The 556,746-nt window shown below is 43.8% G+C and overlaps 21 protein-coding genes and 3 long non-coding RNA genes across 58 annotated transcripts; 13 read left to right on the top strand and 11 right to left on the bottom strand.

The window, feature by feature from the left end:
* The first annotated feature begins 4,947 nt into the window (after positions 1-4,947).
* Positions 4,948-24,426, top strand: PRAG1 (PEAK1 related, kinase-activating pseudokinase 1). Of its 2 annotated transcripts, none has more exons than XM_052682268.1 (6): positions 4,948-5,016; positions 7,378-7,758; positions 8,873-10,596; positions 16,805-16,962; positions 19,418-20,157; positions 23,109-24,426. In XM_052682268.1, exons 2-6 carry the CDS (start codon positions 7,474-7,476, stop codon positions 24,144-24,146), a joined length of 3,945 nt encoding a protein of 1,314 aa, XP_052538228.1. In that variant the 5' UTR covers positions 4,948-5,016; positions 7,378-7,473; the 3' UTR covers positions 24,147-24,426. The 2 variants fall into 2 exon arrangements, with proteins under 2 accessions (XP_052538228.1, XP_052538227.1); XM_052682267.1 differs by lacking the exon at positions 4,948-5,016 and adding an exon at positions 5,405-7,280.
* A 2,580-nt stretch (positions 24,427-27,006) lies between these two features.
* Positions 27,007-28,820, bottom strand: MBOAT4 (membrane bound O-acyltransferase domain containing 4). The gene is made up of 3 exons (XM_052682279.1): positions 28,702-28,820; positions 28,119-28,325; positions 27,007-27,910 (listed from the first exon to the last, which is right to left on the bottom strand). The coding sequence occupies exons 1-3, from the start codon at positions 28,818-28,820 to the stop codon at positions 27,007-27,009; spliced, it is 1,230 nt and encodes a 409-aa protein (XP_052538239.1).
* Positions 28,821-35,003: 6,183 nt separating this feature from the next.
* LOC128080299 (ribonuclease CL2-like) lies at positions 35,004-35,441 on the bottom strand. Its single transcript, XM_052682351.1, has one exon. The coding sequence runs from the start codon at positions 35,439-35,441 to the stop codon at positions 35,004-35,006; it is 438 nt and encodes a 145-aa protein (XP_052538311.1).
* Positions 35,442-38,871: 3,430 nt separating this feature from the next.
* CCNI (cyclin I) lies at positions 38,872-64,966 on the top strand. Its single transcript, XM_052682280.1, has 7 exons — positions 38,872-39,011; positions 50,278-50,434; positions 58,188-58,322; positions 61,182-61,256; positions 61,429-61,569; positions 62,407-62,637; positions 63,235-64,966. The coding sequence occupies exons 2-7, from the start codon at positions 50,321-50,323 to the stop codon at positions 63,691-63,693; spliced, it is 1,155 nt and encodes a 384-aa protein (XP_052538240.1). The 5' UTR covers positions 38,872-39,011; positions 50,278-50,320; the 3' UTR covers positions 63,694-64,966.
* Positions 64,967-67,524: 2,558 nt separating this feature from the next.
* On the bottom strand, positions 67,525-117,624 carry SEPTIN11 (septin 11). Of its 3 annotated transcripts, none has more exons than XM_052682275.1 (10): positions 117,525-117,624; positions 96,327-96,441; positions 92,867-93,062; positions 87,896-88,082; positions 85,637-85,798; positions 83,824-83,920; positions 81,824-81,992; positions 77,358-77,490; positions 76,609-76,796; positions 67,525-67,743 (listed from the first exon to the last, which is right to left on the bottom strand). In XM_052682275.1, exons 1-10 carry the CDS (start codon positions 117,588-117,590, stop codon positions 67,713-67,715), a joined length of 1,344 nt encoding a protein of 447 aa, XP_052538235.1. In that variant the 5' UTR covers positions 117,591-117,624; the 3' UTR covers positions 67,525-67,712. The 3 variants fall into 3 exon arrangements, with proteins under 3 accessions (XP_052538235.1, XP_052538237.1, XP_052538236.1); XM_052682277.1 differs by lacking the exon at positions 67,525-67,743 and adding an exon at positions 67,795-69,153; XM_052682276.1 differs by lacking the exon at positions 67,525-67,743 and adding an exon at positions 69,495-73,210.
* A 4,009-nt stretch (positions 117,625-121,633) lies between these two features.
* Positions 121,634-123,655, top strand: SOWAHB (sosondowah ankyrin repeat domain family member B). The gene has a single exon (XM_052682538.1). The coding sequence runs from the start codon at positions 121,661-121,663 to the stop codon at positions 123,500-123,502; it is 1,842 nt and encodes a 613-aa protein (XP_052538498.1). The 5' UTR covers positions 121,634-121,660; the 3' UTR covers positions 123,503-123,655.
* A 13,197-nt stretch (positions 123,656-136,852) lies between these two features.
* LOC128080072 (16 kDa beta-galactoside-binding lectin) lies at positions 136,853-139,339 on the top strand. The gene is made up of 4 exons (XM_052681887.1): positions 136,853-136,961; positions 138,305-138,384; positions 138,508-138,679; positions 139,134-139,339. The coding sequence occupies exons 1-4, from the start codon at positions 136,953-136,955 to the stop codon at positions 139,275-139,277; spliced, it is 405 nt and encodes a 134-aa protein (XP_052537847.1). The 5' UTR covers positions 136,853-136,952; the 3' UTR covers positions 139,278-139,339.
* A 648-nt stretch (positions 139,340-139,987) lies between these two features.
* LOC128080073 (uncharacterized) lies at positions 139,988-147,289 on the top strand. The gene is made up of 2 exons (XR_008206480.1): positions 139,988-142,019; positions 144,870-147,289. It is a non-coding gene; the product is annotated as an uncharacterized LOC128080073 (long non-coding RNA).
* Positions 147,290-148,579: 1,290 nt separating this feature from the next.
* Positions 148,580-231,688, bottom strand: SHROOM3 (shroom family member 3). Of its 6 annotated transcripts, XM_052681883.1 has the most exons (11): positions 231,490-231,688; positions 216,767-216,831; positions 177,177-177,305; positions 169,433-169,564; positions 164,323-167,521; positions 161,697-161,773; positions 156,772-157,671; positions 155,214-155,729; positions 154,322-154,472; positions 150,208-150,480; positions 148,580-149,580 (listed from the first exon to the last, which is right to left on the bottom strand). In XM_052681883.1, coding segments are annotated over exons 2-11 (5,739 nt in total). In that variant the 5' UTR covers positions 216,769-216,831; positions 231,490-231,688; the 3' UTR covers positions 148,580-149,220. The 6 variants fall into 6 exon arrangements, with proteins under 6 accessions (XP_052537843.1, XP_052537844.1, XP_052537841.1 ...); XM_052681884.1 differs by lacking the exon at positions 216,767-216,831 and having other exon boundaries at positions 231,490-231,687; XM_052681881.1 differs by lacking the exons at positions 216,767-216,831; positions 231,490-231,688 and adding an exon at positions 192,206-192,321.
* A 10,934-nt stretch (positions 231,689-242,622) lies between these two features.
* Positions 242,623-289,287, bottom strand: LOC128080074 (uncharacterized). The gene is made up of 4 exons (XR_008206481.1): positions 289,131-289,287; positions 288,120-288,379; positions 283,678-283,799; positions 242,623-242,771 (listed from the first exon to the last, which is right to left on the bottom strand). It is a non-coding gene; the product is annotated as an uncharacterized LOC128080074 (long non-coding RNA).
* A 248-nt stretch (positions 289,288-289,535) lies between these two features.
* LOC128080763 (uncharacterized) lies at positions 289,536-324,671 on the top strand. Its single transcript, XR_008206877.1, has 4 exons — positions 289,536-289,683; positions 304,176-304,300; positions 323,452-323,512; positions 323,631-324,671. It is a non-coding gene; the product is annotated as an uncharacterized LOC128080763 (long non-coding RNA).
* Positions 307,250-308,961, bottom strand: STBD1 (starch binding domain 1). Its single transcript, XM_052683356.1, has 2 exons — positions 308,673-308,961; positions 307,250-308,576 (listed from the first exon to the last, which is right to left on the bottom strand). Exons 1-2 carry the CDS (start codon positions 308,920-308,922, stop codon positions 307,756-307,758), a joined length of 1,071 nt encoding a protein of 356 aa, XP_052539316.1. The 5' UTR covers positions 308,923-308,961; the 3' UTR covers positions 307,250-307,755.
* Positions 324,672-326,579: 1,908 nt separating the features above from the next.
* On the top strand, positions 326,580-346,620 carry SCARB2 (scavenger receptor class B member 2). Of its 2 annotated transcripts, none has more exons than XM_052683355.1 (12): positions 326,580-326,771; positions 332,834-332,991; positions 335,880-336,027; positions 337,377-337,565; positions 338,307-338,398; positions 339,152-339,271; positions 340,200-340,378; positions 340,917-341,035; positions 342,365-342,438; positions 343,823-343,874; positions 344,530-344,688; positions 344,824-346,018. In XM_052683355.1, the coding sequence occupies exons 1-12, from the start codon at positions 326,655-326,657 to the stop codon at positions 344,851-344,853; spliced, it is 1,437 nt and encodes a 478-aa protein (XP_052539315.1). In that variant the 5' UTR covers positions 326,580-326,654; the 3' UTR covers positions 344,854-346,018. The 2 variants fall into 2 exon arrangements, with proteins under 2 accessions (XP_052539315.1, XP_052539314.1); XM_052683354.1 differs by lacking the exon at positions 344,824-346,018 and adding an exon at positions 346,041-346,620 and having other exon boundaries at positions 326,581-326,771.
* A 103-nt stretch (positions 346,621-346,723) lies between these two features.
* On the top strand, positions 346,724-359,463 carry NUP54 (nucleoporin 54). Of its 3 annotated transcripts, XM_052683351.1 has the most exons (13): positions 347,428-347,623; positions 348,010-348,171; positions 350,372-350,455; positions 350,585-350,734; positions 351,414-351,643; positions 354,487-354,674; positions 355,248-355,444; positions 356,521-356,575; positions 356,903-356,996; positions 357,494-357,601; positions 357,945-358,064; positions 358,262-358,372; positions 358,694-359,463. In XM_052683351.1, the coding sequence occupies exons 1-13, from the start codon at positions 347,443-347,445 to the stop codon at positions 358,820-358,822; spliced, it is 1,809 nt and encodes a 602-aa protein (XP_052539311.1). In that variant the 5' UTR covers positions 347,428-347,442; the 3' UTR covers positions 358,823-359,463. The 3 variants fall into 3 exon arrangements, with proteins under 3 accessions (XP_052539313.1, XP_052539311.1, XP_052539312.1); XM_052683353.1 differs by lacking the exons at positions 347,428-347,623; positions 348,010-348,171 and adding an exon at positions 346,724-346,825; XM_052683352.1 differs by lacking the exon at positions 348,010-348,171.
* A 619-nt stretch (positions 359,464-360,082) lies between these two features.
* On the bottom strand, positions 360,083-381,221 carry PPEF2 (protein phosphatase with EF-hand domain 2). Of its 8 annotated transcripts, none has more exons than XM_052683350.1 (17): positions 378,393-381,221; positions 375,592-375,775; positions 372,844-372,971; positions 371,579-371,636; positions 370,313-370,488; positions 369,111-369,225; positions 368,649-368,695; positions 368,021-368,187; positions 367,903-367,939; positions 367,662-367,811; positions 366,520-366,855; positions 364,983-365,168; positions 364,195-364,337; positions 363,429-363,535; positions 362,053-362,216; positions 361,384-361,471; positions 360,083-360,855 (listed from the first exon to the last, which is right to left on the bottom strand). In XM_052683350.1, the coding sequence occupies exons 2-17, from the start codon at positions 375,650-375,652 to the stop codon at positions 360,674-360,676; spliced, it is 2,145 nt and encodes a 714-aa protein (XP_052539310.1). In that variant the 5' UTR covers positions 375,653-375,775; positions 378,393-381,221; the 3' UTR covers positions 360,083-360,673. The 8 variants fall into 8 exon arrangements, with proteins under 8 accessions (XP_052539310.1, XP_052539305.1, XP_052539304.1 ...); XM_052683345.1 differs by having other exon boundaries at positions 367,903-368,187; positions 378,393-378,489; positions 379,839-381,221; XM_052683344.1 differs by having other exon boundaries at positions 367,903-368,187; positions 378,393-379,927; positions 380,636-381,221.
* Positions 381,222-381,349: 128 nt separating this feature from the next.
* Positions 381,350-392,564, bottom strand: NAAA (N-acylethanolamine acid amidase). Of its 2 annotated transcripts, XM_052683358.1 has the most exons (11): positions 392,330-392,561; positions 392,006-392,170; positions 391,038-391,164; positions 390,166-390,256; positions 387,961-388,037; positions 387,015-387,187; positions 386,141-386,203; positions 385,486-385,552; positions 384,899-384,927; positions 384,039-384,135; positions 381,350-383,228 (listed from the first exon to the last, which is right to left on the bottom strand). In XM_052683358.1, the coding sequence occupies exons 1-10, from the start codon at positions 392,512-392,514 to the stop codon at positions 384,060-384,062; spliced, it is 1,053 nt and encodes a 350-aa protein (XP_052539318.1). In that variant the 5' UTR covers positions 392,515-392,561; the 3' UTR covers positions 381,350-383,228; positions 384,039-384,059. The 2 variants fall into 2 exon arrangements, with proteins under 2 accessions (XP_052539318.1, XP_052539319.1); XM_052683359.1 differs by lacking the exons at positions 381,350-383,228; positions 384,899-384,927 and having other exon boundaries at positions 392,330-392,564.
* Positions 392,565-393,656: 1,092 nt separating this feature from the next.
* Positions 393,657-411,205, bottom strand: SDAD1 (SDA1 domain containing 1). Its single transcript, XM_052683220.1, has 23 exons — positions 411,149-411,205; positions 408,702-409,104; positions 408,523-408,627; positions 407,954-408,052; positions 407,702-407,812; positions 406,872-406,943; positions 406,688-406,788; positions 405,912-405,969; positions 405,223-405,297; positions 404,027-404,128; positions 403,515-403,584; positions 402,465-402,568; positions 401,299-401,356; positions 400,669-400,727; positions 400,205-400,281; positions 399,416-399,513; positions 398,947-399,023; positions 398,428-398,560; positions 397,382-397,479; positions 396,734-396,924; positions 396,139-396,223; positions 395,669-395,830; positions 393,657-394,202 (listed from the first exon to the last, which is right to left on the bottom strand). Exons 2-23 carry the CDS (start codon positions 408,789-408,791, stop codon positions 394,152-394,154), a joined length of 2,076 nt encoding a protein of 691 aa, XP_052539180.1. The 5' UTR covers positions 408,792-409,104; positions 411,149-411,205; the 3' UTR covers positions 393,657-394,151.
* A 1,090-nt stretch (positions 411,206-412,295) lies between these two features.
* Positions 412,296-424,045, top strand: LOC128080718 (uncharacterized). Of its 2 annotated transcripts, none has more exons than XM_052683254.1 (7): positions 412,296-412,483; positions 414,812-415,055; positions 416,689-416,837; positions 417,748-417,898; positions 418,880-419,083; positions 421,230-421,307; positions 421,800-424,045. In XM_052683254.1, exons 1-7 carry the CDS (start codon positions 412,473-412,475, stop codon positions 421,872-421,874), a joined length of 912 nt encoding a protein of 303 aa, XP_052539214.1. In that variant the 5' UTR covers positions 412,296-412,472; the 3' UTR covers positions 421,875-424,045. The 2 variants fall into 2 exon arrangements, with proteins under 2 accessions (XP_052539214.1, XP_052539213.1); XM_052683253.1 differs by having other exon boundaries at positions 417,745-417,898.
* Positions 423,334-429,137, bottom strand: JCHAIN (joining chain of multimeric IgA and IgM). The gene is made up of 4 exons (XM_052683260.1): positions 428,939-429,137; positions 426,191-426,326; positions 425,222-425,302; positions 423,334-424,736 (listed from the first exon to the last, which is right to left on the bottom strand). The coding sequence occupies exons 1-4, from the start codon at positions 428,997-428,999 to the stop codon at positions 424,535-424,537; spliced, it is 480 nt and encodes a 159-aa protein (XP_052539220.1). The 5' UTR covers positions 429,000-429,137; the 3' UTR covers positions 423,334-424,534.
* A 3,413-nt stretch (positions 429,138-432,550) lies between these two features.
* On the top strand, positions 432,551-435,165 carry UTP3 (UTP3 small subunit processome component). Its single transcript, XM_052683219.1, has one exon. It carries the CDS (start codon positions 432,929-432,931, stop codon positions 435,092-435,094), a length of 2,166 nt encoding a protein of 721 aa, XP_052539179.1. The 5' UTR covers positions 432,551-432,928; the 3' UTR covers positions 435,095-435,165.
* Positions 435,166-436,160: 995 nt separating this feature from the next.
* On the top strand, positions 436,161-492,100 carry RUFY3 (RUN and FYVE domain containing 3). 13 transcript variants are annotated; one of them, XM_052683222.1, is made up of 19 exons: positions 439,122-439,139; positions 445,655-445,842; positions 457,648-457,701; positions 466,996-467,169; positions 468,427-468,544; positions 471,194-471,295; positions 472,254-472,377; positions 472,666-472,727; positions 474,087-474,152; positions 474,281-474,350; positions 475,927-476,019; positions 476,728-476,808; positions 477,255-477,422; positions 479,007-479,104; positions 482,542-482,661; positions 484,894-484,996; positions 486,623-486,702; positions 487,665-488,748; positions 489,601-492,100. In XM_052683222.1, exons 2-18 carry the CDS (start codon positions 445,665-445,667, stop codon positions 487,855-487,857), a joined length of 1,884 nt encoding a protein of 627 aa, XP_052539182.1. In that variant the 5' UTR covers positions 439,122-439,139; positions 445,655-445,664; the 3' UTR covers positions 487,858-488,748; positions 489,601-492,100. The 13 variants fall into 13 exon arrangements, with proteins under 13 accessions (XP_052539185.1, XP_052539181.1, XP_052539189.1 ...); XM_052683225.1 differs by lacking the exons at positions 439,122-439,139; positions 445,655-445,842; positions 457,648-457,701 and adding exons at positions 436,161-436,213; positions 437,919-438,010; XM_052683228.1 differs by lacking the exons at positions 439,122-439,139; positions 445,655-445,842 and adding an exon at positions 456,716-456,775.
* A 299-nt stretch (positions 492,101-492,399) lies between these two features.
* GRSF1 (G-rich RNA sequence binding factor 1) lies at positions 492,400-498,981 on the bottom strand. The gene is made up of 10 exons (XM_052683241.1): positions 498,790-498,981; positions 498,539-498,686; positions 497,956-498,111; positions 497,492-497,632; positions 495,738-495,867; positions 494,100-494,251; positions 493,833-493,957; positions 493,480-493,615; positions 493,219-493,302; positions 492,400-492,538 (listed from the first exon to the last, which is right to left on the bottom strand). The coding sequence occupies exons 1-9, from the start codon at positions 498,973-498,975 to the stop codon at positions 493,244-493,246; spliced, it is 1,233 nt and encodes a 410-aa protein (XP_052539201.1). The 5' UTR covers positions 498,976-498,981; the 3' UTR covers positions 492,400-492,538; positions 493,219-493,243.
* Positions 498,982-503,507: 4,526 nt separating this feature from the next.
* On the top strand, positions 503,508-542,880 carry MOB1B (MOB kinase activator 1B). 2 transcript variants are annotated; one of them, XM_052683257.1, is made up of 6 exons: positions 503,508-504,031; positions 523,556-523,722; positions 528,233-528,326; positions 533,473-533,606; positions 536,066-536,229; positions 536,827-542,880. In XM_052683257.1, the coding sequence occupies exons 1-6, from the start codon at positions 504,018-504,020 to the stop codon at positions 536,902-536,904; spliced, it is 651 nt and encodes a 216-aa protein (XP_052539217.1). In that variant the 5' UTR covers positions 503,508-504,017; the 3' UTR covers positions 536,905-542,880. The 2 variants fall into 2 exon arrangements, with proteins under 2 accessions (XP_052539217.1, XP_052539216.1); XM_052683256.1 differs by lacking the exon at positions 503,508-504,031 and adding an exon at positions 504,930-505,154.
* Positions 542,881-543,086: 206 nt separating this feature from the next.
* On the top strand, positions 543,087-553,765 carry DCK (deoxycytidine kinase). Of its 2 annotated transcripts, none has more exons than XM_052683258.1 (7): positions 543,087-543,255; positions 544,385-544,503; positions 547,204-547,397; positions 548,145-548,292; positions 549,654-549,769; positions 550,249-550,348; positions 552,480-553,765. In XM_052683258.1, the coding sequence occupies exons 1-7, from the start codon at positions 543,186-543,188 to the stop codon at positions 552,504-552,506; spliced, it is 774 nt and encodes a 257-aa protein (XP_052539218.1). In that variant the 5' UTR covers positions 543,087-543,185; the 3' UTR covers positions 552,507-553,765. The 2 variants fall into 2 exon arrangements, with proteins under 2 accessions (XP_052539218.1, XP_052539219.1); XM_052683259.1 differs by lacking the exon at positions 543,087-543,255 and adding an exon at positions 543,534-543,621.
* Positions 553,766-556,746: the final 2,981 nt, after the last annotated feature.

The raw sequence follows: 556,746 nt of genomic DNA, 5'->3' as shown, positions 1-556,746 counted from the left end.
TCTGGTGAGGGGAGAGGGTGATGTAGTGCTGTGCATTTACATTTAGAAGAAGAGCATTCTTGTCTTGAGTCCTCTTTTCTGTGGCCCAGGAGGCAAATCATTTTGGTGCATCACATAATTTACAAAGAAAAGCCAAGCAGTTGCAGTACCCGCAGGGGTCCTACCTACCCTACCCACCTCCCAAAGAGCTTCACTTCCCTTCCTCGATGGCAAAGGAGACCGAAGACTGCAGCTTTCGCCTTCCCTAAATCCTTCCAGCAGTCCCAGGCTGACGTGTTCCCTGGGGCCAAATTGGCAAGAAAATGGGCACAGATGCTCTGGCAAGGAGTTATGAGAGCTGCTCAGAATCTAAGTGGAGCCATACTACATGGTGCTTTAGGCTAATATCCTGCCCATGGTGCGGGAGCCCCAGGACCAGCAGCTATCATGCATGGGATGCCTAGAGATGAGGGACTCAGCTCCATGCTTTGGCTTTGACATTCCCAAGATGGGTTTGAAGGATCCATGTTACAGGCTGCCCAGGGAAGTGGTGTCATCACCATGTTTGGAGGTGTTCAAGAACAGTGGCACTGAGGGGTGTGGTTAGTGGGCATGGTGGGGATGGGCTGGATTTTGGTCTGGATGATGTTATAGATCTTTTTTTAATGATTCTACAATTCTATGACCTTGAGGCATTTCCCTGTGTGAGGGCAATGCTGTGTTGTTATGGGTCCATACAGCCCTAGGGAGCCAGTGAACCACACGTGATGATGAAAAGCAGCTCCAATTGGTTGGGGGACTTTTGTTAGCGGAGCTAATAGGGAGAGCATAGTGCCTCTTCGGATCCTTCAGCTTCATCCTGTTCATTCATCTCCTAGCCCCACTTTTGGGGATGTTGTTTTTCATCCCTCTTTTGTTTACCCATCCTGGCCATAGAGGAATCAGTCCTTGCGTGCTATCAGCGTCTCTTTCTGTTTGGGCTAACCCCAGTGTTCTGCCTTATTTTCATACTTCTCCTATCAGTGCAGGCACCCTGGGCACCAGGAACTCTCCCCTGCTTTTCCAGCCCATGGCTGGGGGCACATCGCTGGCATGCAATGTAACCAGGGCTCTGGCCACGGGTCACAGCACTCTGTGGGAATCCGATAGGTGCCAACCCCCATAGCTCAGGCCATACATAGCGCATGCCATGGATCACCTCAGGCTGCTGCTCATCTTTTGGGGGAAGTGTGTTTGTAGGCTTGCTGCCATCCCCTAGTCACGTCAAAATCAGTCCCAAATATTCTCTTTGAAGCTTTTTGAGTGGTGCTGAAGTGATCTTGCCTTCAAAGCAGTTGCTGGAGACAGACAGGCTGCTTAAAAGGCATTTGAGCTCTCTCACATCTCATGTTCAGGCTGCATTAAAATTTTACCGTGCTGTTTCACACCTCAGATGAATCACAGTTGCTCCTGAAAAGGGTGAGAGAGGGGGGAATGCATGCAGGGAAGGGGCTTTTGAAAGGGATTATTAATGCACGGAGATGCTTTGGTGTCTGAGAGAGGCCCTGAATGGCAGCTCTGCGCTGTTTTTCTCTGCGCTCATTAACACAGTGCGCAGTGAAGGGAGGGCGAGATGCCGCTCAGTGGGGAGGGGATGTGAGAACAGAGGGAGGTGGGTGCTGCTGCCTCCCTGAGAGGCAGTTTCGGGTTAGGAGTTGAACATCAGCCTCCCTTTAGGAGGCTGCAATACGGCAAGTCACTTCTTGACGTGCAAACAATTAAGAGGGCGTGCGGGGGAAGGCAGAGAAAGCAAACACCTCCACCAGCTCCATCTGGCCGTCTCTGCAGCTGCTCACCTAAGGCACCTCTCATGGAAGGAGGTTCACACAGAAAAAACTGTACTGGGAGCCTCTGGTTGCTTCTTTACCTGCATGAGCACCAATGGCTCCATGCATCCCCTGATTTCTTCTCACTGAAGCTGAATTGTGCCATTTCCTTCATTTCAAAGGAGAGGAAGGTGCACACAGCCTGCGTCGACGCCTGTCACCCTGCTGACAGCATGAGAGACAAACAGTGGTTTGCCTTGGCCAGAAAACTTGCCTTGCAAAGAAAAAAGCCAGCTCAGGGCTTTTCACTGGGAGAGAAAGGGAGTGAGAAGAATAGACTTGAAAGCAAATTCCCGTGTTTTTTTGCTTCGGGTGAGAGCTTTTCCCACGCTCCATTGGAAGGCGTGCAAGAAGTGAATGTTTCCCAGTGCCTGTGAACACCAAACACCACTGGGGAGCAAGAGAAAAAACAAGTCGTATTGGAGAGAGACAGGAAACTGCTCTCCTGCAGCACCCCGTGTCCGTTCCTTCCATGGCAATGGCTCTCCAGACCTAGTAATGCTCTTTGAGTATCGCTGGGATCATCACAGAATCATAGAATATCCCAAGTTGTAAGGGAGCCACAAGGACCATCAAGTCCAACTGCCGACTCCACACAGCACTGCCCAAAGTTCAGAGCATGGGGGATGAGGCAGCTCTGTGATGGGCCTGGGAAGAGCCTGGTGGGTTGGCTGCCCAATAAACTGCTCGGGAGGTGCCCAGCATATGGCCTGAGGACGATCAAGGGCAATTCACCAGCTTTGCTGGACCCATTATTCCCCAACTGTGGGATCCTGGGGTTAAACAAAGCAGCTGTGCCTCATCGCTGGTGCTTCTTCTTCCCATCAAGTACAATTTGGCTCCTTTACCCCCTATATGTTCGCCTTTGCTCTTGCTCCCAGACAGCCGTGCTGCTGAACACCTCAGCCTGCACGCACCCGTATCTGCCCCCAGGATCTCCCTTTGTTTGGCTGCCAGCTTTCAGCACCTGCATGCACGCCTGCTCTTGCTCCCCAGTGTGGTTCATCCTTCCCTCTCCTGTGGAAGTGGAGTTTAACTAGGTTGGGGGAACCGGTGCTCCCATTGTCACCCACTTTAACAGCAGCTGTGAGTGGCATGGAGGACACAGCCGGTTGGTGGCTTGGCTGTTTGCAGATGAAGTGCTCTTCTTCTACCTCGGGTGGGAGAGGAGGCCGGGGCAGCTGCGGGTGCCCTGAGCACAACACACAAAGCCCACTTGTTATCAGCACTGTCATACGCCTCTGCACTGCCTCCCCCTTCCCAGCCCCTCCACGACTGCTGCATCCCAAAAGCACAAGCTGAGCATCCATCAAAAGGGCCATTATCTGTGATTTCTTAGCAGCCACTGTTGCTCTTCGGCAGGGAGAAAACAGCCCCCCTTTGCTGCAGCCCCCCAAGCAAAGGCATCACTGTGCCAGTCGTGAATGGGCACGGGGCTGTCGGTTCTGCATGGGATTTTGTTAGTGGTTGAGATTCTATAAGGTAGATGGTCCCTGTCTACACTGTGAACCTCCAGATGTGGTCAGTGATTAATTCCCATGGTGGGTGGTTCTGAGACTACATTAGGGTTTGGCTAATAAGGCTGATTGTTTTTATAGGGGTTCGGATTTTAGGACTTTTTTGGATCCTGGTACCTACGTATCCTGGTCCCAGGGTACATTCTTCCTACGAGATGGAACATCCATAGGGCCAAGGAGAAACCTTGGGAGTGGGTCAGCCCACACACCTCTGCAAGAAAGGGAGAGGAGAAATGCTGCGTGGGAGCTTGCAAAAAGGGGCATGGCAAACAGAAAAAATGGAGTGGGAGAAGGTACAGGGTGCACAGAAAGGCCAGTTCCAAGTATACGTGCCTCAATATTGCAATTCTTGGCCATTGATAAAATGCCATCATGAACAACACTGAACGCTGTACTGAAAAAAATCATGGGAGATTACAGCCACCCAAAAAGCTGTCATCGTTGATTTCAGTCCTTGAACAACAATAGTTTTCTGAAAATGTGAGGGTGCAGTTTTCCTTGTCTTTGGACATAAGAAGAAAATGACTTTAGAATGAGAAAGAATGGCCTCAAGTTGCCCTCAGGGAGATTCAAATTGGATATTAGGGAACGCTTCTTCTGGAAAAGAGGTGATGCAGTAGCACAGGCTGCCCAGGGAGGTGGTGGTGTTACCATTCCTGGAGGTGATGATGAACCGTGGAGATGTGGCACTGAGGGATGTGGTCAGTGGGCATGGTGGGGACTTGGTGAACCTAGAGGTCTTTTCCAACCTTAATGAATCTATGACTTCACTGGAACAAATGAATTTTCACTAATCTGTAACCCCAAAGCCTTTGGCATGGGAAAGGATTTTCCACCTGGGGTGGACATCTCAGGACAGTCTACCCCAGAGATGGGGACTCTATCATTTTCTATGGCAATCTCCAGCTGTGGATGGATGGGCCAGCCAGACCCGGGGAGCTGCCAGGGAAACTGGCAGTGAGCACACAGGCTCCTGACAGCTCTGGAATGCTCCAGCTCCATTGACTTGCGACAAGGGTCCAGTTGAAAACCTTTGTGATTGAGGCACCTGTGTCCTCAGGCGTGTAACCCAGGTGGTGCTGATGACTTTCCAGGGTGACTTTCCCTTTGCACAGTTGAAACATGGCTAGAAAGAAGGTTTCAGTCATGATTAATGTGTTTCTGAGAGTGAATGCACTCATCTGAGTGAGTGCACTGGCACTGCAAAGAGATGCAGTGAATTGGTGGTGAGCAAATGAGTGCTTTGCTTGAAAGGCGAAGTGGGAGGTGTGTTGGGCAGACTTCTTTATAGCAATGTGGCAAGTGAAGCGGAGGAATCCCGTGTTTTCCTGCGATTCTCTTAATGTGGTGTTTCTGGGCTGTTTTAGTAACCGATCACATGTGGATCTGGAAAAAGCAGAGCATGGAGAGCCCCGAGCTGTGCGGGGAGGCTTTTCCTTTCCCTGCAGCCCTACTCCTCAGATCCCGAATTGCTGAAACGCTCACAACCGCACAGCACGGAGGCGGCGGTGGGCTGCGGAGCTCCGCTCCCGCTGCCTCCCGGCGGGGTGGGGTAGGGTGAGGTGGGGCGGATCGGGGCGGGGCGGCCGCTACCCCCGGCCCACGCGGAGCAGCGCTCGCAGTCGCCCGGCGGCGGCAGTGCGGAGCGGAGCGCGGTGAGCGCGGCGGGGCCGGGGGCGGGCAGCGCCGGGACAAAGCCGGGCTCGGGGAGACCTCAATGGAGTCTGGGGGGTGGGGGCGAAGCGTCCTCTCGGGAAACTTCGGGCAGGTCGGCGCCTGGGGGTGCCTCGTGGCCGGAGCATCCTCGCTCCGATGAAACCCTGTGGGGCGCATCCGAGCCGCGCCGGACTCCTGCTGCCCGACTGGGAACGTTGCTTCGGCTGCGGGAAGGGGATCCCGGGCTGAGCGGCGCACCGCCGGCTGTGGGCCGGGAATGAGGGGTTTTCCCCGACTCCGCTCCCTGCCTTTCCTTTGTGTGGTGCTTTTTTTTTTTTTTGCTTTTTTTTTTTTTTTTTTTTTTTCCCTCCCCCATTGCTAGCTCCCATCAGGACACTTGCTAACTACCTTCGGGTGATGCAGGAGCCATTAGAGCTGCGAACTTCCCGGCTTCCTTCCCGGCGTTCAGCATCCCTGCATCGTAGCACGTTAATTTTTCTTTTCTCGGTCGGGTGGATAAAATGAATAATGGGGCGCTTGGATCATTGTCCCCTGACTTGGTGAGCAGCCCACATCTGAAGGCAATCCCCGGCTTGATGGAGGGCTGGTTGCTGCTTGCTGCATCTGAAAGGAAACAAAGTGAGAGTGCGGTCATGTTTGAAAAGATGTGGAGTTTTGTTGTCATTGTTCTTCTCTGGCAAATAATGTGAATTTTGTAGAAGCATGAGGTGTTGGGTGTGTGTCTAAAAGTGATTGGAGTCTGTGAAATCTACGGAAAAACCTGTCTAAAACAGTCTCTTCTCTGTAAAGAGTGAGACATCCTCCTATCTGATTTGTGAATCTCATTGATTTCCTTTTCGTCAATTTATCAGCCTGCCTGACAGCACCAGCCTGCAGGTACCTTAAGCAGTAGGAGCCCCCTTAACAAGGGGGCCAACTGGATTCAGCTGATGCTATTGGGCCAGCATTTCTCCCATTTGCTTTGTCCCCCCTGAGCTCTTACTGGCTCTCCCCCCTTTCCATCTGGGAGCCAAGTGCCCGTGCTGTATCCAGAGAGGATCAAAGTGTGACAGAAGTGCATCTGGTTCTGAAGGTGTACAGGTGCAAAGTTGTCTGTAGCCATAGTGTTGTGTCTGCATGGTGAGAGCCTGGCAGGATCAGGTGGTAAGATTTACTTTGGTGCTGTTGGTTTAGGGATGGAAAGTGCACGTGCCCTTGGAGACCCTTGGAGGAATCTTGGTTTGGTTGATTTGCAAGCACCAGCTTGCTGGCTAGGAGCTGGTGCCCTGAGGTTGGTGATGCAGGGAAGAACCCCAGAGCGACACGGGGTGCTTCTGTGGCAGGGTACTCACAGCAGCCAGCTGCAGTTTTCCTGGTCCAGTTGCGTTTTCTGATCTTTTCTTCTCTAATCCACTGAGCTCTGTGGGAGTCATCTCTGAAGTATCTCCAAAGTTGTTAGCTGTAGATAGCTACTGACTGAGCGCAATCAGATCTGGCCGTGCAGGGAGGGGGCACAGGAATGCAGGAATGTCTTCCTCCTGGGGCATTTCCTCCTGGGGAAGGAAGATGGGAAGGCATCCTTGTCTGTAAGTAATCCAAGAGCAAAGCGCTTCTCCCTTTGCAGACAATGAATCGTTTCAGCAAGCTGACACTGTTATTTGTGGCTCCTGGCAGAGCGGATGCGAGCTTTCTGCCAGGCACTTGCTGCAATCAGTGCCAGCCCCAGCCCTGCTGCTCGTCTGGCTGGGAGAGAAGCCTTTGTGTGCAGCTGCAGGAACCACAGTGGTGCTTCTGGATGGACAGTTGTTGTCAGTCCCCTTGGTTACAGTCACCGACTCTGGTCCCCGTACCACTGAGGGGCAGTTAGTGGGCATGGTGGGGGTGCGTTGGCGGTTGTGCTTGACGGTCTTAGAAGCCTTTTCCAACCTTAATGATTCTATGATTTTATCTCCATGCTTTTTTCCAGAGAGAGGATGTCACTTTGGGAAGGAAACCTTTCCCACCTGGCTCTGCTCTGCAAGGCTGTGAGCAGCTCTTCCAAGACCTCTTCCCCTTCCCCTTGATCTAAGCCTTGCGTGAGGCTGGTTCTGCATGCTCATTAAACAGGGAATTAAATCATGTAGGAATGCTGCTTGTTTGATGTCTTCTCTCTTGCATAGTTATGCTTAGAAGTTGAGGCTTTTTAAGTGATTGTGTGGGCTTTAGCTAAGCTGTGAAGAAAGCCTTGTAAACAATGAGCCTTTGTGACGAAGGCAGAATGAGTGTAATTATCACCTGTCCTATTAAAGATCATTCCATTTCTTTTTTTCTTTCTGTTTTGTGGATACTGAAACTAACCAGGCAGTGCTGTGCCTTTCCAGATAACTTGGTGACCTTAAAAGCAACTGCAAAATGAACAGCGGAGGACAGTGTAGAAGACGCGTTGGGCTCTTGCTCTGAGCCTCCAGGATTTGAAGATGTCTGCGTGCAGTGACTTTGTGGAACACGTGTGGAAGCCTGGCTCCTGTAAAAACTGCTTCAACCCAAAGAGTTCCCATCGGCTGCAAACACCCCCAGACGTGGGAGCATGCGGCGTGCTCCCGAATGGAGGTAGGAGCAAGCCCGAGAGCCCAGCGTTGGAAGACGAAGGCGTAAATACCTCTGTGTTCTCCAAGCCAACCATTGCTGTGAAGCCAACTATGATCAACTCAGATGTTTCTGACACGTGGGCGGATGTGAATATGAATTCAGATCTGTCACAGGTAATGATTAATCCAGTCAAAGCATGACTTCCCATTACTTACCTCCGCTCAGGAACACTAGGAGGATCTGATAAAACCGTTTCATTCTCACTGCTTTTCCTTTTGCTCTTGACTCAGGTTTATAGAGCTGTGTTGGTTTCCCAAATTATTTTTGGCTAAAGCGGAATTAAACATTGCTTGTGAGTGCAAAGGAGCTTAAAAACACGCATAGGAACTTAAATGAGCACGTGGGTTAGTTATTTTCCTAGAAAAAAACTACTGGAAAGAAATCCTTGGGCTGAGTGTCTGAGTGTCACTGTAGGAGGCACATGTGAGGTGTGGGAATGGTCCCCTCCTGCCTCAGAATCTTCCGCTCTCAGGCCATGCGCAGAGCCTGGTGTCCCAGAAACCATAGCCTGACTGCCTCGTGGATAGCTAGTGATATGGAGGAACAGGGCTGCTGCAGCCTGGCCATGGGTTGGCAGGTACTACACAGCCAGTATGATCTTCTTGTTTTTTCCTTGGCTTTCCATCTTAAGAACTGAGCTGAGTTAAGTCTGACAGTCTTGAGGCAGAGGAACTTTAGTGAATTTTTTCCCTCACTTCTGGGAAGCAATGCTGTGAGACCCAATTGGTGTAAATCTCTCTCAGGTGAAGAGATTTCAGATATGTTCCTCCTTCTACTCCCCAGTCCCTCCTGCTGAGTGTCACCAAGCTGCTGTCACAGGAAAATCTATGACAGTCTATAGTGTCTGTGCTCCGGAGAATTTGGCTCTGGAGCAGCGGTGTGAAATGAAGCGAAAATAGCAGAGGAAAGCGCAAATACTCCTTCCCTCTCTGAATCTTTAATTGCATGGTGACTCACAGACAGGATGACAGGTTGGACATGTTTCTGGCAGTGAACCCATACAAAGAGAAAGGAGGATGCCTTTCTCCAGTGCATTGCCATTGTTGGTAATGCAAGTGGTGCGGGACGCAGCACAAGTAGGAAAGCCTCACAGGAGACATCAGTGGGTGAGCACAGCACAGAACAGGCTGCGAATGGTGGTAAACTTTCCTTTGGTTCTTTTTCTTGTGTTGCTTTCTCTTTCATTTTGCTGTGCTGATAGCACGCTTGTCTCTTTGGCCTGCGCAGGTTGGCTGGGGAATGGTTTCCGGTAAACATCTCCTTCTGAAGTCAGGCGACTCACAGCGGATCTGCCTCGATGGGTTTGGAGCCAGCGGCGTGAGAAAACCCTTCCTGCACAGCCCACCACGCGACTGCCTGTCCTGCTGCACGCCCAGCTATTCCATGGTGGGCCTGCGTGGCCTGGAGAGCCACGTGGAGAGGAATGTCTCCATCCACAGCTTGGTGCTGGTGGGCGAGGTGGGCAAGCAAGAGGAAAGAGCCAAGGAGAAGTCTGCCCCGTCACATCGGCCCCTCTGCCCTAATCTGGGGGACAGAGGTGTTGTGAGCTCTGGCAGAAACCTTTCACCCCCAGAGGGTGACTGTGGCCGCCTCTGCTCTGGTGTCGAAGGGGAAGGGGGAGAGTACTGTTCGATCGCAGAGTCCCACAGAGAGAGCCTGGCTCCCCGCAGCTGGAGGCAGAGGGATACTGTGGAGCTCTCCAGGCTGAGTGGCAGGGCGGCGAAGTTCAGTGAGGAGGAGCGCAGGGCTGTGAATGTGGCCTTCTGCATAGCGAAGGAGCGGAGCGATCTGCTCCCCTACACCTTGTGTGCAGAGAGTAAAAAGCCGACCCGTCAGTCTGACCCTGCTGCCCTCCCTGAGAGCAGCAGCAAGATGGCTGCCTCTGCGCCGTGCCGGGAGAAGGATGACTTGCTTCTCCCCAGAGACATGGATGGAGGCTCCAGGCCTGAGGGACTGAACGCTCCCCAGCAGGCCTTGGTGGAGCCGCAGCGTGCCCGCCTCACTGAGCCGGCCCGTGGGGATCCCATCTATGCCGAGAGCACCAAGAGGAAGAAAGCCCAGCTGAAGGGGGTTGGTGGATGTGTGGATGCAGAGAAGCTGGCCGGTGGCAAGGAGCAGGCCGATGGCACGTGGAGGGATGGGAGCTGGCTGCTGGGTGCTGAAAAGGAGCACCAGGACTCCACAGCCCAAGTGGCAGCAAAGATAACGATTATGGCTGCGCACACGGAGGATGACCACAAGACAATATTTCTCAGCAGCCCTGACTCTGCTGTGGGCGTTCAATGGCCATGTGTCAGCCCTGCTTCCCACCCTGATTTTGGGACTTCATCACCCGCTGTCGAGCCTGGAGAGATTTTTCAAGCATCTGGAAGTGAAAATGGCCCAAGGTTTCACTTGGCAGCTCCTACCAAAAACACAGTTATGGAGAGCCCAGCCATCCCCCCAAAGATGTCCAAAAACAGCCAGCAGGGCAGTGAGGAGAGCCATGTATCCCCAGTCAGTTCCTCTGTGACAAAGCTTGGTGACACCAGTAGTCAGGATGGAGCTGGGGCTCAGCTGCCAAGGAGCTGCGCGGATACAGGTACCTTCAGGACATCTTCTTCTCCATGCACTCACGTTAATGGGATTTCTGTGGAAGAGTCCAGCAGAAGCCTGGCAGGCTCACCCTATGACAGGAGGCAGAAATACTACACCCCTACATGGGCCAAGCAGTGCCGGATAGAGGAAGAGGAAGAGGAGGAAGAAGAGGAAGAGCAGGAGCTCTCAACCCACCCATGGGCAGTGGGAGCTGAGAATGGAAGGGCTGGCGCTGACCTTGTGGAAGACTGCCCAGTGCTGGAGAGTCAGGCTGGGATCAGCAAGTCATTGTCTTTCTCCTTTGACTTCCCTAAGGACAAGAGCAATGGGGTGGAGTTTGCACCACCACCGCCGCCACCAAAAAAGCAGTCCAGGTACAGCCCTGTGAGCGTGTGTGTGACTGCTAAGCTTTTGCCATCGCAATGATTTCTGTAGGGCTTGGTTGACTGGCAGGTGATTATTGTTCTTTTTTTTTTTTCCCCTTTCTGAGGTGGATTTTCAGGAGTATAGGAGATGATGGCATAGCTGAAAAACTGTCAGATATTTGCAAACCCTGGTTTTTCTTGGCTGTAAATGGCTGCTCTGGGTCACAATACTCAAGTGAGATCAAGGTCCATACGTTGGACCCCTCTACTGCTTCCCACATCAGTTTTGTTCTGTCTCAGCAGAAATCCTTAGTATTGAGTGCAACCTAAAACCTGAGGTTACAAGCTCATCTTGTAAGTGGCAATGGGGAGCTTCCTTGGTGTTCATAGCAAGGGCCTCTGAAATCCTAGTTTTCAATTTGGCTCTAACATCTTTTTTGCTTTAAAGGTTAACACTTGAAGCTGTACTTTCCTAGGGAGGGCTCCCTGCCTGCAAGCAAGTAATTGGAGTTGTCTACCATGTGCTTATGATGTGTGGAGCCACCTGGCTTCAGGGAGCCTTCCCTTTGCTGGAGCTCTCCTGAGATTCAGGCTTGTGGGCAAGGTGACATCAGGCACCACAAAATGTATGCAGGAAAGCTGTCCATCTGGGAAGGAAGTCACTCTGCTAAGTAATTAATATAGCAGACTTCTGATACTTGTGTGTATTCAGCTCCCACAGTTGTATTAAAAAAAAAAAAAAAAGACAACAAAAAAAAAGCACCCAGGGAATAATAAAAAAAAAAAAAAATTCCTTTCTGTACAATTAATGAATTAGGCTGTCTGATCACAGGGGACTGGGATATTCCACATTCCGCAGGTGTTCTGCATTTGCTTTATTGCGTAATTCAGTTTTGTTTCCTGAAACTGTGCACTGCACAGTGGATTTGACTCCAGCTCCTTGGTTTAAAAGTTGAGCATTTGGAGAACTTGCTGATGGGGCCTGCAGTCAGGGTTGTTTGTGGTCAGCAGCATCCTTTAGGCTGTGACAATGTTAGGGTTGGTGCATCCATTGCCCTGCTCTCGTACCAGATTTTCAAGGTCTGGCTAACAGAGAGAACTTTAAATTGGTTTGAATTTCCTTTTAACAAAGCATTTTCAAATGGTTTAAAATGACTAAATAGTGAACAGATTGGCTTTCTCAAGAGAAGGGGACAAGACGAAAAATAGGCTTTAGTTCTTAGTGCTGTTTTTCTGCTGTAATGCTACATAGTGCTTGATGAAGCTTGAGGGGAAAGAAAAGGTCCACAAACATGTGAGCACGCAGATGAGCTTTATTGCCTTTAGAATCAGCGATGGTGCTGAGATCTTCTTTAGCTCTGATCCTATGAACCTTATTTCACAGTTGCTGCCACTGGGTGCCTTCTATCAGCCTGTGCTTGGGGTTGTGCTTGCCTTGTGAGATTCTCAGGTCCAGTAGAGCTGGGATGATGTGATGCTGTTGAGTGATCACAGAGGAAATGCCAACTCACCTGCTGACAGTCCTTTAGCACCTGATTTTTCCCTGCAGAGCAAAGGTCACCAGGCAGGCCAGAAGGATGATGGCCCTGACAGTCAGTGGTTCACACCCCAGCAGTGCCATCCACTTGATGTGCTAGGAATTGTGATCTGTCCTGGTGGGTGTGGAGCATTTTCTTCTTCTTGGAAGGGCTGTTTCAGGCCCAGGCCACATCAACTCTAACAGTAGATTCTGAGTCATCTTGAAAGCATCTGCGTGCTAGAAAGAGGACAGGGAAAGTGAGGACAGGGTATGTGTGGAATGTATGGCCAGCATCTTTTGTGGAGCTATGGAACATGCCATCTGGTTGAGGAGGGTGCTGGCATTGCTCTTATCCCCATTGCTGTAGGCAATGCGTTGTGCTACATGCAGCTGCCTCCCAAAACTTTGATGCCTGCAGCTGAGCCTTGGGATGCCTTACTCAAAGAGCACCACTCCCTGGTTACCGAGGCCCTGCGTGGCCCTGTGGCCTAAGGAGTGATACGATCGCAATGGTGGGTTTCACAAGCCATGCAAACACAGCCAGCTGTTTTGTTTGTTTGCTTTGAGCATGCTCTTGTTTTCATCTCCAGCTTGCCTTCTCTGAGCGTGTTGATGCAGGATCCAGGGAGTTGTTACCTGTGTGTGTCAGCGGGAGGAATGCCTACGTGCACAGCTAGTTAAAACCACCATAGCAGGATTGTGTTACCTGTGCAGCCATTACTGGCAGCTTTAACTCATGGTAGGACTTGCCTGGTGCTGGTGGAACATCTCTGGCATTCTTGGGCGACGTGCCTGAGGAGGAAGGAGATCTTGCACATATGGTGACTGTGAGACACGTTTCTGCTCTCCTAGGCCTGGGCAGCATGTGGGCATGTGCTTTTCCGTAATGGAAGAGCCACCACTGTTATGGTTGTGATATAGTCCCTCACAGACACAGGATGTGCCAGCCCAAGACATCCTCTGGTGGGACAGATGTGAAGGTCCCTTCACCAGATGAGTGTAGATGAGGCCAGGGTAGGCTGAGTGCAGTTTCAGGAAAGGTGTGTAACCACCTTTTTTCCTCCTAGGTCTTAAGCTGTAACAGTTCAATATTATTGACTTTCTTGACTAAACTGAATTGATTAAAGAAAATGTACATGTATTTCAAATTTGAGAAAGAAGAGAATACGCAGCATGTTAAAATTGTCTTCTTTTTGGTTCCTCTTTGCTCTAACAATGAAAAGGAGGAAAAAACAGCGCAAGGCACTGATGAGACTCCAGGTTTGCTGTAAGCTCACCTGTGCCTATTTCATCCTTCTGTTTCTTCATACAGTTCTTGTTTGAAAGATTACAGATATTTAAAGCTTGAAACTGAATAGAAAATGAGTCAAACTACAAAAGGAAAGAGATTGGAAAAGGAAAATGGCAGCTGGCCTTCTTCCAAGAGCTGGAAGGGTAGTTGGCTATGGAAAGGGCTCACCAGGAGAACTAGGATCCTCAGGACTTCAATGCGCAGTGATGGTTTAAATGTACTTTGGTGATAAAATTGTGACATTCACTTATTCTGCACAAGGGATGAGTACTTGTTGAAATTTATGCCTATGTTATGCAGAGGTTTATGCAAAATGATCCTAATGGTTCCTTCCAGCATATAAACCTTGACTGTTAATCTATTTTATGTGTCTCTAAAACAAAGGAAACGGCACTGCTGTTTTCATAGTAATTAGTGCCACCTTCAAAGGGCAGTGCTTTAGGTACCTTCTGGACTTTGAAGAACATGCTCACCTCAGGCAGTAAATATGTGCAGCTTGGCACGTCATGAAATCCACCACCAATGAAAGGACAAATGAGCTTGAGATGTACTGAGATTGCATGTTATAGTGCTGCTGTCCAGGATGCAAAAACTGGGGAATAGGGAATCGGAGGGGTTGCCTGAATATGCCAGGATGTCGTGTGTGGAGGATGTTGAATAATTCTAGTGTGTTTAAAGCTGCCAGAGTAATTAGGAAAGCTGGAAATCCTGTCTTGTTAGATTATTAGATTGAGAGCTGACTCTTTTGTGACCTGTTCTTTATGCACTCTGGCTTGAGGGTGCTGCTCTTGAAGCTACCACTTAAGGTGCTGAGCACAGATTTGGGAAATGGAGATAAATTAGGCACGGGCTGTAGTGTTTAAAATTAGATCCTGCTCTTTATTTTCAATATCTTTAGATGGAAAAGGCAAGAGAGAGAGCACTAACCTATGCCCTTGATGTGAATGAACACTACAAAGGAGAGGAAGTTGGGGTTAGCTGTAAATTGGGATCGTATAGGCTGTTACAGTGAGCAATAGCTCAGCTAATTTTATTGAAATGGGACAGTTTGGCCACAGCAAGCACTGTCAGTAGTTCTTCGGTACAGTGATCAGTATTTAACCTGGGCGTGCTGCAGGCTGCGTGTTGAGCAGCTCCTAGGAAAGGAGGGAGATGTGAAACTAGAATATTTCCAGGCAGTATAAGCTGGCCTGCTGTAGCATCTGAAACAAGAGCAGGATGTCGCTTAAGCGGCGAGCAATTTCTATTTCGGTGTGCCTATTCAGGAACTGCATTTTACATAAGTCACAGCCGTACAGAAAGGAAATGGGGCTCTCTGTACGTATGACTTCAGCGCTGGGCTCGGCAAACACGCAGCCAGGAGGGTGCTGGAGGCGGCCGTGTTGTGCCCAGGTTGCTGGGAGGAATAGGTGCGGCTGCGCGCCGCGGACCTTGCACCTCTGAGCAAAGTCTCATCACTGCCTGAGTGCGGGAATGGTAAGGCAGCGCCGTGGATCTGTGCTTAAGTGATGGGACAGAAACTGAAATGCATCAACTTTTCTTTTGTGTGCGTGTGTGCTGTGTGTGGATGGGGGGAGGAACGTGTTAGAAAGCGTCTCATCTGTGCAAATCAAGACTAGCTCTCTCCTAAAATCTTTCTTTTTTTATGGATTCAAATGCTTCCTTGATTCTCAGCTGCATGGGTGGGTACCCCTCCATCTATTTCCCCATGTTACTAAAAACTGAGCTTCTGAGCAATGCAGTTATGGGATGAATTTGATAGTTTACGTATCCATATGTATGTGTATATATATGTGTGTGTGTATATGTATACGTATAGTTTTATTTAAAAAAAAAAAAAAAAAAAGAATTTGAGACCAGCTGGTTGCCAGCAACAGAGCTAAAAATCTCAGTGCATCTCTTGCTTGCTCTTACTACTTTTTCCTTTTAACCTGCCTTGTGTGATGCGTGCGAAGTTTTGCAAACCATCCCGCAGAGGCTGGCTGCAGTGACCGAGTGTGCGTGGTAAACTCATCACGGCGCAAGATCAAGAGCAGTGGCTCCACCAAGCTGTACCTGGGGTGGTTTTCACAGCCTCATTTTGATCAGTCCCTGAGTATTTTTAGAATGAGGCTGCTTGGGCAAGTGAGGAAGTCTGGCAGAAGTTTCTTCCGGGCTTCTCCTACGTGCTGCTCTCCATGTGGTTGTGTGGACATGAGAGTAAGTGCTTTGTCTGGACATAGGGCAAAATGTTTCTTAACTGTAAAACGCTTGTGGCATCGGCTTGGCTTGAGGAAGAGGAGGGACTGTGTGTGTGTGTGTGTGTGAACAATGTGTCACAAGAACAGCCATGTATGCCTTTTGTTTGTCTTTCTCAGCAGCCGTTCAGCTCTGATTAGGAAACGCCAGATACCTTCCAGCAAGATAGCTGGTGGAAGCTTTCTTTTTTGCAAATTTTCCAGCAGCCTTTATATGTTCTCATTCAACAATCTGTTGAGTTTTATCAGTAGATTAGCAGTTTTATTTAAAAAAAAAAAAAAAAAAAAAAAAAAAAAAGGGGAAGGGGGGGGCAAATAGCCTTTGTTTACTGGCCGTAGAGTCTGAACTGTACCAAAGATGGGGTGTTTGATTTCAACACCTCCTGTTGTTTACCAGAGAAGAAAAAATGAAGAAAATGCAGGGGAAACTCTTTATCACGTTCTGTATCCTGCTTGCCTACAATTGATCGTTTGAACTGTGACTCTGGCAGGACATAAGGACAGCTTATGGTTTATGTATTTATTTCTTTTAGATGGAAGTTGTATGACCTTTAGATGGAAGTGGGCCTTACATTAAAAACTGCATGGTAGGTCCTGGGTTTGGCATGCTCTTGTTTTCTGCAGAGGTCATTCTTTTTTTGGAAGATGTCAATCGTTACAACGATGCACCAAGGAGATGATGATTGCCAGTGATGGAACTTCCTTATCCTCTTGCCTCTGCCAAGTAGGAGCTGGATTCTAATGCCCAGTCCTTCTGTAAAATGGGAGAAGTGATGCTTTGCCTTTCCACTGAGTTTTACCAAGGGCAAATAATGGTGGGTCCCCACTTCCCAGTGGCAATGGCCAAAATGGGATATGATTCAGAACCACACTAGGAAAAAGAAGATGCAGACCAGGGTTGGGTGCTGTCACCCCAATGGGTCTCTCTCTGCTCAAATGCAGCGGGTTTCTCATGGGGACTGGTGCTGTGCAGGGGTATAGCTTGCTCAGTGTCAGTGGGGTACGATCCCCAAGTTCTAGAGCAAGAAGAGGAAAAGTGCACAAGGTAATAGCGTGTCAGTATGGATGTGCAGAGATCAAGCTGAGGCTGCTCTCAGCTTGATTCTCCATGCAAAAGTATATGCATCATGTCTTTTGCTGTCTCCTGACCTCTCTGTTTACTCTCCCTAGGCATGCTCTGAAGATGAACCCAAATAACGCTGAGTTGGAGAGGGCCAGCAACAGCTCTGCTGAGAGCCTGAGCCCACCTTTCAGAAGCGTCCACGTCAGCTTCACAGCTGGCTCCTCCGACAGCCTCAACTCTGACACTCAGGCCGGCAGCGATGGCAGTAAGTGGCTGCAGGGTAGAGGAGAAGTAGCATTAGCACTGAGGAGGGATTGCCCTATACTGAGTACCACTGCTGGAGCAGCATTTGCAAAGCAGCGATCACAGGGATCCCATAACCTAATTCTCCCAGCAAACCACTGTATCGAATCATAGAATCATTAAGATTGGAAGAGACCACTAAGTCCAACCATCACCCCATCCCCACTATGCCCACTAACCATGTCCCTCAGTGCCTCATCTCCACATTTCTTGAACACCTCCAGGGGTGGTGACTTCACCATCACCCTGGGCAGCCTGTGCGAGTGCCTCACTACTCTTTCTGAGAATAAATTTTTCCTAATATCCAATCTCAAACTCCCCTGACAAAACTAGAAGTCATTATTTCACCCTCCTGCTTCTTGATACACTTAAGATGAATGTGGCAGAGCCAGATCAACATCATGGCTTTTTCCTCTTTCATTTGGTCAGAGCCAAATCTGTTTGTCCTGTGATTCTCCTCTTGTCTGGATGAAGCCCCTGTCTGAAAGCAGTTCTGTTTGTCTTGGCTGTGCTCCATACGTTGCCCAAAGTTGCATTCATGGACAGTCCTTAAAGGATTTGAAAAGTACCAGACTCTTGTGCTAGTAGTTGATCTCTCCCTCTCATTGCGTTCCCAGTTGTTTCTTGAAGAGGGAAAATCTGCCTGCACTTGTTTAACTGAAATTAAAAAATACTAATATGAAGTCACTTTCTTCATAAGTGTGTAACTTAGACATGTGCTAACATGTTTGGCAGCTCAGAAAGTATTTCCTTTTTGCAAAAGCAACCTTCATGTAGTGGAAGTTCTCTCTTTCCAAGAGCAACAGCGTGCAGCTATAAAATTAAGAGTCAGAGCTCTGGAAAGTCGATTTTTCCACTTCTATCTTGGACTCTGAGAGTGAGACTGCCAGGAAATTGTACATGGGGAAGGAGAACTCACATGCGTCAGATCTTTACTTGCAGGGCACAGGAGCAATTTGCAGTCAAAACTTACACAAGACAAGAGGATTTCTCTGCCTCCACTAGCAGAGGCGACTTTAAACTCAACTCAGGAAGGCTGTGCTTTAAACTGAGTAACCTGTATGTAATTTTTTCCTCTTGCTGATGTAAGCAAGCAGTTGTTATGCAGTCAGCCATTGTGTGAGGTGAGCCCGCATTAATTGACTATGCTGTCAGATGTTAAAATATGGGGCGGTGTTCAAGCCCTTTGCTGCAGAAGGAAGGACTCTACCCTGAAGGTGCAGAGCGCAGTACGGAAAGTTATGGAAGGCTTTCAGTTGTTAACCTATGCTTAGGGCAGAGCCCAGCAGCACATAAAAAAGAGGCGAGAGCAATTTGGCGTTTGTGGGTGTGCATGTGAACTGGTTGCCAGAGGTTCCAGTAATGCTGCTTGTTCCGTAAGTTTCTATCAAATGAATCCTACCTCTTGAAGTGGGAATCTGACTGCATATCCTGGTGATTGTGTTACTCTTGGACTGCATGCTGAAGAATTCCTCTTAGCTGCATCTTCTGTTATAGCCCCTTGGAGTGGAAGTGGCAAGACATGCTCTGCTGAATGCCTCATCTGCAGTTCTGCCAGTTTTTTGATAGAGGGGATCTTTCCTGCAGACCAGGCAGGGACTCTGTATTTTTTTCTGTCTCCCTGACCTGAAAGTCTTGGTCTTTATTTCAGTGTCAATCATCCTTTTTCCACTTTTTTCCTCTTCTGCATCCATATTACTTGTCTCCAGCCAGGTAGAAAGGCAACAGCTACAGCTGCCTGAATGAGCGTTCCTGTACTTGTGTAAATGCTGTAGGGAGCTGAAAGGGTTTTGTGGTATGCAGTGGGGCTGGTTGCCCTCTGAGCAGGGAGGTCTGATGTAAGCTGGGGACAGACAGTGGGGAGGCCAGATTTCTTCAGAAGAGTGGAGCTTGCCAAACCCCATACAATGACCCTTACCCAGTGTAAGGCAGGGAGACGTGTTCAATATCCTTGTTGGGCTGCTCTGCTCATGTTTAAACCAGAGCTGTGTGTTGCATGAGTCACTCTTATCATGCCATGCTGCTGAGGCACTGGGTGGCAGCTCCCAGGTGAAACAGGCTTTGCTTGAGAGATTGCTGTCCAACAAGAATCCCTGAGATCTTCATTCTTACCTCCTTCTGTATGATGTCACAGCTTAAATATTTATCCTCTACCAGCTTTTTGCTATCGTGCATGCAGTTCATAGGAAAGCAATTTCTGATCTGCAGACCATTTCTTTAGCTAGCTGGTTGCATCCTGCTTTTCAGAGCTGCTGTATTAAACCAGATTAAAGAACCAACCCCGATGGTGTAGCTTTGCAGGTGATGAGAATTGCCTGTTGGGTACTGGTGGAGGTAGCTTGTAGGGATGGCAGGTACATGGAGAGGGGTCCGTGCTCTCCACCGTGGATGAAACCCTGTACTTTGCTGTCTCCTAGGACACTCGTCTGAGCCAAACCACTCACCCCCTCCAGCTGAAATCCTGGCCTTTCCCCCTGTCCCCTTCCCTCCTGCCTCCGGTGATGACAGTCTCTCTTCTGTCTCAAGCCGCCCGCCTCCTCTGCCTCAGAAAAAGACAGTGAGCAGGACAGTGTCCTCCCCAGATGGCTTTTTTGGGGGACAGGGGTCTTCAGGCAGAGCAGCTGGTACTGCTTGCCCCAGGCTGAACGTCAGCCATTCTGAGAGCAACGTCTGCCTCCATGAGGACTCTCCTTTCCTCCACCCGGCCAGTCTCAGAGGCCACCCCAGCATCTTCTCCTCCTCAGAGTCCCTGGAGAAAGGCTCCAAAGGAAATGGCTACTGGGGCTCAGCCACCAGCAAGAACACAGGGACCTGCGTCCCCAGTAGAAACCTCCAGTCCCGTTCTTCCTCGCAGCTCAGCATGTCCAGCCAGGTATCATCAGGCTCCAGCCTCCAGCTCCACAACCTCCTGAGCAATATTGACAGCAAGGAGGGGGTATACGCCAAGCTGGGGGCCCTCTACGCTGAGTCCTTGCGCCGCCTGGTCGCAAAGTGTGAGGATTGCTTCATGCGGGAGCAAAAGAATGAGCTGCACTTCAATGAGAACAACTGGTCGCTTTTCAAGCTGACGTGCAACAAGCCCTGCTGTGACTCAGGGGATGCAATCTACTACTGTGCCACCTGCTCCAAGGACCCTTCCACCACCTATGCTGTGAAGGTAAGGCCGTGACAAAGGTAAGCCTGGGCAAAGAGCTGCAGGCTCTGCATCCCACAGAATCGTAGAATGGCTTGGGTTGGAAGGGACCTCAAGGACTGTATGCAGCACTGCCATCCTCCACATTTAATACTAGACCAGGGCCCCATCCAACCTGGTCAATAGCAGAGCTGGGACTGAATTTCTGGGTTCTTTTCCATTGGGCACCAAATGAAAGAGCAGAATTAGCAATACAGATTTAAGAAGCATCACCAGAATTTGCTGGCCTGTTTTCTTCAGGTTCATCATTCTCACAGCTGAAGTTTGGCAAATGAAAACCCCTCCCAAGATTGCTAGTCTTCCTTCACACCTTGAAAGAGTTGATTTGGAGATGTAGGTTTTTGTTGTAACAAATGTCAGCAGGGTGCCTACTTCTTCAGACTGTTGGGGTTTACAACACAACCTGTTTCTCTCTAAAAAAAACTTTGTGCAAATGCTGTGTTGTAAAGTTAGCAATGTTCACCTTTGACAACAGAAGCTGCTTAAAAGCTATCGAATACATCTATTTTCCCTCTGCCTGCCTTTTAAGTGAATGGTTTGATCCAGAAACTGTGTGAGTGCTTGCATGATCTTGAAACTACAGGCTTTAAGATTTTTCAGGTCTCAATTAAACAAGGCAAGGCTGACCTAGACATGCTGTGTAAGGTCAGGCTTGCCTGAAATACATACATTCCTGTCACTGTGTAGAATCTACATTTGAAATGGAAACTTGAGGTGCCACGGTCAAGCTCTCTGAAACCTAGATCAATAAACTTCATGTACATTTTATGGATTCACTGTTCTTGACCCAAGTTACTGCTGGAATACTGAACCTTTAATTTCTATTTGGACTTCAGCCTAGGGGAAGTTCATTGCTGCTTCCTCTTCGTATTGCTTTTAAAGACCTAAAATAATTCCCCAAAAAAGCAATGCTAGAGATGCATTAAGCAAGAAGAAAAATTTATTCTGAACTGTTTTCACTAGTACAGCCCCCAAGGGGGTGTTTTAGCGAAGTGATAGCTTTAAAGCCAGTTGACTTTTTTCAAAGAAAGTAGGGTCAACCCAACAGGAGGGCTCCAAATAACCAGAGTAGAGTTGGATGGGGGCTTGCTGCTAGTCCAACGCTCAGAGCAGCAGCTTCTCTTACACGTTATTCCTAATCCATGGAAAATTTCCTGCAGAAACCTGAGAACTGCATGGTGAAGTGGCATGTTCCTTTTCAATGCGTGATCCCCTGTGGTACACGCAGGCCTTCCATCTTGCCTGCTGTGCCTGGGGGGGTTCAGAAGCTAAGCTCTACTGCTGTAGTGGATGAATTACTGCCAAGGCAGAAACACCACATTTTAGTCTCTTAATGGGTCTGTGCTTGTCTCCCTGTGCTCTTGCTACGCTGCAGAGCACTGTAATAAAGCCAAAACCGGTCCAACAGGGCAGTGCTCTGAGCCAGCATTAAGTGAAGTTACATATGTGCTTATGCGTGTGCACTCGCACATCTGCAGTGTTCCAGTGGGCCACCTTCTTTTTGGTAGATGAAATAGAGAATACTTGTAAAGCTTTACCGTTGGCTGATTTCTAACTGCTCCTCCTGGCTTGTGGTACAGATTTTTGGATGTGTAAGAAATCACAGACCTGTAGTTAAAATTAGATTTGGATAACTCATGACGGGTAGAGGACCTGACTTGTGCAGCCAGAGCCAGAGTTTGGTCTGTGCAAAGGCAGGCATTGCTACATCTAAATTAGCTGGAAGGACCCAAGGTTACATGAAATGTCTTCAGAGGAATTAAGTCAAGATACACTCTACTCCTTGGCTTCTTTCTCTGCTTAAAGATGAATGACTAATCCAGCCTCAGGCTCTTACTTGGTCTTGCTGCATGGAGGACGCCTCTGGTGCAAGTGAAAGTCATGAAGATCAGCTGACTGGGGAGGATCTCCCTGACCCTATCTGGTTGCATTTATTCTCCTGACGATTCCTCTTTCCCTTGTCCTAAGCCTTATGAGTCTTACCCATGTGCAGGAGGAACAAGCAAATTTGAGCAGCAAGGATATGGAAAGCTTCCTCTGCCATTGGAAACATTTGGGCTTGCTGTGACCCAATCTGCAGTCTGTCCAGCTCTCCAGAGATTATCTTTCCACAAAATAAGCATGTAGCAGAGTATTTTTGTTTAGAAGAGAAAGGACAATAGGAGCTTGAAATGCTCTATCTCCACACTATCATCTCATCTGAGTGAATTACCTGCAAACGCCTGGATTCGAACTGCTGCTAGTAGAATACAAAAGCAGCCTGCTTCCCTAGCTGCTCTCTATTATTGAATTTATTTTAACTCAGAGGCAAAATTGATTTCTTGTCTGATTTTGCACGCATGCCGTGACTGGCAGTGGCACGCTCCAGGGTTTGAAACCTTTTATGCTGTGTTTCAGCCTGTTGTTGATTCCTGTGGGTAAGATATAAATATATCCCTAAATAAAAGGGGGAAAAAAAAGTATAATAGAAATGCCAGAAGGCCCCATAAGTTAATGGATACTCCCATAATAAAACTGGTTTGGAGTTTGCTTAGTCTTTAATGCTCAAATACAAAATGAAATGAAGACAGAGTCACATTAGTTTAAGGAAATCTAGACTAGAAAATGTTTTGTGGGTTTTTTTTGTTTGTTTGCTTGTTTTTCCTCTTGAGTTTGGAGCTTTATCAGTTATTTCTAAATCTGTTGTTTGCTCCTACTTTCTCCCACTTTCCTCTGGAGTTTTTTTTTTTCCCCTGTGCTGATGAGTATAGTTTGTTACTGGTTTTCTTCAGCCATTGGTCAGGGTAATTACTGAAGCAAGGAAGTGAAGTGTTTGAGGAGGATGTGAAAGGAACTCCAGGATGCAGAACCAGAGAAGGGTGCGGTGGGAAGAAAGTGCTGACAGATAAGACATCTCTTTTGGTCTCTCCTCACAGATATGTAAAACTCAAGAGTCCAAGGTGGCTGCTTCGTACTGCAGCCCCCCAGTGCCGGTCCACTTCAACATTCAGCAGGACTGTGGGCATTTTGTGGCCTCTGTCCCCTCCAGCATGTTGCTGGCCTCCAGTGTGGGGAAGAGCATGTCTGGGGATGGCCTCCGTCCCTCCCGCACCACCAGCGAGCATGACTGTGTGGTGGTCATCACCCGCGAGGTGCCAAGCCAGACCACCGCCGACTTCGTGAGGGACTCGGTGGCACTGCACCAAGCCAAACCTGAGATGTACGAACGTCGGGTTTGCTTCTTGCTCCTCCAGCTCTGCAATGGCCTGGAGCATCTAAAAGAGCACGGCGTCATCCATCGGGACCTGTGTCTGGAGAACCTTCTTCTTGTCCCCTGCAAGCCCCCAATGAGCTGTGCGAAGGCCAGAGATGACAGAAATTTGCCCCGCCTCATCATCAGCAATTTTTTGAAAGCTAAACAGAAGCCAGGATCTGGAGACTCCAAACTGAAGAAGAGCCAGGCCCGGCTGGCCCCGGAGATTGTGTCAGCTTCTCAGTACAAGAAGTTTGATGAGTTTCAGACTGGAATTCTCATCTATGAGCTCCTGCACCAGCCCAACCCCTTTGAGGAGAAGGTGCACCTCAAGGAGCAAGAGTACAGCCCTGAGGACCTCCCTTCTCTGCCCAGCCTGTCCATTTACTCCCGGGGGCTCCAGCAGCTGGCCCACCTGCTTCTGGAGGCAGATCCCATCAAGCGCGTGCGGATCACCGAAGCCAAGCGGATGCTGCAGTGCTTGCTGTGGGGGCCACGGAAGGACCTGACTGAACAGCCCCTCAGCCACGAGGAAGCCCTCCACCAGGTGCTTCAGAACTGGGTGGACATGAAGCGTGCCCTGCTGATGATGAAGTTTGCGGAGAGGGCTGTGGACACGGAGCGGAGCGTGGAGCTGGAGGACTGGCTGTGCTGCCAGTACTTGGCCTCTGCTGAGCCTGTCTCCCTCTCACACACATTAAAACTGCTGCAGCTGCTCTGACCTTGGACATGTCTCAGAGGTGGCTGAGGGCTCCCGATTGCCTTGCAGTGAAAGGTACACAGCCCCATTAAAATGTGAGAGGCTTGAATCTCGGCTGTGAACATGTGTTCATTTCCTATCCTGTGCTCTGATCAATGTAAGACGTGGTTAGTACCCCGAGCACTAATTTGTGAGCAGGCAAAGCTGGGAGCCTACTCCTCTAAAGGAGGACTTTTTTTGTATGGTAAGTCTGTGGACTAATAAACTCCTGCCTTTGTGTGCATGTTTCTCATGAACAAAATGTACCTGAGTTGGTTTCTGCACATGTGGGATGATCCTTTGGTCCCTACTCTGATCACCAGAGTGGGCAGGCTGCCTTATTCTTCCTGGGAGTCAGAGCAGTACATATAACTTTCCTGTGTGAGGAAGAACCACGAGGGGCTTTCAAATTCATGTGTGTTTTGACATCCATTTTACAACAAAAGTCATGGCTGTATAAGCTGTATTTTCTGCTGTGAGAAACACATTGTCACCGGCCTATTACCTTCTCTAGGTGCTAATACAGCATTGCCTTCCTGTCTTGAACTGCAGCCTTGTAGCTGCTCATTTGTGCAAGGATGAGAGAGCTAGGATGGGGCTGTTCACAGAGATGATGCTGAATGCTGGAATTACCCCTTGTAAATTTAATGAAATGGAAAATCCCCAATTCACCTCCAAGGCCTCGGGGAAGAAAGTCATGGCCAGGCCACTTTGCTTTCCCCATCCATCCAACACCTTCCCATCACCAGGTAACTTACCTGTCCCTTGTGTATAGCGTTTATTTAACCTCTTAACTGTGCGATTAGCTGGCCTGGCCACAGTAGCCTTTGCTATGAGAGGCCCTTATTGCTGCTGTGTTTGTGTAACAAATGTGTAGGGCAGGATGCACTGTGAATGTTCTTCCAACAGATGTGGCACCATGGAAGAGAGCAAAGCTGCTCAACCCCTTCCAGCTCCTTTCCCTCTATCAAGACATACGGCAGCCACCTGGCTTTGTGGAGATGCCTTGCTGCTGCTAATTTTTCAGGAAGATTTGGGGGCTCTCTTCCACTCCAGAATGAAGCAGAGATGAGCTGCCCTGCTACAGTTCTGCAGTCATTGGCTGAGGAGTAGGTTTGGGACATATGAAGAGAGCCCAGTATCAGCTTTGTTGAGGGAGGACATGACTAGCTGAGCTACCCCCAGCTCAGCTGAAAACGAGGAGATATTCATCCAAGCTGAAAATGAGGAGAAAACTTTCCTTCAGTCTCACTTCACTTCCAGCTCTAGCCTGCTCTCTTGTGGGAATTTTAATTCCCCAGGATTTTTGACACATTGTACACTTTCTGTGAATCTTCTCCAGGTTTCTCACCTGGATTTTTTAATCTATTTGGCTGTGGTTGCTGCTGATGGGAGGGGATGGTTCCTTGGCTGGGCACCCATTTGCAATGAATTTCCCCCAACCCCCTTAGGGAGGAAGCCTTGCACGTCCCTGCCTGCTGAAAGAATGTGAGATGACTCCAACTGTGACTGTCGGGGATTTTTTTATGCATTGGCTTTCTTGCGCCTGACTTCCATACACTTCCCTCCAATACAGGCAGCGTGAACCTTCTTGCTTGGGAACCACTGTCCTGTGGACCATCCTGCATGCTTTACCCTGGAAACTCTGGCCCCAGTCTGCAGCATGTGATCTTATAACAGTTGTGCTGGCAAAGAGAGATAGATAATATATGTGGCAAGTGGCTTGCAAGGCTCAGCTCAGGACCCAAACATCCAGCTAGCCCACATAAAGCAAGGTCGGATCCATTTTGCATGCTGACTTTAGTAACAAACATCCACCCTGAGTATTGCTGTGAGGTCTGCGTGATGTAGGATTTGAACCTGATTGTAATGCTTTCACTTAAGTTGGGGTGTTTGAGACTGCTTCTGGTATTGATCCTGGTTCCCTGCAGCAGCATCTCCCGTATATGAGGCCAACAACAATCTTGTAACATTTTCAGCTATATTGTGGTGACATTGAATGATTGGTTTCATGCTTTCATATGAACAAAATCTCCTAAATCTACATTTTCCTAATATCTTTCCCTCTGATATCTCATGCTTTTCTCCAGCCTAAAATATACCAGGGAAAGTGTGAAGGGACACCTGCTGGGGAAGCACAGCAAGCCCATGCCTTCCAATTGTGCTGCTTGGGGATAGGGAAAGGAATGTTGTTTGTCCTGTGCTGACCCCACATAGACTGCCAGCTTCTTTTCCTGTGTCTGGGTTCCCACTAGTTCTTGGGTACAAGAAAGCTGGTAAGGTGTGGCTCCCTCCACATACCTGTGCTCCCAGTGGAGGACAAGCTCCCAGGAGGTAGACACTGTTGCTGACAAATGCACATTTGCGGTACAGATGAATTTGATGGCAAGGCTATATGCTTTCCACATGAAATGAAGCTCAGACCTAAAGCCCCAAGACAAACACGGGGCAGTCAGTGCTGCTCAGAGCCCTTCTGCCCAGTTTGGTGACATCCATGCCTTGCTTCAGTGCTTCCCTTGAAATTGGGGGATATCCCATGAGTAAAAGACAAGCTGAGCCTCTGGAGATTTCTTGACAAAAGCTCTTATCTCTGTGTGCTCACATGAAAAATTTCTTCTCGGAGAGGGTGGTGAGGTATTGGCACATGCTGCGCAGGGAGGTGCTGGAGTCACCATCCCTAGAGGTTTTGAAGAAAAGTGAAAGCTCTGAAAGACATGGTCAGCAGGCATGGTGGGGATGGGTTGATAATTGGACTGAGTGATATTAGCGGTCTTTCCCACACTTACAATTCTATGTGCAGGGACATCTTCTAGCCAGTCAGTCGAGTTAGCCCAGGACAGGCTCAGTTCTGCTTTGGTTTCTGAGCAAACAGCAGCAGCAGCAGCACAAGGCAATAAGTGAAGGGAAGGATACTGTTGTAGGAAGTCCAGAGTAGACAGAGCATGGAGAAGTTCTCTGTCTCCACAGCCATCTGGATGTAGGCAATGATGAGCTGTGTGAAGACCCAGGTTGTGCCACGGTAGAGGAGCTTTGCAACACAGGAGGTAGCCCGGGAGCTGAGGAAGGGATGGATTCGATAGTCAGCTTCTACCATGATGGCCCAGCATAGGAAACCAAAGATTTGGCCAGGGCGAAGGCCGTGCCACCATGCAGAGAAGGCAAAAGTGGCAAGGAGTGGCTGAGCTGGGCAGCGCTGGTAGACCAGCCTCCTCAGCCAGAGGGATGTACTCTTGTTCCATGTTCTGGAGAAGACAGCCAGGCGATGTGTGGTCTCTAGTGTCCAAAGGTCACGGCCAGAAAGGTCTCCCTGCTCCACCGCTGCCCCAAAGCCTGCTGCCTCCAGGAGGGCCTCATCCAGCACCCACTGCGAGTAATATGCCAGTCTGAAGAGCAAAGCCTGTGCCCACATGTGGCCCATGCTGGCCCAGCCCTGCATGCAGGGCAGCCAGGCTTCCAGCCATGCACGCAGCATCTGCAGTACCAGCACCCCGAGGTACCTCCAGCCCACAGCCCGCAGCGGGCAGGGGACGGCCCCCAGAGACATGACCTGGGCCTGAAACTTGCTGAAGGAGCACAGTGGGCCTCCAAGGAGGGCTGGGAAGAAGAGCAGGTAGCTACACAGGGGCAAGGCTCTCTGCAACAGCCCCTGGCCAGGCTGGGGCAGCACGGTCCCTTCGTGGATGTCCAGGGCCAGAGATGTCACCTTCTGAGTGAGCAGCATGATTGCAGAGAGGGTGACAGCTGGCCTGGAAGGAGAGGGCACCTGAGCGCTGCTGAGAGACTCTCAAAGGGTGGGCATGAGCATGCATATCCCACCTTCTCCTGTCATGCCCAGAGTGCTGCAGGTTGAGGGAGGCCCACAGGGACTGACTGCTATGAAGCAGCGTTTCATGCAGTTCCTCCCAAAGCAATTGGGAGGGTGGGAGAGGGAGGGAAGCAATGCTGGAGGGTTACCTGGTGTCCTGTGGCTCCAGCACCAGGGCCAGGTGGCAGAGTGTCTGCCAGCACATCTGGAGGCAGAAGACCCAGGTATGGACATAAGCTGGACTGACCAAGAGGAGCATGAGCATGGAGCCGACAGCAGGGATGAGAAGCAGCGTGGCGTAACTGCCCATGGCTGTGCCTGCAAGGAGACATCCTCCAGCAAGGAGGAAGATGTACCTACAAGAGACCAGATGCCCTTTGGACAGCTTTTGGGGAAAACGTAGCTTGGAATTCCTGCTCTGATGTTAGTAGTATAGTGTAGTATGAGACGTGCAGCCTCCACAGGGCCACACTGGGAAAGGACAAAGCAGGTCCTGCGTGGCCCCTATCTGCGTCACACTGGAGACAGTCCCCATTCCCTGCCCTGCTCTTCTTGCCTGTGTGCTCATTCTGGTAAACCCACCTCTTGCAATGCAGGAGAGCCTAGCCTGGCTATTGTAGCTTTAACCACCCTGAACTGGCCCTACTGCACAAAGAGGGGAGTGCGGAAAGCCAGGAGAGACCCAGAAAGTACCCATGGACACAAATTGCCCCTGGTATGGAGACCACGTACCGGGAAATCAGAGAGAGGTGCCCCAAAGCACAGAGGTAATGGAAGAGAGCAGCGAAGAGGAAAGCTGCTAGCTGGTACCAGGCTGCAGGGAGAAGGATGAGCAGGTCTGCCCAGATCATCGAGAACCTTGCTTCTTCCAGCCCCTGGAGAAAGGACTGAGCCAAGGGCTCTGGTTTATATGCGTCAGGACCATGGCGCAAAAAGAAGAGAGCCATGGAGACAAAGGTATCTACAGGAAGAGGAATGTGTTTTCCCATTCACTAGTGTTGGCTTCTTGAAGCACCTCTGTCCCAAGGTTTGTGTGTAGGTGGAAAAGTTGGTTATTTACTTTGCCAGACGCCTGGGCCATTATCACATGCTTTGAAGGCAGCAGGAGCCAGGACAGAGATAAGAGCCTCTTTGAGCTGCCAAATGTGTCATGCTGGGATGCACTTCAGAGCAAAATCCCCAGGTACATCCTGGCTTAGTCCTTTCTCTTGGCTACTTCTCAGCTCAGCCTTTTTTGGAAAGCTGTGGTTCTTTCCAGCTGGCTGGGAAACTGAATGGATTTCTGCTTTATTTTAGGCACATGAAGAGTGTTATTGCAAAGAGAAATACCTTGGAATTTCCCACTGGAAGACAAAATGAGAGAGGAAGAAAAAATAAGGTTTTACTCTTCCTTGAATTAATGATTTAAAATATTTAGATTTGTCTATTTTGCAATAAATAGGGCAAAACTAGTGCTTAATATTACAGAAAAACCTGTGCTCATAAAAAAATGAATTTTTTTATTTTGAAACTTCTATGAATTATTCCACTCTTCACTGAGCTTTTCAAGCCACCATGATGTTGTAAAGCTAACCTCATTGTTTAGATGGCTTTTTTGGTTATAAGAAGGCAGGGACCAAAACCCCATGGAAAAAAAATGGCTCAGAGGGAATACTGCAGAGGAACTGCCTTCTCATTTTGCACTGTTTGTAAGAGCAAGTCAGTAAGTGTTTGCAGTTCATATGTGATAGAGAGAAGCTTTTTCCATGCCACATTTGGCATGCATGACATGCAGCAACAGCCTGGTTTCATGGGACTCGTCCTGCCAAGTCCACGCAGCCCAAAACTGAGTTTGGAGGGTAAATATTTTTCAAGGCCTTTGTAGTGTCTATTTAAGCCATTCACTGCTATGGTTCTGAAAAAATGTTACTGCTTTTCGAGAAGCCATGGTAGCATTGGAAACGTGATACTTGGCTAGTGCCTCTTATTTTGTAATGCTAGCTGCTGGACTGTGGAAGGGTAATTTTATAGTGAGCATGTGAGCCATAGGGAAACCTATGAGACAGTTTCATTTGCTTTATTTCTATGTGCTAAACAAGCAACAACATGGTTCCTGTCTGAAGATACAATGATTTGACAGTAAATGAGAAGAAGTGGGCTGAGTACTGTCAGAGCAAGCTGTGGGCATGAAATCAGACCAGATACAACTTGGATACTACTCTTGGGCTAGTATCCAGAAACTTCATGGCTGCTTTCTTAGTGAAATGTACTGCTTTGGGAACAGTTTTGGTTGTCGACTGTAATGTAATGTATACTGATCTTATATGTATGTAGGGTATAGATGTGATCCTCACACATATAAACTTGCAGGCTGCACTGCAAAGTGAAAGGTTCGGATCAAAAACAAAACCACCTTTATTTTAATGAAGACTTTATTCTAGAGAGAAGCACATAAATTGAAAGGGAAGCTACTGAAATGAGGTTTAGAAAGGCTGAACTGAGCTCCTGCCTCAGACCTTCTCTGTGACCTTGGGCAACCTGGATTTTCCCATCCACACAACAAGAAGATAGCTTCTGCCTTCCCGTAGCATTATAAAGCAGAATCAATTGGAAACCTTGAGACTTTACATTTGCAGCTGATAAGTGGAAAATGAAAGTGCCTAAATGAGAATGGAATTAATAAATAAATGCATTAGTTGACTAAAACACAAGCATGCAAAAATTCTTTCTCTGTTTGCAGGCAGCAGTCGCACGCAGTTATTTTGCTACTTGTTGCTACTGCAGATTTGCTGACCACTACCTGCAAATGGCTCATGGCTGCTTATGGCAAAGACCTTTTTGTCTCCCTGGACAAAAGACTGCATCCCAGTAGCTTAAAGATAGCGCAGAAGTTGATTGTTAGGCTGGATATTGGGAAAAAATTAATCTCAGGAAGAGCAGTGATGCAGTGGCACAGGCTGCTCAGGGAGCTGGAGGTGTCACTGTCCCTGGAGATGTTCAGAAAACAGGATGTGGCACTGAGGGCTGTGATCACCAGGCACATGGGCCGGGGTTGGACTGGATGATCTCAGAGGCCTTTTCCTACCTTCATGATTCTACGATTCTGCTGCAGCCCCACTCGCAGAGGTCTGAGAAAGCTCCATCTGCCTGGTAGTGATGTAGCTTTGAGCTCAGTCTCTCTGGCTGGTGACTCCTGTTCCCTGGTACAGTAGGATGCCAATATGGATATAGTTGGAAGTTAGGGAAACTAGGCAAGTGGAAGGTCTCTCACAGAGAACACTACAAGATGTCTCTACTGGGGCAATCACTTAACAAAATACACCAATGGGCACTCTCATTACTCCAGTACTCATTTTTACTGACATCTGCAGAGTACGTTGCCAGAAACCCAACCTTTTATACTCTATTTTTCAGATAGATTAGGTCATTGAAACAGTGCAGACATGATCTGCCTGGTATAACCAAAAAGGTAAGCACAGAAACCTTAGCAAGACTAACTATATTCATTTGCAGACTAACCACAACCACATCCTTCAAAGTCACTGTCTGGAGCTCTAAGTAAGTCTGATAGCTTGTATAAAATGTCTTTGCTCCTGCTCACTAGAGAGATTGCTCCAGTGTTAGTGTTTTCTGGGTTACTTCTAGGTTGACAATCTTTTCCTAGAGAGAGGGAAGAAAGAAGGTAGTCAGGTAACTATGCAGTCATATATTCTTTGTCTGTAAGCTGGAAGAGTTTGCATGTTCCTCTGGGCTGGGTTAGACAGAATGTTGCACCAATCTGTTTTCTCAGGGTGTTCAGGTCTTCTGGGTTTGATGGCTAAGTCCTGCAATACTCCAGCACTTTAATCTACAACACATTCCGTGTAGTTTCCATTTCCAAATCTCACCTTGGTGTGTGTTCTCTCTTCAGCAGTACTTTTGTAAGTCTTTTTGTGCACATGAAGGTAGTAAGTGATTCCTGGGTACCAAATACAGCTTAGAGAGTTTGAGGGCTGCACTGCTAGTCCCTACCACGTGCAACACTTTTTGTCTCAAGACTTAAAATCTCGCAGTGTCTCTGTCCTCAAAAACAATGGATCCTTGAAAGTTTTACTTCAAACTAGAGGGTCTATTCTGAGTCATTTAAGATCATTCAATTTACCACGGAAATTGGAGCTGGTAAAATTGCAAGCGATGCCACAAAAATGTGCACATGCATGTTTTCTGTATTAGCAGCATAAGGCTGCTCATAAATTTTCTGGTCTATTTTAAACAGTACACCTACAAACCTTAAAAATCCCCGTTGCTGGCTTCATCTGGGCATGGAGAGAAGGCAGCAAAGATAAATAAATCAGAAGCCTGACAAAACTAGAAATATTTGCAGAAATTCAGACCTATGTCTGACAGCAAGTAGCAATTGGCATGCTCTGGATGGACAGAAAGGTGTATGTGCTTCGTTTAAATGCAAGAGGACATGTCCGGAGACATGCTTGCTAAAGAAAGAAATCTTGAAGATTTGAGAAGCTCTGCCTGTTTTGCTGGAGCTGTGCTGCCCTCAAGTGGCTTTTTTTTAAAAAAAAAAAACTTTTTTCTTTTTTTTTTTTTTCAATGGCAGAGGAGGTGGTTTATTTTCAAGACAGAATCTTATTGGGAATTCCTTTCTTTCCTTCAGTTTTAAGACCAAGGCCAGATGGAGACAGATCCTTTTGATTCTCCTAAGGCTTTGGTATATTTTGAACAGAGACTGACCTCACTGAAGACTGTACTCTGTGTTGGTTCCATTCAAGCTGATTACAGAGCTCTTCAGACAAAAGGTATACAGGTCCAGGGACCATGCCAGTGGTGGGAAATAATGGTCCAGGGCTGCATACTTTCTTCCTGCTCCCTTTCAGGCAGAGATCTCCTCCTGCCATCCCACCTGGCTCCTCCAGTGGCCAGGAGAGAGCAGGCTAGAGCAGGGGAACTGCTGGAAGCTGCCGGGCCAGGAATGCCTCTAATGCCCCATGAGTCCATCTTGGGACCTGTGCATTTCAGTACCTTCATCAGTGACACAGACAGTGGAATTGTACGCACCCTCAGCATGTCTTCTGATGACTCTGAGTGTGCAGTTCACACAGCAGAAGGCAGGGATAGACAGGCTTGAGGAGTGGACCCATGGGAACTTAATGAAATTCAGCAAGGCCAAATGAAGGTGCTGCACTTGGGTTGGGGCAATCCCAGGTATGTGTTGTACTGTAAAAGCACCAGTATTTCTGTGTAAGGTTTACCAATCCCGAAGAAAGTACACAGAGGAAGTTAACATTTATAAGTTTAATAGCAAGGTACTCACATACCCAGAGACAACCAGCTGGTAGAGTGTCTGCCCTTGGGTTTCCTCCAGCAGATACCAGTGGTGGCTAGCCAGCAAGATGTCCACACAAACCCTGAGCCCTGTGGCTATATGACAAGGGGGAATGGCCTTAAACTGAAAGACTGGAGATTAGGTTAGATGCTAGGAAGAAATTCTTACTCAGAAGGTGATGAGGTACTGGCACAGGCTGCCCAGAGAGACTGTGGATGCAAGTCCATGGACCATGCCAGTGGTGGGAAATAATGGTCCAGGACTGCATACAGTCCTCCTGCTCCCTTTCAGGCAGAGATCCCCTCCTGCCAGCCAGAGAGACTGTGGATGTGGAGGTCCTCAAGGCCAGTTGGATGGTGCCCCAGGCAGCCTGATCCAGTGGGTGGCAGCCAGCCCACAACAGAGGGTTGGAACTAAATGCACTTTAAGGTCCCTTCCACCCTAAGCAGTTCTATGATTCAGTGATGATGAAATATCTCAATTCCTCTCCAGTGTAAAGAGAGTAGAGCTCTCCTCAAGAGGGCACAGCCGAGAGTTCAAGCTTACCAGTTCACAGAGGTCTACAGGGCCTCTGCCTTTCTGCTAAATTCCAGACAAGGAGAACCTGAGTCACTCATGGTACATTTTGGACAGGGTCCAATTGGAATGGATCAAAAAGACCATTCTTGGCCTTCTCAGTGGCCTTTTTGCAGTGGCATGACACCTGAATGTTGGTACTTCTATCTGAGTCTTCTGGGCTCCCTGGGCAATAGGACCAGGGCAAGGAGGACTACTGGTTTCCTGGGTTGCATGAAGAGGAGTGTTGCTGATGGGTTGGGAGAGGTAATTCTACTCCTCTGCTCAGCATCGCTGAGGCATAACTGGAGTATTGCAACCAGTGCTGAGCACCCTAGAACATGTGAGATGTGGTCATGAAGATAATGAAGGGTCTGGAGCATCTCTGTTATGAAGAAAAGCTGGGAGCTGGAACTTTTCAGCTTGGAGGAGGATCATGCATTGGGAATTTATCAGTGCGTACAAGTACTTGTGGGGAGAAATGATGACAGACTTTTCCAGTGGTGCCCAGTGACAGGACAAACTGTATGGGGGGGTGGAGGACTTTGGGGTCTGTGTATGGCTTTAGCCATGGGGGTTTTGGAGGGCCTAAGCACTGCCTCAACCCCACAAAGGCCCTAGGTAGGGTCAGAGGCATCTGGTGGAGGGGACTGTGGAGCATGCTGGGGCTTATGGGGCAGCCATAGGGGAAGCTGGGTCTTCTGTTGCAAGACTCAAGGGACATTAGGAAACACTATGGGGACTATGGGTACTCAGGAACACAGCGTGATATCTGCAGGGTTGGGATAACTGGGGAAGCTGTTGAATACAGGGATTAAGGTAACCCTGGAGGAGCTATTGGGAACTGGGGGGAATTGTGAAGTGCTCGCCAGGGCAAAAAAACAAGGTGGGGAGTCTACAGGGTATAGTACAGGTCAGAGGCACCCAAGGGACTAAAGGGTACCTGGGAGGTTGGGAGAAACTAAGGGTTTATAGGTGAACCTGGGTTGGCCATGACCATCCTGAATGGGGTCAGAGGCACCCACAGGGGCTGAAGGACACCCAGAGGGGAGCAGGGTCCCACGGTCCCCCCAGAAGCTGATGCCAGAGCCCAGGCCTGTGGCACCTCTTTTATTGCAGGTCCTAATGCAGCCCCTTCCCGAAGGGAGGGAATCCATCTCTCCACGCATTGTCCCCCATTTCAAGACTCATTAACAGATACATAGGTGTTAGCGAGGTGCACAGGCAGCCCGTTAAGGCAGGAGATACGCACATAGCGATGGAGCTGCCGGGCCTGGTAATTGCAAGGGGGCCGGCTGTCTCCACCCCGCAGGTTGCAGGCTGTGATGTCCATGGGTGTTGAGGTGCTGTGGAACCCCTTTGAGTCGGCTGGGAGGGTACAGGTGGCCACCATGTCCTCAGCTGGTGCATGTACAAAGGTGTTGGATTGCTTGCAAAGCCTCCCTGGGGCCGTCACTTGCCGTCGTGCCAGCATGATCCTGCAGTAGAGGTGTCCCGTAAGCCCGAGCGTCCGGGGGTGGTCCACATGCTGCCGCAAGAACTTCTCATAGCGGGTCTCTCTCACAGCCCCTGCCACTGCTGCCAGTATGAGGACTAGGCATAGCATCCAGCTTGCCATGGGTACCTGTGGAAAGTGGGGTCAGAGCCTGGACTGCTGGAGCCCTGTCTGGAAACCCCATCTTGGGCACCTGAGTCCCCTGTAGAGTGCCCCAAATATGAGGGTCCATTACAGATCTCCTCCAAATGCATGGAGAAGTGCCCTCTCAGACACCTGGATTCAATGCAGAAGTCCTCTGAAGACCTAGGTCATCTTTGGATTCCACCCAGATGCCCGGATTCTGTACAGAACATCCCAAGAATAATAGGTCTCCTACAGTTCTGCATCCCACAGGCACCTGTATCTCTTACTGTACATCTCCTCTGGACATCTGGATCCCCTATAGCTCCCCCACACCCTCAGACACCTGTATCTCTTCCATACCACTAGATGCTCAGGTTCCTTACAATTTCCTCCTGCAAATATTTTAGTCCCCTGCATGTCCCTCACCTGAATTTCTGTGTGCCTCCGTTTCTCTTCTGGCCTCAGGGTCTCCTGGTCCCTCCCACTCCTCTGCACTGCTCTTATACTTGTCCCAGCTGAGCCTAAAAGACAAAGGTCCAGGAGAAGGGGCAGGGCAAAGAGCAAGGTCCAGTGTGTGTTGGGGGGAATCCGGCATTCAGGAGGCCCCACTCCCCTCACACCACCCCCCTCTCTGCCAAGGTCACTAGATAATCATTAATTAACCACATGACTGTCTGCACACATCCCCTCAGGTGCCCCCTGCCCATCTCACCATATAATAAGGCTCTGGCCTGATGATGCTTGGACCTATGCACAGGATGCTGAGCACAGTGAACAGCACAGAGCTTATGGCCTGGGGCTGTACACAGGTGCCCCCTCCTCAAGCATTCTGCTCCCACAGACTCTACCTCAAGCACTCCTGCCCCAATTAATGTCATAATGAGGCCCTTGGGACACAGAAAAGAGCACTCGGAAGACCTTGAGTCACAGAAAGATGCTGTGAAATTCTTGGGTTTAACAGGAAGGGCTTTGCAGGACTTTGGAGCACCAAAATGAACATGGGAGCAGATGAACTGAAAAATGAACTGAGCAGAAAAGGATTTTGGAAATGCTAGGAGTGCACAGAAATGCCCAGGGAGAACTCTGGACAAAACAACAAAAGAGACCACAAGTCACTGGTGTGCACAGGAAAACACTCTGAGAATACTGAGGCCAAAAAGAAAGGCACTTGGAGGTCCCCGAGTACATTCAGAGCTGTGTTGGGCAAGCAAAATGAATTTGGAGGAACTTGTGTTGAACTGCAAGGATTCAAGAGACAACTGCAAAGCACAGAAAGGCAACTGAAGGACTCTTCGGTGCACCAAACTTCACGATAAAGCCCTGTGACATGCAGAATGTCATTTTCAAGGCCCAGGCTCATCAAACACCTACTGTGAGTTCCCCAAGTGGAGACAAACCTGTGGGTTTCACCTGCCAACAGAGCCGTTGCTCAGAGAGAGCTTCTGGGAGGTGGTGAGAGAGGGCTCCCCTCTTCTGATTCCATCTCTTGTTCTTTTTCCTTTTTTTCTGCCCCTCCCATGTGCCAGGCACACCAGGTCTGGATAAATACAGTGCAGTAATACTTATTGCTCAAAAGGTAACGGGCGACCTCACCTCTGACTGACCACCATGCAAGGTCCCTCCTGCTCCAGGTGATTCACTCCTCAGCCTGCAGGGTTTCCTTAGCAAGGAGTATCAGTCCCCTGGTAGCTGACTAGTTTACTGTACTACTTTCAGCTCAGCTGGGTGCTGCTCCAACAGTCCCTTCCTGCTGTTACTGGGAACAAAGGACTGTAATTGCATCCAGCTGAGGGCACACTCGGTAAAGAAGAAAAGGCATTTTTGCACCAAGTTAGCACTAGACGTTCCCACCAAACCATCATTTCCACAGGCTGCTGATCGGAGGATATGCCGCTCACCGACATGTGAAAAGTTCTGAGAAGGGCCTTGTTAGAAACCCCAAGAGCAAAGAGTCCAATACAGTAGAATTGCGTAGCTGTGGGAGTGGAATGATGTCACGGGTGGAATGATCTCAGGATGGTGCCAGACAGCCCTCCAGCAGAATTTTCCCAGCTGTGAGCATCAGTTTGGTTACTTTCACTGGATCACTGCCAGAAACTACTGATTTTGGAAAACCCAAACAGCTTTACAGGTTCCCGAAACACAGCTCCTTAAACGGCAGGGCCCTGAAGAAAGCTAGATAAATGATTCTATGGCTGTATGATGATCAAATAGGCTGAGGGAGCTGCGTTTGTTCAGTCTGGAAAAGGCTTTGGGCGACAGCAGTATTTAAAGGGAGATTATAAACTGCAGGGAAATCAACTTTTTACATGGCCAGATCATGATAGGACAAAGGGGAACGGTTTTAAACTAAAGATGGGGAGGTTTGCATTAGAAGTCAGGGGGAAGATTTTCACTAAGAGGGCAGTGAGGCACACAGCTGCCCAGAGGCTGTGATGCCCCATTCCTGGAGTGCTCAAGGCTGGGCTGGATGGGGCCCTGGGCAGCCTGAGCTGGGGGGGATGGAACTGGATAATCGTTGAGATCCCTTCACACCCCAGCCATTCTGTGTTTGATTTCTGCCACTCTGCTTACTCCTTTGTGTGCTATCTTAACTGCTAGCAGTTAGATGCAGAAAGGAGTTTAAAGGAAACATTCTGCCCTTGCTCTGAGCTTTGTGCTCTCTTAATTTCAGCCTCTGGTGTTGCACCGAGCTGCTGCCGAGCGTCCTCATGGTGCCAGGACATCATGCCAAGTATTTAGTCCAGATGAAGTCCCAGGACTTTATATATCACACCCTCCCCAGCCAGATTTATGCTACAGGAAATCTGAACACTTCCATGTTTTGTTTGACAGAAGAACGGGTCGACTAAAGACGGAAAAAAAAGAAAAAAAAAAAAAAAAACAGAGAAAAAACACAAGCTGCGAGGAACCCTTATTTATTGTCTGGCGGCCGCTTTAAGCTCACATTTCACAGCCAGCTACGATCGCTCACGACAACCCGCTCCCAGCGAGGGTCGGGCGGCCCAAGTGCGCAGGCGCCGCGGAGGGGCGGCGGGGGCGCTTCACTGGGCGCGATCCCTCCGCCGGGCGGCCTGAGGAGAGAGTCCCCCAACCAGCCGTCGCGACGGCACCGGCTTGCGGCGCTGCGCTCCTCCACCGCACGGCGGCGCTGCGGTGCGGGCTCCGGCGGCCGCCCCGCCTGCGCGGGAGGCGGGGAGAGGCTGAGGGGAGGCGGCGGCGGCGCCGGCCCTTCTTTCCCTCCCCTGCTCCCCCCGGGAAGCGGCTGGCTGCGGGCTGCCTCTCGCTCCCCCTCCCTCCCCCCCTTTTAATTTTAATTTTATTTTATTTTACCCCCTCCCCCCCTCCCTCCCCGTCCCTCCGCGCGGCGGCGGCGGCGGCCCGCCTCTCCCTTCCCTCCCCGTCGCCGCGGCCCCGCCATGGCGACATGAGCCTGCCGCCGGCCGCCGCCGCCGCCGCCGCCCCGGCCATGGGGCCCGCACGGAGCTGAAGCGCCGCGGAGGAGCCCCGCTGCCGCCGCCCCGCCATGGGGTGCTGATGGCCGGGCGCCCCGCCGCCGCAGGGGAGGTGAGCGGGCGCGCAGCGGGTGTGCGAGGGATGCGCGGCACCTGCGTGTGCGCGGGGTGCTAGCAGCCGTGCTGGGGGGCGAGCTGTTGTCGCCCTGCTGGGTGGCCCTTGGTGCTGGGCAGCGTCCGTTCGCGTTCTTCCGTGCCTTTGCTCGTGGCTGTTGGCAGAGCTGGGCCGTGCCCATCCCGCTTTGCTGTCCCGTCAGCGATGGAAGAAGTTTTCTTGAAGGAGGAGCTGTGTTTGCTCTCAACAAAGGTCTGAGATTGCCGTCCCTGTGGTAGAAAGTAAGCTTGCAAAAAAACCCTCCTGCAGATTTGTCCTTAGTGCGGTAATAAAGCTGTTCCTTTGCCTTCCTGTTCCTACCCTGCAAAAGAGGAAAGGGGAACAGGCCCTAAGGCTTCCCACCCTTAGAAAGGAGGCTGTTTAAATCCTCTGCTTACAGCAGTGTTCCTTAATATCAGGTTCTATGAGCATCCTTCTCATAGCGTGTGGCAGCAGCCCGGTGCACGGCACAGCCCCTCGTATCAGACAGAAGTGTGAGTCTCCCTGCAACTCAGTATTTAAATTGGGCAAAGCACACCTGGTGGGTGATTGCCCAGCTGCTGTTTGGAGCATGCCTCACCTTTCCCTTGCAGGGCTCGTGTGTGATTGACTGTGGCCCTTTCTCCCCTCATGCCCAGATTCTGGAGGTGGGGCAGGGCTAGAGCTTATCTCTCTAAAAGCAAATCGCTGTGTCTAAAAGTAAATTTCTGTGTCTCGAGGGTTTGCTTTTGGATTCCTGCTAGTGATTCAGGTTTGCTTTTGAAGGAGTTTGTCTGTCTTGTGATGCTGTGGGGCAACTTGCTCTCATCTCATGTCTTATGCCTGTGCAGACCGTGGCATAGGATGAAGGAAGCTGATCTTTCTGGCTTTTCCCCAGCTGGAGCTGAATTTTAACATGGTTTATCTGACTTCACCTCTACTTGGACCTTGTTATGTGGTTTGATAAATGGTGGAACCGATCTTAGATGCTGCACTTAATATGTCCGTATTCTTACTGTTTTGTATTTTACTTGCCAAGTCTTGTGCTTTGTTTGCTCTGGGGTCCTCCTTTAAAAATATCCTGGGTCTGCTGCTCTCCTAATGTAACTGCATGGTTGGCGGAGCATGTATTGCTGTATCTTTGTGCAAAAGGTGCTGCTGGGGCTGGCTGGAGATGTCATGGGCTGCTGCCAGCATCCAGTGGGTGCACCCAGAGCTCTGCATCGGGAAACTGCTGCTATTCTTGCACTGTGGAGTTATTGGAGTGGCTTTGCGTGGGGACTCAAGTAAGTCAGGAGTTGGGACTTGTGGTTTTGAGGGCAGCGCAGCATCCAGAACTGTGTGTTTAACATCTTGTATTAATACTGGGATGCAATCAATATTTGCCTTCTAAAATGTGTTATTTTCCTATTTCCAGGATACTTGTTACTATAATCTTTACAGACTTTGTGGCTGAAATACACTTCATTCTGAATGTGAGGCCATTCAGAATCACTGTCTTTGCTTGTTGTTTCCCTGAGATAAACTTTCCAAGTCTGCAGCTGGACCCAAGCATTTGCAGCTTCAGCATCTCGCCTAGAGTTTGGCTTTTGTGTTCCCTTCTCAGCTCTCCCAGGCTCAGCTGCTCAGGAAAGTACCCTGGCAGGCAGCAGAGGCAGAGCACACCTTTCCTCAGGCTCACATGAAGGATGCTCTCCTTTACACACCCCCAGCAGCACGCTGGCAATAGCAGCAGCAAAGCTTCGCCTCAGGCTGGGCTACATTGTCAGGACTGTGTATATTTGTGGGTTCAATATTCAAGCTTTTACATGAGACTTTTAGGAATAAGGTTTGGCACAACTGTCGTGGTGGCATTTATGCTGGCATAAATGATACCTTTAACCTGCATGACAGAATAGATGTGCGGTCTGCTGTTTATTTCACACTGCTCTAATCTGCTGGAAGTAAGCTTAATGAAGGCTGAGCAGCACTGGTGGATGCAGGGTTCTCACAGCCCAGTGATAGCCCTTGGACTCTTGCTCAGGGAGCAGAATATGAGTGGGAAAGTCACATGTCTCTGCGTGGAGTGAAAAACACGTGAGAGTACCTTCAGGTCCCACAGCCAAGGTACAAAATGGGTGCGCAGAGCTAAGTTGGCTAGGAACAAACTGGCAGCTTTCCTTAACTCCCATGATTTCTCATGGGGCAAGAGATTCTGCAAATGCAGCTGCTGTCAGCAGGACCCTGCTGTGTAGCAGCAGGAAGTTCAGGCTGGCCACTGGGGAGGTGGATTTGAAGGAGAGTTCTGGTTTACTGACGGTGGAGGAGGGAGTTTCTTTCAGAATTCAGTACAATAATAGCTGTTTTCAAATACTAGAAAAGCAAGCTGAAGTCATTTAGATGTGTGGAAAATATCAGGTGTCTCCCTTGTAAGTAGGAGGCAGATATGGTCTGAAATTCTCCCTTCCCACGTATGCTGACTGTAAATATTATCAACACTGTTTTATTAACCACAGTGTGTATTTGCACTAGGCATGCAATAAACTCATCTAAAAGCTCCCTCTTTAATAACGTGTTACTGCAGATACTCTGCTTTGCTCATCAACCCAGACATCAAACATTTTCTGTACCAGGGTGAGGGGAGCTGCTGGATGAACCCATTTGCAGAGGCATTTGTGCCTTTTGGGTGGTGCTAACACTGCATAGGATGAGATCACAGAGTCACATTTGTTGTCTGGGGTAGCTTCACTTCAGTGCTGTTTGATGGCAGTTTGGCCCCCTCCAGATCGTCAATGTTTACTTTCTCAATAGAACTTTGACTGCAAATCTGGTGATTTTTCAGCTGCCGTGCCATGCAGCTGAAAAGCCTGCTTCTTTTAGAGATGAAACTGCTGTAGTAACGTTACCGTCAGATGTGGCTTAGTCTCCATTTACAAGAGAGCCACAAATGTGCCTGTGCTTGTGTTGATAGGAGCCAAAGGGGACTTTGCTCAACACAGTTTGCAGAAGTGGAGCTCTAACTCTGCTGTTACAAATAACAGGCCTTGGACATGTCAGTGCACACGCTGCCTCCTGGCTTTATTTTAGGCTGAAGACTCTTGTGTTTAGGTCTGGAACCTGGGAAATGGGGTCTGTTAAATTTGTACCGATTGGGCAGGAGAGTTGAGCACTTAGGGAAGAGCCAGGGCTGTGCCATCCTATTTTTGTGGACGACTGGAATTAGATCCTTTTATGTATTGTCTCAACAAGAGGCTAATTAGACAGCAAGCTCATGCTCCTTGAGGATAATTAAGCTTTATAGCTGTGGGTTCTCTTTGGTTAATGAGAATGAGGAGATGGTACCCTCAGAGCCTAAGAATGCTGTTCTGCAGCTACTGTGCCATACCTCATAATTGATCTATTGTTTCTACAGCAGATAATTTCTCATTTCCTCATAATTGCCTCTTTTTAGTGCCTCGCACTGTATCCTGATATTAGCAGTAATCACTGATAATTTACCCTGAAGCCAATCAGAGCCTGCAAAGCAAAATATTGGCTGCGGTGAACGTTTATGCTTTCAGATAAAATTTTTTGTTGTTGTCAAGAGGAATCAAGCCATTGTAGATGCATGTTTTTTGGATGTGAGTGTTGAACTGGGTGAAAACTTGTTTGGTTATGTTGCTGTTCATTTACGTTAATGACTGCTGCCTGAAGACAAAGAGAACTGTTGCTGGTTCTGGCTCCTTTCTCTTTGCCATAGAAGCACTGTATTTATTTGGTTTCAGGCAATTGTATTGCTCAAAAGGTGCTGCATGATGCCTTATGTCCTGAATACTTGTTGACCCTTTCCTGTAGAGTTAGCTTTTATGGACATGAAAGCCTCTGGCTCTGCTTTATGAAATTACAGCTCAGTCTCATTCTTCGTGAGCTTGATTTTCCTCAGTGACTTCCTTCAACTTGCTGTTGATTTACGTTATGCTGGTGATGGAAGAAGTGAATCATGCTCTGCATGTGTTGCCTTTGCTTTGAGGAGACTAGCAGTGAGACATTACATAATGCCAGGTTTAGTTTGCCTTTTTTTTAAATTTTATTTTTTAGAAGCTTCCTGCTCTGCTTTCAGCATTTAGAGAGGCTGTCTGTGCCCCTCTGGGCATACAGCTGTGCTCTCACCACCACACTGCTCTGAACCTGAAGTCTATAAAATCACAGAAGGTCTGAGGTGGGTCCAGGTGGCTTTTGGAGATCTCCAAGGATGCAACCCACAGGGCTTAGCCATGATACCAGGTTTCAATCCAGCCCATTGCTCATCCAGTCCCATGTCTTAGCAGCATGTCTGTGAAGATCTTAATGGGGACAGTGTCAGAAGTCTTGCTCAAGTCCAGTTAGACAATACTTGCTGTTCTTTCCTCGTCTCCTGAGCTAGTTATTCCTCCATAGAAGGTGATCAGATTGTCAAACATGACTTCACCTCGATGAATCCGTGCTGACTTCTCCTGATGATTTATTTTTTGTTGTTATCCTTCCTATACCTACAGAGGATTTCCAAGTTTAGCTCATCAGTTACTTTCCTGGGGATCAAGGTGAGGCTTACCAGCCTGCAGTTTCCAGAGTCTTCCTTCTTGTTCTTGGGCAGTCTCTTTTTACTCACCCTTACTTCAACCGTGTCTATGTTTTGTTTTTGAATTTTCTGGAAGCTGCTTGTTTATCCACATAGGCCCCATGGCATTTTTGCCAGACTTGTGTCTCATTGAGTTTGACTCTTCTTGAGATTGAAAGATGTGATCCTTGAATACTAATCAGCTTTCTCCTGCTCTTCTTCACTCTGTTGTCTTATGCCATGAGACTACCAAGCAGATCTTTGAAGAGGCCAAAGTCTGGTCTCTTGAAGTCCACTGTTGTGAAAGTTGCTTTTTCCATTTCTCCCGGGATCCTGTACTCTGCTATCTCCTGGTCACTGCAGCCAAGGCTTCCTTTGAACTTGACATCCCCAGTCAAGCAAGGAGCCCCTCCTTGCTTATGACATGTGTGAAACCCAGCAGAGCAACTCTCCTTGTTGGCTCTTCTATAGCTTGGTCAGGAAGATGCTGTCAATGCACTCCTGGTGATCTTGCCTGGCCCAGATCCTTCACTTAAATGCACGTCTGATTCCTCTTCAACTTTAGGGGTAGCAGGCCTTTTTTGTACTTGTAAACCCTTTGGGTGCTGTATCTCAGAAAAAGCCTTACATATCTCCCTTTCACCTTTGCTGCTGCCTGCTCACTTCTGTCGCTCCTGCAGGATGAGGCTGGCTCTGCCAGCACAGCAGAGAGACCTCTGGAGCTTGGAGGGCCGCATTCCAAATGCTGTCAAGCTATCTGCTGTCACGCTCCATCTGCTATCAAGTCTCAACCCTGAGAGGGCCTGCTCTGGAAACCTTGCGCTGTGGCACAGCCATAGCTGAGGCCACTTACACTGGGGCACATGGAGAGTCCCCTCCTTCACATCTGTCTGCACAAGCTGCTCTTTCCACTGCGATCTGCAAGCTGCACTCTTATATGGGCTTCTGTCAAGCGCTGGCTGATGTGTGCCCGAGTCTCCCAAATCAAGTGCAGCTTCAGCAAAGGCACCAAGCCCACTGGATCAAGTACATCTTGCTTGTGAGAGCTTTTGTGGTCCCACAGCCTTGCCTTTATCTAGCAACAGCAGGCGTCATCACATTTCTTAGAGGGATCCTGGATGTTCCCCAATGATCCTGCACCTCATCTCCGAGGTTATTGTTTTTTTTTTTTATAGCTCTCTTGCACTTCAGTTCTGGGCACCATCTCTTCAGGGAATTGTTGCATCTGAGGCTGCCTGCCCTCAATGCATCACCTGTGTGCAGAGTAAAGGCTCACATTCCTCACCTGGCAGCATGTCCGTTCTCAGCACAGAGATGTGTGTTCCAAGCAACAGCAGGGCTGATCTCTGCCTACACTGTAGCCTGAATTCTTTGGCATATCGGCAGCCAGAGAATGAGCCTGCAGTGTTGAAAGCGTATAAAATATGAGCACTTCTTTTGCAAGCATCATAAAATGGCATAGAGAGGTTTTTGTTTGCAAGTGTTTTGATTTTGCTTACTTTAATCCATGCAAGCAAAGAGCCTCCATCAGTTAATAACTTTCCCTTTGATTTCTAGGTTCAAATGAAACAAAATCTTAAAGCAGAACTCATTAAAATATATTGAGTTCCATCTCCTCTTTGCATCAAACACATGCTTTCTGCAGCTGAAGCGGGTCTCCTAGGGCTGGATTCTGCCCTCACCTTTTATTATGCTGTACTTGGTGTGTTGCCACATGGTGCCTTAAGAAGGAGAGGGGCTGTGCCTGAAGCAGCTTGTTTGCATCACTCACACAGTGGTGGCGTGGAAGAAGTTGAGGCCAGCGCTCACCAAAGGCCTTCTTGGGCAAATTCTGCTTGGACATCGTGGCCATCAGAGAGACCAAAAAGAAATACTGCTCTCGTCCGGAAAAGGATTAGGGCAGGAGGGACCTGGAAGCGTGCCTGCCTCTCTAGGAGGGAAGAATGGGGGTGTTGTTTCAAAGTTCAGCTGGGAGTTCATCTTCTGCCTTGGTTTTCTGTCATCTGAGCGTCCCTTAGATAGTGAAACTCTTGTATCAGTCATGAGTCCTGGGCAGTGAGACACAGCAGAATTTCTTAGAATTAACCTGGTTTGAGAGACACTGGGTTTGGCAGCAGCTATGGGCTGTACAAAATGGCTCAGGGCTGTATCTGCAGAACAGCAGAAAGGGCTCCTCTGCTCTGTACTTGCTGGATAGGTCATGGGAGTTCTGTGCTTCAAAACAGGCGTTAGAATGGCTCCCCATCTAAATGTTGCCCTGCATTCTTTCTTTGCGCTTGCAGACTTGTGTTTTTTAACTGGCAGCTTTCTTTAAAATGTTTGGAGAGCTCCTTAAATTTGGAAAACCAGCACTAAAATGAGGTCACATTTATTTACACTCCCAGGAAAAATGTGGTTGGAGGAAAGGAAGTGGCAAGTGTGTGATGTACATGAGCTTGCCTGAAAGATGCTGCCAAAATATCTCACAGGCTTCCCTTTGTAGCAGATGGTGGGAGTTGGCGCTGGGTGAGTCATGCAGACAAATGGCAAAGGGCCCTCTTCGCTTCCCAGCCTGAATTAAAGTACCTCTTTCCAAATTTTGGGTTGTTGGCTGCTTATACACAAGTGGAATATACTGCTTGCTGAAGGTGTGCTGTTGTGTGCTCAACCTGTGGTGGTCTTATGTTTGGTGTTGATACGTTTCTCTCTTGCTAACGCGTTTTAATGTCCGTCCCTACTCATTCCATAGAAACCAGTTCATTGCTTTGCATCCACTTGCTTATTTAGATGGTGAAATATCAAACTGTAATCCCAAACATTTTTCCCCAATCATTTAATTTGGAAAAGCTCACATACGCTGTCTCACAGCTCTGTCGTGCTGTTCTCACTAACCAAGCTACAGCATGATTTACTTTGCACAAGGCAAACGGTTGGATGTCAGTCTTAACCCATGCAAGTCCTCTGCGCTGCCGCATCGGGCTGGGCTTTAACAAAGGGAAAGGATGGAAGGCTGGGCATTGGTTTGCAGTAGTGAAGCATTTGTGGGAGCACTGTCTTAGGATTGTCGTCTGACACAAAAATAATGTAGGAATCATAAAAGGAGCTGATGCCTGCTGATTTTGCTTCTCAGACCTCAGCAGAGCTGCAGCTACCTCCTGCCCTGTGCATTTGTGGGCTGCTCTGCTGGCACTCGGTGAGGAAGGAGTTAAGGAAGAGAAAGCCCCAGATACTAAAATTAACATCTGTCCCACCCCCTGCCCACAGCTCTGAAATTTCTAATCGCATCTCGCAGTGAGCTGATTCCTCCTAGCAGCACAAACTGCGTTTTGATGCTTGGAAATCACAGATGGCTGGCTGGGGCTCGCAGGGATTCAGCCTCCATCCTCCTTCTGCATCGCCTTCCTCCCCCACACAGCAAAGTCTGTTTTCAGGTCATCTGTAGGACTGTTATTGCACACCACAGCTGAAGCAGATTTGGCTGCTGCCTGCTGAAAACACGTACAAGGGCTGCAGAAATGCATGTGGTGCCTGAGCTCTGTTAGAATGACCCCTCTTAGCTCCAGAATACCCACCTGGATTTATGTGAAAAATAAAAACAGCAGTTTTTGAGCTGTCTCTAATCCCAGAAGTCTTTTTTTTTTCTTTCCTGAAATTATCTATTTGGAGAAAAAAAACCAAACAAACAATCTGTGAAACGAAAGAGGTTTTCCATAATTGCCCTGAAGGATTTCAGTGATGCTGTTTACAGTGCATTCCTGTGTGCTGTTGTATTGGCGCGGCTGGATTGCAAGAGGAGGCGGGGCGAATTCAGGAGCTGAGTTCCAGGCTGGTTCTGCTGCTGGATAACGCCTTCCTGCGACGCAGACACTGATTCCTGGTGTCAGTGCAAAGGCATCACAGAACCTAAGTGTGTCCTACACAGCCACGCTCCCCCTGCCCCAATCCAAACACGTTCCTGGTGCAGTGACTGACTGCCCCAGTGCCTGCCAACATGGAACTGCCTTTGGAGCCTGTGCCCTGTGGCACTCAGCGGTGTCAGACTTCTCAAGGGAAACAGGAAGCGCTCTTCAAGTCAGCTATAAACCTGGATCAAAACGGGATGTTTTTATGAGAAGGGTTACATTTTATGGGCTCAGCCAGGGTGTATTTAGTGAATACCAAAGGTTTTGACTTGAATTTCAGAGCAAGATTCGGCCTGGAGCATGTGGCAGTGCTCACAGGAGACGTCCAAACAAAGCTGGTGCATTTACTTGGTTTAGTTCTGCTTTGCTAATTCTCCAGCTGTTCTTTGAGCAGTATGAGTGCGGATGGTTGACCTTCCACTAAAGATGAAGCAACTAACAGCAGCTTGAACAGTGGTTTAAGACTCCTAAAGTGGCCCTCCCCCCAAAAAAAAACCCCAACCTAGAGCTCAAATTTCATTTTCAGTCAGGAAAACAGAGGCAGAAAGCAAGGATGAGTTACTTTATGGTGACCTAACTGGGCTCTGCCACAGTCATTCCAATGGGAATGCCCAGCGCTGTGTTTTGGGACCTTTTTCTCTCTGAGCAGTGCTCATAGTGTTTCATGAAGTGCTGCATACACGCAGAGCGTGCTGTCATGTCTTTAAATGTGCTGTGCATTTATCTGATGAAGAGCAATGTAAATTCAGATGCAAACAAGCTGCAGCCCTCCGGCTGCTTGGCAGCTTGCCTGCTCTGCTCTCGGTGCTGGAAAAGTCTGCACGCCATTTTTGCTCCAAGGAAAACTTTCAAGCGCGTCATTCTCCTTTTTTTTCTTTATAAAGGTTACTGAGCCTCAGCCCTTGCTCATTTTTCTCCCTGGTTCAGTAAGGAAAGGTTATTCTCCCTTCTCCCACCGTAGTCACTGGTCGATGGAAATGTTTTGTGCTCAGAGCTCTTGGGAACAGCACTGAGCTCCCAGCTGTGGCTGATGCAAGCAGGGATGGGATCAGAGCGGCAGAAATGCTGTCTGGAAAGGCCTCTGGAGCCAACCTTGTGGCCCAGGCTCTGGGAAAAATGATGGGAGCAGGAGCAAGATGAGGCCCAGAGGGCTGTGAAACCCATTTTTGGTGTGATTGCGGTGGAAACGGTTATGTCAACAGCAAAAAGCCTCTGAGGATGCTGACTTTGGCCTGAAGTTTTTCATGTGTTTTCTCCAGTGATTTGAAGAGTGGTTAATTATTCTCTCTTTCCTGCAAAACCAAGCAGAGCATCACTGTTTCATTCTGGGAGGTACAGCTGTTTTTCCATGAGCAGGCAGTGCAGAGCCAGCCATTGCCCTGCTCTGGGGACATTTCTGGAGCTCGCAGTGATAATTAACTAGGAATTCAGGGCTGATTAGAAGTGATTTCGAGACACATTGCAGAGCATTTCCAGCCTGCATAGGAATCCTGGTCCAAGGCATTCCCTCCAGCCAGAAAAACCTGTGTGTAGCCTTGCTCTGCTCACCTTGGGGTCGTTTCACTCGCTCAGGGCTATGCCGAGCTAGGACAGCCATGCTGATGTTCACAAGGAAGAGTTTGTTTTATAGAAATTCAGTCCAGAGGGCTTTTCTGTTCAGGATTGAAAGGCTGGAAGTTTATTTGCCACTTAAAGTCAGGGCAGCTCCAGGTGGGATGCTCCATGCATGCTGCAGGTTCTGGGGGAATCGTGCCCTCGAGAAACTTCTGTAAATTAACAGAAAAATGTTCTGCAGTTTCCTTTAAAGCTGCGATATTGCTTTGAATGTCCTTTTGTTCAGAGCTGTTGTTATTTACAGTAAATTATCTCTCATTGTTTTCACTGTGATCTTTGTTTATTTTCTCTTTTCAGCATGTTGCCTTGTTTCCTGTAAATACAGGAAATAACGTTGTATCAACAAGCTGGTCTTCATAAAATAGCTTGCTTAGGAGTTGGCCAATATCCACCTGTTTCAGATTTCATAGCAGCTCTCAGAAGGAATAGAAGGCTTCAATAACTTTCCCATGGATTTACCCTTCAGGGCAGAATTGTTTCACCAAGCAATTTAATACTGTCGAGAAATGTGCAGACAGAATAATGGTCGGAAGCATTAGCACAATTTGAGAAACCTTTTCAATCAGATCATCTTCTGTTTTTAAAACTATGCTGTGAAATCTATCTCTATTGTCTTAAAAAAAAAAAATATATGTATATATTACGTTTTACGTTTTAATTTCAAACGTAGAGGTACTGACACATTCTTGCTGTGGATAGAGGCTATACCATGGCCAGGAGAGTCCCTTGTTATTTGTTTTGTGTACAGCAAGATGTTCTGCTTTAGTTTGTACGCTTTTTATGATTGCTTTTGGAATCGGGTGTTCCTTAGGCCTTGCTGAAATATCCTCTGCCACCTACCCAGCATGCAGAGATTTTCACTGGGTTTGCCACTTTTTCCTCTGTCGTTATGCATTTCCTATTTGATATTAGAGACGTGCTATCTGTTTTTTGCATCTTAAAACATTTTCAGAGAGGTTAGACCCAAGTGGAACCTTCCTGAACTTTCTAGTACATTTGTACAAGACTCTGCAGCCCACGTAATTGTTTCAGACCTGTGGATGGTTTTGGTCCAGCTCTGTGTGAGTTAGAGCTGGTTCTTTGGGTTCCCTTGGGAAGGTGTGCCGAGTGCCTGATAGATCCATCATGGGTGGCAGATGAGCCTCTTCCATTTCCTGCAACTTCAGTCACCTCTGTGCTTTCTTTGCCTTTGCAGGTAGCTGTATCCAGCTGGGTGGCAGGCAGATCCAAGGGTCACCATGAAGTTTACGGGACCCGTGGAGAGCCAGAGGTTGTCTCTCCTTCTGGAGATGGCAATCTCTAGGGAAGCTCAAATGTGGAAAGCCCATGTGCCGAAAATTCAGCCCAATCAGGTAATGTCCCTTTTTCACATCTTTCATCTTCCTAAAGGTATGAGAATATCCTCTGGTATATTTCTGTGTGAATAACTCAACCTGTTGGATGAGGGGTTGTCTTCTGCTTGAGACCCGGGAAATTAGCCTCTGAAAGAAGTGGGTGCTGTTGTATTTGAGGAACAGACCCAGAAGCCCGGTGCAGAACACAAAGTGCAACATTTGGAGCTCTGCTGCTGCTTGTGAAGCATGTACGTGTATTGGTTTAATTACACTCATTTCATAAACTGCTTGGATTAACAAACACACGTTTCTGCTCAAATTCTGTGGTCCTTAAGAGGAGCAAGCTGCTTACTACTTTATCTGGCCTGAGCTGTGTTTTGTGCTCCTTCAGAGTCAGCACCTGTCTGGCACCTGCACTCAGAAACTCCATGATGTTTTGTTTAAAACAAACTGTGAAGTGAGAGGATGGCTGATTAGAAGTGTGAGTTAATTTCAGAGTTTTCTGGTACCTTGCTGTTGGAATGGATCAAAATAATCACCGAGACAGGCTCAGAGCCAGCCTTGCTCGTATTGATTGATATAAAATGTTCACACAGGTTTGTCGGTCAGCTTGTCAAAGCTAATCTCTGGCAAACAAGAAACTACTGCTGTTCTGAAGGAGCAAATGTGTTTTTAAAGGGCTCAGTATTATTTTTGTTAGCCCACACGTAATTTTCCAGACACACGACCTGGTTGTCAGAGGTGCAGAGCTGCACTTTCTTCAGGCCATGCACAATTTAAGACCCTGGTTTATGATAAAAACCAAAATAGGCTGCTATTCCATGCTGGCAGTATTCCTGGGTTAGCAGTTATATTACAGGGAGATAAGATTATAGTACAACAAGATAGTTAGGGATGCAGAGTGCAGCCAAACCAGATTCTCATGCAGAGATTTCACAGGGAAATCTTTCTGCCTTGATGGAGTTTGTACTGATGGCCCAGAGAGCACAGCTGCAGCAAGGGGCTGCATGATTGCCCACTGAAGATAGGTTCCACCCATGGCGTGCTTCGGTTGTCACTGGGGAGGGGGGAGTAACGTTGGTGCTGTGACATGGCTGTCCTGCTGCTGCAGCTGTACTATTACCAGGCCGAGGTTAGCAGCAGCTCACTGTGTGCTGTGCCCTGTGGTAAGGGAATGTGGCTGCTGCCTCTGCCTGGTATGGAACTGTCGAGGTGGCTCTGCTGCCTGCTGTGGGATCAAGTGTGGAGGCAGCCTGACCTTTGTTATAACCTTTGTGCTCAGAAGGCTCTCAGTTCTGACCTGAATGAATACCAGGCTTGTCCTTCTCGTGTGCAATTATGTCATGATGATGAAGGATCCCTCCCCTGCACTTGGACAGTATTTGTGAGATCCCTGCCCTGGACTGTTTCCTGGCTCCTGTGTCTGTCTCCCTAGGGCTTCCACTCCTGCAGTTTCACAGGACTTCCAGCTCCAAAGCTGTCTTCTTTGCAACCTCTTTCTGTGCATTTTCCTTTGTGTCTGTTCAGGTGTTGAGTTAATCAGCTAGAATGCCACAGTATTAAATGTCTTTTAGCAGTAAATAATCATTACATTGGAATGAAATTCCTGTGTGCATATGTGTAAAATGTGCAAAGGTCATTTTAAAAAGAGAACATAAACACAGCTGTCTGCTCTGGGGAGATCCTGGCTTGCCACACCAGTGGTTGAGAGCCTTGTCTGTGTAGTCACGTAAAAAAATATTTCTTTCTGTTCCTCCAGCTCAGGACACAACTTTCCAAACTGTCACGTGTTCCTTCACTTCTGCAGTATGCATTTTGGCAATGCTGCCAAAAGTCCCAGAAGTTCAACATGAATTTCCTTGTTTTCTGTAATATCTGAAAGGTCCCATTCCCTAACATCTATTTCTCTTCTTCTGAAAACAGCTGCAGTAGCCTAAAACAAGTGAGGTATGAAACCAGTCAGGAAATCTGCGTCCCTCTGCGTATCAGATTTGGCAGCCTGCAGCACGTGTATCTTTCCATTCCCTGCTGCTAAGGTTGGCTGACTCCAGACTTTTAATGAAGTCATCTGGTTTGCAAATGAGAAAGTATGAGTGCATGTAGGAAAAGCGGTGATGAGATTGGAGGTACACTGTTGCTAGTTTTCAGGAGTGAACTTTTTGTTTTGGCCATTCAGAAGACACTTTTGGTGCTAGTGTTTAAAAAGAAAAAATCAGTTTCTAAACATGTGTCAGCATTGAGATCTGTGAAAGAAGAAACTCGGAGAAAAACAGGTGGGCACTTAGTTACACTTTTCTGGTACAGGATGCAGAATCCATTGTGGACTTCTGATAATGTATGTGATTTTTTTTTTTCTTTTAATTCCTGTCTGAAAGCTCTCATTCCCTGCAGCTATGTACATTTCTTTTAGCTTTCCTTCTTTTAGCTTTCCTCCTTCATATGTACATCACTGACCCTGGATGTTTGCAGTGCATTAATGCCAGGTGTTTCAGGGGTTTTTCAGCCTCAGAAAGCAGCTGGGCTGGGTGTGGAGCACTCTTAGTGCCTCTGAATGTGTTCGGTCTTTTTTCCCTTTTTTTTTTCTTTTGGTTACATGCAGGTGGCATTCTGAAGTTTTCACGTGACTTGAGCAGTGAAGCAGTAAAGATTGGCCAAAGGTTGATCTTTGCATGTTACCAAGTAACTTTGCAGCAGAGGGGTCTGTAAGCCAAGGTTTTATTTTTATGCAGAAATAACAGAGTTACTTCTATCATCCCTCTGTTGCTGCTTGTTCTGTTTCTTTCTTTCTGTCTCCTGATGTTCTCTGTACACCATGAGGAATCAGCAGACCTTGGTTTATTCCCAGTTTTTCCACCTCCTCAGCACATGACCTTGGGCAGGGCTTTTAACCTTCTGGTGCCTGTTTACCCTTTGGGGAATCACGGACTGACCAGTTTTGTGAAACAGCGTGAGATGAATGCGCTCAGCTCTGCTGGGAGGCTGGGCACCGATCTCTCCCCTTGGTGCTCAGGCAGTGCTGTGCACTGAGGGAGGCTGCACTGCTCGAGCTCCTTGCTGCCCTGCTGGGCCATAGGCAAACCCCACTGATCGCCCCTTCTGGAGACCCTCAAGAGAACCCTGCTCATTCCCAGCTGGTGCAAGCTGGAAGTGACCCGTGTGCCTTGCCTGGAGGTCACTGATGTCAGATAAGCCCTCCTGAGACCCAAATAAGGACAGATTTGGTGGCGGTGTTTACCATTACCCTTCTCAGGAGCCTCTCAGTCCTGATAAAGGTCACCTTCCTGCTCCCAGATGAACCTACAGTAGAAACAGGCAGAACCAAATAGGGGAAAGAGCAAAACATCTCTGTCTGGAACAGCAGATAATAATAAAAAAAAAGTTATCAGGTGAGGTGTTTTTCCTAGGTGAGGCAGCAATAAAATTGAGTCATGTTTGTGTTTTAAGAGAACGTATTTTTAGACTGCATTTTGCAGAAGTCCCACGGTATTCTGACAAGTGATTTGTGCTGTGCTAGCAGTGGAGCCCGAGTCACAAGCTCCTATCTTATAGCAACTAAGTATGCAGCAGGCCCTGCGGTCAGGGTAGTAGCAGGGAGATTTGGGTGTTGGTAAATGAGAAGCTTGTTTTGCACTGCTGAGGGCAGTGCTTCTCCCCATCAGCAGAGCCTCACCAGCACCGTCCTGGTAGTGCCTGAGAAATGAGGCCGTGGGCAATGCTCTGGCAACAGATGAGTAAGGTACTATCTCTCACTAACACGGGCTCAGAGGTCTGTTGGTGTGTATCAGGTGCTGTATTCTCTCCCTTGAGCAGAGCTGCTGACCTCAGGGTTGCTCTTTGGATTGGTGGGATGAGAGCCATGGTGAGTGTGGTGCTGCCATTTTGACGTGCAGCAGTCGCCTACGTGCTGGCTGCTGACAGGGCCTTGTCTCGTGGTGTTACATAAAGCACCTGCCTGGAATCTTCACAGAAGCGTGCTGGTCATTGGCAGAATTTAAAGGTGTGTTCATCAGGAGGGTAAGCAATCAAGCAAACCACTGCAGGAAACATTTCAATGTGATGTAGCCCTCCTTTACCTTAGGAACAGAAACTGAAAACCTGTTTGTTTCCCCATTTGTGTCCAAAATGTGATCTGCTCTATAGTTTCCACAGGGTGGCTCGGTCATGTTTGTGCTGACACAAACTGCTGCACTCAGAAAAGGTGGGAATTACCCTTACATTTATTACTTGGGAAAGAAAACAGAGGTTTGTCATAGATTTGAGGGAGCATCTGCCAGAGCTGTTAGGGATTGGTGTGTGCAGCATGCTGTCCTTTGCTCCTGCCAAACTTCTGATGACGGAGGTGCCAAGCAGGAGGGAGCCAGATGGAAGAAGGGAGCACTGTTAAAGAGTGCTGGTTAATCTTGGGTTTGGATTAATTTTCTCTAATTAAAATCTGTGCACTAGGCTGTCGTACGCTTCCACCCTGGAGTTAAGTTCTGCAATGGCAGACTTGAGGGGACAAAACAAGATGGCTGCAGGTAGGCAGCAGCAGAGGACAGCATCTGTGGGAAAGCACCTCTAGAACTACGAGGGACTTTTGCTTCCTGGCCCAGTGGGACTTTTTTTTTTATTTTCGGCTACAGCAGTGTCTTGGTTTTGCTTTGAATTTTATATAACTCAAGGGACAGTGACCAGACTGCTTATTTATTTTTACAAAGCTGTGTTTCTCACTTGTGACGCTAGAACAGCGCACGTACACCTTCAAGGGAGAGGGATAAAGACTGACTGTCACCCATCCCTTACAGTGGGCTGTAAGGAACTTCCCTGGTGCTGCTGGGAGGAAGCCGAGACTCGCCCATCCTTAGCAGGGTCTGCGTCCAGTTGCTTTCTTTGTGTTGTGGCTTCTCTGCACAGAGCTAATGCCCTGGTCTGAGATTTGACCTCTTGGCCCTGCGCTGCCTGTGAAGGGTGTGCGTCCTTTCTGGCTGCTTATTGGAGGGCTGCAGGCTGGGCAACAGCGCAGAAAGATAATCTGAGCCCTCCCACCCCATCTCAGGCAGATGCTGTTTTTAGGAGGAGGCCTGACCTTTTGCTTTGGCAGGCACGAGGAGAGCAGAGCTGAGCCGGGGCCAGCACGGTCCTGCCTCCCCAGCCAGGAGCGTAAGAGATGCCATTTTCACTCCCACCTCTGTAGCAGATGTTGTATAACATACACATAGATCTGTATAGATATTGTATAGTTCATTGTTGTGTAGCAGGTAGGGGAAACAGAGGCCTCTGTCAGTGAAGTACTGGAGGTGCATCTCTTCCCTCAGTGAAGAAGGGCCAAGCCCACTCTTGTTGGCTTTGCCAGTAAAGCTGCTGGCCGGAGCAGTGATTCAAGAGTCATACAGAGGGTTTTACAATCATGTTTATTTTGTTTGATGGGATTGGTTTGGGTTTTGGTTTGGCTTTCAGCTGATAGGCACACAGAGCTTACCTTCTGGGCTCAGCCAGATACTGCATTTCCAAAATAATCCTTTAAGCTGCTAGAAACCTTTGAAGTCTGCAATATTGTCCAAACCTGGCTATGACTGTAAGCCCTTTGTATGGCTTTGTTTCCTTCCATTTAAAAATAGGTCCAGTAAATAAAGCAGCATGGATGTTCATTTCACCCACCACTCCTCCCTCTCCTGATAGTGTCTGGGGTTCAGCTGTGCAGCCTTGGCTTTGCTACATGTTAAATATTGTCTATAAGGACAGCTAGTATTTAACATACTTTTTTGCTTATTTTTCTCCCCAGGTAGGTTCTAGGTCCCTATCTCCCTGTCCAAAAGAAGATGATGTTAGCAGACATTTAATAAATTCTCTACTGCTGCATGGTGCATTTCTTATATTCCCTGTATGCATACAGGGAATATAAGCATTTCTGGAGTGAGTGCAAGGCAGCAGGAGTTCTGCCCCAATGGGGCTCAGATTTCCCCTTCAGGCTGCAGTAATGGTTTTTAAAATAGTTATTTTTTGGAACAGAAGCAACTACTCTTCCCCCTTGAAAAGAGGTGGGTGCTGTTTTTAACAAGTCCCAGTACAGTCAGGTGGTACCCAGTGGTCCCAACTGAGATGAGAGGCCTGTTTGAATCAGAGGCTCAGTCCTGCTGATGCCATTGCTCTGCCAGCGCTTCGGAAGTGAAAACAAGGCAGGACTTTGTCCTCTGGAGCACCTGATATGGTACTGAAGGCATGCTATGCAAGTAGAGGTGGTATGTCTTTAATCTTAGACCAGCTGGTACAGCTGGAAGGAACAGCTTTTGATTACACAACTCTGTGTCTTTAGCTTAGATCATTGTACAGTAGCACTGTTGTTATTTATTCTAAGGATGACGCCTGTGGGTGGGACCCATGTCAGTGACCCACAGGATCCAGCCCCCAGTTTTGAGCCTGCTGCCTTCCCCTCCTTCCCTGCCCCAAGCAGCATGCAGGAGGCTCAGCGCAGTCAGGAATCAAAGCACAGCATGAGGCTGTGCTGTAAGTAATGTTTCTGCAAGGTGTGAAGCTGGTGTCGTGTCGGGAGGCCCTGGCAGAATTGTAGCTCTGCCCATAGCGCTCTGCTTGCACGGGTTTTCTGGGCTCCGAGGGTGCAGCGTCAGAAGGGCTGCGATAAAGCTGATGGCTGGCTGTGCCAGGCAGCATGTGGTCAGGAGCACAGCGATGGACGGAGCCTGCAGTTCCTATTTTGCCTCAGTGCTGGGTGTTTTTGCCTTGTAAAATCGCGCCGTGTTCTGCCCCCCATGATAGTGCTGGAGGCCAGCTACAGCCCAGCCCAGCAGTGATTGCTGCTTGTGCAAGCCCTTGCCTTTTTCTTCCTATGGCAACCTGACATAAATGCAAATGGGTTGCATTTAGGTTCATTCTTTTAAGCCATCTCAGCAGTAGCCAAACTGCTGCGGAGCGTGAGGACCTTTTCATTGCAAAAGGAATTTGTTAGCCTTCACTTCTCACTTCTGGATACATCCTCACCAGTCATCTCAAATTGTGCCCCCCAATTGAAGGGAAAACAAATGTTTGCTTGGTTGAACTGAAGGGCTTTGCTGAAGTTGGAAATATTTCAGGGTACAAGTAAGAGAGATTCTGTATCAATGACTTGTCTGTGTCAGCACTGGAATTCAGCTGTTGTTCAAGAAAATCCATGGCAGTGACTTAGGCAAACAGAAAATGAACTAACCTTTTTTTAGTTTAAATTGTACCTGCTTTGCCCCAGTTCACAGTTAACTGACGCTGAGCTCTTCTGTGAACTTTGTTTAGAATTTTCTATGTTTAACAGTTAGTGAGCTAAAAATATGTCCACAGCTTGAAGGAAAATAAACCCTTCCTGTCCAAAACACCAACTCATTTCCCTCCCATCCTCTGTCTATCAGGAGCTGTGCACCCGCCTGGCTCCCATAGCACATCTGCTTTTGCTCATCCTGGGCTTTTCTGTGTATCTGAGCAATTCTAAGGAGGCTGAAAAGAAATATTTATCTTATGAACCAGAGGACATCCTCAGTACTCGAGAAACTACAAGGTATCCTTCCTTTTTCCCCTGTAGTGACAGTTCTGAGTGCTGGTTGAGGTTGCTGTGAGGAAGGTCGATAGGGCGATTTCTTGCAGTGGACTAACTGGGAGAACAAAGCGCTGATTCAGGCTGCCCCTGAGCATCACCTTTCCAAAAGCCTTTTCTTTCTCTGCTGAATGATTCCTGCAGAAATACAAGTGTTTGGTCTTCTCTGACTTGCTCGGCCTGTGTTTAAGAATAGTTTGTTTTTCTCTCCAACAGGATGTAGCCATTTCTCCAAAGCAGAGGGATGAGGTCATTCAGTGGCTGGCCAAGCTCAAATACCAGTTCCACCTTTATCCAGAAACACTCGCCCTGGCCATCAGCCTTTTGGACAGGTTTTTAGCTGTGGTAAAGGTAAATATTTGCAAATACATAAACTGAAATAGATTTCTAATACCCACTCAGCAGTTTCTGTGTACAGTCCTGGTGGTGTGACCATGTGGAAATGCGTGCTTCCCCTCTGCTCTCACACTTTTTTTTCCCTCTCACACCCTCACTGGATGTTGCCTGCACTGCCATAGGTGCTTGATGTTGTGTTATAGAACTGGCAGCACACAGTGAGGCACTTCTGGAGGCTGATTAACAAGAACACACAGTTCTTGGGGAAATGACCCAGCACTTTTATCTGCCAACACTATTTTCCTTCTCCTCTCTCCTCTGTTCTGCCCTTTCCTTCACGTCATGCAGATCATTAGTTTAAAGATACGTTAACGTAAGAGAACACACACACCCTTCCTCTTCAACTACGTGCTCAATTCTAACTCTGTTTGAATATTGAATTTGCCCTACTGCAGCACCTGCCTCCTAACTACAGCTAGCTAGTGCTGATTCAGAAGCAGCATGAGGAAAGGTTTTGCCTTGGATTAAAAAAAAAGTCTCCACCTTAGACTAATTGACTCATTAAGCTAAAGGAAATGCCCACTAGCCCACAGCTAGAAATATGGGCCTAATGCCCTCGTGTACAGAAAGTCAGGGAAAGTTGCCACTCACGACTCTTAATTTCTCTGCATTTAGTTCATTGGTATCATGTCAAACTGCTGTGACCACCTGCTAGCAGAAGACTGGTTGGAGGGAGCTTCCAAATGCTTGAGGGCAGGTTTGGGCCTGGCATGTGTGCTAGTGCAGGGAACTGAAAGCAGTGGGGGAAGATACAGGCAGACGTGAGCGCTTTTTGGGGGAGACGTTGCTCAGTACGAGCGTGCTCTGTAGCCAGCCTGACTGACAGACCTGGAGACTGATGTCAAGTCGTGTGAGGAGGGATAAAGAAGAGGTGAGGTAACCAGGAGAGGGTGCCAGCCCTGGGAGTGACAGACTGCCCAGCCCCACTGCACAGAACAGAGAGCACGTAGACCTACCTGTTTGGTTTAAGGCTGGTATGTCACAGGAGCCGTTCCGTGGAAGAGGTGGGGGAAAAAAACAAACAGCATTTAGGGACCTGCATCTAGGGGCTGTTGCCTTTCTGTCTGTCAGCCAGTCACACCGTCTGCTCTGGGGAGAGACAGGAAGCGCTGCACTTGGGTGGTGTTTCGCAGCTGCTCAAGTGACACCATCCAGTAACCTATTGTAGATACTATTAAATACTGATAATGGTCAAGTTACAATTCGTGGAAGTTTTTGAGATCTTAAATTGGCTGACTTACTGAAATACGGAGGTGAAGAAAAGCATTTTAAATCCCTCAACAGCTAATGCCCGTGAGTACAGCTTTTCTTCCAGTAATTTGCAGCAGCCAAAGAGTCTGCTAAGAGAGTATGAGAATATGAGTAAATGAGTTCACTGCATGCTTCAGGCAGTGAGCAGGACTGCACAAAGTTGTTTGTCAGCTCATTCTATGTTCCTTCTGGGTGACCATTATTCAGACAGCTCAGGAGGCAGGTAGAAGCTCCTGTAGGAGACCAGGAGGGGAAATGAGTTTAAGGTACCACCTCCAAGTGTGGAGTCCCTGCAAGTATTTAAGCTAAAGTTAAATGGTAGTGGAAAGCCAGTGCTCCAGGCTTAGCAGCATCCCTTTAAGTAGCTGTGGCTGAATGTTTCATTTTGGAAACAATCCTGTGTCTTTCTCTCGTTGCTTCCTGGAAACAGCCTGCTGGATTTCTTGACAGCATATTACACGAGTGTAACGTGCAGGATCTAGCATTTAAACTACCCCATAGCTCCATTCCATCTGCAAAAAATTTACCTGTTAAGAGTGGATCATGCAGCAGTTTAGGTTAGAAGTAGGTTATTGTATTCAGTGCAGGATTCTCACTTACCTTTCCTTTCAGCATCTCCTGATGTGGACAGAAGAGTATCAGGTACCAGCAGGCTGCTGGAGGTGGGGTAATGGCTGCAGCTGCCTGCTCACTCAGCTGCAGGAAAGTTTAGAAACAGTGCCTTGGCATTTCCTAGTCCCCTGCCACTAAGGAGCAGGGTAGCTTGTATGGGGGTGACAGAAGTGAAGTCCTTTGTCAGAATCAAATGGACAAAGATCACTGCAGAACAAAAGCTCCAGCAGATGCATCACATTCTGAGCATTTGCTTACTCTGGTCCGTCACAGAGACTATATGAATATTTTACATCCCGTGCATGTGGCTGTTCTGCTTTTTATTCTGAATCAGGGCCTATAAAAAAAGCTTTTTTATGTATTAAAAATCACTTTTTCCCCTTCAAATCCAACATTACCTTGCCTACCACAACTCACCGTAAAAGCCTGGCTCTCTCTTAGTAACCCTGGGGTCACAGTTTTGAGAACTGCATAAGAGATAGAGTAGTGATGGTTTGGTTTTGTTTTGTTTTGTTTTAACAGATGCTTTAACAAAGACAGCATTTTAAAATACTTTATGATGTTTTTCTTCTTTTTATGTCTGACACCCAGCAGTAGTGCTGAAGGAGGTGGAATACAGTGGCTTATGCCAGATGATAATTTCCCCTTCTGGTTTTCTCCTTCCCATTTCTACCCCAGTTCCTAAAAATGAGCTTGTTTTACTCCACTGCTGCACATCAGTGGGTGCCAGTTATGGTCACGAGGCTGGCAGATTCCTGTCCTGTCTGAAGTCACGGAGCACATATCTGTGCACAGCCCAGCTCACCAGTGCTGTGCTGTGATTAGAAGTCAGCCCACTGCTCTGCAACACGTTGCACAGGCAGCAGACCCTGGGGCTTAGGATGTTCATCCAGAAAAGACTGCGTGGTTCCTGCGTCACATTCACAGAAGAACTTCTGTTCTGTATTGTAGGCCCGTCCAAAATATCTGAACTGTATTGCAATCAGCTGCTTCTTCCTTGCTGCAAAGACCATTGAGGAAGATGAGGTAACCTTTTTGTTGTTGTTCTACCTTAGCATTGTGTGAATACGTGCTTTTCAAATCCTGCCTTTGCTTGCATGTGGCAGCTGACACTTGCCAGGACAGGAATGGAGCAGTTTTTATGATTTTTATAATAATAATTGGTTTTCTCTTTTCTTCTTTGTGTTGGCTTTTCTAGAGGATTCCAGTACTGAAGGTGTTGGCTCGGGATAGCTTTTGTGGTTGTTCTCCAGCTGAAATTCGCAGAATGGAGAAGATCATCCTGGATAAACTGAACTGGGATCTTCACATGGCGACGCCACTGGATTTCCTTCACATTGTAAATGAGGGGCTATTTACAACTTGTTGGTAAAAGTATTGTATCGATAGCTAACCTAGGCAAAAAGAACCTGGAGAGTAGTGCAAACCTCAGGGTGTGGTTGTAATTCCTCAGTGTAAGTAGTTTTTGAAATAAAAGTAATTATTAACAAAAAAAAAGGCCTTGCCAGAAAATTTTAGAGGAGATTTGTGCCACTTGATGGGCACTTTACGAAATGCAAGCCTGCTGCCTGGAAATGGGGCCCTGTTTTGAGACATGGCAAGCCATGCATTATGGTTCACTGCTCCTGAAAACTTTGCCCTTGAATCTTAACTGCTAGGTTTTTTTCTCACAGCTAAATACCAGGCAGTTAGAAAACGTGAATGAAGCAAGGAGAACGCGCTGATGCTGGGCAGTGGTGCTTGGTGCAAGCTTGGTGCTTGCTGCGGAAAGACAGGGCCAGAGAACAAAATTCTTAGATGAAAGATAAAGGGAATGAAAGTGCCCTGAGGTTCCCTTTATTGAAGTTCATCCTCTCAGTTTGCTTATGGAAGAGTTTTTGTTCAGGACACCTGAACTCCCAAACCCGTGTTGTTGAGAGGAGAGGGGAGCCTTCTGCCAAGCCCCAGGCAGGGCGTGTGTGTGAGTGCAGGCGCTGCCAGAAAGGCTGCACAAAGCAGTCGGCGGGTTCAGCTCACCTGTGCTTTTTCCGTGATGCAAAAATTGTCTTGAGGGTTGATCTGGAGGATCCTGTGCATCAGAAACGTCAGTTGCTGTTCTTGAAGTCTGCCCTAACCTCAAGAACAGAGCTGCCTGTTGCTGATACCGCCAGCCTCACGTGCTTGTTTCCCCCCTCAGTTCCACGCAGTCGCGGTGTCCAACAGGCCTCAGCTCCTGTCCATCCTACCCAAGCTGAGCCCCTCTCAGCACGTGGCGGCGCTCACCAAGCAGCTGCTGCACTGCATGGCCTGTTACCAGCTGCTGCAGTTCAAGGGCTCCATGCTGGCGCTGGCTATCGTCAGCCTGGAGCTGGAGAAGCTGCTCCCCGACTGGCTGGCTCTCATCATCGAGCTGCTCCAGAAGGCACAGGTGAGGGGGTGCCGGCACCATGCTCTGCAGCAGGGCAGGAGTGGGCACACAGCCTAGCTGTGGCTTTCAGATTCATCGCTTGCTGATCTGTGCCTGCAGTCATGCTTCTCTGAGGATGGCTGAGCTTCAGGCTGTGGGGAGTTTGTGGGTCAGCTTTGCAAAGCGTTAGTCTTGACTGCCTCCAGTCGGTGACAGAGGGAGTAGCCTTGTGCCACTCTGCACTGGGAGGAACACGGTGAGGAGCAAACCCTGGTTAGCTGCTCCGCCATTCATGTTAGGCATACTGCGTGGTCTTACCTGTACTGGAAAGACAAACAGGTCAAGCTGCTGGAAAAGATGCAGCAAGGCCTCTTAAAATCTAACGGGTTTTCCTCCCCCGACTATTCGCAGGGGGCCGAAGAAGCAGGGTCCCACATCTTGTGTTTTGGCTTTGTGTTTCTTCTTTATCCCTTCCTCCTGAATTCAGCATGCCATTGGCAGCACGGCGTAGGGGTGGCCAGTACACTCAGAGCCGTAGCCCCGCCCTGCCAGGCTGCCCGTCCTCTCCATGATAGTGATCCTGCAGTGCTGATGTTTTTGCTTGTCTCCTCATTCCAGATGGACAGCGCGCAGCTGATCCACTGCCGGGAGCTCGCGGCACATCACCTTTCCACTCTGCAGTCTTCTCTGCTGCCCAATCCTGTATATGTCTACAGTCCCCTCCAGCACACCCTGGTGACCTGTAACAGAGGAGCGTTCAAATGCCAGCCCTCCTCTGTCCCAGGGCCAGGTTTCTCCAAGGACAACGGCAGGCCAGAAGTGCCGGTCACAGCTACAGCCGCGCTCTACCAGCGTCTGCCAGCTCCCAGCGGTTGCAAGCAAGCCTCAGCCAAGCGCAAAGTGGAAGAGATGGAAGTGGATGACTTCTACGACGGCATCAAGCGTCTCTACAATGAAGACACTGCTCCAGAGGTAGTGGCTCTTGAGAACATGGGCTCTGTTTGCGGCGCTGACGTCTCGAGGCAGGAGGGCAACGTTTCCCCTTGTCCGCCTTTACAGCCAGTGTCTGTCATGTAGCTGTGAGCACACACCACCTGCTGCGCCGCAGCTGCACGCGTGGAAAGCCACGCAGAACCTGGCGTGGGGGGAGAAGGGACCATACCTTGTCAGGCTGAACTGAAGGGAGCCAACAGAAATAATATCCCAGCCCTTTTTTGAATTTTTTTTTTCTTGTGCGGCTAATTCTAGTTCCACTATTTAAGCACTTAAAACACAAAAAAGTATAAAAATCTAAAAAAAGACCCGAAAAACCAAACAAAAAAAGTAGCAAAAATTTGTTTCTTTCTAGTGTTGTCAGCTCCACTGTTTTTCTGCTCCTGTGTATTGTAACCCATCCTCCATGTCCAAGAGCTCTCATCAGTTGTGCGGTTGTTTCAGGTTTCCCAGCCAATTTACACCTCCAGTCTGATTTCCATCTGCTCTTTGCTCTTTCTGCTTGCTCCTCTTTTAATTCTCAGCGAGTCTTGTGCATGACGTTCTGTACATTCATGACAGGTTTCTTTTCTCTTTCTAAAGAAAAAGGCCTTTTTGTTCTGTTAGCACTTTGGTGTTTCAATGTGATAATGTTTAAAAACTGGATTTAAATAAGAGGTTAGTCAGGAAAAACACACAGCAATGCTTGCAAAGTGCTCCGCACCGATGTAGCCACAGGAGTGTGAACGTACTGTAGAACACGGAGGCATCCAGCCACGGTGCTCTGTACCTTAAAGTCAAAACTGTGCTGTCAAACACAAAAAGTAGTTAATGGATTTCCTATCGCTTGAACAAAAGCGGTATTTTTTCTTGCTTGCACCAGGAAACGTTGCACTCAGTGTGGATGTTCACCAGCACTTGACTCTAAACATCAAGTGCAAACCTTAATTTCTGCTGAATCTGGTTTTTTTTCTGTGTGTCTATAAGCTTAGCATGTGACCAGCACTGCTTGGTGGAGTGCTGGGCAGCCTGAGGTTTGACAGGTTTGTAATTACCAGTCACAAAAAAATAAAAAAAAAACCAAAAAAACCAAAAAAACAAAACAAAACAAAAAAAAACCTAAAAACCAAACCAAAACAAAAAAAAAAACCCCAAACCCCCAAGAGCCCCTAACCTAACCCCAAGTTTTGTGTTCATGTAACTTCTAACCAAGAGTAAAACCTTTAAAAGCTTGTCTCTTTTAAATGTTACACCTCTGTTTCTCAGAATGACCCGTCCCAATTGTAAGCTCTCTCCACAGCCCTGAGGAAGGTATTGTATTTGGAGCCATTGTACTGATGAAAGCCTTCTGGTAGCAATAAAGAAAGTTGTCCTGGAATCCGAGTCCTGTTTCACGCTTCTTACCTGGGTTTGGGATCCATTTCACATGGAGGCCGTGAGGAAGCTGCTCTGTGCCACACCTGTGAGGCCAAGAACTGGGCAACCAGGGTGCTGTGGAAGGGTACCACGCGCTGGTGTTAAAGCGCATTGCTTCAGTCTCACTTCAGTGCACGCATCTTTCTCCCTTAAATTACGCAGTCTTACAGCCCAGAGCAAAACCAGACCCAAATTGCAGCAGTAGATTCATCACGAGCCACAGGTAACCTGCAGGCTGCCCACCAGCAAAGCGCATTGCGTGTGAGCAGAGCGCTCGTGCCCATCCTGACAGAGCCCAGAGCCCTGGCTGTGGCTGTGGTGCAGCCAGAGGCAAGTGAAGGCTCTTGTGACTCCCAGCTCTGCGGACCTACATGGTACAAACCTGGAGGGGGTGTTGTAGGACTGCAGCTTATTTTAGTTTGCTTCCAACTGCATCAGGCACATCAAAGGGGAAGAGAAGATGGGGACAAAGGTGTCCTCTAGCAGCAATAACTCTAAGCCTCAACTTAGAGCCTCAACTGGCTTCCTCTCACATGCTTCTCTCCTTGTGGTTAAAAAAGAAGTCTTCCCCCACCCTATTTGGCAGCAGCAGTAGAATGCTCACGAGGTCCGAACCAATTTGCAGACCCACGGGCAAGGAACGGATATGGCACAAGGAAAGAAAAGGGAAAAGGAAAAGGAAAGGGAAAGGTGTTGGCTGTGCCAGCTGGCAGGGAATGGGCTGGAACAGAAGGCAGGGAAGCTCAGCATAAGGTAACACTGACTGCTGGAGCAGTTCTTTGCTTCTCCAGCAAGTGCTGTAGCCATGGCTGTGAGCCTCTGCACGGAGGCAGTTTCCATTCTTGGCATCTCTCCTCCTGGAAGGTGAGGGAATGAGAGCGGTGCCTGCCCTGTGTCACAGACATAGCACTTCCCCAACCCCCAATTGCATTAACATATTTCAGAGGGAGACACTCTGCTCTGTGGTGCTGAGCACAAAGCCACACCGATTGTCTTTCACTTGGATACAGACAACCACTGATACAGCATGCAGTTTGGACAGATGACACCTGCCCTGGTCTGGCAAACCTACCTATGCAGTCCTGCTGGTGGGCTGGTAGAGCGCTGCCTGGCTGGCCTGCAGGCCCATGGCACTTCTGAAAATAAAACTCACACTCTGTGATTGCAAATGTATCCCTTGAAGTTTTTTTTTTATGCCAGAAATATCTTGGTACAGACAGGAGCCTGACCAGCACTGCTAAGGAGAACCAAACAGCTACCAGAAGGGTTAACTTTACAAAGCACCCCTGACCCAAATGCATGTACCCAGCTCTGAAGGGACATGAGACGTAATTCCCTGATGCTGGTGAGCCCTGCTATGGTTCCCTCACAGTCTTCAGTCCATCGCAGTATGTATACTGCCTAGCATGCTTAGTACAAGGTCTGCCTGCTCGAGCAGGGCTCTAGAGCAGCTGAGACAGAGAATATGGCTCAAGGGAATAGCCAGCAGGAAGGAAAAATGGTTGCAAACCACAGGCTGCCTGATCTCCCTCAACACCACTGGGATAAAAGCTTTGCACTTCTCAGAACAAAGAATTATAAAATCATGAAGGCTGGAAAAGACCTCTAAGAAAATCCAGCCCATCCTCACCATGCCCACTGAGCACGTCCCTCAGTGACACATCTCTGTGGTCCCTGAACACCCCCTGGGATGGTGACTGCACCACCTCCCTGGGCAGCTCTTACCACAGCATCACCACTCTTTCTGAGAAGAAATATTTCCTATTATCCAACCTAAAACACTCACGTCAGCACCCTAAGTGTACAACCACCACATCCCTGTGTCAACAGAGCACTGCCAATTGTTCCAAGCACGATCTGTAGCATGTAAAGGTGAGCTGGCATTATTGCTGTGCAGCCACTACATGCAACACCTCATTCTCTCTTTGTGCCACAAAGTGTCTGCTTAGAAGACCTGAGAATGTCAGGCGCCTGCTGACTTTTGTGGGTGAAGCTGCTTTCCAGCTCCGCGGGGGACATTTGGTGACGCCAATTGACAAATGAGCACTGGGCTGTCCAGCAACACATTTCACCCTGCCATCCCCTCCCTGGGCTGACACCTACACCTCTACCTGTAACACCTGGGCATGAGGGAGGAAGCAAAGCAAAGCCCGAAAGCTCCCAGCTCAGCTCCTGCCCCATGTCCACACACAAGGGACACAAACAGTATCCACCAGGTTAGGGATGGCAGCGGCTTTAATTTGTCCAATCCCTTAAGATTCCTTACAGCTCTGTTCTCTGTTAACACACTTCATTTTTAACCTCCTGCTGATACTATCTACATCCTTAAGCCTGGGCAACACCTGGAAGTTCATAGTTGCTCCCCAGGAAAATCAGTCACAATGATTAGAGCAGATTTCCTCCTCCTTCCCTGAGCACCCCCCTGCCTCTGGTCCTGTTGATTTGGTTACCAGCAGGTAGGAACTACCACCAGCCCCATTCAGTGGGCTTACACCCTAACTCAAACGCTGGAAAGGGCCTCTAGAGGACGTGTGCTGCAACCTCCAGCTCACCACAAAGCCAATGCTCACTCTCATCTCAGCTTTTCCTTCTCCAAATAGCAGTCTCACAGGGCAGGCTGCCGCTCCATCCCATTTAGCACTGCAGTGCCATTTGCTACCTCCACTGTGTCCTTCTGGAGACACGAGGGCCAGAGCTGCATGCAGGACTCAAGGCATCAGCACAGCACAACTCCAGGAACTGCAAAATAAAGGCACAGGTGAGCTGACACATGGCAGGGCTCAGACAGACAACTCTGTGAAGCAGAGGACTGTGCAGAGGCCTCTGTGAAGCAACAGACTCTATTTCAAGAGAAGGGCTGCAGCACTGCTCTGAGGTCTCACAGGCCAGACTGCTACCACCGGAGAAATCCTCACCACAAATTTAAAATAAGAGTTTCTACTGCATACACACAAGGCCAATATTTAATAATCTTTCAGATGGTAACTATGAAGTTACTGGGTTGTTTCCAGGATAAACAGTTTGTAGGGTTTTTTAACCACTTGAGAAAAACAGGCACCCGTGTGGAAGGAGCTTCAGCCCCCGTCGCTGAGCAGTGCTGGAAAACATTGTGCTTCTGGGAAACAGCCTTCAGCTAACCCCTGGCAGCTCGTGCTCCACACACTGATGGGAAGAGGCAAAACATTCAGCAGTACCCATCCACAGCAGAGTAAAGGGGGTTAATTCTTTGACTGAGGTGTGCAGATGAGAAGAAATCATCAGTATTTAGTTAAAGTGCATGACTCCATACAGGAAACATTGGAAGGGGCTCAGGCTGCCTCCTTCCTCCCGCAGCAGAGCAGCTAGAGGTCACTGCACACCAGGCTTAGAGGCTTCCTTCTAACCTATGAACAACTCTTTGGCACTTTTTGAGCCTTTAGCTGAAGTAAACAAGTACCCCATGTTTATGGTTGGAAAAAAATAAATAAATCATTACTAACTAGGCTTCATAAGCACAAAACGAAGCCATTAATCCAAGCACAAGTCAGTGCGGTTCAATTGAGAATCTCCCTACTTTGCTTGTACGGCCAGAAAATAACAAAGCCTTGAGTGTCCAGAACAGATCCATCAGTGCAGCAGTACGCAACAGCAGCCACCTCTGCTTCTCACAGCTCCATATCAAAACCAAGGAGGCACGTGGGTCTGTGGGCACATTTTCATCACATCAGAGGAGCGTGGGACACACTTGTGATGGGGCTGTGGTGTCCCAGCTCCAGATGCAAAGGCAGCAAGGAGCCCTGTGGCTACACACACGCCACCAGCCAGTCCGCCAGTCTCTTCATTGCCAGCAGCACGGTATGGCAAAAGGGAAAAAGAAGGGGAGAGGGGAAGAGATCGCAGTGCAATATTGCATATCACGGCCAAGCTCTCCCCTCATGTCGTTACCTCTGTCACATTTGGCAGCCTCGGTTGTGCAGACGGCCAGCACAGACACACAGCACCACGCGCCCTCAAGATGCACAGGAGGGAAACAAAAGGGAGGAGAGGAGGGTGGACGAGATGGAGGAATGAGATGGTTTCTCCCGGCGGGGGCCCACGGGCTCCTCCGGTGCCCGCTGTCTGCTGGGAGAGCACGGGGCTGTGGCAAATGGCGTTTACAGAAAGAAGAAGCTACAGAGAGAAAGAGAGAAAGAAACAGAAGTTCAGAATCGAAATGGAACACAAAAGGTGAGAGACAAAAGAAACGGAGGGACGGCATTTTAAAGTGTGAAGGAAGGGAGCATGCCGGGGAGCTGTCATCCAAACCAACGGCACCGCAGCGGCAGCAGAGGCCTGAGCACACACAGCGCTCAGGACGGCCACAGGCAGAGACTGACCGACACCAACACAAGTGTATGGAGACAGCGTGACAGCACGGCGCAGCCCGCCGGGCACCTGCACTGCCTCAGCCCCGGCACACCGCTACGGCAGCGGCAAAGCCAGCTCACAAAGGCAACTCCAAGACCAAAGCGTTTGGGTGAAAATATATTTCCTCTCCCCACTTCGAGTGCCGGCACTGCTTGTGCGCGCAGCCTAAAGCACATACAGGAAAGAACTGAGCTTATGCTACCAGGTTATTATTCAATTTGTAATTAAAAAAAAATACTTTAACATCAAATAAAGTGACAATATCTAACAGATGCGTACATATACTTTGCATTAACACTGTATGTAGGTTACACAATTATTCAGTAACAAACATGGGTTATTTTCAAATAGCAAGGTAATAAAGTTCTACATCTATAGTTTAAGGCAATCAGAATATTAAAAATGTATACAAATACAATATTTCTACCGCTGTTCACAGCTTTATTTTCCGTTAATTAAAAAACCCTTCATATCTGTATTGTCCCATGCTAACAAGAGTGACGTGGATCTGGCATGCAGCAAATGCAGCCAGGGCCCTTGCAGAGAGACAAGTGTGCATTGCTGACATCTCAGAGGGCGAGTGGTAGCTGGCTTCAGATGGACACACCTGGCACGCACAAAAAGACATTTCCATCCACACTCGGATGCCTTAAGAGAAGCAGGATAAGAACCACCCACAGAAACACTGCTCACGTTAGGTAAGGGCATGCTTAGAGACAGACACCGAGATACAAATCTCCTTGATGGGATTTCAAGCTGTCAAAAGCACACACACACAGTGCAACGTGTACTGTGGTTTTTGGGCCACAGAAAAGTGTGGGGTGTGTTCCGCAGAAGGTAACCCCTGCCCTACCAGGCACACGCATGCCCACCTCTGCAGAGCCATCACAAGCCTCTTGGTGGCCTGCCTTGTGTTCCCTTCTCACCTCTGGGGTTCATTCCCTGCACAGGGAACACCACCATCCCAGAAACATACATGCCCCTACGCTTTCCTGCTCATCCATACTATTCCTGTGTTCATATCAGTGTCAGGGACATGCAGCGTTAGCAGCTACTGATCATCATTGCTTCACCACACTGACATTCGCAATGCCTCATGAGCAACACAACCATGCCGCTGTCCCCACTGTCACCAGCAGACCCACAGAGCCATGCAGGGTAACTTCAGACATTCAACAGCAGCTGGATGTTATGTTCCCTATGGCTTTTTTTTTTCCTTCAAAATCTTAGCAAAAGCAAATTATTACAGAAAGTTTTTAATGGTTTTCAACAACGCCACTTGTAAGTAAGTGGACTTAAAGAAGCCCCCAGAAAAACACAACAGGTTTGCCCATATCAGCGGTGAACGGAAAGGTGAATCTCTTACTACTGTACTTACATGCAAGGTGAAAGCATATCCAGCTAGACTGAAAGCATCCCTTACTCCATGCAGAACCAGGGACTACTGTGAAAAAAGGCGTAAGTAAAGAAAAGAAAGAAGGGCAGCAATAACCAGCTAAACATGGCCTGGGGGACTGAGGAGAAAAAGATTTTAACATCTTTGGCAGAGAAAACAAAACAATACCTTTCACTTTAGCAAGTTTATGGTTTAAGCCCAGTTTCCCCAGAACAGCCTGCTTCTCACTGGAGGAAGAAACCCAATCAAAAAGACATTAATGCATTTGGCCACAGCTTTCTATTAAAAAAAAACAACTAAAACCGCTAGACTTGGCTGACTTCTCCTGCCAGCATCCCTTGGAAAGGCTGTCAAATGAAGCAGGACAAATAAATGGTAAAATTAAGTTTTCAACTTGGCACAAAGCGCTGGTAATTAAAGAGAGGGCATGCACAGAGACAGCTAAAGCAAAGCACACTGCCACAAGCATTCAGACTTGAGACAAGAGCATGTGATGTGACTAAATAGCTCGTGCCAGCAAACAGATTTCCCCCTTGATAACTCAAGATTTTAAACTCGAGTTTGCCAGAAGCCAGAAAAATTATAGTTTTGCTTTTCAAAATAGCTCCCTAAGAATCGTATTTAACCTGATGGAAGCACATCATGGTTGATAAGACCAGGAGGTGTGATCAAAAGAAAAGACGATGACTTTTATTGCAGCTTACTCATCTACAACTTTTGCTGCATGCTCACAAGGCTGCATTTGTATTTCCTCTTCCCAAAGCCATGTTTAAGTGGTAAGGGTTAAAAAAAAATAGATTAAAAAACAAACAAACAAATAAATAAAGTCAACTCCCAAACACATTTTTTTGTCAGCCAACTCTCCAAAAAGTGTGATTCTGTCTTGTTCCAGAAAAAGGTGACAATTCTGACTTTTTTTGAACATTCAGAGAGGCAAGAAATACCATCCCAGAAGCGAGCAATGAACTGCAGTGTGTGAGACTCAGGTGGAGGGAATTATTTTAGGAGTGCTTTAAAGAAAGAAAGAGGAGACTACCTAGCTAGGAGCAAAGGAAATGTTGGCAGTACATCAGCAGAAGAGAAAGAAATCCAGCAGTCAAAGTGTAAGCATGGCTCGCCACTTCTTGGGTAGGAAGGGAAAGATTCTGTCCAAAAAGCAATGGCATAGAAAATAGACATTAAGCAGACTGATTTCACACCATGACGGCCACAGAGCGAGGCCTGGTTATGCTAGAGGTGTCTTGTTTGTATGTCACATCTCCCTGCTTGGCCGCTCTCCATCCCTGCAAGGATCTCGAGTCACTTGCAGGTAGTGACAAACCTCTGGCCCCTCCTCAACATGAATCTTTCTGGAGAAAGCCCTTCTCCCAAGCTGTCAGCTGTTGTGCAAAGCTCCCTGGGCTTGGAGGCGTTAACTTTCTGATGTTTTTCAGGCAATGGGGCAGTCATCCATCAACATTCAGGAATTGGCACATTTTCTGCTCTGGAGCGTGCAGCTCCAGAGATGGGGACCCTAATTCCCACCTTTCACATTAACCACCGTTTGGTTGGCAGAACAGCATTCTCTCAGCATGGAAACCTGGATCCTGCAACTACGGGGTCTGCATTTATATGTACGCAGGAACACTCCCAAAGGCAGCAGGGGGATGTCGAAGGTACCCTCTTTTTTAGGCCTTCTGCCTGGGCATTTGATTCCTTAGGGACTGCTACGTCTTGCTAATAGTCTAAGAACCCAGTGCTCTTTGAAGTTGGGTTTCAATGGCAAGCAATGCATGGAAAGCATGAAAAGAGGTCCCTTTTCCAGGTACCTGCAGCACCACTCAGCTCCCACCACTACATTCAGCAAGGAGCTACTGCGCTGACCTGAAAGGGTGGCTGTAAAAATATGCCAGCACATGACAGCAAACCCAGCCCAACTAATATTATCCAGTCAGACAACAGAAACAGCAGCTAATTAAAACAAACAAACAAAAAAAATCATGCAAATGTAATAGCATGCAAGGTCAGTTAAACTTTTGTTATCTACACACAGATACCCCCCTCCCCTTATCCCACCCCAACAGCAGGGCTCATTTTGCTCTAACACATTAGCTACCGAAGGGATACAGGTAGAATTAAACTCCAGCCCTGACTCAGTTCAGACCTGAGCCAAGAGTGATTTACCATTGCTGGTATGGACCAGAAAAACACGTGGTATCATTTGCTTCCCTCCCTTCCTCCCCCCTCAGTTTCCTGCTGCACAAAGTCCTGCACGCAACCCTTCTTCCTTCTTGTTCCCACTACGTTATTAGATGAGTTAATAGTTATTCAGGTTAAAAATGAGAAGAAAAAAAAAAAAGAAAAAACAGATGGCAGAAACATTACTGCAAAAGCAGATGAATGCAGGAACATCCTTGGCTTGACAGGCTTTATGTGAAGCTTGCACTGCAAGTTAAAAAAAAACAAAAACAAAAACAAAAACACAAAAACAAAAACAAAAAGTTAGCAATAACAGAACCCAAAATGAAAAAAAAAATAAAAAAAATCAAAACCACCAAAATCAAGAAAAGCTGGGAGAGCTGACACTGGGACACCAGCAACCCACTGTGGTGGGTGGGCATGCAGATGGATTATGGAATTAAAAAGAAATTAAATGTCAAGACTGAGCTCTACTCTAGCCTATGTGACAAGCACGAGTGAAAAATAAATCCAACAGGGAAGAACTACTGAACATTCAACCACCAAAGTTATCCAGGGTTACAGGTGTATGTATGCTGGTGCCTTTAAACTATGCATTTTCAGGAGATGTGTGGTGGCAGGACATGACTGGAGATGTTCAGTTTGGGTTACTTGAACATGGGCACTCTTGTAGAAAGCTGTGCCAGCCTTTTCTGAAATGCAGATGTCTCAGAGCTGAGCACCCTGAGGTCCCCCAGAATTGGTTTTCAAGCCCAATTCAGATCCTTTAGACATCATTAAATCCTTTTAACAGAGTGCTGGGCCAGGCCATGATGTGTACACTATACTTAAGGGATTGCTCTGGGAATAAGCATGGACCATAACACCTAGAGAGTCAACACTGGACTGGAAATTATTATATTGAAATGAAGCTGGAACTTAAGTTTTCCATCTGGATTTCAGAAGTATCTTGGCAGAAACAGAGCCCAAACAGATGGTCCTGGCTCCTAGGCAAGTTATGGATGAGCAAGTAACCCAACGACACTGAGGCCTGCACATGGTGATCTACCAAACAGGAAGAACCAAAAGTCCATTTGCTGCTCTTGTTTTCAAAAGGTTTTTCCAAACCCATTGGCAGGAACCAGCTCCAGATTGTGTGGGTTTGAAGCACAATCTCATCCCAAAATTATGGCAGCATGCTCAATCTCAGACTTAAGAAAGTCTTGGAGTGTGCTACACTGTCTCAAGGGGTTGCGGCACATAGATGTGCTGTCCAGTGCAGCTGTGTCATCAGGACAGAACTGCAATAATTTAAAATGAAAAAACCATAAATCTACAGGATTCTAAGAAGTGGAGTAGAAAAAAATCAGGTAGAAGACAGCTTGTTCCTGCAGAGATAGCCAAGGGGGCCAAGATGTCTGCCTCATGGACTTGTGCCAGCAGCAGCCTTGGTGCTGAGCTTTCCCTTCAGCTTGTACAGCACAGTGGAAAGTCTCCGCTGTCCAAGCTGAAGAAAACAGACCCCACCTTGGGAAAGAAGTATTCCTGTGAATTCCTGGCTGGGAGGCTACAGGTATTGTGCATGGCACAGGTTTCCTCTGGCAGCCACACAAGCACCACCACAGCCCATGCCAGCACAGAAGGTTGCCTTACCTATCCAACCCATGGCTTTTCATTAGAGAAATTTAAAGCCTTTAGAAAAACCAGGATGCGCTACAAGGAAACGCATCAGCATTTCCCTTTAGAGCCTACGTTAGTAATTCAGACATACAGAACCGCCGAAGCAGCTCCTGCTCCTTGTGTTGCAGCCTGCCCTGTTTGCAGGCATTCTCACGGAGTGGGATGTCAGCTGCCAGACATTTCTCGCTTCTACACTTCGGCGTAGCACCAATCAGTCTGCAGTGATTGCTTTAGCCAAGCAGAGCATGCAGCACACAGTTGCCCTCTGTATGTCAGTGGGTGTCCAAGGCCAAGTTCTCAGTTTGCGTAAAGCAGCACAGCTCCATAGGAGCTACAACAATTTATATCAGGAGAGGAACTAGCCTCAGATCCTCCCCACTTTCCTGTGGAAAGCCAGGGGCAGGAGTGATGGATGACAGCCACTGACCCAGCTGTAGAGATGGGATGTACAGTAAGCATCTGCATGATTTCCCAAAATATAAAAATATACCAGTATATATGCAATACCACAGACCCTCACAGCCCACGCTATAAGGCAGCTCAGAGCTGGCTGAAGTTAGCAAAGGAGACAGAAGAGTCTGTATCACACTCCTATAAGCATTTCAATTCTTTTAACAGTGACAACTTAGTGTTAATAGAGTAGCTTACTCTGCCAGAGTCAACTTAAGAAATGCACTGCGTTGCATGGAACTGTCATTTTTGTGTGTGGATTGAAAGAAAGCATTTCCCAGAGAGACTGGCTATTTTACCACCTTTGCAGCTTTCCTGATTGCAGTTATCAACTAGTGTCATTATTGCAGATGACCCAGAAAGGACTCACATGAGCATCTTCTTACTGGGTACGGGAAAAAATGGATGGAAGTAACAACAGGAGGCTTCAAAGTAGCCATTGTTACAGTAATCTGTTTCACTACACTACACAAATAAGCTGTGCACAGTCAGCTTCACCTCTGCAGTGTCTGCCTGGCTTCACCATACACACAACATCTAAGTGAACCTTCTGTTCTTGAAAGGATGGTGAAGTAGCCAGTAGCAAGTCATAACTACGAGTTTCTTGCACTACCAGCAAGCTAAACATAGCCAGCTCTAAGTGCAGGCTGCAAGAAGGAGATTAAACCTATTTGGATCAAACAAGAGGTTTTCTGAAGAGCTCTGCAAAGACTTAACCCTGAGCCCAGATCAATGGCAATGTTCTTCCAGTTTCAGTGGAAGCAGAGTTAGGTCCAAACTGAACACATCTTTAAAAACTGCTTCCCAAGTGACTGTCCACAGATATACTTGGTTACTACTGAAGTAGCAGAAATCTCAGAGCACTGGAGGGTAGAGAATCATATTCCTAGCATACAAATATAAAATAGTAGAAAACAGTGCTATTGTATTTATTAAAACGTACGAGCGTTTTGCAGCTTATTATGTCAACTCAATACAAGTACAAATGCCATTTACCTGCAGTTATGGTACCATAGCAATTGCTAAGAAAAACTTGACTCTAAAGCAAGCTTCCAAATATTCGCTTTTGGCACTAAGATTTCCACATAAAAATAACATGGTGGTTTTGGTTTCTGATCTTACTTCTACTTACAACTATAACCTTAAAGAATGGGAACTGGGGACTACTGCTGGGTGAGAGGAAGAATGGGTAGAGACCCCTTTTTAATTTTGGCTCAGACAGATGAATCTGCACCCAGAACATCCCAGAGCTGTTCCAACAGATGCTGGGCAGATCACAGGTCTCCACCATTTGATTGCTCTCCCATTCTGGTCAGATTTTGGCAAGGTTTGAAGATATTCCTCCAGAGAAAAATTAAGATCGTATCCCTGGCCCACCCTTTAGAAAAAATATTTTATTTGACCACTCTGATAAAAGCCCAGTTTCCAGTCTGGTAGTGGGAAAAAGCAAATACAGACATGCAGCAAGAAATTAAAAAAACAACCCCCCCAAATTGTAATAAGCCCTACAAAGGATGTGGATCACATCCGCTTACTTTTTCTTGTCCTTGTCTTTCTTGGTTTGTTGAGAACCTGCCTGCTGAGCCTGTGACTGTAATAGCTGAGCTGCTGCCTTCTTCTTTTGAAAGTTGTTCAGCTCTTCCTCAAGCTCCTTCTTTTTATCTTCTACTTTTTTCTTCTCCTCTTGGTGAGTCCTCTTTAGATGATCAAACTTTTCATGAAGCTGCCAGGACAGAAACAATAAATTGGAAGAGAAAAGGAGAATGTTTAACTCAAGTTACAGTAAATGATGCCTAAAGTGGTTCCATCAGCACTGGGGATCTCCCTGCGCTGATAACAAGTCACTGATCTGTCCTCCAAGCACATCAGCCCTTGTGAGAAAAGCTCTACAATTAACACAAGCACAGACAGCGAGACTTAATTTTTTGCAGGAACTCCACAAGTACATTTCCAAACGTTATGTTCTGCTCCTCGCCGTTTTGTACCTACCAGACTCTCTCTTTGCTTGTGCAAAGCAAGAAAACACAGCCAGTCAAGGTGATAACCTTTTCTGGGGCTTTCTCTGCTCCTCCCTGAGGCAGATGTGTGATCGATGATGTGATGGGGTCACACCACAAGCCCGTGGCAGGGCTGAGTCCGCATCTGTTCCCTGAAACTCTTTATGACGGGCAAGGTGCTTTTCAGGCTTGATGTTAGAATCAAGGTGCCTGAGCTCTTAGGACTCTCTTGGAAAAAGCCCAGCTCAAACCCTCACACAACATCCTTTGAGTTACAATATACTCACATCTTTCTCAGCTTCTTTCAATTCTGCTTCCTTTTCCTTTACTCTCATGACGAACATCTGCCTCATTTCATCCTCCTTCTTCTGGAGTTCACCCAGGAATTCATTCCTCTTTGCTTCGTAAGTCTCTTGGAGACTGCAAAAACACAGGGAAAAAAAAAAAACAAAAAATACAACAACAACCCAGTCAGAACTGCATTTCATGCAGAGTCATGAGTTTCATCATATTTTCACAAAACGTCACCAGAAGTCTCTGACTCGCAAGAAGGAGTGAATGCCTCCACCAAAACTAGTCCTAGCTTCCTAGATGGCAGCATTGGTCAGGGGGTCAAACTAGCAAGCAAAAATGAGCACACTTCAGGATGCTGTAAGTCGCTTAACAGTCAGGATGTCTTCAAAATAAGCAGTCACTGTGGAATCACCTACAGAATTCCCTGATGCTCACACGTCTTGATACATGCTCAACGTGTCCTCACTTCTCACACTCTTTGTCCTGAATCTCATTGGAAGCGTAAGGTTTGTGGAGCAGAGGCAGGCCTACCACAGAGCAAAACCTGGCTTTATGTAGCTCATTAAGCAGGACACTGACACAAAGCAAAATTAATTTTCACTACTTTTTACTAATGGATTCAGACCAGGAGCTTTATTTAGATAAAGCCACGTTGAGGGACCTCTCTATCTCCTCTAACTGTCAAGGAAGAACAAAGCTTTTGCAAATGAGAGGCATCGTTCCTACACTGAATTACCACACCACTGGATTCTTTCATACCTTTATTCCTCCTCCACTTCCTTGTATTTCTTTATTTCCCCAGCACTGAGGTACCACAGCAAGTATTGGGACACCAAATATATTGTCCATGCACTTCTGAGATTTTCAGAGCCTTGTAGGAGCTCTAGATGCCAAATTCCTTCTCATTTTATTCCTTAAATGGGTTTGGATATTTCTGCCACCACTACAGTGTGGGAATGATAACTATTTCCCCAAGAAGCTTTTCTGAAATTCTCTTTTTTAAGTGAAAACTCCATTGCAATCAGAGACATTCGTTGCATGCATGAACCTAAAGAACACACTAACCACTGGGCCAGTGGGATGTCTTCATCCCATTAATGCCTAGGTTTTGTCTTTCCTAGCTTATGGCTGTAATTATGTTATTTTTTCTATGAATTGGGCAACAAAACTAGACACAAAGACAGAAGCCTTGGGCTTAGCACTGTTAACCAATGGGTGCTTTGATTCGGTCCTAAAAAAAAAAAAACTTAGGAGAGACTGCCCAGTGCATTCTTGCACAGCACTGGCCACCCTGGAGCGATCGCTCAATCCCAGCTGACCACAACAGCTTCTCACATCTTGAATGAAAACCACTTACTGTAATACCATAAAAATCTTCTCATGTGAGAGCAGCGCAGGAGGCACCTTTGGATTCTTGGCTGAATTAAAAGTCACTCCATTTGCGGCAGATAGAGATCTGGACATCTGAATTGAAGCCTCCCTGAAATTCATTCTTGGACTTAATCCTGTGACTGTCAACAATAAAACTTCAATTCATAAACCCTTCTGAAGGATCTAGCACAGAAAAACAGTAAAGATTGGTCTTTACTGTTCAGTGTGCAAAAATGGGATCAGCAATTAGTGACACGCTATCCCAGGGAGCAGCAGAGCCTTATGGACTGAAGTGGAAAGCTCTCCACCCTACTAATTGTAATATCCTGCACTGCCAACAACTTTTTGCAAAGCTCATTTCCAAAAATGCAATGCCAGGTGATGTGCAAGCAGGGAAAAGCTTGCAAGGAGCCCAGGCTCAGTGCTCATCCCAGCTTTCTTCTTAAATACTTGCCATTAATCTCAGGCTAGAAAACCGAAATCCACATTGAAGCTACTTTGACTTCCACAGGAGCCAAGTTCACAGGGAAACTGGCCCAACAACCCCAGGCTGCATTTGAGAAAACTCTCATAGTCCCAAGAGAATAACAGTTCATTTCAACTGGGAATCCTACAGCTTCTCACAGACAAAGATGACAAGGGAATTTGCTTTTTAAGTGCACAAACACATGTTCCAAGAGTATCTGGATTTCCCAACAAACACACCCCACACTAAAGGATGACCTTGTAAATGCTTTGCCAGCTTCCTTTTTGCAACCACTCACTCATTGCCATCAGTTGGCTGGGTAACTGCCCAGATCCCCCTGAGGCTTACGAGGGGCTCTCCAGTGCAAACTGGCTGAAGAGCTGTTGTTCCCGCAGCTCCCAGCACCCAGGCACAGGGCAAAGGCATGCTTTTGATCACCAGTCTCAAGAGGAACAGAGAGAACCAAAGATACTGTTTTCTTCATTTCAAATATACACTGGCCTCAGTCAAACAGCTTGAGTTCACGAGTTTTGTTTGTTTATTGGAGAGGGGGAGGAAGCCGCCAGAGTGAACTGCTCTGAACTAGCACGTACCAGATGGAGAAATTCTGTACGTTTTCATTTCCTTGCTACTTATAGCTTGGTCAAAAGAGGCCTCATGTACAGGAAGTAATGGAAATTCCTTAGATTCCTGGAAGAGACGGGCTGAGCCCATTTTAAGCTATTACTCTCCAGAAAGGAAATCCAATAAAGCTTCACACTTGGGCTTCGTAACAGAACTGGGCTTGACTGATCTCAGCACAATTTCTCCACGACAGAGGAAACTCAGCTGCATAATCTCAGCAAGCCACAAATCAAACCCCTAACCAAAGCAAACTCAGTGCTGTGGCACTGAGTCACACTCTGCCACTTTCCAGTAACAGCATGGACCCAGCTTTTCCCCAGCGAACATCACAGACAAATCACGTCTGTCTGTGGTGATCTGCATGGCTACCATCTCAGATACTGGCACGTCACCTCCTGATATGCATGTGCATTACAGAGACAAACTGATATCAATGCAAAGATGCATGTGTAATCCTAACTGCTCTCCCTTGGGGCAGAGGAGCGTGGGATGTTGCTAAGGCAGAGGGTGCAATTATTGGGAAAAAGGTGGGGAGGCACAGGAAACAGAGGAAGAAAATAAACATTTGCTCCCAAATTCCCACACAGCTGTCATCCCTGGATAATGACTGGGGTTTCCAACCAACAAAGCTGTCAGTGATGGTATAAACTGTATCTAGCAATAAAACAAACCTAAAGCATCAGACCGTGGTACTGTCTTCACACAGCATCTTGGACTAGCTCCAGACGGTCAACAAGAACATTTACCCCAGGATCTCCCCTTCAGTAATCAGTTCATATCTCAATGCACGAATCACATTCATCTCAGAAAGGATATAGCCAAAACGCAGCTACTGTACCTGGCCCTGACTCTTGGCAGCTAGAAAGTTGTGTCTGCATTAGAGGAGGAAAGGGGCCATTAAAGTATCACCTGACCATCTCAAAACTTGCCCTTCTCGCAGGGAAAAAAGCATCAGGAGGAAATTTCCAAGCAACTAACAAGTGTTCTGTTCAACAGACTCACCCAGCTCTCTGGGAAGCTGGAAGGATGCTGCCAGCAGGAAAATGAACGTAAGCATTATTGAAGACTAGACAGTACACAGGGTTTTAGGAAAGCAACAGCAAAACTGAGAAAGATCAGCTTTGCAATCTCCAAAAGAGCTTTTTCTAGCTTGAAAATGACAACTCACAAAGAATGTTAACTGATGTTAACTGTTCCTAGACAGGCGTGCCTACAAGCCCTGATTGCTGACCACCTCCAACTCTCTTACTGTGTCTTACAAAAACATGCCCACTTCCACATTGCTGAGAACACAATGAAATCAGGAAACAGAAACAATCCCCTTGGCAGGCTTTGCATCACAGCAGCCTCTCTGCCCTGCAGAGCAGCAGACAGATTCAAACATCAGCTTACGAAGATCAGTGAGAAACTGATTCCCACTTCTAAGAGGAGTGTTTAGAAATCATTTTTTTTTCTAAACTTCTCAATACTGGCTGACCAACAGCAGGTAGGAGGTAGACTGAAAGGTCTTGCAAGTGATAGCCAGCAACTTACATTTGATGCAGCTAAGCAAAGGGAGCTCAAAGAGTGCAAAGAAAGCTGGTACAACTTAAGCAACGGTGCAGATAGGTCTGTGGGCATATACTCCTTCCTCTTAAATTCCTAGGATGCAACTTGATCTGAAATGAGTCATATCCTACTCTCAAAACGCATTGCCTTCAAGCATCCTGGTGACATCTTGTAGGCTCTAGAAGGCATGTATAGCCCTCCTATGTGGTTGCAGACATTTTCAAAATATTAAGGCAAGAACTGGCTTTGTCAACCATCCAACCTTTTCCTGTGTTTCTCCAGCACAAATCCTAGGCCATGAGAGCAGTACTGCACTGTGCGAAGTTCTACTCTTCAGATCTCAGCTGCTCCTACTGACCATGGCTACTCCTCCCTGGTCGATGCAAACACTTGGAACCCCAAGACCTCCCAGCTCTCTGGCTGTACAAGACCCGATTTACACCTGCCTACCTGAAAGGTTTGCTGTCTGGATCTGTGTCCTTGAATCCCATTTCTTCTAGCTTGCAGCGCCTGTACAGCTCGTAGTGTCGAGTGTGTGTCTGCTCTCTCAAGTCCTCCATGTTCACTCGGATCAGCATCTCCCGCAGCTTCACAAAGTCACAGTGATTTTCATTTTCAACTGCAAAGACAGGCCATCCACAGGGAGAACATTAAATCCAGCAGCCAGGTTTTCTTGGAATCATAGAATTATTAAGGTTGGAAGAGACCTCTAAAATCATCTCATCCAACTATTGAACATCCCCACCATGACGACTGAATCATGGCCCTCAGTACCACATCTCCGCATCTCTTCAGTACCTCCAGGGACAGTGCCTCCTCCCAGGGCAACCTGTACCAATGCATTACCCTCCTTCTGAGAAGAAATCCTTCCTAATATTCAACCCAAAGCCACTACCTCTCATCTTTGTCCCTTCTTTGGTTCCACGTGCATTTCTTCACAAGCAAGGTGGTGATATGATCCCTTTGCACATGGGATTGTGCTTCCCACTCAAGCCCACTCTAACTGCAAGTCACCAACAGGGTCATGGCAGGCAGCCAGAAAATCTCAACTTGTTGCTTTGGGAAAAGCAAGAATATGAGAATATCCCTCCAGAGATGCTTTTTCCATGGCAGCTGACCTTACAGAGGAGCCCTACACCTATGGTTTTGGGGTTGAGAGCGTGGCAGCTCACAAGTACAGTAGAATGTGTGCTCTCATTACCATTTCTATGCTCAACAGGGTCTGCCATGCCCCACTCAGCTCCTGGCAAAGCAAGCAGCTCAGCCTCCAATGGAACTGCGACCAGAGAACTGCATGCTTCAGAGCAGAAAATAGTTTGAGTATTCTGAAAAACAAGGGATGGAAGTTCTCTTTTTAGGATCCAACAGCAAACAGCAAGCAGTTCTGCTGCTAGCTCTGCAGCATGCCCTTGGGGACCCAGCAGAGAACTCCAGCTGCTCCCCTTCAGAGATCAGAGCAGCTGTCTCACTGGAAAGGGGCAATTTAGGGCCAGATCTTCAAAGTCCCTCTGGTACCCAGATAAATCTCTTAGATTATCTGCTCTTAGTTCCTGGGAACAGCAAAAACCCAGCAGGATACATGTCAAGTAGAAGACTTACCAAACAGAGCTTCTTTCCTAACTGTCAGCTATTCCCAGAATTACCCTCTGGCGCACACAGCCATAGACAATAAATCCAAGGCTGCCTCAGCTTGTGTTACTGAAGAAAAAACGGGATGAGTTTTGCAGAATTGTTCTGTGGATGCTCCCCTGCAGCTCTCTGGGCCGTTCTCCAGTTGGATATGCAGCTAAAACCACCAACAGACCAGCATGGTCTCAAGCCTCTAATTCCCAGCACCAGTTGGGAAAGCGAGGGCCAGCTCTATCTTAGGGAGCTTTGGGACAGTCTGGGCTTCAAACATCCTGAGCTAAACTCTGCTCTCAGTTGACTTTATGAGGGATTTCATACTTAAGCTGCGCATCCATGTGTTAGAACACCAGGGCAAGACACACCAAGCAGTCAGTATTGGATTGGTTCTGCTCCTGCTTGAAGGAAGCTGGTGTGGCACAGCACCTGCTCCCCTCCCTGGAACCCCTCCACTCCCCTGCTATATGTATTTATTCTGACTTGTGTACAAAGTCCTAACCATTCAATTGCTCAGATCTTCCCCATCGCTCATGCTTCATTACTGGCAGAAAAGCACACAGAAGAGAGGACAATTTATGTCTTCATTTCAGAAGTCAGTTATTTAACACTTCCTAGTAGGGTTACCCTGTTCTTCCCTAAAGCAAGAGGCCAGGCTGAATCCCATTTATCTCCAGGTCACAAAGCCCTGTTTTTAAGGAGAAGCCTTAGAGTGGCAATCTCATTTTTCCCAAGACAGGTTTTGATTAGGGGCACTCAGAGATCAATGCACCTTTCCTTAGAATGAGACAAGATGACAAGGACTTATCTGTGCTTCTGGTACATACCCTGGACAACACCCCAGGGGTACTGCCTGGCTTTTGCCATCTTGTTGCCAATCTTCACTTCTTCAGTGCTACCAACTACAGCAAAAGGAAGGTGGACCTATGGAGGAAAGGTACAATAAGGTTAGGGATTTCCTTCGATGCACTGACCGGGATTGCTGGTTACTGTGGCAGCTGTGCTGGATTTAAGTTACTTAAGTCTCTCTGCGATTCAGCCGGTGTTTTAGAAAGAGCTACAGGACGGTCTGGATTAGAAACATGCTCAGACCTCAAGTCCCAAACTCTGAATTCCTAAAAATACAAGAAGTGCACATATTTTACATGTAATTACAATACACAACCATGTTCAGCACAGAAAAAGACAAACTTGAGTTGAATTTGAACTCTAAGAAAAAATAGTAAGAAAGAGAAAAAAGAAATAACATACATCCTCCCAAGCAAGGTAGGCTAAAAATTCAGCAAGGTTCTGTCGCTTGAAATAATTATTAATGCTTCCTCTTTGAAAGGACAAGACCGTGAGCAAGGGGAAGAGCCAGTGTGACCCAGCCCAGGGCTGACACGACTGAATCACCAAGCACTGCTGCATCCCAGCCTCTCTGCGGGTGTGGCAGCACTTTGGGATCTGCTCCCAGAAGCACAGCTGCTGCCAGCGGGGAGCTTGCCTCTCCCTCCAGCTCAGCCCGCAGCACTCTCCTATCCAAAGCGGCTGGGCGTGAGCTCCAGGCGTGGTGCCTCAGCGGCCAGGTTGTGGTCATGGGCTGGGCAGGAAAGGGAAAAGCCAAGCTCCAGAGGATGTGGTTAACTGGCAAAGGAGTTTCCCCGCAGAAGAAAACAGCACACACACAATGCCTGGGTAGAAGCACGTCCCTTCTCTTTGCCAGCATCCCCCTGCTGCAAGCACAACGCTGGTGGGGAAAAAGGGGAGACAATGCAGAGATTTGGAGAGGGTCTGATATGCAGCTGCATGTGGAAATTGCTGTCTACAGGCAGCCGTGCAGGAAACTCCCACAAGTCTTTAAGTTACAAGGAAATGGCTTAATTATGACACCTCTACTCCCTGTGAAATGCAGATAGCAACTCAATCTTCTGTTCACTCACAGTCTTGCTCACATTAGATGCACTTACTTTGGAATCAGCACATCCCTTTGTGTGTTACTTGCCTTGCTAAAGACACCCAATGGCCTTATGAGCCCTGCAGTGAAGGCATGGCACTGCCAGAAACCTGGGCCTCGCATTCTTCCCCTTGCACTTCAATCAGAACCATGGCAAACTGTCATTTCTCAGTGTAAAACCCACTAAATGCTCACTTTACCTCAGTCTTGTCTGCCCTCAGTTCCCATGCTACTGCTGCAGAAAAGGAAAGGAAATGAAAGCCAGAGCCCATGCCACTGATGGCTGCTGGCCCTGCCAAGAGTAGGAGCATCAATGGCAGCCCCACTCTCACTAAAAAACAAAACAAAGGCAGAAGTGATTCACCCCACCGAGCACCAAATGGTCACTCAGGACAGGAAACCCAAACCTCAGCCCTCTGCTTGACTGCTCCAGGCCTTGCCTCCCATCCTTTTCCTTCCCTGAGATAGGAACACTGTGAGAAGGGGAGGATGTGAAAAATGCTCAGAGGAGAATTGCTTGGCAGACAAAGAAATGCGTCAGGTCAAGCAGCCTACGTATCTCCAGTGCCAAAAGCCTTTTGGCCAGCCTGGTTTCTGTGCTCAGACCACAGTTCAAAAGCCAAAAGAAAGATAGTATAATATGCCCAGCCCTTGAGGATTGCCCCACAGAAAGCAACGGGAGCAGAACTCAAAGAAAGACATACGCTCATTGTGGCATTGATCTCGGCGACTGTCTCTTCATCCGTTGGGAACTGGTAGATTTGGACACCGTTGCTGACCAGCTCACTCATGATTTTACTCTTGAACTTGTGCAATTCATTTTTTGCAATGGTGTCAGCCTTGGCAATGATGGGGATGATGTTCACCTGCAAGACAAGGACAGCACTGCATATGTTGCACCATGAGGAGAATACAGGGCAGCGTGCGCATCCTGCAGCAATAGCTCCAGCACTGCCACCAGCTGACACCAACCCAGCAGAAGACTTCCCCATGGCTGCTGCCATAGTCAGGATAGGCAGGCAGCAGCAATTATGACCTTAAAAAGAAGTCAAATGCAATTTGGCAACATGCTATTTCCTGTCTCTGTCATATTCCCCTCTTTATCCAAATTGGCTGCACAGGAAATGCTGTCATAGACTATTACAAGCTGTTCCAAAAAAAAAAGGAAATTACCATATAGGCACTTCTCTGAGCCACAGCAGGCTGGGTGGCTGTGACAAACTCAGACAACAGCCTCCCACAGGAGCTCACTTAGGTGCTGCTATCAGGGACATGAGGGCACACCACAGGGCTGCTGTCCCACCACAGCAGGATGGGAGCTAGCAGTAACAGAGGTCTGCTCCTCCACTCACATGCACACACTCTACTACACCACTGCACTACAAAGCGAGGATTGGTTTTGTCCCTTTACAGCTGTTGGACAATCAAAGATAACAGCATGATGTAGTTAACAGAAATTAAAGATAAGGGACTGACTTTCTTCCCCACCCATTGTGCAACACTGGTAGTAAACAGCAAATGGCAGCATGTGAAAGCCCCAGAGAGATGGCAGAGTCTAGATGTAGCTGAACTGACCCACAAAAAGCAAGCTCCACACAAGTGTCTGCTTTGCTGAGAGAAGCTAGAGGCATGCAAGAAGAAGGAAAGCGGTGTTATTTCCTTTCCACTCCTCCCAGACAGACCATTTTTCTGTCTTCGATCTTGCAGAACTTGCTTTTTCTTGCTCTCCTCCGACAATACTGCTAGCACAGAAGATGATAATATTGACCTATATGAAGGGATTTTATCTATAGTACTTGAAAATCCTCTTATATTACATCAGTTAATTCTGTTCAGAGGATGTCCTGGAGTTATTAAATCCTCCTTTTGCCAAAAGAATGGCGATGAATGGCAGCTAGCTTATTTTGGGTTAATCACCATAACCCTATTTTGAAGCCGAATAGAGCAGGGATGTTTCTCCATCACTGTAATAAACCCCAATCAATGGGTCACTCTAGGAAATAAAGAAGCATCGTCATCATTTATCTTTTGCAGAATCAGAATCCACCAGATGTCCAGGGTGGACAGATTTAAACTGCTTAATCATGATGTGTAGAAACAGAGAAATCTCAATTGAATGTACATTTGTACATTGGCTATTTTCCCTGAAAGAAGAGACATCAAAACTTCCTACTAATTAGTAGTGAGGAACCATGCTTAAAACCAAGTTCGGTTCCTGTTTTTGCGACTTAAGGAAGGTAACTGAAAAAATGCATGTGGAATAACATTTATTCAGACTCTTGGTGTTTATCAGATCATGGTTAGAGTAACATTACATTGCCTTGAAGTACAAATCACTTTTGTGTCTAGCTGGATGTGCTCAGAGCATGCAGACACAGAATTCTGATTTTTCTTTATAAGGTGACCTTATGTGTTTGGATGTACTTCTCTCCCTCTAACATATACTTATATGAGGTTTTGTACCAAAACTAGTCACTGGATAAAGTAAACTAGAGGTGGCAAAAAAACTCAGTGCAGAACTAGTTGAGTTCAGCTTCAACCTCTCATTTTTGTTTATGGGTTGGAAGAGGAAAAAACACTTTTTTTCCCCCAGCATCCAAGTAATCTTTCAGTTGTGAACAAACCTATCACTGAACTTGGCAGTGTTAAACCACAGCTCTCCTGTTAATTTTACAGCATAGCTGTGGAGCAAAGCAGTCTAGTTTCTTAACTGGGAATGGGACTGGAAAAGGATGAGAGTCTACGCTTCTATTAAATCTGTGCAAGGTATGAACCAGTAAATCATGACCCATCCCAGCAGCCAGCCTGAGGTAATAAAATTTTCACACCACATCTCTGCAATTCCCTGCTGCTAAATACAGACAGTATTTTTCTGTGCAGGTTTAGCTAGGTCTTTGGCAACGTCATAAAGCCCACAAAAACCAGCAGCGCTGTGCGGTGGGCATAACATGGGCAGCAAGTACCTTACTGTCGAGCTTCTTCATGGTGACCAAGTCTAGGGATTTCAGTGAGTGTCCAGTTGGTGCAATGAAATACAGGCAGGCATGAATTCTGGTGTCATGGTAATTGAACAGGGATCGTTTGATCTTCAGCTCTTCTTGCAAGTAGGCTTCAAACTGTGCATCAATGTACTCTACTATGGGCTTGTAGCTGAGGAGAGAGAAGAGAGAGCACTGAGCAAACATTTACTGCTGGGACAACACAAGTCACTGAACCACACTCAGGAAGCTTCATGGGTGCTCAGCGCATTATGAAAAGTGCTGCACTTGCTACCTACCTTCACCATCCAACCTACAGTCCCTTCCTACCAAGTGTGTGCTTTTGCCTAGTGCACAGGGAGTTTATTATGGACAAATTAGCAAGGAGATGTGGCAGAGACCCAGGACTTTAGGTGGACACACACAGAGCTGCTACCCTGAAGAAAAATCTGTTTTGGAGTATCTCCCATTGACATCTGAACCACTGATCTGATAACACCATTGAAAATCACCAAAAACAAGAAGATGTAACCATGAAATCACCTCCCCCTATTTATTCCATAATTTTGTTTGTGATCTTAAAAGAGGAAAGAAAGATATAGCCAGGGAAAAAAAGAAAAAAGGTTTTCAGGAATTGAAGCTTGTGAGCAAAACTCAAAAGTCACTGCACGTTTGAGACTGTATGGGGGGACTGTTTTGACTGAGAAAAAATGTTGACATGGTTTAACATGCTCTGATCCGACTGATCATACTTCTGGAAAAGAAACTTCTCTGTTTGCTGCTTTCTCCATCAGGGCAACCTCAGAACCTCTGGCCCAATTAAGACCTCTGAGGATGGCACTGAAGCAGTATGGACACTGCCACTATCTCAAGTACTGGATTCATAGTGGTGTTCATGCCCTCCCTGAGGAGTGGCTGTGAGGAAGCAAGCAATGGGGCATTTTCAGGTTCTCCAGGAAACACAGCAGGCAGCCAACAAGTTTTTTGTCCTGACCCTCTGCTCCAGATGCCACTGCAGCTGTTCAAGCAGTTGCTCAAAACTGTGACTTATGTAGAACAGAGTCTTGCTCAATTTACCAAGGAAGAGCTATAGCAGGAAATAGCCATTGCTGCACAATGGCCACTGACACCGGACACTCAGAAAACATCACTGAGCACTGTTAGTTAATTTGCAGGCACAAGAAGCTAATAAAGCAGCAAGATTTTACACGCGGCAGACTAAAGTCCATACAAAAGCAGAGCTTTGCACTGGGACAGAGCAAAACGCAGGCTGTCTCTGGCCCTGCTCTCCAATTGGCTGCCAGGAAGTTAGAGGGGCTTCACTACCCATACCACTGGCATTTGTCTGCTGAATAAAGCAAATGCAAAGTGACCCGGCAGTAACAAGCTGCAGAGCATCCCCACTCCGAGCACCTGCTCCTCTTCTGAGCAGCTTTTGTTCTAGCCTGAGAGCATATGGCAGTGTCTGATGTGCAGAGCTCCTTCCAAGATGCATGCGTGCCTCTCTGCATCAGCTCCACAGCGTTGGCTAGGGAGCAGCAAAACAAGGACAACAGTTGCACTTCAGTGGCAGGTCAGGGAGCATGGAAGCATTCCAGAAACAAAGCATTGTAAAAATAATGATATTTTTCAAAAATCAAAGTTTTCATTAGGGAATAAAAACGGTGTCTGCTCAGTCTCCACACTAGCAGAATTGTCAGTGTAATCTTTCACTTTAAGCTTGCCTTGTCAAAGAGATGATGTTGTTTATCTACCTAGCACCCTTATGGCTTTTGCTCAGTGCACACACTGACAGCCAGCATCCCTCATTTATTTAGGTACAGGGAACAGAGTTGCAAAGAAGACTGCAGAGGAAGATGGGACTGCTGTAATGAGGGAATGCATGGCTCCAAAATGTAGGAAATGCATTAATATTAGCTTATTAGCCATTATCACAAAATGACTGTTTTTAAACATAACAGCAAAAATCCATGTGGGTGTATCTAAGGAATTGTGCAGGCTGCTCACAACACAGGCTGCCCAGAATATTTACTTCATACGTGCAACATGAAAATCTGTGCCTAGATTAAAACAAAACTCAGCTGGACTTGAGCAGTGCCAGATGTTGTGGGCAGGAACTACAATCCGAGTTCCATTCACCTGAAGATGGAAAAAAATTGCAACATGAGAATGCATATTCAAGTATTTCTACATTTCAATTCAGGTAGATACTCAAACTAAGCTGCACATAGACAAAGGGGATCAACTCTGGTGCAAGTACGTTCAGCAGCAGAGAGGGGGATTCTGGTGTGCAAGGTGTGTCCTGAAATTGAGGAGGTAGCATCACGGAATCATAGAATCATTAAGGTTGGAAAAGACCTCTAAAATCATCAAGTCCAACCATCATTCCCCTCCCACCATGCCCACTAATCATGCCCCTCAGTGCCACATCCACCTGGCTCTTGAACACCTCCAGAGAGAGTGACTGCACCACCTCCCTGTGCAGCCTGTGCCACTGCATTATCAATCCTTCTGAGCATAAATTTTTTCAAATATCCAACCTGAACCTCCCCTGATGCAACTTATGGCCATAACCTCTCATCCTATCACTAGTTATCTGCAAGAAGATTTCACACCAGCTTGTGTCACAGGCTTGCTTTCAAACTTTGTACTGAACAGTGTATCCACCAACACTGACTTGCTGATGCCAGTTTCACTTGATGATTGCTGGCTGGAAATACGTGCAATGAGCAAAAGCCAATAGGATGCTAAGGAGATGACCACCATCAACTCTTTGACAAGGCAGGCAGTTGTGCAGAGGAGCAGGGCATTGCAGTGTGCAAGGGAGGGTCCTGAAATCAGGAAGACCCCAGGGCAAGTAGAAAGCTGCCTGGAGCTATTCCCAGCTCAAGAGGCCAGCTCACTTAGCAGTCATCACTAGGATATCAGGGAGTGTGAAAGGGAGATGAATGGAAACATTCATGGTGGAGGGAAACATTGCCATCCCTGCAAGAAAAGTACCAATAAGGACATTTGCAAGTAGCAGAGGGTCCCTTATCCTCTTGCCATCAGGGAGAAGGAGACCTAAGAGACAGGGAGGAATAAAAATAGCTCTCTCCTTAGATCTTAGAATTAGATCTTCCTTAGTGGAAGGCAAACACCCTCCATGCTCACTTCACCCTTTCAGGTGCCCTTCCACTATAGAAATGAGGGTCAGGAACTTGAGGGACAGGCAAATGAGGATGTTGATGGGTCAGGATGCATTTTATCCACAGGTACTGAGGGAGCTGGCAGAAGTGCTCACCAAGCTGCTTTCCATCATTTATCAGCAGTCCTTGTCAAACAGGGAGGATCTAGGTGACAGGAGACTATGTCGCTACTATGACACCCATTTACAAGAAGGGTAAGAGGGAAGATCCATAGAACTACTGGTCTGTCAGTTTGATCTCAGTATCAGGGAAGGTCACAGAGCAAATCATCTTGAGTGAATCACAGAGCATGTGTAGGACAAGCAGGGAATCAGGCCCAGACAGCATGGGGTTATGAAGGGCAGGTCCTGTTTGAGCAACCTGATCTCCTTCCACGACCAGGTGATCTTTCCCATTGAACAAGGGAAAGGCTGTGAAGGTAACCTACCTAGACTTTAGTAAAGCCTTTATCTCCCACAGCATTCTCCTGGAGAAGCTGGCAGCCCATGGCTTGAGCAGGTATACTCTTCTCTAAGTAAAATCTAAGCTGTGTGGCCAGGCCCAGAGAGTGGTGGTGAGTGCAGTTAAATCTAGTTGGAGACCAGTCATCAGTATTTTCCTCAGGAGTCAGTATTGTGGCCAGTCTGTTCAATATCTTTATTGATGTTATGAATGAGAGGAATGAGTGCATCCTCAGTAAGTCTGTAGAACACACCAAGTTGGGAGGAAGTGTTGATCTGCCTTAGGGTAGCAAGGCTCTAAAGAGGGATCTGGATAGGCTGGATAGATGGGCTGAGGCCAATTGCATGAGTATCATAAAGACCAAGTGCATTTTGGCTACAAAAACTAACTCCATGCATCACTACAGGCATATGGCAGTGCCTGGAAAGTTGAGTGGAAGAAAAGAATCTGGGGCTATTAGTCAACAACCAGTTGAACATGAGCCAGCAATATGCTCAGGTGGACAAGAAGCCAACAGCATCCTGGTTGGTGTCAGAAATAGTGTAGTCAGCAGGACTTGGAAAGTGATCACCCTTCTGTTCTTGGAGCTGATGGGGCCCACACCTCTAGCACCACGTTCAGTTTTGAGCCCTCCACTACAAGAAAGATATTGAGGCCCTGGAGCGTGACCAGAGAAGGGGAATGAAGCTGCGAAGAACCTGAAACACAAGCCTTATGGAGAGTGGCTGAGGGAACTGTGGTTGTTCAGTCTAGAGAAGAGGCTCAGAGGAGACCTGAGCGCTCTACAATAACATAAGAGGTTGAGGTAAGGTAGGGTAAGCTTCTCCCAGGTTACAGTGACAGGATAAGACAGAATGGCTTTAAGTTTTGCCAGTGGTGATTCATGTTGGATATTAGGAAAAACTTCATCTTAGAAAAAGCGGTAATGCATTGGAACAGGCTGCCCAGGGAGACAGTGGAGCCACCATCCCTGGAGGTGTTCATTAAATGTGTAGATGTGCCACTGAGGGACACGGTTTAGCGGACTTGCTGGTGATGGGTTGGACTGGATGATCTTAGAGGTCTTTTCCAACCTTAGTGATGCTACGATAAGGCCGGCAGAAACGTAGTTCCAGCTTTGTAACCCTCTACTTGATCCTTTTACTTCTTCAGTTTCTCGCCACTTCTACCCGCCTCTCAAGGTCAGCAGTGCCAGCTGTCACACTAGAATCACATAGTATCCCCAGAACAACAGGGGACCTACCCTGTTCCCCACACAGGATTGAGACTTTCTGATCTCAGAGCACATCAGCACCAGGACTCCTTCTCCCAGCAGAAATAAATTTACCTGTCATCTTTGTTAATTTGATCTCCAAATCCAACCGTGTCAACAATGGTCAGCTTCAGACGGACATTACTCTCCTGGAGCTCGTAACTCCTGGCTTTCAATCTCACACCAGGCTCATTGTGTGTAGCAGGCTCACTTTCAAACTTTGTATTGAACAGAGTGTCCATCAGCGTTGACTTGCCGATGCCAGTTTCACCTGAGCAGATAAAAACAGAGTCAGAATGGTGCCATCTCCTATCTCAATCTCATCCTCAGGCACATTCACCAGGTTAAGGAGTTACCCTGCTTTTCCACTAGTGGAATTAGGCTATGTACATACAGCCAAGTAAAATAATCCCTGGAGGAACAGATGTCTTTTGAGACAGACTCAGTCTCTACCAATACCCCTGGACTGAACAAGAGACTTTGTGGACAACATGAGGTGACAGCAGCTTTGGCCTCTGCAGGTCAGACTGGCCAGGTCTGTGCAGCGCATCCTGCAGACGTCCCTGATCAAAGCACCATGCACCAGCGAATCCAAAACAAGCTCCTGTCAGGCAAAAGCTTCTGCTCTGACAGGCATAAGATAAACCAAATGCCTTCTGAGCTAAAAACTATCACCTGCAGGTAGAGAGCCAGGCTGAGCTAGAAACAGCAAAAGGAAAAAAAGAGACCGTTTTAAGAACAGTCACTTAGACATTTGCTGAGCGAGGCCCTTGGCATAAAAAAGGAAAAGGACTCCTTCCAGCAAATGCCTGCTGCTACCAGAAGTCAGTTACTGGACTTGCTACACTGGCATGGCGGGTAAGACAGATAATCATTCCTTTCCCAAGGAAGCGTTTGCTCTCGGTGGAGCTCAGCTGTTACTTGTTGTTTTTACACTGTTATGACCTGACCAGAGCTTTAGGCGCACTCCTGCTTGACAGCACAAAGATGAAGCAGCATGAAGCATTCTTACTTGAGAAATACTTAATTCTCTTTGTAACATTGTTGGTCAAGTCCTCGTTCTGCTGGGTTTTTTGGTTTTTGTTTTTTTTACAGAAGCAAACTAACTTCTCTCAACTCTAAGCTTGATTCTCAAGGAGGCATTCAGTTCTTTGTGGTTTTATGCCCTTCTTTTTTTCCCTCTCAAAATCATTTCTATTTGTTTTTCAAGAGAACTACAAAAAAATTAAAAAAAAAAAAAAAAAAATGCAATTTGGGTAATGAAGACTTGAGAGAAGTACATAAAATTTAAAAAATAAAAAATAATAACATCTGAAATAGCATACTACATAAATACCAACTTTTAAAACTGCCTCGGTGCAATTAGTAACACTGATGAAAGCATTAGCCTAAATCCCATTTTTAAGTCAGAAGTGTTTGCTTAGTGTTACCCTCTCCAACTGCTACTGCTGCCCATGCTGTGAGCAGGGGGTGGGCTGAGGAAGTATCTCAAGGTCATACCACAAACAAGCCAAGTTTTCAGTAAAATTTCCTCTCCACATAATTTTTAATAACAGAAGTGACAGAAATGCCAAGCTGCATCTCTTCTGAAGAAATCCAAACCACGTTCATTGTTGCACTACAGTTAGCATTTAGGCAAACTACTCGCTTGTGAACAAGATTCCCCACTGCCCTGAAAAATCTTAAATTGAAGTGATTGATTCACCAATGCAGAAAATAAAGGGGGAGAAGAGAGCCTGCATCTGGGATGGCTCCCAAGCATCTCTCTGGGCTGTCTGCACTCTTCTAGGACCTCTCACTCAAAATGTGCAGAAGCCCCACTTCAAAGACCTCAGCAAACCATGCGGTATTTGTGTCCACAGAAACAGTCAGCAGCTATGCATTATAGTGAGCTCCTGATATGAAAGCAGCACTGCTGAATGCTCTGCTCGATCAGCATTGCAGCATTTCAGTCATGCACACTGCAACTAAAAGCTTCACATTACTGTGTCAAAGTCGATGGTGTCCTTTCTGAAAACACAATTTGAAAAGTTTTGTTTTAAGGAGAAAGTTTCTCCTCTTTGAACAACTGCAGGAACTTGTGTGAAATTTTAATCTGGAGCTAAAAATGGTTGATCAGCACATTTTATAAGAGAAGATTTGGAGCAAATTGCTGCTAATGGAAATGTATCAAGTCATGCTAAGAGAGGAATATTTACTGCAAGAGAAAAAGGCAATTAATTTATGCCATTTTGATCAAAGAGCTGCCTGCTAATCTAGATATTCCCTGCTGAATTTTAAATGGTTTCATGCTGCTAGAAGAGCCATGTGATGGCTGATACACTGAGCACAAACAAGTATACTACTCTTATCTCATTCTTCACTGCACAAAGCTATGAAGAGGAAATGAGTTCATTTGCCAGATTTTTTCAGATGATTTATCCTGCTCTGCAGACAAAGTCTCATCTTGCCACAGAACATCACAGAGGGCTGTGGTTTATTCCTAGTTAATTAATTTATTAAAAACACAGAATCATAGAATGGCTTGAGTTGGAAGGGACCTCAAGGATCATCACATTCCAAACACCTAACCAGGCAGGGTTGCCAATTGCTAGATTAAGTATCAGGCTGCCCAGGGTCCCATCCAACCTGGCCCTGAAACCCTCCAGGGATGGGGCACCCACAGCCTCTCTAGGCAACATCCACAACCTCTCTGGATCCCCCCTATTAGAAGGGACAATATGCCCTCCTTAAGCATTAAGTAAACAGTGGATGAAAAGATGTTTTCTGTGGAGTGTTTTGTGAAGCTAACAGTAAAAGACAGCATTTTTAAGTATTCATAAACCTCAATCACAGGAGATATCCTGAAGGTGTCCACCGCTAGGTCAGTGATGTTTTAGCACACAGCTCCCTAGGGCTGAGCAATGGATTTCTCTCTGTATAATAGCTATAAAGTATAGAGACAGTCAGCACCTCTCCATATTCAAAAGAATCTGGTACCTCCCCATATTGCACTTCTGAAAAATTTGGGTAAAATTACACAGTAACTCAGGCTACAAAACCAACTCGCAGCACCCAGATTAAATGCAGCAGAGAATAAGTGACAGACTTTGTACTTGATACATCATTTGGAGTCTAAAAACAACATTGTTTCCAACTGGAAAAACTAAGAATATAACAAGGTAGGCAAGCAAAGCCTGGAAGAAAAGAAATGCCATTCACTGAGCAGCAGCCTCTGTGCCTAAATTTAAATTACATTAACATTCTTCCAAATATTCATTCAATTCCCAAATCAACTTATTTTTCTTACGGCAGCCTTTGGGAAAAGCAGGATCCCAGGACCATCAACACCTTGAACACCTTTGAATTCAAAAATCTCAAATCAAGGGACAGCAAGGAAAAAGGAGAAGTGGAATACCAGTTCCTAGCCTAGAGCAGCTCTAGAAATAAGCTGTCACTTCCCTGCCACTAAGGTCAATAGTGGCTCAGATCTTACCCTTTGGATAAGATGCTAACTTGTGGACTTGCATGGAACCCATAATGTGAAACAACTTACCCACACAGAGGATGTTGAAGCAGAAGCCCTGTGACGTTGACTTGTTAACCAGCTGATCAGGGAGGCTGTCAAAGCCCACATGGCCAGACAGGGACAGGTTCCTAAGGTCATCATTCTGTAAGGGCAAGAAGAAAGACATGTAACAGGGAGGCTGAGTAGCAGGTCACATCCAACACACATCAGGGTGACTCAGAAGTTTTCAGGAGACAACAGTTTCATCTCAGGTTTGTCTAACCATATGAGCTCTCTGCACTTGTACCCAGCTCTCCACTATGGGGTTCCAGAGCTAACTGTCCCCAACACTAAGGCATGCAAGCACTTTCAAGACTGCTTTTCCATGCCCGTGACTGATGAACTGGGTGTAGCCAACTACCAACACCCAAATACTGTTTCTGAGGCTTCAGCATCTTGTTACCAACATCATCTCTTTTACTGACCCACAACAGTGATTTTCTGGAAAAGCTTGTTCACAGAAGGAGACTCTGGGATTTAGGCATGCTATGAATGGGTTAAATTAAACATTTGTAACACAAGTATTTTTAAAACACCAGTGGGCTTGGGTTTATGGTTAAGTGAAGGGAGTTTGGGGCAGATCCCAGAAAGCATTGGGTGCCCGTGACTCATAGGCTCTGCAGAAACTGGTGGGTGTGAAACATCCCTCTGCGCAGTACTGGTATCTCTTTCCCTGATATATTTTGGGAAAGCAAGTACTGCCTCATCATCAGTTACTCAGCAGGAATGGGAGTTAGACTCATCTCCTGCATCTGTGTCAGTTATTTTTGCTACATGGTTTTTTGATTGCGTGTTTTTTTTTTTTTTTTTCCTGCAAGCAGCAAACATCAACAAAACCAGTACCTGCATTTTCAATACTGGGTATTTTTTTCTACAAGCTGCGCCACATAACAGGAGGCAAAACTGTAGTCTGTTATCTGCCTGGAACAGCAAAACCCTCAGGAAAATGCCTGGAGCCCAAGGTGTGGGCAGAGATGAAAGAAGCCCACATCTCCATGTCCCTGCAGTGGTCTCCAAATAGCAGCACACTTCACTGAGTAGTAGGGATACAGAAAGGAGGATTTGTTCACTGCAAGGAGAGCTCAGCAATTTGCAAGTGCTCAGGGGGACCCCAGCAGCCCACTGACACAGATGTAGCCCTGCTTAACACAATACCCCTATTACACACTCCATGGAACATGCTGGACAATTTGAGGCTGCTGGGCTGAATTAATCTCTCTCCTCTCTCATGGCAGAGGCTGAACATTTTCACCTTTGTATGACAATTAGCACCTTTTATTGTTTGCAATTATCAGCATGAATCTTCCCATGGCCAAAACCACTTCTGCAATCACCTTTTTGCTTTTGTCACCACCAATTAGCCTGAACACATTGGGCTGAGCTCATACAGCTGCCCAGCAGCCCCCAGGGCTCTAGAGGTTCAGGAAGATCTGAAAGAAGTGGAAGCCCAAGTGGCACACGAGCTCAGAGGTACCAACGTGGAAACAAACCTCTGCTGGAGACCAAAAAGTATGGCTGCTCAGCATATAATTAGCAGAACAGGCAAGTGATTCATGCATTCAGTCTGGCAAGAAAGAAGTGTTTAAAAAACAACAAGACGTTAAATCAGATGGTCACCGTGCTCAGGCTGTGAGTTGCTGTGACAGCCATCAAGGAGAGGCAGCAGGCTGCGTTCTCAAGTGAGTCACCCCGCTGCTAACTGGGTGCCTACAGTCAATAGGAAGAGGAACGCTGCCATAAGCAAAGGATCTTTTGCCCAGAGTTGAGCCCAGGGCCCAAGATGTACACGTGAAGGCAGATGAGCAGTACTCTGGGGCCCAATGTACTCCACCTGCCACAGGAAGGCAGAGGGCATTCCACCCAGAGGAGAAAGGCACACCATCACTCTGCCCACCAAGGGAATTCCTCATTTTTCCCTTTGGAGACTCACATAACTCAGCACAAGACCTCTCTTTCCTCCACACTGCATCTAAACACACTCCTGGATCAAACCAACCCTTCCACTGCCCCTCAGCCCACAGTGCAGTCCTGATGGTGCCTTAGTAATAATGCCCAGACACACCATTGAATGTGGAAGCACCAATCTCTTGCAAGCTCTACAAGAATAATCCCTCCCAGCCTGCAATCTCTGAAGGCATGAACAAGATCAGCCTGGGGAAAACCACTGCTCTGCAGACCTCCACAGAGAGCACCACAGACCTAGACAGACTTGGGTGAACGCCTGGACAGTGTCAGAAGCCAGGAGACTTTAAGACATCCTAAATGCAGTTTTTAGGTTGAAATTTCCTTAGGACAAAGTCCTGTTTCTATAGACTCCCACTTTACAGGGCAAAAAATCTTCCCTCCCTCTTCATATACTATCTATGTGACCGGAAAGGAATTTTAGAACATCTAAAACCATATGCCAGCCCTACAAAAGCTATAGCACAATAAATACATGCTTGTTTATTGGGACAGATACTGAGCACTTTTCTCTGCAGTGTGACCTACAGCTCATTTAACAGTTAATATTTCTTGGATCAGCGATCATATTGCAGATGTTCTGAAGAGATGAATTGCCTGTACCCCATCTCCCAACACCCTTAGCTGTAAGGAAAAATAGACGTTCCTTGCAGAATGACAAGAAAGACTGTGGGCTCAGAGCCCTGCTAACTCTGCACTGGATCTGGTTTTCTTCACACATGGCTCCTGGTGGTAACGGCTTTATAGGTCAAGCAGTGCCGTAACGGATGCTCTGGGCTTGTCTGGATGTAATTCAGTGAAGCTCTGTAAAACAATTTGGCTGATGAGGCGTGTGCAAGGATAGAAGTGGCTCATTCCTTCTAAGCCGCTGTGGCTTGGCAGAGCTAACAGGAATAAAGGGAAATAAACCTATTTTTTCTCACTGGAGACAGCAACAGCATGCCTGCAGCTAGGGAGAAGGTGGGCTGCAGGATTAGAAGAGGGCCACTTCTGGAGGTGCAGTGCAAAGCAGAGTACTTCCTTATGCTTGAGAAGGTGCCTGGTCAGCAAGCTAAGATACAGAAAGAAGTATCTCCCAGAGACTTGCAGAGCATGAGACCAGAAAGAAATCTGTAGTTACTGCCCTGGTCTCCTCACTCAGCCCCGAACCACAGCAGCTGTTCCCTCAGCCCCGACAGCCTTCTGGCTGAGCCCCTTCTGCTTTAATTCTGCCAGCAAAATATCCCCCTCATCCCCTCCTGTCCCACTGCTTCTGGCATCTGGGGGTCAGCTTCACATGGCCTCCCAAGAGTTAAAGAAAACAAAAATGAGCCTCCAATTCAAGAGGGGAAAAATTCTGGTATGCAAAACATGGAGCTAGACCACAAATATGAAGCGAGTGTTTAGTTATTGGAGGCCACACGACTTCAGAGGAACCTTTGAGAAATTCTGAAAGCTTTTATTGTTGTCAGCAGCACAGGCCAGCCACATTTTTGCCCTGTTACCAGGCACAGGTTCTGGCACTTTAAGTAATCTCAGTTGCATCCGAAGCCAGGGACCTCAACAGACGAGCTGAGCAAGAAGTAGTAGCACAGAAGCAAAGAGCACTAGGGACAAGGCAGATCTATCAGACCCTTTCCCCATGTTAAAGCCAATAGGATATGAAGCATTCCCAAGTCTGCACCAAAGTCAAGCTCACTGTTGGAGTTGCTTGTGACCTCCTCTTCTTTCCTTGCACGGGCTGAAGTGACGACTGAGCCCTTAATTCTTAGATGAGGAAACTCACACATAACACTGGGGAAAACAAAAGGAAACAACCCTCCCCCCGCCATAGCACATTCATGGTGCAAGAACGCAGACCATGGAAATCAGTCCATTAATCACGAAAGGAAGGCCTGTTGTTGTTTTAGGCAGGATAACCATCAGTGTCACCAGCCTAAGAGGGGGAGTTCCTGTCTCCACGCCTGGCTGCCAGCTGGGGCAGATGTATGCAAGCTACTGGAGGCTGGGAGGTCTTTTTTCCTTGCATAAGGAGCAGACCACTGCAGAAGACATCCACTCGTTCTGTGGATTATTACGCCAAGTAAACCATGAAGATCCATCAGAGGGAGGCAAGCTGGATGGCCAGTGCTCACAGTGCTGCCATAGCTCCCTGACTTTTGCCCAGAAATAGCTCAATAACTAGAGAGGGCATGGGGAACACTAAGGCTCACCCTGAACGTGCCGTTACATCCTTTTAATCCTTGAAAATCAGGGTAGCAGAAGAGTCTGGCTTCCCCAGGCCCAGCACCAAGTGCCTGTGGCCAGCAGAGCAGCTTCCATTGGCACAGCAGAGCATGAGGATAGGTAAAAGGATACAGCCACATTCCTCTGGGAAGAGGGAAGTCAGCGAAATCCAACAATTCCAAAGTGGCTGCAGGGAGTAGGAAAGAACATTTATCTTCCAGGCAAAATGTTTGGCTAAAGGTCAGCACAGACTCAGAGCAGTAACGGCTGCATTTGAGCCAAGGGCTGACATAAAAGACATTTTCCTCCATACGTTTCCAAGAACCACTAACTTTTCTATTTGGAGTAAAAGTGACTAATGCCTCTAGCAGCCCCTGATGTCACAAACTGCTAACCAGGAGGGAAAAAAAGCTGGACTTTGGGGATGATAAGGACCATATGTGCATTCCAGCAAGACTTGTAAACTCACTGGAAGAAAAAAAAAAAAAAAAGGATTGAGGAAGGAAAGGAAGGAGGAAGGGAGGGGGAAGACATAATGTCACAAACAAGAATGAAGACCAAGTAAAGGCAGTGCCCAATGAGAACCAGATGCTCTCAACTCCCCCAGCCCAGCACTCCTGACAGGAGGACAACATGCAGCTAACAGCCTTTCTCACTGTCTACATCAACCTGATAAATTAAATGTTACAGTCACTGCCATTCTCCTCAGGCTGAGACCCCACTCACTCATTCCCGAAACTGCTCCTAATTTATTCTCATTTCCCCACAGTTTGTCTTTTGAGGCAGCACATGCAGAGGGAAGATGCTATGTAGGTATTAGCTAAGTTTTCTTCCCCCCTCCCCCAACCTCCCCACACCTCTTTCACTACAGAATCCCACATCATCGCAGATGGAGTCCAGCAAGACAGCAGAGAGGAAGAAAATAACAGCCATTTCTTCCTGTATTCCACTGCCATGCACTTAAAATAGCACTGAAACAGCTGCATCACAGGCTGTTGAATAAGTGGATGTAGCCTTTGCTAACAGCTAGAGGCACAGCACAATACGAGGCACGACACAGAGAAGTATGACCCACGATCCCAGCAGGACTCACACGGGGCCCACTAACAGGGAGTTTGTTGGGACACAATCCCAGGCACAGCAGAGCACAGAGGGTGTAAACCTGGCAGTGCAGCCCCGGAGCCCATTGCCATGTTTTCTTCCAAAATTCTCCAGGCTTCTCCAAACCCTGGCCTTGCTAGCTGCATCAACATCATTGGAGCAAAACACAGAGCCTTTCAGAAAGAAAGGCAGCCCATGGGATTTTCTTATAAACCTGTAACAAAGCAGCACTGTTCCAATACCTGAATCAAATTAAAGGCCACTCCACACACAAAGCAGCAGTTCTCCTTCTCAGGTGGTGCAGGCTTGCTTACCACCCCTTAATGCCATGTTTTCTGCCCTGCAATACTGCAACTGCACATTTGGGGCATGTTTTGTCAGCTCCCATTTAGCAGGCTCCAGAACTGAGAAGTGCCCTATATCATGCTCAGGATAATTAATGAGCTCTGGGATCTATCAGCAGGATTCGCATTAATGCTGTGCTTCACCAACTTGGTTGGAGGCAGAGGGACAGCACAGCACTGCCCTGTGTGTAGGCACCAAAAAGCAGTGCTACAGCTCTCTGCTGAGACCCAATTACCAAGCACAGCCCACAGAGCAGAGTGTATCAAGGCTCCAGACTGCATATTCATTAGTTCTCTTAATCCTGGACTGAATAATTTGAATCTATCACAGTAATTCTCACACCAAAGTCCTAGGACATTGCTGACATACATGCATACCATATGATTTCTTCATAGCACAGGTACCCCAACACGAGTATGAATGGGTCTCAACTTCAAACTAAGTAATCATTCAGCTCCGTAAATTCACATTGGCGCATCAATAACTTGTACTGGGTTTGTAGTTACTGGAGGACCTAAACGAAGCAGAGACTTTTTAAAAGGACTCATTTGCCTACCAGGACTGAATTGAAAGAGCTGGCTTTGACCAGCTCTTCTTAAGACCATATCCCACAGGCACACATGCCACTAAAGATACACAATTAAAAAAAAAAAAAAAAAAAAAAAAAAAAAAAAAAAAAGAGATAAAACACCTCAGCTTTGGATGACTTTGTATTTTTATACTCACTGGCAACGTGTGTACTTGAACATTACTGATCAAGTAATCAATATGACAACCAAGCAGCAAAATCAGATTTGAAGTTGTTCATTCAAACCAAGAGGAAGGCAACTTCGGGATGTGAAGGCATGGCCTTTATTCCTGCTTTAAAATAGCAAAATGAGAATATGCATTGCCTTTTATGGCCCAGGAAGCTATTAGAGGGCATCACATAAGCCTTTAAAAAGAATCACTAAAAAGAGGTCAGCAATCAGGGAATATAGAGGGTCACAGATAATGCTGTTCACATTAGCATACAATTTGCTTTTTTCAGCAGGAAAAAAAATGAAGTTAAGTTGATCCGGATCTGCATGTAGAGGAATTGAACTATTTAGCTGACAGGTTTGAAACATTGCTCTTAAAGCTCTCAACAGAAACAATTTTTCCTGCTTGACTTCAGCATGTCTTCGCTTTCCTGTCTTTAAACAGGGAAAGATTTTCATAAGTAGGACATGCTTCAAGGAGCAATTCCCCATTTTGGCTGAAGCACTTCCTTCCCTCTACCTCATTAATTCCAAATTTCCGTGGCTGCCTCAGAAGGCTGTGTTTTGTCTTCATCCAATTAACATTTTTTTAAAGATCTTCCAGAGGAAAGTAGATCTGGCCCAGGCCTGTGGCACAGCCATAACGCTAATATCACGAGGAGGAGGTGGGACTGCAAGGCTACTTTACACCAGGCCTTTTCTTCTCCTTGTGTCTGGCTGCACTGATAGACAGCCCCAGAATTTACATTTCTGGGCTTGCTGGGAAGCACAAGACAAAACATTTTTCTCACACGTGGGTTGCAGACAGGAACGTTCCCACAGTCATCTCCACATTCATCACTTGCAAAGAGGCAGGACCACAGAGGCATTTGATGACTGCTGCAACGCTGGGGATACTCCAAGTCATAAAGAATCCCTGGACAGGACACCGGCAATTGCCCAACATATACTCCAACTTTTTGAACTCCAGAAATGCATTGTAAGAGAGCAGGCTAAACAAACACTCATAGCACCAGAGGAGAGGATTAACTCTCCAGTCACAAGGAATCCAAGGATGAGCTTCTCAAGCTCCAGTCCTGAGCTTGTGGTAGAGAGAAGCCTTCCATCCCAAAGAGCTGCACCAGTTCCTGTATACACAGAGAGCCCTGCTCTGGCCCATCTCTTTCATGCACCCTCTCCTTAGTCCCCAATAAAGAGGGGAAAAAAAGCTCTCTCTTTGCATTCTAGCTGATCACGACTTCAAACAGCAAGCCCCCACTGCAGCCCAGGCCTCACAAGCCTCCTACCAAGCACAGTTAACCTCTCTTCTGGAGTTGAGCATTTCTGCTGATTCCCTCTAAATGGATTAGGAAAGTAGCAGCATTGTTTTTATAGAAATTTCACACCTTTCTCAGAGAAGACTAACAGCAAGCTGTCTTCTCTCTTTTCCACACCACCCTCAAGTGCCCTGCAAAGGAGGCTCAGGCAGACACCCTAAAGTCAGAATGGTGTTTTCTGCAGGAGACCAGCCTGAGAATATGGATCCTCCCCACTTACAGGCAATGATACCAGCATTAAGTTTGACACACAAGTTTCTTTTACAAGGACCTATTTTCCAAACACCTCTTTGACTGAGGCAGAATTAAATAAGTAGTTCAATTCATGCAACTGGGAATACATTATGAAAGCAATGAGGCCACACCACAGCTCTAAGATGCATCAAGCCCAGTGCCATGTGAGCACTTCTCCAGCACTGGAGCTGGCAAGAAGCAGGGGGCTCAAGGCACGTTGCTGGCACAGCCCTGAGACTGCTGGACGCCCCTTCAGCAAGGGCATGCAGTATCTGCATTGCTCATACCTGTACCTGAGCTTGTAGCTTTCAGCAATTGCAGGACTGTGCAAGCATCAGGCCAAGCTCAGGTCATACCAGCAGCTTCAATTCCTGTAATCACCTCGTCATCTTATAAACAGCCCGTGATGATTTCCTTAATTACTTGACGGCAATTCCCTAATGCAGCTTATAAGTAAGCAAGATATTTCTCAGCAGGAAAAGCCACGTTTTAGGGCGGCCACAGAACTTCACTTCTGAAAGCTACAATCACATAACATGGAGTGAAAACAACATCCTCGTCTTTGTACGAGATGCCTTGGAGGTAAAAAAAAAAAAAAAGATCCTGGAGAAAAGACCTGGAAAAGCAGATAACTTCACAGCATTTGGGATAAACAGCCACATGATTTGCCTTAATTTTCCTGTTCCTTTACCAGTAGTCAGACAGGAACAACTACTGTGCAACTGAAATAATGAAGCCTACCTGAGACTGGAGGAAATCCAGGCCATAACTTCTCAGAAAAACACACGAGCTCAGACAAACCTATCATTTCACAGCTGTGGCTACACACCCACCTGACTTGAGTGCTGAAAACAGATCTGGCAATGACTAAAAGGTTTGGTTCCATTGACTAACACAAGTTAGGGCCTTGGCTAAAGCTCGTGACCTTTATCCTTCTCCCCTGCTCTCTCTCTCTCTCTCTCCTCTCCCCCTTCCTTGCCAGAGCTCAAACTTGCTGCCAGGCTTCCCACTAAGACATCACATTTTTAAGCAGCCAGGCTCAAAACAGAGCCCACATCACCCTCCACTTCAGCCTGCAGTCTCCAAGAATATACATACACAGGTTTGGATGCTTAAAAAACTGTTGACAAGCTGATGCTTTAAAAAAAAAAAAAAATCTAACAGCATACCTCTGAAGAACAAACAGATGAATGGGGTCCTTCAGTGGTGGTACTTCATTATGAAACCACTGTTCTCTTCTGCAACAGCATTCCTGTATCCAGGCTCCCTAGGGCTGGCTAGAGCAAGCAATTGCATACTCATACATAGATCAGGGGTATCTTCTGGGCAGTACAGTGCTGACAAATAACAATTTCCCATAATCTACAACTTCAAGCACATTTATTAGCTTAATCCTAATAACACAAATAAAACCAGATGCAGAATTGGCATAAATCATTCCCTGTGAAAAATCTGCCCACATTTCCCACATGCGTCTTTCTCAGTAAAACACCAGCCTGCAGAGTTAGCCTTTTCTTCCTTCCCCGTTATCTGGAAATAGTGGCAGTTCAGAGCAACCAAGATGGATGCAGAAGGGGGACAAGGCTGGCACAGGGCCATTTCAATGGCTGGCTTCTCTCCCAGTGAAGACATTCCTGCATTTGTACCTACCAGAACCAGGACAGAGTTCACGCACAGGAATCAAACTCCAAGGGCTGCAGTCTCTCCCCTGAAATCTTGTCCTAGCAAGCTTTGGAGGTTCAGGTGTTGCACCAAATCACACTATTTCTCTTCTGAATTCTACTATTGGGCTCTGGCCCCAGACCACCACAGGTCGGGGACCTGCTCACAGAGTGGAAGCAAGGACGATGACCAGCATCAGCCAACAAATTCAAGGTTGCAGATGCAAAGAGAGAGCAAAGCCTCTCAGCCTGAGTAGCTACTTGCCCAAGGCCTCTCTCAGCTCCCTGGCAAGGCAGAGTCCTCAGGAGGCTCAGGTGCTGCAAGTACAAAGCATGACACCGTAGTATTGCTGCACCAGATCTGATAGGCATGAACAATCACTGAGGTTGGGTTTGGCCCAGTAACCTCATATTTTACAGCCTGCAATGCACTCGCATGCATCTTAAGCTCAGCAGCACTGCTGAGTACCTACAGCAAGCTTTTAAGAAGCAGTCCAGATTTTAAGGGGAAGAAGTACTCATGCAAGTAGTTTCAGATGTTGTCTATCCCTGAATCGTCATTTTTCTTAACTCTTTTCTTGCCTTCTTTTATTTTAGGGCAACAGTTTTAACTTTTGCCCTCTAGGAAGCCACATATACACCCCAAACTCCAAATCAGCATCCTTGAATAAAAGAACCCATTGGGAATGGTGTATAAATGCCAAGCATGAGGAAATAAGCAAGAGAAAAATATTTTTCTTTTGTAACACTGGGTATTACTTCGAGCAACTGCATGTAAAGAACAAAAACTCCTAAAGGAAAATGTTAACAGTATTTCTACAAACAAACTTCCATTAATGTCTAAATCCAGACTCTAGTTAGATGCCCTGGATCCATAAAATCATGTTCCCATTTATAATAATTCTAAGACCTTGATCCAAATTTTACTAGCAACTTTAAAGGGCTTGATGTCCCATCAAGTTTATTACATGAGCAAGAATATTGGGAAAAAACAAACAAACAAACCATACAGCTGTGTTCTGAATGGTTTTCCAGGACTATTCTACCAATCCTGATAAAATGATGCACGTCCTTAACTTAGCAGCAGACTCATCAAGGCTAAAATCTGACAGAGTATGTCAGAGCTTTGGTGCCATTGCCTACTGATAAGTGAGATCACAAGTGAAAGCCCCTGAACGTCACTGTGTACTTCATCCTATCCACTAGGAATTGAACCCCAGCCTGCAGGAATTCAGTTATCAGTGCTGTTCAGAAGCACAAGGAGACTGTGCATTAGGGCCGATGCTTATCTAATACATGACATTTTATGGGAACATGGAGTTTTTAACCAGAGGACAGTGCACTCAGGCCAGTCACTGACACCTGTGCAGGTACACAGAGCCCCGTAGCTCCCAAGGCAGGGCCAGCAGTCTGAGCTGCTCATTCCCCGAAGGCAATAGCTGCAGGGTGAGTTGCAAGACTGCTGGGTGCCAGCTCTAGGTAACCTTTGATGAGTTTCTGCTTGGTAGATTCCCATATACAAGCACAGGATAAGCAGGGAACAAACAACAATTAGAGAGAGGCAGGTACTGCCCCTGCCCTGTGCCTTGCCAGAGGCTTCCTGCCTGCGTACTGTAGCTCCCCATTGCCTCAGTGAGCTGGAGCTTTGGCCATCCCACCTTGTTAGCAGTGTCACAACAGTCATTAAAAGCAGGAGGCCTAAGAGTTGCAGGCAAGCACTGGTGGTTTGTAGCTGCATCTTACATGGGGCTGAAGGAAAGTTTCAGCACTTCAGCCCCCAAAAAAGACAGCCAGCACCAAGCTCATGACCAACAGCCGTGTAGAGGTGCCAGAATGCTTCAAGGCTGCAAGATGAAGTGCTGCAGCACTTACCCACACAGTCCAAGTACTTGCAAATGATGGCATTGTCCTCCCAGTCAGCAGAGAGATAGCAAAGGCTGCTCGGGAAAACCCTGTAGCTAGGAGTCTCTTCCTGTGCTGCTTCCCCCATACCTTGCCTGATGCCTGAATAACACTCCCAATTAACACATGCCTACTTGCTGCTCTCCCTGCACAGCATCCTGCCTAGAGCCCAGAGCTGCTGCACAGAAGGGATGGGACAGTCCTTGGGAACTAAGCGCGACGCTTCCAAGCATTGCTCTGCACTAATCTAGTGCTGTTTTTCCTGCAGCAGCCCCACAGCACATAAGAGCATTGGCAGAGTTTTGAGAACTGCTGGCATTCACCCACGTGCCTGCTGAAATAATGTCATAAATTATTCCACACACAGGCTTCAGCAATGGCCATCAACTGCCTGTGGATCTACAGTGACAGGTTAAACCAAGGCCAGCATCCACCTCTGCATATTACAGAATATCCTGAGTTGGAAGGGGACTCACAAGGATCATCAAATCCAACTCATCACAAATTAAGGCTGGACACCACATTCAGTTCAGACTCTCTATCGCTGTTATGTTTGTGCTTGAATAGAAAGCAAGTGGACAGACTTGGGCTTACTTTTAACTCTTGCCCTCCTGTCAGGACTTGTGCTGCAGCAATCCATGTCACTGCTTGCAACCAGCATTAGAATTAACCCATGCTTGTGATATTTTTCCTCGATATATCCCAAAGAAAACACCAGAAATTCTGTCCAGCTGCCCAGACCCTTTCCAGCCAAGCAAAACACATACCTGCCAGAATTCAGAGTCTTGTAACCCTACAAAATCAGATAAGTATTCTAATGCACCTTGCTGAAATACATTGCTTAAGGAGAGCTTTTAGAAAAGAAAAATTGAAGTATTTTGTAAGGCTGTTGCTCCAAATGTCAGTAATAAGGACTTGCCTTTACCTTGCATCTCCTGTGGTAATTTTATGCTGTAGTTTTGCATACACACACAGCTCAAATAGAGCTCAGCCTCTTTCATCTCAGAGTGGACATGCTGGTCCCAGGCTGCCCATACTAGATTTGATTTCCATGCTGGATCTCAATTCCCTTTTTACACTGGCACAAGAAATAGGGCATGTCAGGTAAGCAAAGCAGTGAACTACTGAGCTTGGCCAACCGTGCCAGCACATACCAGAGAACAGCAGAGCATGACTGTGACAGATGAGCAGGGATGCAGCAGAGCAAGCCAGCTCCACCGCCCCATGCTTCATCTCCCTAATTTAAAGACCTGCCAGAGCAGGTAAATCCAGTCACAACCTCATGGAGCCAAACCTGAGGATTTGGGAAGACAAATGTAACCCAAGGCAAACACAGCTTGCTCCAGGAAAGTGAGCATTCCCCGTAGAGAACGTGGCAATCTTGGTTCACATGAAGGAGTGCCCTGCTCTGACACATTCTACAACTCCAAGTGCTGGAGACCTGCTTATTCCAAAACTGAGCCACAATTCTCATGCGTAGCACATACTTTTGCTCTTGCCTTGAGTTATTTAATGAGATACACCAAAGCAAGTGAACCACTGCAGTACACAGCTTGTAAATTCCGCACAGGCTGGAGATACAGCAGCCTCCTCCACACCACTCACAGCAGTAACACATGCAGCTGCATCAAGCTTTATATGAGTTGCTCACACTTCAGGCTGCCCAACAGCCTCAAAAGGCATAAACTGGAGTCTAGGTCCCAAAAGCAGGCTTCTCTAGCCATCCTACTGGCTTGGAAGCCAGAAGCAGACCATCCAACCCAACAGGGGGAAATGGTTTCAAAATAAAAGAGGGAAGATATAGACTGGATGGAAGAAAAAAGGTGAGTTGTTTTTAGCTGTGGGGTTTTTTTTTTTGTTTGTTTGTTTTTGGTTTTTTTTTTCTTCTTCTTTTTACAGTGAAAATGCTGAAGTACTGGCACAGGTTGCTCAGAGATGTGGTGGATGCCCCACCCCTGGGGGCACTCATGGTCAGGCTGGACAGAGTGACCCGATGTAGCTGTAAGTCCCTGTCCATTGCAGGGAATGTTAGACCAGATGACTTTAAAGAGTTCTTTCCAACTCAATTGACTCTGATTCTAAACTCTGCCCCTTCTAGCCACCCAGCACCGCTGCACCTGGGACACTAAGCACCTGGGACACTAAGCTCTCCTGTATAAGGCACTAAAACCAAAGATAGGATGCTCCCCATCCTGAGCAGCTTTCAAAATCCAACGTACTTCAGCACACAGTACAGGAAAACATCATTCACCGAGGCTAACTTGGAACGGGACAGCACCCGCACACTCTCCTCTTGGGACTTTAAAGAGCACTTATAAACAGGAGAGAGACTGAGTAGCTGAGTACTGCCTTAGGACAAAGTGAAGAGGTTTTAAACTAAAGGACAAAAAATTTGGGTTAGATGTTAGGTGGAGATTGTTCACTCAGACTGTGATGAAGCACTGCACAACTGCCCAGAGAAGCTGCAGATGCCCCATCCCTGGAGGTGCTCAAAGCTGGGTTGGATGGGGCCCTTGGCAGCCTCATCAGTGGGGGGCAGCCCTGTGCACAGCAGGAAGTTGAAAGTGAAGGGGCATTAAGGTCCCTTCCAACCCAAGCCATTCTGTGATTCCATGACTTCTTACTACATATTTTACATGAGAATAAACCAGCTATTTCATTTTGGAAACAAACTGCTCTTTAGCCTGTGTGAACACTATGCTTCCCTTCTTTGCATGTAAGCTCTATGACAGCTTGCACATCTGGATTTATACTTCCAACTTTCTGGCTCATTTTACTTGAAGAAATCATCAGGTTGCCTGGTTAGGCTACAAAAGAAAAATATTGCTTTCCTTAGGTTACATCAAAACCAAGCACATCCCATGGAAAAATGGCTCTTCTGAGCAACATTCCTGGCAAGGCCAAGACCCGGGGGAAACGTGGCTGTGCTATTTAACAGACAGTAGTCACACACAAGGCTACAATTTCAAATAATAGTGTTGTTTAAGCAACAAAACCATAACACCTCTAGCTTTGATGTTTTAAATGTTTCTAGCCTGTACCAGACAAACACACCATGTTTTAGAAATGTTTTATGTAAAAATTGCCCTCAGCTGCATTTACATAAGCCCACAGAAATGAGGTCGGCAGAGTTACTCATGCTGCTCACTTTTAAACCCCTCTTCCTTACTGAAATTACTTGTTAAATCCCTGCAAAAACATCAACTTGCATATTGTTTATTTTAATGGTAGTTTTCTTGAAAGAGTTTTCAATTAGGAAAACATTTAGTCTGGAAATGCTTCCATGCCACAAGATCTCACTACACTTGGTGCTATCTTTATGAAGCTAACTATGGCTATGCTACTAATCCATTCATTACAGATACATGCTTAAAATAAAAAAAAATGCAAGGAGAGGAATTATCATCTGCCTTACATGTGGAAAAAACAAGGGCATAGCAAACTGAAGTTTCTTGCCCAAGTCCCAGCAAAAGGGGGCCTAAACACTTGCAGCTCATCAGCCACATGCACTAATTCCCAGTGCTCCCAGTGGCTCTTGTAATCAAGAATCTAATAATGAATTACTGCATAACTCTAAAGGCAGAACAGCCAAAACAATTTCCAGCAGGATGGACACTCGGCTACCTGGAAACACAGGACCTGAGCTCCCCTTTCACCACTGCCTCTTGGCAATCACATAGCAGAAACAAACTGAGTTGCTCTTTTTTTGTCCCAGTGGCTACCAGCTGCACAACCCAGAAAGCAGCATACTTCAGGAAGTTTAGTCCCAACTTTCAGTCTTATTTCCTTGCAGCTCAGAGCATCAGGAAGGGTTTATGGCTGCTTTGTTGAAGAGCTGGCCACTGGCCAAAGCTGAGATTTGTGTGCAAGTTTTCCCAAGTGTAATTCAGTTCCCCAACACACTTGCCACCTCCAATGGATACTGAGAACTTGTGCCACAGTGACCAAACCCCCTTTTCACCAGAAAACCAAACCAGACTTGAACAGCTATTAAGCCTACGAGAAAAACAGCATCACTTTGCAAGAGCTCATTCAAAGCCATGAAGGGTGGCTGCATCCAAACTGCCTTGTGTTTCATGTTATTGCTTCTAAAATGGGTCCACAGCAACGGATCCTTCTCACAATCCCAGCACACAAGCCTCAACACCCATTGGGAACACATCTCCCCGTAAGCAAGATGACAGCTCAGATCCTCAAGACTAACCAACCTCTGAAAGCAGATTCAAGAGGGCAGGGGGCATAAAATAGGTCAAATGCTTCTAGAAAATGCCAGCTACTTTATGTATAGCAGATCACATACAAATGTCATTAAATCTCAGCTTGCTGTTGTCAGATATTAGCTGAAATTCCCCACATTGCCTCAACTGCCACATTAAAGTACCGTGTATTCAATATTAATGAAACAGATGAAACAGAATGAGATTAGGCTGGCATTTTCAGAGATAAAAGGTGTTTGGTGACAGAGAAGTATTCCTTTAAAGCACAGAGAATTTTTCTTGGCTTGGATACTGCACACAACAGACAGCAAACAAAAGAAACCATTTTCAGAAGTATTAAAAGTCCTCATCTTGGACTCTATAAGCCAACAAAGTATTATCATAAGAAGCAATAGATACATATAACAACAGCAAGCAGACTTTCTTGGCCACAGCTATGGAGAGTTTTAGAGAAAAAGTTGCTGACACGGGATCTAGAAGCCACCCTGTTTAAAGTCCATGCACCCTTTGCCTGCATGCATGCACACACAGATCTTAGAGCTGGGATCCACGGGACTGATCAGTGCACAATGAGACCTACTACTGCTTAACCTGGACTTGAAATAAGTCCAGAGGAAGAGAAAGAAGAAATCTATAGATGCAGTGGCTATGTGGTGTGATTTACCACTGTAACAGGCCTCCAGAGAATCTGGCAAAATCTTCAGTCCTTTTGGGGTATTGACATAAAGATTTGAGGACTGTGTGTGTGTTCAGTTTCAGGCAGCTATTTCAAGCCCCAGTCACCACTGGTGCTTACAACTTGCACTATACCTGCTCACAGCATGACCACCTCAGCTTTTAGCCACAGAAGTTGGTAATAAAAACTGTTTCCAGTCACTTATCAGCAATTTCTGAAAAATTTGTCTTGACACCATTTCAAGTGAAGTTGTTTCTAAGTAAGCTCACTTCACAGATATGTCAGAGACCTGATTCTACTGATTAACACAAGAAGAGACAATGGAGAACAGAAATCTCTAGTCATATGCAGAAGCAAGAGAAGAACAACCTAGGACACTTACACACAATTCTGAATGTTTCCTCTGCTCTGAAGGACTGGGGGGTAACGCACATTATTACAGACACATGCCAAGAACAAACGTTAATGATAAGCAGATTGAATCAGCCCTGGGCTGATAGGTCTTCACCATAGTTGAAAGGAAGTGATTTGCATGCCTCAAAATGCAGAGATTTGGTTGCTGGTAAACTCTACCTGAAAGCACAAAAGCAGATTTGTAGTTCTATCTCCAGTGCCGCTTATGCTCCTGTACCTTGCTGGGAATAATTCACTGTGCACTCCAGCAAAAGGAGGAAATACAGCTTGCACTGTCACCGAGCAAGCCAAGCAAGCTGTTTGTCAACTCAGCCTCCTCCATTTCACAACCACCAGCCTGCCATCAGCTTCATTCAAACCATAGACAAGTATTCAGGAAAAGCAACTAACACACTTGGTGCAGTTAGTGTGCATCTGGCAGTGAGTGGCCTCCCTTGCTCACAAAGGGTAACCAGCTTCACGCTGCACTCAGATAACCTCCCAGCACACCGCCCACAGACTGCAGAACATCTTCAGATCCAAACAGGTGAGTCCTGAAGATCACTAACAGATTTCCCTCAGGAGTCAAAACATTACTTCTCCTCTTCCACACCCATCATGTGGAAGAGGTTATGATAATTCCTGAGTGAAACAGATGAGATGTATGCAGATCTCCAGAAACAATCCTTTTTTCAGCTACTGTTTTCATAGGAATCAGCTCTCAGGAACCACTGGCAAAGAAGGCAACATCTGTGGCAAAATCAAAACAACCTAACAAGCCTTTCCCTATCAGCTTTCACCATGACCTGATCTGGTAAAGAAATTACCTGCTGTCACAGAATTTCATTAAGCTATTTTAAACAGCTAGATACCGTCCAAAAATAAACCCTGGTTGCAGAAGCAGTAACAGAAGATTCACTTTGATAATACAGAAGATCTAAAGAAGCTACAAGCAGAGAGAAATAAGTTTTATACATATAAACTTATACAAAAACTTAACAGCAGTCTGCTTTTCGCCATTGCCTTAAATGGGACAACACTAAAGAACACAAAAACCTAAACCTACAAGGAAAAGATTCAGCTCCTCCAGAATTTCAGGAGCATTTGGTGCAGCTCCTAAGGTCACCCAGTCACTTCTCCAGAGTCAAGAGCACCTTTTGCTTTTAAATAAGACCCGAGCTATCTCTGGGACTCCTTATCAATCACAGAGTGCAGCATGACTGTGCTAGTGAAGCAGCAATAACAGTATTTACTGGGAAAAGGAAGGGACATTCTGAGCAATTTTTTTGTTAGCATTACTGCCCTTTGCTAAGACCCTGCATTTGGTTTCCTGTTTCTGATCAGGAGCACTCTTAACCAACGTTAGCACTGAATGCCAACAGCACTGTGGTGTTTGTCTGAGCCATTATCACGCATCACTTCGTACAGCAGGCTGGAGAGCTGTTCAGAGAGCTGGAAACTATACTAAAAAAAGCTTGAAGAACTGTTGCAGCATTTGTTTATTTTAAATCACCTGGTCATATCCAACAGCTCTGAGATGAAATTGCTTTGCTGTGTACTCCTGCAAGAGGTACTGCAGCTTACAGGGATGGGAGCTTGGAGCCAAACCAAGCCAGTGAGGCCAGACAAGACAGAAACCAGGATAAGACCCTGTCCCCTTCTGCATCTCTCCTGCAAGGAGAGCCACCGGCTGCCACACAGCTTTGTGCCTATGCTCAGTGCAACCTTCAGAGAAGAGGCAGTACACCGAAGGCACAGCCTCAAACAGCGTTGGAGTGGGCAGCCAGGACAGTCATTCATCTTTCCTGGAAGCTGGAGTATGGGAAGGGGGCACAAAGCCTCAGCGATGAGTAAGTATTTCACTTGTCAGATGCATGCTGCTTAATCAATATGTATTATTTCAGAGCATTACTCAGACACTGAAACCAATTCCTCATGATCTCAGCAACACAGTCATAGAATCATTAAGGTTGGAAAAGGCCACCAAAATCATCTAGTCCAACCATTAATCCATCACCATGCCCACTAAAGCATGTGCCCAAACGTCACATCCACACGATTCTTGAACACCCCCAAGGACAATGACTCCACTGCTTCTCCAAGCAGCCTCTTCCAATGCCTTACCAAGAGAAGGTTCTTTCGTGATCTCCACCCACAGCCTATCTCATCCCCAGCATCTCTCAGACCCACCTTCATCAGCAAGGACCTTTAGACAAGCACAAAACATCCCTGAAGATGAAGATCACCATCTTTGTTCCTCATTTCACCATCAAAAAACAGGGGGACTGGTGGCTCTGCTCCATCCTGCAGCACACATAGAAGTGGCTTTCTGAATACACTGCCCCACAGCAAAAGCCAAAATCCACCAATTCTTCAGCTTCATTAGCTCCCCTGTACCTTTTCCTTTTTCATTCCCTCCCCTCCATGGAAACTGGCAATCTCTCATTATAAAGAATTTTCAAAACAGATTGAGGAGTGCGCTGTGCTGTTCCTTTTCTCTTAGATAAAATCCTCCATAGCCCCTCCATAAAATTTGCATCCTAGCTTCATCTACCATCACTTTGTTTGACTTGCAAGAGGTGGAGGTAACAGTACATGTATGTTTACGTTAGTGTTGCTCCTTCAGCCAGCCCAGGCTACAATTCTGTAAACGTTTAGAATAAACAAATAAAGAATAGGGGAGGGAAGCCAGAGCTGTCTTCCACACTTTGAACTGCTGAGATACCATCCAGAACTGGTCAAGATGCTTAGAATTAGCCCAAGGGAAGGACGGTCCTCTATCTAAGGGGATACAAGTGGCTAACCTCCGACAGAGCCAGAGCAGATGATCATATGCACACTGCCACTCAGATGAATGTTCAAGCATATACATGGCTTTCATCAGCAGTAAGGTGCCAGGCAGTTCCTGGCACCAATTCTGTAGAAGTTCTGCTTATGCACACCTTTACATTCACATACTGAGATCAGCATCTAGTCAACGAAATTACAGGCAGTATGATATACATGTGCATTCACATCTGTGAGATTGGGGCCCTGAAATGAAAGCCACCCATCCCACCAAAACACACCCTATTTAGCTACAATTAAGCACAGACACTTCAGAGCAGCTCAAAGAAGTTATTTTTTATGCATGCTTTTACAATTAACATAATGTTGTACCCCATCAGAATGGGAAAGATTATGACTCAGGAATGTTATCTCAGTTTTAAGAAATCAAACCAAGTCACTTCTTGATCCATTCTTTTTCCTTTCGTTCCCCCTTCTTTCAACCTTGTCCCCAGCAAAGGGTACTTCTCTGTGCTCTTGTAAATTACATTCATAAAGAACTTGAAAAGGCAAATGCCCATCAGCTTCACTACGTAATTATTTTCCCAGCCTCCCTACCACCTCCCTAACAACACAGCAGCATGCAAAGAGGCAACAGAACGGATTAGATAAGAAGAGATATGAGATAATCTTCCAGCACCTACCAAACATCAGCCCACCTTCCTTCATCTCCTGTTCCCCCAGGGAAAAACACCTCTAAAAGCACCAACTCTAGAGAATAGAGGTGTTCAAGAAACATAGTACTGAGGGATGTGGTTAGTGGGCATAGTGGGGATGGGTTGATGGTTGGACTGGATGATGTTAGAGGCCTTTTCTAACCTTAATGATTTTATGACGCATGGTCCACCCAGAAGCTGCTTGTGAAGAAGCCCTTCAGCCCCCTTGCCACACACAAACACACACACACCCACACACACGAGACTCTCACGCTGACAGACACTTTCTGCAGCCAGGATACATGCAGTGAAACCACCGTGCAGACTGCAGGGAATGCTGTTTTGGGTTGCCGGGGACCACGGCCCACCAAAAGCACAAGAGGGTGAGCAGAGATTGAACAGACTAAGGAGAAACGAACGCAGTAAGAACACCAAGAACAGCAACGGTCCAGCAGGTCCAGAAACAAATCTGAAAGGAGACCTCCTCACCTCACCCCACCCCACTCGCATCCCACACGCGGCACGAGGGGCCGCATTCCAGCCCTCAACCCCATCTGCTCCACTCTCAGGCACTGAGAAAGTTGCAGGCGGGTGGGCCGAACCCCCTCCTTCTCCCCCTCCGCCGGCCGACAGAGCACAGGAGCGCATCTCTCCCTCCAGCGGGGCGCGGCGGAGCTCCACTCGCGCTTCTGCTAAGCGGAGCGCTTTTTTCTCCCATCAGACCGTATGAGTTTTTGTGCCGATTATTTTCTTCCCTTCACCCTACAAAAGCGAACCCTTTTGTCTCTCTGAGCACGGGTAAAAATCAATAAAACGAACGAATGAACGAACGAACGGCAGCCACCAACCCGCCGCCCGGCAATCCAGGAGCGCTCGGGCTGCGCAACGCGTCCCCCCGCACACCCTCGCAACGCAGCCCGCTCCCCCCACAGCTCCCCGCGCCCGCACCCACCGCCGCTCTGCCCACAGCCACAGCCATCGCCGCACTCCCCGCCGCCTGCTGCTGGGGCTGCAACATGGCCACCCGGCGGGGCGGGCCCGCTCCCGCCCCGCCTCGGCCCCTCCCCGCCCCGCCTCGGCCGGGGGGAGCCCGTGGGGCTGGCGGTGAGGCGATGTCTGGGTGCTGCGTGCTTTCTGCACGAGGAAACGGGGCTTCGAGCATAGGGATCAAACCCCAGAATGCTCCACAGGCTGACTCCCTGCACACGTGAAGGGCGTTACAGCCCTTAATTGAGCCCAGGTGCCGTCACCGCTGGCAAAGATGCTGCGGCCAGGTTCCCTCCCCAGTGCCTGCTTACAGACCTCCCTGGGTATGGCAGCTCGCCCTGAAAGAGCAGGGAACAAAACCCGGCAGGACAAGGAAACACGCTGCACTCTGCCTAGATCTCAGATACTGTAGTTCCCCACATTCCTCGTTCTTAAAAGAATGCGTTCCTCATTCTTAAAAGTTCACTGCTGTGAACAAATCTGTCCTCATGCAAAAGGAATTGTGATCTTTCATTCCAGAGACCCTACGGGGACTGTCTGCATTTTTCCAAGCTCTCTTGCACCATTTTGAAGCGATAGCGTGTCAGTGCCTTCCCAACTGTGCGTGCCAGCTGTGGCTAATTCGTTAAGATTGCAGGGGAATACACAGGTGAACACAGAGCAGAGGTTAACTTTCCTCCTGGTTGAAATCAACCACAGGTGTATGGCTCGCTAAAGAAAATGTTTTCTTTCACAACAGAAAGCTACAACTCTGAACAGTGAGCTCGTTTTTTCTTTGTGCCCCCATTTTGTGACTGGTACCACTCATAACTTACATCAACATCCCCTCAAGAACCAAAAGACCCACTCAGCTCAGAACCCTCAAAAAGGGTGATGTGGAGGGGAAGATACTGAGGACCTAGAATGTGTCCAGAGCAGGGCAACAGAGCCAGGAGGGGGATTGGAGCACAGGTCTCATGGGAGCAGCTGGAACTGAGGTTGTTCAGTCTGGAGAAGAGGCTCGGGAGAGACCTTATGGCTCTCTGCAACTGCCTGGAAGGTTTGTGGTGAGATGGGAGTTGGCCTCTGTTCCCAGGTAGCAGTGATAGGATGAGAGGGAATGGCCTTCAGTTCCTCATGGGAAGTTCAGTTTGAGTGTTAGGAAAAATTTATTCTCCAGAAGAGTGATGATGCATTGTCACAGGCAGCCAGGGAGGTGGTGGTGTTACTGTTCCTCAAGGTGTTCAAAAGCCGTGGAGAGGTGGCACTGAGGGACGTGGTCAGTGGGCGCAGTGAGGAAAGTCCGGTGGCTAGATGTGGTCTTAGAGGTCTTTTCCAATCTTCATGATCCTATGAAACTCAGCCATGCTGAAATCTGCCACCCACAATTGACATCTTACCGTGTTGGTCTTGGTCCTGCAGATACTTTAACACTTAATGGTAACTTTAATCACTTAATGGTACCTGAGTGTATTCCACCAACTTCAAGCAAAAGTCTGAGAGGGCAAAGGTTGTGTTTCTCAGGAGGAAAGCCCTCCAGTCTTCATTGTAAGCAAGGTCATGCTTGGCAGTGTTGTTTAGATGAGAATATCATACCGGAGAAAGTTGTAGGACACCTCCTACTTACATTGCAGTTTATTAAACCAAACAACATTTTCATAGCAATGCTGTCATTTGCCGCTGTTATTTACTTAAACTTTTTATCTCCCTGATCTACCCTGTTTTCTTGTTTGAAATCACAATTATGTCATTATGCTCCACACGTTTCCTCTCCACTGCTGCTGCTGAGGGCATGCTGCTATCGCACACTGGGTGTGAGTGCAACCAAGGGCTTAGAAGGAGAAAGGTGCCTTGGAGGACTATGCCAAAAGCAAGCGCAGGGCAATCAAATATTGACTTCTCAGATATCCCTTCTCCCAGCGCCCGTTTCCTAGCCAGCTGAATGCTGCTGATGGGATGCAGCTACGCTCTTGCACTATGCCACACCAAAAACCAAAAGCAGGATGCAGTACAGCATGGAAGCAACTTGCCATTGCCACTGAAACAACCTGCATTTAGGTGTGCTGCAAAACTTCCCTTACTTCACTGAAACTGTAACTTCTAACCTAAAAAGTTTCTTTCAGGGCTATTCCCTATACTGCAGAGGCTACATTTTAGCAGTCCTGCAACATCACAGGGCAATTTATCAGGCAAACCAGCCTGTAGCAGAAACTAGCACAACTTCAATTTAGCAACCCAAAAGCACAGACCTGCCAAGCTCAGTTACTTGAGAGCAGCACCATGTATGCATCTGTTCCTGCAATCACCAGTTACCTAGACATAGATGTGTGTATGAAGCAAAGGTGTGCCACTGAACTCCTCCATTCATCGATGTTTGATGAACACTGATGAGACCTACCAGTGGATGTCAGCAAGGTGAGTGACGTGGGGCAGTGTGTGGTGCATTTCAGCAGTGGCAACAGTGCAGTGAAAGACAATCCGCACTCCAGGCAGTCATGCACCACTGCCACAGCATGAAATGAACAGCATCTCAATCAGCTCATCCACACTAATTGGTGGATTGTGACCAGGGAACTGCGCACTGCACCGAATATTGGTTTCAGTGCATTGGAAATGATGGTGGCAGTGTCAGAATACCACAAAGTTTGCTGCAGATGGGTCCAAAAAAGCTCACACAGATCAGAAAGAATACCGTATGCAGGTTTATCAGGACCAACTGAACCAACACGGGGCTGGAGGCGACAGTTCCCTCAATCACATCATTACCGGTGATGAGACATGGTGCCACCACCATGAGCTGGCATCAAAATGGCAGTCTGAGGAGTGGCAACCTTTGAATTCCCCATGGAAGAAAAAGTTCACGAAGCAGCCCTCAGCAGGTGAAGTGATGTGCACTGTCTGGTGGGACAGCACAGGGCCGGTCCTTCTGGCTTCCTCGAAGACCAGACAAACCATCAGCTATGACTGCTGCACTGCAGTGCTGACTAAGCTGAGGGCCAGGCAGGTCAGAGAAGAGGGCAACCTTTCTCTTGCAGCACAGTAACACCAGGCCTCATACCAGTTTCAAGACAGTGATGATCTTGACAGTGAAAGGTCCTACCACACCCACTGTATAGTCTGGATTTGGCATCTTCTGACTTCCATCTGTTCAGGCCAATAAAAGATGGTCTGAGCGGGCAACATTTTCCTAGAATGCCAACATAGGAGCTGTGAAACAGTGGGTGACTTCTGCTGGTACAGACTTTTGAGACGTGGCATGCAGGTTCTTGTTTATCACTGACAGTGGTGACTATCCCAGGGAGGTGGTGGAGTCACTGAACTCCACCTGCTGGAGTTTCAATGTTGTCCTGAGGGACATGCTTTAGTGGGAAATACTGGTGATAGGTACACAGGTGGACTGAATGATCTTGGGGGTCTTTTCTAACCTTGGTGATTCTATGATTCTACTGAAAAACAGTGTTTTGTAGCTCAGAATTTACTCCACCAAATCGTTATATTGTACTCTTTGTATCTGATGTTTCCTTGCAAATAAATTGGATGCATTACTTTCGGAGCAACATACATCCTTACGGTCATCCAGGAGCCTGCAGAAGAGTGGACTTCTACTGACCTTCAGCAGCAAGGGTCTGGCGAGCTCAGCTCCTCTGTGCCCCCATTCCTTGAGTGAAAGACAGAAAACGCAGCACACCCTCTCCCACTCTACTCATGCCACAAACTCCTTCAGCTGTGTGGCTATCACTTGGTCGGTGCCCACCAAGGCACTGACCTTACCCATGCTTTTTAGCTAGCTGTGACATACATACATGCAGTCACCGTCCCTGGAGGTGTTCAAGAAACGTGTAGGTGAGGCACTGAGGGACACGGTTAATGGGCACGGTGGGAATGGGTTGACAGCTGGACTCGACGATCTCAGAGGTCTTTTCCAACCTTCGTGACTCGATGACCGTATGATCATCGGTCGATCAGGTACATGATCGCCTCCGCGGCGCTGCGCCCATCCCCACTCCTTCGCCGTCGTCCCCGGCCGCCACCCGGGGCAAAGGCGCGGGAGGCGGAGAGGCGCAGAGGCCGGGCACGGCGGAGGCGGGTTCCCGGCGCGGCGTAACACCGAGCGACCGGAGCATGGCGCGGGAGCTGAGCCAGGAGGCTGTGCTGGACTTCCTCTGGGCAGCGGGGGGCCGAGCCCCCAACGCGGCGCTGCTCCGCCACTTCCAGGGCTTCCTCCGAGATCCGGCGCTGACGGACGCGCAGCGTGGGGAGCGCCGCGAGCGGTTCAAGCGCCTGGTCAATGCCGTGGCCACCGTGCAACCCGCGTCCGCCGGCACCTCCAAGGACATCGTGCTCCGCCGCAGGTACCGCGACCTCCTCGACGAGGAGCTGCCGCCGCAGGAAGAAGAGGCGGAGGAGAAGAAGGAAGAGGAGAAGGAGACTTTCCCACCGCCCCGCTGCGATCCCTGCCGGCGGCGCGACCTCCCGGGGAGGGGCCGGACGGGCGGGGGGCAGCACGGCGGAGCGGCCGCCGCCGCGGGCTGCACTGCCCGTGGCCGCGGTGGGCTCTGCCTCGAGTGCCGCAGGGCGCTCCGCGATGCCGCCGCCGCCACCCCGCCGCCCCCCTATCGGAACCTCCAGGGGCCGCCCCCGTACCGGGCGCCGCGGCCGCCCTACGCCGGACCGTCCCCGTCCCGGTGCCCGCAGCGGCCGCCGCCTCCCGTCGGGTCTGCCTCTGTCGGGTCCCTGCCACCGCCTGGCCCCAGAGGGCTACTCCCAGCCCGGTCCCCTCTGCTGTCAGCGGGCTCCAGGGTGCAGCCTCGCAGCGGGCCACCTCGAGCCCTGTCCCCACAGCCATCTCTCCCGGAGCCATCCCCTGCCCAGTCCCTGCCGCTGCTCTCTGCCCCAGAGATGCCGCCCCTGTCGCAGTCCCGGTCCTTGCAGACACTCACTGCTGGACGCAACCCGTCCCCATCACTGTGTTTATCAGGCCCGGATGCGCTCCCCCTGCCCCTGTCCAGGTCCCTTCAGATGCTTTCCACCAGGCTTCCCCCATCCTCGCGAGAGGGGCCCAAGGTACGGACCCCCAACGGCCCAGTGCAGCCTCGAGCCACGCGGCTGCATGTCACAGGGCCGCCCTCACCCCCAGCCCTGCCACAGCCAGCAGGCCCCGGAGGGCAGCCCCCCTGCTCCCAGCCCCTTCCTGCCAGTCCACTCCTGTCCCGGTCTGTGCTGCCAGCGTCAGACCCCCAGGGGCCACCAGCTAGCACCCCTCCAGCCCCAATACCTGTCTTCCGCAGCATCAGGTGTCAACTTGCTGTGCTGGAGATGTCTGATGACAGAGGGAGACCCCTCCGTGCAGTGCCCCAGAGGAGCTCATCCATACATGTCCAGAGCCGGGGGCCGATGGTGCCACTGGGTCGGCGGGCGCATGCTTGGCTGGTGGCAGTGTCAGCGGGGCGCTGGGCCAACGTGCAGGAACTTTTCCTGGAGGAGCCAGAGCTGGCCCTGCAGCGGGACTTCGTGTCGGGCTTCACAGTGCTGCACTGGCTGGCTAAGCACGGTGATGGGCCAGGCCTGCAGGAGCTGGCCAAAGCAGCACGCCAGGCTGGGCTGGCATTGGATGTGGACGCTCGATCTGGCTGCGGGTACACTCCATTGCACCTGGCTGCCATACATGGCCACACACTCGTCATCAAGGTGTTGGTGCTGCAGCTGGGCTGCCAGGTACAGGTGCGGGATGGCAACGGGCGCCAGCCCTGGGAGTACCTGGGCAGCAGCACCTCCGGGGAGATCTGGCAGCTCCTGCAGGCACCCCGGGGCACGATTATGTTCCCCACGCAGCCCCTGGCCCGTAGTGTGTCCTCAGCCAGCAAGGCTCTGCCGCCTGCAGGCCGGGCACCGCTGGCTGCATGCCTTAAGCCACAGCGTGGCCGCCGGGCAGCATCCCACCAAGCTGGAAGTGAGAGCAACTGACAGACAGCAGCACGCACCCCCTGCACAGGAGACTGGATCCAAGAGGAAGGCAGATGGGCAGGAAAAGCTGCAAACTCAACTGAACTTCTTGAGGAATGTACTTTTAAATTATTGCAATGAAACATTGTCTGAGTCTCTTTGCTCTCCCTTCAATTTCTTGCTTTTCTGAGAGCAAAATGATGCAGCTCCTTGTTTGGAAGTGCGTCTGAACTCGGGGAATGACTCACAAAGTCACGGGCTTGGGGTCTCGAGCTGTGGTGTGACACATTTGCAGTGTGGCCACAGCCAGGGCAGTGCCAGCTTTCTCTCCCAGGGATGGGCTGCCATTGGTGCTGAGGTTTGCAAAACACCTGCTTACACCACCTACATTCCGGGGAGTAGCGTGAGCTCCTTGTCTAATCCCAGCAGATTAAGGGATGAGCCCCTTTCCTAAAAATGCAGTTGGTCCAGAGCTGGCCTTCCAGCAAGCGTCTTCAAAGAGGGACTGGCCCTGACAGAGGGCAGCAGTGGGAGAGCTGCACGAAGGAGGCTGCTAACACACCCACCCCGCCTTGCAGCCCATGCAGACAGGAATGTGGGGCAGCACCGCAGCCCTGCTCCTCTCTGCAGCTGCCCGGCAGCACTCACCCTGCCCCATCTCTCTGGCCCCACGGTCCTTTTCCTCTCACTACAGCACTTGGAAGCGGTACCTGTGCTGTGGCTGCAGATGCCCATTCCCATGCCTTAGGGATGGAAAACATCGCCACAGGAATCCAGGCTGGGCAGACAGGAAGCTCACAGTGGGTACACGACCAGAGCTGTCTGTGCTTTCTCAGACACCCCAGCCCTGAATTTCCTTACAAGAGTTTGTGTGATGGGGATGAGTGGGACAGGGAGTCTGGTTGCAGAGAAGGGATGTGCAGTGTGGTGATTCCCAGGAGCTTCCAAACCACAAACTGCCTTTTGGAACCCCACTGGACTTAGGAAAAAATGCGTTCTGCTCACTGATTTAGTATAAATGAGCAGTCCAAAAATGCAGCAGGTGAACTGCACACCAGTGCTGCCTGGCTCTCCTGTAGATTTTGTATGAAGGCAGAGATGGAGCTAAGATCTACATGACAGGGGCACATTGCTGCCAGGTTGATGCTCCCACTGCTGGGCTACCCCAGGAGCAGCAGGTGTCAGAGCCTGCGAGTGCAGGGCTGCCAGCTCTGGCACTTCGGGGCAGAGCAGTGCAGAAGGTGGGACTGGTCCTGTATTTGAGGTATGTGCCTAAATGTCTGCAGTTTCGGGGAGGAACAGGAATCGGGGTGGCAGAACCTGACCCTTGCATAACATCCGTGCTGGGGAATGCCTCGAGCCCTTGCTCAAGCACTAATTGAGATCTCCACTTTGCTTGGGGTTTATTTGAAGGTGGAATTCTTTCCTCGCAGAAGAGAACCTTGTCTGTCTGTCTCTGTGGCCATCAAAGGCAGCGGCCTTTTTGCAGCCTGGCTTTCTCCTTTTGGCAATGGAAAGGGCTCTCTAAAGGCTTCCGTGAGCCTCAGCTTTTAAAAGCAACCTGATGATGGGGGTGCCAGTTATGCCACCAGAGCCTTGGTGTTAGAGAGCTTCGGGGAAGAAATCCAGAAAGAAAGAGGATTGTGAGGGGAGCAGAGCCAGGTGAGGGGATGGAACATGGGTATTTTGAGAACAGACATAAGGTTCCTTCCCTGAAGTGGTCCTTTCCCCTCCTCTCTCTTATGGAAGCATACTTCTGCCCCACAGTCACCTGCAACTTCTGCAGAATATGGTTTCCCCCTTTCATATCTCCAGTGTTACTGAGACAAAGACTGAGAAGCACAGCATTACCTTGGGATTCTCACTTTACAGCCTTTCCATGACCTTTCTCCATGACGCAAATCCAAGTAGTGCTTTTTGTCTTCACTCTGCTGCCGACTTTGTCTGTCACTCTTTCCAGAGCAGCTGTCACTCCCTAGCAGCACTTCAGATCAGCAAGCTGACAAACCTGGGAAGTCATTGTAGGAACTTTATAGAGATGGCACAGTCCAGCTGCATTCCCCAATTTTTAACCTATAAAGTCACCCTTAGGAAGTGTTGGACTGCAAAGACCCTTTCCTACCAGATCCAGTGTGCCTTCACACTGCTTTGTCATCCTGGGATTGCTTAGGAGTTCTAGGACTGCTAAGACCAGAAATATTGCACAGCTCTTGCACTGCACAGCTTTATATAGAAGTCAGTCACTGCTTGTGGGAATAACCACTTGCTTACTCTGCAGAGAGCTTCATTCTCCAGGTTTTCTGCTGGGGAAATAGGCACAGAAAAGGTGAAACTGATCTTTAGCACATCGAGAATGGGAGACGGAGTGATGTAGGCATCCTAGGTCCTGTTCCCCAGCAGCAGCCCACTGTGAACACATTCATATGCAGCCCAAGCACCTCTGCTTCAACATGCTGCTGCTCTCCTTGCTGCCTTCTCAGCCTGCCTGGCCCCTTCCAGTTGGGTACACGTGGCTATTTCCTCATTGCAGGTTGATGTGGCTCCTGTGCTCACACCCAACCCAGGCATCTGATCTGCACCACCCTGAGACACAGAACTCTGCCCTCTCCTCACATCACTTTGGAAGCACGCCTCCCTCTTTACTATGATAGAGTCCACCCTGCTGCTCCCTGTGCTTAACTCTGACAAACCAAAGAGGTGCTTATTCCCTTTACAGACCTTATAAAGTTGGTGTAAAGCTGAAAGAGCTATACCTTCTCATCACCTCCCTGCTCCAGGGATGCGTGCTGCCACACCGGTTCAGCAGATTGCTAGAAGCAGGCAGCTCAGCAGAACTGGACATTCATCTGGTCCATGGAACTTCTGCTAAGGTCTCAATTATGTTCTCAAATTGCAGCTCTGATTAGACTCATGCTGCAGCCTCACTAACAGAAGTTGTGCAGGTGAGCTGGCAGACTGATGCGATTCCTCAGCCTTTGACTGTCTTTGTTAGTCACAGACTGTCCTTTGCTCACAGGTCTTCATCACTTCAGCTTGGTGGAATGGCTTCTTAAAACCCACACATTGACAAAACCAGCACTTAAATCAGCAATCATTTATGCTGAGTGGTGTAAACCTCCATCAGAGTCATATCTTACGACAGATTGAAGATAGGAAACTCCTCCCACCCAGGAAATGAAAGCTCTCCTTCTTGTGGAGCAACTTCCCACCTACAGACGCACCAAATGAATGCTCAGCTTTCTAGTCAGCACACTGGTAATCTCAGCTCATACATCCCAAAAAACTTTCATGCAATTAAAAGTGTTCTTTGGCAAAGCAGACAAGCAGCACAGTAGAGCACTGTTAGTTTAAGCTAAGGCTATCCTCTGTAGCACACCTTTGTTAATCTATGACAGGATGAGAAGGAGTAGTCTTAAGTTGCACCAGGAAAGGTTCAGGTTGGATATTAGGATAAATCTGGGCTCAGAAGAAGTGGTCAAGTATTGGCCCAGGCTGCCCAGGTAGCTGGTGGTGTTACCATCCTGGAGGTGTTCAAAAAATGTGGAGATGTGGCTCTGGGGGACACGATGAGTGGGCATGGTGGGGATGGGATGATGGTTGAACTAGGTGATCTTAAATGACTCTTCCCACCTTAATAGTTCTATGATCCTAAGCAACAAGATTGAAAATACGCCCATTCAAGAATCCATCACAAAACTTACTTTGTTCTACTGTGACAAATGCCATTTGATTTAAATTATTTATACAGAACTCTGAAGTGGCTCTAAACAAGAAGACAAGCTCAGTTGCCGCTAGGTTTTGTTAAAGCTAGAATTTCTGATGCCAGGCACTGCAGGTAGAACCAGAGGGCATGTTAGCAGAAGGGGTTTTACGAGAAGAAACAATTAACTGCAACGTTCTTCCATTGTCCACACAATTGCAATAAGGGATATAACTCCACACCTGAACAAAGTAATGTACCTATTCCCTTACAGAGCCTGAGTGCTGGATGTAGCCTGCTTAGAAGGAGGCTGCAAAGGCTTCCTTCCTACCCCTTGTCATGGTTTCTTTGTGAGGTCAGTTCTTGTGAGGTAACTTACATAGTGAGCAGCATTGGGATAAGGAGCTAACAAAAAAGAAATACCCCCGATGCTATTTTGTAGTTCAGTTAGTACAGTCACATCTTAGTTATATTAATTTGAAAGTAAAAAGAATTTTATCATTGTTAGGGAAAGCTTAAAAAGGGTATAGTTGAGGGGTAGGAGACTGCTACAACAGGGCATGTTATTGCTGAATACATGAAAAAAGATGTATAAAAGAAAGAAAATAACTGCTAGAGGGATAGAAAATGAAAATACATTAAAAATAGTTGAAAAAAAATTTTTTTTTTAAAGAGGAGCTGGGTAGAGAAAAATAATTTGGTACCTTGCATTACCTAAGGGCTGGTTTCACCAGTTCTACTGGATGAGGCAAAGTCTTCTGTAGCTGAGCATCCGGGGGCACCAGGTGCTATGGGCAGGAGGTATGGTGTTGAGGCACCATGGTGATAACTGCCTGACCCTACACAGCAGTTCCCAATGCAGCAGTCTGCCTGTAGGAATGGGACATCCTGCAAACCCTGTGCTCCCTTCACTGGAGCAGAGTCTGATCTGATAGAACAAACCTGGGGATGCATACTGATAACTGACAGCAGTTAGCAAAGGTGTTTTATAGGGTCTGATGCAGCTCTGAGTATTTCAGTGAAGTGGAAACCACAAGAATCTGCAACAGTGTGTGTCTCATGCCTGGACTCCCCTAACTTTTTGGCAGTGGCCAAATAGCTTTGCGCAGCCAAGTGCAGAGTGTTTGTTATCTTAGATTGTCCAAAGTCCGCCTGGGAGTTGCATGCCAATGGGTAAACAGAAAAGATTGCTTAGTGTGAAGGGGAAGGTCCTGTGCCTCACGTACAGAAAGGGCAAGAAAGTCCCAGGCTTTAACTGGGAGTGCACTGTTGCTACAGGAATGAGGAGCTCAGCTTCCTCCACCAACAAGCACTTCGCCCTTCTTATCGCCCTCGTGTTTCTCATGCTGTATTGTGAACCTATCTGCAGTGTGAGGAATTGGGCTGTTCATTTATCAGGGGTAAATGTGTGCATGGGGCTGCAGCCATTGCTGAGAGGGCTGACAGCAGTCTAGCTTGTTCTAGCATCCCGTCCTTGACTACCAGCAGCCAGCACTTGATCTTTTGGTTTGCATTCTCCTGGCCCACAGACACAATGGGGAGCTGATAAGCATGAGGGCAGGGATTTTCCTCAGAGCCAGGTGCCCTGCTAGTGGCCAAGATGTGGGGCTCAGAGCAAAATGTACTTAGTGAGCCTGAGGGCAAATGATGTTGCTACGTAGCCTGTAGGGCTCCAGCAGAGGCTGTGAAGAGACTGGGGCAGCAATTTTGCCCTCTTATGTACACCCCCCATCCTCTTGCAGCTTCAGGCAGTGTCACATTGACACTGAAGGTGAAGCTTGAGTCTTGAATTATCTTTTTTTCTGGCTGATGGTTCACATGCCACAAGCACATTGTCTTATATTTGCTCTTCCCAGCTCAGTTCTGCTCATTACAGCACATGGGTAAAGACAAGAAACGTGTCAGGTAGGAGATGCTATGCAGCAAGAGGCTGACAAAACTATCAGGAATCCCTAAATATAAAGCCTCTTCCAGGAAGGAGGGATAAGCAACGTTGTTTCGTAACATATGGTACGTGTATGTCAAAACACATCTGTTTCCAGAAAAAGAGAAGGAACTGCACTGCACTGTACAAAGCTATCCATCTCTTTATCTCTTTGAGTAGACGTGGCTGAAGTGATTTTTGAAAACAGGCAAATGAATGTTTTTCCCAAGGCAAGACAGCTCCTAGGCAAGTGGCTGTAATAAAGCCCATCCAGAGGAGGTCAGTAAGCCTGGCAGTGCTGCCTCCAAGGTAAAGACACAGATGGCATCGCTAAGGGAACTTACGCATTTATCTTTGCATAAACAATAGAGCTGGCTTAGTCATCAGCTGAATGGCATGCTCAAGGAAAACGTTCATCTTTTTGTTCAGGAGTTACTTGCATCTGACTTTGATTTTTTGTCTTGCTTTATAAATAGTGAAAGGATGATTGAAGGAAACAGCTCACAACTCTCCCCTCTCCTCGGTTTCTGGTTCCTTCTTTACAGCAAGCCTACTCCTGATAGCGTCACCTGCTGATTTCAGATTGGTTGGCTTTTTAGCTGCTGGGAGGACTGACAGTGGGGAGACTCCTGGGCTGCCAGTAGCAGCAGGTGGGATCTCTGAAAGCAGGGACTCTGGGTCCGAAGTGCTGACCTGCTTCATCTCCAGTGCTGCAATCTCACTGAGGCACTCTGGAGAAGCTGCTTCTTTTTGAAGAAATAAAATACCTTCAGATTTCCAGTGGTCTGGAGTAGTTGTGCCTTGTCAGGAATGTCAGCAACCAGGCAGGCATTGCTCATGTGGCATCTGCTCCTCATGCTGACAGGCTTGGCTGGGCCCCTCCCGACACGTGGGGGTGACAAAACACCCACGGATACAGATGTAGCATCCATACGAGTCCTATTCCTCCTGACTGTGGCCAAGAGGAAGGGGACATACAGTGGTGCTTCCCCTGGATTCTGATGTCTTGCAGATTTCTGTAGGTGCGATGCCATGGACTGAGGCTTCCAAAGCCACTGTGGGATTCTGCCAGCCTCTCTCAGTCAGCCAGTTATCTCTTGTAGAGGTGAGCACAGAGTGCTGTACACCCACGTACCATGGCAGGGCTGTGTCTTAGTGTCTTGGTGGGGTCTGTCAGTTTTTGCTGACTAATGTGGTGGCTGCAGCATTCAGTCTCACATGGGACTTGGGGGCACAGCTCAACCCATGCCACAAGTCATCCTCACAATTTCCTGCTTCCTGCCAGTGTAAGAAACCCTGTCTACCTTCCTTTTTCCTTGCATCCTACAGTGCTCAGGGCTCTCTGCTGCTTCATTGTGCTGTGGCTAGAAATTCTTTGTGGATCCACCCAGAAGCTGCAAGCAAGATCACCACAGCCTTCAGGGGGTTTGGGAGTAGGGTTTTTGATCTGCCCACTGTGCTCAGTAATGATGCTCTTGCTTCCAAACAGAATTTGCTGGACTACCAAGTGCTGGTATGCATCCTAAGATGTGTGTGTGTAGATACTCCCCACTGGCTTTCTTCTTCAGCTGTCACCTGAGATGTCCCTTTCTAGCCACCTCAGAAGTGGACTGTCATCAACCACAGCAGGCAGGCAACCAACCAGTTTGCCTTTGGTACTGATTTAAAGCCCAAGACTGCTCTATGCCTTTACATAAGAAGGTCCAGCAGCTTCCTGGAACATGTACAACAAAAACCCAAACATGCACAGTGGCCTGTAAAGCCAGCTTGCATTGGGGCAATTCTCAGTATCAGAATCTGCCACAACCACACTTGTGTTTACTGCTGCTGGAGCCAAACTGGTAGGGGCAACTGTTTAAAATTTACAAAGTATTTAAAATTAATTTTAGCAGCATGCAAAGCTCAGACCTGTGATGTGCATAGCACACAATCCTGTGTACTCGGTGTGCTGAGCGGATGGCAGCAGTATGAAGTGGCTGAAGATGTGCACTGCATGCTAATAACCATCCAGCTTGGCAGTCTTGTGAGGAGGGGCTGGTAACATAGCTGCTGCTGTAATGTTACCATCATAGGAAGAAAACTGTGGAGGAGACATAGCTCTTTGAGATTGCTGCACATCAATAGCAGCAACACTTTTGGATTCCCCCCTGCGGTGTTCCTTAGCCTGGGCACCGAAGAAATTTCCCAAAGAAATTTACAAACTCTGGTGCTGATGCTCATTGAATCATAGAATCACTGAGTCACAGAATCATTAAGGCTGGAAAAGACCTTTAAGATCATTCAGTCCAACTGCTGACCCACCCCCAGCATGCCCACTAATCATGTCCCTCAGTGCCACACCTCCAGGGATAGTAATTCCACCACTTCCCAGAGCAGCCTGTTCCAATACTTGACCACTCTTTCAGAGAATAAATTTTTCCTAATATCCAGTCTGCAAGGAATACTGGCAGCCCTTCCCATGAGCCCTGTGCAGAGAAGGTCAGTGTGCTGTCTTTTTCACTTTTCCTCTGCTCCTTTTCCCAAGAGGCTCCTGGAACCTACTGCATCTCACCAGGTGCTGATGCTCCTCTGCTAGGAGGAGGTGGTGGAGAGAAGAAACCCACAGACAGCTCCCAAACGTGATGACTTCTTGCCAGAATCCCCAGATATTCCTGGCAGCTTTTTGTACATCTTGTTTCCTGTGGCAGCACCCTGTGCAACACTCCCCAGCAGACCTCTGTTCTCAGGCAGATGTAACGTGGCTGCAGAGGTCTCACATTCCCAAACTGTAAGGCATTTTGTACGGGGATTAGCTGTTCTATTTTATAATGACAATAATAAACTTTTATAGCTCTTCTTAGGACGCTTCCCTGCATTAATTTGATTTAACAATAATGAAAGCTTTGTACTAAAGGGATCCAATAATGTTGGTCTTAAACCTGAGTGTGTCTTTGTTTACTGCACTTCAACACAGAGAAGATTAGAGTTTGTGTTTGAAGCAAGGGAGCCCTCATGACACAAGACTCGATTCACGTAAAGCCTAAGTCTGCTTGAGAAAACGCAGTGACTGAGAAGAGGGCAGGAAAGGGAAGAAGTTTCAACCCAAGGAGCATTATTTTGATTGCACTTCAGTATCTTGGGACTTTGAACCGTCAGTGTTAGTGGTTCTTTGAGGTCTGTTGCTGGTTTTTTTTAATCAGCTTGCTCTTTGCGAGGCATTCTTCAAATACTGAATGACAATTTTCTCCCGCCTAAAGCCTGAATTTGAAATATTTGTGCCAGCCTTAATACAATTCCTTTTCACTGTGTGGGTGGCTCAAAGGAGACCAGTTCTGGCGCACAAATGCCTTTGTGGGGAAAGAACTCCAGATGGTTTCAGTTTCTAAACCATCCTGGCACGCTGTGCATGCTGCATGACAAGTCTAGAGGAGAGCTCTGTCACATTAGCCCAGTTTCAGGTTGCTGAGATGATTTGGTAGACAGAGGGCTGGTACACAAGGCTGAATCCCGTCCCGTTCCAAGTCAATGTGAGGCATTTTTCTCCTACTGATTTGAGCAAATCTGCAAACGAAACTACTTCAGGGTCATTCAGTACACTGCCTTGCAGGTTTTGCATAATTAGTTATGTAAAGAAAGCCAAGCCTTCAAACACATTAGAAAGGAGAAAACACAAAAAGGCCACCAGACATTGCTTTCCTCAGCTGCTGAGGGAAAACAAAGATGTAGCCTGTACCTTCTGCTGTATGGAAAAGGTGGGAAGGATGACTTCACTACTTCTTTTATTTTATCAGTGATGCAGGTTTTGCTTGCTCAGGTTTCCCTGCAGCTCTCAAGACAACCTGAGCTATGTGTAATGCGTGGGAAGTGCTGCTGTCTTCTGAGGTATCCCAGGGAAGAAGTGTTTTAGGGTGCAATCCCTATTGTAAAAGTTTGCAACGTGGCCATAGCTGACATAAGTGAAAAGGTAACACTATTATAAATAAATACCACAAATTGTCAGAGTTGACGGACCTCTAGAAAACACTTGCTTAGAGAATTGACTGGGTTTGTCTTGTGTAACGTGCATCTTGTACCCTGAAGTGGTAAGAAATGGGGAAAAGGGTGGCCCAGCAGGGGGAGGTGCAGCATAACAGTGCTGGATTCATAAGTGAGCTCAGGGTATTAGGGACCTGAAATGAGCAAATGTGAGCAGCTCCTCAGAGCTGCAGAAATAAGTGCTGAGGAGGTGTTTGCCATTTGCATGTTTGTAAGGTAAAGTGAAATGAACCTCAAATGACAAAGCCGCAGTTCTAGGCGGAGAGCAATGCACTCTCATTGGATCTGCTCCACCAAGAGATGAACGTAGGGATGGTCAGCTGGAGTCAGTGGTAATGAGGGGAATAAATATGTTGGGGCTTACTTAAAGTCCCACTGAAGAGATCAGCAAAATCCTTTCATCGCTCGGTGAGAAAGTGCAAGACATTCTTTATAATTAACTTACTTTCTAATTAACTTAGAATAGAGGTGCTTCCCTTTTAATAGAGGGGAAGCTGAAATCCGGAAGCGACCTGGAATAAATTGCTGCAGTGGTATGTGGCTGTGCAGCCCCAGCAAGCATCTTCAGTGGCCTGGGCCTTCAGCCCCTCCTCCTGCACAGCCTTTCCTCAGAAGAAATACCCAGGAAAGCTTTGTCTTTCGCAGAGCTGGATGTAGTTGGGTGCTCAGCCCCACCAAAATCAGTGTTTTCCTGTAGCATGCAATTTTTAATGATGTGAGTCATTAGCCAGAGAGAGGACTCGCCAAGGGCTAGGGTGTATTTTCTCTCGCAGAAGATTAAAAAGAGCAATAATCAGCATGCTGCATCTGTTTGGCATTTATCTTTTAAAGCAAATCTGGGGGATTTTTGGAGACTGTTAGGAGAAAATCAGACTGGCCAGTTTTCTGCCTCCAGTCTGTATGAATGAAGTGAGAAACTAAGAGCTGGGGCTGGACACTGGGTGCTGGCAGGGCCTCCTGCTCTCAAGAGTGAGCCTCCAGGCCCGGCTGCTGGGAGGACACCCTTAATTAACCGCCCTGAGAAAACTCCTCCAGGTATCACCCTCTAAAAGAGCAGGAGATGACTGCCTCTCCCTGCCTCTGCCACAGCTGCTTGGCAGCGCACCTCCTCCCCAAAAATTAGCAGATAGCAGGAGCTCTAAGGGCCTGCATGCATGGCAATCCCACGAGTTGCCCATGAGATGCCTCTTGAGTACCCCATGAGATGCCCATGAATTGGGCATCTCAGCACTGGTATCTCAGACTAAAGTTGGGCTGACTTTGCAAAGTGTAAAACTGTCAGTGCTCTAATTCATAAGGTTGGTGCTCTAATTCATTAAGGTTGGAGAGATATCTAAGACCATCCAGTCCAACCCCCAAGCCATCCCCACCATGCTCACTGACCGTGTTCCTCAGTGCCACATCTCCACATTTCTTGAACGTCTTCAGGGATGGTGACTGCCCCACCTCCCTGGGCAGCCTGTACCACCGCATCACCACTCCTTTAGAGAAGAAACGTTTCCTAATATCCAACCTGAACCTTCCCAGCACAACTTGAGGCCATTATGTTCTGTCCTATCACTGTTATCAGGGAGAAGAGGCAGACCCCCATCCAGCCACAGCCTCCTTCCTGGGGATTGTATAGAGCCACAAGGTCTCCCCTGAACCTCTTCTCCAGACTAAACAATCCCAGTTCCCTCAGCCACTCTCTATAAGACTTGTGCTCCTGATCTTTCACAGCTTTGTTGCCCTTCTTTGTAGCTGAAAGGGCTGAAAACTGAGCACAACTGAGCACTCAAGGGGCAGCTCACCAGCTCTGTGTACACAGGGATGATCACCTCCCTGCTCTTGCTGATTGCACCATTTCTGATACAAGCCAGGATGTCATTGGCCTTCTTGGCCACCTGGGCACACTGCTGGCTTGTGTTCAGCTGGATTCAACTAACACCCCCAGATCTTTTTTCTCTGCACAGCTTTTCAGCCCAGCTCCCAGCCCTGCTCCCAGCCCTTAGTATTGCATGGGGCAAGGCCTAAGGATTTGCTGCTAACACAGCCTGGCTGCCAGTGCAGAGTGCTCAAGGAAAGCTGACAGTGCAGTTTCTGTATTATTAGACAGATACATCACTATCTGAACAAAAGGACCAGAGTAGGACACACCAGGCCAGAAAAGCAACTCACAAAACGTGCATTTCAGAAGGGGAATTGGAATGGACAACACTAAAGCCCCACTTGCCAGCAGTTCAGTCTCCAGAATAAACGCTGCAGCACTGAAAGGAGGAGAAATCTCCAGGGGTTTCGCAAAGCTGAATGGAACACAAACACAAAAACCCAACCGACCAAACAAAATTTGCTCAACCCCTCACACGTGGCAGCCAGCAGGGCAACAGCTGTACACAAGCGTGGAAAGGAGGCGACTAAAGCCTCTCTCCAACACGTGATTGATCCCGTTAACATCATGCTAGGAACTGGGGTAAGCTTAAGGTGGAATTTCTTTGGCTTGCTCAGGGCCGTCTGTGCTGGAGCCTGCCCTGGTGCTGTTTGCTATAGGCTCTGGCTCTGTGCTAGCAGTTACCTCCTGGCTTCTGCGTGGCCCTTGCATAAATATTGGATAGCCAGAGAGTTATCTGGAGGCCAGAGGACACATGGGATTTTTCCTCTGGTACCTTTAGTCAGCATTTTGCCCTCTTTTATACATTCCAGTTGCAGGGCTCCAATTCAGGCTTGTGACTTTGTAGCTGAAAATGCAGCTGAGCTTTGACTGGCCCAGAGTCATACAGGCTGTTGAAATGCCACGTGAATGTTCAGGAATGGGTGCACAGATATTTGGGGCAGGGTAGTGTCAGGAGTTGGGGTGCTGTTGGTGTACCAGCAAGCACAATCTGCTGAAGGTTCCACAGCCTCCTGCAGGGCAGTGTGTCTCCTTTGCTATTCAGCCAGAAGCAGCCTTTCCTGGCACTATCCACAGATATGTATCTCACAGGCCAGCCAAGGCCCAACCAGGTAACATGCTGCCTCTCTACAAAGCTCTGACTGCAGTTTTGCAAGCAGAGCTGTGAAGCTGTATGCCACTAACATCATGTCCTGCAGGAGGGAAACTGAGGCACAAAGGATCCGGCAGAGCAGGTAGTGGGGACCCGCTAGAACAGCCTCGGTCCTGCCTCTCCATCTGCCAACAGAGTGTTTCTCTTTTTCCCTCTAGAGTCTGGAACGGAACCAGTGGGATCATGCTGCTTCTCAAACACTGCAGCCTGAGTTCTCACACCAAGCAGCGCCCCACACATACAGCACTAACTTAGAGATACTTTCAACCACTGGCATTGCCACAAACAGTTAGGTTGCACTGAACTGCAGGCAGCGACGTTTCATACCCAGGAGCTCCCAACTGCCCTTTGCAAGCACAAGGCTGCGCCTGAGTGTTAGCACACACGTACTCTCAGAAGCTGGGAACAGTAACATGAGGACTCCAACCCAGATTTCAGGCAGGGATCACCTAACAAAAAGCAGCCACCTCACTGCAGGCACAGAGCCATGGGATGAGAGCCAACATACACTGCTGCCTAGCAGCTAAAAGGGCTTACAGGAAGGATTTCTAGGATCATGCAGAAGCAAACAATCACTGGCTTCAAAAATCACACACATCCTGCCCACAAAGAACAATATCAATCACAATCTCCCACTGCCTACTTTAAATGGCTGGAAAAGCTCCAGCTCCCAGACAGCTGAAACTGATCCCCTTCTTGTCCCCCCCCTCGCACCCCCCCATCATGTGATGGTCCTGCCCAAGTGATTTAAGCTGCTGGAGCCGAGCGCTGAGTCACGTTGGCTGTGGAGCAGGGGCTTGGGGCATCTGCAGCATGGAGCAAGTGAGTGCCCCAGGCAAGATTTGGGGGTGGCTGCCTGTGGGTTCTGGGTCGGTGCCAGGGGGAGGAGGAGGCAAGGATTAGGCGAGAGGAAATGCTGGGCTGATACGAGGCTGTGGGAGGAACAGCTAGGGCCGACTGGCTGTGTTTCTTTTCTAGTGTGATATTTAAGTAGAGAAGCTGTTTTAATTCATGTTTTATTTTAAAGTTTTGAGATCATCTGCAGCTTACAGTTTGAATATCCTTTCTTTCTTTAATTTTTCCTTCTCGAAAAATGTATTTTGGGTCCAGGGCCATGCAAGTTTGTATAACGGCAGAAGGAAGGAGGGCTGTGTGTGCTGACCCTATGCTGGCACCATGCCTATTCTTTCGACTGTACCACAAACAGAGCCATGAAATAGTGCTGTAGTGATGAGCTGTTCAGTGGCTGTGGGGACCTGATCCCATTAGCCTCTTCCTTGCTCACGGCAGTGAGCAGGCATGAAGTCTCACACTGTTTTGGTTGAGTGACTGTCTCAAAGAGCTCTGGAGCAGCCCACAGCTACTGGCCACTGGTTGTGCAAGAAGAACCAGCCCACATAAGTAAAGTAACCAAATGCAAGTTCATTTCCCTATCTTATCTGCCATGTGGTTGGGCTCCGCACTATTGCAGCTGGGCCTGGAAACACGGGCACTGAAGCATGGTTTGGGTTAAACCGAACCGCACCAACAACATCTTCTTCTTAGTTGAAGGAGGTGGGGATTCTACTTGCTATTTTGGGGGTGTGTGGCTGGAGAAGTGAATAATCTGGCTCCAGGTGTGGCATCAATCCCTCTTCATCCCCGTAGGAGCTTCCCTAAGTGTGTGTGCTTGGCTCTGCTGGGCTGCAGTCAGAAGCAGGCTCTACTAACTCCTCTGTGCACAAAGCTCTAGGTTAAACCAGCAGATATTTTGGGTGGCCCCTGTAGTGTGGAGATCTGCCTGGAGTGGGGGGACACTGTTACAAAAGCTAACTGCTATTAATTCTGTGCTGATGGCTGCTGCTAAGTGAAAGGTGCAAGCTTCATTGTGAGGCTGTCCTTTGTAGCAGCTGGTCGATCAGCAGCTCAGTCCACCCCTGTCCTCATTGCAGTGGTTAAAACTACTTCCCCATGAGTTTGTGCTGCTCAGTGGGGTGACAGCACAGGACTGGTGACTGTGACCTGTATTCTCCGGCAAGTGGCTGAGGCAGCATGGCTGGTGCAACCCTGGCTCTAGCACTGAATGACAAAGGCCTTTGGGTCTGTGGGATCTGGTTTATGCCTCACACCAGGCAGGGCTGGCGGGCTGCCGTTGGGACGCTGAGCCCTGTGGTTTGGTCCTACAGGGATTGGTTGTTACCCAGCTGGATGTACAGCCTGGAGAATGTGTCAAGGTCAAAGGGAAGATCCCATCTGATGCCAAAGGGTGAGTGAAGAGATGGTTTGGAGGCTCCTGCCTTCTCAGGGGCTGACAGAGCTCCTACTGGGTTCAGCCTGTTGGCACTTGGTAGCTGGGCATTTCCTCACCACTGCCTTTCCATCTCCCCAGGTTTTCTGTGAATATAGGGAAGGACAGCAGCACCCTCATGCTTCATTTCAACCCTCGCTTTGACTGCCACGGGGATGTCAACACTGTTGTGTGCAACTCGAAGGAGGATGGCATGTGGGGTGAGGAGGACAGGAAGGCTGACTTCCCCTTTCAGCATGGCGACAAGGTTGAGGTGAGGTGCCAGAGGTCTGTGTAAGGCCCTGACACAATGTACTGGTGGGCTGAGGGCAACTTTTCTAATGCTACCAGGTGGAGAAGGGGCAGGTATGGAAAGGGAGCTAGGCAAGGGAAGAGACCTGCAGCTGACCAACTGCCTGGATTGGTCTGAGTCAATGCCCAACAGCTCAGCTGTATTCAGTGCCCCACTCTGGCCTTGCTCTGTAAGGTGTGCAAGTAAGAGCAATTAAAACACTGACCTGTGATTCAGATGGATCTACCTTGTCCCTTAGTTGCAGAAGCTTAGGCAGAGCAAACCAGTTTCATCCTTTCACTTCTGCACTGAGCTAGCAGGCATTGCCTTCACCACCTGTGGACATCTCAACTGCCTTGCACCCACTGTGCAGGAAGAAGGGAGCCTGCCTTGTGACCCGTGATGTGCTAGCCTTCCTTTTTGTGGTTCCTTACAGATCTGTATCTCCTTCGATGCAGCGGAGGTCAAGGTGAAGGTGCCTGAAGTGGAGTTTGAGTTTCCCAATCGGCTGGGCATGGAGAAAATTCAATATCTGGCTGTGGAGGGTGACTTTAAAGTGAAAGCTATTAAGTTCAGCTAACTGCTACAGCTTGTTTTTTTCTTTTCCCCTGCATAGTGAAATAAACCCAAACTTGCCATGGCTGCTTTCTCTGCTGTTTCCTGCTCTAATCTGCTTGCTTGTGTGTGCTATGGGGATGGGCAGTGGGAAAGGGTATGTGTCCACCTATATACTCATCTACACTGCTGCCTTGCAGCTGCTGTTGAGCTGGTCCACACAGCTGGCAAAGTATAACCTACTGTGACCTAAGCTCCTGTAGCAATAGGTTCTCCTTTAACCCTGTTTGCTGCAGTGAGTGGTCTCTGGTTGTTTGCTTCCCAGATTCTGGAGTTAGTCCCAGGCTGCTGTGACAGAAAAGCTCTAACAAGTATGTTTTAGGCATGCCTTGTGTCATCCCTGTCCAGGCAGTGCTACTCCATCCTCCTTGCTGGAGAGATACAGGGCATGGCTTGTGCTTTTGCAGAAAGCTCTGCTCTCTAAGAAAATGGTTTGACATGTTGCAGGCTGGCGCTAAAGAGCAGGCAAATTCAGTGAACTGCATGTGGTGGGGAAGAGACAGGAGTGAAGGGCAAGACCTGAGGCATCTCTGCCACTTCACAAGCTGTGGTCTTGATGCCGTCAGAGACCCTGTGATGCAGTCACTGGCTTAGTTATGTGGCAGGTAGGGATACTGGAAGTATTGGATCCTGAATGCACTAAGCACAACTAGTGAATTGTCTCTTCCTCTTGAAACCTCTTGCTCTGCTCATGCAATGCCTTGGAGTGTGCCTGCTACAGATATTCCCAAGCTGCCTGCTAGCTATGTCCAGACAGGACTTGCCATAGTGTTTGAGAACCTAATGAGAGAGAATGGATCCCTGCCCACTGAGTGTGAGAAGCCTAGGTGTGGGGCTGGCCCTGTGGCTGTCACAGCTGTGCTGGTGTGAGGTGCTGCAGTTGGCCAAATACTGCTGAAGTGGTGAAATTTGATCCCTGTTGGCTAAACTCTGACAACAGGGCTGTTATGGTCCAGGCTGTATTTGCTGTTATTTGGAACAGCTGAGTAGCCAGGCCAGCTGCCGGGGAAAGGGAGTAAGCCTCTGCAGAGTATTTGAGCCATTTGAATGCCTTTTATGGGGAGGCTGGCCTGGCTGTACTGTGGCAGCTGCCCCAGAACTGAGGAATCTGTGAGGTGGCTTGCTTTGGAGGTGGCTTTATTGATAGCCCTTTCTCTCTGTTTCCTGGAAACTCAATCATGAAGGTCAGAAGGATATGGGCCATAGCTATGTCTTGCCAGTTACCTTGTGGGCATAGATATGGTGATGCAGCTCCTCCTATTTAGCCTTCAGATCTGATGTAGCTCATGACTGTGAGGGACTGGCAGTGTGCAAATGAGCAGGATGCTTTATGGGCACTTATCTCTTCCAGGGCAGTATGTGTGTCTGGAGAACATCCACCAGAAGGCTCTGCTGCACTGACCAAGTTCAGCAAAAATTTCTACTCTGCATATGGTGGGAAGGTGTAGAAGGGGCTGCTACAACCACTGTCCTTTGTGGGAGCAGGGTACAGGTAGCACATGTCTCTCTGCACTGCAGAAGCATGGTTATGCTGTGGGACTACCTCTTCTGAACTGGACAGAAGCACAGATAATGGTACTTAGAATTTTGGTCCTGCATATACTGCATTACATAGAACCATAGAAAGGCTCACGCTTTGCCCTATCAAGTAAATCTTGAGGTTTGGTGGGCTTTCTGTTTGTTTGTTTTAAGGTTACTGATAATTTTTGGTGGGAGAGTGAGGAAAAAATGGCTTTTGTTTTGTTTCCCTTATTTCCTGTCATTTAATGTCTGAAGATTTAGTAAATCATAAGGTATTCAAACTATCAGAAGTACAAAGCCCTTAGTTCACAGAGGGATGCGGGCCTTAAAGCTGGTTCCCCTGCCTGCTGGCTACTCCAGTTAGGGGAGGTATGTGTCTGTCAGCATGGACAAGAGTAAAGGTGATCTTGCTTTTTGCCTGTTAAGTTCTCATTTCCAGGTAGGCTCAAAGTACAAATGGGAGCTGTCCCCCTCCTATACTTTCCTCAGCCTAGTTAGGCTTATGCTGCTTTCTAACTGAAGAGACCACAGGAGAAAAAGGAGGAAGAAAGTCTTTACCAGTACTTCCTTTTGTTCTCCCGCATCCCAGATCTATAAATGCTCCTGGTCCTACAAGTGATGCTGGTAAAAATGCAGAATAAACATGAAGTGTCAAGTCTAAAGTTACAAGATTTCACCTCTGTTAGAAAGACCAGGAAAACAAGTATGACATGCCGTGCTGCAGATAGAAGATACCGGTGAATGTAAAATGTCTTGTTCCTGCTAAGTAAGCCTTCCTTGAAATGCATGGCACACTTGGCTTTTCCAGTATCCTTGGGAACCTGAGCCCTGCTTGCTCTGGGGAGGAGCAGAAAAGCACAGCCGGCATGGCCTAAGAGTGTGCCTTTTTTATTTAAATCCTGCCAAGCCTGTTGCCAGTCTTTCAGTCCAGCAACACTTCCCAGGGGAACCAAGAGCCTACAGTTGTCCAGGCACTGAGATCAGGAGGTGGAGGAAAACCCTGACCCCTGCTTCTGCTGAATCCTTTAAGTTTGCTGTGTTCAAGTCAGCTTCCATTCCTGTATTTTCACCAGGAATCAAAGCTGTAGCACTTTCTTGCCTTACAGCATCATGGAGAGGGATAAAGGGACCTTGAAGACACTGGAAAACAGTTGTGAGACTGCTATATGAACACAGAATAAGTGATGTACATTATCACCTCACTTAAAACAAATGTTCAACATTCTGTGCAGGGCCTGAAAGAGTAGTGATGGGAAAGACAGACCATCAGCCAGCTTTGTCTTCTCAAAAATGACTTTCCTGAGTTGTTTGCACTAACATTGCTTGACAGAAATAGGCCACCCAACTGACTTTGTAGCTACGCAAGCATGCATATAACCCTCTCCAACACAGCCTCAAAAGACAGCTGCAGGTCACTGCACCTAGAAATGGGGAAAAGCTGAGGAAGCCAATGGGCAGTCCAGGTTGTGGTAGGGCATGAGGAGACAGTTGGGTTCTCTTTTAGCTTATGTCTTTACAGCAAAAATAGGTGGAATTTGTTTCTTTCCAACAACAGATTTATAAGAATGCAACTGGCATGTGTTCAGCAAAATGAGAAAGTGATCTCCAGTCAGTTCTTGGCCAAGTACTGGGTATACTGACAGCTATGTTTGTTCTTTAACTGCCCATCTCCTGTTTCCATGGCCCTGCTCCTGATCTTTACAAGTCAGTGAGAAATTCTACCACTCATTTACTTTTAGAAATTCAGTCTCAAACTGTAAGCTGCATTGCCTGATAACTGCTCCCCTTTCTGAGGCTGAGTACTGGAGACTTTTGTTACACAATTCCCCTTTTTTGTACCATGATGGTTGTCTAAGCATTTCTCAAGGGATATGGCAAGCACCTGGCTGCCACCTCTGTGCCAGCACACTGTGTTGACAGCCCTGGACATGGGCACGACCATGTTCCCCACACGTGAAGACCCTCCCTTGTGGAAACCAAACCCCTGCTCTCTGCTAAGCTGCAACGTATTTCCTTCCCTTCAACTCCTTCCTAGTTGTTCCACAGTGGGTGCAAGCAGACAGGTGCAGGCTGCAAAGCCTTCCTCCGTGGTGAGAAATAAAAATATGTACACACTCACATTTGTCAGCAGGCTCCAGAGCGATGTGAACGTCTCCCAGTAGCGCACTGCCTGCAGGCTGCTGGCCAGACACCCTGAGAACACCGTCCTCAGTTACCTCACGGGCGCTAGTGGTAAAAACACACCGGAGGGGTGGGCAGCAAGCCCCTCTATTGCTTTTTGAGATTTTGGCACAGCTGGGTACTGCATCCCTCCATTTTGCAGAATGATGAAGTGACAGAGTGCCTGTTAGGGCAGCTGTGCCTGGGGGCACCATGAGGCAAAATGGCGCCTTCCCGCCTTCTGCCCACAGTCAGCGCCTCACCACACTGAACTGGCCTGGGCAAGGAACGGACACCTGCAGAAAGCTGTTACTTCCTTCAAAATCTCCCACCATGCTTTTTTCTCTTAAAAAATATTGTGCTTTTAATTACTTTTTTAAACTAATGTTCTTATTTCAGCTCAACTTAATGCCTGTGCCACAGTGACTTGCATTAGAAATCCTGGGCAACCCTGACAGGAAGGCATGGTCTCCAGTTGCAAATCACAGAGAAAAAAGCTAGTGGGCTCCAGTGTACAACTTCTCTTTGGAGCATGAAGAACAATTGTGGGTTTTTTTTCCTAATGCCTAAAGAAACTCAGGCAGATGTGCTGAGAGCAGTCAGCCATTCTTCACAAATGAAGACCAACATTTTTCACAGGGACAAGGGGGAATGGTTTTAATTGAAAAGGGGACAGATATAGGTTTGATGTTAGGAGGAAATTTACTCAGAGGGCAGCGAGGCACTGCACAGCTGCCCAGAGAGGCTGTGGGTGCCCCATCCCTGGAAGCATTCAAGGCCAGGTTAGATGGGGCTCTGGGCAGCCTGAGCTGGCAGCCCTGTGCATGGCAGGTTTTCTTCAGTTTGTACTGCAGAGTGACAGCAGAGCCTGGCTGAATGGGTAGAAGGGACCATCTCCTGCTCAGAGACCACTCTGGCCACAAAAAACATCTTCAGTCACGTAACATGTTTGTTCAATAATGTATTGTTAGAAGAGCCTTGTAGTTTGTAGGTAGCATACATCACTGCATTTACATTAACTGAAGGCTGCAGAGACAAGCTACAGTCCTATAGGAATGCAGCCAACCCATAATGCCACCCACAGTCAAAATCAGTGAACATAAGGGAAGAACCAGCTCTTATGTGAATTTAACCTGGCCAAACCCAGGGATGACATCTCCAGATATGCCCCCAGTCTCCTCTTACTGATCTGAAACACAGACTCTCCAATGAAAAACTCTCACATTTTCCATTTTGCAAGCAAGTCAGTGTGCTAATCTTCAAGAATTACATGGAGTTTCTATGAAATGCTACCTGAGTTGGTTTGCTTGCTTCTTTTTCTTCACCACTCTAAACAAGCATGTCAGAGACTGAGCTATATGATGGATCAGGCCTGACATGTGGACTGTTCTAGCACTCTGTGATAGGTTTTATAATAGGCAACCATCACAAAAGATCTTGTGTGTAAACTTACAACCAACAGACCCTAGTACGTAAACACTGCTTATTAGATTTAGTCTCGAGGAAAGCATCTGACATGAATTCCTTGTGACCATCGATGGCCCAAGGGCTCTGTTAAAAAGGAAAAAAAAGCAAATTGCAATTCGGATGAGTAGATCTTCACAGGGTATTACATCACATGGAACTGCACAGCCAAGCAGACTGCAGGAGCATCACGTTGCTGAAAGCATGTGAGGACACACTAAGAGCTGCTTCAGCATCCCTCACTGCACAGACAGCATCGCAGTGCATGTCTCCATCTTTTTCCTTTTTCTCATGCCAGGCCTGGGTGCAGTGACAGCAATGAAGTCTGATTACTTTCAAAGGCCAGAAAAAATTCTGTGAGGCAACACTGATTTACACCTGCTTTTTCTTTTTTCTTCTTTTTTTCTAACAGGTTCCTCATACATTGGCTGGAAATTGAAGATAACAGTTTCAGGAACACTAACTCAGGAAAAATTATGCCCCACTCTCTTCCCTGTGACTTTTCTGATAGGTCTCAAAGGTGAAAGCCAGTTAGCACTAGGTAAACAGGAATTTTCCCCCATAAGTGAGATTCTGACTGAGAGTGAGGATAAAGAATATGGGGAAGGCAGATGCAGCGGAACTGCCAGATCACAGCCTGATCCAATGGTTGAGCTCCAGGCGAGAAGGTGTAGCTAATCCACTGCTTGCACCTGAGTGAATGGAAGAGAAAAAGCTTGGATCCACCCCTCCTCACCCTCATTCAAGGGCTAGCAGCTGAGGGAACAGTCTCTCTCTGGATTGTACTCTTCTTGAGCTGTCCCTGGTTGCTGGAAGGAATGAGCTAATTTTTCTTTCTTTGTTACCTGCTATTGCTCTATTGTTCCTCTGTCCCATTAGAAGGCATAGAAGGCATTGTCATTGCCTTCTTTTGTCATACAGCACATCATACAGTAGCATCCCTGGGAGGCAAATAAGTGTACTCTCAACTGGAAAGACAGAGGAAAGAAATAAGCAGAATTGGAGATCTACATTCCCTGTAAGACAGCACTAGGTAAAATGCTGTCTTCCTAACTGTAATGTGCAAACGTAACACTGCCAGCAATGAGGTGTCCTATAGTTTTTATACAACTAGCTTTAACACTGGACTAGCAGCTTATGTCAGAAATGCTACTGCTTTGTCCTTACTAGGATTTGCCTCAAACTAGAGAAGTAAGGCTGTTCACCCCGTGTCAGGCATTGGCTACTGCCAGCTGAACAAACTAGGTAGCTACTGCAGGATTCTTCCAGTTTGTGGTCTGAAGAGACTTCTCCAGAATTTGGAGAAGGTGTCTGACCCAAGTACTCTGGGCTGAGTTTCTTCCACTCTTGTTCTACAGAGGGCAGGCTGGCAAAACCATGCACCCACAGTACAGCATTCCATTTCAGTATCCCAAATAAAAATAATGCCCATTTCTAGCCTAGATGCTCTTCCACTGAGAAGCACTGTTTGTTGCAAGATTTGCCCGGAGACTTTCAAGGTGAGGCTGGATAAAACCCTGGGCAACATGATGTGGTGCCCCTGTCATTGCAGGGGAGTTGGACTGGATGGCCCTCAGAGTTCCCTTTGAACTCTAAAGATTCTATGATTTTTGGATCATTTGAGTGCTCTAAAGCTCAGCCCCTGCTGTAACTGCAAGGAGAAATACTCCAGTTCTTATATACACAAGGCATTAAGTCACTACATTGTAGGGAAGAGACAGCAATGCAAATCATGCTTCCTGTATCTAGCTTGCTGGGGTTTTTTTTGTTACTGAAGCCAAGTAGCTATAGGTTCAGATCTGAAAATCTCATATAGTCCGATTCAAAACTCAGGTTTGTTTCAGTGAATGTAAAAGGACTAGACAAAGCTGTACAATTCTGCTTGCTCTACTACTGTTCCATGAAATTACGGCACCGTTCTGTGAACTAAGCTTCTGTTATACTCCAGTTCTAGGAATATGAGAGAAAAGCAAGGTGGGATAAGGAGTAATGAACATTTTGCTGAAGGCACCAAGAAGTAGATCTACTGGCTTGGCCAATGCTTGGTTACCTTCAAATATACATCAAGATGTGCTTCTGCCAAGCTCTCAAACCCAGCAGTTATGGCAATCTTTTTATGCAAAGATTGTTTCTCTAATGATAAAGAAATATAAACTTTAATTCATTCTTCATTTGAAGATCTTAGCTGTTACAAAAATGTAAAATAACTACCACCTGCCTCATTTGCTGATGCTTGTGCGCACAGTGGGAACACATGTAGAACTTAGCAGACCACAAAGCCAAGCCAAATAGCTAAATTTCTTGCAAACCCATGAATCCTGTTAAGGTTCAAACTTTTTAGCTGGAAACTCTACAAAAGAAATAGTTCTTCACACTATTTAGTAAAGTCTTATATACCACCACCACAAGGCTGGCTGATGGCCCACTGCTCAGAAATACTTGACTTGCAAGCATAACACCAGCATACTGAGAAAGTCTTGTTGCTGCCCACAGCACTTGTGGGCAAAGGTAGCTTTGCTGCTTGCAGTGCAGCATGCTGCCCCTGAAATGGGGACTGGTTCCTGCAGCACACAGGCAGACCCTGCTTAGCTGGGAGGCTCTTCCTGACCTGAGGGAAAGCTGCAGGGCTTTCTTTCTCAGTAAAGAACATGCCACGTAGAAAAGGCCCTGTTGCTGATCCCAGACTGTTCACAAAAGCCTGTCAGATTTGCCAGTCATTTTGACTGATTTTGGTAAGTGCAGGATGAAAGGATGGCTTTAAAAAAATCAAATGAACACAATTTTCAAATACAATAAATTAAAGGAATTGTGAAGGTTTCTATTTATTTATTTATTTTTTTTTTTAGAAAAAATTAAATGATCGCATTGGCTGGAAACAGCTCCCCCTACTGTTTTCCTGAAATCCTCCCAAACAAAGAATCATTCTTGAGTACCTCCAAAATACTTTCAATTTTTTGATTCAGCTATTAAGGTATAAAAAATCAGTTTCCCTGCTTGGGGTTCTTATAAAACGCTGTATAAGCCTGAGCAGCATGTAAGCTCATTAGTAAAAAGGATATGTTTGCTGTCATTGCAGGTATCTGGCTTACTTCTTCACAAAGCATTAAAATACCAGGTAGATTTTATTTTGGGTATTGGAGAATTGATGCTTTATACGACAGGAAGGCACTGGTAAATTTTTCAGCCTGCCAAGCTGCCTGTGGTAGAGCTACACGAGCTATTCAAAAATACAAATGGAGCTTTAAAACTGGCTTTCAAAGCAATGAATGCTGTAATTTTCAGACATGTGCTGGAGCTGGCATTCATAATGAATGGACTTAAAGCTACACAACTAAAATTTCTGCTCTGCTCCTGGTGGCAAGATGAATAGTGCAATCTTCTGGAGAAAAAAGATGCTTGAATCCCTACTACAGCTGGAAATCTCTGCAAGCTTAGGAAAGAGACAACCTGAGTCTGATTTATCAGTTGCAGTGGTGAATTTTTCAGGCAGCTTGTGGCCACATCATTTAAATGGCAACACAGCTCATTAGAGAGGATAGAAATATACAGAAAAACGGAGTCTGCCCCAGTCTGCTTTGCTGAATGCCAACTGGCAGCAATCCTTCAGCACTTGGTAAAATGATATAGTCGGGCAAATTTAGTTATTCCAGTCTGGACTGATTAGGAAATAATCCAATAGTCCTTACAGTAGGATTTCAAGTTAATGCTTCTTGTAGCTTGTAAGTTTCTAATGGAACGGATTCAGACAAATGAGATACTACTGTGTGAAAATAATCCTAGTGTACATCTCCCCTTCAGAAATACAGTTCTATAAATAATGTCATTAGAGATCCCTCTCACATGTCGCAGAAATGCATTCAAGCTGCAACAGTAACACAGATGATGAGCTGGATTAGTTAGAACAAAGACAGACTCCACCTCAAACTTCCACACTGAGTACAGAGCAGGATTAATTACTTTACATTAACTCCTGAGATGCAAGCTCTCAAAAAAGCAAATTCAAACTTGAGAATCATTGGATCACAAGGTACTGAGGTGGAAGGATTGTGCTTTTCTGGCCAAGATGTCCCTCATATGGACACTGACTAGTTATCTTCAGTGTGTGTTGAAACAGGTTGAAACTTCTTCTGGTAGCCTTTTATTATATTAAAAAAAAAAACAACAAACAATAACAACAAAACCACAAAGAGATGTTCCAGGCTAATGCATCACTATCTTTGGGGTTCCCTCTTTTTGTTAAAGTTTTCACAAAATACAAAATTAAATGTCTTTTCTACATACAGAACAAAGTAGAATCAAGTAACTGATTAGAGTATGTACAAAAACTTACACATCACCTTGTTCTTTAAAAAATATAAATATCAATAACGTTCAGTAGAATGGGTTGGTTTTATTTTTAAGGCTTCATTCTTTTAGATCCTTCATTATTTAATGAGATGCCAGGTAGGCAGGAAAAGCAGGAAAGAGAGGACGTGATTTTCTTTTATTAAAAGTAACATGTTTAATTCTCTTGAGAGTCTTCCTCATCTCTGTTAGGAGGAGACACAATTGAGTTTCGTTCCCCCCAGAGTGATTTAAGTTTCCAGGAAGCAGTGGTGGAAGGAAAGAAAAATAAAACCCTTATTATTGCTATTTGTTTCCTTCACCGAAATCTGGTTTTAAACCTGTCTCTGTTCACAGTCACTGTAGAGAGCCATCTGCACAGTATTTGGATTAAATAGACTCAAGCAGGAAGACTTTGCCCCAGGTCCACATGGGAAAGGTTAAAGTGAGGATGAGACTGCTGGAAGTGTTTTACCATTGACTCCAGCAGAGGTAGCAAGTGCTGCAGCTAGGGCAGCTGCTGCTGTTGCATCCCTGGGCGTGAAGTCTGTGGGGAGGCTTTCCATCAGGCACTTGAGCTGCTCCTGACCCAGTTTGATTTTATCATCTAGCTCTCGTTGCTCTATGAGGAGTGCAGACTTCATCTTTACAAAGTGCTGGTAGTCCTGGAGCTGTTCCTCAGAGAGGTAGTTGCCCAGGATCTCCAAAACCACCCGTTCTCGACGGTCGAGGTTTTCCTTCAATTCCCGGGCATCCTCATGCTGGCCAGCCAGCAGTTTCCTCTTCTCATTCAGAGAGCTCTGTACACACCAGAGAGAGCACTTCAGTATTAGCAGCACTATCACTGATACTCACTGATCCCCCCCTCTTCTGCCCCTGACACCAAATTTGCCACCTCTTGGTGAGGCAACTTGGCTGCTAAGTTCCCAGACGCGCAGCCAGGAGCCTGCGGAAGGAGGATGAATTACTCATTGTGGGCTAAATGTGAATCCCACTAAATGTGAATATGAATGCTCTGATCAATGTGGGGTAGAAAGGACCCCAAGAAAATCAGTAAAACTTACTCAAAAGCAGCGACTGCCAGGAAAATCTGGCTCTGTCTCTTACAACCACCCAAAAAATGCTAAAATGTGTCTTCAACTGAAGTAAAAGGCAGTTGTTACTTCACAATACAGAATACCATGCAGCCTTTCTTCCACATGCTGGTCACAGACATGCTGTGCCAAACACAGACATTGTTTGGAGATAAAAGCCACAGGATCTGAGACACTTGTGCGAATGTGAACCAAGATTCCTAGGGACAGAACCATGTTCGCTCTGGCTCGTGCAGAATCAGTGAGGCACCTGTCTTTGAGCTTATAGAAGCAGGATCTTTTGACTGTTACAGCGGAGAAAGGCCAAGAGGCCACAGTTGTACAGATACGTACCCGCTCTTCACTGTTGGCATTTTCCCCTAGGCTACTGAGAACATTCTCTACCCGGGCCAGGCGTCCTGAGAGAGAAAGCAAGAGGTTCACCACCTTATCCAAGTCGCCGATGAACATCTTGTATTTGTCAAACTCGTTTGGTTTGCATAGCTCGCTGATCAACAGCTCCACCTCCTCTCCGAGAGCATTATTCATTTTGATGTCTGCAAGTAAGCCTTCCTTTGCTTCCTTCAGGATTTCCAGTTTGTGGGTCAAGCTCCCGATGAGCTCAGCCTGTCAGAAGGGAAACACATTGCCACGCTGGTCATTACCATGATCACAGAGTTCATTTGGATGATGAGAGCAAGAGGATATGGTTACAGTTCATGAGGAGCAAGGTCAAGTCAGTAGCAGCTGACAAAGACGACAGCCAGAAGGGAACAGAGAACACTCTGAATTTCCACATTCAGGTGATGATCTGAATCTGATAACCTGGTAAGATTACATGAAGATATATTTGTTCTATCATCATGAACATCTTCAAAAGAGACATCCAATTTGGTGTGCCATATTCTCATATCCAGCTACACGTATCTGAAATTGTATGTACTTTCCTTCAAAATATTCTTTTAAGACTCTGGATAAAAAGAACACTGACCACATATGCTGCATCTTATAGCTCCCTGCCCCAGCCTGAAGTTTCTTGAGATGTTACATGTTGTAAGACCCAGAATTGCACAAAACAACCACTAGATAAATGAATTTAAGCAGTATTATTAATGACATGACAGGAAACTGAACTGGTATGTGCGGTTACATACTTAGTAAGAAAGAAGGACACTTCCCCCTCTTGCAGTACCCTGAAAGTGCTGACTGCTCCTTATTTGGCTGCCTCAGTGTTTAGATGCAAGCCTCAAATTCAGCCCTCACCGAGGAGACATCATCAGCATGATGATATCTCTGCACTGGCTGTGCAGACCCTGCCTTAAACTGAGACGCACCAGAAAAGCACTTGTACGGAAGATGCTCTAAATGTACTTAGTGTCAGATCCATGAAATACAAAGCACATGCATTTTGTAACAGTAAAGGCAACTGTTTCACTGCTGAAGAAAAGGAGGTCTCCAGGGTTCAGCTACTCCAGAAGCAGCTGTGCTGCAGGTGTACTGGAGATAGAAACTTCAGTTAGGATTTAGGAGAAAGACGTATGCAAAAGCAGAAGTCTGTGGCCTGAGGCTTGCAGTTCTTGCCTCTATTCAGTTGGAAGTGACAGTGTAGTGCAGGAAAAGCTCTTGATGTAAGGGATGGGTTATGCTTAGTTTCTTCTATGTATGCTAATCTACTCAGCATACTAACATTGCAGGACAAAATAGAAGCAGATCACAACATTGTTTGAAAGTATTTTCTCAAAGTTTACTAACACAGCCTTCTTTCCATCAAAACTGCTGGTAATTTCAAACAGAAAAGTGTTGGTTTTTTCAGAAGAAAGGGTATCTTTAAATCCAGGTCAGGCTTGGGGTGCTTTTGAAGCAAATGGTAATGTTGAGGCAGACACCACTAGATGGTACACTCTGTGCATCTTCTGGAGCCTGTGCTTTTCTGGCCACATTACAGTCCACTAGCAGCTTCCTCATATATGCCAAAGCTTAATAACATGCGAGCATATTCTCTAGAACAAATGTTGGGTTGCAGGTCTATGCTGGATTGACTGGTAACTCATGCCATTTCTTAATGGAGCGTTCAGTGGGAGAGATCCCACCTGCTAGGATAAGGGATAGCTGCAATTCCTTTGTATGGATTCTCTCCTTACTACGACAGGTAGGATCCAGGGAGAACCAGCACTTGCCCTCCCCTTTGCCTAAGATGCCAGTGTCATTCCCAGAAGAAAGATCTGAGATCCTTATCAATTGACTTCTAGATTAAGAGCTCCTGAGGAGCAGAGGGATGGAGCCAATCTCAACAACTACAGTGGCAGGGAAGAAAACCCTGTCTCAGGATTCTGTACAGTGGACACAAAGTCTGGCATTAACCTCAGCAGGCTTTCAGGAGGCCTGAATTGCTGAGAGCTGGCAGTCACTCCTCCCTGCTGCAGAAGCTCTGCAGAACATGCAGGCCTGCTCTCCTGCCCTTGCTAGCAGGAGGCCACATGTCTGTCGGGAGCGATGTACCTTTTTTCTGAAGGTCTGGGAGCTGGATGGGGACTACTTCGTGTTCATTAATCAGAGACTCTCCTACAATCCCAAACACCAACCCAGTCCCTTTGCATGTTTACAATGGAAATGAGTTTAGTTTATCAGAATCACCTCTCAGATTAGCTGCCTTCCCAGATAACACCTATGCAAATGAAATTTCATACATGATATTTCATACAGAACATGAACAAACATGCTGGATGGGCCTGGTCACTCCTATCTATTTCTATTTTTCCATGCAAATGACATCTTTGAGACTTGTCTTCCAGAGGTAGGCACACATCTCCCTGTAAGCCTGTGAGATGCTTTCAGAGTTCCCTTGGAGAAGCACTCTTCTCGTGTTCACTACTTCTTACCTTTCAGGTTGGTATGAGCAGGCAGCTGGGCTTGAAGTCAATTGAGTTGATTGTGTACTATAAGCATGGCAGGCTATGGCCTTTGTCAGGTGCTTTTAACTGGTGACATATGCACCATCATGCACTAAATATCTGTGAAATCACACGTATTTGTACTGGCAAGCACAGCAAGTGCATCTTAGACCATAGTTCCCTAAAGGCTCAGTGAGGTCCTGCCTGCATCCCAAACACTCCACCAACTAAGGCTCATCTACTCACTCACTGCTCTTGTGTTAGATGGAGTTCTCATTCTGGGTATCACTGTATTAAAGCCTGGAAGGAAGCAACTTTTGCTTAGCAAAAAAGTGTAAGAAAAGAAATGGTAAAGCAATGCTAAGAAGAGAGGTAACCTCTCCATGTCAGAACTGCAGGATAAACTGCATACTCCCAAACTACACAGTCTCACATCTTCTGCACTTTTACGCTTGGCGTAGGAGTGGGCATCTAGAGAGAAAATGTGAAACTGTCCTAGAGACACATGAATTTCCCATGCTCTGAGAGATGAGGTTTGGGACCCTTTCTTTAAATCTGTGCCTGATTTCAGTGCAGGAAAAATAAAGAACTCTGTTTACAGCATGAGACTTGCATAAATATTTTCATCCTTCAGTTTGTTTAATCTCTGCTCTTTGTACAAACAGCATGAACTATGAGCTGTGTCACTTTGTCCACAGCAACATCTAATGTTTTATGTTTACAGGCAGGTCTGGGTGCTTTTGACGTGAAGATAGGACTTGTGTAAAGAGAAACACAGACATGCAAGTACCTGCGTGCGGCTCCTTGGAATTTGTGAGCTTCACAACATATCTGTAATTAGCAAGTAACCGATAGGAGACACTACAGGGGCAAATTAGGGAGCCCTGCAAAAGCCCTGGAAGATGGAGTACCCAAACTTAAAGCAAGAAGCTCAGGGGACAGTGAAACATAGCTGCAGCACAAGAGCAAAATGTATCCTGCTTCCCTGCCCTGCTCTCCCACTCCCTACCCAAGTCATCACATCAAGGTTGTGCTGACTGAATTGCCGAGGAGTGCAGTTTCCTGAACATTAGTGAAACAAAAAGGTGTGGTGAAAAGGAGTAACCAACGTTTTTCTGGAAGTGGTGTGTGCAGACAACAGGTGAAATGGGTGAGCTGCCAGGACGAAAACCATAGGGTGAAACTTTGTCCAGAAAGATGGTGCAGTAACTAGCAGGACTACATTCCTATTTCTAAGCCAACATGTCCTTACTGAGGTCACTCCACTTCTGCCTTTTTCTGTCTTGCTGTGAGGCAGTGACTGCCTCTTACAACCTATATACTCAGCCTTTGGCACAATACAGGCCATCTTCATAGTTGTGCATGATTTGTACTCAAACATGCAGTCAGATTAGCCCGCTTTGCTCTCTGGATCATTGTAACGAAGCTTCTCAAGTAGCCTAAATGCATCCAGCTTCCATGCACTTTGGGGCTGTATCAGCCAAATGCTGAATTCAAATAGAAATGCACTTTACTCTAGGGTTTGTAATTACTTCATGAATGTAACTAGGAAGTGGTGATGTGTGCTTTGAATTTACCTTCTTCTCGTTGATGTCCAACAAATCCTCCTCCTCCTCCCCTACTTCTGGCAAATCTTTGATTTTATTCAGTAGTTCTGCTTTGGGTGCTGAAACATTATAATAAGCAGGGCAGGTGACCATAGTTACAGGAGCTTCCTTTTCTTCTTTCCTACATCACAGTGAAGAAAAAGGAGTTCAGTATGAGCCTATCTGCCACGCCTAGATCCACGGTCTTCTAGCACTCCCTCTTCAGTACCCCCTTGGTATTAACCACAAAGGAAATAGCGGATTCTCAGCAGCAGAGGGTGCACGTCAACTGCTTTCGTCTCTCCTGTGCACCACTACTCTGTTTAAATACAGACTGGCTAACAGCTCTAAACAGGGCCAGATCTTTGCTGTAGATAAATCAGCACAGCTCAGCTGGTGATGATTAGACTGGCATCAAGCATTACAACTTATTTCTGTGCAGTTCTGCAGCTAGTTCTCCAGCTGGGAGTCTGTTTCTTTGAGTAGTCACACTGCAGGACGTGGACTGGTCTTTGCATCTGGTTGCAATCAGGCACACCCACCTCTCCTTCCCAAACTAGGCCCCTCATTATCTTTTTCCCACCACTGTTATGGTCCTGATTTTACTCTCACACTTGACATGGCTCATTTCCTGCCCCACTATCAAGTTCAGCATTGTTTTCTAATGCATCCTGGAGAAATGAGCTCATCTACAGAAGAACTGATGAGAAAAGTCATTCAAAAATGCCCTGCCAATCCTCGCTCCTGGGATCAGAGAAACTCACCTTCTGCCACTGTCTATCTACAATGATTAGGACATATTCTGCACAAGCTCATCCCTTAAAGCAAGGAAGCAGCGAATTCTGCTGCAAAGTTAACCACAATCACAATGAACAGTGCTTACGTGTTATCTTCTGCTACTGTCCTGCTAGCTTTCTTCTGTGTCATCTTCCTTTTCATGTTGTTCTCCTTCAGCAAGCTGGTTCCACTGGGGAAAAGCCCCTCCATTAAGTCCATGGTTGTCTTCATTTTGGAGTCAGGATCCAGGATATCAGCCAGAGACTTGTCTTTATGGACAATCTCTTTTGCTAAAGCCTCTGACTTAATATCCTCTGGGCTTTTTTTCTTTGTCTTCATTGGAGGACATGTGTTGAGTGTCCCAGAGTCTGCACCACTATTTTCTGACTCTGTGGTGATAACTGCTGGTTCTCTCTGGTTGCCCTCAGGTTGAGTTGCGGGTTCTCCATTAGAGCTTTGAGGCCCTTCAGAAGTAGCTGATTGGCGCTGCTTATCCACAGCAGGTGAAGAACTAGTCCTCTTTGATAAAGATGGTGAGAAGGACCAATTATTTTCACTGACATTCGTGCCCAACCCTGTTATCTCCCTCTTGGCCAGGGCTTTGGAAAAGCTTTTGAAGCTGCTATGGACAGAAAAATTCTGTGAGATGAAGATAAACTTACCACACAGGATGTTTGTGAACACATGATGAAAGCCTAAGACAAGTAAGTTTTCCTTCTCACACATTCATTTCTGTCTCTTACTTTGCCCACACTGTGAAGCTACTGGCACCAGAAGCATTCCATTCCCTCAATCTGGATGCTGCCATTTTGTCATTCCACCATAGAAAGCACCAGTGAGTGTCAGTTTGTTTTGTGCTCATGGGAGACACTGAGTCTCACCACTTGGGAATGCCAGCCTGAGCAGTCCACACTTGATACGGCCTTTTCATGTTAAGAAAGCCCTAGCCAGATTCTTCCCTGGAGGAAGAATCCCTCTTTCCTCCTTGATAGTAAGGGAAGTTGTGCCGAGTTAAATCGCTGGGCACCTAGCCCCTACCCCAATCCTTCAGGACAAATGCACTATACAGTGTTACTGTGACATATTAGTGCTGTCACTTCTTGGCACATGGTTGCCGTTTTGTAACAGAGTGTTTTGTGCCAGATATAAAGTGTATTCTGGGAATTCTAACAGTTTGGAAAAACGTGAATTTTCATACTTTTCTCTCAGAAAACAGTAACTGGAAAAAGTAAGCAACTATTCTTACTCTTCATGCTGGTGTGTGAGAAGAAACCCCACTGAAATCCATACAGTAATTGCAGGAAGCATGCAGGATATTTTCTCACTTACAACCCTCTTTGCCTTGCCCACTACACACCTGTCAGTGTATCTGCTGATGGACACAAAGCTTTTAGCCTTCATTCTTTGTGACCTGTCCTGTCCATATCACTTAACAATGCTCTTGGCAGCTAACAAAATCCTGGGGCAGTGAGTCTGTCTGTCTGTCCCTCTCCCCTTATAATCGGTGCAATCCCCTGCAAAGCTTCACACTCGGCTAGCAGCTGTGGGTGGATTGTTGCAGAATGCCAAGCTGTGGAGGTCAGTCACATTTGGCTAGAGCCCCACATATCTTACTGTATATGGCCCTACAGTGCCCGAGATGCTGTGTGATAGCTCTCCCTTACCTCACTTTGTCCTCTGTGAGCCTGGTGGACGTGTCTCCAGCTGCCCCGTATTCCTCAAGTGCAGTTGGTGGGGAAGGAGGTGGGAATTCCTCCGTGCCATTCGCAGAAGTGCAAGAGCTCAACTCAGGAAGAGAATGGGGCGGCTGTGGGGGTGAGAAGGCCGGAGCAGTGACAGCAGGCTGGGAAGGCATGATGAACACCTCATCGTCTTCATCATCCTGCAGCAGCGGTGGAGGCGTGAGCTGCAGGCACGACTCTGAGATCCGGAGGTGAGTTGTCGCCTGGGGAGAAGGAGTCTCTGGGTCAGAGGAAGTGCTGCTCTGTGTTGGGAGGGACTGCCACCTGTGGGAGAACTTTGGCCCATCTGCTGGAGGAGGCACCACAGCATGTGGCAAGCTGTTGTCTTTGACTGAGTGAGCCCACATCACTCTGTGTGGGAGGGATCTTTGCAGCAGCCCTGCTTTCCTTCTGCATACAATCTCCTCTTCAGGAGCCTCGACGGACCTATCCTGAACAGCATCCGAAGACGGTGCCTGAGCAGTACTGCTGCCCCCAAAAGGAAAAGCATCTTGTTTGGCATGGTGCTGTCTCAGAGCCTGGCCATCACCTGTGGCCTGCAAGTCGGAGGCAGGTGTGCTAGGGGAGGACTGGCTAGATGCAGAAGGAATGAGGAACGTGGATTTAAAGCCTTGCTTTTGCTCAGGATAGTGACTCCTTGCCTCTGTTGGAGATGGAACAAATGCAGAACTCCTGCCATCTTGTCTGCAAAGTTCTGAGACCTTATGGTTCTCGGTCAGTGCGGAAGACCCAGTGCCAATCTCACTGATGTGGTGTGGATGGGGATAATAACTTGTAAATGTCATTTTTTCTGAGTGGCTTCTTTCTTTCTTGCTGAAAGACCTACAAAAACAAGAGATAGACCACTTAAGGTTTAACAATTAATCAAGGATCAGGAAAAGCTACTGTACACCTGCTTAGAGATCAAATTAGGCAACCATTCTGGAGGCCTGAGTCAGTGCCTGCTAATCCCACATGACGTTCAGTCATGATTTTGAAATGCAGAGGTAAATGCAGTCTACTAGCTCTAGGGACACTAAGCCAGATCCACTCCCACTCACCATCTCCTACAATTTTCAGTGTGAGCCAGACCACACAGATCTGTGCACACACACAGTGAGCATCACAGCAAAAACTCAGTAGAAAAAAAGTCTTGGAAAAATCTGATTGCCTTGCTTCCCTTCAGTCTCATTTGGATTCTGTTTATTACAGATAAAGGGGAGAGGCACAGGTAGTGAATGCAATAAGGAAAATTATTTGACATAGTCTACCATCAGACAATGGACATATATATGACACAGTCTACCATAAGACTACATCAATTGCTGTAAAGTTTGACAATTAGTCTGGAGTACTGTGTCCAGGCCTGGGGACCCCAGCACAAGAAAGATGCAGAGCTCTTGGAACAGGGAGGACCACTAAGATGATCTGAGGGCTGGAGCACCTCTCCTGTGAACAAAAGTTGAGGGAACTGGGCTTGTTTAGGTTGGAGAAGAGAAGGCTCTGGGGAGACCTCATTGTGGCCTTCCAATATTTGAAGGGAGCTTATAAACAGGAAGGGGCATGACTGTTTACATGGGTTGATAGCAATAGGAGAAGGGGAGATGGTTTTAAACTGAGACAGGGAGGTTTAGGTTGATATTAGGAGGAAGTTCTTCACACAGAGGGTGGTGACACTCTGGAACAGGCTGCCCAAGGAGATTGTGGATACCCCATCCCTGGAGGCATTCAAGGCCAGGTTGGATGTGGCTCTGGGCAGCCTGGTCTGGTGGTTAATGGCCCTGCACATAGCAGGGGGTTGAAACCAGATGATCTTTGAAGTCCTTTTCAACCCAGGCCATTCTATGACTCCTTGATTCTATGAATTTCCACGTTATGGACCAAAAAAATCCCATCACGTTATTTGCTCCCTTTGGGAAGTACTATTGTAAAGATTGCACTCTTTTTATTAAAAAAAAAAAGTGAAGTAAAAATGTGCTACTTTGACTTCATAGAAAAATTTAAAAAGCTCTTACAAATGTTGGGATTCCATTAGGTAAAAGAGTTCCACTTACGCTTGCAGTTGTTACAAAAAAAATCACAACATTCTTCAAGCACATGTTATGGTTGCAAACAAAGAAGATTATATTATTCTTTCCTTATCTTTTAACAGATAATCATGTAAGCCTAAGAAACAGGGTCTGGCCTCTGAAGCAAAGATCCTGCTCAGAATATGTAGTCAAACCTACTTGCTTGTACGGTTATTTAGTTGGAAAACAAAATGAGTTGTAATAATAGCACTAGAAGATGCAAGAGAAGATGGCCTAAAAACATGAGGCCAGACCATAAAACAATAAAACACAACAAAGCTGTACTGCCAACGCATTTTCTGTTCTCGAGACACATTGTTCAAGCAGTCTTACACTTACTTCCAGCCCATCATGTTTGAGACTTGGGGCCCAAATTTGTTCCCAGGCACGCTGGTACAAATTAAAAACAACTCTAACAAAGACATGGGTCGTTCTGGCTTAATTCTGGTGTAACTGGGAACAGAGTTTGGCAGCCTTTGCCTGAGGGCAGCTTCCCAGACAGAATACTCTTGGTATTGTCTGTGGTTCCTGGACAGTAGCAATGTGTATTCTTTTAAGATGCTCAGTATTTGTCAGAAACACCAGATGGTAATTCTCTAATTTAAAGATCTCTCCTACTGTGGAGGCAACTGTGGGTTCTAAAACTGGTGGAGCAACAATCATTCCTAGCAGTGCTTATGAGCCAGCTATTGTGTGACACCTGCAGAGTAGATCAGTAGCATAGAGCATAAGTTATGCAGCATGTGTGACAAGACCAAATGCTCATTTGTGTAAGCTGACCATCTGATAATTTTCCCCCTTGATCAAGAGAGATGGTACAGATGGTCCTATCTCCTCTTCATCACATTAAATGGTTGTGTTCCAAGGGAACCTAGAAGTGCCTGGTACTGACTCTCCAGAAGGGCATGTGCATGCAGTATGATGCAAGCAAAGATAGGATGGTGATGGTTATACATAAGAGGACTGGCTAAAAAATAGCTGACAGAAAAGGATTTGCATCTTTTAAGAGATGGATTAAAGATGTTGCAGTAATCCTGTTTTACCCAGACTGTGATATACTCACACCAGAGTAGGAGAAGGTTCAATGTTATCCTGATAGCAGAATTCCTCCTGAATATGGCTAAGGATCTAGTTTACATGTCCTTATAATTTTGCAGAGGATTCATATCTTGTTCCCACTGAGACTTAACTGCAAAACTTCTTCTCACCTCAGGAACACAGTATCAGAACACTTTTGCTTTCAAAAATCCTGCCCACTCTTACTTAGTCCACTCCAAGCTCAGCAATACGTATATTAAAAAAAACATTCAACAGCAAAGACTTAATGGGGAGTGCTTTGAAGCCTTTGTGGTGGGAACCTGCATTCTCAGAGACAAGGGCTTTTTCTTGTCTTCTCTCATCCAATTCTGATCTAGAGGGGAAAGCAACCTCACATCTCCCAGAAGAAATGTGCTTGCAGAACATGCAAGGCACCAACAGAGCAGAAACTTTATAAGAATGTTGGGTTAATACCAACAACATTTGTATAATGAAGCATGAAAACGAGAATCCTACCCTTTGTGCCACAATAAACTTTTTTTCAGTCTGGATGATCCGTTTCATTGTATAGAAAATAGTTTGGATTAAAAAAAAAAAAAAGAAAACAGAAACCAGTTTTTGGGAAGAATGATGAAATGCCAGCTCTAGAACATATGGGGAGGGAGGCAGGATGAACTAAAGAGCTGTGATGTACTCTCAAGGAAACAGAAAAGAAAAAAGGAAAAAATTATTCTGAATTTAAGAGAAAGGGTGCATTTTAGGCAGTCATAAAAGGACAAGCCTGAAAGCAGAACGAGCCCTTTAAAACAACATTTATGTTTTCTTAGGAAGAAAAAATTTGCCAGCCACAGACGAAGTAAGATCCAGCTAGACTACATGCTTTCCCCTACTTGCAACTGTAACTCCCTTCCCAGAGCTGCAGAGTGAAACTTTGGAGACAGCAGTGTTAATCCCAGTGTGACAACAGAGTGGGACAACATTTACTGCAAGTTTGTAAAAGAAACAGAGCTCATTTGTGAGTAATTATTTTGGTCTCTCTTGATGGTTTTTACTGTAAGCTAACGGTTAGCTGTTTGGGTGCTCAGAGCTTAGGGCAAGCATCTATTTATTATTTAAATGTAAATATGGCAAGATCAACTTCAGTCCTAGTTAGCTTCAAAACAACCTACTGCTAAAAGAATAGTTACAAAAGTCCCAATATTATGCGTTTTATTATTACACTCTTCTACTTTTAAAAACATTTGTCTCTGTCCTGTTGCTGAGCAAGATGTCCTGCCTACACAAAATAAAGCAGCCTTGATGCAAAGCTCTCAGATAAATGAGATCTCCCTGTTTTAGCTCACACAAATGTTCATTCGCTTCTGGGGAGGCAGCATCCAAGACTGGAGAAAGCCAGACAAAGAGAGATATCATGGTATATTTTCCTTTGGAGTCCTTCAGTTCTGATAATTTCTAACAGTAGATGAAACACATTTGGAAGGTACATGATTTGTCTGTTGCTGCAGAAACACACACCAAAACAACGTGACTGTGGAGAAAGAACTTAGAGTGAGTTAATGTCTGCAGTGGGAAAAACAGCTCATGACAACTTACTCCTTCTAACTCCACCGGGCAGAGCATGCTCCTATCTGCATCCACACAGACTTCTCTAGTTTGTCCCTAGCCACCCACTGACACAGACAGCACACCACAACTGCTGCTAGCAGCCAGGTAATAAGAGCTGATCCTGAAGTGATAAAGGGGACAATAACATGTACCCACCTGGCTCCTGCACTGATCACATAGAAAGGATCTCTCCCCATGGCACCAAACTCACTGCTTTCTCTTCTCAGCAGTTCCTGGAGTGGAAAGACAGCATTATCAGAAACAAATGAAAGAAAGCAACAAAACACTGATGCTCCCTACTAAGAAGCCACAGCACGTACCACACAATACTCATAGTTAGGCCCTGCCTTCTCTAAAAACATGCCCAAATGTATCAGTGGAGCTGGGTGCTCACTGATGTTTAAATATGCAAGCAAGAAGCTGAGGTATCATTAAAACAGCCTTAACCAGAGAAGTTGGATGGTGAACAAACTGTGCCCAAACCCAGCACCAAAACAAGAGGAAAATGCTGCAGAGAGATGCTGAGTAGCACAGAGGTCGGGAGCTCCAGTCACAAGCAGATGTGCTGAAAAACATCACCAAGTTTTGCATTCATTTTTCGAAAACTGAAGTGCTGAACCAACTCCTCTTTGGGCATCTGCTCTAAAACCAGAGAAATTTCAGAGCTGAAATAGCTTTGTGAATCTGACTCTTTATGCCGTGAGATACCAGACTACTATGAGACATGAAAGCAAATGCTATGCCTGCTTTTGAAGAGGTTGGTATTTTCTCCCAAATGACCTTTTCAGCACAGCGCAACCCATTGCCCCCTTTTCCACACCCTTCCTTGTTTGTTTTTTTGGCCAGTGTTGCTACAGGGTAAGGGGTAAGAGCAGGTCTTAATTTAGGAGTTGGAGAGCTGGAAGATATGCAGGCTGAGACAGATTTAAAAAGCAGAAGGGAAAGAAGGCTGAGAATCTGCTCTGAAGATCGAGCGCTAATAATTCCACATGGCTATCTATTTCCTTATATCTCTAAACAAATTCCTACAGTGACATTGCAATGTGATTTATATGTAGCACAAAAGGAATATAATACACTGTACACAAGGCCCTGCAAAATATACAGTGAGGCAGAGAAGTCTGCTGCTAAACTGGAAATAAACATTTCCCACAAAAAAATCACCAGAGGTCCCAGAAAACCCCAACCACCCCGTTGCTCTGACTTTGTCCCTCACTTTTCTTTTACAGTTGTATTGGAGATGGTTCAGAAACAAACTGAGTTAAGAGAGCACTCAAATATGCTTTCAAACAGACACTTAAATGTTGCCGTATGTTTGAAGTCAAACGTGCTTTCCTGAATTAGGAATTAAGAACAGGATTTTCACTGCCTCTGTGATAAATACTCACTCCAGAAGTGGATACAGCCAAAGCTCTCTGGAAAAGAGCAGCAAGGTCTCTACCCTCTTTCTGGATTTGAAAGAAGACACTGGAAGATGCTGTGAGCAGCTCTGCACCACTGTTTACCACGTCTCTTGAGCTAGCTTCCACCAGGCAGCACTCTGGTTTGGCTGATGAACGTACACAAGACTAAAAATGAGCCAGCAAGGGAAACATTAAGGATTGCAAGAACTTCCCTGTATGTCTCCTGCATGAGACAGCAGGCCTGTTAAATGTGAACTGTTAATTGGCCATTGGGATCTGAGGTCTGTGGAGACAGGGTACGCAGAATGTAACACCAAGGGGTCTGGTGGGATGACTCCTTCCCCTGCCCAGAGCACTCTCCCCATATTCCTTTCTGCATTAGTCGATTCAGTATCCCTTCACTGGGATATCCCTTCCCTTCATAATCCTTCTGGGCAGCAGTAAATGTTTGAATAGCAGGAAGGGTCCTGGGTCTCAGATGCCCTTTAAATATGCAGGCCTGCCCAAACACTCAGACTATTTGCAACAAGAAGACTGCTCACACATTCAGGCCGCTTCCTCCCTCTCTCTGCAATGAACAGAGCCTGGTGTGAAGACTGGGACAGGGGAGCAGGCTCACCGTTGCTGTAGATCACAGTGGCTTGAGCAGCTGCAGTTACCTAAACAGGTCTGTACAGATTTTAGCCTGAGCAGTTGTTCTTTAAGAAGTAAGCCCATTTCCACTATTTACTGTCAGTGGAGTCAGTCAAATTCCCTGTTCATGACACATCAGTGCTATGTTCCCAACCACCAAGCAGGGGACATGGAGAGAGCAGACTGGGTCTCCACTAAATTTTCTCCACAACGTTTCCCTCCAGCGCTGGAGGCAAAACTTAGCAGTTACTTGGCAGTGCCTGTTCTGAGCATTTCCCAGCACTGTCAGACACAGCACGGGCAGGGACAATTTCAAGTAGCCTTTAAAATCCTCTGCTTTGCACCAGGGAAGTGGGCTAAGGAAAAACAACAGCGGCAGCATGGAGTACACCCCACCACAAACATCCCAGTGCTTTCCCATTGATGCTGGCAGATAAGCACATGACACTTCAGATGGTCTGCCAGGGACAGGAAGCACACAAGCATGTTATCAGCAGATGCACTGAAATCCCTGCACTGTGAAATCCCTGAAGGAGCCCCAGTAGTAAGAAAACAGAACAGAAGCAATAACTCAGCAGCAAGCAATTAAAACAGCATCCTAATGTAAAAGGAATAAATGGTCTTATCTCAGCATGCATTCAACCTTTCAGTACCAATGAAGTTATTGCCAAGACTGAGCATCAGTCTGTTGCCTGACATACCCCATTTCCCTGCTTTCTTCAACAGATAATCCAATTTCCACATACCTGGTGTTTTTTATCTGCTATGGGCGATGATCTGGAACGTGTGTGCACAGGGACACATGCATTCCTTCGCTGATTGTCACATCTATCAAGCAAGTCTTCCACAGACACTGATTTCCCAGATTTCCTGGGTGCTTCAAAGCTCTGCTCCTTCTGCCCATAGCAAGGCTGGCCCTGCGGGCGCAGAGGGTCTGTCTGCGTGCCTTTGGTCAGCTCCATTTGGGCTCTGTAAACTCGACACCTGTCTGTTTTTGATCTGCTCATGATCGAGCTGTCCCAGCGTCCTTTCTTCTGCTCATCCCCACTCCCATCAAAGCAGCCCGTCAGCCCGGGAGGAAGGGTGGAAGACACCCGCCCTGTCCTGGCTATCCGCTCAACGGACTCCCTCCGGCGGAAGAGGTTCTGATCCTGGAGAGAATTCACGCTGGAGGCAGAGGAAAGGCTCTGGCTGTCCTGGCCACCTGCTTGCAGGTAGGAGCTGTGGGATCGCTCCCTCAGCAGCCCGCCGTCCTGTGAGGATGGTCGTTTGCCCGTTTTGCGCTCAATGTAGTCGGCGAGGGCATTCTGCTGGAGTTGCTTGAGCTCTGGCTTAGAAAGGCTGACAGCGGAAGAAGCTTTGCCATCCCTTTCAAAGATCTTACGCCTATCAGCCACCGTGTTCTCAGGGAAGACAAAATGGAGGCCCTTCTTCTGGAAGGAGAAAGGTGATGGCTCCCCATCAGAGATGCCCACCTCGTTCATCTTCTCTGGCTCCGAGTAAGACCGCTTCTTCTGTTCTGCTGTCAGCCGCTTCCGGCCCCCGATGCGCAAGATGTGAGATGTCCTGGAGTAGTCCAGGGCAGAGAGGCTGCCTTCCGTTGGTGTGACACTGTGTCTCTCCTTTGGGGTGTGGGGAGATGCCGCCATGCTCCTCATGCCCACATGAGCTGAGGCAGGCCTCTGGATCGCCCTCTTGGGCATATTCGCAAATGGGGGGCTGATGCGCCGGAAGGAGGTGGCCCTCAGCACTCGGGACTGTGCGTCTTTAATGCTGTTCCTGTAGGCCCTGTTGAACGGTGTGTCCAGCTGTGACCCGTGGGCATCCTGGATATTGTCCTTCCAGAGGACTTCTTTCTCAGGCTCCCCTCCCAGCTGGAATGTGCTTTTGCTCCTTGGCAGCTGGGCCACCCTTATTTGCACTTCATTTTCAGGACACGTGTCATAGTACTCATTGCATCTTGCCTGCTTCGCTGAAGCTGCCATCTGCAGCTCCACACAGCGCCAATCAGCCTCTTCCAACTTCCCGTTCCTGACAGAGGGGCTGCAGACCCTGCTCATCTCACTGGGCAGCTGGGTGCCAAGTTTGCTCCGCATATCCTCTGGGCTGCTTGGAGAGCTCTTGGTGCTGGAGGTCTGGCTCACCCTGCTGAGCCCATAATGCTGGCCAAAGCTGGGAACACCAGCACTCTGGGGCCGGTGAGTGCTTTGCTCTCGCTGCTCAAACTTGCTGACCTTCTCTAGCACAGAGCAGCGGGACTTGCTGGGATCTGGTTTGCCATGAAGAACACCTTGGGTGCTGCTAGAGCTGAGCCGGCTCCTCCCAAGATCAGAGGTCTTTGGGTGCTGCAAAGGAATCTCCTCATATTTTGGCTCTACAGCATGGAATGGGGCCATGCTCTTGCCCTCGTCCTGCCTCGTAAGGGCCTGTAGGTCTGCATCACTGCGTTGTCCTCTGTGATCCCTCTCCTCTTTGGTGCTGTTGTTCAAGTAGGACAGCTTGGCACTGGAATAATTTTCACATGGCTCAGAGCTACTTTGCCTCCTGGAGCTCTCAGGGATGTTCTGCAAAGAAGAGAAGCTATACTGCCTGGATTTGTTGTGACCCCACTGGAGGTGCGTGGCAGCATCTCTCTCATTTATCTGTATGTTGCCATTTTTGTCAGCCTGGCATTCAGCCTCCCGGTTCTCTCTGGACTGGTAGGGGCTTTTTCTCTCACCGGCATCTCTTGGCTGGATCTGCAGGGCTTGAAAGCTGTGTTTAGAGGCCTGTGCAGGACTCACAGCATCTTGGTTGCAGTGTGCTGCCTTGTAAGAGGGTAACAACTCCTCCTTCCTTGACATGCTTAAGTAGACTTCTGTGTTATGAAGTTTTTGCTGGACAAGCTGTGCTGTAGCATCATGCTTTCTCTCAGCATCTGGGGGCTCGTAAAAAACAGCCGATCTGTTTGTAGTACTTTGGTTTCCATTCTCATCAAAGCCCAGGGTGCTGCTGGCTGCACCTTTGTCATACGAGACTGGAAAAGATGAAGAGTAGCCACTTTCTTTGGCCAGAGCTGGAAAAAGAGTCCCATTATTGCTTGCAGAAGGCTGGGGCACCTGGGCATAGTGTGGCTCTGGAGAAGGTACTGGGTAAACTCCGGTAGGCAGCAGGGGCTGCCCTGGGTGGGAATAGCTCTGCTTGGGCTTCACTGTGGGACTACTCTCCGGGCTCTTCTCCACCACTGTGTGCAGCTGCCCTTCCCCAAAGTGGGTCTTCAGTAGAGGTCCCTGGGAGAGTGGGCTGACAAGAGGAGACCATGACCCTTTCAGCTGGCTTCGGCTAGGCTTGTTCAGATCAAGGCCAGAATATGAGCTGGGTCTCTCGTGATGCCTGATGGCTGCGTAGCTGTCACTGCGAGTGGGAGGCAAGGGAGGTCCCTTGTGGGGCTTGCTTTCGCTGTCCTGGCCTGGCTGCACCCAGGAGGGAGCTGTGCTGTTCCGGCTGAAGTTGTGGAGCCTGCCATGGCTGCGGCCATTCTGCAAGATCCGGGCCTCACTGCTTGGAAGCAAAGCAGAGGACTTCACCTCGTACTCCTCAGAAATCCTTCGCTGGGAATCGTAGACTGTCTTGACATACCTGATGTCAGCTTGCTTCATGCCCTCTGGTAGGCTGCTGCGGGAGTGCATGCTGTCCGTGGAGCAGGAGTGCTCCTTGCTGAAAGGCGAAGCGGCGTACTCGGGAATGCTGGAGTTGGTGGAGAAGGAGCTGTAGGCTGAATCTCTCTTGCTGTGCAGGTGGGAGAGCTGGTCGATGCTGTTGGTGGATTTGGCTGGGGACAGGTGACAAGGATGGTAGCCAGGGGAGGAGTGGTCCAAGCTTTCCATGCTGCCCTGGGAACTGTACTGGTCAGGGCTTCTCCTCAGATAGCCATGCTCATAGCCAGAGAGATTGCTGGTTGAGGAGCTGGGGAAGAGTGAGAGAAGAGCAAGAACCCACTGTTAGCAGAGAAGAGGCACAACTTTTAAGTGAGCTCAGAAGAAAGATGTTTAGCTTTGAGACGTGCAGATGAAAAACCATATTTGGGCCTTGCTCCATCCCCTGTTTGCAGTCATCTCAGTTCACTAAAAGGAACTACTTGACATTGCAACACATGGCTCTTATTTACCACCAAGGGGTGGGAGGAGAGAAATGCAGACAGAGAGACAGAGCATCTGTGGAGCCAAGGAGGATCAACTCCACCCATCAAACCTATCCAAAGCACTTGAAAAGCTGAATGGGTGCCGACGCCACCAAGGAGGAGGAGATGAGCATATGAGGCGTTCTGGGGAGAATCTAATCTCTTCCTTTTTTCCCATTTCATTCCTTTTTATGGAGATGAAGGCTATGCTCTGGCACGCTTCCTGGAAATTCAGCTGTCCCAAGGATAGTTTGTTTGCTGCGAAAGAAAACTAAGCTGACAAGACAGAGAAGAGATGCACGTGTCTGTGCATGGAGGCAAGTTGGGGGTGCAATTATATTAAGCTTTAGAACAGCCCAGGAAGCCTTCAAAGGCTCCTCACATGTAGTTCTACATGTCTGAGTTCACTGTCCAAAACATACATGTTGGCAGAAGACTCATGGCCTCCAAAGATGTGTTTAAATGAAGATATTCAGAGAGCTTCCTATCAGCTGGAAGTGGCCTCCTTGTGCTGGCCATACTTCCTCTACACCTCACATGGGAATATCACAAATACGTGTAGAGATCCCCCTGGCTAGAATAAAGTGCAGCAGCTCTGCAGAGATGCAAAAGAACACACAGACAGGCAGAAATAGATCTTGCAAAACTCAGGATAAAGCTGGTTTACTTATTTAAATGTGCAGTCAAGAAAAAAAAATTTCCCTGGCAGTGCTCTGTGCAACCATAGCCAGCTGGCCACTAGATGTTCCCCATACTCCTCTCCAAGCTCCCAGGAGACACAGCCATGCTGCCAAAGGCTCTGCGGGAGCTGCAGCTGGGAAGCAAAGCACCCAGGTGGGAAGTGAACGTGCTACAGGATGATCTGTGCTTCAGGTCAGGGAGAAACATACATTTTTTTCTGTAACAATGCCCTCACTTTTTTTAATGTGAAGTTTTCCCTTCCCACCCCTCTGCCAAGACTTAATTATATCTGTAAAAGATACGATGTTTAGATCCCAGTGGCTATAAGGAGAACTTCCTGCTCCTGAAAACCTCCTGCTTTGCCAGGGAAAAACGTTCCTTTTCCTTACTGGTTAATTTTATTTTTTTATTTCTTTTCTTCTGGGGAAACAACTGTGCTGACTTTCTCCATGGGGGCAAGCCATGGGATACGGAGCAGGACTCCAACTCCTGTATCTGGACTCAGAGGTGGCCACCTTAATATATTGGCAGTGGGCTTTCTTTGCGTTGAGAAGGAGAACTTTTTAAGCAATTAGTTGCATAGATGTTAATTACTTCAGAGAGCACTTCATCGAGAAATACCTAGCCACTTTGTCTGGGTAACCAAAGATGAAGCAAAGCCCTCCTGACTCCAAACCTAAGCCCGGCTGTTTGTAATCCAACCAGCTGTATGAAGGCAACTTTATTTTGCCATCAAATTTCTTATCCCTTCCTTCATTCGTGTGCTCTAGATTTAGACTCCGATCTTGTAGTCAGCACCATCAAGGCAGACTCTTAGGCATGAGGCAGAGCCTCCCTGAAGCCAGTGAGACACTGGAAACAGTGACACAGTATTTGGGGTTTAGAAGCACACTAGTTTGGAATCCCAATTTCCATGCCTATGGATGGTATGCAAAAACATGAAATCAAAAATAAAAATGCTGGTGGCTCTGTGCCTCTGCCTATGCAGCACATAACCACAGCTGTGTAGTGCTTACCTGGAGTGGTAGGACTGAAGCCAAGGGGTGCCAAGCATACCCTGAGATATTTGCATCATGCTGGGATCGGGTTGGTTCTCCGAAAGTTTGGTTGAATGCCAGGAGTGAGGTCGGCCCGGAGTTTCACTCCGCCTAGGTAAAAGCAGAAGGATTTTGCACGTCAATCTCAGACCAGCTCTTTCAAGGATGATGAACATGAAGAAACTGACAGAAACGTTTGAAACACGCTCACTTCTAACTCATCAATGATCAAGAATTCCCAAACATGTCACACACACTGTCCTTTGCCCCAGCCTTTGGGTCCAGGGCCAGTACAGGAGCTGCATATCATTGAAGACAGCTTGCAGGACAACCTCACCTACACCTACATATCATGAACCCATGAGGAGGATATGACACATCTTCAAAGCCTCTGTCTCACTGAAATTTTCATGGTGCAGCATGTCCTGAATAAATTAGTAAACAGATTAAAATGTCCTCTGTAGATATTAAACAGACACCAAATGAAGACTCCTAGCACTGAAAAGATACAGAATGGCCAAGGTAAAAACTGATTGTTTGGGTCAGACTGTACTGGCAGAAATTAATTTGCAATGGATAATGCTCTGCTCCATAGAAAAATGTTAACTTAACTAAAGAAACTGAGATGCAGAACCACTTCAGGAAGACATCTTCTATGCAGATTTCGAAACAAATTACTCTCTCATCATCACTTAGAAGAAGAACAAAACAAGAGACATTGTTTTCCTTTTGACATTTGTTGTGACAGGACTATCTTAAGGAGAGTGCAGTGGAGGTTTATACGGAGCAAGCTGTATCAAGCACCATTTTACCGTTCCATGTGTAGATGTGTTTAAAACAGAGCTCTCTTGTTATGCTCCTTGCCCACAGAAACACTTCAGAATGGAAAGATGACAAAACAGTTTATTACTAATAATTGTAATATTTGTTTGTTCTTGCCTTCTCCATTGCAGAGATTTAAAGACTCTCTTTGTACTCTGAAGCAGTACGAGCCCCCAGCATTAATCTGTTTCTTGGGAAAGCACACTGGATGATCACAAGCAAAGCACATTAGCCCTTGATTTGATCAGTAAAAAGCTGCAAGAAGCTGCACAGCCAATCCTCTGAGGCACAAGTATTTTAAACCCTTTGGGCCAATATCCTTGTAACAATACAACACGTGGAGAGAGAAGCTGTGAATGTAAGTCCGAAGACATGCCGTACCAGCTCAGCACAGGATAACCTTGCATTGTTTCCACACCTACCTGATCCTGGAAACGTGGATTAAGGGTAACCAAATCCTAACCAAGCTTAAGCCAAGAGGGGAAGTGCTGCAGTACACATGATCTCTGTCTCATGTTGCAGGCACACAGGTGAACCCTTTGCAGAAGGCAGGATGGAGACATGGAGGGTCTGCATGCACACATACACCAGGCAGCAGAGACTGAGGGCTCAGACCAGTCCCCGCTGAATCAATCGAGAGACTCCTGATGCAGAGTGCAGAGGATGGAAAGGAAGGCACAGCCTCTCCTGCATGCGGGAACACCAGAAAGACCCTGCCTGCAGCCTGCTGTAACATCTGAAAATAGCACTTTGTTTCACTGTATATCATGAAGCTTAAGTTTGTAAGTATTACTGCCCAAAGAGGGAAAAGGACTGCAGTTGGAGTGTGATACAACTGCGTCTGCAAAACAGCCACCTCCCATTACAGAGCTGCAGAGAGTTGGGTCTGGCTTATCTGCTGATTTTGCAACAGCTTCTGGTTACACTCGCACTACTACGGAGCACAACTGTCAGGAAACAATTAAGAGCAGTGCAAGATTAAACTCTTTAAGGCAAGTGGGACAGAACCGCCTTTGGGAAGTGTCAGATCCTGATTCAACCCAGGCGAACTGACTGAGTCACAAACCTTGCAAATGCAGCAGCTAATTCCTGAGTTTAGATAAATTAATAGACCTTTCATTGGTACAAATTTAGTATAGCTCAGTGGTCTACAACAAAATCAGGAGGCATCAGGACTTCAAAATGTAACAATAATACTAAACCATCCCCCCTCCTTACCCTTTATCTTAGTTCCTCAAGGTCTGTAACTGTACCATACCTGTAGAAGCATATGAACAGTCTTATTACTAAGAAGTTCTCCTGTTCAGATAATGCAACGAGGGCCTCCTGGACACCTCCCATGATCTAGTAAGTGGTCAGCCAGCTCAGGCTGTCGGAGCAATGGTACCCAGAGAAGTCAGCAGATCCCAATACAACGCTGCAGCTCTAACACTGATTACTTATCAGGCACTGCCAAATTCACACTGTAAACTGGGAAACTGAAGGGAAATAAAGTCTTTAATTATGCCCAGCTATTGTTATCTGGGTGCTCCTTCTTGCTATACTCATCACAGCAATTTCAGACATTAGCAGTCTTCTGGAAGACAGTCTGCTCAATGCAATCTGGGCTGCAAGGCTTACAGTGATATTTCTGAGGCTATATACTATGAACTGGCCTGTAGCTCTCCTTTATTAGGAAGAACTGACTGTGTTCTCCCCTGTAATCTCTGTAGAAAATTATTTTTATGCTTTGTATGCAAAATAATAGTGAAATGGCAAACTTTATAAAGATTCCTTGGCACTAACTACAAATTAATCACCACTTAACCATCAGAAGCTTTCTCCACAGTGCAACATAAAGATTTTTCTCACAGCTACAAACTGAGCCCACACAAAACAATGCACTGCCTAATTTCCATTCTTTATGTACTATTCCTTATTGATGCCACAGTACACACAACTCGAGTGTGTACTTCAACTACCCACCAGCCTCGTGTCCTCTGAGAGCTTCCACTTTTATGTAGAAATGCCCGACTTGACTAAAGCAAGCAATTTAGCTTCTTCAAATTGCCATCTTCCTATTTACTATGCTTGTTCAGAGAATTTCCTATTTCCCTAAGCCTCCAAAAGGAGCAGTGAGGAGCCATGCAGCAATATCAACTGCTGCTGCCGTGCCAGCAAGAACTGCATGTGGATGACTATGCGAAGAGATCTTGATCGTAGTAGTTTCCGTATAGTCTCTCAGAGCGATAAACACAAAGTAAAACAACAGTCTGATTTTTCACTGCCGTGCCCATGCTTCCAAGATGGTCGTACCCAGGAGCGCTGGTGTAACAAGGATACCATCTCCAGATATCCTACCATGCTGCAGTCCCTATGCCCAGCTATTAGGCAGGAGATGAAGGAAAAAATAAAGCACCAGAAGCCTATTAGGATTTCAACGGAGCAGGACCACAATCTACTCAAAGCAATGTCGCTCTTAATTAAGGTTCAGTCATGGTTCTAAAAATAAGCATAACAGATGAGGCCAATTAGAAAGAAGTTGGACCATAATGGCATCAGCCTGTTTTGTCTCTCACTGAATTTGTCTTTTGGGGCTCAGAGCCCTTCTGGTAAATTCAGGAGCAGAGTGAATCTGAAATGTGCTCTGTCCCTTCCTCATTTTCACTAAAAATGAGGACTCCTTAGAAAGATGTGAAGTCTATGAAATGATATTTCATGTCATAGATCTTGGGCATAGTATCTCCCCACCTACAGGGAGAGTTGCAACCCACACCTCTCTTTATGCTCTGATTAAAACTTTCCAGAAGCAAAAGAAAAAAACAGGCACTGAAAGAAAACTCTCTTCAGGACACTCAGGTCAAATGAATGAATACTCTCAAACCAGAAAACAACCTTCTGTTTTGCAGTACATCCTTCCCTGTAGTTCCTAGAGCACAACTCCACAACCAGTGAATCCCTTCACAGCATATCACAGTTTTTAGCAGTTTCAGACTTGAATACACACAAAAAAACCAGCAACTTGAGTAACACCGACCAGCCGAGTTCAGCACTCTACCCAACTCAGTTTGCTTTCATTTCTCTCTGAGATCCCTTTCCAGTGTCACAGGCAGATATCATGTCTGCTTGCTGCTTCAGCCCACATCTAGTGCTTATTTGTTGTTTTTTTTTCCCCTTTGATGAGCATCACTTGGGATGCATGAATTGCATCAGATCAGGCCTTGAGTATCATGTCTGAGCTGGCAGACAGGTACTGAAGCTCTCTGAAGTCTCTTAGGGAAGGGAATCAGGGAATCAGGGCCTTTTGCACAAGTCTCTTACCATTACCTTCACCAACATTTTGGGAAGATTGCCCTTACCAGATCACTGTGAAGAAAGACTCTGGGTGAAAGCAGAGATGACAGTCACACATGTAGAGGTACATACGAATTTTTTCTACTGTGTTTTTCTGCAACTTCATGTGCAGGAAGCAGCTTGTCTCTCTTCCTTGTCTTCTCTCTCTAGCACCAAAAGCAGGCAAAGGAAATTCATGTGGAACTATTTCTTGGTGGAAAGGAACAACCAAGCAATGCTCATCATACTGATTCTGGTGAGGGCCAACATGCAGATGACTACAGATACATGACAGCATCATGTGCTGCAGCAGAAATTGCAGGAGACAAAAGATGCTTTTTCTGGAAAACAATGCTCTCCCTCGGGCTGCAGAAAAAAAGTTCTGAGATCACTCAGAGGCGATGGCAGCTGTGAGCAACAATCGTTCCTTGGTTGAACTCATGAACAGTCAAACACTGTAATTAATGATTATTGGACTCATACATCACACCTCTGTGTTATCACATTTCTTTGGTAAACCCTGGGCTGCCTTATCCAAAAAAGGCCCATTTATCCCCTTTTCCAGAAAAGGAAACAAAGGCCTCAAGAGGTGAAGTGACTTACACAGAATCACCCAACAGCTCTACCGCAGAGTGCACTGCTAGGAACTGCACCAAGCGCTACTGCACCATTTTCCCTTCATCCAAGCATATGTCTGACAGGCAATATTTAGATTGAGGACTTTGCCCTGCACAATGAAAGCGTCCCACTGACATTCCTGACACTAACCAGACAGCAGGCTTGAACAGGAACAGTGGGGCTTTGGTTATTAGTGCGAGAGGTGATGTATACAGCCTTCATTTTTGTTGATTACTGGATTTAAGGACTTTGTCCTGTTGGGATCTTCTGACAGCTTTCTTTTTTTACATAAAGCATTACCAAGCAACATGGTAAGTATGACTTAAATTGCAGAATAAGAAGTATTTCAGATCTCTATCTTGAGAAACTATTTTCCAGGGTAGTGTATCTGAACTGCTCACACAGGTCTGTGGCTTAGACATGTGGAAGTCCCCTGCCTGCTAACTGAGGTATATAAAGGCTAGAACAAGGAGCTGGTCAGTGCTGGGTTAACAACCCCCTGTAATTTCATTCTTTTTGCCACAATTTTACTGTTTCTCTCATTGGGAAAAAAAAAAAAAGAAAAAGAGGAAGAAAGGTCTGGAAAAGAGACAGCTGCCACTTGTAGAGTTTTTGCTTTGGCCTTTGTCCTCGAGAAGAACTCTGCTACATCCTGCCTTCTCCAGACATTTATATCTGCTCTCTGAGCACAGGTAGAGAATCTCAGCAGTCAGACAGTAATGTGTTTTAGCTTGCCTGTGGCTTTGCAGAACTCACAGAGCTGTGGTGATTTATCCTCCCTGATGAACTGGCCCAATGGGCTTAATTCAAATATTTTTTCTCATTCTTTCCCTGTCAGTAAATTAGTTAAAAAGACAGAAAAACAAGCATAGTTTAGATTCTTTTGCACCCTGATATCAAACACACAGCAACCTGCAAGAGAAGAAACTTAGGAACAATGGAAGGAATGTGTTTTCCTGTTCTCGTTCAGAAGAAATGGGTGGCTGGCAGCAGGAACACTGACTATCCATGCCTACAGAGGACAGTTTACCATGGCAGGTAACCGGGGGCACTCATACAGTGAGCATCTCAGATGGAACTCCTCTGAGTTTGAGCTACAAATCACAAGCAGCTCCAATAACCTCAGCATCAAAATGCTGGTGTAGAAATGATCAGCAGGAGAATTCAGCTACCTGCTGAATGCACGGATGTGTCCACATAAACTGGTTCGTGTGGATGGATGGGATTTTTACACAAACGAACAGGCAAAACCACACAAATCGTAGAGCCACTATCAGACCTCTCCTCTCCCTCAGAAACTTTTAATCACTTCAGTAATAATCACTGGCACAGCCAAAGTAGAGGTCGGCAAGTCTGAAATACCCTCCCACATTCAAATTCTTGTACATTAAAGCAACTTCCTGCTTGTAACCAAAGCTTCAGTGCGAGTTAAGCCACTGAGATATGCAGACACAGCCTCCGACACTGCCGGAAAAATGAAGGAAAACATTGGCTCTGCATCCAAAGACAAATTAATCCAAGTGAAATGCTAAACTCTGGAGCTTCTGCAGATATCTGCAATTAAATCAACAGGCAAGCAGGATTTACAGTAAGCATAGCCTGAATAACTCACTGTTATAGAAAAGTGGTGTTTGCATTGCAACTTCTTTCCAAAATTTGCTACGGGTCTGATACCTCAGGAACGTCAGTCCCAAACCCAAACCACAGATAAGTTTGTCCCTGATAAAATTTTTCTCAAGGAGATATTTCAGCCTCAGAAATCTGCTCCATTTGGGAGCGATATCATTCATGGTGCAAACTCCCAGCTGGAGGAAAACAAAACAAGCAAACTAAGCTCTTCTTTCTTTCTTTTGCAGCCGCTGAGGCTGCACAGTGTCAGGATCTACAACTGACTGCAGTGCCTAAAAGCTAGGACAACGCCACCAAGGTCAGTAAGTTTGTTCCAGATGTGCATCCTTGTTTCTAAGAGCAGAGTGTGACTTCACGAGTCACATTCCCTCCTCAGCTGCTCAGTAATAGGCAGCTGCTCAGTAACATCTCCTCCAGCTATGGGAAATCAGTGAAGCTTCTTGACTTCAAATAGGTCAAGATCTGCTCTGAATTCAATGCTGCCAACAAAAGTTGCTACTTAGACTTCATGGTGTAAATCTCAGAAGATGGAGACACAAAAATCTGAGGTCATCCAGAATACCATCTAACTGATGCAAAAGGCTTTTTTGCTGCCAGAAGAAGCTTTGCCTTAGCAAACAGAAAAATTTGGCCCTAACCTGCATGCACAAAGGAAGGAAATGAGGCTGTGCCACAACACTGGTGGATCTACAGCAATTCAGGAGACTGACTTCTAAAGACTTTTTTTACTTTTTTTAGAAATGCAGATAGGCTCTCAGCAGGCTTGTCACAAATGCCAAACTCCCACTAAAACTCTGAGATTTGCAATAAATCTTAGCTTTGGAAAGCCAGGCACCTAAATCTGGGGAGATGCTGCAAGTTTACTGTCAGTGCTATGGAGATATTTTGATCTCCCACCTCCAGTGAACTTAACCATAACTGACAAAGCTTTTGACAAGAAAGGACATTCTTCCAGAACCCTTTCCCAGTGAGTCATCCTCAGGCATATCAGCAGCCAAAGCAATAACATTTTTACATTTACAAAGCAGTACCATTTTTACACCCAGCCCTATGTGTTACTGAAATCAAGAAACGTTGATGCTGTATTCAGGGCAAAAAAGGTCAGTTCCTTTCACTTCCCTCACAACGTGCTACAGGCAAGGAAACTTCAGGAACAGGTGGGCATGAGGTCAAGAAACTGTCCTGGCCCTCTTCCACCATCTAGTTCTGGATGCTGGGAATTCACGATATCCTATTCCAGCACTCCCACTGGCTGGGAAGAAGAAGTCCGCCAGACACTCTCCAAGGACAGCAGCCATCAAACACACCCAGCAGACAGGGATGCAGATGTGTACACTCTCACCTGCTCTTCAACCTTAACTTAACTCCTCCTGGCCACGTAGGTTTGCCGGGCTGAAAGTCAGCGGTCACGCGGTCTGGACCGAGCAGGCGGGGACACGGGTCGGTGCATCCCTTCGCAGCATGTGTGTCCCTGCCAAAGGAAACCAAGGCCGTGTAAACAGCAGCACACAAAATACTTGCACTCAACATTTAATAATTGTTTTAAGAAAGAAGGCAACACACAGACCCAAGGGGAAAGGTCTGTGGCATCAGTCACAGAAAGAGGCATCAGTCTAGTTTTTTGAAAGTGAAAAGATGTCCCAGAAAGCCACTTGTAGTCCTTTTCTTCTCTCTGTCACTGCCCAGTCAGGCTGCAAGAGAGAGATTTTGCTCTCCTTCCCACCCAGGCAGTGTTCAGCCCTTGGGAATGCCCCCACAGAACTCAGCACACGGAAGGGAGATCAGCTGCAGCATCCACAGCACAGAACTCATCAGCCTGCATCTGTACTCTGAGACTACAATCCCTGTCTGCAGAGCTCCGCAGCTCCCCTGCAGGACATAACCACCTGACAAAGGCTTTGAACACAGAAAAGCTGAGAGAAAAGTCCACACGCAACAAAAAGAAAGAGAAGTCTATTCCCTCCCCCTTTAATGGTATCTGCAAAAATTCAGCAAACAAATATTTACCCCTCTTTGTCACATGCATGCAGACGCCACACAAACACTGTGCACCCATCACTTCAGCTCCTTTCTTCCTGCAGGCACAGCGTTCCCACTGGCTCCCATTTCTAGCTCCAAGATGTAGGACAGCCTTGAAATTTCCTGCAGCTCACAGCAGCCAAATAAAAGCGAGGCTGGAGAGACCCCTCCCTGGGCCCGCAGCGCGAGGTGCGTGGAATGGCCTCTCACCGTTCGCTTAGCAGGCTGCAGCCTGAGCGCACAGGCCGGCAGCTGGGGCTTTGGATGGCTGAGATGGCTTGGATGCCATTCCGCTGAGAGGCTGGCCGTCTTTGTGTCCAGCTCGGTTCTCCCCCCTCCCCCCCACCGTCCCACCCCCCTGCTCCCTCCCTAGCCCCCACGTGCCAGGCAGGAATGTTAAGCCTCACGCTGCGGATGAGATAGCATGGGGAGCATACAGCGGCACTTTCACCCAGATTAGGGAAAGCGACTGGTCTGTAGCGGCCTTTTTGCTCACCCTGCTTCTCTTTGTCCATATTTTACCACAAATCCTGCCTTAGGATTTTCCCCTCCATGAGTTAAATCTTATTTGGCTTCCTCTGCCACCTGCACTGCTCTCTGCACAGACCTGGACTTGCTGTATTTATAACACAAATGCAACAAGTTGGGGTTTGGAGAGCAACCCCACACAAACTTATCACCCCCATGGGCAAAATTATGTCAGGCTCCCATCTGTACAGCAGGTGTGCAGCCTCCCTTACTGCTCCCCAGTGCAGTGCCAGGCCCACCAACTGCTCCCTTGTGACAAAAACAAACTCATTTTTAAAGACTGACTGCAGCACAAAGGACAGGAGAGCTGCAACAGACAGATAACAAAATATTTTGCATATATATACAGTAGGTACACATATATAGTAGATCGTTCTGAAAGCAATGTCTCTTACCCATTTCCATGGAAACCATAGCAAAGAGCACAATAATACTACTTGACAGAGCTAATGCTCAGTAGAGGTTCAACCTTTACTGCTGTATCACCCCTCTGACATTGTGGGCCAGCATAATAAAATAGGAGGTGTTACTTTCAGAGCAGCCCTCGTACAGCAAAACAACTTCACTGCTGCAGTGTTTAAACAACAAAGCCCTATTTCAAGCTTTCTATGAAAATGCAGCAGAGATGGACACAAAGAATGGCACTCATGCAGCAGGGTCACATCAGAGGGGGCAGGATCTCAGCAGAGACAGTTGTCTCAGGACAAACCCTGGCCTCATTTCATCTATGGGGAATGATCATTTTTCTGGTTTGCTGATGGAGGTCACAAAGAGGAGATGCAGGTTACCTGAGGACTTTGCACAGCCAGGATCATGCTGGGGTGACACCAGAGGTAACCATGCTACCTTCTTGATTTGGGTCACCCTTGCATGAGCTGGCCCTGCAGTCCTACATGTGAAGTGCCGGTGCCTGCAACTCCTGTTGTCTTTGAGGCACAGTAGGTGCTGAGCCCTTTGGGAAAAGCCTTCTGGATGTCCCATTGTTGCCTATAGCCCTCATCACGACACAGGTAACTGTTCATTACTGAGTCATACTCTCCCTGTTCTGCTTCTGAACAGGTCCTCTGGACCTCCCAGAATCATGGAATCATGGAACATCCCAAGTTGGAAGGGACCAATAAGGATCATGGAGTCCAACTCCGGCTCCACACAAGACCACCCAAAAATCAGACCCTATGTTTGAGAGCAGTGTCCAAATGCTTCTTGAACTCTGGCAGCTTGGGACTACACCTGCTGCCTTGGGCAGTCTGTTCCATGCCCTCCACCCTCTGGTGCAGAACTTTTCCCTAACTCCCCTGACTCTCCTTCCCCTGACAGCTCCATGCTGTTCCTTCAGGTCCTGTCACTGCCACAGAGAGCAGAGCTCAGCACTGCTCCTCCACTCCCTGTGAGGAGCTGTAGCTGCCATGAGGTCTCCCTTAACTTCTCTGCTCTGGGCTGATCAAACCCACAGACCTCAACCGCTTCTCATATGTCTTCCACTCCACCAGACCCTGCACTATCACTAGGCTACACTGGAGCTGCACTCCTGCAGACGGATGCTGCTCCTGCCTTCTCTTCACTCCACTAGCACAGAAATAGCTCGTAACAATATGCAGGACTGGGAAATTGCCCAAAATGTGGGGAAAAAAAAAAAAAAAGAAAAAAAAAAAAAAGAATAACCAGCAGTCAGATGAACTGATGCAGAGGAGCATATGCCCACAGTTTCCCCATCACCACAGCCTAGTGATCTTCCAGCACTTAGAACTTTTTTCATTTTTTTTCAACAGCTTTCTAAACACATGAAGAAAGCAAGAGGCAGCACAGACTCCTGGCTTCACTGTGGGAAGAACTTCCCCTGTGTGCCCCTTCCAGGTGTTCCCCTATGGATCCACTCAGATCTGAACCACAAGCAGCAGGGGTGAGCAGCCTGGGTGTTCCCTCTCACAGGGAGAAAACCCTGCCTGGCAGCACGCAGAACTGTGAGACTGACCCCAGAAAGACAAAGAGTCGTTAATTAGTACCTGCATGGGCTCTGGAGCTGTTGGTTGGAAGTAAGGAGGAAATGCAGGGGAGTTTTTCTCAAGCCTCTTAAAAAACTCTAATTACTGGGCTCCATGTGGAACAACAGGCTCACTAAGACACTGAAAACTAATCAGGCAGTCTATAAATAATGCCGTTAATCAAGCCCAGTGGGGAACCTGATAAATGGGGATCCTTCCATCAGACAAGCACACATGCAGGGATGGAGATCTCCCTGAAATAGTGCCCACAACCTAGCCTTTTCCCTATGTTCTCAGCTTTCTGCCCCACACTCAGTGACACAACCTGGCTGCTTATTCCAGATTTTCTGAGGCATTCCTACACCACCAGGAGGGCACTCATCTCTTAAACAGCAACACGTCAACAGCCACTTCTCTGCAAAGATGCCCAGAGCCTACCTCGTGTCTTGGCCATTGCAACTTCTCCTTCAAGCAACCCTTCTCCAAAAGCTCGAGCCAGTGGCTGGACGGCACAGTGTGCCAGCCCCTACAAGAGCACCCGGCCCACATGGATGGTCCTTAAGGCTGGGGCTGCATTTTATTTCGGGATGTTGCAAAGTGCCCCACAAGTGCATAGTTGAAAAGCATCCCCAGCAAGGAGTGGCCCACAGTTGTTCTTTACGTTATCATGTTGTAGTGAAGCTCATACACAGGAGACAGGAAACCTAGCACAGCCTATTTAAATCTCCATCTCCCACCTGAGGCTGGCAGCTGTCTCTCAAATCTTTTCTTTTCTGAGAAGTTCTGGTTTAGTTATGAAATGTTATTTATACTCTTCCAAAGTGCCTTTAATACCACACATGTCAATGACTAGCTGTACAAAAGCACTCTGCTTAACTTCTCTCTCATCTAAAAATATGGCCTGTCACAATCCTAGAAGAGCTCATTTGATGGTTTAGGGAGATCTCTTGCTTTTGACCATAACCCTCTGTGACCTCCTCTGGCCTTCTTATCTGCCTCCTGCACTGACCTCCCATTACATGCATAGTTGAAATATTTCATACCATTTATCTTCACCTTCCAAGCTCTTGGCTCTTCTCTCTCACCTTTTTTTGCACTTCCTTATCGCTTCCAAATTGATGCCCAGTCACCAGGTGTGGATGCATGCCTCTGCCCAGCAGATCCCCCAGTGACAGTGTCTGAACCTGCAGACCTGTTTCAACCATGCTTTGCAGAGGTATCAGCCTCAGAGAGCTAAGCACTCATAAAAAGAGTAATGGGAGTAGTACAAATTGTGTCTGTCACTGAGAAAATACTGCAGTGAGTGCTTAGCTCCCTGGCAATGGTTCACATAGGGGAGAGGTCATACAAGAAAGTCACAGAAAACCGAGCTTCTGAAGTTTTGCTGCTGATGGCATATTTTCCAGCACACTTCTATCTGCACTGGCATCCTGTATGCTGCTTTTCTGCTTAGCTCCCAGTGGTTCCAGGTATGAATCTAGGGCAGGGCTGAGATCATCCATAAACAGCACCAGGAATAATTTAAAGGTCATTTATGCTTTTATGCTTATCTTTTCATAATAACTAGTTCTCCAATGGTTCCACCTCTTGGAATAATAGTCATTTATTTTGAACTAATGCCAGGTTTTCTGCCACGGCAATAGAAGATCCAGGTCCTAGAGATTCTCATCTATAAGTATTAATAGGTTTAGTAATTTGTAGTGTCTCATTATTTCTAAGCCAAGTGTTGCTTCTAGAAGAGAGGACAGAACTTTAATTCTGTTTTATAAATCATTTGAATCTCCCAGGATTGTTTACAGCCAGTATCAGAATTAAAAGCTTTCCTAGAAAAGCAGTTCACATGGTGATGATGCTGAAATCGAAGTTAAAGCAATAACTCCTATTCCAAGTTTCCTACCATGATTTTTAGTCATTACTTAATAGACTTTCCCTTTGTCTAAAACCAGAATGCAAGAGACAATCCTGCTCCACTACACAAGCAGCTAACAGCACAGCACAAGCACAGAAATAAAGAGAAGCCAGCAACAAAGCAGCACTCAGCACCATCAAACCCACAGAGAAGGAGATGAAGGGGTTAAGACTGCAGGGTCATCCCAATAGCGTTATGTTATGTCACAGGGTGTCCTGAGTTCCCCAGCTCTGCCCAGTGAGGTGAGGGCAGTTTGGTGGCTTCACCTCCGGCTATCCTCATCTTGCAGGGTGAGGGTGAGCTCTCAGCGCCTGAAGGGCTGAAATCACATCTCCTTGGGAATGAGAACGCCACCTCCACAACAGGTCCTCTTCTCTTAGCAAACAGAAAGCCCTTCTGCCTCCTTCTTGTTGATAAAGAGAAGGTTCCCCCCAGCTAGGGAGGGAGACTGCGCTCACCTCGGGCACCAGCCTTTCCCTGTCCAGTGGGCATGCTGCTTTGCAGATCTTCCTGCTCTGCTTGAAGCCAGCTTGCTTACGTATTTCTTATTTTGTTATCTCCTGTGGCTGCTCCAGAAATAGCCCATAATCCACATATCCATCACGCTTACAGAATCTCCTTTGGCTGAAGTGGAAGCAGCTCTGTCTGTCAGAGCACAAAGATTCAGGTCCTCCCCTGGCCACCTGTGGCACTCAGCTGGCAGTGGCAACAGGTTTGTGAGTCTGTGCCCAACATAACCTAGAACCAGCTAGGAAATAAGCAGACAAGGTGTTTTTTCCCATTACAAGAAAAAAAAAAAAAAAAAATCAGCTTTCACAAGGAAAAGTTTTCAGGTCCTGTATGAAATCTCTAACATGCAATTTATGGTGCTCACTTGAGATAGAGGACTTCACAAACTCAGCTACAAGTTCGGAGCCTAACGAGGCAGACAAGGAATTCAAAACTGTTTCATGGGCACCTCAAAATGCAACATGTTCTGCCCATTGAAAACCATGGAAGGACTTTGCTTCATCTTAATGCAAAGCAAGGCATGTTTGAAATCTCACATGAAATCCCACATTAATCTTGAGACTGACCAAGGTGTTTTTCCCACAGAGTTCAGCAATGGTATCCACATCTCAACCAGAAACAATGATGTCCAACTCTTGCATTAAGATGGGTCTGTAAAGCTCCAGGGAAAAAATTTACAATTTCAAACTGGAGTGCTGCTGGCTGCTGCTTCCAAGATGCAAATACAAACACAAATATTTTTCATATATATCACAAGCACATCTGTGCTGGTATCTGTTAAGATGAGATTAGTAGAGCTGATCTGCATGCTGTAAGCCAATCAACAAAAGGAAAAAGAAGAAATTTTCCAGGAAAGATGCAGTGTAGAGACAGCTTGCATAGGAAATTTTAGACAAATACATCTCACATTTGAAAACCTACAATTTCAGTCTAATAGCTCCTATCCAGTCCTGCTGAGTACATGGTAGGAAGTCACTTGTAATGAAATCAGGCTCCTACCTTTCCTTCTAGGAGGGCTCATCACTTAATTCCAACTTAAAAAACTGCAAATTAAGGGCAGAAGATGAGCACTAACGTTCTGTTACAGAGTTGAAAAATCTGCAGAATGGAGACTGGATTTTCACTGTGCAATACCACCTAGTCCTACTTGCCCAATGCTTTTCTGGCTTTCTCTTTGAGATTGGATGGGTTTTATTTGACGTGACCTCAATCCCACAATCTGTCCACGTTGTGTTTGCACAGTCCCACACAAACACACTTAAATAAGCTGCTTCTGCACTGTACCTGTTTGCAAGCAGAGATCTGAAAGGAGTATTCGCATTCATTTGGGTTCCACACTTAATTTGGAATTGGCCAAGGCATCTTTGAGAAAATGAACTCCCTCTTTGTCTTCAAGAGAGACCTAATCCTCGTTTTGCCCTGGAGGATTACGGGATACTTAGAAAGGCACTCACATGCACATTTTTAGTTTGTGCCAGCTGAGTTTGGGTCCACAATATGCAGCATTTTCACTTTGGTCTTTAGGTTTGCTAATAGCATTCCTCTGCACCCAGACCTCGACCCCAGCGACTGCCACCCTTTTAAGGACACCCTAAACCAAGCCTTTCTGAAACACAAGCCTTCCCCTGCTTTGCATGATCAGCTCTCCTTCAGACAGCGGTGTGAATTCAGGCAGGGAGCTGGGCACACTGCCTGTGCCCTGAACAGGCGGTCGCAGTGCAGTTCTCTGCATGGTCCTGCCAACCTGAGCCCTAGCTGCAAGGAATAACCTAGAGAGCTGAAAAAATGAGTTGTTATACCTACTCAGTCCCTAGCTTTTTATAATATAAGCTCATGGTTATGAATTGTAGCTTGCCACCCAACAGAGCATGTCAAGGCAATGCCTAGGTTGTACATACACATGGATAACAAAAGTCAACTCCTCCTTACCTGTAGCTTGCAGATAGACAGATAGACCAGCCTAAACCTTTCAGTGCTCAGATTCACATTTCCAGGCTCTAGTTTCCATGCACTTTGATTCTAACAGCTCTCATTCTCCATCTGAATCTAACGAATGCTAGGAGAGTATCACGGCACTCAAAAGTAAACTGAGGCACGACACCACGTCCATATGACTGTCCTCTGGCACAGCAGTGGCAGAGGGTTGCCAAAGTATGGCTCCAAGCTACTACCTGGCACCAGCACATGCCTTGTGCAGAGATGGGCTTTTGCTACTCTGCTCTGCTGTGCACAACATAGGTCTGTCTCTGGCCCTGATTTCACTCCACTTGAGAGCGCTCTGCCTTCACATCCCGCTGGAGTTCCTGTATGGAAAAAGTGCTCTCTGTGCAGCTCTGACCCAAATCTTTCTAGGATTGTGGCTTAATACTGTAGTGTTTCAGGATGTAGTTCAGTGGAAGAAGAGGATTCTCATCTTCACTGGTATAAACCAGCACTGTCCTGAGCTACACTTTTCTGACCTTTTCATTCAGTTCTATCTCCAGGACTCTCAGAAGCATCACAAGAGATTTTTGTAGACAGCAAGCCATACCAGTCTTTGAGGAAGCTGGGTGATTAGGCTGGGGAAGCAGAGCTTTACCGTTCTTCCTGAACCGCTGAGAACAACGAGGTGATTAGGAACGGCCTTTCAGACCTGTCCATAATAGAGTGGGGTGCAGAAGTGCTCAGAAGTGTCTCAAGTGAGAATGATGTGTTGCAGAGCTCACCTGGGGAAAGGGATCAGTAACACACTCATCCCTTTAAGGGTAAGTGTGCTCAAGTAACACAATAACATTATCTGCACATGACCTGGGATATCCCAGTGCTGAATCATGCTGATCACAAGTCATTTAATCTAAATTACAACTTCTAACTTTTCTTACACAATATAAAGAAAAGCACAAACTGACTGTAAAGAACAACCATAAAGGAATAAACTGCAGCTCCCATAAAGAAAAGCAGTCACAAGAAGGAAGCAAGAGTTGTACTCATAAACTATAAGAACCCATTTCTATTTTAGGATTATCAAAGTCTACACATTGCATGGAAAAACAACAACATAAACAACCAAAAACAGAAAACAAGCACTGCATGCTGAAGAAGTTCTGTTCATATTGAGAAATTCACTAACCAGAAAAATCTTTTCCAGAATTCCTTTTTTTGCACTCAAACTGCTGGTGCCATGATTTGCAGGGTTTCCTAATATGCCGAAGGCAAAGCAAACTAGGTCAGTCCAGACCAGCAATTAAAATGGTTTAAAGCCAAAGATTAAGGAAATGCTTTATACAAACTGTTCCAGTGGCAGATGGCACTGATGAGCAAGAGAGGGCATTAATCTTCCATCTGCACAGCTGGATCTCTCTCTTCCTGGCTTGCATACGCACTGCACTTCAAGGAATCTGGCATAACTTTTACCCTAGCAGCTCTCCTTTGACAATACAGGTGAATTACCAAATGCTAGAACAGCAGCTGAGACGTTTTCTGAAAAAAATTTGGTGACAATCTGGGCATCTGTTCTGACAGGGCAGAAGAAAGCCCACATTCGTGTTTGTCACTGATGTGGTAGACATCCAGCATCAGGCACCAACTCTGGTCTGCTGCTGGATTTTTCTCTCTGCTCTGTAACCTTACTGCTTCGCAGTGTTTTCTGCTACGCCAGATTTTAATTGCAATAACATGAGGAGTGGAGTGCATTTTACAGAGCTAAATTGCATTCATGGGTGTAGCAATATCTAATCTCCATAATAAGAACTACTTCCTACGAACAACTTCTCCATCCCACTCAACCAAGTCTTCCCGAACAAATTACCAAGTCCCTTACTCAACAAGACATGCATTCACTTCCGCAGGATTCTAGCAGATTTGCTTGAGTGATAAATGAGCAGGGATTGAGTAAGGAGATGAGGATTCAGCCAGCTGCTTTACAAAATGCAGAATCTTGCAGGACCTGCAGCTTCACTTTGCACAGAATTCAGAGGGCTGTAGCTCTGAGGGAATTGCAGTACAGAAATGCAAACAAACAAACAAAACAAAGAAACAGATATTACACAACCCAGCTATGCTGGTTACTTATCCAGCCATCCGAGACAAGAAATACTGTTGGTTCATCACATCTTCTCCGCACCAAATTAAATGGACAGATCCAGTGGAAAACCAATGGCCAGGGGAGGGCACAAAATCAGCCTAGTAGCAGCAAAAAAGACTTGAGTTTTTCAGATACATACAGAGCCTACAGAGTAAGCACCAAGAGAACAAAATCATGCTGAATACAGCTGACTTGCCATCTGGCTGATCATCTCCCTGCATTTTTATTTTTAATGAGTACAGTGAGTTTACTGTGATTACTGTCCTCCTGCAGCAGTGATACCACAGCTTTTTAATGACTTCATCTATAAACACAGCTGCAAACTAATGCAGGCAGCCTATGTGCTGTGAAACTTATGGAAGAGAAGCCATTTGAGTTACCTTTGATTTGGTGATGTTCTAGCTTTCTTTTTTGTTTGTTTCTGTTATTTTTAAGAGTGCTTAAGGTGAGAAACAGAAATACTGTCTGCTAAGCTAATAAGTAAATATTAGTTTCTCACTGAAATTATGTTTAGCATCCACCTGTCCTTTAAAGGCCTGGAGAAGGACAAGGACTGCAACCAGCACAAGACACACTGCATGAGAGGAACTCCCGGGCTTCTCTCACACACCACTGTGCCCCAGTGCATCCCTCTGTGCTTGCACAAGCCACCCCAAAAGAGGAACCAGCACCCGTGGCTTCTGGAACAGAGGTGAGGGCAGGTCACGTGCCCTGTCCCCTAAATCCAGCCTGGAGCTGGGGTGCAGGGAAGGCCACCATAATGCATGTTCTTGCTCTGGCAGCGAGGGGCTTGCTGCGGAGATGTGCACAAAGCAACTGGTTTTATAAAGGAGAGTGGCAGGGAGGTAAAAAATAGAAGGGCCTGTAAGCAAACATGAAGCAATTATTCCTGTTTCAGTGGGCTGGGGAAGTGTAACAGCGGGAAAGGCAAGTGGGCTCCAGGCTGATAGCACTGAACAGAGTGGGATGAGAAACCAACCTAGACGAGCTCAGTCTTCCCCAGAGATCCTGTCCAATGGAGCAAACGACCTGCAGGAGCGCTTGGAAAAATGATATTACAGATCACCAAAAGGCTGTGTTTTCCAGAAAGATAGTAAGCCCTGCCAGGCTTCCAGGAACCTAAGTCCCTAGTTAAAGCCACTATGTAGATAAACTTTTCATAGCCCCGGAAGCTCCACTTAATCTAGATGGCTATGGGATGTTAATGGGACCTTCCTCACAAGTCCCTTAAAGCACATTTTAAAAAACCCACCCACAACCACTGTGTTTAAAACAGTATGAAATGCTTTTCCTTAGAGCAACTCCAAATGCATTAACAAAGCATTGGGGAGGATGGCCACCCACTCAGCACCAACTGGCAGGCTGATCTGAGGTCTTCAGGCCACCAACAGCCATCAGATGCACCACTCTACAGCTAAATAGAAGAAGGCCATTTACAAGTCCTATTCAACAACACACATCCAAATTGTTATTTCCAGTGTGAACATCAGCACTCTCTCAAAGGAAGCCACATCTTTGCTGGAGGCATAGGGTGAGCTGTAGTCTCAGTCTGGACATCATTGCTTTGCATGTCATTAGGAAAAAGGAGAGTAATGCACATATCTCATCTCATCCTCCCCTCATACACAGGATATGCTGTGACCATCCTCATTTAAGAAAAAATAAATCCTTCCAAAATTAAGTCTGGGTGGATCCAGTCTGAAATGGAGTGTCACTTGAGTTAGAAGTGCCAAACTCTTTCACAGAGTAAAAAGCAAAACCAAATCCGATTAAGTAGCCATCAGTGTCAATATTTATTCCTCACAAGTCAGGGACAAGTAGCCTAATAAATGGTGTCAGACAGAGCCTGGTGAAATGGAAGAGGAAGGGGATAGGCTTGGGGAAAGGGCATGACACATTAATCAGCATCACCCCTGCAAAACCCTTGACAGAAACAAGGTAGTAAACTCATTAGCCACTTAGAAACTAAGCTCCTTTTGTATTTCGTGCAGTGATAGCCCTCAGGTCCCAGCCTGAAGATTTGCCACCCTTCACAACAAAGCTACCAGGCCCCATAAAATGTTTGTTTTTCAGTCTACCTCTCAACACACACCTCTCTGATCCAAAGACCCTTTGCTGGCTTTACTGCTCTCTCCTCCTTTGCCAGATCTGGACTCCAGCACATCAAGCAAACTGAGTCAAAATTATCTTCCAGGGAAAACACAGAAATATAAAACGAACTAGAAGACAAACCTCTCACCTGCAACAGCCACTTCATGTATTGCAGTTTCTAATCCCCATGGATGACTCCAGCCCATGGATGGTATACCATCATGTCTATGTTAGCAGCACCACATGTGCAGCCACAAACCAGAGAAGGAAACTACAAGTCTGTGTGATGCCTGTATCAGAGCCTAAAAGCAGACCCAGCCTTCCTCTGCTTCGCTCTCACAAAAAGGAGCTCACATTGTGCAAAACACAATGCAGTGCCAGATCTTTTGAGTGCTGTAGCTCAGTGAAGCAAACTAAATTCATTCTTGCCCTTCACTTGAGAAATGACACAGGCAAGACTGGTTTTGTAAATATGTTGTTTCCTAGGTATTTTCTTGCTTTTCTTTAATGCTTGCTACCATACCTCTCATCCTCTGTATGTGGGATTTGGTAACTTGCCTGGAACAGCCAGGAACAACATACCCATAACATACTTGAGCACAAAACAATGGGAAATCCACTTACGAAGATGTTGTGAGCTGGATGGTTTCTTTCTCCCTGCCTCACTGGGACAACACTATGAAGATAGATGCACTTCAGGCTGGATCTTTCCATAAGGGCTATAGCATATCTTTTAGTGTGATGCCTTAGAGCACAGATTTGATTCCATCTTTTCGGGGAAATGTAAGCTGTCACAGCACAACTGGGATGCAGCCACATTGCACAGTGGCCCTCTCCCCATTATAACTCTGCTGTGCACTGGCCATCGGTTATCATCACGTACTTTACTTGAATTAGCCTGAAATGGAGTCTGTCTCCAGTCTGGAGCCTGTTTGTAACTGCAAAGGAATCTGCGCCCTCCGTAGCACACGAGACAGGATCAGGTCACTGCTGGAGAGCACTTGGCCCAGCTATTTTTATTGTCTGTCTGAATACTTTTCTTTGACGCCTGCCTCGAGTTGCTGAAAGAATAGTAAAGATAGATTTTTTTTTAAAAGGGATACACTGATAATCCATAGGAACCGCATCCTTTTAACTTCTGGACATTTCTCAAATCTTTGCCCCTGTTGCCAGGTTGCTGAATGCATTCTGAAGTCACAACATGGTGAAATCTAATCAGGGTGAAGTAGGCTGGTTTCATTTGCATCAGATTCCTCTTTCAAAGGCATACATTTGCCCTTCTGATCCTCCTCCTTACCACTAGAACAGAGCTAATGCAGCAGCTCCTGCTACATCAAAACCCCCCACAACCCGCTGCTCATCAAGAACAACTGATGATTGAAATTCTTTGTGTTTCTCTCAACCCAAAGGACAGTGTTGCTAATTCAAGCACTGGTCCAGTGAGAATATAAAGGATGAGAGAAGTGGCTCTCATTTGAATACAGGCAAGCATGCATCACATCACGGTTAGCCAAGCTTTTCACTTGAGTTAAACTTGGTAACAATCCCCTAAATCATGGCTTTCAAACAGGCACAATATCTTCTCATGTGTCTCTTCTTTCTGCTTGTGTATCACCCGGCTTTAGATATTTATATTCTCCTGCCACTTTGGGTTCTTTGGACAGAATTGCCTATTTTCAATACAGCACTTGCCAAGAGAAAGGAAATGACTGCAAAGCCAGGCATGCAAATAGTTCATTTGCATCCCTCTAGATCTCCTTTACATCCCTATCACATCCACAAGAAAGGAGAGATGGGGGTAAAAGGGGAATATTAGGTAACCGAGGAAGGGGCAGACCAGTGGCGATTGCCACTGTCAAAAGGAAGGGATGGTGCTATCCTGGAGGTGAGGCTGTCAAATAGGAAGGCTGAGATAGTGGGAGTCTGTGACATCCTGCTTTTGGAGCAGTGTGAGGCCTGACCTAAGGCTGGTACAAGAACTACAAAACACTGTCATTGTGTCTGCCCTGGTTTACAGGAGTTTGGCTGAGCTCCAGGTTATTATTTATTTGCAGCAGTATGCTTTAACCCGGCTGTGCAGTGTGCTTGTACGCCTGCTCATATAAAGGTAGGCTTTGTGTGGGGAGGCTCAAGATGCCTAACTGCACTCTTACAGGAATCTGGAGCACAAATAAGCTTCCACTTGGAGACTTTCATGAATAAGCATTTGTAATGGGCAATTAGCGCTTAATTTCAAATGTCTGACCTGTCACAGATTTGGGGCTAGGTCTGTAGCCAGCAGAAATTGTCTTCATTCCATTTCCATGTTGCTAACAGGTTTCCTTCCCAGTGTCTCGAGTACTGATAGCAGAGGGAGTGCTGCAAGTCACTCCACCACTTGCTGGGCAGAAGAAGGCAAAACACGACTGAGGGTTGGAGCTACAATACTCATGGCTGAGCGAGTGCTGTTGGTGTCACTGCGTGGGCAGGGTGATCTGAGTGGACAGGAAAAAGGAGGCTGGGTGTAGGCAGGGGAACATGCAGACAGCACTCTTAAAAAGGAATTATTACAGCAGGGAATGAGAAAGAGGGACCTTTTGATCTCTGGGCAGGAGAAACAGAGGAGAAAATTGGAGTGAAGGCAAATGGGCAGAGGAGGTCTGTGGGTCACATTCCTCCCAAGTGCAGAAAGAAAGATGTTTGCTGGTAATGTTACCCATTTTAAAGATCACTCCAAGCAAGTGATTAAACATCTCTGTCTCTCATTGCAAGGCATGCACCAGCCGAGCTAATTCCAAGAGCACTACTTACAGAAACATGCAACAGCTGCACATAGTATGCAAGCAGGAAATCTGCTGCTAGGATGCCTCACCATTTTCTCTGGAAAAAGTGATCAATGGGACTCTGCAGCCCCACGGAGACAGCCAAGTGCCATGGTTCTAGCAGTGTGCACACAACTGAAGAAAAATGCAAGTAGAGAGCAAAGCCCAGCAAGGCACACTCTGACCCTTCCACCCCTCCCTTGCCCCGAAAAGGCTCCACAAATCCCACATGAGAGTGTGAAGCAGACAGCCCTTTGTCAGCCCCAGACCTTTCAGTCCCCCTGCTGCCCAGCCCTGCACTCACACTGCCCTTGGCCACCACTGGCTCTACTGGCTTCAGCTCGATTACACAGCCCAGGGGCTGTACACAGAGCCTTCACAAGCCACACTAAGCTGGGTGAGAGAGAAATGCACTGGTCGATCCCAAGCAGGTGGCTGCCATTGCATTGCAACATATCCAGCACCTACCAGATCATTTTTCCAGGAATGCCCATGAGTTCTTCACAGGTACCATGGATTTTTTAGAGGTAGAAATCTGTATTTTGCAGAGGGAAGACATGAGATGCACCCTTCACTTGAGTATGCCAGAACAGGGAAAGGATTCCATTCTCTAAGCACTTTTCATAAAAGAGAGGTACTGGTTTCACCTCACCTCCCATTAAGTGATCATAAAATGCCACACACATAGCCTTATTTCAGTTCATAAGTAACTTATTTTGTCCTACTTTAAAATGATTCCTTCCATCTGTAAAAATTATTTCCCCTAGAAAACCTGGCATGATGTTGCCTACCTGGGCACAGCCTCCATCTGTGATGACTTGGACATCAAAAATCACTTTTTTCCAGAAGGAGGCACGACTACTTGCTACCACCTCTCTCTCTCATAGTTTTTCTCTATGTGTGTCACCTGTTTAGCCTATGCGGTGCATGTTACCTATTCAGGTTCACTTCATTAGGCGCCAGATGGGCTTACAATAATTTCCTTCATAAAATGATTCCAAACTGTTTTATTGAGATTTGAAAGAGTTTAAGTGTACTTTGCATCCTGGCCAACAACTCTGAGAGATACCAAGTGGTAAACAGCTTCCCAGAAGTTACCAGATAAATGAAGCAAAGTCCTTTTCGGGGATGTAATCATAAAAGCTCATGTACATTTGTCCCCCTGTGATTAAACAAAACAAAAACAAAACAAAACAAAACAAAACCACCAATAGCATAAGCATTATGTGCTTATGATAGCACCAGCTACTCACCCTGAGTCAGATGACAGGCAGCCAGGCCAAGTGGGAATTAACTACAGGTGATCACAGCAAGTTCATAGTGCTGACAAAAGGAAACTTTCAATACAACTTCCAGCCATATCGCCCTGGAACAATGATCACTTGTAGCTTTCCTTCCAGATAAAATGGGTGCGGGTCAAGCCTACATCCATGCTGGTGAGCAGAGCTCTGAGTGATGACAGCCCCATCCAGGAGGTGCCCAGTGCCCAGAGCTCACCTAGTGTCTCTCCAGTATCAGTGATGCCATTTCAATTTTGTGTTATATGACAGTTCTTTCTAAAACGCATGGACCATACTCTTGCCAACCTGTACACAATCCTCCATTATCTCTGGATAATGCACCGCAGAGCAGTGGTGGTGTCCTAGCTAGGATTCCTCATTAGCCTTACAAGGCAAAAGCCATTCTGTTTATATAAAGCCACGTTCACACCTTTTTTGATGACATTTGCTCTTTCTTCCAAGCATCAGCTTGGAAAACTGTACTTTTGCTTTTGTGTAATTCAACAGAAAAGTGACTTTCCACCACTCATTTGGAGCAGCCCTGGGTGACACGCTGTCCTGTGCATGCTCAACCTCTGTGTTGCAGAGCAGTCTGTTATGGACCAGTATGACAACTGCCTTGCACAGCGAGCAGGGCCGCACTTCTGACAGAGCTAGGCTCAAACTCAACTACTTCTGTACCTTCATTCAGCAGGAACCAGGCTGAATGCGAGCCCTCCAGTGCTTATTCTGAAAAAATATCTTTCCATACAAATGAGAAAATAGGGTATAGCAAAGTGTTATTTCCTTATCAGAAGATTCTGGTGCCACTAGTATCAAATGATGCATTTTGCAAAGTGAAAGAGTCAGGGGGAAGACTCAAATGGTTGTTCTCAACATTTTTTGCACAGTTCTGTTTTCCTGTTTGTTGTCTGCTTCTGAAGTCAGTTTAATCCTATTTAAGCACATGTGTGAAGGTTATGAAAGCTCCCTCTCAACAAACTGTAGTCACTGGTATAGTGGATTTTCCCCTGTCCCATTTATGTTCTCACAACCTTTGGTAAGTTCTGTGCTTTGGTTTAAAGGAAAAAAAATGAAATTACAGCTGGACCCTCCAGCTCTCGGATGGTTTTCCCATGTGTTTCTCCAAGCTATTTCAAGGTGAATTAGAAGCTAAGCAAAATACAGCGGAGACACGGAGACACGTAAAAGTAACAACAAGCACAGGGAAGACCTCGCCCGCCTCCATGCCTCTTCTCACCCAGTAGCAGTGTGAATCAGATCAGAAGCTGGCAGGCAATTTTGCTTCAGCTCTCACATCACAGCCAACAGCCAATGCATGCACTGCTGTCTTCAGCCCTGGAACCTGTCAGCTGGGTCTGGAGCAGCGATGGATAACCTGAGAAAAAATATGCGTACGCACCACCTTGACATGCATTTGCTGTGTTTGTCTTTGGCAGTAGATGAAGACACCCAGAGGCTGCATTTGCACCATTCTTGCAAAGAATTGTTGGGAACCAGTTGCAAGAGGCAGTGCAACCGAAGCTCTGGCTGGTAAGGGGAGAGTCAAACTATGACCACGATGATTTAAGATTCAGGTTCAGAAACCCACTTCACATGCCATCAACTCCTTCACTGTCACCAACTGCTCTGAAGTAAAATCTAGCATTTTGGCCAGCTGACCACACAATATTAGCTGTGTAACTTGTCAAATACAGACATGGAGCTTTTCTGAGGGTCGTGGAAGCTTTCAAGCCGCTAGCTGCTTCAGTTCATGTTCCTGATGGATCTTGGTAACAGAGATGGAAGAATAAACATAGCAAGTTCCCTCATGCTCAGGCCAGAGTGTATTAGCAGGACCAATGCGTATACGAGATAAGTGGGTACAACAGCCCCACATCCACCAAGCATTCAAGCACATTTTTCAAACTAATGCCATGAATAACCCCGAGTATCACCTTCCCCTTTGCTATATATTTCACCAGAGATGACAGAAATAACTGCTCTGGGGAGACAAAGGACTCAGCCATTTGTTTGATTTGGTTTTTTTTTTCTCTTGCATTCTTCTTGTTACCACTAAAAAAAAAGCCCTTCAAACCCCCAGATGAACAGAAAAAAAAAAAAAGAGAAACTAGTATTAAGAGATTTAAGAGGTTTAAAGTTTAATATCAAATTGAAAAAAACATGCTACCTTAAGAAACCCCAGGTGTCACAGAAGATGTGAAATCCTACCGCATTTCTAGGATGCTGAATTCACCCTGCTGTTCCTGGGCCCTGTAACTCAGTGAGATCCAGCAACAGGAGGCAGGGCTGCCTGGTGCCAGGTACTGTTACGTGCTCCAAGGCAGATGAGAAAACTTCCTTCTTCCCATTGCAATAAAACAGAAATGCCTCCTGTGAGGCAGGTGATAATACTGGGAGTGCAGTGGCATCGCAATGGCCATAAGCTCTGGAGCCTTGTGCTCCCCCTCTTCCCATGTTCCCTGTCTGCCTGTCCTCATGTTTCTGGCAACACAAGCTGCTGGATGAAGAGCTGGGCTCCAGCTGCTTCATAGAAATGGGAAAAAAAAGTCTGTATTTACAGGAAGAAAGGACAATGGCCCCAAAAAGAAACAGTCTCATGCTTGCAATTTATGTCATTGACTTTCTAGGCAGTGCAGATGCCAGGCTACAGTAAATGAGGATCAGTCTGTGCATTTGCTTGGGCTGCTAGTGTGAAACACAAAACCTGTGTCACATTTGCTGGTGGAGGAAGGGAAAGCGTGGGATGGGTAGAGGTAATTAGTATCTGAAATAAAGCATGGATTGCATTTAAAAGAGCTTTAAGGAGCTGTTCTCAGCATTGACCTATCCACACAACATGAAGAGCAAGAGCCAGCAGGGGCTGCCGCCAGGGGCAGTGATCAGAAAACTGCAAAAGAAGCTCTTCGAGAGAGTTTCAGGTTTTGCAAAAGAATCACCTTTGGACTCTGCAAACCTGATCCAAAAGCCATTCAATGCCAGGATCGTTTGAAGCTGAGTCCATAAAGTGTGGGGAATTTTAGAGAAACATCACAGCGTGGCTCAAATCCAATTCAAATGAACTCCTGCAAGGTGAGGAGGAGTTCAGATAAATCTCAGAAATTATTCTCTGTTGGTCAATGCCATTTTCTCCTGTGTACAAAAGCCATTTTCCTGGAATTTATCCTAGCACTGCATATCTCAGAGTGCATTTAAGATAGCAGAGAAAGTAACTAAGGAAGTGAAGAAGTACAAACTCTGCAGCATTGAAAAAAATCCTTATTGAATTTTTTTACAGACACTGCTCTCAAATAAAAACAGTGAAAAATTAGTTTAAGATTGAAATTAATTGACTGCAAGAGGTTTGTACAGAAGTCTGCTGTTATCTGAAGAGGAATTTAGGAAGAAATTGTATTTTCATACATACTGGCTCAGGAAAGATAATTCTTAATGTTCTGATCCACCATCCTGTCCTCAGCACCAGAGCTTTCTAGATTTCATCCTCAACCTTTTAGTTTTTTAGATCGTAGTGCAGCAGTGACTACGAGCACCACTCTGCGTGAGAGGAGATATTACTGAGACATAAACAACGACAAATAGGATAGCATAAAGAAGAAATAGAGGAAAGCTTCCTAAACATATCCAGGAAAGGAAAAGTGGAGAAACAGATGTGTAGCTAACTTTTTCTCAAGCTTCATGGAGAGGTGAAAGGCAGGCAGCCAGGATGGTAGCTTTCTCTTGCTGTGAAAATCTCTCCTTTGGAGTTACTGACAAGCAGATTTAGGGAAAAGAAGAGGCAAAAAGGACGTTTGTATGCCAAAGAATAAAAAGAGGCTGCTTTTAAAGACCTAATTAACAGACTCTGTCCTAAGTTGCTTCAGCTTAGCTGCAACACAAAAGTCTGACAGAGATCTATGACTTTCTAGGCAGTGCAGGGACCACAGCAACCTGCCTAAGAGAGGAAGGCCCCACAAAGAAAAGGCATCCCTCCAAGAGTCCACCCTTCCAAATGCATGGGGCTGGGAAGGGGAGGACACCGCAGCTGAAGCCTGTTTTCCTGCTCACTAATAAATTTAGTTTACAGAACCTTTTGTGGGTCCCTATTAAGGTTGTTTGTTGATTAAAGAAGCAAACAGCAAACTTAGCCTTAATTTATGCTTCTTTTAACATTTCGAGTGTGGGGAGGATGCTTTTTGTAGGAGTTAATGAGGCAGAATAGGTTCTTTATGGGGAAGATATTTTCTCACCAAATTAAAACCTGTATTGAAAATAAAATAATGGGATGAAGGTGGCTTTTCTTTCAGAAGTAAATAAAATCTCAGACTAGGAAACTTCTCACGCACTTGGAACTGTCCTTATCGGAGAGATCTGAGAACAGCAGGTTAACAAGATGTTCTCTCTCTCTTTTAATTTTGCCTTCCTCCTTTCAGCAAGACAGTAATAAAGCACTGTTTGCTGAAAACATGCAAACAGCTCTAGTGGGGGGGAGGGGGAACAGAGCACTGGAAGCTGAGCAAATGGGAAAACATCTACTTTCCTTTTGCTACAGCAGAGCCGTGAATGCCCATGAAAATCCCCATTGTAACCATTGGGGTACCAGGCAGGCAGAGAAACGGGCCACACCGCACACCTGTGCAAATCTTACAGCAGCTCCTAGGAGAATCTCGCTTACGAGATCATTTGCTACATTAAAGTCTCCCTGCTGCCTCAAGTCTGTGGCATTCTGCCTGTTTGCTGTAGTAGGAAAGCAAAACAAAGTATCTGCATGTATGGTACAGAAAGTGAACGTGTGACAACAGCAGTCAGCACAGGTTGTTACGAATTAGGTATGAACAGAACAATGTCTTTATGGAATGGGACAGGATAGCATCAAACCCTAGCTCCTCTCAGCACTAGCAAAGAAAGCCTTCCTTTTATTCCAGGCTACAAGTGCACTTGAGAGTGATAATCTTGTTTGTCTTGACCGGAAAGGTTGCATAAATGCAGGTCTCACAGACATAAAAACTTGCTGGTGCACTCCGTGCTGTGTATGGTGCTGTACACACAATTGCTCTCTTCAGCTATTCTGTTCTTCAATGAAATGACAATATGCTTTCTACAAAGAAAACCAGCTTTCGGCTCATTTATTTCCAGAAGCCACTTGTATTTTTTTTTTCTTTCCTGGGCCATCTCTACTTTACAGGTGAGAAAGCACGTAAGTCTGCTCTGGAGAATAGAGACAGTTATTTTCCCATCCAGCCTTTTATTATCTGCAGAAGGGACAGCCCTAAGAAGCCTACAGTTTCCTTGGGATTGCAGGAGCTTTGCAGCAATGGCAAGAATCCTTAACCTCTCGCTCCTGCAGATAAGGCTGGTGCACCTGTAGCTTGCAGAGAGCTGTGGAAACGCCTGACGCAATCCAGCAACAACCCACCTCAAATTTCAAAGCCGTTGTAGCCACCCAGCCCTGTTCAGGAGGGTATGAATGGGGCTGTTTTCATATCTCCCATGCAAATGTCTGTTAGCACAACAATGTTATCCGTTGTTATCCGCAAACAGTAGGATTTTATCTGGAGCTCAGTCTTGGTTCCTGACCACGGAAAATGTATACAAAGTATAGCTGGAGAAACTTGAGCCAATAGACTGCCACTCCCCATGAAACCACATACTGCAGGAATGAGAAAGAGAACTCCACAGGCATCAAGAAGTCAACAGCCAGGGAAATTCCACCATTTGGAAATGGCTGAGGAAGATCAGCTCCTGCAAATCCAAACGCTGTACACTGCTGACCTGTAGAGCAAGGGAGTGACAGGGAGAGGAATCAGCCAGAGAAATGAGTAACAGAGCTGAAATAAATAAATAAGTCACTGACAAAACAGCTGCCTGGAATGAGCTATGTGAGATGACAGCATCTCAAACACCCAGCAGAAAGATTTGCAAGCCGTGCAAATATGGAAAGTGGCAATGTGAGAGACATGCTGGTGAAGGAAAGATACTCTAAGGGCTGATGTCACATAAGCTGGCTGGATGACTGCATTTCCAACAGGTGGCAGTTTGGAGGGGCAGGAGATTAAGCTTCTCCATCTGATCTCCTCTTGCTCACTGTACACACAAACACGAAATGAAGTCTGTAGTTCCCCAGTACACTGAGAATCACCTGGACACGTTCCCAGGGCTGTCTTTCTGGAAATGATCATCTAAGTCAAGATCTCTCAGGGGTACTGGACACAAGAACAAATCCAAAGCTGCTGAAATGAATGAAAGATGTTATACTCGTATGTATAGTTCCCCTCAGTTATGTTCCAAGACAGATCAACAGCATGGGATCCTTCAATGGGATCTCCCATGGATCTCCTGCCACTGACTACAGCATTTACAGCTTCCTTGCTAATTAAAAGACACGAACTAGACTCAAAATCATACTGTGTGCACCAGGATATGCTCATTTCTCCTCTCTCTCTGGTGAGGCTGGAATGGGAAAATCCTGTGCTGATCTTGCTGGCTAAAGTTCCAGCTGTCACGAGGCAGAGGACTGTGGCACATCATCACTGCAGACACAAACTGCAACAATCGTACTTTGCCATGGGGCAGTGAATGGTGGGGCCGCAGGCTTGTAAACCCATTTCTGCTTGTCAGACACAGGTTGTTTGACCTTGACATGGCAATGCAACTGGTGAAAAATTTACAACAGATACTGGTTGTCTGTTGTGGGGTTTTTTGTTTTTGTTTTTTGGGTTTTTTTTTTCCAATGAAACGTCTGCAGGAAACATCTACTGACTTACTTGAAAGATTAAAGATAAATGGAATAGTTTTCGGTTTTCTTTGGAATTAGATCAGAACCCTCCAGATCTCCCTAAGCTGAATATTTTTGTTTGTGTACTGAATTCTCTAATTATTTAACTCCTCCATTCACTTATTTTAAACAACCCTCCTGCTGCCAGTTCCTCCACTGCAGGTCTTGCTCTCTTCCATTTCTCTCTTCTGTGGTGCCTCTAACCTCTTGTCTTCAAGAAAGGATATAGCAGTTAAAAGCAACTGGATTTTTAATTTTTGGAATTGAAATGTAACATACTGTAATCAGTGCACAAGCTGAAGTAGCATTAACTCTTTCCTAACTGGGTTAGTTCTTCAAAGAAATCAGAATTTACTAATCCCTGACATGCAAAAGACACACAGAAAGGTGACTGCACCAGCTCCGAGTTGCCACACTTCTGCTTCTAAGATAGCTGCAGTTTAACTTCTACCTACACGTCCTCCTGTCTCTCGTGAAATGACCATACCAGTTTTAAACTACATCTTAAAAAGCACCCTCAGCACCTGAAAGGAGAATGTAAACATATTGCTGCAGAAGGAGAGAGGCTGTTGTTTTGGACAGCAAGCAGCTGCTATTTACATGAGAAACTGTTGTGCTGGAGGCCTCCAGTCCCGCACTCCACCTTCAGTAAATACACGGTGTTTGTACAGTGCTTCTGATAAACTTAATAGGCCAATGGATGTCACTGTTGCTCTGCATAAAACCAAAATGGGAAAGCAAAAAAGATAATTAAAATAAAAGGGCTTACAAGAGAAAGTTACGGTTGAAACCCTCTAACCTGGTGTGCTGGTTAGGCTTAGCAGCTTCTTCAGGAGCTTCGGAAGGACACATCTAACGTATGATATTGTTAACTGCAGAGATAAGGTCAGGCTAATAGCTGTGTGTAAAAAAGGAAGGCTAACAAAGATACAGAATGGAAATCAGATACATCCGTGTGCGGACAGATAGGGCTTGCAGAGCAGGCAGGCTGTAATTTCTGCTATAGTCCACATGCTTCCATTCTTGAGAACTGCAGCTAAGTGAGTGGAAACACTGAGAAATCGTCCCAAAGGCTGAAAATCAGGTTAGCTTATTTATTCATATTCTGTATTTTGAAAGCTACAATACATACTCCCTTGTAATATTTGTATGGTTGGAAAAGCAAACTTCACAATAGCTTCAGGATTAAATACCAGATATACGGTCACACTTCCCTAAACAGCAGCAACTCAGGCGATTGCAATTGTAAGGGGTCCTGCATGATTTCAGCTGCACAAAATCTGGGACTTGGTCATCTGGGCTCCAAGCAGCTGTTCAGTTGCTTTGAAAAATTTCACTCACAGCTGAATGACTCTTGTCTTCAAAGCTTATCTAAAGCTGGATTTTTCCAAGCAGTCACTAGCATCATGGTTCCTCCCAATTCCTCCCATTTTAGCTCTTCATTTGTAGCCTCTCAAAAAACCTCAGCAGCAGGAAGCATTATTGATTAGTTTACTGGGGAGGGAGGCTTCACACTTGTGCAGCCTGATGCTAGGAGAAACTAGGTCACCGAGAGGCTATTTTGGTGATTGCCAGAAATGCAGCTGCCCCATTTCTAGGTCAGTGGTCACTTTTACTTTATCAGCTTGATGAAGGTTTAAGGAACAACTGGGAGTTCTTGCTTGCATTCCCACATGCAAGTCAGTAGCCTAACACTTAATGAGGCAGCTCTCAGTTGATTCTCACTGCTTAAATGTGGGGTAATCTACACTGAATTACTGGCAAAACTCAGAGAAAGCTGTGGAGAAAGGCAGAGCCACCTGAGCACAGAATAAAACATGCCCCATCCTCATGCATTTGCTACTGTAATATCTTCAGGAGAAAACAGCCTCTTGGGACCACCCCTCTGAGTCCTGTGCCTGGCCAAACTTCTGAAGCTTTAACCTATCTAATACAGCTGTGAGTGCTCTCCCCACAGTTCTGTGTTGGTTTTTTTGTTGTTGTTGTTGTTTTGTTTTTTGAGAGAAATTGTAGCATTTCTGAATTGCATCATAACCACTCTGGGCTCAGCTTTCTATTTATTATACACACCACGTCATGCCTACAAGAACATGTTCCAGATTTAACATGTCCTCTTGGTTTGTTCTGTCCAAGAGTTGTTCTACTTTATGTGTTCGTGCTGCTGCCCTCACTCACTCCCTTCCCACTGAACACGCTGAGAGGCACCTAACATAAGACCAAGAGAGGAGCGCTGACTTATCACTTTGTAATCTGCAGTTAAGCACAGCTTGCACAACTCTGAGGTAAGCATGTGATGATGAGCACCCCACTGCTCCTGTAGCACTTGGCTGGATCCCAGTTCCCTGACCACCAGGCACACAGTTGCCATGAAGTCACCCCAGAATAGACAGAAATTGTGAATGGTGTCTGAGAAAATGAAGGAAAAAGCACTGAAAGATATCCCAAGTGTAGTTTCGGACCTAGATCCAAATCTGCCAAAATGTGGGGGCTGAATTCTCAGCTGCCCTTTTGTACACGGACCCTGCCCATGTTGACAGGGGCTCAAGCCAACTGGAATTTGTTGAAGGAAAAACAGTATTTAAACAACAGTGAAGATGAGTGCCTGGGGCTTGCCTGAATTTAATAGGTCTGTGTGCCAAAAGGTACTTGCTAGCCCTCAAAAGTCTTTGAGAGGCTGTGTGGTAGGAAGAGCAATCCATTTTCTCTCACACGGTTTCATAAGCAACCACAGTGCAATTCAATCAAACAGCAAAGGGAACCTCATCTAAAAATAATTTAGCATTGGGAATGCAGTGTAGCTACTAACCACAGGTGAAAACCTCTAACCTAGCAACAGTAGATTCAGATCAGCATATTATCATTACCAGGTCTGCAGGCCAAGTATGCTCTTAAAATAGATCTGACGTGCCACTGACCAACAGTTCAGAAGCAGTGAATCGCATATGCTGGTCTGCTCTGCAGCGATGAACCAGTCTAAGACATTTCCAAGATGCTGATGAAATTCATTTGTCTGTTATCCTATGAGATTCCCTAGGAACGTCTTCTTGCTCTCTCTCAGAACAGGATGAACTCTTTTAATTCTCCCATGAATAGTAATCCTGTGGGTTGCCTATTTATAATAAACAGGAACAAGTCATTGGGAATGTCTGTACTGTGCACTGCTGCAAGCTATTGTTTATGCACACTCTGAGGACACAGAGCCATTCTACAGAATGATGACTGCCTTCTCCACCCTATTGTTAGTCCTCTGTGAGGCATCTCACCAATTACTTCTTAAAACAAGAACTACATGTAAACTATTTATCATACATGTAAAGATACACTTAAATTAACTATATATATATTTTTTATGTTCAAAAACTCCAGACTTAAACTTTAAGTCTCTACTTTTCCTTTTACAATTTAAGAAAGTTTTGCTTCTCCTCTATGAGCCATACAAGTTAATAGGTCTAAAAAGCTTCCCCTGGTGCTTATGAATGTAATGCCATGTATGTAATTCCTCATGATTACACACTGGAACATCATGGACTTCATTACTGCTGAAATTATGGAGAGTAGCATTTGCTCAGCTGTCTCCACACCAATGGATCCCCTCCTGTGACAAGTGCCAGCTGCAACATGTGTATTATAAGGATTTATTCCTGCTCTTAGTTAGGTCAGCCTTACTCTGTGAAGTCTGCTTTAGAGTCATACAATCATAGAATGACTTGGGTTGGAAGGGATCTCAAAGATCATCCAGTTCCAACTCCCATGCTTTGGATAGGGCTGCCAACCACTAGATCAGGTGCTACTTCAGGCTACCCAGGGCCCCATCCAGCATGGCCTTGAACACCTGCAGGGATGAGGTATCCACAACCTCTCTGGGCAGCCTATGCCAGCAGAAGGAGACTTTAGAGACTTTCTTCCCACCAGTGCTGACCCAGATGGTGCAACAAGGTCTGGGTGCAAACAATTTCCTTCTGTTGCTTACAGGCATCCTTTGGAAGAGCTAGTTCCATGCTTCATGCAGGTGTGAACTATCATAGAATCATAAAATGGCATGGGTTGAAAAGGACCTCAAAGAGCACCTACTTTCAACCCCCAGCCATGGGCACAGCCATGAACCACTAGACCAGGCTGCCCAGAGCCACATCCAGCCTGGCCTTGAATGCCTCCAGGGATGGGGCATTCACAACCTCTCTGGACAGGCTGCTGCAGTGCATCACCACGCTCTGACTAAAAAACTTCTGCCTAATATCTAACCTAAATCTCCCCTGTCTCAGTTTAAAACCAATCCCCCTTGCCCTATCACTATCAACCCATGTAAACAGTCATACCCCCTATTATTTATACGTTCCCTTCAAGTACTGGAAGGCCACAATGAAGTCACCCCGGAGCCTTCTCCAAGCTAAACAAGCCCAGTTTCCTCAACCTTTCTTCATAGGAGAGGTGCTCCAGCTCTCTGATCATCTTAGTGGCCCTCCTCTGGACCTGTTCCAAGAGCTCTGCATCCTTCTTGTGCTGGGGGCCCCAGGCCTGGATGCAGTACTCCTGATGGAGCCTCACAAAAGCTGAGTAGAGGGGGACAATTACGTCCCTCCCCCTGCTGGCCAGCCCTTTTAACACAGCCCAAAACACGGCCTTCTGGGCTGCAAGTGCACACTGCTGGCTCATGTCCAGCTTCTTGTCCCCCAAGTCCTTCTCTGCAGGGCTTCTCTCAAGAAATTCTTCCCCTGCTCTATATAAATACCTGGGATTGCCCCGGCCCAAATGCAACACCATGCACTTGGCCTTGTTGAACCTCATTATGTTCACACGGGCCCACTTCTCCAGCCTGTCTAGGTCAAGTAGTATTGCATGGTTTACAGTGAGCACTCAACATTTCTGGGCCATTTTGTCTGCAGGTGTACCGGGATCTATGAGCTTGCCAAAGAAAACTGCCCAAGAAAAAAAACAAACATGTGGCTAACACCCCACAAAAAGAGAAAATAAAGAAAAAAAAAATGGCTAAGGCTCAGTTCAGTGGAGAGAAAAAGTTTCCTTAAGTATCAGCCTGTCAGGAGCATATGCAGGTCTTGCCACCTTGTGCTGATTTTCTCAGATGTTTTGCAACTAGACATCCAGAATCCCTCTCCCCTCCCTCCCCCCAATCTGTTATTCAGTCCCATTGTCTGACAGCTCTGATAGAGGTAAAGCCCTCTGTTACGGCTGCCCTGGGAGCAACTCAGCATCACAACACCACACTGTGATGCCAGGATCTCAGATGCCCTGTGCTATCATGCAATTAAACTCTCATTTGCTTCCATCACTAAAAGAAATCGTGGTTTGTTTGCACTGGAACAGGCCAAGCAGAGGAATTCACGCTTAACACATAAAGTAAATAAAAATGAAATACTTGAATTTCTAAGTGGAAGAGAATGTCTCAATCTAGAGTTGGGAAAAACACCAAAAATCCTAGACTTCTAAATGAAAATACCTGCATCTCACTATGCCTAAGCTGCAGCTCATGATGATTTCCTCAGGACTACCACACTACGTACATCTGGAAATTTACCACTTGTATTTTAAAGCTCAAACGCTTGAATCTCAAGAAAAGTAATGCACTTGAACAGGGTTGTCGAAACAGTTGAATGCCTTCCGGAATCACGCAGCAATTCAAGACTATATGACAATACAGCACTGAAAGTGTGTCCATTTAATATCAGCCATCAAAAATGAGCCCGTGAATCAACTCTCAAGAAGGAAAGCGCCCACCCCAAAAAATACCACACTGCAATCTGCAGTAAGAGGCTGGCTAGCAGGCAGCCCCAGCGGAAAAGGAAGGTGCCTTGTCATTTTATAAGGTCAAGACTGAATTACAAGCTACACTGTTGCTATAAAGCAAGGCTGCTCTACACCTGGTATCACTACGTCCTAACTCCTGGCTGGAAACACTCTGCACCATCACATTCAATGCTGCATCTAGGAAAATGCTAAGCAGATAATTTCTAACACTGAATCCAGAAGACTGCAAAGACGACCTAGTCCTGCTCAGTCTTGAAAACAGACCTCCACAGTTTCTAGAATCTCAATAAACTACTGAACTACATACCCCTGAATAAACACACCACCAGAAAGAGAGCAAATATTGCACACTTCGTATGACTGACCAAACACTCCAAACAAGTGAACATAGAACTTGTCTGAAAGACACATTGCCAGCCTGCAATTAACTCCCAATGTACTATGGTGCTACTCTGACCAACTTGTCACCATCTGTAATAATGTATTCAATATCATAACAGTGAGATTGCATATAGTCTTTGCAGGGACCGCACACAACGTAAATGAAGAAGGCAAACTAGCAGTCGGCAGGGCCATTTACAGGTTGCTCTTAGTGAACTGCGGTAGGTGAGGACTGCATCACAGGAAAATACCATTTCCTATGCACAGCCAGGTGTCTCAGAGTAACAGCTTTAGATGTGCTTATCTATATAGGAACAAGGAAACAATAAAAATACATAAGAGGCAACTGTAAAAATCAGTGTCCCATCTCACCGTGTCCAGTCCCTCCCAAAATAAAAGACATAGAGACAAAAGTAGCAGAGCTGAAATACCTGCAATGGACACCAAAGGAAGCAAAAGTGATCAAGGAAGCTGAAGCACAGGGCCTGTCAGCAAGCGCTCTGCTAAAGAACTGGTGTGCCCGAGCTCGGCACAAAGCTCCAAGTCAACTGTACACGTTCAAGAGATCATCAAGCCTGCAGAGCTGGGGTACGCACCGTCGCGATGTAGTCCAGAAGGCCAGGATCTTCTTAAGAGCCTGCAGACTGGAGTGCATCATGAGGCTGCTCACAGTAAGGAGGGTGAAATCTCCTCACCATCAGCACTGGAGGTTGTGATGACGGAGGCAAAGCTGCGCATAGGGAGGCAGACAATGGGCAGGAAAGGGGAAGGAGCCAGTCTTGCTCACCCTTTTAACAGCCAGTCACTAATGACAGAGCTCCAGTTGCTAGAAGCCAGACAGCCATAGCCTGTTGTATGCTTACACTGCAGTAATTGCTGGTGCTGCAGGCATCAAGATGACGAGACAAGAGTAAAAGAGAGCAAGGTGACTACAACAGGGAAGGAAAAGCAGAAGGGATGCAAGAGTGAAAAGTTCACTTGTTCATTACCCCTTAAAAAAGCACTGCTGTCCACAAGGCAGCAGTTCTCACATCTTTTCTAGTCAACCTGTGTGATCTCTGATACTCACAAGAGAGACTGGAAATGAACTTCACTGCTAGTTTCACAACCACACCTACAGATGCTCTCAACCCAGCCCTTCTATCAGGAACTAAAGGGTGTGATTGAGTAATAGCTTGATCTTTTTTGGCTCTGATGTTGCCTTCTCAGATGCTGCTTTTTCTCCTGCGAGAAACAAGCCTTCAAAAATCCTTTCCTGCCCTGCATGGAGCTGAGCAGTGTCGATGACTGGGGAAAAGTTGTTCTAACTCAAGACCTTGTTCCCCTTTTCTGTTGCTGCTTCTCATCTAACTCAAAGGAAAGAGAAGCTATAAGAGGCAGGGAGAGGGTATGATGAAATTAAGGGAAGTTCCCCATTCACAGCCCCTTCTCCCTCCCTTTCCCCCCCCCCCAAAAAAAAAAAAAAAACAAACCAAACAAACCCAGAAACCACAAAGAATAAATCCAGAGAAAGGCAGGCAGGGAAATCCTTATAAGAAAAGGTCGCTTTCCTGAATAATGTATGATAACCTTTCTATGCATATTTTGTACCATTCTATCAAACTAATCTTCTCATCGGGAATACTGGGAAACATTTATGAAAAAGATTTCATTCCTTATTACATTCTGAAGGGTGCTGGTTCAGTTAGGGCCGTCATGTACCCATCCATAAAGAAAATGTTCCTACAAGATGGTATTTTCATCCACTGCTCCTGTTCCACAGTGGGAAGAAAGCAAGAATTATCATACAGATGGGCAAGCAGAAATACTTTGAAATTTATAGATACAACTTTGAAAAGCATGTGCCTATATTCATGACCTGAGTTTCAAAAGTGCACATCAGTCTGCTGAACCCACTGACTTCAAGGAGTCCTGCTCAGGCATTCAAGACTTCTTAAAAAGAAGGAAAAGAAATATTGGAAGCTTGGCCTGTAGGTCTGGGCTGAGCAAGGAAATAGGGCTGAGCAAAAGGAAGGTACAAGCACATTACAGACTTTGCACAGGAGTTAGCTGCAATCTACCAATCTGTTGTGCTTGCTCCAGAGGGAGCATGATGCTCTACAGTGTTAGCAAGCTGATGTTCCCCAGTGGGCTGTGCCCTGCACTCTTGCTCTCATGCTATGCTGGGCATTTGCTGAATTTATGGCTATTTTCCCCTCCCTGTGCAAAGGTTATATAGTTCTATCTTCTCACTGTATCAGTAACAGATCTGTCCACTCTGAGTCTAATTAATGATGTGCTGAAATCCAAAATGGTTTCTTTAAAAAGTGCACAAACAGCATGGCAGTGCACTCCTTTGATCCTCAGCTCATTCACGGAGCTTCCTGCCCTGCTCCCTCCCCATCACTTCTGACAGTGAACTCTTCTGGGCATCCAGTGAACAGGCCACCATAAAACAGGAGGATCAGAAGCAAGGAGGTACCAATAATCCCACTCCACAGACAATATATCCACTCAACATCTCTAATTACAGACAGCATGGCAGATTTGCAAGCCTAGTGCCGGAGACAGGAATGTTTTTAATTACATTTGGTCACTAAGCTGTCAAGTAGGCAGTTGCTGTGTCAAATTATCCAGATATGGTTCCTCCCCTTCATCAAATGTATCTCTGATGCTGCTAAAGCTGAATGCTGCTACACCCTGGATTAAAGACCATTGTGGATGCCGGCCATGACCTTGCTAATACTGCACAACAAGATGGTTCACTGGGGAATAAAATGGGAATAAACCGTGCTCTCATTCTTGCTCCATGGTCAGAATTTGCAGACTCCCATAAAACATGGGTGGAGAAGTAGGATCTGTGTCTGTCACTGGCTTCAGTTCAGGCTAAATGGGCAGGGTGATGCCAACACGGGGCATCAGTGCAACCCAGAAGTTGTGTTTATCTTCTCAACCTCAATTATTCTACAGACACAAGCAGGCTCTGATTCAAACACTTCTCACAGTAAGAAGAACCCATGATCTATCACAAATGCTGCAATATCTCCTTTTTTAAAGTGTCTCCTACCCAGGCAAATTAATCGGTGAACACTGTTATCGTTATTTTTCACCTGGCTGAAACTGTCCTATTGTTAATGGATAAAGTACAAATTATTACAAGTACTAACAGCATTCACGTTATGTGATCAAACAGAAGAGACAAACTGTCTAGAAACTGTGGCCAGCTATGAAATCACAGCTGCATCAGTTAAAGCACTTCCAACCACCCCCCTTTACTTTAATCCTAAAGCAAAAGCATTCTCAATACAGATTGAGCCAGCTGGGATCTTAGGTCCTTAGCTTCTTCCAGATGGGCCGTAAGTCCCTCAGAAATGCTTCTCATCTTGATGACCGTGTTTTAACATTCACAGCAGCTCCTGCAGAAACAGCTCATCTTGGAGCACCAAAGATACCGCCTCCATGGCTTGATAACCAGATTTAGAAGGAAACTCAAATTACACGGCATGAAATTAGATAACCTCCATTTTTCTTCAAAAAATGGTATGTCTTGACTTTACCTCTATATGACATACCTCTAACACAACTTCTCCTTCACTTATCGTACCAGCAAAGTAATTTACCCTCATGCCAGTACTTAGAAAGATTGTGTTTGTATTTTGGGGCAGTACAGAACAGGAACATGCTCTTTCTCACCAACTTTCTACACATTTTTAGCCTGACCATAGAAAAGGCCTCGGCTTTCAATTCCAATTCAGGAGTGTGCTTAGAGCCAGACACGTCTCTGAGTTCTGTGCACATGCTTCATTCGCAGCACGGTCTGAAGTCCACAATCATAAGACAGATGCAGGCTCCAAGTAACAGAGGCTTACGTGCTTTCCTGAACGTGGATGGATGAGGTGCCGGTCTGATGAGAGGCTGAACTGCACATGAATCTGCTCAGCAAATGGAGTTCTGCAGCCTCACAAACCACAACTAGATTGAAAATCATCTCTTCTCTTCTAAAAGGAAATCAAATGTTTCCCAAGGGGCACAACAGTTCCCATCTAACAACCCACCATGGCACAGTGACATCTGATTTATTTGGAGGCAAAACTATTTCCAAAAGGTGGGCATCTCAGGATCAATTATTACTCAGGATCTTATTACTTTCAGTGATCAAAATCAGAATTTTCTTTGCTCATTAGACCTCATCTAAATATTTCTCCTGCAGAAGTATGGCACATTTTGTTAAAAACAGCAATAGTGATAGATTTCCACAAGCTTTTTCCCCTCTTGGAGCAGTTTGGCAATGAAATGTCAGGTTTCACAATACCACATCAAAGTTCATAGGCTACTGCAGTGTAAGACCCTGCTCAGCTTTCTTTAGTGGCTTTCTTCAGTCTGCTTATTACTATTCTGATTACCTGTCAGGGGCATTCTTTCTAATTTTTAAAACAAATCTTGGAGAAATGAAGGCAACATGGCATTCATCACTTCTAAGACAACCGAAGAAAGCACTTGTCCTCATGCTTATTCTGAACTGCATGCCTACGAGCTTTGCTCAAAACAGGACTGTGATTCCTTCTGCAACTATTCATACGTAACTGAGGTGGTATTAAAACCCTGTCTGGTAATTTGGCATAACACTGGCTGTGAGTTGTTTTCTGATGGCAAAGATGCTTCAGAATGACCTTTGACCATGCTGGCAGGAGCTAGTAATGTTCAAAAATACAAAGTCAATGTGTACAATTAGGGCCAGGCTGCTCAGTGATCCTGGTACAAAGTTTTCACACACTGCTAGGAGGAAATGAAGTTTCTAGCTAAAAAGGAATGTTTTGTATTGAGCAGAAAATTATTTTCATGAAGAAAGCCAGTGCCATCCAAAATTTATACTGAGATTGGAAAATGGCAGCACACTGTCCTGTGAGGATTCTTATGTACTTACTGACAATATTCAGGTTCCTGGAGGAGCTGGCAGGTTTGGTTGGACAATTTATCTCCGGGCAAATAAACTGTGGTGAATGTGTGATGTAACACTCCAACACAAAATCCATCATTCAAAAGCCAGCAGGACAGTAAGTTACTAAAAATGGAAGTAGTTTGGCTTTTATTCTTCAGAATTCTTTTTCTACTTTTTTCCTTCGAAAAGGGTCAAGAGGACAGTTTCACTTGGTCGGTCAGAGATCCAGACATGGTTCGACACGGTCTCATATTTTGTTGCTGAGTTCTGGACTGCCAGCCAGATCCATCAATGCCACTACTGATTCATTCTTGGTTATAGGAGTATAATGTTTACAAGAGCACAAATACATGAAAATGCAAGTTATCAGAGCCTCATCAGAAAAACAGCTCAACTCTAAGTCTGAGGATTTTCAGAACCAGGGGTTTGTTTCGGTTCCCATATTATAAGAAAGCCATTAAAGGAATGTGTGGGGTTTTTGAGAAGTTTGGACATCACAGAGTATTTCTGAAGTTCAAAACTTTGGTGATCATGATCTGAAGCTTTTACATTTTTACTGGAAGTGATGCTTGTCTTGTGAGCTGGGGTTATGAACAGAAATGTAGCAAGTTATCACTGAAGCCATCAGATCAGTGCTAGCAGATCTTTCTGCACAAGAAACATGATTAAAAACTATTTTAAAAAATGTCAGGAAAGTATCTGGAGTGGCCTGGATCACTGGAATGCAGATCAAGGCCACACATCCAAAGTCTTATAATTCCACAGTGCTTACAATAGTAAGGGAAATACACATATTCTGCATACAGTTACTTCTCATTTACTCCATCATAAGTGAGAACAGAATCAGACTCCAATGTAATTGCTTGAGAACTGTTAGTAAATTTCCTCGGCGAGACTCTGTAAGACCTGAGCTACCCATCATGCATGAGTATTTATTTTAATGGGATAAATAATAAAGGGCAAAGGAAAAAAAAATCCCACACACTCAGTTCACAACATTCCAGAGTTATTTACCACTGGCTTTTTTTTTTCTCTGACATTTTATGTTGTTTTTTTTTTTAATAGTTTTAAATACTGCTGGATTTATTAGTTTAGTCTCCAGCAAATAACCAAAGGTTTCTAGACGTGCAGCAAACACTCCATTACTATACCATATGCAGTTTGATAGCTGCTATGTATCCAAGATGCATGTAATCCAAGACCTGCGGCTGTATCTTTTTCCCTCTTCTTCATTCTTTTTCTTTTTTTTTTTCTTTCCTTCTTTTTTTTTTTTTCTCCCCATCTGGTCATAGCTGGGGGAAGACAGGACAGTCAATCTCACAGCGTGCTGATTTGTTCTGCTGGTGTCTCAGCCTGAGTGTTAGAAGAATCATTCAGCATACACTAAAAAACGAATCAAATCAATTCTACAGTGCAAAAGGTGCAGGCAGCAACTTTCTGACACTTTTCAAGAATTGCTATTGCAGGAGAATTCTCATGCCCCATCACCCACCCTGAGTAACCTTCATAACAAAACAGGGTTGAATGCCTTCAGAAACGATTCAGGTCAGAGCAAATGTTGCACATGTTTTATCACCCGGGAAACTCAGAAACTTTCTAAGAATGAAGTTATGGGAGCAGGGCGAGCCAGGGAGCTGCAGCGTGCTGTCTCTTGCAGACAACAAGGCCTCAGTGTCAAAGCAACAAGACCAAGGGCAGAGAGAGCGGAGAAGAAAGCAGCCCTGAGAACCTGCAGGACACTAGTTACAAACAGGTGGCTTGAATACTAAAGAAAGAGACATGGAGAGAACAAGCAGCAAGACACAGGCATGAATGGAATATATTTCACAGGCTAGTATGAGGAATTTAAAGAATTAAGAAGGTTCTTTCTTGTTTCCCAGCCTAGCAGAAATGTTCAGGCTTTAATTATCACTCGTCTCATTTGTGGAACATAAGTCCTCAAGAATTCCCTTCTGGGACACTCTGCAGTTTGACTTACCTGACACTTGGAAAGAATTTGATTTTGCACCCGGTGCCGCTACCAGCAAATAAGAGAAACCGCTGTCAGGGGTTTTAGCCTCCTTTGTTGATTTCGGTTTGCACAATTTGAGGACGTCAGGCAGATTGGAGTTAAACAAAAAACTCAAGAGTGCTTTTGCCCTAAATACCAGGGTGCTATGCTGTGACAGGAATGCTTGCAGTCACCTCTGTCCCTTCCTCCAGCACATGGCCTCCCTCTCCAAGGGCTTGATCCTGCCAGGCTACGAGCGCTGTTCCCCTGCCAGCAGTGGGTAATCCAGATCATTGCAATGGAACGACTTGCATTCTCAAAGCTGATCATGATCTTAAAAGCTTTGCTGGATCAAACCAGAATATTTGCCTGTGCACGGGACTGAGCCACTGGGGAACCATTTATTTCAGCGAACCTCCCTATCAGCTCCGTTGATCACCTTGAAGGGTGCAGTGCATGCAAAAGCATTGCTGAAGTGATCTGCCTGTACTTTGCACTGCATTATAAACTCCAGATTGCAGGCAACATGCTCTTTCTGCTTGGGCAGCCCAACAAAAATCCCCAGTAAACAACACGTGGGGAGATTACAAGTGGAATAACTTCCAGACTCTAAAACAGGTCAGAGCCAGACTGAAGTGTAAACCATGCATCTTCAGCCTATCTTTAACTATGTTGGTACTTATGGGTAGGGAAAACCTCCTAACTTCCAGGCAGGGGGCAGCTCACACTGAACTTAGAGGGAATTCCCATGAAAGGAATTTTGCAGGTCTGAGCCCAAGGTGAGTATTAACATCTTCAAGACTCTTTAGCTCAGCCTTCAAGGAAAATCTCCCTCTGACTCACCTCAATTACTTTTAGAGCCCAAATGGATTTAAAGACAATGTTGACTAAAAAATCTGCAGGGAGTTAAGAGTCCCTCTCCTGAGCAGTGCAGAATGTGTTTTGGTCTTTGCTCAGGTCCTCCTGCAATTCTAACCAGATTACCTGAGCTGTATTCTGTTCCATTTGCTCTGCCTGTTTCCTGCATCAAGACCACAGGAATATGACTGAGAATAAATCTATCAGCTAGAAAGAAATCTTTTTTTTTACATCTCTAATGCAACTTCTGCATAGGATTTAAAGCAAGTCACCCTGTTGTTCCTGTGCCCTCTGGCAATCCCCATTCAATGCAGGAGCAGAGCTTTATAGCATAAAGTAGGTTACCAAATAATTGAGCTGACAAACTGGTTGGAAAGGTTGTGCTTCCAATCCAGTGAATAGGCAAGCTGGTCCCTTAACATTAGGAACAAATCCCGCCCTGATTTCAGGGAATAGACATCATCACCAAATGCTCTGTTCCTATCAGCATGCCAGGTGATAAAGGTGGATGGCCAGTATGTATGGCTTTCAGAGATTAGGCCCTGAGACATCAAGTATCCTGCTTGGCTCAAAACACACAGGCTAGCAGTCAAGCAATTGCTTTTTTCTTTTGAGGCATGGGAGTGAGTTGTAGTGACAATTCCCATGGGTGTTCTTTCCAGTCTCTACCCCATTCCTCTTTACTTCTCCAGAACAAGAGCTAACAAGACACTGAGTGTTTGCCCAAAGGAGAAATGGAATCACTAAAGCCTTCACCATGGCCACGCAGCGTCACAGTGAAATCTCCCTAAGGTAACCAATGAATGAATTACCCAGAACACTTTTATAAACTTTACTCATTCCTGCTGTACAGAAACAAAATGAGGTAGCATCTCCCTTCACCATGAGTTACCTTTGCTTTCTTCAGCCAGCAAGCAGTCACAATAGCTACTACATTGCACTCTCCATTTCCCTAGAGGAAGGCTGAAATGGCGGCGTGCTGAAAAACAAAGATCTTCTCATTGAACAGTTTTCTTTTCTTGGTGAATCAATCTTTGAATACCAGCCGCTGAGAGTAAATGTGTGTAAAGAACCTGAAATGTGACAGCAGGAACTCAGGGCTAGCAGAAGGCTTACAGTGGAGTCGCTTTCATTAAAGAGATAAGATCCTTCAGAATTCTTAGGCAGCTTATGTTAACGACCGACCCATAATTCATTCTTAAAAAAAAGCAGTTTGTTAGAAAATCTCATAAGCAGACACACAGAAGGGCAAATCAGATGAAAGATGTCTGCCTGTTAAGTTCTGTGACAGGAGATATTTTAATGACCCTGAAATTGAAGTGAGATCCTCTTACATACACTTTTAATGATGAAAAACTAATGCTTAGCTCTTGTACTGATCTTTTCTTTAGGAAAAAGCAAAGCACACATCCAGCGCCATGCAGGAAGTGTATGGCAGAGCTGGGAATAGAATGGGGTCTCACATGCCTGAATCTAAGGAAATGTGTGTAACCACAGCACAGCAGAGGAAAGCAGCAAAGATCATTTGTAGCACTGCAGCTACTGATGTTTGTCACCAAACAACACGTATCACAAAATTTCAAGTTGCAGAAGTGTTCTCAGTAATAACTAGAACTTTTTCATGTCCTGATGCTGGGAACAGTTTCTCTCTGAAGAAACTACTTTTTTCTCAAAGGCAAATACTTTTTCCATAACACCAACCTGTTGATGCAGATGAGATTAAGAGAAAACACAGCTCAGTGCACGAATGCACAAGAAAGCACATGACTTTCTGCTATTGAGTGTTACTTTGAGAACTACCCTCACATACCTAATAGGCACAAGTGCATCACCTTCAAAAGGAGCTGCATTCCTACTTAATGAGACTGTTACAATGGCATGTTTATTTATTTGTGAATTACTTCTGTGGAAATGACACAGAAAGTGTGATGGGCATAAAAACATTTGAACATCACATCTGTGTCTTGCTACAAAAGAGAAATAGGAAGAATCTTACAGAGGACGGGAATCACTCAGCAAAGCCTTCAATTTCAGAACACAAATCTCTTGAGCTGTTCACAACTGCAGTGACTTCTTTCAAAGCAGCTCTCCGCTCACCAAAGCTGCTATGCCACACAGTGCTTCTCAAATTCCAAACACAAATACTTCACACCAGATGTCACTGACAAAATGAATGCAATTGGGCCAAGTAACTGCACCCTGGAATTTCACAGGCAATACGCTTCTAGCACAAATAAACACGACCTGCTCAATCCACCCCAAAGGCTGCAGGGCTGTAGTGATGACCACAATGCCCTTCGGGCTGATGAGGACTGCCTGATACCATAGGGCATACCTGGAGACTTTTGCAGCCCCAGGGGGCCCGGCTCTGCCTTCTGCTCTGCTTTTACGGCAGCAAGAACTGTTGGTTCCTAACTCATGAGCAGGGCTCACTGCAGGGACAAAAATGCAGATAACAACAATAATTACAAGCCAGTGTCCCGATTCCAAGGCCAGTGCTGTATCTAGCACACTTTACTGCCTCCAGATCACATGGAGAGGTTTGTTAGGTTATTTAAAAAAAAAAAGTGTTGCCTTAGTTCCTTCATTTCAGCTGTTTTCAACAAAGTGTTGCAGGACTAGATCTGAGCAAGCAGCCACTGGACAGGAATTGGATTGTGAAGCCGCTGAGAGATTTTTGAAAGAAAAAAAAATGGTATAGGATATTGCAAAGGAGCCATCCCATCCTAATGTCTACTAAAATAGAAAATGATGATGACAATTAAAACCAAATAAAGCTGACACTGCTAGACCTTTCTCCATTATTTGGACAGCATGTCATCTCCTCAGACTGTCCATTCTTCAGAGGCTCAGACAAAACTGGGACAGGGAACAAAGCACCTTTCACCCCAGAATACGTTGCAGGTCAGAAGGTCAGAAGACAGCTCAAATTAACCTCGTGACTGCTGCTAAAAAGCTCAAGGCCCTGGAAAATATTCCTTTGCCCGTATCCCAGGCTGGGAGATGGGGAGATGGCTTTCACAAGGCTGGAAGAACAAATGTGAGTATGAATGTCTCTGAGCGGTTCAGGCCTGCAAGTTTTACTCACATGAGTAATCCTTACTGTGTGATTAGTCCCACTGCAGTCATGAGGGGAGGGAGAGCCCGTTTAACCTGCAGAAGGAGGAGAAGAGGCCTTAGGAATGGAAACTGTGCTGAGATATACGTGGCAGTAGTTTCGCAGCCCCTTCTTTCATTGTGCCTATTCCACTTTTCCCAGTCTATCCCTTTGTTTGTCCTCTTTTCCTTTAACATTTCTCCCTGCAGCAAGGCAAAATCCATTGGAAAAAACTGCTGGCAGTCTACTGGGGGCCCCCACACACAGGATGTCCTGCCTGGCAATGTCACCAAGTGGCACAGTGTCAGTAAGTGCACAGAAGGTACATAAGGAGATAGAGCCATCCTTAGAAGATGCTGGGAGAAACGTATCACAGGAAAACCTATCTCCATGAGATGCTCCAACTGGGTATTCCAGACCCATCAACCACTCAGGCTACTCAGTCCTCTTCAGTCTGTACAGTGTTCTGAGGGTCGGTCCAGCAGTTACTGCTGCCTCCTTAAACAGCATGTGTAGTAGAAGAGGCTCTGGCTTCCCTACTTCCATCAAAGGACAAGCTTTATCTGCAATCTGCTTTAAGTGACCAGCTGCTCTTTCGCATGTAAAGCATGTAACATACAAAAGCATTCAGCAAACGTAAGAGATATTTGGACACTGTTGCAGAGCAAAAGCAAACTATCTGTTCCTTGTGTTTCTTACCCAGCAGTCTTCTTAAACAAGTGCACAAAATAAACAAGGCTGTCTTTTGGTTTACTCTGAAGCAATGCATGCATGCACACCCACACACACCCATTTTCATACCACGAGCTGTAAAATGACTTCCAGCCCCATGGCTTATGATTTATCTCCAACTTCAAACAAGAAGAGACATGCATATAAAAGATGGCACAAAGTTGTGTTTCCCTAAGATCTCCTCTATTGCAGAACTGTCTCAGCCACATGTACCACAGCCACGTGTACCACAGTCCAGATGTAACTGCATACAAGGAACAAGGGAGCCTTCAGAGGTTTTGTGGCTTTCTTTGAGCTACATCGGGTTTGGGAAAAATCTTGCCTTCTCTTTCAAGACAGAAAGGAGAACAAAGCTCTCCCTTTCTCACACACCGTCTGATGAACTCCCTTATACCTGGCTATCTCCTGCTCTTGGACACATGGGACTGAATTGACCTGGGGCTCCTACAGACTTAGTGAGAGGCAGAAGGATGGAGCATCTGTCGCTGGTTTTAGCCTCAAAAGACTCATTCCTGGTCACCGAGTCTGAGGAAGACAGTGTCTTGTTTTTGCCAAGAAGCAGTTCTTCTCACCACCTACTTAATAGGAAAATCTTCTGGGCTGTGGTTACAACCAGGTCAAAGTACAAAGACATTCCTCTGAAAATTAGAGAGAAAGACTATTTTTCCCCCCTCTTAATTATTATTTCGTACCTTCTGCAGCACAGTGTACTTTGCAAAGTGCTCTGCACATGGTAATTAAGCTTCATAACATCCCTCACCTGTAGGTAGGACAGTCGCGCACTACAGAGCTGGAGAAATGCAAGCCCACAGACGTAAACATCCTGCCTCTCATCTCAGTGGCTGTGGCACAGCCAGAAATGAAACCCAGGCATCATGACCCCCAAACTTTAACACATCCACCCTCGGCACCTTCGAAAAAAGGAGACAACCCTTTTTTGCTCAGCAGTCGCAATGTGGTTCCTATCCTACTGCTGCTGACTGTGAGCAATGGGAACTTTTACAGATCTCCCTGACGAGCAGCTCAGTGGCGTAGCTTTGCATTGCTTAGCTGGATTGTCTCTTTGCTTCTAGCCAATGTGTACACAAAACAAAACACCAAGTTGCATAAAATTGCTCATAGAGGAAAGTTACCTATCATTACAGCAATCCTACAAGAGTCTGAAACAGTACACCCAATAATCAGACTTTATCTAATGTAACTACAGGCTTTTATTTTAATATTTTATATTGGGAAAGAGGCATGCTGCTGACTTTTTAAAAGTAGATGTTGGCTAATTATTCTTTCCTTAAGCTTCCAAGGAGATTAGGTCTGTGTAAACAGTAAGGAATAACACTAGCTGTCTTACTTTCAAACTGAAATAATGTTAAGTGATGACGGTTCTTATTTTCCTTCTCCCCTACACATTCACGCAGTGTCCTTTTGTAAAGCACCAAATGCAACATGGAGAGAGTAAACATTCCCTGACATCCTCATACGTGCCCTGCTAGTAATACAGGAAGTAAAACAGGACAAAGTCCCAGTCCCCACATCTCTCCACGTCTGCTAACTCAGAAGCAGCAGCACCCAGAGATCTAAGAAACCACATCCTACCCCATAACTAAAGCTATGCTCCTGGAAGGCTGAGCAGACTGGCAGAGAGCCTCACTCACGCACACATCTAGGTACACTCAATGCACACTGCTAACTTCCTTCTCGTTCCTGGTGAAGTGCTAGTCTGAAAAAGGTGAGATCAGACACCAGTCAAGATCTCTTAAAAGAGATAATTTTATGGAATATCAACATCTGCTTTCATTTTCTTAAACTGAGGAAGGAAAGGTGGCATTCACTGAATACATTTGTTTATTCACTTAATCAACTCTATGAGGTTTGATTCCTACAATATGATCTTCTTAAATCAATTCAGAAAATTCCACCTCTTCTACACAGCCATGTCTGTCCTTCCTTCCTGATAAACTGGTACCTCACTTCAGTTTGTGTTCATGAAAAATATCTGGAGCTGAAGTTGCTGGTACTTGTTCTTAAAGTGGGAAGGTTACTCACTGCCTCAGCTCCAGGCCTGGAGCAATATTACTTGCTCTTGTATTTAATGATAGCAAGAAGCTTGCGCCCTTAAAATGTCTCTTAGCAGCAGCAGAAAAGAAGAAATGCCTAAGAGGTTCCAAAAAAAGTGTGTTGAAGGCTTAATGGGTTGATTTACGACTCTGGGTCTCTCCCACTGAAGCTCAAAGTAAATGTTCATTTATGAATTTGTCAAAGGCTAGCTGATCATTCCCTGCTTCGTCAGCTTTGCAAAAAGGAGCAGCCTCTGTTCCTCTTCCAGAAGCACAACCTCTCTGATAAGAATAAATGAAGAAACAGGAAGAGTTCAAACTCCACTAGCACTAATTCATCATTAAACCCAAACTCCTTTTTGTTAGATCATGGAAAAGGCCCGTGCCAGGCAAGGGCAATAAAGTGAAACAGCACAGAGCAAAAATATTTGGATCTTGAATTAAATATGAAAAGTGCCGTGCATGTGTTCAGTCAGGTAAAAAGTCAGTTCTTACCTGACACCAGCAGCCTATCTGGCAGCCTCTGGTAAGGACATTGGCAGGAGAACTTCCCAGGTACATTAGCAGCTGAGGACAAACCTCAGAGCTTGCAACCAAAGAATGCCTTTGTTCTCTCTATAATTTTCTCAGTGATGTTAACTGCTCTATTTCCAGAGTGTGGGCAAGCATGACCATGAATAAAATCTTTCCTGCTCTCAGATCACTGTTGGACACAGTACATGGGAGGCATATCCTGGGATGGGACATTCATAAAAAGCCAAATGACAAGTGAGCCACAAGTTGTAAATGGTTCGAGAAAGGTGTGGGAAATATCATAAGGACTGATGCATCTGGTGCAAGATTTTCTACCACGAATGCTGTTTTTAGATGTCCCTGAGGACATCAATTATCCACCAATTCACTGCTATCATCCAAGAGGCACTCAGACTGCACACTTAAACGTGGTTCCCAGCAAGTAACTCCTGAGCAGGAACTGACTTTGTCAGCTCTGATAAGAAGACACCGGTTACACGTAGGTGTTCTGTGGTCCCTCAGGTGGCATGTAATGAACAACAACAACAAAAAGCTTTAAATGGTTTAAGGACCTTCTGCACTAGATAGCAGAACTGAGGTGGATAATCTGACCTAAAGAAATCCTAACCTACCATAATCCAAGGAGTTTTGGCTTGGATACGCTAGATGGACATACAGGTGTGCGGGGGAGACCTGACAGCATTTAAGAATTCCTGCTAGTCAGTACAGAAACACTGTTGGAGATGGGTCATGTGTAGTACTCCTCAAACAGAAATGACCAAATCAATATGTAGCCTCTAAAAACAGGAGAGAAATTAACCAAGTACTCTTTTATGAGTCAGAGACAAAAACATATGCCAACCAAATCAAGAATAAAAATCACAGCTGAAGCGGCACTGATGGAGCATTTTTATTTTTTGTACAATAAGAATAAGAAAGGAGAAATGAGTGGGGAAGAAGGAGATGTGACAAAGGTATATGAGAAGGCACAGAGCAGGCTGGTATAGTTACTGTTAAAACTTTCAAAGACAATCACGGTAAGTAAAAATAAATAAATAAGTTAAAAAGCTCTCTTTCCTTTGATTTCAAAATACACAAAAGACAGAACTTGCTGCTGCAGGATAATATTGAGAAAAATGAAATTAAAAATGTAAGACTGAAGTAAGACTCAACAAATCATTCTACAGGGTGCACTGTTTGCTAGGTACGTTATCAAAATGAGCCGGTGCTTCCTGCTCTGAAGCTCTTTTTGTTATAAGTGACCTCAGAGACAAAATACTAGATGAAAAGGAACACTGATTTTTTCAGAAAGAGTCACTCATTCATATGTTGCTAAAAATACTACCAGCCTTCAAAATGGTTTGCATTTTAGATGGTCTCTGTTATGCAAATCCAGTGAAGGGGTTTTTCAGAAGCCAAGTCCAGCCCTAGGTTGTTTAAGATTAACCAGCTGCTATGTCAGGAAGAAACAAAGGCTGTAAGGAAATCGAGAAAGCAGGTACTAAGTGTTATCTGACAGTGTCACATAATAACATCCAAAGTATCACAAAACATGTTATTCATCTTCTGGCTTGGTGTGATGGTGTAAACTGAATCCCTGGGTTCTCCTACAGGGACAGAAGCTCGCTGCAAATGGAGAGCATGATGCCACTGCCTGCAGCGAGCACACGGAGGGGACACCTGTCACAAGCTGAGTGTGGTCCTGGAGAGCTGGAGTCACATACTGCATGGTTTCAGTGGCAAAGCTTGTATTGTTCCAGGTGGTCGAAGTTATTAAAGTAAAAAACATCACTAATGAATGTCACTGTGTTCCCACCTACAGCTGCTGCAGTTCTCCAGTTCCCTCCCAGACAAAGAAGAGAAGGCACATAGGACTGCAATTTTTTTTACTAAATAACATGCCACAGACCATGTAATTTTCCAAAGCTAGGCTCAACATGATAATGAAATAACTCCACAAACTTGTCCCCAGGTAAGAAATGGGACCATATACTTTCAGCCTACACCATGATTCCTTGGAGTCATGACAGTATCGTCCTCTGCTAATATCTTCCTCAGAGCATTGGAAAGATAAGGTTTCCAGAGCATCACTGAGAACAGTCTTAAGGCTCGTGCTCTCCTCCAGCCTTGCTCTTGCTTTTATGTTGGCACATACGCACCATATTATTTTTTTTTCTCTCTGACCCTAACACACAACCTCTGCAGGAGACACACTGCTGGGATCTTACTTTTTTTACCCTCATATTCCTACTGACTCTTATGGAATAAAGAGTGCAACAACACTACAAAGGATGTTTATAAGATGCTATTGCGGAAACCACATGGCTCTGAGATTTGAATGGATATTTCTGCAAGCAAGTTTTGTCAGCCAAAACTGCTCATTCAGTCTACAGAAATATATATAGTAATATGATCAAAATGTCTTTGCCCCATAGAAGAATCTCGACTGCCAGAACTACCCTATTAAGGAAATACCATTAAAAGAGAAGGTGAATGTGCCCGGGCAGCCTCTTTTCATGCCATCATGCCCGCATTTAAGTGAGAGACAAAGGGGCAATCTGCAAGCCCACAATACAAGGATTAGACCCTTTCTTTGTGATCTTCAGGGATGGTTTTCTCTGGAAGCAGAAAAAACAGGTGGGGAGAGTTGAGTGCTCAGAGCTGTACCCTAGCCATGTGCTGTGAAGGGAGACTGCAGCACTGAACAGAAAGGGCAGGTGGAGAGGGGAGGAAAACCTACCACTTACTGCCTACAAGCTGGCCTGCTTCCTAATGATAACTATAAACAAAATACATCCCTCTGCAAAACAGCTTAAAAAATGAGATTTCTGCTCAAACACATGTATTTTTTCACAAGGACCACGGCTACTTCTATGGCACATTTTCTCTGAACGTTTTCTGCTCCCATGGCATGTGGGTGACCAAAAGTATAACACTGTGCTGCTAACATGCCTTTGGACAACGGCACTTACCAACGCGCTGCCTGGTTCTGCCCAGTGGATGCCCTTGCAGGTGGATAAAAACTCAGGAGATTGCTAAACACCATGGAGCATCTGGCATGTGTGGAGAGGGACAGCCATGCCTACACTAGGCTTTTTCAGAAAGGTGCAAGATGAGTCCAGGCTAACATATGTCACAGTGATGGCTGAAAGCCCGCAGCAACTCACCATGCTGTTTCTTATGCTCTCCAAGGACAGCCGAGCCAAAACACCAAAGGGAAGTGAGACAGAGTGAGCTAATAGGTTTGGAGACTACAGTTCACTTGGAGCTCACAGCAGTTCTCTAATATTTTTAGCATCCCTGCCACCCCCCTGAATCTCAGAACATCCATCACTCTTTGAAAAAGCCAAGTTCTCACTTGGGCTCCACTGGCTGCAACTCAAAGGGCCGTGTCACACCGCTCTGCTCAAGGTGCTCCAGGGGAACTGGAAAAGCAGCAAAGAAACGGCAACATGAAATCAAAAGATGAGAATTATTCACACTACATCATCTCCCTTCAGTTGTCACCCCCAACCTCCTGCTCCAGCAAAGCAGAGTCAAATACTGCACTGGAAAGAAAGCCTTCCTTTTGTTCCCTATAGACTAGAAGTCTTTTTATATTTAAATGAAAATCTGTCAAACTAATTAAGTGAAGATGTAACGGTCTCATTTTGTACTCATTAGAGAACATGGTAATGGCCATAAATTCCTCTGACGGAGTGTGTATGTGTGAACATGAATGTCTGGAAACGTCTCATAAACTTCAGGCTGGGCTACGGCCTTTTGTATTTATGTTAGACCTTGTAAGACAAACAAAAGCCCCAGTATTGCTTAAATTAGATGCAAAGTGCTATGTTACAGCAATATTATAAGCATGATTTTTGTGCACACAAACAAACCAGGGGACTCGAGTAATGGTTCCCACCGTGACTGCAATGTGGCCCTTGTGTAGGCCTGTAATGTGATGCATTGTTCAAGACAGTGTACAATTTTCTGCTTGGAGATATATGGGCAATACAGCTGTTGATGTGGTTTTCTCTGAATATACTGCTACTGTATCTTCAATAGGATGAGGCATTCTTGGCATTTTTTTGCTTTTTGATACCCACAAACAAAGGAAAGAAAAAGAAAGGAAGAAATACAGAAATCAGCATGCTGAAATAAATGTGTACATATTTTATTTCATGTGTAACTTACATTCTTTTCACATTCTTTTTCACTTCTTTGTCTTCAACAAAGGTTTTTTCCTTGTGCACTAAGGATGGGTAACTTTTGAAATAGAATTGGGCTGGAATTAGAACAGATCCCAGCCTGCTTCAAACAAACACAGGAAAAAACAGCATTGAAAACCATCTAAAGTTGCATGTTGGGGTTGAGGCAGAAAATACTCAGGAACAGCAAGTATTCTGGAGACCTGCTGAGATGCAGTTAAATTTTATGGAGAGACACAGATCCCAAGATAACATGAGACATAGGACACAGACTCTATAGGCTCACTGATTGCGTTTAAATACAGATGGGGAGCAAATTCTTGGACAGGACCAGGTTGCTAGAGGAAGACTAATGTAGACCTGGTTGTCACTGTCTCCAGCATCCTCAGCTGCATCAGTGAGGAAGGACTCAGAAGTGCGGGCCAGCAGTTCTGCTGCCCTGGATCCAGCCTCCACATGGAGCCATGATGACACTGCCTGTCACAAGTGTTCTGTCCAAGCAGATGCTGTAAGAGGCTGTTTGCAGAGCCACCTGTACTGGCCATTGGGAGAACTAACATCTGAAATTGAGTGAATTACTGAGACAGATCAGTCCTACAAGACACCCTGTGATTTTCCAATCAGGAAACATTTCTGGAGAGGGCAGACGCAAGGAAGAGGCAGCTTTTGTGTGAGTCTGCTCCCTGAACTACAAAGATGGGAGATTTCAATTTTTCTTATGACAGCCTTTGTGGCCAGCTCCTGAACACTCATGGACAGGGAGGGAGAACTCCCCCTTCATTACACAGGTTATTCTTCTGCAGCCATTTCTCCCCTCCTCTCCTGAAACTTTTATGCTTTTCAGGGATGCAAGAATGTAATGAAATGATGCCAAAGGAAATGATTCATTTTTTATCTCCCCTCATCACCAGAGAAGTTATTATAGTGAATGATAAATGATGCAGTTCTATTGCAAAAAGACAGATTTCTGCTTGAGCAATCACTGTGAGATGAATAGATGTTCTCTTTACGCCACCAGATGGAGAAGCGATGGGAGCAAATGATCTTTACAAAGAGGAGAATCCTGAGTATCACAAAAAGTCTCTGTCCCTTGCATTACACTGAGGTATTACGCTCTGTATAAAAGCTTGAACAAGACTCTAAAACCACGAGCAGAATGAAAGTCATCTGCTTCTCACAATTGGTATCTGCAGAATTGTGATTTGTCTTCTAGGCTGTGAATTATGATAGGAAGAAAACCTAAAAAGCAAAGAATTTCAAGAGCAGGGTCTTTAAAGAAAGTACCGAACGCCACATAAAGTGGCAATAGCACTCTCGGTAAAGCACATTCAGTGAAGATGAAAGAAATAGCAGAACCTAAAAAATATCTGCTGGCTCGCTGAAGAAATAGGTATGACTAAAACACCAGGAGCTTGATGTTAAGTGCTGCTTCTTTCTGTGCCTTACTCCTCTAGATCTTCTGGCGGTCACTTACTGGAAAGGCTGCAAGAGCACGGTTACGACTGAGTAAGCTCCTGATTAAAGCTAAAGCTTAAATCTCTCGTTGCAGACACACTGCCGTTTCCACTGAATAAGATCAAAAAGTGAAAGAAAAAACATATGAGGAGGTGAAAGGCTAATGGCTCCTGAAGATAGCTCTGTGGTGATAGGGCTGGGATTGTTTCTTCAAACAAGGTTTCTCTCATTAAATGCAGGTAGGTATCAGATTTTAATGACTTGTTTTTTCCCATCGCAGTAGGTTCAGAAAGACTTTACTTTCCTGTTCCCCATAGCCATATTGCAGAAGAAACGCTTTACCTGCCTTCTTATCACAGTTAAATGATACTGCACTTGAAAGCAGGATTTCTACCCTTCTCTATAAGCTCAGGCAAATCCGCCCAGTTCTCAGCGAGCAGACAGGAAGGCCAATCGCCTACTGCAAACTGACAGCTGTCAAGTGATAACAAATACCTGTAATAGGGAGTATTTCATCCCCCTCCATGCACCTATCAGTTTTCACTGAAATTATATTCTCTGTGATCAAACCACTATGGCTGTGTGACAGGCATCAAACACAGCCTTCAACACTGAGAACAGGGGAGTCTGCTATTTTTCATTCCCTCATCTCAGATCTTCCCAAATGGCCTGAAATGTCTGAGAGATTTCTTTCAGTCCACCAGCTCCCTGATTTAGCCCATCTTGTCTATGGGGATTTCTCTGCAAGTTTCTTTATTTGTAGGCAGATAAGCACAGAATATGACTAGGAAGCACTAAAGAAAACAATGTGCTGCTTGGAAAAGTTAACTTAGCCCTTATTTCTTTGTCTCAATTCAAACCTTATGAAAACATCATGTAAAATTACACCATAGAATTCCTTGTCTTAAAGGAATTACACCACTTAGATAAAAACAACTAACTTTGCTGAGTCACGACAAGACGTTGAGCAATTGGCAGGAATGAGGCCACAGTTACCTGTAGGTAGAAGAAAAGTTAAGGTGTGGGAAGAAAACAAGTCTCTGTTTCAGAAGAGAATTTTCTGGGATACGGAAGTTGTAAAACTGCTCTTTGGAGAAACGCACCCAATTCCTACCCCTGCTGCTTGAATAAAGGCTGTTTCAGCATTAACCCTTCTTGGCAGCTTCAGAAAGCTGCTGCTGTTAGGAGACGGAGTTCTTCCACAGCAAAACCTTTCCTGGTGTAAAAATCTACCACTCTCAGAAAGAGCAAAGATGCTGAGTTGTTCACAACTTCCAAGATTCTGACCTCATCACCTGACTTTGCAGCAAAGCCCTTTAGGTAGAATACAGCTGCTGTCAGGTCTCAGGAAAATGATGAGGACAGCAAGTCAGTGAGTTGGGTTTATTTATGCCAGTTGTAGCCTTGGCATTTAATAATAATACAGAAGAGATCTCTGTTTTACCAAGAAGGATAAATGGATGGCTATAAATCCAGAGACTTTACCAAGAAAACTTCTCAGCATATACAGACCTGCTATTGATTTGAACAAAGTGAGATCTGGCAATTAACAATAAATTACAGGCATTGGCTCACGCTCATGGAACATCACAGCTCCAAGAAGAACACCTCCCCAGCCTGAATACAAGCAGAGCTCTGTAAGCCCCTTTTCTCCTTTAACACGCATCACTCTGTAGCAGGAATCCCAACCCCGTTCCCGCTTATTCATGCGTCTGCGTATGCAGGAGCAAGGAAGAGGGCAAGGAAGAATTTCTTTATGGTATTAAAAAAAAAAAAAAAAACCCAGCCCATTCCTGAGACGCCGTTGCCAAGGGCCTGCGGGGCTCACAACAGATGGCAGTGAGAGCCATCCCTGCGCCTCGCTCTGAAGCTGTCCACTCAAGCATGCCATTCGCATTCCCCACATTCCTCCGGGCCCCACAGCCTGGCTCAGGGCAGCCCCTCGACACCCTGCCAGACTCTCCTCGGGGTACCGTGGGGCCAGGATGCGAGCAGAGGGCCAACATCCAGTCCTTCCATCTCCTCTGCCTCTCACTGTCTCTGTCCTGATTTCAACAGTTATCATTTAAAGGTTTGAAGCACTGGGAGAAAGCGATTTGTTAACTGGAGGTTCAGTCCTGGAGGCTGCTGATGCTTGTCTCTTTACACCAGTCTGGATCAGGGCAAGGAAGAGATAAGCCCCTCAGGGCCTGATCCCAAGTAGGTCTACTGCTCCTTCCCACATCCCTGGACAGGGCAGCAGCCTTTAGGATATGTGCTCAAGGTGGGGAGGCTACAGCCAGGCACAGAGATCAGATGCCCTTTGCTATGGAGGACATGATCACAGCCAAATCGCTTTAGGGGAGAGCAGTTCAGAGCCAAGGTCACTGCCAGAAGTCTCACTGCTTAATAGATGTCAGTAACTAAAATATGTGATCAAGAGAGGGAAAATAATCTAGAGATGAAGCAAAAGAAGTACCAGGTGAGGAAAAGATGGTTTAAGCAGCACAGACATCCAGGTGTACAGAACAGAGACACGAGAAGCAGCAGCAATGAACTCCAGAATCCATCCCTGCTGCTTCATCCACACTCACACAGGGCAACATTATCAGCAGGAACACTCAAACACACAAGGAGCAGTCGAGGAATCCACTGCCAACCCTGCTGCTGGGGGGAAAGCTCGTGGTCTCAGCCTAACTCCCCGCATCCTGCAAAGCCTGAGAGCGAAAACATGCCTCCAGCCACAGAGCAAAGCTGCAGCCAGGCCAACAGGCAGCTGACCCGCCATCATTTCCCACACATTCAACACTTCATCCTACCGTTCTGGTCTCCTAAACCTAAACAACAGATGTGTTGGCTCTACAGTAAGGAATTTGAATGTGATTTTCCTGCCATTTGCTGATCACACATAAGAAGGCACTTCTGGGCCTATTTGCATTTGGCTGCTGGAGTCACTTGTTTCCTTCTTCTTTTTCTTTTTTTCTGGGGTTTCCACGAGGAGAGAGACAAAGCGGCAGATGCTGCAGACTAAGGATGAAGCGCGGCGCTGGCCATGTGCAGCTGGCCACGGCTTTGTGCTGAGCGGCAGGGCTGCTCCAGGCAGCCTGGGAAATGTGCTCTCCGCTCGGCGGCAGATTCAGCCAAAATCCTTCTCCGCTCTCCTTTATGGCTGGGACTCACCCGACCCTCCTCACTGTTGCCATTCCAAAGCACTGCGGGATGAAGTTATTTTCTGGTTCAGACTTTATTTTTTTTTTCTGATGCAGACAAGGAGCAAGTGTTAAGTTTGAGAATAGAGCCTGACTTTTGCTAAAAGTCAGTCTGTGCGGCTGCATGTGCAGTCTTTTCTGTGCAGGCATGCAGGAAATATTCCCTCCCTCTCGCACACACAATGGTTTAGATTTGGTAGTTATGAGCTTAAGTTAGAAATAAAGAGGGAATGAAGTTTCCAGGTGGCTCTTTCTTTCTTTAATCTTTCCTACATTTCTCACCCTCTTTTCTATCAGTCTTTAATCAAATTCCTGCTGTTACTTTTATTGAACAAAGGAGATGCTGGCACAGCCCTTAAGTGCCTATGCACATGGGTTGCCCTATAACAACCAAGTTGCTACCATTTATTGTTAAATGGTCCCCGCAGGCCCTAGTATCTAAAAAGTAGAAAGAAATATCCAGGCTTTGGCAACTGAAGTAAATGTTAATATCTGGTGTTTCCTCAGCCACTTGGGTTTCTAGGAGGTATTGCTTTAACCCTTTGAAGGCTTCAAAAAGGCTTCTATGTAAGACTACGTAACACACCAGATAAAACAGACTGTTTTTTCCAATTTGTTGGAAGGAAGTGTCCACCAAATCTCTGCAAAGAAGGCAACTCGGGCATCTCTTCACATCTCAGAAGCAACACACCCCACCCTTCTTCACTTTACAGGGTATGCAGCATTGAACCACTCTGCTTACAGAACTCCCAGAGAAGAAATACATGCCTGGCTCACCTACAACCTGGTATGAAGACCATGGGAGATGTCAAATCACTCAAGCGGGCAATGGATTAAGACCCAAACTAATCCTGTACTCACACAAGACTGTCCACACTAATTTAGAGCTAAACGTTTGGCTGGCAGTGCTGCCTGGCGCTCCCCTTCAGAGAGAGTCACAACACGTGGGAGATGCAAGTGGAGAAGAGATGTCAACCTTCCTTGCAGAATTCCCCACAGCCTTGTGGTGCACGGGTGCAGTGAGGGACAAGAGATTCCCCATCTCACTGCACCTTGGGAAACATGCACATCTGTATAGGCATCATCAAGATGAGCACCTCAAAGTCAGTGCATTCGCTGCTCACACAACTTCCTCAAGTTGGACAGGCAGCACGCAAGTGGGCAGTGGGGTCTGAAAACTGACAGCACGTGGTCAGCCTTTCCCCAGCCAGATGTGTACTTGAATTTGCTTTTATTGTGCTGGATCACATGCAAGGCAGAAAGGGAGAACTGGGGGCAATCTGGAGTGATTGGGAATTTGCTGTGGTCACCAGTTCCAGATTTAACGACAAAATTTTCACTCTTTAAATACTGATGTAATGAGTGCATATGAGGTAAGACAGCATGCTGTACTCAAAAGTCACTGCTGCTTCTGTGGCTTCAGAACAGACTGTTTCAAGTCATTTTTCTTAGGCAGATAAACTACAGCAAAAAAAAAAACACCTCCTGTTATAAAAAGCAGGACACAGACTCTAACGCTCCACCAGAATCACTCCAACTTGCTTTCACCTGCACTGCCAGCCGTCACTGGATGGGCTGGATCATTGCATTGCAGATAAACAACAGTTACCACCAGTTTCAGCAGAAGTTCGCAGCTAAATGGTTGGTTGGGTTCACCAAAAGCAAACAAAACTTTAAAGATATACAAGTAACAATGACACAAGCAATGAGTTTCAAGATTAATGGGTTTACTAGAAGAGCTAATGTATCCAGAAACAATCCGAAACAAAGTTCAAGGTACTCAGTTTCATGATTCACAGTCAGCCTAAAAAGAGTGTATAGCTGTGTACAACGCAGTACAGCTCTTCAACCAATGTAAAGTGGTGTAGGCCCAAACAGGAGCTACACTGATTGCCTTTTCTTAACAATCATTCTCTTTCACATTCGTTCTGCTATCTGCAATGTTACTGTATGGATCAGACAAGAAGAATGCACCCCAGACTGTATGACTCATCTGCCTCTATCAAACACTGTTGGAAATACTGGCCTTTAAACAACTCTACTTCCTGGAGCAGTCTTCCAGACTATAAATTGGAAAATACACCCAACACATCAAGGTGATGTGAGTCAGAGCCTCTGCTCTTAAGATTCAGCGTCCTTAGATCTTGTTGTTATTTGTACCCATTGACACCAAGGAGAAGTAATGGCCTTAAACATCCCAAACAACTCAGGAGGCTGACACAAGCTCAGCTCCGCTGCCAACACGTGGCACTCTTTTAGCCTCAAGCCCAAATCTGCTCTTTTAGCCTCAAGCCCTACAGATTTGCTTACACCACAGCACACCATAACCGGTGACAGGAGTTAAGCAGTTACTCGGCACTAGCTGCCCATTTGCTGCGAGCTTGCTCGCAACAGCAGCTGAATAATGCCCCGCAGCACTTCTCCGACGCCCACTTGCTCTGAAGGTTATGATGCTGGGTCCAACAGGGCCCGTAAGACTCCCGCCCTCCCCCTCCCATAGCCCCGCCGCGAGCTCCGATCGCCTCCGCAGGGACAAAGCCGAGCCCGGCTTGATTTCCTTTAGCTGTCGAGAGGCTGCTTACCTTGTGAGACATCAGCCCAAGTCTCAGGTATTCCCATCCCTGCTGCAAAGGCAGCCTGCTGCTTGATGAACGCGGTCCTCAGCGGAGGGAACGGCACTGCTGCCTCGAGAAAAGGAGCGACGGGAGCAGAGCGATTAAGATAACGAGTCGCGGATACAGGTGCTGTGCGCAGAGGCACCTCAGCACTAATCCCGCAGTAAAATGCAAGAGGTTTGCTCAGCAGAGGCAGCTCAGATTACTGCCCTCCTACCAAGCAGTCGTCAGCAGTCCTGACAGACAGGAGCAGAGACCGTGAGGAAAGGGAAAATTTGCTGAGTGAAAGTGCCAGGCAGCTCTGTCCTGAATGCCACGTTTTCCTGCTCCAGCAGATCTGGAGCAAGACCTCTCTTGTAGTTCCCATTTAGGGGAGAGAGGAGAAAAGATTAATAAGTGTTTTCAGCTACTCAAGAATTATTTACTATTTCTTTTGAAATTCACCACCCAAATTTCGTCTGTAAAAAGTAATTGAATAATTGTGAGTGAGGGCTGAAGATAAAACCCAAAGCGGAGGTTATTCTTTTGTCCACATGTTAGGACACGGTGCAGCGTGAGCAGAGAAGAGCAACAAATCTGGCAAAGAGACCAGACAGTGAGAGCTATGAGGAGCAGCTGAAAGAATTGGGGCTGTTTAGTCTGCACAAAAGGAGGTTGAGAGAGACCTCTGCTCTCTGCAGATACCTGACAGGAGGTTGTAGCAAGGAGGCGCTGGTCTCTTTTCTCAGGTGGTAAGTGACAGGATGCGAGGAAATGGTCTGAGGTTGCACCAGAGGACATTTACATTGGACTTCGGGAAGAACTTCATGGCGAGGGCAGTCAAGCATTGGAACAGGCTGTCCAGAGAAGTGGTACAGTTGCCATCTCTGGAGGTATCCAAAAAATGTGTGGGTATGGCACTAAAGGATATGGTTAAACAGCAGGACTCAGTAGGTCGGGATGATGGTTGGGCTTGGTGATGTTCAAGGTCTTTTCTAGATGATTCTGTAAATTAAATTAACATTCTTTGCCTACAGAGAACAAAATGTTGCACTCCAGGCCAAACAGAACATACTATCTCACTTCCACTTCACTCTAAACATTTCTTTCTCCAGTTCAGCCGTCACATGAAAACATACACTATTCACAATCTTGCTTATAATCTTCACCATCCTTTTTCTACTTCAGTGTTGCCTTTTAGCCCTGTATCTTCCTCGTCAGTGCAGTTAAGTACCTGACATCCGGTCAGAAGAGCTGTATCGCTCCTTATAAAAAAGAGGTGAGTAGGGAATAGTGCCACATAAAATTACCTATCAGCAGGAGGAACTGCACCCAGTTCCCCAGGCCAAACAGCATACTGGCAGTGTTTCCTGTATCCACAACAGAAAGAGGATGGCACTTACTGCCTCCGTTCTCCTCTTGCAATTCCACCTCAGTAATTTTTAAAAGCCTGCTAAGCAGCAGACGAGGAAGTGACACCGAGAAGAGTTAACTAGTCATGTTGTATTTATGCAGCTATGGCCTCCCTGAGACTGCTTTAGATTAGTGTTCTGAAGACTGATGCTGTCTTCCCTTTAAGGCCAAAGCCAAAGCAAGCAGAAAGCTAGAAAAAAAGGCATTTTGAAAGGAATTGTTCTCAATTTCAGAGCTACTAACGTAGCCAATGTTTTGGCCAGGCGCGTACACGTGACTACTCTTTGTCCAACTGCATTTGTGGAAGTGAGGCTGCCCTTCGCTACAAACAGGAAGAGCTGTGCATATAAAAGACCAATCGATACTGCCTGTGCAGTCTCTGTTCTTTATTATTCCTCTGATTGAGATACTCCATTCATCTGGCCACAGGGGAGAAACAATACCATAGGATTCGGATGACCCATACAAGTCTGTTCATTAAAACACATGAAGTAGTTACAGTGACCACTTCACCCAAAGTCTGTTTTACAGCAGTAAATCCAGGGAAACTCAATTTGTATCAGTAGGATTACGTTGGATTTCATTAACCTTTCCTGACCCCATCTCTCTTCCAAAGAAAACCTTACATCAAGCAGTAAAAGCATGGAAAAAGTATTGAAAATTTTTTTTATAGTCCAGGGTAATTAGTATATCTGAGCAAAGTAAATATTTAACCCAGCTAAGGGTATGTATGCATCAGCATATGTCAGTGCCACGCAACTCACAAATCCCTTACAAACCAATCAGATTTGTAGTCAGTTCTTGAAATGAATGCCATGAAACTGGAGCTTGTTACAATAAAGATGATGATGTTTGGTTGCTTTCACAGCTTCTCCTGCAGCTGCGCTGTGAGGCTGTATCCTGCAGTCCTGTGCACCTGGGCAGGTAACCAAAGCCTCATGCAAGTCCAGGTATTTGCCCTACCAACTAAAGGTCAGCCTAGACACAATCCCAGATACAGAAGCAAGGCACAGATCAGTCAGAGAACACATGCTTGCTTGTTTAGATTTTCATACTACCGTGATCTGATCCACCTCCAACTTAATCCACAGGAAATTCCAAAAGGAGGAGATTCACACCCTAAAAAGCACTTTGTCCAGCACTGGCAGAGATTTTCCAGTGTCATTTTCTGACAGATTAAACTGCAGCCTGATTACTGCTTGAAGAAGGCAAACTAATCCAAGTGCACTTGGTGAAAGAAGCAGCTAATGCAGAGTGGCAGTGGCTAGCAATTGTTGTTTCTAATACAGTCTCAGGTGAGGGGTCAGCCTTTAATGTCCTATACAGATTAACACATTATGGTGGCTGGCATCTTGTACTTCAAGGCATTTTTCCACTGTCCCCAACAGTAGCCATAATTCTTTCTTAAAAATCATACTTAGATCCTCTCCATATTCACTATTCATGGTGGGAAGTTTACTAAAAGCTTGGCAGCCATAAGCTGTACCTAATTAAATCCTAGACAGTGAGCCTGCTGCCAGTGATTTCAAAATTACATTCTATTCACCTTTTAGCTGTCTCCTCTGTGCTTCTCATTGACCTTTTCTAATGAGATAGGATCTGCAAATATTTTGATGAATGTGCAGAAAATAATGTTGCTTGAGATAGTTAAAACTTGGAAGTTCCAGCCAAAACACAGGTGAATTTTGAAGACTTTATTTACCTGAGAGCCTACTGTACAGACCATAGAAAAACTGTAAAAAAACTGCACAAACAGCTGGTCAGGGCTTGGACAGTTGGCACCTATTTGCATCAGCTGAGGTCCTATCTCACCATGTTAGACTCCAAATGCAAGCTCATTTTTATGCACGCTTAAGATACCCTTTAACAGAACCTCTCCCCAAAGATCTCAGATAACAAAGCATCAGCAACACCTGGCAGGTGAGGAGCTGAGAGACCAGGAGACGTGCCCAGGGGCACAGTGGAATGCATGGAGGAGTTCACAACTGAACATTCAGCACAAGACCACCCTGCTAACCCTTAACCAGTGCTAATGTCAGTTTTGGCCTCTCAAGCTGTCAGTCTCACAGCTTCCACATGCACGAAACCTTCTTTTTCGCTGTTCCTCCAGTCATCATCACTGAGCAAAAACTAAGCAGTCTGCAAGGCAGCTCTCTGGAAACACACTCCTGCATTGCTGAAGAGTGGGGCGGGAGCCAACGCCTATTCTAATTAATTTCATTCACAAAACTTGGATTTATTTGACACAATTTTTTGGCACGCTGTCAAATACGACACAAAATTACATTAGTGTCATAAGAGGAAAGGATTAGTCCAAAGACTTCTTTGAAGAATTGTGCTGGCACTTGGCTTTTTGTAAAAATGCCAGCAGCTTCCCCTCTCTCTAGGAATAACCCATTTTCTCTTGGTCAATGAGGGAAATCGCTGCTCAGTGAGGATCTGAGCCAAAGCCTTTTGGAGTTTGTGGGAATCTTTCCACCAATTTCCACGGGCTCGAATCAGCCCTGAGCCTCAGATGTCAGCCATGCTGACATCTTCCTTCCACACTTCAGTTCTTCCATGTAGTCCTTTACCAGATAGAGTGACTTTTTTCCCTTCAAAACAAAAACAAAAAACAAAAAACTGAGAGCAATTGGCTGCTGAAAGGAAAACAATTTTGTAGCTATGGAATGGGCATAAGTATTCTAAGAAGTATGAGTTTAATTCCTGATCTTGCCAGAGGTCTTTAAATGAGTTGATAAGAACCAGATTTGTCTGAGACCACAACACTGGCCATGCTGCAGCAGAACACAGGCTTGCATATCCCAACACCTTCTCCCTCACAGTGCCTGAAAGCAGACACATCAGAGACAGAAGCAGAACAAACATACCTACAAGTCCAATGTCCTTCCCGCCCCAGGAGTTTGCAGCACTGTGGCTGCATAAGCGGCATTGCACTAAGGCAGCCCCTGGCACAGGACTGGTGCTCCCAAGGAGTTTCTCCTGGGTGAGCTCACAGCCCACTCAGCACATGACTTCACCATCTTCCTCTGCTGTCCCTGGTCTCAGTGCTGCAGCGCAATTTCTCTTCCCACGTCTCATCGTTCAAACAAGGGGCACTAAGACAGGGCTGTGCCAAGAGAGTAAGCCAAATAACCCAAACCCTGGGGGGAATCTGTAGGGAAGTATGAAAATGAACACGCAGATTACAGTTATAGCCATGGATAAGCTTAATCCTCTCTTTCTGTACAGTTTTCAGCACAATAGGAGAATGAGGATAATGTTTTCTATCCCCATTCCTCTTTTATTTGACTTGCATATTTACCCTGAAGGCTCTCTGAGAAGGGAATTGATTTCGGGCACTACTAAATTTGGGGCTGACACAAACTAGCAGCCATTTGCGCTGAAAACAGAACATCAACTCTCTTGAATACTGATCTTCGCTATGTTTTTATCTCTGTGTTTACTTACAGCTCATCATAAAGCTGCCTAAGAAAGTGAGAAATACAGCCAAATGTCTTTCACTCTACATAAAACACAATCAGAATCAGGAAAGCACACATCTCTGGGACTGGCAAAGCTGGTGTCAGAAGCAGTGGCAGCCATATTCTTAAATTTCAGTAGCTACCTCAGTGCTGTTGCCAGCATCAAGCCCACAGCACCACATCTCCATTCAAGCTACGGCTGATTTGCACGAGCAGAGGGTTTACTCATGGGCTGCTATGAAGAAGAGCAGGGCTTGTGGATGGCTTTTACTGCAGCAGTCTCAGAAGTGCTATACTCACATGCCACTGCATCCCACATGAAGCCTCAGGAGTGCAACACGATGTTACGGCAACTACATATTTCAGGAACAGAATGGACGTCATTTATGATACAATATTGTATATATTACCTAAACAGTACTAGAACAGACTTTCTATAGTAGTTTGTATCTGTGTGTGACAGGACACATGCTAAGAACACACATTTCACATCATGGAGATGCGCAGTAGGTTTTGATGAAGACCACAGATATTTGAGATTTATGCTCCACACAATCTCAGTAGCTCCACTGATGCAAGTATCATCAGAACTCCTCACATCCCAGGTCAGAGCCTATGTGCTGGCCTGAACCCTAAGAACAACAACCCAAAAGAGCTCTATAAGACTCCTGCATGTCAGCATGTACAGAGTACAGGCCTACATTAGCAATTCTCTGCAGAGAAATTTACTTGCTGTTCCACTAGCAAATTTTAATAGAGCTTTGCATTCATTAACCAAGCCCGACACTAAATCCAAGAGTTTAAAGAATCTCAGGGCTAAATTCTGACCTGAAGTAACTCATCTGAACACCATTTGAGGCAATGGAGCTGGGTTACATCCACCAAGAACGCAGACCAAACTGCCCAACTCAAGTCACAACACACTGATGTCTCAACAAGAATGACTTAACATTTTCACCTCTCTCATTCCTGCACCAGGCAACAGTGAATGCCACAGCAACTCGAAGGAATGGCTTGCAGGAGGCCCTGGTTCAAACAGCGTTTGTGTCAGAAAGGGTGGCTGAGAGTTGCTGTCCCTGTGACTGTGGTTGCCTTCAGCATTTTTGCAGAGCTGCTACATTTGCCATCATGCCTCGCTGATCTAATCGCTGCTGTTATGAACATGTTGAATGTAAAACTATGTAAACAGTGTGACGCTCTAACAGCCATTCTTGCTTACTGACCTGTGGAAAAGTCTATTCTGGGCAACTGCTGTAGGCTGCTGTGGCCGTTGTAAAGCAGACAAGGCAGTGCACACAGACTTGGAACCTTACCTTCAACTGATACAAGAATGCACAATTAGATTGAACTGATAAGACTGAAAAGGTCTGGGACTTTTTAAAATTTCATCCAACTCTGCTTAGACACTGAAGATGGAGAGCAAGCAACAGGTAGAAGTCTTCATCAACTAAACAAGTGAGTCCTACTTCTGTGGCTTGTAGCTTTAGCTTTCGAACACGCTGTCTCCTCCAACTGGTTAAAAATCAACTGAGCATCAAAAACTACCTAAGGTAGTTTACAGATGACAGTACACAAGATTCCTCCAACAAAATTAAACAAAGCAGTCTCTGGTTTCTCACAGTGATTCACACTGATCATTGCCAATCTTGCAAACCATGAGCAAAAAGATCTCCCCAGCATCAGCCTGTGGATTCTTCGGGCTTGAGAGGGCTGGTTCTGCTCAGATCTGCAGTCAGAGGCACTTGTCACCAGCAGTGATATTCATACACTGAAGACGACCGAGAGAGAATTGTGGGGAGCCCTATTCTATGCTCCTACCCTGTTGGCATGTTCCTGTAGTCTGTGACCAGTGAAGCAACACTTGTTCCTTCTTCCCTGTAGCACACTGTTACCTTGCCTCTTTGCCCACTGCTAATTTAAAAGGCTGTTTGCTTTAAAGGAAACAAAAAAATAAAGCTTTGTACTTCTCTGACATGCAGAGCAACTCTCACTCTGGCTTCTTCATGCTTCAGCACTAAGAAGTGTGAACCAACAGCAAAGTTGGCACACCAGCTGCAGACCTGAGGCTACAAATATTCACAAACACGTATTGTCTTGTTCTGGAAATGAGCAAGCAAAGTGAAAACAAGGAGAATGAGGAATGGGAATAAAGAAACTTAAGGACATTAGGAACAGTCTCTTAAATTAGTCTAAATCCCTCCTCTTTTTCTTTGAAACCATTTTCCTTGACCTTACTAAAGAGACTGCCCCTTTCTTTCTTATGGCATACCTTCAGATACTGAATGGACAGATCCCCTTTAGAAAGTTGAAGGATCATCTTGGGGATCAGGCACAGTATTTACTCTAGGGTTCACCTTCTGCCTCTGCAGAGACCTGTGTCACATAGAGCAAATCTTTCCCTGCCTCAGCTTTGCATCTGCAATGGACCAATTATACTTCCTCTGGCTGCTAAGGGTTGTTAATGTTGGAAAAGAGGAGCTGCCATGTAGTAGGCTGCCATGTAGTGCCCAAGAGACAGCACCAAAGGCTGCTTTCCAGCTGCTGAGGTGATTCACACATGAAATGCAATTACTCTTTTGCTATGCTTTCAGACTCTTCCAGCATGTGGTGGCTCTCAATAAGCCAATGCACACCCAGCTAGTCTGTTATCTTTACATTGCAACACCACATGCTAACAACTTAGCCATATTTACAAAGGATGTAATGGGTAGCCTAATCAATGGGGCTTTGCCCCATCTAAATCCCCTAACTGCACCGCAATTGGCTTTGGTACCATACCCACAGGAAAGAAATGCAAACAGGGTACAGGCTTATTTTCTAATGTTGTGAATGGTGTGTTACAGTCACCCTTTCCACTGCCATTTTTTTTCAGTCACTTGTTGATACATTTACACTACTCCTTTCACTGCTAACCAGTTAACTTTCAGCCCAAAAATAATCATCACATCTTCCAGCAGCGCAGGCTTACCGTGGCCCTTTCTGCTCTGGGTTTCCAGACATTTACAAAGATCACACTGATAGAGAAGCTACAGAAGCAACCACTCTGCAAAGGACAGTTTATTTATCTGCAAGACTGTTCAATTCTGACAATTCATCTTACGCTAGAGAAGCAGCAGGAGACACTTAACTTCAGGAAAAAGGCGAAGCCGCCTCTTTGAATTTGAACCAACCAACTGGATGCTTCTTTCAGAATCAGATCTAGGGCCCACAAACTGCTTGTAATAAGTTGCTACTTCTTTGGAATTATTTTTCTCACGTTTGAATTAAAAGGACATTAACAAAATAAAACTTGCTAAAAGATATTGCGTTCCAAGTCTATATTAAGCTCAGGAGCAAGGAAATAGAATGCAGATATATTCACAGCTTCATATGTCTCTCCTACTGCAAGTTCCTCCCAGACGTCAGCAGGATGTTTGCACAGAAGCGCAAGTCACACTACGGTCCTACGTACAGTGTACTAACTATTCCGGTACTGCCTATTTACCCATAGCCGTTCATTTATAGTAAGTATCATTGTGAGATGAGTCATTTTTCTCATCTCTGTTTGTGTTCCTCTTGCCTCTCATACTGAATTTTCTCTGATTTTCCCTTCACATTCCTGTCATTCTATTTGCATTCTTCTCTTTCGTTAAAGTAACCAATAATAGAATGACTACAGACGCTGAGGCATCAGTACTGAACGTTGCAGTTGACATTCCAAGAAAAATTACTCATCATTGCATCAAACTGTAATAACCAATTTTTGCTTAGTAACACGTGTATGTTTACTCAGCTGCAATAGGAACTAAAAGCTCAACTTTGTTCTGAAATAAAAACGGAGATTATGTCACAACCTGCTGTGCAGGCTACACAGATATCTGGAGTGAGTCAAATGTGCTCTGTATGTCATCTATTTGGTGTTCTTAGTACAAAACTTCTGAATAAAAATTCCAAGCTTTCTGTATGATGTGACATCTCATGTCATCATCTCACTGCAACAGACAACTCCCGAATTTTTTAATACGAAAAACACTCTAAAAATATGCTTCAAATATAAAATATGCTTCAATATTATTTCTGAAATAATTTTCAAAAATATGCTGACCTTGAATATGCTTTGGAAAGAACCAAAAAGACAGACATCAAGCAGACTTTGCTATTGTTTGCATATGACTTTGAAGGGGTAAAGTCCACACCAGTATGAGTTTGTGTCTCCCCGAAAGTTCTTATTAATACTGGAATCACAAATGACTGTTTAGAGAGTTTTAGGACTGCTGGCATTGCAGCAAAGAAACCTGCACTTGAGATTAATGGTTATAAATAATTTACAATAACCTCCCAAATTATTTTTAGACAGTGTAGCACTGCAAGACATTTTCTTCTCCACGTACAAAAAAAGCCCTAGATGGAAAGCACACTGTCACTTCCTTTACTAAATAGCTAAACTCATTAGGTCTGGGGTGAAGATATCCTGCACACCTTTGGTGCTGTAGCTTCTGACCCACTACCCACAAAGCACTCAACACCTCATTTTTTTGTTCTGTCATTGCTTTCTCAGCTGGGACTACGTCAAACTGTCTGAACAGAAGTTGACACCTAAGAAGGGCTCTTAGCATCTGATTGTAATTTTTTCCAGTTTTGAGCTTATAGATTTACTGAGCTTTAAATGTGCAGTAAGGGCTTATAGCATCTTGGTAAGAGGATATTATGTGAATGTAACACCTCTTATAGTTAGTGTGCTTGATCTTACTTCTACTGGTGGTTAATTGAAACCATGAAAGACTCTGAATCAAAGTTTCTTCAAGTTCACAACAGTATTCCAATCATGGAAAGCAACAAATACAGATGCACACACATTAGAAAGAAAAAGAAAAGTTGAAAAGGTCTTAGGAACTTAAAGATAATTGAGAGATAAACTATTATTACACTATGAGGTGTAATTTGAAATATAAAACACTGCTGGCTGATTCTTAATGTTTTCAGAAGTGATCAACTGCATTTAAAATTATCCTTCCACCAGCTACGGAAGCAAGGTACCACTTCAGTATATGGAATTTTTCATAAGGCCATTTTCAGTACCTGAAGACACTTATGTAAACAGCACAATATAGCCAGTAGATATGAATACTTTTACTCCAGAAAACAGAAGGGTGTCTGAGCTGTTCATGCCTGTCCCATTCAGACATCACCCCTTGGGATGTTAGCCAGTTGCTCCAACTTAGTGACTCAAACTGACACCTTTTGTTTGACTAATGACAGCTCCTCAGCGATGCTGATCTTGACCCAGATTCCTCTCTGTCTGAGCATGGAAATTCAGGGCAGAGCACTCCATAAAACGATACCAGCTATCACCTAACTGGCACAGACGAAAAGAACTGTTGAACATGCCCACAGTGAAAAACAGACAGGAAGCATCTCTGTTAAGGTCTTAATTAACACCAGAAAAAAATTAAATCCAAACAATTATGATTCAAAATGGGCATCAGGTTCTGTGACCTGACAGCAAGATATTCTGCCTGTCACCAAGGGGTATTGGCATTATTTGTGCAGGTACTGGCACAGTTTGTGCAGCTGAGTGAACACCATCAGACCCACCATGCAAGCATTGCTACTCATTACCATTTATAAGGCTTCTGACAGCCAGGGAAATGGCAGGACTGAACGGGTGAAGCGAGATCACTCATTCAGTGATGGTACAGGGGCTGTTGATCAAAAGACACAGGTAAAGTGGCTGATCTTCCTGCTAGGTCCCACCCTGAGTACAATGCAGATAAGATTACTCTCTGTCAGCATGGCCTCTTTATCACTCATCTGCAGAACATGAAATAGCTTCAAATTCTGTTCAGGCCAGTGGAAATATTTCTGCTGTCACAACAACAGTGACCAAACAGAGAAAACAAGACAAGAGTTATGTACAGAATTACCACCTTCTCACAGAAGCCCCAGGCACTTGACAGGACAATGGTGATGGGGACTGCCTGGAAATCACTGAACAAGGTTCCTGGATTGTCACATGGCAGGTTTGAAGTGCAAGATTTGGATAAGTAGTTCACATACTTGGATGTATCAGTGACAAAGGAGTCATAGAAATGTTTGCTGAAAAGAACAAACGTTTTCCCTTGAGCTCATGCCTGTGTGCGTAAAAGAAGGCTATTGCCAAGATCAGGCCAAGCCATTGATTTTCAGTTGGAGATGTGAAGGGGATGGTAGTGACACCCTATGGGCAGGAGAGGGGGAGGGAGTGTTGTATCTTGCCTACCTGCGAACAACTAGCTTGAGTTTCTTGTAGGACCCTTTAACAAGGGAAATGGCCTCTCTCCTGGAGCTGCTCAGTTGCACCTCATTGATGTTCACCACCTCGTCACCAGCCTGCAGCTTAGAAGGCAGGGAGTCTGCTTTGCCTCCCTCTTCAACCTGCAAAGGAAAGAGAAAGAAATGGTACATCAATTCTCCTTCAGTGTGCCAGCAGCAGTGCACCAAGTCTGCACACATGTGAGTGACAAGGCAGAGGAAAAGAAAATTGGACTAGGATTTCTGACTTGTGCACTAGTGCACTACTGCTCTTCAAAGGCAGACTAGCGTAGCAATACTGAATATTAGCAGAGGGCAAGATTGTATACAGCTTAACTCACTCTGAATCCTGAGCTTCTGGAGAATCAAGTGCAACCAAAATAGCTTTTATTACAAAATTTGCCACCATAAAATCTGATATGCAAAGCACCTGGCAGTCTATGTTTTATCAGAAGGTGCAGCCTGTGTCAGCCGCAGTCACAGGACCCATATACTTAGGTATGACATCTGATGGCACCCAAGAAGTATTCTCTCTTCCTTCAGTCCTTCACCTTCCCAGAAATCACATCAAAACAAAAGATGCTTCTGAAATAGATTTAGACCCTGATTCCACTAGCAGAAGGACTGGTGTTTGCAGAGAGAAGTGAAATTGCATACACACTTATTTCAAGTCATATCAGGTAAAATGTAATTGGGTCAGGACTCAAACACATAACTCAGCACATGCAGACACGTTACCCTGGTACATTAGCTTCAGTGTAAATGGCAGTTTCTCACAGGTAAAGCCATTCTGTCATGAACAACGGAATTCCAGCTCATGCATTTTATAACACTTAAAAGCTGACTTTCACAAACATTAGCTAATCAATTCTCCTAACTCTCTATACAGGTAGGTAAAAAATATTGTCATTCACGCTACCAGGAAGTCATTCCACTGATGAATGAGCTTTTTCTTTTCTTCATAAGAATAGATAAAACCACAGGAATGAGACTTCACATAAAGATCCTTGTATCACAATTACCAGGAAGGGTGAGAGATGAAACATTAGACCTCACTGCCAGCATAAATAAATAACAAGCTAAAAATGCAGTATGGCCCCAGTTTGTTGTAAAGAAAAACAAGTGGGTAGCATTTAAACTAAATTCAGTAGGGTGGGATACTGGGGGTTAGATTAATCTGCAACACAGTCAACAGAAGAGATTTCTTTTTTTGTTGGTTATTGTTTTGTTATGTTAGGTCATACATGGGGAAAAAGCATTTTTGGACCAGTACGTCCTTGTAACAAATATCAGCTACTTCAAAGGCTAAAATACTCACCAGAAGCATTTGTATTAACTTCTGCCAGATGAATCTTGTTCTTAAAAATCACCAGTTGTAACCCAAAATCATTATCTGTGCTTTATAATGGAGTTATAGATTCAAAAAGTCGGAAGGGACTCTAAAACACCATCTTGTTCAACTCTCTCCTCATTTATTATTGTTTTGGAATTCCACAGGGTCACTGTTTCAGAGTTCTCTTTGCAACTATGGGGGACCAGACATTTATTTTTCTGCTTTGTTTTTGTTGGTTTTTTTTCTTAGTGAAAATGGGAATTCAGATTGTTCCATGATTACCATTATAAATCATCTGAAATTCAAGACTTAAGGAAACACTAAAACCCACAATACTCCTGATAGGATTGTTAACATTATGAACAGCTCTAAAATAAATCTGCCTTCAAACAATGCTGTGTCCCTACTGTCAGTCAAGTTAAAAATAATTTTTGTGCAGGTCTTTGAATGGGGATGCTTACTTATAGCAAATACTTTTTTTTATCTAGGTCAGGATGACCATATTTGAAGCTGCTAAATTGATCAAGTAGAGAAACTCACTAAACTTGTTTTTGAAGACAGGAGCATCTTGAAACAACATGTTGTTAATTAGCATAATGAGCATAGCCTGCAGAAGGGGGTATCAGCTCTGTCTGTAAGTGACAAATTGGAGGCCAGAGGCTGTATCGGGATGGTGGTCAAGTGATAAGATTATCTATTAAAAAATGCCCTGAAAATCTGGGGTGTGCTAGCTTTGTGGGATACCACCTAGTATCCAAGTATGTGCAACTTTGCAATAAATCAGTATTTCAACTGTGTGTGTGAGACTGGCTTACTGCACATCAGGCAACAAATCCGCCTTTCAGACAACATTCCACTTTATGCCTATGCCAGTGGCTCTTAAACTGCAGTTTGCAAGGCTGTGTAGCCAGCCACCGCAGTACACTAAAGAATGTCTTTAAGGAGAGTATGCTAGCCTGCACAGCGAACAGAGTCATCTCCAAGAAATGACAGAGGTTGAAAATGATCTTATTTGCTCCTGTGCACTTAAACTATACACAAACAAGACCTAAAACAAGATTATGATTAAAAGCTTTTGATAGCAGCATTAAAGTTGAATTACCCATGTATCTAGAGATAAATGGAGGTATGGTTGATTTGTTTAATTTACAAAGTTATCTCATCTATTAATAATGTGTTAGCCTTCCCTCTTGCTTAGGCACAGTTATCTCATCTAAGCAGCTGGAGTTCCCTGGATGAAATCCCTGGATTTCCTGGAGGAAACCATTGACAACAGCCCTGGGACCTGGCAATACCACCAAAAGAGTCAAGAGTCAAAAAGACTCATGTGTTTCCTCCGAAAGTCCAGAAATTAGACACTGTCTCCTAAAGTAAATTTCAGATGCTCCATGTTCTAACAAGGTCATTTCCTCACTGAATGCCTCTGAAAATATTTGTGTATAAGGAGCGGTCATATTTCAAGGAAAAGACTGAATAACACAAACAAAACAACCTGCACTATAAACACAAAGCTCTATCTCTACTGAGTATAACAATTATCAACCAAAGCAAACGAGCCTCAGCGTACATGGAACCTATTTAAATGAACACTTGCTTCACTGAACAAGTCATGGATGAGACTCTGCTGGTTCTGTGCTGCACTGAGCAGTCAAGGACCACAGGACTGAAGATACTTGCAAGGCTCTGCATGCCAAAACAGGCAGACAAATACATAGGTAGGTCGCTTCTGCATGTGGCTACCCTCTCTGAACATATTCTGCAGACCAGGCTACAAGCAAGAGGAAAAGAAAGATAAGTCTTGAACCATTTCCTAAGCCTCAAGTGGCTCAAGTGATGTCAGTTGGCAAGGGCAGAGTTAACATTACAGTCTATTATTTTAAGTGTGGAGATTGTGTTGAAGTGGTTTGAAAAGCCATGGTATTGTCAAAATCACCTTCAACAGTCACTCGCTCCAAAAATATAATCACTGTGAGTTACATGACCTAGTGTAAGAGGTCAATCAATAAGCAGTAAGACCTCTTACGGTTTATTTAAGCTGAGAAAAACAAGGTGGTTTGACACCAGCAAACTTTCTGGGTGTAGGACTGTTTCTCAATCCATCAAGAGCAGGAGGAGTCAGCAGGAGCTTGCTGGGGACGGGTGGTTTCCGACTGGATTAAGTGAAACACTCAACCGTGCAGGAGAATGAATATCTAAGACACAAGTTGGCCAGATTCACGTCTCACTGCAGATGCTGTGAATAGAGCCAGCTGCCCAGGCTGCTCTGCCAGGGAGCAGAATCCTCCTCCTTGAAGTCAGTAGGAGCATCTACAGCAAAACATTCATAAATAGTAGCATAAATAGTCTTGGTTTCTGGGTCTTAGTTTTCTAGCTGTAAAATGGACACAATCATTGTAACCTTTGTCAGTTCTGCCCATTCAGTGTATGATCTCTCTGTGCATGATGATGATTAAATCCTGACTCTCATTCCAGGGGCTGTCTCTCTGAATCTCTAGTTCACAGGCTCTGACCTGGTGGGAGTCTTTGCCACTTGAACCATGCAGCAGGAAATTATCCCCTTTCAGAGGATGGCCCTACTTCCTGTGAAATCCTAACTTCTCCATAAAGGCTGTGATTTCAGCCTCTCCCACACACTTCATTCTTTCTTCTGTTGTCCACAAACACATCTAGCCAATGCTTTCAGGTTCTTTACAAGGAGAAAACAAGATTTTCCCTGCCAAGCTGGCCCCCTCAGCAGCTTCAGAACGTCTCAGTAGTCTCCTCAGGCTGACCCAGACTAAATCCGCTCAGCTGTCTTTGCTGTAGTGAAGCCCATTGCCCTTTGCTGAAAATCCCAGAGGCCTCCCCTGATCCTGCTTTGCATTAACACTCCAGTCCATTTTCTTCTGTTTGAGGAGGCTTCTCATCATTCAGTGGATCATACTTTGAACTCATCCGTTCTCCCTTTTTTTGGCTTACTGTAAAAGCAAGAAGTTGCTTAAGCAGATCACCAAGGATACATAAGACTTATTACTACTGTCTTTTGTTTGGTTTGCTATGGTTACTGTAAGTTCAGGGAATGCTCTCTGAGATCTTTTCTCGATTATTTTAAAGAGGTTTTCATTATTTCTTCCTCCTTTCGCTTTCTTTGAGGAGCTTTTGTAACAACACATTCTCTGTAGCTTTTAAGATGTATCATTCCATCTTTGTGTTCTTTGTATTAAGAATGGTGCGTGTGATTCCTGAACGGTAAACTTACTTGCTGAAGTTTCTTATCACAAAAGAAGCAGCAAATACATATGCACACAGTTTGCAGTTAGTAGCCTCACCGCAGGCGAGAACAACCGCTGAGTGGCGCTGAAAGACACTCTGGAAAAAAACAGCAGCCCACCTTAGCTGGTGTTGACAGAAGCTGCAGCAATGACAGCGACGCTACTGTGTCACACACTGTAACAATAGGAAGCATCACAAATGAACTGCTGGAGACGGCTGTCCAGAATTACTGAGCTGAAAAATTTTTATAGGAAGGAATGTGGTAAGAGAGGAAGAAATCTTGGTCCATTAAGGACTTGGGAGAGGTGTCTTTCTCTGCTGCGAGTTTCCCATGACTTACCCAGGAGGAGCATTACAGAAAAGTTCTCTGCTTCAGACCCCTCCTCTGATAAAGCATTTGTAATGATTTCATGCATTCCACTACAACTATCTTTAGTTTTGCAATTGGAATGATGCATTTCCAGTGAATCTAGGTGCCTGGTCCCACATTAGGTTACCAGCACTGGTACTGGTACAGAGACCCAGTGGGCCAAGTCTGGATTACTCAGTAAACTTGTAGCTGACTGATTTAGTTTTCATGTTGGAGATGAGCTTTTTTTAAGCCCCTCTTGACTTCAAAAAGGCTTCTCAAACCTTAAAACAGAGTTGCAGAGCTGCCCAATGCCTCCAGAGAATATGCTGCTCCCATCATTCAGACTGAATTCCATGTCAAAACTTGGGGGCAGTGAGAGTTTCCCATGCAGCAGAGAGAAATTCTTCCTTATTGTTCCCAACCTCTGTGTCAGCATGACAAAGCAGTTAATATGATTCAATTAAAAAACAGTTAAGTCAAAGGTCTCCCCCTGGAGCCATATCTCTGCTGGATATCTCCATCTTCAATGCAGACATGCATGGAGGAAGAATTTAGCTACTAACATTTACTTGAAGCCAAATAATGTGTTTCCAAAGTTGTTATTGTTGTATTCTGCAGGGGAGCAAGCAAGGTTGTTTTGTTTTTTTTTCTGATAGTGCTTCAGATTGTTCAGCAGTAAAATTACTGCTCACTAGTGAAAAGTACAGTAATGGAAATGTGAATTCATTCCAGATAGCTGTACAAGTTTTGTGCAGAATGAATTCATCTCGAGAGCCTGAATTTTATTTATTCAGGAAGAACAAGTTAAACTACATGGCTTTGAAAGGTTAATAGTGCTAAGAAATCTTTCCAGAATTACCAAAAAGGATCTGCAACTTAGCACAGGCAGAACAAAGTATTTTCACTCAGTCTAAAACGTGTTAATGAATATATTTACTTGCCTTGCAGCAGGACTCCTCAAAGGAGAACTCCAACCTTTGTCATTCACAACTGCAACATTTCTGGTATCTTTAGGCTTATTTTCCAGATGGTGCATCAGAGAGGCACCCCCATAAACTTAGAGAAACATCTTCTTACTTATGCTGGTAGTGACAAGTCACCTGCTCTGATTTTAGCACCGCAACGGTGATCAACATCAGAGAAACTCAGAAGTAATTGATCCCATACAGAGAACTGTAATAGACAGTTCACAAATTCTTTGCAGTGTCTGCCTATGTATGTATGTGAAAGGATATAGAGACTCACTTTATCTATCTGTCAGGACCAAATCTGCCCCTCCACTGAATTCATCAGCTTACTAAGAATGTGTGTAACATTCCACTTTGACTCCCAGGAGAGAAAAAATCCAGTGTCAAGGCTGTGGCAGAGAGCTCTACCCTCCCCAGGCAGTTCAGCAGACCAAGACAGGAGGAGCTTGTGTTCTTGTTCAGTTCTTTCATCAGCATTGGGTGCACTTGGCCTCAGAGGGACACAGTGGTGCAGCCAGCCCGAAGGGTAGTGGGATACTGGAGAGCACAGCCCCTTGCTTCTCCCCTTTCCACTGCTGGAGAGCACTTGTGCTCTCAAAGCTGCTTTCCTTCCTCACTGCCAGATGGCCAAAGGTCATCTGCTCAGAGAGTAAGGCTATCCATCCCTCAGTGGGGTAGAGGAGCTTCCCTCAAGGCAATGCCCCCAGAGAAATCACTCCATGTGTCTTTACTACTCTCCCACTCTTCTGCTCTGTTGCAATCCTTATTTTGCCTGTGTCCACAACTGGCCCTTATAAAAACTGAAATGATCAGCAGCCAGTCACCCATTTTTATTTTTATTTTCTTTTTCAGAAGAGAGATTTCAGGAAAGCATTTTGTATTCACAACTGGAGATCAAGACTGTAGACAGAACATTGGAGCACTCCCACACCAGTGCAAACAGAGGGTCCCTGAAGGACCAAAACCTTTTCCAGCTGTATAGAGGATAAATTGACTGTGGGTACCAAAGCAGTGATCCAGCTGCAGAAATGCCGCCCTGTTCCATGCAGTCTGAACGCAAGTTACTGACAAGTGGCCAAGATTCAAGGTCATTCCTCAGGCTACTCTGCAGACTCCAACACTTCCACACCTTCCCATTTCTTGTGTGATTGTTTCCTGTCCTGGGAACAAGGTTAATCTCAGCAGTCAGCCCCTCAGCAGAAAGTGGCAAGAAGTGGATGGAAAACAGATTGCTGACTTCAGCTACAAGAGATAAGAAGACATGCTTGGATGAGTTTGCGTCTGACTCCACTTGGTGACTCTAAATTCCTAAACCAGCAGAGGAAAGAAGGCTCAGCTCTTAAGATAATTTTCTACCTTCTTAAGCATAGAGCTATTGGGATTCCACAGATATTTCTGCATTAAAAATCGGAAGGACAGGGAAAATCAAGTCTCCTTTCAGCTAATGCACAAAGAGAGATGAAACTACATGACAGCTTTGACTTCAGACCTTCAAGAAGCCTCCAGGGTTTTTTTATTTTTTATTTATTTAAATTTTTTTGGTAGCAGGAGGCAAAGCTAATAGTAAATTTTCTCCACCTGCCTTCATATATACAAGACAAGGAACTAATCTGTGTTTGCTCTACAGTTACGCCTAGAGCCCTATCAGGTCCCTCTGTTAGAGGTGTGGTGCAGGCACATTATCACCAGCAGTTCCTGCCCAAAGCTTACAGTGCAAATGGACAGGTTAGACAAGCAGAGGGACAGGAAAGAGAGATGTGGAAAAGCTACGTCAAGAGCAAATGCAAAGACAGCAGCAAAGCTTGCTCACAGATACGGTGTGACGTCTTCAACATATGAGCTGAACCTGGAGTCTAGGAAAAGCAAGAACACCTTTAGAAGAGAGGAAAAATCAGCTGGCCTTTTCAGCCAACTTAAAGCTACCTCTGACCTGTCTACAGCATTACATGTTCTACAGTGCAGCAAACAGCACATCTCCTCCTGCTGCATCACCCAGGTGGCCAGAGGACAGGAGATGGCTCCTCTCCTGGATCTCACACCATTTGACTGCTCCATGTCTCGGTGTCTGGAGAGCCAGGTCCTCAAGCCTCTTTTCTATCTTTCTCTCATTTTGCTGAAAGCATGAAGTGAAAGGAAGTACGATTTTTACCTGAGTGACAGACAGAGCCACTTGAGCAAGACATTCCCGGGCAAGTACAGAGCAATGTTCTCTCCATTACAGTCTTAAAACTCAAGGGATTGCTTTCTCCTGTTCATTCTCTGCTTCCTGCATGAACTCAGCTTTTATTCCAGGAGGGTCTTGCCTGCAGAGCACACCCTGCCAATGCACATGGTAATCAGAGAGAGCTTTACTCCTTTGTTCCCTGCTTGATTTTTGCAAACAATCCATTCCATGCATTCCACAGAGGGTACATAAGCAGGTGATACAAAAACTGGGGCCTGGTGCATGCTAACTTGATCCTGTTTGGTCGGCAGTGGTTATCAGGATGGTATCAACTAAAGGGGCTATAAGAACTCACTCCTGCTATTTTGTTGTAGCTGACATGGCTCGCCCCTCTCCTAAGCACACAGAGCCAGTGACTGCACATATCTGAGAGTTAATATTTGCTCCATAATGTGAGAGTTAAAAATAGCCATCTGTTAAATAATCTGCTGGAAATGTCTTCTGCTGTGCCCCTAAACACACTCAAGGTTTCCACAGTCAGGACCCTTGATCCTGTGTTACCATCCTGCCCCCAATTTTACAGCCATAACTCACATGTCCTGCCACCCAGCCATGTCTCAATCATCAAAACCCCATCTCCTGTGGTATTCTGACAGTGAGTCCATTGGGGTACAGATGGGGATGCCAACAAACATAGAGCCACCCAAAAAGAGGAGCTGTTTTTATGATATTTGCAAATATCTCTGGGTTTGCATAGTCTCTTCTCAGAGCATCACGTTACATACCCTCGCTCCTCTTGTCCTTGCTATCTGGGAAAATAAAACAGTCAGAGATGTGTCTGCACACATTTTTGTGTCCTTCTAATACAGGACAACTTTTCAATCTCAGGAAAGGCCAAACTTAGCATCATGGGAACTGCCATAGTAGGAAATCTAGTTATTGCTCAGATCTCATCATATGTGTTCTGAAAACAAGGAACAAATGACACTGTTTGGAACTTGCCTTTCAGTACCTTTTGCACAGCATTGCCTTGTACACATTTTCACAGGATGCTTTTGTGTCTTGCCAGACTCTTCCATCATCTTCCTATACTTGCTGTTACAGCTCATACTGTGATAATCCCTAGAAGTTGTGTTGTAACAGAGCGACCAACAGCCATGAGATTTCCTTTGGATTGTGTCTTTTGGGGGTAACTGGAAAATATTTCCAAGTGAGAAAAGATGTCTAAAATGTACACACCTGTGATTGGTCCAGAGTAGAAAGAAATCAACAATCAACAGGCTCTAAAAATACAGCAAATGAATTTGTGTTTCATTCCATGATTAGACAGGGCCCTGGCATCATGCGAATTCAAAGCAGAAGCTCCATGAAAATCTGCCTTGTAATTTGTTATCCCAGAAATCACATAAACCTAAAGATACAGGATTTTTGATCTACTGGAACACGTGGTCTCTCCTAGAGACAGGTCTGTGGGCTCATTACGGTCAATTACTGCTTTGGATGCTTCTCACTTCTCTTTCCCTTTTTATCCATTCCCTAATATTTAACATTTTCATTACACACACTACTACAAATAGGAAATAACAACAATAATGACAACAGTAATAATGATCCTCAAGGACCTTCTTCCATTATGATATTTGACATTTTGATTGCACGGGAAGACAGCAGGAAGTATTGTTTCTAAATTACAGAGAAATGAAAACAGAAGCAATGTTTATGTAACTTTTCCAGGGTCACAGAAAGAATCACACATTAGTGCTGGAGTTGCACTCCGTGTTGACTGCCAGGTCACACTGCACTGAGGCCATATGAGACTCCTCACTTTCATATGTCTACCCTGTCACCAACATTAAGCCATCTTTCCTCACAACAACTTTCCTTTCTGCAACCAAAGAGGAACTGCTCTTGGATATCCTCTCTTCTAGTTCTTCTCTTGTCTCCTTAGTACTCATTCTTCATTCACTGTGTTCAGACTCTCACTGTGTTACCATTTTCCTCTCTTTCTTTTGCCCTATATTCCCTTTATCATGTTCATCCTTTCTCCCTCAGCCTAATAATGCAAACTAATAAACACTAAATGATCTATATCTGAGAGGAAAAAAAAGATGCAGCAGAGCCATGCAAGAAGAACTGAGCTGAGCTCTTCCAGTGCATTCAATCACTGCCTAAGGGATTCAGGTATTCAGTTCTTGCTTAAGGATCAGACATCCAAATTTTTAGAAACGCTTTCAGTACTGAAGCTTAGAGGTGCCAGTAGCAACTAAAACACAGCTTGACATGGAGAGATGTGTCCTTTAGGGCAACAAAGCAGTGTTGACATCCCTGGTAATGAGAAGGAAATGCTAACAGAATGTCTGAAAGTAGCTAGGACAGCTCACCCCAGCACAGCGACTCAGTTCTTTCTGACCAAACACCAGGTCACATGCTCCACAATAACACAGCAAGAACTCCCCTTGCACCAGATGATGGCAATCGCACTTGGCTTGGAGTGACAGTGCCAGTACAACAGAGGAGTTTTACAGTCCAAGCCATTGTCATCACATCATACTTGCCAAATCCTTTCTCTATTCCCTCAGACTCCTATAGTTATTAAAAAATCTTCTCAAGTGAACTCAGTGCCCATGAAAAATGCCAGGTTCACAGCACTGGAGATTCATTTTCTTTGCTTACAGATCAACTTCCTGGAATTGATGAAAAGCATGGACAGGCAGGCTGCGTGTTGGAGAACTTGTTCCCTACAAACCAGTGTGAAAGCGGGCAGTCTTAGCTGTGCATGTTTTCCTAAACACGGTCCTAACGGGCTATCCACATGGAAAAGAGCATAAGAAGCTCAGAACTGAAAAGCCTGTCCTTGCTTAGGTCTTGTGGGTTTTGCAAGGCTTTGCGAACTTACTGAGAGCAACATGGAGACAGAGGACAAAACTGCAGGGGAGACAGATCCACAACTTCGGTTGGTTGGTTGGTTCACAACCTTCACTCTGCAGCCACTGTTCTTGTCCCCTACCGCCACCATGTGGCAGTTCGAAATTCAAAGGATAACTGCTCTTCTTCACGCTTCTCTCTCGTTCGCAGCTGGTGGGACTCACCCTCACAAAGCAGAGGGATGCTTTGCTAACGACGGTTTAAACTCGGATCTCATACAATGCTAGTGAGAAGATGAACAAGCAGAACTGTGGATAGTTCTGTTTTTAGTAACAGGAGTTACACAGTAGCTTTAAGATAATCTGAAAGGCCATTCGATTACTCCTGTTGTTGTGGAAATAGTGCAATTGTTGCACTTCAGCCAGAGTGAATATCTCAAAGATTCAAAGGCAGGTGCATGAATGAAACTTATGGTGTGGAAAAGCAAGACAAAGCTATGAAACAGTGGCATTTGGGATTACTTCTTAATTTAGACCTAGAAAAAGCAGTCAGACTCACCAGTGAATGTTGCAGTCCTCTGTTTAATTACAAACGGAGACAGAAGGGGTACTGACCACTGTACTGATATCTTCCAATACAAGCCACTTCTCAAGCCGCAGTCTCTGTTTTCTCTGCTCTACAGCTCTGTAATGTTTTTGCTAGTAGTGCTCTTTTTTCATTAGTACACAGCTCATTCCTCATCAATTTATCCTGCAAGCATGTTAGGCTGCTCAATTTCTTTTTAAGTTATGTTTATAAGCACTGAATACATTTTGGGGGGGGCTCTATGTCAATTCTTTAAGCACAGTCCAATAGGTCAAGTGCATCACTAAATCCTCTACCCAGGTGTAAACCTACATGTCTTCAGCCTGTACATGGAGAGCATCTTGCCAGCACAAGAAAATTTTGGAGTAATTTTGAAAGCAAGACAATAAAGAGGCTTAGCTGGTGATTAGCAAGACTGTCTTTAAATTTAGCAATCTGAGACCCCACTTGCTTATTTTATACTCCAGATGTGGACTCTAAAATGATCCAAAATTGCTAATGTAATGCACGGAAGCACATTTGCTATGTTCTACCTTAAAAAAAATCCCCTCAGACACAGGTGGCTGGGAAAACTACTCCCTAAAGCCACCCTTTCAATAGACAGACAGTAGTTCCTGCTCTCAGCATTTCTTTTACAGGTATCCTGACAGATGACACATAGGAAAATCTCCTAGTCCTTATGAAGTACAAGGTATGTTTTCCTAAGGGAGACCTTTCTCTGGACACAACCTTCATTCTCCCAAGAAGGCGGAAGTTTTCACTGCTGCATAACAGTTATCTCAATATCAACAAGATTCCCAAACCACTCCAATTCATATCCATGTATAAGGGTGACTTTTGAGACCATGAGCAGCAGAGCTGAGCATGAAGCTCGCATATTAGCATACCCTAAAAGGCAGAGGAGGACTCTGCTCTATTTTGTCCTATTCCAGAAGCAATGAGGTTCATCAAGATATGTGCACAGCACCTACTCCTCTCCCTGCTTGAATCCTCTGAAGTAGCAACACCTTTCTGGAACTGTAGTATGAAGCCCTTCTAGGGGAGATGATATACAGCTGAGTTTCTGAGTTTACCTGTTTATCAAGCCAAGCACTTTGGGGAAGCATTATTTTTAGCTGAAGCAGACATGCAAATGAATTTAACTGGAGTTCAGGTTGAGGCAGGTCCAAGCTTTTAGTGCCAGTGATGCCGTCATGGAGATGGACAAGGTAAACACACCTGCACAAACACCAGGCACATTGCCCGCTGTCCTCCTCCTTCCTGCATGCTGAAGAGCTCTTAAGCATCTCTTCTGAAAGTTTTCTGTGTGAGATAAACCTCAATATACACGTCAGATGGCTGCCAACTTTGCAGAAGCATGTATCTACACTTTGCCCAGCACATAGCCCACAAGTACGACGTACAAATGCCTTTCTAGAAGGATTTCAAATCCTTGTTTTGCCATCACAACTGTCTCAAAAATACAAACCAGAAGCCTGCATCCTCCTTATGTCTTTTCAGTCACTTTGCATGATTTCCTGGTTTATCACAGTTCTCTTTCCTTTTTTTTCTTTTTCTTTTCTTTTAAATCTTTTTTTTTTTTTTTTTTTTTTTTTTTTTTGCTGCTTCTTTCAAAAAAATGTCCTTGAAAATAAAGTGATAGGACAAACAAATATGAGATTCCCATTAACAAGGACAACATGAAATGACTTCAGTCAGAAGGCCCTTGATCTCAGGAAAGAATTGGATTACAAAGGCATGCCTTCCATGAGTACTTTCAGGCTTAATCACATTTAATAACTGAATTAGGACAGTACACAGAAAGTCACCAAATCCCTATACCATGAGAAGGACACTGTGACTTGTCAGCCTCTTTCCTTCTCACATGCACACCTCAAAGGCATCAGCATTTGAAGACACAAGTTGACAAATGAATACACATGAGCTTAGCTGGCCTGTGCACTGTATTCCTTTATAACTCAACACTGCACAACCTTTTCCATTTTTCTTGCTTCAGTCCTAAGCATCAAAAAACAGTATTTCTGCTAAATGCACAACAGGATCAGTCAAGAGCATCCATGGGGCCCTTGTGCACTGGCAGAAAGCAAATCAGTCTAACAGCCAGGATAGGCCTTCTCAGACAGGATTCCTCTCTGAGATCCACTCAGTGGATTCTACAGTGCACGCTTCTATGAGCATGCAGCTATGTGAAGATGGGCTGTACATCCAGAATGCTACCTGAATGGGGCACAGTGGCTCATTGCCCATATAGTTTATGCAGTGTACTGGAAACTTTACTCTTTTTCTGGGGGGATGGGGAGCAGAAAAAACTAGAACAGAAGGGAACGTGCTGCTAAAGCCAGCTGTTACACATTGGCTAAATTGCATTTCTTTAATTGCCATAGCTCCGGGGGCTAAGGCAGCACGCACATGTTTTTTTAAGCTGAATCACACATTAATGAAAATCCCAGGACATTCCTGTAAGAGCAGAGGCATTAGTGGTAGCTGGGATGCTGGCCAAATTCCAGTGAAGGTAACTCCATTCTATTTCCCTAGGTCTCCTTGCCATTTCAATGAATACAGTCAATTGTTTCAGTTCCAAGTCGCTCTGCAGCGTTCCTGAGATCAGCTGCCATACCCACAGCATCCTGTATGGTTCTCTGGGATATTATTCTCACTTAAGCAATCTTTGAGGAGCTTAAAAATAGATCCCTGTGAGTGATGAAAATGTCCCTTCTGAGAAACAAATTTGAAACAACAGTTGGGTCAAATGAGCTGCAGAAAACTTCAAGATTGCATAAAAGTTCTAAGAGGAGAAAATAAAATGTACACTCAAAACCTCAAGACGGAAATACTTGGCAGATACTGCTTAGGCTGTTTGAAATTAGAATAACTAGTATCCTTGTGGAGACCAGTGTTTGGAGGAGACCTACACAGAAGTATTTTTCACAGAAAACCTCTTGCCACTGTAAGAAAGCAATAACTATGCCCTGAAAAGGCCTGAAGTAGATAATTTTTCTGTGCTATGAAAAAGCCAGCCCTTCCTCAAGGATTCTAAATCCAATGCAAGCCCACGTTTTGAACCCTGAAATTTGCAACCCCCCCCCAATCCATTAACAGCCTGATCTACTGTCTCAGAAAACAACCCCAAAGCAGTGAACAGGGTTTCACAAGACACTGACATTCATTGACATTAGCTGTGCCACTGACCCTGAACATTACAGGTTGTAAGCAGTGATGAATTTTAGGCAGACTTTTCTCAGCTTTCTTCAAACTGAGCACCACTACAGCACACTTCAGCAGATTTTTCACCAGTACCATCTAGACAGAAAGGTACTGCACAGTGACAGCAGCAAGCCCTGTGACATGACTTTGGATGCAATAGGTTGACAATGCAGTGTCTCAAAGAAGAGACCATTTTAAAAAATACCCCTTCTAGCAAAGGGGGAGTCTTCAAACCTTGTATGTTAAAAGCAGGTCACATCTAGACTGCATCAAAGCAGGCTGAATTGAGCAAGTAAGAAGACTGGATGAGCTTAAGGAATTCAGATCATATCCAAAAGCCTGGCAGGAGAAGAATAAAACCAGTTGGAAATGGGAAAAATATTAGGAAAAATTTCTTCTTAGAAAGAGTGCTGAGGCATTGTCATAGGGCTGCCCAGGGAGGTGGTGGTATCACAGTCCCTGGAGGTGTTCAAGAAACACGGAGATGTGGCACTGAGGGACATAGTGGGCACGGTGGATAGATTGACAGTTGAACTTGATTTTAGTGGTCTCTTCTTAATGATGAGATGATTCAGTGATTCTACAAACCTTAGTACTGCAAGTCTGACTTTCCAGCTGTCCCAGCAGAATCTTTTGTGAACAGTAGTATTGAACCACTGCTGTTTTCTGTTGCATTTGCCAACATAATAACTAAAAATCCTTTGAGAAGCCATTGAAAAGCTGCAGGAAGTGACAGTTACAGTAGAAATCACAGCATCTGTTCCTCAATCTGAATTAGCACTGCAGCCATATAAGCCTCTTTTTGTTGAATCTCTCTTTTGCTGGTATGACAGGCCCCGAGACTTAAACAGAGGCTTAATAGTCTGATTCTGTTCTACATTATGGCCTTCACTGGGGCAAGGATTAATAACTAAATTGCAAGGATAGCCAAAATTTGTTTTTTCACTCTAGTCCATGAAAACAGCTCAGTGGTGATGGTGGCCTCTTGGCAACTACTGTTGGCACAAAAATGAAGTCCAGAGATCCCTACCAAAAGTACAGATATAATGGTATGTTTGTATACAAATGCCTTCCTGAAGCACCTGCAAACCGTACAAAAAGATAAAGTGCTACGCTTTCCATTTCACAGCTAGAAGTGTGGCCAGGGATTTGCTGGCTGCATAAAACAGCTTGCAATTGACCACAAAAGCAAACCAAGGCGCTGTCCCAGCCCAACATTTAGATTCCAGGCAGCCCTTTTGCACATCTTTACTTTGCCCTAAAAATTCAAACACAAAGCCCTTACTTGCTCAATCAGAAGTTTGATATGATAAAGCTGCCTCGCTCTCTTCTTTGCTTACTAGCTTTCCTCCCCAGATCAGTCATTACTTTTTGGCAGTAAGTACAGTTGTGAACAACTGCTTTCAAGGATGAAGCACAGGAAGAGTAATATTTCATCAAAAATCTCTGATGACCACCTTGAGAACTCACTAAGAACCGCAACAACTAGTTTCAGAAAAACAAGGTCAAATATCTCACTAGTTCTATGTTTTTCTAGCTGTTTTTGTTTACATTTTAATAAATATACCTATTTAATTTCTTTTTAGTTTTTTTTTCATAAACAGAGTAACTGCATTATCTATTTTATATGCAGCACAAGACAATTCCTCTTCATCCAATGCGGCCCAGGTAAGCCAAAAGGCTGGGCACCCATGGGACAGCTGGTGCAGCTACATTTATCTGAATGCCACACAGAGGCATGTGACAATATGCTTCTTGTTTAGCTCTGCATTATTTACATACATATCGAGGTAAGCTACATTTATGCATGCTTTTGTTGCACCCAGATGGATCAATTCTGTTTCCATTTACCTTTTGGGGAAAACTTCATTTTATTTTTATTCCTTTCACAAGGATTTTTTTTAATAACAACATGTCAGCACCGATTGTGCTGCTATCAGCCCCACCTTTGTATAAACCAACAAGACAAGCCTCATTTCATAGGACTTCTGCTGTCTGCAGAGTTCTTGAAAAACTGGTCTACTATATTTTCCACTTTATTGTCACCATTTGCCATGAGAACTGCCCTTGCTCTGAACGTCCATCTATTGGGAAGATGGTTTCAATTCCAGATAAAAACACGTAGATACAAACCACAGCCCATGTGTGGCTTTCAGAGGAACCCTGGTGATTCTGGCCAGGAAGATGTGCTCTTCAGACAGCCATCCATCTGAAATGTGTATCATCACTTAGTGTCCTTACTGATTAACTAAGACAGGGCAGAAGGAGCAGCATTAGTATTTAGCTAATCACACTCTCCAACGTTTTTTGTTCTGCTACCACTGGACTGATTCTTTCAGTCCCTAAACAGCTTCATGGGCTGCGTGCTGGGAAGAATATATTCTTTTGTCATACCTACAAAAATGTTTTAAGTTCACTTCTTCTCCCCCCGCTCCGAGTAGCAGTAAAGGTATCCTTGGTACAAGTTAGCTATATCCTGGCTGATCAGCATCTGACAGCTTTCTTGGATGTGACAGCAAATGTACTCCTCTTCCCACATGAACTTACTCCTGCAAGGTTGTGGGAGTTCATACAATTCACAGCACCCAGTGTCCACTCTGTTGGTCTAAGATACATATTGCCAACTCCACCTTCACAGCCACAGCGCATTTAAGGCCTGAAAGCTCCTGCTAGGATTCAGACAGATTCTGGCAGGTATAATTGCATTAAAAGCAATCATAGCTATTTCTATTGGTCCTCAAAAAGTCAATAATTTTTAGGTTTCTGCAAACAAATAGTGCCATCCAGCTGTAAAACTTTCAGCAGAAAATTTTTTGAAGTTTTGCTTTTCTAGGATTATAAGAATTGTGACTGAAAAAGTAGATAGGTTATTCCAGTTTGCTTTGTAAGTTTGCAGCAACTTCTGGTAGGATGTAAAAGATTCCTACGCTTTTCCTGCAGCTTATGACTCATGTTTGTAAACCCCAAAAACTCCAGGAGAGACATTTCTAGATTATGCTTCCAGAGAAAGTGGTTGTGACTATTTAGCATAATAACACAGGTTAATTGATTCCTGCATAAATAGATCTAAAATATGCATGTTCTTAAAAAATGCCATCCAATGGTAATGGAACTATTGCAATGTAGCTCAACACATCATTTCATTGATAAATGCCCCTTCACAACTAAAATGCTCCCCCATGATCCCAATCACATCCTTTAGCATCAGCATCCAACCAGTGCTGATGTATTTTTTGTAGGTAAGCTGAGAGCACCTGGTAGGCAATTCATAACACAAAGTACCAGGACTGGCCCTGATCCACTGGATTTCCCAATGTAATGCTTCCTACTCAGCTAGTCTAATAATTTCTGCACGTAATGAACATTTTCTCAGCATTGTCTGGAGTCATTAAACCTGGCATATCCTCCTGAAGTACAAGTAGTAAAATGCTGATGTTCGGACCAACCTATGATCTCACCGTGTTCTGCTCTATGAGCCCATTCTCCAGAGCCAGTTATTTTTCATCTGTCTGAGTTTCAGATGTGAATTAAAGTGATTAATAACTGAAAAGGCTCTTATCATCCATCCCTGTACCACATTCCCTAAAATGTTTTGCCCTTTCACTTACCACTGCAGTTGTAATAGCTCATAATTTGTTACATCACTTACTGAGCTTCCTGCTCAAAACTTGCAATAAAATCCATTCCTTTTTTTTTCATGCAACAGGCACAGGGAAGAAAAGAACACCTTGGGACTAACAAGCAACTACTAACCTATTGTTAGCAGAAAATAAAGGCATACTGCAGTTTTGTAGCTGTTTACATTCCATGTCAGGTTTGCTCTGAGTTGGTTCAAGTGCCAGCTCGGTGTGTCTGAAACGCTAGTTGTCTTATTTCCATTTCACACATCATCACCACATTTCTGGAACTGGATGACTAATGTTAGTTTGAGTGATGAGGCAGACCGAAATACAGCCAACTCACCTGCAGGTTCACTACAACTTCAAATACAGTTTTTCCCTGGCCCACTTACAATCCTTATGGATCTTAAGGAACAGAACACAGTTCTAAGATGAGAATTTGACTATCTGATTTACAAGAAAGAAATAAATGCATCCAGATCACTCAGTATAGTAGTGCATTAAATCCAGCAAAAGCAACAAGTTACTCTAAAAAGATTACCCATACTATAAAATCTAGTGGTTCTTGCTTTGTCTTGCTTCATTACCTCAACAGAAAGTTTAGAAGTTGGCCATAAGATTCACTATGCTCAGCAGGGTTCAGACAAGTAAGACAAACAGCACAGACTCAAGCTCCCCAGGCTATATAAAAGTCACTGAAGTTACTCTGATTCCTTCAGGCTGTAAATGTGACCATGGTATGTGACCACCCTGTTCCTTCTCTTGGTATATTTCAACATCACACATAAAAAGAAATCAGGAGTTTTTTCAACGGATTAGACATTTACCATAGCCACAGACACCCAAGATTATAGCAGAACAGCAAATGTCACAAGGAGCTTTTTATGTTCTTTTCTTGATGGCTTGCAGCCTGTAAAGAAATCCAACAGCAGCCAAATTGCTGTGGAAAAAAAAAAAAAAAAAAAAAAAAAAAAGAGCCAAAAGAGAATTTGCCAGTTTCAGTGATCTTGGTTACCCAGCAAACCATGTCCTTCCATGAGAAAGCACGAGCTCCTGCCGGCTTCTTTCTCCTACTGTTATTTTCTGAGCAACATGAGATCATGACACGCAATTACCTTTTGTGGAGCTCATATTCTGCTTCCCCCAAATGATATTTACTCAGTAGCTTTTGCAAATGCTCAAGCACAAAGAGGAGGTGCTAAGGAACATCCTGCAACTACCGTTTCATTGCCACACTCACTCATCCTTGACTATTCCCTTTCTGCACATCTCCCCACCAAGTATTCAAGTATTTAAAGGCCTCAGGAGAAGGCTGATGCATTTGGGAATTCCACGTTTTTGTCCGACTAAGATATATGGTAGATATGATAAATGGCAACATACCTGACACTGAAGAGAAAAAGATAGAGGAACACTGCCCATTAATAAAGCTGACCATGGCAATTATTACAGCACGGGTTCAAACATTCAGTTAAACATTTTGTAAGATTGCATATACAGAAACTCTGAGAGGAATGATTTAAATACAGAAGCTTACAACATGCGAGACTTACATGGTAAAACTGCTCATTGTTATGCAAATATTAGTTGTAAACAGAAGCAAGAGAATAAAAGTCCCTATAAATTATCTCAGGCCTACAGAATCAATACAGCAGAAAAGAAGACGGAGTTGAAATATATTATCTATTTTCTTCTTTCAATGTTAAGAATGAAGAGTGAATGAAACAGCAATAGCTGACAAGCATGAGCACTGACTTTTGTTTAATTGCTATTTTTTTATATACACCAGAATCTCATCCCCGTCCATAGCACTGGATCTTACAAAACACTTTTGCCATACAGCAGCTTCTTGTAAAGTGTAGACATCCCAGTCACAGGAGTCTTAAAACTTTCCATTTTGGAACCACTTTTCCAGCCATGCAAATATCCGTGCATTTGTTCAACCAACTCCTTTTGTGATCCCCCTCTGATCTCATAAGCAAGCATGGAAGTGGTTGATCTCTAAGTAAATGTCAGCCAACAGATAGTTCTTCTCTCTCACTTGGGATAACAGTAAGAACTGCTCCTTGCCAAACTTGCCTTTTTGAAAGAGAGGCACCTCTCGGAACAAAACTTGTGTGACTCTTTAGTTGGGCAGCAAAAGACTCACTCAGCTGACTGATTAGATGCATTTAAAGTATCTGCAAATTCTTTCCTTCTGCCTCTTCCTTTTTGAAACGTCAGTTCAGAGGTTGACTGCACCGCTGAGGCAGTATGTGAAATACTGTTGTAAGATGGCATCACTTCTGACTTTGCTTCCCTCCAGCTGAATATCTATCTCCATAAGCCAGCTTCCTGAGAACAAACATATCAGGGTACCCCACCTCAGTCTTGCTGCCAATCTTCCTCAGTGTGCAGAGCAAGGCAGGAAACCCACACTGCAACTATGAAAGTGAATTTTCCAAAGGATCTAGTGTGAAAAGTCAGCTAGAAAATCATTCTCTCCCAAAATTTCTACTCAACATTATTCCTGAGCTTCATATCTAATGCTGCCTAGCAGGACTCCCGTACCTTTCCTCTGTGAGAGAGCAACATGCCTGAAATAAGTGGTTTTGTACATTAGGGACATATTATTCACTCCAGATAAATAAAGGTTGAAAGAAAACACAAGGCCTATTTCTTGGCTGAAAACCTGGTGTCATTACAGTAGAATCAATGTGTTGATTTACATCAGCTAAAGCTCTGGCCTTTGGAAACCACTTCTACATGGACCGTATTTGATTAATTTGATTAATCAGGAAGCCTTCATGGGGATTATGAAGGAGGCAAAAAATGACCCAGGTTCTAAGAAAAAAGGTCACATGGTTACTCAGCATAAAACGTGTTTCTCTTGTGAACACAAAGTAAAGACCATCACATTTTATCTCTGTAAGCAATAATGAATTCCACTTTACCCATACAATTCCTCTTTTTTTAAATCTTTTTCCACAGACGTAATGGTCCACTGAGACTTTCACTGCCTGTGAAGCAACCTGTCATAGATGACAGTGGTACTCCGTCATCTTCCTCGGTTCCAACCCTAACTGCTTTGCTCCAGTTCTCATCCACCCTTTCAAGGCACAGACTCTTCATCCTGGGAAAGAATGATCTCAGAGTGCTGAATAAGTTCAAACTGCTGCAGTTTAACCTGAAGAAGGAGTAAGGCAATTTAAATCCCATCCCAAAGTGACACAGACTTTTTCCCAAGCTCTGGTGTCTGCATCCTGTGAAAGTTCCCCCCTTCATAGCTCCCACTACTCTTTCTCTCATCACCAGCTAATTCAAAATACTAGGATTCAAAATATTTGGGAATAGCCCAAAAAAAAGACAGGGGAGGCATGAAACAAAGGTGTATCAGGCAGGGAAAAGGTCATTCCCCTGTTGCTGGGAGAGAAACAGCTCATATGAAAAAATGTATCTTATTGCCATAGCACAGATTTGAGATATTGGCCAATTCCAAAAGGCTGTCCTCAGATTACTTTGCCATCTCCCAGTTTCTCTAAGCAGATTATAATGCTCAACCATCACACTCAGATAGCAAGAACGGAATTCCATTTCAGTTACATCAGTGGGCAGCAGAAGAAATACTACTGCTATTTCAGAGTCTTTCCAGAACGATTCCATGAGCAGACTTCCAGCACTCTGATGGTTCATAATGTCCCTCATAGATGCACTCAACAGACCTTTAAAAGCCTGTGTTGAGCAAGGAGCAGCAATAGGCAGCAAATGCCTTGAAAGATCTAGAAAGGAATTAAGAGCTGAGGACAACAGGTTAGGTTATCTGTAATTCCATTCTACAGCAAAACCTGGTATTCTATATGTAATGATGGTGGTTGGGTTAAAGACTTTAAACACAGCCAGAATTAAGTAAGCATTTTGTTTATGTCTTAAAATGTAAAGACATATGCTGATAATATGAATTCTCAGCCTGAAAACTGCATGCTGTCCCATAGGAGGTTGCTCTGATGTTCAGCAGTATTTTGCATCACAAAAATAATACTGTATAAACACAAAGTTATTGAAAAACCCAACTCAGTAATTTACACACCTTACTGCTTGCAGTCACTGTGTATAGTCACTGTTAAAGATAGAAAGGCTGTTGTGGCAGACCTTGACCCTCAACAGCCTGGAGTTTCTGCCTGCCCCAAATCAAAAGTGAGAGATGGAGTGAGAGGCAGCAAGAAATGGATCCAGATTTTGAGGACAAGCTCCACAGGGCTCCTCCTCTTAAGCCATACCACTTCCCTCACTGCCCAGGAATTAAACTGCATGGAAAATATAGTGAAAAAGGGATCAGCTCTGTAATCTGATTTCACTTTTATTATTTGTTCATCTCCGTTCAGTTTCCATGCAGTTTTTGAAGTATCAATCACCATGTAGGAGAAGTTTGAAAAGAACAATGATTCCATGGTTAGTGAGTTTCAGTAACTCTGTCCATCTCACTTAAATCTTTGGGGTGAGAAAGTTAAGTGCTACCATACAAGCTCAAGTGATTTCTCACAATTTCCTTAATATTTCATCTCTTTGTATTTTACAGTTTGCTTTCTCCTGAGCTAATGTTTATTTTTCCAGAGAGAAGTTATTGTGGTAAACTGATATAGTACTGTAAGTGTGGGAAATTAGATTTCACTGCATTCATCTCCTGTACTTAACACTTCATTCAGGAAGGCAATGAGGACAAAGCGGACAAAAAAGAGTCAATAGCAGAGCTGTTTTCTGCTTCAAGGATGGCATCTTGTTCCTGACACTATGAGGACAACCTCCCCATAATCAGAAGGCTACTTCAAGACCAGCAGCACTTCTACAACTAAGTAACAAACTAAGGAATGAGCAGTTATGAGAGGCAATGTGAACTGAAGGATGGTGTTAAGAGGCAAGAAGAGGTAACCAGCAACCTACGTGAAGCTGACGTCAATGAAGCAATGCTGATTTACACCAGCTCAGGCCTGGCACAGCCTGTTCAACTCAGTCAAGTGAATAATTCTGTTGCCTTCGTTATGTGAATTATAGCCAAAGTAAATGAAAAATCATCCAATGAAAAGGAAGTCTGAGCAGTTCTGCTTCCTGAGTTCTTTTCCCCCTTTTTAGCATTATCCTGATAACCATTCTCTTTTCACTCCCAGGCACCATTTCTTTTCATTGCCCCTTCTTGATGCTGTTGAGCCTCTCTCACCAATGATCTTCTACAGAAGAACTGATGTTGCTCCCAGCACATTTTCTCCAGTTGAGAAGCAGCCAGATTTCCCTCTCATTTCAGCATGAGCAGACTTTGGGCACCTCATTATCCTCTGGTGCTGTTTGGGGTGCTCAAGATGTCTAAGAATATGATTCTTTTCTGTTTGCTCATCTTATCTCTACCCCTAATCACACTTTTCTCACCCACATGAGTAATGAGATAATGAGATTTCTGAGATGAGAATAGACTGGATCTCAGTTGTGTGTTCATAAAGCTCTGCTATCCAAAACTGTGAGAGAAAAATCTGTTTTTGCTTTTGCAGTTGTGAAGAGCAGTTGATTCTCCATGGTTAATATAACTCTCTAAGGACATTTTATTTTCTTTCAGACTAATTTTTCTTCTTCTAAACTTTTTGTCTTGTTTTAGGAATGTGTGATATCGTGTTAAAAAAGCCAAGAAATGGTTCAGGCTCCAGCTGGGAAGAAACGTGAATTCTCCTTTGGACAAGCTCTTCTCAAATGTGATTGTTTCCCCAGTGTCAAATTCCATGGATTTTAGAAGCTGAAGGGGAAACAAAATTTGACATGGTCAGAAACGTGTGCTTATAAAAACTTGTTATTGTTGAGTAGTTGGTGCATTCTTGGTGCACTGATGTGTAAAGTGCACTTTGAGATAGCTGGCTGGCATCACCTCTGGGCCTCATTAGCACACACACGCACAGCTCTCATAGATCTGGCTGCACTCCCATCCTCCTCTCAAATATCCCTCAAACTGTTCCCATGCTCCACATGGGGAAGAGATGCAAGAGGCTACAGAGGAGCACGCCAGCATCCTGTATACAGCAGCTGTCCTCAGTTAACCTTAGCACGAGCCAAGTTGGTTAAATGCAATGACTCCTCAATCAAGGCAAGCCTTGGGGAGGTAGGCAGCCAGCCCTTGAGGGTACTGTTCATGTGCTGATAATTACAGCCAGCTCAGTAATTGAGATTAAGGTTCAGCAGAAACTCCATTTCTCTTCACATTCCACTTCTGCAGGCTGCTAGAGGAACTTGCTGAGTGCCAGCATGCAGGTAGCTCCCAATCCTGTAACAATGCTTTGTCAGCATGGCAAAAGCCAGCAATGCTTACCAGCTGCCCAGTATGAAGAGTCAGTATGGGTCCTCAGCTGTCTAATCTGCTATCTCAGCTGTGGAAAAATCTTTCAGAAAAACTGTTTCATTTTCACAAGCTGCTCAGACAAGGCCTAACACTAATAAAACCTCTTTCCCTGGATTAGTGCTACCCTTAGATTTAGAGACTTCTAAATCGTAGCAGTTATTTGGAATGCTATTTGAAATAGTTGAAATAACAAGGTTTTGGCAGTCAGGGCTGGGGGGTGAAGAGCTTAGGCGCAGTGCACAAGGTCTCCTTCTTGGCCTTCTGTTTAGAGCTAAATCTTTCATTATCATTAAAACGAAAAGTTTCATTTCTTCAGCTTAAATTCAAATTTTATTATTTGCTTTGATTTAGAAGATGCTGAAGTCATTTCTGTGAATCAATAAAGATGCTACTGAAATGAGGCATCTGGATCAACTGCAAGTGGTTCTTTTTAACATCTGATGACCTGAAAATCCATTTTTTCACTTAGCTTCAGTTATCAATAATAATTAGGAAAAAGAAATATCTTCTTCCTCTATCTTTCCTGTAGATTTTTGGCAGTGTAACTTACTGGCAGTGCAGTATAGGGTTAGGATATGATTGGCAATGCAGTGTAGGAATAAGATAGGTATTCCTGCAGCTGGCCAGCGCTTCACAAATTGCCATGAAGCCCCTCTAATGACTGCATTACACATGAAATGGAGTGAGAGCACAGTAGTTCTACAGTCTTGTGTTTGCATGACTGTTCCCAAGCATTCCTCAACAATGCCACACTGTTTACAGCATATAAATAAAATAATAAAAATATTCCAAATAACTTGGTGAAAGAAAAATAGTTATCTCCTGTGCAATTGCTGAGTCTCCGAACAGGAGCATGGTGCATGGATGTCAGCCAGCAGGTGTTTCATTGCAAACATGCCCGAGGATTAGAGCAGGTGACACTGACTCTTGACATGAAATGAGTCATTTCCAGTCCCTGCCTTGCAATGTGTACATCAAACAGAGAGGATAATGCTTACCAGTGCAGAATGTTTTTTTCTAAGCAGCTTAAAGGTACACATCCAAAATGTTAATCTCTAAATATTTATCCTGTGAATATTTTTATTTATCAGTAACATCTGTTCATGAGGCAACTACTCATGTGGAGACATCTTTTCAAATAAGAAACTACTTGGAAGATCCCTTTTAGAGTTGCTGGTAAATTAAATATATTAAAAGTTATTTTCTCCTTAAATACGAGCAATGCCTCACAAACATAACTTCACAAGTGCAAAAATATCAAAGGATTCATTCGCCTGTATCTCTGACCTGCTGACTAACCCATTTGATTCACATTACTGCACAGTCTACAGTGGATAAAGGAGCTCATAAAACATTTTTTGTTATCCACTGCAAAGCTGTGTCACTAGCCAAGGATGAAATCAATCAGTATTTCTCGCAAGCAGAAAAATGACACTCTTAGAAAAAAACAGTTCTTTGTATGAAACCAGGAAGCAGTAACCTGCAATCCTGAATGCCTTTGTGTTTTAAGGTTCTTCTGCTGACACCTCTCACACTGTAATAATGCTAGCAATGTTGCATAACAAAACCAAGTCTACATTTGTCATCCAGTATTGATTTTCTGACTGCCACTCCCTTAATTTAATACAGTCTTTGGCAACAGGGTATGTGTCTTATCAGTAGCCAATGCCTCATTGCTCATTGCCCTCACAGCAATGCTTGTGCTTGGAGGAGACGTGGCAAGCTGTAAGAGGAGCAGAAAGCAGGCATGAGCACAAAATGCACTGTGCCAGCTCTTGATGCGTTCAAGAACATGCTGATCTGAGACACACTTCCTCTAGTTCATGTCCAGTAAGCACTATTGTCAGCTCGATCTATACTGCACAGGTTGATTCCCAGCCATCACTGTTGCTGCTATAGTCCACACAGGTTTTTTGTTGTATTTTTAAAGTAAGCACACAGACTGGTGGATATCATTACATTCCTGGATAAAAGATGTATTTCAAGCATCACAACTGCAATAGCAATTTAAAACGTGCTGGAATAATATCCAGGAATACGGCCACATTCACTCCTTCCTGGCAATTCTACTCGCTACCTACATTTTCCCTGAAGCTTAATAGGTGCCTTGCACTTCTAAATGGGTCATGAACGAGGACCACTGCAAGTTCCTGCTCATTTTCACTAAAAGACAAAAAAAGCCACCAAGACAGGCTGTATGAAGTGCAAATTCGCCCACATTCAATCAGAGCTTTAGTTTGAAAGTCACATCATAACAAGAGCAGGGCATCGTATTTAGCAAGCACTAACACTGCCATAATGCGATTCTGAGTGACAAGAACAAGGCTGCTTCCATATTCAGGTTAAATGCAATAAATTGTGCTCATCTCCGAAGGCAGGGCTGAAAGGTTACTTTGAGAGGGTGGAAGCATTCAACTTTGACATTTTTGTAGCAGAATATTTCATTGTTGTTTTCAGTTGTTATTTTCATGTCAGAGTTCACCTTCCTTTGTTTTAAAAGGTCAGGCAAAACTTTACAGTTCAAACACTGATTTTTTTTCTTTGCTTTTTGTTTTCCCGTAATTTTGGTTCACGACACACAAGAACTAGTCTTTTTGTAAGTGTCGCCTTATAAAACCAAGATTTCTGTTCTTTAGGTTTTACATGTAATACAGAATATTTTTTACCCTATGGTTAACACCCTATGGTTTGACCCTAAATAAAAACAGTAAATCCATAATACCACCTTCTTCAAATGCATCTCCTCCTACACTCTCCTTCAACCAAGCAACACACAAAATAAAAAAGGAATTTCAAAGTCCAGAGACCAGAATTTCTCCTCTGGTCCCTTGCTGACCAGGCTCTTTGAGTTTCCAGCATTTTTCTTTCTGGCTGCTGTTGGTTTTGGCAAAAGCAGTAATACCACTAAGAACTTAGACCCTCTGGTCTATTTCAAAACCGATTTAGCTAACTTAAACCAGCAAAAAAAAACACTTAGCTCTTTGTCAGCTGGAATTTCCACTAATGCCTAAGGGACAGAGGAAATCAGAGAGCACACTACAACCCAGCAGGAAGTACTTCTGACCATGATTAATCCATCTTTTAACAGTCCAACAGAATTTCTGCAGACCTTTGGAAGAGCTCCATTATTACACTCCAGGCCATATTTTGCTTTGAAGACCTTATTACATAACAGAAGCTTTAATGAATTCAGAGGAAAATAAGAAAAGATGTATTACCCTAAAGATTCGGAGAACGGGGAGAAAAAAGTTAAGAAAGGCACATGGCCTTCCTTTCAATCCATGTGATTATGTTGTGATAATGCCCTCTACAGACCTGTCCATCACTTGTGGGCTCAGGTCAGAGAAGCTCTCTGACCCGACCAGCTGGGTGACACAGGCCAAACAATGATGAATGCAGCTTCAGTTGATCTTGCCAGAAGGATCTCAGAGTTGCCTGTTGAGCAGCTATGAGACAACCACACTTTCCTTTTGTCCATCTTCTTTTTTCTTCTTTTTCTTTTTTTTTTTTGGATGGGGAGTTTGTGGGAATACATGCAGAGATTAGGAAGGCATAGACCCATGTGTGCAGAGGTGTCTTTCTCACTTGAGCCTCTTGGGCCTCCTCACCTGTCTCCCTGATTATCACCTTTTAGAATGGATATTCATTCCCACCTTGAATTATTTTTAACATCTACCCTGGTACAATAAACTTGCCTTGCATATTTCTAGGCAGTGCTGCTGAGGATGTTCAATGATAGTTCACATTTGTAGGGAGCCTTGCTGCACTGGCACTCAGATCCAACTGCCATTGGGCTCACTTGTGTGCTTCAGGCCATGTGTGAATGCCACAGCCACAAACATAAGGGAAGATAAGGGTTTTCTTAGACAGGGCAAGCTAGTGCTACCATTTTCAACTTACCCTAACTAAAAGCAGACACTCACTCTCGAGTACTGAAGACCCAGCAACTATCTAAAGACATTTGGCTGAATGTTCAGCCTGGTCTACGAAAAGTCACAAAAAGCACAAGGGTAGACTACAAGCCCCTAGGAATTATAAAGATGACTTAAAATTGAGATGACTGTTGCATAGGATAGCCCACTCAACTAGCTCCACTCACATTCTCTCACCATTAAAATGTTTGAAGCATTAAACAAGCATTAAGCAAGCAAGGAATGTTTTATTTAGTCCTTTCCTCTAACTCTCACATCTCAATTTTTTGCACTAGCTTGCCCTCTCACTAATAAATTCTGATTTAAGAGAAGAATGTAACTGTTCTGCAGAGATACTCTCCAAATCCAGTTATGCATTACCTTTCAGTTTTATAGAATCATAGAATCATTAAAGTCAGAAAAGATCTGTAAGATCACCTAAATCCAACCACCCACCTACCACAATATTGCCCACTAAGACACATCAAAACAACAAGAGAGCTATTTTACGAGGTATATTCTGACCAAGCTCCAAAGCTGCATTGTTTTGCACACTGGCACTGAGTGATTACAAACTATCAGCAAACAGGCACACACACACACAGATTTATACACAGAAATAAATACAGGCATTTCACTGAGCGCTGCCATCTGCAACCAAAACTTCTCACAACAGCCATTCACCACCTTACCTGCTCTAGAGGAAGGAAAAACAAGAGGATGGCACTGCAGTCAGTATGCAAGTTATTCTAACTAGAATTTGCTTCGTGGGATTACAACTTTGTTCTAGTAAAACCTGACACTGACATTCTGCTATACTTCATTGCCAAAAGCCAGAGTGTCTCACAGAGCAGTGTTATCACACCCTCTCTGTCCCAGACTCTGATGGGTCAGTGGGGGGAACAGGAATAGGCGCTGAACCACTTTGTGTCATTTCTTGTTGCTTTTCAAAGTCCCCATCCAAGGACTGACACAGTCCAGCCCGTTAGGCTAATGAGAGCTGACAAGATCACAGCTCAAGAACAATAAAAGATATAGAACAATAGATGCTCACCCTGGTTCTCTTCAGCTCCAGCCAGTAGAGGAACCTTTTGTTTAAGCAGCCGATGAGATGCATAAGAAGATGGAGTGATGCAGAGCTACTCAAGCGCACTTACTTTTGTTTCTGCTTACTCCTTTCTCCTGACTCCCAACTCCACTGTGGTGCTCATGGCTCACTCTCTATCAGTCTCTATTAAACATCAATATAAGCTACAAAAAGATAATGTAATTGGTGAGCAGGGAAACCTAAGCACAGTTCATGATTAGCATTTGATGATGGATTAAATAAAAAGTAGTATTCAGGAAAACCCATGTTAATTTTTTTTTTTTTTTTTTCTGTATACTGTTAGTCTTTTCTTCTTAGGAAGCACACACAACTTTCTCAGCTCATACAGGAGCACAGTCTCCACACATTCTTGCTGCTTTTCAAAACCAGCCACTGGGACACAGAGACTGAAGCATTTCCAGGCTCTTTGTTTATAGCGTGCTACCCCAAAGGACTAGGCTGCATCTAACTCTTTATGTAGGTCAGGAAAGGAAGTCAGATTGCAGGTGACTCCAGCTTTGATGATAACTCTGTAGAAAAAACAAAGCCATGATATGGTTTTACGTGGGGAAAGGGCAATTTTTAGGGCTACTCCATACTGAATAAATGGGGACATAGGTGTTGCTTTGATAGACTATATTAGAGAATTAGTCAGACTTGGAAAGAAGTGCAATAACTCCTTTTCCTAAAACAGAAGGAAACATCAATAAATTGCAAGTATGAAGTTGCCAGACAAGCAGTACTGTCTGGGAGGTGTACTACTCTCAGTGTCCCTTGCACAACTGCACAAAGTGTGCCCCGGGGTCTGTAGGGGCACTGTACTGCTGTAGCAGCTGTCCACTGTAGCTGCTCTGTACTTCTGGAGAGGACTAGGCAGGGATACCCTGTGTCTGTGGCTGACTTTCTGGGCTGACAAAAAGGATGAGTTACCCCTGATGAAGCTGTGATGGAAACTTAATCCCCTGCAACAATAGCCCAGTACTAGGAAGCATCCCCAGGTCCAGGCATAAGGGAAAGAGGGAGCTCTTTCCAAGGGCATTAGCTTCTACATCAGTCTTTTCCCTCTCACCCACCTCCTTCCCAGCTTAGCTAATTTTGCATTAGTTTGCATGGGCTGTTTGCAGAGGCATAACAACAGAAGTCTACTTGGAAAGCCCAGCAGAAACCTCTTAGCTTGACATCAGAAATGTGCAGAGTCCCAGAAGAACAAAAATGTTTGAACTTGCCTCCCCAAAAGTGCTGTATTCATTGACTTGCAAGCAGGGGGAACAGTAGTAGTAATTTAACCTAGGGAAGAGTGCCAACAACTTATTTAATTGCAAAGTTTGTGCCAACAACACCACAATACAACTATTAATACAAGTCTATTGTACAAGACTAATTCTTCTAACCTTTTGCTGTTGCCTTATAGTCAGGTCAGTGGCTGCATCCCTTCTGTGCTGACACTATTCAGTTAACGTTGGCAACTGCTTTTAGGCTAACATGAAGTGAAGCAGGGCAGGAGGGAGAATGAGGGAGCATTGATAAAATGAAGATCTCTCCCCACGACCCCATCCTCTGTGTCCAAATATTTCCCACTTCTTTCTCTGTTACAACTCTCTCTCTTGAAACTTGAAATGCGTTCTGCCATATATCTGCTCCTGGAAAACAGCCAGACCTTTTGGTCTGAACTCCATCAGCTCATTCCCCAGTTTCTATGAGACTGAGATCTGAGAAATGTGGCTCTCTCAGTCCACTGACAAGTTAGGTCATCGGACAACAAATGAAAATCTGGGGCCTGGCATAAGGGAAAAATCCACTTTTCTAAATTCAAATAATGCTTACTTTAAAAACAACAAACAAACAAACACATAGTAAGAATGTTTCCAGCACCAGCACAATTTTTCAAGGACGTGAATATTCTGACAATTATGTGCCACTGTAAACATCTCTAAATTGAACATAAAATGACACAGACGCCAAGCAAAATAATTATTAAAGCTGCAAAGTCATTGATGCTTTTTGCAGACTCGCTAATCCTTGCTTCACTTTCACTCATTGCTGTATTTATATTCTTTTATACTGCATCTAGGCTAGCACAACTATACATTTGGAACTCCCTGCAATAGATTTTTTTTTAATACGCTCATAAACAGCACAAAGTGACTCTAGTTTTCAGCTGTCATCTGCTGACACTGTCATGGTAGAAAAGCTGATTATAACCTGAGTAGAAAATAAAAAAAAAAACTTCTCGATGACTACAGTTGATGTTGCTTATCATGAAGTCAGTATTACTCTACAGGCGTTAGAAAATTTTCTGCAACACGCAGTGGACTGGAGGCTCTTTCAGTTCTTCCAAACAAACATTTCTTACCACAACATCATCTTACATCATCTTCATCTATATCATCTTCAGGGATCCTGGAGACCTTTCTGGCCTCTTTCTGCTCCATGAAACTGTTTCCATTTTGCACTTTGAAATGAATCCGTTTACCATTTCTTAAATATTTCAGTTTTACTTTTATCTAGGAAGTAATATTTTGCATTTATCTATGCCTCTAAAAGCAAAACAAGTCACAAAAACTCTTATAAATAATTGCAAATGTGAAGATTTGACATATTTTCAAAAAGTTGCCTTCACCAGAAAGGCAAAAACCCTTTAACTGCTAATAAAATACGACCCCACCAACAGTATTAAAAAAAAAGTCTGAAAACTTCAATATTCTAAATTGCACATTTAGAATTCATGTCACATTCAGAAAATAAGGCAGTGTTGATAATGGCTATCGAATAGCAGCACCTCTTTTATCTCTGTTGCCTGGTATTTAAAACATTTTAACTGCTGAGATGGACAGGACAAAACTGCTTACTGCATCATTGTAGAATGTGTGACTGAAACCCTGTAGAACATGGAGCTATGACATTTGTCAGCTAAACTCCTCATTCAGCCATACATCGGAAAATCCCCATTCTTGAGTGAGAATAGAGAGTGGCTTTCAGGCTGGCAGATTATCTGGAGGGGTCTGTGGGAACTGCAAAACATTGCACCTGCCTGAAAAATGGCACCAACTCAGCACAAGATGTTTCCAAAGGAGAAAGTTAGTATATGGGAGGAATGCACATAAATCCTGTTATTTCTTAATGGGATTTGGGAGCTTATTTCTCACCCTGTGCTTTGAAATGTATCCCACTGCCTATTCTATTAATGAATTTAAGCACAGTGATTTTCTTATCAGCAGGAATCATTCATCACTGAGGTTTGAGGGTTTTTTTGATGGGATTTTTTAATGCAAGTGTGAAAAATTAGTATTATGCTCGAATACCAGCTAGGATGTTAACAAGCTGTGTCCTGGATAAGCTGGCCTTGTCTGTTCCTGTTGTCCTTCTCCTGATTTCAATTGACCAAGAACACTAGCACCATTTATTTATTTATTTTAAGTTCATGGCAAAGTAGCAAGACTTGTGGAAACAGATTTCGGCAGCGCCCAAATATGGAACTCTATTTCCAGCTCAGCCACACGAATGAGCCCTACGCCAGCCTTTCATTACATGAAACAAATGGACAGTAAGAAGGTGTTTTTCTCACTGTAACTCTGGGAGCGTGATACACAGTCACAGACCATATTGAACAACTTCTGTGTCTCTTTAAGGAGCTGGGGTTCTGGCAAATCCATCTGAACTACACAGTCCAGATCTCCTTAAAAACAAGGGTCTGGTTAAATGAATTAAGGGTTTTCAGTGGACCAACAAAGGATACAGGAACCGTTTGGATGAGACAGATATGGTAGCTGGTAGCCTGTGTGTAAAGCAGATATTCCCTGTTCTACACATAATGGCAGGTGTGGGTCAGGCAAGAAAAGAAAGCTTCCCCTAAGCAGCACCAGAAATACAGCCCAAAGCCTCTAGAGTGCTGGAAGAACACCAGTCAGTTCTTGTTCATGCTCAAATCCAAAGTCTTCAGTCTTAAGTGAGGAAGAGAGATTTACCTCCTGGGTTGATGTATATCAACACTTCTTAGGGTTTTCTGACACTGGTCTTGGATATTTTTCACTGACATCAGCTGGAAATCCCCTCAAGGCTTTGTATCCACGCAATGAAGTGGCAAAGATTTTGTGGTTCAGTGATGTATTTTCAAAGGCCTCAGTACATTTTTTCTCTGACCCCCATGCTTGTTTGCAAGCAAGTTACAATTCATCTCATTTTCTCTTTCAAAGATCTTTCCCTAAGTCTGAGCACTTTCTGCACAGTAGATCCATGCTGGATTTATGCTTCACAGTTTTGAGCTCTACCAAAAGATCCTGAAAAGCAAACACTGATGAAATTTGAGATGAGATTAGCTCAGCTATTATTGGTGATGGTTTTTCCTCCTATGTCTTTAGCTTCCAAGAAGTAAGAGAAAGGCTGAGTTTAGTGGAGTCTTCCACAAGCAAGCAGTTCTTCTGCAGAATCTGCAGAAGTGATTTAAAGAGCGCATTCTCTGCTTCTCATTCTAGGATCAGTGTAAACCTTTACTATGATTACACCTGCTACAGCCAAGTGAACAGGGACACATGGCATTTTTTCTAATTAATCTCTTTCACATAAGCTAAAGCCACTGCAGGATTTATGAAGGCTCTGTTTACTGACCCAAAGGATTACATGTTGTTTTTAATCACACATGATTCCTCTCTGACCAGGAACCTGAGAATAAAATATTTTGTCTATTAAATCTTTCTGTTACTTTGAAGGATGCCATCGTGCCAGGGGAGGTTCAGGTTGGATATCAGGAACAAATTCTTCTCAGAGAGTGGCAGTGAACTGGAACAGGATGCTCAGGGAGGTGGTGGAATCACCATCACGGAATCATAGAATTGCTGAGGTTAGAAGGAACCTGGAGAAATCATCAAATCCAACCCTTCAGCTAAAGCAGATACCCTACAGTAAGTCACACAGATAGGCATCCAGGCAGGTCTTGAATATCTCTATAGAAGGAGACTTCACAACCTCTATGGGCAGCTGTTCCAGTGCTCCGTCACCCGTACCATAAAGAAGATAATCCACATGTTTATATGGGATAACTCCTTCTCCTATTGCTACACACCATTGAGAGACCAGGTATGTGGTCTCTCAAAGGCCTGTCCAAGATCATAATACCCAAAACCTCGATCCTGACACGCTATGCCCTCAGCTGGTAATTTACCTGACCTATTCTCCTTCTTTCTGGGTCCCAGCCAACCACGTGGCACTGAGGGATACAGTCAGTGGGCATGGTGGCGATGGGACAACAGCAGGACAAGATGATTGCAGTGGTCTTTTCCAATCTTAATGATTCTGCGATTCTATGATTACACTACACATGGTTTTCTGCAATTCATATTGTTGCAGTGCAATGATGCAAACCTGATCTTTCAGGCAATGTATCTCCATGGATTCAGACTGAAATTTTGCTGTTTGGGTTGATCTCTGGTAAGGAACTAACTATAAAGCATGACAGACATCCATCAGTCTTCTTCTTCTTAGCACGGAGGTATGACTCTTTTCAAGGGCAATTTTCTTCCACATGCATGTTCACAAAAGCCACGTCACTGACTTGTCTGTGAATCTCAGAATTCACCTTTGCTGATCTTTGTTAATAAGGACAAGCAAGGTATTCCCAAAAGATGGGGTCATCATGGTGAATAAGAGACCAGCTGACACTACTCCTGTCTTCAATCTGAAAAGCTCCTACTGCCTTTACTGGGGCAGCACCAGCACTAAGCAAGGTACCACTTACATCAGTCAGCCAGTTTGTCTGTAGTTGCTAATTCAGTGCTGTGGAAGTGAACAGAAGTCTTTTTGTGCTAGAGAACGATTGGCAGCCTAATGGAGGGAGCTAACAATAGAAGCCTTTTCATCAAGCAATTCCCTAGCTTTAAGAAGAGGTAGGCAATCCTGTCCCATGTGCTGGCATCAACAGCCTTTTGTGAGGCCCTAGTCACAGCTCTGAAAAACAAGAAAGAGTAGTGAAGAACTGCCCTTCTACTTTCTCAAACAATTACAGCATCAGTCCCCTTCTGCTCTGAAAGTGGAGGTCCACTGCCACCACATCTCTGTGTCACCTGGGATCAGGCACCTGCCTCATCTATTACCAGTCTAACAACAAATACCAGACATGCTGGTGGATGATGTTGCACAGTGAACCCCTCTGCTCATCAGCAGGCAAGATCACCTTTCTCCAATGCAAAATATAAAGGCTGATCTGCGGGAGGGTGGGGAGAGGGGAAATCAGAAAGAAATTGCTTGTGTTGTCCAAACTGATTTAGTCCTTAAGCTTTTTACTACAACTCTGTTAGGACATCAGTCAGTGCAGGCCCAGGTGCTTTTTGCTCAGAGGGTCACCCTTCTGCCCGCCCCTAGACTGAGACCAAGCACGAGCAACTATTTAATGATTTAGCCCTAGATAAATGACAGCCCACTTATTGCTTTCCCTTGGGAAAATGAGAAGGAACAACAAGCACATCACTCTGCCATGCTTTATCAACTGATGTAGTTAAGTACCAAAAGATCAGCACACAGGTGATTCTTACATACCAATCTTGTTCTGTTCTTATACGCAAAAAACTTGACTAAGGACTTGACATATTATACATGACATCCATACCTGTGGCTCTAAATGCACGAACAGAGCTGAAAGCATGAGTGTAACAAGGTGTTCATGGCTTTGAAAGGAATCCATTCATCAACACACTTATAGTATATAGAAAGACAAAAAGCAATGAAGAGCATTTTTCAACATTAACAGCACAGAGGGCCTAAGCTATTCTGGGGGATTAATAAGAAAAATGAAGTCTGTGTCTATCCAAACAAGAATGAGTATGGAAACTTTCAAACAAACAAACAAGCAAATAAAACCACAGAGGAATTCATAGCACCTCTGGCTCCAACTCACATCCCTGTGCCTATCTCAAATCTGCCAATTTCAAATAAGTCCCACTAATGTGAGCATCAACTATCCATCTCCTTGGTGCTTGCAGCCCTACAGAAAGGCTAACAACTTCTAAACTGGCAATTGTTACACAGAGGGATGAGGAACGGGTGAAAAGGAACTGCCTGTCAGTTTGTGAGACTATTTCATTTTGCCTGTAGGGGCTCTGGGCATTTGCATGGGGCTCACAGGACTACCGTAATGGGAAAGTACTACAGAGTTTGGAGTCAGACCAGAAGCAGAGACAGGGATAAGTGTCCATCCCTGGGCCAGATAAAATCCAGAATGGTCTTTTGGATTTTGTCTTGTCAAGATTGGTGGTTGTTGCTAAATGCTGTACGAGTTCACTGAAGAAAGCAATGTGAACAAGGCATCACAATCAAAACTACTACAGGATATGCACTCAGGTGGCAGCATGGTGGAGGACAGCCTGATCCAGCTGCAACAAGCACTGATTGCTGGAGGGCAATAACTGGCAGAAGACCAGAGCGCACCATAAGTTGTGCCAGGCTTTCAACAAGGTCTGATAACAAGGAATTAAGGACTCTTTCTCAAGCCCTGTTCCAAGTTATTCCTATCATTATTAAACTTTTATTTCTTCCTATATCCCTACTGAGAGATAAACCTGAGTTTGTGTCATACTTCCAGCCTGAGTCCCTGTAAATGACCTATCCTTTTGAGTTCAGGGAACTGATGAACTACAGCACAGTGAAAAGCATTCCCAGATAGCTGCTATTTGTGAGAGAATGCCTTAGGTGCTTCATAGGAAGAGAAATAACTCTTTTGTTCAATCATCAATATGGAACTCAAAGTGAAAGTGCATTTCGGAGTCCTCTAACAACCAAAGCTATTCCAAAGGCTTGTGCATAATAGTAAGAAAGTGACTGCAGAAATAGATTGTTTGGCTCCAGAATGGTTAATACTGAATAATGTTTCTTACCTGAAAAACCCTCAGAGCAAACAGAGAGGGAATAAACATTTTGTTTCCAGTTTGCCTTTGCTGCCTGGAACAATCGGTGCTTTCGTATTTGTAACATTGCTTTCACAGCTAAAAATGAACCAAAACAGTAATATACAAATGGAAATCTGGGTATGCATATGTTTTAAATCCCACAAAGCTTATTTCTGAGGATCCATCCTCAGAAATGTGTGCTTAGATGGCACATCAGGAACACTACACATAATCCTAAATTCCTGTGGTCTAACCAGCAGCTCCAGAAGACAAAAGAAACTTCCTTAGGCTCCCAAGAAACTAAGTGCTGTTCTAGGCCAGTCAACACCCTGAATTTCCATTTTGCTGACACAGCATTTTCCAAATTTCTTTTTCTGAAGATGAGTATGCTCTTTTAAATGTCCTATACAGCTAGAATCATAAAATAATACCTTTAAGCAGCTTTCATGTGAAGAACTGTATATGGTTAGTTGAGAAACAAGATAGAAAAAAGTAGACTAGTGGCAATGTCAAGGTGTTTTCCTAAATGGAGAGAAGAAATGTGGGTCAGATGTATAAAGAAAAAAATTGTTTATGGTCCATCCTCCACCTAAAACAAAACAGACTGTGAAAAGACCTGTGCTGAAGACTTTAAATTGGCCATCGTCAAACTGCTTCAATATAATCTTATGCTTCCATAGGCAAAAAAGAATTAGTATATAAAGGTCATCTGTTTTAACTACCTAAATTTACGTTAGCTGCACAACCATCAACTGACTAGTTGATTTATACTTGGTTCCATGATGCACTGAGCACCGTGCCTGATTCAGCAAAGCATTTCCTAGCGTGTTTGACTCTGTGTGCTGTCTATGCACTCAACCACATACAGTCAGGCTGTCTTCTTGCACAGGAGCACTGCAGTCCATCTATACAGCAAGACATCTTTTGCTGAGAAGTTCTAACAACCTTGCAATTGGTGCAAGGAACTGCCAAAATGATGGTAGACAGATCTCAAAAACACCACCTTCAACCAGCTCAAAATATAGGTCAGAGTTTTGCTATATTTGTGGGTCCCAAAGAACACCAGTTCCTGATGACTACAAATAATCATCATGTTTGAACAGACTTGCTGTCTTGTCCCACAGTCTGTAACGCTGATGTTGCACTGATTTAAGTCGAGCTACAAGCTTTCATAGGTACCAATTTCAGTATTTACTGAAATCTACTTTTTTATTTACACTGAAGCCATTTAACACGACTCGGTCAATGCAAACAGACCTTGACACGGACGTAAATACGATTTGCCAGAACAGACTGGGAAGTTGAAAGAAAAAAATTCCTACCTTAATTCTGAACGATCAGGAATGAAAATCTGATATCCATACTTTTTATATTTACAGATAACATTGCTTAGAAACGTTGTACCTGCATAAGCAGTGCTAGTGCTCTTGCGTAAGCACAGGAGGGTTTGGCCTGTAACATGGTTCAACTGATTATTTCCCACAGTTCCTCGCTACTCCACAGTACAATTAGGATAATACTGAATCCGCTACATTACCAATACAATTCATTCTAAAGAGTGCACCGTGAATTCCCACAGAAGAATTCAAACACAAGAAGAAATGAGTTTCTCAGATGAAACTGGAAACCTGAAAGCAGCTGTAGGTGCTGCACAGATTCCAGAAAGCACAGCTTTGTCATGCAAACTGTTCTCCAGCTCAGTGTCACCAACACGTAAGCAGAGCAAAATGCTCACACTGACAGCACAAACTCAGCAGAAACTCCAAGTTTTTTTAAAAAATGCACGTTTTTGCAGTGCTATTTCACAGTATGCAAGCATAAGTCATACAGCTCCCAGTGGCACTATACATGCTCCAGGCATGTTTGACATTAAGGGGCCTCGTTGTTGTGGAAACCAAATCCCATAGATTAATTAATGTTCAGCATCCAGAGCCATCCCTCTTCCTCTCTGTCTCCCTGCCCCCAATTAAAAAACAAACAAACAAACAAAAAAAGCAACCAAAAAAAACCCCCAAAAACAAAAACAAACAAACAAAAACAACCAGCACAGGGGGTAGAGCTTTTTATGTCACAGAAGAATGTCAAAGCAAAAAGAAACTCTCAGTTTACTCACAAATGTCGATCACAACCAATATGTAACGAATAAATGTGAAGTGTTAGTCCCTCAATGTTTATAAAATGAAAAATATAAGACCATTTCAATGAGACTAATTTTGCATTCTGTAGCAGTGCCAAACTATACCCAATAAAGTAATGCAAGAAAGAGAGTTCAGTGAAATCTCTAAAATCTCTTTATAATTAAATAACGTTTATCCAAGTCTTCCTTTTCACTTTCAACGTGCAGATGTACAAACTGCTAGCGTTTTCTTTCAGGTGAACTATTCAAGTGACTGGCATTTTCATGTCAATGAAAATTGTGCAATTCATCTGCACAGTGAATTGCAGAATTTGAACAAAACTGATTTAGCATTGATTTAGTTTTCTTTCAGTTGACATTAGTTCTGATCATTTGCATCCCTTGCATGCATCCCAGTTTACATGAAGAAATGAGATTAGGTGACAATACACACGCATGCAGTGGCTCACTACATAAACGCCACTAAAAAAGCAGATTGTGCTGGACAGAGAGGTGACATAAAGGAGAAAAATGACTAGAGCCATTACAGGTAACATTTTGGAATTACCTAAATCACATTTTCAAAACAGTTTTAGGGCCACAGGTAAAAAGTACTTAAAATATTCACAGATTCAATTGATGCTTTTGAAAATCCACTGTCGTAAGGATCTGCTTCTGCAGGCATCCAGGTTCTTATAAAAGCCTGGTTATGGTGACTTTGAGGAACTCTTTCTCTCATTTGTTTCTCAAAATATTTTTGTCAGCTAGAACACAAATCTAGAAGGTGTACAATACTGAGAAGATCTTTAACAAGCAGAGAGTACATAGTGTGAGTGAACTGCTAACATAACATATACGTAAACCAAATAGGTATAAGCATTTATTATTCTTTTTTTTTTTCCCCACATAAATTTCTAATTAGCAGGTGCTGCATCACGTGATATAAAGCACTTTTTCACACTTCACAAGAGATTGTTATGGATTACTGAACATGCCCAGATATGCTGTTTTCATGATACAAGACAACTGAGTCATCTCACAAAAAAAGAGAGCTCTTTCTCCAATTCATAAAGAGACTTCAATGAAATAGAGATAATTTCTAAAAGTAAAAATATTTCCTGTGGGACAAAAAACGTACTTTGATAGTTAAACAGTGGTGAGAGCTCTCACATGTTGCTCAGCTACTGAACAAACCTGGTGACTTCAATAAAGTCTCTACAGTTTTCCAAATCAAGCCAAAAATACAGTGCCAAATGTAGCATACCAGTGTTAGTTTACAACTCTTGCCCTTTAAATCTGGCACAACTCCGAATTTGTTTGCACTGCATTTAAAATAGAAAAAATACCTTTGAGATGATTAATGGCTCCCCGTTCTCCAGTCCGCCCTTCAGTGTGAATCCCCATGGAGCGCCTCCTTGCAGCAGCGCCTCCAGGTAGATGTATCTTCCTCTATGGGTTATGCTGCTCTCTGAAGATGATAGGCTGGTGTTAATATTGTCCAACATCCTCAGCTATTCTATCACATACTCAGACAAAAAACCGACTCTGGCAATCACAGAATAATAAAGCAGCAAATTAAACTCCCCGGAAGGCCACGAGCCATCCCCAAACACGTGAAACAAAAAACGTCTGTGATGGAAAATCTTTCTTCAGAGCTGGAGTCCAAGGTGATGGGTTAAAAAAAATGTTTCCCACCAGCTCTTCTGAATGCAATTTCTCCTTTGGAACTGCCACTTTTTACTGCTGTTGCAGCACTGTGCTTTGCCCATTTCCAGATATTCTGAACATGACGGCTTTGTAAAGATTTCTCTTCCTGTCCTCGGTCTATCAATTTAAGTTTTTCAGTATGTGGGCAACAAAAGAAAAATCAAGCTTACACATTTAAAAGCCATTGGCCAGCAAATTGCCAAAATCCAAACGAATGCTTCATTTGTGATTGATTATCAGTCTTTTCTTCCTTTCTGCGTGCCATTTACCATTACAATGGCCTTTTTGCCTCAGCCCACTGCACTAAAAGAATGAAAGCGTCTTCTTCCTCTCACGCTCTGTTACATTGTCCGCTTACTACACAATTCTTTGACTTGTCAAAAAAAAAAAAAGCTTGGGAAACATAAGAGAAAAAGTCCATTCCAAAAACTATTTTGAGGGATTTCAAATGTGAAAATACCCCACATTTATTGGAATAAGACGATGCAAAAAAGTCTATCAGCAAAACAGGAGAAGTAGGTGAAATTAATCCTTTGGGAAATATGTTAAGACGATAGCTGAGCTCTTTTCATTCTCTGTGCTCTCTCCGATGATCTGACAAAGCTACTGCAGCAACTGCTGCTATGAGAGAGGGCGAGGAAGCGAGCGAGAGAGAGAGAGATGGATTAAGGCAAGAAAAGCAGTGCTGCCCAATCGTGCACATCAAGCAGGCAACACTAAAATGCAGTGTGCAAAAGCTGAGGCTCACCCTTTTATTATGCCTCCGAAACCCACATCCTTCTGTTGTATTTGTGAGGGAATTGTAACAATGCAAACTGCCAGCTGCTGAAAACACAACAGACCTGTTCCAAATCAGCACAGCAGAGCAGTACTAAAAATTTCACTCTCATAAGTGTTCTTCTTCCACATGGTACCCACTGACTTCACTAAACATGTCATTTCCTCCAAACACTGCACTATCACTGAGTGAACACAAGAAATCTGTGCTTTCCCCATATGTTGAAAAAAGAATCAGCAGTGAAAACTTTGGATATTTTTATGAATGCAGGCAGTCACTGCTGACTATGCACAGTTTAAGATTTTGAGTGCATCTAATATTTTATCTATGCATGTAGGCTCTCTGGCATTTATCTCATTGCTTTAGCAGACGTTGACTTTACTCCTAAAATACATCACTGGAGGTGTTCACAAAAATTTCCATTTTATATCTGTACTTGAACAGGATGATGAAGAGGGCAGCCCACAGACCACCCCCTTTCCTGCTTGTGTAGCTGAATAAACAGATACCAGCCTGTGCCTGTAAGGTGCCTGCACTTTTGATCTCACAGCACCTGGGATGTGCATCATTTCTCCTCCCAGCTTTGAAAGCAGTGAAGAGTTTGTGTTAATAAACCTATAATGAACTCTACTGCGCTCAGACCCTGGAAAGCTTAGAGCTGCAAATCTCAAACAAGAAATCTATTTACATTTGTTCATGCACTTCATGCTGCCGCATTCCCATTCCCTTTAAGATGTCACAGTTGCCCTACAGCTTTTTATTTGCCCTATTTATCCCAGCTCTCATCCCTGATAATCAAGAGGAGGAATATAGAAAAGACACCCTTCTCTTTCTTTTTTAGCCCCTGCTTATACTGAACCCTGTACTCTCTAATTCCCTTCCATGGCCTGATTTTTCATTTGCTTCACATCATGGTCAGTCTTACAGCTTCTTTTTATCCAGAAATCATCCCTCAGTTCACTTCAAATCAGATTTCAAGTACTCCTAGTGTTTCACTGTAAAAACCCTCATTCCAAGTCACCACAAAGAGCAATTCATTTTGGTTCCTCTGCAGGCCTTGCTAAGGCTCCAGGAGCCATCTCTTGGGGCCATACATCCTCCTATCCATAACCATCAGAACTATTTAAGACTGCAAGAACATGCCAGCGTATTAACAAGACAAAGAACTCTGAATTATATTCACTTCCAAGAAAAAATATTGTCATTGTATCTAATGTCTGCTGGCACCTCATATTCAGCAAGAGCTGTTTTTCTCATGGTGCTGGCAATGGCTGATGAGTAACTTACAATCACCTTTTCTGAGGTACTTTTTCTTCTACTCCACAACTACAGTTCCTTTTGGGTGCTGAATACAACACACTAAATATAAAATCATTTTTGTCAATAGCACCATCAAGTTCATCACCATTTCAAGGGCAGAGTTTTCTCCCCCTTGTGACAGATATGCCTTGCTCAGTCTTATGAGCCACAGTAGGCCTTGATGTGACTGTTCCTTGAAATACACAGTGCTTGAATAGTAGAATGCCTGGTGGATGCTCATGACTATGACCATAATCAAAGAGGATTGAGCCCTAACGCAGATGATCCACTGAAATCTCCCATGAAAACATAAAGATTAATTGAGGAGTCAAAACCAACATGATAAGATTTTAAGTTTGACTATGAGACACTTTTTGCTATAAAGACATCAGTTGGAGAAAGTCCAATTTGAGCTATCTGTGCTGAAGCAGCAGGCTATGCAGCAGTGATTTCCTTCTGAACTGGGATGCCTCTCAAGATTCCCCCATTGAGGTTGAGAGATCCTTACTAACTATGCTTGTTGATGAGTGAAACTTTAACCTTTAATGTATTTGATTTCTATTAAGATTTAGCAACTTAAATATGCAGTAGCCTTACAACTGTGATTCTTGTCACCATAACAGATTAGTGATATTAGTCCACTTACTGTAATAAACCAAACGGCTGCTGTATGACTAGAACTGTGTGTTTAGTATCTCCTGCAACACCCCATTGCCTTTGCATTTGTTAATGCTTTCAGTCATCTCTATCATACCAGTTCAGCTCTAAAAAATATTAACATACACATACTTGCATACATCAGAAACCCATGACAAGCTAAAGAAAATGGTCTGATCAACAGCCCCCAGAGCATTGGCAGATACTGTTCTGCTTCCTCAGCAGTATCTCATTCACGTGGGAGTTAAAAATCTGTCAGTTAATCATAGATCTCAATTTCCATCTCGTCAAGAAAACTGCCATTTTCAAATCTAACCTCCCCATTGATGCCCACAGAAACCCACGGATTTTTTTAATTCCAGAGATTATAGCAAATCTAGGCCCACAAATCTAAATTGTAACCTTCTGCCAGATTCAGCACAAACAAACACAGTACACAATAACTTAAAAACACACAGCCACTATTGATAAAGAAAGCAGAATTAACAAAATACAGACGAGCACTTCTGGGCAGAGGCTAGAGCTAATTCTTCTCATTAATAGATTTCAGTGTTGAACACAAACCAATATTAATCGGTCACCTACATATAACTATTTTGAAATCTTAAACATAAACCCTTATTCCCCCGACCTTGCTTCTGGCTAGAACCTCACATAACACAAGTACAGATGCACTTTTTTGCCAAAAGAAAGGAATTCTCTGATGAGCTCCTCTCAGAACAGAGCTGAGAGCTCTGTTGTTGGGACCCAGAAGAGACCTGGGTTCAATAAAGTACTGCTCCCCCCTCCCCCTCCCACACACACACAAAGCTTGAATAAACTCCTGCTAAAGCAGGAGAAATCGTCATCATTTTCGCTTTTTAGAGTTCAAGAACATACCCTATATTTATCATCAACAAAAGCATTGTCTCCTCTCTGATGGCTGCCCTGACTTTTACTGAACTCCTTCTTTTATTCAAAGTTCGTTTTGCAAATGAAGAAGTTCGCTGGAGCAATACTGCCCCCATCTGCTGTGCTCTGGGTAACACAGGTTTTTAACAGAGTCGTGAGTTTAAATGCTTTCTATTGACTTAAATGCAAACATTTCACAGATTAATAAACAAGCATTTGCTTTTCAGAAAGGAGGCAAAAATTCTGATAAGTATTCAGAAAGAAGTTATTAATTCTGAGTCTCTGAGCTGACGAGTCATCAGGTTAATTCTAGAAATCAAAGAGAAAAAGTTCAGCTTCTACATTTTGTACATATGCTACTGCATTTTTAGCTGCTAAATTAAACACGACATCTTGTTCAAATAAATATTCCTCCTATTTAGCTCAGAGGAAGGAGGAAGAAAATTCATGACTTACCTCTCAAGTCTTATTTTCTGTGATTATGTGATTTATATTAAAAAATAAATGCAGCCCTCATCTGTACCAAAGAGACTTCTGAGGAGGAATAACACACCAAAACAGCTCAGAATTGGACATCTGAAGGGCAGAAGTGTAAATGATTTGTCAGAAAATCATCCATACAAGCATGCTGACAATGAGCTCAGGATGAGCTGCTTCTTTCTTGCCATGTTCATGTTTTGCTCCAGCATAACTCTCTTGGCCTTGGAGGAGTGATTCTGTAAAGGATAAAGGGCCCACTCTTTTATTTTTTCAAGTACAAACCATATTTTTTATTATGAATTCCACCTTTTAATGCAAAGAAGTGAACAAATAGCTAGGTTTTATAAAGGTATGCAGCCATATACGTCATCAGAAACAGGATAACTGTGAAAGTGTTATGGAAAAGAGAAAACCTATGCATGTGCATATATATATGTATATATATATATATATATATATGCATATGCATGTATATGCCAATCGGCTCTTGAGGACAACTGGCAAAAGTCTTTTTAGCAAATTCAGGAGCACAAACTTTAACAGCAGTACATCTAGGTTCTGAACCACTAATGGAGTAATTCTGATAGCAAAGAATCAAGATTACCAATGTAAATGGAACAAAATGTGTGCCAAATTGCCAAAGCCAATTTCTGGCTCCTGGATGAAATGCATGCCAACCCCTCGCTTCGCAGTTACAAATTGTTAAGAAAAATACTTCAGGTTTCTATATTTCAAATGCATGACCTCAGTACCCAGTCCTTTGGTTCATAGGTTCCAACCACCATAGAAAGAGAAAGGCTGCATTTTGCATACTCCTTAGTAGAGGAGGGGCCATTTATTGAAGCCTGTGTGTTCACCCCTGAAGCCAAGTCCAGGGCAGAGCACTCAGCCAACCCATGTCCTTTACTGAGGTGATCCACTGGTGACTCAGTGCCTGCTCTCCCACCTGGAGCTGAAAATATCAGTCAGATATATCACATATGTCACCTTCAAGAACAGAGAACCATTTTTAATCTCTGAAGAGACTGGTGCAAAAGTCAGCAGGCTTTTATTAGTGAACTGTTTCTGGCAGGAGGCTTTTGGTGCTCTGAGCCTTCCCTCGGATGGGAGGAAGGTTCGTCACCACTTCTCTCTTCAAAGCAATTCTCTGACAGAACGCAGTCAAAAATCCAAGCCCTTCCCTGCCCCCTCCTCACCTGTGAGGATTTTTACCCCCAGGCTCGAGCTCGAAGCCATTAACCTACCTGCACTTCCCACAGAGGGGAGAATCCACCGCTTGGAGTCGCTCTCGAGCGGCCATTTTGTATCTGAAGCACGAGGCGCGGGCGCCCTCCGGCGGCGCTGAGGAGAGGCGGGCGGAAGCGGGAACGAGGAGGAGGCGGGAAAAGAGGTTCTCCTCACAGTGCAGGAGGGGCTTTTCTGAAGGGCAGGTAGCTGGCGTCCGGGCCGACAAAGTTAAGAAAATAAACAACAAAACACCTGGGAGGAGACACGTGGAGGGCTTAGAGAGGCTGAGGGGGATCAGGATAGCCTCGTGCAGGTGTGTGAGAGTTTTTGAACTTTGAGGGGCTGTTGCGTTGGGTTGGAGGCGTTGTTTAAACAACAAGGTGGCATTTCTGGTACTTGGGATCAGGTTCTGGATAAAGGCTTCAGTTTTTGTCCATGACGTGCCCTCAAGATGTGTTGGAGGTGTTATTTTTCCTCAAGTTGCATTATGTTAAATGTGTCTGATGGTATTGCTGCTGCAGCTCTCTCTGGCCTGCTCAGTTTGCCAGAGTACCTAGGAAAATGCAAATTAGGCCAATTAAGCCCCCAAACTCTCTAAGCAATCATTTTTTTCTCCCTCACCTTCCCTTGAGGAATAAGATGTTTAAAGAAGTGTGTATCTGCAAATGTAAAAGGGTAACAGCCACCTAATTGTTGGTTAAAAACTTAACAGACAATACTACCAAGTGTTTATAAAATCTGTGCTCATCCAGTCAAAACAAAGAATAAGACTTTATAAAGGGGAGGAACCAACTGCCTCAGTCTCCCTGAATTCCTTCTAATCTAAGTTTGAGGAACAAAATTCATTTTTATGGCATAAAGTTATTTCTTAATATGCCAGAAAATAATACAGTAATAAATATAAGGACAGTTCTTTTTCTTCACAGTTTGCTGTAAGAAGGAGCAAGAATATCCAGGAATTAAGATAGCATATATATATTTTTTTCTTAGTAGAGAAATTCTGTATCTGGTATCTGTTATTACATGAAACATCATGTTTACTGAAAATGAATAATAGAATGGCCTGGGTTGAAAAGCACCACAATGATCATCTAGTTCCAACCCCCCCTGCTATGTGCAGGGTTGCCAACCACCAGACCAAGCTGCCCAGAGCCACATCCAGCCTGGCCTTGAATGCCTCAAGGGATGGGGCATTCACAAAATGGAATGAAACAGATTCCAATGTAATAAATTGCACTAATCACTGCAGTCTGTGTGCTTTGTGTCCAAAGTGGAATAAGTTCTTCCATATGGTAATAGGGTTTCTGCACAAGTACTGGGATATAGTAAGGCCTTATGATAATGAACCTGCAGGAGCAGAATCATTCAGTATTGGAGAAGTCATGTTTGTGAAATTCAATGATTTAACTGTTCTGGTATAGGATTGTTTGTTTGTTTCCTTTAAGATGGTGGTTGGTTTTAATGTTTTTTTATACGTAGTTCTGTACCTAGTATTTCAAAGCTTCTCTCAAAGAAGGACCATTAATGAGCTTCAGAGGTAATGATAAACTGAGATGAATGGGGATGATTATTATTTTTATTTTTTCTGAAGCCTTGATTTGCTCTGATGAATCAAATGAGTGTGATCTAGTTAATTCTGTCTGTATCTGGTGACAGACACATAGAAGAATGGTCAGGCTAAATGTGCTAGGTTCTGTATCCCAACTCCACATTTTTACACTAACTTTGCTGTTTTGATCTTTTTTTTTTTTTTTTCACATCAATCCAGTATATTTAATTTTCTGTTGTTAAATTTATATATATATTCCAAGCAGTACACTTTTTATCAAAAAAGGAAAACAGTTGAGAAATCTCCTTGACTGTCCAACTGAAGACGACAAAGTAAACACTCTGTAAAGTCAAAGCTCTGAGAAGCAAATAGGCTGACTTGGAGACTGCTGAGAGAGCCATGTCAAATCTTAGAGCATGTCTGAAGGACAAGGAGGGAGCCCTTGAGGTTACCAGTATTTGTGTTGTGTGCAGCTGGAGCATGAAACATCTACAGGTGGTTGAGAAGAAAAGGATTATTCAGGTCTTCCAAAAGCAACATAAGTCAAATTGTTGGAGTGGCTCAAATGGAGAAAATACAGCTTTCCAAAGAAATCAGTGACTGGAAACTTAAAATAGAAGAACTTAAGGTCTGTAAATGTTACTGTATTTGTCTGTCAGACTGTTAATATTTCCTTCTTTAAAATCTGCATCTTAGTGTGCTAGAAGCATCTGGTTATAAAGTAAATTTGAGAATATACCTTGAATCCCAGCAATACCAGATTAATTTGTGGCTAGAAAAGAGTAATATTGCCATATTTCCATCAAAAATAAGTATTTTGTGGGTTTAAAGCAGTTACCAAAAGGCTTGTGAAAGCTGGGCTTAGCAAGCTTCCCTCAGTGTTAGTATGGTCCACATGAGTAGCAAAACAGGAAAAGCAAAGTGTTACTGAGAAGCAGCAGGCAGCCAGCATTCAGAATTCCAAACTGATGGCACTATTTATAACTGATAATTTCTCAAACAAAAATTACTTAATGTGGTAGCCTTGGGTCAGCAGCTTCTGAACAGCTCTCCTCCACATAGGGAATCTCACACACTTCTGTGTAGCTGAATATTAGGAGTGCACATAGAGGTAGCACTACAAAAGGATGGAAATCATTTTGATGTCATACACCTGGTAAGGTTAAACATGCTTGTAAGGCCATCAGTTCAGACTCTGAAACACCCTTTTTGCCTGGATTAGCCATTTTCGTATAATTGAAATAATGTAATGTAATTTTCTAATCTGTGTTTCTTTCATGCTCCAAATTGTTTTCTGACAAATAAGATTTAAGGTAATAATGATGTTTGCACATCTTTGTGGTCAATTTATATATATATTGTTTTTTATTTTTATATGAGTACATAGCAAAGCAGGAGAAAGAATTGAGAATACATCAAATGGAGGTCACACTGAGCAAGTTAGAATTGGATGAAGTTAAGCTGATAAACATGCCCTGAGAGATTCCATGCATTTTATGATATGAAACTGGAAAAAGACCAGTTAATGAATGAGCTGAAAGCCAGTTGAAGTATGCTAGCTGTCCTTGCAGGTTGTAGCCCCAGCTTGGCTCATCTCAGATAGCTGCTAAATTGAGCTAGTGTTAAAAATAAAATGCAGCTTGCTTGATGACTCCAAATACGGCTGCTGGTACAGCAGAAGATTCCCTTCCAGTATGGGATGGTCAGATTGCTTCAGGGGAGCCGTGGTTTGGTTTTCTGGCACAGAACAATGAAGACAGAATCCTTATTGCAGCCTCTCACTACCCTTGGCAACAATACTTGACTCTAGAAACCAAAGAAGCAGATTTAGTGAAACACAGGATAGGGATGTGACCAGTTTTTTCCGTGTGTTATTTACCAGTGTTAGTGGCTCCTGTTAGCCATCTGCGGTCAAACTGCAGTGGAACTTGCATGATAGTGTTATAGTGTTGTTTAAAAGCTTATATCCTAACTCCATGCACTGTTTTCACAGCTAATGTATGGGGAAGCAGATCAGGGTTCCACTGGAACCAAGCATGTGCACACACAGTTGTCCATGCTCAGCGCTTTCTGGGGTCTGAGTCAGCCAGTTCTGAGTTTCTCAGGATGAGGGAAATTTTAAAGAGTATGATGTTACATTTGCCTTTTTTGGTTGAGCAACGTGTTGCTGGCCATATCTGCCTCCTATATTTTGATCTGACTGGCATGTAAACCCTAGGACCTACAGATGAACTGCTGTTCTTCCAGGAGGAAGAATAACTTCCTACTGCTCAGTGTTTTGGCACTTTAGGGTGCAAATTCTGCATGTAATCTTTCTCATTGTTAACGTTTCAGAGTTAAAGCTATCTCTTGTATCTGTGCATCCACAGCACCTTAGTAAGCATACCTTTGCCTCGAGGTCAGTTGTAAATAAGCACGGGAATGGTGCCAGGTTTTATTTTAAAACTGAAGACAGAAATCTGCTAGAGAGATAAAAGCAATCTGACAAAGATTTTTATTTTGGCTCAGAGCTCATTTTCCTATTGAGTGCCCAACAAAAATTAGCTACTAAATCTTCCCACGCCTTTTCGGAGTACGCTATTTAAAGAAGGAAGAGTAACTATTGTAACTATTTAACATTAACTATGTAACTATTTAGAAGACAGGTTAACATTGTTACCGACCATCCATTTTACAGCCTTCAGCGTAGTTCAGTTCAGTTTTGCCTCATTAGCGCAGTTGAATTGTCAAATCCCAAAGATATTCAATAGGTCTAGAGCTGTCCCTGACAGGATTAGCTCCCTTCTGTGGTGTTATGGTGTGCATATTATGGCCAGCGGGATCACATAACCAGTTGGTTGCCGCTTTAATCTTATCACGAGAGGCGTTTAGATATCTTGCATTTCAGTATTTCCACACTGCTAATAATATACAAATAATGGATCTGTATATACACATTGTTGTTGTTTCTTATTAAAAAGAAAACACTGTTGTATACACTTCAGTCACTAACAGGCTTATGTCTGAACACCTAAGAAGTACTCGGAAGTGTTATGAGAATTGAGTGCTACATCTTGTGAGAACTGACTACAAGAGAGGGGTTGTTGCAGAGGGCTTACTGTCTGGCACCTGCTTTTTTTTCTTTGATACGATTAACATTCTTCCATAAGAGCTGCAGGGCGCAGGATGCTTGGCAGCTTCTGCTTCAGGCAAACGGCAGCACATAGAGCCTCTTCCCTGCCTGTACTCCGCTGCCCTGCCACCTTCCCAGAACTTGGCCAGCTGTACTCCTCACGTGAGCACCTGACTCGCGGTGTGAATGGGATGTTCCAAAGATTAACAATGGCATGACATTTCTGAATGGGAAAGTGCCTGGTGGCAGTGTCCAAGAGCAGTGTGTTAGCACTGAAGATTGAGTCATGTTCTGTCACTTATACATTGCGGGCTCTCAGGTCTTTTTCTTTGTTAGTTACATTTATAAAAGAGAAAAAAAAAACGTAGATTGTAATAGCAATTTATTATTTCTATTACCAATAACATTATAAACTAAAACAATTGAAGGGACTGATTTGAAAGCACTTTATTTTTTACTTTTTTGTTTTATTGCTTTTCTTATTGTCAGCCGCTTGTGTTTGGCGGTGTTTTCACTACTTATAGTTCCCAATAAATCTGCAATCTTATCTGCAAGGTACGCAGATAATTTTTGGGTTTTTTTCTGATACATCCTTTCTAATGTGATACAAACATTTGTATCAAAAGTTAAAAGACAGTTAATTCTGTGAAATTCCTTCAACATCAGGTGCTCTCATTTTGTTTGCTGAGAGTTAATCAATCAATTTATGCTTTAGATGACAGTGCAGGAAGAAGGACTGAAATGAGTGTGAGTGGGTGTGTAATACTGTGGTACAGCACTGACAGGTTGTGGGAGAATTTGATTCAGGGTCTGCTTAAATCTCCTTGGTTCCTACATAAATTAGTCATTCCTTAAAAAAAGAACTGGCCCGAATGCTTTTGAAAGACCAGACCTTAGTGGTAGTTTGGTTTCTTAGCAGGAATGTGGAAAAGACAGATCTGATCTGACTCAGAATCGCAGTGATCTGTTTTGAAACTGATGATCCGTTCTCAATATAAGCTTTGCTTAAATTGTTATGCTGCCACTGTAAGTAATTTGCTTTAGCAAAAATGTTTCAGCAAATGTTTTAGCAAAAGGTGCCAGTTCTGTGCACAGGTGAAACTTAACTTAGTGGGAGCAACGCTTTGAGAGTGTAAAATGTAAAAATCTGGAAAATGCAGAGTAACTTCATAAAAAGAATGCTTTTAAGCATACCTTTGCCTTAAGTCCTGATTAGTAAAACAAAATGATGTTGCATTTTGACCCAGATGTACTCTGAGATGATCAAGTGGTTTGTGTTTGCAGATAGCTCAGCTGTTGTAGGAAAAATTGCCTAGAAGACACTCTGAGATACTGGTATTTTTGTCTTTAAAGCTGTATTTGCCCATTATACACTGAGTAACACGTGAGCTCTCAGGTTAAAAAGGAGATGGCAGAGTTGTCTTATGAAAGTAAACTGTCAGTTCTGAGTGCTGGAAAAGCTAGTGGCTGTATGGGAAAAAAATGCTCTCATAATTAAAACCTTACTATGTTTTTGTCTTTGCAACAATAGTAATCTTTTTACAATGTTTATTTAAAACACTGCTGTTAGCCATATTCTCCTTTAGTCATATCTAGAGTTTTTATGTATTGCTGTCCTTCTAGAGGAGTGTGATCAGATTTAGACAGTGTTTTGACAGTCTTAAAGTTGACATGATTTCTTCTCCCTCACTTATTAATTAAAGCTGCCAAAACCAACCAGGAAACGTAAGATGCTATTTTGCAAGAAAACTGACCTTAAATTGAGCTAGAAGCTGTGGAAGCTTTCAGCTATTGTTTGCCTAGTGCCTGATACATTTTTGTGTTTTTATTTTCACTTAGAACTGCTTCTGTTTATGTAAACATCCTTTCTCTCATTGTGAAAGCAGGCAACTTTTTGTTAACAAACAAATGATAATGGCACACTGAGTTGAAAACCCAAAGCAGCACAAATTCTAGTGTTTGTAATGCAGTACAAATAAAGTAGTAAATTTACTATTACTTCCTACTTTGACTATGGCTGTCATAGATAAGAAATCCCATGGAAGCATGACAATTGGTAGTGTCATTTGTCAGCCTGTACTAATTGCTTATTGCCTACATTCTCTGTAGTGTCAATGGGAGAAACTGTTCTTTTCTACATACAGTTGCAAACTTATATGGCTCAGACTGGAAAAAATGTGTTTAGGAGAATTTTTCTCTCTTACTGCAGCGTTCTGTTTCAGAACTGACAAGAAAATTCTACACTAAATCACGCTACTTAAATTACAAGGCTTTCTGTCAAAGTGCAGCTGTCATAGTCCTGTTGGTAGTGCTAGCTGTTATGTTCTTCCTACATCTTTCTACGCAGAGATGGTCTAAATATACAATTGCAGTGCAAAACGCTTCTGAGTAAGGTTTGCTGATCCTGAAGGAAGACTGCAGAGGCAAGCTGATATTCGTCAGTTTAATAGAGAGGAACACACGTTATTTTGTTACTTAAATGGAGGGCTTCTACCAACACAAATGGTGAATGAAGTGTTGGTGCAGAATGTTTCTAGTTGGCTTTGGAAGAGATGAGATTTTGTTGATTATCTTTGATGACAGCTGTGATTAAGCTGTCTTTATTTGTTAGTATTTATTTACTTTTTTTCTCTTGTGTTCCAAATACTTCAGTTGGGAGTTGTACTGTACTGAAGCTGTATGTTAGAATATGATGCCAAATGGCAAGTGTTTGTGGTGAAGAAAGATTGCACTTTGTTTCAAGCAGGCTTAGCAGGGAGTATTTGACACAGATACAGATGGAATTGCAGAGTTGCCTATGAAAACTGAGCATTTCTACTAAAGGTCAACACTAAGTCCAGTGGAATTTTACTCTCTAGAAACTTCCAAGTGCCTGCCAGTGCTGTACTTAGAATCAGTTTGTCTGTTATTTGGAAATAAATCAATGATCCATTTCTGTTCTCTCATCACTGTACTCTAAGAATTTACAGTGCCTGAGAAAATACATAGAGCTAAACCTGGAAAAGACAAGTATGTACATTGTGGTAGTCACCTGATGTCATTAGGTGGAATATGGGTTAGAAATCACATTCCTGATAACTGGAAATTGACCTGAAGAAGCTGGATGTAAGCTCTGTTCTGTAAGGAAAACTGCAGTAGCGTTAGCTGTCAAAATTAGAAGTTTATGAAGTATTTTTCCTTCTTCGTGACTGCAGATTATTTGTACAGAATTCTGTCCTTAATTTCCCAAAGATATGCCTTATTTCAGTGATCTAAATTTACTGAAATTCTATTAAGACTTTTGTTAATGAAACTGTATCAAAATTTTACTGTTTTTTTTTTCCCCTTGAGTATCAGGGTATGGCTGCATACCATTCATTTTCCTCTACTTAAAAAAACAGCTTATCTTCAAAAAGAAGTACAGTGTAGCAATCCTAATAGCAGGGCTTTTGCTGTGACAGCCACATGTCTTTCCCCGCAGGGAGATTGTGGCTAGAAACTCTGCTATTGAAAGCAGTGTGGAACAGAATTCTTCTGGTCGGTGAGAAGTGATCTCACTTAGATGAGCTTCCTGCTTCTCAAAATACTCATTTGAAATTCAATTTCTAAAGCTTTCTTAAAACTGCATCAGTCATGAACTCATTTATTTTATTCATAATGCTAAAAGCTTGCTGGGAAGTAAAGAACAGAGCTGTAATGTTTATTTCATCCTTTTAAGTAAGAATTCTGGAACTTGATTACATTTTTTTGCCCAAACAATTACATTTTCATTTACATATATAAAATCTAGAGATTATATGAGAGCTTTACATTCTCAATGTGGAAACTAGTTAGCCTTACCAAAACTTAGCATAATTTTTCCAGAACGCAAGTTTTGCCATCATCTTGCTTGCAGGGATCTTTTGTGCTCACGCACTGCATACCTTCAGTCCCAAGGTATGATCTTGCCCTTCACATCCTCTATTAAAGTTTCCACTGGCAGCATATAAGGTGAGCTCACCATTAGGTAACATTAATTCTGTTGCAAACGAGGTCCAAGGAGGCTGATACCAGCAAGCTTAAATGGGCATCTTCTGTGATAGTCATTTGTGAGTAGTGATAATCTTGTGTTATTAGCATGCAGAATACTGCCAGGTGGGGTGGCTACGTTTTCTGTGATTCTGTTAGTATTAAATGGGGAGGTTGGTGGCCCTGCGTGTGGCAGGGGGGTTGGAGCTTCATGAGCCTTGAGGTCCCTTCCAACCCAGGCCATTCTGTGATTCTAAGTTGCCCATATCCTGTATTTAAGTATCTAAATACTGATGAGCTTTTGAGAGGAATCTGGTAATCACAGATTCTTCTAATTTTATTGAAAGCGCTGGGTAGTCAGCCACTTTTAAGAAGTGGTAATGTTAATTTAGTAACCTAAATAGAAATGTTAAGGGAATAGCTTTGAAAGTCAAGATTTGAAGATATTGTCTTAGCTTTCTTCACCTATGTTGCTCATAGATTTTTCATTCCATGAAGTTTCTGTGAAATTGCTTGCAGATGCTGATAAATTGTTATCCTGTAGTATTTAAGCCACTGTTTTTCAGAGATTAGATCTCTGTTAGATCTCTTCTGTTTCTCCTGAGTTACTGCTGTGTACCTTTCAAAACTTTTAAATAATTAAGTGCATACTGTTAGCATTCCAGCAAACCTTCTACAACATCCGGGGATTTTCCTGGCTTCCAAAGTAGCTGTAAGCATTGTTTTTTCATAGAAGACTCAAGAAGTAATTATACAAAGAAAATTTGTTAGAAAGACCCAGAATTCTGTTCAAGATGTCCCAGGAAGGATGGTAGGAGTAAGAAAACAGACTGTGAGAATAAACAGAGGAGATTCACAGTAAATCTTCCCCTTGATTTTGCATTCAACCCTTCTTTATGTAAGCAGTGCTTACCAAAGACATGAAAATATGTTGCATAATCTGTTGATCGCATGTTTGTATGCATAGCTTGCCTTTTTTCCTATGACTCTGCCAGAAATGCAAAGTGTAGCAATGAGTTAATGTAAAGGAAGAAAAAGGCAGACCTGTGCATCTTTTCTATTTCTTATGCCTAACTAATGAGATCCAAGTCAGCAGAAACATACAAGGAGAATTAAACTGTTATGAGCTACAATATTCCCATCAGCCTTGGTTGGAAGTGGACACTGAGTAGCCAACAGAAATATGCAGGCACTACTTACTGTGAGGAAAGCACACTGGCCGTTTTGCATAACAGTCAATTTAACCAAAGCAATTGCTTTGCAAAAAGGCTGTAGTCTTTTTCTAACTTGGCTACTGATGGAAGGGATCTAAGAATGCAGTAAAGGGAAACCCAACCCTCCAACTGTTACAGAGACAGTGTAAACATTTGAAACAGAGTGTATGTTCAGGTATGTTCCTGCTGCTCTTTGCTTGACCATCTCCTAAGAGGTGCCATCTTCTCAGCAGCTTCTCATTACATATATTCCCCTACAAAGTGTCTCCAGCAGAGAGATGGAGAGAAGAATCTCCAATTCACTTGCTATTAATTACACCACCTGATGGCCTTGCCACTTGCCCCAGCACCTTTGGCTCCTGCGACTGCCTGTGAGGAAGGTGGCTTTTCAGAGACTGCAGTCGCAGCTTTTATCTCTGGAAAACACAGGCTGTCATTGATGTGTTCAAATAGATATTTTTCCTGTAATGAATGAATTATGAATAAAATACAGAAACTAGTTAATATGCTACACAAAGGGAAGGGAACATAAATGCTCTGCAGTGTGGAAGTTTAGAACTGGTAAATTTCCTTATTCAAGTAAATGTATAGGATTTAGAGTTGCTTAGTATCAGTATTTCAATAGTAGGCAATAGAGCTGTTTAGTACCAATATTTTTGATAGCTGATAAGGTTTCTATAACAAATCTAAAAATGTCCCAGAGTTTGCTGAAAATACAGATGTAAGGCTGTGTCTTTATAGCCCTTAAGCATTACTTTTTCCTGCACTACAAAATATATAAGGATGATGAGCGTTTTCCAGGTAGACTATTAATTTCTTGTCATTGAGCCAGGCTGTCAGCTCTACTGTATTACTTCAGTTTACAGAAAGACTTCAGTGAAGGTACAGAAGGAAAAGCAAGTAGGCTACTGACTTTTCACATACTTAATTACCAAATGCCATTTGAAAAATGTTATTTCCTTCTTTCTTCAAGTCTGAAAACAATAGTTTCTCTTAGTGTGCACATAAGCACTTGCAGGTAGCAGAGTAAGAGAGATACAGAATCATAGAACTATAGATTGGCTTGGGTTGGAAGAGCCACTAAAGCCACTGAAGTTCCAACCCCCATCACCATGAGCCAGTTGCTGTCCACTGGATCAGGCTGCCCAAGGCCCCATCCAGCCCGGCCTTGAGCACCTCCAGCGATGGGGCATCTCCAGCTTCTCTGGGCAGCTGTGCCAGCACCTCACCAGCCTCTGAGTAAAGTGTTTCCTACTAACATCTAACCTGTATCTCTCCCCTCTTTTAGTTTAAAACCTTTCTCCCTTGTCCTATCACTACCAGATGGTATAAAAAGCCAGTCTTCCTCCTGCTTATAAGCTTCCTTTGGAAAGCTGCCAATGGAAGGCTGCTATGATGTCTCCTCGAAGCCTTCTCCAGTCTGAACAAGCTTAGATCCCTCAGTCTGTCTCCACAGGAGAGGTGCTGCAGCCCTCTCTGCAGTGCTGCAGTGTCTTCATGACCTTCTTTTGGACCCATACACCTGGCTCTAAGCTAGTACTGGTGCAGCCAGAAATCTGACATAAAAAAGACTAATTTTTCCTGCTTCTCAGCTGAGTTTGTTGTTGTTGTATTTTTAACTGAACTTTAGCATGTTTGCATTGTGCTGCTATCACATAAATGCAAGCTTTGCAGTCACTTCATCCTTTTGTGTTTTGGAAACACTGGGATCTTCTTTCTAACTGAAGAGATATATCTAAAGCAGCTGGGCTGAACAGTCATCCTGACTAGAGTATGAGTATTTTTGCTCATTGGCCTTTCCTGCTTCTGGCTGGTTGGCTATGCAAAGATGAGGTACATAGCTGTTAGCTAGCCTGTATTATTAATGCATGTCTAACTATTAAGAAATGCCTGTTCATTCAAGTCTACAAAACCAGGTGAAAACCTTACAGATGAACAGCCAGGGTGTGAGAGTTTACCAAATATAGTCATATTATATTTGAAACACCTGTATTCCTTAGAAACTGTTTTTGTTACCTGCCAAAGCACTACCTGCATTCTTACATGATGTAATTTTAGATATACTTACTTTACTAGGATCCACTTGTACATTATTCTACTCACTGGAGAGTAATTAGATTAACTACATGATGCATTGTTGCTTAGCCCCTGAACACTAATAAGCTTCAAGATCCTTAACATTCCAAACACGGCATCTGGTCGGGGTGCCATCGTGTGTTGTCATGTCCAATTATATGAAATTTTAAAGGAGGTGATGACTCTTACAGAAACTGAAAGGCAATGACAGCAATGGACTCCAAAACATTGTTTCCCACTGTGCCCTTAGAAGCATATCCTTTCCTCAACTTTGTTTTTTAAATCTGATTTGACCACAGTGACTGTGGAGAACTTTTCAGGTTCTGTTCTTGCTCCCTTTGAGCTCACTTGTAAAACCGCCGTGTATCCTGGCTATGATGGCAGAACGCCAGGTGAAATGCAATTTCTTTTCTCTGTGTTTTTTCTAGCTTCACATTCCAATCATTCCCACTTTTCCCTTTCAAGTCTCCTTGCATGCATTTGGGAAATGGTTGTTTTCCTACATCTTACAGTTCACATATGTCAGGGATCTGAATTACGTAAAAGTATTCATTTTGTTTCCATGAAGTATAAGGTAAAGGTTCTCAATTTTATTCTTCACCAGTGCTAACATCCTTAGGTAGCCTGTTTTCTGTATCCTACTTTACAAATATATATACAAATCTATAATGAGATTAGTTTTTAAAAAGCCTCTTATGTGCACAATGAGCAATCCTTTGTCGTGAGCATTGAGCCAAATGTATTGGCATTGTCCTGTAAGAAAGATTTTAAAACATATAAGATTTTGCCATTACTCCACCATTTGGCACTTGGGCTCCAGAAAGCAGATTATTTGCTGTCTGTCCATAACTGGGCTCATCTTTCCTGCATCTGAAGAAGTGCAAACCCAAGCTATATTTGTAAGATCTTGATAAATACAGAGTGTAAAGGGTGGAAGGGTATTAGAAAGCTCCAGGAGTCTGCTTCTGAGGTCTCAATCGTTTAAACATAAGCTGGTGTTCAGCTAATCTGTTCTTTCTTCTATTTTAAGCTTTGGCATCAATGATCAAAATTCAGGAAATGAAGATTGAGAAAGCAAATGAAAAGGAGAATAAAGCTATTAAGTGATTAAAATGAAGATTTGTATACATTGATGACTACTTTTATGTATGTTGTGTTTAAAATACACTTTATTTTTAAAGATGGATAATGAAGGTTCTTGTAGTTTTGCAGTCCTTACCAGGACACTCTTTACAGTTGTTACTTTTAAGTGAGTGGGAAGTACAGAAGAGTAAATATACATTTAAATACAGGCATTTCCACTGGCATACATTGCCAGTAGCCATGTGCTGTGGGTGACACTGGTCACAAGGCACTGCCTACTGATTCATGTTCAAGTAGGAGTTTTCTTCCATGTATTCTGGATCTTGCACACTATTTCAGGTTCTCAAAGTTAGTTTTGAACTGGTTTTTTGGGCATGTATTTGGCATTCTAAATTAAATCCTTTCCCCTTCACCTCTATAATTAATGTTACTAGTTCCATAAATTCCAGTTAATCTGGATGTCCCAGAGCTACCAAGTGTTCCCAATTTAAGCAGGAAACTCAGCCATGGCTCCTGTTAACTTTGTAGTAAATACAGTGTTTTGAACAACATGCCTATAATTGCAAGACTGCACAGATTTCATCCTATACCATGATTCCTTCCAGCAACATGATGACTCACAAAATGATATTTTTGGTGTAATTTTCACTACCTGTTATTGTATTTGCTTTGATTTTTAGTACAAATGGAGACAGATTAATAATGCTTCCCCTTCAGAGTCTACAAAAGGTTCTCTGAAATGTCAGTTGTGGAGGCTGTTGCCTTATTAGCACAGGACCTCTTCCCATAAACACTCGAAAAGGCAGGATGTCCCCTTGCAATAATTGGTGTGCAAACACAGAAGAGGGGCTGAACGATGTACCTGGGTCAGCAGGAGGTGGCACTGATGCAAGATTCCTAGCTTTAGCAATTTTCTTTAGTCTGTTTTTTGAAAAGCAATGATTGCCTTAGGTTTGTGGCAGCATAGAATACCGTGCTTGAATTTGAAGGGTTTACAGTCAATCTGGTGATTTTGTCCAAACCGTGACATCAGTAGTCCTGCAAAAGTAGCTTCATTAGCACAAGCCCATCCAGATACAATCTAGGTTTTGTTGCCTTTAAAGCTGTGCAACTTATACCCAGAATATCAAACCTCTGAGTTTGAATTTAAGGTCTCTTTGTGAAGGAAGAAGAGATCAGTGAGTTGTTCTGAAGCTGTCTTTAGTTGTTGTCAGCAGTATTTTGATTGAATTCAAGTAATTCTTGGTATTTCTCAGTCACTTTTTTACCCCACTGGCTTTTTTTTTTTCTTCCAACAGCATTGCTTTAGTTAAAACATTAAAAAGGCACCCTTACTTTCCTACGAATGGGTTGAGTTGAAAGGATAATTTATTTTAGATGACTTCTGTATCAGAGTTCGTGCACGTATTTGACAGACCTACAAAGTTTTACATAGAAAAGGTGAGGTGTAGAGACTGAGATCAGCAAGTTGTAAAAGGTCAATGAAAAATGCATTCTTGGTTGAGTTCAAGGAGTCAGTCCAAAAGTAGTTTCAAATGGCTGCAGTCCTGTGAGAATAGAAGGGAACAGGTGGAAAGATACAAATTGCCAGAGAAGGGAGATCTGCCAAGCAAAAAGCTTAACATCCTCATGCTGGAATCTGACGGAGGTGAGAACAGGTCTGGGCTTCCAGCAGAGGGACTGGGAAGGCCTAGGGGGAGATAAGGAGCCACACACACAATGTCCAATGTATACATCCTGGATTTTACAACACAAATAGCGCCTTGTTATTCCATGTTGTACAGGTGGATGACAAGAGGAGAGTAAGGCAAATGTTGACCGCAGCAGGACACCACAGATGGCAACCTGCAGATAAAATCTAGCACCAGCCTAGCATATTTGAATGCATCATGTAAAGCATCTCCACAAGGTAAGTTTAACTCCCAAAGAAAATGTGTGCTGGGTATGGTTTTTGCAAAGGCAACTGCAAAATAAATAGGAATCAGACAAGATGCAATGCAAGTTTCTGTACAAGATTTAAAACTTGTTAGTGTTCAGTAAGAGCCCTGTCCTCATCCAAGCTGCTGCTGTCTGCTCAGTTTACCCTCCAGGGATACTATTTAGCATTTGTATACCAAACTACTTCACAAATAAGACTAGATTGTATTTCACCTAAAAGTAATCACATTGTCTAATAGTTTGTTTTCAACAGCCTGAGCTGGTCATTGTAAGCTGTAGGACTTGGGTTGTAGTTTCTTTGCCAAGCTGTGAGGCAGTTTATTATCTGTTTATAGAAATTCTGAGCTGCTGATTGCTAGATCCACATAATAATAATCTTTTTTTCCTATATAGCTTCATTAGTTTCACAGCTGGGACACTGTTATACAGGTACCGAGCCATTCTAGCATAACCATTTTCATGCAGTATTGTCTTTGTTCAAATCTATGTTGTTGTGGTTCAAACAGGCAGACAGCTAAACCGTGCAGACATTTCTTCACATCCCCTCCACATGCATCCTGCTGTGGGCTGGAGAAGAAAAACAGAAAGTGCAAGAGCTCACAGGTTGAGATAAGGACAGTTCAGTAAAGAAGAGAGAAGAAAGGAAAAGTAACAACTATTCCATTGCTAGTGTGAGTCAGTTGTCCTGGTTCTGTCCCTTTCTAGCTCCTTGCTGGCACGGTGGGTATGAGAAGCTGAAAAGTCCTTGACAGACTTCATGCAAACACAGCTCAGCAACCAAAATGTCAGTGTGTTATCAACATTGTTCTCATCCTAACTCCAAAACACAGCACTATACGAGCTAATAGGAAGAAAATTATCCTAGCCATAACCAAGACACGTTTTCAGATTTGAATGAATAGATTGTCCAGTAATGAGGAATTGATTCTCTGAGAAGTTAATAATCAACTGCAGTATCAACAACGCAGAAATCCAAATCTCCTTTTTTCCACCATACAAATGGCATTTCACTTATGTAGCATATGTCCTGCAGGCCAAGCAGTGATGTGAGAAGGATGATAATTTAGATTTCACAGTAAAAACACATTGCACGTCTCTGTAGAACCCAGTTCAATCATTGAGCAAGATGATGAAAGCATGAGGATTGTATGTGCCACCTCTTGGATCAAAGTGCATGGTGTTTAACTAAAATATTGCCCTCAGTTTGAGAGACTTCTCAGGGTTAGCCTGTTTGTAACACGTTCATTATTGCATTAAGGAATCTATTCTAGTGTAGGTCAAGTGGCTTTCTGGTGAATACCTTAATCTAATACCACCATTAATCTTCTCAGATAAGCCTACAACATATTGGGTATGTTATTCTCTTTATTAGGTAAGAGCAAAAAATGCAGGTGAGGTTCAAGGCAATTCATTTCTGCATAGTTCTTATTCAACTGAAGCCATATGTTACCGACTGAAGCCTGCACAAGTGTTTTATATTCACTGGCAGTGCACATGGACAGAACTTAGCTTTCTGCTAGCACATGGTAAGCACAGTCATAATTAAAGAGGATAAATAGTTGTTACAAATAAGCAGTAGCCCCTTTGATGAAATGAGTCTCATGCTAATACTTTTTATACCTAAGTTATGCTAAATAGGTCCTAAGCCTTTTAAATTCATGTAGTAAATGATTAAGTCCCATTTGAGTTGTCGGTTGAGAGTTCAGGAGCAGTGTGTACACTTCTACCTATTTAAGATCACTGAAGTAGCAGCAATCAGCTCCTGAACTGTCAGCTCATTCCTCCCCCTTAGTGCCCAGTCACTAGTGACTCCACATACCTTCCAGACCCTACAACACTTCTCACACTGAAGGAGGTGCTTTTCATCCTAGGCAAGCAGTAAGCAAAAAAAATGCAGCAAGTCTTGAATTCAACTCTCACCCCCATTTCCTACCTTATTCTCAGGTAGCAAAGGTCTCTTGAGGAAGGAAAGCAAACTTCCTCGCCTGAATCTTCAGGTTGTTCAAGACAACCAGCAAGCAAAGATAATGTTGTTATCTGAAGTAACTAACTTGCAGAACAAGTTGCTCTCATATATATATATATATATATATGACCATTGGGAGGGGCTTGGTTTACCTGAGAACACAAACTAGCTCAGAAACAGTCTAGTTCATCTACTCAGACTGCTCCACCATGTAACACAGGAAAACATAAGCAGAGACAAGAGCTTTGCAATGGGTTTTTAAAGTGTATGTTCCAAACCTCCAATGAAACTATGCTCTCCAGAGCAGGTTTGTTGTAGTGAAGGGATATTTGCAAACTAGGTTCCTCGTTTTTTGGGAAGAGCTTGCTGCAAGAAGCATCGTATTTGGAACTAACAATATGAGAAGCAGCCAGTGGGGCAGATCTCTTATTTTTACAAAACAGAAGCAACAAGTTGATGCTGGAAGTGTTCTGCGTGCTCTGGCTTACTTAGAAGGCTACTTAAGCTTTCACACAGTAAAGACTAGTCTTGAAACAAGCATTCCAAGTATTTGTTAGCCACAGTTTAATGTTTTCACAAGCAACATATGCCCTGGAAGCATATGCTATTTCAGGAAAAATCCTATCCCCTGATTATTACAACAGCTTTAGTTCTGTTTGTTTTTTTAAAGCCTGTTCCCACTCTGACAAAGTAATTTATTAAGCCCAGACAGTTGTTTCTGACCTTCACTCTCTATCTCACTGTGATGATACAAGTGAAAATAAATAAATGCATCTGCCAAGCCTTCATTTGAGCTGGGGTGCTTCCTAGAGAGCAGGGAGTAAGAAACAAAGTACTTAAACCATTGTCACTCTAAAGAGTGCCTGCTACTTTTCAGGAGTCATTTAGCACTAATATTTCCAGTCAAGGAACCCAACTCTATTCTATACAATTTATAGACAGTCAGTTCACAGGTTGTGTTATAAAGGACCATCAGTCTGAAAGTGTTTATTGCTTACTTGATACATTACATAAGTTAAAACATATAAGTTCATCTTACAGTGTAGGTAACCATGCTTCTTAGTATGCTTTTGTAGCCCTAAGCCATCAGCACAAAGATGCATCCCACAGCCCCACTCAAAGCAGCACAAACTGTCAAAGGTCAACTCAAGTCCAGGGTCCAGAGTTAGAGACAGGCAGCAGCTCAGAATGCTGCTCATGCCTTCATATCCTACTTGGCACATCTTCAGAAGATGGCCAACATTGTTTTTTCAGGTTGCCAAGTGACTTCCAAATCGAGGGGGGGTGGGGGGGGAGGAAAGGGGAGCAACCAAGATCTACTGCTCACACAGTTTAATCAGATTTGATATGGGACTTACGGAGCGGCGCAGTCACAAAGGTATCCTACTGAAGAGGGGAGAAAGTTTAGGGGCTCTGTGATTAATCTAAGCAGGTTTAGATAAGCAGTGTCCAAAATCCAGTCAGTGGTATCCCCACCACTGATGAGCGATTTGATCTTCATGTTCGGTCACTAGGGTCCTATTACTGCATTCCTCCCATCGTGTGACCTTCCCGTTCTCCACCAAGATAAATTTCCACTCTACTTTGGTGTCCACCGGCAAGGTGACAGACTCAGACCAGAAGCCATCCTTGTCAGACTTGAGGGGAACATAACTGTGCCACTGCCCGAGACACTCATGGTCACCGGTAACACCAATCAGCTGAGCAGCAGAGTGTGTGATGTAGTGCACACGGAAAGTCACGTGGATGTTTTGAAACATTGGGGGCACCGCTGCAACTCTCTTTGCTTTCAAGTCCCCATCAGAGCAGTCTCCTTGTTCCCATTCTTTGCTGTCTGAGTCTTCCATGCTGCCATTCTGACCAGCCTCCCCCCAGTCCAGGTGCTCAGAAACAACTTCCCAATCTTCATGGTCCAAGTCACGGCTCTCGGCTGGCTGGCACAGCTTCTCTTCACTTCTGTCCTTACAAACCTCACCAGAGGCTCCTGCCAAGTTCATCACGCACCATCCCTCACCCGCCTGCCCCACCTGTGGTCTCGATTCTCCCTGGCCATCACGTTCATCAGCCAGACGCTGCCCAGCGTCAGTCTCCGAGGAGGTGACACACTGCTTTGGCAGCAGTTGCTCGGTCTCTGGAGATTTAGAGGAAGCTGTACCGCTCGGGGTATGGTTGAGTTCACTCCCTGGTGCCGCCGTCAAATCCTCTCCTGGTTTCTGAAGGCTGGACAGAGCAGCAGCCTTTGCCTGCCGCAGCACTTCCTCACTGCTCACCAGAAGGTCCTCTAAGAACAGAATTAAAACAGGCACAGTTTAAGCAAGACATTTAGCTCAAGCCCCCGCGGGTGGGCACGAGCAGCCCGCAGTCCCCAGCCCGCTACCTGCAGCCTCCGCCTCTCCCCTCGCCTGCTGGACCGCCGGGGCCGCCTCGCCGCTCTCCTCTCCCCGTCCGTCGTTGCCGCCGTACCAGAACCAGGCGACCAGGGCGGCCAGGAGCCCCACCACCAGCGCCGGCCACAGCCCCGCTCCCAGCCAGCCCCAGCCGCGGGCCTCGGCCGGCAGAGCGGCTGCGGGCAGGCGCGGGGAAGCCGGGGACTGCCACAGCACGGGCGGGCCGCGGTCGCGGGCCATGGCCGGACGCTAGCAGTGGGGCTTCTTCCTTCCCTGTCCCGATCGCGGCTTTAAGGCGAGCTACGGGCCCGGGAGGAGCCGCCCCTGGGGCGGGCCGCGGCTTCCCACAGCACCATTGGGCCGCCCCTGGAGCGGGCGGCTGCGAGAGAGGTAGTGAGCTAAGGAACAGCTGAAAGGTTTACGTTGATGGGCAGAATGCGTGATGATCTTTGTTTTTGAAAGAAAGCGTTCGCGACTGGTGAACCTTGAGCTGTAATAACCGCAGAAGTTTGTGCAGTTGAATGGTGCTGGTGGTGGAAAGCCAGACTTCCTCCGGTGTCCCTGAAGAACTCAGTTAAACTCGCTGCTAATTTTGTAACCTGTAGTTGTGCTCTAATGCCTACAATTGGATTTTGCGGCATTGTCCTGCTCTTCCATCATCCTCGTTACTAAGCTTAGGAAGCTTTTTTGGACTACCAGGGCTTCAAATTCTATTAGTACAGAAAATAATTGACAATTATTTAACTTCATATTCCTACCCAGTTCTGTTCCTCTTAGAGTAATGATGTCAAATCTTAATTCAAAGTGAAACGGTTACACAAGCAAATCTAACATTAGCTAATCATAAAGTCTAGTAGATGCAGTTTCTGATTTTGTAGTTCAGATTAATAATCCCAGAGTGACAAAAGTGTAAAAAAGTTTATCAGTCCAGCAGGGGCTGGGCTATTAGCACCAACGATTTAACGCTAGAGAAGGAGTTACAGAGGCAGTTCCAGACAGTTTTACCACTGTTTGTTTGTTTGTTTAATATCCTTTCTTTTTATGTGAACAGAGCTGTTGATTTCTAAAGGCCACTGATGAGATTTGATCATCAGAAAAGAAAACAGCAAACCTCTGAATAACTCTATTTGCGGTGTGTAAACTTCTTAATCTTCCTGTGTCGTTAAGAGCAGTGCTACCTCAGCTTAACAGGACAGTAAATGTCACTCAGATTTATAGAAGCACAGGTGTGCAGTCTTCACAGTTAAGTTTCCTGGCTTATGTGCTATATGGGGGCCTGTGTGAATATGCAGAATTCATTGTCTTTTCTTTTCTTTTCTTTTCTTTTCTTTTCTTTTCTTTTCTTTTCTTTTCTTTTCTTTTCTTTTCTTTTCTTTTCTTTTCTTTTCTTTTCTTTTCTTTTCTTTTCTTTTCTTTTCTTTTCTTTTCCTCCCCTCCCCTTCTCTCCCCTCCCCACCCCTCCCCTCTCCTCTCCTATGTACTTCACTTGTTAAACACAGTAAGCCTTCCCTAAAGCCCTGCTCTAAAAAGGGCTGAGCTTGTGCTTAAGTATAGACATCTACTTTGTTGTGTGAGATGTGTTCAAACATGTTGAACATGTACTGCTCAGATCTTCTGACCAACAATACAGGGAAAGGGAAGAGCTAAGAAGCTGGGACCTGCCTGGGCACTTCCTCGGTGAATCTGGTTCTGGGTGCAGTCTCCTTTACAACTGTTGATGTTTCAAGGGTCTGTTTACCTTCAGTTTAGCCTTGGTACTTAAAATAGGCACAGTAGATTTTATTTTCATAGTTTACTTACATATTCCTTTTTTCAGCCTTCATAGCAGAGGCAGTTCCAGATCTGTATTTATACACCACCTAGCACAGCTGAGATCCTCAGTTAGGGCACCTGGGTACTGCTGTTTGTTAGACACTAAGTGTGCACTGCAGTTTAAAATTCCTGAGCATCTCACTGAAACAGAACAGACTGAAATCCCTATTCTGTCATTTCAATAGAACAGCATCCTTATGCCAACCACCAGCACAGAAGTAGTATTTGGAGCTGCTAATCTCAGCATTTCTTAAATTAGCTGGTAAAGTGGCTTTGAAAGGAAGACATCAAAGTAATGCAGCTTACAAGTGGCTATTACAGAAATCCTTAAGGAACAGTTAATTTTGAAGGCACAGAAATGCAAGTGATGAAAAGCAGTGACAAAGTAAAAGCAGGTTGCTTCTTAATAAGCAAGAGAAGGGCAAAATTATCCTCCAATACTAAACATTGTATAAACATGTTTATACAAGTCTCCTCTGCTTCTCAGTCTCCTTTTCACCCAGTATCTGCAGAAGAAACTAAACCAGGGAGCTCCCAAGGAATAATTGTTTAATGTCATGCATTTGGATGACTATAAAAAGAGTCACAAAGAACCAAAGGGCAAACAGAGACAAACTTCCTCTTCTCCCACGTGGGGAAGGACAATTCTGAAACCCATATTCCTGGGGAAGACCCTAGAAGGCATCTGCTATTTTCCCCATTTGCTCCCAGGTGTCATCAGCATCAGCTGTTGCAAATGCACTTTGAGTGCTGTTGTCTCCTAGTCCTTGGCCTTTCTATAATCCATTGTGAAATGGCCACTTCTAATGAACTGGCCACATTTTAGATGTGAGGAATGTTTTGTTGAGCAAGAGGTTCAGTGGAAAGACAATTTTATCAATGATTACATGCTTGTGATGGCTGCAGCGTGTAGCATAACTTCATAGTTTGGAAAATGCCCAGTAGAATTATACTTCAGCGTAATCAAACACTGTTGCAGAAAATGATTATCTGACCCTTTGGTTCCCCTCAACCAAAGTCCTTACTGTTTTGTGCAGTCTCTGCTTTCATGTAGCCACCGAAATAGGTCAGATGAGCTAACTGATACTAAGTTAAAAATTAGTATTAAAAAAAAAAAAATAAATAAAAATCCCAAAGTCCTTTTCATCTGCACAAAGACAGAGGGGAGAAAACAAGAATGAGTGGCTAAAGGAAAGGCAGATTTTTCTTCAGACGCTGTGTGGATTTATGTTGGATACAAGTAGTCTTAGGCAGCTCAGTCATGATTGTAACAATAGTACCCTGTGCAGGTAACAGAATTTGTGCTTTGGAACTCCTTTTTAGCTGTCTATTTATTTTGTATGTCTTCATAAAAACAAGGCTCTTGGCAAATGCTAAGGCTGAAATTCCTGAATCACTGAGCATTTAACAAGAGTTAAAAGAAGAAATGTTCAACAGAAGTGAGAAGAGTCATGGCCTAAGAGCTCCCCAGATGCTAAAGAAGAAGATTCCTGCTCTGAAACAAACATGGATCATCACCGTCAGTAACTTGCCCTGGGTTTTGTTATGTTGTCTCTCTCAGAATTTCTGAAATGCTTGCATCCTGTAGAATCTGGGGACATCTGCCTCCTAGGAGAATTTTGAAGACAGAATGATGTGCTCCAAAATGCATTTTGTGTTTTTTAAAGCTTGTGCTGGAACCAAACAAAACAGTGCTATAGTGAATGGGCAAGGAGGCAGTTTCTCAGATTCTCAGGGACATAACCGATTCTATTTCTAATTTATGATTTTATTTGGTTCATGAAATCATTTCTGATGTGGCATTAATTTAGAAGCATGTGCTCTGTGAACACTGAGGCTTCATTGCACCTTTCTTTACTCAGTCAGTGCGGTAGCAGTTGCTGAAATATTCTGAAAAGCTGCATGTGACTTTGCAGAATACCAGCCAGCTGAGTGGGATAAGAACAGGAGCCTCAAACTACCCGCCGCTTCATATTGCAGAGCCAGTGCAGTAGGGTGAATACTTATTATTGCAATTCTATAAACAACTGTACAGCCATGCCTGTTGTTAACGAGCCCTAGCCCATATGTGCTTACACAAACGACCTTTCTGAATTTTATATTGTAAGCTGTGCCCTCTAGTGTGGTGACAAGGAATCTCAGCTTTAGCTTCAGAGTGTTTGAGAAAAGCCCTGTTGAAATCAGACCGGTGGCACATCTAGCCCGCTATTCTGGCTCTGACAGGGGCAGTGTGGGATGCTATTTAGGGAGCGCTTATGAGCCTGCCTGTGTTTCACTGTCTGATCTCCTGGTGTACCGTTGCTATTTTAAGGACAGTGGAGAGTACTGGGCTGAGTGGTGGTTCTTCCAGTTTTATAGTAGAACAAAATGGAAAAATGAACAAGAAGAGAAGAAATAAAAATTAAGGAGCCCTGTTACACCCTTTGGCTGTACTACTGGGGCATCTGTTCCATGGACAACTGAAAAATTAAAGATTGACAGGCGAGCTTTCTAGAGCTTTTCAGGGAGCTCTTTCTGACCTTAACAGCAACAAGAGTAAACACTTGTGGTAGTTTCACAAAGCATGTTGAGAGGGAAAAGAAGAACAGGCTATAAGCGAGCTTAGAGACAAGGAGCAGATTTCTGATAACGAATAGGAGTTTTCAGTGTTTCACATTGCTGGGTCTTACACTGCAGCTTCTTAGTGTCACAGAATTAAAAAGCAAACAGTCACTGTCAAGTGAATAGGAAGAGACATGCCTCTTATTATCACTGCACAGGAAAAGGAATAACATTTCTTAAATATCTTAATAAGAGCTCACAAAGCTTAGTGTATTGTATTTTTCAGTAGAAGCCAGATCAAAATCTCAAGTCAAGACTCAAGACACACTGGGAGTTAGCCTTTTTGCTGCCACAGGGGTCTTCTTGACAGTTGTTAAAATCTTTTTGCATTGGGTCCTTACCCAACAAAGCAGAAAAATGAGAAGGTTGAAGCGTAAGTATACTTTAGACATGCATCACGCTCCTGGACGAAACCATAAACCCAACTGTGTTTCTGTCCCGCCTCTTCCTCCTGTCAATTGCGAGTGTCGGCTTTGCACGCTTGACTCTTCTCTGTGCAGCATTTCGCATAGCCAGCAGGTGGCACGGGAGGAGAGAGAGTGTGACGGTGAAAGCTCTCGCCTGCCATACAGAGACCGGTTCTTAGATAGGTATTTTACGGCTTTATGATATTGTACATAGCTTCTGTCCCAAAGACATGTGGGGAGTAAAGTATTTCCAGTTTCCTTGAATCTCCCTTCTTCTTAATTAGAGCTTCTTAATCAAGTCCTCTGTTACTGCTTATCCATATGCATAACTCATTTTGCTCTGTCTTTACATGTTGGTCATAGATGTGTAATTATGCATGTAACTCTTTTTGCTTTCTTAAAGAACAGTGACCAAACTTGGGCAAACCTCCGAGGTCATCTTACCCAGGCTGAGAAGAACAGAGGGTTATCTCATGTTCATCTTTGCTCTCTATAGGATGCTTCCTTTTTTTTTTTTTTTTTTCATGACTGGGTGTTGCAGACATTCACAGTCTTCAAATCCCTGTATTCTCAAGTGAACTTTAGCCTAGCCAGTTGTTCCTTGTTCAGTATTTGCACAGCTGAGAAGTTCTTCTTGGCAGAAGTAATTTAGCCCTTTTTTTTTTTTTTTTGTACTCCTTTTTTTTCCAGGTTTTGTCTGACATGTCAGGATCATTGTAAATCCAGCTGAAGCCCTTCAGAGTCCTTGAGGTGTTTTCTAGTTGGGTGCCACTGCAACTTGTATGGATTCTTTGCAAAAACACCTGTTTTCCATAAATTTGCAAGGAAACAGCTAATGACCGTCTGCTATCATTTTTTCCCATAGTAGAATGCATTTCATCCTCACTTAGCTGACTCAAAGCAATTCACAGATATAATTGCTATGCAACCTATCCCATCCCTGTTGCATCCTGAGACCTTTGTCCTTTCTCACTAGTGTTAATTATCTTAGCTGTCTGACTATGGCTGAGCTTTCCAGTAGCATGAGGCAGAGAAGGTACTGAAGTTTTGACTAATGTTAATTTCTTTCTCCACAGGAAAAAAAAAAATCTCCTGTGATGTTTTGTTCGTCAGAAATGTTAATAAGGAGTGACTCCTTGGTATCTAATATCACTTGCTAGCTGCATCTCACTGTGCCCACTTTCCTTACTTTTCCTGGATATTTGTGCTGCTCTTAATTTCCTTTAGTAGTCTGTCTCAGCATTTCTTCTTGGGTTTGAGGGAGAGCTTAACATTTGTCCAGGTCAGTCTCCTGATTCATTTCCTACGCTTCCTCTAAACGCCTGTGCTGTGCCCGTAATATCAAGGAAGGATAGCTTTCCTGAAATCACTTTTCCATGTAGATTTTTTCCCATGCCAGTTTCCTCAGTTTGTTAGTCACTCACTTTGAAAGTCAGGCTTTCTATTTTGATGTTCTCCATTCTCCTTTTTCCCTGCTAGTACAATAGCATTTCATATGCTATTTCATTTTTGGTTCTTGATGTTTTTTACCTACCTTCTAGAGATTTGAAAGAGGAGGGGGGAGATAAGAGAAACACCAAAACAAAGAAGACAGCACACTGAAGAAGTGTGAAAATCTATTGGAGCCCAATAAGATCAAACTAATCAAAGTTGGGGATCAAAGTTGAAGATTTATAGATTTTGCTCAATTTAGTCTTTCCCTGTACACAGTTTTTTAATCCCTATGCTTGATAGAGACATACTGAGAAATGCCAACAAAATGCCTTTGTTCTTCAGTGGAATTTCTACATGCAGCAGCGTGGCAGGGTCACTATACAGCGCAGCAATAGTTGAAGTATAACAAGACATAATTTTGTTCTGTTGCCTTATTTTGCCAGTGATGAGCCATCCAAGCCCCTAAAGCATAAAATATAGTTGAATGTATTTGGCTGAGTTCTATGAAATGTTAAGCATGTCAAGGACACCCCAACATTCACTGAAGCTGTAGTATTCCGTAGCTCATATAAATTAAATAATAATTGAAATGTTCCAGCAAATTCATGCTCATAGACCTAAGGGTCATCTAATTTCCCATAGACATCATGCTTTGACTTCTGTCTCAACTTTTTACCCTGTCGGGCCTACAGAAAAATGCAACATAAAAGACATCCAAATATTTATTTTCAAACAACTTTTAACAGAAATTTATCAAAGTTCAAAGTCTGAAAGGCACTGAGAAAATAAACACAGGTTTCAGTGATAGAAAAGAATATATGCGTATGTGTTTGTAGGTTGTAATATAATCTTGTATTATTTTTCAGACAGGAAAAGTTGATTCTGAGAATATATCAGAAATGTAGGGTTTTTTTGCTCCTGGAAAAGGGCAGCTCCTGTGAGGAGACTCAACAGGACACTGGTGCAGATTGTGATCTGTGATCATTTTACACTCTCTTACAGCACATGTTGACAAGCATTACAAGCAAACATCATTTTCATCCTAGGTGCATTCTCTTAACCTAGATATGATGTTAATTACTGTGAAATGAAGCTGTGTGTTGTAACTGAAGGATGCTTTACAGCCATGTCACTGCTGTCTTCACCTGGCTCATAAAAATGTGTTCTTTACACCATCTCAGGTATTCCCTTGGATTCTTAAGGTGCCAGGCAAAATTTAATCTGCCTTTCTGAGGAAAGACTTTGTTGAGCTTTGTCTGCAGTTGGTCTTAATGAAGTATCACATGAGCCAAGGACTTGCAGAGGAGAGGAACAGAAACAAGTCATAGGGGTCCTAAGTGGGCTTTCTTTTGACAAGTACTTTTCTCAACTCAGCTTGCCTATCTATTCTTTCACACTTTCTCATACATCACAGAGTGCAAGTGCATTTCATTTGTAGAGGTTAAGATACTCTTAATTTTCAGGAGATGATTTATGCCAAATCTATATATTTCTGACTATGATTGTGCTCCCTTTGAGAAGATAACAATTCCCTGAAAGCTGCAAGCACTTTGATCACATTATAAATCATGCAATTGAATTCTAAATGAAACTCTCAGTTCCCTCACTCTGCCTTTCTTCCTGGGTAGCCTTATCTATCACCTTTTGAGAACCCTTTACAATTCATTTGCAAAAGGATTCTCCTAAATATTCTATAAACTCTGGTGGTAAAGTGCTTGTTTCCTCACCCAAACATGCCATATTACAGATCTGGTACCACACAGTTGCATGGGGTTATCTTTGTTGCTGTTACTTATTTCTCTTACCTGAAATAAGAAACCAGGGATATAAAGAAGGCAGCCATAGGAATCTTTCACATCTTGAAATACTGCTGACATCAAATCTGCATGCCCTAGTCTGAAACTGTTCTTGCAATTTCCTCTTTCTTGAGTGTAACCATTGCAAGAGGATGTCAGTGGTCACTTAGTCATGTGCTGCTTTGGTCTGATGGCAGGAGAAAGCATAGAGTCCTTTCTCACCCAGTTATATTAGAGGAAATTGTGAGATGTGACCAGCAATTGGTGTCTAACATGCCATGCAGTGACTCCATCCTAAGACTCATGTCATGTGGCTAAGGGTGTGATTTTTTCTTTACTGAACTATTCCCTATTTCACCCTTGCTGCAGTGTCAAAGGATACAGCTAACCTATGCAAGGTATTCCTGTCTGCACTAAAGTTCTAGCTTAATGGTTCTCATATTAGTGACCAGCACTGCTTGCAGATGATGTTAAAAGATCAAAGAAGATGTAACAAGATGTTAAATTCTCAAACCTGAGTTTAGCAGGCACAACAGAGTACAACATTGAACTGGGTCCCAGGGGTTGACAGGGAGCTAGATTCTGCAAGATGCACAGGCCTAGGAACAGCGCAAGAGTGCCATGCTGCTTGTGCTGCTTGCCTTCTGAGGAAGGTGAGATGGACAGGTACTGCAGTAGATTCTTAGGCACCATTCTCTTCCCCCCACCCCCAATATTTTTTTTCTGCACCACTTTTGTTTTGAAAAAAAAAAAAAATGCTGCAAATAATTGAACACAGTGTTGCCATGAGCAGCTGTGACCGGCTGTACACACAGAGGCAAGCTGGAGACCTGCCCACCCGAACAGCTGATGAACTTTGTTTATTGCACTATAGTAAAATCCTGCTAAGTGTGTGTGCGCATCCCGCCATGGTGCCAAAGCTTTCAGCAGGACTAAGAGAAGGTGAAGCTGAGCTGCTGAGCTACTCATCTGCAGCCTGTCTGTGTGTCTCTTCTTCTCCAGCACTGTCCACTTAAGACCTCTGTCATCAGGCATGTTTTCAGGGAAGCAAATGTCTTTTGTGCCTTTGGCTCGCGTTGCCCTGCCCAGAGACAGGAGCTGGAGGGCTGTGACACAAACAACCTCATTGTATAAGCTGATAGACACAAACTATTTGTGTCAAGGCTGACATATAAAACATTTGTTTGCTAATGGCTGCCATGGACTAGCTGGGAGTAGGGGTAGGAGCTATGACACATTCTGGCCTGTTTCTGGGCCTGCCAAGTTTGCATTTAGGTGTAGCAGACATTGGGAATTGGGAAGAGACCCCCAGTGAGAGCCACTTTTTGGTCATTTTTTGTCTCTTTCCTCATTTATGGTAATAAGGTCTGCTCACTTAAGGACTGGGACAGCAGAATTTGTACGTGCTAAGACTCCAGAGAGCTCAGCTATACTGCTCTCACTGCTATTGCCTGCTAAAAGATACTTACATTTCAGAATTGTATTAGTCAGATGATTGCCTGAATAAACAGTAATGTAAAACAGGTTTGCAAAATAATCTAACTGCAGCCTTCAGTACCAGTGTGTGTTTTAGAAACAAGAGATCAACTTTTGACATAAGACAGACAGACTCAAAGCAAACATTCATTGAAGGTCTGCAGTTTCACACAAATGCACAGCCATAGCAAACTCCAGTTAGCAGAGACTGTAAAAATCCTTTGCTTGCTATGCAAGACATCTACTTTAGTCAAGAAGATAGTATGTGGAGATAGAATGTATCCAGGTTTTGATGCAGCTGTGTAAATTTTTAGCTGCAGAATTGGTTTGTGAATACTTTTCAAGCCACTAACAACTTGCATGTAGGGCTAATGAAATTAAAGGAAACAGATTCCTAAAGCATTGCAGTGGGATTTTAAGAATCACTGAATCACTTGCTCCCATAGAAATATATAGAAATTTTACCTTTGACTTCAAAAGAAGAATAAGGTGAAACCATAACCATGAATATAGCTACAACTAATTTCAAATCTGCTTCACCAGAGTCTGTCCTATGGTATCCTAGTGTAAGCTTTATAAGGTCAAAGTGGCATTCCTGTGGAACATGACTCACAGGTCAGGAAAACATGTACCACTGGCTTGCTGATTTTAAGTGTGCACTCTGTAGGTTACAGTTCACTCAGAATTGAGTATGGACTACTTGAACTGTACTCAGTCAGATTGAATCCAAAATGAGGCATATACGCATAAGAAGTCTCTCTGTCCCCTCCGTTCACATCGAGTGAATACTGAAGTCAATAGATGCACCTGGCAGCATTACACAATAAACTGGCTTGTGATTTTATCTGCACTTTGGCATTCTCTGTATACAAAGAGAGTGAAATCAGAGAATTTGTGTCAGAGGCCAGGGTTTTCATCTGCTCCAGTGGGATTTAAGCCCTGAATTTTGACTGAGAGTTGCAGACTTTAATCTGAACTTTTTAGGTAGTACATGCTTCATAATACAGGGGAAAAAAAAAGTATGTAGTCACCTTTTTATTATCTTATTTTATCTTATTTTATTTTTATCAGAGATTCTTTATTATTCCTAGCACACTTCAGAGATGTTTCCAAGTCTGCCTCTTCTCTCCAGAGTCCTACAGGAGTGGTTTAGCAACTGAACCGTGTGACTAATCAGCATAGCAGCAAGGCATCCCAGACAGTTGACAGTTTCTTATGGCTGTTCCTATAATAAGATTAGAGATACATTTGGACTCTGTTGGCTTCCTGTTTGTAACAGATAATGAGGGAGGAGACTTTTAAGGCAAGAGGGAACACAATCCTGGACTGTTTTTGTGTTTCAGGTACTGGACAGATGTTTACTGCAAGAGAATGGCAGCAACTTTACCTTTGGAAAGACGCGGTCTTTCAAATGAGAGTGCAGTAACTGAGGGCAGTGGCTTAGGTGATGATTAATGTCCTTCCTGAACTCCTTCCTGGCTTCCACCTCTGACTTGAGCTTGCACGTGGGTTTAACGGATGTTTTCCGTGCCTTTTGTTGAGTCAGGTGGGATCTGCTCTGTAGAATGATGGGGGAAAGCCCCTTTCTGCCTCGGATGATGATGTTATCAGATGAAGGAGGGAAGCCGCTTCTGAAATCATCCAGGCCACTTTTTAAGAACCTCCAGCGCTGGCTGTTAAGTGAATCGGAGAATCTATGTTTGTTGCTGTTTGCTGGCAAGAGTCTTGATGACAGCTTTTCCATGTACCTGAAAGCAAAAACCTCTAGTTAGTGCAGGAAATACTGGTTTTGTAAGGAGGTATGGTAAGACTCAGGTTGCTTCTGTCAAGAAAGCATGCATAGATGGCTAACCACATCTAGCCTGTGCTGTGGTAGTTCAGCTCTTCTGTTTGCCCTGTGCAAAAGTGAGGTATCTCAGCTGAATACCAAACATGTAGGGCCACTCAGGCTGTGAGTACTCAGGCATGAGAGGAGCTGTGCTAGGTGCTGTCATTCAGAAGCCAGAGGAGATGATAAGTTACACACCAGAGGCTGAGGAAAGTAATGTGCTTGTTTTCTGTTTTCCCAGTAAAGTTTCACAGTGGAAAAAACTCTTGTGCAAACTTCACTAATTCCAAGTAGCACAGCTGGAGCTTCTAGAGGGGGTAGCAAACATGCTAGAAGGAGACGCAGGCTAATGAAGGACCCCAGGCTCCTCACCAGACCCCCCTGGCTCCTATTCACCATGGAACTGTGCTCATCCCAGCAACTCCACACCACTAGGCCCTGGCTGCTGGGCACAGAATGTTGGAGCATGGAGGTTCTTAGCTGCTAGGAAATTGTATCCAGTGGCATCTCCTGGTCACTTAACTCATCCCCAGGCTTGTCCTAACTTCTTTGCCCTGTCCTTGGGACACACGTCCCACATGCCCCTTTTCTTAGTCCCCATGCTTGCCAGTTCTGCCAGGAGCCCTGCCAGGTGACACAGTGCCTTCTCAGCTGTTGCAGATAAGAAAGTTGAACTGTGTTATGGCTTTCTGCGTTGGCAGAGTAGACTCTCTTTGCTCTGCAGCTATGAACAGCATGGCGTATTTCATCTGTGCTCTCAGTTCAGTTCCTCCCTAGGTGCTGCTGCACTTGTGCTTGTCCCTTGGCATGAGAAGGTCTTCCTAAGCAGCTTGAGTCTTTTTGCAGGACTCATCAGCAACAGAGACAACAGAAAGCTGCGGGCTTGAGGAAGTTCTGTCAGCCTTCTTGGACTCTAAATATAGTGGCTCCTCCTATTACCTGAGAAACCCTCCAGGAAGAACAGAGATGGAGTTTAGGATTTAATGCATGAGAGTGTAAGATCAAGCACTTGGAAAGCTTTGATGATAGCGTGCATGACTGTTGCAATCTGCATTGGAGGAACATGCAGTCTAGCAGCTATAACTTGATTTAAGGTAGTGAAGCTTTGACAGCAGGATATTTACAGATTAGATTGGCTTGGCACTGAAAGCCAGGTCCTCAGAAAACTTTTTACTCTGTTAGGTTATCCCAACAGTACAAAAAGCCAGTCTTTTAAACTCCCAGTGCATGTCCTGCAGCTTCCTCTCCTTCATTTCCTAACAAGATCTGTTTCACCAAGTCATACACCATCACACACAGCCACTAGCAGCACTCTCCAGTCCTACAAAGTGTTCCCTCCATACTCCATCCTCTAGCATGTTTTTTTTTGGCTATGTTCAGCTTGAGAGTGCACCAGTTCAGCAGTGAGTTCTCTAGCATTGCTCTGTGGCAGCAGTTAAAACCAAATGTGCAACTGAGCAAAGAGGATATGGTGTGGCAGGTGGTCCTCATAGGGAGAAGAGGATGAAGGTTGATTATGTTCAAGGTCTGGAAGGGAGTGGAGTTGAGCAGGGAGAGAAATCTGGATGTAGAGAATGGTAAGGAAAATGTGATGTGGAACAGTGCTCTGTCCTCCCACACAGACAGCCTAGTTTGCCATCTCCCAGTCTTTGGTGTCACATGCAGAAGCAGCAGACCAAGCCAGAGGTAGTTAATGAGAGGGTCGGAGTAGCTGCATTTGCTAATTTTGGTATAATTCAGATTATGAGGAATATGGCTGTGTGTATTTTTTTTTTTTTTTTAAAGTTACTACATGCCCTATATCCCAAGTATCATGTGCATATGAAAGTATGTGTTTTTCTGGCTTACAGTTCATGGGATCTGTGTCTTTTTAGCTGCAGTGTAAAAAGCTAGAGTCAACAAGGACTTTGTTGCTGTTCTCATAACAGCTAATGTAAGTTTCCTCAGAGGAAAAGCGCTATAGTTAAATCTCTTATCTTTTAAAAATACACGGTCCCATATCTAGAAGTCAGTGCTGAACACATCCCCCAGCCTGGCCTTTCTGATACATTTACTTCTTGTGTACCCACATCCAGCTAAACCAAGAGCAAAGTTATTGCCCACAAAAAGCAACTTTGTTCACAGAGCTTTCCAAGGTCACTGTTGAACATCATGATTGCAGAGTAGTTCTGTCCTACAGTGAACTGCTTTTCTGCCAGCAGTTAATTTTTAGTGTGTGGGAGTCATGAATTAAAGCTTCAGTACAGTGAAATCTGATTGCTCAGAAGGCTTCCAGAAACGTCTCAATTCTGAGCTGAAATCAGTACCTTATAATTGCATTATTGTTTTACTAATTATGTGTAGTACTAGAAACATACATAATATGTGTGAATTCATTGATGACAAGCATGCATACTGGCTGTGCATGAAAGACAGAAGAGCAAAGACTCTGACAGCATTTTCCTTGTATAATACTGATGCAGTTGGGCGTTTTCCAAAAGTTGTTCCTCATAGACTTAGGAGTATATTGCATGTAAACCTTCTACAGATCTTCCTGGCCCATGCTGTGAGACATCCAGCCAGCAAATGCTCTTTGTAGTGAGCTGACATGAAACTTGAAATGCTAAGGACCTGTAAGTTACTTGTAATATGTTTTACGTTTTGTTGATGAGCTGGGATGAGTTAAAGAGCAGCTAGGGGTTAAATTCCTGACAGTATGCAAAACAGGAGAATATTCCACCATCACAAAAGCACTGTTTTTGAAAAGTAGATCTCAGTCCTTGTAATATTTACTTCTGTTGAATGTCCCAGAGGAAAGTAGAGGTAGGGTACAGAAACACAGCAGTGGAGATGGAAGTAAATAGAGCACTACAGACACACAAATGAAAGAGCACCACAGATACACAAGCCGAAAACATTATCCAGCAGAAGATGAGTGGAGAAGTTTACCAAAGGTTTAGATTGGACAGAATCTAGTAGAGTATTTATTGGGTTGAACACTTTTCTGGTTACATTCACATTTGCACTGTTGAGATGAAACAACACTTAGTTCTGGAAAGCCTGTTTTAACACTGCCTCCAGGTATGGCTGGATCCAGTTGGACCTGGTGTGAACAAGTTTGTCAACAGTGATGGATGATTACAGCACCTAATTCTGAAATAAGGACAAGCATGATTCCTATCTTGGGTGAAAAAGAACAGAAATCCATGACGCGACATGGATGGAGACAGAGAAAATCAAGTTAAACTCCTCCTACCTGCTGTTTTCACCCTCTGTTATGGCTAACATAAAACATTCACTAAAGAATGGTTTAACAGTTATTAAAGGACAAAAGTTGGAGTAAGGATTTCTGGGATCTATTTGGCTGATACCAAATATATCAGCCTATATGATTCTTTACATCCTTCTTTGACAAGTTCTTTCCTTCCTTTTATAGATGCCTAGGAGCCAAATAACTGCTGCTGCACAGAGCTGAAGAAGCCACAATGATTACCTAAGTAAGTAGTGTCTTGTTGGTCTTAAAGATTCTCTCAGTGCACTGGACAGGAATCTTCCATTCATGATTAATTTCAAAACAAGGTTTCTCAGATTATTTTATCACATGGAAATCAACAGGAGAAGCCCTGAACCAGCCTTCTGAGAGCATGAAGCTTGCCTTTTTCATCATGAGAAAATCTTAGGGAGCCTGGCAATAAATGTGGGTGATGGAGGCAGCACAAGAGGTATCAAATTTTATAGCTGACTCCATGATTGCTTGCTTAGGTTTGTCCATCTGTGGTTCTCCAGACCCTGACAACACACTTCTCCCTGATTAACCTCCACTCCATACCCCTTGTGGACTGATATTTCCAAAGAGATTCTGCTGACAACATTTTGATGCGCTTCCCTTCTGCAGATCCCAATCTGTCTGTTCAGACCTGTTTTGTCTGCCATTGGGAGTGAGGAGTGGAATTTCACATAGAAGGACATCTTCTCTGGTTACCAATTTGCCTTTTATTTTTACCTAAGTGACTGTCAGTGAGGCCTCAACATGTGAAGTGGCACCTGCTATATTTTGCAGGACAGGTCTGCCTGTCATTTTACCCTTATTTATATGGTTAGTGCCAGAGGCATACCAGAGCTGGAATCCTAGTTGTAGTAAGTTCTATACAGGAACAGAAAAAGCAAAAATTTGTCACAAGAGTTTACACTGCAGGTAAGAGAACGGTGGAGCACATAAGCAGAGTTATTAGATTGAGCTTCTGTAATCACTGTCATTTTAAGTGGGAAAGATTCTTGAGAATGGCAGATTGAATAGTAAAAAAAAAAAAAAGAAAGGAGTGAGGAAATAGAGGAATAATAGAATGTGTAAGAGGAAAAAGAATAAGGACATGACAATATTGTGGGGTAAGAACGTTTAAAAGCATTTCCAAATGTGGGCCTTATCTGCCCTTTCTTCTTCCCATTTCCTCGGGACTTTGGCATGGGAAGATACACCTCTGTTGTCTCAGGGATTTGTAATTATGATACAGTATTGTGCCTTGAGCCAGCAGCGCGCCCACTGCATTCCCATGCTGCACTTCAGAGGTGGAGTCACTGTTCATGGGAGTGTTTTAAATATATCATTGCTAGTAAGCAGTTTCTGATTTCTAAAGGTAAAATAGTTTGCGAAAGAAAGGAAGGAAGGAAGGAAGGAAGGAAGGAAGGAAGGAAGGAAGGAAGGAAGGAAGGAAGGAAGGAAGGAAGGAAGGAAGGAAGGAAGGAAGGAAGGAAGGAAGGAAGGAAGGAAGGAAGGAAGGAAGGAAGGAAGGAAGGAAATAATCCACATGGAGTATCTAGAAAATCTGTATGAACAAGTAGTGTCATTTTGTACATTCCACGGGTAGGTTTCTGGCAAAACAAAAATTGCAGCATTGAATTAAGCTAAAAGCAAAATTCTGCAGGAATCAGTGCTTAATCTGCAAGGTCTGGGGTCTCTGGGCTTGCAAAAAAATCTTTCATCTGTCTCAATGGCAAAGCAAATTTACATTAAAAAAAATCATGCATCTTGTATATAATAACTCAGATGTGGTCTCTACAATCTGTTAAATGTTCTCACTTTCCTTTTGACTTTCTGTGGTTTCAGTATTGGTATAAAAACAGCATGGTCTTTGTTAATAAAAAAGCTTCAAGGCTGTGACATGTAGAGATGGTAAAAATGGCTTTGTTTCACTAGAGAAGTGTTCTGTTGTTTTTTTTTTTTTCTTCTGAACCTCTGATTTGGAGACAGTGGACCAGTTGACTTACATTGGAGTACATGCATCAGGATATCCTCAAGACAAAACATAAGGCACAGAGCAGTTGCACTACTTCAGGTGAGGCAAGAACAAGGGCTCCTTTACACTGATTCAAGAAGCCATGGAAAATGTTTAATGCATTCTGGGAGGAGATATCCACTTGTAGAAGTCGTCATGACAGCCAGTCCCCACCAAAAACAGTATTTTATGGGGTAAGGGAGAGTTTATGGTTCCATAAGGAAATTCCTATGGAAGATTTTTCAAGGGGAGAATTCTATTGCTATAGTTCAACTAGTCTTCAAAAAAAGGGTTCTAATATTTATTCTGTTGCTTTGCTTTTGGAGAGAAGAGGATGAAACTGAGTGAAGTCACCACTTAGGTATGGGAATCCAAATTAAAAGTTGTTAACAGAACAGTGGGTTTTGTTTACTGCGTAAGAGGAACCACACGAGTTCTAGTTCCCCAAGTAATTAATGAAAGTTGACCTCATAACCTTTCATGAGAGAAAAAAGTACATTGTAACATTGTCCCCAGCAATTTGAACAGGGAATCTATCTGATAGTTTACTTGCTCTCCCTAAGGGAAGGCGTTACTTGAATCCAGACGACTATGGCCAGTTGCCCCATGACTGGAAAATGCTGGAGGAGCGGAGCCAATTCAAGACTTAATAAGTGTGAGTGTTGCTAACAGCATGGCTGTGGCTATGGGACAGGCAGAGGTCCTGCATCCCTGGGACTTCCCTTCCTTTTGTGAAATACAGAGGCTGTGATGGAAGGCAGATAGCACAGCGTCCATTTCTGGGAAAGCCACAGCTGCGTGCTCCTCTCCCTCCTCCTGCAGTGCTCCAGGAAGTGATTTTGGGTGGGAAGCTAGAGCAGGAGCGCCCACTGCCTTTTAAAGGAGAAGTGGATACATCACCTTATTTCTTATGCGTCTTAACTGCACTACTGGAAGCTGCATTGCACTGAATTACGGTAGAATCTGATCCCTACGAAGCTTTATTCGTTCTAGAGGCTGTTTCTGTTCCCTACAAGTTTTCCTCTAAAGAATAATTATTCTTCCACTTGTTTCACAGCAAACCCTTGACACGTGACTGCTGCACCAGGAGGCGCCCACAACAGGCAGGAAGATTTCAGCACGAACCAACAACCAGGCCGCGCAACGCTCCGCCGAAACACGCAGGCGGCCCCCGCCCGCGGCGGAGCTGCCCCCGCCACCGGGACTCTCCCTCCCTCCCTCGGTGCCCGGCGGGGCGGGTGGCTCCGCTACCGCAGCTCCCGGCCCCGCGGCAGGCGTGGCGAGGCGGCCGCCCGCCCCTTGCGCCGTGCCCGGAGCCTGGCGGCGGCCGTGCTGACGGCGGTGTTGTGTCTCATCGGCGGCAGCCATGAGGTCGCTGTGTCTCGTCACCGTGGGGGTCCTGGCTCTGACGCTGCTCATCGCCAGCGTCTCCTTGTTGGTGGCGCATGTCTTTCAGACGGTGGTGGACCTGCAGGTGAAGCAGGTGAGAGCTCGGCTGCAGTCCCTCCCGATGGGTTTATTCCCTCTCAAAATAACCCTGGGCAGCAGAGGGAGGGAGGACGGGGATGGCGGAGTGGCACTGTATAGTTCCTTGGTGCCCAAGCGCGGTCGGGTGAGGACCATGCACCTCTCAGCGACGAAACACCTCTCAGCGACGAAACGCCAGGTCCTTTATGGCCGGGGCGGGGCTCGGGTTGGGCTGCATGAAATCAGACAATATGAGTAAAAATAAGCGCTCTGAGACAGTTTTACAGGCTGTGAGACATCTGCTGTGATCTGTGGGGGGGGGGGGAGGGGGGGGAAGATGCTGCAACACACAACAGGGCAGCAGGGAGCACCTGAAGCACTCCTCCTGCCTCCACCTTTGCCCATGTCCATCATATATTTCTGGCAGCTTTTGCCCTGCTGCTCCATTTATTGCAGCCTCTGGAGCAGACGGGCTGCATGCTGTGGTCTGGGGACACCTGCATCCTCAGGAGTGCAGAGGTCCTCCTCAGTTTTTGTTCCTCCCTTATGGTCATGTTGGTCATAAATCCAAATGCTGGCCATTTGGATTTCTATCGTGGTCAACTGCATTAGTGTTAGAAACTCCCCTACGTATCATGAAAAGCACTCCTCAGTAGCTGTTTTCCCTTAAAGTATGTGTGAAGCATGTAAATTAACTAGTCTTCCTAGTCTGAAGAGTGTAATGGCCTGTATTACTCAGAGAAACCAAGAGCACTACCGTATGATGTGACCAGTTCTATTGTCTGGTTGGTGACAGAAATCTGCTGTCCTAACCCACGTGCTGCTATTTTCCTCAAGGCATTGATAGTGGGCATTTCCTCACTGAGAAGCTACAGTGTCTTAAATTAATTTGATTTCATGAGTGCAGTCAGCTTAAAACAAGTTCCAGGTGTTTCTGTTGAGTCTGGGGTGTAGCCAACAGGAGGCCACCAGAGGGTGAGCTGAGGTGTGGGCTGTCAGTGTGTCAGCTGCTCTTCAGGAGCTCCTCCTGGCAGTGAAGTGGAGTGTAGCCTGGGTTATTCTGCAGTCGTTCCATCGTCAGCTCATAGGCATTCTGAAAGGCAGAAATGAACTGATGTGAATGTTAATGTATGCAAAGTTTTGTGCAAACCAAGCCATTCTGTCATCCTCTGCATCACAGCAGAAGTTGTAGTTTCAAATATTTCATGGACTTAACACAAGTGCAGGGGGGTGAAGAAAGAAAAAAAGGTTTGGTGGGATAGCGTAGGACTGTCAGGAATTAGTTGTGATCCTCCTTATGCGTATTACCTCTTAGCTGCATGCTCCTTACCCTTAGTGGTTGATTATATAAGAGCAAATTGATAGTCACTTGCCAGAGCTTTGGGTAACGCAGGAAACAGTTCCTAGAGCTCAGTCTTTTCTTACTTAGTACTCTGCAGCTCATGCCAGTGTATCTGGGTTGCACAGGATCAAGCATCCTGCTCCCCACACAAGCCAGTGGCACCCTGCTGGCCATCTGCAAGAGCCAAGCATTCAAACTGTGGAAGAACAGCTTTCAGCCCTAATCATTGTGTTTCCTCATCACTCTGCTGATTCTGCTTCTTTCCACGTGTTCTTTATTCCACATGTTTTTCTTGTTTGTGTGTGGCCTAGCAGGTTACTGTCTCTTGTGTAACCATGTCTACAGCTTAGAAAATCTTGTACAAATACACAAATCTCAATTTGCCTTTGAAATGCGGCAAGACAAGAGCTTTTTGAATTCTATCACTGCTCTGAAGTCCAGGGCAATGGATGTGAAATGCCATCTCAGTGCTCGTGTGTTTCATGCTGGCCCCTCTTTACCATCCACACCCACCTGCCTTTGGAAGAATTGCAGAAGGGGAAGGAGGTTGTCTTCCACAGGTAGTCCATACTCCATTGAGGGTCTTCTAGCAGTCCTGCAACAGCACTGCAGTGAAGTAAGTGAAGCAATGAAGTAAGCTTAATTGGAAGGCCGCATTTTGGACCTTCTGAATCCCATGTGTATCCAAACTCACAATCCATAGAGCAACGACGATAAGTTGGCTTGCAGTAGGGAATTTGTATGCCACATTCTTTCCAGCCAATGACAGGGAGCATGAAATCCTCCTGGGCTCCTGGAGACAGTGGAAGTACGGGAAGGACAGGGGAATCAGCAGGACATCAGACTTCATATTCCCTGGAAAGTCAGCAGGCAATTCTGTAAAAACGAGGACAGTGGGAACACCTTTCTCAGAAAGCATTCAAATTTATTTTCTTATTGTCAGTCTTAGTGTTGTTTTTTTGTGTGTGTGTGAACTAGAATGCTGTGCCAGATCAGATGTCCATCTAGTCCAGCACTGTGAGTTGTTGGGGTAGCACCTGAAACTGATCAAATCATGGGAAAAAAACTGCAATAAAAGAGAGTAAAATAGCTGCCCACAGAATAAAGGCTTGCCTAGCTGCAAGCAATGTTTGTCTTATCATATATATTTGTTGCACGATTGTGGATTTTACTGCCTTAATTGTGCAGTTTATGAACATGACAACCCTTGAGCTGTGTACCTAATGCAAAACTTGGACAATCAGTCCTTGTGTCTTTACTCAAGTGTTCTGTTTATGCCACATATCTTATGCTGATAATTTTAGAAAATGCTTAGTCTTCTAACCCCTTTAAATTTCAATGGGCTTTTGTTGCCAGCAGTCTCTAGAGCTGAATTATTAGGAGCATGTAAGACCCAGAGGGTCAGGGAAGATATTTTATCGTTTAACTTATTTTATATATTGATCACTGTAAGCTTTTGCTTAATGTGAAATACTCTCAGCACTGCTTAGTCTGGATTTGAGTTGCTCCTTTTGAACAGGCAGTTCTAAAAACACAGGGTCAGAGAAATCTGCTTGTGTTGGCCTGAACGTTTACCCTATAGCTTCCCTTAAGAAGTTGTGATTCCGTTCTGTCACAGATGGATGTATTGTCCTGGGATTAGATCATTTTGCGGTTTCAGGAAAAAAACTCTACTATCACCAGCAGTAAAAATTACATTTTGGAGGAAAAGCTCATTTTATATTTCCTCTTTGTGATCTGAGGCTAAGGCAAGGAAACACCAGTAAATGGACTGTCACAGTAAATAAAGCCAGTGGGACAGATGTTTTTGTTGTTTGAAATTAATATGGACTCCACTGAGAAACAAGAAGCTGTGCAGCACAGCTATGTGAGGACACAAGATCATGTAGTGCACTGCTTTTAGGTGCTGGTCTTGCAGAAGGTGCATCATACGTCTCTGTGAGACAGCATCTCAGAGTCTCAGGCCTTCCTGGGCTACTGCCTGCAGGACTGGAGTCTGATCTGAGGGTTCTGAATGCTTTGTACTTCTGCATGTATCAGGAGGGAAGGACTGAATCTCTGACAGTACAGAAACAATAACTGCAGGTGAGGCTGTATCTTTTACATATCTTTAGATTAAAGAGCAGTCATGTAATCTAGTATTTTGCAGCCTGCCTGTCCTAGTAGTGACCACAACCTCTGTCAAAACAATGATCCCACGCATGTAATGTCAGAGGCTCCTCTGCTGTGAATCAGTCAGCAGAACTGAACTCGGCTGGGGGCATGGACATACGTTTTGTTCAAATATGAGCTCATAATTTTTCTCTTAGCACTGGGCAATGTAGTATCGTGTGGCAGATGCAAATATTCCTGGTAACATTTGGTGAAAAACAGAAGAAAAGAGCACACTGTATTTTGTTATTTGAGAATTTTATGGGAGTATATCTAAGTCCTGCTCAGAAGTTTGTGAATCTGAGTTTACACTGCTGCTGTCACTGTGCGGAGCTAAAATTAGTCCCTGTCATTTCTGTGGGAGATCCAAGCAGTGTTACGCAGATCCAGCAAATAAATCGCAGTATGACAGCGTTTCACTGCCCTTTTGCTCTGTACTTCATCTCCCAGGGGATCGCTTAAAATTCAAAATCTCAGGAACATGAAACTGGAATTAATATGACTGGGGTTCACTTTTTTAAAAAGTTGAACATTTAGACTGAGCAATCTCTCATTTTAGTTGCCTCATGTGAGAGCAGTTTGAGTGGTAAATAGGTGCTCTGATAAAGCTTACTAGTTCTTGGGGAATAGTACTCATTCTCAGAGTTAAGGACAAGATGGGTGTGAGTAGTCTGATACAAATATTGGTGCCACATTCGTACTCAATTGTATTTCATGCACGTGGGAAATGTGAGCTGTGTACGACTTAGAAAGGGGACTGACATCAGTAGGGTACTACACCACTGCCTCTCAAATAACCGACTGTGCGTATGGAGAAGAAATATAGCGGTCATTTCTGGATTCATTAAATACAATGCTGTGTCATTCCCAGCCCTTTCTGGCAGTGTCGTGGAAACAGTATGCCTGATTTAATGAGATTTTCTATTTCTGATCCTACAAACCAACTTCGGGAAGGCTCAGTCTGAATATAGGCCTGAGCCGCGTTGGCATAAATTGCAAAACAGCAGATCAAGAGCATTGGATTGTGTAGGAAACAGTGGATGTGAGGAAGAAGAAATGCACAAAGCACCTGAAACACGGCTTGCATTATTTGTGGCATTTGTAGAAAATGTGATGTGAAATCCTCAGAGGAAAGCGGTCTGCATCTGCAGAATAGTACTGGCTGGATGGGCTTACTTTGCTATTCAGGAATACTGCTGCCATTCCAAGCTCCCGCCAATGTGTGGTTTTTTGTTTTTTTTTTAAACAGTCTTCTCTTTATCCAATCGTACAACATTAAAAGCTGCATGCTGAGAAAACAGCTCCTTTAGTGGGAAAACCAAGAAAGAATCCTGAGGCACTGTGGCTGATAAAAGTTAAGACCTCATAGATGTTAACCAAGAAATGGCAGCTGTCCAGCCTGCCTTGCTTTTGAATTTGTGCTTAACAATATTTGACTTGTTTTCTCAGAAGAATAAAAAGAGCAAGTGTTGATGAGACCCATTTAATTGCAAATTATTTCCCCTCCTTCTTTCGCCTGCTGGTGATAAGCTTTTCAAAGATAGAGTTTTGTTTCACGTATTCTCGTAAATTCCATTCTGCAAGCCATGTTTTTCTTTACTGCAGCTTTGGCGCAGCAGTGTCAAAATATAGGAAAAGCCCTGATTTTTGTGGTGTTCTTAGTGGTGCTTTTATAGTTGTGATGAATTTTATGTAAAATGGAATGGTAAGAAAATATGGGATTGAGACCTATGTTATATATTCTTAAGGCAGCTGCATACAGCTACAGCTGTGCCATTCCTTCTGACACATTGATATAGGAATTATTGATTCACTATGTAAGAGCTTCTGTAATAAAATAATTATTTGTAGCTCTTATTTTGTAGGCCCATGTTTTGCTGAGTACAAAATACACAAGTAGTCTGGAGATGCACACCTTCTCATTGCTGTAATTAAAGGCAGAGGGCAAAGAACATTTGCCCTATTCAGAGTCCTCAGAAAGGTGTGAATCTCAGTCTCTGCTTAAATTTCTGTCATTTGCAGCTTTTTCTCCCTGGCCAATGAGAAACAAAGTTCAATTGCTTTGGAGACAGAGTGTCACAGCTGTACTGGAATCTGACATTCTTAGGCAAATAAATCATAAACACAAGGAAGATGAACTTCTTTTCTGGCCTTTTTCCTCCTGAGATATCTTGTTTATGACTTCGTGGTCTCACACTATTGAGTTCCACTTCTTTTTTCTGTAATACAGCTTGTTTTGTGCTGTTTTACACCAGGTTATGTTTTTGCTGATACAGGGAGTGCAAGAGGGTCATTGTGCAGTAGCTGGTAAGTCTTCATTCTGAAAAACGTCAGGCAGAACTGTCTGTAGGAAGAAGCAAATCAGTAATTCCAACAAAGTATGCCCCTGGGCTGCAGGTATAGTTGTATTAGTTGTATGTGTCTGATTTGGTGATGTGCTTCAAAGCAAAGCACAAAGTATCTGTAGAGTTGGGATCTCCAATTTTAATGTCTGCTTTTTTCTGAGGGCATAGAATTTCTCCCTTTCCTATGACTATCATTCAGTATCTACCACTAATGGCTTATTTGTCTTTCTCTTATTTCAGGGTACAGTATTAAAAAATGGCACAGAAACCTTTGAAGCTTGGGAAGATCCTCCTCCACCAGTCTACATGCAGTTTTACTTTTTTAATGTGACAAATCCACTAGAAGTGCTTCAAGGTGCTACTCCTCTTGTGGAGGAAAAAGGGCCATATACCTACCGGTAGGACCATTTTTCTGTGTTTATATTTCACTAAACATGGTGTGTGTAAGGAGGCAAAAAAGTGGGATTCAGAATGTTTGGGATCCCATTCTAGGATGAAACCTAGCTGTTAACGAATGCTTGAAAAACTATTCAGCAGAGAATAGATTCATTCATCACTACTTGGATAGTACACCTGATAGGCTGACACATCAACAACCTGCAAGCAGTTTCAGATTCAGCCAGCATCTTCTCAGATTTTGTGCAAGATTTTGCTTTTGCACTGCTGTTCCTCAGCAGCTGGATGCAAAGGAGCCCTCTGCATCATGGCCTACTGTACTGTGAGAGGAAGATACTGATTGACTGAGATGTATTCCATTATGCATTGCATAAAGGTGTGATTCATGTGTTCACTCAGAACTTAGTTCCTAGCTGGAATTGCACAATTCATATCAGTAAAAATGTGGGCAGAAAACCAGTTACAGAGTGGAACTACAGGGATTTCCCTCAGCCAGCCCTCACCTACTTAGATTCAGATACATCTACAATTTTTACAGACAGCAGGATTCAGTAAGGCCATGTGCAGTGTTGGAGCTTATCCATCCTCCTGGCCTCTCCTTCTGCATGATATGGCTCCACACTGAGCAGTCTGACTCTTCTGGACCTGGAGAGATTTCAGTCCGCTTTACAAGTAAGTTTTCCCTTACAGTTTCATATTGCTCCTCTGCACACAGTAATGTACACCAGGAGCAGTCCTGTGGCAGTAGACATGACAGCCTTTGAACTGAGGGAGGTATGAGAACTAAGACAGAAATGTAAATTTCTTGTCGCCAATCACTGTCACACATTGATCCAGACAGTTTTCTCTCAGGCTGCCTAATTCTCTGCAATATGCCTTCCCCTTCTGTTCCTTTCCTCCCACAGCTCAGCTTTGCGTTACTTCCTCCCTCTTCCCATTTCCTCCTTTTCATTACTGTGTTTGTTAAGACTTGGCAAAGTAGTTATGCTACTTTGGCAGAATACCTCTATTAGATGAACTGGTAGAACTGGAGAAAAAAATAGAGAGCTACTGACTTGTGGCTTGTTGGCAGAGCTTTCCCATGCAGCACACACCGCAGGCTGTCTGTGTAGGAGCAGGTTGGGGCAGGTGATTCCTGCCTTGTTCATTGCTGTCCAAGGGAGGCAGGCTGTACATTCCAGCTTCTGGTGTCTTTGGTTTGCCCAGTTTTGTCATGTCTAAACAAAATTCAACTGTGCTGTGCTCCATCGGATGGAAGAAACAGGAAAGTTAAAAACCGAAGTGCTTTTTCCCAGTGGATTCTTTCTTTAATCCTTGCTTAAGTGCTGTTGTTAACTGAACTCGACTGTTGGCAGTGGGTGGGGAAGGAGGAGGTACGATGGAGGAGCAGGATCGAGAAGAGGTGTTGCAGGCATACTGCATGCTAGAGCCAGAGAGTAAATGCTAGGTTTGTCTCACAGGCCCAGTGTAGCAAAGTAATCAAGAGCCATTTAGGTTTAGCATGTGGCAGAACGTCTAAAATACTCTAAAAAGAAGTGCATGGCTCAGTTGTTTTATCAAATTGGGTAGGAGGTAGAAAGGCTGGAAGTGAACCACCCCCAGCAAGCAGGGGAAAATGCCTGGAGCGGCAGAGAGGAGGAGGAGATGGCTAAATAGTCTCATCCTAGGTGATTAAGTTTGAAACAGTTCATGGTTTTGACCAACATAGATTGTAAACCCAGTTAGTGCAGAAGTAGATTCTCAAACAAAAATGCAGCCACGCTTGTCTTTTTATATCCTGTAAGTTGGATTTACAATAAATAAAAGAATTCATTCTAAATGGAAGCTGCTTATCTGCCCAAGCTTGCTAAGTCCTGAAGATCAGCTGAATATTTTCTGCTCGTGCACACATGAACAGATTGTTGTCTTTAACATCCGTTGTGCTCCTACCTGTGTCCCTAGTCAGGGAGTATTATTTTCCTCTGTAGACTTTTTAGAGCTGGAAGGGCTTCTCAGGTTACCTCTAGCCTGGTTTAGATAAGACATTTCACAGCTGTTCATTCCCACCCCTTCTGTTCAAGCATCAGGCTACAGAGTAGATTAATGTAGAAGAGGCTTTTGCCAAATCAAACTAGAAAGTACCCAGACCAAAATGTTCATAGGTGGTAGGGATGCTGAGAAGTGGTAGATGACACTGTTTTTGTAGGAGTGTTGGGAGATGGTTGATTTTTGTAGACCTTTCCAGTTTGATTTAAATTAGAAAGACAAAATCAAATAATACAGCCTGTCATTAAGCTGCATTAAAGATCTAGTGCAGCCAGGAGTGGAGTTATGATCTGCAGTGAATGAAAAACGTTGTAACAGAGTCTTGCAGGATAATTCACCTTTGCATCTTTGGATTTAGAATTTACTCAGGAAGCAAAGCATTGTAAAAATGAACAAGCTCTTACATGAATGTATGCTCATGCAGTACAGTCCATTTAAACTCAGACATATGCCAGATGGATAATGTCATGAGAAGACAACCTGCCACTTCTGCTTTCTCATTTGCTGAAGATAGATATGTATCTCATTTTGAACCTAAGCCAGCCGGTTCTATAGAATTGTGTTTCTTGCTTGCAAAATGCTATTGTTCATGGACTAAATTATGGTTATGACATGTGCTTCATGGTAGTTAAGATCTGACTTCCTTACTAGACCAGGTAGCATTTGATGTTTCTTCCAATTGGACTTGTTTGTCAGCAATCTTCAGTTTTATGTTGCTTTTCTGAGTGCTTAGACAGCACCAGAAGCACCTCTGAGGCTATGAGCAGCTCACTTTCTTAGAGCAGTACAATAGCCACAAGTTGATTGCAGTTAGCATTAATTGTACACGTTTAACTTGCTTACAGAGCAAACTCTTGTTTTTCAGAGAATACAGGCCAAGAGTGCATGTTCAGTTTTTGGACAACGGCACCAAAGTATCTGCTCTGAATCCAAAGACGTATGTGTTTGAACCTCAGAAGTCAGTTGGAGACCCTGAAGTGGATCTGATTAGAACAATTAATGTTCCTGCAGTGGTGAGTTCTCCTCCATTTCTGGGAGGACACTTGGGAGTCGGTGTAACTCGTGTTATACCTACCAGCTTGTTGCTCCATACTGCCTCTCCTTTTTGTGGTAGATAAAGATGATTGAAGAACTCGAGAGGCAGTTTATATCAAGAGAGATGCTGCATTCATTTTAGGTTTGAACCGTTGTGGTTTTTTTGTTACATTCCTTCCTCACCAAACACCTCTGTAGCATCAGTTTTTCACTCCTTGTCTGAGAGCCGACAATTTGGAGATGAGCAAAAATCAGGCTTGTTGGCTTTTCATGACTAAACAAAATCAGGGAGTTACTGAAATCAAACACATAGGAGGAACTCTGACGTTTGAATGCGTTTTTGTTGTTGCTTTCAATCAAAATTTCAAAAATCACCTTGAAGTCTGCATCACAAACTGGAAAAAAAATTATACAAGAGGGATTTCAGATGCCAGTGAATGAAAAGGTACTACCAATTACAATTAAGACAGGCACTCACGCTCTGTTTTAGGTCAGACTACAGAAGCAGACCATTATTTTTTGATCTCACACAGGTACTGACAGCTCAAGAACAAGCAGATACAAAGCAGTTATACCTTGCAAGGAAAAGCAGACAGTACAGAAATACTTGTTGGTTGTGTAACGAAGCCTTTACTCCTTATGCTCATTTATACCCTGTAATTGAAGTCCGTTATTAATTTTTCCCTAGAATTTCTAAAAATGTCTGTTTTGATTTGGGTGAATACAATGTTCTTCACAGGCATTTGAGTGTTAATATTCTCTTGTTCAGATTTTTGACTGAGATATACTGTAACAGGTAGTTCTAGAAGAGCTGCAGTTTGGTTCATCCAAGGAGTATTCTTTCCTTTTTTTTTTAATTTATTTTAGATACATATCATTAAATCACTTTTCCAGCTACGAAATAAATAACTTTTGGTGTTTCTATTTTGGAGATTACCTATATTTACAGTCTTTGTTTTTCAACATGTAAGCCATGACTTCCTCAGGCTGAAATCCAGAGCACATCTCCAGCAGTTCCCACTGTTTAGAAAGCGGTGTTGCCAGTTTCACTTAAAATCCACTCTGAACACTACAGAAAGGGTTGGCATGAAACCAAGCTGGATGTGTGCCCATGTCTGGCTGAGGGGGAACCTGTAGGAGCACTTCCCTGTCAAGAATAGCTGAAGAACCTGTTAGCCTGCATATTACTTGCCACAAGTGGAAATAACAAAACTGAAAATGCAAGTGAAACATGTGCAGTGCTGATATGTGTCTGTTTGTGTCCAACTGTTACTATTTATCCAACAATAAATCTGAATTCTAATCCCTGATTCTAATCCCCTGGTAGACTGCAATGGAGTGGACCAGGGCAACATCTCTTCAGTTTGCCACGGAGGTGCTATTGCTCCTGTACCAAGAATCCCTGTTCACAGTTCGCACAGTGCATGAATTACTGTGGGGCTACAAAGACAAACTCCTGTCAACCATTCATGTTTTGCATCCTGAAATCGACCCGGTGTTTGGCTTCTTTAATAAGGTAATTACTGTGCAGGACTTCCTGACTCTTTAAATTGGGAGTGATGTCAGTGCCACAGTGTTGGGACTGTCATTGCCAGCCAGGCTGCTCGCAAACTGAGGCTGTAGAGACAGGCTGCAGAGGTAGCAAAAGGGAGTTTCCTCTTCAGTTTGGTTGTATCTAGGCTCTGACCTGTGATCCAACTTCAAGTGTTTTATCTCTTCCCTTTGTCATATATGCATGAGTTTTCCAAGAGTGGATATAAACATCTCTACTGTTGACTGTGCTCATTTTCATAATGTGGTCTTATTTGCACCAGCACTGTGAAAGAAAGAAAATTTCCTGAAAGATTTCCTTAGTAGTAGTTAGTTGAGACTGTATGTTATTTCTGAGTGATAGCCATTGCTGGCTTCCTCAGTGTCTCTGACTGCAAGTCAGCTTGGGCTTGTTTCTCAGAGATTATCTGCAGTACTCAATTTGTTTTCTGTGGGTTTATTTTGCTATTGGCAAATTTCAAAGGGGAAGAAGAGCTAACCTAATGTTAGATCCCCTTCACCAAGGAGGAGTGAGAATTTAGCACAGCCACTGCCACCTGATTTCATATACAAGGTGAAGTTTGATGATTTGCACGCACTTCAAAGTAGTCGCTCCCAGAGTGGAATTGAAGTGATGACAACTCAGACTCCTGTCATTCTGATGTAGTTACTGGCCAAGTGTTAACAAGGTGAGTGGAATAACAAAAACTCACCTATGTGTTTGCAGATGAATGGAACTGATGATGGAGAATATGTTTTCCTCAGTGGAGAAATGAACTACCTTAACTTCTCAAGAATTGTGGAATGGAAAGGAAAAGAGTAAGTTTTTCAGTGTGATTAGGCCTCTGTTAAAATTTGCCTCTTTTCATACTTCTAATGAGCAAAAATGTTCATCTTTATGTTCTTTTACCAAAAAAAAAAAAAAAAAAAGGTTATTTTATTCTGGAGCTGATGGTACTTCTTAGCAGCTCTAGCTTCAATTGTGCCTCCAGTATTTTACCATGGATCATGTAATTATGAAAAGACAGCCCTGCCCTTAGAGAGCAGACTGCTGTGAACACTCACTTCTGAGCCCCTGTGTGCCCTCTGGCAGAGGTGGCCCCTTCTCCACTCTCTCCTCTGGGACAACCCTGCAAGCCCTGTGGGGCTGAAGTACCAAAGCAGCAGGCTGTGTACAGGCACAGACATCCTGCGTATCCAGGCAGCACCATTCCTTGCTGCTCTGTGCCCAGAGCTGGGGCTGAGAAAGCTCATGCCTGGGTGCCTGACACTTATTTGGAGGGCAGCAAGCATTACACAGAAGCCAAAGAACTACATAAAGCAACTCTCTCCCATTAAATAAAACATTTCCCATCAATTACATATATGGGAGAAACTCTTGCAGATGGATTCTTACTTGTTTGCCACCGGTTTAATAATGAGATAAATGCAATTTAAACCCTATTTTTGTTAGTAGAGGAAATAGAACTTAGCACTATACAGGTCTGTTAATCCTTTGCTCAGAGCATAACCTGGACTGACCACCAATTAAAGGTCTTTTAAACTTTATTCTCTTTGCTTAATTTTCTTCAGGTCATTGAACTGGTGGACAACAAAGACTTGTAACATGATCAATGGAACAGATGGGACATCTTTTCATCCATTGATTAGCAAAGATGAGAACATTTATATATTTTCTTCTGATTTCTGCAGGTAAGAAAAGGGAATTGGACTTCACAGCAGAGCATTTGTGTCCATTCCTATTGAGGTTTCATATTAGGTTGATATTTTTCTGTCCATCATTTTATTTAACAGTATCAGTGTTCAGTATTTGATTGTGCTATGAAGGACAAGAGAATTAAACCTCAGGCACCCCAATATGCATCAAGTTAAAGATGTGTTGTTTCTAAAGAAAGGTAAAGTGGAAATCAAAAAGGTGTCTGGAGAGCGGCTGGACTGCCTAGGGGGGCTTGTAATGAGAGGAACAGGATTTATATGAACCTTGCCTGAAGCTTCTTTCCTTAGAAAATCTTCCTGTGACTCTACTTTTTAGAGAACACAGACTACCTTCTTCAGAGATGCATGGCTTGAAACAGTGCTACTTAAAATGCAACAGTATGCAGGAAAACATGGTGTTTCCTGACATTCCACCTGCGGATCTCTTCCCTTCCAAGTTTTCTTGTCTATGGACAACAAAAATGATCTGAAATTCTCTATCTAAATCAGTACAGATGTATATTATGATAAATCTAGGACTTGCCAAATTTGTGCCTTCCCCTGACCTTGCCCCACTGTGTTCCCCCTCAATAACGTGTACCAGCACTGCTTTGCACAACACACAATAGCATCATAGGGACCAGAATCAACCCCCAAAATGCTGAAGGCAAGCATCAGTGTTCATGGAACAGCACAATTTGTGCAGTATTGTCCATTTGGTGCAGCAGCAGAGTGATGAGATACACATGTGTAGATCACAAACATATTACACTGAATGCAGAAGATTGTTGGAATGGGCTTAGGCTAAACTTTCAGCTTCCTTTAAACTGAAATAGATGCACAGGCATCAACAGAGACATTTGCAGCAGGTAATCAGCATGTGCTGAAGACTAACAAATCTTGGTCTGGTTTTTCTTCCTTGCAGATCTCTTTACCTGGTGTATGACAGCTCAGGAAGTGTTGCAGGTGTCCCAACCTACCGCTTTGTGCCCTCCCCTATGGTGTTTGCCAACACCACCGTTAACCCAGACAACGCTGGATTCTGCGTACCACCAGGAAACTGCCCTGGTGCTGGTGTCCTCAATGTCAGCATCTGCAAGCAAGGTATATTGCCAGGCAGTGGAAATAGATTGGAGGGACTTCAGTGGGAGCGTATTGCTCCTTTCTGTCTGAAATATGTGAGGCCTGTAGAAATGCGTCTACACTCAGTGAAGTCAGTCACCAACAAGTGGTTGGTTGGTGTTAAACTGCTGTAGTGAAGACGTGATCCGAGGGGGTGTTCTTGTGAGATGCCATAAGCTCCAGCAGTGATTTAAATCAGGGAAATCAAAAGAACTAGTATCCACATTGAGCAGCTTGGGTATTTATAGTCTTCTCTTATGCAGGTAGTGTCATTTGTGCCTAGGTGAATGCAAATAATGCAATACACAAGCATACAGCCTTCGGATGTGAAGCTGTGCTGATGCTGAACATGGAAAATTTTGGATTGTTCAGAGGACAGGGAGTCAGAGTGTAAACTCTGTAGCCCCAGAGTGGACTTATCATTCTGCGAATGCCCAGTACAAAGAACTTTGATGTCTTCAAAGACTTCTTCAAATCTTTTCTTTTTTCAATTGTGGTTTTCTGTGTTTTTACATTCCAGGTGCTCCCATATTTCTGTCAGCTCCACATTTTTACCAAGCAGAGCAAAAGTTTATAAGTGACATAGAGGGCATGCACCCAACAAAGGAATACCACGAGACATTTGTGGATATCAATCCTGTAAGTACAGCCTTTTTTAGAGGGTTATACAGATGAATCCAAGCTCATAGACTTAGGTCACTTTCTTGCATGATGTGTATCAATGTAGTCCCCATTAATCACAGTGAAGCTTCACTAGCTTATGTGGAACTATCTATATTTGCTTATATAGAATAAATTTTGCTGGGTACCAAGAATTAAAATGCTTTTCCTATCATACCTTTGCAGTTAGTGATGCTATCAGACTGGCATTGAAGGGGTTAAAATACTTCTGAGAAGTAGATGAGGCTTTTTCTCCTCACTTTGCTTTCAACCCACTGGGGTTTTTTCCTGTCTGTATTTTTCCCAAGTTGAAGCTAGGTATGTAGACTAAGACAGCAGATAGATATACCCAGTGGACGTTGAACTCAACTTAGGTAGCATGGAGCCACAGAAAGATTGATACACAGCCATGGTCAATATGTCTTCCATGGTAGTTTGCAGAGTTTTTGGTAATCTCACAGTGAGATGTCAGAAATGAAGGGAGCTTTCAACTCATGATCTGTAGTTCTATGCTGTTCTCTAGATCCACATCTGAAGGTAGATAAAGAGAGAGAGGAAAACCATGGCCTGCCTAGTTTGCAGAAAGAAACAGCGTGACTCATCAAGCTGTTATGCTTAGCATGAGCAGGAAGAAATTGCATAGTTTCTTTCAAAGCCTGAAGGTCTAGTGCACATGTTTCTTGGTATCTGGTTTGGTGCCAGGCTCTTCCTGTTAGCCAGCTCCTACTTCCCCTTTTGAAGAATGAGAGTAAAAGGAGCTGTGTGCCGCCTCCTTCTCATCACCACGGACTAAATTTGACTGCTTGAACAGGGAAAATACTTCTGCGCCTCAATTGAAACTTTATTTGTGGTGGCAATACTCTGAGAAATGTTTTGTGCTTATCATTCTCTGGGGCCATACACTCCTATCCACTGAAATCTGCAAAAAGAAAGGTTTCTCTCGTATTCAGAGACCAGAACAAGCAGCATTAGTTGTCAGCTTTTTCCAAAACTATATCTAGATCTGAAGGATGGGGGATTCCTCTGTAGCTTAAGTGTGGTTTGTATACCATGATGGCACACTTATTTCTGTTGTGGCCTCTTCACATCTATGTAATTTGGAGGCAGACTGAAGTCTGGGCATATAAAATATAAGAATGTCTTCCTTTGGTGAATGTGGATAAATAATAACTCCAAGGGAGTCATGTACCACTCTGGCAAATCCATATCAGTGCAACTATTAGGTTGTATTCTCCTAATTCCTATTAGTTCACATTCATTATTATTATTATTATTGTTTTAAATTCACTTCTTTATTTTATTCCCTAGCTGACAGGGCTTGTCCTGCAAGCAGCCAAGCGGATGCAGATCAATGTTCATGTCAGAAAATTACCTGAATTCTTGTAAGTGTTCTCTGCTGCTGGGTGAATATCTCAAATCTAATTTGATATTCAGAATTAATGTGTCTGCTGTATTCAGATGGAATATTGGTTGGAGACAGAACATTTAAGAGAGAAAGCCAGTCAAATCTTAATTGCAGATGGCAGTATCCTCCTCACTCGCAGCCCAAGAGGCTATTGGAGTTCTTTCTGCAGAGTAAAGACTCAAGAAAAGCAAGTTGCTGGAGACAGGTTGCACACAATCCTTGTAGTGGCATCCGTATATCACACTGACCCTCTCCAGAAAGGACCTGCCACAGCAAAAGGAGGGTAGAAACTTGGGGCTTTGCTGCTGATTGCAGTGAGTAATGCCATCTTACTCTTCACTGCTTTTAGGAGGCAAAAATACTGCAGCTGCTGTCATTTCTCAGCAGCGGTCATGTGAAAACCATATGAGAAGACATGACCCCTTCAAGGCGGAAGATCAGGTGGTGGATTTTAAAACACCACTCATGAGGAAGGGCTTGTTTGATCAGGTAGAGAGAAAGACCTTGCCTGTGACTACAACAGTATGATAAAGGATAGAAACCTCTACTGACATAGGTAGTCAGTGCAATCCTGCGTAAGGGAGTACATGTGTGCGTAAAATAGCTCCTCTGCTTCTTTGCTCCAAATGGATTCTGCAGGGTTTTCTAGTTGTCTCAGTTTGAGGGACTTTCCACAAACTGCAGATAAAGTTGTATAGAAATACCAGTACCTTTACCTTGTGTCTTTCTGACTTGTTGATTTCATTGTTGCCTATGAGATATAATAGCTGTTTTTGCTTCTCTGCTTCTGAGCTGCTACTTGTTGGCATGCTTTTGCTATGTATTATAACTAAAAATAAGTGTTTTAATCAGTCCAGTCCTCTTAGGATGCTCAACCTTTTTTCAGACTAACACTACCTTATTTTCTGGTGCCCAGGAGCTGTTACATTAACACAGTTTAGGAGTAGGCTGTTACTTCATGTACGCTTTTTTTTCTTCTTTGTGAATGTTATGTGACAGACAACTGTTTCTGTGTTTACAAATATGAGTAACATTCAGCCTCAGCTTAGCTTAGTGTTCCTGCTGACTGACATATCTGTCACTCAGTTAGTTACTAACAAGCCTCTCATTGATCCCTTGTTTTCTCTCCTCACCATATCCCAAGCCAGAAATTATTTAGCTTCTTGGAGATTGACACTGTCCTAGTTCAGTGGGAAAGTGAAAACCAACATTAGAAAGCAACAGCCCAGTGTTTTTTTAGGGGCAGTTTCCTTGTTCATAGCTCTGTTATAATCTGTATAATCTGTCTCCAGAACCCTCAAGTCAAAAGAATGGAAAAGCATAATTTCTTATTGCTGTTTTTCTTTTTTTTTTTAACACAGTGAAACAGGTAACATCCGAACACTAATTTTCCCAGTGATGTATATAAATGAGGTAAATAATTTCGTTCGTTCTCTGCAGCATTGTGAGATGTTTATGTTTGCAAAACTACTGACTTTGAGCTAGCCATGAAAAAATTATGTATTTTTTCCTGTTGTTTTATGTAGTGATAAGTAGGAAGTTGTTTCCTATTAACATCATTCTGCCGCTTGTTGACCACTGCATTAAGTTTAGTTCTGGAAAATCTTTGTTGGGTAGTCTTTTTAATTGTGAAGATATTGACAGTAAGGAAAAAGGCTGCTCGGGTGAAGAGGCTGAACGTGTGCAGAATCTCATCTTTGTTTCTGGGGACTTCTGCAAATGCAGTAGTAGTACAGACTGTGCTGTGTTGGATCACTGAATTCACTGGATTCAGGGAACGCTCTAGGAGAGTACCTGTGATGATATGTGTCATTATTCCAGGCCAGTGCTATTGCATTCCTAACCAGAGCATTTTAATCACTACTTCCTTTAGAAATGCAGACCAGATTTGCCTTCTGGCCTCAGAGGAATAGCTGGGGATTCTCAGAGGGAAGGTACATTATGCAAGGAAGCAAAGGTGCAGAGTCGTGGGAGTGTTGTTAGCTTACCCCCACAAAAGTAAAATGGCCTAATATGAAGAATGGAAATATTCTTTTTTTCCTCTCTCTTCATCTCTTCTCTACTCCAGAGCGTTCTGATTGATGAAGCATCTGCCAACAAACTCAAGCACGTCCTGCTGGAAGCCAGTGTTGTAACTGGAATCCCTTTTGTAATCATGGCAATAGGAATTGTTTTTGGGATTGTTTTTAGTGTGCTTGTGTGCAGGTCTCAGGGAGTAAGAGAAGAGGTAAGTAACACTTGAATTTGACTTTGTTTACTGTATGTTTGTCTGTGTTTGGTTTTCTTCTAGTTGATATTATTTCTTCATTGTCTACACAGAAACATTTTAATGTGTCGTTTTTGTTTAAAATTACGTTTTCAGGGAAGGGATGTTTTAATAGACACAGAATAAAAGCACCAAAACAAAGGAATGCAGCTAATATAAGAGACAATTGTGGTAAGACAGGTAGCATTTTCTGTGCCTATTTTCCTTGCTGATAGTAGTATAAAAAATAAAAATCAGCCTGTCTAGAGGACCCTGAAGGGTAATGTGCAAAAAGCCCACCGTATTTGATGAACAGATATAGTCACAGGCAGTCTGACCGTGTTCTCAGTAGAAACAGTTGTCTTATGCCAGTTGATTATTTTTCAGAATCATAATGCAATTTTATAACTAAAGAATGGATGAATTTTACAAACAGTAGTATGCGAATAGTTCTGTCCAGATAATACTAGTTTGTACACCTATTTATGAAAAATTCTGTTTGAAAATGTCATGGTGTTAAGGCCGTTATTTAACAACTTTGAAAGCCAAAATTTCACCCTAAGACAGAAGGGTCCGGATGAGATAAACTTTGGATTCTTTGGTTGAAGGAACAGACTGGGTACTCTAGTAGGCTGCTTTCTTCCTGTAGCTGCTGTGATCTTAGTGTGGTGTTGCTTATATGATGCTGCCCAAGCACCTCTTTAGAGCCATGTAGGAAAGCACACAGAACCCCCAGAGCGCACAGCTGTGCTGCGTGTGCACTTCTAGCCTGTGGGACCCGGTGCCAGCTGGGGATGCGGCGGCGGTGGCAGCAGCTTGGTGGAGAGGTGTGCAGCCTCCCTTCCTCAAGCAGCGGCTTCGAGGAGCTGATCTCTGGCTCTTTTGCTTCAGTCTTGTATGCCTCTGGGTACCCAGGAAGCATTGCACCACCAGGGGCTCTCAGGACCATAGTTCAGGTTCCTTTTCATGAGAGCCTGGTCCTTTTTCCTTTGGGCTTTTGAGCCTGCTGTGCCACAGGCAAACTCGGGTAGAAGTTGCTGAGTGGAGTGCATCCTGACCCTTTTCCTCCACTCACCCTGATCCCCTTCTGCCTCTGCACAGGCACAGGGAAATCTCTTTGCATCATCCCAGTGCCGGTACCTGCCAAAGCTGCCATCCACCCTCCAGCACCTCACCTGTGCAGTGAGGGTTCCTTTAGTAAATCTGCACTTGGAAGTAGGAGCCAAGAGCTTTTTCCTTTCCTCTTTGGAGTTTAAGAAATTTAGCTTCCCCACCACAGAAGCGCTCTAATGTGCCACATTTAATTTTCCTTTGTTGCAACTTTTTTCTTTCAGAGCACTGAAGAAGAGAGGTCCCCGCTCATCAGGACATAGTAGTAGATCTTCTTAAATACGTGAGCTTGGAGAATAAATCATTAGAGCTTACCTAATACCAGCTACCACTACCCAGTGTTGTCCACTGTGGAAAAACAGTCGTGTCAAGTGTAATGTTCAAAGATGGAAGAGAATCCGCACTGTCATCAGGGGAGGAGACTTTTCTTAGCAGCTAAGTTACAACTACAAAACTACATTTTAAAACTGCTCGAGATCCTGCTTTTTTCAGCCCTGCGCTCTCTTGTACCTACACTGACACTCAGAGACGATCATAACCACTTTATCGGTGAAAATAAAATGGCCTGATTCGTTATAGAAACGACGGGTAACACTTGCAAATGGCCTTAGGAGCGTGGGCTGCAGAGAACCCTTGTAGAGATGCAGCAGGTTCCTGTGTCACTCACACACCTGTCGGTTTCCTGTAGCCTCACTGTTGTCTTTTCTGTAAAGTACCGCGCGCTGCTTACTACGGGTTTGCACTGACTGTTTGTTATTAAAGTCATGGGTCCTTTCACAAACGGATCTGTACAACTCATCCAAACCACTGAGTGAAATTCATTAAGTATCTCTCGTTAGCGGGTAGAAAGAAGCCAACGATTGGAAGTGCTTTTCCATTCTGATCTTGTGACTGTTCTAACTCTGCTCTGATCCCATTGCCTTTAGGGGGTGTCCTTGAAGTTTGGGGGGTTCTTTTCCCTTCAACTTAAAAGAGAAAACAAACCAAACATGCACTGTGATGGTGGAAGGTACGTCAGTGGTGTGCTTTTTCTCACGGGTGGTATCACAGCTACCAGCACTGTGCTTTCTGTGCGTGTCGGTTTGTCAGTGACATCTGTTGTTGGAGTTAAAAACCTCCAGACTGAGCTACGTGTGGGGCCTGGAAAAGCTCTACGTGTTTTTTACTTGCCAAGTGGAAGCTTGCTTTTAAAAAGTCACAAAAGTGGGATTTTTTTTCTCCTGATGGAGTATTCTAATTGAGGTGCATTTCAATTAGATCTAGATAATGAAACACGTTTTAAAATTTATCATTTTCTTCTAAATAGAAGTTTTAAAGTATTTAGAAGTATTGTGGGATTTATTTTGTTTGGTTTTCTCCATTGGTTTGCTCTGTTGGCTTTTTTTTGCCTCGCTGGTGCCTTGTTCAAGTTTGGTTCCAACTGGGACGGCTGACAATGCTTGCCGTTAGTACGATCCGCATTAGGAAGCGTGCTCGCTGCCAGCGAAGTCATCTCCGAGCTTCGAGAAAGTTCTAAGCCAACGTTAGCGCTTCAGCTAGCGAAACGCCTCCAGCAAGAGGGGCCGCGACGGCAGCCTCCCTCCGCCCCCCGGCCCGCAGTAGTACCTCCGGGCCGCCTGGCGGCGCATGACGGCGCGGACGGGGCCCGGCGTCCCGCAACAGCCGGAAGGGCTGTGGGGCTGGGACCGGAAGAGCCGCCGGTTTGTTCGCGGCGGTAAGGGCTGCGGGCACGCCTCCCGCCGCTGCGGCCCCCTCATGGCCTTCAACTTCGGGGCGGCGGCGGGCGCCGGGGCCTCCAACCCCAGCGGTGAGTGCGGGGCCTCCGGGTGGGAACGGAGGGGCGCGGCGGCCGCTGAGGGAGAGGCGGTGGAGGAGAAGCCGTGAAGGGCCGCCGGAGCCGCGGCTGTGAGTGCGGCTGGAGCGGGTCCCGTCGGCGTGCTGCTGGGCGTCCCTGGGCTTCCCGTGCCCTGCGGCTCGGAACGCCATCCCACTAGTAACTTGGGGAGAACGGGCTTAAACCTTGCTTTTAGGTGCTTAGTAATTCGCGCTTGGTGCCAGTTAATACCTTACTCTCGTTATTAACCAGCCTGCCTCGTCTCTGGTGCCAAAACAGTATGTCAGCTGTTACTTCTGAACCTGCCTTTCTCCCAGAACTAACGCTGCCTTGCTCTCTTTCTGCTTCATGCTTGTCAGGATTTGGTGGGCTTGAAACCACAAACTCCACCGCCGGTGGGTTTAATTTTGGGGGTTTCGGATTAGCTGCTAATCCCGCAGTGAATTTTAATATTGGGAATTTCGGTGTTTCTACTACCTCAACTCCACCATTCAATTTTGGTAACAGTCTGGCAAGTGCAGGTAGATATTGCACAAATACTTGTTCTGTAATAAATGTTAATAGCAGAGGTCCAAGAATTGCGTTTGTGACTCAGAATCTGTGCTGAACTTTCTTCATATCCTGTGAAGACTGGAGGTTTAAAAGCTCTGGAAGTGAAATAAGTTGTAGAGCCATATAATTGTAAGGGATTTTTTTCCTACTAAATTGTTAAGGAATAATGGCTGCATGCCTGATTAGACACTGAACTGGAGATGAATCGTGGTACCCTGCTAACCTTACCCAGTCCAAAATTGAGTTTCGCTCACACAGCAGAACTGAAACATTGGTTCTGCCTTTAAGTCTGGGCCATCAGAACTATTGCAGGGCTGATCCCTAACGCCTTGTTTCCTCACGTAAGATTCTTGGACTGCTGCAGTCATGGTTTTCATTCTCTCCATGTCTCCTCATCGGCCTTCTGTTGGTTACCGTGAATGTGCTGCACTTCAGTTGTTTCTGTGGAGAAACAAATTTTATACGATCAGCATAAAAATGAACGGCCCTCACTGTTATGTCCATTCCTAAAACTGTTCTGCCTCTTGACGTGGTGCACGTCCCTGCAAAGTGATTCTCTGGGAGGGTTTTGTCCAGCATGGTGCGCACTGACTGCTTGTTGAGAAAACCCTTTGTGTCCCCATGTAGGCTTATCAATTCCGAGTGACCAGCTGATAAATTTCAAGTTATGTCTTTTCCATTCTGTAAAAAAAAAAAAAACCAACGCATTCAACTGCATGGATTTTTCATGCTTTTTCCCATATAGAATTATCCCTTGGTTCTCGTTGCCGCTGCTCGTATAGGAGTTTTATTCATTCCACAGCATCGTCACTCCCTGTGTTAGGATACTCCTACCTGTTTTGTGAGTTCAGGGGATCTGGTTTGGTTTTTAATTTGGTATGAGTGCTACTGGACTATTTCTTGAGCTGAATTGAAGCTAATCCAAGAGAATTTGGATACATTATTTAGTTTAGTAGTTTGCACTTCTAGGTCCTTCTCTAAGAAAGGATGCTGAATTGCTGTGAATAGGAATCTATCTAAAAATTGTGTCATCTGATGGTATTCCTGCTAGGGTTGCTCACTTGCTGATAGGATTGAAACCTGAAAGTTTCAGGGAGCAGCTCTTGTAATTAGTTGTGTTGTTTGCTAAATTAAAAGAAAATGTGGCTGCGTGTCAGCTTTGATTTGAGCTCATTATTTTGTATGTATATACAAGACGGTAAGTGCAGTAGGTCTAAACTGATTTTTTTTTTTTGCTATGGACATGTGAATAAGCACTGGCAGCGTTGCTTTGTTTTGATGCACTGTATGTACTGAACTGTCTATCTCCATTTGAACATATGTAAAATCTGTCAGAAACACAGAGGATTTGAAACGTGGGGCTGTTCAGATGTTCACATGCTGCACATTGGGTCAGATGGTGTGTTAGCACCACTGCAGCAAAGAGAGTGCAAAGAGATGGCGTGATCAGAAGGACAAATGCAAAGATTTTGGGAGGCATGGTGGGGCTTGGGCCTGTGCTTGGGTTTCCTCCTGCTAGCCAGCAGCTGGTTTTCTTGAAAACCTGTGGGAAGCCAACAAGTTTAGTGTGTTCTTCTCTGGATGACAGTTGAACCTCAAAGTGAGGGTTGATCGGGAAACTTCCAGATGATGGGAAAAGCAGCCTTGGGGAAAAAAGACATTTCATAATTTTACTTGTGTGAGAAAGAAATCATTGCTGTGGCAGCATTTTTGTGTGGGTGCAGTGATTGTGTGCACCCTGGTCTCAGATTTCAGCTGCTTTTCTTTTTGCTCCTAGGATTTTATAAATGTCAAAAAAGCTCATGAAACATGATTGCTTATTAAATGTTTAGCCACAATATGAATTTTTAGGAATTCCAACCACTCTGAGAAAAATTATTGCAAGTTGCGTCTGCCACAAGTCACAGGGCATTTGTTACTGCTGCTTTTCTGTTTGCATTCTTGACATACCGTGGATGTATTGGCTTTCTGGTTTGTGTTATTTCCCATTCCCTTGGATAATGAACTTGGTCCCCATGGTCAGTGTCCAAAAAACCACATGCTTGTAAAATAACACATAAAGCATCTGTCTGCATCTCATAACACCCATTGAAATATGCAGTTGTCATCTTGTGCACAGCTGCCACTCACAGCACACAGCCTGCCTTACCTGCAAACTTTGTTCATTAGGTGCATTTGGAGGATTTGGGACAACCACTACCACTGCAGCGCCAGCATTTAGTTTTTCTGCTCCCACCAACACAGGCACCAGCGGTAAGAGCACAAATCTGAAAGTATTCACTTTAGAATGAAGTGTAGCATTAGCCCTTCGTAATAATTAATGTTTTGCAGCTCATGTGGATTTTTATCCTGTTCTCAATAATTCTTTGCTTATTTTCCCAGGACTGTTTGGTGCTTCCCAGAACAAAGGCTTTGGATTTGGTACTAGTTTTGGGACAGGAACTGGTACTGGCTTGGGTACTGGGTTGGGAACTGGGTTAGGCTTTGGAGGCTTCGGTACCCAGCAGCAGCAGCAGCAGCAGCAGCAGACCTGTAAGTACAGCCTTCTATTCATTTATGCTTTGGCTGCCAAAGAAAGACTTAGAGGGCAACTGGAGCTTGAGTGGTAAGACTGAAGTGTTCCATAAAGGGAGCCTGTTACACTTGAACTTAGGCTGAATGGAGGCTTCTCAGAGATCTGTCTTTTGAAATACCTACGTTTTCAGCCCTTGCCCTTTTCTTGAATGAGCTTAGACAAGTTTTTGGTGACAGTATTTGCCACTTAGAGTTAGTGGTGGGAGAGAGTGGATTCAGAAATGATGTCAAGCAGCCATGGCCTTGTTAGAAGGAGGAGGGAAACTGTTCAATTTAAACAAGATGGATTATGAATGACTGCAAGCTCTGAGCCTGCTGAATTTATAACAGCAAAGCTACCTTTTGCAATAAGATATTCAGGGTACCAGATCATGTATGCGTGTGAATGTATTTGTCTTTTTAAATACGAAAGAGTAAGTCTCTTAACTCAGCCGACAGGAACTTCTTTTACTGATGAAGATTGGGTGTAAAAAGGTGCTTGCATAAAGCACTGCCACTGATTTATGCTTATTGTGTGTTTATTTTGATTCTGAAAATGTGAAAAGAAGTATTGTCGATGATGCACAGACAGCATGTATTAGCAAGCACGCCCGTCTTTGTTGGTAAAGGAGTTCATTTGTTTCTCCGTCCCATGCAGCATTAGGAGGCGGTTTGTTCAGCCAGCCTGCTCAGACACCTGCCCAGTCAAACCAGCTCATCAATACTGCCAGTGCTCTCTCAGCTCCGACACTCTTGGGAGATGAGAGAGATGCCATCTTGGCAAAATGGAACCAGCTGCAGGCCTTCTGGGGAACGGGCAAGGGGTACTTCAGCAATAACATCGCTCCAGTGGAGTTCACACAGGAAAACCCATTTTGCAGATTTAAGGTATGAGATTTTCACCTGCTCACAAACGGTTCTGAAGTGATGACTCTGCTGGCTGATTCCTTGTCTGAATAGCTCACAAATATCAAATTAATTTTATTTCTGCGAAGAGTAATATGAAAGCATTTTTCCGGATAATTTTTGCACTGCTGATGCATGTATTAATATAAAGAGGTCTGCAGGTGTACAGATGCTAAAAGTCCAGATATTGCTGAGATTCTAGATAGGAAGTGCATATGTGGCTCATGAAACATTCAGTGATTATGAAACTTACCTCTTCTATGACAGCACTTAGTGTGTGTGGATCAGATCTCCAGGAATTAATTTTAACATGCATTTGTTTAGGTTGCAGTATTACAGAAACTATTAAAAATGATCTTCACATCTTTCAGTATCTGGAACAGGAACTCCAGGGTATTTGGGGTTTTTGTCTCCTTTATTAAAACAACTAAGAGCCTGGTCAGTGCACACTGTCTTAAATGTATCAGCTTTGTATATCAGCCTTAAGCATACTAGCCTGCATATCTTGATCCTCCACAAATCTTGTGCCTGCTGACTTTCTTGCTAAGCTTTCTTGCTAAGCTTTGGACTTGTGGATTTGGGTCAGGCCAGGCATGGTGTTACTCTTTTCCCAAGGCGATCCATTGAAGGGCAAACGTTCTAACCTAGTGTAGGTTAATGGTCAGTTTTGGTCTTCATATTGTGACATTTTAATAAAATATTTGTGTCAGCTCAGTGTATGCCTAACAACCATTTGGTTTCTCATGCAATGGTTTCTTTTTAGCTGTTATCTTGAGCATTTCGATGATGGAGCACATGAAAGCCTACTTTCTTGGAAGTCATCACCTAAAGCGGCTTTAAAGCTTCATGAGTTTTCAAAGAACAGCAAAGTATAAATTATGTGATACCAAACTGGTAATCCTGGAGTTCTGTTTTCTAAAATAAGGAAGTTCTCATTTCAGGTTAGGCATGGAATGCCACATACTGCATTTACTCTTGTGATGTGAGAATTGGCACTGCCATCGTGAACTCCCATGCCTTATGTGAAATGCTGGGAAATCAGTTGTCTGCTGGCTGTGGCAGATGCCTACAAAAAAGTAGTTAAGTTGTTAGTATAGGCCTTGGAGCAAAGCTCCTTTGGCTTATCACCTCTGTACACACTGGGCATCTGACAGGAATGAAATGTTGCTGGAAGGGCTCCATGGGTGCTGAGGAGTTCATTTGTGCATAATTCCTGTTTTGGAACAAATAAGAACTATTTCTAACCAAGAAAAGTGTGCTTTTAAGGTATGGTGTAAAGCTTGTCATGTGAACAACCATGACAAAGAAAAAAAAGCAGAACAAAACAACCGTGCCAGCCTGAAAATATTTAATTTTGTAGAGAAATTCTGAAAAGGGATCTTTATTTATTTATTTTTTTTTAGACAGACCTGTTGGAGGAGTGGCATATATGTGGTCTTAGTACTAGTTTGCATAGTAAAATGTGGTACTGCTTAGTACTCTACCTTGGTGTATAATGGGCTTTAGTCTTTCTTGTGTTGTTGAGTCTTTTCCCACAGGCTGGCTTTGTTCAGAACTAAGGAAATGAAACAGATGCTTTTTTTGTTTGTTTGTTTTTTAAAGTAGGTGATAGTATGTTTCTCTTTTGAGGTAGCAGAAGAAATAAAGGGCTTACATCAGGGACAAATGTAGCTCCAGTAAGTGGAGGTCCCTTCTTTAAAAACATGAGTTTTTGTCCCTATTGTTCTGAATTGTTCCTTAGCTGTGGCTATTGTGCTCCCTGCCACAACAGCCCAGCCAAGTTCTGCAAGGCTCACCCTTGTGGGAAACAACCCTCTGCAAACAGAGACCAGGCTTTGGCACACATCCCCCGCTTGTTTCTCTCTTCAGCTTGACTTGCACGTGGGGAAAGACACAAGTCATCCACATGCACTGATGAGGCCTTAAAAAGCAGCCTTTGTCGCAACATGTCACTGACAATAGGTTGGTGCAGCGATTCTGAGGCAGGATGAAATGAAACACGCCTATCCCTTTATAATGAGTTATCCTTTATAATGAGTTATCAGCTTAGGTCTTCCATACAAGTGTGAGGAGTTAATTTTGGAGCCGACAGTGTTTTTGTTTTTTTTTTTTATTGGGGAGACTGCACCAGTACTTAACACAGATAGCAGAAAGGATTCTGCTATTAGACTGTGATGTTGGATTAAAACATCTAACCTTACTACAGCTTTATCACAGGATAAAGATAGTTAAATTTTACAAGCAAGTGTGCAAATTAACAAATGACAATTTACAAAGTAAGGAAAACTGTCTATCCTAAATTCTTGCCCAAAAACCTTACTTGGTGCGTGTATTAGTTAACAGGAATATTTCATCTTTTTGTTTTGACTTATACTGCCAGGCAAACTGGGTCAACAAGATTAGAAATGTTAAGAAATCCATGAAGATTTGTGGCTGGCTTTTAATTAGGCATGTCAGTAACTATTTTTTATTTAGACATCTGGAAATGTAAAGCTTTTTTAGAATTCTCTAGTGAATTTTCTTGAAGCTGCCATCTCCCAGTGCATAGTTCTGGTTTACTGAAAATGAGGAATGGATGCTTAGAAACTTTTTTCTTGAAAATTCTGGTTTTTGTTTTTTCTTTTTTGAAAGATACTCTACCAGTGGCCTCATGAGGATACCGACATAGGGAGATTGATGTTATGCCTTTGCATATGTAAATTTATGTTGTGACTTGTATTTGGAACCAATTGAGGGGTTTATCTTGATTTAGTCCCTCCCCTTCATGCCACATGATGTGTTTTGCTGAGTAATGTATTTTTGTTTGTTTGTCTGTTCATTTGCAGGCTGTGGGTTACAGTCTAATGCCCAACAACAAAGATGAAGATGGCCTTGTGGTCTTGGTCTTCAACAGAAAAGAAGTAGATATTCGAAGCCAGCAGCAGCAGCTCGTGGAATCACTACACAAAATTCTTGGAGGAAACCAGACCCTTACTGTCAACGTAGAAGGTGTTAAAACGATGCCAGATGACCAGTATGTGAACTTGACACAATTTGATTTTTTTCTTCAGGGTTGCACGTTATAAAAAGGGATGGCACCTAATCTGAGTGCCAAGTGATAGTGGTTCTGTCTTCCACTCTTAGTAATTTTTAGATCTCTTTAACTTGGTCTCGCTGCATCTTGTTTTACTTCAGGCATTAAGCCCATTTATCTTTCTTATGTGTGCGGCTTGTTTTTTTCTGGAGTACACAGCTGAGAACCCTCAGCTCAGTTCAGGAAGTAAGCTTTTCAGATGATGCTGATATTTCTGCTTGTTACTTTGCTACTGTTTCATTACTGCTGCATTATTCTTAATGCAGTACTAGTGTCACTGTGTAGTATGGCTGTTAAAACTGGAGGTACCATATTTTGTAGACTATTTGCAGTGCCTGTAGGCTATTTTCTGCTGCTCTGTGTTAAACCGTAGATTTATTTCCACTTGATATCTCAGTTAGCTAAAGTTAACCATCAACATGGAAAAGCAAACTTCAGTTCAGGTTTGTTCTCCATTGAGTTAGCCTCTCTACACTGTTTCTTTGTCTCACACTATGTGTTTGTCTTGCTCAGGACAGAAGTGATCATTTATGTTGTTGAGCGTTCACCCAATGGCACTTCAAGGAGAGTTCCAGCAACCACCCTCTACGCCCACTTTGAACAAGCCAACATAAAATCATCCCTGCAGCAGCTGGGGGTCAGCTTCTCCATGGCCAGAACAGAGCTCTCCCCAGCCCAAGTCAAACAGCTCCTTCAAAACCCCCCTGCTGGTATGTGGTCAGGGGCTCCTCAGGCACGGTCAGGCCTCTGCCAGGTGCTTATTGGTTCTCTGGGAAAAATGCGGGTGTCAGCCCACTGGAAAACACCATTTAAAGCTGCAGGTGTTTTGAAGGCATTCTGGTGTGCTGACCTGTTCTAATTACAAGCTAGCTTAGCTGCTGAAGTACAACCTAGTCTGCTAAAACACTTGTGCAAAAGCTGAATTTTTCAGTGGTATGCCACACAGCCATGGACTATATGTGATTTTGGCCGCCATTGTCACTTACTTTGACTTATCTGATGGAAGTTGTTTTGTGCTGTTTGTTTTAAAAAGCTGTATGTCAGAATAATCATGGCCTTTTTTTTGCTTCCTCGGCTGTTGGCTTTTTTTTTTTGAGTGGTGAAAGTGGTGTCTCTTAGCCCATATCTGTATGTCACATGGCTACAGATAGTAAATGAGCATTTTAGCTTGCTGCTCAAGATAATCTTAGTATATGCTCCATATCAATGAAATGCTATGTATGGCACTTGCAGTGAACTCCCTGTGGTGGGTAGGGAAAGCAGTGCATGGTACGTAACAGTTTCTGTGTAGTGTGTTTGCTAGGACCAGTGTTGAAACACAGCAGTTGTTACACCTGGATTGCAAGTACTTGGGCAGAACAGCCAAGCTGCAGGTGGGGATGAGCAGCAGAGTTTCATTGCTGCAGCGCTAAGGAAGGGGGCACTGTGTTGCAAGATGGTCTTCACCATTGGAGATGTGTCATAAGGATGGTGGTTGGGCACAGTTTGTTAGTCTTTGTTTACAGAAATAATAAGGAATTTTTCTTGTTTAAGTATGACTGTCTGCTTGGATCAATTGTTGATCGTTGCTTCCCTGCCCATTAAGGCCAGCAGGAACGTGTCTTTTGGCACCCAGCCCAAGACCAAGATTTTAAGAGCTACCCTTGTTTGATTAACCTTAGTTTGTACAACTGTCATTAAGCATACTTCTTGGGGTTTGTGTATTTCCTAATAATTTACATGTGTAACAGCTGTAAGATACATTATTTACATTATCTAGTCAGATAATTTTATTTATTTTTTTTAGGTGTTGATCCTATTATTTGGGAGCAAGCCAAAGTTGATAATCCTGATCCTGACAAGTAAGTCTGATAGTCTGACTATTATAAAAGTACCTAGAAAGAGGGGAGAAAAGCAGAATATAGTGTAGTAGTCTTCCAGTAACTGGTAAGAAACCCTTTATAGGACAACTCTGTCCAGTGCTGATATAATTTGAAGAAATGAAGTTAACTAGAAATGGCTGCCCTAGTTCCTTTACTCATTCAGGTGCTTAAAGAGGAGTCAGGATGAAGAACTTTCTTTTGCTTTTTTTTTTTTTTTTTTTTAAATCTTGATTTATCAACAGCCAAGATCACTTGTAATCATTAATTATTTCTTACAACACGTTTGTATTAAATACTTACTTATAGGCTTATTCCTGTGCCCATGGTGGGTTTCAAGGAATTGTTGAGAAGATTGAAGGTCCAAGATCAGATGACCAAACAGCATCAAACTCGCTTAGATGTAAGTTGTCTTAGTTTTATCATGATTACTTGCTACTGCTGAAGGATTTGTTATAAAATGAGCATTTCTTCTGTATGCTAAAAAAACTGAAGGTAGAACAACATGCATTGGATTGTAGTGACTTCTTTTTTTTCACCTCACTGTTCCATAATATATTACTTAATTATATACTTTGGCCAAAAGTACGTTTTGGGTTTTGGTTTTTCAGGCTCAAGTTTACTGTGTTGTTATAGGCTAAATCAAACCTGGATTTTTCAAAATGGCTGAATTAAGTTGCATTGACTCAGACTTTTAATTTGGATAGCCATATTTTTCATGCCTTCTGGAAATCCCACTTGCAGATGAAAACAAACAGCAAAAAACTTATTGAAAGCATCTTTTGCAAGGACCTTCAGTTGCTGAACTGAGTACTATTTTCAAGCTGGTTTCAAATTAGGACTACTGTGCTCTGTTATCACAAACTTGTACAACTTCAAAGTAATTTGTATCCTCTGCAGATAATATCAGAAGATATCAGTGAGTTGCAGAAAAACCAGACTACAACTATGGCAAAAATTGCACAGTACAAAAGGAAACTGATGGCTCTTTCTCACAGAACGTTACAGGTAACACGGGCATTGTTAAGTGACTCATTCTGACAACCAGTTAGGTGTCAGAAAGCAAACCAACAGGGGATGGGGTCCCAGATGACCTGTGCAGTCATGTGCACGGCTGATATTGAAAATGAAATTCTGTCTTCCTGTAAATGGAATTAACGTGCAGAGCTGTCAGGGAAAGCTTATTCAGAAGCTGTGGGACTACTGTGAAGTCTTAAAGCAGCAGAAGGAATGACAAAATAAATCTCATGAGCGAGTTACCGGTGGAAGAACAGAAAGAGAAAGGGGTGGGCTGGTAGGGAAAGAGATGAGCAAAGTATTCTCTAACAAACCTCAAAGGCTTCTTTTGCAGGTGTTAATAAAACAAGAGATCCAAAGGAAAAGTGGCTATGCCATTCAGGCAGATGAAGAACAGCTTCGTGTACAGTTAGATATAATTCAGTGTGAACTTAACGCGCCAACACAGTTCAGAGTGAGTAGTTGAAAGATTTTTGCCCAGAACTTGACCGATGACCCTGTTCTTTTCCTCTACGTGTAAAGTTTTCCAAGCCATGCATGTGCTCTGACAGATGTAACGGGCCTTTAAAGATTCCTTCCAACTCTAAGGATTCTATGATTCTATATAAATAAGTAGCATTTAGTTTAAGTCTCTCTCTTCTCTTTTCATAGGGCAGACTGAATGAGCTCATGTCCCAAATCAGGATGCAAAACCACTTTGGAGCAGTGAGGGCTGAAGAGCGTTATTACATAGATTCAGACCTCTTAAGAGAAATAAAGCAAGTATGTATTACCTGGTTGACTGCTGAGATACTTTCCATTTCCTAATTTATGCCAGCGAGGCAATAATTTGGGAGATGTATTTAGAATTTTGTGGCTGTTTGATGATAAACTCCTTTTTCCTGTTTTCAACTGCAATGCTTCAAGGTCGTATAAAGCTAGAATTAAGCTGTTAGTGCTGAAAGTGTTGTTTTTTCTTCTTTACAAAGTAATTTGCTATGTTTTTTGATGTGCTAAGGCTTCTAGATATGACTACTTTGAGAAATCTGACTTAAAATCTGTGAAGTTAAACAACACTCACACTGGTTTTTAAACTACCTGCAGCATCTGAAGCAGCAGCAAGAAGGCCTGAGTCACCTAATTAGCATTATAAAAGATGACTTGGAGGACATCAAACTGATAGAACATGAGTTGAATGAGAGCATTCCCATGAGAGGAGGTTTCTTCAGTTGACGAGCAGGATTCTGCTGGGCTCACGTGGAATGTTATTTGAGTTTATCATTCACCTTCCAAGGCCAAAACTGGTGAGGTAAAATAAAATGTGCATCTTTCAGGAGCAATGGTGTATTGGCTGTTATTTTTTTTAGAATTTGCAAAGCCTCTTCTAAGCTTTTGAATTTGACCTTTGGAAGGTTTATATTTTGTAAAGCTGTATACGCTTTAAAGAAAGAAAGAAAACTGAATCTGTTCAGATACTGTTTTACTATAAAACAATATGTACTATTGTACATTTTTTTTTTCTTTAATTACAGCAGAGTTGTCTTAGAAATGCAGTGCTGAGGGAATTGTTCCACTTGTGACTTGGTTTGTGGAAGCTTAGCTGCTTCCATGTTTTTGTCAAAACAGCTGAGTAATGTTATGTAAAGAGCTAATCTAAATCTTTACAGAAATGTCTGAACTATGTTGGTCTTTGTAATGCTGGTAGTTCTTTGGGGCATTTCCAGGGTATGCCCTTCCTTTGGACTGTTTACATATGTGAATTTTACAGTGCTTTTCTGCCCCTCAGCTAAAAACAGTGTCTAGATATTGTCTTCTGCTTTTTTTTTTATTTTGAATTTCTGGAAAATAATAAATTCAGTCTGACTTTGTAATAAGTGTGCATGACGTTGGCTCCTTTTCAGCTATGTCAGTAAAGCTGTGAAGCTCCCAGCAAATCCAAGTTAATGCATTTCACTTCCTCTAGGCACTGCACGTAACAAGCTATTCAGTTTGATGCCACAGCACTCCTTAACAGCTTCAGTCCCCAAACTAAAATCCAATACCCTTAGATCCTACCTGGTACCAAGTACTGCAGAGTGGTACTAGAGGCACTGGAGAGCCACTTTTTCTGTCCTCGAGTTGCCTCAAGCCACAGAAAATAACTGAAACAAAAATACCTAATTCCCTAAAGGAGAAGGTTGTACAGCACATTTAGAATTCACCTTAGAAATAGAATTTTGTTCATTAGCCCAAGAAGATGATTACCAAGGCCACAGCACCCCTGCTAGAATGATTCTGCTGCAGGTATGAGAGAAAGAGAGTTTGTGTTTCCTTTACACTTTATTTAAAAATTTAAATGCTCCCCCATTGGTTTTTAAGCTGCAGTTGCATCATGCTTCAGAATTGAACAACCTCAAGCATACAGCAGCATTGCTTTAGCTGGGGAGTAGTTAGTATCAAAAGGGTACCCTTGGCAGATTTAAGAGCGTGTGGGAGAGACTGTTCAGTAAATACGAGATGATGGTAGTTTATTTTTTCTATGCATTGCTCCACTTCATATTTTAGTAGATATATCTTACTGAAGCAAAGGAACAATGGGAGAAATAGGTGTTGTCACAGAAATAGTACTGTTTATAGTAGAACTGAAAATCTAGAGAAGGCATGATGAACAGCTTTGAACAAGGCATCTAGAAAAAAGTTTATTATTAAGGAAGACTGTGCTCTAGCAATTGCTAGCTAGTAAAGCAGTCCCTCCAAGAAATACCTTTACTTTAATTTTACTCAACTTGAATAGACTTGTAAAATGTCATGACATGCATTGATGAGAGAAATTAACTTGCCTCTTCCCTTGAGCAGAGTTTTCTATTTATAACACAGTTCCTTTTACAATGCAGTCATAACTGAGGTATAACTTATCTATTTTATCATTACCTTCCCCAAATGGATCACAGCTGGTGGCTGGGCGGTCCCAGTCTTCAATGAAGAGCATCAGGAACCTGCCTTCCCTTCCTCTGGTTTGTAGCTGCGGGCACGCTCTGCAGTTAGGTAGGAAGCAGTCCTGGCTTTGCAGACAAGGCATTGGATGTGATGACCTGCCCTGGGTTCTCACTGCTGGGACTGTTTGACAAGGCGGAAGGCTTCTAGAAACTCGTTGAAGTCAATGTTTCCATCTTTATTGAAATCAATGCTGCGAACTAAGTCATTGATACCATCGTCTGTGAGCTCAATGTTCATGTGGGAGCTGAACAGCTTCCAGGTTTGGTGGAACTCCTCAAATGAGATGAGACCTGTGAGGCAGAAGAGGCACAGCTGCCTCAGTACAAGGCTTGCCAGCACCTGCTCAGATTCACTGCCTGCTACCCTAAAGGAAGGAAGTGACTTTCAGATTCTGCAGCTAAAGTTCCTAGCACAGAGAACAATGGATAAACTACAAAATAAAAGTGGCAAAGAGACATAAAACAATGTGTGGGAACAAGAGAAAGACTTGTCCGTTCTCCTCCCTAATGTGATTTGGTGGAGATAGCTGCTCATGAGAGATAACTCAGAACCCAGAGACGCTGCATTATTATCATTGCGCTCATAACCATTTTTTCTGCTGAACTCCTCCGGAAAAAGAAAATCAGCTGCACAATTCCTTTGAAACGCCTCATTTGTGGACATATGCATTGATAATATAGAAGCTCTTGAGGCTGATACAGGAAGGAAAATACATGCCCTTTACTGTTCAATCAGAATCCTTTAGTAGATACTAAAGGAAGACCAAAAGTAGAATGGAATGTAACGCAGTGATCAACACACCTTATACACCTCCTTACCTGAATGATCTCTGTCTATGATCCTGAATATGGTCTCCAGGTTGGATCTGTTTCGATAGATAACTTCCAGCAAGCTCGACTGGATGTGCTGAAAGACAACATATTGTCATGCTCATTCTACCCTTTTCAATAGGTCTGTATTTCTGCTCTGATCGCTAGCTGCAAATCTTCACATAATTAAAAATGTTTATGGCTCTTGGGAGTTTGCCAGCAGTGCACTTTGCACTGTGTATATGTTATGAAGTGAGTTCATGATGTCTGAGCTTTCTATGCAGCTCTGAATTAAAGCACACCATCAACCTGTCACTTCCAACTGTACCACTTTCCCAAGTCAACAGAGGAGAAAGGGACTCAAGCTATAACCATTGCAGTTGTTTCTGCTGAATGCAATCAGGAAGGCTGTGAATCACAGAATGGAGTACAGTTTTCCTATTCAAAAACCTGTATCCAAAACTAGCTCTGGGCTTCTATCTCATACATATCATCCATTTCTACAATGGAACAAGCACCTCTAGAATACCCAAATTCATGCAAGTGCTTTGTTGACTTCATTATGCTTTTGGATTATACAGGAATTATCCACTCTCCTAGCCTTTCCTGCCATGCTTGGCCCAATGCACTGAGCTCTTGTGAGCTGCTCTGCTTTGACAGAAGGGAGTGAGGCCTTACCTCTTGGCTCCTCTGCTCCATGGCCAAATCATCAAGCCAGGACTTGTACTCCAGCATGCCATCTGCTGTGCTGCGCACCAACTGTGGTCTCAACATCCGCCACGGCAGTCCCAGGTGCAAGACTGACTCCACTGCTGTTGCCCAGTTGCTCAGCGTGATCCTTCCTGTAGGGGAAAGCCATGGGGACCGCTGAAACCAGTGGCTGAAAACATGTAAAGGCTGTCACTCCCAGGTGCTATATGTGGCCGGGCTAGAAACCAACCCCAGAAGATCTATTATGCCAAACTGCAACACAGTTGGCACCAAACAAAACGCTCAAGGTGCCCTGCTAGCTAGTAGGGTCATGAAGCTGTAACACAGCAAAAGCAGTTAATGCTCTCCCTGCCACCAAAGCAAAAAACCTACAACAGCATGCTTACCCAGCCTACTGCGCTGCTGACAGAGACAGCTCCATTTCTCCATGGCACCTGTGAGCACTTCAGTTCATGTAAAGGACTTACACAGTTTTACAGACATCTGCCTACAGCAGCCACTGCACAGTACAAGTGCTTTCTGCTCCCACCAGCCTCAGCAAGCTTTTGACTACTGCAACAAATTAGGGTGTGGAGCTGCAAACCTCTGAACACTTAATTTTGTGTATTTCATTGCAAATCTGTGACCTGCATCCAGTCCTTTCCTGCAGCTTGTAGCCTGCACAACTACATGAGTAGTTCCTCAGTGACCCAGGAATGTAGAAAAGCTCCCAGTTTAGCAGTTGCTCTAAGAGTTAAACTGGACTCGTGGGAACAATTTCACAGCCTGGGCAGGAATACCCAACAGGAAGGCTGTTCTGCTGACTGCCATGTCCCTGTTTCCCCCAAGGCACATACAGACAGATCCGCTCAGCTTGGTTGATTCTCCTGACTGGTGCAAAAGCAGCCTGAGTATTATGAACTCACAGCTCTCTCCTTAAGACTGACAGTGGTAGCTGGCTCAGAAGGGATTCTTCAATTTCGACTTCAAAGAGATTTTAGACTTTAGGATTGCAGAGGCTTAGAAACCACTCAGCCAAGTGACAGATGTGTTCCAGGTCATTTTTACAGTGCTTTCTCAGTACTCCTGGTGCAAAAGGTTCTCCTTGCACCAAGTTTGAACTGCCACACATTAAGCTCATCATCTCTCGCTTCTCTTCCAACACCCCCTCATAACAATAAGGCATTAAAGCAGAAGAGAGAGTGAATAACAGCAAATGGGACCAATATTGTTGCAAGGTCTGACATAGCCTGTGATGTGACAGCTGTCAGTGAAGAATCTCCCAACCGGACATGCACTCACCTTAACCTCTTCCACTTCATCCCACCAGAGAATTAACTCAGTGTCTCATGGCTCAGATTTACCTGTGTTGTCTTTATCGTACAGCTTGAATGCACTGATGAGGGCAGAGGTGTGAGCAAACAGCTTTTCCCGCAGGGCTCGGAAGGCTGACTCCTCTACTCTGCTGATTCTGAAGCATGCAGAGAAGAAAGAAGCATTTTAAGGACATGCCATGAAGTGCAAGGGAAGCTGCACATCCCACTCCTCTGGCACGTCCATGGATTGCTGACACCCTCACACAACAGCCCTACACAGCTACTGCTTCTCTGCAGTGTTCGTAACAAGGCACTGCATACCTAGAGCAGTATTTCCCACAGCTGATGCAGTAAACCCCTGCCAAAGCAACAGAAACCTGTCCTTGCCTATATAAGCTGTCAGCAATTAGTACAAGTCCAGGGAAAAACAACCTATCCTAGCAAACTTCCACAGTTGGTACTGTGGTACACCTGTTTCTGTTTACATATTTTTGTTTCAGTTGTTCTATCACACCAGTCCACATATATTTTTAGCAGCTGTACAGTTTTGTAAAGTAACAAAGTGAAAAGGAACTTCAGGAAGGTCAAAAGTTAAAACATGACATTGGAAAGAAAAGCTGGAAAATTAGCAGCCAGTACCTATTTTGACCTTCCTTAATTGCTTCCTCCTTGTCCCTTGTGAACCTCCCTTAGGGCTATGATTTAGAACGTTCAGCTATGAAAGTTCAGCTTTGGAACCAAACTTTCTCAAAGCTCCCAAAGTTTTCCCTTTGGGAATTTTGACTTGGTGAATTCTTATTAACAAAAGCCTTGCCTTTGAGTCATGGTGAGGGTGTGGGCTGTCTTGTTTGCTTGGTACTGAACAAAATGGGGCACCAGGTCTGGCCCCAGCTTCACATAGGCTCCCCTGTTGCTGCCAATCTCGTAATAGTTTGAGGCTGAAAATATGGTCAGTACCTAAAGAAAGGTATTTACAGTCAGAATGTACATCCTCTGTTATATGTATATAGGTATCATGAAAACAGTGCATTAATCCTGTCTGAAGTCAACAGATGATGAAAGAAACATTTTCACAGGGAAAGCAAAGAGTGAGGTGAGAGCTCCTCAGGGGTGATAACAGCCTTGCATCGACCTGGCCATATGCTGAGCTTCTGCAGCTTCTCTGCCCTCTCCCAGCAAATTTCCACCTTCCACTGCAGTTCAGCTGAGGCCACTGAAGTCGCTCTGAGACTTCCAAGAGCAAAACTTTACGGCAGCAGCTTATTATCACTTCTTTTGTATTTAATTTTCAGAAACTGCTTTAATTGCAGGCAATTGCACAAATGAATTCAGGTCTTTTCTCACATCGGAGAAATGTGCTTTACCTGGGTAACGGTTCTCCCCAACAGAGAAACTGTTTCTGACTGCCCCAAACTAATTACTCAGCTAGCAGCATATTTCAGTAACTCCTAATATGGCTGCTCAATCATTTTATATATACTTCGGAAAAAAAAAAAACCTAAAACAAAACCAAGCCAACAACCTACAACACTGGAAGAAATGAAGAGCAGAGACAACAGCAGGATGGAAACCCCAGCATCCTTCCACCACCCCCTCACCAACCTTCCGGTTGTGACAGAACTCATAGCCATCTTGCTTGCACTCATGGGAGCGAATGAGGAACTGCAGGTTGTACTTCTCAAGGATCTTCCTCGTCACATCAGGCCCAAAATAGCAGCCACCACCTCGCACCGTATTTTCTCTGCAGCCCTCCTGAGGCATGGGGTCACTCCAGAGGATGTCTAAAATCTGAAATAATCAGAACAGTTCACTGAATGATGTGTACCCATTGACATTTACTAAGCAAATACAGCGCCATCTCTGCATCCCTGCTGGGACTGCTGCTGCTACCATAGCGCAGAGATCTTTCCTGAATCACAGCTGAATCTCCATATTGCTCTGCAAGACTGTCACAGCCCTGAGCCACCACAAAAGGGGTGATACTGTTAGCCCAGAGCTGCAGCCACGCCGAAAGTGCCCGAGGAAGAGAGAGGTCCATGAATAAGGCCTGATACAAGCTTTCCCTTTGCTCTTGGTGGATTTCAAGGAGACTTTTCTGACTTCCTGCAGCCCAAAACATGTCCCGGGACAAGTAACCCAGCAGATCCCCAGACCAAGAGTGGGCTTAGTACTAAACTCGTTTGCATGACAGTCTAGATGTTCAGCAGCCTTCACTACTGTAAGTGCTGACTCAGTGACCACTACGTGGATTAAAGTTTAATCTCTTTAACCCTGACCTGAATATACAGCTTTACGCTGATAAGGTGTGTAATACCAGGATGTCATCTGCGATGGGTGGTGAGGAACAACGGTTTCATAGCACGCAAAAGTCTCCCAAACAGTCTGGTCCAACAGAAAGCGGAAATCAAGTTCCCAGGCTCTGAGAGCAATGTACTCAACGTACAGCTTGGGTAAAACCAGAGAATCAGTCTGTTCTTAGTATCCAAGATCACAACTCCCTTGTCAGCAAACGACGTGTTCACTCATAGCATTGGCCTCAAATATCCCATGCACACACTATAAGTGATATAAACACTGGGCTCTATCATCAGTCTTGCCTATCATTTATCTCCCCCGCAGTGAATCACAAAAACCTGTCACCCCACTCTGTGCCTGAACAGTTTGATTTATACAACAGGAGAGTGCTGTGCTAGGTACAAATGCTGGAACAGAGCCTAGAGTGCAGACAGCCAAAAACCCAGTGGAGAGGCTGACATACAGGGCTAGGAGAAAGGCAATGGCAGAACAGCAGCAAGCACCAGTCACACAGCCTGCATTCTACAGGAATCTCATGCACAGCTCTTCACTTGCTAGTGATTTATGCCATAGGACGCGCTGGAAATAGTACAACAATCCACCAAAATGTCCCCAGTGAGCAGAGAACAGAGCAGTTAGTCAAAAAACAGCAGAAAATCCATTCGCTCTTCTGATGGCACTTCAGCACTGACTTGCTCCTTAACTCTACTTTGCAGAGCAGCAAAAATCTCTTTGCAAAGAGGTCTGTGCATTGACCCACACATTTTATAGCAAGATTCCTCAAAGGAACAGAGAACAAAGCTGTGGAAGGCACCAAAAGCAGAGCCCTGCTTATACCACTCACCTGCTTCCACTCCTCTTGCCGAGTCCAGCACGGCCCATCCAAATCTGTTAAGGAGACCAAACTGGAGCAAGTGAGCTCCTCCTCCTCCGAATCGCTGATGTCCACCAACTTGCGGCACCACTCGATTTGCTCCTGCACCGTCTGCCGGACCCACCTGGAGAACTCCACCCTGTTGGCCATGCTGGGAGCCTGGGCTGGTCGGGGCTGTGAGGGTAAGCTGGACGTTGTCTCATTCCCTGCTGAATCAGGCTTTGCTTGGCTCTCCCCATTTATCTCCTTTATTTCCACATTTCTGTTTGACTCTTTTCTTTTCTTCCCTCTCAATACAGAAATAAACTGCAAGAGGAAGGAGAGAAAGCACAGATAGTTAAATGGCTTGGAAAGCTGGATCTCTTGCTCTAACATCTTCAAACAAATCTGTCAAGCAACCAAGGCCACTAAGCTTCAATTAGTTTTGCTTCTATGAAATGGAGATTAATTGTAGGAGGTTATTAGTGCCACTTGCTCAGATGTACCATTCTTGGCTTAAAGCTGGGGCCACAAACACAGCCTGAATCTGGATTCATCTCTTCTTCATCGACTTTACACTGCTCAGAAATTTCATAAAAGATTGCATGGAGTTAATCTGCACTTGGAACAAGACAGAAGAATGAAGGAAAGACAAATCACTAATACAAGTGCTTGCCATTATATTTAGAGAAGGGAAGTAGTATTTTCTCAACTAGCACATTTAACACAGATAAATTAAATGACTTCTCACAATCCCTCTGGAAATATGGTGCTTAGAAAAAGAAAAAAAAAAAAGTCTAATGACCTATGGGATGACAAGACCCTGTCATTGCTGCGTTATTACTGTCAATACCACCACACCCATGTAACAATGTAACTGTCCACCGTTTACCTGGCTACGATACTCTCAGCTTCCAGAAGTCAATAACACTTCTTCCCTTCACATCTCCTGCACACACCCTATTAAATGAAATCAATGCGCTCCAAGACCGTACACAAACACACTTTTTGACTACGAAGACCATCCTTTACATTTCTCTTGTCAACAGCCAAGTTTACATATAGGTGTAAGCTCTCAAACCACAAATCAGCAACACAGATTTCTCTTGCAACATGCAGGAAATAAAACATACTTTATTCCTTTGGATTTTCTCAAGCATGTCCAGATCAGTAGTATCAGAGACACCTCCATGTATAACAAGGACTTTCTGATCAATCAGGGTGGCCAGAGGTAGCCAGCAGAACACATTCTGAATCATCTTCAAGATTTTCTTCCCATGCAACTAGGAGGACAAGGCAGAAAAGCAAAGATGAAGCCTCAGGCCTTCAAAGTCCACATTTCACTTGCTGCAGAAGACACGAACACATGCCTACCTTATATTTCTGCATGACTTCCTTTGTGAAACCATACCTGCAGGAACAGAACAGAAGTTGAGTGGGATTTTGCAGCAATACCCTTGACATTGTCATTAGCCCCACAAGGAACTCATACCGTAAGTTGACCATGTGGTCTTCATGGTTCCCACGATTGAGATGAACCTCTTTTGGATATATCAAAAGGAAGGTAAAGAGGATGATGAGTATCTCAAGGGACTGTTTGCCCCTATCTACAAAGTCCCCATTGAACACATAGGACTTGGAAGGAGAAGGAAGGCCATTCTGTAAAAGTAAGGACAGGAATTATGTTACAAGAAAGGTTTCCCCATGATCCTCATATACCTTCCCACCAGCTGCACGCCCTCTTACTCCTGCCCCAAGTTACCTTATAGAACAGAGCCTAACTTATTTTTATCCTCTAGGCTCCCAGTGACAAATGCACTGAAAAGTGAAAACAGGGAGTCAGAAGGTGGTGCCATTGGTATTAGGACTTTAAGAAGGAAAAAAAAAAAAAAACACCAAAAAACCATTCACTGGCACTTCCCAAATGTATTTGTATGTTCCAGCAGTTCTCACAGATTTAAAAGTCAGTGAAGGAATGAGCTTTAGCTTTGTAAAGCCATTTAAATTGACCTGGAGAATTAGATCTTAAGGGCCCAACTTGCAAATGCTTCTTAGCATGATCCATGTGATAGCTCTCATAATGTCTGGCCAGCCTCTCCCGCACCAAACAAGGTGCTTACCTTATAAAATATGAGGAACAAGTCATCCAGCTGGCCATGCAAGTCTCCTAACAGGCACAAAAAGACAAGTCACAATGTGTTTACCTTTAACTGAAAAATATACAGATAAATAACTTACTATAAAGTATCTCCTCTATAAATTAATGACCGCTAAAATACTGGAGGAAGTTCAAGGTTTGGCATAAGGTTCAAGGTTCCTGTTCCAATCCAAGCTGAAACCAGGCCATATCGGAATCTTGCTGCCTACAAGGTTCAGGAGAGTCTAAGCTGCAGATCAAATACAGCATGGTATGGTAAACCCAGACAGTTCAGAGAAAGCTGCAGCTGCCTTTCAACGCAACATTTTACATGTGGACTGCATTTATGTTCCACAGTCATATGGTACCAAATCATATGTTTGCCATCCCTTGCACCAAGAATTCTTCCCCAAAGACTGCGCAGTGCTTTCCCGCTCAGACGTACCACACACGGTGACCTCCTCGCTGTAGCAGGTGGAGACGTGACTGATGTTTGGCAATTGCTTGAGGTGCTTCCTGGTCTCGTGTAGAAGGTTTAAGACATAGCGAGCGTGGAGCTGCTACTAGGAGAAAGTGAAGGAATTAAAGCAGGAAATCAGTGACTGCCAAACAGTAACAGCTGTCTGCAAAGGCCCCAAGGGCCCTCTGCAATAGCCTGGATGGGAGACTCATGCAACTTTTACTGTGACAACAGTCACAGCTTGCAAACAGAACAACACAAATTCCAAGCAAAAGCAGCTTCACCTTGTCATCAGCAAAGGTGGCAACAATATCCAAAAGCCCTCACACCCTGTGGTGGATGCAATCCACTAGGCAGCACCATCCACTGGAGCAGCAGAAATTCCAGACTGGTATCACAGGTAAGAAGCTGCTATCTTCTACATTTTTCTTTGCTTTCTTCACATTAAGTCGGGTTTTGCCATGTGATCTGCACAAGTATGTTTGCTGGAGGCCATTGAAAAAGCATTTAACAGGCTTTAGAGAATTTGTTTTTAGAAGTCTTGTTTTGTTTGGGTAAGGGAGGCTTTGACACATTTTGCTGTTCAGCACATTGTCTGAGGGATGGGAACAGAACACTGCAGTTATACAAGGATTTCTCTTGTTACAATTGCTGAATTGGTACTGGACTTCTTTGTAAAACAAACAAACAAAAAGTCCAAACAGTTTTAGACTTTTTTCTTTCCTCATTTCAAGTATACTTTTATCTCATGAATCAAATATGCACAGCAAAAACAATTTTTATTAATTCTTTCCACCTGGGCCATCCTATACTTTTTTTTTTTTTTTTTTTTTTTTTTTTTAACAAATAAAAGCATTGCAACAAAAAAAAAAAAAAAAAAAAAAAAAAAAAAAGAAAAAGAAAAAGTTTCAACATGGACTACTATGGGTTTTTTTTTCCATTAAAATGAAGCTAGAGGTTATTAGTGGCACATACCTACAAAGATTTTGCAGTTTGTTAGAACTGTATTTCTGAAAGGAAAAGTTGCACTTTAAAATACCTACCAGATCATTTCTACCCCTTGGTTTAGCTGCCTGCCAGCTGCTGTGTTCAAATTAGCTTAGCTGCTGGGCAGCCCAAACACAAATCAGGTGTCCCACACCTCTGTATGCAAAAGGGGGAAGCGTGGTTCCTTTCAGCATCCTTACTTGTTTTTGTTTGAAAGCTTCCAGCAAGGCAGTCGCATGGTCAGGAAGGAGTGGGAAAGAGAGACGGGGTCCAGTGTAGGAGTCTGGCACCTCCATGGATTCATAGTCACAGTACTTCTCCAGCTCTGCCTCTTTGAAGCTTTCTCCACTTATGAACATGCGACTGATAAAATCCCCTGGATGGCAGATTGGTTGGTTTCATTGTTTATTTAAAATGAAAGAGATGAGGAAAAGTTAATTTGGCTCAATACACCATTCTTGTACTTTGATAAAGACAAGCTGTTGCTCAGGCTAGTGCAGCAGCAGAGGCTAGCTCCTGGTTTGACACCACCACAGAATTTGCAGTGAGGAAGGGGCTACAGGGTCAAGGTTCAGTCAAGTATGCTATGCATCAAACAGTGCTAGCAGCTACACCAGTTTCTACAAAAACGGGGTACTGGTTGCCATGGTTACATGAAGTGGTATTTTCAGTGACAAGCACAACTGTATAATGAGCTGTTTCATGTCACACTTTTTTTCTAAGCCTGCACCCACTCACATGCTCAGCATTATCCCAAATCTGTATAAGTATGTATGGTTTTTTTTTCATTGCCATAAGATGTCACAGCCCATCTCAAGCAATGGGGCACTATTGTGCCGTTTTGTATAGACACTGAAAAAAATACGTCCCTTCCTTGACAGGGCTTTGCTTTAAGACATATCGGGTGACTGAGAAAAAAGGGTGCCAGCTTGAAAGGAAGGAATGAGTGCTTCAGCAGGTTACGTAAATAGCTAATTCTGACATGGCACCATCAGATTTCAGACATAAGTTCCTTAGCAAGTTCTCAGCATTAGGAAATTACATGTAATGCTCACTGCAGATTCAGAAAGATACTGTACTAGTTGCAACTGCGCTTCTTTCCCCAGACAATGAGAGCCTAAATGTAAGTAACGTTGATACTCTGGAGCACAGTTCCCTAGATATAGCTTCTCTGTACCTTCAGAAATGGATTCTGCAAAGTGTTGGCTACCACGGTTTAAGAAGGCAGATTTTTAATACTGTTCTTAGAAAACATACAAAGGTTTTATTCCCCCTTCCAGCTCCTAAGAAGTAGGAAGCTCCACATCCCTTGCACAGCTCTGACAACCTCCATATAATTCACTCTGCAATTTCCTGATGCCTTGCCCCCTCTCCCCCCGCCTTGCTCTTCCCAAGGGCAGCACTGGACAGGGTGCAGTCTTCTGAGCTGCTGGTGCCCGATCTCCAAAAGACACATACAAACTTACTTTCTTTACTGCTGCTTGGTGTGAAGTTGTCCATGAGGTAACTGAAGAAGTTGTGAAGCTGCAAGAAGAAAGCTCATCATAATTTGCTCTGGAATATCCCCAGCGCTCACTGGAAATTCTACAGAGTGACACATTAACATCATCTTCTTTTTGCAAGTATCATCCTTGCCCTTGTCATGTTGTCTGGCATGTACAACAAATCAAGCTATATGTGTTCTGTATTGTTTTTCTTATAATGAAGTAATAGTAGTAGCTTTCCCTTCAGCCATACACATGGAAGAACTCTCCCTGCTTGGCAGAAAGGCAGTGATAGAAGAGAATGTTAAATAAAATTAAACGAAGCAATCCAATGAGGATTGGCTCTTGTATTCAGACTCAGGAAAGGGCTTGTGATTTTAAATGCTCCTTAGGGCTTGTTTCAAGGCTAATTTCTTAGGGTTATATCACACAACCAGGTGGGAAATCTTTAGGTAAAAAGGAGGCAGGAAATTCAGCCCTGAAGCACTTGCAGGGCTATCAGCCAGCAGCCAGAAACAAGTGGCAAAGCCAGCATCCTCATGGCAGAGAATTCAGAGAGGAGGCCCTGCCTACCAGAATGACTAATAATGGCAGGCCAGGAACGTTCCCCTAAGAGGGAAGAGAGAATTAGTTCCACAGGAGACAGAGTTTACTAAGTAAAAACCAAAACCCAAACAAATAATATTCCATATCCACAAATAACAACCCCCTCTACATTTAATGCAAAGTTGTAAAATTCTTGATGCATGGAGATTACTTTACTTCCCTAATAAATGATGTTCTTTCCTCCCCAGACTGCTCCATTCACCTCTAGCTACTTTTACAGAAGCAGTTCCTGCAGACCCTCAGGAAAATGTTTTTTTCTCTCCATGTATAGAATCACAGAATTGCTCAGATTGGAAAAGACCTTGAAGATCATCAAGTCCAACCACAACCTAACCATACTACCCTATCAACCCTCCACTAAATTATGTCCCTGAGCACCACATCCAAAGGGTTTTTAAACACATTCAGGGATGGTGACTCAACCACCTCCATGGGGAGCCTATTCCAGTGCTTAACAACCCTTTCTGTAAAGAAGTTTTTCCTGATTCATAGGTTACAGTGTCCTAGAAATTGTGATATCCTATGTCTTGCACACTCACACAGGAAGAAGCTGCCTATTCCTGCCTTACAAAAAGTTTGCCATTGGCTCATCCTCACGGAGAGAGAATTTTCCCCGTGTGCTCCTTTCTTTGGCACCTTACCTTGATCTGATCCTGCTCACAGGCGTACTCAATGGATTGAAAGATTCTCCAAGTGCACCGTCGGCGCATTTCCAGGCGAGCAACATGGCGCCGATACCACCTTTGGATCAGAACAGCTGCCTTGAAAGCTAGGGAGCAAAACCAGAGCAATCTGCTGAGCTTCAGTTGCTGCACCAGCTGAGATACCACCCTGCTATGCTCCTTTCCTGACCTTCACAGCTGAAGAGAGATCTTTCTCTTCCAGGAGGAAGTTTTCAGAAAAGGTGTTCTGATGCCTAAACATTAAGTATAACAGAACACCCACATCTTTTCACTCTATTTCAAGAGGTGATCTTACCCTGCCCAGAGACCTCTGAAGTACTTCTATCACTACCAGATCTTCAGCACGTTAAGAATTTACTGTTGTCTACATGTCTGTTTACATCCTTCAGTGTCAACAGACAGATGAATCCCTTCTATCTACTGTCATCATTTTCATGTCCCTCCTTACAGTCTAGGCTTTGGGCCAGGCACTTGACTGAGACCATGCAAAATGTAGGAGAATAAAACAAGGCACTGAGTCCCTTTCCAGAACCTTAAAACTAAAAAAGGTTTTTACCTCTCTTCCTTTAAGCCAAATAAATACCTCAGCTTCTGCATTTATGGTCAAACATCAGGAAGTGATCTGTGTTAGTGTAAATGTTAATGTTTCATTATCTTGAAGTAAAATAAAGAAAAGGGGAAAACCAGCCCTTCATCTGCTTAATGACAGAAGGAATGAAAGGCCAGGGTTTTTCGCACCCATGGTTCGATCCACAGCCAACACTGCCACCAGGCTCTTCCCTCCAAACGATGGCCATTCTACCTGGTGTTTAACACATAATTCCTCTGCACGTCTCCAATTCCAGCAATTTTCATTACAAGATCATTTCAGTTGGGGTGTGTGCTTTAAAGCAAAGTACACTGGTACAGTTTCCCATTTACTTCTCTGAATTCTGCAGCCAAACATTGTACTTCTCTAGGAACACTTATATCCACCTTAGCTGGTCTTACCACTATTTGAACTATTTGAACTGTCTGGTTACTTTACATTGCCTTTTACTAGTTGGCACCTCTTTTTATCAGGCTCTGTGTCCCTTCTTGTTCTCACTTAGAGCCCTGCATTTAAAGCGTTTCCTAACAGAGCTTCTTTGTATCAAGCTTCAGCTAGGGGAAGAACACTGCTCTGCCTAGAAGCTGGCCCCCATATCAAACAGACACTACAGTTAGCACAGCTGCAGAAACTTGCATTCACTTGGCACATGGTCTGTGAGAGCAGTGCTGTGTTCACCAGAGCAGGAAGAGCAATGGGGTGCACGGGGTGGAAAATCTTGACTGATACCTCTCACCCTTGCCCCAAAGGCTTCTAAGTTCTGGTAAGAGACACAGACAACACATTCAATTAATTATCTTGTATTATTAATGTAAACTTCCTATGTAATTCAGCATGAAACACTTCTTGACCTTTACCTGAAGATATTCTGATGGCTTATGTATTGAATGTAAGAATCCTTCTAGTTTATACTACTGTAAAACCATTAGGAGGTGCAAAACATGGCAAGGAAGGAGCTGTTGCTGTTGTGCAGATGGGGAACTGAGTCACAGTGTAGGCATGGACAAGGAAGTAAGATTTGGTTAGCCTTAATTCAAGAATAACTTGTGTTAGTTTTTGCCTGGGCTGAAAAAGTGCCTTCTGATCTGCTGGGCTCTGAGGAAATGAAAAAAGGCTGACTGTTTTTTCTGTAGATTGCGCTCCCCCAGTGCTACCTCCTCAAGCCTCCTTTGTAGCAGCCTCCACACCAGCTGCCTTATTCTCTCTGCAGCAATTTGGCTGGCATGCAGCCAAAGCCATAGTCACAATCACTCTGAAATATCTAACTTCTAAACACGTTACATTCCCTTAACAGGGGATACAATATCCAAACACTGCAGCAGCAGTCAGGTGTCCTTCAAGTGAATCCCGAGCAGAAACTGGTAGTCAAGACTCCACATGTATAAACAAAAAACAGATTCTTTGAAATATTACAATCTATTTTATGAGGATCCAAGTAGTAAATGGAATCATACCTCATCATGTAAACTGAAAAGCATGCCAAAGTGGCAGCACTTGAACTCAATTATGCCTGTTTATGCTAGCACTAAAGTTCACAAATCAGCTGTCAACAAATACTGTCTTCTTTCTCTGAAACCATTTATAACCAAAGCAATTGTGTACCAGAATAATCTTGCCAAGTCTCCTGCATGGCAAGTGCCAGCAGAGTATGATTTCTTTATAAGACACTGCAGAAATAAAGGCAGATAGCTAGAGATAATGTTGCTGCTTTATCAGTTCTGCACCCAAATATAGTCTTTAAGCGGGAGGTTCAGCAAAAGGAGCAGTGTGCTATCATAATCTATCACCCTGACAGCACATGAGGTTACAACACACACGCATTAGCCAGAAATTGATTAGTTTGTCTGACGTTAGTTCCAACAGAAAGGCTTTTTGCTGCTTCCTTTCTGGTCAGATTTGTATTGATTATCTGAACAGCTGATGTTTCCTCAAACCTAGTGTGGGCTTTCTGCATGACATCTGAAATTCCTCATCACAGGAATGTCCGAAAGACATAACCTCCTCTCAGGACTATCGAGAAAAATGAGAATCTGGAAGTGAAACACATCCCACCACAACCTTCCAGCAGCACATGCAGGAACAGACAGGGAAAGGTTACATTTCAAAGAATCACTCACCATTTTCAGACTTCTGTAGAGAGTACTTGTAGTTGGCATTTACAGAACTACCAGATCCCATGTTTTCCAACTGGTACTCCTAGAATGCCACAGTCTGGCCCAGTATCACCAAAACCACACAGGAGGTGCAGGAAAGCATTTGATCAGAATCCAAACTGCTGTAACATGTCCCACAGTGCTGAGTCTATAATTAAATATATTAACACTTATTAAGATCAACAAGCGGATGTCCTGTCTTGTACCAAAGTATCTTTTCTGCTAACATGTATTTCCAGCTACTTGGTTGTCTTTTAGACTATCTGAAGCAACGATTCCCATCTTACTGTTTCAAATTTCAAGTCAGCTGTATGAATAGAAGTAATTCTGACACTTCTTGTGTGTTACTGTAATTGTACAGTAGATGGATAAATCAGGCATTTGTGTATTCACACAATGTTCCACATGTTTAATTTTAGGTTTCTAAACTCTTAGCAATATGGTTGTCTTTGATGTGAACCTCCATTTCAAATGCTGCCAGAAAATCAGCATGATTGAGCTCTGAGAACAGACATCAGCTCTGAATCCTAGTGATACCTCTTCCCTCACGCATGCACAGCTAAAGCACTTGAATAAGGCAAAAAGTGCTAAAATACTCCATGACTGCATATTGTACAGCACATAGAAAAATATTTTTTTATACTGATCTGATTTTTATATAAAAATATTTTTTTATACTGAAAAATATTTTTTTATACTGGTAAATAAGTTGATTTGGCAGCTCTTCAGTATCTGCAAAGATTCATGCATAAATCCTTCTGTGAAGGATAACTCTTGTTATGAGGGATGAACACACATGGTATTTAAATCTATTTGCAGTTCCACAGCACGAGGGGGGATAAGTCTAAAATAACAATTAGCTATCATAAGAAAATAATCAGCTTTGTTAAATAAAAACTGCTTTTCTTCACCTCGCGGATCTGCTTGAGTGCGGGGGTGTATGATGCCATCAACTGCTCAGATCCTGGCCAGCATCAAGGGACAGGACAGCCAGACTTGTGTTAACCTCACTGCTTGCTCTGTTCAGAGCAAAAGCATCCTGTTTCAAGAACAGGTCAAAATTCTGAAACCTCTCACTGAGGACAATCAGGGTGCCTTCCACTGTCAGACATTTCCTCTGGGAGGAGGGGAAAATAGGAAAAATAAAACTGCACGTGCTACTATTTACAGTAGTTCCAGGCTGTATCACAAAGAATTTTAAAGTTTTGGCATTTTTTGTTGTTTTGTTTGTTGTATTTGTTTGTTTTTTAACCCAGAACTGGGTACAGGGGAGAAAGCCGAGAAAGGAAAGGAAGGAAAAAATTACCTTAATCAATGCTAGGCCTGGTGCTAGCAGGAGACCACATCTCAAAGGTTTCTGAAGGGCCAGAACAGTAGGACTGCAGAGGCACTTCTTCCCATTAGAGAAGGGAGAATCCCTTCTCCTTTTCTCACTTCTTGCAGCCCTTTTGCCTAGTCGCTCTCTTTCTACCTAGCCCACACCTTTCCTCTCAAAATAGCTACACAGATGGGCAGAAACGCTGATTGAAGGGACACATCCGGTGTTGTGTAAGGTACATGGGCACTCCTTGCTCAGGGAGATGATCCATACTGAACTAAATGTCAGCACAGAAAGTTTCTAGGTGGATAAAACACTGAAGTTTTCTGTCCTGCCCAGAACGCTGAACTGCACAACTTCATGATGTACAGATGGTGCAACAGGAGAATACTTCACAATGTTGCTAATAAAATATCACTCACTCTACTTTAACATTATTTAATATCAATGCCATAAGTGGCCTGAAATCATTGCAAATTATGTCCAAATACATCTGATGCTTTACAGTATTTACGTTCCATAACGCAGTTGCTCTGACAGCTTTTCAGACTATTAACTACTTAAGCAGACAATTGTGCACACAAAAAAATCCAAAGCTCAAGCAATTAAGGCCATTCCTTGTCTCCTCCTGTATGGCACATCCCACTTCAGGAAAAACAGATTTTCAAGCTCAGAATTTCTATGTGTAGACTTACAATTCCCGTATGGATATTCAAAGAAAAATGCCTTCCCAAAGAGACACATCTGAAGATTTCAACAATTATGAGCTATATCCTCTAACAGCTCAAAAGAATGGTTCATTCTAGAGACATCTCCAACCATCTCTACTCACTGCATTCTGGTATATGCAGCAGGGCGATCTGAAACAGCCCAGCACGGGTTCCTTTTAGATGAGATGACACCAGAGGACATGCTCTGCCTACTAAATGGGAGCAATTAATTCACAGGAGCAGATTCAGGCCAGTTCCAAAAAAAAAGCCCTGAAAGACATCTAGTGCGGCCAACTGTTCCTCCACAGGGCAGGACAACACAACCTGTGTGCCTAGCTGCACCTCAGGGACCTGACACTGCCAGCCTCAAAGGAAGGTGGATGCTTTAAAGATACCTTTAAAAATACCAGCATGAGAAAAATTCATTTTTTAGGAGCTAGAACTCTGCCAGATCAGTTTAAAAAAAAAATATAAAAAACCAAAAAACAACAAACACATTTTAAGTAAATACCTACAGTGTGTTCAGGGGTACCACGTATCTGTTTTGATCAAATATGACCTTGAATTTGAGATCACTGTTGGAGACACAAAATAAAACTCTTCCTTATTTCCTCCCTTTCCAGCGAAACCAGACAACCAACTCAACCATTTGCTATTGCACAATCCTACTTTAAGGATAAGTTCTGGCCATCCAGAGGGATGATCAAGTATTAGGAGCGCCTGTAGAGTTCTCCTACCTAGTTCTCTTATTTGTTTAAAAGGTCTCTCCCAAGCAATTCCTGCAGCCAGCCACTTTTTGACTTTGTTGTCTTAGATTCTTCTGAGGGCCCCAGCCTAAGCAAAAGAGTGCAATGCAATAAATCAGAGAATCCAAAGAAATGAAACCTGCTTCAGGGGTGGGAGGAGTGAGGAACAAATGAAGTCAACCCAACTGCTCAGCACCTGTGATCTTTCCTCATCCACCCCACAGTGAAATACATCCTTCCTATACCTAAAACTGTTTCAAAGAAACGTTGACCCATAAAATGCAGGCTGAAATACCCAATGACAGTGGCATTGCCTCAAATATAGATTACGTATGTATTTGAGATAAAACAATGCATATGTGAGACAGTTGGCTCCATATTCCTTGTCTTGTTCTTCCTGTTGTTCCCCTCATGTGGAGATGCTGAGGTTTTGTCTGGTGCACAGAAGTCTTCTGAAACAGGCTTCCTGCACTTCTTTTGAGAAGCTGCACTACATTCATTTACCTTCAGCTTGTGACTCTCCCCTGGGATGCAGTGCTGCAATGATCATCCTCTAACAAACACATGCTAAGTAAAACAGGTGGTGAGCCCTCACGTATGCAGTTACATCACAACTAAAACATTAAAAAACGTATGGACTGAAAAGCAGCACATGGATGTAGACAACTAATAGAACAGCAGAAGATCAGATGCAAAGAGGAGATGCATATTTCCCATTCACCTGGGTCTGCACTGGAAAGGCAGAACTATCTAACAGCTGTACTTCGCATGCATTTCACAAGCCATGGGATAATATATTTGATTTTGCACCACAAGCTGATGACTTAATACTACCCTATGATATAATAACACATAAAAGCAAATAAAGGAAAACTTGCATAAATCCTCGTGTCTCAATTAAAGAAAAAACTACCAAAGAACCCCACAAACAAAACGTGAACAAATTACCAGTCCGAAACAGCAACAACAAAAGCCTATTGCAAGTGGGTTTTTTGCAAGTATTAATTTAATCATTTTAAAGCCAATGCAAGTGACATCATTTTGAATCAAATTCTATGCACTGTAACAGCACTGAGCTTGTCCAGACTACAGATCTGTGCAGAATTTGGGGCTCCTCCCCGGTGAATCAAAAGCCTCCTGATAAGGAGCACATGGAGCTAACATCAAAGCAGCACATTTCCTAACTAAGACTACACATTTTTCATATCCCATGCACAACTGAGTCCCCACTACTACATTTTACAGACATTTGGGTGACTGAGGGAAGAGGTAAATAGAATCTGGAAGGCAACAAGAAAACAAAATGCGCTCACAGAGAGTTTGCTAGGAAGAAAACAGTGAAAGAAAGATGTGAAACAAAATTTATCAACATGGCACTTAGAAGCCACCAACAAAATAAATAAAGTCAAATAATTTTCACAAGAATAAAACGGTCACTAGCACTGGAGAAAGTGATGATCCTTCCTTTCCCTCCTAGATTAAATACTCACGTCCCACGTGTACATCAGACTTGGCGCTGCTCATAGCTGGAAACATGATGGTGAAACAATTTAATTTATATATGCGCTGAACTCTGCACCTGCACAGGTACAGCAAAGCCAAAAAGGAGAACTTAGAAAGTCCCAACCATAGATTTATACACCCTGACATATAAAAGGACATTTCACCTCAAACTATGGGTGCCGAGTGACTACTTCTGAACAAAAAACTCTGTTACAGAGAAAAGAAAAATACAACTTACCTTGCCACCAATTGCTAGCTTAAGGACTTGCTAAAATACGCACAAAAGCAGCTTGCTCTCCACTTTTTTTTCCCCTCCTGCTTATATAATCTCCATTCAGTAACAAAGTGATCAGTAGTCTCTGATTTACTTGATTACAGATTCAGAAACTCTTCCTCAGATATCTGAATAATTAAATTTTTCCCTTAGGCATGCAGAAGAAACTGCCATTGCCTTCAAGAGCTGCAGAATAAAACACATGTGTTGTTGTGCAGGGAGCGCAGATCCTTCGATTTATTTACTGCAGTTGTTCTGAGCAGCATTAAGAACGTTCTCCCATGTGATGCTTAAGAAAGGTTACAGGTCTGAAATGGATTAGGATTACTGAGGAGGATTAGGAATGAGAAAGACAGTAGGTTGGCCTCTCTCATCTTAAAGAATGAGCTCTTACACACTTTCAAGATGCTTTTTGTTAAGTGCAAATTTCTCAAAGAAAAAGAAATAAACATTTCACCTGTTCTCCATGTTGAGCAGAAAAGATTTTGGTGCTTTATAACTAGGGAGCCTGGGCTGCAGACATGAAAGAACAGAGGAAGCAAGGGTAATGCCACTTAGTTTTTATTTATTACTTATCAATTCTGACATAAAACTGGTCTTGAGAAAGCAGAAAAGCTGTTTTACTTCCCATTCTCTAAAAAGCCAGCACACAAAGCAGATGAAATGTCAGACAAGGATGAGCAGTGAGCAATTCCAATAACTACAAGTGTTCCTTTCTTTTAAAGAACAAACCAAGCAGATCTCACAAAGAACCAAAACCCACCAGAAATAACCAGTGCTACATTTAATGTTTTCTTACATAGCCACCATTGTTTGTTTGTTTGTTTTTTTTTTTAAGCTATAAAATAAGAATCAGTCTCTCTGCATTCTTTATAAAAGATTTCACTTCTTACACAAAAAGAGCCTGAAACATTTAATGGGTTAAATCATCTGGCTTGTAAACTTACTGTTCATCTTTTTAGCATATAATTCAACTAGTTATGTAAATCTTTCTGATTGGAGGAATCAGTAAATAAACACTTTCAGTAAAGCTTCATTTTGTTGGCAGTCAGGATGCCTGGACATTATGCAGTGATAAAACACAATACAAAGCTTCCAGAAAATATTTTAAAAGAGCAAAAGGAACAGAAGTAAAACTGCATTTCTCCAAATCTAGCCTCCTGTACTCCACTTGTTTTTTTTCCCCCAATAACATGCGCCGTGGGTGAGCCTGAGCAACTTCTGAACAACTGATAGACATGCACAGGAGTGGACAACTTTTGCTGAAAATTCACGGATCCCAAATATTTATACACTCTGATCTGTTTGTATACATTTAAACAAATACATTGGTATCATTTTATAAATCACTGAGAATCCCAGCATGCCATTACCAGAAGGTAATCAGCCTAACACTGCTGAGGTCAAGAAGACTATGCAAAATTATACCTGTGAGGATCATTTCGTCTTTGCTTGTGGGTGGCAGTTACATAACGAAAACCTGCTGGAATGAGGAGTCAGGGACTGCTCTGTGAATTAAAGCACTGCCATCTCGATATCTTGGAGATATCCTGGCCTCTGTTATTTACATCTTCCTCTGGGAAACACCTGTTTTTCAGCTTTTATCAGTTCTGGTATACAATTGCTAACATCGCTGTACTAACTGGGTCAAGGCAAAGCTGGCACGCATTTATCCAGGCAGAAGTAGAGGATGCAGGTAAGTAGGTTATGACACTCAGCCAGAGTCAGTGCAAGGAGATAAAGGGACCACATCTCCAGAATGCTCTCTCAGGAATAGTTTGCATAACTGGAGTACAACCACTGCAAATGAAGTGCACATATTCAAGAATGTCGCCTAGATAAAATTCTTGCAGGCATTTACCACAGTTTTATCCAGTACCCCAATAGCTTTATGTAGGCATCCATCGGTCTCAACTCTCTAAATCCTTCTGTATTTCTGGATGTTTGCAGGAAGTGCCTCAATTCAAAGTATGCAGTCATAGCATAACCAGACTGAAATAAACCTGTCTGCACCAGAAAAAGTGAGTTGTCAAGTTTCCATTGATGACACCGTTTCTTAAACTCATTTGCTATTCCAGCACAAGCTTCTCTCATCTATTAGGGAGCAGAAGTCTTTATCATCACATCTCTTTAAACAACTCCCAGTTTCTGATAAGTAAAAGCACAGTAGCCTACGGTTATGCACACAGCTACTCCTAGCTCCATTTCCTTACATTACACCAAAAAATTATTCCTTATACAGACTGAAAGTCTCTATGATCCAATACCTTACCTACTACTAGAGGACAAGTACTCTTCAAATCACTTGGGAACCTCCATGTGACTACATGACTCTCAGACACCTTTCAGAGGCCCGGGAATAACAGCTGAAGAGCCTGTGCACTGGAGAACTGCAGCCGAAGAGGAAAGATACCTGCAGCAGTATTCACACCGAGGAGAGTCACATTCCTTTGCACTGATGCAGTAATTTTTGTGCTGAGCAAGGTCTACAGACAACATTAGGACAGGATGGCCAAAGGCTGAGACAGTCTCAGGATCTGCAGCAACCCTGTTGGTCTGCCAGCTTCCGCAGCACCCATGTCAGCTCACTGTGGGCACTGAGTGATGCTGCTGGGCTAATGACCACAGACTCCATACAAGTCAGATATAGATGACATTAGCAGTAACACCACAGGTTTCCATAAATCAAGCAATCAGCCGCATATTTTTATTTCACTGTGTCCACACCTACACTCCACACAAAATAGATCAACTTTTTATTTATTGGTCAGAACGTGAGTATATTCAAATTGCACAATTCTTCCCAAAAACAATAATAGCAAATTTTAGCTATCAGTATCTGCTAGAACATCAATATAATTAAAATAAAATCAAACTTCCATTACAATTCATTAACAGTATCATCTGCAACACTTTAAAGTACTAACAAGTCTTTATTGCCTGAATGGTTCGCCCAGTTAGTAATCTGAAACAACTGTACTGCTTTTGGGAGTGTTTTTAAAAGCATATGCTGGTCTTGGAAAGCTTCTACTTTTCTCCTATTCAGTTTGCTGAAATAAAAAGATAGACAGATAAACATAAGAGCACACGTCTGTATACGTGTGTAGAAAGAAACAAACTCTTCAGAATCCGTAAAAGAAATAGTCTTGCTAAAATCTAATGTCTGATATAACTACTATGAATATAACACCAATGAACATTTAAAAATCCATCTGAAATGCAGTGCAGCTTATTATGGTCCTGCCAGGTCCACACAACCAGAGTTTCTTGGAAGAAATATACATAACTTAATATCTTCCTTTGAACACAGTAAAGCTACCACATGAGACACTGCATGAGCAGAAGCCCTTCGACTTTTTCCGAAAGTAGACAGGACAAAAATGTCAAAGAATGCTGATGTTCAGTTGGCTGTGAGAGGCTGACACAAATTAAACTCAATCTTTGCTTTTGCCAAGTGCTGAACATCACCTGCTCAGGTTCAGCTCACCACTAGCAGGGTTTCCTGTCATAGTTAGCCACCTGAAGATACACCAAATGTATCACACTAGTAGAACTGGTAAAAACAATACTTAAAGCTTTCATTTAGCAAACAACTATCAGTAGGTTACCCCGGCAGCCACTCCTTCCTCTCTACTTTATTAAAAGTACTTTTCCTATAGTAATCTCAAAGGGTTTTGCAAAGAAAGTCAGTACTTAACTCTTATCTCTAAATCAACTAGGGAAGGTATTTAACCAAGATCAATAAGCAAACCAAGGGAATCAGGAATTCAGACTAGGTCACTTCAGTATGGTTGCAGTGCTTTGTCCCCCAATGACTCGTCAGCTGGAATTTTTATTGAAGTACAAGGAGCTAAGCATACCAGCATGTTATTTACTCCTCCTCACTTCGTAGTTCTGATCCATGTCTGGTACTTCTCTGGAAATGCAGCACTCATTACTGTAGTATACACTGTGTTACTGGTAGGCAAAAGAAGAAATGAGTGAGTCAAAATCATTCTACAGACAAGATGATTCATTTCTAAAACTAACAAAGCAGCAGAACAAATTTCAGCGGAACAAACACTCTGCATATAAATATGCAGAAGTGTTAAAAAAGCGAGGAAGAGACTTTGAAGAAGCCATTGCCAAGCTCTAATGCAAGTGACTGACCTAGAGAAAGTACTGAGTTCCATGTAAAAATAACACAAAAGGATAACCTGCAAAGGTGCAATCTGTAGAACAATGCAGAACCATAATGTTAAACAGAAGTAAATCTATTAAAAAAAAAAATAAAAAAGGTACCTAAAAGCTATGTACCCATTTACTACTTAACAGTTTTTCCTCACATCAAGCAGAGCTACATTAGAAGCACCAAAAGGAGATATTTCCAGTGCTACCACAAATCTAAAATTTCCAGCAGTCAAAGGCACAAGTGACTTGTCCAGAAGAACTGTAGAAAGTACTGCTGATTGAACACCTAAATGGTCAGATTTTTCTCTGCTACAAAGCAACTTTCTGTTACCAGACTAAGCCAAACAAAGTGCCATTTCATAGCTGGAAAGGGACAGACCAAAGAGGAAGAGTTCTGTGGAAGTGAAGACACAGCACCACATACACAAGCAGAAATCCTAGCTGGGAAACAACAAGGTACTCAAGCAGAGGTACATGAAAATCCTACAATGCATCAGGCCAGAAACTTCCTTAGAAGGTACTGGTTGACATCTCTGAAGCTAATACTTACTTATTTAAGACTGGTTTCACTGACAGTACCTGTACAAAAAGTTTGAAGTGTTGTCATTTGGGTAAATGAATAAGTAATTAAAAGACTACTTAGAAACAGCATAGGATGAAGTTATGAAACCATATACTGGGAAAATCTAGAAGTATTCTTGCTGTTCAGCGCTGTTTTTTAATATCAGATCATTTCAGGTTTTTTTTTAATAAAAACTCTGAAATACACAACATTTAAATTCTCAAAACTAAATGGTAAATCTCATTCTTACGTAACACTTTAGCTGTCCTCTGTAATATTTATAACTGTGCCTGAACAATGAAATTGCAGAGATGATGGTGATGGGATTCATCTCTCACCCTTTCAACTTACAACAGCATTCTATTATGAAATGACTATGTGTGGAGTTCAGAAACATTTTAACATATAAAATATAAATCAGCCTTAAATTCTCTGAAGATGACTGTGCAGCACATCCTTTTCACCATCCCTTCCTTGCATGGCTTTTGAACTTCTGACAACAAAGAAAATTCTTCCAAAGTAGAAGTGCAGTTAAAGTGAAAGTCTACATGCTGTATAGAATTTAAAAGAAATACCTGGAAGAGTGTATCTAAATTGATGTTCTGCTGTCCAGTAGCATTGAGAGCTTTCATGGCTGGTGTTCTGTGGGAAAATAGAGCAATGTCATGAAATACCATGCACTGTTGCAAAGAACTATAGAGGATTAAATAGAGAAGAATTTCCCCAGTGAATGTCTCGAATTTAAAATATCCGTTTTGGCCTAAAATAATCCAGAATTCCACGTGACTGAAGGTAGCCTCATATTGCTGAAGTCACTATGTTACTACACCACGAATACAGAATAGAGAATCTGCCAGCAGCTTTTTGTATATGACACATCCTAAAGACCTTATCACATCAACAAGTCTCTTAATAGCACTATCAAATACTTTCAGTATGATTCTAAATCCTGTAATTTTTACTACATCTTGCTTTATACAGAGATTTTTGATACACAGTATATCCTTGAGACTTCTCACCTTGCAGCCATTCAGCGCCATATGGACCTTCTTCTGGCATAAGTTATTATCACCCTTTAGCTTACCTGTTCCCATCTGAGTGGCATTAGAGAAACAGAACTAACTGCCTGCTTAGCAAGCTCACGGATACTCAGAGAAGAAAACGTCCAAGTCTTCAAGCTTTTTAAAAATGAAAGTGATATCTCACTACAGAGCTCCAAACTAATTGTACCTTCTGTCATCACAAGGAGGAGGGGTAGTCCAATGGTCATAGTTTGTCTCCACACGAAACCATCTGTGGTGTAACATACAAATATAAAAGTAAACACAAATTGCATCAGCAGGTAATTAATAAAAGCCAAGAATCAATATTTCTGTATGTCCAAAAGGAAAAAAAAAATTCTCTCAGACAGCTCTTCTCTGTGTTTCTGAACACACACACACACAGAAAGAGTGGTTACTGAACTGCTAGTGGCAAAACTACTACCAACTGGAACAAAAGTAAGGTTAGATCTTCAAAGAGATAATTGGAGAAAAGATTATGGGCATGCAGCCTGAAGCATTCATTTTGCAGAATACAGAGCCAACAGGCCATTCGGCCATACCCGAGCCAATATATATTGCCTGACAGCAGTCATTAAGTGCCATTTTTTCACTGCAGGCCAGCTGCTGCAGATCTTCTTTTCATATTATGCTGCCAACTTCACAAAATTCATAGAAACAACTATTTTTGAGCCTTCATTTCTTCTATCATGCTGGTGAAAACTAACTTGGGAATGCTGAGTTTTATCATGCAATACTTGGCAGACAGACATCCAGGATGAGCCCTCAGCTCTTGTCCCCTTTAGAATCTACGTAAAAACAAATGCATGCAGAAGCTTTTGCCACCTTTAATGCTCTGTTTGTCCCAACCTGACATGGTGCTGTCATTCCTTCCCAAGAAGAAGGGATCACAGTTCTTTCCAGGGGCTCCCAAACTTTCCCTGCTCAGCTGTGAGCACTGATAAGAGATGAAACTCGATCTACACCAAAAGCTGTCCCATTATCCTCACCTATCACTCCAGAGAGAGTAGGAAAAGGTATAACAAAACATTTTCTCTACTTACGCTCCACTTAAAGGATCAAGAGGCCAGAGGTCTGCTGGCCCTCTTCTATTTCTTGTTATGACCATGCCTTCTTTGGGTGATACGCCTCCTACAATATAGTAAACTTCAGCAATGATGGGAATGTCAGCTAGTCTGAGAACAGCTGACTGAAAGTCCTCTGCTCTGCTCAGGGTCTGATGCAAAAAGGAAATCACAATGAAACAAAAATCACGGAGCACAGTCAAAAATTTAAAACTTTTGCACAAAATTAAGCACTGGGACATCTTAAAAAAAAAAAATGAAACAGTCCTAGCACTGTTGCAAATTATAATGAACTATAAAGTGCCATTTGAAAATATTTCTTTGAAAAGAGCTTTCCAATAGAACATAACATGAAATGAGTGCATCTCACAACTGAAATAATTTCTCCCATCTTTGCAAATACACAAAGGAAAAAGTAAATATACATATATAACTCACATATATGTATGCATATGAGGAAAAGTGAAAAAAGTCCAAAAACAATTGCTATCATTCTTAACCACTGATTACTTCTGACAGCAACACTACAGTTAGCAGTCTCAATCAGTTTCAACTTGCATCTTCAACTCAAAAAATATGAAAAATAAGGTCTGCAACAGACACCCCAATTCTGCAGGGAGGCCACTTACAAGACAGAACTCAAATTTGCTATAATTCACAAATCTGAGAAGGTGATGTGTTTTATTGTGACTGTAACCTAATGCAATATTCATAAAACATGCTTTATATAACACATGTAACTCCTGCCACTCAACAGCGAGCTCTGATTTGGGGGTAATATCTATTTGCACTTCCAAAATATGTTTACTTTGCATTTATTGCATTTCCCATGAAAACAGTAGATGAGAAATCAAATTTACTTGGAGTTGTAGAAGTTGAAACATCATTGTGAAAACAAAACAGACTAAAACATAGATGCACTTACATCTCGGATAAGCCAGCTGACGGGGTAATTTCGATTCAGAAATGCAGCTATTGCATTTTCCCACCAGCTACCACCCTCTGAGGAAAAAAAAAGAGAAAAGAAAGGAAAAATGAGGGGAAAAAAAAGGAAAAAAGGAAAAAACTATTACACATCCATGCTAGTTACGCTCAGTAAAATTTATGCTCCTGTCTTCCTTTCTGTTTACATCCCACCCCTAGCTCTACAGTCTTTCCCTCTACTACATTAGAAATCCTTTTAAGCTACTGAGCAATAGAACTCTCACCCCACCTGAGAGTTTTCTATCAGAAATCATCCTCTGAAGTTAAAAGATTTATCTTACAAGGCTACCATCAGTATTCCCATTTCCAGGCAGAAAACTACAGTGATTTTGGGATTGGCATCAGCAGTTTTAGTTCCAAGAATCTGGCAAAGGGCTACAGACAGCAAGCTGCTGAAGAAAGCCACAGTAAGCAGCGCATGGACCTTCTGCTCTTTGCTTAACTTAGAAGATCTCAAGAAAATCACTGTAGGAAACATGATTGAGAAGCGGAGGACCTAACATCAGCCTTAAACGGAACTGAAAAACTGCAGGAAAAAAAAAATTGCACAAAAATGTGATTTTTTTTTTTTTTTTTTTTTGCAGAACTTGCCACTTTCAATCCAAAACTGCTGCATTCCTTCCAGTGCTGATAACTTCCTGGCTTCTCAATTTTTCACCAGTTTTTTTTTTCTTTTTTTCCAGCCCCCTTCCCCCCCCGGCTGAATACTGAACAAGGAAGAGTTGAAAATTACTGTAACAAGGAACAGCACTTTGTAGATACGTGGCCAAAAAGATTGTAAGTCTGTTCATATGATATGATAGTCTACATCTGTCAGTTAATTTATGTGCACAGATCATCTCATTTTCATCTTACTGAACTCTTACAGTAATAAGAATTACACAGAAATAGCTAATAGATACTGATCATGTGCTACTCGAGAAAGTTAGAAAAATGAAGGTCAACTTTGTACATAAAAATCAGAAAAAGCCAGCAGAAACAATGCCTATCACTTGAGACCTGCACCTTAAATTCATTTCCCTTTTCAGCCATAGTTCACAAACTCAATTCCCTAAATCTTGTTTCAATTGCATGGTGACAGATAGAAAAGCAAGCTGTCATGTGCAGAGGTTTAGCATAAGTTGAGTGAATTACTGTTGCCTGTAGTTAAAAAGCAACAGACATGCAGGCAGACATCAGCACGTCAGTTCCTGATGGACAAGACGGGTCCCTCTCTCACAAAAGTTTGCAGAATAGGTTTGGCCACTGACTGAACCATCTCACTGTGGTCCCAAGCGATTCTTACACTGAATAGTGAAGCACATTGCTGAGAGATAAAGCAGGGAGAATAGGATGACACTGATTTTGTCTCCAGGTTGTTCCCATCCACAAAATTTGGTCTGCAAATCTTTCTAAATCAACCTTTTTGCAAGGATTTACAAACTGAAGATATTACTTCCAAGGTGATTTCAATACAAATTATAAGCAGTTCATATCTCTTAGTATTAGCTCAGGATAGTTCAGTTCTGAAAAAAATCAAATAACTACGCTAGCATCAGAAGCAGAATCTTAAAAACAGGAATGTAAGCAATTAAATAATCTAGAGAACAACAAGGCAATAGCAACAAAGGAAACAGAAACTAAAAGGTGTATGTGTTCCGTATCAGAATTCCCACTCATAGTGACAGTCAAATTTATATAGGGCTCTCAGTCTCATGCTTCTCTTCCCACTCTTTCTTTCAAGCTGCCTTAAGGGGATAGAGAAAATTGGAAGACAGAGGAAGGAACAAAGAAATAGGAAAGCAGCAGTTTATTCACTACACGTGGCTGTTGTTTTCTCTTTACATCTACTCTGCTGCCTCAAACTGTATTTGTCTTTTACTGTCTTCTCAAGGTTCTCTGTCTCTTTTGACGCTTTTCATACTCAGATGATACTGTGCTGATAAACAAATGCCTCTCTCCCTTTGCAGCTGTCAAATTCTGGCAGCATGCACGCTTTTATCCAAAGAGACAGAGAAGTTATTTAGTTTCATTTCCTTCTTGAAAATCTTCATAGAGCTTTCACTTCTGGGAGAATGCGGCAGAAGATCAGAAGTAGGCAAAAATCAACTGAAGTCGCATACCTAAAGTCAAGTGTGGAAGGCAGGCTTTTATTTTCTTTTTTTACCTCGTTCATCACCGGAGATTGTGAACTTGTGAGGACTTTGCCCAGTCCATAAACCGACATAGCCAAGAAACGTAGTGCCTCGATATGCTATCTGAAACCAGGAGACACGGAGTATTTCAGCGTTCTGGAACAGAGCACTTTTCGAAAGAGAAGCAACATTCTGAAACAGTATAGCATACTTTTTCCTGTGCCTTTCGTGAATCCTTTTGAAAACCTCTTTAAAACCTTTTGCCCTGTAGGAAATGTTGCAAAGGAAGTTATAAAAAGACTCTGAGGACCAAAATACACCGCATTTAATTTGTTAATGATCACCAACTGCTATAAAAATACTGCTCAAGTTGGCAAGTGGCCAAGTAAGAAAGAATTCTGTTTACAAGAAGTACAAATGAATATTAAGAAAATCACACCAGCAAGGACTGCACTAGCAAACAGTTTATTTTTGGCAATTAAATTAATCAAGACAATCAAGAAGGCCTTTGAAAAATACCTTAGAATCTCTCCCTGCCAAAATGTCAAAAATCTCTGCCAAAATCTATTTCCTATATTCACTAGTATTTATTCATTTTCAGAATCTTGGCATTTTCTTCTCTCTACGTCTCCTTCCAAATAATCATCTTGAGACACAAGATTATGCTGTTTAATTTGTTCCAATTTGTCACCCCTAACTAGAAGTCCAGAAAAACAAAGACAAAAACAAAACAAAACAGCACTCATCCCGCATTCCCAGAGAGGAATGGTGGCATTCTGATAATTCAGTGAATTTGGGTCATGAACCACATTACTAAATTAAATACCACAGCCTGTGCAGCTGAACAATAGTACACTGCTGCTTCACAAACACACCACTCAACCACATCAATTACAGTTTATACCTGACCACTTCTTATAAACTGCACATCGATGGTAATCTTGCTTAATATATCTACAAAATCATAATCCAGGTTCCGTCCGTGGTAAATGTTTCCTTTATCATCCTGAGCGATAATACTTGTGCAAAACCTTAAAGGACAAAAAAGTGAAAGAAGGATTTTAAGAAAAAGTATGACAACAATTTCAATGTTCTGGTCTGGCTGAACTTGCTCAGGTTTTCAGGAGTAACTAAGCTACAGTAACTGAGTACAGCACCCACGAAGTGAAGACCTTTCCCAAAAAGTCTAACACAGTAAAACAGTACAGTATTTAACTTAGGACATCCCACGTGGCTCAGAATGTCAAAATCCCATCCCCTCCAGGTCAGGTGTTACAATGCTGGGCAGTCTGATCTGGTGGGGGCCACCAGCCCACAGCTTGGGGGTGGAACTGGGTGGGCATCGAGATCCCTTCCAGCCCAAACCGTGCCACGGTTCTGTGACCTTCACGGATCCCTTTGAACTCAGATCTTCCATGGTTCTATGATGGAATTAGCAGGGAATTCAAAACTCCTTTTCTCGGGAGTTGTAAGTTTGTCATCCTGGTGATGCACAGCACTGTCTGTTAAAATACTAATGGTAAATATATATATATCTAATGGCAGACCGACAGTTGGATCGTGGTTGATGTTTACTCTCGAGTACTGATAGAGCTGAGGAAGTCAAAATATCACGCGCCTCATCATGCTCACAACGCTGCCTGTCCGCCGAAGCACCGCGAGCCGGCGTACAACAGGCAGCGGAGCGGCCGCAAGGCTCTGCGCCTCGTCCCGACCCGCGCACAGCCCGCCTCCGTCTGGACGCACGAAACGGCGCCCCAGCCGAGCGCAATTTATCTGCCCCGTCCCCAGCTGCCCTTTCACGTGGGCTCCTACACTGAACCGAAACGAACCCGCGCAGCACGTCAGGCCCCACTACTATCCGCTGCTTACGCCGTAGATTCGTAGGCGAAGTTGAGCAGCACTCCGTCGCCCAGACTGACCCCCAAAGCCTCGCACAGCCCTCGAATTTCGCCAGCAAAGGGCTGCGGCATGAAGGATTCCAGCTCCGCCGCTATCGGACGAATGACGTCGTGGAACCATTTCGGTACGGCTTCGCTGCAAAACACGCTTCAAGGCGTTAGCGAGCCGAGAGCGAGAACGAGGTCTGCTACTTACGTCGCACTGAGAGCCCGCGGCACAACACCGCGGGCAACCTCTCCACCGCCCGGAGGCGCCCAGCAGCCGCCCGGCCGCCCCACTCCGCCCCGCACTCACTCGATGACCCGGGCGACGGCCGCGCGCAGGAAGGCGGGCTCGAAGTGCCGCAGCACCGGCAGCCACCGCTCCTCGGCCGGGCTGTCCAGGCTCACGTTACACAGCAGCGGGGCCGCCGCGGGCCGGGCCGCCGCCCCGCACAGCGCCGCCGCCAGCAGCAGCCCTCGCAGAGCTCCCCGCCGCATCTCTTTCGCCGCGGCCGCCGGAGGGCACGGCCGTGCGAGCCGGGACCCGAGCCACGACGGCCGCCTCACGCCCCTGAGGGGCGGCTCAGGGGGAAGGGCCAGGAGATGGCGCCGCGGAGCACAATGGTTGCCTCCCGCGGGGAAAGCCCCTCACAGCCCCTTCCCGCCCGCCCCCAGCTCACGGGCACATCAGGAAGGATGTTATACACTGCGGGCAGCGTATGGAAAAATAACAGAGGAAGCGAGAGGAGATGGAAGCATCAATTTCAATTCCCTGACTCCCTCATGTTTCAGTGAGAGAAGTTGAGAAACTGGACACAGCTGCTAGAGGCCCCGGCTCAGCTGAAATAAAACACCTGCAGGGAAGAAATGCTTCTTCCAGCCTCGAAAACAAAATACTTCTAAATGAACTTTCAGTGAACAGAGAGAAGGGGATTTCCTACAACTGTGCAATTTCATCCCCTATTCTTCCCTGGCTGTGGTCTCCAGCCACCAACTGCAATAAGTTCCTTCCTCTTTATATCTCCACCAGCAGCCTGGACCCTCCATTAGCTTCCATGCTCTAGGGTAAAGCAAGGTAGGACAATGAAAATAAAAAATAACCACAATAACAATGCATAAGAATTCAAATTGATACAACTGGGTGTTTAATATAAACACCTTTGCCAAATTCTGGTATGGGATTAAATATATTTTTCCTAACAAAGGAAAAAAAAAACCACAACGAAACCACCACCCCAACTGCTTCTCTATTACACCATGCATGACACTTCTCCCCACTAAGGGGAGCAGAGCTTCACAAAGGGTAGTACAAGTAACTCAGTTATCATGGAAATAGGTGGGCGACAGAACAGCCAGTAGCATTCCCAGCCAAAGCTAAGGCTGAAGCAGGAGCTCAACCTTTACATCAAGGTAAAGAACCCACTGATCAATGTTGTTCCCATACACACTCCAAAAAAAAGAAAAACAAAAAAAAACAACCAAACAAGAACAACTCCCACCACATGATGTAGTGATAAAGGAAAATAAGATACCTTATCTTGCCTCCATGTGATACTTCTGTTTAAATGAGAATGTGAAAGCCTCCTTCTATATTAACTGCATTCTTTTTTTCCCCCCCCCCATACACTATAGTAAAGCAGTTCTTCTCCTTAACTTGGTTTTATTATGAACAGAAGAGTAAGAAAACAACCACTTTGGAAATGGCTTACTAGGTCTATGAAATCACACCCGTAAGTCAGGCATACACATTGCCTGTGTGAGCTGGAATATTCGTTTTCCTTCCAATTACCTCTTCATTTATTTAATCAAGTAAAATATTTTTATAATAAAATTGTATGTTTTAATTCATACTTACACAAAACAGCTGTAAATAAATTATATTCAGTAAAAAGGTAAAGCACTCTAGAAAAGGTGATTAAAAATTAAAATCCTACGAGGATTAAGGCCTCCTCAGTGTCCTATAGATGCAATATCCAAATTGGCAGCGTTCAATTTCTAATTCTGAACAGAATAGAGAGGTATCAAAATGAATCCACAAGGCAATTCAGTTATTTTTTTTCCCCCCCTACTTCTTTGAGAGAGGAGAAAAGTATTTCTAGAGTTGTTTCTTCAAGGATAACTATTCCTTTACTGTTTTATTTCAGCAGCTGCTTCTTCTTCCTCAGAAGTGCATCTCTAAGAGCCAGCTGGAACATGAAACAAGAGAAGATTATTCAGGTATTTCAAACTCTCACACCTGTAACTATAAGTAAGGACACTACTACACCAACAATCCTTCCCAATACATCCCTCACACATATCCCATTGGTACACTTGTAGATAAGATCAGAATTTAAAATTATACAGATTAAAACTATGCGTAGAGAATTTGATAAATAAACCAGATTTTCTAAGAGAAAGGTATAGCTAACAGCTTGCAACATCTGTGCTATAAAACACATCTAAAGCAGCTTACATATAACAGGTGAGGTGGCCCTGCAAGGCGAACCTGAATTAGCTTTAAACCATCTGACTCAGGTGCAGTAACACTGTAACTGTAACAGCATTGAGGAACCAGTGGATCATAGACAAGCAAGTTAGTCACACTCAGCTCTTGCTTACTGCAGTTTCATGACTATTTACACCCAAGCTCAAAAGCCACTGTTTTATCTCTGAAGGTAAACAACACAAATTTGATGCGAGGACTGGAAAGTAGTAAGATACCAGAATGCAAACGAAAATTTTTCCACAAATACCTACAGGAAATAGGAGTTTAACAATATTTTTAGCTGTAAAGTTAAGAACTTTGGGTTGTGCTTAGAATTAAGCAGATGTTTTTGTATAAGTTTCACTAACCTATTTTCAATAACAATGTGTATTACCAAGGAAAAATCATTTGTTCAACCTCAAAGAAACACCAATAATTTTTCAGCTAAAACTGGGAACAATAACTTGCAAGTGCTAACACAGATACAGTGGCAGAAACGCTGTAGCTGCTTGGTTAAACTTTACATTTCAGGAGTGAGTTTGGCTTAAAAGAAAAAACATCTTTCATCAATGCATCAGTATGTCATTTAACATCCTATATAATTAGGAAGAGGACAGAGTAACAAACTTGTTCCACTGATTAATTCAGCACAAAGGGACCAGAAGAAACTTCAGTCCAGCTGAAAGGTAAGTGGAATTAACAGACATTTGTGGAAAGATTATTATGAAGCTGCTTTACAAGGGTGAGAAGAAAGAGTGCAATGAACAACAAAATCTCTCTGAAGCGATACATTAGATATGTTTTAGCTGGTAAGAAGATTTAGCTCTAGACTAAAAGAACATTCCATTTTATTCTACCACTAAGGAGGGCAGTAGAACATAGTATATTAGAACTACATTACTCCAACCCTCTCTTAACTGGTATTACAAATCACAGTCAACAGGTACTGTAGTCTAAGTATGAAAGAGCCCTGCCTTTCACTGTTTAGCTGATGCACTGAAACTCAAAACATTAAATCCGGAACAAGTACTGAAACCATTCAAGATGGCTCTTTAGAAACAGCAAACCAAGTTTAAGAATCATTGTAATCTCAAAGAAAAAAAAACAAAACAAACACACAAAACTACAATGGAGATTGTTTTAAGCACATGGATCCCTGCTTTTGATGTATATATTTAATATTACCTGTTTTTCCCTGAAAGAACGCTTATTTTTGGTCCGGACATTATGGCTGTATCTCATCATCATGAAGTTCTTCTGCTTTTTCTTTTCTTTATTGGTTGAGCTGGCAAAGGGATTCAATCTTTTTTTCTTTTTCACAAATTCTTTTCTATCTGTTTTTCCAGCCTAGAATAGGTAACACAATATAACAGTCATTTGTTTTTCACTAGTTAACATAAGCTGCTAGACTGTAGGGTAGCAATTATAAATCTGGATTCAATATCCCTCCATCCTGGCTGTATTAAGTAGCAGTGAAAATTGGAGGTGCCTATATTTAACAGCAAGAGATTGTTTCTCTGTTACAGCCAAGGTGCAACATTAAAAAAAATTAATCAGAACACAGATGGCAGCTCCGCTTCCTTATTTCAGAACAGATAAAACCCACAGCCCTTTAAGAAGTCTAAAAGAGGATATGAAATAGCCAAGTTCCTCACCATTGCAGTTGCCAGTCTTGTCTCCTTGTCTGACTTTGGCTTCTTATGGAGATGTTCAATATCTCTGAGTGAAAGCAACTCTCCTCTACATACACAAAAATCCAACAAATCCAATCATCATACACAAAGCATCTTCTGACCAGAAAAACAAAATGCTCTCCTGACTTTTGTCTTTCACTCACCTCTTATGCCATTGTCCTGCTATACTCACTCACAAAAGCACTTATTGTTCTTTCTCTCAGGCTAACCCTCATTTTTAGGACAACCCCTATAAAACACTTTCAATACTGTTTTTCAAGACCAGCTTGAACCACAACATTTAAGAATCTGGAGATATAAGCTTGGAACCACTGCTAGAATAACAACACACCCATTGGTCTGAACAAGAAAACTAGTCCTACTGCTTCAATCAGAACCTCTTGCTTTTTCTTATGGGTTTAAATGAATTCCTCAGGCCAGGATCCATTTGAGGCTGTGTGGCTGTTTGTCACCTGTCACCAGCCATGAATGACCAAGTCCTACATCTGCTGGCATCAGAAGTTACCTCACCAGACTCCAGGTGAAAGAAAGCACTCATTAGCATTTTATATCCTACCTGCTCTCCTCTTCATCATCTATTTCAATATTTTTCCTCTTTGCAGCTTTGCCTGGTGCAGAATTGATTTCTCTGGAGAGCTGGGCAAGACGTATTCTGTGGAAATCTTCCTGAGTTAGCAACCTACTTGTACTGATTGCTGCAGCTTTAGCTTTTCGTTCCTCCATGGGCATGCTTTTGATCTTTTCTGCCTTTTAAAATAAGAAAAAAAGATCATCCTGACCTTTGCAAACAAGTTCTATGCTATAATTAATGACCCTTGCCTTCCAAATATCTACATGAGATATTATGTAGACATCTACATAACTTATGCTTGGAAAGGATTTAAGCAGTTGTTAGGACTTATACCCTACATGTGGTATTAGAAGAAAGCAGTACCTCAATTTCTTAATATTTCAAAGCAGATAAAAGCACTCACCATGCAAACATTATAGCTTGGCAATGGAACAGAATTCCCCAGCTTTCACCCTTCATCCTGACAATAAACACTTCAGCACAGGTGCACAAGTATACTTCACCTCAATGATTCTGGTCAAATTAATCTCCGTAGTTAGTTTAAAGCAGTCACATGAAAGTACTGAGCAAGAGAATCTGGACTGCTATAACAAGTCCCATTTCTATTTAGGGTAGAAGGCACTTGAAACTCACCACTTCTTGCTGTTCCTCATCTGAAGAGTGGTGCACATCAATCCACTCTCCATCCTCACCGTCATCCTCCTCACTGATACTAGCACTTTCCCATCCATCTGCTCAAGGGAAGAAATGCAGAGCTGCTAGTATAAACCTGTTTCAACTGTTTGAGTTTCAGACAATTTAAGAGCAGATCCCAAGCTCTCACCATCTTTCTCTATCTGCTAACTATATGCCCAGGCACATGCTCACTGAACAGGTGAGCTGCAGGATCTTGGCATCCCAGCATCAGAACCACACATTACACATCAATTTAAAGTAAATTCAAAGCCAAACAGACCAGTAGCTCCAATGTTTTCCCACTGACAAGTTCAGCAACCAAATTACATCTGGCTTGCAACTCCAAAGCCTCACACTGCACAATTCTGGCAGTGACTGTCTTGAAGCTGAGATGTCTTTCTATAGCTCTGATTTCTTAGCACACCTACAGTTACGGACTTTTTTTTATATAGTGATAACCACATACTGCAGTGTAAGGTCTTTGAACACACACTTCTAGAATAAGCTTTGTAAAGCACCTGTCCTATCTTATTATTGTGAGCTGCAGTCTCCTGAACACATTTTGTTGTTATGAACTTACAATAAACATAGGAACCTCACTTACTCAGAACAAACCATACAAGATACCTAAGGAATCTTCAAGAAGCTAGCATTGCAGCAAGCTGTACTGTAAACTATGCTTTGTAAAGAGTAACTCATTTTATGAGAAAGGCTCTCAAAACAATGAACTGCATTTTGGAGAGACTCTGAAGAAATGCACTGGTTTGCAGATGTTAATTGTACCGCACTGTTCCCTCTTCCATCTCTCAGTATACATTGTATGAAGAAACACAGTGACCATCAGACCTTTCTGGATAAACTACACTTAACTCAAGGACGAGTATCAGTGCTTCTTAACAGACAAACATATATGCAAGCCACGCAGTAAAAAACACCAAATTTTAAGAATAAAACCTTAGTGGTGATGATGCACAAAATTGAAGTAATAAAGAAGAAAGGCCTACCTTCTTCTTGGTTTTCTCCTTTTTCCTCTTGATTCTCAACCTCAAGTACTTCTGCCCCTGGGATGTAGTCCTTGGCATCCAGTTCTCCATATTCATGAATCCTGGCTTCCACCGAGGCCTCGGTAGGTTTACCCTGTAAGTAAACACACATGCTAAGCAGGCTGCTATTTTAATTCCCATTAAAAATAGCTAGATGGGGGTTATAGAAAAATTTTGCATGATGAAGCAATTAAAAGGGGTCTTCAACTACTGTAGAGTTCAGTAACTCTACTGTACTCAAATTCTAGGGAGACAGGTTTCTGTAACACTTCTGTCAATGAATTTGATAAATTTGTACTAAAGCAGCCTTGAAACAAGAGAAAGCCATGTAAAAATGCAGCAAGGGAACAGGCATGGAGAGAAAAATACACAGTCCCATCATGTTCTCAAGAGGCTGAGACTAATCATCATCATCATCATCATTTTTAAACACGTGAGCCATGTGTACAGTCAATGAACTGCATGGAAAACCACCCTTACCCGGTATTTCTTCTGCAGCATCTCTGGATTCAGTGAACGGAAGAGGTGTATCAGAGTTCTTGCAGACATCATCACATCTATCCAGAAAAAAAGGATCAGGATTAAGTACAAAATAGCTCCAAAGCAACCTGAAAGCTCACTCCCATAATCATTATTTACAGCCTGCTCATGCAATTTCTTGAGTTACAGCTTCACACTGATTTCTCTTAGAGCCAAATGTTCACTAGCTAGTAGCTGATCTTCTCTACTTTTGTCAATTACTCCCTATGCCTTAACTACCCGTGACTGTTTTTGTCTATGTATATGCACAGAAATACAACAGCCCAACAGCCATATTGAAAACAAAACATTTCAGTTCACATTAAAGGAATAACACAGAATTGTTATGAAAGCTGTAATAACTGAGAGCCAGCTGATACAGCAAAAAAGATATAAGGATATATAAGTATTATCCATGTAATACACTCACTTTTATTTTTATGACTCTTGTAGTGAGCAAGGTCATGGAGCAGATCTTCAGTCATGGCTAATGGACATCTTGCAGTGATTTCTTTTATTGCATTGATTCTAAAAATTCAAAATGAAATATTTTCCTGAATAACACAGCTAGGAGAAACTTTCACAGGCCCAGTAACTGAATCATCTCATACTTGACGCATTTTATACAACAGGAACTATAACAAAGAGGAACATCACAGGATGCATTCTGCCATAGTTCTCAAAAAACTTTCATCTGCACCCTGCATCTGCTATTTTCTCTGATCTTAGACCTCAGGATTCTGCAAGTGAAGTCTGGGTCCAAGCACGTTCACAAAAAGCTGTCGAACAGTCACCAGGGATAGTGACATGAAAATGAAGAAATGGTTTTGCTGTCAACCACGGACAGACAAAGGACAGCAATAAAGAGAGTCTGTGTTCTAATACAAGTTCCCTTTTAAGTTACCTTCATGTACAGTCAGTACATTAAACTCACTACTGGAGTGACACCACACAGGGTGGAAAATAGTTCAAGAAATATTCTAAACGTGTTTGTATGCAGTAATCTTGACAGTTAAGCTCTCTCCTATACGTACTCATTCTACTCTGCCTGTAGCAGGCCTTTTGCAAAAGTTTGATTAAATACAGTTCTAACTTGTTTTTATTCAAGCATCAAGCTGATCTTTAAAAGCAGAGATGAATGACAGCAATAGGCTACAAATGGTGTATATTTTTTTCTTGCACACAGAGTTCTATAGTTTTAATGAGGTTCTGTACCCACCCTACAGTCATGACCTCTCCAGAATTCTTGTCAGTGACAAAGTTGTTGGCAATGGTCATCAAAACTGATTGAATAATCTGAAAATTTAAAAAAGTGAATACATTTACTACTCATTTAATGCAATTGTGAAAGTCATATCTTATTGACAACAGAGCCTTTTTCACAGAAAGGCAGAGCTCAGGACACACCACAGTAGCTAGCAACTCACTTTTGGACAAATTCTCCTGCAGAAACAAAGAATTCAAACATGGGGATTATTTCTTCTTGTGCAAAGTAATGTCTTAGAACTTACAAAAATACCCAAGGGAGCACAAAAAAAATAAAAATCCCCTTAGGCTTTTCAAGGAAAATAATCTGACGAGATTCCTTGTTCCTCATCCCCAGTGAGAGGGCTTAACAGCCAACATTCCCATGCAGGCCCACTGTCCATCCTCAACATCACCAGAAGTAGGTGAAGTACTGACCTCAGGTGGTACTAGCTGGTGTGAAGCATGTGCAGCAAACAGAAGAATCTTTGTCACTTCTGAGAGAAAAGAGAAAGAGTGGGGGGGGTAGAAAAGATGTCAAAGTATGTCAACACAAGTTACTCTGGCCAATAACCACACATCAACACAGATACTTCCATGAGATCCTTAAGTCTGAAAGTCATTTCAGGCTGAAATTATTTGGGACATCTTGTAGAAGTATTTCTTCGGTCCCACCATGCGTTAGGAACACATACTGCTCTCCATCACAGCAGCAGTACAGACCTTAAGAGCCAGCTACACTAAAGCATGCATTCCCATTGCAGACCAAAATATTAGGAAAACAAAGCAGCAAAAAGCACTCACAGCTTTGCTCAGCTAGTGAGGAACTGAAAGGAACTAGGAACTCTGCAAATTCACTTCATCCTATTGCTGGAGATTCTCAAACACTCGAGTCAGGAAAATCAAGTCCATTCCTTGTTTTGAACAATCACAGCCTTCTGTCTCTATCATCCAACACTCTCTGAACTACCCTTACTTTCCTACCACCTACTAAGTTACTGCTGCCTACTCATAGCACCACTTTTAGAAACCAACCATATATGGGCAAGATTGCTATTTACTCCTTACCTCTCTGATGGGGCTGCAGGAATCTCTGAATGAAGGGGTAGAAATTAAAAAGAAAAAGCTGCAAGGACAATAAGATTTTAAACAGGTTAGCTGCTTTTAACTTAAAATCATTTTCATAATCTAGTATGCTGTAAAATCAATGATTCTACATAGCCTGCTCTTCAAATGCCTCAGATTTTAACCACACATCCTGTTCTCCAGTTCCAAGTGTGAAATACATGGAAGGTGAGGAAAGGACAATACCAATTAGGGTATTGTGCTGTATGTTCCTCTAGCTTCAGGGACACAATCTTTTCTCCCAAAGCAGGCTGTCCCTAAATGCAAGTCAGTTTAGCATCTGAGTCCATTCATTAAGTTTTCCAGCAAGGCTGAGTATTTGATACTGGAGCAGACTATCACCTGGACACACTCCTCCCAAGCAAGAAGTATCTCATACGCCTTCCACACCCAGACTTACAAGTTCCTCTGCTTAAGCTTTATGCAACGAAGAAAGGCTTGACACCATTGCAATTCTTGGGTCTACGTGATATGCAAGACTTTGTTTCAGATATTCTGGTCATTGGGAAGGTTGATTTGAGCAGACTAAAGTACAATAAAGCAGATGTTTGTGCCTAGCTATGATCCCAACACAGGGTCACAAAACAACCAGACTACTTTTTCACGCTTGCTATATTCAAGATTGCTCATAGGTACTCATACATACAGCCACAGTGAGTGTTCTTCCCTTCCTGTTAACCTTACAGATACCTGCAAGAAAGCTTGCTTCCCTCACTTCCCAGAGCCCACATAAGGTACAGATTCTCAAGGAAATTCGATCTGTACCTCAGAGAGTGCTGTTTAAGAGCAACTGATGGACTCAATTTAAAAAACCTCTATGCTGAAGAACCTCCCAGGAACACACACAAGTCTTTAAATAGGCATCTTCCCATTATTCCTGACAGCTCAAGCTATTACAAACCACCAGCCTTCTCAAGCAGAGCTCAGTACAAGTCCACATCATTGCGTCATACCATAAAGATCTTTGGCAACTGCATGGCCATACTCATCTTCATTTTCTAACAGACAGCAAAATTAAAACCCATTCCCCAGTACCAAAAGGCCACAGCACATCACCACCCAACTAAGGTTAGCTTCCATCACGCCATTACAGAATGAGAAGACCGTACCTCATGTATTCCAACAAGCCTAGATATTAAGTCCATGAGCATCATCTTCACTTCAAATCGTTCCTTACAGTTCTCCAGCTGCTTCAGTAGTTTCTCCGCAAAATCTAGAAGCAATAACAATTTGTAGTAGACTGCAAACAACTCAGCTGGATTAAGAGGGGCAGTCAAGGCTTTGTTGTTTGGTTTCAAGTTCTAGTGTCCTTGCACAGAAGAAACCACAGGTGCTGAGAGCACTGCTCCCAAGCCATTATTTTTCCTCTTGCATGCCTAGAGGACCTGAAGTTGTATACAGGTCCAACAGAAAACTAGAAGTTCTCCAACATCATGAAAACAGTCCATATTTAAAGCTAGAGGTTTTTTGGTTTTTTAAGATACATTTGGATCCATCTGAAAAATGAATCATTAGATCAGACTGTGAATGAGTTAAGTGATATGGCAAAAGAAGGTGATAGGAGTGTGATCGCCATCCAGAGAGATGTTGCTCCTTCAGCTGCTAACCTATAAATGAGGGGGAGAAGGGGCAGATCCAGACTCCCCGACTTCAGATCATTCAGGTACACTGCCTGCACCTGAGTTCCCTGGGTTTGCCACATCTTCTCACTTGGTGCTTAACCACCGGGTCAGGCTGTGACCTGGCAATTCTACTACACAAGTAATATTAGACAAATGCCAGAGTAGTATTAAGAATACATTTCTAGAAAGGGATAAGCCAAAAAAGTTATGGGAATGAACTATTCCACTTTCACACAAATTATGGCCTTTACACATATAAGAAAGAGGCTAAAAGCCACTTGTTCTGTAGCAACCTGAGGCAGACGATGTAATATTGTTCCTTATCTGCCCTACTAGAAGTGTTCCACTCTGACAATTGTGATAACATTATCTCACATTTTTAAGTGCTATTGAACTCTAGGACAAAGGATGCTAGAAGTATTACACTGTCACCAGCGACTCCTTGCAGCTTTGCCTAAACTTCCATGTCTAGGATTAACACAAAGTTAAAAAAGATACAGAATAAGTTAGAAAATACAGAAGGTGATACATGCTTACCCTGGGGATCATGAATCAAGTGAATAGCAGAGAAGTTGAATACCTCTGGCTTGCTTTTCTTCTTGTGTTTCTGCATGGCAAAAAGTATAAATGAGACATTTTTTCTTTCCATGTAAAAGCCAGAGGTGCTTCAGTACCAGGTTGCCATTTCTCATTACTCCCTTCTGAAAGAAGTGCCTCAATTTTTAATAAACTACCATTCTTTTCAATTGCATAGGATTTTCAGCTACCTGACCTAAGAGGCAACAGGAGCTTCATTAAAAAAAAAAAAAAATTACTTCTCAAGACAGTGTGCTCCTAGTAAGGGATCCCCTAGATCTCAGCAAGTCCACAACTTAGACAAGTGCTCAGACAATTTCAAAAGAGCTGTTTTCAGACAATCATGGCAAGTGCCTGACCAATGGAGGCTAGAACACTTAAGGAGCTTCACTTGATAAAAGATATGACAAATAGCTTAATCTTTCACATGTAGAAATGCTAAATACCAGAAAGTCAGACACCACTTTCCTCACCTTGAGAACCTTCATTGCCTTTTCCAGTTTCTTCTTGCGCTTGCTGGTTTTCTTGCTAGTTGCATACCGTACCATCAGATCTCTTGCTGTGGGGCCATCATCCTTCACAAGGAAAACAACACTCAAGTCAAAACAAACTTCAAACAGAAAGCAGAAGAAGTATCAATATTTTTGGGATCACGTACTACATTTGAAAATTGTCTCCCCCCACATAAGTTTCATCATACAGAGACAGTAGCCTTTAAAATCACAACTTCATTGAATCAACTATTAACACAAGAGACATCATGAACAATTTGCAGCACATCAGCACTAATTCTTACAGCTAGGTAATCACAGACTATTACACAGTTTTACACAAATAGTTACATCCTGGTATTAGTAGGTTCTAAACTGAAATTGCATCAAGTTACCAGCCTTTCAGGATAAAGGAATGTATAATCAATGAATATTAAGATGTTATAATTACAAAATAAACAAGAGAGTTTGACAATGCAGACTATGATAACAAAAAGAATAAATAGAAGGCTTACCCCTATCCAGGGCTCACTCACAGAACTCCAGCAGAGCAGATCTCCAGAAGAGATCCTTCCCCACTGGCAGCCAGCTCTTAAATAGGTCTAGGAGGAGTGGAGCCTGGCTCCACCCCTTCCTGCAGCACAGGTGAATTGCCTTCAGCTGTGCTCCTCTGGCTCGCCTCAGGTGATCAATCAGAGGTTCAGGCCATGACTCAGCAGTTCCCATACACTGAATTATGTTCATTTGTACATAAATGGGAAATTGAATCCAAGAGGGAGAAGTAAAGACAAAGAGCTAAAGACAAAAAGCCTACCTCCTAAACATCAGGTGAAAGTCTCTTCTCACAACTCAAAGAGTACATCTACACATTCATTAGCTTAAAAAAAAAAAATAACCCCCCACCAACTGGCCAGTTCTCTTAGAAATGAATTACTTAAAAGTGAGTATGAGAACACAGGGAAGCTCTTAGTCAATAGGCAAACAGCAGAAGCATCCTGCTAACATTTCTGGCCAACTGGCAACAAATTAAATATTTTGGTGAGGTGGACAACCAACTAGAGGAAACAAGACAGAAGTGTCAGAGAAACAGAAGAGGATGCATTGGTGTAGCAAATGTCAGCAGAATGATAGCTTTTACACAATTTGAAGACCTGAGAAAATTTAATCACAACACCCACCTCAGAATCTGAGTCACTCTCTTGATTCTCATCTTCATCCTTCCCAAGGAAGAATTTCAAACCAGCAACTAATACCTGAAAAATGAAGTAAACTGATGTAGAGCACAACAAATAGACAATCGTATTTACTAGAGCCAAACATCCCCATCAGGGGTTATGCTGAGAAATTCCCTATTATTCATAGGCATGGATACAAAAAGAAAGCAAACCAGATCAAAGTGTTTAATTCAAAGTTGATTTCTGCTGTCAATTCTCAATAACCAGGCACACAAAGGACCAAAAGGCAGCTGGGCTTCTACAGTGAGCATATCCAGCCACACACATTTCCTTCCTGTAGTTTGAAATTGCTCTACACCACTGTTATTGGTAATTCCTGAACAGCTGATACCAGATCAACTGTGCTCAGTACTGTGGAAGAACATCTCAGATCAGTGCATGCATTTGCAAAGCATCCAGCAGTGCAGAACCTACGCAGAAGACAGGCAGCCTCAGATGCACTCAAACCCCCAGCAGGTTAGCAGTTCTCATCACATTTAACAAATAATGGTGCTGCTGAAGGGGCTCTATCCTGACAGTGTCTTCTGAGTAGCTGTGGGAAGTACACCCACCCTCCCCATGCCAGCATGCATTTGTAATAAAACAAGCTTCTCATTCTCTCATCCACAGTTTCAAATTATTTCAGTTCTCACCTTTGTCACTTTGGAAAAGCAGGCAGTTGTGATGACATTTACAGTTTTGGCATCGTTCCTTGAATAAAACAGAGCATTATTTTTTTCTTCAAGCCTGGCCATTTTCAAGGTATTGTCAGATAATTAAGTTGCATGAACTTCTAGAAAACAATCTAAATTTCTATGAAGTCTCATGTACTTAAAAACCTTCCTGTTAAAACTACAAGTCTTTTACTTTCAGCAACGTTTTTTTCATCAGTTCTCTGTAATAGTTCTCAGCTTTCTGTTACACCATTAAGCTCTTATCTACTAAAAAACAGATGCTATATTGTCGCTTCACCAAAAAAAAAAAAAAAAACAACCACCAAAACACAAACCAACAGCAAAACCAGATCACTTTAAGTATTTATCTAGAGTTACCCTATAGACTTCAGAGGAACAGAAAAATATCTTCTTTCCACTGTACATATAAGCCACATGCTGTTACTAGCAGCTTTATAGGCAGAAGCTCAAACAAGAACACTGAACAAAGCTTCTGTTTCAATTGCAATACACACAATTTACATTTTCAACTAAATGTCAAGGATCCAACTTTAGTAACTCCAAGATTTTAAAACACAACAGTATTTCTTCCCAACTAAATTACACTTCCAAATACAGCCCTACTGGAACAGGAAGATGATAGATACATCAAGTTCAAGGCTCTCCACATTACATCTTGCACTAAATGCCATGAGTGGCATCAGGATGGGTGTCCCACAGTAAATGAGGAAACAACACGAGGCTGCCAAACCTACCAAATATTCCTTCTGTAAAGTTCAATCATCACATCCAGAGAAATCTTGGCAGCAGTTGGATTGCTATCTCTCAACATAGTATACATGAAGTTCTGCAGTGTCTAAGAAAACAGTTTGAAAGAATTTATTACAAGTCTTTCTTAATAAGAAGTAGTAAATTGAATCAGAAGGATACAATACTTACCGTATTTATTTTATTGTTCTTGTGTTTAGCATTTACATTCTTGATGTCTGTCACGATGTGAGTATACAGAGTCTGTAAAAGATAGAGCAAAGAAATAACTTATGCAAGTCCCACAAGGAACACAGTAGATGCATCACAATTTTCCCCCAGCCTCCAAGTACTAAAATGAGACCAGACTCATCACTGATAATACTATTTTCCCATTTTAACTGGAGATGGAAAAACAAGAAGTTACTTTGAGTCTTCGTGTATGCTTGATTTTCACGTATTCAAAAAAGCATACTTAAGTTACAGTACAAACAGTGAGATAGGAAAAGAAATAACAAAGCTTAGCTTAAAAAAATCCCAATCCTGTTTCATTTATGCAAGTATAGGCACATTCTGATAGCAAGTTTAATAATCCTGATCATGGAAAGCAACTCATTTAATGATTATGGCAGAAAATCTGAAACAAAGCTTAACTAACAGGCTTTTTTCCTTCTTCTGAAGTCAGAAGTTTTCACAAAGAATTCGTTAATTCCTTCTCTGAGAGGAACGTGCTTATGGTTCTCACTTGCAGACATATACTAGCTGCTTAATTGCAAATGCAACAGGTTGGAGGCTTGTCCTGCATGTAAGAAAGTTTACAGCATCATGCTTCATTACTAATAAGATGTATTAACCAAGTGTTCCCTTTGGCACTTCTAGTTCCTAAAAGAGCAGAGCTATTTGAAACTTAATTATTTCAGTAGCAAGAAATGCAGAACACCTGTCCACCAGGGCTGCATTACTCTGTTAAGTTGGTCAAAACCCAATGGAAGGCAAGACCAGTTTTTATAACCACAGCTTACTTTCCGTAGAAGCTTATCATGACATCTCAGCAGCTGAAAGAAGAGCTCCAGCAAACTCGTTGCATTGATCAGGTTCTTGTTTCTTAACAACATCAAAGCCTTACAGAAGGTCTGGATGAGAAACAGAGATCAGGATCAAAATCTTACTGCACCATTCAGCTACCAGCTTTATCAAAAGGCTCAGCAGCAAGCTCAAGGTACTCATCTCTCACAGGGCACAGCCTGCCCAGATGCCTTTTGCATAGGCCTTACCATTCGAAGGTCGGCATCTAGCACTGTGTGGTGGTATGAGAGCAGCTCCTTCAGCTGCTGGGGGAAGTTGGCCATTTGTTCTGGGTAGCAATGGGCAACCTGGGCAAAGACAGGCTCAGGTCAGCTTTCTATTGAAAACCCTCAGTTAGCAAACAACTGCAGGAAGGTGACAGATATTATAAGCAACCCATAAAGACGTTCTTACAATAGCAATCTGGCTACATATAAAGATACATAATGACCAGATGTGTAACTTTATACTACAGTTATACTACAGTTATACTACAGTTATACTACAGTTATACTACAGTTATACTACAGTTATACTACAGTTATACTACAGTTATACTACAGTTATACTACAGTTTCAAAACTGACTAAGAAACTCGAAAGAAAAAACTGCATTCCTGTTAACAGTAGATACTGTGTTAGGTTTGGTAAAGGCAATTTTACAGGCGGTTGGCCAACGGCTGTCCCAGCAGGGATCCACGAAATGCAGCCACACACCAACACGGCAGCCAGAGGCCCGATGGCAGCTCACGTGTTGTCCCTCAGAAGGGCCGGCCTACCTGCGCCAGGAACATCACCAGCTCCGCCAGCTCCTTGTTGGGCTTATCGGGCTGGAAGGTGAAGATCTCCACATGGGACTGATAGTGGTGGTACTGCTGGAGGAACTGGGAACACAGAGCGGTGGTCTTTAATTCAGACGGAAAAACGCCCGCCACCCCGCCGCCGTTCCCTCTCTTACCTCTTCGGTGTAGGACGTGGGGTCGCGCTTGATGAGGTTCTGCAGCTGAGGCAGGTTGCTGGGCAGCTTGTTCCCCTGGCGGCCCGACATAGCGCCGGCTCCCGGTACAGACGACCAGACGCGTGAGCTACCGACTGGGCGCCGCCATCTTAGCCCCGCCCCGCAACGGGCGGCACCGAGGGTCAAATTTCGTTCGATAGCGGAGTTTTCGCGCAGCCCTTCCCGTGTGGGGGCACCAATAAACGGCGCAAGCTGTATGTACGCGACTTGTAAAGAGTCATAGAATCCTTAAGGTTCGACAAGACTAAGATCAGCCAGGTCCAACCGTCAACCCATTGCTCGCGTTCGAGTGAAGTCTGTTTCAAGAGCAAGAGGCCTGCAGTAGCCAGGCATAGCAACCCACCTGCAATTAAAACTAAAGCAGTCTCTTTGTTCCTGTAAGGTATTACCACCTGACAGAACACAGCAAATAGAAGAGCAGCAGAGCATCCTTTCTCTGCTATAGTCATGGTCAGTCAAAACTGATAATAAGCAGAGGAAATGGAGGCACAAATTTTAGGTTTGAGTAACATTGTCTCTGTAAAATGCTTGTTAAGAAGCTCTGGATCAGTCTATGATAGTTCTATTTGCTGTGCTGCTATCGTTATATATGAAGTATTTTCTGCTTTCGTGTCTTTCGTGTCTTCTTCAGGGCAGCTACAATTTGAGCTAATGCCTTGAGCAAAAATGCCAATTACTGATTATTGTTATCGTTTTACAAATGATTTTGGAAAGTGGTTTGTAATAGAGAGCCATCTGTGCTTAAAGGCAGCTTATGAATTGCCTGATTGTCTAGCAGTAGAAATTGGTTTCAGTATAGCAAATAACAGACAGGAGTGAGGATATAAAAATGGGGATTCTGTTCTGGGAAGCACTGATTAAGTTGGTGATTATTCATTAGCCAACTTTCAAGTCAAGGGACTAAAATTTTCTTCAGAGAGATAAACAGAAGAATATGGTTTAGGATTAAGGAAAAAAATTCATGCTGACACACACAAGAAATCTGTGTTCTTTGAGAAGAGATATACACTGGTTTTGTGATCTTAAAGTCATATCTCTCAGGAAATGGAGGAACCTGGCCTCCAGATGTGATTCTTCATTTTGGCAAAGTCCAGGAAAGATACCTTCTCCAAAGTTCACAGGAACCTTATAAGAGATTAAAAGTCACATATTTAAGTGACTGCAGCATTGACGCATGCTTTGCATGGCAGTTGCATTTCACTTGCCTAAGACTGTCTTGTAAGCAAGTGGGTTTCCTTTGTTACCCTGTGCACTATCAGTGTAGAAGCTGCTGAGTGTGTCTTTGGCTGCTTGGGTCTGTACAAACACAGCTCTTTGATCAGCTCTAGCTCACAAACTGGAGATGAGCTATGCAGGTATAGAAACAGCAGTAAGTCCTGTCACATCCCTCAAAACCAGAGGAGCATGGAGCTTGTTTGGAGGTCTGGGTCTGTCAGTAACATCACTATTTGCAATAAAGGTGCAGAGGTGTGGAGTGTTTTCAGGTATCTTATCTGCATTACTGAATGCCATCATTTCTGCCACAGCATGGTCTCTGCTGAATATCACTAACTTCTGGCAGAGGTGTGCTTTACAGGAAGCAACAATAATTCTGCACAACCATATCTTTTAGGATTTTCCATGCTGGATCAGTAGTTCGAATTAAGATTAGTTGACACCATAGATGTGCTTACCCTTGGGTAGCTAGCAGCATGACTTCTGAGAAGCAGCTTTCAGATTGTTAGCTCTGATCAAAAAGAAACTTACTTGTTATTTACTACATACATTATATTCCTTCGGCTTAGTAATATTGGCCTGAACTTGAAAGTAACAGATACTTAAAAGAAATAGCATTTAATCTAATGATGCTGTTTTTGAGATTGTAACATAATACTGGGTTGGGGACCAAAACAGGGAATATACACAACATGCTAATAAGGCAGTATGTTGCCCCTTATGGTTTTAATTTGCACCAAGGGAGGTTCAGGTTGGATATTAGGAAATTTTTTCCCCAGAAGGTGTGTTAGTGCATTGGCACAGGCTGCCCAGGGAGGTGGTGGTGTCACTATCCCTGAAGGTGTTCAAGAAACATGGAGATGGAGCAGTGAAAGATGTAGTCAGTGGCATGTTGGGGATGGGTTGAGGATTGAACTGGATGATCTGAGAAGTCTCTTCCAACATTAATGATACTATAGTTTTGTGACAATATCTGCAGTTGCACATGTGCCACTGCTATTTATACTTGCTGCTCATGTGAATGATCCCATGCAACATTCATCAGTACCTAATCAGTAACTGCTTTGCTAGCATATAAATAATGAACGTTAAGATGCTACAATTACAAAATAAGCAAGAGAGTTTGGCAAAGCAGACTATGATAGCAAAATGAAAATAGATAGAAAGCTTACCTGTATCCTAGGCCCACTCACAAAACTCCAGCAGAGCAGATCTCTAGAAGAGATCCTTCCCTACTGGTAGACAGCTCTTAAATGGGTCTAGGAGGGGTGCAGCCTGGCTCCACCTCTTCCTGCAGCACAGGTGAATTGCCTTCACCTGTATTTCTCTAGCTGACTCATTGCTCGCCTCAGGTGATCAATCAGAGGTTCAGGCCGTGACTCAGCAGTTCCCATACAGCTAGCATAGTGGATTAATGTGGTTCTGGATAGTCAGGTGCAAATTTTAATACGTGCTTTAGAGATCTATGTGGAAATGTCATTGAAATATTTTATTTCACTGAGTGCTACTGTGCTTGTGCTTTAGCATTAGATTGAGATGTAGAGCAGAGCTCACCTTAAAGCAGACTGCCTTGAAATTTTTCCCTTTTTCTTCCGGTCTGATCACTGTATGACTGCATGACCTACACGACTGAAAAGGAAACACCATAATACTGCCCTGAGCTGACTTTCTTTAAATTTTCTTGCCATTTTTTCTTATTGCTTAGGATAGCATGGAAGACCGCAACACTGATATGGTGGTGGGCAAAGGTATTTTGATGTCAGCAAGAATATCAACCCAGTGTCTACAGGTATTGGGATGCCTATGCAATCTGCTTGAGTATGCAGTATGCACACATCTTTAGGCAACACAATAAGAATGTGGTCAGGAATTAGCAGAATGTGTTCCAGAGGCTGCTGAGTTACTGCAATGTAATTTAATTGTTTTAAGTAATTTCTTTAGAATTCACCTGCCAGTTTGTGTCTTTATTCAAATGTACCAGGAGCAGCGATAGTACCATACTTAGCCCATGTTTATCCTGCAGAGCAATGTTAATGAACGCTTAGTAAAGGCACATTGAACAGTCTATTGTGTCGTGTTTAATCAGCAGTAAAGACTTTTGATTGATAAGCTCTTGAATAAGTGCTGGTGTTGAAAAATGAGCATATATATTGTGGCAAAATAAGATTCTGCTTTAATTCCAACTTTTTTCTTCCGAAGTCCACAGAGATACACAACTCTCTGTGTATCTTACTGTGAAAAAGCCTTTGTTGTAGGCAGACAGAGTTGTGGATCTGGTTTCCACAACAACCCTCTTGAAACAAGCCTAGAGTACCATGCCAGCAGGGACTTAAAACAAATGCCTTGTCTGAAGTAATACTATAGAAGTATTAATTCTACATATTTTCTTGTAGGTTTTTAAGATTTTCTGGAGATTTTCTTGCAGAGTAATGCTGAAGTAGCTTTCTGTTTGCCATTTGCTGCAGAAGAACATGCCTAAGGTATCTTCATAGATCTATGAATATCAGGTATGTACTTCTCTCTTTACAGTTCTTGTAGTACTTGACAGTAGTTTCTTAGAACACGGTTTTTTACAGACACTCAGGAATTGCTTTGTCTAGAGGCATTGCTAACACAAGTGAATAATGCTGATTATCTCTGAAGAAAATCTTTTATGCTGTTTGGTATTGTTTGCTTTAGCAAGCAAGGACAGTACTACTAAGGCACTGAAAGTAGTAATTTAAATAGTGTGTCAGTTGCTGACACTGACACTACTGCTGAAGTAAACTAATACAGGTTTACAGCATGAAACTAACTACACAAGCCTCATGAGCAGTCTGACCTGGTAGGACCATTTATGGTTTAAACCATGAAATCTGCATTGAAAAAGATTTGTGGACATGAAAACAAGCCAAGAAAGAGTGACAGCACATCAAAACATGGGTAGGCTGGGCTGAAGCAACAAAATACTTTTACAAACAAGCAAAATACAGAGTACAACAAAATACAGAGTGTGGTCTCTGTGTCCCAATTCAGCAGGTGCTCCAAGCTCTGAAGGAGATGGTCTTCCAAGTAAAAGGCTTTCAAATGTGAAGTCTTATAAAAGATAAGAAGAGAAGGTATTTAAAAAAATCCCATAGACAAGGAGTCACAGACTTCACAAAGGGACTGAAGAGGTTGTGCGATATATCCAGAACCTCTGTACCATTCAGGAGATACTGCAAAAATGAAAGTATTGTCAGGGATGCAGTGGTCATTTGGACTGAATATTTGCTCCCATTTGTGTTTTTATATGTCAACAGATCCAGCCTCTACAGTGTCTGGGGCAGTTCTTTGATATAAACATCTACAGGTGGAAAGGCAAAAAAGCCTCTCCTCAAGAGCTGTTCACAGTCACTGCCTGCATCACTAAGAGCTCTGTGAAGGGGTAGGAAGAAGGAAAAGTAGGAGTGCATTGCCTGTCTTTGGCCTAGCTGCTCTTACAGAAGTGGCTGTCGTGGCAATCTCTGGCAGGATTTGTCGACTCTTTTTAGCACTTTGACCTGGAACATCTATGAAAAACTGTGTACTCTGTGTAGCTGAAAATGTCTGCACCTGACTTTGTATCGCTAGGGGAATCCTAATCAGCTTGAGCCTGGCTTTGTAGCAGCATCTCAACATTTGTTTTAGATAGACATAATTCTCAGCTGCTGAATGATTTGGAGGAAATTAGGAAAACCTTTTCTAGCATCCAAAGAGAAAGTGAAGCCAAGAACAAACTAGGGTGATGCACAGATGCCAGTACCTGGTTAAGTACAGAATGCTGAAGTTTAACAATGCTTGTCTTTTTTTCTTTCCACTTGCTTTGAAGCAGAGTCTTTACATCACCATAGAATAGACAGTGTTTGCTGATGAGGATAGTAAGTCAGTGCTTTATTGCCTGTGATTTAATCCCTGCAGATCAAAAAGGATTAAAGTGTTTATAACTTCAAATCACCTTGTTACTGTGCTTGTGAATCCAGCAGTGTGGATTTCTGCTGCCTGGCAGTTAGTGCAGCTTCTGCCCACTGTAGCAAACAGGGTCTTCTACTCCAGCCTGCCTGTTAGGGCTTGCCATGGCTGCCTTCCTGCCTGTGCCCCTCTCCTGCAACTACAGGAGACTACTTGGAAAATACAAATTGAACACTGGATCTGCAAGCTCTTGAAAATAAAGATTGGTTTAGCTACCAATTTCTACCTCTTTGAAATGGATGAGGCTATTTTGCTGAAAACATTCAGTAGGCCACAAATGAAAGATTGCACATGCAGTGAATGAAAGCTGGAAAAGATACTGTCAGCTGAAATAAGGCTGTTGAGAAGAATGAGGGCGATCTTGACTGGACACTTAGCTATGAATGCTTGATGGAAGGGTCTGCTGTCAGAAAGTGCTGGCTTGGATCCTGTCTGTATTTAATTGTTTTGTCTAAACCTTATATTGGCTGTGATTTTGACTACATACATGCTATAATACAATTTACATTGCAATTGTGGGAAAAGTCAAAACTAAGCTTTACAGTATATTGATGTTCTTGAAGCAGTATATATGCATAAAATGAGGGTTAAAACAACTTGTTAACTTCACAGAACTTTCTTTACCTACAAATTTTTGAAGAGCCAGGAATTTCTGTGCGTGGACAGTTCTGATGTTTGGCAGTTGTTCATTTGCGCAGAATAAGTCAGTGTTTTATAAGCTTTTCTCTAAAGCTGAATAGTAGCAAAATGCTAGCTAGCATGGATAAGCATGCTTTCAGTTGAATACCCATTTTTACTTCAAATGTACTGTGTTCCTTTTCATTAGAATCCGGTATTTAAGTTCTGCTTAATGCATTTGCTTACAGAAGGGCAAAAATGTCACATAATTTCCAAGAAAGCAGACTGGAGTTCCCAAACTCACTCAATGGCCGGCACTGGATATTTCTGAGAAAAGGCCTAGATGACTTCAGAGATGGCTTCCCTCCTTCATGTGAAAATATGGTTGTGTATGGTGAAAAGCGACCTGTCTCAATTATCCTAAAAAGCAGCACAGTAAAATCTTCATACATGGCTCCATGGAACAAAAGCAAGAAGTCCAGCAAAATACAGGTCTGTCTTTCCCACCTCAGTCCTCAACAGCAAAGCAGGAGGAATTACACTGTGTGCATAGGGCGCTGTCTGAATCAGATGTGCTCTACAGTGCTCTGTTCGTGTTTGGAAAAAAGTATCTCCCCAAAGGCATTGATTTTTATAATCCTGATTAAACATATTCTTTAGAAAGTTGAAATAAGAAGCTAATCTGGCATGCAGGTATTTTTGATTAACTCTAAAAATCACTGTCCTTTACTTCTTTCCAAAATAAAAATAAAGCCACTGATATGAAAGGTTTCTTAGATTCAGACAGTAGGACCAGCCTGTCAGCAAGTAATTTGCAGGACATAACTACAAAGAGGCCAAGAAAGTTGACTGTGCTACCGCAGTAGGATTACAGAATGTTATGTGTTAAGATATCACCAGCCCCTGAAACAAATCAGCATCACTGGGCAAGAAGCAAAATTGAAAAGTTGAGACACTATAGCAGGGTATAATCTTACTACATAAACTTTTTTTCATCCTGTTTACAGAAGCCTCTTCTCTGACTGGTTCTTCAAATTTGCTTCAAATTAGCTTCATACAAACAAAAGTTAGCAGATAGTTCTATTCTGTATCTGTGAATGTATGGGAACTGCTGAGTCACGGCCTGAACCTCTCTAGCCATGAGTCAGCTAGAGAAATACAGGTGAAGGCAATTCACCTGTGCTGCAGGAAGAGGTGGAGCCAGGCTGCACCCCTCCTAGACCTATTTAAGAGCTGACTGCCAGTAGGGAAGGATCTCTTCTGGAGATCTGCTGGAGTTTTGTGAGTGGGCCTAGGATACAGGTAAGCTTTCTATCAATTCTCTTTTTGTTATTGTAATCTGCTTTGCTAAACTCTCTTGTTTATTTTGTAGTTGTAACATCTTAATATTCATTGATTATACAGTGAATTTCCAGAATTTTGTTACTTGAATGTTGTAAACAGAGGACTGTGATCAACTACAGACAAAATAGGTTTTTTTTTTTTTAAATTATTATTATGGTTATTTTTATTTATTTTTTTTTTTACCACCAGTCCTTCACAGAAGGAACAGGGGGGAGAGTGAGGAGTCTGTTTTGGAAATGGCAGACTTCATGCTATGATATATAAGGGGTCCCTTGGGTGTGAAGCATCTCAGTGTATACTTAAATTGCCTCAGAGGGATATGCTGTCCTAAGGCTTGGATGCAGTAAGATGATGGAAGGTTGATTAATTGAGTTCGGAAAAGGGAGTTGGGTCTCTGTTCTCGAGATCAGGCAACAGCAGAGCTCTCCCAAGCTGTTCTTATTGGAGCAGTGGTGTCATGAAATAAGTAGTTGTACTGAGAGGAGGAAAACTTGAAATCAACTGAAATAAAAGCTGATCTGTAGTACATCAGATTGCCATAGAAGATTACAGGGACTGGAAATGGAGCATTATTCCAAGAACTGGCAAGCAGCCTATGTTGCAATTAATGCTTTAGAGACTTAAGAAAGAAGTCTATAGCTTGAAAGTTCTGGACTATGAACAGCCTTAACTGTTAGTGTACTTGAAGAGATTTGCATGTTGCACAGTCCTTCATGCAGTCTCTAAAAGGAATTTGTTCCATAAGGTATTTTTTAACAGATGCCTTTTTCTTGGCTTACAGCTCCTCAATGAGGTCACTGGTATGTTCAATCACAAAATCTTATTTAACAGTAAGGCTCACTGTGAACAGGAGAACCAAACTCTTCAAGAGGGGGAGGATCAAATGGAGGACAAGCAAATGAAAGTAATGAGTTGCAAGATACTGGCATGGTGAGTACAGGAAAAGATGAAGAGAGTAATACAAAGGCTCCTCAAATGTTCTTTATCTGAGGTGAGATGTGTGGAGAAAAAAGAAACTCGTTTCTGTGGGGAGGTTTGCTCAGAATTTGAATGATGCAAAGCCAAACTGGGTACAGCGAGCCCTCTCAGCTGGTGCTGATTTAATTAATTTGCTTGCTGTCTATATCTTTGTCTAAGGCTTGGTGTTCCTATGAGCATTTTCTAAAATTTTACCTCTTCAACCAGCCCTTTCCAAAATCTGTCATGGGGATGTTTTTCATTAAGATATGTCCCTTCAACTGCCTTAGTGATACTAATGATAAATTAATTGATATCTCACAACCTGTTCAGAAAGAAGTCATGGTTACTTCTGGGTGTTACAAAGCCATAAGGAGTCAGCCTCCTGCTGCTGGTTAATTTCACAATCTGAACCATCTTAGGCAAAATATAATCACTCTCATTTTGTCCCTAGGCCCTTTCAACAATTAAACACTATTCAGCCTCTGACTCTCAAAGAATAAACCTCACATATCTCCTTCCCAGATTTTCTAAAAAACAAAAGGCATAGTGATGAGAAACATGTACATCTAAGCCTTTACTTCTAAGAATTTTCTATTTCAAAAATGGCAGGCTATTGCCCTAGTTTCTCATCCAAGCCTTGATTGTCTTGCTAGATCTACCAGGTGTGACCCTAATATTTATGAAGATGTTATTTACAAGTAATTCAAATAGCTCAGACTATTCCTGGCAAAAACCATGCCACGTCTGGTGCTAAACTGCACCATCTTTAATACAAAGACATATAGTTATATGGTTATTGTCTAGTAGCTACTATATAGTCACTACTGTTGTAGCTAATTAAGGGACGTTTCATCTTTTATTACTTTAAAACCTGCAGCAGCCAGGAGTCTCAAGGCAAAAAAACAGGTGCTTCTCTTTCCAAGAAGAAGGTAGCAGCAAGAGAAAAAGAGGCCACACAGGGTGACCCAGCTCCACTTGACAAATATGTAAAGCAAATAACCAAGCATTTCTGTGATTGGGTTATGTCTTTGGTAAGTAAAATAAAACTGCCGTTGTCTGTTCTTTCATTTTGAAAACCTAATTACTTTGTTTAGGACAAATGTCTATAGGTCTGAGAAGTGAAAGCATGGCTTTGGGTACATGAATCCAGTAGTCAAAGTCAGAAACATAGCTCTGTGTTGCGACTGAGAGGGCTCAGCCCACTGAACTGTGAAGAAAGTAAATATCACAGTACAACATTACTGCAGAGTAAACTTGCTTCAGAAAGGTTTTCTAGGGAATCCACCTATGTTCGAGTTGCTATTTTACTACCTCACCTGGGAGCAGTTCTCATTTATCTGAAATGTGTACTTCATTTATTAGCTCCAGCACTGCACTAGTGTGGCCTCACTGAGCACTGTGTGCAGTTTTGGGTGGCGTAGTACAAAAAGAACATAAAACTATTACAGAGTGTTCAAAGCAGGGCTACAAAGATGGTGAAAGATCTAGGGAAGATATATGAGGAGTGGGTGAGGTCTCCTGGTTTGTTCTTCCCAGAGAAGGGGAGACAGAGGGGCCTACAGCTTCCTCACAGGGGCAGGCGCTGGTCTCTGCCAACAGTGATGGGACCCAAGGAAACAGCATGAAGCTGCCTAAGGGGAGTTCTGGTTGGATATCAGGAAAGGATTCTTCACCACAGGGTAGTCAGGCACTGGAACAGGCTCCTCAGGGCTGTGGTCATGGCTACAAGCTGCTGGAGCTCAAGAAGCATCTGGATCGCACTCTCAGTCATATGGTCTCGCTTTTGGATGCCCTTTGTGGAGCCAGGGGTTGGACTCTGTGAGCCTTATGGGTCCCTTACAATTTGGGGTGTTCTATGATCATCGCTGTGGTGCAAATGCAAGCACCTGACCAGGGTTTAGTTGTACTGGAAGTTGAGGTTTTAGGAAGGAAATATGTGGAACAAAAAAGTAGTAAGATTATGTTGCTTTTTTTTTCCTGCTCTGAGATTTTTCATTATGTTGCTCTTCTAGGGAGGAGGGAACTGGAATATTGATGAAGATGCACTCAAAAGTTTGTTCAGCATCAGCCTTGGAAGGGAGGTCACCCTCCCTACACCTTTCTGTGCAGTGAAACTCTGTGTACAACCAGAGCAGTCAAAAAGCCAAGAGGCTTCACCTCCCAAGATTGCTGTCAGGAGTTCTCATCAACTAGGGTGCCTGCCATGCCAGGTTAAGGTAAAAGAGCCCACATTAATATTTACTGAAGTCTGTCTGTTCTGGATGACGTTTGGCTGAGGTTACCTGCTGGAGCTGAGGAAGGAGCCTGGTTTTCTGAAGCACTTGAGCTTTTCTGTGTACTTATCTTAGGGAAACAGTGCGCATAAAAAAGAACTCTTTAATCATGGTTACTTTTTACATGCAGCAGAGCAATAAAATAGGAGAATGAGACCTAAGAGTACTATTTAAGGTATAGCTATACAGTCTTTTTGCTGGTCAAACTATAGAGAATTCCCAGCAGTTTTACTTGTATCCAAAGCCAGTGAAATAAATGGAAAATATGGATCAGTGTTGTGTGGCTTTAGGATGAAGTCTGGTACATTATGTCTGACATACCTCAAATGCAGTTTGTTAGGTGTTTGGAGTCTCTTAAATTTCTTGGTCCAGAGTATGCTTGTGGCATTGATGTAGGAGTGCAGGGAAAGTGGTGAAGGTGGAAACAACTGGAGGACACTGAAGCATTAGACCATGACTATAAAGTCCCCATCTTTCCTGTTAACTGCATTTCTTGCTGTCCTTTCTTTTAATAACTGAATACCTAGAAAAAGACTAAAAGCAGCTGAGGTAAGAGCTTGAGGATTTTATAGAAAAGATCTGCTAAGCAATTTTAGGTAAGTGGTCAAAGTTAGGCCAGTTTTGGGATAATCTGAACACTAGTATTTCTATAATCTCTTAGTCCATGAATTCTGTTTTGAAACAAAAAAAGCATTTATTCAGCCTCTGATTCCCAAAGTATAAGCCTCACAGACCTCCTTCCCAGGTTTTCCATGCAATGAACCTCTTAAATAAACAATTGATGTTCAGATGGCTTGAGACTAGAGACACCCAATAGCAGCTTGTTTGCCCCTGTGGGAGTGAAAAGGGGAAAAAAGTGGAATGCGAAGCACCATTTGAGTGGAAAGGTAGCATGAATGTAAAACTAACATCTATCTTTTGTGACATAGCTATGGAAGAGCTTATGTTATGATGGGAGCATTTCTGTACTGTATTGTGCCTGACAGCTGCAAACAAATATAGAAGTGACCATGTCATCCAAGCAGAGATAGCCATGGTTCAAACAGGCTCAGTCAATATAGCTAGGCTGTGATTTCATGGCACCCACATGAGCAATAGCTCTAGAAGACGCACAGTTACAAGTCAAGACTTAGTTGAAGTTAGTTAAGTCTAGTTCTTATAATGCACTTAATACTATTTGTGGCCAAAAAGCACTCACATGCTGAAAGCCAGCAATTAGTATTTTAGAATGATTTAGGGTGTTTTTAACTTTGTTTTGCAGTACTAAAATAACTGCCTTTAGAAAGGAGCTGGATTCAGCTGTGGTACTGTGCCTACCCAAATTACTTTAAGGAGTGATGAGAAATAAAGGTTGCTAGCATTGTACTTCAGTGTTTTTGTGTTGGCGGAGTTGAAAGAACAGGCAGGCTTGTTTTTCAACTGATGGGTTTATCTTAGATCTAGGTTTATTTTCATCTATATCAAATTATCTCCATGCTTGTGCTGTGTGCACAAAAGGGAAGCAGGACGCTGTTCGTGCTGTAGGGGGCGCTCCTTCCAAAGGTAAAGCTGAGTTGCTCACGACGAAAACTGTGCCCGTGCAAGGGGCTGCCTATAAAACAGAGGAGACAGTTTTGCGAAGTGGGTGCCTGGGAATTAACTGCGTGCAGGAGAACATCAAGACAAAGGTCTTGGTTGTGTTAATTTTGCCTAAAAATTAAAGCCAAGAATAGAAGTCCAGCTAATTTTGTCCACCTCCTCCTGGAATTACACTGCATACTATTGATGGGAGGTGTGATTGCTTTCATAGTAGTGACTCTCCCTTCTTTCCTTAGCAAAAAATGATGGGGGAAAGTGACTTTGTCTAGCATGGGGTATCAGCTTTACAGGGTTGTAGATCATAATTTGCAAAAGACTTCAAGCTCATTAAGCAACCTTATTTCTTTCAAAAGTACAAATTAAATCTGAATTAGAATGCTATTTGCAGTTGTTGGTAGACTAGTTACAACATCTGGACAGATACACACCATGTAGTTTATTTAGGAATGTGGAACCTGTACGTAAAAATGAATTTTGAATGTTTTTTCATCTACTCTGGAAATTGATTTAGGGGATAGAAGTTGCACAGCTCTACAGTACGCAGGCCTTTAACGAGTTCTTGGAAAGAAAGGGCTACCGAAAGCCTCAGGTGAGTCAAGAGAATCTGCTGAGGGTGTTTGTTGTCTGTGCCTCCATTTCATCGTGCTTGTGGCTAATGCTGTGTCATCCCAAGGTCTTGGCTATAAAGTTACCTAGATCTGGGACCTCTGGTTCCCCTCTCTCCTGTGTGCTGGAGATTATGGAGGGGGTGGGACTGTTGTACTCAGAGACACTGCAGCGTCGTAATGCATCCAGGGGCACAGATCATCAGGGGAATTTGAAAGTGGTGCTGGGACCACTATAGCAGGACACAGTACTGTGATGGCAGCAAGTAAACAGGAAAAAGGTTTCTTTCTCTGAGGGCCAACGAAAGGAGTGCACTGAGTTTGGTTTCACGTCATATTTGCAGTATTTGCAACTGTGAACATTGTGTGCACCGGCTTGTTGACTCTTTTGGTGTTGTTTTTGGCTCTTTCTTCAGTTGTTCTCTAAGATCTATTATTTGAGTCTGTTAATAGCACTTTCAATCTTTTTCTTTCAGTTCCTTCTAAAAATGCTGGCTGAGAGAAATTATAGTGGCGCTCAAGAGAAGATGTTCAAAACTTTTGAGAAGTGATGACCAAAGAGATAAGATGAGAGAAGCTTCTTCCACTACTATTAACACAGATTTCTAAATTCTCTTTAAATGAATAGAAGCTAGTAGCTGAGCTGTTCCTTAAATATTCTTACATTAGAGTAATAATAAGATAGTTTTGAGGGTTTTTTTTCCTGAAGTAGAGAAGTAGTTTGAAGATCAAATAGTTGGCATAAGCCATTTAGATGTCTTAGCTGTTCTTAGGTTGGCTGAAAGGCACTCATGTGCTGTAACATACTGACTTAAAAGTCCTGGACTACAGTCAGCTTACCACTTTTTAAGCATCCACATTGTACTTACTGCTTCAATCTATATTACCAGCATCACTGTGAAAATGAATTGCAGATTTAGACCTGTTTTAGAGATGAATTAAGTTCTGCAAAGGAGAAGGTGTTGGCATCTCATATTTTATATGAGGGGTTTCATATTTTAGATGATTTTTCAGCATTGGATGTACAAGCTGAGTCACTTGCTGGATGGATACCAATGAGAGAGGTTCCATACTACAGGCTTTCCGTTGTGTGTGGCACTTTATAGATCAGATGAAGCTTAGGGGCTCAGAGCTCTAGCAACTGAGGCTTCAGCTGATGCCTGTTCATCTGCCAACTATTGTAGCAGTTAAATAGGAGTCCCCATTCACTTACTCAAATGTGATCATTGCTGTATCTGAGCCCAAGTTGTATCCAACACAGTCGCAGGCAGTCTGCAGCAAGACCCAGAGCTGAATTTTGTCTCCCAAACCAACCTGCTCCAGTGACCATCTATCCCACTCAGTTGGGAAACATCTGCTTCAGAACTTTCAAGATCAACATTTTTGTGAGACAAATTTCAACAAGCTGAGTACCTAATCAATATATTCTTCTAGATAGCCATGTCAGTACACTGCAGAATTCTTTTTGCCTCAATTTGTTTCTTATTTCTTTAAATTGGCTGTCTTTTGCAGGAAGGAGGGGGAATGCTGATATTTTTCCAAGTTCATTTTACTTAGCTATGGTGTATTGTTAATTTATACCTCAGTCCAATTTCCTCTTTTGCCTTCCAGAACTAGGCCTCTATAAGATTATCTTTAGGAAAGCTATCTTCCATACAAATTGAGTTGAGGAGCCCCCAGTATACCCGAAAGGTAGATTTTTCCACAGCGCAGGGAAATTCTCACCTGCAGGATTTGGGGTGGTATTTGGATTTCTAAATCCCAGTCCTGCACAGAATCAGGGTGCCTTGAAGCTGCACTTTTATGCAGAGCTGATGCTAAAATAATAAATCAGTTCAACCTCTATCTGTCAAAGGTTCATCAAGTGCATTGTAATATTTCATTCTCAGTATTTCAGGAGCCTTCATCTGAAAGTAAAGCAGTTGCTGGGGGACAGCTTCTTGTGAAGTAGGCAATAATATAATTATAGACTTGGCTTTTTCTTATGAACACCACTGGAATGTAACAGACTGCTGCAGAAAGAAGTTTATTTAATGTTGAATTAACAAAGCTAGAACTATGATTTTTTTTTGTTTTGTTATTGCAGTGATGTGTGCAGCCACAGAAGGGCTTTTCAGAACAGCCTAAGACTTTGCAATCAACTTCTGCCAACATTGAGGAACGTGTTAGTAATCCCAAATACAACAACAGACACCTTACGCACTCATATATTATGTCTATGGGCAATATCAGATGTAATACATTTAAATGCAATGGACAATACAGAATCAGCTCCTTTATTTGGTGGAGGTTTCTTATATGAACAGAAAATAAGACAGTTGTAGAAAAGGGAAGGAATCTCTAACTAGGGCCCCTGCTCTTGCAAGTGAGGCAGCTTCATAGAATTTTTTTTTTTGCAGCTCTAAATGCAAAACAAAAAACAACAAATTCAAGCCAGCTTGATTGTGTTCAACCTCAATTGAACTGAGAACACGTCACTGACAATGAGTAAGTGTCGGAAATGAGAAAAAATGTATGTATGGTTTAGTATTGCTAAAAGAGCTGGGATCTTGGCACCTACTTTCTGTATCTAAGTGAAGACTGTAAGCTTACAATAGCCATAGCACTGGAAGGATATAGAATGTTCAATTACAAAAGGGAAAAAAAAAAGGTTGAAATCTGAATTCAGTCTCATGCCTTATTTTTCTCTCAAAGGTGACTGTACAATAGATTTTAATAATGACAAACTACTCTAAATTAATGGAAGTGTCTTGTGTAATGGTTGCACAGAGGCTTGCATTACATTGTTCAGGAAGCAACCAAAATAGATGGGCATTTTGGACATTTCTGCTGATGTCCATGGCAGTCTTACTCAGACTGAGGGAAGATGGTCAAAAAAGATTCTTTGTTAACTAGCTTTTTTCCTTGATTTCGGAGGATTTAGTGATTTATAGCTGCTTGAGGGGTCTGGTTTATCTATCTGATGATAAAGTCTAAGACATAATGGTATCGCAATATCTGCTCGTATCAGGACAGGGAGAAGAGAAGAGAATCTGACAGCCAACAAGTTAGGGATGATATAATCTTGATATTGAAAAATGACATGAAGCAAGCTTGCATTATTCTGAGAGCTGATATTTTGTATGCTGCCATCCAGGTACTACAGTGCTAAACATGGTCTGGTGGTAGGAAAACAGAGTGAAACGAGGTGTTAGGATAGCAATGGATTGAGCTAATCGGCATAGCAGGATGTTGGCGTCAGCGCTGCTTGAATTTGCTTTGTTTCCCCTTGGTAGACAAACGGGATGGTTGTGGTGTAGCACTTGTCCCTGTCGTAGGTGTAGCAGGTTTCTGGCTCGTTGCAGGAGGTGCTCTGCTGGGCCTGGTACGTCTCTCCTCCCAGCTCAATTTCTATGGGATCACATTTTTTGCAGCTGGAAGAGATAAGGAGTAGAAGTATTATTCAGAGCTGTGATTAAGACATCTCTGACAAAACTGTAGTCTTTCTAATTTGACAGCTGTAGTTAGCTGAGTACTGTGGCCTTTCCAAGCCATGCATTCTTTGGAGCAACTCCCAGCCAGATGTTTTCAGTGTATCAAACTGCAGTTCACCAAACTGGCCTATAAAAAGGAGGATTAAAGATGAACTGTGTAATTTCTTGTTATTTAAGATATTCAAGAAGGAAATGGGTGAGCATGAGACTTTACCTGGAAATGCAATGCTTTTATTGTTAATTAATCATAGATGTAACAATTTCTTGACTTACAATGGAATACACAAACAAGGCTCTAAAAGGAAGACTTTCCTCTGTGATGCTCCTTCAGATTATCAGCTATCCTTCAAGATGTTTGTGAGCCACTGTGTGCAGTGCTACAGGATAGGGTAAGTGTTAGGAAATTAGTAAAGAGAAATACTTACAGTTCGGTCATGCGGTAGACAAAATTGGTTCTTAGTGGGGATGTGGGATCAGAGATGTTCTGTCGGCTCTTGAGTGGGACACTGGAATGGAGGAAAGAGAATTGCTCCTGTGAAAACTACTTGTTATACAGGGGACTATTCTGCTTTGATGACTTCTCAACTCTCATCTTGTTTGGGTTATTTCCTTTCTGACTCTTCTCCAGAAAGAAGTCTTGGCCTTTCTGCACCCCTGAAGGCAAAATGTTGTTTTTTTTTTAACCTGGTTTCCAGGCAACTTTGGAGGCTGTTATACTCTCCCTAAGAGTAATGCAGCAATTTCTGAAAGTGCTTCCTTTCACTAATGATGCTCTCAAGGTGTCAGTGCCTATTTTCTTAAAGTCTGAGCTGGCAGAGTCCTGTGAGACTTTGACAGAGGTATTTAATTATTATTTCTCCTGTTGTGAGTTCTCTGAGCCTGAATTGTCCATTCCATTTCCAAGAAAGATACCTCTGTCAGGTTTATGTGAATGAAGAGGACAAAGTCTTACTCCTGGCCTGAGATCTGCCTCATAGAGCTGACCTTTCCTGGTAGTAGTTTTGTCATTAATTAGTTTTTCCAGGCTACAAAATTACGGGCTTGTTAACACAAATCAAATCTGAAAAGGAAATTGCAGTGTCACTGGCCCAATTTTGTTTCAGATTAGGTGAACTGTATAAATGTTATTCTACATCCACAGCTTATTTTGTGAAGCTGCTACTTGGCCCCTTAAAAGATCGAGATCCTTCTTGCACCTGAAGGGACAAACACCACATAGTTGCATGTGAGATGATTAAGCCCCAGATGGGAGCAAAAGGAGTTACTGCAGAGTGGCATAGTAAGCAGCCCATGGAAAAACAATGGGACATCTGAAAAAATGCAAACAGAAGAAAACTCTTGCAACACATACTCTCCTGCTCACCACCTCCATGTAAGACTTGTCTGCCACTTACATGATACGTATGTTTCTCTCTAGGACTTCTTCCTCAGGATTGTCTTTGGAGGGGACGAACTTTGAGGTCACCGTTACGCACTTACACTTGTTATTAACCAGCACGCGCTCCTCACCATCATCATTCCATTCATAACCTGCAAGCACAGGATATGCAATCTCGGGTCAAAACAGGGAAACTTTGCAGCTCTGTCAGAAAGCAAAGTGATGAGGACCTCAGATAGGATAGGATTTTTAAAGTGTAAAGTCAAAGTCACAACAAAAAGCCTATTGACAAAAAAGTTTAGTTCTCTGTTCAGCTAACAATCTGCTTCTATATGTAGAAGGGATGGGAGTGCCAGGGAGGAAATAGGAAAGCTGACCACTGCTTTTCTGATAATGGAGGCAAAGCAAAAGGGATCTGTCATGAAATGCACGCCTCCAGCTGCAGGAAGCCAAAGTCCAATTTTCACAATTGCCTCTGCTAGGAGTTTACCCAATTTCAGTATCGTGTACCAGGTCTGTTTTAGCTGTGCAAACACTAGTTGGGATCTGACTCTCTAAACATCTGTGACCGTGCCATCACAGCGTATGTCAGTTTTTCTTCACTGTATTGTCCTCCGTATCCCTCTGGGAGCCAATGCCAAGAAGCACTAGAGGATGCAGCAGGAAGGCAGCCTGATGAAGTGACCTTGGAAGTCAAGTAGCCCTTATAATTCCCTGGTTTATACAGAAAACTCCAGTCCTGCCTTTCTGACCTTCAGTTTCTAATGAAGTTGCATTTGGCAGCTGTGGAGCTGACTCAGAGAAGAGCCAGCCTGGGTATGTTTGTTTCCCGCACTCTTAGCAATTTATTCAATACGAAACTCAGTCAAAGCAACATGGCCAAACTTCCCATATGTCACCCAGAGGCTTTATGACTGCTCCTCTTGGCATGCAATACCTTCTTCCTTAACAAGCAAGCAAATGGATTTGAAATAACTTGTTTTCTCCTATCTGTTTTTTCCCAGCAGCCTCTGATATCTCCACGTATTGAAAAAACGGCCTCGCTTTTATATATGCGCTCAGTCGCGCCCTTCTCAGATGGTCATTTTCACATCCCTCTGTATTTGCTACTGCTCTCAGGGGTTTCTTTGTCCCAGTACATGCATCTGTCTGTTTAGTCCTTTTATAGCAAGGGCTGGCTTTTTCTGTCTGTGTTGCACGGGACACAATTGGTTATCTCTACAAATACCAATTGCAAGGCATGCAGTACATAAGTCCAAGCTCAACTCTGATTGCACCGTGCCACCACTAAGGGAGAAATCCATAATATGTGGCACAGATGATAATTCACAATTTAATGGTAGTTATCTGGCTTTGTACATCTTCCATTCTCTATTGCTTTGTATGTTTCCTCTCTGCTAACACAACTGGAACACTTCCCTCTAAAGTAGGAGGGGGTCTTTTTGCTTCTTTATATCTTGATCTTTCTTCTTATAGAAAGTCTCTAGTTCCTTGTCCTTCACATAGATCTTCAGGTGTCTGACACAACACAGCGTGGTGTACAGTTCTTCTCAGATCTTAATCTAAACCCAGCATTTGTCAGATCCTATTGGCTTTAGGAATTGTCCCAAACCTTTTGGGAGTATGCTTTAATTTATCTTAATCGTAAAATGCTATTAACAAATGTATTTTTATAATTATACAACGATTTTTTTTTTTAGGCTGTAGTCTAAAAACATTGCACTGGATTTATTTTCTTCTGTATTAACACTAGATTCAGTGAGCATAAAATTTAAAGGTGCTCCATATTTTTAAAGTAAAATTATAAAGCTGCAAATAAGATTCCTTTAGGCTTAGCAGCAATGATTCCATGAATTGCCCAGTAAAATCACTTTGGCCAAAAGACAGATAAATGCAAAAATTCCTTTTTCTAAATGTTTGCAAGTTGGATCTTCTAGTGCATGGCTTCCTGCAGTCTGATGTTCCCTCCCTCATAAGTACTTATGCAGAGATTTTGATTAAAAACTCTCATCTTTTGAAATGTCCTGCAGTATGCTGTGATGCACAGAGGATGATACACAAAGTCTAGCAGCTGCATTTTGAAAAAGCAAATTAATTCTAAAAATCTGTTCAAACTGCTGCATGTGGAAGAAGCTGCTTCGTTAAAGCACAAAGAGGCTCAGTTGGACAAAAAAAAAAAAAGGACCTAAGTAGTACAATCATTACTGCTGTAGCTGTGTTATTAACATCTCACTACCATGCAGTTATAACACGTCATAGGAAGCAGGGCTTTTCAAGGACCTGCCTGGATTGCTGTAAGTTGCCCTCTTCCAAAGGCTGGGGGGAACACAGGCATGCTGCTGGAGTAGTTCTCCTTAAACTGATCAACTGCATAAATGAAGATGACTTCAATCAGAAATGAGTTGGCCACAGCCATCCGATGGGAGCACCAAGCGGATTTTAGAAGCTGTAAAACCTTGCACGTAAGTCTTGCAAGCTTCCTAGCATTGCATAGAAACAAGCATGTATTTCTGTGATTTGTTGCTCAGAAATATGATTAAGAATGGCTAATTATAAAAAGACTGCTGACTAGCTGCAAATTTAGGCTCAAGACAGGAATTAGAATCATACTGCTCTGTGGTGGAGGAAGACAGAGATGTCTAAGCATCACTGAAGCAAAACTTCTTGAACAGGCATTAGAGTTGTCCAAATTATAAAAAAAACATACAGTGCACCTCCCTGATCCTTTCCACTCAGTTTTCCATGGATTTTGTTTCTCACCTACCTGCCACAAGGACGAACCCCAGGGAGATGGCCAAAACCACCCACGGCAAAGAGCTCTTCATCTTGCCTTCGCTTCTTTTGAAGAATGTGAGTGGAGAGCATGTGTCTGCCTATAAGGGTGTGTGCAAATGATACAGCTATTTGTTTCCTAAAATAAACAGCCCAGCTGGCTAGCTTTGACACTGGAAAATGTGGCTAGGGGACTGAAACCAGCCATGTTTCATACAGAGAGACCTCTGTCTTTCAAAGGTGAATGGGGGTAGGGGCTGGCACTACCACTGTGCACTTTTATTCTGTTAATCACCAACATGCAGCATTTTTGAGAACCAAGGAGTGAAAAAACACCCTGGTCTTTAGGGGCCAATTTACTACCACAATTTACAGGTGCTCTCCTACCTGAGATTGATTGTGAGTTAAAGAAATGTCCAGATAGCCAAGGAATGGGAGTTCTTGCTCTCTGGTTTTGAGAAATCAGGCTTCGGTCATTGCAGGGATAGTTTGACATGCTAGGCTTCAGGATCAGAATCCTTTTTCCACCAGATGCTGTGCAACTTATTTTAAGAGCCTGACCTGCACCCAAGGCTTTCAGTCAAATCAGACAAGATGAGAGGTGGGAGGGGTAAAAGAAGCAATAGCACGGCAGGGGCAAGCTGGGCTCTTCTTCCAAGCTCTGCCTACTGCTTCTAGGACTCTCTTTCTTAGTGAATGGAGAAGGGGCTCTATGGAATGTGTGATACACAGAAGGCTCTGCATAAGGTCCCAGGCAACTGACCCCCAGTGAAAGGGGCCATTTTCAACTCCCTTTTACAAGGGATTTCAGACACTTACAATGGAATAAAAACTCCTTGCTTGTAATTTTATTTAAGGCAGAAGGGTGACAGAGCAAGATGTGAAGCTAACAGGGCCATTCTTTGCTGGGTTTTATAGCATTGGTGTTTTGCAAATTTCTGCTAGAGCTGCAAGGCTAGTTTATTCATGATTAATAGCAGCACACAGCAAATCCTGTGCTCTTCCAGCTTCTTAGGGAGCAGCTATGATGATATGCAGGCTTTTCACACTGCTTATGCCAGTCTTGGCTCCCCAAGGCTCTGAAGAAGCTCATATCATTGGTAACATTGCTTCAGACCTTACTAGCCAGCTTCCTAAGCACAGACCTGTTCATAAAGCCTGGCAGCTGCATTCTGAACTTTTTCTTCTGGCACAAGCATCTAGTAAGGTGGCTGCATGATGCAAAGAGCTTTTGTGTTACATCAGCAGCACTGAAACTCAAGGCTTCCCTGGGGAGGGAGTGGGTGTCTGTGTGCAAGGAGGGCACTGTCTATGCTGTAATTGGTACATATCTCCTCTTTTAGCCAGGCTCCATCTGTATGGCAAGAAAACTTTGTTTTTCTTTCATCTCCTGCACCCCAGAAAGTAACTCAAATGGAGCACTGTGGAGTTTCTTTATGAAGCAGGAAGACGTCCATCTTGTGCAGAAAGTTACAAATAAACCTGGCTAACCATAGTGAGGAGAGGTAGGGAGGGCAATGTCTATCTAAAGCACTGTTTTGGTCACTTTTTTTTTTCTTTCTTTTTTTTTCTTTTTCTTTTTTTTTCTTTTTCTTTTTTTCCTTTTCTTTTTTTTCTTTTTCTTTTTCTTTTTTTTCTTTTTCTTTTTTTCTTTTTCCTTTTTTTCTTTTTCTTTTTCTTTTTTTTCTTTTTCTTTTTTTTTCTTTTTTTTTCTTTTTTTTTTTCCTTTTTCTTTTTTTTTTTTTTCCTTTTTCTTTTTTTTTTCTTTTTCTTTTTTTTTCTTTTTCTTTTTTAATCAAAGGAGAGATTTTTTGAACAAGAAAGGAAAATGGTGCCAGTAGAAAAAGCACATTCAAAAGATGCCTTTTCTGGCCTATTTGCATTGATAAAAATATGGCAGATAAAATTCAAGCAGATGCATCCACAAGTATTTTAACACTTGAATGGAGAGACTGTGCAGATATCCTGCATAATTCTGATTATTTCAGTGTTTTTCTCTGACTGTGGGTGTTGAGTGTATCTGAATTTCAGTTGCTAAATCTGCACGTCTACATGCACAGTCTCATTGGTCTTTATTTGGTGGTTTGAGAACTGTTTTTAGTCACACTCAGCCACCTGCATTTCTCTGAAGATTTGTGTCTAGATTGTAAATTCCTTAGAACAGTACTTATTTCATGGACTGTTACTTTTATGGATTATCTCCGTTTTACTGTGCAACACATTAAATAACCCAAAAATGATCTGGGCAAGCAGACATTAAAGAAATGTGGTAGCTGGGGAAAGGCCAGCAATCTGGGCTTGAATCCTGGACTGAGTGGGGAGCTAGACTCCCAGGCTTGTTGCAGGGCAGAGACTACTGAAGAAATAATAGAATTTCAGCTAAGAACCAGCCTCATAGTGTCAGGCTCCCTGTACCCCCAGCTGGCCCAGGATGTGCTAAACTAGGATTTCCCAGTTTAGAAGCTAGGTGGGTACCAGGGTGTGTGACTGTGTGTCCTTGCGACTTTAGAGGTTGTCTCCAGTTTCACCAGAAGCGGATAATGGTTTCAGCAAGTCCTAGAGGAGATTTAAAAGTCTCTAGGTGATATTTCATTTGTGCTCATTAAAAAACAGCAACAACAAAAACCCACAAACAAAAAACACCTTGAATTGAGAGACCATGTGTCAAATCCATGTAAGTCAGTGAGAATCTAAATGGAAGCTGGTCTGCTGTCAAAGCTTGGAAATTTGGAAGTGCTGAGTAACAAACTGGGGGTGTTACATTGCAATTGCATGGAAACATTCAGGGTCTGGGACCCAGTGAAGGCCTGGATTTCTGGAAGTTGCATTTGCAAAAGTTACCTAGAACTTTTACCATGCAGGAGTTGGGTGGAATTCACCAAAGTTGTGGAATGAAGCAGGGAGATTACAAAAGCCTGATGGGCAGAGATGGCTGTATTTTAGAGGCCAGCTAACACAAAGTGAAAAATTCTACCTAGGTTTGCCTAACAAGTTTAATGTTATGTTTCACTGACCAGAATCAAGTTATTCTTATTGTCTCTTACACAGCCCTGTTAACCAGAGGAGGTGGTACCTGACAAGTGGCTCTGACAGATTTGAAAAATGTGTATTTATCTGAGGCAAACCATATCTTTGGTTTGTAAGAAAATATGGAATATGTTGACTCACATGAGACTATGTTAAAGCTGGAAGAAGAGACTGAGACTGCTCTGCAGTCAGATCTGCCAGAATCCAAAGGAAGCACTGAAAAGTGAGTGAAGTGCACCCCCTTCTAGTTTCAGTTAACTTTAATGCTTGCCTGACATGACTTTTTCCACGAGAATGTGGATGTGGGTATGTATAAATAATCCAGCACCTGTTCTGTGGCTAGAGAAAAGCACCTGTGCTTGTTTTGCACAGCACTTCTCTTCCTAGGATTGTGTAGCTGCCAAATTTATCAGACTCAGGGGTTTCTCAGACCATACTAAACTCTTTACTGTGCCTCCCTCTGCTCTTACAGCATGGCTGTCTGCATTTTTTTCAGTCCACTTGCATGTGGCTCAGCATTCAAGTGATTTCCCAGTGTCAAGATGGGAAGTTAGGCTAGGTGCTGTGTACCTGAGAACATAAACAAGCAGCCATACGGGATGTGAATGTAAACATCAGAGAATATAGGCAGCCTTAAAGACCTTCCTGATGAGGACTGGACGTGTCTGTCTATAAAAGGGTTAAAAGGGTTGATCCAAGGAGCACAGGGGAAGCAACAGCCTCAAGCAGTGGACCCCGATCCCCAGCAATGGCTCCTGCCAGAAGATGCCCCTGCTCCAGGAGGGCAGCAGTGAAGAGAAGGAAACGGAGAGTCAATACACGTCCCCCAGATGGGTCCAGGAAGGTTTTTTCACTTCTTTCTGAAACTTTGACCTGGCTACAGAGAACCGAGTAACCAGAAGTTTCAGTGAGCAAGTGCACAGATGTCAGGTGTGCTATTTTGCTTTTTTTGTTGATGTCACAACACGAACATACAGAGTCAGTGCATTGGGATGTGGCTGTGCTTTTAGATGAAGGGAATCCTCTGGAGAGGAAAAAAAGGCACTCTGCTCTTTCCACACAGGTTCACTCATTGCCGGTGCCTGCCAGGGTTGAGACAATCTCAGTGTGGTGCTACGAAGTCCCCCAGCTCCTCACGGCTCTGCGTTACCCCCCGTGTGCTACCCTGGTATGTGATGGCTGGCGTTTAGGGCTGCTCCACGCCCGCTGTGAGCTCATACCCGAAGATGCTCGGTTGGAAAGAACCATGCTTGGACTCGCGGCTGCACTCAGTTCTTCCAACCGCAGAACACCTTATCCGAGAGCCAGGCCCTCACGGTGCCTCCAAACGGGCAGCGCCGAGCACGGCCGCGCTCCCCGCCCTGCCACCGGCCTGCCTTACGGCACGGAACTCGAGGGGGCCGGAACCAGCGGGACCGCGCCCGGAGTGGTGGGAAGGAGCGCGACGACGGCACAGGAAGCGGGCCGAGCGGAAGGAGCGCGACAGCGGCGCCGGAAGCGGGGTCTGGAGCCGTTTCCGATTTCCGGCGTAGCCATGAGGACGCGGCGCGGCACTGTCCTGAGACCGCCGCCGGGCATCGCCGACCGCCGCGATGCCGGAGAGGACGACGAGGAGGAAGTGCCCGGCGGAGAGGTGGGCCCCGAGGGCCTGGGAGACGAGGTGGAGGATTTTCACGAGGCGCAGTTTCGGGAGGTGATGGCGGCTCTGGAGAGCGGGGAGGAGGCCGAGGACAGCGAGGAAGAGGAGGAGGAGGAAGTACTGGGGCTGCAGCTGCCGGAGGAGGATGAAGATGAGGAGGAGGAGGACGAGGAGGAAGGTGAACCTGGTGAGGAAGTAGAGGAAGCAAGGGGAGTTGAGTTTTATCTCGACCGCAGTGCGGAGGAGGATGAGGGAGATGAGGAGGAGGAGGAGGAGGAGGAGAATGAAGATGAGGAGGAGAATGAAGATGAGGATGAGGACCTGTCCATGGAGAGTGATTTGGAAGAGCGCAGTAAGGACACTGATCTCCCCCATGAGCTGTCCTGGGGGCGACGCAAACAGCTCTACTACGACACAGACTATGGGAGCGATGCCCAGGCTAAGGGCAAACGTAGCCAGCAAGATGTTGATGCTGAGGAGGAGGAAGAGGAGCAGGAGGCTAAAGTGATCCAAAAGCGGCTGGTGGAGGACTTGGGAGAAGATGATTATGGGCTGGATGTGATCCAGGGCTACCTGACGGAGCAACAGAAAACCCATGATAGCAAGGGGCAGAAAATTGTCAAGGATTTGCAGGCCCTTTCCAAGAAAGAGCAGCTGAAGCTGTTGAAGCAGGAGTCTCCTGAACTCCTGCAGCTGATTGAAGACTTTGAAGTCAAACTGATGGAACTCAAGGATGAGCTGCACCCGCTGTTGCAAATGGTAAAAAATGGCACTATCCCACAGGGGAAAGGCAGTCGCTATTTGCAGACCAAGTATCAGCTCTACTTGAATTACTGTGCCAACATCAGTTTCTACTTGGTTTTAAAGTCAAAAAGAATGCCAGTTCATAGTCATCCCATCATTGAACGATTGGTTGCTTACAGAAATATCATCAATGACCTAGCTGTGATAGATCAAAAGTTATCCTCACAAGTTCGCCTGCTTCTGAAAAACTATTACGATAAGAAGGAGGAAAAACTCCGAGAGCGGAAGAAGTTTCCAGTGCTTCTTCAACCAGCTGCTAAGAAAACCAAACAAAAACGTGAAACTGGTCTTGCTAATGGCCGGCTTGTTGCTGAGGAACTGGCAGATGAATCTGATCTGGATGAAGAGGCTGCGCTAAAATACTATAAGATGATGGAAGAGAAATTGAAACTCAAGAGGAAGAGAACTGAAGAACAGGAAACACTTGAAGAACCAGTGACAGAAGAGGATCCAAACCAGAAGAGAGGTGTGACTTACCAGATGATCAAGAACAAAGGCCTCACCCCCAGGAGGAAGAAGATTGATCGCAACCCCAGGGTCAAGCATAGGGAGAAGTTCAGGCGAGCCAAGATTCGCCGGAAGGGTCAGGTCCGAGAAGTTCGGAGGGAGATACACAGATACGGTGGGGAGCTCTCTGGCATTCGTGCTGGAGTTAAGAAGAGCAGAAAGCTTCAGTGAAACTTATTTCTCTCTGTTTAAGAGAGCTGCAAGTAAGAGTTCTGAATGCAATAAAATTTTTGTAAAAGATACTCTGTTGGTTTTTTTTGTTTTGTTTTTTAATCCTTGAGTGGGAGTTCTCCTTTGAGAGTTTTTTGTGTGCTTGTTTGTTTCTTTTTTAGGAGAATGCTTTTCGGAAGGTGCCATCTCTAGAAGTAGTACAGGGTGTCTTCCTCGTTTTGCCTGCTTGTTAGTGTGTTTTCCTCTATTGGAATGACCTGTGCTGTGAATATGGCTTTGAGAGGCTGCGAGGGTTGTGTCAAGCAAAGGGATGGACGTGAATCAGACAGGACTTGAGGGCAGCAGGAGAGAGATGGAAGGTCCTCCAGAGGGTAGGCTGAGAAAAGAACTTGTGGTGGCCAGAACCAGCGGGACTGTGCCCAGAGTGGTAGGAAGGAGCGTGTGGCTATCACTGCCAGCATCTCCTTACTGTGCTCTAATGGCCCATAGAGCTGAGGTATAGAGCTGTGAGGTTAGATATAAATGGTTATGGTATTTTCTCTTAATTTATGCTCTGATTAACTCGTTCTCATACATGTAAGAATTAACTGTTACACTCTCCTGGATATTCTTTCTTTAGTAATTAAGCAGAGGCTATTGCCTTAAATTGCATATGACCTGAGAAACCATTTCCCCTTCTTGAGAATTCAGTGAGAAGCAAAGTGAGGACTCCTCTGGATTGCGTAATCAATTACTCATCTACCATAACTACATTAGCTTAATCTATGATAAATTTGCTAACTGATGCTTGCTATTACAGATCTAACACAACATTGATACAGGAGAAACAGGTAAGACGTACTTTTATTTTCACCTTATAGTTAGTATGATGTTATTTAGAGAAGCCAAAATATGAGTACGTGAACCCATGACAGGCTAGGTGCTGTATTTAAAATATGCAAGCAGTGCTGAATTTCTGCATACAAAATGCATTTCTATAGGGTTTGATGCAAACCATTCTATCTTAGGCCTTTTCCTGCCTAGGATCATGCTTTCTTGCTGACTGCAGAATGTTTTGTTATTTTTTTTATAGCTGTTAGAGATGAAAAAACATCAGACACTAGAAGCATGGAAATGGAGGTAAGGAGACGTTTTATAGTCTTTGTATATCCTAAATCCGTGGGGTAAGAGCTATGCATGGCAATGTCAGAGAGGATTTCAGTGGGCAAAAGTATGAGGCTCAAGATTGAAAGTTCTGCTGGCTTCACTGGTCCTGTATTTGTTTGCCCTCTGCTGTTCACGGGCCAAACAGCAGTTCAGTACTGCTGAATGATCAAAACCAGACCTGCTCCATTGAAACAGGTCTTTACTGCAGCTCACTGTGAACTGATTCCCCTCCCCATGTAATTGCCCTGGAGGTCTTTGCCTGCCTGCAGAGCTGTGGTGTTTTGTACCACAGGAGGTAATGGAAACTAATGAGGAGTGTTGATTGCAATGGAGAAGTAAACCTTGTCATTTTTGATCAGCACTGAGACTTGTCTGTACTGTTAGCAGGTCTGTGTGTGGGGAGAGGAAGGGTTGAAAGTATGTGCGGGAGAAAGGATTCCTTTCTCATGACCTGAAGTCACAGCAGTGCGTGTTTTAAGATTGAAATTGCCATCTGAAGCCCTGCAGCTGACTTCTCTACAGAAGTTTAGCCACTCAGGTTGGGGTACTTGCTGAATCTTCATTCAGTGAGTGTCACCAATGCAAACATGAGGCTTTCTTGAAGAGGTCACTGAAAATGCCTTTTCATTTGAGCAATGCTCTCGATGACATCATGGCTTTGGGTAAGACGTGTAATGCTTACTCTTTCATACTGTAAGCAGCAATCAACAATGTTAGCTGCCTGCTGTTCCCAGAGAAAATGCATGGCTTTGAGTGGGTAATCATGTTAAATGTGCAAGTCTGCTTCAGTATGAGAAACAAGTCTAAGATGTACCATGGAGGGAAACAAGTGCATTTTCCCAAAGTACATCATTCTATTGACTCTGCACTGGGCTGACAATGGAGGCCACCACTGGCAGTGCTGAGGCTTTGGGAAGAGGTCAGTAAAAGGTAATATGTTAGGGAAAAAACAGCTTTGGTGGTAACAGATGTTATAGGGGATGTGAAAAATGTTCTGTGGAGAAGCTAACCAATCTCATTACTACAGCATCTGTTCATGCACATTTTACACTTTGTGTGAAAAAGAGAAGCTGATGCACTTCCATAAATTGGCAGATAAGCTGCAAGTATCCTTCGTGGCTTTGTATTCCCTTGAAAAGCTTTAGGCATCTGGGAAGCAAAATTCTGGCAACTTCCATCTGAGCAGTAAATAAGGGATATACATTGTGATATTCTTACAGGCTTGCTTTTCCAGAAACACTGGGGTTAAGGCTCAAGGCGAGAGCAGACAGTGCATGTCAGCGTGCCCACTGCAGGCAGCCAGCAGATGGCACAGCGTGTCTCCCAGGGCCACTGCACCAACCCGTTTAAATGAAGATTAAACACGGCATTTTGTTCAGTTGGTTGGCTCAGAGGTTGGACAAAGCCATAAATACTCCTTTTCAGTACGGCTGTGTGTATGAGTAATCACAACTGTGATTATTACCGTGGGAGGGAGAACATCACAATGTTGCTCTCATAAATGCTTTTTAGAGATATGTTTTGTGCTGATGTGAAATCCTTGATGGTGGTTAGGTTTTCAAGACCCCTATAAAAACAGATGCATGTGAAACATGGGAAGGACCGTAGGCGATAGTCAGGAAATAAGAAGTGGAGTGAATTGGTGGTTAAAGCACCATTTTTTTGTTCTTTCATCCAGAGTAAGCCTTTGGAAATTGGAACTGAACAACTACAGCAGCAGAGATGGACAGTGCTTTCTGCGTCACCGTGTGAATTTGCTGTTCACACAGGGTAAGGAAAATGCGTTTAACAACTCAAAAGGAAATACATTTGCTACTGCCTTCATTTTGCTTTTACAGCTGTCTTCCATTGTATGCCATCAGCAAGAGTTTGGACGTGATTTTACTCTGGCTCACAGTGGCAGTATGCATCTCAAAATCAAACGTCCTGTTAAGGCAGCGGGCACACAGTGTATGATGTGGGGCAGCGCTGGAAGGCAGTCCCCAGCAGGCAGATGTCTTCGGGGCTCTGTGGGATCAAAAAAAGGGAAAAGTGACACGTTTCATCTTCACCTCAGCTTCCTGAGTGCGGGCTGCTCTAAGGCGCTGACAGTCTCATTCTTTGCTGCTGCTGCCGCTTGCGGCCCCGCGCTGGGACCTCCTGCTGGAGTGAGAGTCCCCGGGCACAGCCCTACGCCCGTGGCTGTATAAGCGGTAAAGGCAACGTCTGGGCTCGGTGTTGTCACCTCTCGTCAGAGGATCGGGAAACGCCTTTCCCAGTGCAGTCCTGACCCCTGGCAGGCCGGGCGCACGCAGAGCGAAGGGCGCCGGCCCGTTGCACAGATAAGTTCCCGCGAGTGGGAGCCCGCCTTCCCGGGCGCCGCTCACGCGCTAAGTCCCGCCTCCCCCTGTCAGGGCTCGGGCCGGCGAGTGCAGCTCCGCACCTCCGGGGCCGCCACCGCCTCCCCGCCCCTCGCACGCGGAAGGCAGGCGGGGCCGCGCGCCGCCTCCTCTCACGCGGCGGGGCTCGCGGCCGAGGGCGGCGGGGGAAGCCCGCGGCGGGGCCGGCTCCGGCACTCCTTCCCGCCCGGGGCGGGGCCGGGGGTTCGGGGCGGCGATGGCGGAGGCGGAGCGGGCGCCTCTCTTGCCGCCGCCGGCGGAAAGTTCCCGGGATGGGGCCGGGGTGGGAGCCGAGTCGCCTCCCGGCATGGAGCGGCGGGCCGAGCCCGGCCCGGAGGAGGCGGCGGTGACAGAGGAGGAGGACGAGGCGCGCCCCGCCTCGCCGCCCTTCTTCCTCCTCTACCCCGGCCATGGAGGCGCGGCCGCGCCGCACGGCGCGTGGAGACCCCCGGCGCCCCGCGGAGGGGCCGCGCTGCCCGTGCTGCTGCTGAGCTACCCGGGGCCCGACGGCGCCGCGGCCCGTGAGTAGCGGCGGGGCCGTGTGGGGAGGTGCCGCGGAGGGGCCTTTGTGAGGCTGGGGCGGGGTGCCGGGGCTGCCCCGCGGTCTGCGGGCGTGAATTAGCAGTCCTCGGGCTTAGTACCTCGGGCTCCTGCGACGGAGCGTCCTTCCCCAAACTCGCCCGGCCCCCGAGGCTGCGGTCGTGGCCTCGCCGCTCCCTCGTGCGGGCGGCTCAGCGCCGGGACGGGGGGTGCTGGCGGGCGGGTAACGCCGGTCCTTCGGCTCGGCGCCGCCGGCGCTGCGGGAGCCGCAGGTTTCTGTCCCTCTCCCGAGAAGCGTCGTGTGGCCCTTCGAGACCTTGCAGCCCGTTTGTTTTGGAGAGCGTATCTTTGGCTGTGCTGTTCTCTTTTTGAAGCTAATGCACTTTATTTAGCTATTACTCAGCAAAGCTATGACTGCTGAGACCAAAAGTCGATTTTTGTAACAGGGAGCAGCTGAAATGATTTCCCTTTGTTTTTAGTTACAGGAAGAGCCCCTGCTGCCAGCTGCTGCCTGCCCACCCTGCTCGGCTGTCATTCAGGCCGCTAACTTCCTGTCAAAACCTTCCTTTTTACACACTGGTGCTTCCTAATCAGGAAACCTTTCTTTGTTGTAGTTGTGTGATATGTGTGTGAGGAGGGATTGAGCTATTTGAGCTGAAGAGAATCTCTCGTGCTCTTAAAAAATGTATTTCAGCTGCCCAGGGAGGTTGTGAATGCCCCATCCCTGGAGGTGTTCAAGGCCAGGTTGGATGCAGCCCTGGGCAGCCTGGTCTAGAATTGAATGTGGAGATTGGTGGCCCTGCCTGTGGCGGATTGGAGATTCGTGATCCTTGAGGTCCTTTCCAACCCTGGCCATTCTGTGATTCTGTGTTTAGTCTTTATTATGGTACTTGATGCAGTTCAAAAACACTGAATTCTTCTGATTCCTTTGTGGAGGGTCTGTGCAGATGTGTGGAGCTGAGGCACTGAGGTGAGCTTGTTTGCTCAAGATCTCCAGGAGTTAGTGTACAACCTCGCCACTGAGCAGTGCGTCGTCCTTTGTGTTGGTGTTACAGCGCTGGCTGCCTGCATAAGCTTTGGGAAAAGCCCTAGGAAAGATGTATAGAAACTCCCTTGCACTTTTCTGTCTCAGAAGTAATAGCTGCCTGCACCATATCAGATGTTGAAGCCCACTCAGTCATAGCTGTGTCTGAACGGAACAGGAACCACAATTTATTTGCCTGGTGTCATGGACTGTGCTCTGTTTCTTCTGGCACATGTTTTGTCTGCAAGCCAACTTTCTCATTGTGCCTGTTGTTATGTTTTGCTTCTCGTGTCTCTGGAAGAGTGGGCTCTGCTCCTAAGTTCTGCCTATCCACTTGCTGCTTCAGGACTGATGTTAAAGCAGTGGTAGAGCTTGGCTCTGGAGGAGAAAGGAGTTTGTTTTAGTGCTGACTTTGCTTTTGGCTACCTGTAGAGTATGTGGCCTTGCAGATGGTGTCACTCTCAGCACCTTCTCTGAATGGTAGTTCCTCTGTGTAGCTGTGAGATGTGGTGTCAGTAACAGTGGTCTGTGCTATCAGGATTGCTCTGCCTGTGTTGCTGGGGAAGGCCATGACTGGCCTGCAGACCCTGTGCCACAGGCTCTCCTCCAGTGTCATGAATGCACATTGCCATAGCACGTGACTCTCAGTGTTGACTTCTTTTGCTCTTTGTTCTGCAACCAAAGTAGTCAATCATGTCTGCTTCCCTTGATTCTTCAGTGCTCCGGTTATTTTTGGAGTTAAGATAAGCTGAGGAGTGAGAAGAAGGCTATTTTTGCATCTTGTGCCTGGATTAAAGATGTGACGTACTCTGTGAAGACTAATTCCTCTCCACTTAGCTGTAAACTGAAAAGATTTAAGTGAAAGGTGTTTCCTGCTTAGATCATGAGTTCTTCTCTTCGGTGTCATTTCCATAAGTTGCAATAAGAATAATGTCTTTGTATTGATATTTGCCTCTTAAAGCGGGATAGTGACTAACGCAGTGGGGAGGCAATATTGCAGAATATTTTGAAGGTTTATTTGAAGTAGTGTTTATTTGAAGTAGGTTGCAGAAGCTTTTGATGCCAGCAGCACCTGCTTTCTTGATACAGATGGTTCCAATCAGAGAGAGAATAAGAGGAAGACTTATGCTGAGCTGTAGTAAATACTCAGAATACTTCTTAAATGCTGTAAAAGCCACTTGATTATGCTGCCTTCCTTGCTCCCACTCAAAGCCTGCCCAGAGGTATTTGATTTCTTAAATCTCTGTACTTCACAGTAATAAGAGAACAAAGTTTGTCACTTGTTCAGGAAACAGATTCTGATCCCAATTTCCAGTGGTCACAGCTGGCACAGCCACTGAAAGGAAGGTGGGGCAGCTGGTGGTGTGTTGGTGCAGGCTGAAGTCAAAGGGGAGGAGAGAGAGGTTGCATGAGAGCAGAAGTTGTGTTCTTGGATCTGCCAGCAAAAGTTTTGCATATCAAGGAAGAAAATAGAAAGACCAGAATTGTTTCACATAAAAGTGTGGGAGCTGCCTTACTGGACTGGAATGACAAGCTGTCTGATCTTATGCATCAGTCACAAACAGGCTACCTGCTTTACAAAAACATGCACAAACTTGCGTATGATTCATGCTTATCTTATGCTGTGGTATAAAAGCTGGTGTTTCATCATAATTTTTTAATCTTGTGTGCATGGAATTATCTGCTCTTGTACTCTCTCTCAAGATGATGAGCAGCTGCTCAGAGCCCTGTGGTACGTCTGAGCTGCTGCCGTCAGGTAGTTTCCTTTTGACAGTGCTTCCAATTTGTGTAGTGTTGATAGCTTTTTTTCTTTTTTTCCTTTTTTTTTAAATATGGTTCAGTGGTCTCCTGTGATTTTAAATAACCAGAAGTCATGCAGTCATCTGAAGCAGTAATCTCATCTGCCAACGCTGCCGTTTTGCTGTCTGGCTGTTGTGCAGCCCCTGTGCAGCCGTACGGGGGGGGAAGTTCTCTGCTAAGGAACGAAGGTCGGGGTGGTGGCAGGTTGGTTGTGCTGGCACTAGAAGCAGAAGGGCTCAAAGGTGCCCTCAGGAGTCCGAAAGATGGTTTAGGGGATTGGTTTGTCATTGTTTAGACCTTTTTTCATTTTAAAAGCTGAATAAATTGGAAATACTCTCCAGTACAACTGAGATTTGAAACGCTGCTGGATGGTGGAATGGTTTGCTTTCAAACTGTGAAGTGCTAAAATTCAAACATATTTGCCAACTGCTGTGTTTTGTAATCTGGCCAGAGCCTCTATCCTGCTTTGCCAAAGTGTGGTTAGTACTAGATTTTTCTAGGACTGCTCCAAGCATCTGACTTCTTTAAGGTTCAGAAAGAGATCCTTCATTGACTGACCTCCTCTTCCCTTATAACCTGCACTTGACCATTCATTGAACCCAAACCCTCCTACAGCTCCAGCGCTTGGCATCAAGTTGCGAGGAATTCTTTTTCAAAGGCTTTATGAAAGCTACAAGTACATGTTACTGTTGTTTTATAATATTCTTTGTTGCTTTATAACTTTGAGACCCAGGGTAGGGGCAGAGGTTTCATGTCCTGATTGGGGGGGGGGGGGGGGGGGAGGAGGGAAGGGGGAAGACTCTCAGATCAATAGATCACACAGAATAGTTCTTGTGTTGTGGGGTTTTGTTGTTTTGTTTTAGTAAAATCAGTTACAATCAATCAGGTTTTCAGCATCTGCAGAGGTGTTTTGGTGTTGTGCTTCAAGGAAATATAACTTTTATTGAGGTGAGGTAGCTGTTTCTTCTAGTCTAGCAATTGTTCAGTGTGACAGGTGATATATTCTGTCTGTGTTGTGTGAGGCGTGCTCATGAAACAAAATATTTCAGAAGCAATATTTTGATTTACTTTCATAAAATCATGAAGGCTGGGAAAGACCTGTAAGATCATCCGGTCCAACTAATCCCATCCCACTAATGCCCACTGACCACAGCCCTCAGGGCCACATCTCCATGGTTCCTGAACACCCCCAGGGACAGTGACTGCACCTCCTCCCTGGGCAGCCTGTGCCACTGCATTGCTTTAGTTTTCCTTAATTAAAAATCCCTGTGCAGTATTTAGAGCAGGAACGTTGCATAAGGAAAGCCTGAAAACACACCTGGGCTGAAAAGGGCGGAGTGGCTGCTTTTATCTCTTCATGGTCAGAAGAAGCAGATGGCATACAAGGAAACCAGTAAAATAATACCTAAAGAAACTTCTGCTGTGATCATTCTGTGTGGGTCATTTGTCAGTGCTGAAGCCAGTGGAAGACCATTGTTTTGAAGTGGGAGCTGCAGGGTTGCATCCAGTGTTATTTGTAGTTACAATTGACAGTTACATACATCAGTTTACAAAATAGCTCGTGGTAATTTGTTGACTCCTAAGAGTTTATTCTGATGATTTGCTGTTTGTTTGGACTGCTTCAGAAAGCAAGAGCAAAGGGCACAGCGTTCTGTAGCTGTGCAAGACAACTTTCACTGGTTTTTGGACTAGTGAGATGAGAGTGCTGAAACTGGAGCTTGTTGAAAGGACATACAAGTATAAGTATGATATGAGCTAGTGTGTCAGCATGTGATATCCAGCCCATTGCTTCTTAGAGGGAACAGTAGTAACTGTTGTTATCTGTCATGTAATTCTTCTTTCCATCACTGTAATAACATGCTGCATGGCTTTTTCTTTTAGTGTAGTGGGGAGAAAGAGGTGCTGAGTGAGAGTGCCGTGTGCCAAGCAGGAAGTTTTCACTGGAAGTAGCAGCTTTCTCTTGCTTGGTGGAAATAACAGGGAACTTTGTGTTGCTTTTTTTTTTTTTCCCCAGTTTCATTATGAATTTTTGACATACTGAGCGCTTTCTTTAACAAAAAAAAAAAAAAAAAGCTTTGTGAGTTGGCATTTGGATTTCTGCATCGAGGGATTGTTTTTTGTTTCATCTTTACTAGAAATGGATATATGTTTTTTTCTGGCATTTCTTTAGGGAAAAGTATACAATCTGTAATTGAGGTCCTGTGAGCAATCATCCCATTGATGTGCTTTGTTGGTGAACAGTCAGCTTCTGCTCACTTCTTTGGGTGGGTGCTGGGGACGAGCCTCCATTTCGATGGATGCTGCCCACCTACTCTCTGCCATGTACTGGAGCCATACAAGAATAGAACCATCCCATAATTCCCGGGGGCGGAAATCCTGCATCGTGTTGCTGGCTGAATAGTGACTGAGGATAAGAAGGCTCTCAGTGGGCTGGCATGGAGCAGCGCTGCCTTCTGTGCCCCAGAGATGGGATGTGTGGGCTGAGGCATGGAGGAGGTTCATCCGGGTGCATGGGGCAGCCGTTTGGCTCTTGAGACACTGAGAGCCCGTTTCTGTGCCTGCTGGGAGGTGATGCTTCGTCCTGAACTTCACCTGAGCAATACCTGCTTTCAGCTGATGCTTTTGAAGTTCTAAGATTGTTGTGTACCTCTGTATGTTTGTGTTGTTCCTCGTTGTTCTCCGGTTGTGCGTGTGCCCTTCTCAAACATCTTAATCCTACCTTATTGAAGTGCTTAGCTGTAGAGCTCTTTTTTTTTTCTCGTCGTTTCCCGAGCCGATAAATCCGTCCTAAAATTTCTCTATGCATGGGAAATCTGAGCTCAAAGGTACCACATGAGGGGGTTGCACAACAAAAATAGAATGGAACTGCGCACCTGCTGTGAAAACAAAGGTACTTACTTCACTCGTGCAGCGGCATCCAGCGCATGAGAGGAATACAGATGTCTCTTTGTATTCCTTGCACTGCTCTTTGTAGTACAGGGGCGGCTGATGAGAAATCCGTGCTGTGCTGCTCAGAAATTGCCCAGCAGAGCCTGATGAGAAGCTGCTGGGGATGATGAGACCTAATTGCCGTCCCTGCATCAGCAGCGCCTATGAAGCATCCTGGGAATTGCTCGCCCCACGCTCAGAGCAGCTGGTCACATGAGCTTGAATTTTCAGTTCAGTTCATTAGTCAGCCATTTTGGTCAACACCCTGCTTACTGCGCACAACCAATCCTAGCAGCACTCGCTGCCCTGCCTGAGCTGGCAAGAAAGGCACCAGCAGCTTCATTTCAGCTAACCTGGAGATCTTTTTCTACGTTCTTCCTTTGTTTTTGCTTGGGTAGCCATCAGAGGAAGCCCTTTTTTTTCTTCCTCCTGCATTTTTTTTTCTTTTAATATTTTTTTTAATCTTTTTTTTTTTTCCATCTTTGATGCAGAAGCCAGGTTTCCTGTGGTTGCTTAGGATCAATAGCCTTTAGCGTTATCTGAAGACAACGACAGCTGACGAAGAGGAGGGAGGAACAGACGAGCGTGAAGGAGCAGCATTTTTACCTTGCTTTATATATGAAAAGGCCAAAGCAGTCTGTGCGATCCTGAGCATATCTGACCTATAATAGCAAGGTATTTCTTGTTTTCTTCTTCCGAAAGCCCTTCTTCTTAGTTCTTTTTTCCCTGTTGTTGTCGTACCAGCTGAGTCATCATGTCTGCTCTGACGCCTCAAAGCGACATGCCAACCCCCACCACCGACAAGATCACTCAGGCTGCCATGGAGACCATCTATCTTTGCAAATTCCGAGTGTCCATGGACGGAGAATGGCTCTGCTTGCGCGAGCTGGATGACATCTCGCTGACCCCCGACCCAGAGCCTACCCATGAAGGTACGGTCCAGTTTGCTGCCTCGGGATCCCTGCAGCCGTCGCATTGTTACCGCTGCTGCAAGAGTTGGGAGGGGGTGTCTCCAGGATGAGATGCTCTTGTCCAGCCTGCAGTACCTGGAAATGGTGTGATGTACCAGAAAGCCAACTCAGTGCTTCTCACTGCTCTTGTTTTTTGTAATCCGCCCTTTTAACAGAGACGGATCTGTGCTTTTTTATTTTTATTATTTTTTTTTTAAATGTATCAGGAAAGATTGGGTTTGTGTCTCAGGAAGGAATGTGCTGTGATGTGTATTCCACAAAGCATACTGGTAGCATGCTGACTTCTGTCTGCATACGGTCAGTGGGTAATTTTTGGAAAGCCCCAGGTGATTACACAGCTGTGCTTATTGTCAAGTGATAATGCTACCATGAGTCTTGCCCCTTGCTTCTGTTGAGCATGCTGCTGTTTATTATAGCTCAGGAGCCTGGAATGTGGAGGTATAAGACATCTTGCTTTTTATTGAGAATAGCTTTGTAATCTGGGCTGATGGTGAAAGCAATTTAATACCGGGTCACGTGAAGTGAGAACTGAAAGCTTTGTGAGACAGAAATGGAGAAGACAGCCACACACTGCATCTCCTCCTTGCCCTTGGTAGGGCAGAGTTTCTGCAGAAATTGATTGTAAGATGGTCTTGTGCTTTCAGAGTTACTTAGCATCAATACTGCTGGGTTCTGAGTGACACTTGGGGGACGCTGAGCATCTTTCAGTCCTGCAGTGAGGGAATTCCATCTTTGCACTCTAGGCTGCTTTCTTTTAATAGTTAAGTATGATTCCACCACCAAGCCTTGCTTGGCCCATTTGATGGGGTTTGTCAAATCAGTAACATCTTTCTCTACTGTTGTCTTGTGGATTCAGCAGTTTAAATTGTTCTGTGAATTTGGGCTTTAAACTTAACTGAGCAGCGGCAGCTGTTGGGTTTGGATTTGCTTGCCAAATGGGGGATTAGAGAGGGATTTCAAAAGCAGAGGCTGACATTCCCTCTGAAGCACATCCCAGCATTTCGGTGAGGTGCTGTGGGCTCAGGGTGCAGCAATACAACTGACTTGCAGTTTCCACGTTCTTGTATGTGGCATGGACTTAGGCAGTCTTCTGTGGTATTAGACTTCATTTTGTTTTGTTTTAACAGAGTCTTCTAGTTTTGATAGATTGATCTTTGTTCTCTCTGTCTCCTTCTTCCTCCATCTTTCTGATAAACACTAGCCTCCCTTATGATTTGTCACTCTGGGGTTAGTAAATGACCTGAGCAGTCTAGGGCACTCTGGAAAACCTCTCTGTCACACTGCAGAAGTCTGTTAGTTAGGTCCTTGTTCCATGTGAGTCTCTTTCTCTCTCCTTTCCTCCTTACTTTAGTCAAGCTCAAGGCAGGATAGGCTTAGATGATTCCACCTACCCCTGTGCACAGCCTTAAGCTTTTCTGGATTACCTTTCCCAAATATATTGAAAATGTGTCTCTATAGCATACAAAGTGCACTCTTGTAGGCAATGAAAGCACTAATATTGGACTAAAGCTTCCCAAAGTACAAAAATAATTGTTTTAAATGCTCTTATTATAGGCAGTCTCTTGCAGGTACCAGAAGGGTTTGGTTGGAAAACAATATTTGCTTATTTCACTGCAATATTGATTCTAATGTCAAAAAAGAATAAAAAGAGAGATGTATGAAAATGACGTTTATGGAGATATTTAAGCATTTATAATGTAATGTTGCTTGTTGGAAGGGAGAAAGACTTGATCCAAATTATGTTATTAACAGAGACGATAAGAAGTGTTCATAATGGGAAAGCTGACACAGCTTTATCCCTAGCATTGGAGCTGCTGTTACTGCATCAGCACTGCTCCTGTGTCCTCTGTGCGCTGGGATGAGGGGACAGGAAGACAGCTTGCAGATGTTGGGTGCTCCTCTGAGAGGGAAAGCAGGGAGTCAGGGCTTGTTCTGTAGCTTCCCTGTAATTCTGATGTAGGAAGGTAGGAACTGAAGTAGAAAAAAAAAAAAAGCCTAGGAGTTCTGCCAAATGCGTAACGAGAAATTGTATATTTTTTCTTACAAATCAAGACATAAAATCGGGATGTAGTTCAGTCACGTATCTGAAAGATGGATTTTACCCCTGTTGCTGTCCTTCAGCTCTTGCTGCTTCCCAGAAGGTTTTGCCTTTGGGCTCTCTCCACTGATTTGCTGTGCCCCCTTGCCATCCTGCTTTCCTCCTCCTCCTCCTCCTCGCTGTCTGTACTCCTGCTGGGCTGCTCTCATGTGACATGTGGTGATGACTCAGTCAGTGAATGAGGTGGGAGACCTGGGGACTGTGGCTTCTCCTCCTGGCTTCCCAGTTTTTTTAGCTGTACATCTTGCAGGCCTGACACCTTCCTGCTTTGCTTCACGTGGTCGGCTGCAGTGTGATGCTCTGCTTCTTGTTTTTAAAGATGCTCTTTTGTTGTTGTGGTTCTACCACAGTCAGTGCAAAACAAGTGAAGTAACTGAAAAAACTGGATTGCTGCTAAACAAAAAGCTGCAGTAATTTGTTTATTTTTCTTTCTAGTGAAAGCAGATTGTAAACAGGGATTAGTTTTATTGCTGTTGCTTTTCTTTTTTTTTCTTATTGACAGTTCAAGCAGGTTACTTAGGAAACGTGGTTTAAATCTGAAAGAGGAAGTTAAAGGAAGTGATTCTTGCTTAGCCTGGTTTTATATCCCTCATCAAAACCCCATGTTTTAGTTCCAGTGAGAAAGAGGCTTCAGATGATATCTCAGCAGTGCCAGCTCACGGCAATGCAATGCCTTGGGGAGCTGGAGGCCAGTGCTGTACTCTCTGCTTTTGCTCCAATGGCTCCCCAAGCAGAGGCAGCTGGTGCTTGCTGTTCTCAGGGCTGACCTTGTTGCTCTTAAACAACAGTTCTGAATTAGGAACTCTGAAGTGTACTGTGCTGTGCAGGCATCACAAGGTGGCGAAATGCGGCACAATTGGCTTTTGTACTCTTGTTTGTTTGTAACAGATGTAGTGGTTGTTGAGGCACCCTTAGAGACTGGGCTGGGAAAAAGTGCCTGCACAGACAAGATTGAACACTGATGGGAACTTTTAGGGAAGGTGCCAAATGGACCTGTACAGTTCTTACTGTTTGGTAGATTTCTATTTTGAATAAGCATTCTTCATGAGGAGCTTCATGCTAGAGCAATGAAATCTTAATCCTCACCAGATCAACTTCTAGTTGAGAGCAGAAAGAATGTGATAGCTGTGCGATCTGAAATTGTGTGCTATCAAGCCTTGCAGTATCACTTAAACAGAACCGTAAAACCGACATCTGCTTGCAGCTACTTTTTCATCCTTCTTGCATGTTTCAAAATGGTTTAAAGCAGCAGCAAGATCTCATTAGTTATGTTTTTGTTTTGCAAATAAGTAGCTTCTTAGTGCTAAAGTTTGCATGCTGTGGGCTGTGAGAATCGCCTTATTTCAGACTGGGGAGCTGCAGTACTCTTTAGTTTGGTCCAAATTGTGTGACACTCGCAGCCCAGCCTGGTACGAGCCCTCAAGTGTGGGGACTGAGGTCCTGCTATAAAACTGCACAGAGCAAAATACACCTAGGAGGAAACTCTGGCAACTGTTTTGTTGTACCTTTTTTTCCTAGTGGTGTGGAATAGAAGCAGACTGCTGGGAGAGGTGGGAATGGCTTTAGGAGTTGTATCTTTTACATTATAAAACAAATCTCGTGTACGCACCCTGCTGAGGGTAGCAAAGACCTTTTGCACTTTCAAAGAAACCGCATGAGTTTGGTTTTTTTTTATTGTAAGAAAAGTACCTCTTCTGGTGGCAGAAACCCCTAAGCAGGGCAAAAGTTTGAGGAGGCTTAAAGAAGTGCATGGATTGCCAGATACTCCTAGGTCGTATAGCCTCCTTATAGGCATGAGCTAGAGACTTGATTTAATACAACAAATGTAAGGTTGGTTATGTGTAAGGTGTGTGAATTACGGTCTGTTAAGAATCACAGTCTTTTGAATAGTAGTTAGGCCATGTAATCCAGGCAGCACATAGTCTTTATTGCATTGCTTTTCACTGTCATCCTCCTGTAGAACAGGAAGGAGATGTCCTTGCTGCATTTGTGCTGAATCCCATCACAAGCCAGGAGCTGTTGAAGGAATGGCAGGACAGAGGAAACAGGACTCCAAACCAAAGGAAGATTAAGTTTTAAAGCTCTTTATGGCAATCAGTACTATATGCCAGTCCTCAAATGAATTGAAAAATGAATGCCCTGTAAGGTATAAGGACGAGGGTGACGTCAGCTCTAGTTCCGTTTTGATTTAAAGTTTAAACCTTTTGTAATTCTTTTCCATGTTATAATTGGCAAATAGCATTCTAGAATTGTTTGCTTTTCTAAGCTTGCTCAGCCTAAATAAAGTGCAATGAGCTTGGGAAATATGGAGAAAGCTTCTTTCCCTGAGAAATAATTGGAAGCTGCAGAGAAACATTTTGGGTGCCAACCAAGATGCAAAATGAAAAATTGAAGAAAAAAAGTGTTTTCTTTTTCTTTTTCAGTGTGCATGTGTTCAAAATAAAATAGGCAATTTCCCATTGCAGTTGTTCATGAATTTCTGCTTCGAACAAGACTGACTGTGGAGAAACAGTAAATGATCTCAGTTATGTGCATGCAATTGCAAGGTACATTCCTTGTTTGTTGCAGATAACGAACATACGTACAGAAGTACCTGGTTTGTTGCAGATCCTTGACTGTTCTTTGTGTTAGCACAGTGCAACCCTTTACATGTGTTAAAATGCTTCTGGCATGGGATTGAAGTAAAGTTTTAGGCTATGACTTCATACTTCAAATGAGCAGCACTTTGTAAAGTCAGTGATGGCAACACCCTTTAAAAGAAAATCATAACAGTGCTGTTTTTTTTCACTATAAAATATTGAAGTCAGTTGTTGCAATTGGTGATGGAAGCACAAGCTGTTGGTGCTGTAAGGTGAGGTAAAGAAAGCAGTTCAAAGAATCGTTAAGGTTGGAAAAGAGCACTGTGATCATCCAGTCCAACCATCAGCCCAGGCCCACTAACCATGTCCCTCAGCTCTGTATGGCCAGATGCTGGGTAAGATGCAGTGACTGGGAGAACAGTGGCAGTAGGAGCAGTGTGACAGTGCAGGGATTGAGTCGGTGTGTGATGCGTGGCTGGAAGAAATAGATAAAAGCAACTGTTATCTGCAGAGAGCAGACTGCACCAGAGTCAGCAGCATCAGCTGAGAGCAAGCAGAGGCTTTCGGGGGCACTTTGGTACCTGTGCGTATCATGTTCTCTCTTTTGGTCTCCTGCCCTGCAAAGAGAGCTGCGACTTGTGTAATTCTGTGGCCTTGCAGGCACGTGGCAGTGCTGCAGGGTGGGAGAATGTGTTTGGTAAGCAGTTTTGGTAGCCGTTTTTCAACCTTCCAGTTTTGGATATAGCTTGCCCAGGCAGAAACTGCAGGCTGAAATGAATTGACTTCTTGTTTCTAGTGTACGCAGACTATCTGTCTCCATTTTTAGGTAGTAGATTTTATTTATTTTATATTATTTTATTCTGATCTGTGTACAGTGGCCATTTCTGGTGGTTTTGGATCGCATGTTATTTCAGCATGATGCTGAACCCCTCTTTGGGTTGTCCCTTTTGTTGCTGACACTATATGAACTACCTGATTTGCAAATCTCTTGGAAAGAATTACTCATTACCTCTCTCTGTGCATACCTTTACTGACCAGCTTAATTATTCCTTACTAAATGTATTATTTCTCATTCCTAAGGCAATAAATAAGGGGATCGTGCAGTGTAAATAAACACAACAATATGACCATAGCTTTCCTTCCAGTGGTAAAGCTATTAGTTGTCCATACAATGAAAGAATGTTAGTCTTAAAGAAGGAAGGCTAAAAGACATGAATACAGTCTGTTCTATTTCTGAGAAAACTCTTCCCACTTTCCCTTGTGGGATGCTTTGGCCCAGAAAAAAAACAAGCAAGTGTTTAAGGCAGCAGACTAAAAGTTAAAATTGGAGAAATAATCCTATAATTTACATTCTAATGAGCGCATGTGTCAGCATTTCTTCCACTCACATCCATCTAGCCACCAGCATGGATGGTGCTTCTTCCCTTTAGGGCATGATAAGGCATAACTGGCAGTGAAACTGTCCGTACCTTCTGGTTGTACTTAGGGTTGTTGTAGGTTTCCACTTACTGCTCAGAGGACCTTTGAGTGAATCTGAAAAGTGCTGTGGTTTGTTGATGAGGCACAGAGGAGTGTTCTTTCCTTCCAGAGGAAAAAGATCTTGGAGTGCTTTGGGCATTGGTGCTTAAATGAAAGAAGTGTGTTTGTGTACTGAGAGGGAGAAGAGGATCAAGACAGCTCCCCTTGTTGCTTGCCATTTTTCTTTGCAGTTTGGTTAGATTTAGTTCACTGTTGTCTCGATTCCTGAGTATGTTGTTCGGCTGTAATTGACTCATCAGCTCTTCTGTAGGTCTTATTTCCCATGTGTCAGCTGTTCTCACTGCTTTGCTCAGAGCTTTTGTCGGTTGAGGCAGATTACCAGGAGCAGAGGGGGTTTGATAGAAGTGCCCTGAGACAGCCTGAATGCAATATGGCTGTCTTTCGTGCTCTTGGCCTTTAGCTGATGTCTTCCCTACATATCACAACAACTGCTGTGGGCTACCTTAAAAATAACCTCTTTATTGGTAAGCAGAACATAGGGACCCCAAAACAAGCTGCATTTCTGTTTGTAAATCTTCAGCACAGTTAATGCTTTGTGTAAGCGTCTGTACAAAAACTAGTGGATTTAGGTCAGGCTTCTCATAGCAGCCAAAATACTTTGTGTATCAGGCTCTGTTTTCACTTCTCAAAATTGGTGGTGTTTTTTTTTTTTTTTTTTTTTTTTTTCCTTATTGCTTTTCTGACCCATTAGCTTCTCCTTATAGATTAATTAATGACTCTGTATGTCTGTACTCAGCTCTGGTGAGGCCACACCTCAAGCACTGTGTTCAGTTGTGAGCCCTCACTACAAGAAAGACATCGAGGCCCTGGAGCGTGTCCAGAGAAGGGCAGTGAAGCTGTGGGGTTTGGAGCACAAGTCTTATGGGGAGCGGCTGAAGGAGCTGGGGTTGTTCAGTCTGGAGAAGAGGAGGCTCAGGGGAGACCTTATGACTCTGCAGCTGCCTGAAAAGAGGCTGTGATGAGTTGGGGCTTGGACTCTTCTCCTGGGTAACATTGATAGGATGAGAGGAAATGGCCCCCTACATCGAGCCTGGAGTAGTTTAAGTTTGGTATATAGGACAAATTTATCTGGAAGAGTGGTGATGTGCTGGCACAAGGTCATGGTGGAATCACCATCCCTGGAGGTGTTCAAGAGACACAGAGATGCGGCACTGAGGGACGTGGTCAGTGGGCATGGAGAGGATGTGCTGGAGCTGGATTGGATGATCTTAGTAGTCTTTTCCAGCCTTCTTGATTCAGTGGTCCAGTGACTTCAGATGTGAACAGAATGCGTGGACTGGGAGGCAGTGTGTGTTGGGCAATTTGCAGTTCTTTTGTTAGGTTTACTGCAAATCCCAGGAGTTTGCTTGTAGGTGATATCCAGTATAATCTTAAGATGCCCTTCTCTGGACATGCTCCAGGGCCTCGATGACTTTCTTGTAGTGAGGGCCCACAACTGAGCACAGTGCCTGAGGTCTGAGTACAGATATACAGAGTCATTAATTAATCTGTAAGGAGAAGCTAATGGGTCAGAAATGTTAAAGCTGGCAGTGCTCGTTGCACATCATTTCTTAATGAGCATGTTCTGCATAGGCAGTTTTAGGGAAACAGGTTAAGTTGTTGTATAGCTCGGGTCTATGAGTAGTGTTGTATAGTCAATGTGTAGCTGAGCATTTATTAAAGGCCACATGTTCACTTGTTCAGATCTATTTAAAATACCACAGAGATGCTTCTGCTGCATATTTGGGAACTCAAGCAGTTTCCTTCTCTTGAGACACCTGTTACGAAGCACTGTAAAATGAATCTGATGATTTTTTTTATCCCTGCTCTACCCACAGCATGAAAATCCACAGCCTTGGCTTCCCCTGCACGTAGTCAGCTTTTGCATGTAGTGTGTTGTGACACTGCTTAGTAGTGAGGCAGCTTGTCACAGAGTGGTGTTACCTTTGGAATGAAACTTTTCTGTAATGGTGCTGGGGGCTGCCAGAAGGTGTAGGAGCATTGTATTGTGGTGCACAGCTGGCTGGGCTTCGGAGAGGTATGGTGTTAGTTGGCTTCTACTCCCAACCTTGTGCTAGGTTCGTAATTTCAATCTTAATAATAATCAAGAGCTCTTTCTGTTTAATAGCAGTGTAATATATGAGTATACAGCTTCCTTGCTGTAGTGTGAAGCTGGATGTATCAGCTCCAGCCCTTGATGCTACTGGACTGACTCTTGTTTTCCAACCAGTTGAGATCTCTGTCTTGCTGACATTGCACTGGTTAAGAAAATAACTTTAAAATGCATTATTCTTAAAATAATGGATAGGATTTTCATATTAATATATCTGTCATTAAAGTGCTTCAGTTTCTTCAATGCCTTTGCATTTGCTGCAGTGTGATACTCAATTCCCCACTACTGCTCTTCCTGTGAATCTGGTTGGAGTGTGGCAGTTCTTCTATGAAAACTTCATCTGGATCTAAACTTGGTATCCATGTTATCACTGGTGTGTTATCACCATCATACCAAAAGTATTATATTGATCTTAAATGTACTGTGGGGGAGCATGGGAGCCATCAAGTTGAGGTTTTGTGTTTTTTCTTAGGAAGATTTTTTTTTTTTTTTAAATATCCTAGACAAGTGGAGAAAGCTGTACGTAGTAAAAGAAGAGATGAAATAAACATATGCAAAGCCTCAGTTAAATGCATGAGGCAATGAACACAAATTTGCAAGGAGATGCTAATTCAGTCTGTTTCTTTTCCTCTAAATCTTTGCAGATACCATAGTGCTTCAGTGCCAGTGTAAATTGATGAATTTCTCACTAGAAAGAGGATGGGATTATTGCCGGTATGGCAAAAAACAAAAATCAAAAACCAAAAAGCCAAACAAATAAAATTGAATCTGCAGTGGACATTTCATAGAATCATAGAATGGTTTGAATTGTAAGGGACCCTTAATGGCCATCTGGTCCATCTTCCCAGCAGTGAACAGGAGCACCTACAGCTACACAGGTTGCTCAGATCCGCACATTTGTTCGTAAGCTTTACAGGAATTGCTTGCGGAGGGTTTTTGTTTCATTGTTTTCTTAAATAAAAGTAAAAGCCTCAGTCTTTTAGTGTGAAGGAGGAGGTGATCATTCAGCTGTAGCTGGCAGTCACTAGAGGTTTCTTGCTCCTTTCTGTGAAACATTCAGCTCAGACCTGATGTTTGTGGGTTGGGGGTGGAGGGGATTGGACTGCTTGGAATTTGCTGACCTTATTTAGTTTGTGTATTTTTTTTATGGTGATGAGAAATAAAAATCTGTTCTGTGTGAGCATCGCTATCTGTCACAGCTGTCATTGTACGTGGAGGTCTTGGGTGGCTGCTGGATGTGGAGTTGAGCAAAGATGGAGGCCTAGAGGAGCAGAGGTGATAAATGCTCGGCTTACATGGTGCCTATGTGGTACACTTAGAGAGGGGTTTGAAACTGCAAAATCACCAGTGAGAAAGATGTGAAAGGTCTACTGATACCTGGCAATTGGCCTTTACACGTTGCCAAGTTAATTGTTACATATATATAGATACATCTGTTCAGAGATTTTCTTTGCTATTTATGCTTGAGATTAAGGAATAAAGCCCTCAATATTTGATAAGAGAGCATTCACCAATGAATTTGATCTCAGTAGTCAGGTAGAGATTATGGGATGATCAGAATCTAATTTTGATCTTTACATCTGGTGGAAAGTGCTATTAAATAAATGATCACATGTGCACCTAGATTTTGACCGATTTAATGTTAGAAATGTTAGAAGTATAGCTAGAAAATATTAGCTTTATGGACTTGTCTATACAGATGTGTGACACAGGGTTTGCACAGATAAGGAATTATTGAATCACACAAGTATATGCAAAGGCAAAAGGCAAAGTAACCCATGGGCCATATAATCTGTGGCATTCCAAAGGTGTTCAGTGGGGTATGGAAAAGTGCAAGAGAAATGTCCATTCACCACTGCATTGAGCTACAAAAAGCTTCCTGAGACTGCAGGAGGCTTTAACACCTGTAATAAGGGACCAGAAGTGAAGCCATTGGCAGGGGGAGCATCACCAGTGCTTTGCGATTACAATAGCAGGGAGTTTCTCAAGCAGAACTCCCAGCTGTGTGTAGAATTCAGGGGTCAGGAGGTCTGATTGCACTCATCCTCCCCCTCTTTGCCCTTAGCAAGAGAAGGAGAAATCCCTGCTGAAGGAAAAGCAGTTTATCAGTTTTGTGGGTAAATTGCCAGGACACAGCGGAGGGTTGTCTTCTACTGTTCTCATTACTGCAGTAATGCTTATTCATAGGGGCAGAAGGGAATTATTGAACCATGAAGAAAACTGGTGCAAAACTGATTTCTGAAAATCATCTTTCTGAATAAAACAGTTTCTGAGGATAAGATGATGGTTGGTCAATAGTATTGCAGCATAAGAGGCTTTTGGGGATCAGCTGAATTACTGCTCACAGTGGTATTTTGGTGTTTTTCTTTAACTGTAGTGATGGTGAATGCACTGCTTGTTTGCTAGCACCGAGTCCCGTGGCAGAAGGAGGCTTAGCGATAGGTTTTCTGTGGGAGGGAGGAGGTCCTAACAGGATGTGTACTTTGCTCAGGACTTTGGCATGGTTGGTGTGTGAAGGGGAATAGAGCCTTTCGTGTGGTTTGGACGTTCACCAGTTTTCAGATTAGCGCTCAGGAGAGCAGGCATGTAAGTAAGGAGCTGAAGATAGGCAGGATTCGGATGTCTGGGGCTTTGTCTGTCTTTGTGGGTTCAAAAGTAAGGAATTAGTGGGAGTGCTGAAACAAGTTCTCCCTGTCCTGCCTGATCCTCTCCCAGGATACCTGCCTCCTCCCCGTGCCTGCCAGCCACCTGCAGGCTCCCAGCAAGGAGAAAGGGGGGTTTTTCTGATCAAGGCTGCAATGAATCGAAGTTGCAATGACAACACGAAACCGGTGACCCGAGACTGGGCTGAGCTGGATCACCTCTGCACCGTTTTTCATTTGTTGTAACAGAGTTAAGAGTTCCACTAAAGCCTATTTAAAAAATTCTCAGTGTTGTTTTCCTGAAATGTGCAGAGCTTGCCATGCTTGCTTTTCTGCGTAGTTGTATTTCTCTCTTATCTTGGGGGTTCTTTTGGGAGCTGGGTAGGAAAAAACTGAAGCAAATGCTGATGTTGCATAAATACCAAAAGTTGAGTGCTTTGATCTTCTAAGAAAAATAATGTTTTTCCTTTTAGGATGTGTTTTATTACAACATTGATTGTCTTAATGAAAAAAAACAAAAAACAAAAAACAAACAAACAAGAACCCAGCAAAATTTTTCAAGTTCTATTGAAGGCTGCCTTAATTTGTCTTGAGCTGAAAAAAAAAAAAAAAAAAAAAAAGCTTCTCTGTATTGCTTTGTGCAGACTAACAAACCCTTTTGTCTTGCAAATTTCTTGCTAATATGAACTGAGTTTTGTATTATGTGAATCTCCCTTTCAGTTATCCTTCCCTTGTACCTTGATTTTGAATCTTTCCTTTAGATCATGGCTTGCATGACATTTTCTTTCTTTTCCTTTCTTTTTGCTGTTTGCAAAGACTCTTGGGAGGATTTGACAGATGTGGTGGAGCAATTGCGTGATGATACTGAAGGTGCGTGCCACACCAACATCTTTCAGCTACTATTTCCACTTACCATTGGCTTTTGATTTATGATTTTGAACCTGGGTGCAAAATGCCCTTTTCCTTTCCCGTGCTCATAGCTGTGGCTTTCTGAACGTGCTTGTCTGGTTGCACCAGGTTCACAGCAGAATGTGCTATGTATGCTGGTTGTTGGGTTTCTACTGTTAGTGTGCTAAAGAAAATGTCTTTGATCACTCGCATTTGTGTGTTACTCTTTCAATTGTATTAATTTACACTTAAAATGGGTGTTGTGAAGGATTTTCTGATAAGTTTTACCAGTCCCTTCATGGGTTCTTTGTTGGTTTCTGGATTCTTACTGATCTCTTTTTGGAAACATGGGTGTACTCTGACAATGTTGCTTATTTAAAAAACAAAACAAAGCCAACAACACAACCAACCGAAGACTTGCTACCAGTTTTGGACCTTCAAGTGAAGGTAGGGAAAATGAATGGAGAGACTTGTTTTCTCATATGAAGTGGATTCTGGGTCAGTTATTTTCCTGATCCTGATATAAATGCACCTTATAAGGTACAACAGTATTTAGGAGATCAATTTTAATTAAGATTTCAGAAATCACCCTGAAGATTCTGAAATACTTCAGAAATATCAAAATGAGACCTTGTAGAAACAATTAAATGTGGCTGTGCATGGTTGGGCTGGAAGTGTTTGCAGCAAAAGGTTAACGAGCTGTTTGGAGACAACGAAGATTTCCTCTCGTGGCTGAGAAGTTTCGGTATTCATCATTAGGAAGAATATAGATTTCACGTAGAAGAGAGAATGGGGCATATATCTACAAATGCCAAATTCCTTAAGAACAGCCATCCCAAATTAGAAGTTCAGTCTGGGGCTGTTGACATCCACAAGGTGCGAGAGCACACGTCTTGTTATTTCATACTGATAATCCCAAAGGAATAACATCAGCAGATGCATTTCAGCTCTTTTGGCCAATTTGCTGGATTGAACCAGTGGCTGTGGCACAGTGGCTGTTTTCTTACCAGTGTTTTGTTCAGCTTTGGTCTAATTATTGCTGTTAGGGTCTTGTAAGTAAAAGAAACAAAAGAACAACCAATCAATCAAACACCTGCATTTGTTTCTTTATAGCACAATTTATACACTGTATAAATTGTATAACACTTGGTAAAGCCAAACAGTACAGTTAAATGGAGCACATTTGTATAAGACTTGAGGTTCTAAACAGAACCTTTTGGGTTTTGTAAGGTGCTGATAGAACCTTCTGTGGGTGCCGCCTTTCTGAATTGCTGTGCTGGTCACGCTTGCCTGGTGTGCTGGTGTACTTGGCTGGCTCTTCTCAGCCATGGAAATGTGCTGTCTCCTGACACAACAGTTCCTTCTGCCCAGCACCTCCAGCTTTCTTCCTTTTGTGTTTAAGGAAAAAAAGGGTTTGGGTTTCTTTTTTCTTTCCTCCCCCTCCATGAAAGTGTGTACAGGCTTTTGGTACTTGTGGAGTGAGGTGGTGGTGAAATGTATTTCAAAGCTACATTCAAAATGTCTGTCCTGTGTCTATCTTCCTTGTACCTGCTTGCCATGACCATTGCTCTGTTCTGTTTTTCTGGAAGTCTTAGATGCCCGCTGTGTGCCCTCCCTGGTAATGGAGTGTCTTTCTTCCCCATAGCAAACACGAGGAGTCATAGAATCATTAAGGTTGGAAAAGACCACTAAGATCATCTAGTCCAACCATCACATGAGAGCCTAGCAGAGGATGGTTTCAATCCATCAGTGTCTGAATTATGAAGAGCACAATAGCAAGAACAAATGAGGCAACCGTGTAAACTCAATAAGTGCTGCTTCTCTCCGGAAATGAGATGTCATTTTTATAATCTGGTGTTAGTACAACTGCTTTCCAGTTTATCCCATCCTTCAGAGTAGGCAGGTTGAATGCTGAATACAAAAGAAAAAAATTAGTACAGTATAACATTTTCGTCTAGAAATATACATGCCTCTGCTTTTCCATTGTGGACATTCATTGATTTTTTTTTTTTAATTTTAATTTTTTTTTAAATTGCTGCTTACTTCTAAGGGAGTTTGTTCATGAGAAACAGAAGGTGTATCACCTCTTCCTCACAATGGTAATCTGATGTGCATTGCTTTGAAGGCAGTTGAGGACTTGGAATATAAGGAAGTGCCAGGTATGTTTCAGCTAACCTAAGAGCTTCAAACATACATGTGGTTGTTAAACCCATGTTTGCTTTTGCAGCACTGGATAGCTTCAGTTTTCTTCAGCTTGTTTGTCCCTCATGAATGAAAGTCTGTGGATCAGGTAAGAAAGCAAATAGCTCAGGTTGCAGGTGCTCCTCTCTCCCCCCACTTACTACTGTGTGACATTCAGCTGGACATCTGGCTGTTAATACCTGGGTGGGAGAGAGGAACATGCACCACACCTTGGTTACCTTGGCCAAAAGCTAGTCTGTTAGCACAGCCTCCTGATGGCAGCTCAAATTTGGGTACCATGCCCTGGTGTGCAGGAATTTTAAGGAGACCGGGTGCTGAGGCTGCCAGGAGGAGATCTAAAGGAACTATTCCAAGAAAAATGCATGCTGTGCTGCTGCTTCTTGACTCCCTGTCAGTAACAAGCACAGAGACAGCTTTGGTTTTTCCCAGAGAACTTTCTCACCTTCTGCGCTGTGAAGTGTGGCAGAACAGAGGCTGGGAACAAGGCGGTTCAAGTCCTTAATTTATCTAGGGATTTGCTTTAGGCATTTATTAGGAATTATACACATGTTCATGATTTCAGAGTCTGAGCCACTAGAACTAATGTCTTTCCTAATGCGAATTTGCTGAACTGAAACTCAGTGCACTGTGGGTAGGCTGGTTTGCATAGAAAGCCAATGCTTCATCACTGATGTGTTTCGGTTAATCTGAGTAGAGCATGTGCTGTTTGCAAGGTATGGTTCCTCTGCCATACAAAGCAGAATTCAGATTTGGATTCTTGATTTAAAATTTATTTGCTATATGGAGAGTCTTGATGAAATACTATTCAATAGGCATTACTTTGAGCAGATTTAAATTGTTTTTTGGTGGTTTTCTTTGGTTGTTTTTTTTTTTTTTTTTTCCAGATTCCTAGGTGCCTAAGTACATGAAAAGGGCAGATGTTGCTCTGAATGACATGGTGTAGTGGTATGGTGATGTGTTGGCAGTTGGACTAGATCAAGCTTATCCAACCCATGGGTCACAGCAAGTACATGCAGCTGTGCTTTCTGGTTTGATAAAGGAGTCTGAGAATGCATTTCAAGATTGCCAAAAAAGCCATCCGTTTATGTTTGTGACATCATTTTCAGTTGATAAAAATACATTACCTGCAAGTTTTCAAATGAAACGCATAGAGTTGCAGTCAGATATTCTACTCAAAAATCTGATCGTGTCTCTCTTCTACAGTTTCATAATCCATATCTTAGCAAAGCTAAAGATCCCTTGCTTCACAACCACACCTTATTCATGGGATTGCTTTATGTCAGTACACACATTTGTGAACAATTACCAAGGATGAATCACATTGCGAATAAAATTTCATTGAAAATCTCTGAACACCTGAGAGCTCACTGAGAATTGTGGGCACTGCCATTGAACCAGGTTGGTGTGTTAGTTTTGCAAAAACAAGGGCAAATATCCCACTCCTTTTATGCTGTTGTTCCTTTCTTTTTTTCAGAATTTGTCTTGAAACATTAAAAATTAAGACTTTTTTTTACTTATATATTAACAATATTATGTATTTTATGAAGGCTGCTCTGAAAGTAGCACTTCCTATTTTGTTATATAGGTCCACAACATCAGAGGCGGATGTTGAGGGTGCAGCAGCAGAGGTTGAACCTCCCCACCAGTATTCCATTCCTTGCTGTTTCTGTGTGACAGATGGCAGCAGAGGGGCAGCCTAATAGAATGGAATCTGATGTGGAAGTGTGTATGAAGCAAAGGGGTGGCACTGAATTCCTAGAAACAGTGGCACCCATTGATGTTCACTGATGCCTGCTGAATATTGATGGTGCATTTCAACAGTGGCAGTGGGTCACCTCTACTGGTTCAGATTTATATGAGTGCTTCGTGAAGACTCTTGCTCATCACTGGTGAAAAGGCACAGCCAATGGTGATGAGTGCGTGGAAAAGTAGTGTTCTGTAGCTGAGAATTTGCTCTATCTGGTAGTGTTATTGTGCTTTTTGTAGCTGTTTTAGTTTCCATGGAAATAAATAGGAGACATTACTTTCAGAGCAGCTTACGTATATGTGACCCAAGACAATTCCTCTTCACTCCATGCAGCCCAGGCAAGCTGGAAGGTTGGACACCTATGGATTATGTGATCTTAGTGGTCTTTCCAACCTTACGTTTCTGTGATTTTTACAGGGTTCCTTTGATTCTTAGATGATTTGAAAGGTTGTTCATGGAAAATTCTCAGGAATATTTGCTTTTCATGCTGTTTGCATGTGAATGATTGTGGCACAGTTTTACATCTTCAGCAACCTGTGAATTTGGTATTTTAGGGAAACAACAGGATCATCTCATTATTTAACACCTATCGTTTTAATGGATTGCAAGCCCAGTTGCATGTGATCACGTTCAAGATTGCTGGTTAGCAAAAGTGTCCATCATCTAGAAGCTGCAATTTTTAAATAGCAATATTGTCTCAAACTTAAGATTACTTGAACTGAAATCCAAAAGACATTGAAAGACAAAGTGTAAGGGCCAAGGTTTTACTCTTAATGTTTACAGCATGGCATTTATGGTAGAATACAGACTGAGCTTTTTGCAGTTCAAGACAGAAAGTTGGGGGAGATGCTAGCACAGGCTGGGAATCTCAATGGGGTGTCAGTTGCACTTGATGTCTGTTGAAGAAGAAGATGGCTGAGTTATTCTGGACAGTTTTGCTGTGGGAAAGTCATCTTTGCTTGCTTACTCTGCTTTTTCATACTCAATTTTGAGATTGTGTACATTGTAGCACATACAACAAGGATATATGTTATTTAGGATTTTAGATTTTGAGTATGTCTTTGAGATATTATCATAGTTAATCGTGGAATTGTTTGGGTTGGAAGGGGCCTTGAAGGTCACCTCTTTCCAACCCTGTGCTGTGGGCAGGGTTTCAGCTTCATACGCAGAGTGCCATCATTCACAACATACTGATGAAGAAGCAGTCTTTATTTTGTTAATGTGATTAAAACATCTTTCAGTGAAATGATATGTTAGTTCTTCAGACCATGACTGCACACTTAAGTATTAAATGAACATATAGCCCTGCTTTTCCCTTCTTTAAATGAGTACTTTAATTCTCTCATGTTCATTAGCTCTTGTCCTTTAAGGTATCTGTTTGTCTTGAAAATACACACATCCATTTTTTCTTTCTCTTTTTAAATTAGTGTTGCATTGACCCCAGTTGATATGTGGCAGTCACAGACCTTTGACCTGCAGATAGCCGTACATCTTGCCTCGAAATAATTTTAACCTTAGTGTAAGTCTGCAGAAGGCAGCAGCTCTCAACACTGGAGGAAAAGTATATAGTTCCCTGTGAGTTATGTTAATGGAGCAGCATCCTAATTCAGAAGCAGTCTTCTTGGAATCTATCCATATAGCATAGCTATGTAGAAAATTATACTCTATCTTGTACAGTTTCCTTAGTTTTGTGTTTATGACCGATTTGCTACTTAAGCAGAATCCCTTTGGACACCTGCCTTGCTACTGGTGAGATCAATGAATTGCTCCCACAGCTCTGTGCTGCAGCAGGGCTGTTATTACAGGGGGAGAAGCACTGATAAAAAAAGATAAAGGTCTTTCCATCTTTCTGTATCTTGCCATTCCCCCAATAGGGAATGAGAATTAGAAGCTGTTATTATTGATGAGATTTAAGCTCTAGTCATACTTAACGGTTAGCTGTGTTAAGGTTAAATGCTCTCATCTCATTACTGAGAGTGGTTTGCACTGTGTGCTCGTGCATAGGAGCTGTTCTTTAAAACCTGGCAGGGCAAGCGATAATTTTCACCCTAGATCTCAAAATGTATTTAAATAATAAACCTGTTGTTTTCTTTTACCTCATTACCATATTCCTTTGTGGGCACACGTGAAAAGTGTCTCAGGTAAGAGATTTTTTTTGCTGGTTTATCTGCCTGGTCAGAAGCATAGGCATGCTGTAGGTAGAGTAAAACTGACAGAAGTACTGGAGGAGGAAGCTGGCTGGTTTTTAATAGAGGAGCTCATTCTAAGTGGATTTTGAATCATGGTACCAACACAGAGCATAATTTTGTGTCTGTGATAGGATCAAATGCTGGATCGTGCTTTTAGAAGGCAACCGTTATGGATGCACACAGGAACAACTGAACTTGTCTGATACTTCTCTGTTTAGAGGCTTCTCTGTTTAGATACGCTCCTCCATGGCAGCAGGCGTGGTCTGAAGTGAGATTACAGTGATAGCTGTTGATCAATGACAATTCCAGTTCGCATTGCTCAGCACTGTTGGTATGTTTCCTGTTCTTCATGTCTTCCCTCCTTGAGCTTCTCAGTGCAGGAGCTGCCAGGATGGTTCTGGTGAAATTTAGAGGAGACTTGGGGTACTGCTTCATCCAGGAGAAGCAAGGTGAGAAGACTGGCCTTGCCCTACATGCTTCTGAGGGATGGAGCAAAAGCAGCCATGGTATCGAGTTTGAGTGGTGGCAGCTCTCACAACCAGTCTCCCTGAACTGGATTTTTTTACAGCCCTTAACTGTAATAGTTAGGGTATAAGAGTGTTGCTAGAGCGATGCCACAGAGTATTTCTTTGAGCCGTCAGCATCCTGGATAAAAACAACCAATCCACTGGTGGACAGACCATCAAAAACAATGCAGCAATAATGGGCCATCACCACCTTGGGTGCCAGTTAGCTTTTAGGCCCATGGGCACTGGAACGTGGAATGCTGCAGAGGCAGATTTCACTTGTTTCCAGGTTTTGTTTGTTACCAGATTTCACAAATGCTGTGTTTTGATCTCCTTTCATATTTTTTCAGGGGGAGGTTTTGTCTCCACTTGTGTAGTTGCTTTTCTTCTGCTAACCCTGAAGTGCCTTTCATCATGTCCTTTTTTCTAGCATAGGAAGTCTCAGTCAGGCAATGGCTGCTACAGTTCTCGTTGCTTGTTTTGGATACAGTTTTAGATCACTAAAATTAAGTTGGCTTTGGGTTACTGGGCCTGTTTCAACCTGCAGGATGTGAACAAAACTGAAAGTGAGTTGATATGATTTCTAATAGCTGAGTGCTTCTGTGAGGGCTTGCTCCTCATATTGTCTTTGGCTGGTGGATGCCTCACTGCAGTGAAAGTACATTGGAGATAGCAAAGAGGTTGTGTTCACCCGTGTCTGAGCAACTGGTGTCATCAGTACCAGTGAAGCAGAGTGATGGCTTTCATCAGCAGGACAAGTCCTGTGGGAGATTGCAATATTCTGGAAAAAATATACCCCATGGTCTCTTTTGACTAAATAGTTGTATTTTAAATTAAGAGAAATCAAATCTTCACACTTCTGTATACAAGGGGTTATGTGACCAACCCAGTTGCCTTAAGTCTATGTATCTGGTAGAGATTTGATACCTGCTCAGTGGCAAATGTACTGCAGACAAGCATGCACATCTGCAAGAGTTTACTTTGAGGATGGGAGTTGCATTTCCTTCTCAGCAATGCTGGATGTTTCAGAGTGAGGCGTAAGAACCTATCTAAGCTATTTGTGCATTAAAGAATTAGGGTATCTGAGCAGTCATAAGGAGCTTGAGAATGCCCTAAAGGGCAGGTCTGCTTGGTAATAGTCTGCAGAGACTGCAGGAACAGCCATGCAAATTCTTCCGCTGCTTAGCTTAGTAGTAATTTTCATGGCTTTTTTTTTTATTTATTTAAATACAAATACAGCTCCCTTTTGGAAGTCCTTCTAATTGAAGGGTGTAAGGCTTGGGTATCTGCTTTAATTGCTTGCTAAATGCAAGCATGCTTTGTCAATACAGCGAATGATATATCTAAGCACTGGGTATGCATCCATCCTTAGATGTCTTAGGGTCATATTTTCTTCTACTGAGTGTAATAAACTCACTGGTAAAGCTGGTAAATTTGTTTACCATTATGCAGCTGTTTACAGCAGCCCTAGAATAAACATCCCTTACAAAGATGGAGCTACTTGTGCCAAGGAACTTTAGCTGAAGAACTGGGTGCAAGATTGCATATGGAACAGATGCAGACAGAAAATCTGCAGCTTATATGGCACTATACTTTTAACAGGGAGGATTTGTCTCTCTTACTGTTTGTCTGTAGGCCTAAAGCTTAAGCACTCTTTGTAGATGTAGGACAATTTCACTGTGGTTACAGGACCAGTGCTCTTGTGAGATTGTATCTTCAGGTGTTGTAAGTGAATTGAAGGCCTCTGGGAAGAGAGGCACTCAGGTTGTGTCTGGGCATCAGTGCGTTGTACTGTACTTGAGACAGGTCAGGGAGCAGGAGGCCTACCCTGCCCATAGCAGGGGGCTTGAAACTAGATGATCATTGTGATCCTTTTCAATCCAGGCCATTCTGTGGTTCTGTACGTAGGGTGTGCTTTGGAAAATGAGTGCTAATCTCTTGCAATGAGAAACAGATAATGAGTATAAATGTCTGAGTTTGTATAAAATGTTAGAGGGAGAATATAGTCTTGAGGAAGGTCTGTGTGTGGTGGATGTGAAAGCAAGCTGCCAAAGGAGCCATGCTCCTTATTATTGCTATTAAAATAGGTAAACACAATGAAGAGAGAGATGGGAATTGGCTCTGTAATATTAAAACTTAAATAACTCATGAAAGATGAAACACTGGGAAAAAAAGATCATTGATAGACTAAGTGTGAGAGGATTCATGCTTGTCTTTAGAGTGAAGAACAAGTCACAGCTGCAGAATTCTTATGGAGTTGTAGTTGCTGGATGTAGCCAGGGCTTTGAGCTGGGAAAGTGACAGCTGTAGCATTCAGGAATACATTGTCAAGATGTAAAGCACAATATTAATGTCAGCCTTCAAACTGTTCTTTCTTGAAAAATGAAGGATTTTTTAGTTAATTTAAGAGTTTCTCAATTCTTAAACTATCACATAGTCCTGTACCAATGTGGCTTTCATCATAAGGTGCTACTTCATTTTGATTTTTCTGGAAAAGTCTGAAGAGAGCACCTCTCATCAAACTATCACTGCCGCTAAAAAGTGTCTTCAGTACTGAGATGAAAAGAGAGATGGCATATCTTATTGTAATAAAACTTTTGTTACTCAGCTGTATTTTTCTTGTTTTCTATAGATCCTAATTATCTCATGGCTAATGAACGCATGAACCTGATGAACATGGCAAAACTGAGTATCAAGGGGTTGATCGAATCAGCACTTAATCTGGGCAGGACGCTGGACTCTGACTATGCACCTCTTCAGCAGTTCTTCGTTGTGATGGAGCATTGCCTTAAACATGGCTTGAAAGGTAAACTTACTTGAGAGGGGCACTCCTGGCCTGTTTGTCATAGCATAGGAGCAGGAGAGCAATATAGTTTTAAAAGTCTGGCTTGGTATTCAGCAGAGGTTGAGCAGGGTGTCTTTGATCACAGGTGACTTGACAGGGCACAGAAAAAGGAGAAAATTTGCTGAAGGTATAATGCTGCAGGTGAAAAGTTCCATTGTTACAGTTGCTTGTCACTTTTAAAACAGCATTTCAGATGTGGCTCTAGTATAACTAAGTCATCAAGGCTAAAGCTGCCTCCTCAGCAGACTTGTGACTCCATTTTTTCTGTGCTTCCTCAGAGAGGCAATGCATCTTTTGCTGGAAGAGCATCTGCAGCACTGCTTAGTTCTATCAAAATTGAGGATTTTGACTTACTGCAGCTATTACCTTTTAAGCTGCTTTTTAAAATGGCAAGCAGAGCGTATATTTAACTATGAAACACAGAGTTACAACTGCAACTGCTAAGGACTGCTGGTTTTCTTGATTTGCTGCCCTTTCCTCGAGATGAAAAGTGGGGGATGTTAAATTTCCTCTCGGCACATACTTCCTGTGGTGTTTTTTTAAAAGGCTTCGTTCAGCACTGTGGGCAAAGTGCACATGGGCAAAATGATTCCTGTGCTGGTTATTTGTGCAAGGAAGAGGTGTTCATACTGTTCAGCTTTGGTTGTTTATCTGTCCTCTTGCTGATGTCACTACTGCTGGTTTTAAGTTAGCTGAGTTCTCAGATTCCTTACTTCTGCAAATTAGTTTCTAGTTTTAAAATATAGGAGTCACTAGAAACCTCTATGCATCCTTTCCTCCTCCAGAAGAGTCCCTGGAAACTATAGAGGAGTTAGATTCTAAGTGTTGTGGTTCTTTTCCTTGAAATGTAATGGTGAAGGAAAATTACCGTGCACATGTGGGCTATGACTCAGAAACAGTGGCAACATCCTAGGAGAAATCTTTGCCTCTCACAGTGAATCTCGGTTGCTGGATATAACTGGATGTTGTCTTGCAATATTTAGCTTGTATAAAACTACCTTTGGTATGTACATCAAGCCCTTATTGCTTTATTTGAATGATATTAGTAATTGCCACTTTTGGGTATGAGAAGTAATCTTTTGTACTTGCTCAGTAGCAGTGCCAGTAGGCTCTCTGTCAACTGTTCGGATCTTCTGATCATGTTTGAGAATATAAATAATTATATAAATAATTAACACAGGCTCAATGGGCTAATTTTATGTATTTTCTTTTTTTTAGCTAAAAAGACTTTTCTTGGGCAAAATAAGTCATTCTGGGGACCTTTAGAACTAGTAGAAAAACTTGTTCCTGAAGCTGCAGAGATTACAGCAAGTGTTAAGGATCTCCCAGGTCTGAAGTAAGTACATTCTTTTACTGCGCAAGTGTGCTTAATACCTTACTTTTTGTTGTAAGAGTGATCCTGAAGAAGAGAAGGGAGGACAACCCTGATATTCCGGAATCCACCTGCTGCTTGCTGTTTATACAAATGGTGCATTACTCTTTTTTTTTTTTTCTTTTTTTTTCTTTTTTCCCTTAGTTAAGAAACTGCAGAAGGAAAAGAAGAGTACATTCTTTCTGTATTAAAAGGTCATATGGACAAAAGCAAATATATTGCTAGCACTAAATGAATGACAGTAGGTCTTAGTAATGGAGTGAGCCTTTACCAACTCACCTTCTGAAGCTATGCTGAAGAGAAAGGGACTTGGAAGGGAGGTGATTACAGATTACATGCATTTGAGCCTGATAGAGGTAGTTTTTCTTTTAAAATATATTTCGATAAACCTGTAGAGTTTGTGTAAAAGAGAATCTCATAGAGTGGAGAAGATACTGACTTTTGCTGAAGAGGAGAGAGAAAGCCTGTGTGAGGATATGTTGTTTCTAAAAAAAAAAAAAAAAAAAAAAAAAAGCATAGTCGTTTTAGACATCATGTTCAGACTTGCTTAGTTCATTGCTGAAGAATTGTTAGTATGATGAGGGCTTTCAGCCTAGCAAAAGGAAAAAAGATTTGAGGATGCATTGTATGAATGACAGGACTAAACATCAAATCTTTGCCCAAAAAAAAAGGCGAATACATTTGATAACAGCTTATTTCAGTTCATTGTTTAATGATGTACCTTTGGAAAAGTGCTGTTAGTGGTGGACTACATAGAAATCTGTCTGGAACAGCTTAGAGACCAGCACGGAGTGCTAGGAGAGTCACGTCACAGCTCCTGGCTTTTCTTGTAGAAGAGTACTGAAGCATGACATAGCGAGACCTGGACAGGCTGGAGAGCTGGGCAGTAAGAAACCAGATGAGGTTTAACAAAAGCACGTGTAGAGTCTTGCGTCTGGGGAGGAATAATTCCATGCATCAGTACAGGTTGGGGGATGAGCTGCTGGAGGGGAGCTCTGCGGAAAGGGACCTAGGTGTCCTGGTGGATGACAGGTTGGCCATGAGCCAGCAGTGTGCCCTTGTGGCCAAGAGGGCCAATGGCATCCTGGGATGCATTAAAAAGAGCGTGGCCAGCAGGTCGAGGGAGGTGATCCTCACCCTCTACTCTGCTCTGGTAAGGCCTCATCTGGAGTACTGCGTCCAGTTCTGGGCTCCCCAGTACAAAAAAGACAGGGATCTCTTGGAAAGAGTCCAGCGGAGGGCCACAGAGATGGTGAAGGGCCTGGAGCATCTCTGCTATGAAGAAAGGCTGAGTGAACTGGGTTTGTTCAGCCTTGAGAAAAGAAGACTGAGAGGGGACCTGATCCAGGTCTATAAATATCTAAGATGTGGGGGCCAGAGTGACAAGGCCGGACTCTTTTCAGCAGTGTGTGGAGACAGGACAAGGGGTAACAGCCAGAAACTGCAGCATAGGAAGTTCTGCACAAATGTGCTCAGGATCTTCTTTACAGTGAGGTGACGGAGCACTGGAACAGGCTGCCCAGGGAGGTGGTGGAGTCTCCTTCTCTGGAGATGTTCAAGACCTGCCTGGATGCCTACCTGTGCGACCTGCTGTAGGGAACCTGCTTTGGCAGGGGGGTTGGACTCGATGATCTCTGGAGGTCCCTTCCAACCTCTACAATTCTGTGGTAAAATAAAAGATGGTTTTTGAATAATTCTCTGAAAAACAGTCTTACATACACTTACTAACCCTTTGAAAAACAAAATGTCATGTGTTAGTTGAGGTCAAGACCATAAAGGGGAATGATGAAGATAATTTCCATGTGCAATTGCTGCATATACTAGTTAAGACTGAAAACTAAAATGCTTTACATACTATTTGCCCTAAGACAACTGACTGCTGGAGATGGAAAAGAAATTTCTTTCTATTCGGAGCTCTGCTCAGCATAGGGGATTTATACCTTCCTTTGGAGCATCTGGTTCTGGCTCCCAGCCACTATGTCAGGGTGGATGAGCCGGAACAGTGATGCGTCATATCAGTTCTCAGTATTTTTAAAGCTATGTGTCTAAAGTGGTCTGGAGAAGCAAAGGCCATACCCTGTTGGATCCCATGAATGTATTATGAGCAAAATACTTGAACAGCAGCGAATTTATGCTTTTAGTTGTCTTTACAGATTCCTAGTAGGCTTAACACACTCAAAGGAGTGATATTTGGACATTAGCACTGAGCTGAAGTGTACACGTGTTCTGCTGACTTGCAAAAATTGAATTTGAGTTAAAAGGTGATTTATTGAAGCAACTGATTTCTGTGCAGTAGCATCCAGCAAGGGTAAAGTCAGGAAAATATTCTTAGTGTGGTAACAAATATATAATTAGTTATGAGAGAAGGAATAGTTGCTTAGATAATTACTTGCTAAATGCTCTCTGAAGGTCTGTTCAAAACCAAACCATTCTAAGGTTATATGATAATCCTGTCTGTAACTATTTATGCTTACACATCTGGTATATCCCTCTCTTCAACAACATCAGCTCTATTTTAAGGTACAGAAACTTGAAACCAAGTAGGGTTATTAATGTCATTTGTGAGTGTGCATTACAGTACATGTGTAATTGTGTTGGTTTTGGCCTTTGTAGGACACCTGTGGGTAGAGGAAGAGCTTGGCTTCGCCTTGCTCTAATGCAGAAGAAACTTTCAGAGTACATGAAAGCCTTGATTAACAGAAAGGATCTTCTCAGGTGAGCCTTGAACTCTCTCTCAGATTGGGAAAGGTTCACTTCTACCCTCTAAGATCTTTTGAAGAAGTTTTGCATCCAAATGGGAAGGATACATGCATGTCTCCACAGAAGTGGTAATGTTTGTGAAACACAGTTTCATCTCAGAGAGTAAAAATACTGAATATTCTTTCTGTATCTAGGAGAGGCAGCATTTCCACCCTTAGTGTCTCAAGTATCTATTAGAACAAATTTTGTGTCCAAAGAGGCAGTTCAGTTGAAAAACTCTTGCAGACCAATACAGCATTCTCTGTTCACGTGATCTTGGCTGTAGTTTTATTTCTGATCTTGTCACTTTATCACCATCTTACTTGGAGCAAGTCAATCAGTCTCTGTCTTTCTACTTCCCCGCTCATAAAAATAGCACTAACTATGTAGAGTAATTACGAGTCCGCAGGTTTGAACTGCTATGTTTATGTGAACTAGTAGAACTTGATAAATATGTTGGTGTTTCTTTACTCAGAAATAGGTCTTTATTGACTGTGAAAATCTGTAGCCTACTTTGCAATTTACTTTCCTCTGGAAAATGTGGCAGCTTGTGTTTAAGAAGCATTTAGTGGAGTAGCGAAAGTATTGCTTATTAATAAAACTCCAATATTAAGCCTAGTCTTGAATTTTCACTGCGCTGAACTGCTATTCAGTGTTTATGCTTTTTTTGCATCACCATTTAACAGCCGAGAGTCCGGATCTCCTCTAATGGGTCTTTGTGTCACCTACAGCTATACAGTGCTGAGAGATGTTTGGTTAGAGCAGCAGTACGCTTCTGTGTGAATTATGTCAATTATTGTTGCCTGGCTTTTCATTAAGCCTGAACTTTGCATTGCATTCTGTGAAATACGAGGGCATGCATTGCTAGTTGTCATTGTTCTGGTTGATTTTTAAAAGATGCAAAGCTTCTTTTCTCTCATTGTCCATCCTGTAGTGAATTTTATGAGCCTAATGCACTGATGATGGAAGAAGAAGGTGCGATCATTGCTGGCCTCCTCGTAGGTTTGAATGTCATTGATGCAAACTTCTGCATGAAAGGAGAAGACCTGGATTCACAGGTGAGTAGTGTTCAGTTAATGTTTTTTCTACTTACTTAAATTGTAACAATTCAACTTACTGTTACCTCTGAAGTTTTTTTTGCCAATTTGCTTTCTCTCATAGCATATTTTTGCTTGAACTGGTTCATGTTTTCCTCCATTTTGGCTAGATTAGTAGTATAATGAATCCTTGTGACACAGTATGTATTGATGTTTTAACTGAATGACAGTTAAACTTTCACAGCTATGAACAGTGTTTAGTCATATCAAAAGTGTTTAATTTAAAATGCAATTTTTTTTTTCTCCTAGGTTGGAGTTATTGATTTCTCAATGTATTTGAAAGATGGAAACAGCACAAAAGGCAGTGAAGGGTAAGCACGTGTACAACTGTCCTGCTCATCTCTTGATGACTTGTTTTCAAGTATCTTGAGTTAACCTGCAAGCTATTAAGTTTTTCACTAAAACACTTCAGGGTTTGTTTTTCATAGAGAACAAATTGCTCATATTTGTAAGTGCAAATGTGTAAATAATACATTGGAAGTGATGGGAGGTAGAAGGACTGAGGAAAGTCTCCCTGCCATTTAAGATGAAAATACTTTAAAAGTGACTCTTTGAGTTAAATTTGCCATTCTTGAAAGCATTTTCGGTAAGCAGCTTGGTGACTTTTACCTGTTGTGTATCATAGGACAGGAGTTGGTTTTTAGCACCATAGCATCTTCAGAAATAAATTCTGCTGTTGGAGATGACTGTAATTGTAATAATAATTCAGAGTGCTTGTGTCAGCATACATAAATGCTATGCAACATTTAGAGCAAGAGGGTGAAAAATAAAGTGTGGATATGCTGACACACAGATCATGTATTGTGATTTTTCTGAGGCTTTCAAGAGTATTTCTTCTTCTCAAGAAATTCTGCCACTTCACATTCAGATATATTTTGAATTATTATACCTCAATATCAGATGTTTTGGTTGAAACTACAGATGAAATAAATGCATTTATAGAGCTTTTATTTAGTTAGGATTTCCTGCTGTAAGAGTATGCAAAATACACGTTTGTTGACAGCTTTCTTTGAATTGAATTTGGTGAAGTAGTCCCTCTTCAATATAAATATGGTTCAAAACCAGTCTTTTTAAGTACTGTTGTAATGACTGGAACGTTGTCCAGCTTAATTATTCTTTTAATGTGTCACAGAATCCCTGAATGTAGTAATTGCAGCTTCTGAGAAGTTGGAGGACAGTAACTGATGAGAAGGGCATAGACTGCAACTCAGCTTTGCTGTTTCACACTCAACACATAGACTCATCCGGTCTTAGGACATTTGGTGCCTTGGTGGATACGTTAGCTGTACAGACACATTTCCTCTTAAACCTTTTACATCATCTCTTTACATCTATTAATTCAGATATTGAAGTTTGAAGTCAAAGAAAAATTATGCTATTTCTTCCTTTTGTAGCCTTTAATGCTGCATAAGTATTTAGAGTGACGGCTTGCCTCTGTTATGCTGCATAGTATGGGCCAGAAACCCATGCAGGACAATCAGGGTGGGGAATGTGGAGGTAAAAGTAAGCTGAATAACTTGGAGTTGACTCATCTCTGTCTTATAATCTTTTTATATGGTGGAGAAGGCCTTCCAGTCTGCATGGGAGCTTCAGAAATGCACCACACAGTCAGCATTTGTAGGTATGAAAGGCTACACTCAGGCTGAGTTGAGGGTATTTCTTTTTTCCAGAGATGGTCAGATAACTGCTATTTTGGACCAGAAGAATTATGTAGAAGAACTCAATAGGCACTTAAGGTAATACACGATTTATTTATTTTTTGTTATGTGGGACTGAACAATAGGAAGCAGGCTTTTAAAAAAGAAGGAATTACTGATGTGGTTTCTGTTGTTTTTTGTTTTTTTTTTTTTTTCCTCTTCAACAGTGCTACAGTAAACAACCTGCAGGCCAAAGTGGACGCCTTAGAAAAGTCCAACACTAAATTGACTGAGGAGGTAAGTGTGATAGGGAAGCACCTGATGTTCTGGCCTTTTTGAATTAGAAATTGAAAAGATAAAGGGAGGATTTATTTTCAGAATTCTGGTGTACATTCTGATGTCTTTTTAAAGATGAAACAGGAATAACTGAACTGCTGAGAATTCAGTTAGCTGCCACTAACTAAATGTGAGATGGAAAACAGCCAAATGCTTATGCTCAAAATCAAAAGCTGATGAATCCACTTTTTTCCTTCTGAAGTCTTCTGAATGTTTTCTATTTTGTGGAAAATATCTTAAAATGAATTACACAATGGACGTGTCTTGAATTGCCATACAGCTGAGGTAGGTTGGGGCAGAGACATTTCTAAACTTCTGTTTATTTTGACAGATGCAGAAGTTTACTACTGTGTTGATATTATCTTGCATGCATCAATGAGTTTTCCTCTAGTCTGTCAAAATTTGCAAGGAATAAAATATAAAAACGTTGTTCACTCTGAGCATGGAAAGGCATTGGTACGTGAGTTGTAGGTGTAACCTGTGTCTTAAAATTGGTCTTGCAATCCATCAGTAATGGCATAAATGTAATAAAATAATTTTTAGGTCACGAGTGATAATAGTAAGTGTTGTCCTAAAGGTTTGACGGTGTCTGTGTCAGAATGTCACTTTGCTCAGCAGAATGATTTTGATTAGGACAACTCAGGGCTCTGGCAGTACAAACATGAAATAGAAATTCTTTTTTGCTTATTCACTCTCATCAGAGAAAAGTGTGTGTCTGGTTCTGTAACACCTTCTCTAAAGGATGTGTTCCAAATGATGGGAAACTTTACTGGCAGGTTAGCATATGTACTCTTGCAGGTAAAGTAAAAAAGGGGTTTTTTTGTGATTTAAAAGGATAATTTTAGTTTTTGAAAGGTGTCTTAGAGTAGGCTGTGTTTCTTGGTGCTGATACAATAAATTGCTTTTGATTTATTACCGTCCATATTTGAATGCTTTGTCCACTAATCATGATACCCATGAGACTGATTACAGTGTTGACTTGAGGTATTTATTGATCTATATGTTTTTAGTAGCTTGCTTTTCTCTTTGTCAAGTCTGCATGCAGTTCAAATTAAGAATTAAATCGACACTGGGACTTGCTGTGCCAACTGGAGCTGTTTGCAGGATGAAATAGTTAATGAACTGTGTCACATGTCATATCTGTTTGTGTATTTGGCAAGAGTTGTACCAAAGGCTCATGCTTCTGTTGGGCTAGTTTTTATTGAAATGAGGATTTGCACTGAGTTGTATTAACCACACATTATATAGAGTCTAGGACATAGTGACCTAGAGAACTTAGTAATGTTACTAAAAGACACAAACAGAAGTAGTTCGGGAAGTCACTGCTCTAGTACCAGTGTCATAGATTTTCATTGATGGCTGATACTTTTTCAGATAGTCTGTCCCTATGTTAGGGGCTAAAATTGTCTTTTTTTTACTTGAAATTTTTTTTTTTTCTTACTAGGAATGTTAGCAAACAAGTACAGGATAATCTGTCTGGAGAAGAAAAAATCTGCTAAATATGTTTTTAATATATTAATGTTCTGTTTGTTCACAGCTTGCTGTTGCAAACAACAGGATTATTACACTGCAAGAAGAGATGGAACGAGTTAAAGAAGAAAGTTCTTACATCTTGGAGTCCAATCGTAAGGTCAGTACATGCAAATGATACCTGAACCCGTTGGGCAGAATTTTATATAGAGTAGCTGTTTTGAAGAGCTATAATTTCCTTATCCATGTCACAAAAAACCTGTAATAAGTAACGGTGACTCCAGGTGGATCCTCTGCAGAGAGTGACAGATGGATGCTGACCGTAGTAAATCCTGCCTGGTGGTAGCTTGTACATGTGCAGAGCTGAAAACTAACACGGCATCTTTATGGCTTGCCAGGTGAAGATGTCGGAACAGACTGGAGGAAGGGTGATCTAACTGAGATGTGGCAAAAAAGCTCAGAAATAGGAGTCTGCTTTTTTGACCTGATATGCTACACCTTTTGGAAATAAAGGGATGGGATGATAAAATATGTTAGTCTTTTCTCAGTTTATTTGCTGAGAAAATTGGTAACTATGATAGAATCTGGTTTTAGTTTTAAAACCTGAAAGGTATTTTTTCTGAGATTTTTCTAATCGTACTTAGCAATTATCTCAGGTCTGAAAATGGTCTGTCTGTCCATTTTTATTATAGGCACTGAATTGCACTGAGCAACAGATTTCTTACAAGCTGCATGTTGCGTTATCTGAATAGAGCCGCTGTGTTCAGATCGTTGCACGGTTTGGTTCAAAAGTGGGATAAGCAGATCAGCCAATGTGAGAATTGTTAGTGTTTGTCATTACATTGATGAAGTTTCTTCATTAAATTAGGTCGCTAAAGACAGAACTGCAGATGGACAGGCACTGACTGAGGCACGAAAACAGTTAAAGGAGGAGACTCAGCTGCGGCTGGTAAGGACAGTGTGAGGTTGAAGCTCCCTACAGTTGGCTTTTTTACGTAATTCCTGCATGCCAGACAGCTATTTTTCAGGACCAGCGGCTTATTGTCATTTCTGCCTGTCTACTTCAGTTTGATCTGAGACAGTCTTGTTGGTAGTGATGTTAATTCTGTGGCTCAAAATGGGCAGTGCAATTGTTTTTACATCCCCCATGCAGGTACTGCTATTGCCACTATCAGAAATGTTACTCAGTTACTGAGAATGCATACTTAATCACTCTTTAATGTTGGACTAAAATTGTGAATTTTTTGTCCTCAATTGTTTCTGGTATGTCAAATCTGTAATGTCATGCTGTAACAGTGTAGCACACTTAGGGGTGTTGACTTCATTGCTAAAACACCAGTTAAAAGTGGTTACATTGTTGATGAGGAAGAAAACTGACTGTGCTGTGTGTTTCAGGATGTGGAAAAGGAACTGGAGGCACAGATTGGGATGAGACAGGAGATGGAGTTAGCCATGAAGATGCTGGAGAAAGATGTCTGCGAGAAGCAAGATGCACTGGTGGCACTCAGACAGCAACTGGATGATCTCAGGGCCCTGAAGCATGAACTGTCTTTCAAGCTGCAGGTAAGAAAAATAATTAAAAAAAAAAAAAAAGAATGAGTTCCAAATAAAAGTGGTGGCTCTTGTTCTTTTCTTCCCCATCTGTTTGAAAAGTACTGGGTGCGTACTAGAGTGACTGGATATATTCCATACTTCTGTCTTGTTTCCTTTGCGAAATTATCCTTACCCACACTTTTTTCTGTGTTTGTTTCTGTTTGTTGATCATGTTGGGCTGGCATTCTTAAGTGCTGGTTAAATTTGATTTGTGTAAGAATCTTTAGGGTAGATAATCCTCTAATAACACGTGCACTGATAGCCTTTTTACCTTTTTCAAATTTGTAAACCTACAGGGGAAATAAAAATAAAAACAAAACAACAAACCTTAACTGAAAGGAACGTTTCCCCACAGAGGTTATCTTGACAGGTGCCTGTTTCAGTTAAGTAACATTATCTGTGGCAGTGGACATTGGATTTTCCCTATTGTGGGGAAGTATATGCAAAGTAGGCATGCTTTGGGAAGAGTATCTCAGTAGTGAGCTGTTCTTTGCTACTCTTCGTTTGGGAGTGTGTATAATCAACGAGTAAACAGATGTATGATTGACAAATATACTGAGAAGTTAGGCTGGTCTTTAGAGAATGTATAGCTGGAAACATTATCACGTTGGAAAGGGATAATAGGAAATGAGTGGAAAAGTCCTGGGCTCACAGGAAAAACTCCAAGAGGGGCAATCCCCGGAGAGAGATCCTTCCTCAGTGGCAGTCAGCCCTTAATGGGTCTAGGAGAGGTGCAGCCTGGCTCCACTCCTTCCGGCCACACAGCTGAACTGCCTTCACCTGTGCTCCCACGGCTGACTCAGTGCTTCCCTCAGGTGATCGATCAGAGGTTCAGGCTGTGATTCAGTACTTCCCATACAGAGAGTTTTCTCATGGGGGTTTGGGTCAGGCTGCTTTCTAGGCTATGGCAGTGCTCTGTACTCCTAGTGGTACTGTTAAAAGTTTGGTAAAGAGGGCATGAGCTACTGAGGGGCCAAACAGGAAGCTGTAGCATTTTAAGCAATTGTCCCTTTTGGGGAGCTGAAAGAAAATGCTATTTGTTGTGGAGAAAGACTGATGGTAATTCAGAAATGTGCGTGTTTCAGTGAGGAAAGTATCTTCTGGTTTTTATGATGTAGATACTGAACCATTACTGCCTTATTTGAAATATATTACATATATTACTTATACATTACTACATAATGAGGAAAGCAGACTCTTTAGGACACAGAGTAGCACACAGTGCATGGAAACAAATCATAAATTGTAGAACAGAAAAATGTTGCTTCTGTCTCCTTGAGCCAATTGTTCCATGCGAAACGTTGTAGGGGCGTTAACAGTTACTGCATTACCACCACTTACAGGAAGCAGATCTGATTATAATATTGACATTCTGTGAGGTCCAAATGTAGCCTGCACCTGTAGGGCAGGATGCTAAATTGACGTGGCATTTACTTTCTGAGCACCTTCTGTCTTAATGGCTTCTGTCTATGACTAGCCATTTGCCACATGATTTGTTCTTGCTTACTGTGGTTTTACTGATACTTACATAAAACACATTGCTACTTTTTGTAGAGTTCAGACATGGGAGTGAAACAGAAGAGTGAACTGAATAGCCGTTTAGAAGAAAAAACAAATCAGATGGCTGCTACCATCAAACAGCTTGAACAAAGGTAAAAAATGAAACTTCTGCAATTATGATAATAGTGTTTATACTAGTGATAGTGTCGCACTGAACTCCATAGACAAGATGAGAACCTTACTGTGCTGCTAAGACACTGCTAAACAGAGAAACACAAAGAGAACAGGATTCAGTCTGAGCAATAATTTTGTGGCATGGTGTGAAGTGTTTTGCATGTTCAAGGGGAGCTTCCATTAAAAAAGGAATATACTACTAAAACAGTAATTAACACAGCAGCTTTGTTTATCTGTCAGCTGCATATTTGTATGTTATTCAGTCATTATAAGTCAATTACTATCTCTGATAGTGAGCACGCTGATAAGCATCTAAAGAAGTGCTTGACTATTAATGACTATTGCAGTGGGAGCAGGGAGGAGAAAGGTAAAACAGAAATTATTCTAAAGATGCATGATTATTCTGGATCTTTTTGGTACCATTTTGAAAAAAGTACCCCAAATTTTGAATCATTTGTTTTAAGAGCAGGCAAATGATCAGGTCCCTATAGTTTCTGAGGAAGATATGCTTGGGGGGGAAAAAAAAATCTCACATGAAAATAAGTCAAGGAACAGGCTGATTGTCTGTAGAAGCTGGTAAAAATATCCTGTAAGTATAACATCTATTTGGTCTGAGACAAGTCCCATCCTAATGTCTCTGTTGCTTTGGTGTTACTATATCACATAATTTGGATGGCTTCAGCAGTGAAGTTGAATTGATGTGAGGAGCAGTGCTCCTTTTTCCCTTTTTTCTTATTTGGCCAAAGTCTTCAGTCTCTGTGAATTACCTTGACTGCAGTGGTAGCTCCAAGCCAAACCAAGGGAAGGCTTAGGTCTCAGCAAGATGGGTCTGAAATTAATTTAGTGCATTAAACTATTCATTAAGTAAATGTTCTCATTTTTAAGGTTTGCATTTTGAATGATTCTTAATGACATAGGTCAGTTTGTTTGTAGAAAATTTGTATTTTATGATGCATTATATCTTCTCAGCTAATTGATATGCTCTTTTTCTCTTGCTGTTCTTATTTTTCCATTTCCTCTTCATCCTCATTCTAACTTACTTACACAGTGAAAAGGATTTGGTGAAACAGGCAAAAACCTTAAACAGTGCAGCAAACAAACTGATCCAAAAGCATCATTAGACATTTTTGTGTCTGGTCACCTCACAGCTCTGACATCAGAACTCACGAGAGGAGAACTTTAGAATTGCTAAGATCAACTGTTAAAATGTTAATTGTCACCTAAAGTTGATTTGGATTTTGCTGAATTTTTAAAACTAGTGAGTTTTTCTTCAGAGATTTAGTTGGATATAAAAATCCCTAACTTTGCCATTTAAACTGTGTTAAAATACCAGCGAGTTGGCCAATAAACACCAGAAAAGCATAAGGAATGTGGCTCTGTACATCCTGGTGATGCATGCCGTATACAGCAGCACAAGTCTTCAACATGTATGGATACTAGGTGCGTTGGTCAAGTCAATATTGCATTGGCCAGCTCTGGAAAGTCAACTAGTTTTCTGTGTTACCCCTTTTGTGAATTAGAGGAGCAAATGCATCCCTGGAAGTTGTTGAAAGTAGTTGTGTGCGTACCCCAAGCCGTTACCCATTCACTTCTGTTCTGTGGGCTCAGCCCCAGGTCTTAAGACAGATGGGCACGGCCAGTAGCTCATCACCACGAAGATCAGCCCTCTTGTAACCAGGACTGCTTGCAATGATTTTGCCTTAGTGACTTGGTGGGGGAACGGGGGGGGGACTTTCCTTATTCCTTTAAAATTCATGTGTCCAAAATTAGTAGTTAGGTGTCTTAGAGTAACATGATAGAGTAGTAAGTTCAGTGAAAACCTCCTTATCTTTGCATTGCCTTCTACCTCTGCCATGAATCCCTCTAGACATATGTTGCTGTTCTTCCTTACTGAAGGAAGCTGAGGAGGGGTGTTTTGATAGGTCTCTCCTCTTTCTAGAATGGGAAGTTACATGTTTTACAACAACAACAAAAAATCTGATCTTTATACTCTAGTGTTTAAAGCAAACAAATAAACAAAAAAAAGTGCAGTGCTGGGGAGTGGAAATGGTAATTTCGTACTTGACTGCTCCTAATCTGAGTAGTTGGTGGCTTAAAAGAAGAGTTGCCTTTTACTATTAAACTTCTTTCATTTGCTTCTATGTTTCCACTACTCAAATATGGAATTTGCTGATGAAAGACGAAAGAACAACTGAAGCTTGGAAACATCTCAGAATGGGAAAAGTAGTTGTCATCTTAACACTCTAGTGCAAAACATTAAGCAACTGTAGTGTGGACAATTATAAATTTAATGTCCTCTTCCCTGTAGCCACAGAAACTCAAGGTGCAGGACTGTTACAGGCTTTACATTAGAAATGCTCCTAGAGATTTTTTTTTCTTTCAAGAGAATAATGGTTGGGGTTTTTCTGAGTAAAATCGAGAGTTTTTTGCTCAGGTGAGACACTTACAGAAATTGTTTGGTGCCAGTTCCCCATTTATCTTGTTGGATAGTGCTTCCTGGGGGCAGCAGACAGCAGATGTGACTGAAATACAACTGGGAAAAAAATATCTACTAATTCTCACTAGATATATTTACGAATCTTTGAGGCTCGGCCTAGTCCTCCTACGCACAAGCGTGTTCCACTGCTTAGCTTGTTTAATGGACTCCTGCACATGAGCAGACTTGGAGACTGGATTTAAATCTTCTAGTGATGCCCAAGCCTCATGCTTGAGAGTATAGACTTAACCTTCTGTAATCTTTCACTAGGAATGCATTTAAACTATTTGGGGGGAAAAAAATGGCGAAAGCTTTCATCAAGGTATCCAAATAGCTAGTTAGAACAGTTAACACCCCTGCCTCTTTCCTCACATTTCTTCTATAGAAATTGGGATTTGGGCTCATTTTGTTTGCTGTCACAACAATGCTAAAATAAGACAGAATTAAGCATCTGACAGTTTGATGTCAGGCCCAAAGCACAGAAGCTTTGGTGTCTTAATGCCCAGGCACTTGAATCAGTGTGACAGTCAGTGGAAGAGACCAGGAAGATGCACTAATTCTATTAGCTAACCTATGTTGCAAGTTCCAGCTACATGTGTAAAGCTGAGATGTAACGTACATTAAAATCAAATTTGACTTAAAATTTTGTGTACTTCAGGTTTGCTTTGAATCTGGATAAAAGTGATGTTTTATGTTTTTCATCTAATGGCTGTAAACTGTAGTAATAGAATAAAAAAGAAAAATTGAAAATCGGAGCTTCTGCCTGGTTCACCTACATTTTACTTTTCTTTAAAATATTTTCCCCCTTCCCATTGTTTTTACCATCCCTTTTTTTGGCTTTACCTTTTCACTGGGTTTTTTTATTTGTTGGTTAAAGTCGGTCTTCCTCCCCACCATGGCTTTTGTTTTTTATCACAAGTTCATGTGGCTCAAATCCAGATTGCGGCAGGCGGAGAAAGACCGTCAGTTGGCACAGCAGGACAACCGTCTCTTCAAGCAGGAGTTTGGGGACAAAATCAACAGCCTCCAGCTAGAAGTGGAAGAGCTCTCCAGGCAGCGGTGAAGAGATCTTTTTCTCATTTATTTTCTGGGCTGTTCTTCCTGTGTCTAGAAGAAACCAGGCGGGTCGGTCCCAAAATGAGGAAGGGGCTGGAAGGAGATGAATGGCGTTTTATGCGCCAGATGGTGTTAAAGCTAGGGAGGTAGAATGCTTTGAGAGGTAGTAAGGCTTTTGAAATTGGAACTTGAAAAATCTGATGGGAAAGAAATGCAAAAGAAATGAGAGGTCAGCAGAAGCCACGAGCAAAGGTACGAATCTGTATAGGAATGAGTTATCAGAAACAGGCTGCAGAACATCTCTTGAATAGAAATGAAATGTCAAGGTGTTCCCTTCAAACGTGGAAATTTCCATGCATATTTGCTATGGTTTGGGCATCTGCCCATAACCGTTTCTTTGGGAATTGACAGTGCTAGAGATGCAGAAGGATGGAGATCACCACCATAAGTGATCCAAAACCTGTTTGGGAAGAAGCTTGGTTGATTCTTCATTTGCCCGGAGGTGCCGTTGCGAGTTAACTCACTCTAGGGATCTCAAGTTATCTTGGATATGTGCTTTGGAGTGCTGTAAGGCCTCTGCTGTACAAACTTCTCCAAAATCTAGCATTATGCCAGACTTGTCATGAAATAACGTAACCTTGAGCCTGAAGCAGATGATTTGTTGGCTGCTTGTCATCAAGGATGTAGCTCGAAGAAGTCTTTGCCTAGAGCCGATGTTTAAGAGTTAAGGAGCAAGGGAAGCAATCCTGGGTGCTGGTCTGACAAACTGCCAAGATTTTTCTAGTTGAATCCAATAGGAATTTTGCCAGTGACAACTAAAAAGGTGGAAGTGAAATGCAGGGATCTTAGCAAGAACTGTCCGTCTTTTCCTGCTTATCAATGCTGGGAAAACAGAGAAGTCTTCTTATCTTAAAGAGGCACAGCGCTTCTCTGTCTGCAGACATAAGGTGTCTTCTGTTCTGCAACAAGGTTGCTGAAGTGAACAGTGTGGATGTGTTACTGGGTGCTTTTTTCTCTTTTTTTTTCTTTTTTTCTTTTTTTTTTTTTTCAGTCTAACATCCTGGCACATCTGCTTTTGTCTCCTGTTTCTCAAAGCTACAGAGGCCACTCACAAAGCCAGCAAATGGCTTTTATCAGAAATCTGTTCCACATCCCTGGTGTGTGTGGGTGAGCTTAGTGATAGCACTAGGTGTAGGTGGGGAATGCGTTTTATCTGTATGTGCATCTAGCACTATGTCTTCAGTTTTACTGAATTAGTGTAGCTGTCGAAGTGGTGGGGTTTTTTGCATCAATTCATTTTTTTCTGATAACTGTCTTCCTTATGCTAAATTGAAGTGGCAGCATGAAAATAACTGTGCCTACTTTATTAGGGGCTGTTACTGATGTAAGTGAGATTCTAATGCACTGAGTTGACAGATAGTGGTGAGTAGTGCTGCTTGAATTGTGTTCCTTTAAGAAGATATGAGGCTTTGTGTGTTTTAGGTTGTTTTTAATCAAATTATAAGCAACTGATTTGTTTTTGAATGCCCACTTGGAGGAGGCCTCATTTAGAGATCTAAGTTTCCACCAGCTTTGCTCACTTCAGTTAGGCTATATAGTTAATGAGACTGCGATCAAATGAGTTATTTAATAATCTGTTGGAGCTGTATTGAGACTAATGAGGTTAATAATGGAGAGATACATTTGTACTTAATGGAAATGAGGACTCTGAATCTTTTATGGTGTCAGCCTTGCCAGTACATTTACCAGTTCCAAGCTTTTGATTTTAGAGCAAGTGTTGTACCCTAAGTAGCTATGGCATTTCTGTTCACTTCACTGCTAAGGACTTCAGAAAACTGAGTTGTTTTGGCAGTGCAGCAGTGGAGCTTTCTGGTGCCTCAGAGTAAAGGGTCTGCTACCAATAGCTGAATTTTGTCATTCTTTTCTTCAGGTTGTGCAAGGGGCCTCAGATGTGCTCATAGCTTGGTGTTTTGTAGGGATGCACAGACTTATTTGTCAGGTTTATTTTCCCCGAAGTGGTGCTAGAATTAGATTAAAAACATTCAGATCCTCCATCCTGGCATTTTGTAGCTTTAATGCACATTAAACAACTTTTTATTGAGAAGCATTTTTTAGCTCTAGAATTAGGCTTCAATTGCTTTAGGGTAAAGAGAATGTTAAATAGTTTTAATAATGTAGTGGCTCCTGATGTTGAGTGTTATTAACTTTATTCACAGTTCCACCTTGATATTACAGGAGCCACCTTGAAATCGAACTGAAGCGGGAAAGAGAGAGATGGTCGCACAGTCACCAAAGCAGCCAAGGAAGCAAAAAAGGCCCAAAGAATTGGTTAAAACCGGTAATATGTCTTTTTTTTCTTCTTGGTTTATATTTTGGTTATGGTTTCACTTTGTTCTCTCTTCCTGAGCTTTACTAGATATTAAATACGTATTGTTAATTTGTCAGAACAAGATGAGTTTTGGAACATTTTTTGCACACGTCAAATAGTCATTTGGTTGAGCTTTAAAAAAAAAAAAAAAGATTATAAGCATTACGCTGAACTGCAGAACAGATTTCCTCATTCAGGCTGGGTACCTGACCAAATCTTGCCTGTGGTGGTGAGTTCCTTCAATAGTTTAATAAAACCAAGCATAAGGCACCTCATCTAAAGAAAAGCAACCTTGCTCACTTGTGATTTTTGTGTCATAAAAAGGGAGATTCTCCTGGAAAAGCAATGCAATTTGGAAAACAAAATGATCTTTTGAGGGCATCACAAGTCACTTGCAGTGCTTTTAATGCATTAGCACATTGATTGTGTTAAAAGAAAAAAAGAAAGTGAAGTGGTAATGTCATGAGTAAGATTGATAGTCCCCAAGTGAAACTCCCTTTTTAGAAGTCATTTGCCTTTGAAAGTGAAAATCTGCCCTACAGCTTTTTCTGTAAACTGAAAGAGGCTCTTTTGCTGGGAACTGGCAGTTGTTTAGGAGAGCAATACTCATAAATTTGAGAACTGTGAAATAGCAGAGGTGGCTTCCAAAATTCTGATGTACATTGCAGCACTTGAGACTTGCCTTTACTGGACTCCCCTGGGCTGCTTTAACCATTCCTTTCTGTTTTTGTTTCTTTTTCCCTTTTCCCTACCCAGTGTTCAGCGAAGTTACGTACACATCATGATAACTAGCTGCTTTTTTCTGCTGCTTGTTTGACAGTGTGTCACTGGGTGTGGAAGTGGCTGATGGCGAGGGGGGAACAGTGAGATCAGTATTCTCCAAATACAGAAGTGAAGTTTGCCTCCTTTACTCAGCAAGGATGATCCTGCTGGGAGCAGATGGGGCAATGTGCAAAAAAAAAAAAAAAAAAAAAAAAAAGAAAAAGGGGTTTCATAACAGATTTTTCTTTTGCCACAAAACTTGTAAATGGTTCTAGGTCCAATGGAAGTTTGCATTTTTGAGAATGTAAGGGCTTCACTGAGATTATAGTTGTAACACCAGAACTGTGCATGCATTGGTAACTGCCAGCACTTGACATGTAGGCTGCAGACTATTTTTGACCTGGTTGTGTTTCCAAGTGTTCTTATGTACCTGCCTGGCTCAGGCTATGACCCAGTTCTTAGCTGGGGAGTGGAAGGGAGGATTTTTCTTTCCTTGCTGAGAGGATTTGTTGCCCTGATCAGTCTATACAAACTAATAACTTTAGAAAGTGACTGAAGTTTCTTGTCCTCTAGTAAAAGGAAACCATTGGACATGATTAAGAATCCAGCTTTGAAACTTGAAATCAACTTTTCTTCATAGCAAAAATAAAATACAGAGCTGCTCCTGGGGTGCATTATGCTTTTGTATGCCCATGCCAAGGGGGGGACAGTGTGATCAGTGTTCTCCAAGTACAAAACTCAATTCTCCCTCTGCAGTGTCAGCAGTGTGGCAAAGGTGAACTCTTTGTTAGCATGCTAACATCGTTTGACTGACCGGTAAATCCTTTTTGGTAGGATGGGAAGCTCAAAATCCAAGAGGAAAATGCCAAACTGAAACAGCCCCCGAGAGAGGAAAACAGTGTCCTGCCACATAAGTATGGAAGAAAGTGCATCTCATTTTTGTCTTCTCTGTTTCTGATTCTTGCTCCTCCTTCTCTGATTTCTTTATTGCTGGATGGGAATTCTGGAATAGCATGATTTCCCTGGCTAAGAAAGCATTTCAGCCTCCTGCCCCATTGTTAAAACCTCTCCACATTTTCAGATTGTTGTGATAGGATTTGTTTGGCATTTGGAAGGTAAGATGAAGATTTGGTTTTGAATGTGAAGATACGTTTAAAGACAAATAGGGAAGAACTCTGTAATGAGGGTGTTGCTTAGAGACAGCTTTTCTGAACTACTCTCAATGCCAGTGACAATGTGCCCTGCTCTGACAGTGTGCTGAATGCTGATAAAATGGTGATTGGAAAAATATTGTCTTAAAAATATCATAAGCTCTATTCAGGTCTTTTTATTTGGCCATTAAATACCTTCCAGTCTTGTGCTTTTTGCACCTGTCTCACAGTGTGTAAGCTATGAACATTGGTCTGCCCATTTGTCTGGAAGTCTTCGTAACAACAGAACATAACCATTCTCTGTTCCCAGATCTAGAGGATCAAACATCTTGCAGTCATAACTTCAAAGCTACTTCTAAACTGTGTGTGCTGTCTAAATTGCTTTTTCCACATTCATGCTCCCCTTTTTTCTTCTCTTCTGAAGTCATTTTACAAGCATTTCTATTTAGCCAAGAGTGTGCTGCCTCAGCTGGCAATATTCATTCTAGAGCACCAGTCACTGCTGCCTCTTTGCTTTCCTGTTTGATGAAGCTTATATGTGCTTCAGCTCTCATGTGTGAGCAGGCTTGGCAGTGTGGTTTTGAAGAAATAAAACCAGAAATGAGCGCAGGTAGGATTTTAATAACAGGATGAAGGGTCCTTTGATACATAGTCCCTGTGTTTTTCTCATAAGTAGCAGTGTGATTGAGGCACTGGCTCAAACTAATGATGGTTTTCTCTTGTAGGTTACAGAGCAGCACTCAGGAGGAGCAGGTTGGTGATGCCTTTTCTTGCATTCAAATACTAGTGAGTGTGCTGGGGGAGCTCCTGGGTCACTACAGTGCTGCTTATCTCAGTAGAAAGGCTTTTAGTTGTCAGCGCTGCATTTATGCGAGTCTATTTCATTCCCTCAACAAAAGTGTGTTATTTTTGAACTAATATTAAATCCTTTTGTAATTCCTTTGCCCCATGCCTTTTCTGGGTTAGTGTCTTGAAAAAGAACAAGGAAGGCATACTTTTGTATTTTGTGAAAATGGCAGTGTGTAACATCCTTGGTCTGGGTTAGGGTTTTGCAAGTTCCTTTGGAGCCTACAGGGGAAGAGTTATTTGTTTGTGTTTGGTTGGCTGCTTCTGTGTATGTCAAATTGACCCAAGCGTGCTCTTTCTCCCTTGGGTGCCTGGCAAAGCCTGGCTAGAGCCACCAACTCTCAACAGGATGCTACAATGCACATTTAGTCCCATCTACCAGGAATTTCTACCATCATCACCAGTTATTCCTGGTGAAAAAAGAGATTTTGTTCCCCACAGTCCCTGCCTTGCTGCTGGGCCCAGTAATCTCTGCGTAGGTCTGTAAACAAAGCTGCATAGTGCGTGGCTTGCAGAGCTGTACCGTGCTTCTTGGTCCACCCTTGGAACTCAGGTTTGCCAGCTGGGCTGAGTGCTGAAGAGGAGAGGGTGACTTTTTAGGACTCAGCCTCTTAGTTGATTTTGGTTACTTCTAAGCTTTTTAGTGAGGGACAGCAAAAGGTAATACCACTATTACTTCAGATTTTAGTGCAGCTGTCCTGCAAATAAATGTGTTAGTCCTGTGTGGCTTCCTGGTGCACTGTGTAAAAGGGAGGGCTTAAAAACACAACAGTGTGAAGTCTTCATCCCTGTTATAAAATAAGGCTCATCCACAGAGCTTTGCTACCAAAGCCATGGAAAGCAGGCAAATAAAGCAGAATGTGTTGGCTTTTATTGTGGGTTCAGGAACAGCAGCCATCAGGACCTGGAAATGCTCAGATCTGCCAGCTCTGCCAGGAAGAAAGCAGCCGAAGCAAGAAAAAGGTAACTCCAAGGATTTACACTGTCATCTCAGCTGTGTGGTGAATGTGCATTTCCTTTTATTTATATTCTTAATGAGATGGTCAAGGTGTTTTCCCGTGCAGTCTCTGAGATCGATTAGAAGCAAGCAGCTCCGCTTTCCTTCATTGATGCTGAGGAGCAGTTTGTAAGGAAACAGTCAAGGCACTCTTAAAAACTGTTATCAGTGCAGTGAACGTTCTGGTCTCACTGTTGTTGCGTACTTAAGAGATGAGGAAGCAGGTGTCATTTGGTTGTATTTTCCCCTGGTTTACCTCACCTACCAAGATTTGAACCAGAGGGCTTTGCTGGGAAGCTGGGGACAAACTGCTCCTTCCAGGCAGTGTGAGTGAGGCCAGCTTCTGGCATGCAGGGCTCTGACCTCCACTCTTGCATAGAGATGGACCAGTACCATGTTTCCAAATAGCCCCTGGAAATATCTAGGAGGAAGTAAGGGAGCACAGCAAGGTCACCTGGCTAGGGAGCTTTCAGAGTGGTGACTGGTCTGTCCAGTATATTTATATGGCTATAAAATAAATGTGCATCACTTGTGACAAAATGCTCTAGCTGCAACTGGTCTGAAGCAATTAAAACTTGAATGCTTCATTTTTGGTAACTCCTATCTACCTTTACTACAAGTCTTCACCTACTCTTTGACATAATGAGCTCCATGGTAGCCTGGTCCTGAGCACAAGGACAAGTTTCTGGTCTTCAGGGCATCTTTCTCTTGTCTAGTAGAGGATTTGAGTTAACTGAAGGTTATAGAGAGAAAACTCGAGTTTGTTTTTTTGACCTGTGTCTTTAGTATCTTGTAATTTTTCTGTACTCTTCCTCCAGAATATCTGCAAGAACTGTGGTGGTATCTTCTGTGAAGCCTGTTCAGCACACGAGCTGCCCCTCCCGTCCAGTATTAACCCAGAGCGTGTCTGCAATCCCTGTCACAAGCAACTCATCCAGCAGTATTCCAACAGTCCCTTGTAGGAGGCAGGCTGCAGAGTGTGGTGAGACCATAAATTGTTGTAGCAGGTGATTGTCTCTGGAGTTGTTCAAGGGGAATTTGAAGACGCTTACCTGTGTTGTTTGGAGGGGGAAAGCAGCTTTATGCTGTTGTAGTCAAGAGACTGCAAACAGAACACCCTGAGCTTCCCCTCTACAAAAATCTGCCAGCTCTCTGACCTGGGCTTGTGCTGAGGAGAACTGCTTGAGGAATGTCACACCAAGTGGCCGTAAGGCGTGATCAGGCAGCCTTAGGATGCTGCAAGAACAGAGCCCCCACCCAAGAAAGAGCCATGTGTCTGTGTGTGCAAGGCAGGAGCATGTCAAGTGAGGGCATGCTGCTGCTAAGCAATGGCTCACTAAAAGCAAAATGAGAGCATTTTCTAATCCTCATGTCTGGCTGCACTTGAAACACCATTTCCCCTTTTCCTGCTGTCTTTGACAATCTGGCTCAACTGTGCTCCTTCAGTGCCAGGAATCCAGGTAACAATACCAACGACAACAAAAAAAAGCATTTTCTGACACTGTTCTTTGATCCAGTCCTTCAGCAGTAAGCTTGCTATGCAAATCATTATCAAACAAAGCTGTGAAATGATCCTTTATTTTTAGGGACTTCAGAGAGGGCTAAGATTTTCTTTTTTGGTGTGTGTGACGTTGGAGAACTGATCCACACTGATCCAGCACACAAATGTTTAAAGGCATCTCTGATCTTCCTACTGGAGACCCTCACTGTGACTTCGTGACCACAAAATGGTGGCCAATCCAAAGAGCTACAGAACCTCTATCTTGATGCTCTGGGGGAATAGGAGTTCCAACGGTTTAGTTACAAATTACCATTGCACAGAGGGTTTAAGGCCACGTCTTCGCACCTCTCTCCTTTGTGTACATAAAAAAGTGATTTTAATACAGCTGGTATTTCACTGGTTTTGCATTAGATCAAAATGAAAGTGAGATGAACTCAACAGTGCTTTTCACCTTTAAGATATATCCTGATGTAAAACAGTTTTAAAAGTTTTCATACTTTGTGCTACATCAATCTTTGTTGCTGTGACTTCAAGGACACGTTACTCCAAAAGTATTGGTGACTTCCTCATAAAGCACATATGCTTCACGTCAGTTTATTTGCTCTATCTGATACTGGAAGCCTACTTCAGACTTCAGGGCCACAGGATGTTTTGTAAACTATAGAAAATTGATGTATTTATAAGTGACAAAGGCATCTGGCTCTAAGCTACTATCCCCTAATAAAATTTGTGTAATTCCTCAGAGGAATTCATTAGACTGGCTGGAACTGCACTAAAAAGTATATCAGAGTTGGGGTTTTTCACATGGTTGGTGCTGGAGTTAGTTTGTCCCAGAAATTTTTCTTTCCTAGTTCCTTGCAGGCCTCAGTGTATTCAGCTGTCCAAGTGCTCCACCTCCTCTCATTGCCCTTCATAGACAGAGCACTAAACAAAGGGGAGCAAGCTTCAGAGTTTTCCTTTTTCTGCCCTTTGTGGTAGTTACCTTGCTGCTATCCTTTAAAGTAGGCAAGAAATTGTGAGTGGTGTTGAAATTTGAGAAGCGTAGAATTCAAGTGTAGGCAAACACTGCTTTCACAGGGTGAGATGCCATAGCTAAGGCACAAGATACCAAATTTGTAAGTTTTGTGTACACACTGGTACACACTTAAGAGATTGCAAATTCCTGCATCCAAATCCAGAGAGACCCATTCTGCAGGAGAAAGTCTGACCCAGGCAATTTCAGTGCTGAAGGATTTAACTGGAAACCAGGCACTTACTGTGAAGTAACTTTAATGCTGGTACATCCGAGCAATTTCACAGCTCTGAAGTGACAGCTTATCTGCGACCTCTACATGACTTCCCACTGTTCAGCAGGAGTGGCTGCTGCAATTCTTGCTTTGAAGTGAAGGCTAAAATGATCTTTATGTCTTTATTCTTTATTCTGCTTATCTTTAAAGCAGAACAGTTCTCAAGCAGGTCCTTTACAGTTACAATATGCAAACAGCCCTTTACAGAGGCAGCTGAAAATCCTTCAAAATAGGGCTCTGGTTGATGTAATTAAAACTGGCATTTGAAAAGGTGTGAGATGATGATGTCAGCTATCTGTGTTCACACACAACTTCTTCCTGATTTCTTTGACTCAGTGAAGGGCTCTGCTTTTAAGTACTGGTTGTTGTGCTTTATGATGCTGCAAATGTTCAAGGCACATTTGCTCACATACTGGTGGTAATGCTGAATTTTTGGTTTTATACCTGGACATTTGGAGTGGGGGGAGCAGATAGCAGTTTTTCTGGTATTAATTTTGTTCCACATGTAGTAATAAAAACTTTCTCATCTGGCTCCTGTGTCCTGAGTGGTCTTTCCCTTCTGCTTTGGCTATGGCTATGAAAGTGTTTCAAAACCAGTAGCAGATGCCAAAGAAATTAAAGATACATGGCAGCAGGAACAAGGAATAAGCTATGTTTGCTGCCTTCTGTGTATTGGGATCTTAGACCACTTGATTGTTGTTAGTTGTCCACACTGGTGTTTTGTTAATAATACTTTGTTAGCACTGTGCAGCTTAAGACTAGAACTGCTTTGTCCCGCAGCATTTGCCATTCCTCCAAAACAGCTTTTTCTACCTCTGTGACAGACAGTCTTTCTATGATGTATCAACACGCTTTATTACATGCTGTTACATAAATCCAAATGGTATTTTATGCAGCTTATCCTTGTAATTGAGCAGCAACTCTCATACTCCATCTTTGCTTGTACCCTAGGAATGCGTTCACTTTGACCTATGAAGAAAGTAGGGGGAAAAAAAGAGAGAAACCATCACTACTTCATTGCAGCTTATTATTCTCTTTTTCTGAAAATGCACCACTGCATTTTATTTCAAAGTATTGCTGACAATACTGCAATTGTAGGATTTAGCATTTTTCAAAAAATGTCACCCAAAAGGATAAGATGCAAACAGCCTGTGAGAGAGAACTGCTACGTGCAGCTGAAGTAAGTCATACACAGAGGGGAGCCAGAAGCAGTTCTGGATGCTACTCTTCTACTTCCATGCTAGAGACTGCAGCCACATCAGAAATTCTAACAGGTGAAAACTAGCACAGCTGCAAAGGGAAGAGGAAAATGCAAGTGGAAAAAGCATTCTGGCACATTCCAGCAGGCCTCAGCTGTGCCAGGGTGAGTCCCAGGGAGGTGGTGTGGTGACTGTGTAGTGCAGCAACCTCTGCCAGCTCTGGCCGTCACCTCAGACATGCACTGCTACCCCTCTGCCACAAAAAGTTGTTTTTGTGTAATCTGAATGCACAGGCCTGTGTGCCTTAGGCTTGATGCCTCACCTCAGATTAGCTGTGATGATCAGCTTAAGCCACTTGCTCTAAATAACAGCCCAGATGCTATTTGAAATTCAAAGTATGAAGTATACTAACAATGAAAAAGGAACAATTGAAAAGAAGGATGCACTCACCAAATCTGAGATCTCGCCGCTGTCACTAGTGGTGTCCTGCAGCCTTTGGATGTTCCTTTGGGAATACTTCAACAGCACCAAACTCTAGGGAACAACACGGGAAAGGTATTTTGCAACCAGAGACTTGCAGATAGGATATCTGGAAATCTGGTTTTCAAACAATCCTGTTGCACAGGGTACTACCAGTAGCTAGACAAGAAGGGCCAAAGTACCTGAGGATCTACGTCTTAGAGTTGTGGAACTCCTTTCCTCTTTACTTACGCAGCTGTGCCCTCTCCTTAGCCATTGCAGCAACCGCATCATCATAGCTCTCAAAATGCACGTCAGCTTCGCCTGTGGCAACTCCATCGGAGTTGTATTCTAATAGGATCCTTCTGGGCCTCAGAGGAGCAAAAAACTGAAAAGAAGGAAAAACAGGGATCCAAAAGGTGAATGTGGTGAGAAAGAATCAAAAAGAATACACTCCATTACCAGAAAAACTCATGTTTTTGCTCATAACCCACATCCAGCCATGGGAACTGAGCACATGAGAAACACAAGACTCCCTCCCCTTCCAGGTGAAGTCGATGCACAGCCAACAGCTAAATTTGATGCATACTTTTACTGCTACTTACATCTATTATGTCTTGGGCGCTAACTTGTGTAGGAAAGCCCCTCACGTGGACGGTGCGTAGTGATGATAAGATGCTCCCAGATTGCGAAGAAGGCCCTGAGCTTTCTGCTGCTTCGCTAGCCACTTCTGTGGAAGGGAGGAGAAACATCATTAACACCTACAATTATCGCTTTCCTTACATGAAGGTTGTGACAGCAGGGTTGTGCTCTCAGCAGCAGACAGCGACGGTGCCTCAAAGAACACACGCATGCTACAGGGCCAGGCTCACCCTTCTCTCTTTCGGCACTGGAGCCTCTGGTGGAATCCGACTCCCTTTCTTCCGCAGTGGATCCAAGCTCTCTTCTCAGTCTTATCATCTCCTTGCGAAGAGTCAAATGCCTCTGCATTTCACGCTTTGTACTTATATATACTTCTATATATCTAGGATTACAAGGAAACAATTACATGGCACTCCCTGTACTTCCACAAAGAACTCAGGCATTTGAAACAGTACAATTACTGTGCACAGTGTTTTCCCGTCTCAGCTCTGCTCACATATTTTCTGTGAGAGCCACAGATGGTGTGTAGTTACAACTTGGGGTTAACTGGCAAGCAGTAGTTTTGAAGAACTTATTTAGATTGTACAGTAACATCTACGAAATCGCTTTTCAGTGTGTAATGAGGCACTCAATCTCATGTATAAACCCACGTGCTGTGAGCCAGTTTGTTCTGACAAGATCTTTAGTGATTGGTGTTACATGAAATTCTTTCAGGAGTAACATCAATTGCTTACATGCCAAAGCTATGTTTTGCTGCAGAAATGCAGCACTACTTAAAGACATTCTCTTTCCTGCAGTAGCATGCAGCCTTTTGAACAGCCTTATAAAGGAGTCTCTTTTCCCCCAATGTACTTCTGCAAACTGCTTATCGCTCCAACCTTCAGTTAAAAAAAAATAATAAAAAAAATCTATATATATCTATATGACTCAATCCCAAAGCAGACTAACTAAGCAAGCAGATACACAAGATGCATAGGCCCATACTGAATACTTCAGGGGAGCCTAAGATTTTACTGCTATGAAATTGGTAGGATGAAACGTAGTAAGGTGTGCGTAAAAGTTGCAGAAGAAATACACCAAGATGTAATGCAATGTTATGAAAAATCTAGCAAAATCCCACTTATGCTGCAGAAAGAAATAGTTGGGAAAAAACATCCTATTCCCAAGTTTAGTGAAAGTATAAAGTTGTACTTCTATCTCTAGCCATCTATGCCAGAGCCCCTTACTCAGACCCTCCAATGTTTCAGAGCTGGCAACAGTACCAGCTGGGCCTCACATAGGTGTAACTATTCGGTGTTTAGTCAGACATTTCCACAGAAGAGAAGAAATAATGCCACGGAGAAGGGGGGAATGTGGCTATCCATATTTCCTCTCTTCTCAGCAAGAGCAGACACAGTAAGGGAAATAATCTCATGTACAGCCTGACTGAGCTCACAGCTCAGCATCCATGCACCTGGGCTCAGCACAAATAACTTTTCTGGACAAATGACAAAAAATGTTGGCAGCAGTTTTGGAAACTTTGGAAATAGTTTCTTCAGTAGTTACTCAGGTATATGAAGCTGGGTAGGTGAGTCAATTAAAGCCTTGTTCCATGTTCCATCACAACAAAAAAGAAAATAATAATGGCAAAATGTGAATTAATTAATCCCTATTGGAGGGTAGGAAAATACGTCAGGTCACTGAATTACTGGGTATACCTGCAGAGCAGTGGCTTAACATGGGCAGGGGGACAAACACAAAGAAAAACTAAATCTGAGTATGAGATAACAGGCAAAGCAGCTGATATTACGCTGAGAGGCAAGCTATAAGTCACACCGCATGCTTTATACCAAGTTCTTCTACCCTCTAAACCATAGCAAAGCACCTACCTATTCTCCATGTACTCCTTATGCCTTAGTAGGGCTTTAGCTACCATTTCTGGAGCTGCAAACTGCACATAAGCTTCTCCAGTTTTTCTTTCTCCCCGATAAACAAAAGTTATGTCAGTTATCCGCAAACCTATTAGCAGGATGGGGAGAAGAAGGCATTTACATTGTTAGGAACTTGTGCTATGGCTTAGAAATACATCTATCTCTTCCCTAACTCCTTGTTTGGGCAAATGAATGTAGCAGTTCCTAATCCTGAAATAACTTCCATCAGCCAAAATATATATGCATTTTTAGCTTTTGAAAAAATTCCAAATTATTGGTTTTATGTTAGCTTTCGCAGAAGCCTTAATTGCCAGTGATAGCTCTGCAACACATTGACTTAAACATTATGTGACCGTTGGTGATCAATTAAAAAACCTACAGCCAGTGACCTTCACATTTGGCATCATACTGGCTGTCATTGAACCTTAGTGCTGGAGAAGTGTGGCCATGCCCACCGGCAGTAGGAGAAACGCCAGAAGGAAGAAGTGGTTTCAGTTTATTCTACAACCTGATCTCCTGAGAAATAATGATTATTTCTGCAAACACTAGGAAAGCTTCTTTTCTATTAAGTATATGCAGAAATCAGCTGGCTTGCTTCAGCCCTAAGGGCAGGGAACACACATTCTACTCAGCAGTTGCTTGGCTGAGCAGTTCTGCAACAACTAAGCTAGAAGTGGCACAGGCTGCCCAGAGAAGTGGTGGTAGCCCTGTTCCTGGAAACACCCAAGGTCAGGCTGGACAAGGCTCTAAGCATCATTATGTGGTTTAGGTATCTCTGTTCCTTGCCGAGGGCTGGACTTGATGGCCTTTAGAAGTCCCTTCCAACTCATGATTCTATGATTCTAACTATTCACATAAACAAGCCATTATTTAAAAAACCAAACTGTAAAAACCCACTAAACTTAGCTACTAGAGTTTTAACGTTACCATACATTATCTGTTATGATAATATTGCAAAGCCCTACGCTGCACTCTCTTGTCCTGAAGATACCTGGGGCTCTTCCATCTGAAGAGAAGATGGGGGGAATCTCATCACTGTTTACAAATATCTAAAGTGGAGTCAAGCTGATGGCAGGTTCTTTTTGGCAGTGAGCAGCAACAGAACAAGGGGCAATGAGCAGAAAATGGGAAACAGGGAGTTCCATATTAACACAACAAAGAACTTTACTGTGAGAGTGATGGAATACTGGAATAGCTGCTCAGAGAGGTTATAGATTCTCCTCCGGAGATACTCAAGATCTCACGGGATGCCTTCCTGTGTGACCTGCTGTAGGGACTGCTTTAGCAGGGGGTTGGACTCGGTGATCTCTAGTATTCCTTTCCAACCACTACAATTCTGTGATTCTGTCCTTTAATAGGCATATATCTTTCTTTCTGGCAATTTCTTTACCACTAGCAATCTCAATGCAAAAAAACCTAAATTTAGATTCCTCCCTTTATTTTTTTTCCCCCTAAATGAGTGCTGCAAATACTGACATTAAGACAGACGTCCAGAAAGTCAAAGGCAGCCAATGATCTTCAAGCCAAAAGCTTGTTCAGAAAGCTTTAGTTGCTTCTAACAGCAGGAGGATAGCAGTTTGTGATGCTACTTAAAGTGTTCATGGCTGCATGTGCTCTTTCAGCTCTCACTTAGGGGAATGACTGCTAAGCTAAACATGAACTCAGAGCACAAAACACCTCATAAACAGAGAGCAAAAATTAGTTTGATTTACCTGCAAAAAAATCTGCAATGTCATCCTCTGTGGAGTCAAATGGAAGGCCTCTGAGCAGTACAACTCCATCGCTCATGACTTGCGACTCATACCGCAGGCTCTGCAGTAAGCCATCTACATCTTTATCATGAATTTCATGGACTGCAAGGCAAACAAAACATGTTTTCCTTCATGGTACAGAGAAGGTAGCTCCGCATTCACTTTCTTCTAAGGCATCACTCCTTCCCCCCTCACACATGCACAACTTCATCTTCTTTCCCCACACTGCTCCCATATAACTCAGTGGTTCCCCACATCACAAGTGACTTTGCTATTCCCACACAGCTCACGAAGCTTTGACTTCACAGTGCCTTGTTTGCCAATTTTTGCTCCCCACTGTCCCCCTGGTACCAGCCTGTTCCTGTGGTCAAGCAGTTCCAACTATCATGTTTTCTTTCCATTTAACTTGTGCTGCTCAAACTCACCTTTTACATAACGTGTGCCCATGTATCTCAAGTTCTTTTCTAGTGCTTTCTGGACATCTGCTTTTGACTCAAGCTCGATCAAGGCATCTCCCCTGCGCCTCCCATCCCTGTTTAGGAGGAAGTGTATGCCATTCTCACCATTCCGAATCTTACAGCCTGGAAATGGGGGAACACAGAACAGAGATATGTGTAGCTGTGTCAAGCGCGGGGAGCTTTTGATCCCAGACTAAACATTTGAGTTCTGCACAAAGCTGTTCCCCTCCCCTAAGCGCATGCTGAGAAACTCACGTTTCTACCCTGAACTCTAACACACAGTGCTTTTCACAAAGAGGGGGGTCTGGCGTCCCTTAGGGACACAGCTTAGCAGGCAATGTTGGTGGTGGACCGATGATTAGCTAGGTGATCTTAGAGGTCATTTCCAGCCTTCATGGTTCCCCGGTTCTATGACTCACACCTTCCACTGCTGTGTAAATGGACGAGGCACGCCCTTATATTATTTTCTTTCCGGTAACTAACTGTTAGCTAATCGTTACGTTTTGTAAGAGCACAGTGAACCGTTACGGAGGCCAAGCAGCTCCCTTACTATCAAAGAAGGCCATCATCTCCTTCTTAGTACACGCGAAGGGGAAGCCATGAGCCCTGATGAGAAACACGGAGTCTTCGATCTCTTCCTTGGGAGGCTCCGGGTCCTGCTCCGCGAGCTGCCCTTCCTGTGTCGGCGAGTCGATAACCTGCCAACCGAGAGCCATCAGCGGAAAAGCGGGAAGTCGCGCGGCCGCCCCCCGCGGCCTCCGCCACAGCGCCCCTCGGCCCGCCGCCATCTTGGGCCCCTACCTGGCTGTAGCGGCGCGCGGCGGTGAGGAGCGGGGCCACGGCCTGCGACGCTCCCGGCCCGAGGGAGGCGGCGGCGCTGAGGAGGCGGCGGCGGGCGGGCGGCGGGCGCAGGCAGGAGGGCAGCGGCCACGGGCGGCGGCCCAGCAGCAACGCGGCCATGCCGCGGCGAGCAACGGCGGCGGCCATGATCGGCGGGCGGAGAGGTAAGCGCGGCTCCGCCTCCCCTTCCCAGGAAGCTCCGGCAGGGGAGGGCGGGAAGCGACTGGGCCGGGCGGGCGGCCTGAGGTGCCCGGGGTGGGGGGAGCGTTGCGGCTTTGGGGGTGGCGGGTCGTCTCGTACTGCTGCCGTCCCGTTAATTTCCCTTCTGTGTTTTTTGTCTGTGTTTCAAAACCGTAAACTTATTCTAAGTGATATCGCTGTTTGCAGCCGTTGCTTTTATAAACTGTTTATGTCACAGACTCCCGTAGGACAGGCGTTGCCATGATATTAGGATATGCTCACCTGACAATAGCGTTCCATCTGGACACAGCCTGGTGAGCCGCACCTCGAGTGCTGAGCTCAGTTGCGGGCCCCTCACTACATGAAAGACATCGGGCCTGCAGTGTGTCCAGAGAAGGGCAACAGAGCTGTGTTGGAGCACAAGTCTTATGGGAGCAGCTGAGGGAGCTGGGGTTGTTCAGCTTGGAGAAGAGGAGGCTCAGGGGAGACCTTATGGCTCTCTGCAATTGCCTGAAAGGAGGCTGTGGTGAGGTGGGGGTTGGACTCTTCTCCTGGATAACAGTGACAGGACAAGCAGGAATGGCCTTACATTGAGCCTGGAGTGGTTTTAGTTGGGTATTAGGAAAAAATTCTCGGGAAGAGTAGTGATGCAGTGGCACAGGCTGCGCAGGGAGATGGTGCAGTCACCATCCCTGGAGGTGTTCAGCAAATGCGGAGATGTGGCACTGAGGAAAGTGGGTGTGGTGGAGGTGGGCTGGGGTTGGACTGGATGGTCTTAGTGGTCTTGTGTTCTTTTCCAACCTTCATGATACTATGATTCCCAGTATTTTTTGAGTTTTCAATGTGAATTGCGTGCACATTTTCAAAGGAGCATTGAACTCAATTTTAAAGTGGTTCACCTTCATGTGTTGTTTTTTTTTTTCTTCAAGTTTTAAACATCAGGTTTATCTTTAAAGTTTTTAAATAAGCAGACTCCATAGGTGCAAAAAAATAATTAGGTAATTAGTAATTTCTCTCCAACATCTACCTTTTCTTAGCTGTCATAGAATCATAGAATCTTTAAGGTTGAAAAAGACCTCTAACTCCCAGCCTATCCCCACCATGCCCACTGACTATGTCCCACAAAGCCACTTCTCCACAATTCTTGAACACCTCTAGGAATGCTGACACCACCAGCTCCCTGCACAGCCTGTGGCACTGCATCACCCTTCTTTCCTACAGGAAGTGTCTCCTAATACCCAACTTGACCCTCCCCTGGCACAACTTAAGGCCATTACTTCTTGTCCTATTGCTGTTATCTGGGAGAAGAGGCCAACCCCGATCTTACCTCAGCCTCCTTTCAGATCACTTTAGAGGCCCCTGAGCATCCTCTTTTCCAGACTGAACTGTAAGCTGTCACAGAATAAGCAGATTCTTGAATCCCACAGGTCAAGGGAGCGCTGCATGTGTTCCTCTTTTATGCACATGAATTGTTCTTCAAGGTTTGGGGTTCAAGCAAGGTGTAAGGCAGATTCTCCTTACCAGACAGAAGTCTTCTGACCAGTTTGCCTCCAGTGCACCTTCATCCCAAGTTCAGTGACAACCAGCACACCACTCCGTCCTGTAGCCTGTCAGTATTTGCCCGTCACCTTTAGAGGGCACCGTTCTGCCGGGCATCTGTCAACATTGAAGTTTCCAGAGCATCTCTGGGCTTCTTGGCTGGTGTGAGGGAGGAGAAGTTCTGAATTTGTCGCTAGGATCTGAAGAAAAAAAAAATCATCCTAAGGCAACAGAACTTGCATTCTTCACTCTTCAGTGCTGATGTTGAATGAAGCCTACCTAGCCGAGTAAATCAGTTGTGCTAAGTGTAAAGGGACTGAAAAGATGCCCCTACCATGCTGTTGACCATGAAGTTAGTGTATACAAGCTATTCTCTTGTTTGATCATAGGAAAAAAGAAAACACTCTAAGTACATCCTAAACAGACTTATTTTGTATTGGGATGCTGGGTTATTGGGTTACTGCACAATCTGTCATTGAGAAAAATTATATTCTATGTGATATATTCTGGAACTATTCCTTGAAGTTACTCTAGCATCAGGCCTCTCTTCACTCGCCATGGAAAGCCCTATAACACAATTGTGTATTGCAACGCTATCAGCATTTAGAAGGAGATAAGCTGGGCCTGATGAAACCTAAAGAATATATTTTGTGCAGAGAAGGTAAACTAAGATGAAGCCCCCGCAAATGGTGTCTGTGCCACAAATGCTGTTGAGATCTGTAGGGATGATCCTCCACAAATCACTGGTTTCTGTGAAGGTTGCGGCAGGCGTGGCATCCGAGTGCTGTAACGGCGCTGAAGGCAACAGGGTACCATGTTTATTCCTCTTTCTACTTCCAGCAGCAACAAAGGTTCAGGAATGTGGTGACCTCTGTATAATACCTTGCAGTTCCTGCTATTCTTTCATGCGCTGCTTTTTATTTTATTTTTATTTTTAGAGAACAGTGACCTGTCCAGATCACAGGTTCAGTGTGATATTTATACTTCAACGCTTTGCTGCATTTCTATTGCTATCCTCTAGGGATTGCCTGTACGCAAATTAAATCCCTTACCTCAATGCACAGTCAAGTACCTGATTTGAAAAATTGTCAGCCCTATAGGTTTAATCCAGAATGTGGAGAGAATGCTTGTAGAGCTCAGTATTTAGAGTATATTTCAAACTGAAATTCTGTTCTTATTCAAACTTTTGTTCATCTTGAGTGTTCCGCATTTACTGAGCTGTGTTATAATCTCTGCTACAAAAGCTGAGAACTCTGGTTCGGGACCAAAGCTCTTTCTCAGCTTGAGGGCCTTTTCAGAGCAATTCTTTCAGCCCCACAGTACAATGCATAAGCCAAAATGACAGCTGCCGGGGTTTGGGTACATTCACTGCGCCTTTGCCGGAGCCACTGAGCAGCACAGCCCTTACGTAAGGCTGCAGCACTGCCAGTCCGTGTGCTTCATGGCCCGTAGCCATCATGAGCAGACCGATGCTAATCTCAGACATCAAAAGTACACATTATGTAACCGTTTCTCCTGACAGCCACCCAGGCAAAGTGTTTCCTACTGACTGTGGCAGTAAGAGGCATTTAATTTTAACTTACCACTAAAATAAAATGCTCTGTGGGTAGAAGGAAGTGTATGGGTGGGAACAGAGAACGCAGGTTATTCACGTCCCAGCGTGAACGTGCCAGGAAGATTAGCAGTATTTTTTTTTTCTCTGTTGAATTTCTGTGGCCAACTTAGTCTGACAAACTTTGTTAGAAGTGCCTGAGGTCCATTTCATGCCCACTTTTATTAACGCAGCCAAAAGAAAAATGGCAAATGTCATGAAATGTTTGTTGAGCCTTTGCTGCTTGGTAGAATGCTTCATTTTAAAAGTGCCCAAAACCACCAGTGTAATTTTTATTTGCTTAGAAATGCGCTGACCTGGCATTTGGACTTGGTCAGGAGGAAGGAGCCAGAATGTAGGAAATGCAATTTCAGCATTTAAAAGCATGAGAAGCTGACAAGTCTTGTTGTTACCACCTGAGAGAAACCCCTGGTGCAGTGACAGAAACTGAGTGCTGCATGGGACTGCAGTGCATTTGGCAAATTTTCCCAGCAATGAATCCCAAAGCGGATTTTCCTCTCATCTGCCTGTGGGTGTGTTACTTGCAGGATGGTCTGCAGGCCCCAGGACAGAACCTTGTGGTCTGTCTGTTACCTCTCTGGAATCCATCTGGCTTCTTGCTGGCCAAAAAGAGGCAGATTTTCATGTGAAGTGACTCTCAGGAATTGTCATTTCTGCTGTCAGGAGGTGGCACTAAGCCTGCAGTTTTGTTGGGTTTGAATGCCCTGAAAAGCCAGCCTGCAGTCACTGCCTGATGTGACATAGATGTCTCCTGTGGCACACCGTGCTTCCTCAGTTTCCTCTTCACAGGACAACACCAGCAAAGATGCAGTTGTGTTTATTCTGAAAACATCGTGTGCTGCAGGGGTACTGACTGTGGTGTACTGAAATGTCTGCAGGCAGGAGGACGCATGGTTTGCAGCCCACGCTCACACAGGGTGAGGGCAGAGGTTGGGTGGCGGTGGTGCTGAGGAGCTGCCAGGAGCTTGAGGGCATGACTGGATTTTTGTTTTACTTCAGTAGTTTGCAGCTGCCCATATCTTCCATTGTGAGGTGTGTCGCTCCTGAGCTGACTGTGGGCCCCAGGTTAGTTAAAGATTGCTTGAAAATCAAACACCCATGCTTCTGAAGTATTGGAGGCCATTTTAATAGGTTTGTTTAGTCCGAGCTCTTGAGTGAAGAGGGCAGAGATGCAGAAGAAAACATCTCCTGTTCTTTAATGAATGTAGCTGTTATCTGCGAGCGGGGGGAGCTGAACTGCACCGTGGTGGGGTGAGGATAATGCCACCAACTGACCTGCTGAGGCAACCGGGGTGGCACATGGAGTGCTATCATAGTGCCTTCTGAGTTACTGGCTAAAGCAAAGTGAGCCACTCTGTTCCTGCACCCCACAGACTTGGCATACAGAAAGGAATTTGGGCTGAAGGATGCGGACAGACCACATTGCTTTATCAGAAACCTTGGGGCCTTCCTCATTGCTGCCCGGAAGCTGCCATCGCAGCCAGGAGCGAGTCTGTCCCTAAGACGGGGGACTACCCCGTCGGGGGCTCACACCCACAGGGCCGTCACCGTTTCCAGGGCGCACAGGGCAGACGGGTGTGGGAACGCCCGATTTCCGACACGGGACGGGCTGCAAAGGGGAACAGGCTTCGCTGCCGGCAGCAGCCGACGCTCCACGCACCTCTCCGCTGGAGGCCTCGGCGCCCCGCGGCACGGGGAGGAGCGGAGCGGGAGGGGCGGGCTGCGCGCGGGAGGCGTCGTGTCGCGTCCCCGCCCCGCGGCGCTCTCCCCGCACACGCCCGCCCTGCGCCGCCGCCGCGAGCCGCGCCGCGCCGCGCCGAGCCCAAGCAGCAGCCGGTCCCACTCCCCCGCCGTCGCCATGAGCTTCTTGTTGTGAGTATGCGCCGAGGGGCGCGAGGGGAAGCTGACCCCGCCGCTTCTGCGGCCTTCCCCTCGCTTCGCCCTCCTCTCCCCGTGCCGTCCCGCCGGGCGGGAGCCGCCGCCCTGAGGGAGAGGGGCGGCCGCTCTCGTACCGTTCCGCGTCGCGGAGGAGCGGCGCGCTGCCCACCCTCTTTGTGAGCCGGCCCGCGGCGCTAACGGCGCTGGCGCGTTCTGGGCTCGGGAGCGCGGCCGCCGGGGCCGGGAGGGGCGTCCGGGGAAAACAGCCGGGTGTTCGGGGAGGCGCTGCGGGAGGCCGGTCCGGCGCGGTGCGGCGGTGCTGCGGGGTGAGCAGTCGTCGGTTGCGGCGTAAGAAGGTTTCCCGAGGAGTTAGTGGCAACCGAGGGGCGCGCGGGACCGTGCGTTTTGTAATTTCGCTTCGTAGGCAACAACGGAATGAACTTTGGTCCCTCCCCTTGGGAACAAAGACGAGGCACTGCCGGCAATTAACATAAACCGGTTCCGTGACCTATTAATTAACGTGAAGATGCGCTCTAGGGAAGGGAAGGCGGGCGGCTGCCGAGGGGTGAGGGAGGGCCGTCGCCTTCCCTGCTACGCGCGGGCGCCGCGGGACTGCTGCCGTGGGACTGACAGCTGCGAGCGGCTCCCGCTGATAAGCGCCAGATGTCCGCGGCCTCCTTCGGGGGACCTTCGGGGGAGATGCGTTATCTGGGGAGCTGCGTTCTCGCGGAGACAAACCGGCCCGGCGCTAGCTGACATCCCCCGGAGCTCCGCGTTGCGTCCAGCTTCTAACGCCGCTAACGGAGCCGCTCGTCTGGAACTGCGCTGCTGCCGCCCCGTCCCAGGAGACGCCGCTCAGCTGCGGGGTCGGAGCCGCACGCCAGAGGTGGGCGCAAATGACCGTCGGTGGACCCGGGAGCGGCGCTTCTAATGAGAAGAAGCCCAGCTGTCCCCCTCCTTCATCATTCCCAGCTGCTGCAATGGAGAAGGGGAACAGGGTTTCTCGTACAACGGTGTCCTGGGAGTTTGGTTTGCAAATGAGACGACCTCACAATCCTTGGCATTTGGCTAACTGGCAATGGAAAAGCATGAAACCCTCTGCCCTCTGTTGCAGGCAGTAATGAGATTTTTTATTTTTTTTTTCCAGACACTTCTGAAGCCCAGGAAAGCAAACCTCCCCCCACCCCCTTCCATTGTTTCACGTACTGTTGAAAAATAGAAGTGAAAACTGAAGTTGTTGCATGGCATATCCAGAAATGCTGGCAGAGCTGTCTCAGCTGTTGTTGGCAGTGTGGTCTTTTGCTCAGCTGCAGTTTAGAAATGAATTTAGGAAAAATAATGTTACCAGGTTGCCTCGAGGAGGCCTGGGAAGCTGCCTGTGTGCTATTGACTAGTAGTTATTTTCTTTTCAGTTACTGTCCCCTTTTCTTCAGCTTTCATTTCGCATTATCTGGGTAGAGCTGTTCAGTGATGGTGGTTGGATATCTTTATATTCACTAGTTCAACCTTGTTTTTGTGTTGCAAAACCCCTGTGTTTCCAACAGTTTTCCGTAGTGCTTTTTCACCGAGGGTGTCCTGGATACGAAGGTAACCAAGTTGTTCCTTTGTCCATGCTGTTTTCTCTGCCTCAGTGGTACCGATGTCTATTTGCAAACAGACGCCCGGTTTTGATCTCAGCAGCCTGAAGTTGTCGTTGTGCACCCACCAGAAGAGTTCTCTACATCACGATGAACCTGTCACACAGGTTTATCATCGCTGCCTTGGCTGTAGTTTGTCAGTTTGACAGCCGAGTACCGAGAGCCCCGTTCTGCTTGCAGACTTTGTGCCCTGCTCTTGATTGCGCCTGGATAGCGCAGGGTGCTGGGGGCCCCTCGCAGCCGTTGCGCCGTCCCTGTCTGCTGACGAAGCCAGTGCTATTCTTCTCTGTTGCTAGGACCAGTGCCACATAAAGCTACGTGGGAGAACAAAATCAAGGGAAACCATTGTCTTCTCTTGTTATGGATAACGTTTTAGAAAGGGCGTCTTTTGCCACGAGTCACTGGATTAATACAGCTCCGTTTTGGCAGCAGTTTTTATTTTCAGCCTCACTGCCTTCTCTTTCTGATTGATTTTTTTTCTTTCTGAAAACACCTCTGAAATGATTTTATAGGTTGTCTTGGATCTTTAAAAAAAGTAAAATGAAGAGAGCTGAACTACGAAGTATCTTTAGTTCCAAAAAGCTCAAATTGAGAAGTTTTCTCCAGGACGAAATTGTAGCTTGGTTGCAGGTATTGGAGCTTACATCTCCAAGGGAAAAAATTAAAGATAGTTCTGGTAGGCGTGCCATATGGTAAGATGCTTGTGTTGTCCTATGCTGGCAAAACTTACGTAAAAAAGTAGCTAGATAATTTATCTTTAGAAGAAAATATTTTTATTATTAAAGTTGTGAAACTGTTTTTTTGTTTGTTTTTGTTTTTAAAATAAAAGCCATCTCCATGTTCTCTAAGTTCCTGTGTGTGGAGTTCCGGGAGTTTCGTAGTGTTAGATTGATGTAGATAGTCAGAACTGGTGAGATGTCAGAGGGCCAAGAGCTGATGGATACAGCACATGGTGGTGTGGGTGAGCAGCAGTAGTTTGGGGACATTCGTGGATAAGTCAAGGTGGAGTGACCTTGGAAACCAAGCAGGGGAAAGGTGTACTCTTATTTTCCTGTCTTACATAGGATAGGAGAGCTGAGCAGTTTCTTCTGATGATATCTGTGGTTGTTTTTTACATTTGCGGAAAGCGCGATGGGACATTCATTTTTTCCTTCCATCTCTTGCAGAGTAATATCAAAATTAGAGCTGGTGTTTTTGTTTCTCGATTGCTGAGCTACAGCCTCCTTTTTCCCTGTCTGCCCCTGCTCTTGAAGAGCACTGTGGCTGTTTGTTTCCCCTTCTTTGCCTTTCCTAGATGCTGAGTTGCTGTTACTGTCCACTGAAAGCTGCTTTTAAAGTAGGCAGCGATTTTCAGGTTCTGTAGCTGGAGAAAGGAGCCCAGTGCTTCATGGACACTTCTGCAGTTCAAAGTTGAGATGTAGTATCTGTCTCCTCATTATCAAAGACTCCCATAGAAGACTGTCATGCACTAATGAACTGGAATTTCAGCCATTGAAAATCAATGTGTGGACAGTTACAGTCTGTTAGAAGTGGGACATGTGCTTATCCAACAGTCAGATCTCTTTGTTCCCATTACTTTAAGTACAGTTTTTATAGGACAATTTAGGGTAAATTCTTTGGTTTTAGGTTGACTAATGTAATGCTGCTGTGTAGACTGGGTTCCTAGAGGAGAGACCGAGGGAAAGGTTCTTGAAACGTGTGTTGGCTCACCACAGTCTGCTGTTCAACCAATACTGCAAGTGATGCAGTCACTTCTTTTCCAGAGGAGTGCTGGGAATGAAATTTCTCTCCAGTTTGCCGGTGACTGAATTAGAGAGAGAACTGCAAAACATTTTAACACTTTTCCTGTAAGCTTTGTTAACGTTTTCTGAGGAAAGCAGGATTCTTTAAAGGCAGAATTGGTATGAATTCAGCAGTGACCCAACACTACGTGGGAAGTAAAGCTTTTATTTTCTAGCTTCTTGTCCTTTCACTGAATGCTAGGTTGTAGAAATAGACACTCATACCTGAAGTTTGTGTTGAATATTGTTGAAACGTGTCACTTCAGCTGTGCTGCTGTGTTTGATTCCCGTGTTGAAAGGCTTGCTATCGAGGTGTGCCTCTTGGCTGGCACTCATCTGTCGCTTCTACAGAAAGGAGCACCAACAGAAAGCTTCCAGAGACCATGGCAATGAATACAGCGTTAAAGCTCCTCAGAAAGAAGTGTTGGTGTTCCTCTTGCACCATTCATTTTCCAGTTCTCAGCCTATTGAAAAATGCTCCATAGAGCTCTTGTTGCTTTGCTTTCTTCCTCATTCATCTTTGCAGAAAACCCTAAAACATTTTATGAGGGTGCAGTTTGCTGATGTGCTTGTCATCCTTATGATCTGGCTGAGTGAAGTTAAACCAGCAGAAAGCTATTGATTCCTTTTTTGTAGGATTAGTTTGTAACTAATTTAGCTGTGTGGGGTCACGGAGTAGTGAGACTCAGGGTGGTGCAGGAGGCATTGAAGCAGCAGGAGTACGTGGACATGGCAGAAGGCAGGGAAGAGCCTTCTTCCTTTTCCTCATGCTGGCAATCTGGTTAGTTAAGCTGTACTGTCCGCCCTGTCCTTTAAACTTTGTTGGGCTCTGTGCACATTGCTGCCTTCTTAGATCGTTGAGTTTTTGCTCGGTGTAGCAGGATAAGTTAAAAGTGAAGGAACAAACATGCAAACAATGGTGTTGTTCAGTGTGAAAGTTGTGTATGCTAGGTGGAGGTGAATGTCCGGTCTTAATTGCTTCCTAATGGCTTGGTTTTGTTCTGCAATTGTTTTCCCTTGTTTGTTCTTCCCTCTTTGTGCTTGCAGTGTAAGTGAACCTACAAATTAGCTATTTGCATTTGTCAGATGAGAACTGTGGTGAGCAGGGATCGCTTTTAGGGGAGGATTTGGGTGCGTGTGCTGTGGGATGGTTTTTAGTCTGGAAGAGATATCTGATGCAGTATGCAGCTTTCTGCCAAGTCTTTGGATTTAGGCTCTCTTTATGGCAGTAGAGAACAGTGGTTAAGGACAGCCCTGGGGGTCACAGTTACCAACTTAGGCTGTATGTATCCTGCAAGATGCATGGTCTCCTTTTATTTGAAAAAAGATAAAAGATTAGAACCATTTCTACAGCAAAGAGTGGCTCAGGAGTTACAAGAGTGGCAGTATGCTTTCATGCCCAAGGCTGGCAGTATGAAGCTGCTCGTTTTGCTTAGAGAGGTAAATAGCCACATTTCCTTGTGCCCCCTTAAGTCGTACAGAGTAAGCAATAACACAGATTTTGCTGCCAAAGCTATCAATAACCCTTTGACCCACAAATCAACTCAAACCCCAGAATAAGCTTTGCAATGCTTTTAGCACTTATATACTGAGCCATTCCCTGTTACAGGCTGTGGGACTGTCAGAATTCAGTGCTTTGTCACATCCGTGTGCGTTGCCTTTTTACCTGTGGCATTTCCTTTCCGTTCGCTTTCCTGGCACTTCTTCAGCACAGGCGCGATGCTGGCTGTCACTGTTGTAAGTTCTGGTGACCAGCTTTGGGCACTGTGTCACAGTGCTTTGTGTGTCTCAGAAGCGGTCCGTTAAAAAGGGAAGCAAGGGCTTGTGTTTCTAACATCCCCAAACAGCAGCCTCTAAATTCATGTGTATGAGATGTTAATTTTGCTTCAATGCATGCACAGTCCCTCGCTGTGAATTCAGGAAGGTAAAAGCAGTTTTTCCTGGCAAAGGTATTTTTGAAACATTTAAAAGCAGTGAATTGCTGATGACTTGGAACTGAATTTATTCAATCTTTACATGATTTTTTTTTTCAGTTTTCCTTCCAAAAAAAACCTAAGGATAAGATCCAGCTTCTTGGTCCTTTCAGGTCTTGCCCTTCGATTCATTGACTTATAATGCATGATAGAACTTGCAGATTTAAGGAGACTTTCTTCCATCCATCCATCCATCCATCCATCCATCCATCCATCCATCCATCCATCCATCCATCCATCCATCCATCTCTTCCCATTCATCTTGAAACCCAATAGCAGCCCTCACTTCTTGCTCTTCTGCTTTTTGTGTAAAGACAGTTCTGCCTTGTCCACCCTTTCCTCTCCTTCCTCCTCCAGTTCCCAGCTGTTCCTTGGCAGGAATCCATTTCTTTTGTTATTCTTGCATGCCTCCTGTGATCCTGCCCGTATTTCAGCTTACATTTATTTAAAGCTTGCTGCCTTTCCACCTACTTGTTTTGCTTGCCTATCATTGCATATTATCTTCAAATTTGGTTGCTTATGTACAGAGGTAATTACTTGTGTCCTAGGGTTATGAGCACAGCTGATGTACAGAATCTGACTCCCTTCCTTAGTGAAGAAAAATGTGTTGCAGATTCCAACTTGGAACACCTGAATTTGCTGTCTGTATTAAAAGTCTTACTCCTTTCTTTATGACGAACAAAATAAATGGGTTTAACTGAGCTTTGATAAAATGCTAAATTCTTTTTTTTCTAAAGGTGGTGTCATCTGATTTCTTATACAAAAACAGTTTGAATCCAGATGACAATGAGATGTGCTCCTGACGTTGCCTTGACTAAAATAGTCTAGTTGTGTTTTTACCAGCTTCAGTAGTACCAACTTCAGTACAGTAAGACTTTCTGGTCTTCCTGCTGAGTGTTCCAGAGCCAGGGTTCAAAGTGACACTGTAATGTCTTCTATTTGTCTCACATCAACACGTTTTTTTCCCTGCTGTGGTTGGCATCTCTTAAAATTTCATGTTGTAATGTGAGTGGACAAGAGGATCATCTATGTACAATGTAAGTTTATAGGAGAACAGTTAAACTGATGGGAACTCAGCTGTGAAATGCACTGGCTGAACTAGTGGCCAAGAAGAGCTCTCCTGTGTAGGTAGCAGCTGTTCCACCTCCGATGTTGCGGCCAGATGTGGTTTCTTGTTATGATTCCTAGCAAGGTATGAGCGGATTGTGCTGAAAATACTTAGACCTCATACAAGATTGTATTAAATGCAGGGGTTGTGTAAGATACACTTGGTGATGAGATAATGCAGGGTATTTTTGGAAAGCTGCTAGATTATTCATTGGTGCCTCCTGTCCGTTTCTTCCTGTTGTTCTCTGGGTTATTTCTTGGCTCTGATGATTGTTCTGTTACTTCCTGGCTCCAGACCCCATTTTACCAATTAGTCCAAGTGGAAGAGCAACCTTCAGGATATGTCATGGGGTTTCTGCTGGGACATTGCCCGGTGTTTCTCGTCTGCTGTGTTTGCAGTTTGTGTGACAACAGCTCCTTCTGCGTGGGGTTAGAAAAAACATACAGCCTTGCAAAAAGTGCTGAAGGGACCCCTCTCCTATTAAAGTCAGTTAAGTTTTTTAATGCTGCCTTTTCCCTAAACACATTGACATATTGTTTCTTTTTACTGAATTGAAAAGTACTGAAGACTGTCTTACGCTGTTTTGTTAGTTTTCTTTTTCTTTCTTTTTCTTTCTTTTTTTTTAAAATGCCCTGCTGTGATTTCTTAGGTTGTCTGACCAGCTTTACTTTAGTCATTCGTAAAGCACTGGCTTTCAAAAGCACTGATCAGCATTTTGGGAAACCGTCCATATTCTGAGGCATGTTCTTCAAGCACTATATTTGGTGTATAAGTAAGGATCTAATTTGATATTTGAGCCAAGTTTTTATTACTGTAATTCATCATCCTCAGCAGCATGTAGATTGCATCCTGAAAAGCTGTGCTTGCCGCCTTCTTAAATGTATTCAAAGGGTGTGACTGTTTCCAGCAGATAGGGTTTAGGATGCTGAGGGCATTAGTAATGTACAGGCGTAGGGAGAATTCAGCTGGGTAGAAGGACATTTCTGTCACATGTGGAATAGTTTCCTTTTGCATAGGACACTTTTGTCCTTGTTTTATGAAATGGGAAGTGTGCTCTAGTGATGAAATGACAGGCAGACAGATGCTGTTAAGCACGTGCTTTGCTAGTGGCCCCTTGGCTCCCTTTTTTTACCTCCTGATCCTCAACCTGAATGCTACTGATGTTTTCAATTAGTCAGTTAGGTGTAGTAAGCCTCCTTTCTTGATGGACGTTTCCACTGTCTTTTCTTTAAACGCAGTCGGTGGTGCTATGGGAAAAAATAACACAGCCTCACAGAGTTAGGAGTTTCCTTGTAGCTCTTTTGGAATTTCCTTGGTTGCGTCTTCTCTAACAGTACCTTCTAGTCACCATTTGTGATCACTTGTGGGTGTGCACACCGTGTGTTTCATTTGTTTCCCTCTCCTGCCAGGCACTTGAGTGTTGCTGCTTTCCTCAGAAGAAAAAGTTCTGTTCCCTTGTGCTCTGCATGTTGGTGGAGTTTCTCATTCTGCTCTCCATGTTTCCATGTGTCTTTGTAATGTGTGCAGTAGCATCTCGCACCCACATCTGTTTGCAGGCATCTTCCTGCTGTCTAACTGACTTTCTTTGGAAAACAACATTTTCTTGGAAACTGCTGAGTGATGGATTGTAATAATTTCTCCAAAACAGGCATAGAGTCCTCCTGTGTTTGCTTCCTGGGCTTTGCCTTCATCATGCACACAGCAAATGACAGAGAGGAGTCCTCTGACATGGCTCAGATTGCAGACTTCAGGGTGGGGTCTCTCTGCAGGTGTTGCTGGTAGAGAGCGCAGGGTGTACATGGGAGCGTACTGTGTGATCTTCTCTTGCAGGCACCTGGCTTGTGATTCACACTGTGCTTGCCACTGGGCAAGCTGCATCCTTGTTAGTGTCAGTTCTCATGCAGCACTCCTTGCTGCAGGGTGTGAATGGCATCCCTTTCAGCAACTTTGCAGCTGCTATTTACAGTTTTATCAAGTCCTCTTCAAGGGATAACGCGCTGTACATTTGTGTGCAGTAGAAATAAGTGTTTGGATGGCTTTGTAGTGCTGTTGTATGTATGGGGAAAAATAGGTTTGACAAAAGAAGCACAGCACTTATGTCTGCTGAATGATTTATTGGATACGTTCATTCAGTAAGCTGAGGTTTGAACCTTGGTGGAAACTAAACTTTGAAGCATAACTGGGTGAAGTTCTCACTTCTCTTTGAATTCAAGCTGTGCCCTTCCTTTTAAATGAGCTAATACTAATTGACAGGAATAAGGATTTCCTGGGAGAAGAAGGGAACATTAGTGAGAGGAAAAAGCACTGTTTAGTTTGCAGAGAACTTAATTAGTGACTGAAGTGATGAAGGTACTGAACTCCTCCTCAGTGGTCCTGAAGGGGAGGAAAAATGAAAAGAGAACAAAGCAGTTGGGGAGGAGGGAGCGCTTTGTGTTTGCCTCCTTCAGAGTTCTGCTTGTAGCCTGTCTGGGGGGGGAAAGAGGGGAGAAGTGAATATCAGAATAAATCTAGGTTTGGTTTCGCCTGACAGTTCCAAGGTGTCTTTCTGTGTGTATGTGTACGTACACAGTAGATGAGTGTGTTAAAGCAGTGAAGGAAACTGGATCTTATTGAAAGAATCCAATGAAAGCAGCCCACTGCTCTTCTTGCTTTGAAATTTAACTTTATTTGCAAAACAATAAGCTCTGTCAGAGGCTGCAGTTCTTATGCCCTGTACACATTTCCATTTCCCTGCTGTCTGTGCGTTGGCCCCTGTCTGTCTTTGCAAGCCTGCAGGACACGCATGGCTGAGTGCTGTACACTTTGTACTGCTTTCATTTCATCCAAATTCCTCTCCAACGGATTCTTTGTCATTCTCCTTTCCGTGTCTCTGTGCTGTCCCCCTCCTTGCATTGCGCAGCACTGCTGTTAGTCCTTCAGGCTGAGTCACTTCCATGACCGTTGGATGCTCTGGGAGTTAGTTTGTGTTTTGAGTAGTGTATGGCTCTGATTGTCTTGTTTGTTTTGAGGGCTTTCCAGGAGATGAAAGCTTATTAAATGAACATGTTGTATGTGAAACAAGGGAATTGGTCTGCGAGCATAGCAAACTGATGATGACTTCCTAGTTATGGGATGGTGTTCTGGAGGCTTCCCTCTTCCTTGTGTTAGGAATTGCAGTAAGCCGCGTTCCACTGGATGAACTGCCAGAACACCCTTGCCACCAATGTGGGCAGGGTGGTGGTAGGCAGGAGCACAATACCCTTGTTCATAGCCACATTGAGCTCCCCGATGGAAAAACAGAGGCAGGGAGCTGTGCAGAAGTGCAGGTGCTTTGTTCTATGTCTGTGGCCATTGGAACACCTTTGGGACTTGGCTCCAAGGGCACCACTGCAGGGGAGGCACAGGGTGCAGAGGCAGAGCTGGACTGAAGGGCCACCCCCCAGAACCAGTCCCTAGGTGCTATACTCAGCTGGCTCCTTCTGAGGAAGGATGGCAGGAGCGCCTTTTCAACTGTGTTCTGGTGCATGTCACAGCAGCCAGCTTGTGCTGGGCTGAATTTACTCAATTTCACCAACTCTGAAATGTGTTTCTAGAAAGAAAAAAGAGCATTTGAAAACTGTGAAGTGTATGTGTTAGGACAGCTTGCAACGCTGAGTGGTGATTGTTGGGGCAAGAAAAAGCAAAACCATTCCTTAAGGCTGTCCTCAGTAGCCTTACTGGATATGAATCATTTGAGAAACTTTTTTAACACGTACAGACTTGCGAATAATGCTACCTGTGTTTTTTTCGTTTGTAAGATTATTGGTAAGATTATGATGTTTTGCTCTGCCTCCTCACATCTCATCCTGTGTGAGACACTACAGTGTGAAGATAGTTGATTCTCTGACAAAAGGGAGCTAGATTTTAGTTCCTGTCTTGATGGACAGAAAATTAAAAACTCATAAAAATACCTATTTTGCTGTCAGAAAACAGTATTTTCTCCTTTGGTACAAAGAAGCATTATTTCAGATCAGTTGCTGAGGGGAAAAAAACAAACAGAAAATGAAAACAGGTTACTATATACCTCTTGAAAAGTATGTTCAGGTTGAAGAGCATGCTGAAAACACAGCTTATTCCACAGTCCAGCAAAGGGAAAGAAAGAATGGGGAGGGACGGGTAGCAGTACTTCACTGAGAAGAGCAAAGTTGGACGTGGGATTTTGGCTGAATTTGTGTTTATCCCATTTCTCGACACTGAAGGAAGCACTCATTTTAGGATCAGCCTGCACTGTTTTGCAGGCATCGTGAGTTCCGTGTGCTGAAAAATCAGGGTATTGTTTTTAAATCCCTCTGGTCTGTGATATTTTATTTTTAGATGAGGAAACCTTTAGATTTGTGTGTTTTTAAGCGTGGTTTAAAAGAAAAAGCAAACCACAAAACAAGTGTTAGAAACTATGCTTTTTCCTTCCTTTTTTTCCTTCTGAAAGGTTCCGCACCTTTGTGTTTTGGGACTGCTAACCTTGGCTATTGTTATTGTTTTAAATCTGAATTTCTTTTTAGACTGCTGTGCTCAAGGACCTGGGGCTTTTAGGAGGAAAGATGTTCCATGGGGCTTTTCTAAGCACAGTGCTGCAGAAGGAGTGTGCTGAAGCTGGAAGGCCTGGACTTGGCTTTCTTCTGTGGATTATAGTGTGTGGCAGCAGCCTTCTGTAGCCTGGGTAACTGCCTGTGATGTGGGTGATAGGTGAGCAATGGACACAGGCATTCCTCACAAAGAGTGCATCTCCCAAGTGTGGTGTTAGCTTTGGGAAGAGGAGCTTCTCAGGCACCCTCACCATGACGTCTCTAATTGCAGTCAGTGGTGGAGTAGACAATTAAGTTATTCTTATATCTCCTGCTCACTGGACTGGGAAACTTTGGCTGTGTGCAACTGATCATTTTCTGTTACTGTTTTGTACAGCAGTATGTATAAATAATAAACAACGTGTATTCTGTACCTGCAGGAATGAGCATATGGCTGTAGAAATTATTCAAATCAGTGCAACCGGTTCTTCCTTAAACAAACAGCCAACAGCAACAAAACCCTGGGCTTGGAATTACCTTCCTGCCACTGCCTCATGTTTTGAGAGAGCTGCTGTGAAGAGTTGGCAGCTCTTAACTCTTTTCCAGACTGGCTGCTTCAATTTCCTTAGTGATCTTGGCAGAGTTTACGTTGCCCTCCATGGAAAGACAATTCTGCTTTTTACAGCTTAACATTTGTGAGAGTTATTTTTGTGAGGTGGGAGTGCTCTCTGCAAGTGTATTGCTTTTGCTAGTGTTCAGAATCATAACAGTGATGGTGTCTGAAGAATGTATGCAGAGGGAGGTCTTTCCAACGAGAGCTATCAGCTTGTGCACTTCTAGTCTCTGTTTATACATATGCTTGCTGGCTTTTAACTCTTGGACTGCATTGAACTGCCTCTTAATGTTGAATTGTAATGCAATACTGGAATGTCTTGGAGCACTTGCAGTTTTCTAAACTGGAGCTGGCTGTTCTGGTAGCACCATATCTCATTTGAAGCCATTTGCCAGATCCTATGGTCACAGAATCACAGAATGGCTTAGGTTGGAAGGAATTCAAGGTCTACCCAGTTCCACCTCCCTGCCATGGGCTAGTTACCAGCCACTAGATCAGGCTGCCCAGGGCCCTATCCAGCCTGTCCTTGAATCCTCAATCTTTGGTCATCCTCATGGGAAGTAGTATCCAGGTGTTAAACCAGTGTTTGCAAAACTCTGTGTAGCTCTTGCGTGGCTGGGCTCTGCGGTTTCTCATCTTGCCCCAGAGCGTGGCTGAAGCACTCATTTCTCTGTCCTGTTGCATGTGTAGCTTCTGACCACGGGATGGAAGCTTCCTTGCTGGCTTTGTTGTCTGCCATAGGCTGGTGGTTCTTTGTCATACCTGCTGTGTGGTGGTGGTACATCAGAGGAAGGTGAGTTGTAGAATACTTGTTTCCTAAATTCTTATGTAGGTTTTGGTGCCTCCAGATTGAAGTGAACGATGAGACATGCTCATTTTAATAGGTGGGAATCAGACTGGAAGATAATTGACTTTTTGGTACTACAGGAGCTGAGGAAACCAGTGCCTGGCTTGCACACCTTCTGTCTTCAGAACAGAAATGTTATGACTACTCTTTGTTATAAATAGAAATGCTCAAGTAAAATCTTGTCAGTGCAGATTTTGAACATGTACGATTTGATTTTTACCTGCTATCCTTCTGATGCTGTGATTGTCATAAAGAATAAGCTTTTACATTCTGAAACGATTGATTTGCTGTCTAAAAAGTAGCTAGAGGTTTTTATTTTCATTTCCGTATTGGCATCTTGGCTATTGGAAACTGACGTGATCATACTCCAACGTGTCTATTCTTAGCAGAATGTTTTAATTTGAAACCCATTGTTATTGTTTGAAGGCCTGAATTGCTTGCTTTTCTGGAATTTAGTTCTTGCCTTACAGTGTTTCTGTGTCTTGGAGTTTAAAAAGAGGCATGTTGGGAGTAGGGAGGTGCTCAGCTAAAACTTGGGCCTTCTCTGCTAAGTGTACTCATTGGCCTGAAGCTCTGAGTCTCTGCCTCAGTTTCCCTGTGTATAGCAAGACACTGGTGATGCCTACTTCAAAGATGCTTTGTAGGATTAATTAATGCTTAGGAAGGCCTTTGAAGATGAAGAAGCAGGATTTGAAATATGAAAAGTTTCCATGCCCCAGGTAGAAATGTTCTGTGTGCTGACTTGAATTTGGCTTTTTCCAAATCTCTTGAGCACCTCCAGATGCTTGGAGGGACCTATTTCAGATGGACTGTGGTGGTGGACACTTTCAGGAGACACCAAGTTGTATAGCAGTACCTCCAGAGGTTTGTTACTTGGAGGAAAGAAAGAAAGATGATATCCCACAGCCTCAGCAGTTTGTACGGGTAGCAGGCTTATCCTGAAAAAGGGGCCACTGCAGCATTTTCCAGTTATTCTTCCCTAGGGCAAGCTTCTGTCTTTTCCAATGTTTGATAAACCAGTCCATTGATGAGCCCTGTATGAAATGCTTTATGGTAATCTTAGCACTGTGTTCTTAGCCTCTAACATATTGTAGAAGCAATGCTGTCTTTACTTTCCAGGGAGGTGAAATAGTTGTGATATTTTAAAATAAGATCTTAATTTCTTGGAAGACATGTCAGTTCTGCACATGATGTGTGCTTAGGTGTGCAGGGGAAAAAAAGAGGATTTTTACGTTGTGTCACCTTCATGTTGGCATCTCCTCTTTTCCATCCATTTTGCCAATTATGTAGTGACTGCATGTTTTATAGGCACCATGGTAGCTTTAGGTGCTCTAATGAACATGAATTAAGGGAAAACTTAGTCTGGGCTTTGTCACACGAGGGATTTGAGGAGGTCTTTGGAGCACGGTCCATGTTGCAGTGGTAAGAGTTTGAGGGTGACTGCTAAGAACAAGCTGTGAAGTCTTAAGTTTTACACGTAAGGACTCTAACTTTTCTGTTTTAATTCAGGTTTCTGTGGAGATGCAGTTGGCCTTGTAAAAGTAGGTAAAATGCTCTGGAATTCTAATGGACAAATATCTTGAGTATGTGGAGATCTAAGGCAGGCCAGCCAAAGTGCTTCCTATGGGAATGTGAAAGTTTAAGTGGCTTCTTTTCCCCAGTTAAAAACAAATCAAAACAAAAAACATACCAGGGAGTTGAGTTGGATGTTTAGCTGCTTGGATTTTAAAGGATTTGCCAGTGCTGCGATTGAAGCTGGAGTGGGCTGTGAGGCAGGCTGCTAAGTGGGGTGGAAGTAGAGCGCCTGAGAGTTTTCCTTTCTGGAAGCATCGTCGTGCAAACCCTAGGCAGGCCAGGCTGCAGAATCTGCATCATTAAAAATGCTCCCTGTCAGCAGACGGCAAGATAAAATTACAGCTTTGGAGGAAATTTGGTTCTTGCTCATAAGCACGACGTGACGTCGTGGTGAGGCCGAGCGGCGTGTGGGCTCCTGACAGTGGGAAGCGCTCCGTGCAGCTCAGACGTGTGGCTTCCTAGCTAGGCTTCCAGAGTCGTCCTGGCACTGTGAGTAATTGTTGTGAGCACATTCCATGATTTAGTGCTAGGATGAGCTGCATCTGGCACTGCTGTAGCTGCACTTACCTTTAAAAATAGAAGGGCATAATTTGCTGGAAATGCTGGATGTGGGAGTAAAGAGAGCAAAACGTCCTTGGAATTGGAAGAATTTTTGAGAAGCCATTACTTTCTGCAAGTCTGGGAATTGCTTGTGAGATATAGTGGGTCTAATGCAACGTTCTCTCCTTTTCATGAGCTTTTTCTGTCCAAAGAAAATGGGATCTTCAGTGTGACTTTTGCGAGTTTTCTGTCTCATTTTTCATCTGTGTTAATGTGTTGCTTTGCAGCTGAAGGAGAGTTCAGAGGCTCTCAGCAGGGAAAGGCAGGTGTGGCCTTTGCGTTGTATGTTATCAGAAGAAATGCTTCAGAGATGCAGCTAATTCTTTTACAATTTGTATGTCCTACTTGATAGAACCTTGCTTTACTGTGTATGTCACTGGTCACCAAACTGAACTGTGGAAGTTAAGCTTTCCACTTTACACCCAAGAAGATGGGAAAATAGATATGGAACAAGAAGATTCTATAATTCTGCCATATGTAATGGAGTGACATAAAAGGAAGAAATAAAAAAAAACAAAACAATTTTTTTTTTTTCCCAAGAAGCTTTCATCTCAGCATTGGGAATCACCATGCAGGAATAAAATGTTGCTGTGCTCAGGATTTAGAGAGAAAGCAGTGTTGCCATTCAGAGGGTTGTTTGGCTGTTAGTGCTGAGACAGAAATCAGTGGGGATGGCTTTGGTTAAAGAGCAGGAGAGCTACTGAGCTAATAATGTAGCTGATCCCATGTTTGCAGCAGCATTTAGAACTAGACTGCTGAAGAGCGAACTTAGCTGATAAGAGGTTTGGCTTAGAGAATCTGTTGCATCCCTGAACTTTGTATTAAGGAGAGTGTGACCATGTGTGCAGTTAAACTGACTTCACATGTGAACTGCACAAATGCATGGAATTTTGATAATGCATTGCCAAAATTGTAGATATTTCCATAGCATGGGATTACTAGCAGCCTGCATTTATCTTAATTGCTTTTCCTTTGGGATGCTGTCTGCCGGCCTTTCGCGTGAGGCCATTTCCTGCTGTCTTAGGATGGCTGTGCTGGATTAGAGAAGCAGGGATCAGATAGGTAATGGAGGCACAGAGAGATATGTAAATAGGAGATGGCTCATTTGGAAGAATTGACATCAAGCGTTGCATATCCTGTTAGAGGTTTTGCTAATGGAAAAGAACAAGCAAACCTGTGTGTGGAAATGGGATAGCAGGGATTGGTACTTCTTGATTTTCCTATGTGCTGTGCATTCTCTGCTTCTTTGACCATAGGAGGTCTCTGCTGGGTGTTCCATTGGCCTGTGATGACTTCGTTTGCTATCTTACCATCTCACAATCTGGGGTGTGAATGCTTACCCAGAGTTTTCTCAAAATAAGCTGTGCTATTTAGGGAGTTCCCTCCCTGTACTTGCCTTGTGCTTGGTTCTCTAAAGCTCACTTTTCCTGTCTAACCTCTGTTAACATTCACTAACACTTAGGTGAGTTACGAAGTAACTTTTTACTGGCTACTGCTTGGTGTGTTTTGTAGCACCTCCTCTCCCTGAACAGAGATTTTCTGCTGAAGCTTGATGCTGCTCTTTGTAATCTGAATCCTTTCGTTAAGTCCTCCCACTGTCTGGACTGAGCTTTTCTCATTGCACTTGGAGTGCTCCATCTTCCTAGTAGTAGCCTCTGTTATGAGGCTGCAGATGTTGCCTTAGGCAATGACACCAGACCAGTTACAGCAGTTAAGTTCTTCAGTCATCATACCCATGTGAAGAGGACAGTATTATGGAAGAGATACTTTCGTACCTTAGGTTTTAGATTTAAGCTTTAGGAATTAGAGAAGCTATGTAAACTGATAGGAAAGCGAATCTTATTTTCCTTTCTGTTTGATGATGAATGAATGACCTGAGCTGTAGAGTGGTGTTCCATCAGGACTTGGATTCCTTCATTGTCATATTACAACACGGAGCAGAATCTTCTGAGCAGGTCTGGAAGTGCTAAGCATGCCCTTATCTTGTGCTGGTTTTCTTCTGCTTACACTGACACAAGTGGGGAGGTAATGATATTTGTCTCTCTTGGCCCTCAGTTGCTGTGAATATTACCTTGCATTGGCCCTGTCTGTGCAGATGTACACCAAAATGTTTGCCAGATGCATTAAATTTTGTTGTTGCTCCCAGTGTTGGCCTGGTGGCTGTGTGTTCCTGAAGAAAAAAACCTGCACCTCTAAGCAGACAGTTAAGTGTCCTGATTTTTTTTTTTTTTTTTTTAATTTTTATTTGTTTTTAACAAGTGCGTTCTCTTCTGATTGAGTTTGAGCCTGACCTAGCAGCAAATGCATGTGACTGGGGGAGTGGAAGGGGAAGGCAACTCCCTGAGCCACAGTAGCTCCTCCCTCCCACAGGGAGGCAATTATTTTATTTAAGATTTGAATCTGGTATCCTTGCTTGGAGTGTAATGCAAACGACTGGTCACGTGTTAGAAGTGTCCTATAGCAGAATGTATGGGAGCCGTACATTTCCTCTTCCTACTACTGGCTTTTAAGTGTATTTTGTAGCTGACTGCCTTCCAGGTCCTTCAGTATTGATGTAGCATCTGTATGAACTGTAGAGTCATAGAATCCTTAGAGTTGGAGGGGACCTCCGAAGGCCATCTAGTCCAACTCCCCTGCAGTGAGCAGGGACACCACAGCTAGAGCAGGCTGTCCAGGGCCTTATTCAGTCTCAACTTAAAAACAAACACGGCCCATTCAGCTCTACCATCCCGTGGTCCCTTTTAGTCCAGCAAAGTGTTTCTTTATGAGACTTAGGGAACAGGATTACTCTGGAGGCCTACAGGTTGGAGGGTGCTGCTGTGCTGTGGCAAGGGAGAGTTGAAGTCTGAGGCTGTGTAAATCTCTAACCGGCCAGACTCGTCTGTTCCATTCCTGCAAAGATGGTATTTACCCTGCCCTTGCCAACAACTGGGAAACACGTTTATGTCCTATTTTATTATGTTTTCTTCTTCCACTGCCCTTGTTCAGGGCTAAGTTTAGATTTAACCAAACTGAAGACATTTTTGTCATGTGCTTGATGTTTGATTTTTCTTGATCGCCTGTTGTGTTTTGGAAAGAAAAATTTTTGTTGTGTGCATTGTTTTTACAATTGTACATGCCAACAGCTCCAGCAGAAACACAAGTCATCTTTGTTATTTCCTGCTGATGGCTGTAGTGTTGTGTAGTGGGGAAAATGAAACACAAAATAGTTTGGATGTTAGGAAAAGGTTCTTCACCAGAGGGCGATGGGTGTGGAACAGGCTCCTTAGGGCTGTGGTCACGGCCCCAAGCTTTTAAGCAATGCTGTAGACATAGGGTTTGGTTTTTGGATGGTCTTGTGTGGAGCCAGGAGATGGACCCGATGGTCCTTGGGGGTTTTTCCAGCTGGGGTTGTTCTGTGATTCTATGAAACAAGTTTCTTGGAGTGTTTATGTATGAGCAGGTAGCTGTACTAGAGTTGCCTCAAAGATGAGCTACAGCCCTTTGTATTCAGACATCCAGTGCACCTGAGAGCAGCCTTACCCCTGTTCATCTGTGTTCAGCTGTGTGGAAGACTGGTGAAAAACGAGCAGACTTGTATGAGGAGTTGAGAGCTGGGCAATGTTTGTAATGAAAATTTAGCTACCTGAATTTCATTTCTTTCTGCAGCCTTCATTGGAATTGAGAGCTCAGTTTTCCTTTCCTAACATTTTTTTCTCAGTTTGTATGCTGAAACATTCACAAACGTAGCTCATTTTACATTTATTTTCAGATATTTACTTTTGCATGTTATGTTTCTGACGTGTGAGGGAACAACGTGCTATCCAGGCTCACTGCCATCATTTAAAATTCAAGTATCAACTTTTTATTCCACGTCAGCCCCTATTGTTCAAACAAAGCTAAGGCTGATAAAATGACCTTTGTGAAAGTTGTAGAAGTCGCCATCCGTGTTTCTTGTCAGACTGGTGGATTGTGCTGTGATGTGTGCTGTCAAACCAGAGGAAAGTGGAGTAGAAAGTTTGTGTGAAGTGTGTATCCTTCAGATAAAGAGCGTGTTTTTGAGCAGCTGTTCCTTAAAAGCTAAGTTCCTAAGCAAAACCAGATAGTTGTAAAATGTATTTCATGTTGCCATTTTTAGCTGTCCCATCCCCCTTTTGACATTTATGTTTGGATCTAATGCACTGCTGGTGAACTGAGGTAGCTAAGATACTGTTCTGAATCAGCCAGGCCTGCGGAAAGTATGCGTTGCTAGATAACAGCAGCTTATTTTCAAGAAATTTGTAGTACCTACTTAACACACCATACTTGATGTAAAAAGGCAGCGATCTGAACAGGCTGGCTCTGCCATTTTAGTGTGCTTTTGCAGGTTGGATGCTATTTTGCATCTCTTGAAAATGGATGCTTTAGAATGTACGTATTGGGTTTTTTTTCTCTTATTTGATAACTTTTGTTACCGTAACAAGTGTCATGACTATTTGGAATGGAGGAGGATTCTTCTTGGTTGGGCTGCTGTAGTCTTCATATGTGGCTGTGCAAAGTCTGGAGAAGGAAATATTTCTGGTCTCATCATGCCTATGATCCAGTGTACTGAGAAAAGGGCAAGGGAAGCTGAATGTTCCCAAATGTCCAGCTGGCTTAATGTTAAGGTGAACAGATGAGAAGGCAAGAGAGCAGAGCATCATTTAATTGGCTTAAACAAAGCGAGTCAAAGCACCTGTTGTGTTGGCATCCCAGTTTTTGTTAAATTTACATTCTGATGTGAAAGCATAGGTGTTGGGAAAAGTGTTTTAATGCTGATACTGTGCTTGTGAGCAACTTGTCCTCTGCTTGCTTTTTCCCCTTCCCTTTTTGCAAGTTGTCTAAATGTTTCCTCTCCCTTTCACAGTGGCAGTCGCTCTTCCAAAACCTTCAAACCAAAGAAGAACATTCCAGAGGGATCTCACCAGTATGAGCTGCTTAAACATGCCGAGGCCACGCTTGGAAGTGGTAACCTCAGGATGGCTGTTATGCTTCCAGAGGGTGAAGACTTAAATGAATGGGTTGCAGTTAACAGTAAGTTGGCTAAAGCACACATACACACGCTGTTTTACATGAGGAGGGTGCTGAATGAAAGCTGATACTTGTAGGAAGACAGCTGTGTACTTCTTTCTAGTGATAGTGCAGAGCATTGCAAACGTGTTGCAATGGGGAGAGGAGAATGTCCTGTCCTTTAAACCTAATAGATGCCGAGTGGCACACAGAGACAATATTCTTTAAGCTTCTTGTTCCAAAACTATGATCTTGTCTTTAAAATAAATAAGTAAATCTTAGTGGTTAAATTGTGAGCACTTGATCACAAAGAAGTGTTAGGGTAGAAATGCCACTGCTGTTTTTAAAAAAGAGCTTGTCTGTGCTGTCTTAGTATGCTTAAGCTCTTCAATCAAAGTCATTACGTGATAGTTTGGACAAGCATATACATGCTAGGTATAAAACCTTAATTTAGGTAACTATGAGGGCCATGTCTAAAATGTTGAGACTACAGTGACCTGTGTGGCCTGTCTTTCCTTCTGCCTGATGCAAACCTAGAGACAGATCTTTGCAATATTCCTCAAATTAGTCCCTTCCTTTTGTTTCTACCACATTGTGAGCCTTTGCTTTGGTAAATCTCTTGATTTTTAACTCTTCTAAAGCTGCTTTTCCTAGCTCTCTTTTTTTATGCTAGAGCAGGTCAAACAGTGGGGCCCAAATTGGTGTATTCTGATTGCCTGACTGTTTCCTTCTCCTTCTCCCTGCAGCATGATTTTGCTGCCTTCCTTTTACCCTTGAAGAATGGATTAATTGAAATTGCATTGTGCTCTGTAGCTTGTGTGGGTTTTGGTTGCCACAGACTGTGCCTTATCTGGGTATTTCCTTGTATTTCCTTGTCTTTTGTGTCTGTGGTATGGCCTGCAAGTACAGTGTTAATTGTGCACTGCAGTATAAATTACATACAAACTAAATGTCTTCTAATTACTTATTTTATTTCTGTCTGTTTCTTTCTGTTCTTTGACATGTTTGGGAAGTGACCTGTGATACTGACCTCTACCTTTGAGTTTTTTAACTGTGGGATATAACCTGTCACTCCTTCCAGGGAACGTTGAAGCTGCCAACACCATTCTTTATACAAATTTGTTCACACTGCACTGCAAAACTGCCTAGAAAAAGAGCCAGCCTGTTTCTATGAGTAAGCATTACTAATGATGCCTGAGATGTTACTTGCATCCTTCCCTTTTGGGGGTTCCTTCATTCCGTGGCTGCTCTTTGTTGTGTGGCAGTGATTTTCATCTCCCAAATGATTTAGCTACTAAATTAGCTGCCTGGCAAAAGGCAGTGAAACATTTGAGAAGAGTGGGAGCTACCTTTTGCTAAGAGCTGCATTTTGTAATGAAGTGGTCCTCTTTCATGCCTTCTTGTAATACAGTGGGGGTGCAACCTTTTATTCTTTATTTTTTAAAAGTGAGTGGCACCTTAGATGCTCTCTGACTTACGTCTACCACACCCAGTACCAGATAATGGTAGCTGTGAGCCTCTTCCATTGATGGAGATACTTTCCGAGGTTAGGAAGTGTATGACTTCACACAGTAGGAGCGCAGGAGGAATGTGCTCCACTGCTACTTGCTTAACTCCTAACCTTAGAGATGCTTTATGGGAATGAATTGACTTATATGGAGATTTTAAAAGTGTGCTAGTGTATTTAAAAGAAAAATGAGAAGTGTGAGATCAGTTGATTTTCATTTGGCTTCATGATTAGAAACTATTAAAAAAGCACTTCAGAAGTACAGTTCACATCTATGCTTGCAGCAGATTAAAATGTACACCAGACGTTGTGCACTTAAAGTAGAAAAGAATGTTGAAAAGGTAACCTAAACCCTCAAAACTTAAGAATGGTGAGTAAAAAGAGGAAACGAAAATGTGAAGAGACACTGTACTGCTTTACAGATGTTGGGAAAGAGGATCTTGCCTTTTCCTTGTTTGTCAGACACTGCTGACTGTGGTGGATGGGTGATGTGTCTCAAGGCACTTTGAGACTCGCAAATGTGGGATTTGCAATAATCAGTCATCTTGTCAAAGCCCATGTGGGTTTTTTGAACACGCTTGCCCCAGAGCAAATGCTGGTCTGTGGTTTCTACTGGGAGCAGCGATTGGAAATTTAATTAACAGTTCTTGTGTACACATAAAAAAAAACAATGGCTGCATTTAACTGCTTCTTGCTGCCTCCGCAGTGTTGAATGTCACACAGTGCTGTGGGCTTTGTGTTCCCATTGCACGCCCAGAGAGGCTTTAGAGGCCCTCCTTGTCATCTGTAACTTTATCAACCATTCTCAATGTTGTCATATCATGTTTTTTGCTGTTGCTTTGCAAGAGAAAGACACGTTTTGTTGCTGGAAATGAACTGCAGCAGGTGCCTGCCATAGAAGTTTTTATATACTTCCCTCTTTTGGTACCTGGGAAGTAGTGCGGCGCAGTTTTAGCTTTATGTCCTGCATCTGCTGAACAGCAGCTGGAATTCGCTGCCATGATGTGCATGTAATCTTAGATGTTTACGTGCCTGAATAATCAGTGATGATACATACCATATTTAGCCCTCTCATTCCTTTAGCCATCACGTACTTTAATGATATACAGAATCTACTGGTGTTTACAGAGAAGATGTCAACCTACATCTCATTACAGCATAACTGTAATTTTCTGTAGATATAAGCAAAGAATGTGAATTTGGGTTGACAGCAAAGTAGGGTTCTGGCTCCTCTTTGGCATAGCACCAGACTGAGAGGACTGTATGCCCGTTCCACAGGTCCTGCACATTGCTTCTATGAGTATTCACTGCTCTCTTCTGGAAGTAGTGACTTTAAAAGTGTTGGTTTTTAAGTTAAGACAAACGTGTCCATTTACCTACTGCTGAGACTGGTTTCAGGAAAACCATTCCTGTTTGATCAGAATGAAGAGATTTGTTTATCTGTTAGTTGGGATAATGTGTGCCTATTTAATATTCAGGGTTTTATTCGAGTATTCCTGACATTTATCTCAATAAAGAAGCAGTTTGCCACTGGCACCCTGTATTGGCAAGGTATCACATAGGTAGCACTGATGTAAACTTAAGTCTGAAGTCAAACTCAGCTCAGTCTATGTACCAGTTTCCCATTGTGAGGATCCGCCTTGCAGATATGATCGCAAAATTGTACCTGGAAAGGCTCCTTTTGTACAAGTGGAAGGCCTGGTGCTCAAAGCAGCAGGAGCAGTATAGTGCAGACTGAGCACTGGGGCGTTCAGACCATTTATACTTCATCTGTGATTTCTTTCAGGGTGAGAGCATGTCAGTGGAATGGTTAAATTTGCAAAGCACTGTAGTTAAATAGGAGTTGAGCTCTACAGCGCTTATTTTTTGTTTTCATGTTATTGCTGAATTTCATCCCTGCACATGATGAAAACACGAGATAGATGAGTAAGGGCACCAAAGCTGCTCACACAAGTTTTAGGTTCCTGTATGCTTGCATTACTTGGGCTCATCCAGAAGTTAACAGGAGTGGCTGCAGAACGAAGCAGGTGGAGTATTTAATAAAACTGATACATTGGAACCTTAGTCTTAGTGGTAAGAATTCAGCTTTAATTTTCTAGAGCTCGATGTTGGTCCCTCTGCAATTTTAACCCATGGCATCCATTGTTAATTATTGTAACATGCTGTACTCTCTAACCAGTGCACAGGGGGGCCATTCTCTGAAGGGAGTTGAAGTGGGCTTTTAGAAACTGATCACATGATTCCTAAAAACTTTATCTGCTGTAAGACCACTGAAGAAGAGCCTTGCTTTCAAAGAGCTCTAAGTTCTTGAACATCTATTTACAGTAGTGAGAACAATGGGAATTGTTAGATATGTTCACTTCTGGCCTTTTATTACAATAATTCAGCAGTACACTGTTAAAATGAAACTTAGAGAGCAACTCTTCAACAGAAATATCCAAGGATGGTTTGCAAATGAGAAAACTTTGTGAACTGCATATTAATTTGTGTTAATTAACTAATCAAAGTAATAGAAGTCGTGTGATGTTGTGGCCATATGCCTTGCATACCCCCACACCTCACCACCCATTTTTGGTTTGAACATAACATAAATATTCATTGGAAAGGCAGTCTTTTGGGATAGAAAGCCTGAAGGACGTCACGGTCAGCAGCTAGATAACAGTTGCTGTACTTCAGAAGCTTGTACTTTGTTGTTGTTGTTAACAGACCTGCAAGGAGAATTTGGGGTTCTACTAAAGTACACCAAACATTTAGAAGAGTAAATGACAGCTTTCTTTTACCCCTTTCCTTTCCTTTTCTTTTTTTTTTTTTCAAATGAAGATTTTGCTATAGTGAACAGTTAAAGAATTCTTGCAACAAAGAACTGTTCTGGATCTCTTTCTAATACAAAGAAGTATTAATGAGGTTTTATCATGACAAATAATCCAGGACCCTTTTCGGCAGCGTATGTTTTACAGTTCAGGCTGTAGGAAGTTTGTTTTGCAATTAAACTGCAGAGTAATAATGAATGATTTACATATTTTGCAGCTGTTGACTTCTTCAACCAGATCAATATGCTCTATGGAACCATTACGGACTTCTGCACAGAGGAGAGTTGTCCCGTGATGTCTGCTGGCCCGAAGTAAGATCACTTTTACTCATTGTTCAGTGTGCAATTCTTGAGATGATTTTGCATTCGAAAGAGTCTGGCTCAGCTGAGTGCCAGAGAAACGATAACCTTTGTGAGTAGAAAGGATGTCGTCTTTTGTTATGTGTGGAGAGAAAAAGCTTGACCCTTTGTAAGAGACTAGGGAATTGAAAGTTTTTTATAGTAATTGTTTTATTTAGCCTGGGAAATAGCCTGACCATCAGAACTGCTTTCTCTTTTTGTTCTGAAATGTTAACGAGTCCTTCTTAATTTAAGACTGGATGCTTTCATCTGCAAGCATTCAACTAGGAATAAGCAAAATCTTTCTTTGAGGTGTTTGACTAGCTACTGTTGAAAGAAACTTGGCATCAGGTTTGAGTAGTCTGAGTAAGAATTCCCTGCCCTTTCACTCAGTGAAGTTTCACTTCCTTGATTGTTGCCTATGCTTTCGCCTTCGTGCAGGCATCCAGCATTGTGTTTTTCTTTGCTCTTCAGCTTCCTAGTGTTTTTCGGAGAGAAAACCTGAATTTGTAAGCAAGTAGAGATGGGAAAGCAATGCTTCCTTTTTACATTAAAATCTTAAATAAGCAACAAAGAAAAACAGTTCTCCACCTTTTCCTGCTTTCTAAGGATGTATGTTGTTACTGTCTGAAGGCAGCAAGGTGGGGAGCTGAGGACAAGGAAAAGAGAGCTGCTGGGGGGAGAGCTGCTGAGAATGGGAGGGTATGAACTCTGCAAGGTGAAAACAGCCAGACCAAGGAAACGTTTGGTGCTGTGTTCTTAAACTAATGATGGCTGCTGCAGAACGCCAGAAGCAGTGTGGGCAGGCAGATGTGCTGCTGCAAAATAGGGAAGGGGGTGAAAATGCAAAAGAAAGAAGTTTACTATTATACAAATGAACTTTGGAATGAGCTTGTGCAATGACATAGCCCATTGTCTGTTTTATGCTTCAGCATGCAGAACAGGCTCTTGGTTATTAAATGAGAACATGAAAATATTTGTTTGCTTTATTGTTTGACTGATGAGAAGCAGTTACATGGGGATGGAGGTTAATTAGTGCTTAGCTTTCTGACTGCCAGTCTAAACAATTTATTTCTCCAAAGAGACTGACAGCCATTGACAGAAACTTATGTAGTGCTCTAGCAGGTATGAAGCAAGCTAGAAAAGAGATGCTAGAGGCTAGGAAATACATTCTGCCAAGTTTTTAATCAGATGGGACTTATCTGTAGGATTTTTAAAGCATTCCCCAAAGTCTGCAGCCCTACTTGTGCGCAGGAACGGATTTTGCAAAAGAGTGTCCAAAGTGTTCATGTGGTGGAGGGGACTGAAGCCAGGCAGTCACCGGAACAGAGATGGATGAGGCTGCAGTGTTTGGCAGTGGAGTGAGCACTATGCTTTTGGTTTGAATGAGCATGGCCACTCTTTAGGTTAAAGGTGATCTGCAGAATTTTGGTTATGGAGGCAGTAGTAGAAATCACGTTACCATAACAGCACTGATATTTACAGTTTGTTTGTTTGTTTGTTTTTTCCTGTTTCTTTATTTCATATTATCTTCTGGCTCAAGACATTGAGTTTTATGAGCTCCTTAATGCTGCTAGGCTGAAGATTGCTGACTGCTTACAGCCACAGCTGAGCTGCCACCATTACTGTGCACTAGTCTATTTCAGATGGAAGAGCATGGGTTAGCTGAACAAATTCCGTAAAGTCGCTTGAAACAGGTTAGGCAGCAGTAGTGTGGGGAGAACTAAAAGCACCAAGCGCTCTGACTTTACAGTCTTAAATTTCCTGTTATTTATTTATTTGTTTTCTCTGCAAGTTAAGTCCTGTATGTCACTTACAAGCTGGTATAATTGCATCCACACACAAACCTTTCTGTTTAATTACTTTGAGTTTGGAGTACATTGGTATTTTACAGACTCAGGGCTACATATTCCCAGTGGAAATGCTGACATGAGGCATTATCTGCCATGGGGTCCTTTAAATTTCTTTAGGACTTCTCTTTGTTGGAAAGATTGCTGAATTAATGTTTAACAGAGTTAATAAAGGATTGACATAAAGATCAAAAAGAGATCTCTTGTGCCTGCTGCACAAGTCATTGTCTAATTGTTTGAGAAAATTGTTTGATTTGTTCCAAAATGCATGGTTTCTCATGATAATGTTCCACTCTTTTCACATTTGCAAGACCAAACACTTTCTACCCGAGTGAACTGAAGTTGATTATCATTTCTTACTATCCTTATATCGCCATCAATGCAATAAGCGTGATAAATATGCTAAGAACTTGCATAAAAGTAATGTGTGTACTGAGCACTGTGGTGCAAGGGTATTTATTTCCCTCCATAGTAAATTGTAGAAGCAAGGGGGAAGGACACGGTTGGTGCATTTTTCAAAGCAGGATTACTGGACAGAAGCTATGAAATCCATGTTTAGGCATTTGATTGAGATAGTTAAGCTCACTCTTAGTGGTGGTGAGAGCCTGTTGATTGTCATGAGGTTTGTAGGTTCCCAGTGCTTCTAAGCTTGGATTTCAAATAATGCTCTGGACAGCTTCTGTTAAATCCCGCATAGTTACAATGTACCATCTTCAAATGTTGATGTGCTGTCTTCTGCCCAGTGCATCCTTACCAATAAGTAAAGGAATAACCAATGAATCAAGTCAGTGAAATACCCCACATCTCCCAGCAGTGTTACTCCTTTTGCCTTTTCTTGACGCTCCGTGCTTTTTGACTTGGTGAAGGTTACACGCCCGCTGTGTGCAGGGAGCTTGTATTCACTTTTGTCAGGGTATGTCTTTGGTGTTTCTTAAGAGCTGTATTACTTTAAAGGTAATTCTGTGGCACTTCTCCCTCTGAAAAATGCAAGGAGAGCAGGCTTCTAAGGGATCTGGAATATTTGGATGAGAGCTAGCATTTAGCTTAGGTTTTCTCTTGTTATTCTACTTTCTCTGTACGAATCTGGTACTTTAGCTAAGCGTTGGTATTTGTCCTGGGTTATTAACACTTAAATCTTTGTACTGAGTTAATGCTAGGTGGTGAGGAATACTGATTTTTTTTTTTTTTTTCTTATTCTTTTTAACTTATTTTTTTTTCATGCTAGAAGTGTTGTGTCTGTTCAGTGTGTATGGAATTTTCTCATGTATTTTGAGACATGATTTAAAAATGCCTTCAGACTTTCTGATTTCTTACCATTAGAAAAATAAGACCTGTTAATACAATTGTTAGCAGCACACTCACAATTGTGAAATTTGTGTATAGTGAAAATGTTTCTTCAGTTACTGTTCTCACAAAACCAGATTTGTTAAAATTTCAAGACAAATCAATTAGATATGGTTAAGTCCTGCATAAAATGATGTGAATAGTCTTCAAAATAGAAGATCTTTCCCATACCCCCATTCCCTGATACTAAGAGCACATAGTCAGGTAGAGCTCAGATAGCAGTGTTTGCAGCCCAAACACTGTGGTAGGGCGCAGCTGTACTGAAATATAACAGTTGAGCATGTTATCCTCCATGTAAAGTACTGACCAGAAATAGCATCTCTTTGAAATCTTTTAAAAAGAGCTGGGACAGATCTTCTATCTGGTGTATGTGTTTGCTGTAAAAGCATGAGTGACCTGACGGTACCGCCCTTGTCATTGACTTTTTATTAGTAAAAAAATGGGAGGTGCAGCCATCCTGACCCACTGGGCATTTATTCCTTTGGGAGGATTTCAGAGCTACAGAGCTCAGCAGTCCCTTTTGTTTTAGGCTGGGCTTGCTGGCTGGCTGACTGAGCAGGGCTGCCTGGCCTAAAGCAGATGTGGATTAAAAAAAGCCACAATCAAACCTGCTCAGAAGTTACAGTTTGGCAGGGGATATTAAGACCTGCACATTGGTACTTGGCAAGAAATAGGAAGGAACGCTGTGGTTCACTTGAAAGCTGATATTGTCAGACTATGAGCATCAAATATAGTTGGTTTTTCCTTTTTCCAGCTATGTTTTCCCAAGATAAGCTGTCTTCTCCTATGTCTGGACTTGTGTGGATTACACTCCCCTAGTCACTCAAAAAATCTTTTCCGTTCTAATTTTATGAGGACTTGTTTATATCTGTTTGTGCATGCATATTCCTCCTATTTAATAGTTTTCCATGGCTTTTATAATGCCACGGGTTCAAATGGTACCTGTAAAATGAATGAAGCTGGAATCTACTCATTGAATAAGCTATGTGTCAGCATTATTAGCCTTACAAGTAGAGGAAAAATAAGAAGAGTACACCTTTTATTGCTCCATGATGATGCCAGTGTTTTGTAAAGGCGTGATGCCACCTTATTTACAGATAGGAAAAACTAAGCTAAAACACATCCTGAAACTACCCAGTGAATCGGTGGTATATCTGGATACCAAGACTTTTGGAATCTAGTTTGTGTGCTGCATGGTATTGCTAAGCTATTAGGTGCTGCCTAAGGACAACTACTTAATCTAGAAGCTTCCTCGAGACTGTTTACTAAAGTGCACCTTATACTTGCTTTGAGTTCTTAAATAGTGTTACTTTGCATTAATTTACATCTGAATCTCTTCCTAGTCTCTTAATGCAATCATAATTTAGGAACACTGGCAAGAACCAACGTAGTTTGGTTGTCAGGCAAAACCTGTAAGCCCAATTTCAAGTGGAGAATTTAATGCAGTTTTCTGATATTTCATTTCAACAAGTTACAGTTCTTTTTTTTTTTCTCCTTTAAAAACAAACAAACAAAAGCAACCCAAGCTGCTTTAAAGAAAGGAAAAGTAGTTGTTGCCTTTTCAAGCAGAAGTGCCCTGTGTGCAATTTAGAGGTTTACTTCTTACACCAGCTTTTTGATGTACAGAGATGCTTTAACCATAGGTTGACATGTTTTTGGCAGGAGTGTGGGATGAATGTGTTGTGCCTGTGAAAAAGGAAGTTTTTGGAAGCCTTCACAGGCTATGGTGGCTTGCTGAAGAAGGATTGCAGGTTGGGTCTGGAGCAGCTGCAGATTACATTGGCAGCTTTTGGACCTTAGCTTCAAGGAAGGGCTGTGGGAGGGTGTTGGTATGGGGAGTGGTGCAGGAAGAGCGTCTTCCCAGGCTGTGTTAGGAATGATTCACCTGTATTAAGAAATGTCTTCTTGTTGCTGTCCCAACCCAGGTACGAGTACCATTGGGCAGATGGGACAAACATAAAGAAACCAATTAAGTGCTCTGCGCCAAAGTACATTGATTACCTGATGACTTGGGTCCAGGATCAGCTGGATGATGAAACGCTATTTCCTTCTAAAATAGGTAAACAAGTAACATTGAACAATGTATTTGGATTATGGCTGTACAGAAATATTCAAGTCTTGTAGCATTGAAACGTATCCTATGTGACTCTTCTCGAGTAGGACAGCTGTGAGGGTAACGTTATGTTATATTGCTTGTGATAGCAGTGGTAATGGGAGGATGGTTGGACTAGATGATCTTGTAGGTCCTTCCCAACCTTGTGATTCTATGTTTGGAAAGGTGCTCTTATCTGTTAAGGTAAAACTAATGTGTACGTGATCTCTAGTGTTAATATGTGTTAATATTTTTAATAAACAGCTAGCCAACTCTGATGCAGGAAGTATTTTTTCTACTTAACTGTCATTTCTGATAAAATCTTTTTTTTTAAATATTAGAAAAGGTGGTTTGTTTCCTTAAAAATAAGTAGGAGGGTCTCTATATCTTGTAGCCGGTAGACTGCTGCAAGCTAGCAGATCTTCAATGAAGGAAGGATGCTTAGTCTATCATTGGGAACTTCTCTTAGCCATTACCTCTAAAGAAGCTGGATTGCATTTTTGATCCTAAGTACATGATTTTATTTTCTTTTGAAATGAAGATGGGAGATATATATTTAAGAGTGTTTTTTTCAGAAAAAGAGGTGGAAAATAATGAACAGCCACTGATTCTGACATGACAACAAGAAGAAAATCTTGTTGGAGGCATGAAGGACTGTTTGTTCTAGGCTCCTAACTGGCAGTTTTCCAGTACAGTACTGCTCATAGGCTTATGATCCATTGTGGAGAAAGGGAGGGAGATCTCTTAATTGCTTGTATTTTGTTAATAGTTTCTGAGGCATTTAACACATTTCAATAAGCTTATTCAGAGAAACAGGACCACCTGTCAGAATCAAGTAGCATTTGTTTTTGCTTACAGTAGACAGATGTGCAAAGAAAGCTGGTGAGTTTGGGAAGAAAGGACAGAAATCTAAACACTCCCTGTTCTGTAGACGTGAGCACAGTATCTTCTCTTCCTGTGCCAGTTATTTTAGTGTTTTAGCGTAAAGTTCAGAGCTGGGGTATAAATCTGCTACTAAAAGGTATTATATTGAATACTTACAGTTTGTTTTAAAGTGGTGCTTAAAAAATGACAGCAGGACTTGATCTTTCTCTGCAGCTTATATTTCTGTGAAGACTTTTTTTTGTTTTAATGGTATGTATTTTTGAAATGCAATGATGTGAAAAGGGACTAAAAGGCTGCAGGGGATAAGCAATTAAAAATGAACTTTCCATGTGATGCTGTGGCCAGTGTTGGAAATGTGATGTGTATATATAAGCAGGACAAGCTTTAATAGAGCATGGAAATTGTATTTTCAGTATTTGAAAGCATTTTTGAGATCATGATTAACTACCAGCATACAGCTTTGGCTTCTGGCCTTCACACAGGACTTCACAAATTGGAAAGACTCCAGAAGAACTAAGCTGACTGGCAAATCTGTTATGTGATGAGAAGTTAGTCAGGCTTAATCTACTTAGGTGGTTGATAAATGTCTTTTTTTAGTATGTGAATGTGTTGGCTAAATAGGTTATTGCTCCCAGTGACGTGTACAATGATGAAGAGCTACTGTTGAAGCTGATTTTACATGTCCTATGTCATTTTCACTGAAATGACTGAAAAGAGCTTGTGTCAGAATTACTCAGCAACAGGAAAGAAAGCAGTAGCTTCAGGCTAAGAGGTGGTAATGGAGATGGTAAGGAGATGGAAATGGTCTCTTCATGAGGCACATAAGAGAGCATTTTATGAATGTTCCAATATGTGTTCAATATTAGTACAGCTTCTGTTCATGAAGCTGCAAGAGAGCATTTTTTCTTACTTCGCTCTAGCAAAGAGAACTGAAAAACAACAAATTGCTAATACTAAAAGGGAGTTTCGGCTACCTACACAAAGTCATCTGGTGTCACTTAAAGGTATCCTGTGTTATCTCTGACACTTGCATAGGGCCTTCAGTGAGACTCAGAGCCTGCAGGAGACTTCCACTTATCTGCACTGGCAGTCAGAGGCCAGCAGGTGCTGAGAAGGCTTACATGTTTGTATTATATGCCTCTGTTTAAGCATCTGAATCCATCCACACAGCAAGGAGATGCTCAGTCTGAGAAAGTTCTCCAAGGAACTATCCTGATACGTGAGAAGATGTAGTATCTGGAAGCTGTAGCTAGGTGGGTTCAGTGTAGAAATGTAGTCCAGTTTGTTTTGTATGAGTTCATAAGCCACTGGATCACAAGAGGGAGAAAAATATCATCTCCCTGTGGTCTTCTAACGAACTTGTCATTGTGTGTCAGCCCAAGTACATCATGTAGTTTACAGACAGAATTGCTGAGTGAAATGTAACACTCAGTGAAAGATACAGTTGGACCCAAGAAATCAGGTTGGGTTATAGCAGCTTTCAAAATAAATGAACGTGGCGCAGGCGTTTAAAAGTAACTCATCTGTTTCCTTATTTCTAGGTGTACCGTTCCCAAAGAATTTCATGTCAGTGGCAAAGACGATTTTAAAGCGCCTCTTCCGAGTTTATGCTCACATTTATCACCAGCACTTTGATCCAGTGATTCAGCTACAGGAGGAGGCACATCTTAACACATCCTTCAAGCACTTTATATTTTTTGTTCAGGTAAGCGTGGCAGGAACATTATAGTCACAGTTATAATAAAACGGAAAAATAATTTACCAAAGTAACACTCATTCTTTTTCTTAACAGCTGGTATGTTTATAGAGTAGATACCTGTAAGGCTCTAAATGTCTCATTATATTTGTATGTATATTTAATGCTGGAAGTATTCGAGGAATTGAAAGGTTTTCAGAGTGAAGTGCTCATTTGCTACCAAAGTGAATACCATAAAGTATTCACTATCAAATAATTAAGTAGAACAATAATTCCTTATAGAAGAAAGAGGGAGGACAGTCTTTGAAACTATTGATTGAAGACTGAAGAGAGCATTCTTGCTACAAAATTACATTTTTCTCCCTTTGTTGGTTGCTCAGCCAAGGGCAGCTTCTTAGCATGTTTGCTCCGCTTAAATGGAGTAAAAGAAAAAGCTTTAGGCAGTTAAACCGTGCTATGGAGATAATAACAAGTAGACAGAAGATGCTGCAGTGGCAAGGCCTGATCATGAAGAGCCTGTGAAATGAATTCTGTCTGGATCACACTTCTTTCTTGAGCTACACAATTAAAACTGTATGTTTGTCTTTTTCCTCAACCCTATTACAGGAATTCAACCTTATTGACAGAAGAGAGCTTGCACCACTTCAAGAACTGATTGAAAAACTCACCTCTAAGGACAGATAAAAGGAAGAGGATTTTTTAAGTCACTTGTTTCTTTAAGCAAGCGTGTGGTATATGTTTGGTTTTTTTTTTTTTTTTTTTTTTGCTGTTGTTCATTTGTTTTTTAAAAACAAAAGAAAAACCTGTGCTGTTATTCCTAACAGCCAAGATCTACTCTCTGTGCTTTTATTAGGGGAAATCTTTTGTCTGTTAGTGACATGCAGTAAATAGCTTTTTTTTTTGATAGTTATTCATTGTGGAATTTTAGCAGGTGCTGAGTGTTTGTAAAGGAAACATGCTTGGCTGGGGGTTTGACTCTGCTGGTGGATGGGTTCTGTATTGTGTCAATGGTAGCCCATTCTAATGAAGTCCCTGGAAGACTTCCTTATATTCTCTAAGTGCCTTGGCAGACTCACTTCTGAGGTGCAAAGCACATACAATACTGAACATTGCTGGAAACAGAAAATATGAACTAACATCCAGGATACTTACTGATACTTGTTTTAGGAAAAAAAAAAATAAAATATATATATATATATATATACATATATATATAAATACTTACAGTAAAAAAAGCCATAACTTACTTAAATCGATGATCTCCAGCTTTTAATACAAATATTTGTCTTATTTTTTTAGAGAGATTAATATAGATTTTTTCAAAGCTAGATATTTCTTATAACAAAAAGTGACAATGAAGTTCTAGTCACCAAATCAGAATGAAGAAGGTGGTGTCAAAATTATAGAGAACCTGTGGTTAGCAAATAGTTAATGTCTGTTGCACTGGTTTTTGCTTTTCATAGTTGCTCTTATGTTTTGAACATGTGAATAAAATAGCACCTCAAGTCAGGCACCTCCATTCGATTTCCAAGTATTTGCCAAATGAATTGTCAGTTTGCACAGCTACAGTTAGGGAAGGTAGTTACTATCAAAAGTACACTGGAGTAGTACTAAGAAAACTCTGCTTTGAAAAATAACTCATGAGGTGATGTTCCTAAGTTAGAAATAAAAAGCCCAGCTCTGTGAAGGAACTCTGATGATCAGTGTTTTCTACAGTAGGGAATGTATCTTGAAGGGAAAATAATTTTGTGGATCATTTAGGATTAAGGTTAGCACAGTGGTGTTCTTCCCCACTTAAAATTGTTACTTGTCTCCAAAGAACTACGGAATTTTGGAAAAGTAATTGGAACATATCAGTGGTTTATGATTTGGCAAGTGCATCTTTCATTCCTGAGAGAACAGAACCAAAATGTCTCCTTCCCACACCTGTGTTAGTCTCTCTGCCTTCCTGTCCTTCTGTTGTCTCAAACCAGACACAAGAATGACTTGTGGCAAGTTAACTTCTGGAATGATCCACAGACAGTGGCTTTGAAATCTTTGCTGCAACTACATCAGTGTCTGGTTTCGCATTGCCCAGATGTCTGTTGTTCATTTATGGGCCTTGTCAAAGCTGTTGTATTTAGGATACAAAGAAATCTGCATTAGGTTCTGCAGTATGCTATCCCATGATATCACTAGTTGCCAAACATAATGCACTAGATGATTAACACTGCCAGGCTTGGCTAGACTGAGACTGCTACAGCACCTTTTCTGGACCTTAGTAATGTGAATGCATCAATTGAGCTGTGTATATGACCCAAGTAACTCTTAAAACTAAAAAATGTACAGCTGAAGCCAAGCTGTATGGTGTATGGCAGAGAAGTTGCGCGTATGCTTTGGGTACCTCTGCTAGACTGAAAACACAAGCCTGCAAAATATATCAGTGGCCATTAATATAGCCAGCTAAGAAATATTTAAGCACAATAACAAATATATGTTCATTTTAGTGACTAGAATCATTATTTTTAAGTTTAAATAATATATTTCAGAATCATCTATAACTTATTATAAGAACAATGTTATTCTTCAATGGAGTTGCATTTCCTAGTCAGAATGAAAATCAGTTTAAACTTCTGTAACTTCTGTCTCTTTTTTTTTCTTTCCCTTCTCACCTGTTTTCAGCTTAAGAACAGTTAAGACGACCTAGTCTGAAATAGAGAATGGCCTTGTGTGCTCATTTCACAGCTTTTCATTTAGTAATGAAAACAAGCTGTCTTCTTGAAGAGTGGTGAAGAGTAGTCATGCAGTAGTGTTCATGTGAGTTTAGGTTTGGTTACAGTATATGTTAGGTACAGTAACTGCTTGCAAATAGCTGCAGTTTAGCCTATGTAATTCAGATAGTACTTGGCTTCATTAGAAGCTTCATTGAAGTTCAAAAAACATAGACTATATTTTGGCACCTCTGCAGGACAACATCATTGTCCAATAGAAGCTGCTTGTAAGTTAAAGACACAAGAAAATTGTATTTACTCTGTTTCAGCTTCTTATGTCACACAGGATGAAGATATTTTCCTAATTGTGTGACTATCAAAGGAAATTGCATGATTTTTCTTTATGCTGAGAGTTGGCATTGGATTGGATTGATCACAGTCCACACTGGAAGAATAAGGTGGGTCAGGCTGTTGATGCAAAGAGAGTTTTCCCTCAAATATTTTGACAAATTCCAAGTTTGAAAAGAGTAAGGTCTTACCCCTTCTCAGCCAGTGACAATTTTGACTCTCCCATGTGTACACATATACCTGGGAGATAAAGAAGAGAGGTGCCTAGGATCTGATAACTCTTCAGCAAGTTGGGTGATAGAAAAAGAACTGTGGGGGTACAAGACAACTGAAGGCAAAAGCAAACAAGAGGTACGAACACCATTTCCTTTTACTTGGGCAAGCCGCTTACAGCTGCAGTATTCACCTCAATGCTTTTGTCAGATTTGCTGTTCATAAGACATACTGATCGGGTAGACAGCCCCATGAAATTTTGTTGGCCAGTAGAAGACTCAGTTGGTGGTCTAACATCTAAATGCTGCTGTCAGGAGATGAACAACATGCTGCTAAGAAAGAAGGAGCTCCCGTGAGCAAGAAATCTCCCATGTGTTGGAAAGTTGCAGGAAGAGTCCTTTGCCCATTTATTACTTTTTTTTTTTTTTTTTTTGGTGCTGTGTGGCAGCTGGGAATGCGATACTTATGGGGACGGTGTGCGTCATTCATGACATCTTTTCAGCTGCAAACTTGTTTGTAACTGAGTAAGATAGTGGCATGATGTGACCGTGAGCCTGACTGGGGAGCTGTGGCTAGCTCTGGGTGGAGGACTGGAGGGCTCTGTTAGCTCGGGAATGAATAACACAAAAGACTGACATCATTGCAATTATGGAGGTGGAGAGCATCCTCCTGACAATGTAAAAGCAGCTTAGCTCCTAAATTTAAAGTGTGCTTTTTTTAAATGGACTTCAGTCACGCAGGAAGCTGAATTCAGAACATCTTGCACACGCAGCCTTTTATGCATACTTCTATCTGAGAAGTGTTTAATGACTGAAACTTTCAAGCTTGAGAGGGAGATCGGCATCCAGCTACAGAAGCGTGAAGGGTGCTGCAGATGCAGTTTGATAGTAAAAGTTTGATAAAATTGCCAGTGAAAACTCTTTGCTGAGTTGATTCAGTGCTGCTCACGGGCTGCATGTGTGCATTCTCTGAGCTGATAACGCTTCTTGGAGCCTTTCAGCCAGCGCCAGAGCCCCTGTTATCACATTGCAGTGAGACCGGAGAGTGGTACAAGTCTGCACCAAGGTGTTAAACAAGAGATATTCTCCATCAGATTTAAAGCTGTCTTACCAGTTTCTGTGTTGAAAAAAGAATACTTAGAAGTGAGCATTTGCTGTGATTGATGCCACTGCAATTGCTCACCTAATTTTCCACTCAGGAGCATTTTTTTTTCTTCCTTTTTTTTTTTTTTTTTTTTTTTTTTTAAAGCTTCCAATTCTATAAATTCAGAGGCTTCTGCTGCAGTTCACTGAATAAGAATTTGAATGTATTATAAAAGGTATTAGTCTTAAAGGGATGGTGTATCTTTTTGTATTTAGTATCTGCCAGTAAAAGCAGTTTTACAGAACAGTTTCTAGGTGTGTAATAAAAGCTTGGAGATCTTGATTTGTCTGACAGCAGTATGAACACACTGTTTAATTATACAACGCTTGAAAACAACAACATTAATGATATGTGTGCAGTATTTGGGATTCAGCATCCCTATGCTGTTTATATTTGCAGCTTTTATTTTTATTTTTGTTTTGTTTTCTTCAAAAAGTTGTGGGACCAGAAGTTCATGTGTGTTTACACTTTTGATGCAAGGGCACATCAAAATGCTACGCAAAAGTCATGTTTTACAAGCTGAATCTGAATAGATTGAATGTGTTTATAAAACAGTGCATTGTTTGGGGGGAGGACACCTCACTCCCATATAAAACCCAGAGAAATGAACCCTGAAGAAAATCTGCTGCTTTAGGCCCATGTTACAGGTGGATTCTGTTACGTGTCACGAGCGCTTTGAAACAAAACCTCCCTGCTTCATTGTCACTGGGAGCAGAAGGTGTTGATGGGCTGCCAGTGCTTGCCGAGGCCTTCCAGTCAGTGATGTCCTTAAACTCTGGTTGGGGTGTTTGTCAGCTACCAGCATGCTGAACATGTCAGTGATTCTGATGGTAACTTCAGGAGGTCATCTACCTCTAGACAGGATGGGACAAACTGTGAAGTTGATCACATTCGGTCACTGTTGCCAATGTTGACGCCGTTGAGATGGTGTTGGGTATGTTGTGCTTGTGTCTTTTACATTCAAGTCAGAGATGCAAGCTGATTTTTAATTGCAATTTTAAAAATGCCACATTTTGCTGTTGCAGGTAGCTGAGAGGAGAAAACAGGTTTCAAAGGGCTGACAGCCCGTCTGCAAGTACTAATTTTCTTTAACTGCTTACTATGCAATGTGGAGCTTTGAATTTTAGCTTTTACTTCCAGATAGAAAGGAGCGCTGTCCTTACTCAGTATATAGGACTGAGCGCTCCAGCCTCCCTGATGCTCCTTTAACAGGTAAAGGATACCTATTTGCTGCTATGGACTTTATGTACCTTTGAGATTGTTCCTTTCTGTTTCTCACCTCCCTGTTCTCTTGAACCACGTGACATAATTTTACTCCGAACACATATGTTTTTGGGTAACTCTTTTTCTTACCAGCCTCTCTCCCGTTCCTACCTGCCAGAGTGCTCTATGGCTGTCTATAACCCCCTTTTTAGTTGAACTGTTTTAAAAAGTGCAGTGTGAATGCAGACTCCTTGCTTTTCTTTCACTGAGAATCACTTCACTCTGAATCTTGTTTCCTTTCATTGCTATTTGATTTTTCCTTTACTAGTGCGCTAGTGAAGCCACGAGCAGTTTGATGATTGCCTGCCCTCTTTTCCTGGGTGTCTCACCTCGCAATAAGAGACTAACATTTGTCGGTGTAAGTGCTGGGCCTTCGCACTGTCCTGCTTTTCTTTCCGCTTCCTTATAGCCAGGTTAAGATTGCAGTCTAGGTGAACATCGGATTGCTTTTGCTTTAGAAACAAATTCCCTGAATCGTTCCTAGAGTATTTTTAGGGGAAATTAATTCTTATAGCCACTAAACTAAGCTCGTTAATTTGTAAGCTGCCAGCTTCTGCCGTCTGAGCAGCGCCGCCCGGCTCGGCGTCCCTCTGCGTGGGGAGAGGGGAATGCGGGAAGAGTGAGGTTTCAACAGAAGGCCATTTCTGAAGGAGAAAAACAAAATAGCGCAGAAGCAACGCTAACGCAGCCTCCTCGTTTACAGTCTTTCAACGTCCGGGAGCAAAGACGGTGCAAAATGGGGGATGTGAGAGCAGAGCCCTTACTGTCCGCTCGCTGCGCCGATGTTCCGTTCCCCGGCACCGCTCGGCATTTCGGTGTTAAGCGAGAACGGCTTGTGATGTACAGTAACAACAACGGAATGTCTGAAAATCCGCACCGTGTCCGAGAGTTGTAAATAATGTATACTGATAGTAGTACGTGACGGGACAAAATATTTAAATTCTAGGTTTTTTCAACAAGAGCTGAAGGCTGTTTATAAGAGACAATAAATAGCTGTGTTTGACCACGCCTCCCCTCGGCCTCTCCTTCTCTCGCGGCCCGCGCCTCCTCCCCCTCCCTTCGCCGCGAGCCGCGGCAACGCAGCGCCGGGCCGAGCCGCGTCCGCCCGCTCCCCGTGGCCCTCGCGGCCGCTCGTAGGCGCCGCCGTGACGTCACGGACCCTCAGCGGCGGGGCCGAGCGGGCGCGCGGCAAATTTGAACGCGGGCGCGGGCCTGGCGCGAGCGCGGCGGCGGAAGGGGCGACGGTTATTTCCGTTGCGTCCGTTAGCGGCTGGAGCGAGCGCGGCGCGCGCCTCTGCACTCGGCTCCATGGCGACTCCCCCCAAGCGCGGGCGGCTGGAGGGCAGGGTTAAGAAGATCGCCGTCGAGGGCAACATCGGTGAGTCGGGGCCGGGGGGCGTGGGGAGGCGGCGGCTCCCGGAGGGGCTCCTCCCGCCGACGCGGCGCCTCTGCGGCGTTTGCCGGGCCGGGATTTACCCGTAGGAGAGGTTCGCTGTCAGGCCGGGAGATGGGAGCCGCGTGAGTGAGCGGCATCGCGGGAGCGGGGCGGGAAATAAGGCGGGAAACGCAAGGCTGCCGCCCTAAGAGTTATGGGGGGCCGGAGAGGCCGAGGGATTGTGAGCCGGCTGTGGGCGGCAGGGAGGGCGGCCTCCCGGCTCCGAGCATCTCCACCGAGAGCTCCCGGAGCCTTTCTTCAGTGGGCGGAGGGCTAACCGCGTCTGTGCTGCATCTCCCGTTTGGAAAGGTGCCCTTCTGCTTTGTTTGGGGGGGCTTAAAATACCGCCTACAACATCTTCTGGCCTGGGAGCAGACCGCCGAGGGAATGTAGCTTTCTAGATCACGCCAAGGTCTCGCTAGGGCACGGCTTAGAGGGGAAATATCGGTGGTAGGTGGACGATTGGACTAGATGGAGGTTTTCCAGCCTTGATGGCTCTGCGTTCTGTGATCATAGACTCATAGGGCCATAAAATGGCTTAGTTTGGAAGGGACCTAAAAGCCCACCCAGTTCCAGCTCCCAGCTGTGGATCAGGTTCACTTGTGCCCCATCCTGCCCGGCCCTGAGTGCCTCCAGGGATGGGGCACCCGCAGCCTCCCTGGGCTGTGCAGTGCTTTGCTGCCCTCTGAGTAAAGAGTTTCTTCTGCATATCTAATCCAAAGGCCCTCTTAAAAAGTTTAAAGCCATTCCTCTGTGTCCTATCGCTGGCTGCAAGTGTAAAAGGCTTTTTTCCCTCTTCTTTTGTAAGCTCCCTAAGCAATTAATATACCAGTCATTACCTATTTGATACAGCTGCTAAAAAAATTTAAAAAAAAAGAAAAAGTAAAGGGAAAAAGTTTCAATTCCTTGATGATTTGTGACGGTCTCTGAATCATGCTTATTATGAAGTCAAATGTAAATGTGTGGGTGTGAGACACTCATTTTTGGTACCTGGAAATAGTTGTCTAGTTGCTAAAGGATAATCATATCAATATTTCCTGATGCTATTCTTGTGGAATGCTTTTTTCTACAGCTGCTGGAAAATCAACATTTGTGAATATTCTCAAACAGGCTGATGAGGGATGGGAAGTTGTTCCTGAGCCTGTAGCTAGATGGTGCAATGTTCAACAAAACTCTGAAGAGGATTATGAGGTATGGTAAAAGTGTGAAGTGAAACTTTCTCTTAAAAGCCAGTTTAACGTTCTTCTAACATCAAACATAGTGATATTCCAAAAGAATGGGAATTTTGGAAAGCATGTGTAGTAACATCTTCATGGATTATTTTTGTATTGTCTGGGTTATCTTTGTAGTTCTCCATGTTGATTTAGGTGAGTTAAGGTTTTGATCTTCAGTTGGTTCGTTGTTAGATCTTCTACTTCAGCTGATATATTGTGAGATAAATGACATTCAGCATTAGGTGATAAAAGCCTATTATCTTTTACATGCAAAAGCAAGGGATAAAAAAAATTATGTAGGAGGTACCTTTAGCATCTGTGAACAAACCAGGTGAGAATAAGTCCAAAAGATATCCTTGAAAACACCTAGGAAATAATGTTTGGGTTTTTTTTTTCCTTTGGTCAAGAATTAGAATATATTTTGGTTAATTAAATGTAGCCTTTTAATGAAGGCCTGTTGTTTCATACTTCCCCTATATTCTTTCAGAGTTAAACATTTTCTCTTGTTTGTTCTTGTTCAATAAAGTGAATCCAAACCCAAAACGTTCATTTAAGAACTAAGCCAGCAAGCTTCTGTAATAGGTTGGGTTCTCAGGTGTGTTATATTTTCTTCATTGCCCTCAGCCAGCAGTTAAGAACCTGCACCAACCAGTAGCACTCTATTAGGGAAGCAGAGGAGTAGGAGGAATCAAAGCAAGTGAACTCATGGGTCAGGATAAAGACCCCTTAATAATATAATTTGGCTGGTTTAAAGAAACACTGCACTATATATATGACTTCTAAAATTAGTCAGGAAATACTTTTAAATACTTTAAGAAGGAAAAAAAAGAAGGTGTGTTAAGCTATTTGTGCATACATCTGTAGGTAGCTTTTGGTCTTGTGTGTTGTCAGTAGTTTGTAACGTTCTCCTCACTATCTAATTCGTGCAATAGCAGCTGTATAACACAATGATACAGCTGTCATGCAGTACACAGTCATGCAGTAGCAGAACAACACAGTGCTGAACACCAGTTATGCTCCTAGGAAGACAAATGTCTGGTAGGAACAATAGGCTTTTTTTGGTGCTTTTTGTTGTTTTCTTCCTCCTTTTTCCTTTGCCTATCTGAAAATAATAATCAGTGTTTAGGATCTTGGTTTTTTCTCTTTAAATAGTTTCATATCAGAAAGTATGTTTTCACTTCTCTGTCTTTATTAAAGTTTGTTGTCTTTTCATTGTCCCCAAAAAAGCTCCAAGCTGGCAAGTTCATCTTCGCAGTGTTTTTTTAAGAAAGGTATTTTATTGATTTTGTAACTGTTAGTTTTTAAGAAAAACTACATTGAGACTCAAAGTACAGATGACTTAATTCTGCACTTTCAAATACATATTTTCCAAGGACATTGAAATCTTTTCCAGAGCGTAGGTCTGTAAATTCTCACTGGCACAATTGACAGGTAAGGGCCTTGTGACTTGTGAAAGGATTCTGTAGCTACAGCTAGTCTGGTTGGTTAGAGTGCAGGGACATACCATGGGTAGCAAAACCAGACCGTTGTCCTGAGCAGACTTCAGCCCCATGAAGATAGGTCGTCTTCTGGATTGAAAAGGACCACAATGATCATCTAGTTTCAACCCCCTGCTATGTGCAGGGATGCCAACCACCAGACCAGGCTGCCCAGAGTCACATCCAGCCTGGCCTTGAATGCCCAGGGATGGGGCATCCACAACCTCCTTGGGCAACCTGTTCCAGTGCTTCACCACTCTTTGTGTGAGAAGTAGTGCTTGGGCAATTCAGGTAGTAGGATAGTCTGGGGGCTGCACTGCATAGGTAGCTCCTTTTGGAGGCTTAGAAAGTTTTAGTGCAGTTGATACTGATAGTGACTGTCACCTGGCCTCAGTGTCAGAGTGTAATGCTGGGCATGTTTAGTATACTTGGGTAGGTCAGTCACAGGAAATTAGAGAGGAGGATAAAGCCTGGAATTGTTGAATTTACCTGCTATCGCTTGAGATTTGACCTCTGACACCAAGTCCAAATATTTCAATATTTTCAAACATCTAGAGATAATGTAACAAAAAAAATTCAGTCAGAAGCAATTGTCTTTGATAGGCTGTGTTTTTTAGTAAAGCTGAAGTACACAGCTTTTGGTTTCGATGAGCGAGTGGCTGCCGCAAGGTGTTTGAGTAGCATTCTGTGGGCTTTGCCCTGGAGTCTGTTCTAAACCTCCCAGGTATGGTGGGAACATCTGAAAATTCTGCATCAGCAGCTGTTACCAATCATAACTGTAGTGTAATTACTGAACTGTAACACAAAGGAAAACAAAAATAGCTCAGCTTCAAAATTATGCTTGTCAGAGTGAAAGCAAGGTGGATTTTTTCACAATGTTACTGATTTTTGTACTGGTATGTTGTTCTTAATTAAGTTTTTAAATAGTGATCAAAGTGTTGGTGAGTTTTTTGTTGTGGTTTCTTGTTCTTGAGCATTGTAACTGTAGTTTTTGTAGTGTTCAATTGGATGCAGTAAGAGAAGTAACATTACTGCTACTTATGCACTGGGTATAAACAGGGCTGAAAGGTAAATGGTGCAATTATAAACTTGGAATAGAGGCTGGCTGGATGGGGTTAGAGCTAGTAGAGCAGTTCTATTTTAGCTTAATATTGTACTTTCCCAACTTTGAAAGGGTCAATATATTTGTTCAAAAACAGGAACTGACTACATCTCAGAAGAGTGGTGGAAATGTGCTTCAGATGATGTATGAGAAACCAGAGAGGTGGTCTTTCACTTTCCAGATGTACGCGTGTCTCAGCAGGATTCGGGCTCAGCTCAAATCCATTGATGGCAAACTCAGAGAGGCAGAGAATCCTGTGGTGTTCTTTGAGCGGTCTGTCTACAGTGACAGGTATGGTGGAGTTCAAGTCCTTCAAGTGAAGAGCAAAATCTTCCTAAATAAAACATAGAAATAAATAAGGAGTGCTTTTGTCATTACTTCCATCTTAATTTTGATGCAGATGAATATCAGTATTGGGATATCAATAAGCGGCATGTCAGCCATTCTCTCATTTGTTTGGACAGGGAGTAAATTTTACTTACATGAGGATTTATAACTTTGTTGCATAACCTTGATTAACTGTTTCTTATTCTTTCTGGGTAGGTTTTTATGGTTTCTGCGTGCATGCTTCCTTTTAAAGAAAAAAAGAATAGGCATCAAGAGTAGCCAAGAGCAATTTCTTGGTATTTTTTTGTTCGCTCTTGTTTTCTCTTACACTTCATGAGGGAGGTCTGGCTGTTTCATATTGCTGTACCTCTCAGTTTCTTGTTTTAGAAGGCTAGATTTGATCACTGAACATTATCACCAAATCCTGAAGAGTTTACTGTGTTCTGATTTATTGTAAATAAATTACTGCAGTGTTTCAGTGGCTTGTAAATTGTTCCTAAGCTGCAGATATTACTGCTCTTTATGGACACTGCTGTGGGCAACTACAAGGGATAGAGTTGAAGGACAAGGAAACCAGCTTTGTATTTCCAGTCCAAATGTGCATGAAAGTGAGGAAGTTACAGTGTTCAGCTCAACTAATTACCGTCCTGTACATCAGGCAAAGTGATAACTGTATTTAAGCTTAGTTCTGTTTATCTTTTCTCTTCACAGATATATCTTTGCAGCTAATTTGTATGAGTCTGACTGTATGAATGAAACTGAGTGGACTATTTACCAAGACTGGCATGACTGGATGAATAAGCAGTTTGGTCAAAGCCTAGCACTGGATGGGATTATTTATCTCAGAGCTACTCCTGAGGTAAGGAATACGAATTTATGACTGCAAAGATAATGAGAGTACGCCTTCTATTCCTTGCCAGAAAAATGATCTTTGTGTGTATTTCCTTAGTATTTTCTTTTCTGTAAAGTGCAAATTTTAACTATGATTCTAGGACTTTTTAAAGCGACTGAAGAATAATATGCTTTGTAAGCAGTACTGGTAAGGTCGCAGTTGTGTGTTATTGAATCTTGCTGTATCTTTGTTTAGGGATTGCTTTTGGTGTCTAAGACAAGGAAACAGTTGAGAAGTTCGCCTTGAAATTTTGTTTTCTTTTGAAATCCTGAGCCTGCCCTTAAATTTCACTATAAGAATCCTAATGATGAGAGTTCAGTTTCCAGGAAACTACTACACTTGGACTTATAATAGTTAAATTATTTCTAATATGGTCTTAGGAGCCTGGGTATTTGTAAATAAAGTATGATGGTAATGTTTTTATAATTATAAAAGTAGGATGTTTACATGATAAACAAACCAGAAAGTACTCTTGGTAATAGAAGAGGTGAAAAGTTAGCAGAAAAATTAGCTCCAGGAACTTCATTGTGATAGAATAATTAGTAGTCAGTGCCCCAGCAAAGGTGGGTTGAGTGTTTGTGAAGCCCTCTGAGCAGGAGTAATGGAGCTAAGCTAGATGAGTGTGTGTGCTTGATGTGCTGCTTCAGTGCAATGCTTTGGTGTTTGGGCGTCTGATGTGTTGTAAAATAAGTTAACGTAAGCAGTGCAGTTCCTGAGTATGAAACTTGCTCAAGAGGAGAAAAAAAAAGTGTTAGAAAAAGCAGGACTGAAACAAAGTATTGCATTCAAAAACTGAGTTCTTCAGAGGCAGAAATACGTAATGAGACTTTGAAGTGCCATTCTGTAATGCTTTTTTTTTTTTTTTTTTTAAGTTCTTTTTCCTTGCAATACTCTGGTCTCCTTCCTTCTTTTTATAAAAGCTAATTTGAGACATTCCTTACAGTGGAGAAATAACGCCAAACATCTTATAGAACCATTATGTTTGGAAAGGCCAATAAGATCATGTAATCCAACCATCAACCCATCACCACCATCCGCTAAGTTGCAAAACTCAGGGCAACATCTTCCCTTTTCTTGAAAACCTCTGGGGACAGTCCTTCTCCTTGGGTCCTTTTGTTGGAATGTAGTCAGAGGGCTGGCTCAATCTGCTGAGCGTGGAGCAATGTCTCTATGCTCCCAAGGTCAGCAGCAAGTTGAACGTTCATGTTCAGTACATTTAGCACCATAGGAAGGTTAGAAGAAGCAAAACAAAAAGCCTGGAGTAGTGAACTTTCTCTGCGTGTCTGCAAAAACAACCAATCTTTCTTTCTTTTTAATTTTGCATTTAGAAATGCTTAAATAGGATTTACTTGCGTGGAAGAGATGAAGAGCAAGAAATTCCTATTGAATATCTGGAGAAGCTTCACTACAAACATGAAAGCTGGCTTCAGCATAAGACACTGCGGTAGGATTTGTTTAACAATTACTTTGAGATGGATAAGTAGTATTAAGGATGCTCCCTAATGCTTTTTCTACCAGTGAAACTTCAGGTTGTCCTTAGATACATAAGGTTAAACCCCAGGAATATTTCTATCTATAGATCCTTAGTGGTATTGTTTTTATGGCGTGTTGTTTATTGCGAGGGCATGTAATATGCCTTCAGTTCTTTTCACACAGGGCTCTAAATAGCTGATGATTCAGTTGAGTTCATTCTAATGTCTGATTTACTTGATCTGGAGGTGCTGGGGAAACAGCCTGTTCAGAGATCAGTATTGTACTCTGGGAGCTACATTGTAAATATATTTTCTTACTATTCAGAATTAATAGTAATTCAAATGTGCAGCTCTTCTTCATGGGTTCTTAGCAATAAAAACTGGTGGAGTTGCAAAATGCATATTTTTTTCTTCAGTAAATAATGTTTTCTGTGTTTCTGTTCCGATACAGAACAGATTTTGAATATCTACAAGAAATACCTATTTTAACATTAGATGTTAATGAAGATTTCAAAGGCAAGAAGGACAGATATGATCACATGACTGAAAAGGTAAAAGTCTGATGAAACAGTAATTATTTACGTTAGTTGCAAAACTGTCAAAATGAATTTTGGGGAAAAAAAAATGCTGTCTGTTCAGTATGAAAAGAATCCAATTTGAGATTCCTGTTTGCCTGAAGAAGTTCTAATCTTTAGCTCAAAAAGGTGTAATACAGAATGCATTTTAAAATAGGGCCATGCCATCAAGTGGTCTCCACATTTCAACAGCTCAGGTGTCTGATAGTTGAATCACTGTAGCAGTATTTAAGTAGTTGCAGTCAGTTTTACGGCCCTTAGCAATGGTAAGTGCATATTTTTCCATTCTTTGGCCATAAATTGTTTACTTCATGAGAAAAGCAGCTTTGTCCTTTGGTCTCAGTTTATCTAGTGTGAAGTAGAGCTGTTCACCTGATTGAATTCAGACTTTGTTTGCTCTTTTAAAACTTGTTAACTGGTATACCGGTGGTATAACTGATCATCCCACTGTGGAGTTGATATTCTTACCACCTGCACTAGGCCGGGCTCAGACACCTAAGTAGAGATTGCAGAGTTTAGTCCAGTGTGGTTGTTAGGTTATTTTTAGTATTCCCCAGGCATTATCTCATAGCTGCTGTGCTCTTCATGAGGCTGGGTGCTTTGGCCTCTAATGTGTGCTTACGGGTCTTGGGTCCTCACTGGACATTTTGTGTTGCCTACTCTTCTCTGTTGAGGTGTTTTAAAGACCAGTCCTGAACCAGAGCCTACTGTGCAAATTATTTTGATAGGGTTTCTCATGCAGTGCTACTGCTGTGATTTTTACAATAGAGAATGGCTATCACGTGATAGTCTTCTAGTTAGAGTATTGGGACAGTTATATGTTCTGGATTTGACCTCTTTTTCTACCTCCTTGAGCCCTGAAGGAGGAAAAAAAATATTCACAATTGCAGAATGTGATCCAAGATCTGTTTCCATTTCACATCAGGAATTTGGATGAACTATTAGGACAAAATGTTTACAGATGTGTTCCTGATAGGAATGCTTCTGCCAATAGAATCATACCATGTTCTCCAGTTAATTGTTGATTCCTTTCTGTGCAGTAGTCTTGTTTAAGCAGATGAGGGGGGAAATGCTTCTAGTTCTGACTGTATTATAGTGTGATCCCTAGCATGTTTTGGAATCTCTTGAGAAATGGCATTTTCTCTAGCCACTTGGTTTCCCGCGTTCTCTAATGCCTCAGTTACTACATCTTTTAAAAAGGTTGTCTTGACTACACTGCCACCTCTTACGTTTATACTTTGCTACTGGAAGAAGGGTTGGCAGTTGCACAGCAAAAAAGGCACACCTACGAGTGATAAGAGTGCTCTCAGTATGTTATCTTCCTGCAGCCTTTGGTAGCAACCTGAATTTAGGATGTTGTTTAAACTAAACTTGCAGGCATGATTGCTAGCCTGCTGCTTGGCACTCTGCCTGCTTTGGATACAGTTCTCATGCAATTGTATGTATAGTGCTGTAGTGGATCTTGGTGGTCTGGATGGAATCCATAAACCTTTCAGTCGTGGTTCTGTATACCATGTTGCATGCCAGAACTTCAGTATTAATTTTTAGGTAACTGGCCATTTGATTTGTTCTCCATATGCAGGATGTTGAGTTTAACATTAGCAGGAATATTTATGGTACTGTTCTACAGTATCAGCTCTTTTTGAAAGACTGATTTTGCAAGGTGTTGTTTTATTACTTATTTGCCAACCTCAAATTCTGAGCAATGTATTGTCTGGATGCACTTGGCTCTTCATTAAGAGCAGTGTTGTGATAGTGGGTGTGACTTGGTGTTTTTGAAATGACAGTGTTTTTGAACTGATCATTATCTTCTCTGTGGTTAGATTAGGCCAGCATTTAAGGTAATTCAGTTGTGATGAAGGGTTGTAGTTCAGGACAATGAGTGTCATTCCAATGCGTCGCTCTCCACACCTGCTAAATTACAGGCACAGTAGCCAAAGGAGTTTACAATGGACAAGAAATGTCATGGGAAACTCTAAGCTTATTTTTCTCAGCTTCTTCTCCTGTGTCCTGTGGTACAGCGTAAAGCAATGGAGAGGTAAATGTGGCTGCTGTGTATTTGTGTTGATGAATTCTTTTGTGTTTGACAATATGTTTCTTTTTGCAGGTGAAGGAATTTTTGAGCACATTATAATCCTCTTTGAAGCACAGACGGGGTCAAACTGTTCCAAACATCTGTGTGATCAAAGTCTGAAGTAAAACTTCTGCTTTTATATAATGCCTCTGGAGAGGCAGGACTCAACTCTTTTGAATTAGTTGAGAGAAACAAGCAAACTTTGTGGATAGAGAAATTATTAAATAAATTAGTAGATCTATTCAATATTATGCCAAGTAGTACGGACAGATTGTGAACATATTAGAGTCCTGAGAGCTACTGGATATTCTGGCTGTTTATTAATCAGACCAATAAGTTCTTCTGGAGTATTTTTACTGTATTCTTTTTTTTTAATTTATTTTGTGCCCAACAGTTATTTAATTTTCGAGAATATAGTGGGGTTTTTTGGATCTCTTGTGAAGTATTTTAGTGGAGTTGACTTGTTTCTTATGTCTTATTTTCTGAGGAAGAAAACATAACAAAACATTGCTGGTGAGGGAATTTTAATATAACCAGGAGTTTTATATTACAAGATATATAAAAAGTCATCTAACAGTTTTGATAGATGAAGTTTGCAGAATGCACTGAACTGAAACAAATCCAAATGTCTGGAATGCTGTAGATGTGGAATTTTGATTTTAATCTATGTTTTCATTTTGCACTGCAAGATAGGATATGAAGAGGCTTTCAGTTCTCTAGCATGTGTTGTTTTTTTTTCCCCTCAACTCTTCGTAATATAGAACTGGTTTTGGTTGTTGGTAAGTTCTTCTTTTCCTGTAGAGGAGTGTGGTTCTCATGCTGCAAATGAAAGAAGAAAATCTTGTGGATGGTGATCATCTCGAAATGAACTGTTTCTAAACGTTTGCTTAACCAATTTTTGAATGTCAGTGGCTTTCTGCTTCTTCATTTGTTTGCTGGCTGTTATACATAATACTGCAATTTTTGGTATAGGTGGTCCTTAGCCATCATCTTGTAGTAAGAAGGGGAGAACTTTGTGGAGTAACTGTTCTAGTGCATTTTGTTTCATTAACTGAGTCGTTTTTGTTTCAGGTATAGAAAATATAAACTCTACAGGGTGTGAATCTTTAGTGTCTTATGTGCTATTTTCTGCAGCTCTAGACACTTCTGAGTGCACAGTTGGCTTTTGAATGCAATACGTTCATTGTATGTAAAGCATTTTATTGTCTGTTGTGACGCCTGTGTAACTTCCTTATTTGTGAGGAGACTTCTTTGTTTGTCATTGGAATTGTGCTAGCGTTCTCCAGCTGTTGACTGAAAAATAAAAGTGGTTGGAAAGACTTTTTTGGCGTTTAATATTGTTAGCTCCCTGTCTCCTAAGGCAAATGGTGTAGGTTGTTGGTTTGTAATAGTAGTACCATGCATTAATTTGAGATGATGTATGCTTGGAGTGTTTGGAGTGTTTACTAATATTTCTGTTGCACTGTGATTGGCTTCAGGTTTTTTCTTGTGTGGGAATTAATGGCTATGGGATAGAGGTACAGATTGTATGAAATGTACCATATGTATATTTCCTGACTGGGTGGGAGTGTTTTGTGTAATATGTTCCTGATAGCAGTGTATAGCAGCATTATGGTAGAAGTACTGTTTGTGACTTCCAGTTTGTCTGCTAAAGAAGAAGGATTATTGGATTGAGGTGAGTGAAGACTCAGTTCAGATTTACTCGAAACACAACATTTTAAAGCATTCTTGGCAGCAGTCTAAATGGTAACAACTTATTTTGATTAACAGTGCAATTCTTCCTGCTGTTTCAGCTGTCAAAATCTTGGATTTAATTACAGGAATTGGAATGACAGTGCTCATTTAAGGGAGTAAACGAGTTTGAGTTCTTATAAAGACTTCTTTCAAAGCCATCACAGAGTGCGCACATGCTCTGTGGCAGGTTATCTGCATCCCGTTCCAGAACACTTTATGTAATCTCTCACTGCCAAGTTTGAGTTTGAAGGAGCAAAGTCATGACCAATTACTAGAATGTTTTTAATTACTGTGAACAAGATTTAAAGAAACAAACAAAAGAAACCCAGCAGCATTGAAGTGGATCGAAGTGTGAGAAGCTACAGTTATTTGTATGTAGGACAGATGCAGCATAAACAAAAGTGGCAGTGTGCGTACTCTGTTCTGTCTCTGCCTTGGCTTAAGCCTCACAGCTCTGACAGTAACTCAGATTTTTGAATTTGTTAAGTCTATTTTCTTTCCCTATACTTTAAGCCAGCCACAAAATAGAATTGATGTGTTATTTTTTTTGCCCGTTAGAGATAAGGAAGGTTATTGAACTGATATCTGCTGTTCGGCAATGGTGTTTTTTTTCAGTGTTTGAGTACTCTCCCCCTTTCTTGTTCCCCTGGGTAAGAGATACTTTGATGGAGCTGTCTAAAAGTGCCTGCTTGTTTTAACCCAGTGTCCTTATGATTAGGAAACAAAATTGGTATGTAGGTTTTATGTTTTTTTCTCCAATTAAGATACAGATTCAAATGTTGATGGGTGGTGTTACAATTGCTGTGCAAGTACTTATGACTAATGAGCACAGTATTGCCTCGTATTTTGAGTCTTTGCAGTTGCTTTCTGTACAGTGGGGATTCTAACTTCTCTTAATATAAATGCTGCTTGTAGCAGCAGTCAGTTTTGTAGATAGAACTTAGTTAACTGGCACATTATTGTAAATTATAAATCAGTAGAAATAACTCTTTCTACTGATTTATAATTTACTTAAGCAGAACTCATCATAATGAAGTTGTATGTAGACTGTGGTTAGTGTCGAGATGATTATGTTATTTTTTCCTGCAGTTAATAGCTCCAAAAATCTACTTGTGAAATGGAAATGAAGGTCTTTGCTATGAGCTATTAAACATAGACTGGGGAAGAATGTGTATTGAAGTCGTGTATTATAGCTGGGACAGTGGAGTGCAGGGGAGTACACTTGCTATTTCCAGGTTATTTTAGCAAAGATAAGTAGAGAGACTCCAAAACTGTTTTTTCCAGCTCCCTTTTAGACTCTGCATGATTTAGAGTAAATCACTCTATGTTAGTGTTTTCATCGTTAAAATATTGATATCTCCTTATCCCTTCAAAAGGCTACGAGGATTAGTTAATATCGATGTGCTGTTTTGTAGGTCAGAAGTGCTCTATTAAATAATCAAGAATGAATGTCAGCCTATTTTTTTTTTTTAGACTTTTCAGTGGGTTGTTTTGATTCCCTCAAAAAGGGGCCAGGAGCCGCAGTTCATGCGTGACCTGTAGAAATTGTATTAAGTAATGTAAAAGCCATCAGTGCAACATCTCCTGGGTTAAAGTTGGTTCACTAAAAAACGTGGCTGCTGAAAACTGGCACTGTTGGTCCAGAAACTGTTACTACAGATTTAATAATGAAACAAAAACAGCTGTCAAAATCTTTGCTGTAGTCCACGTAGCCAGTAGTGGTGATGGTGATGCAATTGTGTAGTTATGCACAGAATTTGCCACAGGAGGTCATTCTATCCTCAGATCTCTTGCTGAGCTGGCTGCAGGGAGAGCGTTGGTGTTTTAACATTGAATGGCTTTGGAAAAGTTAAAGAGGGAAAAGACCACTTTTTTTTTTCTTTGCAAGAGCAAAAGCATTAAACTGATTAATAAATACACTACTGCATGAGATAAATCCTGATCTCTGTTGGGAGTGGAATAAAGCAAGCCTCTGTTGGATTAAGTAAAAGACTCTAAAAGGCTGATCTAATGGGAAGGGTTTTGACATGAGAAGGTCTTTGGTGCAGCCACCAGCTGTTTTTGTTCTGTGAGTGAATATTAGCACATGGATAACACTAATCCTGCTGTGCCTGAGTGATAACATCTTCTAGTGTTGAACTGTCAGGCCCAGATGCAGGCAGTGAGCAATACAAGTGTTGTTGGTGTGCGGGGGAAAATAAAGCAACTGAGAATTCTGCTGAAGCCGTTGTTTATTACTTAATGTACCAAATACAAGCCTGAAGGTGTCTATGGCTGCTCAGAAATTCTGACTGAAATCAATTAGTGACAAAGAGCGTAGATTGTGTGCTGAGCATAAGCGGACAAGTGATTAAATTATGTTACCTTAGGTAACTAGGTAACTCTTCTGCTAGCGTGTGCAATCAATGTAATGCGCAGAGGGTAAAATCTAGGCTCTTGGGTGTAGATGACTTGTTCTTAGGTCAAGGTCTCAGTCCATGAATATAGGCAATCTGACAGCAGCTACTCCAGTTTTTACCATGTATATCTGTTAATACTACTGACAGACTATGGAAAGGGCACATGG

The sequence above is a fragment of the Tympanuchus pallidicinctus genome, unplaced genomic scaffold (assembly GCF_026119805.1).
Source record: "Tympanuchus pallidicinctus isolate F22 unplaced genomic scaffold, pur_lepc_1.0 scaffold2, whole genome shotgun sequence".
In the NCBI taxonomy this organism is placed as follows: domain Eukaryota; kingdom Metazoa; phylum Chordata; class Aves; order Galliformes; family Phasianidae; genus Tympanuchus; species Tympanuchus pallidicinctus.
This window is presented reverse-complemented; position numbering and strand designations above follow the sequence as displayed.

Coding starts and splice junctions, on each gene's coding strand:
- SDAD1 (XM_052683220.1), bottom strand. CDS start 408,791: ATGTCGGGCCGCCAGGGGAACAAGCTGCCCAGCAACCTGCCTCAGCTG. Junction 408,628..408,701: donor CCACGTCCTACACCGAAGAG/GTAAGAGAGGGA, acceptor CTGTGTTCCCAG/TTCCTCCAGCAGTACCACCA. Junction 407,813..407,953: donor TAGATGCCGACCTTCGAATG/GTAAGGCCTATG, acceptor TTTCTCATCCAG/ACCTTCTGTAAGGCTTTGAT.
- STBD1 (XM_052683356.1), bottom strand. CDS start 308,922: ATGGCCCGCGACCGCGGCCCGCCCGTGCTGTGGCAGTCCCCGGCTTCC. Junction 308,577..308,672: donor GGGAGAGGCGGAGGCTGCAG/GTAGCGGGCTGG, acceptor TTCTGTTCTTAG/AGGACCTTCTGGTGAGCAGT.
- LOC128080072 (XM_052681887.1), top strand. Junction 138,385..138,507: donor ATCCCATCTGATGCCAAAGG/GTGAGTGAAGAG, acceptor CCATCTCCCCAG/GTTTTCTGTGAATATAGGGA. Junction 138,680..139,133: donor AGCATGGCGACAAGGTTGAG/GTGAGGTGCCAG, acceptor GGTTCCTTACAG/ATCTGTATCTCCTTCGATGC.
- PPEF2 (XM_052683345.1), bottom strand. CDS start 375,652: ATGGGATCTGGTAGTTCTGTAAATGCCAACTACAAGTACTCTCTACAG. Junction 371,637..372,843: donor GTGAGCAGGATCAGATCAAG/GTAAGGTGCCAA, acceptor TTCTTCTTGCAG/CTTCACAACTTCTTCAGTTA. Junction 363,536..364,194: donor ACCCTCACCATGACTCAAAG/GCAAGGCTTTTG, acceptor TGCATGCTTCAG/AATCAGCAGAGTAGAGGAGT.
- DCK (XM_052683258.1), top strand. CDS start 543,186: ATGGCGACTCCCCCCAAGCGCGGGCGGCTGGAGGGCAGGGTTAAGAAG. Junction 543,256..544,384: donor CGCCGTCGAGGGCAACATCG/GTGAGTCGGGGC, acceptor TTTTTTCTACAG/CTGCTGGAAAATCAACATTT. Junction 550,349..552,479: donor ATGATCACATGACTGAAAAG/GTAAAAGTCTGA, acceptor TTCTTTTTGCAG/GTGAAGGAATTTTTGAGCAC.
- JCHAIN (XM_052683260.1), bottom strand. CDS start 428,999: ATGAAGAGCTCTTTGCCGTGGGTGGTTTTGGCCATCTCCCTGGGGTTC. Junction 426,327..428,938: donor GGGGTTCGTCCTTGTGGCAG/GTAGGTGAGAAA, acceptor CTGTGCTTGCAG/GTTATGAATGGAATGATGAT. Junction 424,737..425,221: donor GTCTACCGCATGACCGAACT/GTAAGTATTTCT, acceptor TATCTCTTCCAG/CTGCAAAAAATGTGATCCCA.
- LOC128080299 (XM_052682351.1), bottom strand. CDS start 35,441: ATGGCAAGCTGGATGCTATGCCTAGTCCTCATACTGGCAGCAGTGGCA.
- SEPTIN11 (XM_052682275.1), bottom strand. CDS start 117,590: ATGTTGCAGCCCCAGCAGCAGGCGGCGGGGAGTGCGGCGATGGCTGTG. Junction 85,799..87,895: donor TGAAGAAGCTCGACAGTAAG/GTACTTGCTGCC, acceptor CTTGTCTTGCAG/GTGAACATCATCCCCATCAT. Junction 81,993..83,823: donor CCCCTGGGGTGTTGTCCAGG/GTATGTACCAGA, acceptor CTGTCTTTGCAG/TTGAAAATGAAAATCACTGT.
- CCNI (XM_052682280.1), top strand. CDS start 50,321: ATGAAGTTTACGGGACCCGTGGAGAGCCAGAGGTTGTCTCTCCTTCTG. Junction 61,257..61,428: donor AGACCATTGAGGAAGATGAG/GTAACCTTTTTG, acceptor TGGCTTTTCTAG/AGGATTCCAGTACTGAAGGT. Junction 62,638..63,234: donor AGCTGCTCCAGAAGGCACAG/GTGAGGGGGTGC, acceptor TCCTCATTCCAG/ATGGACAGCGCGCAGCTGAT.
- SOWAHB (XM_052682538.1), top strand. CDS start 121,661: ATGGCGCGGGAGCTGAGCCAGGAGGCTGTGCTGGACTTCCTCTGGGCA.
- LOC128080718 (XM_052683253.1), top strand. Junction 415,056..416,688: donor AGAAGTCCAGCAAAATACAG/GTCTGTCTTTCC, acceptor CTTGGCTTACAG/CTCCTCAATGAGGTCACTGG. Junction 417,899..418,879: donor GTGATTGGGTTATGTCTTTG/GTAAGTAAAATA, acceptor TTGCTCTTCTAG/GGAGGAGGGAACTGGAATAT.
- NUP54 (XM_052683351.1), top strand. CDS start 347,443: ATGACGGCGCGGACGGGGCCCGGCGTCCCGCAACAGCCGGAAGGGCTG. Junction 351,644..354,486: donor ACCCATTTTGCAGATTTAAG/GTATGAGATTTT, acceptor GTTCATTTGCAG/GCTGTGGGTTACAGTCTAAT. Junction 355,445..356,520: donor CCTTCAAAACCCCCCTGCTG/GTATGTGGTCAG, acceptor TATTTTTTTTAG/GTGTTGATCCTATTATTTGG.
- UTP3 (XM_052683219.1), top strand. CDS start 432,929: ATGTCACAACACGAACATACAGAGTCAGTGCATTGGGATGTGGCTGTG.
- PRAG1 (XM_052682268.1), top strand. CDS start 7,474: ATGTCTGCGTGCAGTGACTTTGTGGAACACGTGTGGAAGCCTGGCTCC. Junction 16,963..19,417: donor TCAGGCCGGCAGCGATGGCA/GTAAGTGGCTGC, acceptor GCTGTCTCCTAG/GACACTCGTCTGAGCCAAAC. Junction 20,158..23,108: donor CCACCACCTATGCTGTGAAG/GTAAGGCCGTGA, acceptor CTCTCCTCACAG/ATATGTAAAACTCAAGAGTC.
- GRSF1 (XM_052683241.1), bottom strand. CDS start 498,975: ATGGCCGCCGCCGTTGCTCGCCGCGGCATGGCCGCGTTGCTGCTGGGC. Junction 498,112..498,538: donor GATGATGGCCTTCTTTGATA/GTAAGGGAGCTG, acceptor CCCCATTTCCAG/GCTGTAAGATTCGGAATGGT. Junction 497,633..497,955: donor GGGCACACGTTATGTAAAAG/GTGAGTTTGAGC, acceptor TTTGCCTTGCAG/TCCATGAAATTCATGATAAA.
- SHROOM3 (XM_052681881.1), bottom strand. CDS start 192,231: ATGGGCATTCCTGGAAAAATGATCTG. Junction 169,565..177,176: donor AAGTTAAGGTTGAAGAGCAG/GTGAGAGTGTAC, acceptor GCTTTTACCTAG/GCGGAGTGAAACTCCGGGCC. Junction 154,473..155,213: donor ACAGTAGCAGAAGATAACAC/GTAAGCACTGTT, acceptor ACTGTGATGTAG/GAAAGAAGAAAAGGAAGCTC.
- NAAA (XM_052683358.1), bottom strand. CDS start 392,514: ATGCGGCGGGGAGCTCTGCGAGGGCTGCTGCTGGCGGCGGCGCTGTGC. Junction 391,165..392,005: donor TTCGCCTACGAATCTACGGC/GTAAGCAGCGGA, acceptor TTGTCCTTTAAG/GTTTTGCACAAGTATTATCG. Junction 386,204..387,014: donor CTTGATCCTTTAAGTGGAGC/GTAAGTAGAGAA, acceptor GTTACACCACAG/ATGGTTTCGTGTGGAGACAA.
- MOB1B (XM_052683256.1), top strand. CDS start 504,934: ATGACCGTCGGTGGACCCGGGAGCGGCGCTTCTAATGAGAAGAAGCCC. Junction 505,155..523,555: donor TCTGCCCTCTGTTGCAGGCA/GTAATGAGATTT, acceptor TCCCTTTCACAG/TGGCAGTCGCTCTTCCAAAA. Junction 528,327..533,472: donor GTGATGTCTGCTGGCCCGAA/GTAAGATCACTT, acceptor GTCCCAACCCAG/GTACGAGTACCATTGGGCAG.
- MBOAT4 (XM_052682279.1), bottom strand. CDS start 28,820: ATGATCTGGGCAGACCTGCTCATCCTTCTCCCTGCAGCCTGGTACCAG. Junction 28,326..28,701: donor CACCTCTCTCTGATTTCCCG/GTACGTGGTCTC, acceptor GGTCTCTTGTAG/GTACATCTTCCTCCTTGCTG. Junction 27,911..28,118: donor CTGGAGCCACAGGACACCAG/GTAACCCTCCAG, acceptor CTCTCCTTCCAG/GCCAGCTGTCACCCTCTCTG.
- RUFY3 (XM_052683221.1), top strand. CDS start 438,836: ATGGCGGAGGCGGAGCGGGCGCCTCTCTTGCCGCCGCCGGCGGAAAGT. Junction 474,351..475,926: donor ACACTAAATTGACTGAGGAG/GTAAGTGTGATA, acceptor GTTTGTTCACAG/CTTGCTGTTGCAAACAACAG. Junction 482,662..484,893: donor GAAGAGCTCTCCAGGCAGCG/GTGAAGAGATCT, acceptor TTGATATTACAG/GAGCCACCTTGAAATCGAAC.
- SCARB2 (XM_052683354.1), top strand. CDS start 326,655: ATGAGGTCGCTGTGTCTCGTCACCGTGGGGGTCCTGGCTCTGACGCTG. Junction 340,379..340,916: donor TGTCAGCATCTGCAAGCAAG/GTATATTGCCAG, acceptor TTTACATTCCAG/GTGCTCCCATATTTCTGTCA. Junction 344,689..346,040: donor CTCAGGGAGTAAGAGAAGAG/GTAAGTAACACT, acceptor TTTTTCTTTCAG/AGCACTGAAGAAGAGAGGTC.